Below are 576,716 nucleotides of genomic sequence, written 5' to 3'. Positions count from 1 at the left end.
ATTTAATTTTTGAACGCAGTAATTTTACGTTATGAGTAATAATTGTTGTGAAATATGACTTCACCTTATCACAGTATAAAAACAAATTCTCTTCATCGATCATTATGAGTCATATGACGAATAGTTTTGCTGTTCCTTGATTATACACTAGTCCGACAAAGTTTGCGTACAGGCAGACTAAGCATTAAACTATTTAAAAAGTAGATTGAAAATAATTTCTTTCGATCAGAAAATCAGGTTTAATTTACATATTGAAATCCAGTTTTAATACAAATAAAGTTTTGAAACCAATAATACAAAAACAAAAATAACAAAAGACTTACCTTGTTTCCTCCAAACCAATTTACGTCCTTCGATTCCAAATATGCAAAATTTGCTCTCATCAGAAAATATCACCTCTTCCCAAAACTCTGTTGGCTTATTAATGTGCTCATTGGCAAAAGCAATTCGCTTCTGCCTATTTACAAGTGATATATACGGTTTCTTTCGAGCAACTCGACTATAATATCGGCTTTTTTTTTTAACGATTTTGCATACAGTATCACTACAAATAAGCTTATTAAACCTTTCTTGAACATCTTTTGCTATTTGGGAAGATTTAAGTCGGGGATTTTTCTGAATTTCTTTAATAATTAACCTATTTTCTCGGTCACTCAGCTTAGAAGGGCGTCCAGAACGATGCTTAGCAACGGTAGAACCTCTTGAATTGTAATTAGAAACTACTCTTTGAATAGAACGTTTTGCCTTCTTTGCAAAGCTGAACGATTGTGTCCCTTTCACCAGAACTAGTTACTTTCCTTTTACCAGCAACTACGCACAAATAAACACTTTTTTCCATTGTTTTGCTTGAATTAGTAATGTGGGAATCCCCTTTTCAGACTTTGTAAGCAAACTTTTTCTGTGTCACACAAGCCCAACTTTTGAACAACTAATCGATAAAATCGATGTTTCCACATTATTTCCAAACGATAATGGGTTAAATACAGCTCTTAAATATTACGTTTCAAATTATAAAAAAAAAAAAAACACATATTGGATACATTTTATTATGAGCAATGAACATTTCAAGTATGATACATAGCCGACTGTGTGCGCAAACTTTTTCTGACTAGTGATATGTATGTTTATAAATAAAAATCATTATCCAATTCTTGACCAGTTTTGTGTAAATGATTATTGATGTAGAAATTTTACGACGCTGCAAATTAATATATCCATTCAATTGCTTAGTACTGGCCACTTTGAAATATCAATTTCGTTAATTAAATCGCGATGATACGCCAATATATCCAATAAGTATATGTATATCTGCCTAATATTCATATTTTGCGTTACGCATCCCATTTATTTCATCCTCTCTTTTGAATAGATCAAGATTCTGATGAAATCTATGTTCTCAATAGTGACGATTACATTGTGTTCCAATATAAATGTGGAGCGGAAGGCCACCTTTTTGCCGTACCAAAAGCTGTAAAAAACGAAGGAAAAGAAACCTGAGCACGCTGACGTTTCTAGTGAACAGCCCAAAACCAATGGCCAGCCAACAACCAAGCAATAAATAAATTACCAAAGGCTGCGCACTTAGCACCTAGTATTTCTAGTATTTTCTTCCTTTGCACTGATTAAGTCACTTAAATCTAAACTGCACATCTGTATCCACTCGCTTTCGGCATTGAACCGGTAAATCTGCACCAACAAAAGCCATTGGAATGTAGAAAAAGTGTTCATTTCCGTTTTAGTAATGAACTATCACAGAAGTTATTAATTCTTTCTTTCTTTCAACATAAAAATGTTTTGCGTACACTGAAATATTTTGAACAATTTTGAATTCATGTATTTATGTATATTTTCAGGTTTTATTTATGTATGTGTTCTACAAATGCATATATACTTCAAGTATGTAATTTCCGTAAATTCATATTACAACTATGTTTTACTCTTATAATATATATGTGTATGTATGTATACACAAATGGTCTACCATAATACATATGTAAATGGAAAATCATCTATGTATGTATGGTAGCGATATACACTCTCATGGAATTAATATAATAACTGAAATAAAAATTAAATAAAAATGCCAAATTAAGTTGTTCGGTTTATTAGAGGTAAGTTCCATGGGACCACAATACCGGTCCAGATTCATATCCCCTAAAATTTGCCGCTTCTAGGAAATGTTTTATGCCTAATAACAAAGGATGCGTAATAAAACTTAAGGTTGTATCCCGTTTGGTCCGCTAATGATGCTGAAATATTGGGTATGGGAATAAGTTTCCGCCCTCGTAAAAGAGGTGTCGTTGCTGATACTATTTTGGTGTTCGCTCTAGTAATATACTGGTGATTTGAAGATGTACATATGTATACATATGTAATGTGAGGTCTCGATCGTAGTAATTGACATTCGTTTGAAGCATTAAGAGCCTTTTATCTGACGTCAAAAATGTCTACGTTCGTTTCGAAGAACCACATTCATATGTACAGGGCCGTGGAGAGAGTATTCGGCCCCGGGGGAAACTTGAGATGCGGGCCCCTTCAAATTTTTTTTATTTATCAAAATGCGTATTATGTTATAGTGAGCCTCTAGTCCGGGCCCCTCTGAAAACTCCGGGCCGGGGGGAAAAAGTACCCTACATACATACATTTAATTTTAATTTAATTTTCCTACATACATACATACATACGGATGTATATATGCTTACATCTACTTGCAGGCTTGATTCTTCGATTTTTTTGGAACAAAAGAATTGTGAATGTGACGACTCACCTGCAAGGCGCTACTCTTAATGAATGAGTGACTGGGTAAGTGAGTGAAAGTTTGAAAGTGCGACCACCTTGGAATGATAAACACCTACAGGAAAAGATACAAACACAATTTTAGACTTAAAAAGCATTTCATTAGTAAGCCAGTTAGACATTTTTGTGTTCATTTGTACTTTTTGTAAATAACGGGTGGCTAGACCGCAGTTTCCTTATATAGTTTGAAATACTTGTTTCTTTGATTTTGCAACGTTTTTAACTTCGGGCAGCTTATTTATTTTACTTGGGAGTGAAAAGAGGTAAGACCGAGATACGGTCGTCGTAGTTGAATACCAAGTTGTTCAATAAGTTTGCAATAAGTTTGAATACCAAGTTGTTCAATAAGAGGGCATTGCTACTAGCCTAAATTTTTTTGTTATGTTGGTACACTCTTCATATGAACGTACAAACATATGTACATATGTGAAGTTTCATTGCAATTTTTCAATTCATTCTTTACAAGCCATTTAGTACCGACGTGTCACAGTCGTATAAAATCAAGTATCATCCGGTGTTTGCATTTTTATTTTTGGGAGGTTTAAAAGCAACGGAATTTTATGAACGAATGTTAAAAGTGTATAAGGATTTCTCACTTTTCGCCATCAATTAGTACCATAGAAAGATGAGTTGCTAAATTTAAAGGCTTTCAAGACAATCCACGTCAGGGACGTCCAAAAACAGTAACAACAGTAGAAATCGTAGAAAAACGACAGGAAATCGTATTGGAAAATCGTCAAGTGACTGCAGGAGATTAAGTAGAAATTCCCGACATCTCGTTGAGCAGTGTAAGCAATATTTTGACTGAAGTATTGTGTTTCAGAAAGCTGTAGAGCACAGTGGGTGTCGCATTCGCTAACAATGAAAAAAAAAACACATTCGAATGCGACTTTCTCAGCAACATTTTGAGGGGTTTCGGAAGGATAAAATGGATTTTGTGCATTGATCCATCACTGTGTGTGAGACTTGGGTCTATCACCATGATCCTAAATCAAAACCTGGGTCTTCGGCTCCGCAAAGAGTTCGTGTCCAGAAATAGGCCAAGAAGGTGGTAGCATACGTTTTTTGGGATGCGAAAGGAATTTTATTTGTGGACTACTTGTAAACTGGTAAAACAATAAATTCTGAATATTATTGTAACCTTTTAGACCAACTGAAAGAAAAAATTCGTGAAAAAAAGCCCAGTTTGCAAAGGAAAAAAAATTATTTTTCATCAGGACAATGCACCGTGTCACAAGAACATTTTGACAATGGCTAAAAACCATGAATTAAAGTTCGAATAGTTGGAGTATCCGCCGTATTCGCCAGATTTGGTCCCTAGCGTTTTCCATTTGTTTCCAGACCTGCAAAAATGCATGCGTGGAAAGAGTTTTTCATCAAAGGATTAGGTCATAACAGCTGTGGAAGCGTATTTTGCAGCCCTTCCAGATTCTCACTTCGAGGATGGGAGTCATAAATAAGAATCTTGTTAGAGTATTGATGATCAGAAAGACTATACTAAAGAATAAAGTGTATTTCAAACCATAAAATCGTCTTTTTCTTATGGAACCGCAAAACGTATTGTATGTTGGTGCGTGAGTACCATTTCGAAGTGCGCAGGTCCAAATCTCCGTGCGTGAAACACCAAATGATAAACTTTTTTTCTAAGAGCGGTTGCCCCTCGATTGTATTTCTGCCATGAAAGATCTCCTCATAAAAATATCTGTCGTTCGGAGTCGGCTTGAAACTGTAGGTCCCTCCATTTGGGGCACAACATCAAGACGCATGCCACAAATAGGAGGAGGAGCTCGGCCAAATACCCAAAAAGGGTGTAAGTATGTCAAACAACCTAAGCTGGAACACTTCAAAACAATCCGAAACATTTTTAGTATAGAAAATTGACTGCCAATTACTTCAGAAATTTGGGAGTTGAAGGAGTCAAAATAAGAATTTTTGAAGTTATAAGAGCGAGTGTTTAGACTAATATTGACATAGACTCCAATTCATAGGACTCTAAGGATAAGGATAAGGGTACACGATGCATAATCGATGTGGAAACTGGAGAATGGCTGTTAGTCAAATGAGATATTAAATTACTATCTATTAACTTATTTGCAAATGAATTCATCTGAATTAAATTAACACTAAAAAGGCTATCATGGGCAGGTTTGATTATTTCGTAAATAGACCAAAAAATTTTATTTAGATTAAAATCTGCTAAAGGAGACTTTTTGTATTACTTGCATGTACGTCAATGATATTATTTACGCGAGCGCAGTACAGCAAATCAGTACTACCAGGAGGAATGTACGACGCACAAATACAGAGTTTACCCAATGAGCCGCAAATGCAAGCACAAAGCTGATCAAGCAGTGAATCATTATTTGAAGGCTGAAACAGCGATGACGAGTGAAAACATAACGGCAATTAGGTGTCTTAGGTGTAAGGGCCTGCTTTCTATCGGCAGTATCACTAGTCTGAGGCGTGGGCTGAAACGACGACAGATGTAGCCCTTTCAGTCGGACTGCTGCATACATCGAGATTCGCATTTAAGTTGCTTTCAACAACAATTGTAGACGCTATGCGAGTTTTGTTTACATTATCATTGTTATTTGAGACAGAATTCAAACCAGCAGAGGCAGCAACGTCAGCACACGAAATAAAGGGTACTCAATTTAGAGATATTGGATTTTAAATTGAAATAAACCTATGAAAATTCAGAGTGATTCAAAGCAATCTTTATTATTTTTGTGTAGGGCCATTCATAAGATTTATTTTTTAAAGGTTATCCCTTTGAAATGTTGGCGGCAACTGCGCCGTAATTCGGTTATCCCTAAACATCAATTTTGAGTGACTCGCTGGGCGACTTCGGTCGGTATCCCGTCAATAACTTTAGTCTTGTTGGCTTCTAATGCAACCAAATGTTATGGAGATCACGGGCTTTAATTTGCGGCATCAAACAATCGTCTATCCCGGTGCGAAATCATTCGCCATTCACTGTTACATTGCCGCCAGCCTCGTCTTTGAAAGGCCGCACCAAACGGTTGTTTTCAATGGATATAATGGCTGTTCTTGAATGGCTTCGGGTTGCTCTTCAACTCAAATACGACTATTTTTCTTATTGACGTAACCATTAATCCAAAAATGGGTCTCATCCCTGAACAAAATTCAGGTCCCAAAATGCGGATCGTCGGTGAGTTTTTCAAGAGTCCAACAACCTAAATTATGACGCTTAGGAAGATCGGCCGGCTTTAAATCTTGGACTAGCTGTATTTTATACCCTTTCAAGCCAATATCTTTGCGTAAAGTCGGTCAGGTAGTGCCATAAAATAGGCCAAGTTGTTGAGATCGGCGCCGAATCGATTCTTCGGGGTCTTCGACAAAACTCTCATTCTCTTCACTTCACGCTGTACGTGGTTTAATCGGTCGGACATCATCCATTAGTTTAAAGTTATTCTCAATTGTGCCGATGGTTTGCCGAATAGTGCGTTCGGTAGGACAGTATGTACACCATAAGTTGATCTGAGCGCGCGATGAAACTTTACACAGAGCGTCGATTATCGTAATGCGATTGTATGATTTGTAAATGTTGTTGATGCGTAAGTCTTCCATGATGAAATGTCAATGAATACTGAAAAATATTATATACTTGAATTTAGTTTGACAGTAGTCATGCGTGATCTGTCAGAAAACCCCTATTGGAAAAAGTACCTCCAAACTGATCACCCGTTAGTAGAAGAGTCACCCTCGGCAGAAAATCCCAGATTCTTTGCACACCCGACGTTGCTGGATTAGTCGGCGCAACAGCTGTTACGTCCAACACCAACATCGACGTCGGCGTATTGGCGGGGTTACTATGCCTACTATAGAATTTCTATGATAACATTAATCGATCGAAAAAAAAATATCTTTGACTTTGACTTAACAGCTTGACTTTCTTAGCTTTCGAGAAATATCTAAATTTCTTCGATATTTTGTTTAAAAATTGGATGAATTTCGTGACATGAGCTTTGAGCTTATAATGGAAAGCACAGTGGGGCATTTATGTGTACACCCAACTCTTTTTTACATAGTAGATACGTTCCTTAGAAAAGCGTGCAAAAAAGATCGTGTAAAAAATACATGCGACATATGGTAAATTTGGGGATATGTTCCACAACTTTAAAAAATCGCTTAAGATGAAAAATCCTAAATATTTTCCCAAAAAAACCGTGCGAAAGAACTAATAATGAAAAAAATTAAAATTAGTATACAGTAAAAATTCAATCCATAAGTACCAAATATAAAACTTGAAACTGAAATTAGGAACAAAAATCAATTTTGCAACTATTCATCGCTACTTGATAACAAGCGTACACGTACGGGCTGTTCCAGAAATGCTATCATCGGCAGATATGTCAGATATGTCTACCACAACTGTTGGGTATGTTTCAAATGAAGAATTTCGTTCGTTATTAACGACCTCTGCTGGTTATAAGGTCTGTTATTAGTGCCTGTTTTTTGGTTTCTGAAGTTGCTTATATAATTCTTGATATCCAGCTACACTAAACTTAAGATTAGGCTGAAATTTTAATGCTCGATCCATGTCAGGATCATGAGTAAGAAAATGTTGTTCCACTTGTAGCAAATTATAAGCCCTCGCGAATTAAATCAGTCGTTAATAGCTGAACTTCACCTTCGTTTTCGTCATTATCGGCTTCTTTATTATCATAAACTGTCATAAATTCGATCAAATCGTCCTCATCGATGCCAGCCGTTTGCGTGTTGTTGAAACCTTGGCCACCTATTGCATTCGATAGATTTATAATTTCAGAACACACGTCTGATTTTTGTACTACGAAACTTCCACTTTTGACGCATGCTGGCAAAAGTTTTTCCAACAAGCTTTTAAGGTCGATTGGCGCAACTGTGCCATGCTTCCCTAACATTCAAATTTCTTTCTTCTACTGAATCTAAAATATATTTAAACGTTTGCTTGATGTAGTACATTTCAAATGCTGCCCTGATCGAATGGCTGAATCAGCGCGGTGGTGTTGGGCGGTAAAAACAGCAATTAAATATTTGAATGATCCAGAGCTGGGTGGCTGGGCGCATCACCAGCTGATTTTTCAGATTTTGCTATGCACGTCCTTCTAGGCATTTCCTTCCAGAACAATCCCGTCCCGACGGCATTAAATATTTGATCTGGAGTATAACCGCCCTGTTGAATTATTTTTCCTAGTTTATCCGGAAAATTTTTTGCAACATTTTCATCTGCTGATGCTAACTTTTATTTTTACATTGTCAAATGCGTGTCTTTTTAGAAAACCTATCAGCTATTCTTCACTTGCATTAAATACCAGTTTCTTCGTTGCCTGAAGACTTGTTGATGGTTCAAATTTCTGAAGTTGCTTGTATATTTTAAGTGATTTCTCTTTTATAATTTTCACATCAATAGGTATTTTTTGTTTTTTTGCAAATCTTCCATTTAAAACACCATGGGTTTTTCCGTTTCCTCCAAGATAGGATTTCAACTATAAGAAGATGTCTTAGAACTAAGTTCCGATCCAGAAATTATTGATTGTCGAATGGAATTCTCATTTTTTCTAATTGTTCTTACAGTCGCTTCGCTTAAACCAAAAGCTTCGCCAACAGATGCGGGACCTTCGCCCCTCTGCAGACAGTCTATGGCTCGGAGCAGCAAACCTCTTGAAAAAAACTCTGGGTTGGAACAAGGTGTAATACGACCCGTGCCGAGGTTCAGCCTGGCCAGATCGAAAATAGCCCAGTCGTGAACGGAGTGCTTCGGATACCTGGCGACCTCCGGTTCTATCTAGTCTTACCTGTGCACACGGACTCGTGGGACCAAAAATGGAGAAGAATTTAAATAAACATATTTCCAACAAGGAGGACGGTCCTCCCAAAAAACCGACGAAGGTGAACCGGACTGCTGCCACAGCTGCGAGCAAGGTAGTTTCCAGACCGCCAATAATAGGAGGCAGAGGAGGCTTGAGCACACTAACCCCCAAAGACTTCAGACGAATTCGTCTTACGTCTTTCCTCCTCAAAATTCTAGAGAGGATAGTGGACGAGTACATACGGGGCGCTATACCAATAAATAAGTTCTCCTCGGCGCAGCATGCCTACACTACGCTTGTCGGGTTGGTGGAAAAATGTTTATCAGATAAAGAGTTTGCCATGGTTGCCTTCGTAGATATAGAAGGCACCTTCAACAACATATCGGCGAGAGCTATAGTAGATGCTTTAGAAGACTTTGGAGTTGAACCACACGTTGTTGCCCTGATAGAAGCAATACTCGTCAGAAAGAAGGTAACGGCACATTTAGGCAGCATTACTCTAAGCAGACAGGTCTCCAGAGGCACACCTCAAGGTGGTGGCCTCTCCTCTCTCCTCTGGATTTTGGCGGTAAACTCGCTTTTGCTGACCCTAGAGAGAGGAGGTTGCCACGTCACTGCATACGCAGATGACCTAGCAATTGTTGTTAAAGGCAGATATCTCAACATCCTCCTGGGCATTCTGCGCTCTAACATGGCCACGCTTAGGAGCTGGACTGAGAGTAGAGGACTCGCTATAAATCCCGCAAAAACTGAAATAATTCTCTTCACAAAGAAACATAGGCTTCCTATAATCTCCCTGCAGCGTCTATCAGGCAGAGGTTCCAGCCATAAAAGAAGTGGTTTCATACCTAAATATTCATGCCGTAACAAAAACGACTAAATATATTCTCGGATAGCTAAGCGGTCATTAAACCAATGAATGCGGCTATACTAAGATCAAAGTTTGTACAGGAATGCCGAGCAGCCCTAAATGATATTAGCGTCGTATTCAAGGTCAGCCTTATTTGGGTTCCGGGACACAGAGAATTGAGGAAAACTATAGAGCTGATGAGCTACCCAGAAAAGCTACTGCTCTTCAACTGTTCCGTGATAAAAGTACCATTGGAATACCTTTGGCCACGAGTAAATTAATAATAAAAAACAACATTACCCAAGAGGCCAATAGGTCATCGGAAGAAGAATATACATGCATAACAGCCAGGCTACTATGGCCGCAAATAAACAAGAAAAGGACAAAGGAATCGCTTAGCCTCTCAAGAGAAGACATCTCGAAGGTCATGGCTTGTGTCACCGGCCACTGGCTATTCGAAAGGCATTCCTTGAGACTAGGAGTATTCTCCCATGAATATTGTAGAAGCTGTAGAGATGAGGAGGAGGAAGAAGCAGTAGATCACTTCCTTTGCAATTGTCCAGCTTTAGCTAAAATCAGAGCAGGTTGTCTAGGTAAACACTTTTTCAATTCTCTTACAGAACTATCTGGCACGGGGATTAGACAAATCTTGCGCTTCATAAGAGCCTCAAAATGGTTTCACGAAAGTAAATAAACAAGGCTCCCGTGCCGCACAGTAGTATCACAACGGACCTGTAAGGTCTAAATGAGTTGGTCATACGGACTGACTACCACCATAAACTAACCTAACCTAACGAAATTGCTTGTCTCTTCGGAATATTTTGTTGTTGTTTAGGCATTTTATTGATAAGAATACTGTAAAAACGATGTAAAATAATATTGCTTATAGAACTTTTCTAAGCCGAAAATTTAACACAATATTATCATTTTGAGTAGTAAAAAGTTAATATATTAACAATGTAAATCAAACTAAAAACTTCAACGCCAATTAAAACAACTTTAATTTGAACATTAACTTACAAACTTTATTGAAATTTTTATTTCGCCCTACGAACTGAACACTTTTACACAATACTGACTAACGAAATGCTGTCTTCAAGCTGGGCCATGTAAAATTTGCTTTTTGAATCGGCCTTAAAAAAAACAAAAACTATATTTTTTCAAACTTTTTGTTTATTTTGAAGATTGAACGTTGTCATTTATAAATGAAAAATAATATCGTTCAAGTGACCGCCAATGAATATATAAAATGAGCTTCATCAGAAAAGGAGAAGAAGACTCACCACTTTGGAAATAGGTTTTCAATATTTCCCAATTTTGTTCAAGCGTATAGCGTCCCATTTCGTAAATGTCAAACCTTTAAGTAAATTATGAACACATTTCACATGTCATTTGTGTTACCATTCTCAAAACAATAGGAAGTTCAAAAAGCAAACGCTATATGGTCCACCCTGTATAACGAGATAAAGAAACAAACGATAATAAAAATCGGGTATTCCCCGTCAAGTAAACAAGCCGTGAAACAGACCAAGTCACTAACACATCTATAGACATATGATTTGTTTACTTATGTATTCCGGGGGTTGCGGCAATCCCCCAAATGTATTTTGTTGCTTTATACATAAGTTTTTGTAAGACACTGCCAAAATTAAAATTTACAATTTTTTTAGGGATTCGTGCTAGAACAAAAAATTCGCGTATAAATATGTATTAAATCTTATTGGTGAACCGACCGCGTTATTTCAAAATCGCGTAAGAAAATACCGTGTAAGAAAAGATTGGGGTGTACTTACATACATATGTTTAATGTACTTCCAACACTTCTCTTCTTTACACATAAGTTCTAAAACATCATATCTTCAGGATTTCAATGTGTTAGAAGGCCAAGTGAGATTGTACATACATGCATATAATATGATTCACTTTATACAAGCTTTTAGTACATAAATGCAGCTGCTACCTTATCTTTAGCAGAGAATGTTAATGCAATTCCAACGCTATTAATCGAGTTCAGTGCGAAAGCTAATTTGGCATGGAAGACTACCTTAACTCAGATAGTGAAATATTAATTAAGGATGAAGATTTGGAAAATATCAATACTGAAGTGTTAGTTGTTTTTCAAGAATCGTTGGCCATCTCGTCTGAAGATGAAATAGAAAATGAGATTGACGACAAGTTAACTTCCTATAAAGAGGCTTATTTAGAGATAAGAAAACTAAAATATTTGTCTCTAAACCACAACGACCTTAGGGGCGTTGAACTGGTTACTGATCTTCAGACACATCTTCAAGATATTCAAATTAAAGGAAAAAACTAAGCCAAGCTGAAATTTTTGTGTTTTTTAAATCGATTTGAATATCTTGCTTAATAAATTTGGATGAAAATCCTTCCTTTGTCTTATATGTATGTATGTATGTATTAGTATTCTTGTTTTAGAAATAAAACTGTTTAAACATATCACTATTACGCCTTTTTATGAACTCTTCTAAGGCCTTCCTCATAAGCGAACATCTCACATAAGCGGACAAGTTTGTCGGCCCCTTAGGTGTTCGCTTAAGAGAGAGTCCACTGTACATCAAAGATCCGATTATTGACTGATACTCCCATGCGTTAATAGTTTCACATTCATGACTAGCGCAGTTGGTGTGGTAATTGACCTTCAAAGGTGTGGCGGCCAACCGGCCTTCTCTCATACAAAACTCTTTCAAGACGTTGTTTATATACTGTTTCTGTCCTAGGAATATAGCACCGGTGACGCCGTCTCGCAAAATTTCAAGCCCAAAGAAATGACGCACTGCCATTCAATTATTTGGAATTTTATTTAACTCACCTTCCTTCGAACAGGCTATTAAAAGATTATCGACATCTGTATGTATGTATACAGGAGTACTGTTTGTGCTCATCCTGGATGTCTTAGTTTATAAGCATGGTCCACTTTCACATGCCTTGCAAAAGGTTCCCTTTCACCTCCCTCACCGCCTGACATCATCTCATTTACTGAGTAACAAATGTTTCTACTTCTTCGGTCGACACTTTTCGCCTTTCCTTACAATTTTTGGATGCCCTCGGCTAAATCTTTTCGTAATAACTTGCGTTACTAGTCTCTTTGGTTCTATCAGATTTACATACATAAATCTGGTGCCACAACATTTACGGCTTCGTCAGCGCTGTTACTCAAAACTGCGTCTTCAACATTAACAACCTCTCTCGACTCATAATTCTCTATGAAATATACCTACACCTCGTCATAAGACCACATCGCGCCGGGTCTTGTCGTAAAGGCGTTACGCTTTAGCCGTCTCAGAATAGTCCACATTGGTCCGGAATTTTTTATTTTGCGCTATATCAAGTTCTACCTAATATTAATGACTTACTTTTAACCCTTCAGAAGGCGCGCTATGAGCAATTTGCTCACGCAATTTTAAAATTGCCAAATTTTCAATGTTTACCGTTAGCCCTAGAATAACGGCGTTCAGTACCTCTAAGTAAATGATTTGTCTTTGCAATAAGAAGCATTCGAAGTGTGTAGTGTGCGAATAGAGATCGAAGATATTGGTTTACTTTATATGTGCGGCATTTTGCTCATTGCGCGCATAACTACGTAAGTATTTCAATATATCTTTTTTTTGCAATAAACGCGTATAATTTCTCTTTATAATTATTTAGGTAAATTTTTTAACAAAATAATGGAAACTAATAGCAAACGTCGTCGTCTGGCAAATGACACCTCACAAATTGCATCTTGGTTGGACGAAATTTTGGATGACGAGGACGACGTGGAAGAAGATTTTGAGGAAAGTGATTGTGAAAGTGAACACACTGATCCCCAAAGTGGCACAGAACAATCTTCTGATACCGACGCAGGTTTTGATCAAGATGAAAACGTCGAAATGCCGCGAGGAAGGCGGCAATTTTATTTGGGAAAAGATATGTGTACAAAATGGGCTATGGATGTACCCACTCGCAATATACGTACTAGACGCTGTAACATAGTTACACATCTTCCAGGAGTTAAGGGCACAGCGAAAGACGCTATAACCCCTTCATAATGCCTCGCACTATTTTTGAAAGATACTTTACTTGAAAAATTTGTAACATACACAAATATGTATGTACATTCAAAAAGTGACTGATTTGTACCAAAGAGACAGGGATTGCAAGGAAACAGATTTGGCGGAGATGAAAGCATTTATTGGAATTTTGTATATGGCTGGATTAAAAAAATTTAACCATTCAAATTTAAAGGAGCTTTGGCTAGATGATGGAACTGCTCCAGATATTTTCAGAGCAACAATGTCGATCAAGCGTTTTTTATTCCTAGTCCGTGTGATTCGTTTCCATGAAACTTCGTCGCGTTTAGCCAACTCCCAATTAGATAATCTTGTAGCATTCAGAGAAATATTTGAAGAATTTAATGGCTATTGTTCCGAGCGTTTTATTCCTGGAGGTGTAAGTTCCGAATTTATATGCCTAATAAGCCAGCTAAGTACGGATTAAAAATCAAGACATTGGTTGATTCAAGGACGTTTTACACTTTTAAAATGGAAATATACTGCGGAAAACAGCCACCTGGACCTTATCAGTTAGATAATTCACCTGCTAGTATCGTCAAAAGAATTGCTGCTCCAATATTAAATACAGGCAGAAATTTAACAATGGACAATTACTTTATGTCCATACCCCTGGTTGATGATCTTTATATTACAAAAACTACAGGATGACAGTTGTTGGTACACTAAGAAAAAATAAGAAGGAAGTTCCTCGTCAATTCATTTCGGCAAGAGGAAGACCAGTACCTCATAACCTATTTAGTTTTGGTGAAAACAAAACTATTGTCTCGCATATTCCAAAAAAGAAAGATAAGAAAATTGTACTTTTGTTATCTTCTTTTCATACCGACGACGGAATAGATGATGAAACGGATGACAAAATCAAACCCGAAATTATAACATTTATAACCACACAAAGGGTGGAGTAGATACTGTGGACCAGATGAAGGAAACTTATTCGGTATCCAGAACTACTCGCAGGTGGCCCATGCGACTATTTTTTACAATTATTAATATTGCTGGTAGAAACGCCCAGATTATTTATAAATGCAATACCCAAATCATGACACAGAGAAGGTTATTTTTGAAAGAAATTGCTTTGGAACTTATAAAGCCAAATATTGTACGTCGTCAGACTATCAAAACACTTCCAAGCTCATTAAAAGAAATTATATCTCATATAGTGCCAAACAATGAACATTTAGAAGCCTCTGAAAATAATGGATTTTGCGCATTGTGTCCCAGGCGAAAAAATAGACGCACCAAAAAAGGATGTTTTTTGTGCAACAAATTACTCTGCACCGAGCGCGCAAGAACTATGGCCCCTATTATGAGTTGTATTCGATCTTCGATATTCGCTGGTTGTCGAAGATCGAAAATCGAATGTCAATTTGGTATTATGAGCGGTGCAACCCTATCGAAATTTTCGTTGTTTACCGAATTTAGAGTCGAATGCAATTTTGCTTTCGATCGTGTAGCGTATAGTGGGAAAACTTGTTAAAGTGTAAGTTGTTTGCGATTATTTATGGTTTTATAGTAACCAAATAATAAATATATACTAATTTTGTTAATATTATGCAGGGCGAAAGTCGTGAGTACCAAACAACAATTAGAAAGGCGAATCCACAATTCGCAAAAGGGATTTGCACCAAACTTCAAGCAGCAAAAAAATGGGAGGAATTTACAACGGAGCTGAATTGCTTGGGACCACCAGTGAGAACGGCAGCAAAATGGATTAAGCTTAATAATGGTTTTTTTTTGTGATGTTTATAGAAATACATTTTCATATTTTTTTCGAATGACGAATAATTGAATAAAGAAAATTTATAACAAAAATAAAACAGAAAGTGTGGTGTAAAGGTTTCTATTTAATACTTTTTAGATTTTTCTATAATCTCAAAATTTCATTTCTTATGTTTTCTAATTCTCCGTTATTTGACTCCACTTCAATATCTTCAGCATCATCGTACACATTGGGTTGAGCAAGTCCTAGCATACCTTCATTACCAATACTCAATTGGTACGATCCCTGAGCACAAACTCGCAGAACTGTGGCTAGCCTTAAAATATTTGGAATCAATTTGGCTCGGGTGCACTGCTGCAACTGGTTTTCTGTACTGGACAGTAGGTTCACAAACGGCTCTTTAGATAATCTAAAGTTCTTTAAAAATCTGTAAGGAAATTTCTGTAATATTAAGTACGTCAACACATTTTGAAAGCTCTAAATTTACTCAGTGGAAGCCATTTCTAGATGGTAGGATGCGTCCCTCAACTGTTTCCTACTTCTAGCTAGTTCCACTAATCTTTCATCGTCCGATGAATCGTCGAACCACAACTCCGTTGTACTCAGTTTCACAAAAAATATTTTTTTTACCTTTTAAAAATAATGTTAGCAAAGAATTTCAACACAATCGGTTTTTCTTTTATTTTGATTTGCTGTATCAGCTGAGAAAAATTATCTATTGTAAATGCGTCGAGCGATCGAAATTCACAATAGTCCTATTCTTCAACGAATGAGCACCATAATACCAAATGAAAATTCGTTCGATCAGCACTTTCGACTACAGTCGAAGATCGAATGTTGCTCATAATAGGGGCCTATATGTCCAACTTGTTTCGATTGCTCCTTTATAATGAATTTTTATTAATATGTATTGCTACTAATTTAATTTTTTTTTTGTTGCTAGCGAAAAAAAATGTATTAAATTTTCGTTTTATCTTTTCTATGTTATCAAAAATAGTTTCTAAGAATTTAAAACTCAAAAATACATACATATATCTTCATAAAAATAAACCATTAACCTATAAAACACCACTTTATCTTACTAATCTACCTAACCTAGGAGCATAATATGTTTATGTGAAAGTGGTGTGAGCAAAATGCTCACGTGCGCCAATTCCTGTAACTTATTAAGGCGCGCCTTTTCGAGGGTTAATAAAGAAAGCGAGAACGTTCATACTTTTGCCATTATTCATAGTTACAAAATATTTTGCACCACCAATCGAACTTTTGTTAATTGGGCCGCATTCATCGGTGTACCCAGTGATGGTAAATGTAGGGAAAATTCCCTACATGTAGGGATTTTTGTCGAAAAATGTGGGTGTAGGGAAAAGAAGGACTGATTTTTTTAAATTCTGTAAATGTAGGGAATTTTCAAGAAGGACAGAAACAATTTTTAAACAGCGGGGTAAAATTAAAAAAGTTCATTTAAAATAAAAATCCGCAGTAAGATTTCATGCCAGACTTCTTTTCCTTATGGCAGCATACTTTAAAAAGCGTTAATATGGCAACATTGCCGTTCGTTAACGCTAGCACGATTTTTTCTTTGCGCGGAAATTGTTAGTTGTCCTACGTTTTCTGGTGCTTTTCACTTTTGAAGTAAGTTAACAATTATTTTAGTTTTGGCTTTTTTTATATTTAAAATGCATATATAATATTTTACAGAAATGAGCTCCTCCTCTTCGACTGACTCTCCGGAGGAACACCAGGAAAAACAATGGAAGTATCGGAAACAAAAGTTCAATAACAAGTGGCTTGACGACGAAATTTTAGTGGCTAGTTTGAAGCTGTGGCTAACGAGCAAGTCTGATTAACAGAAGCACGCCGAAACAAAAATGCACCAAAAAATATGAAGGCAATTAAAAATACATCTAAAATAAACAGCTTTTTTTAGAAAAGGCGAGTAAACCAAATGGTTCCAGAAATTTCGAAATAAGACTTAGCATGTTCTTCGCTGAGCATAATGTTGCGCTGCAAGTGGTGGACCATTTAATCCCACTCTTAAAAGAAATCGTGCCTGATTCTGAAATAATAAAAAACTCTGAGCTCGGAAGAAAGAAGTGCACCAACATAATAAAAAATTAATTGGCAAAAGAAGAAAAAGACAATTTAGTTAAAAAATTAAAAGTAAACAAATTTTCCATAATGATCGATGAGAGCACAGACATCGGACTCAATAAGCTTATGTGTCTCATGGTGAGATTTTTCGGCGAGGAAAGCGAGCGGCTTGTGGTTAAGCTGCTGGATCTAATTCCAATAAGAACAGAATGCACTGCAGAAGCTCTGTACGGAATTTTTAAAAAATCTTAAGCAAACAATTCAATTTGGACTTTGCAATTGCCTCATTATAGTGTAAACACAGGAGAAAAAATGTAGGGAATTTCGTAGGGAAAATTTGTTGTAGCGTAGGGAAAAGTAGGGAATTTTTTTGGGTTGTGTAGGGATTTTTCAAAAAACCATTTACCATCACTGGGTGTACCCAAGCTCGACTAGTTCAGTTGTTTTGTTTCTGAACTCTCAAACGGTTTTGCAGGGGATTTACTTTTCATAAAATGTATGTATGTATGTACAGTGGCTCACAGCTATTTCGTGTGGCTGTATGTTAAACTAAAGAATTATAAAATTATTTTTAATTGATTTACTTTAAAAAAAATTTAAATGCACAATCAAAGATAAATTATTTCTAATTAAAAACATGTATAAATGCATTCAAATTTTTTCTGCTTTAGTAGAATATTTACAACAAAAACAGAATACTAGGTAAATTGACGTCACAGCTTATTTCGTGTGTTCACTTTTACCGTTATCGGCGCCAGTAAACCGGTTAGCAATTATAAGAAATTTGTTTTGCATAGTATATTAGATTATATCCTTATTTAGTTTACACATTGAAAGTAGTCGGTTGTGGTACAGTAAAACACGGTGGGGGCCATGTAATGGTTTGGGGCTGCATGTCAACAGCTGGTGTCGGAAACTTGGTTTTTATCGACGAAATTATGGATAAAACAGTTTATTTGAATTTATTAAAAAATAATTTACTACAAGGTGCTGAAAAATTAGGCATTCGGGACAGGTTCAGGTTCGATCAGGACAATGATCCGAAGCATAAGTCGGAATTAGTGCAACGGTGGCTTATATGGAATTGCCCTCATGTGGTAAAAACGCCAGCACAATCACCTGATCTCAATGTAATTGAGAATTTATGGAATATTCTGGATCAAAAAATTAGAAAACATAACATAAGCAACAAATAAGATCTAAAAACAGCATTGCAAGTGGAGTGGGAGAAAATATCTCCTGAATACACTGGAAAACTTGTTAGCTCCATGCAATCCCGGTTAAAAGCTGTATTAAAACAAAAAGGCTACCCTTCAAAATATTAGATTAGTAAAAGCTTAGTAAATTTAAAAAAAAAATTATGTTTTTCCTAGTTTGGTTAAGCACACGAAATAAGGTGTGACGTGGATTTACTTATAATTTTGATATTGCTGTAAATATATTACTTAAGAAGAAATAATTTAAGTTTATTTATGTATGTTTGTAACAAGAAATAATTTATCTTTGAATTTACGTTTAAGTTTTTTTTCTAAATAAACTTTATACAAAAATATTAAACTTTTTTATTTTGATAAACGGGCACACGAAATAAGCTGTGAGCCACTGTAGTTTGTAGTTTCTTCAAGTGAGTCAAAGTTTAGTCCACGAACAAATTCCTTGCTTTTTATGTACACATATCTAGATGCCCGTAACGCGCGCCTATTTCATTAGTTCAGATTTATTATAATTGGAGCACACAAAATGAATACTGGGTAGCTCACACGCAAACAAATTTTTAAAAGGCATCAATCTAATTCCTTTCGTCCTAAATTTGCATATGAGCTCCGACACATATAAGACTTCTTTTGAAACGAACTTATTTCCAATCGGGTTGAACACAGCATTACCTCAACTACTGGACTGTAGCTCTTTCCTACTGGCAATCTCGATCGTTCATTTATGAACATATGTATGTACATATGTATGTGACTTAAAAGTATTGAACATCTGAGCTGAAGCACCACTAGCCAAACACCATACAAATTGACACTGACCGTTATTAAAATAAATAAATAAGTGGCGCGTACTCTTCTGTTAGGGCTTTAGCCGAGCTCCTCCTGCTATTTGTGGCGTGCGTCTTGTTGTTGTTCCACAAATGGGGAACCTTAAGTTTTAAGCCAACTTCGAACGGCAAATGGTTTGTTTTTGAGGAGCTTCTTAATGACAGAAATACACTTGGGGCTTTGCCATTGCCTGCCGAGGAGTGATCGCTATTAGAAAGAACTTTTTCTATGCTGTTTCATGCACGGAGATTCGAACCTACGCACGAATGCATTCGGCTACGGCAACCACTGTAAAGACCATTATTGGTGGTAACAAAAGCAGAGAACGAACCTACTCTTGAGTGATTTTCTCAATTTTTGCCTTTACATTGCGCTGCAAAATGTCCGTTTACTCTGCATTTAAAACATTTGAAATTGTTATTTTTCACACACCGTTTTGATCCGTTACTCCTTTCGCTCTCATTGTAGTTGTTTTCGCTGTGTGCCTCAAAAGCTTGCACATTATCGAAGTTTTGCTCGTTATTTTCACGACGCGAGTATTTCCAAATGAGTTTTTTTTTTTTTAAGATTTATTCTTGGAAGTTGGTCACGCGATTCTAGTACAGCTACAAAATTTTCGTAAGAACAGAGTAAGCGGGCCAACAACATTATTGAGCACAGTACAGGATGCAATGGAAAGTACAGTAATGTATTTATGCGTACTCAAGAATGATAGAAAGAAGATTGCGCCCATCAGAGCGTACGTGACCTCACGTTTGCTGAGTTGTGCAGTATTGCCAACGATTAGCTCTTCGCAATAAATTTAGTGCTTTTTTATACCGAAAATGCGACAATTTTTAAGTTTGGTGTTTGTTTCTTTTTGTTTTTAATTTAAGGCTACCGAGACTTTAGGTTAAAAAAAAAGTGTATTATTATACAAAAGAAGTTTAAAAAAGGCCACTCTGAGAAGATTTTAGTGCTAATGAAAATTAGTTGATTCTTATAAAATTTAGTAGTTTGAAAAAATGGTGGGAAAAATGTTAAATATTTTGCAAATCATATTAAATTGTTCAACCAAGTCGTGGATCTACACATTTTATAGTGTCTAATATTGTTGCACAGCCGCTGATAAGATTGAACAATGTGTGAATGTGGATTTTAATAGTGCTGATGGAGTTGCGCCAGGAGAAGTGCCTTGAACGGATGGTGCCACAGGATGGATGGCGGAGGCAGAGTACAAACCGTTTTTGTAGGCTTAAGAATTGCTTCTATGGAACAGTGATCGGCTTGTGCAGTTATTTATATGATTAAAGATATAGATATTATTGTTTGTTATCAAAAATATATATGCATATTGAGAAATTTCGTCTCCTTGTTTAATACTTTGGGGCCCTGAAAAGGGCCGTTTTGTCAATTCGATGAAGAGCACATCTAGGTCAGTATTTTAGTATATTTTCGTTTTCTTGTGCGGGCGTTTTCAATAAGTTTTTTATTAAGCTTTCTGATCATAAAAAACATCCTCGCCCTGAAAAATAGTTTTTTAATTTTTATGTCGCAATTTATATGAGAAGCTTGCTCAATATGTTTTTTAACAAAATCATTTGTTATGAGCAAACTTCTTCATTCATTGCTCTAAATACTGACTCTAGACTACTTATATGTTCCATCATGCTGCTGCTAGGAACAGATAAACCACCTTCACTTAGATGATTTACCCAGGTATAGGAGGGATCATCGGCATCTTTGAGGGAAGTGCTGGGAATATCGTCTCGTAATCGATGGCAAATATAGCCACATTACACATACACATAAGTCCTAAAAAGACAATTAACATATTATAATAATTTCCATATATCTTATTACATGTTTATTGCAATATGTGTTCACCTCTAAGCATCGCTACTTGCACAAAATGGGCAGGTTCTAGTGTGGAGTCCGAAGAAGAGTCATAACAATAAGTATGCCTGACCTTCATTTCGTCGAAACTCAAAACACACACCTTTTGCACAATATCCATTTCCGTAGAGGCTTTTAATAATTTAAAAACAGGTTTAATCAAACCTCTGGATATATCAATTTTTTGTGCCCATTTCTGAAGCGTTCGAACTCCAGGTAGCGGAAAACCTTTTTTATACAATAATCTATATGCTTTTGGACTTGCGGCATATAATGTAATTGAATTGGCTATATCTTCTTGAGCCCAGGTAGGTTTTTTGATACTAAATTTAAGATTTGCTACCTGGCCCTTCGTGAAAATGGTCTCTAAATTTTTCTCCATGTTTTTACATACATTTTCGCATTCTTCTAAGCGCTTTTGAAGCTGCTCCATCTCGTAAATGTGCTTTTTGTTTTGCTTGTTGTAATTTTTCTGAAGTGCTGCCAGTTTGAGGTCTTTCTTTTTGCTTTCCATCAGAAGGCATTTGTTTTCGCGCTTTAATGCATCTCTACATGTAACAAAATTAAAAATTAAAACTTAGGAATATATAAATATTTTTATACCGCCTTACTGCTTTTAAAAACTTACAATTCTGATTTCAGCTCCTCAACTTCCCGCAAACTGCTGTCGTAGTAGAAAAATTTGCTAGGTGTTGTAGCCACGGGCATTTTGGATAAATTTGCCTCCATAAGGCTATTTTCCTTATTCGCATTGTCTATAAAAATATAGCTAGAAACATATTTCGAAACTCGTTTGTAAATTGAAATTGGTACCTTCGTTGGCTGCGACAGATGTACTCTGCTGAAGTAACTCGCCAACGATTTTATTATTTTCTTCACCTTTAACATTTTCGGCGTACTGGGGACCCACATCCTCTGTGTAAATAGTGGGCACAGCACCACGCTTCAAAAGGCGATTTTTAGCAAATCCTAAGGCGTTTGAAAAAACCATATTGAACTCAATTATTTTAAAATCTACACATTATATACATTACCCATTTCGAACAGTAGTTGGTTTTCAATGCTATCACTAATAAAATGCTTCATACATATAAAGCTCGTTTTTGGATTGAAGGCATTTCCTCGCCGGCAGAAATGCATCCACTGTTTGCAGAGCGCCTCATCCTTTGGAAATATAAAAAAGCTTATATCACACGCTTTATTGAGGTTCTTACTAGCACAATTTTTCACTGCACATTTCATGTTTTCTTATTTTTCACTTATACGAGTACACTTTGACGAACTATTTTATTTTTGCGTAAATATTCACTCAAACGTTTGTTACCGTTTGTTCTTATTAACGCACATTTCAAAGAAGAAACGAATATTCATAAACATCAACAATAACCGCAATCATGGGCAATGTGACCAGATCTTAAAAAAAAGTAAAGTTAAATAAAACTAAGTGAATTATTGAACTAATTTTTAAAAAATGTATATTTTACAAAATTATAAACATTACATTCAGTGTTGTCAAGCATTTGCTCTTCACAATTTTTTTACTCTTAAAAAATTTGATAATTTGAAAGTGAAAATTAAATTTTTGGTTCCATTTAAGGCTATGCAAAAATATTAAATGCCCCTCTCTCAACTCTTCTTAAGATTGAAAACCTTTTTACACATTTTAAAAAGCCTTTGAATTTATTGAATGCGAATTAAAACCATAGAGGTGTAATCGTTTCTTCCGGTCATCAATCCTTAGTGAGACATAGGACATTAAGAGTTATATTCATTGTAAAAATAAGCCACAAAATACCAGAAAATACTAAAGAAACCATAATGACATTTTTACAAAAAGAGTACCTTATCTAGTTACATAACTTCAAATATAGCAAAAAAGTCGTTCCCTTAACAAAAGAGTTTCGCTTAACAAAAGAACTCATAAATTAAATTGTACATAAGCATAACACATTTATTTAAAAAAAACGCACATTCAACAGACAATTTGTCACGCATTCAAAGTTCTTTAAGCAACACAATAAAAATTTCGTGTTTTATTTTCTTTAAATGGGCATTTTAGTGCGTTTTTATATCCAAAGCTAGGCAACACTGCAGTAGCGAGAGAGAGATTCGACTGCCGAAAGCAGAAGAACACCAACAACACCGGCACTCGCGGGCAATGCCACCAGATGTTAAAAAAAAGTAAAGCTAAATAAAACTGAGTGAATTATTTAAATAATTATTAAAAAATGTATATTTTACAAAATTATAAACATGACATTTTAATTAGAACAGCTAGAAAAATGTCATGAAGAAAGAACTAAAACTCCGAGACAAAAAATAATAAAAATAACAAAAAAGAAATGCTAAATCAAGTTACGAAAATGGTAATCTGGCCATACTGGAGCTAAAATCACGTAACTAGTTGTCAAATTCGCTGAGCGCAAAGTAACGGGACCACGATAGGCGCCATCTCATTATTCTTTGCATCATGTTCCAACACATTTTTTAAACTTTTTGATACGATATTCAATGAAATTTAATCAGTTTTTATGCAACTATGTTACATACATACATACATACATAGAAGAGCGTTTGGAAATCAGATGATCTCAGCTGTGGGCGTTTTTTGGATCTGTACAACGGTACTGGGACCCGATTTCTACTAAAATAGGCGACCAATGATGGATTTGTTCGTATACACAAAGAGTAAAGGACGCAGAGTGCTGCGGCTCAATACACACAGTGGGTCAAAATGGGCAAATGTATAAATTTTGTTAAAAATTTGTGCTAAGTGGGCGGAATCCTTGATATTCGGGTTTGTTTATTGGTTTTTCATAGCATTTATATTCTCGATGAAAAATGGGGGTTTAAACGTTTCTTCCGAAGCTTTTCAACAATCCAAATACGTCAATATTTCGGGCAACAAAATTCTTGATTTGCGCACGCTCAGAAAGCACTGTGCGCCGCAAGTTCTGCGCCGAGCACTCAGAAAATTAGCACGTTGTCTTCGTTCTCAGAAGAACAACTTATAAATATATATATATACATACATGATGGAAAGAATAATGAGATGGCGCCTATCGTGGTCCCGTTACTTTGCGCTCAGCGAATTTGACAACTAGTTACGTGATTTTAGCTCCAGTATGGCCAGATTACCATTTTCGTAACTTGATTTAGCATTTCTTTTTTGTTATTTTTATTATTTTTTGTCTCGGAGTTTTAGTTCTTTCTTCATGACATTTTTCTAGCTGTTCTAATTAAAATGTCATGTTTATAATTTTGTAAAATATACATTTTTTAATAATTATTTAAATAATTCACTCAGTTTTATTTAGCTTTACTTTTTTTTAACATCTGGTGGCATTGCTCGCGAGTGCCGGTGTTGTTGGTGTTCTTCTGCTTTCGGCAGTCGAATCTCTCTCTCGCTACTGCAGTGTTGCCTAGCTTTGGATATAAAAACGCACTAAATGCCCATTTAAAGAAAATAAAACACGAAATTTTTATTGTGTTGCTTAAAGAACTTTGAATGTGTGACAAATTGCCTGTAGAATGTGCGTTTTTTTTAAATAAATGTGTTATGCTTATGTACAATTTAATTTATGAGTTCTTTTGTTAAGCGAAACTCTTTTGTTAAGGGAACGACTTTTTTGCTATATTTGAAGTTATGTAACTAGATAAGGTACTCTTTTTGTAAAAATGTCATTATGGTTTCTTTAGTATTTTCTGGTATTTTGTGGCTTATTTTTACAATGAATATAACTCTTAATGTCCTATGTCTCACTAAGGATTGATGACCGGAAGAAACGATTACACCTCTATGGTTTTAATTCGCATTCAATAAATTCAAAGGCTTTTTAAAATGTGTAAAAAGGCTTTCAATCTTAAGAAGAGTTGAGAGAGGGGCATTTAATTTTTTTGCATAACCTTAAATGGAACCAAAAATTAAATTTGCACTTTCAAATTATCAAATTTTATAAGAGTAAAAAAATTTTCATTAGCACTAAAATCTTCTCAGAGTGACCTTTTTTAACCTTTTTTTGTTTAATAATATAGTTTGTTTTTTAACCTAAAGTTTCGGTAGCTTTAAATTAAAAAAAAAGAAATAAACACGAAACTTAAAAATTTTCGCATTTTCGGTATAAAAAAGCACTAAATTTATTGCGAAGAGCTAATGGTTGGCAATACTGCACAACTCAGCAAACGTGACGTCACGTACGCTCTGATGGGCGCAATCTTCTTTCTATCATTCTTGTATATACATATACATATATATATATATATATATATGTAAACATATGTAGATACAGTGCCGCTCAACTGAATAGGTTTGAAAATTATTTCTTCTCTCTTTGTTCCTATGGCATTTTGTCCTTTTTTCTTTTTTGTTTTGATTCATTCATTTGTTTACTCATAATATGACAAAAAAATGTAACGGGTTGTATGCAGCGGTAAATCAGAATTTTGCTTTCATCGTGAAATTCGCAAAATGTGTGGTCTATTTTTGGCTCATCTGATTAGGTTTGACAACTTTGACTCTCTTTGATAGACTGCGTGATTGAAAACATGGTAATTTCTTTGGTCTACTTAAATTTAAAGTAATTGCTACCATTTTTTTTTTAATATGGATCGGGGAAAATCTTTAACCGATTTTGAAAAAGGTCAAATTAAAGGCTATATTGAATCTGGCCTAAAACATAACGAAATAGCAAAGAAGATTGGTCAAACCCAAAACGTGGTAAGCAATTTTCTTCATAATGAAGCCGATTACGGGGAAAAAATGAAAGGAGGCAAAATTATGCTAAAACGGCATCAGAAAGGCGACTAATTCTTCGAACTGCTTCGAATGCTTAGTTTGGCAAGGGTAAAACGAGTTATTCGGAGTGCTAAACACTTAAAGAGATTAAAAATAAAAAAATACCAGTCTAACGGTTAGACGCGATAGAAGTGAAACCTTCCGTAAAACAAACTGAGAGAGAATGAGACGAAAGCAGCATTAGGAGCGGGATAATTATAGGTTCATTATAATATTGCTATAAAGTTCATATTTTATTTTCTTCATTTTATTGTTATTCATCCTCAATGTTTTCAATTTCAACAAATGATACGAGTGGCCTATGATAGCTAAAATATGATACAAATGCTTTGGTTTCGATGTTGTCAACATATCTTTGAAATACCGCGTCAATTGTTGTTTTTGATCGTGTTGTCGATTCAGTGCGATTGCTACACGTTTTTAAATTGAATGTTGTATTGAGAAACTCAATTAAAGGAACCGCTGTGTCCAATGCAAAATTTACGTTAAAATCGCCACTTAAAATCATTGGAACTTTATCGTAATCTTTTCTCAGTATCCGCGATACTTCTGGTGTATACTTTATTAAATTTTCGTGAATGAATTCCGTGATACTATTTATTGATTTTTTTTTTCTGTCGATATTCATGACACTTTTCTGCATTATTTTTCGGCATAATTGCGGTAAATATTTGAAAATGAAAATATTTACGAATATAAAAATACGGACGCAATACAGCACACGCGGTTGCTTTATGTGCGTCGTAACGCGTATATTACACAGACGTACTAACATACATACAAATATTCGTAGGATGCTTGGTCTAAGCAAGTATTAGGTAGAGTAGTATAGGTATACATAATGCCTTCTCGCTCACCGTGGCTCCGTAATACGCAGGCGCGCTCACATACGTACTAGCATACATACAAACATACATACATATGACGCTTGAACTGAACACCAAAGCAAGTAATAGGCAGTGTAGTATACATACTACAATACTCACTATACTAGCGTGGCTCAGCAGTACGCAGCCACACACATATACGTATATCAACATATAACGCTTCGTAGCCAAGAGTGTCGCTTTTTCGTTTCATCGAGTCTCAAATCACTCCCAACGATTCTAAAGAAGTTTTCACTTCAAAAAAAAACCTCCTCTCAATGATGCACGGAACGAAGCGCGACTTCGATTTGTGCGGGATCACATGACATGGAACAAGGAGTGGAAGGCTGTGGTCTTCTCCGACGAAAAAAAGTTCAATCTCGACAGACCGGATGGCTACAACTATTATTTTCACGATATTCAAAAAGAGGAATGCTTTTTGAGTCGTCATCACTCCTATACAGGAGGCGTAATGGTTTGGGGAGCCATATTGTTTTATGAAACTTGCGAGCTTCAGTTTGTTTCATCAAAGATTAATGTAAATGTCTACAAGACTGTGCTCCAAAAGTTTTTCCACAGTTTTCCGAAATTTTTGGACCTATTCAATGGACGTACCAACAAGACAACGCCCCCATCCATACAGCCCGGGTTACAAAACAGTGGATTAAGGACCAGAATGTCAACTTGCTCGAGTGGCTGTCATACTCCCCATACATAAATATTATCGAGAACATTTGGGGACTTTTATCCAGGAGAGTGTATGAAGGGGGAAGACAATTTCAAGACTCGGCGACCCTGGTTGAAGCGATTAAATAAACCTGGTCAACTATTTCACTGAGTGAAATTGAAAAATATTACGATTCCTTATCAACTCAAATATTTGAAATAATTAAGACTAAGGGTGGTCATACCAAATATTAAATAATGCAGAAATAGTGTCTCTTATTATTTAAGGGGGAGCCTGGGGAGCCAGGGGAGGTCGAAAAAATCAATTTTTGAAGTGAAACTTCTTTAGGCGCGTCGGGGGCCCCAAGGCAGATTGAAAACAGGCGAGTGGAACGGTAAGTTCGGAGCGTTACCGAAATCCGTCAAATGGGCGGGGCCAAGGAGCAGCTGCTCCTTCCCACTCTCGCCTATTCTGAAATGTATATAGCACACAAGTAAGCATTGAAGTAGACTGGCGACATGCAGGCAACCGACAATCGACAACCGACAACGGGTATTATAGATAGCCATAGCCCGTGCAAATGAGTGCTGTGTGTGAGTATCAGATAAAGCGCCGATTGAATGTGTGTAAGCGGGAAAGCAATAAGAAACTGCTGTGAAGTAAATAGATGGTAGGTATGGAGGAGACGAAGCGATACAATGAGTGCGTTTGCCAAACGAGTGACGATAGTTCAAGTAGAAGGTTGTAAAATGACATTTCAACCGTTTCGGTGATCAAAGCAAATTGATTAACGCGCCAAAAGTAGGCAAAAAATACCATTGGAAGTGCAAAGAAATGTCAGCGTCAAGTGCAACACTGCACCCAAGTGTCAAATTTGAAGCTAATAAGGACAAAAATAAATAGTACAAATTTATGTGGAGTGATATAGAAAAAACAATATGAAAACCTGAATTTAACACGAGAGAGGGGGGAGAGATCTAAACCGGGGCTCCCATGCATGGAACAACCAACTTAGAAGTTTCACTTCTACCGTGCGTGAGTCTGACAGACCCTAGTTTTTTTTTTCGTTTTAAGCGATTCCTAATATATTTCAGAATATTCACACAAAGTTCAAGAGCCTAATTCTCAATATTTCCGTAGATACAAAGCCAAAGGTAGGCGAGCGTTAGGTAGTTACGTTGTGACCGCACAGCTATAGTACAAACTTTATCTTCTTTTCTCGACTTTTCATTTTTATGATTTCTTTGAATTGGCGTACATTAATGAAGAAAAACTAATGAACCTTTTGAAATTATTCATAGCTTGTTCCCTTCAGTATTAAATTCTCTTCTATTTGAACTAACAAAATAGATAAAAAAAAATTTTCAAGATTTTTATACCAAGTTGAAGTGAATTTGTTTTTTATAGAAAGGCATTTTTTTCTTTAAAACCTCCAAAAAGTTGAAATTTTGGAGTTTCTCTCAGTTTTCTTAGTTCATCTAGAATAAAAATCATGATAATTAGAAATCCGTTTGAATTTTTTGCTTTAGATAATAATTACGAGCTGTTTCTTGTACGCCAGTTGGAAACTCCAGCGCTGCAGCGCTCTACTAATTTCTATGTTAAACATTTTTTTCAACTTATTTTAACCAGTACAAAAATTTTTCATACTTTTTAAATGTTCATTTAAAGATAGAAAAAACTTTTAAGTGCTAAATTAATTTTTTCCTTAAAAAAAAAATCGCAAAGAGATGCAATATTTAGACTTCATAAACCAGGCTCCCCCCTTAAGTTACCAAGTGCCATGAAATATTGCTGTGAATAATTTTTTTTTATAGTTTTGTTGGTCAAACCTATTTAATTGAGCCAATAATGTAGATTTTAAGCTATGTTTTTGAAAATATAATAAAAAAAAAAATATAATAATAAAAAAAATATATTGTATAAATAATTCATCGTTTCACTTAACAAAATTTATTTGGTTTAAATCCGAGTGCTCGTTATGAAGCTATTATGTTCTAAGCTTAAAAAAGAAGTCAAACCTATTCAGTTGAGCGGCACTGTACACTGCAGAAAAAAAATAGCAGTCTTGTTTCAAAGTAAATTTCTCACCTTTCATCTACAAATCATTTTTCGTGCATTTTTTATTAATTGGATACTCCAATACGTGAAGATATATCTGAATTAAGTATTTATCTTCTATGAGAGAACAAAAGGGAATAGATTTGAAATTTTTCATAGTACGAAATGTTTAAGACGCAACCTTGTTCTGAGCTAACTGTAGTTTTTTTTTAACACACTTTTATTAGGTCGGGTTGTATGTATGTATGTATGTATGTATGTATGTATGTATGCATGCATGTATGTATGTATGTATGTATGTATGTATGTAACGGAATCTTTGAGCTTAATTTTCACTGGCTTCTAATTATCTGATCGACTTGAAATTTTGCACACCTATCAAGGCCCGATGACAATGCAATAATTTGATAAAAGTTTTCCATTATCCTTATTGGGATTGCCAGGATTAATATTTTCTGTTTTTTACCTGTGGGCAAAAAGTAAGGTGAATTTGGTTGTAAAATGAAAAATCTTTTTTTATTCTTGTAAATCAGTTTCTCAAGCTCCCTCCACGAAATAAGTTCTTCATCCCGATTACTTCTTTATCACGGCCGATAACTGCATAGCTTTTGACTCACAGTCTATAAGAAAGGAATTAAATATAACACGAATATATCGAATCATTTATTCACTGACTGCAATGATAACAATAATTTTCATTCATAATAAACAAAAAATAGTTTAAAGAAACTAAAAAACATGCTTTTTTGCTAATCGAACTAAAAAGTAGAAAATAAAAAATAGTTTAAAAAAACTAAAAAACACGCTTTTATTGCTAATCGAACTAAAAAGTAGAAAATAAATTTTAATGACAAAGAGACCTATAATGAAGTAATAGCAAATCGAACGATCAGTCATAGTCAACTACCTCAGAACAGAATTATAACAAAAATTAAGATACAAATAGAGTAATTCAAATTAGAGTTAAAAGCGTGGGATGCATTTTGCTTCACTTTCATAACCCTCTGTAAATAGGTAGTTGCCAATAGAACGATTGTAATATTTACTATATCAAGCATCCCACGCTTTTAACTCTAATTTGAATTACTCTATTTGTATCTTAATTTTTGTTATAATTCTGTTCTGAGGTAGTTGACTATGACTGATCGTTCGATTTGCTATTACTTCATTATAGGTCTCTTTGTCATTAAAATTTATTTTCTACTTTTTAGTTCGATTAGCAATAAAAGCGTGTTTTTTAGTTTTTTTAAACTATTTTTTATTACATTACTACTGCATGATTCTGGGCACACTTCACGCACACAAGCTAAAACAATCGCCATTCGCTAGGGCTGACGGGCATTTAGAAAATATATATGTACATACACATGTATGTACATATGTATATGCATTTCAGAATGCTTGGCGGCAAAGCGGCTATCGTGCTGCGCATGCAACCGCTTCTGCGCCTATGAATGTATTTTGTTTTTGTAAATACAATATTTGGAATATGGACTTGATGACGGCAAAGTTCTTTTGCTGAAAACAGTGAAGACCGCACGGAATCCCTTACCGCATGTCCTTACCGTGTACAACTACAACTGCGTTCTTTTAATTACATAATTATTTACTCAATGCATCGGTTTGTGTGTGTATGTGTTTGGTTGTATCTACACAATGTTGCCATTGCTATTTTTGCTTACACACTTTTTCACATCCGCGTTATCAGTTACAATTTTTCATTGTTTAATAAACCAAAGCCAAAAACCAACAAATGCAAATAGTTCATTTACCTATAAATAACATTTTTCAACAGTATTTTTAAGCTATTTTAACAAAAATTATCATTTTTCTAAGTTTACTTTGTATATGTTTTCGAAATATACTGCTTGGCAAAACTGTGTGGTGAGAGAGCAATCAGCTGCGTCGGAATTACGGATTTTTTTTAATAATCGTGAAATAAAATCTACGGTACTACGATACGGAAGGAAGGAACTTTTCGTTTACATGGGGTTCTCATTAGTTTGATCAAAACAGCTGGGTCGGAATTGCGTTTACGGGCTTCACTGTTTTCAGCATTTGAATCGACAACGGACTTGCGCTATCGCATTGCTTTTGCGTATACGAGCAAAGACATTGTTGCTCGGCTCTACAGCTCGTCACGTACCCTTCCTCTGCGTTTCACTCGACCGACAGCACAAATATGCCCGTTTGCAAAACAATTGAGTGATTATGACTCTGCTATATCTTATTACTTAATCAATGCTGCAAACCAGATAAACAAAAAATCTGACCGGTGGTGGCAGAGCACAAGTGCGCAAAATAAATTCGAATTAAAGGAACTGCGCAGTGCTCATAATATAAAAGTGAATTGACCAGAGAACACGTATTTTATCGGCCAAAGGAATATCGAAGTTTAGAAAACAAGTGAAGTACATAAATACATACATATTTTATAGAAACCAAAACAAAGGACCTCTAAACGAACGAAAGTGTCGCGTAGCAGAGAAAAAAGTTTATTTTCACAGAAGTTCAGATTATTAGAAAAAACAAATACATATGTACCAGAAGCGTCGATCCAACCCCGCACAAAACTTTTTTAAAATTACATATACTGATGGGGATCATAAGCTGAACTATTATATGTGGTATCCACCGCTAAGTTATGAGGGTTTGATAAATGGACTCTACGCGCGTCTTTTCGAGGAGAGGAAGTTGCCAAAGTGTGAACTAAGAATCTACTGGCTTGGTAAGATATCAAAAAGTACCTTAGTGTTTTTGAGGTAAACCCCCCAAAGTACACATACATACATACACACATATACGGGTATAAAGTTTTCTATTTTGTATGTATTCTATACGTACAAAAGCCATTACGGATATGCATGTATGTATGTATGTACGTGTACTCGTATACCAAATAACGTAACAATGTAGTGAGGTGGACTTTGCATACATATGGATGTATGTATGTATGTACATGTCAATTTTATTACAATAATTTTCGCCATTTTCGATAAATTGAAAACATTTGTGGCCCTAAATCTGTAAAAATTAAAATTTCGGACGCGGTAATTTTAAGTTATGAGTAATAATTGTTCTGAAATATAATTACGCCTTATCACAGTATGAAAACAAATCCTCTTCGTCGATCATTATGAGTCATAAGACGAATAGTTTTGCTGACCAGTTTTGTGTAAATGATTATTGATGTAGAAATTTTACGCCGCTGCAAATTAATATAGCCATTCAATTGCTTAGTAATGGTCACGTTGATATATCAATGTCGTTAATTAAATCGCGATGATACGCCAATATATCCAAAAAGTATATGTATGTATGTATACATATTGTATGTACATACCTAATATTCATATTTTGCATTCCGCCTCCCATTTATTTCATCCTCTCTTTAAAATAGATGAAGATTCTGATCAAATCGATGTTCTCAGTGAAGATGATTACAATCTGTTCCTACAAAAAAATGGTGCGAAAGACCACCTTTTTGTCGTACCAAAAGCTGTAAAAAAGGAAGAAACACACGAAAAGAAAGCTGAACACGCTGATGTTTCTAGTGAACAGCCCAAAACCAATGGCCAGCCAACAGCCAAGCAATAAATAAATTAGCAAAGGCTGCACACTTAGAACCTAGTATTTCTAGTATTTTCTTACTTTGCTCTGTTTAAGTCACTTAAATCTAAACTGCGCTTCTGCATCCACTCGCTTTCGGCATTGAACCGGTAAATCTGCACCAACAAAAACCATTGGAATCTAGGAAAAGTGTTCATTTCCGTTTTAATAATGAACTATCACAGAAGTTATTAATTCTTTCTTTCTTTCAACATAAAAATGTTTTGCGTACACTGAAATATTTTGAACAATTTTGAATTCATGTATTTATGTATATTTTTAGGTTTTATTTATGTATGTGTTCTACAAAAGCATACGAGTATATACTTCATGTATGTAGTTTCCGTAAATTCATATTACAACTATGTTTTACTCTTATAATATGTATGTATGTGTATGTATACACAAATGGTCTATAATAGTAATTGGAAAATCATCTATGTATGTACATATGTGTGGTAGCGATATACACTCAAATGGAATAAATATTATATCTGAAATAAAAATTAAATAAAAATGCCAAATTAAGTTGTTCGGTTTATTAGAGATAAGTTCCATGGGACCACAATACCGGTCCAGATTCATAACTCCTAAAATTTGCCACTTCTGGGAAATGTTTTATGCCTAATAACAAAGGATGCGTAATAAAACTTAAGGTTGTATCCCGTTTGGTCCGCTAATGATGCTGAAATATTGGGTATGGGAATAAGTTTCCGCCCTCGTAAAAGAGGTGTCGTTGCTGATACTATTTTGGTGTTCGCTCTAGTAATATACTGGTGATTTGAAGGTGTATATGTAATGTGAGGTCTCGGTCGTAGTAATTGACATTCCTTTAAAGCGTAAAGAGCCTTTTTATCTGACGTCAATAATGTCTACGTTCGTTCCGAAGAACCAGCATTTGCGGGAAGTCAACCTTCATTTTTTATCTTTGCAGCTGAAACGTCTCGTACATTGACCAATATTTGCGGTAATCACGTCCCATCAAATACAACTTTTGAAGAGAGGTTTCTACGCTTCCAAAGTGGCAATTTCGACGAGAGTGATAAAGATCGCGAAGGTGCACCGAAAAAATTCGAAGATACTCAACTACAACAATTATTGGATGAAGACGCATGTTGAACCCTTGATGACATGTCTATAGAGTTAGCTGTTGACAGATCAACCGTCAGTAAACGTTTGAAGGCGATGGGAATGGTCCAGAAAGCAGGTAACTGGGTGCCACATCAATTGAAGGAGAAGGATATCGAGATACGTTTGGTGACGTGTGAGATGCTTCTTGAACTGCAGAAAAGAAAAGGTTTTCTGCATCGCATCGTCACTGGTGATGAATAATGGATCTATTATGATAACACTAAGCGTCGAAAATGTTGGAGGCTGCCATGTGAACCAAGTCCATCAACAGGGGGAAAAAATATTCATGCTTCAAAAGTTATGTTTTGCTTCTGGTGGGATCAGAAAAGTGTCATCTATTATGAACTCCTTAACCCATCTGAAACCATCACTGGCGATCGTTACCAACTGCAGCTAATCCGTTTGAATCGAGCTCTCCCAAGGAAAGCGGTCGGAATGGGATGGTAGACATGACAAACTGATTTTACTGCATGACAACGCCAGGCCACGCGTTGCTAAATCGGTCCAGAAATATTTAGAGGGTCTGCAATAGTAAATCTGGCCCCAACCTGCCCCAGACATTCCACCTGCGGATTACCATCTGTTCCGATTTTCGATCAATACAGTCATTCTTTTTTGGAGAGCGATTCACTTTTTACGAGAGCATCGCAAACTGGCTCAATGAATGGAGCAAGTCAAGAGAACTCAAATTTTTCGTCAAAAGAATCCATATGCTGCCTGAAAGATGGAGTAAAGTTGTAGCTTCCAATGGCACATACTTCACATAAAATCATGTATTATTTGATTGTTTAAATAATTCATAACTTTGGCTAAGAAAGGACGGAAACTTAACCCCTTAACCTAAACCCATACCCAATACATAGTACTATTCTTTGAATTAACCTTAAATTCTTTAATTGTGACGATTAGAAGTGGGATTATTTTCGAATAATATTCGAATAAACATTATTCGAATAAAACGAATAATACTATTCGTTTCAAATAATTCGAATAGTTCATTATTCGAATACCTCACTATTCGAATTCCTTACTATTCGAATACCTCACTATTCGAATACTTTACTATTCGAATACCTCACAATAAAAAGTAGGTAGTATTTTCATTTAATATAAGCCTTTGCGTGGTTTTTGGATTTGCATACATAGCACTTGTACAGAAACAGAAACCGATTAGTAGTCCGCTAATCTAAGTAAATATTTACCAAAAATATTCGAATAGTGAAGTATTCGAATAGTGATGTATTCGAATAGTAAGGTATTCGAATAGTAAGATATTCGAATAGTAAGGTATTCGAATAGTGAGGTATTCGAATAGTGAGGGATTCGAATAGCATTATTCGAATAAACGAATAAAAAATTCGAATAAATATTATTCGAATTACGAATACCTCTCGAATAAAAGATTTTATTATTCGAATAATTTTTATTCGAATAGTCCCACCACTAGTGACGATAGTGAGAGAGTTAATAATTATATTAATTTTATTCTATAGAAAACTTGGTTCAAAATATTTTTTTTAATTGTTTCTCATTTAGACTCCCAGACTGGTGTAGCGTCTTCGAAACTGAGATCTACGCTATAGACAAAGCAGCAAAAACGATAAGGCTGATGTACTAACCTTCAGCAAACCTTACCATTTTTGTTGATAGTCACTGGCCGCAGCGCACATCAGTTGTTAAAGAATGCAGGAGGTCGCTCGCGCTTATCCATTTTTGTTGGGTCCCTGGTTACTCTGGAGTGAACGGAAATGAAAGAGCGGTTGAATGTGCAAGGAACGGCTTTGAGCTTGAGCTTCAACAAGTGGTAGAGGACATAAGCATTCCTCTAAATGGACTGTACATTGAGATTGACTTGAGCATAATCGCGGAAACCAATAGAAGGTGGTCGATGACTACTAACTACAGGGTCTGAAAAACGCTCTGGCCAAATCTAAATCTTAAAAGGACAAAACGTCTGCTTGCATGCAACAGATCAACTACCAGCGCACTCACAGGTGTTATAACGGATTACTGCACTATTGTCACCCTAGCCGCCAGTAGAATGGGTTTACTTCACAATTACTTCTGCAGGAGCTGTAGAGATGAAGAAGTAATAGAGTCGGTACAACACCTGCTCTGTGAATGTCCTGCTCTTCAAAGAAGCCGTGCCAAAAAGCTTGGTGATTATGTCTTTGAGGGCCTGGAAAATTTGCAAAATGTCTCACTGGAGGGACTAGTTATCTTCTTAAAAAGGTTTAAGTGGTTAAAACAACTTAGTTAAGGGAAGAAAAACAAAGGCAGGTAGGCAGGCCTTAGGGTCACAGAGTTTCTTGTCTTAAACAAACGACCTGGCTAACCTTACCTAACCATCTCTTTAAACAAATTTCTTTCTTAAAATTGTTCATATACTAGTATGTATGCAGAATGGTAAAATTAAATTAAATTGTCTGAGTCATACGTGGATATAAACTTATCCATAGATCAGAACAAAAACCGAGAAGGAGTTACAAAAATACTTGCACATTTATTACTAAGTTCGTACTTTACAATAACTTTTTCTAACCAATATCTTTAATCTCAGCCTCTATCTAGTACAGTGTTTAACTACTTAGATATATGTATGTTAGGGCGGGTCGATTTAAAAATCGCTCATTGCTCTGTGAAAATCATATTCTAGGGATCAAAATAAGAAACTTTGCCGAAGGAACCATACCTCTAAAACGTATTCTGATGTCCCCCAATTTGGGTCGAACGAAAAATCCCACTTTAACCCATTTAGAGTGCTCCAATCGAGTCCAAATGTATGACCGACCCCCACTAACTTTGGACGGCCGATCCACCCATGCCAGTGTCACACCCCCTGGAACTCCCCTGGGGGTTCCCCATACAATCATTTCAAAATATCACCATTTTTGGTCTTTACATGAGAAAAGAAACTAAAAAGTTCGATCCAAATTGGGGGACATCAGAATTCGTTTTAGAGGTATGGTTCCTTCGGCAAAGTTTCTTATTTTGATTCCTAGAATATGATTCTCACAGAGCAATGGGCGATTTTTTTGCCTCCCCACAAATCGACCCGGCCTAATGTATGTACATATGTACTTGGTCCTGCCATAAGTTCTGTTACAAGTTAAGTCCGTTGTAGATGTCAAATTATAATACCTTTTTTAATGCAGTTGGTTTTATTTAATCATGTAAGTATTAGAAAACAAATAAATTAATTTTCATGCGAAATGGTTAACATTTGCTTCTACACAAGCCTTCAAACGCTACTGCAGCACGCACGGTTTCCATGGATATTGACGTTGCTGCTCGAACCATATACTGTTTGAGACTCTCCAAATTTCTGTGAGTCTTTCGACAGGCCATGTTCTTCAATTCTGACCAGAATCAGTAGTCCAATGGATCCAATTTTATGCGGCTATGAACACTGGAATATTGTTTTTTAGTCACTGCTGGCTGGTTTTTGACTTATGCGCTGAAGCGAAATGTTGCTGGAAGATCCAACGCCCTCCATTGAAGAGAGTACTGCTCAACTGCTTCACCACGCCTTCTAAAACTTCCTTATGGTACACTTTTGTCCTATCGCCTTCACAAGACACTCCCCACGAAACCATTACGGAGGCTGGATGGTGGCCACGCTGAACCCTTGGGACAACAGTTTTTGCGTCCTTGGAATTTTTTTCCTGGACATGATTTTCTGCTTTCTAAGGAGATTTCTGGAAATTCTTTTATGACTGCACTGGTTCGAACCAGGCGAGGACGACCACTTCTTTTTCTGTCTGTCACTTCAGACGTTTGGGAAAAACAATTGATCGTTAAACGTGCGGTGAACAAACATTCTCGAAATATTATTTTTTTCAGCATTTCGTAAATCCCACTTGCACTTTTACCGCACTTCTGTAGTGCAATCACTGCGATTTGCCCTTGCTCCCCACTCCATTGTTAACAAGCGAAATTTGCCACGAAACTGAGTAATTTATTAGTAGACAATACATATGAACAAAAGCAAAAATAACAGAATTTTTTCCATGAGTTTGTTTCCGCCGTATGCATTGTAAAATTTATCACAGAATTTATGGCAAGACTACATCTAAAAGAGTTTTCCCAGAAATATCGTTGGTGGTGCCCAAGAAGTCAGCATCAAGGTAGCCGTCGGCTCAAGAATCTCATATTAAAGCCAGTACATTGCGCTAACTATCATCAAATGTCAACAATCCAAGAAAATTGTGAATGAAATCAACAAATGGCGACATGTGCTGGCGGTAGTTCAAAGAATATAAACCCAATGCGTCGGAAAGAGAGCTATGACTAAGAGCGCGCAAGCAGCTAAACCTAAAAGGGCAAAAGTGCATTGCAGTTTTTGTGTTTGAATGTAATGAACGTGGGAGCCAATTTTATCAGTTTTGAGGCTTAAAAATGGGATACGCAGGAGGCTAAAATTAACATTTTCGACACCTGCTCTTCTTTGCTTTTCGGCGAAGTCAAAAAGTTGCCGAAGCAGCCCGGGACATGAATAAGGTGTCGATGTATATGAAGAAGGTGTCATAGGACAGTCTACAGCACGGAAATGGTTTGCAAAGTTCAAATATGCCGACTTTGGTGTCGATGATACGTCCCGCAGCGGACGGCCTTCTAAATTCGATGAAGAACTTCTCAAATAACTTTTGAAGGAGAACGGTCGCCAAACTAGTCGCAAATTGGCGGAAAACTGAACTGCGATCATAGAACAATTCTCAATTACTTTCACTCAATGGTATTTACTGAAAAATTGGGAGCCTGGGTGACTAACGAACCCAACTTAAAAAACACAGTTATTCGCCTTCAAATTGCTTCTCGGCATCTCGCTTGCCATCGAGCATCATGATATGTGTTTGTTGGAACTGGGAGGGCGTGGGGCACTGGGAATGGGTTGGGTCGAAAAGAATGCCACGGTCAACAAGGAACCCTACATTGCGCAGCTGCACCTCGGGATGAGGCTATTCGACTGCAAGTCGCAGGGCGTTACCTTCGACCTTAGGGTTGGTCTTAAAAACTGGCTCAACAACTTCTTTGACACGCTAAAAACTCATTCCTCAACGCAATATATAACTAATAGGAATCTCATTTTGAGCTTTTATTAGCACAATTCATGCAAACTGAATTTTTTTTAATGCACTTTTCTCACAAACATATTTTTTGTAACCAACACAGATTATTAAACAGTTTTATACTCGTATTTGTTGCAAAATCCAATTGGCAGCATTTTCTCATCGAAATTTCAATTTTATCTGCCATCAGTAGTTCCTTCAGGTTTTCTGGTTCGAATGAATCTTGATATCCTGTTGAAAATTCCTCTGCTAATTGAAATACAAACTGCTTTCTGTTAATACTTGTTCCCGTGAGTGTTTTGTACAGAATTCAAGAACTAATTTCAGCCATGTCGGGGATATTAAAAAAATACTTGTAAAGGCCATCTCCAAGATCCCGACTTAACAATGTAATTTTTAGTTATTTGGTCCATTTTATCCCCAACGGTTGTGAAATGAAAGGCTTTCAGAAACCTTTTTTGGGGGTTGTTCAATTTTTGGGGAAGTTTGTTTAGACCTAAGTAGAAGAAATTTTCTTATTTGACTTAACTTTCTACAACGTTTGTGTGTATTAGATTTCCTACACCTACCAGTAAATGGCTCAAACTTATCCAAAGATATTAAGTAAGCATTGCTGGTTCATTTTCATGTGCCTACGTTGTCCTGGCACATAGCAATTTTGACAATTTCTAATGAGAGATCGCGGCGAACTCATCGCTTTTTAATCTGTGACTTTTTTTCATTTTCCATATATAAGTATAATAAAAGTCATTTGCACCGGCTGGTATACCGACAATTAAAGTAAAAGTAGAGGGACTACCATTCGGTAGGGTACGGCTTCGCGTATTAAATATTAAATGATAGAAAAAGTTTTTTTTTCTAATAGCCTTTGCCCAGCGGCAGGCAATGACAAATCTATTAAGTGTATTTCTGCTATGAAAAAGCATCTCACTAAAAACCATCTACCGTTTGGAAGTGGCATAAACCGGTAGATCCCTCTCTTTGTGGAATAGCAGTAAGATGCGCACCACAAATTGGACGAGCACCTCTGCCAAATAACCTGCGGAGGATACATAGCTTCTTCTTAATTGGCGCGATAACCGCTTACGCCGCTTGGCCGAGTTTAACAAACCGCGACAGTCGTTTCTTTCTCGTGCTAACCGGCGCCAATTGGACATACCAAGTGAAGCCAAATCCTTCGTCAGCTAATTTTTCCAACGCAGAGGAAGCCTCTATCTGCTACCACCAGCTGGTACCGCATCGAATACTTTCAAACCCGGAGCGTTTGTATCCATTCGGACGACATGACCCAGCCAACGTAGCCGCTGGATCTTTATTCGCTGCGCTATGTCTATGTCGTCGTAAAGCTCATACAGCTCACCGTTCCATCGCCTGCGATATTCGCCGTTGTCAACGTGCAAAGGTCCAATAATCTTACGCAGAATCTTTCTGTCAAACACTTCAAGTGTCGCTTCATCGAATGTTGTTATCGTCTACGCTTCTGCGCCATACGTTAGGACGGGTATGATGAGAGACTTGTAGAGTGTTAGTTTTGTTCGTCGAGAGAGGACTTTACTGCTCAGTTGCCTACTTAGTCCAAAGTAGCACTTGTTGGCAAGAGAGATTCTACGTTGGATTTCAAGGCTGACATTGTTATCGGTGTTAATGCTGGTTCTTAAATAAACGAAGTCTTTTACAACCTCGAAATTATAACTGTCTACAGTGACGTGGGTGCCGATACGCGAGTGCGCCGACTGTTTGTTTGAAGACAGGAGGTACTTCTTTTTGTTCTCGTTCACACCAGACCCATTCGCTTTGCCTTTTCATCCAGTTTGGAGAAGGCAGAACTAACAGCGCGTTTGTTAAGGCCGATGATATCGATCGAGGATACATAGCTACGATTATGAAATTTGAAAAAGCCGGTGGCTCCTAAAACACCCAGGCTAAAAAGCCAATTGTTTTTAGAGCTCTGGAAAGAGGGTATATAGTCAAAGAGGAAAGGAGAAAAGTATTAGAAGAAAGAGGTAGGAAAGAATAGAGACAGAGACAAAGGTAGTTAGTCCTGTGAGAATTTTCCAGATTCTTTGACAAATCTGGGAATATCCTCCAGCTTTTGAGAACGAATCTTACTCTTTCTCACGACAGCGGAGTGTGTACATAAAAAATCGATTACAAAGATTCTCGAAAATTTTTCAGCTACGATATGGTTACACAAATTTGGATTAAAATAATTTTTTTCAGTCGACTTCGCATTCAAAACATCAAATTTTATCCATGTAATTATTTTTATTCTTCTTATTTTATTTATGCACCAAAATGCCAATTTGAATGCAGTTTAAATTTATAAATAAGCCCGATTGGCTTAATCATTTCGATCAGACGGTGTAAAGTTAATTCGTTTACCGGAACGAGTATATCACAAATACATACATACATACATATCAAGTGTGAGCAAGCGAACAGTGCCACAGGTTGAAAACGAAACTAGTAAATTTTAAGGATAATTGAATTGAAGAGCGTCTCTGATGGTTAGGATGGATGACAACAGAATTGCAAAGAAGGCTTTTAACTCTCGCATTTTGGGCAACACAAAGCGCGGATGGCCACCAGGAAGGTGGGCGGATGACATGGAAGATGACCTGCGTAGCGTGAACGCGAAGGAACCATGCAACGAACCGATGCGTATGAAGCGCAATAGTAAAAGAAGCATTGGTTGACACCCGACAAATTTCTAGTTTCATGTACAATTTTAGGAGTTAATTTATTCCAACAAAATAGAAGGAGTGTTCTGTGATAATTTTCTAAAACTTTGCTTTGTAACTGATAACTTTATGTGACTATGTAAATCCATAGCCATCGAATATCAACCGGTTGTATGGTAGGTTTCGATATTTATCAGGGATCAAAATTGTAGTCCGAAAAAGTGGAGCTCCACTTACTTGTATAATAAACGACTTTTTTGGAACATACTACTGTGGGCAAAAAGTAAGGTGAATTTATTTGTCAAACTTCGCGGGATTAAAATTTTGCTCTAGTTATTTTTTTCATGAGTTGTTAATAATATCTGGGCCAACTTTCATGTATCAAATTTTGTGTCAAAAAGCGAAATTAAGTGCGCGGATGCATTCCGAATGTTGACTGTGTCATACAGAGAAGCTACTTTGGGCCAAAGTAACGTTTATCGGTGGTACAAAATGTTCTCAGAAGGCCGAGAAGATGTGAACGACGAAAAGCGTTCCGGACGCCCGAGCACTTCAACAACAGACGAAAAAGTTGATGAAGTGAAGAAAATGGTATTGGCCAAGCGTCGAATCACCGTTAGAGAGGTTGCTGAGGACCTAGACATGTCGATTGGCTCGTGCCATTCGATTTTGATCAATGATTTTGGCATGGGACGGGTCGCCGCAAAATTCGCACCAAAACTGCTCAATTTCGATGTATAACGATGCCACAGCAACCGTATTCTCCAGATCTGGCCCCCTGTGACTTTTCCTTGTTCCCGAAACTGAAGAGGCCCATGAAAGGACGACGCTACGCTACGATTGACGAGATAAAGACGGCATCGAAGGAGGAGCTGAACAAGATAAAAAAAAACTAGGGTCTGTCAGACTCACGCACGGTAGAAGTGAAACTTCTAAGTTGGTTGTTCCAACTTCTCTCTCTCTCTCTCGTGTTAAATTCAGGTTTTCATATTTTTTTTCTATATCACTCCACATAAATTTGTACTATTTATTTTTGTCCTTATTAGCTTCAAATTTGACACTTGGGTGCAGTGTTGCACTTGACGCTGACATTTCTTTGCACTTCCAATGGTATTTTTTACCTACTTTTGGCGCGTTAATCAATTTGCTTTGATCACCGAAACGGTTGAAATGTCATTTTACAACCTTCTACTTCAACTATCGTCATTCGTTTGGCAAACGCACTCATTGTATCGCTTCGTCTCCTCCATACCTACCATCTATTTACTTCACAGCAGTTTCTTATTGCTTTCCCGCTTACACACATTCAATCGGCGCTTTATCTGATACTCACACACAGCACTCATTTGCACGGGCTATGGCTATCTATAATACCCGTTGTCGGTTGTCGATTGTCGGTTGCCTGCATGTCGCCAGTCTACTTCAATGCTTACTTGTGTGCTATATACATTTCAGTTCATATTATTTCGAAATTATTCGCTACAGGGTGTGCTAGAGACGTTTGCATTTTTGCACTGGTTTATCTTCTAGAAGAAGAAGGCCAGACGAAGTATTTAGTTGTGTAACTAAGTATTCTTCAATAGAAATTTGTTCAAATACCAGTGTCAAACTAATTTTTAAAGCGAAAATCCTCTATTATAGTCTCCACACGCTATTTACTTGTATATAAAAGAGATAATTGCGGAACATAACATGCATATACAAATTAATGAGAGAGAGCGAATAGGCGAGAGTGGGAAGGAGCAGCTGCTCCTTGGCCCTGCCCATTTGACTGATTTCGGTAACGCTCCGAACTTACCGTTTCACTCGCCTATTTTCAATCTGCCTTGGGGCCCCCGACGCGCCTAAAGAAGTTTCACTTCAAAAAATGATTTTTTGAAGTGCTTCGAAGATAGGAAACATGGGGATTACTTTGAAGGGGACAAAATAGATATTAATGAATAAATAAATAATTAAAAAAAAAAACATAAAATTATCTATACTTTTTGAACACACCTCGTATATACATAAATGACAAATCTGGTTTAATTATATTTTAAATGTGATTTGATTCGCGCCGAGGTAAAAGTCTAGGACGGACATTTTGTCATTCGCATGGAATCATTAACTTAAATGTAAAGTGCAAAATACCAGACATAGAGGTAGAATACGAGCTTGTATGAAAAAGTAACTCCATTCCATTTTCATTGATATAAAAGTGGTAAGCCAAGATTGAAACATGAAGTGCTGACTAGAGCTTCTTGAGCTGCCCGGTCTAAAACCTTAAGATACCTACTTTGTAGACGCCTAGAAATCCGGAAGAGAAGAGCAGAGATTTTATAATAGTCTGAGGGATGCAGCAATTCCACAAATTCATCCACCCTGCGCATTCGAATAGAATCGTTTAGTATCCTAATGGATTCAAGTAGAGAAAGAAAGTATGCTCGTATAGACTAGCGGCCATCGGCCATCGTTATAGCAGAAGCTTGATAAATTCACAATATTTCGCAGAAGTTTTACTAGACACCATGAGCTAGAAACAAACCACTGTGCAGGCTGTACGCTGCTTTCTAATAGCGCCATATTTGCATATTTCTATTGTATATGCAAATGTGCATGTGTTAGTGTGTGATACTAAATTGTATACCATTAGAATATTCATTGAGCGGCCTTTAAAGTCACACATGAGGTCAACATTTTTATTTTACATTAAAATTCGTACATTGTCTAGATGATTACATTCATTGATTACATAAAGCGAATGCATGCAAATTAATACAAAAAATGTCCGCAGTTACGGTTAGAAATTTCGTTCATGCGGCCCATAATATTATGTCTGCATTGCATGGTGGCTTGTTTAATAACGTATGTTTTTAAATTAGTTGCAATTTGCATAAATTTTGCACTAATTCTCGCGCAAATATAGTTTTTTTGCTATTTCGATTTATGTCAACCGATGGATGTAGTTATGTATGTATCGACATGTGTACTATAGATACAAGTACAGGGGGAAATAGTAATTTTTCAAAATCCCTACCAGAACCAACAGAGGTGTTTTGCAGTTAGGATAAAACCAGCCATGCATTTTACGCATCAATAGTTATAAGCCCTTACGCAAAATACGTGCATACATATTACAAATACCTAACTCACATATACATATCTACTCGTATATAAAGTATAAGACTGTATGCATTTATCTTAACCCAACAAACCATACGTATCAAAATAGGGAGTTCACTGATTTATGCGCGTAAAATTTTCAAAAATATTATCTGAAATCACTCATCGCCTTTTTGTGTTACACAGATTCATTAGAAATTGTCCTAAATGAGCTTCTGAAAGGAGTATTTTCCGATTCTCGTACCTGTACACAAATAAGAACCCTTAAATTCGCCTCAATAAAGTACTCGGACACCCAAGTGGTATGGTTTTAAATCAAAAAAATATATATTAAAATGCAAATCTAATGCGTTTATGTGTCAGATTTATATTCGTTCTTCAAGCGTATTTTTCAAAACCTCAAAAAAACATAAACCAACTTCAATTCATTCGTACACAGAAAATACAACCATAATAATTTAGCAAAATAAAGGGTGGTTAAATTTTAAGGGCCGATGTTGAATGTGAAGCACACCTAAACGTAAAGCTTTTTTCTGCAATTCATTTGACATTTCTCAATTTCAGACCAACTTAATTTAAACCATGGAAAGATACACAATCCAGCAACGCGTTAAAGTTAATCAGGCTTATTACGCAAACGCGCGTTCAAATCAAAATGTATATCGCGCACTTCGTGACTTTTTCGGTCAATTTAATCGTTCAAATGTGCGTACAATCGGAAAAATTGTGCAAAAGTTTGAGCAAACCGGGTCTATAGGAGATGTGAAAACACCAGTGCATGCTCGAACATTCCGTACTGCAGAAAATATTGCTGCTATTCGCGATAGTGTGGTTGAAGAGCCGTCCAGCTCAACTCGTCGTCGTGCCCAACAATTGCACTTCTCACGCCCGTCGTTGATGAACATTATGCATAAAGACTTTACAAGGTGCAATTGACTCAAGAACTAAAGCCTCTTGACCATTTCAAGCGTGACCATGGTCAGAATGGTGGCAGGAAATGGCAACAGTGAATGACAATTTCTCGAAGAAAATCATCTTCAGTGATGAGGCACATTTTCACCTCAGTGGATTCGTCATGAAGCAGAATTGCCGCATGTGGGCGAATGATAATCGAAGACTGATTGCCGGAAAACCAATGCACCCACAAAGAACGACTGTTTGGTGCGGCTTATGGGCCGGCGGCATCAAAAAAGAACTCGGCAAATAATATTTGAGAAAACACAATAAAATTAATATTTATTCGGCGAGCCTTTATTTGCTCTCACAACATTCAGTCTGCTTGGCATGGATTCCCCCATTCTTCTTTAATAGCATCTTCTATGTCTTTCTAGCTGCTAATAACATGCTTTTTCAGTTGGTTTTCCAAATGAGCACACAGATGTTCCATTGCATTGATGTCTGGAGATTGTGGAGGTATTTCAAGTATCATACTTTAGGGCAGTTGTACATAAGCCATGGACGGACATCAAGTGCCTCATGCTTGGGATCGTTGTCTTGATAGTACTGGTAATTGTCCTTAACTCCCAAATTTTAAGCACCAAATTTTCTTTCATAATTATTAGGTATTGTTTGTGGTCCAAATTGTCGTTAATGAAGCACAAATTTCCGGTATCAGCAGCGGACATACAACTCCATACCAATACCGATCCACCCCTATGTTTAACTGTCGGACGTAAGTTTTTTCGAAGCAACTCTTCATTAGGTCTTCTCCACAAATTTTATTATTCATGAAACACAAATATGTCAAACTTGTTTTCATCTGCAAATAAAACGTGCTTCCAGAACTCGAAATCCTTATCCCTATGACACTTTGCGAATTTTATTCTCTTGTGCCGGTTAATCTCGTTGATGAAAGGCTTTTTTCGTGCAACTCTTCCATTATAATTATTCTTTCGCAACACTAGACGTATACTTTCGGGGTTGCAGTTAATATTAAAGTATTGGACGACTTCTGTCACGATATTAGGAGTGCTCAAATTTGGATTTTTCTTCATTTGTTTCACTATCCACCGTTCATCGGCATCCGAAAAAAGTTTTGGTCATCTCGATTTTTTCTTAGTTTCCACGGATTTTCTTTCTTCAAAACATTTTATGACGTCCTATACAGTCGAACGTGGTCCATCCACTATTTCTGCGATTTCCCGAACGGTTTTACCCTTTTCATGATGACTAATAATTAAATTTCTGACTTCACTGTCTACCCATGTTTATAATTTGGACTTTTATTCAACAAAACACGACTGAAATTTTATTTTAATTGATTACGTTTGGTTCTTTCTTTGCACTGTTCTAGCGAGAGCAAATTAATTGTGGGATCCCCCTTTTTAAAGTGCCAAGCAATCGCAATAATGCTAGGTGTTCGACTTCTTTTTGACACCAAAAATTACATTTGCTTGGAAGCACTTAATGAGTAATAGTTAGATTGTGTGCATACAGGGCAACTTTTGTTGCTGCAACTCGTTACTTGTGATCCTCATGGTTTGCGAACACCCTTTGTGTTCTTGTTCTTCTCAATGTTGTTGTGGACCGCATACCAAAAACTGAAAATTGTAAAATGTATGCACACGACGTGCAACACCAAAAGAGAATTCGCAAAGTTGAAGCAACAAAAGTCTGCCTGTATGAACGCGGTCTAATGACACTCTACTTGAATTCTACTCTGAGTTCTACCAGTTTTATGAGGTATAACCATCCCCGCTAGAGACGAATATTGCTCAATAACTTTGTTTGTTGATTTCACATGCAAATTTTTCGTCAAGTGAGCAGAGGCCAGAGAGAGCGGGCAGAGAAGTGGCGAACCGAAGGCGCTTATAGTTTTGTCTGAGTGAAATATTTTTTATTCATCCATACGTATGCTCTGGTGAGCTCCACGGGTCATCTGATACTCAATACCTTGGGGCCGCTTCTTACCTGAAGAACGGACGTATTTTGCACCCGCTCGCTCCGAGACAAACGTTGGGAACTTCGGAAGGCCTTTAAATTGTATATGGTAAGGAAATGCACTCAAACGCCGATTCGCCAAACAAGAAAAGATTTGTGGGAAAAAAACTCGTAGATTTTGCACCATGATAACGCACCGTCGCACACTGCCATCGGTGTTCGTGAATTTTTGACGCTCCCTGCGATTTTTTTTGATTTTTATATTTGATCGAGTCAAAAATCTATTACGAGGGGTAAACGAAAATTATTCAATATAAATTTATAAACTACAGATTTATATTAAAGATTATTATTATTAAAATATGGTACTAAATTTACTATGGTAGTAAAGAAAATAAATCCAGTTCTTAATGTTAAGTTACAGTTTGACTAAACCCGCAGTGAAATTAATTAATTTTAAACCACTCCAACCGAACTTCTGCCGTTCGGAGACGGCTTGAAACTGTAGGTCCCTCCATTTGTGAAACAACATCAAGACGCACCCCCCATATAGGAGGAGGAGCTCAGCGAAACACCCACAAAGGGTGTACGTGCCATTTATGTATGTATATATGTAAACCATTCGACAATCGATATTTTTGCTTCCTTTAGCCTTTCAAAACACTAGAAGGGTGTACGGCTTGTAGGAATGCTGAGTTTTGAAACGACACAACGACAAAGCGAAAGTGAAAAAGTACTACCAACAATTGCAAAATATGCAACGGCAGAACAAAAGCTTATGTTCGGAATGAATTGCAGTATGACAAATGCAACCCTGTGTCAGTTGCTACTTTGTCAGCGTAACTTTTTAATTCAGTATAATCTTTCAGTGCAACTTTTTAATTCATTATATAATTCAGCATTCAGTTCATTCAATGTATAATACAGTATAATATTTTAGCACTTCAATTCATATCATGCAGGATGCAAAATTTCCATATTTATTTTTAATCATATTTTTTTGTCCCAAAATACTCTTTCCAGATCTCTGCTTAATTGAAAAAAACTAGCAGAGGAAACCTCTAAAAGCAGGCTGAGAGAGGCTGCAGATAGACAAAACTGATGTTACCTGTCATGGCCGACCGACTGTCGCAGCTCCTCTTGTCACTAAGCAGAGGGGACTGTCAGAGGCTGGTTGGACTGATGACGGGCCACTTTCTATGCGCGAAACACATGGAAAAGGTAGGCATCTCAGACAGTGCATTTTGCCCAGTTTGTGAAGAGAAGAAAGAGACGGCGGACCACTTTCTATGCGTCTGTCTGGCCTTCGCTCGAATCAGGCTTGAGGTCTTTGGCACTGATGTGTTAAGAAGCGACCACCTTGGCTCCTTGGCACCACAAGATCCATGATACTTAGATTTCTTCGGAGGTCGAGTAGATTTAAAGAAAATTAAAAAGGGAATTCGAGTTTATTGTGTCTGAGTGCTGTACTTAGAAGTCTGTCTCGACACAAAAAAAAAACCTTTTATAATTTTTGTATTGTTCTCAAATGATTTAATAAAATTTTCAAAGCTCAAAGCTTCTAAGAGCTCCGTATTTGGTTTGCTGGGAATTTATTGGTTGTTAGAGAATTTTCAACTATTTTGTTAATTTTCTATGTTTTTCACATTATTACAAAATATTTTATTTTATGGTGTTCATATAATTTTTACACACTCATGAATTAAAGCAGATACAGTCATTATCCATTGAATTGAGGACAACAAAATACCTCAATTCTATGCACTTGTAAAAAATAAGAAAATATTCAAAAACTATGTACTTTGAAAATATGAATTAAGCGACCGTGCAACAATAATGAAGGGGACGTGCAACATTAAATAGTAAATTATCAATTGCTCCTACTGTGCTTTTAACGCCAAAAATCTTAAAAATCAGTTAACGCTGATTTTTTCTTTAAATATTTACTAAATTTTTACAAAGTTTTCTTTTTAATCGAATAGGGAATTTTTCTTTCTTTACCACATTCCGCAAACTTATGGAAAGGGACGATCGGCTCATGGCTAGCTTGAAGTCCTTGCCTACACATATTTGGTCATCACGCATCAACGAGGCACCGGAAAATTTTGCGTAAAGGCGTTATCACTCATCAAAAATTGCTAACTCACATTTCCGCATTTTTCTTCTTAGACTAAGAATAACAATAAAAAAAGTATACATAATTATTCTTCCATTTTCACAAAACAGCTTACACTACTTTTTAAAATAACCAAAGGGTAAAACAGTTTTTTATTTGTCAAAAGCATCTGATACCTTGAAAATTTATCAAGAACGGAGTTTCTTATTTATGACAAGAATACATACAGGTATATACCTATGAAGTGAGATTTTCAGCTTTTAGTCCATAGATGTCGCTAGGAGTATTTTTAAACCTTCCCAAATGTCTGGTTTTTTCGTCTGTCATCTGTAAACAATATTCAGTTCATTGTTTGTTACGTTTCATAGAACAATGCCTTCTTGTCGCTCTTAAAAATGTCGAATTTCGTGCCTTCAAACTACGATTTGCCGACATCGAAAAACTACTTGCGAAATGCTGCTCTCTCGGTTCAAAAGGAAGCCTTTTCCGCATCGAATCGTTACGTGTGATGAAAAATAGGTGTATTTTTCCAATCTCAAACGTAAACGATCGTATGGTCCGCCCGGCCATAAGCTGAAAACAACGGCCAAACCAAATCGCTTCGGCCGCAAGGCAATGCTGTGTGTTTTCTGGAATCAGCGTGGTATGATTTGGTACGAGCTATTAAAACCAGGTGACACAGTTGACGGTGCACGCTATCACCGACAATTGGCTGATTTGAACAGCGCTATACACCGAAAACGCCCAGAATATACCGATCGGCGTCACAAAGTAATTTTTCTTGATGACAATGCACCGCCACATCGAACAAGAGCGACCCGGGAATTGGTGGAGACGTACGATTGGGAACCGATGGTGCATGTGGCTTACTCACCAGACTTGGCGCCTTCCGATTATCATTTGTTTGCATCTATGAGCCACGCACTTTCCGAGCAGCGCTTCAATTCTCACGAAGAAGCCAAAAAATGGCTCGATGATTGGCTTGCGGCCAAAGATGGCCAATTTTTTTTGGCGCGGCATCCACAAATTGCCTGAGAGATGGGAAAAATGTGTCACTAGCGTTGGCTATTATTTTAAAGATTAAATTTTTAACCATTTTTTGTTAATAAACGTTTGAAATTGAAAAAAGTGTCTCATTTCATAGGTATACACCAGGCATGTCTTCCTATTAGACAGTACCCAGATAGGACACCTACTACGACTCCTAGATTCCTCCTACTTAATTTAAGTATACTCTTAGTCTGATCCATGTTCCATACGGGTCACGTTTGCCTACTGATAGCACAGGTGTTTAACTGGCTCTATTTGGAAATAGCGCACCCAGGGGGTGTCTGTCTATTAGAATTTTACATGTTGCCAAGACTCGCATTAGTTCTGTCCAGATTAGCATATTTCTTTAGAAGAAAGGCAAACTTGGCAAACAGTTAAAGCGACCATATGCATCTATGTATGTACGTATACCTTGAACGGAATGATGCCTTAGTCAGCTAATTCTTCTCATCTTAGCTCCATAGAGATGATTATGCATACCCTAAAACAAAGTTGAATCAACGTAGGAACTCCAGAACAAACAACTTGAAAGAAAAAATCATATGATGATGAGGAATTAAGGGGTTACATACAGTTAAAATTTTCAATAAATCAATCTTTTTTTTATTTATTTTTTCCCTATTATTATGTTATTCCCGTAAAAGATCACTGGTTTCGTTGCTTGTGTGCCACGTTGCGCCGTCTTGTTGAAAATAAACGTTGGACAGATCGATACCATCCAATTCCGGCCATAAAAAATTGTTAATCACCTCTTAATTCACCGTAACTGTTGCTCCAGCTTAATTTTCGAAAAAGTAAGGTCTGACTGAAGGAAGTAATGACTCCGCCGGACCATAAACCGCAACAAACAGTCATACGTTGAGGATAGAGAGGCTTTTCAACAATAACTCTTGGATTTTCTGAGCCCCAGATCAGAAAGACCTTGTTGACGAAACCACCGACGTGGAAATGGGCCTCATCACTCAAGATGATTTTTCGATGGAATTCCGGATCATTTCCATGCATTTCAACGACCCAATCAGCAAAGGTATGACGTTGTTGATGATCGGCCGGCTTGAGTTCTTGGATTAATTGGACTTTAGAAGCCTTATGACCGAAATCTTTATGCAAAATACGGTGTAATGACGTTTGTGGAATGCCAAATTCCAAAGAACGACGAGGAATGGACAAACCTGGGTTTTCTTCAACACTTTCGGTTACAACAGCAATATTTTCGGCTGTTCTTGAGCGACGTGCACATATTTTATTCTTCACATCATTAACTTGTGCCAACAGCTCGAACTTTTTCACCAATTTCTGTGCTGCGGTCTGACAAGGTGCTCACGACAACCCAAAAATGTTCGAGTTTTGCGAACTGTCTCTACCAATTTTTCACCATTTTTATAGTGAATTTTAATAATTTCAGTGCGTTTTTTAAGCGTGTATCGTTCCATTTTTATTAATGGCGTAGTTTCTACTTGTCAAATATCAAAAAATTACAGCTTCAAAAGCGACATCTACCGAAATAGCGGGCTACTCAAAATACCACCAGTTATTGGGAAACCCTTTACATACATACATATATTTAGGAATACACACAGAAAATTTAATATCGTTCCGGTGAATATTTTTCACAGTTTCAGAGTGCTTGAAAGTGCAAGGCCGAAACGGCAGCGCTTACCTGGAACGCTGCCCCTTTGTTATTGTTATTTTTTTACACTTAAAAGGCAAATTTTTATTTTTCTCTCCCCAAACTGAAAAATATTTATGAGTGGTAGTCATGATAAACAGCTTAACCAAGCAGTAAACTTGTGAGTTCGTTCATATTTTTTTCAGCAATTTTTTCGTGAAAATGAAATCTTCTAGAGAAATGAGGATATCTCTTAACATACGTAAGTCGAGAACAAAAAAAGTGCAAAAATGTTTTTATTCAAAAACAGCTAAAACGGATGAAAGTTTGCAGCTATTTCTGAATATGTGAAATGTAAGATCTATGACGGAAATGTTAAGTTTCAAATTGCTTCTGAACGAAGACTTGGTTTTAAATTGTTTTGCAGTGTGATAAGTGTGCAGATCAATCTCATGGAGCAGCTGGTAGAGGGATGCAGCTGCCAATCAATTATCCACTTTCGAAGCCATTACTAGAAGATGTTGCTGAGGCCATACTTCCGATTTATACAGATCTCAGCAGTGAGAGTTTATTAGAAAAATGTCTAAGTGGTTTAGCCCAAAAAAACAATGAGAGTTACAATCAACTGATCAGGAAAATCTCCGAAAATTGTTCCGGACGGTAGGAAAACTGTGAAATCGCTGCATACATAGCTTGCGGCATATTATATTTAATGAAGCATCACTATTGTATTTTATGAAGGCCATAGGAATTATACTTGGGCCCAATGCACATTCGTATGCCGAAAAAGAAGATGATTACTTTAACGAAATCTGTTTGCTTTTTTAATTTCAGAGGATCCAGTTCAGAGTGGTCACCGCAAAACGTCTTTTTTGAGAGGAGCTCGCAGAGATCAGCTGTAGCTTCTTTCCAAATAAATATTTTTACTAATACTAAGTCTTAAAATATCAACGGACAAACTCTTTCACTTTCACCCAGTGCAAAGTGCTTAGGAGTAATTCTGGACTCCAAACTTAGCTGGAAGTTAAACGTCGAAGAACGGGTAAGGAAAGCAGAAATTGATTTATATGCCTGCAAAAGTATGATTGGCAGAAGATGCGGTCTTCAACCTAAGCATACATTATAGTTGTATAAGGCGGTTATACGATCTATTTTATCGTATGGTTCAGTAGTTTGGTGGAAAGCTCTAGGGAGAGAGTGCAATTCCAAATTACTCGGCAGAATACAAAGATCAGCCTGTGCAATAACGGTCGGTGCAATTAGATTATGTCCTAGGGAGGCCCTCAACGCACTGACATACGTTATTCCAATAGACCTACATATAAAGAAGACGGCAACCATGAGTGTATTTAGGTTACCATAAATGAAGCGGGTCGCTGGAAAGAAATAACTTATGGTCTATTATTGCGACAAGCTCAGTTAATCACGGTGAGGACTGACCACATTGTCCCGATGGTAACTTTCAATAGGAGTTTTGCCACTCTCTTTCTTCTAAGGAAGAATGGAATAAGGGATTCTCTCTGAACAACTTCGATACTACAGTCTATACTGATGGCAGTAAAATGGATTGTGGTGTTGGAGCTGGTATATATTCTCATAGACTGGGAAATGAAAAATCTGTGCGTCTCCTTTATGCCTGCAGTGTCTTCCAGGCGCAAGTACTTGTAAATGGAGAAGCTTATAGGCTACTAATCGCAGATTTCTCGTTTAAGGGCAATATCGCTATTCTTTCGGATAGACAAACCAGGCCCTGGATTCAACTCCAACAACCTCTGTGGTGGTGGAAGAAAGTAGGAATAGCCTAACCAATTTGAGTCAAAACCATAAAGTAACCTTAATTTGGGTCCCGGGACACCGGAACATAGAAGGTAATGAAAAAGCCGATGAACTGACAAAAAGGGAATCTGCCATGAATAGCGTTCTTGCAGTACCGCTATTCACACCATTAGGTGCGGTCAAGAGTGCAATTTCCCTAAAATACCTTCGAATCGCAGATTGTAGATGGAGAGACCAGACGCAATGCAAAATCAGCAGAACGTTATGGCGCACCTACAACCTCAAGCAATCGTCGACATTGATAAACATGAAACGACGGGACGCCTGTAGACTAGCAGCAGTCATAACTGGCTTCTGTTCTATCAGAGAACAAGCCGCCAAAATGGGTTACCCTCACAACACATACTGTTATAGTTGTAAACACCCGGAGAAAAAGCAAACAATCTTCCATTTCCTCTGTGAATGCCCTGCCCTATGGAAGGACATAATGTTAACCCTGGGCAAACCGCTGTTCGATAGTCTCGAGCAACTGGCTGGCTTATACGTCAACAACCTAGTAAGGTTCCTAAACCGCACAGACTGGATATTGTATTGCTGTAAATAACTGTTAAGGGGGGAGCCTCATGTAGAAGTCTCAAAAAATCGATTTTTTTGTTTTTCGATAACTTGAAAATATAGTATCTTAGGAATATACTGTGAAATTTTCATGTCTAAATTCTCAATATTATAGCTTCTACAGCCCACTAACTAGGTAGAGAGCGGTCTGCGCGCTGATGTACCTCAAACTTTAAACGCGATTATCTCGAAACTGTATTTTTAAAAACTGCTCGTGTTGTAACTCAAAAAGTTATCGACCGATTTGTTTGAAATTTGGTGAGGCCTTTTTGTATGTTACTACCGCAAGGATGAACCAAAAACTTTAGACATTTCGAGTTGATAAATTACTTTTTGGGGGTTCAAAATGTCAACAAAATAGCCCTAAATTCTGACTTTATTCAAAAGTTCATTTTACAATTAATTTTATACTTTTTTTTAATTTTAAAGGTTCATCCTTTCCGTTAATATTTCATAAAAAGAAATCACTTTTATTTTTTTGTTTCAGATCGTTAGATTAAGAGTGATAAATGGAGCAGTTTGGGACCTCGCGCCGTAGGCAGCCGACAAGAAATGATGCTGAGCCGCCATTTTGAAAAATAAAATAAAAAAAATTTTTTTTTTTGTACTCTTAAAAGGTTAAATAAAGTTGTGTTAAAGTTTCTCATTAATATATTATATTAATTATTTTATCACCTTTAAAAATATGTTTAAAAAATGACCGATTTTGAGGCTTCTACATGGACTTCCCCCCTTAAACAAGTTGGTAACGAGGATGTGGCAACAAAATGGTGCGGAAGCGCTAGTTGGATTCTGGGTGAATCACCACTCTAACCAACCAACCAACCGAGCCTTAAAATACAGTTAAAAGATAACATAATATGTGTGCAAATTTTTGAAGTGAAACTTCTTTAGGCGCGTTGGGGGCCCCAAGGCAGATTGAAAATAGGCGAGTGAAACGGTAAGTTCGGAGCGTTACCGAAATCCGTCAAATGGGCGGGGCCAAGGAGCAGCTGCTCCTTCCCACTCTCGGCTATTCGAAATGTATATAGTACACAAGTAAGCATTGAAGTAGACTGGCGACATGCAGGCAACCGACAATCGACAACCGACAACGGGTATTATAGATATCCATAGCCCGTGCAAATGAGTGCTGTGTGTGAGTATCAGATAAAGCGCCGATTGAATGTGTGAAGCGGGAAAGCAATAAGGAACTGCTGTGAAGTAAATAGATGGTAGGTATGGAGGAGACGAAGCGATACAATGAGTGCGTTTGCCAAACGAGTGACGATAGTTGAAGTAGAAGGTTGTAAAATGACATTTCAACCGTTTCGGTGATCAAAGCAAATTGATTAACGCGCCAAAAGTAGGCAAAAAATACCATTGGAAGTGCAAAGAAATGTCAGCGTCAAGTGCAACACTGCACCCAAGTGTCAAATTTGAAGCTAATAAGGACAAAAATAAATAGTACAAATTTATGTGGAGTGATATAGAAAAAAAAAATGAAAACCTGAATTTAACACGAGAGAGGGGGGAGAGATCTAAACCGGGGCTCCCATCCATGGAACAACCAACTTAGAAGTTTCACTTCTACCGTGCGTGAGTCTGACAGACCCTAGTTTTTTTTAGATCAATAAATTTAAAAGTTTTCTCAGAAAAAATTCTGAAAAATTCGCTTTTTTCGGCCTTCTAACTGTACATATATAACCCCTTAAAGCAATGGTAAAACACAAATTAAACGGTGTAACTTGCTTTTTATTTGTACATGAAGTTAACGTATACAAGTTTTTCTTCTCGGTCATATATCTGTGGCCAGGTACTGTGTATTACCGTGCACACATGCGTGCACATAATTTCGGCTTACATTATTCAGCTAAACAGCCGATAGCTTTCATTTATGAACAAACCAATGCAACACAATGTACTGAATACATGAATGGAAATCTCGTATATTTACATGTATTTATTTTTATTTCCAATCTATTGAATACAATAAAATTCATGAAAATTTAACGCAAAATACTGCAATCTCTCTTAAACCAATTTCGAGATTTTGGCAATTTTGCGGTGACATTGTAAAGCAGATTTCCGATGAGGTGTAAGTATTAAGTTTATAAGTGCATATGTGCATACATACATATAAATATATTAAATTTTCTACCTTTATTCCACTATTTCAGAAGTAAATATTTAATTCAGATATTTCAATAAATTCCAATAAATTAAAATTGGAATTTGCGCGGCATTTTTTATTTAAAAAAATACCATTTGTGCCAGTTATTCATTGTTGAAAATTCTCAATAGAAATGAACGTATAGTCTAGTTGAATGTCGGGCTAGCCGCATTGTATTGTTTGGAAATGCTCAAAATTTGTCCCCTAAATACTGAGGTTAAGAAATATTAAGTCAAGTAATTTTCCATCAGTAATTTCGTATCAGCAATTTTGCATATTAAGAGTTCTTACTCCAATTTACCATCTGCCTGGTTGAGCGTGCTTTAATGTATAAGTTCGGGTCATTATATTCCCTATTGAATACGTTTAAAACATGCACTGAAAAGTCCCGGGTCTATCAAAGAAAACACTTTTGGTGTTGTTCACAATTAGCTTTATTCATCAACGTAATTTCCAATAGGTACAACACAATCATTACAGCGCCGCTCTAACATTTCATACCACTTTTGTGGAACGATTTATCTTTTGCCTCAAAATAGTCCTCAGTACTTTCAGAGCCGGAGCGTTTGTATCCATTCAGACGACATGACGCAGCCAACGAAGCCGCTGGATCTTTATTAGCTACTCTATGTCTATGTCGTCGTAAAACTCATACAGCTCATCGTTCCATCGCTTGCGATATTCGCCGTTGCCAACGTGCAAAGGTCCAAAAATCTTACGCAGAATCTTTCTCTCAAACACTCCAAGCGTCGCTTCATCGGATGTTGTCCTCGTCCACGCTTCTGCGATATACGTTAGGGCGGGCATGATGAGAGCCTTGTAGAGTGTTAGTTTAGTTCGTCGAGAGAGGGCTTTACTGCTCAGTTGCCTACTTAGTTCAAAGTAGCACTTGTTGGCAAGAGAGATTTTACGTTGGATTTCAAGGCTGACATTGTTATCGGTGTTAATGCTGGTTCCTAAATAGACGAAGTCTTTTACAACCTCGAAATTATAACTGTCTACAGTGACGTGGGTGCCGATACGCGAGTGCGCGGACTGTTTGTTTGAAGACAGGAGGTACTTCGTTTTGTCCTCGTTCACCACCAGACCCATTCGCTTTGCCTCTTTATCCAGTTTGGAGAAGACAGAACTAACAGCACGGTTGTTAAGATCGATGATGGCAATATCATCGGCATACGCCAACAATTGAATGCTCTTATAAAATATTGTTCCTGAGCGATTAAGTTCTGCGGCTCGTACGATCCTCTCCAACATCAGGTTAAAGAAGCCACACGATAGCTCGGGGAGGTTCTGCTGATGTTGAGAGGCGCTGCTGGTGTTGAGCAACGTCATCTTCGAAAGCCGTATTATTTTTGTGGGGATACCAAATTTAGACATCGCGGCATACAGATAACTCCTTTCCGTACTGCCGAATGCAGCTTTGAAATCTACGAAAAGGTGGTGTGTGTCGATTCTCCTTTCGTTCGTCTTTTCCAAGATTTGGCGTATTGTAAATATTTGGTCGATGGTAGGCTTTCCGAGTCTAAAGCCACACTGATAAGGTCCAATTAGTTGGTTGATGGTGGGCTTCAGCGCTTCACACAATACGCTCGCTAGAACCTTATAGGCGATATTTAGAAGACTAATCCCGTGGTAATTGGCACAGATTGCAGGATCGCCCTTCTTATGGATTGGGCAGAGCACACTTAAATTGAAATCGGCAGGCATGCTCTCATCCAACCATATTTTGCATAGAAGCTGATGCATGCATCTGGCCAGCTTTTCACCGCCATGTTTGAATAGCTTAGCCGGCAGTCCGTTGGCACCCCCGGCTTTGTTGTTCTTTAGCCCCGTTATCGCTATTCTCACCTCGTCATGGTCGGGTAGCGGAACATCAATTCCGTCGTCAACGATTGGGGTATCGGGATCTTCACATTCTCTGTGACATGTGACGAGAAGTGTTCCGTCCATAATTTAAGATTGGTCTGGATGTTAGTCACCAGTTCGCCGTCTTTGTTCTTGCAGGAAAACGCCCGGTCTTAAAACCTTCTGTAAGCCGCCGAACTTTCTGATAGAATTTTCGGGCGTTGTTCCTGTTGGCCAGCATCTCAAGCTCCTCGCACTCAGGTATTTCGGCCTCTCGTTTCTTCTTTCGGATAATACGTCTCTCTTCGTTTCTAGCTCTCTTTAGCGATCCCACATGGCTCTCGTTGCGCCCAATCGTAGCGTGGCTCTATAGGCGGCATCCTTTCTTTCTGCGGCAGCATGACATTCCTCTTCATACCCCCTGTTTTTTCGGGCTCGCCGGAATCCGATTTCTTTTTCGGCGGCGGTACGAAGAGAACGAGAAATGTTGCTCCATTGCTCGTGCATGCCGGTTTGTTGGGCAGTACTCTCTGAGAGCAGGAGTGTGAGTCGAGTGGCGAATCTTCTGGCTGTCTGTTGTGATTGCAGCTTTTCGATGTTGAATATTCTTTGCGTAGGTAGATGTACGTTTTTTGCTGCACAGAGGCGTGTGAGCAGTTTGGCTGTAACAAGGTAGTGGTCCGAGCCGATGTTGGGTCCTCGGATCGTACGTATATCTAATACACTAGAAGCGCGTCTTCCATCTATCACAACATGATAGAATGTAGCTTAGACCTCTAAAAAATCAAATGGACCCGAGAAGTTAAGCCACTTCCATATACAACAAGTGACCGTGCGGACTCCATGCCGGACATACCACTATAACTTTGAAAGTAAAGTTAAGGGTACCCAGTGGTCTAGAAATTTCAAAAAATCGATTGTTTGTTTTTTCGATATTTCGAAAGTATAAATAGTATCTTAAAAATATACTGCCAAATTTTCACACGGAAATTCCCAATATTATAGCTTCTACAGCTCACTAGGTAGAAGCAGTCCGCACGCTCCTCTACCTCAAACTTTAAACTCATTTATCTCGAAGCGACTTTTTTCGGCCTGGTGTTGTCAAAAAACAAAAGCTATTAACCGAAGCGTCACAACATCAATGCCTATCGCCCGTACCAGAATCATATTGTTAATTCTATTGTTTCGTATTTTTTTTATTAAAAACTGAAAAAAACAAAAACCCGATTTTTAGAGTGTCGAATTCAAAACCCCGCCATTTTTATTTTATTACTTTAGTACGGAACATAGCTACAGTTATACTGATTAATAATTTTTTTCGGTTTTTTGTGTTTTAGATAAATAGAAGAGCCAAAATGGACAACACCGCCCAGATACAATTTTTCGGGAGGGTCAACTTCAGCGCCATTTTTAAAATTATTAAAATAAAAAAAAAAAAAGTTTTTTATTTTTGTATGTAAAAGAAGTTAAATAAAAGGCCTAAAAAATTTAAATATCGTTTTTCATGTTTTTATTGTAAAAAAAAATTTCTGAAAGTACCCTAAATTTTCGATCTCTAGACCACCGGAACCCCTTAAGTGCCAAAAAACTGTGCTTCACTATTGCAATGGGGACATCTCTATAGAGAAATGTGAAAAATGTGAATAGCAACATAATGGTGGAAGAATTTTTTTGTTAAATAAATGTAAAATCTATAAATGTTGCGTTAATTGCTGAAATGATTTTAAGCAAAAATGTTTTGTATTGGTGGTGGCAAATCAACTTCGCCCCAGTGGCAGCAACATGTAAAAGATTACGTGTGACTGGATCTAATATCTGGCGTGATTTGTTTAGCACCACAATAACGGCAACTCAAGTCAACGAACTACAAATGAAAGATTTAACATTTAAGATTTAAATAAAAATACGCAAAATTCAAGCTCAACAGCTTACAACAATAAGAACTATACACAAAAATTTCCATGGGGAAAGATTTCAGAAGTGTGGCTAATATCCGACCGTTAACCAATTCTCATCGAATTTGAAAGAATCAGCTGATTGGCTGAAGTAACAGAGATCATGACGTAAAAACTGAGATTGTGTTGGTTTCGTACAAAAAAAACAAAAAAGAACAGTCCACGCTCATATTACTTCCCTGCCGTCCGAACAACGAATGATTGGACAAATGTGTTTATATGTGCGAAATGAGCGGCAGATATCCGCTGCCGAGTCTCATCATGCTGAAAAGATTTGTATAGGTGCGCTTTCTGTCATACCGTTACTCGGCTCTGAGCAAATGTGACAAAATCACCTCATGGGCTACCGTCACTTGGGAGATATATACAAAAAGAACCTGGGATTGTGTTGGCGATATATGGAAAAAATCAACCAATGAAACTTCGTTGCCGTCTGAACAACGATGGATTTGACGAGTATGTGAATATGAAAAAAATCAACACAGTTATCGCTCATGTTGATTCGTTGCTATTGGACAACGACTGAGTGGATGAGTGGGTGAATGCATGTGAAATGATCGTGCAGAATTCGGCTGGCGAATCCCCAAGGGACGTGGTACCCAAATTCCCTCACAATTTTCCTCTTCACCTGAGTGTAAGAGCAAACCTGGTAAATCTATCATTTTTGGAGTCTCATGGAACGTGGCAGCAGAATTTAGTTTCACAATTTTGTTTTTCACCATAGTTGATGGCTAAACCTTATAATCAACCATCCTTGGAAATTTTTACTGGTCGATTGTACCCCGAATTTTCAACCGATTTTGAAACAACAAAAGGTGGTAAGAGGACCTTCAGAAAAGTAGATTTCCAATGGTATTTTTGGTTTCGAATAGAAAAACCAAAAGAACGCGGACATAATTTATGTTAGCTTAGTAATTTTTGTTTGTAATGTGCAATTTTTATTTTTAATCGTATTGTGAATGGGAAATACTTTCAACTTTTGCTTTGTGTAATCGCCCATTTCGCAGTAAGAGTGTTATAATCCTAAAAAAGTGAGTTTAGAATCAGGATACCTCAGCTATGTCCAAATTTCCGATTATTTAATTATTTCCTTACTTATAGGCCTGCACCAAATATGGACTAACATCGAATAACTTCCTTAGTGAAGTTTCCTCAGCCATACAAAAGTTCTCGAGTTTACCCAATACGCTATTCGATTGAACGTTTTTTGAGTATTACGCGCGTCCCATAAATACTTTTTAATTTATTTATTTATGAAGCAAAAATTTAAAATTTTTAATCTCTATAATTACTTTGCTCATTACGATTTTAATTATTATATATGGACATATGTACATACTGCATTTACGCATACGGCTGAAACGAAAAACTGGATACGATGTTGGGTGCAGTTTATTTAATGACACAAAAAAATGAACATGAGATTGTTTCCATTGGTATTTTTTTTTACGTGGCCAGTCACAATATCATCCTGAGGAGCGATACTTAAGGTTACAATGACATTATACTTATATCCACCAACTCCCCTCTAAAGGAGTGTTAACCAGTTGATGGTAGTCTGAAGTTTTCAGATGCTTGAATTGTATGCAAAATAATAGTTTACCATTTATCCGCAAACAAGTGAATGACAGTCGGAAATGTTCTACACTTTTATGGATATCGTTACAGAGCATACTGTAATTATGGAGGGAGAATCTCTGTTTAATCGTAACAGCAGTAAAATCAAGAAAGAAGATGAAAACTAGTCGCGGACCACGGATGTGATGCCCAACGCTTTGACTATAACGAAGAGCAAATAGCACAAGGGCATCCAAAGAACAATCCGAGCGATTCAGGTATATACTAAGAAGAGGAGCTGGTAAAGTGCATGAATGTCAACGGATTTAACGCTAAGATTTCTTTAAGTTTATCGTCAGCAAACTTATCGGTCTATATCAGTTTGACCGTAAACCAAACGTCGATCTTGAGTAAATGACGAGAAAAAAAATCGGCGAGCAAAAACTTTTTGATGGCAATAAACCAGCCTTCGACAGCATGAAAGGGAACTACTTACTTATATGATTACTTTATGAGGGCCTTTCTCATGGCCGCCGTTGCCGAATGGGTTGGTGCGTGACTACCATGTGGAACTCACAGAGAGAACGTAGGTTCGAATCTCGGTGAAAGATTAAAGTGAAAAAAACATTTTCGCCGTTCGGAGTCGGCTTGAAACTGTAGGCCCCTCCATTTGTGGAATAACATCAAGACACACGCCACAAATAGGAGGGGGAGCTCGGCCAAATACCCAAAACGGGTGTATGCGCCAATTATATATATTAGGCCGGGTCGATTTGTGGGGAGGCAAAAAAATCGCCCATTGCTCTGTGAAAATCATATTCTAGGGATCAAAATAAGAAACTTTGCCGAAGGAACCATACCTATAAAACGAATTTTGATGTCCCCCAATTTGGGTTGAACTTTTTAGTTTCTCTTCTCATGTAAAGGCCAAAAAAGGTGATATTTTGAAATTATTGTATGGGGAACCCCCCAGGGGAGTTCCAGGGGGTTTGCCACTGGCATGGGTGCATCGGCCGTCCAAAGTTTGTGGGGGTCTGTCATATATTTGGACTCGATTGGAGCACTCTAAATGGGTCAAAGTGGGATTTTTCGTTCGACCCAAATTGGGTGACATCAGAATTCGTTTTAGAGGTATTGTTCCTTCGGCAAAGTTTTTTTTTTGATCCCTAGAATACGATTTTCACAGAGCAATGAGCGATTTTTAAATCGACCCGCCCTAATATATATATTTCTCATGGCAGAAATACGCTAGAAGGTTGCGATTGTCTGCCGAGTAGCGACCGCCATTAGAAAAACCGTTTTCTATGAGATTGGAACTTGGGCACTTCCGAATGGTAGTCACTTACCAACAATTCCGCTGTGTAAATTACGTTGCGCAATATCGCCAGTAATTTAAAGAATTCATCCCAGATTTCAAACAGAGCGACTTTTTATGCTACGAGCCGACAACTTCGACATTAATGGTGATTGAGGGCAAATCGTAAGTATAAAGAATTATACAGTGCATTCTCAAAGAAATAATAGTCCTTCTGCTTTCGAGGGACTTAAGGTTAATCAAAAGGAGGCGAGCATTGTACGGGGAGATGGAAGTGGAGAAATTTAGGGAGCAAAAAGATATTTAAGGAAGACTTTTTGAGTACGCCCAATTCTATCAATAGCAAACTTGTGATGAGATCTCCAGATGAATGCAGCATAGTCAAGTAGTAGGAATGATCTTCGCCGTCCATCTGCCACTCGATTCAGTATCCCATCGGCTTTGCTACCGCAGCATGGTTCGGCATCTCTTTTCCAAGGCATTAGTGGTGGCGTGTTTTTTCCTAGAATCACGCGTATCCATTCGTTCCCGGGCCATGAGGTCGATAGGTATCTTCCCATTGATCACAAAAACTGCTGCTCCTGAGACAGTGCGGTAGGCTGAAGCAATTCAGAGTGCCGCTGTTCATTCTACATACAGCCGCGCCAGTGGCTTGCGCTTTGTCTTACAGTTTAGCGCATCTCCCCATATTTCGCTGCCGTACAGGGTCATTGCGTTTGTGGTGACCATGATCAGCCTTCTTTTACTTTGAGTTAGTCCACCGATGTTCGTCACTAGTCTGGTCAGCATTCCCGTGATCTTCGTTGCTTTAGTAGCCACGTCTCGTATCTGGGCCCAGAACTTAAGCTTGCATTCAACTATGCCCAAATCTTTCATCAGTTTTTGAGTTACTAGGGATGTGCCGCCTAGTTGCATGTTGATTTCGAGTGGCTTGTGGCCTCATTTCATCGGCATTACTTCGATCTTATGTTTGGCGAGCTTCAGGCCATGGTCCTCAAGCCAAAATTGGCTCCTTAACATGACTTGGTTCAGCTTCCTCCTGGTATACTCAGTATCTCGCGATCATCCGCTGTCCTACCACGCCGCGTAACCCACAAGATGTGTGTCTTCTAGCAATTCTATAATCAGGATCTCGTCGTAACTCAGATTCCAGAGATTGGGACCGAGAATAGATTCAAGGGCTACGCCAGACGTTACCGCTTTAGTTTTCTGACCATCTGGTATGTCGTACAGGAGTCCACTAGCTTCCTAGTCAACATTTTTACTTCCTATTAAAAGCAACATTTCACCAGCTGTTCTTTCGTATAAATTTCCAATTTTTGCCCTTATTTTTCGGTGAGTAAATATTGAATTCGTTATAGAAGAATTACTGCAATACATTTTTCCACCTTCTTATTCGATTACTCCCTACAGCAAATGCGAATTTAGGAAGATCGCTTTTGAGTCTTATAATATGCACACCGCTGTATGTTTGTATACTTTTTTGTATTGTTCTTTAGCTACGCATCAAGCGGCATTCGCGCGTGTTTTGTTTGTCGGTAAATATGTACAACATGAATTATCATTATTAATCACTGCCTGACAGCAGGATAAAAACATAAGACAGCGAAAATTAAAAAACAAAAAACTGATTGTAATGTAAAAGAACAAAACAGAGGGCCAAAACTACAAAACCCGTAAAGGTAATAAATACATATTTTTACAGGCCAGCCTAGCGAGAATACCTTGTACAGCTTAAACAGCGATTTCGTTGGAGAAGTTATTGCTCATAACAGTGGCCCAAAGAGAATAATCCATCGGATTCGGTCTGGTGAATTTGAGAGCCATTGTATGAACGTTATGAAGTTCGGAACGTGGTTTTTTAGCCATTCTTTGTACACTCGAGCTTTGTGAGATGGTGCCGAGTCCTGCTGCATCGTTCAGGTCTGCCACCGAAATGTTTGTCTGCTCGCGATTTGAAAGCAAGCTCCAGAACACTTTTCCGATAACATTTCGCATTTACCTTAACGCCAGGCTCGATGAACACGTTTGGAGAGCGTCCATCTGCGGTTATAGCAGCCCAAACCATTACCTGTGGCCTGTGCTGCCTTCTGGTGGCCAATCGATGACTCAAATTCTTGTATGAGCGGTCGGTCAAATAAATCCTATCGTTTTGGGAGTTTACGAATTGCACAATTTCTAAAATTTTCTCGTCAGAAATCACAATGTTCCTTTGCTTTCTCAAGTCTCACTTGTTGCTGCTTTGGTGTGAGATCATGCGCCTTTTGGATCTTGTAAGGCTTAACTTTGAGATCATTTTTCAATATGCGGTCGATATTTTCAGTTCCTTCGCCATTTGATTGGCACTTGGTCGGGATTTCGCTCAAGTCGCTTCTTCACTTTTTGAACTATTTCACGTGACGTTGGAGTCTTTTGATGACCACCTTCATGACGTTTCGCGCTGCTACCAGTATCATTGTAACGAGTAATGTGGTGATAAACAAAAACTCTATTTACTTTAACGGCACGAGCTCACGAACAATCGCAGCTTGGGATTTTCGAGCCAAATATAATGCAATCACACATTTACGTTTAAAATCCACTACTGATTTTCTATTTTCGCGTTTACTCTCGGCAAAATGCTTCGGCGCTCTTGTAAATAATACTCTGCACTGTCATTTAGCTAACTAACAGACAGCTGATGCCCGTTTTCTAATAAAATATCTTAGTTTTGTGTACAAATATTGATGAATGCTTGAAAACAGATTGCAATAAATAAATGAATTCAAAAAACAAACTTTATTGAGTGTTTGGCCGAGTTCCTCCTCTTATTTGTGGTGTGCGCTTTGATGTTATTCCACAAGTGGATGGACCTACAATTTTAGGCCAACTCCGAACGGCAAATGGTTTTTGTGGCGAGCTTTTTCTAGGCAGAAATACACTCTGAGGTTTTCTAGTATTTGATCTCTTATTCACCTGTGCAGTTCCGAATGATAGTTACGCACCAAGCTATTCGGCTACAGCGGCCGCCTTACACAAACATGCATACTTATAGATTCGCATATTATTATTAATAATTTTTCAATTCGTTTCGTTGTAAAGAATATAGGAAACCGATTGCATAATTGCCATAATCACTTGAACTGTTAGTTATATTCGAAGCAGCTGACTGTGACAAGAGACCTGCAAAGCTTACAAAGCCTGAGAAAAGTTGGAGATTTGACTACTTTCAGGCCTTTTGCGCTTTTCGAAATGCACCAGAAAAATTTTTCGCCTAAAATTTGCCTATTTAGTATGCAGTCGTTTAGAAACTTTCAAGATTTCTTGCTATCCTTATCTAAAGTATGCTTTTTGTTGTTTGACAAAAAGAGCTGGGTCGCGTTTTTGAACAGAGATATCTGTGTGGTTCATTATTTCTCAAAGGAAAAGTAATAGCAATGTCTACTTCTTCTATGGGACTGCCAAATATCGAAATTTCTTGAGCACTACTATTTCTCACACAAGGAGATGTCAGTGCTAGGGTCTTAATCAAAAATTTTTTTACCCATGTACAAATAGTTCCCATTTTTCCTGCCGGGCTTTTGTACATTTTATTATTACTACTGCTGGTTTATGTTTTCGCAGCACTACATACTTACATATAAAATATTTTTTCTCTACAAGTATTTTGTTTATTTTTGGCCTGGTGTTTTGATTTTTGCACCTGCGGCACTATGGCCGGCTAGCAACGTCAACAACGGTGGGCAGCAACTTTTCAATGCACCACTACCAGTGCCGCCAGCCAAAGGGGGGGGGTACACGCGTCCAAATTACAATGGTAAACATTTTCATTTTGTTGGCATTTTTGTTATTATTTGTTGAATGACTAGCTGGAAGGGTTGGCCGGTCTGTCTTGTTGCCGGTCCGCCGGCCAGCCTTAAATACATAAAGATGCTCTACACATGGACATATACATATACAGGGTGTTATTTATATCTGGCGTTTGGAACTAGAACTATGGAATAACATCCATGATGTGACGGACATTGAGTTTAAGGTTAGATATTTACAAAATGCGCCCGAACAAAGTTGGGAGCCGAGTACAGGTTGTTGAGGCTTAACTTTTCATCAGTTCAGTCTTTTCAGATGAAATTTCGAGGGTAAAAAACAGAATATTCACATTCAGGGTTCAGAAAATCCATGCGCCCATCTACCAAGAAAGACTGTTTGGTGGTTGATGTTAACGGTGCGTCATCAGTGGACCATTTCGAAAGTGATTTAAATTATTTAAAAGTCGCAGTTCAGTCGAAATTCGATGTTTGTGGTTGACTTCGGAAATGGATTAATAATTCTATTTAATTCAATTGCTTCTATAATCGCTGTCATTTATTCTTATGAATCTGTATTTGTCTGCAATGCATTTATGTACATCCTAGACTATATAAATATATCCAAAAATATAACCAAGAAGCTCCGATGCCATACCCTCGGCTTGGAAGCTGCAACTTGACTACATTAGACTACTTTTATATTGATATGGTTAAGGAGAAATGTTTCACCAATCATCCAAAACCAATTACATGCTGAAAAACATTCGGAAGATGTGGCCTATATCAGGCCATTAAGCGGCTCTTAGCGAATTTCAAAGAATCAGCTGATTGGCTGACGTAACTGGGGTCATGACAGTGGGTTCTTCAGGAAAAAAATGAGTGTTAGGGATATACGAAAAAATCAACGCAGCCAGTCTTCATTTATTCCGTTGCCGTCTGAGTGTGAAGGTGAAATGGTTGAAGTACCATTCTGGTACTCCCTAAGTAGCACCAAATCGCCGTTTTGATACCAATATGAAACCTCCAGCAGTCAGATATCCCCAGAAAGCCAGAGTTTTTGATGTAATGAAGAAGATTGATGGGATTTAGGTTGGAGCAATGCAGCAGACTGTTGAAAAAGGATTATCTAGTGAACTTAATCAACTAGCTGCCAGATCCGGACATTTACACAGAAAGTACTCAACAGTCTTCTTCTATGAAAGGTTCCCACAGCCTCTGCAATGGAGATTAAATGGTATACCTTGCTTTCTGCATGTGCGCCGATCGATCAATGGGCGGTAAACTCAGCTACGAGTTTGGAAAATGAATGACGAGGAGTCTCCAGGACTTTCTGAGCCCAGAGTCTATTGTAATGGTACCAAAGGATTTTTGAAATAGCTCATAAAGAAATAGAACTCCATTTTTTCTGCCTTTTCCTGAGGAATAAGTTGTGCAGTTCCCTTAACAACAGTCGGGGAAATGCCGACGACCGTGTAAGAGATCTCAGAGATCAATTAAGTCGACTCCTTTTTGACAAACTCATCAGTAATTTCATTTCCTCCTATGTTCCTGTGTCCTGGAATAAAGGTGAGAGAAATTTCACTTGTACAAACAAATTATTTTATTTCCGCCTTACAGAAGGCATCATAGGTTCATCTGAGTCTCGATCGCGGGTTGACTATTTGAAAAAAATTTTAATATCTCCCTCGCTCCCAGGTTCCCTAAGCATTTTGCAGGATCGCAAAGACTTCTGCTTAAAAATGAGGAAATAAGTAAATCGGCTGGTTTAGAGAAAACACTTGCTCCGACTTCCGATTCCATGTTGGGGCCGTCACTGAAGACAGATGTATCAGTTTCGATACAGAGTTTCCTCTCATTTCAATCCGGTCTGCTTGGAAGGATTGTCCTGACACGACTCTCAAAATCCATTTTTTCGATAGAGAGATCAGTACGAAGTTCAAAGAAATGCGGTGTTAACTGCTTAAAAATGCTACCATTCCCCTTAAGAGATTGCCTTCAGAGGCTAACCTCCTTGAACCTGCTTGCACTTTGAGCAGCGTTAGAAATAACGTAAAATTCGATGGGAAGTAAGTGTAAAAATGCATTCAGGGCAGCACTGGGGCAAGTGCTACATGCTCCGGGGATTCCAATACAAGCTGTCTTTTGCACTCTCCCCGGTATAGTATATTGTAGCTCTTCTGAAGAGCTTCCCACCCTACTAGGCATGGATTTGTTAAATCAGCAGAGCCAATACGTTGTACATTCAAAGAATAACCATGCAGAAGTAGAAAGCTACATTGGCTCTCTTTACCCAATTTTCAATGTGTAGCTTCCAATGAAGTTGGAAGCCAAGTATCATTCTTGTTCCCTAGCATGAGGAAATTGCTCGGGGGGTGGAAAAAAATAGTTCAAACGAGAAAGTCATCGCCGAGGCTGGCGCCGATTGTGGAGAGTTCGACAAATCCCATTTTTCGGAGGGGTTAAAAAATGGTCGAACACTTCTCATATTACTAAAAGAGGACTAGGTTGAAAATATGTATAAATGGTGCCTTCATTTCTAACACGTGTACTTATTGAACCCCCCTCGTAAGATATCTAACTTCCGATCAAAGCTGGAGAATGTGCTTATTTGCTCTGGGAAGAGAAGTGTGTGAATACTTATGAAATGTGCGGGTAGAACTCTCCCGCCGAAAACCCGATGGCGTGGCAGCCGAAGTTATTCGTTCAATATCGTTTTTCACCCTGACTGAAGGCCAAATCTGTTAATCTTTCAGTCCTGAGACAATTCAAGAGTTGAAACATGAAATTGAGGTTGTATAAGATAAGTTAGTGGCATAAGTGCCGAAAGTCGCAAATTTTACTGAAAGATGTTGGTTAAAAGATGACAATTTTATTCAATGTTTAATGAAGAGGTTTGAACTTTTCAATAAAAAATTCATTGAGCATCAAGCATTTTTTATTTATAGCCGAATTATATTCCAAACGCTAGATGGATCACCTTGTAAGATGTATATACTGATATATGCGTGTGCTTGAGTGCCGTTTGAATGTGTGAAAATGTGCAAATGCTGCATTAAGCAAATATGTGCACAACACGCTGCCGCCACTGTTCATAATTGCTTAGGCCCTTGCCGCTCTCGATAATTTTAAGGCCACACCACAGCGCAGCAGGAGTACCAGCAATATGGAGCTATGAATTAATCCAAAAGGACGGGACCTGTTTTGGAGATCCTTTGGGCACAAACGCAAAGAGTTTTGGTCGTTTATTTGATATTTTGTTTTATCGAAGCGCACGCACACTTCCATACGTACATAATTATGCAGCAATACACATAATGTACACGTGCTTGCCTTTTGTATTCAAATATTGGCGAAATAAGTGTACATCCACGAATTGGGAGCAACAGCCCAGCAAATACCAAAAACTAACAATATAAACGCCTCCCCTCGGAGCCCCAGCGGGAAGCACAAGCATATAAATATGTACGTACATGTATGTGTATATGCATACAAATGCACATACAAACATACACATATATACACACATATATAATATATACAGATGCTTAATGTGAATGTACATTTATGCTTTGAAGTGAAAAAATACTCATTCGATGATTTATAGTTTTTTCATTGTATGGGTACCAGGAAATTGCCAATGTTGTTCAATGAATATCCCTGCTACAATGTAATAATAGTAATAACAAATATTTACACAATTTCCATAGAAAATTTATAACATATCACATTTTTTGTTCTTCGTATCAGAGAGGAAATTTGAATGCCTCGGAACGATGCTGTTGAAAATAAATGTGTGCAATGTGTGTATGTGTACGTGTATGTGTATGTGAGTACACCTTTATATGTATGCATATTCTATGAATAAAGGTGCCACACATAAAAAGTTGCTGTTTTTCATCAAAAAATTGGGTATATATAATAATTTTCATCTAATATAAAATAATAGTATTGGCTCAATAAAGGTTTATTTCTTATTAATTTGAATATGTCGATGTATTTAAAATGAAATAAATTGGGTGCAGATCTCTTAAGCATACATTTTTCATCAACTAACGGCATTTAATCGGGGAAAAAATGCTTTGTAATTTACTTTTCGTGAAAAATTCGGTTTTTATAGGCATTTTCAACACGGAACAACGTAGAAATAACTGTGATGGCCAGCAATGTTGGTGGAAATCGTGGAAGATAAAAAAAATTACGATTCACTATGAAAAAAATACCGTTTTTTGTCACGGTGAAAAGATTTTTAGAGCTGCGCTATTTAGCAGATTGTTGCTCCGCTCTCAGCGAATTTGAGAGAAATAGCTAATGGGCTGACGTCACTTGGGGTATGTTAAAAGAAAACTCAGATTGTGGTGGTGAGATACGAAAAAAATCAACCAGTGACACTTCGTTGCCGTCTGAACAACGAATATGAAAACAAATCAACACAGTCTCGCTCAAGTTGCTTCGTTGACGAAAAGGTTTTTAGAGGTGTACTACCTAGCAGTCGGTTATTCGGCTCTGAGCGAATTTGACAGACATGCCGACGTCATTCGTTTTGTGTTTCACAAAAATTAGCTTTAGCTTAGTATGACGCAGAGTCCAAAGTTCCCCTCAAACATTTTTTTTTTCACCATACCTAACGAGCAAACCTGGTATCTATCTATCTTCTTTGATGAATAACGACTGATTGGACGAGTGTGTGAATACATGTAAAATGATCGTGCATAACTCGGCTGGTGAAACACTCCCATGACGTGGCAGCCAAAGTTCCCCCTTTTGTATTTTACCATAGCGTATAGCCAAACCTAGTAATCTATCATCCTTGGCTTGTGTGAATAGTTAGTGAGCCGCCGTAGTTAAATGGTTGGTGTCTGGCTTGCATTCAGTAGTACCCGAGCTCGAAACTCACTGTAGGCACGACACATTAAAGGTTAAACAACTTTTTTTCCTAATAGCGGTCGCCTCTCGACAGGCAATGGCAATCCTCCGATTATATTTCTGCCATGAAAAAGCTCCTCGTAAAAAACTATCTGCCGTTCGGAGACGGCATAAAACTGTAGGTTCCGCCATTTGTGGAAAAACATCAAAACGTACACCAAAAATTGGAAGAGGAACTCGGCCAATGGCCTAATAAATGGTGTAAGTGCTAATTTTGTTGTTGAATGAACCACCTACTTGTATAAATTCTATTTAAAGTATTGGTTATTTTTATGTGACACATACTGCATATTGCAATTGTAAGTAGAAAAACTACAACGAAAGAAGCAAAGCCAAAAGCTTTTTTCCTAAAGTCGTCATGTCACTCGTCATCAGACAGAGCTCTGTTTTTTTGGCTGGTGTAAGTTGTTGCTGTGAATTGTTGTGAACAAATTTAAAAGAAAGGACCACCAAATGGCAGGATGTCAAAGGCTTCGTGTTTTGAAATTTTTCGATCCAAATATTGCTGCTCCCTTTTGTGCAGCAGATGGGTGCGAGAGAAAAAAGCTGTTGGGTTATCCGAACGATTGTCCTGGTCGAAGCAGCTACTTTGTTTCGCTTTTTTCTTCTTTTTATTTATTTTTATCTCTCACCTTTTTTGCTTTTATCTTTTTACTGGAGGTAAGCTCCGATTTGAATCACAATTCAAAAAAGGCAACCTTGAAAAATGAAAACCTTTCTTCAATTAGGCAAAGTATTTTTTTACCATGATGAAAAAAATTTATAAGGTTTGGTCAACAACATACCCTTATTCGACTCTCTGCGAAATTGACATAATTAGCTGACTGACAACAGGGGTCACGAATCAGTTTGTTTGAAAAAACTCAACACAATGTCACTTGCAGAGGCTTAAGGGTCTATAGTCTCATAGTTTAAAACATTCTTGAAAGGAGGCATCTGAAATTTAGCCATAATATAGCAAAATTATAGGTCTTCATCTCTCCTCTTCAAAGTACTTGAAGTCTTGTAGTCATATCTAATTCCGCCTCTGAGAGGACTGATGATATGAACAGCTCAACAGGCTCAGTGAACTGAAACCACTCTTAACAATATCGTAGAGAAAATAAAACATCACCTCAATATAAGCACTTTACCAATCCTGACTTCCTTGGTTTCGAAGGAACCCTCAGCAAAATAGATATCAATGTAATTATCCAAGTCTCGATATACAGGTGGATAGCAAGGATAATAGATTACTAGGTTTGCTTTATGATTTTAGCTATGCGAAAAAAGAAAATTGTAAGGGGAACTTTGGCTGCCACGTCACTTGATTTATTCGGGAGTTTTTATCAACGATTGGAAAATCACAACTGTCACCCCTATTTTCAAAAGTGGCAAATAGAATGATGTGTGCAACTATAGGCCGATCTCGAAGCTTTCTATTATTTCTAAACTTTTCGAAGGAATTGTAAAAGAAGGAATGTACTTTGCAACTAAGAGCTTAATCTCTCCCAATCATCATGGATTTATCTCGGGTAGGTCTACAGTTTCCAACCTAGCTGCTTTGGTTTTCAAGTCGATTGTGTTTACACGGACTTTTCTAAAGCATTTGATAGAGGTTCTCATACAATTCTATTACGTAAATTAGCCTCGCCTCTTTTTTCTATTTATTAATGATATTTGTACCTGTTTTTCATTTGCCAACTTTCTTTTGTATGCTGATGATTTGAAAATATTTTCGGCCATTAGAAAAAATGAGGATGTTCCTATGTTGCAAACGGTAATTAATGCGCTCGTTCGCTGGTGTAGTATCTCTGGCATCTCTCTAAATATTAAGAACTGTTTTCATGTCAGCTTCGCCAAAACTCAAAATGTTTTCCAGTTATCTTACAGCATTGACAATACTTTACTTCAATCTGCTCATGTTTGAATTCATGATCTAGGGGTGTTCTTTGACTCACATTTTTCATTCAACAGTCACATGAACTTTATTGTGTCCACTTCTTACTCAATCTTAGGTTTTATACGCCGTAATAGCTCGATGTTCTCGGACCCTTACACTCACAAATTACTTTTTACTTCCTTTGTTCGCTCTAGATTAGAATATGCAATTTTTATCTGGAGGTCTTGCCACCAATTTGCTATTGAGAGAGTTGAACGTGTGCAGAAGGTGTTCCTTAAATATGCTCTCAGGTCGTTAAAATTCTCAAATCCTATCCCTTCCTATCATTCCCGTTTGATTTTAATTAACTTAAAGTCTCTAGAGAGTAGAAGGTCTATACTCTCACTGTCTTTTGCTTTTAGTGTAGTTAAAGGGAAAATGGACTGTTCATACCTATTACGTTGCATTTACTTTCATATTCCTACTAGATCGTTACGCAATACTCCTATTGCCCGCGCTTTTAGAGAATTCAATGAGATCTCGAGTTCTATTCCGCTTGACTTTTCGATTTCAAAGAATGAATTGTATAATTGTGTAGGTGAATGGCACTCGACTTATCATAAAACAAATGCATCCGAATTGTTTGCACGCGGAAGTGTTGTGCGGAGAGGCTCAGGGAAGGCGATTTTTATTGCCTCGTATAAATTTGCAGCCGAGCGAAACCACACTTCCTTTTACGTTGAAGTGCCACCAATTTCTCATTACAATAGCCTTCGCCATAACAATAAATAAGGCCCAGGGGCAAACATTATCAAGGGTGGGGTTTCATTTCAAATGGGCAATAACGAAAACTTGACGTTGAATGTAGTTTATAATATCATAAGCTGCAGCAGGCAAACCCAACTCGACTAGGATTGTCCAGCCAACAATGATAGTGACAAGAATCGCCCATTTCTGTTTCAAAGAATAAAATTTCTTATAGCTCTAAATAAAATATAAATTTTTTTGTAGCTCGCTATTCTTTTAATGAATGTGCACTTCGTCATTTTAATGAGATCTCAATTTCGGCCACGCTACATTTCTCAATATCCCAGAAAGAATTTGCTGTATGTATTTTTCTGTTCTATTTTTTAGTTTAGTTATACGTCAGTTTGTAATTTAATTATACAAGGTGGTGCAAAATTGATCATGCAATTTTGGTTTTGAATAATTCTGAATGACAATTTTGCTTATTGACGGAGCCATTAAGCCAAAAACGGGCTTCATCGCTCAACACCATAAGTTAACCTGAGCGCGCGATGAACACTTTTCACAGAGCGTAGATTATACAATTTTCGATTCGTATTGCAGTTGGACGACTTGTAAATGTTGTTGAGGCCTAAGTTTTTCCATGATAAAATGTGAATGAATACTGAAAAAAAGTATGTATTTTGTTTGAGAGTAGTCATGTGTGATCTGTTAAAAAAATCCTACTGGAAAAAGTACTTCGAATCTGATCACCCGTTAATAGAAGAGTAACCTTCGGCAGAAAATCCTAGAGTTTTGAGAGCTTGCGAGTGCTCAAATTTGAAATTTACCCACGGTAGGCATGCATTCAGTCTAATTGCATTGCAGTTAGCCCCTGATTTACCATATACAGGGGGGGCCATATAGCGTTTGCTTTTTGAACTACCTATTTTTTTGAGAATGGTAACACAAATGACATGTCAAATGTGTTCATAATTTACTTTAAGGTTTGGCATTTACGAAATGGGACGCTATACGCTTGAACGAAATTGAGAAATATTGAAAATCTATTTCCAAAGTGGTGAGTCTTCTTCTTCTTCCGCGGTTACAGTAAATGGCGAGCGTTACCGTGACATGCTTAACGAGTTTTTGTTTTTCAGACGGTGCAACTTGTCCCACTGCCAAAGTTACACTCGAACTTTTGGCTACCGTTTTTGAAAACCGAATAATCAGCCGAAATTCCGATATCAATTGGCCGCCTCGGAGCTGTGATTTAAGCCCGTTGGACTATTTTTTGTGAGGAGGCGTTAAGGACAAATGCTATGCGCACCATCCAGAGACGATTGATGCTTTGAAACACCAAATCGAAGTTGCCATTCATGAAATTGGAGCCCAAACAATCGAAAATGTGCTTAAAAATTGGGCTGATCGAATGCCCTACTATAAAGCCAGTCGTGGCAGTCATTTGAACGATATTAGTTTTCATTCATAAATGACAATGTTCAGTCTTCAAAATAAAAAAAAAAAAAGTTTGAAAAAATATTGACTAGTTTTTTTTTTATAGCCTATTCAAAAAGCAAATTTTACATGACCCACCCTTTAATAGGAACGGCATACGACGCCCTTTGCACGACGCCCTGCACACAAATTTCAAATCTTCCGACAGATTGCGATTGGGATACTTAACTGGTTAAACCTCATAAAACGAAGAAAAAACTACGAAAGCTTTGGTTCAAATTAAAACAAAGGAAACAGTTTTAGGTCCATGTCAAAAAGAAGGAAAATTTAAGAGTAAGAATTTTAAGCGCTCCCTATGTAATCCTTCTCTATATGTATTTTTAGTATTTTTACATTTTATCATTGTCACTACTCTTAAATGCAATGCATTTTAGCTTGCTTCAAGTACGTTTAAGCACAAATTTTTTCCAATCCATTTAATTTGTAGTACATTTATCTGAAACAGAAACCAAAACAAATCCTTATAAAACGAATTGTATTTGCACTTACACACACATACTCGTACATATTTACACACCTATTATATGCGCATACATAGCCATACATACCTATAAATGAAAAAGTAACAAAATGAAAGTAGCAGCATGGCAAGAAAGGAATAAAAACGAAAATAATGGCAATTTTCAAATTTAGCATGTATTGCATTCTATTCTGTGCTTAAGTGTGTATGTATGTGTGTTTGTACATTGGTAAGGATACGTACGTGAAAGCTATTGGAGCCCAGTGGCTGGAGGCTGTAGTAATGGGGCAATTGGCATGCAGCAAGTGCAAGTCGGTAGCAAATAGCTGGCAGCAACAACAACACCAAAATAGTCATATGCGTACGTTTCAATGCAGGAACGTTTGCGGCTTACAGACACTCTGCTATCCCTGCAGTAAAGACGATAGTTGTGACTCCGCTTCAAATGTAGGAGCACCAGTAAGGGTTAAGCTAAAATTCTGTCTTGTTAGTGTTGTATGCAGTCTAAGTAGAATTAGCTCAAAACAAGAATAAAATGCAGGCGAAGTGCTGTACTGGTAGCGACGCAGATTAGAGTCTAGTTTTAGCTTTGAGATAGATCTTTTTTTTTACTTTAAGGAAAAATTAAACTCATTTACGACAGTTGCTATATATATTCTGTCAAAAGAGTACCATAAAAGTAAGTCCAGACATCAAAGTACCTCTTAAACGCGTTTGAAGAGATCTTCTTCAGCGGCCTCTGCGGAGTGGTAATTTATGTTTTGGAAAAGGAAAAAGTCACAGGGGGCTAAATCAGGCAAATACTGTGGTTGTTCGATGATATTTGTCGAGTCTTTGGCCAAAAAGGTGTTCAAAATGGGAGCCTTTTGAGACGGTGCGTTATTACGGTGCAAGATCTATGAGTTTTCTTTCCACAAATTGGGCCGTTTCCTATGTACATTCTCCCTCAAACGTGGCATAACTTCCAAATAATATTTTTTTATTTACGGTAGAACCCTTTGGAACGAGTTCTGAGTGCACAACACCTCGATAATCAAAGAAAACGAGTAGCATTACTTTCACTTTTGACCCACTTTGACGTAGTTGTTTGGGTTTTGGCTCATGTGGATAGCGCCATTCAGCCGCCTGCTGACTAGCTTGCATGTCAAACTCATATACCCACGTCTCATCACCCGTTATGATGCGCTGAATATACACTGGGTCCGAATTCACTTGCTCAGCCACCTTCATATCACCAGCAACCTTCTTCCGATGAATTTTTTCAAAGAAATTCAACTCTCTTGGAACGAGACGCGTCTTGGAGTCTCATGCCCAATTTATGGGGTAAAATGTTGCGAATTGATTCGTGAGACACGCTAAGGTCTCGAGGTACCTCCCTCAAACTTAAATGATGGTTTGATGATTTTTCAGCACCATTTCCTTGACTTTATCGTCGTTTTCATCTGTTAAAGACCTTGATTGGCGACAAGATCGGGGCAAACCTTCTACGACTTCTCGACCCTCTGCAAAAGCTTAATACGACGAGTTTTTGGTAAAGCACACTCGTTATAGGCTTTCTGCAACATTTTCAACGATTCGGTACACGAAATCTCGTTCAAAACATAAAATTTAAGACAAATTCTTTGTTCGATATTTTTATTCCTGGTGAAAATCGCAAAGCACACCTGCGGTTGACTGATATAATTAAATGCCAAAAACAAGCTAATTGACAGATCACGCTCAATTGACAGACACTATAGAGGGCAATTGTACCAACATTACAGCAAAAAAACAAGTTTAGACATGCTTGTATGTCTAACGCGCGCTTTTTAAATGAACAATTCTCGATATTGTTTTGACAGACGGGTTTATGAGTATGAGACGCAGTCGAGACATCAGGCGAGTGGGTGGAATGCTTCGAATGACCAAAAAAACCATGCCGTTTCTAGTCGAAAAACAAAGCGATGCTCACGGGTTTTGAGGATTATAACGGTATTATACACCAGACATAGAATACACTATATTTCTTGTAGTCTCGATTCGATTCCCATGGATCGCAGAATTTGTGATCAAAACTTTCTATTTTTTGTAATATACAATTAAGAAGTGAAAATTGAAAACTACGAAAGTCTGGAAGCCAAAAAGAATATTTGAACTGATTTATAAAAATTAAAAATCCATCAAGATTAGACCAGTATTTCGCCTGCTATCATTGCTTTAAAAATTAAGTCTTTCAAGCAATGACAATTAAGTCTTTTTAGGATAAGGCAAACATATAAGTTTTGGGGAAAAAGGAATCCAATATTTCCTGTAAAATTTTTGCGCAAATGGTTTCAAACTGCTTTATGCTCGATCTTTAGCTCCTACGACTACTAGCCCGTCGCACAGTGCGGCCGATTCCCGAAAAGCTGGCCAAAAGTCGAAAAAAAAAGTTTCTAGATAGAGTTTTTTTTGTCTTTGGGTTGGCTACAGTAATGCCTTGAGTAGTGAAAACCGTTCATAGCAACGTCCTGTACCCTAAGTATCCTCTGTATTTTCAGTCGCAACGTGGCCTTCGTTTGAGCATCGTATTACTGTCGATGAATAGTGAAAGTTGTACACATTTGAAAGATTTTGTAATGGAGTAAATTGAACAAAACCAAATCGAATCATCTTCGGAAGGTTAGTAAAATACGAGAAATCTTTAGTACATATCAATACCTCGACACAAAATTTTTAGCTGCAGCAATACGTAGATACATTTTTTGCAATTTTTTTAATAAAATTTGAGTTTTCAAACTGTATAGTAATACAACGCCGTCATATGCTGCTTTGAAACCTATTAAAGGTTACTCAAAAAAGTAATGGTTACTGAATAAAACAAGATTCAGCTGCTACCACTTGCTACCTTGGCTTTTATGCTATTTTTTGTGCACAAGTGCATCTTGATTATGTTCTAGAATATACGCTATTTCACGTGAGGGGGTGGCCAATAGGGGTGGAAGGGGGTGGATTTTCAAAATTTTAAGATAAAATTCGTAATCAGCGACCCCGACAACCCCCGAGCAAGACATTTTGAATCAATTACTTAACTTTTTGAGTTTTGGCCAGCTTTTCGGGAATCGGCCGCACTGTGCGTCGGTCAACTTCGATTATTTGCGTGATTTTATCGACATTTTCGACGACGGGCCTACCTGTGCGAGGTGCATCTTTAACATCAAAAATGCCTGAACGGAATCGACCAACCGATCGGCTTTGGCGGCTGCCGTAGTCTAGTGAATGTGTGTTTTTGTAAAACAAAAAAATGTCATGTCAATGCGGTCGGTTGTACAGGTCCTGTCGACATTTGAGTTTTGTAGTTCAAATTATATATACATACCTATATTTGTGAAAAGAACTTCAATGCCAATAGCAGCGTGTTGCATTCTCAATTTTCATATTTTTATGCGCACGTAAATTCCATTCGTATTAAATTCAAATTCATAAAAAGCAACCAATTTCATATTACTTTTTTGTAGTTGTATTTGTATATATATAAGTGAGTTTCTACCATTTCCTTGAATAAAAATGATATGTGTATGTATGTGTGTTGTGATGCATGTGTTTTCAGTTGAATTGGATTGTTAAAATGTTTACAGAAATGTATGTATGTATATGACAAAATACACTCTGTTGCAAAATTATACGTCCGATCAGATACTGCCGACCACTGCAAGCCGGTAAGTGTTTCGATGACACATTTTTCAGGTAACTGTAGCGATACAACTTACAAAAGGATACTGTATGAATCGAGTGTTCTTTAAGAGCTTGGGCACTTGAAATGATAATACAAAACAGAAATGTTGTTGGAACGAATTTGTTTCATGATAATCTGGTAGATAATTTCATGGTATTTATTTTTTTGAAAATGATATCCGCATCTACGAAGTACATAGTTCATTCGATTAGTACAATTTTTGACTACTTTTTCCAATAAATCTGGCCGTATGGCGTCAATGGTGGCTTGAATATTGCAATAAATCGAAAATAAAAATTAAGTCAGCATGGCTTAATAGCGCTCGCCATTCAGCGTACCGGTAGATCCTAGCTCATTTCGAAAGAAGTAAGGATTGATGATGCACTACGAATGTAGCGCCAGTGCGCTATGAACTTCCCGAACAGATTTTTTTTATTTATTTTTTTTTTCAAAGTACATTTCCACTATTTGAAAATGTGTGGATGATAGATAACACTGTGCGACAATTTTGGGGTCATCAAAATCAAACCACACCGGACCTTTTTTTTCTGAAAATATACCTATTCAATAGCAAAACCCTCGCTGTGTTTTTAAAAGTTAGTTCGATTTTTTTTTTTATAGCGTTTTGAAGTTTTCTATTTTCATGAGATTTTGGAGTTTTACCTGTACGCTAAATTTGACTTATAAATCGACCTTTGTTTGATTTAATCGATTTATTTTGTCATAGCTTGATGCAGAAATGTCGTACATGTACAAATAAACTTATTTTGAGAAGAACCTATATCTCAATACGCAATTTTGAATACCAAAATTTCGAAAAATTGTATGTTTTTACCATTTTTTACTGTAATTATGAAAATAATTAAAATTTCTCACTATTTCTTCTAGCAAAAATGTTGCAAAATGTACTAAAAAAGTCATTTATAAGATAAAGACATAAAACTGAACTTTAAGTTTGTTATTTTCTAAAAAAATAAATTTTTAACAAGATTTTTCTTCATAAAAATAATTTTTTTATACTCTGCTTTAAATTTTTTTTTAAATATCTAAAAACTCTGTAGGTAAAAATATTAAATAGATTAAGTAAACAGAATATGGACTTGAATTCTTATAATTTTTTTTTTTTTTTATTAAAATAAAGAATTTTTACGTACTAAAACCTTAGAGACGAGCTCAGGTAAAATCGTTGGGAACAAATTTTGGAATTTCTAAAACAAACATTTCCTGATAAGACAGACTACAACCTTCTTTATACTTTTTATTTTGGAATGTGTGCTAGCCACTTTTCTATGTACTTAACAGGCTAAAAGTCTTGTGAGACCAATCTTGCTTATCACTACTCACGATCACATATTGTTACATCCAATATTCATTGGAAAACCGTATCTGGAAAAAATACTAGCAAAAATAGAAAAATCTGAAAATGTGTATAACGGGTGGTTACGTATAAAATTATTTTCATAATTACAGTAAAAAATGGTAAAAACATACAATTTTTCGAAATTTTGGTATTCAAAATTGCGTATTGAGATATAGGTTCTTCTCAAAATAAGTTTATTTGTACATGTACGACATTTCTGCATCAAGCTATGACAAAATAAATCGATTAAATCAAACAAAGGTCGATTTATAAGTCAAATTTAGCGTACAGGTAAAACTCCAAAATCTCATGAAAATAGAAAACTTCAAAACGCAATAAAAAAAAAAAATCGAGCTAACTTTTAAAAACCCAGCGAGGGTTTTGCTATTGAATAGGTATATTTTCAGAAAAAAAAGGTCCGGTGCGGTTTGATTTTTGATGTCGCACTGTGTAATGTGTGTAGCTAGGGCAGCTACGTCTAATACAAGGTGAAGTCCAAAATAAACAAGGCTGCCGTCATAAAAATATTTTTGATGGCGCCATCTTTTTAATGAATTAGTTCGTTGGAAGTTACACCACTAGCTGACTTCCAGTGAAAGCTTGGTGACATTCGGCTCAGTGGAAGCGAAGCTATTGCTTCTAAAGTGTCAGTATGTTTGTGTCATCGGTACAAAAATGAGTTTCGAACAAAGAACTCACATCAAATTTTGTTTTAAAATCGGTATAACGTTTGCCGAAACATTTGAGTTGATGGAAAAAGTTTAGGGCAATGATTGTCTATCTCGCGCCAGAGTTCAAGAGTGGTTTACACGTTTCAGAGATACATAGTTGTGAGGATATAAATGACAATGAACATACCGGCCATCCACAATCAGTAATCACCGAAAACTCCATCGAAATTCTTCGTAAATTTATCAAAAATGAACCAAAATCATAGTTGAAATTCAAGGAGTTGAATATCTCCAAAACATCGATTTATTGCATTTCAACTGATCATTTAGGCTTACGAAAGGTCTGTGCACGTTTCATTCCCCACAAGTTAACTGAGGACCGAAAATTACTCAGAGTTCAACATTCGAAAGACCTCATTAAAGCGGCGAGAAAATACGAGAGCTTCCTTTACAACATTGTAATGGTGATGAAACGTGGTGTTCCCAACTTGAACCGGATACTAAGAGCCAAAGTGGCGAATGGCAGGCCCCAGACAAGCAACTACCAAAAAAATCGCGTTTGGAGTAGTCAAAAATCCTGTCGAAACGGGCCAAACCGTCAATGCAATTTTCTATCTTGGCGTGTTGAAGCGTTTGTTGCATTACATTCGTCGAATTCGCCGTGAATACCGCGAATGAGAAAGCTTGCGCTTATTGCATGATAATGCACCATCTCAGCGATCCACTCTTGTGATTGATTTTTTGACTAGAAAACGTATTTAACCATCAATCACTCACCGTATTCACCTGATATGGCTCGCTGTGACTTATACCCATTCGAAAAATTGCATTTCGTCGTGAAAGGAAAACGTTTTGCGTGCGTAGAGGCCACCCAAAAGCCTTGTACCGACATCCTGAAGGAAACTCCACTCCGGTTTTGTATTTATTGCAATAAATCTATGATATTTGATCAAAATTCTTCTGGAACGCAAGTCTTATTCTTGTGTAAGTTTCCCGCATATTTTCAGCTGTTGGATATGAGATCATTGCCCAGTGGGAGTGTACGACCCGTACTGTAATACCTGAGAAGTAAAAGTTTCACAACATTCTCTCCAACATTTTTTTTGATGCTGGAGGTCTGCCGGTGTAAAGTTTTTCTTGAAACGGAAATTTATTAATCCCAGCGCAGATCCAAAATACCTTAATTCCATACTTTGCAGGTTTACTTGGAATGTACTGTATGCGGAACCTCTGTATGGATACAATTGTTCTTCTGCAGTCACAACACCGTTAGCTTTATGAAGTCGATGAAAATTGAGTTTATTGAACAGATTACTTATCGCACCAGCTCGAATAAAACGATTTATATCAGGAAATTTTTGAGGTGTCATGGTAGGCCCAAATATCGGAAACCAATCTGTTTTTCATAGCTCTGCGATCTGCTGATAGTTGGATTTTGTGGTGATCAGAAATCAAAAGGAATCATAGGTATATTTCAATGACTGTAAAATTGCCCACTTTCGCTGCTGCGCGAGAGGTTTCACTTCATTCATGTTTTTCAAAACCTCGCCAGCTTTTTTATTTGTCTCTTTGGCAATGAGCCCTACCATTTCTTCGGTAATTAGCTGTTCTAAGATTCCTATGCGAAAAGCGTATTCTATTAGGTTGGGCAATAAGTAAGTTTTACCAAAGACTTTTACTTTAAACAAAACGAAAAACTGTAGTTATATCAAAGAGATAATCAATTTTTTTTTGCCGTTGCTGATAAAAGCACCTTTCTACCAATTTGTCGATGCCTTTCCACAAAAATTGCCTCGTCTGGTGTCAAAGAAGTTGTTGAGCCAGTTTTTAAGGACCTCTTTGTTATCGAAGATAACCAACCCCCTTCATTTGGTTTGACAGGGAGCGGAAAAAATGGTAATCGGTTGGTGCAAGGTCCGGAGAATACGGCGGATGCTGAAGGGCTTCCCATTCGCGCTCTTGGAGTGCGACTTTGACGATTTGTGCAACATGGGGCCTGGCGCTGTCGTGAAGGAGTATGGTTTGACCATGTCGATCAGGTCTTTTCAGTCGAATATGCCTTCCCAGTCCCACCAAACACATATCATGATCTCCTTTGGATGAAGAATCGGCTTGACTCTCGGCTTTGGTGTACCTCCTGGAGCCACTCACTCCTTTCTTTGCTTCATATTCATGTATATGCACTATAGCTCATCTCCCGTTATTCGGTACAAAAAGCGCTGTCTACGACCGCGTATTGCTCGATGGCTTGCGAGATGCTGAGAAGTAATTTGTAGGTGACAGTCTTTGATTTTTTCGTTGAGTTCATGAGCTAACGAGGCTCCCAATTTTTCGGTAAGCCCCATTGAATGAAGGTGATTGACAATCGTTTTATGATCGCAGTTTATTTTTTCCTCAAATTCTCCTTCAAAAGAGATTTGAGATGTTCTTCATCGAATTCAGAAGGACTTCCGCTACGAGAGGTGTAACCGACGTCAAAGTAGCCATTTTTGAGCTTTGCAAACCATTTCTGTGCTGTAGACTTGCCTATGACACCTTCTCCATGCACGTAGACCCCTTCTTAATGTCCCGGGATGTTTCGGCAACTTTTTCACCTCGATGAAAAGCAAAGAAGAGCAGGTGTCGAAAATGTTGATTTTTGCCTCCCGGGTACTCCACTTCTAAGATTCAAAACTAATAAAAAATTAAATAACTCAAAAATACAATTAACATGGTTTTGTAGAGCAGAAACAGTTCTATCGATGAATACTTACCCTTTGCCAAACAGCAAACAAATCGTTGCAAAATAAAAGAAAATATAAAAACTGTATGAACTTATTTCTTAGTTTCTGCTTCTGCTTCCGAAGGATTTTCCTCATTTGGGACACAATCAGGACCTTCATCCGAATCTGCCTGAAGTGGTTCCACGAAATCAATTGACTCGCGCCATATATGAGAATAACTTTCTCGCAAAGTTAATGCAGTTAAATCTGCAGAGAGTTCATTGTGAAACAAGCCATTCTCTGGTAAGTTCTGCACATACATATAATAAGAGTAATTATTCTCTGTCCAGTATACGGTCCTCTACCGTTAGTCCAATAATTGCAATGAAATGTATTATTGCAAGTTTATCAGAGATGAGTCAAAAGTTTGTTGAGACCCATTTAGTGGCGCTGGACTCGAGTCATTTGTAGAAAGAAAGAAAAATATGAAAGTTAATATTTCTGCATAAAATATACCCACCAGCCAGTGCAGGAGTATAAATATTTCTAAAAATTGTGTTCACGGTCTATTGGTCAGTTGTATGGACAAATGTCCTTTCTCCAACTTTTTGAACAATTTGACACAAAGTTATTGTGGGAAATAATCTGTCTTGGAAAACATTACCCAAGAAGACGTAGCTTCCACTGCTTCAGGCATCATTTGGTTTCCCAGTATTGACTCTGCTCTAAGTTATCAGCTAAGAACACGGAATGCTTCGGGTTCTATGAAAATGTTGGCTGGGTAGCCTCTGTGTGATGGTGTTAGAGACCACCCTTGTATTCACGGACTTCACGCATGAGCCGAATATTCGTACTTTAGTGCGCCTGGAGATTTTCGAACTCCCCCAAACTGTATGCATTCGCCCGAATGCCGCCCTTGCTTCGTTTATCTGACATCTTTATCTGCACCACCATCTGCCAAGATAATGCAGCCGAGGTAGGAAAAGCTTTCAACGAATTCCACTGGGCATCCGACTAGTTTGTCTGCCTTCGCTTGTATGTCAGAGAGTTTGTGAGAACGGAGGCAAATGCCATCGGCGAAGTCGTTGACGAGGAGGTTTATCTCCTTTTCAACTCAGTGCCAGCCATATTGCGCCGCGTTTGATAGTGTCAAAGGCCTTCTTAAAGTCTACGAAGAGCATTTAGAGGGCCACTTAACTGATTGTTCTACTATAATTTGAACTGTGTTCGCTTCCGTGAGGGCGAAAACCAGCTTGGTCGTCTATTAAGGAGCGTTCGATATATTTGAGCCTGCCATGTATGAGCCTACAATTTTGTAGGCGATGTTAAGTAGGGTTATTCCTCGCCAGTTGCTGCAGTCACGCAGGTCGCTTTTCTTGGGCAGCTTCACTGTGGGCTTCCCTTTTGTCCAGCTTTTCATTGCTCCAGACGGCGGTGATGTGGGGATGAAGAATTCTCGCTAATGTTTGCGGGTCGGCTGTCTTTGTTGAGCTTCAGCTTTTTAATTGCATCCTTAATCTCCGCTAAGCTGGGGCATGATGTTGTTATTTTATTGCTGGTTGTTGTGCTGCCCATTTCAAAGCTATGTGTACTGCTAAGAGCAATGTTGCTAGTTGCTTCAAAGAGTTGCTTCTATCTGTGGATTTGGTCGTCATTGAAAGTCAGCATCTCTGATCCACTGGTTGGTTAGGCGGCCAACTATGCGGTACAGCTGTCTCATATTGTTTACTCCTACTGCCGCTTCGGCGTCGCTAGCAAAGTTTTCAACAAATTTTCTCTTATCGTTTCAGGCCGATTTCTTTACTTGCTTCGCCACCTCTCTGTAGGCTGGCCGAAGGGAGCCATCGCTGATAAGTTACCTTTTAAGTTCGTTTCTGCTCTGAATGATGCAACTTATCAGCGATGGCTCCCTTCGGGAGAGGCATTTGATAGTCGCTCGAAAAAAAGTACGCCCGCTCATATCTTCACTAATTTGAGCCCCAAATGTTGATATTTTGGTGACAAATGAAGAATAATGAGGAATATTTATAAACTCATAGCTATACAAATATTTTCGTAATATTTGAAAATTCAGTCAATATTCATCTAAGTTTTATCACGACTGTTAAACATGTTTTAAGTTTGATCTTTTCAAGCATAGAACCGTTAGGTTATCCTCATTTTTTAACTTCCAACTTGCAGCTTCGTTTTTAGATTTCCACCTTCAAAGTGCTAAACTAACTAACGACATACACACACATGCATATATTTATTTATTTTACTTACGGAATAAAGCGCGAATAAGCAGGTAATATATATGTACGTACATACATACGTATATAAATTTGTCAGGGTATCCTTTATTTGCATCAAAAATCACGTATAGATATGCAAATATTTTTTCCTGTTAGCGGGCTCAAGTGTACCGGGTGGTTCAAATAAAAGTATACTTTTACAATGAAGTAAAATGAATGCCTGTTTTAGTATATTGCGATTTTTTTTACGGAACACGATTTTATTAAGCCACCTCGGCTGACTACTCAATTTTCCAAGCCATCGCTGACGATTTATGTCTTTACCTCATGTGTGTACGTTTCCGGCGGAGTTAAGAGTTTAGACATGAAACCGATGTTTAAGGTTATCCTACTAAAAGCTCTAACAGGCTCAAATCGCTGTTCTAAGTTTAGCAATTGGCATCGCCCATGCGCCTAATGACAAGGTTACGGAACATCGGAAGATCAAGGATTGTTTGATGGGATGTGCCACAGCATTCGCAAACTTGCTGAAACCAATCACTGGTTTTTATTACAACATTTTCCTGATGTAGCGACCTGCTCCGCCACTAAAAAATCTTTCCGAAATTAGTAGGTCTTCAGATCTCCAAAGTAGAATTTTTTTATAAATCCAATGGAGGAAATGTAGGCGTCCTGCATCAGGATGTCATGTCCAAAACTTAGTAGAGTTTACGAAGTGAGTACTGGATTTGTCTTTAAGTATTAATAAAACAATAATACGAGGTTTTCGTTCAAGATTCTCAACAGCTTGGTGCATGGAACATTGAGTTATTGGTTGATAAGTTGCATACCCTCGGCCATAACAGGGCTGCATACTGGTGCAAAAGCTCAATTTAACTAGAGAAAAGTCATAACTTCAGCGGCTGGCGCCACAAGATCTACTCAGATTTCTTTAGAGGTCGAGTAGATTTAAAGAAAATTAAAAAGGAAAATCGATTGTAGTACAATGGACTTAATTTTATCTGAGTGCTATACTTGCTAGTCTGTTCCGACAAAAAATAAATAATGTTTGCTGTTATTACTGCACTTTTTGGACGTCCACTACGTGGCTTATCTTCAGCGCTTGTAAGGTCATTTGGAAATGAAGGAGCAGACTCATTTAATACTTTCATAGTTTTTCTAAGATTTTATATTGCTGCAGGGGCTGCCGAAGGAAAAAATTGTGCCTATGCGCGATATCGGTCATTTTCATTGTAAAAACATAGACTGGTCCATCAACTTCAATAGGCGTTAAAAGAAAGAAGGAATGTTCAGATCGAAATAAAATTTTTTGTGTGTTGAAATAAAAAAATGGATAACAAAAAACTGGTTAATATTTGGTGCGTTCAAAACTTTTAGCAAATCTATTCAAGCATAAAAGGACTCAATTCTTCTCTCGGTCGTAAGATATTTAGTCAAAATATTGATCGAAAGCAGCTCTGCAGCTTCGGCGGAAGATGCGATTCAAAAGTATACCAGCACTTGGATCGCCCAGTATTTGTACTGTACGTGCCTATGTACTGAGTCCCCCACCCGCTTCGACTTGGTACAATATCTCAGAAAATTGCATTTGCAATTTCGATTATGTATGAGTGAATCAGAAAAATCGACTATATCCATGCAAATGTAAATATATATTTATGTATGTATGTATATATCTCTGAATTTTTCTATGCATGCCTTCAAACTCAAATAATTTTTCTATGCATTTTTTATGAGTGCTAGAAAAGAGTTCAAATTCCGCATAATGGCATTCAAATTGAATATAAATCAATACGAATGTAAATCTGCCATGCAAAGGTTCATAGCGAATATCAAGAAAAAATGATTTGAGAAAAGGTGAATGTTTTACTTTACATACAAAAATTATATTCGCCGTTAACAAACACAGCAACGCTTGGTAAATTTTTGATGATGTCAACGTAAATATTCGAGCATAAGTAATTAAACTACATATTTACATAGACATATTAGTGTATACACACAAACGCGAAATATAAAATAGTACCACGAGAATAACAAAACGTCGAAAAAGTCACTTGACGTGTTTTCTAATTAAAAAAATTCGATTAAATTTAGTTTACTTATGGTGCACGTCTTTGCTATGATTCCAGAAGCTGCATACGACTTGTTTTCTCTTCCGAAGCTCTACTACTAACATATATTCTATTAAGTTTATATTTCGTGGCATAAAATGCTGAGTGAAGCAAAACTTTTTCTAGTAGACGAGGGTTAGCTTTTATATTTTGCAACTCTATGTGCGTCCAAACCGGTCTGCCCTTCAAAAAAGCCGTCCCAAATATCTTGGCGATATTTCTTTGAAGACTTGTTAAATTTGCAAAATATCTCCCTGGAGGTACTAGTTACCTTCTCAAAAAGATCAGAGTAGTTTGAACAACTTAGTTATATACATACATACAATTCATAAAAAAAATAATAGTTGGCGCATATACCCTTTTCGGGCAAATATTTTTATGAGGAGCTTTTTCATGGCAGAAATACACTCGGAGGTTTGCCATTGCCTGCCGAGGGGCGACCGCTATTAGAAAAATGTTTTCCTTAATTTTGGTGTTTCGTCAAGGTTGGAACCTACGTTCTCTCTGTGAATTCCGAATGGTAGTCACGCACCAACCCATTCGGCTACGGCGGTCCTACTTAGTTAGGGGAAGAAATATAAATGTAGGTAATACAATGGGCCTTAAGGCCACCGAGTGTCTTGTCTTAGACAAGCAACCTGGCTTACCTAACCTAACACTATGTGTAGGGAGCTGTAATTCGATAATTTTATCTAAAACTTTTATATTTTTTAACATAAATTTACATATAACGTTTTTGCTTGCGAGATTTATTTGTACTTTTGTAAGTGAGTTGAAAAATTCACCTCGCACAAAAAATGGAATTAACTCTTGAAAAGTTTCATGCGGTGATTTGTTATGATTTTCAACATGGATTATCGAGGCAGGAGTGCATTCACTTTTCGCGTTAAAGCACCACCTGTGAAACGCTGGTACAACGAGTTCCAATATGGCAATCGATTCTTGTAGGATGAATTCCGTGAAGGCCGGAAACAGTAGATGCTGTACGTGATAACGCAAGATCGTCATGTGACATACGAGTATCACGAGATAGAAGCATAATTGGGCATTAGTGCGACCAGTATACATTCAATATTACATGAAAATTTGGCCGTCAAGAAAACTTGTTCTCGTTGGTTATCGAATAACTTTACAAATACCCCAAAAAGGAATCGATTTCACTGGTGTTAAGAAATGTTGACGAAATTCAGCAGAAGTGGTTCTTTTTTTGGCCAAACCGACTAGGAAGTACAACACTCAGACAAAATTAAGTCCATTGTACTGCACTTGGGTTCCCTTTTTAATTTTCTTTAAATCTAGTCGACCTCCGAAGAAATCTGAGTAGATCTTGTGGTGCCAAGGAGCCCAGGTAGTCGCTTCTTAACACATCACTGCCAAAGACCTCAAACCTGATTCGAGCGAAAGCCAGACAGATGCACAGAAAGTGGTCCGCTTTCTCATCTTCCTTTTCACATGCTGGGCAGAGTGTACTGTCTGAGATGTGCTTCGCCCACCATCAGACCAACCAGCTGCCTACAGTCCCTTCTGCTCAGTGACAGGAGGAGCTGCGAAGTCGATCGGACATGACAGGTATCATCAGTTTTGCCCATCTGCAGCCTCTCAGCCTGTCAAGCTCGCTTATGGGTTAGAGTAACCCGTTTGCTAACTTTGATGGCTGCAGAAGGGAGCGACAGAGCGAGCTCCGAGCCAAGGAAGTTGTCCTCAGAGCCGGTCCTAGCTAAGGACTTAAAAGTCCCGTTAGCCGCGATACCCACGTGTCCCAGGACCCAGGTTAGCATAAGAATATTATGTCTGCCGTCATAGTTCAACCCGGACTTACAGTACTCAACTACCCTTGAAGCAGTGGAAGGACTGTCTAAGACCATTATCGTAGCTTTGCTGTCACTGCAGACATATACAAATCTGCCTCTCCAGCTCCACAACAAAGTTCATCGCTTCTTGAACTTCGATTCTTGCACCTGGTTCAAAGCACACCTATGGATCTACGCATGTGAGCCGGAAACAAAACAGAAATTGATAATGTGGATGTTCCTACACGAGCTTAAACTAAGAAGCACCTCAAAACAAATGGTCGCCTGTTATTGCGCATGATTCAGAAAATCAGGATAAGTCTCAACTGTACCACTACAGAAATTTAAAGCATTCAATTCCGTACACAGCCATTTGTTTGCCAGAAGTTTTCTTCATTAGTGGCACAAATAAAAGTTCGACTCCATGTCAAAGAAATATTATATGGGATTACTAATATATAAAAATAACAAAAATGCAGCGAGTATAATGGGGTTTCCTCGAAGATGATCAGTAATACTTTACAATATTTAAACTACAATATGTAGAACAATTTGCTCTACAGGTAGTCTAGAAATACACAAAATAGTTGGAATAAGAAAGCTGTATTCTCTTTCTTGGATTATCCGCAGAAAACGCGATGAACGTTCTGACATTGTCCGATCTACAGAATTAACTCAAGAAGTAGAAGCGATCATTGACGAGAACCCTTAAAGATCAATGGGGACCATTGCGAGGAAGCTGAATGTTGCTGAGGTTGTTATCTCCCGGGTTGTCCATGAAGTTCTGCGGTATAAATCCAATATAATGTGAAGCAAAAATTTAAAACGCCTTCTAAACAAAATTAAACACCCTGAAGTGTCTGAGATGTTATGATTCTTTTCTGAGGGAAATTTCTTTTTTAACCAAGACCAAAAGACTAACCGCAGAAATGACAAATGGCTGTACTCCATACAGAGGTACCTGTTGTGCACGAAGTTCCCAGCCCCTGTTATGCCATGCCACCACACTTCTTTACTCAAGCATTACGACTAAATTCTGCTGCATATATCGAGCTTCTGGAGGCACTAGCGAACCCCTGGATTCATAGTATAGGCGGTGACAGTCCCTATATTTTTCAGCAAGACTCTTCTACTTCACACAAAGCGATGGCGACACAAAATTCCATTACCGAAAATGTTCATGGCCCGATAACACCGAACTTATAGCCAGCTAACTCTCCAGACGTTAATCCCTTGAATTACTGCGAATGAGGAGTAGCTGAGTCTAAAGCCAAAAGGCATCCTCATAACACCATTTCTTCTCTGAAGGCTGCACTTAATACCGTTAAGGTCAATATGAATGAGGATCATTTGATTCGGGCATACAACCATTTGCGGACACGGATCGATGGGGTTATTGCAGCTAGTGGACATTTTATTGAACGATTTTATAGAAATAGAATATGTTGTTGAGAAGTTTCATTGCATTTTGTTCAAAATAAATTCGAATTTGTCTTACTCTCAAGTTGTCCTCAAATACCGTACCGGCTGCCCGGCAGTAGCTCGTCGGGTTAAGCCCATTTTGCGGCTCATTTCCTTTGGTTTCGGCTCATATTTCAGTAGAAGCGCAGTAGTATAATAAGGGCCTGAGTAATTTCTGTAAGCTTGTAGTGGAAAATCGCAACATAGTAGAGTTGGTTGATATAGTTCTGTTGCGTTCTCCGTTTATCGCAACAGCGTTTGCTTCATTTTCAAAAAAAAAAAAAAAATGAGCCAAAATACTACCCCTTAAAAATTCACACGAAACAGTTACAGGATGCAGGGGCTTTTCTATGACTACCAGTTAACTTAAGGGGACCCGGAGATCTAGAAATTAAAAAAAAATCGATTTTTTGTTTTTTCGATACTTCTATAGTATAGTATCTTAAGAATATACTGTGAATTTTTCAGGCGGAAAGCCCCAATATTATAGCTTCTACAGCTCATTAACTAAGTAGAGAGCGGTCCGCGCGCTCTTGTACCTCAAACTTTAAACTCATTTATGTCGAAACGACTTTTTCTATGGGGTGTTGTCAAAATAAAGAAAAACTATTTAACCGAATCGAGTGAAATTTTAATATGTGGTTGACAACATCAATGGCTATCGCCCGTCCCAGAATCATTTTCTTATTTCAATTATCACGCTTTTTTTTATTAAAAAACTGAAAAAAAAACGATTTTTGAGTGTCAAATTAGAAACCGCGCCATTTTGTAAATTTTTTTTATATTCCAGTACGGGACATAGCTGTAGTTATACTAATTAATATATTAATTATTATATTATAATATTATATTATAAAAATTATAATTTTTGTGCTTTTATGTGCTTCAGATAAATAGAAGAGCCAAAATGGACAACACTGTCCAGGTGCAATTTTTCGGGAGGGTCAGCGCCATTTTTAAAATAATAAAAAAAAAAAAAAAAATATTTCAATTTTGTTATTTTTTGTTTTATGTAAAAGAAGTTGAGTAAAAAGCCTAAAAAATTTAAAAGCCGCTTTTCATTTTCTTTATTGTAAAAAAAAAATACTGAAAATACCCTAAATTTTCGAGCTTTAGACCACTGGAACTCCTTAACTCGGCCATTTTACTTGCTCATTTGTCTTCGTTTCTAATTTAATTCCTTCTTTTAGTACTCCAAAGTTTAATGCTGCTAATCTTGTATTGATGAAATATACGGCAAGTTTATATTTTCCGATTCACGTCCGCACTATCGGCAACAGCAACGAAGTTCTCTGTTGGGTGGGCCGAATGAGCACAAGAATAGCTTATGTTGTTAGCTATTACGTCGATTTCTCGAACTTTATTCAAAAAGTTCTTCAAAAAAGGTGCAATTGGTACTTAATCTTGAAAGTATACCGCATAAGGCCATCCACTTTGAAAGTAGGTTTTCAGTATTTCAAAACATTGCTCAATCGTAAAGCAATCCATTTTTTTTACCGTAAAGCAATTACTCTATCCTTTTTTAAACGCCAAATAGTGGCACCTGTCTAAATCTGCCCATATTCCACCCTTTATCCGTCCTATGCCACCTGTGTTTAAATATGTGAATTCATGCAGTAAACGAAAAGAGCGATCCGGCATAAAATTCAACTTCCGGTATGCAGATTAATTTAAAATCCCTCCTTTTCTTATTTTTGTGGAAGGTTTTTTTTTTTTTATTCCTGTGCTCTTACTGGCACTTAAATGCTTTCGTTGTAAGAGTAATGTCGCACGCGGTACTCTTAACATGCGCCACATTAAGATGGGTGGAGGCGGCGGCTCTTACTGCTGCTGTAATGGAGGTGGATGTTTGGGTGTTGCCTACTGTCACATTTAATCTTAATTTAATATTCTGACTCAGCGCACTCTTGACGGTATTTAAAAATGCATTTAACACATTTAAATTTTTTTTTGCCCACATTCGTAAGCTGAATCGAAAAGAAAAACCAAAGGAGAAAGAAAAACTGCCGACAATTTCCTATGCGCATCGGCAAAGTGCGATTTTTTCGCACACCGCTATTTTTAAATATTTTTTTTTTATATTTTATGTTTTATAATTTTTTTTACATAAATTAATTACTAATAATGACTTTGCTGCGAGCTCAGTTCAGTGGGTGGTCGTTGCTGTGGAGTGAAAATTTATGTTAAAAATGCAAATGCATATGCAAGGACATCAACGCACACTATGACACTAACAGCGGTGCTTACATATGTATGTGGCGTTGCGACAGTGCGTCCCTGAAACAAGTTGACCAATGGCGTTGCCAACGAATGTTGCCGCGCAGCTGGAACTTCCTGTTTTTTATGGCGCGAGTTTACTCGCATTTAGCTATGTATGTATTGTGGATATGCCCCTGCATGCAGGAGTATGTGTGTGAATATGTAAATAGCTCGAGCGCATGCCTCTTTTGGCCCCTACTGGAGTCTTTATAACGCCCACGGCGTTATTGTGGTTATTCCCTGAGCGAAACTTTATTTTGCACTGCATAAATTAAGACGCGCACCGCTGCGCTGTGTGTCTGTCCGGTAGTGTGTTGAAAGTGCATTTACATAGCTGGAAAGCAACGAAGCGTAAACGCGTTGTGTATTCCCTGTGTTGCAGTTCCATTCCTCAACACTTTTTCGTTCTAGCACTGACCCGTGCTTATGAAATTTAAGCAAAACAGGACAACAAATGTGCGCGTACCACACAATGGGCCAGTCGACGTACGTTAGCGTATAAAATTTCCATTTTTGACTATAGCATTTTTAAATTTTTCCTGATGATCTTAAAAAGATTCCATCTTAGCAAAAAAAAAAAAAAATATATATAATAGGACTATGAATAAGTTCGTGCGGTTTTTTTTCGAAATTTGAAACTTTATTGACGTAAAATGGTTACAAATTTAATATTCAAAATATTGTCCATCGCTTACTACTACTTTTTCCCATCTTTCTGGCAATTCACGGATTCCCTTTGTGAAAAATTCGGTCGGTTTTGCCGCAATCCACGAATCGATCCATTTTTTGACTTCACCGTAATTACGGAAGTGCTGGTCAGCCAGGCCATGTTGCATCGATCGGAAGAGATAGTAATCGGATGGCGCAAGGTCTGGACTATACAGCGGGTGGGGTAGGACATCCCATTTGAGCGTTTCTAAGTATGTTTTGACCACTTGTGCAACATGTGGCCGAGCATTGTCATGTTGCAAAATAACTTTGTCGTGTCTATCGGCGTATTGCGGCCGTTTTTCTCGCAGTGCTCGGCTCAAACGCATCAATTGTCGTCGGTAGACATCCCCCGTAATCGTTTCATTCGGTTTCAGTAGCTCATAATACACAACACCCAGCTGGTCCCACCAGATACACAGCATAACCTTCAGGCCATGAATATTCTGCGCCGACGTCGATGTTGAAGCATGGCCAGGGTATCCATACGTTGCCCGACGTTTTGGATTGTCGCAATGGACCCACTTTTCATCGCCAGTCACAATTCGATGCAAAAAACCCTTTCTTTTGTGCCGTTGAAGCAGTTGTTCGCATGCCATAAAACGGCGTTCAACGTCTCTTGGCTTCAATTCATACGGCACCCAATGGCCTACCTTTCGGATCATTCCCATGGCTTTTAAACGTTTGGAAATGGTTGATTGATCAACTCCCAAAGTTTTTGCAACCTCTTCTTGCGTTTGAGCCGGATCTTGATCGAGCAATTCCTCCAATTCGGTATCCATGAACTTTGGCGGCGCACCCTCGCGTTCTTCGTCTTCCAAGCCAAAATCACCACTTTTAAAGCGTGCAAACCACTTCTGGCACGTTCGCTCAGATAGAGCATGCTCACCATAAACTTCCACCAAGATACGATGACTTTCGGCTGCTTTTTTCTTCATATTAAAATAATGAAGAAGAATTCCCCGCAAAAACACATTATTTGGCACGAAATTCGACATTTTCAAGTGTGGTAAAAATATTGTTGTTTACGCTTCAAATAAAAAACTTATACTGACGTTTGTGCCTTACGACAGTAGCTCTCCAATGAATGTTTGGAAATGTGGATCGATGGAATAATAATCAAGTTACGCCATCTGTTGTAAAACCGCACGAACTTATAAATAGACCTATTATATATATATATATTAGGCCGGGTCGATTTGTGGGAGGCAAAAAAATCGCACATTGCTCTGTAAAAATCAAATTCTAGGGATCAAAATAAGAAACTTTGCCGAAGGAACCATACCTCTAAAACGGATTCTGATGTCCCCCAATTTGGTTGGCGCGTACATCCTTTTTGGGTTTTTGGCCCTCTATGTGAGGCGTGCGCCTTGATATTGTTCCACAAATGGAGGGATCTACAGTTTTAAGCCGACGCCTAGATTTTTTTTATGAGGGGCTTTTTCATGGCAGAAATACATTTGGAGGGTTGTCATTGAACGCCGAGGGACGACCGCTATTAAGAACAGATTTTTCTTCATTTTAGTGTCTCATGCACGGAGATCCGAACCTACGTTCTCCGAATGGTAGTCATGCACCAAGAATTCGCCTACGGCGGCTTATAGCGTTAAATGTCGGTAAGCGAATAAAGCAAATAAAAGAGCTAGAACTGATGAGGGAAACTGGAGTGGCAACCTAGCGATCAAAATGCGAGCTGCCATGGAGACGCATCACACTCGAGCCCTTTATCGCACTGTACGGTAATTAACGAACACCAATTTTAAAACCACCAAATCGCTTAAAGATGAAGATGGAGAGGTGACAACGTCCAAGGACAATCCACATCTGGGAGCGCTATTACAAAAAGTTACTATCAGCGCCACCCCCGCAACCCACTCAACCGTGCGTCTGCCAGCGTTTAAACACGCCGTGATATTCTCACCACATACGCAGATAAAAGTGAGGTAATAAATGCGATTAGAATACTAAAAAACAATAAAGCGCCCGGACCAGACAACATCAATCCGGAACTAGTCAAAGTGTAGCCGAAATAAACCGCTCGGATTCTTGAAAACACTTGAAACTCTGAAAAAATACCATCTGAGTTGAAAGAACGGAGCATGACTCTTCTCTCTGAGTGCAAAAATTGGTGTGGAGTTACGTTACTGAATCACAATGGACCTGCGAAAGGTCTAAGTGTGTCGCTACGACAGCCGCTCTACCTACCCTACCTACGTTACTAAGCATGGTAAATAAAATCATTTACCAAAGGTTGTCCAATTCGCTGATGCAGAGGTTACGAAAAGAATAAGCTGGCTCCCGCCCCCGTAGTTCCTGCGTTGGCTTTGAAGGTGAGAGTTGAGCAGTCAATTGAGTGGCGCAGGCTTCTCCCCCTTGGTTTTATCGGTTTTGAAACAGCGTTCAACACTCTTAAACACGAAGCAATTTAGCAAGCGCTTACATGAAAAAATTATCATCCTCATGAAAAAGCTGCACGGAAATGCGAAATTGTTGAAAACTGGTTCCTGAGGCGTAAGCGGTCGCCTTGAAGATGTAGACTATGCGGACGAAAACATTCGCTTGTCACAAAAACATTCGCTTGTATTAACAAAACTACAGGGTACGACACTCGAAGTGTAACCAACTTCAGACCATTCGCGCAGCTAGTGCACGGGCATCAGCTGTCTGTTAGTTATCTAAATGACAGTCCAGAGTATTGTTTACAAGCGCGCGGAAGCATTTCGGCGAGAGTAAACGCGAAAAAAGAAAATCAGCAATGGATTTCGCTTGACCGAACCGGTCAATTTCCGAACATTGTGTTTTCTGACGAGAAAATTTTTCAAATTGAGCAATTCGTAAACTTTCAAAATGATAGGATTGATTTGACCGACCGTTCATACGAGAATTTGAGTCATCGATTGGCCACCAGGAGGCAGCACCCGCCACACATAATGGCTCCGTCCAATCGTTTTTATTGAGCCTGGCGCGAAGGTAAATGCGAAATATTATCGGGAAAGTGTTTTGAAATTTAATTTGAGGCCGTGGGCAGACAAATATTTCGGTGGCAGACCAAGGACGTTTCAACAAGACTGGGTACCGTCTCACAAAGCTCGAATGAACATGAATGGCTAAAAACAACGTTCCGAACTTCATAACGTGCACACAATGGCTCCCAAATTCCCCAGACGCGAATTCGATGGATTATTCTCCGAACTAAAATATTCGCCAGTCTCGAGACGCTGAAAACAGCCATTGTCCGCGAGTGGGCCAAAATACCTGCAAGTCACATTTGGGCAGCTTTCGATTCGTTGTTGGACCGTGTCAAGGCCATAGTTAAGCCAAAAGGTCGTATCGAGCAAAAGTAAATTGATTCTTAATTTTGTATTATTTTCACACATTTTGTATTTTGAACTGAGTAAAAGTAAAGTTCTAAATAGAGATTATGATAGCTCGCATATTTAAATCAGTGAATTTTTTGGGTAGATTCAAAAGTTTGACTAAACGGTAAGGCATGCCTGTCGTAAGAGGCGACTAAAATCCGGCAGGATAGGAAGGGGCTCGGCTCGAAAGGCCTTATATACCCCAAGTACCTCCAACGGCAAGGCTGAAAGGCTCATCAGAATCGAGACCATTAAGATCCTGATTATGGTATACTGGAAAATATTCTTAGATTAGGAAGTTTATCGTCTCTGTCCCGTTAAAACTCGGGCAAGCGGAAAGGAACGTATCCGATCCCTAAACGTCACCATTCAGTTGGTGGTGCAGGCTCAGTTGAGAAATCCTGACTAATTTTTGTCCTGGCTCTGAAGCGTAGAGTCAACCCTCCCATCACTACCAACGAAATCGAAGCTGGAGTATCCAAAATGGCTGAGCTGCTAGATGTAACGCTGAACTACAGACGTTCGTGGAAGGCAGCAGAAGACGAAAGGTCGCTCTCGAACCCCCGTAAGAACACTGCCATTCAACAAATAACATATACTCCCACCTCTGCCACGACGAACCCGAAGTGAATGGCAACCAGCCTGGCTGCCCCTGAGAGCTGCAAGAAAGCCAGGGCAAATGGATCCACAGGGAACAAAAAAGGACCCCTGAGAAAACAGATGATGGCTGGCAGACAGTTACTAAGAGAGGAAACTAAAAGAAGCCGGAGGATAAGCTAGCCGAGCCAAGCGAAAGGAGCAAGCCGCGAACACAACACGCAAAGCCAGAAGCTGTTGTGATAAAACCCGCAGAAGGCCATAGCTATGCAGATGTGCTTAAGGACTTGCGTGCGAAGATTACGACTGATGAGTCAGTCAAAATAAGGTCCGCCAGGAAAACGAAGGATGGGGCCATACTTTTGGAATTTGGTCGGGGAGAGAAAGTCACGCCAGAGTTCGTGCATCAGTTGCCAGTTGTCTGGCCACCAGATACGTAGAATGCGTCTCAAGCAGCGTTCACGAACACTTGAAGCTTCTGTACAATTTCCGCAGACAGGACACATTGTGTCACAGGCTTAGAGCAGAACTGATTTAACATTCGTGTTGAAAATCCGTATTTTTGTTGTAATGTGTATTAGTTTGGATTGCCACACCAATTCAGCAAAATAATGAGGACATTTACAATCTTACCAATAGCTGTGTTTTTGAAAGTTGTATGTGAATTTTCACATCAATCCGCTTCCCTGTTTTTCTCTTAACATTTTTTCGCCGAAATAAACAAAGACCTACAGTTTTGACACACTGTATGCCCAAATTTTGTAAGTTGGTGCGAAATTTTCGAGGTATTTTTCGAAACTATTTACTTTGTAGTTTTCCTTTTATTTTCTTGTTAATTTATTTATGCGCAATTTTCGGTCATTCTCTCTCACAAGTGCGACATTTTTATATTCATTAAAGGTTCCTGGATCATTGCGTAGCGTGAATTAAAGTTATTCCATTTATTTCAGCTGAAAGTCACATTCATTGCGTAGGAGTAACATAAATTAATGCAAAGTACTCGCAAGGTTTTGAAAGGAAACATAAGTATGCACCTACATGGCGTACAATTTTCAGTGTTTGTATGTATGTAAGTAATATATGCATTAGGGTGGGTTCAAAAAGTTCAGACGAGCATTACTCGTTAACGAAATCTATTTCAAATGAACAATTGCTTTTCTTTTCCAAATACCATCGAAAGACCTTTCCTCTCGAGAGTAAATTGAGAAGTATTGCTTTAAAAACAAGTTGAATTTGCATCACAATAACACCGGAGTATCAAAGGATTTACTACAAAACACTGGCATGGGGGACGAACAAAGTACGGAAAGTCGATAGTATATTTTTATTTTTTTGAAAAATTTTCAAATGTCATTGGTTTGGTTATAGTTTTACGATGTTTCATTCATGTAATATAAATATGAAGAAGTAAATGTGCTGCTGATGGCAGTATGTAGATCCCCAAGCAGTTCTCAAAGATAATTTTGAATACGATGGGCGTTTGTTTGGAATTCGTTTCGATGTCGGTCAAAATTTCACGGAAATGATGACGACGGTGTGTTGTCATGGTGTAAAATCCATGAGTTCTTTTCCAGAAACCTTTTACTTTTTCTAGAACTGTTTCACGTAAACGTCTCATAAGGCCCAATAAATGGTCCTTATTAACTGTCTGTCTGTCTTGGTTCATTCGGTGTTCTCCACTCACCCACCTACCATACTTGCGTGGTGTACTCGGAAACCCACTTCCTGTCTCCAATAATGATGCGTTTGATGAATGTTGGGTCGGATGCAGCCTTGGAAATGATGTTTTGGCAATATAAACGGGGTCCCTTTTTCGCATGAAATTCTGGTTATTTGGGACCAACTTTGCAGCAACACGGCGCTTAACCCAAACCATTAACTTCAGTCTCCTGAGCAGACCCATAAGCAATGTTTTAGTTCTTTCTGATTATTAATTTGCGGCTGTTAATCAACTTTTCTTTCATTTTAATGATATTTTAATCAGTTTTCCATGTCGACAGCTTGTCACTATGCCACTACGTCTTCTATCATTTCTGAAGTGTTCATGTCATAAGTCAACGGCTGCCGGCTGATTCTTTAGAGTATTATTACCGAAACAGTTTCCCAACATTTCTAAGGCTTTCCTACCATTGAATCCATTTTTAACCCAACATTTAATCCAATCTCATTGCTGCAAAATCAAGTTTATTTTTAAAACTGTAAAACTCGAAAACACGTGCAGAGGTAGATTTTCTACGGATCTCGTAATTTTTACAAATGTCAAGCAATGGCGATAAAATTTGGATAGGAATGTTAATCATAGACGTGACAACCTAACAGAAACAAACAGAACTCAAAAAAGTTGACTTAGTGCGGCACCTGGTGGTTGTTCGGGTTTTTTTTAATCGGGGAGTTGTACAACACTTTTAAAGTAAACTATACTTTATATGTTAGCCTCATATGAGCCTCACACGATTTTCAAAAGGACATCCGTAAATTTCTTTAGGTAGGTAGGGAGGTTAGATGGCAAGATTACCGCAGGTACACTAAAGTGGCACTTGTGTGCAGTTTTATTACTATAATGCGAAGCCATCCAGTGCTGTTGATGTAATGGAGGAGAGAAAAGGGATCTTGGATAGAGAATTTCCTCAGGCCATCCCCAAAGGGTACGCTAAAGAATCTAAAGCACCTAGCCGCCAGAGCCAGACATTTGTGAAGAAAGTCAGAAGAAAGAACAGTATCTTTCTTTGGAGAATCCTCACAGCTTCTGCAATAAGGTTTGTGCGGAATACCGAAATAAGTTTCGAGATTAAATGGCGAGGAATTCCCATCACCTTAAGCGTCCTATTTCAGTCGTATTGATGCCATAGTGTTTTTGAGATAGCACACGATCAGACAGACTTTCATCTGTCTTGCGGTTTTTTGAGAAAGAAATTGTGTTTCCCTTTAAAAACGGTCAAGGGGACATCGAACCCAGTTAAGGAAAATGTATCCTGCACGTTCGAGACATTTGGGTTTCTCCTTAAAGGAGTTGATCAGAAGAGAGCTGCAATGCGACAGCGACAGGACCTTGATCGCAGATTGACTATCGAAAACATATTAATGTCTCCCTCCCAACAGCGATACCGAAGACCTCTACTTAAAAAACGCTGCTCGTTTCCGGCAGTTTTAAGGAGACTGAAATATCGGCTGATTTAGAGGAAAACCCCCGCTCCCCCTCCGGATTCCATTTTGGATCCGTCAGTGAAAACAGAGGTACCTATATCTGCGCCGGACCTCCCCTCCTTCCAATCTAGCCAGTTCGGAAAGATTGCCCTAGCACAACCCGCTAAGCCAAGTTTGAGGATGGAGAGATCTGTACGAAGTACAGAGAAGGAAGGGGAGCTCTGCTTCAAGATGCTAACATGTCCTACAGGAAGTTGCGTCCAGAGGCCAATGTCCTTCAAACTAATAGTGCTCTGAACAGCAATGGACTTAACTTGAAGATCCACGGGAAGTAAGTGCAGAATGACGATGAGGGCAGTGATTTCCATGCCCCAGTGATTACCACACATGTAGTTCTCTGATTTTCATTAATATTTATTCAAAATTGGCACACAGGTTATTTATACATTAAAATAATTTACATTTTTTTTTCTTTTATTTTAACCATTTCAAATGTCGGGTGTACACTCAATTCTGCCAGGAAGGTTGCAGCGAGGCTTCTCAATCGGCGGGCATTATAGCATCGGCGTCAGTGACCTGAACACAAAGAACCAAACATTTTTATGTTTATTAATGTCATAATTTCTATATGAATTAAACAAAAATGGAAAAAAGTGAATGGAAAAAATTCGCGGAATAAATTGCTTAAAAAAAAAAAATGAATTCTGGTGCGAATTTTCCTACTACTTTTGCTTCGAAAAAATTATTTTTTCGAAAAATTGTAAATTCACATAGAAGGTAGTATCATAAAAAAGCGGGGTGCGAAATTTCAGTCAGATCGGTCAAATATCTTTTCGAGTTATCGTGTACGCCAATTCTAAAAATATAGTTTTGAGAAAAACGAGTCTAAAGTCGGCAACGTAACTATACCTCTCCCAGTGCTCGATCGCAAAGAATAGAGTCGTCACGGTTGACGATCTTTAATATAAGAATTACTTTAATTTATGTTATTTATAAAAATTTTTTCGAAATTTTACAGGAGTCTGTCCCCTTAAGTGGTGTTGTAGCCCTTCTGAAGAGCTTCCCACCAAATTAGGCAACCATTTGTCAACATTTTCAGAACCACTTAGACATGTGGCTTGAGAACCCATTTTTTGGGTATTGGAAGCTGAAAAGGTGGAGGCTTGTATTTACTAGTGAATACCATCAACTCCGTTTTGTCAGAGTAGACTCTGAGACCACAACTGGCAGCCCATCTACTTGAGTGTAGCAAATTATATGAGCCATTACTGATGGAAGGTGTCTTGAAACCATTTCTTTAAAGTTTCAGAATTAACTGAAGTTACAAATTTCATATAAAGGAAATGCCGAGAATTTGTTATAAGAAGAAACTGTAAAATACCTCTAGCAAACAAAGCATTTAAAAAACCCGACGAGGTCTTTGAGCCAAACTTGCAAGCTTACCCTTTTTCAAGCACCCAAATTCAATGGACTAAAAAATTGCATACCCAAAATTTTGTTTAAATCCTGTTTAAAAAGTTTGAAATTTTGATGATAATACGTTGAGTTTTTTTTTTTAATTTGCGAAAAATCTGAGACATGGATTTTATAGTTTTTGGAAGAGAATTAATTACATTTATTGAAAAATTATGCAAATGAAATGAAACAAATAAGTTACACAAACTTGTCCATGTGTTATATTTATTTGACACACAACTATAAAAACTGCAGTCGCAAGATTTACATTATAATGTTGGCAATAGACGTCGTATGTCAATCATATTAGACACTTGTGAACTAGACATCTGCAGTATACGCATACAAACAGACAAGCAAAGGTCAAAGTAAAGATTTTTATCACTCATCATTTTTGTCTTATAATTGTTTGTTTTCATTAGTAAACAACTTATTGAAAACCAAATTATATGATTAATTTTGCGCCATCTTTTAATCATAAATAGTACAACATTTAAAATAACCGTTAGTGTCGACTATTCACTCATGATTCGTTTTTTGAGGAAATCTCTTTGACGCAGTGGCAACTCTTCAATTTCCATTACTATTTAAAGTGCTTAATATGATTTCAAATCGCATTTACCTTAATAAATATTTAAATGCGAACATATTTGGTCCTTTTTGTGGTGATTATTACTATTATTATATTTTTTGTTCATTTTTGTAAATCTACTGAAATAAGAATGTCTGTGCATTTGTAAGTGAATTTCAATAATTCGCATGGCATGATGGTTGATTTTTATTAACAGACTTGTACTACATGTGCGCGCATTAAACTGGCAATCGAATTTTGTGAAAATGTCATTAAAGGCGTAATGTGAAATGAATAAAAATTTTCCATTTTAATTGTCAATTAATTATGGACAACGCGCGGTATATGACATGCACATAAGTGTGTGCGCATGTATTTGCAGGCGTATTTGCGTACTGTTCTTGCTATGCCTTTGTACTCGTAATTTATTTTATTGTACGAATATTGAATATATAAACTGTGTTCAAGGGTTAAATAAGTCACCAGAAGACCGTAAAATACAAAAAAAAAAAATATATTATATATATACATTGCAACGAAAAACTTACCAATACATCGCTGTTAAAATATGCCGATGTATTATGCTTGCAAACCCTGCAGGGATAATCCGAACTAATGAAATAATTTTCTGATTTGAAAAATTTTTTTTTATTTTTTTGTTTATTTAGATTTCCCTCAAAAACTTTGACTTTCACATAATAGTTATAACATAGTACAGGGTCCGGAACTCCAATGTAACCAATTACAAAGGCCATAAATTTAGTTTGGAAAACTACTTTTATTCATTTCAAAGTAAAAAATCTGTGAAAATAATACAAAATTAAGAATCGATTTACTTTTGCTCGACATGACCACCTTTTGCCTCGACTATGGTTTTGAGAAGGCCCAGAAACGAATCGCAAGCTGCCCGAAATAGACTTGCAGATATTTTGGCTCACTCGCGGACAATGGCTTTTTTCAGCGCTTCGAGACTGGTGAACCTTTTAGTTCAGACCAAAATGGAAAAATTACCCATCGGATTCGCGTCTGATGAATTTGAGAGCCATTGTGTGGACCTTATGAAGTTCGGAACGTTCATTTTTAGCCATTCTGGTTCACTCGAGCTTTGTGAGATTCTTGTTGAAACGTCCATGATTTGCCACCAAAATGCTTGTCCGGCCACGGCTTCAAAGCAATCTCCAGAATACTTTTCCGACAATATTTCGCATTTAGTTTGACGTCAGGCTCGTTGAAACTGATTGGAGAGCGCCCATCTGCGGTAACAGCGGCCCAAACCATTTCCTGTGGCGGGTGCTGCCACCTGGTGGCCAACTGATGACTCAAATTCTCGTATGAACGATCATTCAAACAAACCCTATCGTTTTGGGAGCTTACAAATTGCTCAATTTGAAAAATTTTCTCATCAGAAAACACAATGTTCGGAAATTGATCGCTTTCGGCCAGGCGCATCAACTCCTTCGCTCTCTCAAGTCTGACTTGTTGCTGCTTGGTGTGAGATCAAGACGATCTTGTAAAACTTGACTTTGAGATCATTTTTCAGTATGCGGCGGATGATACGGTCATATATTTTCTGTTGTTTCGCCATTTGATTAGGAAATCGTCGGGGATTTGGCTCTAGTCGCTTCTTCACTATTTGAACCATTTCACGTGACGTTGCAGTCCTTTGATGACCACCTCCATGACGTTTCGCGATGCTCCCAGTATGATTGTAACAAGTAATGGTGCGATAAACAAAAACTTTATTTACTTTAAGGGGCTCGAGCTCGAGAACAATCGCTGGTTGTGATGTTCAAGCCAAATATAGTGGAATCACACTATTACGTTTGAAATCCATTACTGATTTTCTTTTTTCGCGTTTACTCTCGCCGAAATGCTTCCGCGCGCTTGTAAACAATACTCTGGACTGTCATTCAGTTAACTAACAGACATCTGATGCCCATGCATCAGGTGCGCGAGCAGTCTGAAGTTGGTTACACTTCGAGTGTCGGAGCCTGTAGTTTGTGTTTGCTCCAAAAATTTTTGTGGATTGTACCTATTTGTTTCAATTGAATATTTTGTATAGCATCTAAGTATGTTTCTTCTTTTTCAAATACTTTCACTCTGGTGCAAGAGAGTATTAAGTTGTTCAATAAGTTTTTTAAGAATTCCATTCCTGAAGTGAGAATCTGGAAGGTCTGCAAAATACGCTTTCACAGCTCTTATGGCTTCATGACTTCAAACACTTTCCACGCTTACTCATTTGCAAACTGGACCTTTTTTCTCGAATTTTTTCTTTTAGCTGGTTTGAAAGATTGCAGTAATATTCAGAATTTATACAATAGTTTTACCAGTTTGCCAGTAGTCCACCAACAAAATTCTCTTCGCATCCCAAACTGATGTGAACATCCTCATGACCGCTTTTTGGACACAAACTCGGTTCGGACAAGAGATGATCCAGGTTATCACCACTCTTATCCTCTTGTTTTGATTTAGGCTCATGGTGGCAGATCCATGTGATAGATCCAAGTCTCATCCATAAGGATGAATCGACGCACAACATCCACTTTGTCCTTTCAAAAAATGTTGCTGAGGAAGTCGCATTCGAATATGGTTTTGTTCCATTGTTACCGAATGCGGCACTCATTGTGCACACAGCTCTCTGAAATCCAATATTTCAGTAAAAATATTGCTTAGACTACCCAATCTGATGCCTACGGCTTCTACAAAATATCTTTCAGTGACTCCACGATTTTCCAATACAATGTTATGTACTTTTCTACGATTTTTAGTGTTTTTGCTGTTTTTGGACGTTCTTGAGGTAGATCGTCTTCAAGACTTGTACGATAGCGTTTAAATTCAGCAACTCATCTTTCGACGGTATTAATTGATAGCGAAAAGTCCTTATACACTTCCAACAATCGTTCAAAAATTTCACTTGCTTTCAAACCTTCCAAAAATAAAAAATCATCGATTATTTCCATTGTAAAAAATATTGTAACAACTCAATGCTATAGCACTTACTTTTTCTGAGTTATTGATCTTCATTTCTATGCGACGTCGCATAGCGATATAGCAAGCAGGGACGATGAGCTTTGTGAACTTTACGGCAACATAGACATAGCGCACCTAATAAAGATCTGGTGGCTTTGTTGGTTGCAGCAGGGTAAAAATAAAATATTGTTGTATTGAAAAAATCAAATCGAGAAAGACGCCAATGAGACGATGTTAGCAATAAGAGTCAGAACACAGTTTAGCACTGGTTCAGAACTACCGAAGAGGGATATGTATTACCTAATTCCGAACTCAAAAAAATTATACAGTGCAGGGCAATTTATACTTCGCAAGATATCATTATATGAAAGCAGCCAACTGCTTATGAGTAAAATGAATTTTTTTGGCTGTTTTCTTGAACATTGATGCTATTCATCAGTAAAGTATTACCTGTGAGGTATGGACTCTTAAGGTAGATGATTGTGCTCAGATTGCTCGCATGGAAGGAAAATTTTTAAGAAAGATATTTGGCCCAATAAGAATGGATGATATAGAATCCGATTGAACTCGGAACTGAACGATCTAACTCAGAACGAGACAGCTGTGCGTTTTGTTAAAGCGCAGCGCATAAGATGGCTAGGTCATGTGATCCGTATGCCTGTTGACTGTACCGTGAAGAAAGCCTTGACTGGAATGCTAATAGGCGTGAAGGCCACAGGCAAACCGAGGAATCGTTGGATAGACGCAGCGGAACACGATCTTAAGAAGCTGGGAATACGTAACGTCATCACTGTACACCCACTTCTTTTGTCAATAATTTGCTTTAGTAAAAGTGGTAGTAAGCTAGATTCTTTCTCTGCCATAAAAAGGTCTACCACGGAATGTAACATCACCTTCTTAAAGTTATTTAAAGCACTAAAAGAAAGGTTACGGAATACGCTGACGACATCATTATAATAATCACGACAAGCTATTTACCGTAGATGAGCCAGCTTTTACAGGAATTTCTAAAAAACTTTCAAGATTTTGCACTAGCGCGATTTTGATCTGAATTAGTTCTTTCATCGCGACCACAAGCTTCTCCAATCTTCAGCAAAAGTTGGGCTTCGGAACACAAAATCATTTCAAGGTTTTCTATGGGGGTGATAAGGCCGATCCTTTATTGAAGTGAAGTTTGTAATTGGTGTCTGCAGTGACAATCAAGCTGCTCTAAAGACAGCAGATACTACCCGCATCTCTTCAAAATTGTTCATTTATGTAGGTTAGGGCTAACATCTGTTACCAGTCAAAACGAGCTTGAACTTATGTAAGTGCCGAGACTTTGTGGTGTTCAAGGCAACGAACGTGGGGAGGAATTGGCAACTGTGGTTCCTTTAAATGTCCAATTGGAATAGTCGTGTACCTCAAGGCTCTCAGTAATAAATCTCACAGTTGGGGCAGTAGTGACGCCTGCAACACAACCAAGTGTTTTCTGAAATCCCGAACAAGGTACTGGAAAAATTCCTACTTAGACAGAGGAGACGTTAGCAACGAGCCCTGATAGGACTAATTACAGAGCATAATCCATGGGACTGACATATTTGCACCACAGACATCATCGGCGACCCACTGTGTACATCTTCTTTGGAGGATGAAGATAGTACCGAGCATTTTCTCTGCCGCTATTCGGCATTCACCAGACTTAGGTTGGATCTCTTTCTTGCGATAAACTGCTAAGATTAAAAAAAAAATCTGGGAATCTTGCTGGGTTGTGATGAATCCTCACTCCACCTACCCCTGACTATACTTTTAAAATCAATCTTTTGGGCTTCAAGTGGTTGTCTGAGTGCTCAGAAAAAAATGTCCACTCATCCATAATTCCATTCCAATACAATGTACTGGGCCGCTCTTTAGAAAAACGCTAACACATAGAAAAATTGCAATGTCGTTTTGAGGACTAATTTTCGTGCTAATGGAAAATAGAAAAAATATAAAATTAGGAGGCTTACACTTCGATCGCTTTTCGTGCCTTTTTCTCATCCCATTACCTCATCTAAGCTCAGATACCTCAATAAACGTAGGTTAGGCCGTTCTTCTGGTGGATCGAGGCCGAGATGTATTTTCTTTTCTCTCTATCCCTTCGCACTCGACAATAAGGTATTTCAGAGTTTCTGAGGATTCATTACAGAAATACAAGAGTCGGTGCATCATATCCCGACCCTGTGAAGATAGGTTCCCTCGAGCATTTTTAGTTTGTGCGATTAATCCAATGCCTTGAGTGCAACCTGACTGCCGCTCATAATGGTAATTTGCTCAGTCCGGAGTTTTCTTCCAAAATCTATCTCTGCAAATAGACAGATGCCATACACCTCACTTTAGAAGATGCTGAGAAAACTACCCTTCGGCGCAGATAGTTTTGCGGTCAGTTTAGAGCCATGAATCTTATCGCCTGTGCCCTTGGCTGTTTTCGATTCATCTGAGTACCAGTGTAACGTCCACTCTTCGAGTTTCCTTTCAAAGATTCTGCTAATAACATTCACGTTATCAAATCTGCTTTTGGCGCACCTTTGTGCAAAAAATGGTGCATGTGATACAGGCAGGGCGGTTTCATCCTGCCAAGATGTGGAGGAAGAGAAGACTATAACACATCGTCTCTGCTTTTGGCCGATATTATTAGCTCAAACGTTATTACGATATTAAGGGCTCAAACGTTCGGTAGACAATTCTTTCAAAAACATGATGGTCTCAGAAACCTGACAATTCTCATTTTGAGTTTATATTGTAATCCCTCTGCGGCATCAGAAAAGAGGTCTGTAGTGTCAGCACGCCTTACGCACCCAATAGAACAAAAGAGGAAGAACTTGAACTAGTCATCATTCTTACTTCAGTAGAAGTGGACCAGTTCATTCCAAATAGATATCCCTGCGGGAACACACAATTCCACCTATGTACATATCTGTGTTCCTGTGTGAGTGTAAATATGCGCCAACATTCCATCAATTAACTTCGAACGTCACTTACGTCTGTTAATTACAATATTTTATGCCGAAATACCAATGAAAACAACGGCTACAACAACTACAAATACATGCACATACATATGTATATATGTATGTCCATACAATAAAGAGACAACCAAGCCAGAAGCAATTTACCATTTTGAGCAACAAAAAATCACATGACATTGGCAACACGTGCAACGTGAGGCATGCGCGACCTGCTTGCGATGACAGCAACATTCAAACAACTCAACAACAAAAGTATTTACCATGAAGAAAAAAGAAAAAAAATAATTACTACAACATACAACACAAAAACAAAAAAAAAGAGAACACAAGCGAAGCACGATCATCAGCAGTAAAATTGGCGAAAAAATTGCGCGTGCAAATTAAAATATTCGTGCTGATGATGCCTCGATATGAGTTCAATATTGCCAAACGACCTGACTGCCTCAACGCACGACTGCTGCTGTTGCTGACTATCTGTCCTGTGCTGGCTCGTTTGACATAATCAAGTGGGCTGGACAGTTGCCGTGTTGTGGCAATGAAGCAAGAGTAAAATAATTATTATGTTGCTGCATTGTATTTACAACACTTTTTATCAGTTTGTATGTACTTTAGCGGAATAATTGAAGTCGAAGTTTAATCACAAGCCAACGTCGTCCACCATTATCCTTGTACAGGCTGTGCACATAATTGCCTCCACTACTCTGGTGCCTCACCCACCTTTTTTGAATTCTTTGATTTCTGTACCACTTGAAAGGGCCAAAGTGGCGCATCTTCTTCATGTATGCACACTTTAGGTTTCACATTGTTTCCGCACTGTTTTTTGTTTTTTTTTAATTTGCTGAGAGCTTTTGGTGAAAATTACGATGTAACCACAATGCCACACGATTTTACCACATCCCTTGCATTTAATTTACTTCGAAAGATAAAGATGGCTAACCTTACTACTATAGGAAAATTAGGTGTTTTTTGGACTTGCTGTTTTATATTACATCTAAGTCGAACTTGAAGAAATCCTTATCAAATACTTGAAGGTGTTTTGTGTTCAAGTTTCTTGGCCTTCTATAAGGCTTCTAAAAGATTTCATAGGTTCTCGAAGATTTTCTATCAAATCTTCAACTTAACTCTCAATTTTAGGGGGAGGTACATATTGTGGTTTCTTCCCATCAAATGTTTTTTGGATAGTGACCGCTCTTTGGTGCTGGAAATCTAGACGGAAAGTCAATATGCGATTACCAAAATGAATCGAAACAACAATTTTATGTAGCTCAAATAGTAAGTTTATTGAAAAGAAGTCAAGTTTCTTCAGCATTTCATCGCATTTGGGGGTCGAGAAACCGCACGTAATGACGGAGAAGCCAATACATCCTCAGAGAGGTTGGAGAGTTTGGTGCGAATTTCGGAGTTGTGGCAGCATTGGTCAATTTTTCTTTGACAATGTGACTGGAAACAACATTTCGGTCAACGGTGTGCGCTACAGAGGTGTTATAAATGATTTTTTGTTTCCGTAAATTGAAGATATGGACTCAAACAACATTTGGTTTGGCGCACCGTGACACATGTTCCGTGTCACAATCGATCTTTTGTGCAGTAATCGTGATATCAGCCGACTCGGCGATGTCCTTTGGACACCTCGGAGTTGCGATACGTATCCGTTAGATTTATTTTTTATCTTAAAGAGTTCTCGAGATATATAGATAGCGGTGCGATATAAAGTGTAACTTGTCAGAAGAAAGGTATGATCTTGAAGATGCATTTCCAATCCTTTATAAAATGGCCAAGAGGTTTCCCTGCGCGAACTTTGCAATGAATACGGTAGGATACTTTTAAGGAGATCGAGCACATAACAGTATCAGAGCAACACTCCCAATGTTCGTGGACGTTTTTCGTACACACTTTTATTTGTTTTATTATTTCTGTTGGGGGTTTTTTTTTGGATTCCTCAAGAATTCCCGTTTCCTGTGTTTGCCGGCTGCAGCTGGTAAATTTGAGAACATTGTGACGCTATGGTTGGGCAAATTCTTCTAGGAATTGTACTTAAACGTTTCCAGAGTTGACTTAATTTTTCTAACTATAGCTGTGCATCTGTGCGGAAGGTGCTCAACCCATGCCCAGTTAATTTGCATCCCTACGGGTTTTGCAGTAATCGGTTTCGCAATGTTTGTAGGAAAATCTGTAGGGCGAATGTTAGTAAGAAGGGCGGCGAGCCTCGCAATATCAGAAGCGCACACGTATACAATGTTTTTTAAGTAATTGATTAAAAATAAAAATGAATTTTTGGCATTTTCTTTTCTTTAAATGGGCAATTTAGTGTTGTTTTATGTATAAAACTAGGCTACACTACAGTTGCGAGAGAGAGATTTAATTGCTCGAAGAAGAAGAACAAAACATGTTGGTTGATTAGTTGGTTAGAGTGGTGAATCATCCAGAATCCAACCTGCACTTCCGCATCATTTTGTTGCCACATCCTTGTTACCACAACCTATTAATAAAGCGAAAAAATATCGCACACAAATAATCACCAACACCAACAACAATCGCAAACGCCGATAATGTGACCAGATGATGAAAATAAGTAAAACTAAATATAACTAAATGAATTACTGAGCTATTTTTTTAAATATACAATATATATATTTGACAATTTATAAATATCTCATTTCTATTAAAAGAAGCTAGAAAACTGCCGGTCAGAAAGAACTAAAAACTCGAGGCTAGAGAACAAAACAAAGTACCAAATCAAGTTACGCAAATGGTAATCTTGTCACACTGATCACCAATTGCACCAGTGTGAGGTCACGAAAATCAGCTGATAGTGTGAAATGAGTCCAGAGCAAAGTACTGGTACCACGACAGGCGGCACCTTATTATTCACTATTTCCCTATCGTAACAGGAGATGCGACGACGGTTTGTTTACGAAGAAACTAAGATTGTATGTATTTTGGATATACGAAAAATATTAACACAATCACCGCTAGTGTTATTCCGTTCCTGTCTGAACAATGACTTATTGGATGAGTGTGTGAATGCATGCAAAATGAGTGTCATAACCGCGCTTAGATAGTCAGAATTTTCAAAAACTGTTTTTTCTTCACATTTTCATAAAATATGATATCTTAAATTAATTGTGTGAAAATTTGAAGTGAATCCGACAAATACTCTTTGAGTTATTCAACAATTAACAAAGGGTGCTAGTGAAACTTCTTAGGCGTCGATGGATGAACGAGAATAGAGAGTAAAATTTCAAGGCCAACGTTTTGGGCATTTTCGTTCTGCGAGAGAGAAGAAAGATATAACGTAGAGGAAAAGGTGAGAGAGAGAGCTATACCTTACATATATCTTAGATACATTTTAAGCTATTTTTCCTAAGTTTTTCCTTGTGGTTGCTAATTTCTAGTGAAAAATAACTCTGCCTACTTTTTGGCGCTTGTGTGTTGGTGCAAACTTGTAGGGGCCGTTTTTGGTTCCAATTTTTTTGGCGTTTTATTTTTGTGCCTATTTTTTGGCGCTTACTTCCGTTTCTTGGCTAGTGCTTGTGTCCTGGAAACGCAGCGTTGGTGCGGGTGATAAACGCTCGGAGTAGTACGCGTTGTTGCCACGGTTTGCGTCTGGCGTTTACCTACACCGGTCGACCCTTCTCCGTTTTTTGTAAATTTTGTCTATTTGTATTCTTAGCAAATGTTGTGAATTTATTTAGATATATATTCTTTCACTCTCTCTCTCTTCTTCTCTCTCGGGTCTCTTCCTCTTTCTTTGTCTGCCTTGAAAGTTTCATTTCTGTTATGTGTATAACGCTACACGCACTTTTGTTTAAAAACTTTCGATTTTTTTTAAACAATTAATTCTCGGTTTTTTTCTGGAAAATCTGAAAAATTATTTCTGAGGTCGCCATATTGTTAATTTTGAAAACAAGCTTCGATCAGGCACAAGATTATCTGTTAATAAAACTAATTTCTCTTGTCTGACTGATTGTAGATGAATCTCCAAGGACTTGTGATGATCGCCGCAAAGGACTTCTGGAGAAACGGGCTCCACACAAGCAGCGATAACTTTTACAAATATTACAATAATACTTTTTTTTAATCCCGTTAAGGTTAACCAGGAAACACAAAATTCCAAATATAATTCCTCCGACTCTAGGTGGAACGGCACTGTCATTCAGTGATGAGGCCCGCTACCTAGGTCTAATACTAGACCGAAAGCTAACATGGAAGGCAAATGTCGAAGATAGAGTAAAAAGGGCGACAATAGCACTATACTCTTGTAAACAGCTAATAGGACTAAGTTGGGGTCTCTCCCCATCTATCGTATACTGGCTTTACACGGCAATTGTCAGACCAATCCTAACATACGGCATATTAGTATGGTGGCCAGCTTTAGATAAATTGTACGTCAAAAGAACCATGACACACGTACAAAGAATGGCCAGTCTTTGCATCTGCGGGGCCCTCAGAACCACACCCACAGATGCACTAAATATTATTCTTAACATTTTACCAATAGAGCAGTACGGTAAGCAAACAGCTGCCAAAGCAACTCTCAGACTAAGAGAAATCGGCCTACTCAGAACGTACCAAAGAGGGCACTCCTCAATTTTAGAACAATTCCCCTGCATTCCCAGCACAACGGATTTCTGTAGGACCAAGGACATCAATTTCGATAAATCCTTTGTCACAGTATTTCCTTCCAAAGAGGAATGGGATAACGGGCTCATTGTCAAGATAAATGACTTAAACATATACACAGATGGCTCAAAACTAGACAACCAAGTAGGCGGAGGGGTCTACTCCGACAAACTCGGAGTATGCCAATCATTTCGCTTGCCTGATCATTGCAGTGTATTTCAGGCGGAAGTCACTGCCATAAAAGAGGGACTTAAAGAGATAAAAACGAGAGTATTATCCGCAAATGAAGTCTTCATTTACTCGGACAGTCAAGCAGCAATAAAAGCGCTGGAATCAAAAACACACTCGTCAAAAACAGTTTTAGAATGTTTTAAACTACTAGGTGACGTATCTAAGTGCTACAAGGTGCACCTTATCTGGGTACCAGGCCACAGAAACATTGCAGGAAATTGTAAGGCGGATGAACTTGCAAGAACCGGTACAACGCTCGGTCTCGAACCGGATAAGGCGCTGATACCCATGCCCATAGCCACTTGTAAATTACTTATAGACAGGGAAACCATCAAAAAGGTAAATACAATCTGGCAAAACCTCACAACATGCGAACTAAGCAGACAGACATGGCCGAACTGGAACAGCGGTCGATCGAAGATCTTGCTACGATTCAACAGAGAATCTATAAGAAAAATGATAGGTGTTTTAACTGGTCATTGCTTAATAGGCAGCCACGCTAGAAGGTTAGGACTCCCTTACTTCGATTTCTGTAGAAGCTGTCTTAATACAGAAGAAGAGGAAACAGTCAGACACCTTTTATGTGAGTGTGAAAGCCTAGCTATGAGAAGGCTGCGCACTCTCGAGACAGCATTTCTAACCGATGTAGCGGACATAGCCCATCTAAAACTGACGAAGCTCTGCTCGTTTATTAAAGCAACCGGATGGTTTGAAAAGGAACACGTAGAGTAAGGATAAGCTCCAGTGGTATCACAATGGACCTGCTGAAGGTCTAAGTGTGTCTTGCGACAACCACCCTACCTACCTACCTACCTACCTAAAGTTAAATTGAAACATAATTTATTAATGCTATGTTTTTATTTTTATAAATTGACTAGCAAAACAAATGATTGAAAATCATAATTTTTTCGGGTCTCTGACTACCCCTAACCCCTTATCTCAGCAAATCAGATGATTCTTTCAGAATTGCTGAGAGCCAGTTAACGGTCTGATGTTGGCGACACCTCTACATTCTATACATCGTGCAATTAGTTGATGTATTTAGTTGGGAAGCCCTCGCTTATATCACTTTTACATCTAGAGAATCTGAAATCCTTCTTCAGAGAAATGGTTGTGTGCTCCTGGATCCATAGCATGTAGGCAATTCTTTTCATCTCTTTTTTTTTTGTTTTGAAATCAGTGACTGACATGACATTAGGAAATTCCTCAAATCCAAGTTGAAAGTTTGAAACTTGAAGTTTAAGTTCTTATTAATCGCATTCTATCTATTAAGCAGTTATATACCTTGTGTTGGACTAAAAACTCGAAAATTTTTTATGGCATATTCTGAAAGTACATCATCTTAAAAATATAAATTCAAAAAAATCATAAAGATTGGAGCACTAGAACGAAAGTTACAGATCGTGGAAGCGCGCAACCTTTTTGGAACGATGAAGTGCACGCAAAACTTTAGACGCGATTATCTCGAAGTCGGGTTTTTTGAAAATTACCATCGCGGTGATCATTATTTATCAAAAACTATTTGACCGATTTGCATAAACTTTTTTTTTGATTATTCGAAGTTACAATCTCGTGAATCTGAACGGTTCACTTTTTATAAATATTTGCATAGTTCGCTGAAATTAATTTTTTTTTTTAATTTTTCAACCCCTCAAAAATCGTTTTTTTGGTGCAAAGAGGTGTCTATATCGAGAAAATTTTTTTTTGGGTAAATAAACCATTCAGATTCACTAAAAAACATTTTTCTACAATAATCATTGAATTTTTTTGATTCCTGTTGAGCTGCTCATGCGCTACCGTGATCACCGCAAGCCTCTTCTAGAAAACGGTGTTTCGGGGGAGGGGCGATATCAATAATAAATAATAACATTTTTTTAAATAAAAACCAAAATGTATTCTTCGAGAGAAATTCTAAAACATATTTAAAAAGAGGTTGTCTGTAAAGTCGGTTTACTGACGATAGTTTAACGTGACAACGTCATAAGAAAATACTGATGCAATGGTTGCAATTTTCTAAACAAAATTTTAATTTTATTTGTTTGATAGATATTTTGTATGGATATAGAGGAGGAGGTAAATGGAATTGCAATGGAATACATTTACACAAACGTTAAAAATGACGAAACATTTATCAAACTCAAGAAAGATATGTTAAATTTCGATTGTGCATCAGACATTAATAAGTAAACCACACTAAGAGGCACCATCATCGATTTGCCTTTTTCAAGACACTTTACACTCGAAACACTCCCTTTCATTTCCTACTTTTTCTATGATCGTCCTATTCTCAACAGAGAAATGGTTCATTACCATGCACACAGCAAGAAGGAATATGCAAACACAAATATGTGAATTTATATACCTACATATGCGCATATACATACATATATATGCTCACTCAAGTAGGACAGAGCCAGATGTCGAACGTTGCCGTTCGTTTGCTTTGTCGTTCGTTCCGCGCTTTCGCTTGCAGTTCATGCAAGGTAACGACAAATGAGCAAGGTAACGACACATTTTTTCGTGCGAGGAGCCGGCTAAATCGAATTATAAGACGTTATCACGTCAAAATGTGTCGTTACCTTGCTCATTTGTCGTTACCTTGCTCATTCATCGTTACCTTGCTCGAAATTGAACATATCTTTCATGAATTTGATAAATGTTTCGTCATTTTTCACGTTTGTGTAAATGTAACTTGACCTATTCCATTGCAATTCCATTTACCTCCTCCTCTATATCCATACAAAATATCTATCAAACAAATAAAATTAAAATTTTGTTTTGAAAATTGCAACCATTCCATCAATATTTTCTTATGACGTTGTCACGTTAAATTATCGTCAGTAAACCGACTTTACAGACAACCTCTTTTTTTCGTGCGTGCAGCCGACTAAATCGAATTATAAGACGTTATCACGTAAAAAAAATTATGACAATCGTCCATTTTTTCGGGCTCACAAGGTATATAACCCCTTATTATCTTTATTTAGAACAGGAATTGCCTTTCCATTAAGAAATTCACGACGCCAAATATTGACTTTGACTCTTTCGCCGTCACTTCCATGCATGCAATGCCAAGCCAAGTTAATATTCTGACCAGTATTTAAATCTTTTTTCAGACTGCCAATGCAATGGCGGTAACTCCATTAAAGTGGTTACTAACAAAAACACCAAAGTTTGATTTCATAAGCATGAACTTGATACCCGGCAAAGGAAACCTGCAATAAGTGGCATCCTTTTATCCGATTCCCTGTTAGCCATTCGTTTTTCGATTACTCTGCATTGCCTTTTGCAACTGGATAATTAACCACCTGGCCTTACTCTTAACATCTTAAAATTCGTCTAATTCAAAAACTAAATAAGTGGGAACATAATTAATATGTTTAATTAAGTTAGCAAACGGCATGCAACCATTCGAGTTAATGGACCTTAAAATTTTAATGACTGCTATTTAGCAAAGGTGCTATTGACGAGTTTTACGAAAGTGAAAACTAACGATTTACACAAATACACTCACTAATACAAATGGGAAAAGACATTCACTGGCACACGTACGACGTGACATACAAAATATCAGTGTGACACATTGACCAACCGGCTCTTACAGCAAAATTCGGCATTCCAATTCACAATGAGTGTGAAATATGTACGAGTATGTACAAGTAAAAATTCGTATGTGTGGATGTGTGGATATCAACTGCGTCGTTTTAGTAATTGTCGTCGTGTCTGCCGGTTTGTCGCAAGGCAATTGACAGTCGTCGGTTTCGGTATGCAAATTTGATGGCCCCAAAGTGGCACACAACTTAGTAGTTAAATAAATTTTATTGCTGCCTTGCGTTGGAGACCCAACAGTGCATTGTTGTTGGCAGGATAGTGCGTTTGCGTGTCTATTTCTGCGTAAGTAAGCTTTAATAGCAATTTAAGTGTGTGTTTGTGTCGTGCAAATCTATGCTTGTAAGTGGGTGTGTGAGAATTTGCTAGAAACCATTTAAGATAAGCAAATAATAGCAGTACGAAATTGTAAAAGTACAAAAATTGTATGTGAGATTTTAAGCGTTTTTTGAATTTATATTTTTCGTTTTGTGTTAAGCTGCTAATAAAATTGTGATAACCCATTTTCACGTTTTTACTTATTTTAAGCCACCGCATTTCACAACGCATTAGACATTTTGCTACACTAGCAGCTCTACCAAACCATTGCCTATTTAAAAGCGAGTGGGGTTGGGCTCCTTATGGACACTTTAATGTACATATCTGGGACGTCTGCGTGTTCAGTGGGGAAAGTTTGTTTGCTCGGCTGTATTAAAATCAATACTAGGATTAATGATGCCTATATAATATTCAATACATGTGAGACTCAATCGATTGTAACGGTCGCTACGGTCACAAAGATTTTTTAATGAAGACTTGAAGTGTTTCAAAACCTTTCTAATTAGCACCGTCTTGTTGCAAAAAAAAACACGTTGTACCATCATTGTACATTTTCTTCCATAGTTTAGGTTAAAATAAATGGTTGCGGGGACGATGACAACATCCGATGAAGCGACGCTTGGAGTGTTTGAGAGAGAGATTCTGCGTAGATTTTTGAACCTTTGCACGTTGGCAACGGCGAATATCGCAGACGATGGAACGATGAGCTGTAAGAGCTTCACGACGACATAGACATAGCGCAGCGAATAAAGATCCAGCAGCTACGTTGGCTGGGTCATGTCGTCCGAATGGATACAAACGCTCCGGCTTTGAAAATATTCGATGCGGTACCAGCTGATGGCAGCAGAGGAAGAGGAAGTCTCCTCTACGTTGGAAAGATCAGGTGGAGAAGGACTTGGCTTCACTTGGTGTGTCCAACTGGCGCCGGTTAGCACGAGAAAGAAAGGACTGGCGCGCTTTGTTAAACTCGGCCAAAATCGCGTAAGCGGTTATAGCGCCAATTAAGAAGAAGAAGAAGCGGGGAGCCATTTGAACAAAGAATCAAATTCGTTCATTGCACTGTCGAACATAGGGAAAATAAAAGGGGGAAAAACAAAAAAACCGAACAGGGAGAAGAAAGAAAAAGAGGGTTTGCTTTAGAATATTATGACCAAATGGTGACTAATTATATTGAAATAACCGCCACAACCTACTGACGAAATTCACCATGGATGTGATATTTAAACCTGCTATATCCGCAAGTGTAGCAAAAAAGTGAGAGTCATGATGTCTGATCCTTAGCCCGACTAGAACAGGGCAGCTGAAGAGGAGGTGTGGAGATGATTCCACCTCATGCTCTCGACAGCTGCTGCGGAAAGGATTTGAGGCCATCCCAAGGCTCACCGCATGGGTACCTAGCGCACAATGTCCGGTAAGGACACCAACCAAATTCGAGAGCTGCGGCCTTGTTAGCCTCAAAAGTGCCCTCGAGGCCCGTGGCCAGTAGGATCTCGCGACTTTGCATGCTTGTGCACTAACCCAGCCCTCGCCGAGTTGACGCGAGGCCCATCTTCCCAGTAGCAGACCACAGGTTCTCAAGGAAAGCGCAATCTTCTCGTTTCGCAGAGAAACCGTATCGACGATTCTCTGTCTAGTAAGCTCATCACCCAAGACCGGGGTATCCAAATGAGCCGAATATCGAAGTAATCGGATGCAGTCGAGGGAGAAATCTAGCATTTCATGCAAAGCAGACTTTTTATAGCATATGAAAGAAATCAACGCAATTTTTGAGGCGGTTTAAGCTGCGACTTTATTGTACAAAATGGAAACATCATATGCAAGTATATATACTTAGTCTTGCCATAAATTCTGTGACAAATTGTTCAATGTATACCGCGTAAACAACTTCGCAGAAAAAAGTTCCATTATTGTTGTTTTTGTTCGTATGCATTGTCTACTCACAAATTATACTCAGTTTCGTGGCAAATTTCACTACTTAGCAATGGAGTGGGGATCCTAGTAAAATCGCATTGCAGTGATTGCATTTCAAAGGTGTGATAAAAGTGGAATTGAGATTTACAAATCGCTGAAAAAACTTAATATTTCGAGAATGTTTGCTTGCCGTTGATCGTTGATCGGATCAATCGTTTTTCCCAAACGTCTGCAGTGGCAGACAGAAAACGAAGTGGTCGTCCTCCCACGCACCCATAAAAGCCGTTCGAGAGAGAATTCGCTGAAAATCATGGCCTGGGAAATGCATGTATCTACCAGATCCATGTCAAGACTAATTAGAGATGATCTTCACATGAAAGTCTTCCGTCGCTCTACCGGTCACCTCTTGACAATGCGCTTGAAAAGAATTAGACTCGCCAGATACAAGCAGCTTTTTCGGTGGCATCCGGTCAACAGCCATGAAAATAATCTTTCAACAGATAAGAAAATTTTCACTGTTTGAAGTTGAAGTTGTTGATGTTTTTAATAAGGGAAGTGACAAAATCTATGCTAAAACTTCTACAAACGCCAAAAATGTTGTTCCAAGGGTTTAGCGAGGCCATCTTCCAGCTTCCGTAACGGTTTGGTGGGGAGTGTCTTGTAAAGGCGTTAAATATTTCATTTCTGCGAAAAAGGGATTAAGACTGTGGCAAAAGTGTGCCATGAGGATGTCTTAGAAGATGCGGTGAAACGCGGTGGAGCAGTCCACCCTTCAATGGAGAGCGTTGGATCTTCCAGCAGGACTCCTCTCCAGCCCATAAACCAAAAACCACCTAGCAGTGGCTAAAAAACAAGATTCCTGGGTTCATAGCTGCAGAAGATTGGTCGACTGGATGTCCAGAATTCATTGGACTACAGTTTGTGATCAGAATTAGAGAAAATGGCCTGTCGAAGGCCTCACAGAAATTTGGAGAGTCTCAAGCAATCTTTGGTTCGAATCAAACAATCTTATCTTTTGAAGGCTTCTGTAATTACAGTCAAGTTGCCCTGAAAGCCCTTGCAAACCCACGCTGCTCTTCGAAGTTATTCGGTGAATGTAAGATAAAACTGAACAGTGTTGCAAAACACAACAAAGTTAGTCTTATTTGGGTGCCTGGACATTGTGGTATAACAGGCAACGAGTTAGCTGATAAATTGGCAAATGAAGACTCTGCAAGTATGCCATTAGGCCCTGTACCCTTTCTAGGGGTCCATTCCGCATCGATTCAACTATGAATTGACAACTTCATGAGGTCTGCCCATAGAGGACGTTGACCTGTGTTGAACTCGTGCAGAGTAGCCAAGTGCACACTCTTCCTCTTCCAGATCGCTTAAAATTCATCAATGAATTCAAGAGATTTGTGGAAGAAAGCCTCAAACTAATTTATCCGTCTTACCACCCACTTTTTATCTTTCCTATCTCTCTATTCTTTCTACTGAAATCTATCCTGGTGAAATCTATCATTGAAACGATCACGATCATAATCATCGTCGTTACTGAGCACCGTCATTTCAACATTTCTTATATTTTTTTTTTGGAAATCTTATTGTACTATACCGAGTCGGTAAAGCTTAATGCATTTCAAAAACCTGTTGTAAAAGGTGGCGCAAAATTAGTCCCCCTATCGGAAGACTTATAACTTTTGCAAAGGACGTCGTACGTCAGTCATACGAGGTTCGTTTAAAAGTGCCTTTTAAATGACAGACACCTCTACTTGCGCATATCGAGGTTATATGTAGTTAATAGCATTTCTTAGAAGAAAACACACCAAGTTTCAACCAGATCGGTCGATTTATTTACAATGCGTTTGGTATTTGATTAAATCGAGGAAGTCGAGTGATTTTCCTTTTCCAGTGCGAAAAAGCTCAGCTCACACCGCAGTAACCCCTATTCTCCAGACTTACCACCCTCGACTACTATTTGTTCCCCAAATTGAAGAAATGGTTTGCGGGAAAAAGGTTGTATTCAAACGAGGAGGTGATTGCAAAAATCAATGCCTATTTTTCTGATTTCATCACTTAAAGATTTCTTTTTTTTATTTGGTAAAATAAATTATGCAAAAACAAAATTGATTCATTTTGTGCCATCTTCCATAAATTTCTAACGTTCTTAAATTGCTTTCTCTAAACACTGACTTTTATTCTGCGTAACTTCAAAATGAAAAACTGGGCATTGGTGCATCGTTTACGGGGTTAGGGGTAGTGAGAATTCAAAAAATATCGATTTTTTTTTTACATTTTCTTAAAATATAATAAAGTAAGTAGTAATAATAAAATTTAATAAACAATAGTTTTAGTGTGAAATTTTGAAGTAAATCCGACAAATATTTTTCGAGTTATTCAACAATTCACAAAGAACGCGCGGGCGCTCCGGAGAGTGCGAGAGCAAGTAGCTGGCTGCTGCAGATAAGCGCGCTAACGATAAAACTCGAGAAGGTAGAATGCTACCTAGGCAACAGCAAATCGATATTTTGGAATCTGCTATGACCGCTGAAGAACTGTTATATGGCCCAAGAATAGATGACACAGTGTAAGTAGTAAAATAATTCGCATAACTCTACATAACATAAATCGATAGAAAAACTTGAAATGCGTTTTTCTCAAACTATGTTTTTTGAACTGGTGATCACTGTAACTTTAAAACCGCTTGGTAGATACTGCTTTTGTAAAACATAAAAAAAACGTGCCTGATCGAAGGATTTTTTTTAAGTGAAACTTTTTAGGCGTCGATGGACGAGCGAGAATGGAGAGTAAGATTTCAAGGCCATGAAACGTTTTGGGAATTTTCGTTCTGCGAGAGAGAAAAGAGATATAACGTAGAGGAAAAGGAGAGAGAGACCTTTACCTTATATATATGTATCATAGATACACTTTAGGCTATTTTTCCTGAGTTTTTCCTCGTGGTTGTTAATTTCTAGTGAGAAATAACACTGCCTACTTTTTGGCGCTTGTTTGTTGGTGCAAACATGTAGGAAATATATTTTTGGGGCCTACTGTTTTGGGCGTTATTTGGTTCCAATTTTTTTGGCGCCTACTTTTTGGCGCTTATTTCCGTTTCCTGGCTAGTGCTTGTGTTCTTAAATCGCTGCGTTTGTACGGGTGATAAGCGCACGGAGTTTTTATAAATTTTGTCTATTTGTATTCTCTGCAAATGTTGTGAATTTATTTAGATATATATTCTTTGTCTCTCTCTCTCTCATTCTCCCTCGTGCCTTTCCCTCCTTCTTTGTCTGCCTTGAAAGTTTCACTTCTGCTATGTGTACTACGCTAGACGCACTTTTGTTTGAAAAATTTCGATTTTTTTTAAACAATTAATTGTCGGTTTTTTCCTCGAAAATTTTAAAAATATTTTCTGAGGACGCCATATTGCTAATTAACAAAAAAAAAACTTGGATCAGGCACAAGATTATCTAACAGGTGGCGCTAAAGTAATCCTCCTATCAGAAAATGCTATAAATTTTTCGATTGGCCCCTAATGTCAGTTCTGTTTCGACATTTTTGTAGTAAACACATGCGAAATACACGTTAATAAACAATGTTACGCTACACTGCTCCAGAACGCGGAATATTGCTGACTATTTATTTGACCAATAATCGGTCGATGACTTTGGCACAACGTGAATTTCGTCGCAGATTTCCTCGCCGTCCAACGCTTACTGGTGAAACACTGCGACGTTTAGCCGCTCGCCTCGAAGAGACTGGCACAACACGAGATGCTGCCAGGCGTGGCAGACCCCGGAGTAGCCGTTCTGCAGAGAATATTCCTGCTGTAGCCGAGGATGTCATGGAAGCGCCGTCGACATCGACCAGACGACGTGCCACGCAAATGGGTATCAGTCAACGGTCTTTACAGCGAATTTTGGTACAAGATTTGAAGATGTTTCCGTACAAAGTCCAGACGGTGCATCAGCTATTAGGAAGATGATTTTTCATCAAAAATAATCATGAGTGATGAGGCTCATTTCCATCTTAGCGGGTACGTAAATAAGCAAAATTTACGATTCTGGGGCACTGAAAATCCGCGTGCAACCCACGAAGAGCCATTACACCCGCTCAAAGTCACTGTATGGTGTGCTGTTTTCGCTGGAGGAGTCATCGGACCTTTTTTCTTCGAAGACGTCGCGGGCCAAACGGTTACTGTGAATGGTGAGCGCTACAGAGGAATGATCAACGAGTTCTTTTTGGCGCAACTTGATGAATTGCGATTGGAGAACATGTGGTTCCAACAGGACGGTGCAACGGCACACACTGCACGTGCCACAACCGATATGCTGAAGGATGCATTTCCCGGCGCCTAATCTCCCGTTTTGGCGATTTGCACTGGCCAGCAAGATCGCCTGATTTGACTGCTCCAGATTTCTTTTTGTGGGCCTTTTTGAAGTCGCGGGTTTATGTCAACAAGCCTCAGACTCTTGCAGCTCTTAAAGACAATATCCGTAAAGAATCTGAGGACCTATCGCCGGATGTTTTGGCCAAAGTGATGGAAAATGCCATAAAAAGGGCTCAAATGGCAATCAACTGTGGCGGCGGCCATTTACATGACATCATATTCTCAACTTGATGTAAAAAAAAATTAAAAGACCAAATAAAAATAATCCACAAGAAGAATCAAAGTTTTTCATTTTTTTTTTAATTACAGCCAAAAAACATCGCAAGGTTAATTTTGCGCCACCTTGGATTAATAAAACTAATTTCTCTTGTCCGATTGATTTTAGATGAATCTCCAAGGACTTGTGATGATCGCCGCAAGTGACCTCTGAAGAAACGGGCTCCACACAAACAGCGATAACTTGTACAATTAAGTTTGTTTTGAAATTTTGCTAAAGTCAAGTCGAAACATGATGCATTAATGCTATGTTCTTATTTTTGTAAAACAAAGCAACTGACTAGCAAAAAAATTTATTGAAAATCAGAATTTTTTCGATCCTTTGACTACGCTTAATGCAGCCCATCAGCTTCTGCCCCCGCTTTGTATATGTATTTTCCAGCTATGCTATTGATATAATTTATTTATTTCTTTATTTTCTTTATGAATTGTTCAATGAAGTTCTGCATCTGATACCTGCCCACGTTTGATGCGGTTAGTGCTTTATGAGAGCTTAATCGAGAACTTCCACAGAATTTCGTCACACAAATCGCAGCATACGTGCGACTGATGATTATAATAAAGTAAACATGAAAGTTTCCAATTTTCTTGTGATTTAAATTAAAGTATTTTAAATGAGAATTTGCAAAGCACTCTCCTCAATCTAGCAATTGGCCGTATTGAAGTGTATATCCTAGTATAACTCAATGCCTTTAAATTGAGTGTATATTTTGTTCTTAAGAGCCAATTTATAAACCAAATGCTAGCTGCATTTATTCCAGTGACATTTATTCTTTTTATTTGCGAATTTAAGTGCATACGCATTCACATTCTAATTTAAATTGAAAACATTTTATAAAGCTTTCCCCAGTGCGCACACATCACACATCTGCCCTTACAGTTGCTGATGGTGCCAAGAGCAGCAGAGAAGAGCAGCAGGGTAGCGGTGATGGAGTGCAGAGGATGCAAGCTAATATGTCTGCCCGCAAATGACATTGAACAGGAAAAATGTAATAGGATATTTAGATACATACATACATACACACATACAAGCACATGCATCTAGGTAACACCGAAGATTATATGGAAATAGTGTGTATGCAAGAAGGCACAGAAAGAGAACGGAAAAATCATTCGTACCGAGTAGAGCATTTCAAATATACTCGAAGTTACTGAAAATCACTATTGAATGCCAATGCAGCTGACCCCCATTTCTGTATGTAATTACTTCTGACAATGAGAGTGTCTTTGCTGTTGTTCTTCCTGACCGTTTAGCCTCACGCATATGCTAGGACATACTTGCACATACATACATACATGCATACATTCTCATCCACACCGATATACACAAATACATGCATATTATGTGCTTATTTGAAGTCTGAAGTGGCGTAGAGTTTTTTGCTAATGAACTCAAATAGAAATTGGAATTTAAATTGGCTTATTATAACAGCGACAATTAAGCAGTCAATAGCACTGCAACAAATACCATAACAACAACAATGCTGGCAAATAGTACAAAAAGCCACAAATGATATTAAAAAAGAGCAACACTCAATGAAAACCGCAAGCAAAGTGTGCAATACGCCACAAGAACCACTCCACCCTCGCCGCGTAGCGACGAAAAACAACAAAAAAGTGTCAAACTGGAATACCAATTCAAATTCAAATTCAAATTGGTGAAACGGAGAGGTCATTAATTAATTACTGTAAATGGTAATCGTTTCGGTTTAACAATGCAAGCAAAAACGCCCACACCCTTACACAAACGAATATTTATGTATGTATGTAAATTTGTGCGCTCCCTCGCATTCGCATAGGGGAACAATGACAGATGCAGAAGCCACACACACACACACATACATACATTACGTCACCTTCATTTAATGCTGTGTCGCTTTCTCTTTCTCCTCTCTCTCTCTCTCTCACTCTCTATGGAATACCCACACTTATGCTTCTTCAAATAAAAGTCATTTATTGCGGTTAAAGTACGCGTGCCATACCCACTGCCCGGCTTCTCCCCTCTTCTATAACTTTATGCAAATTATCCAGAGTCAGTTCGAAATGTGTGGCTATGTGTATGTATGTATGGGCGTATTTGCGGTATTTTGCAGTCAGCTCGACAACTTGCGGCAGAATGCAAAGTTGTTGCCGGTCGCATAGAGATTAGCGCAGCATCGAGATTGCAACAATGCGGTCGTTCCGGTGATTGTTCCAAGTTACTCATTGCTGCTTACAAGCTGCAGTCGTTGTTTTTGTTTTTGTATTTTTGTTTTTTGCTCTTGCCCGTACCACTGTGGCTTTTCTATTGTGTGCAAATATGCTGCGCTAATTGGTTCGATTCATTGTAGAAGTTGGGGTTGCCGATGGCTTTTAGCTATTATTGCATTTTTTCTTGAGGCCAAGATGAGCGGTAAGAAAAATTAATGAACTGTCAAACCGTGATTACTACCGTCAATATGAAATCGTTCATAAACTGAGCGATATTTTCTTTGTTGGTATTTCAATTTAGAAAAAGTTTATTGTCATCTCATTCGCTTTTATTTCAATTTTGCACAGGATTTGCGATGCATTTAATTTAATTGATAACTGAAATCCATATTAAATTGTATTTTTATTTTCAATTGCACTTAACCAAAAGAAAGTCGTTAATTGAAATAAGAAAATGCAATATAACTCATTCCAAATCAAGGTCGTTACTGCCTAATTTAAGATATTCAAGACACAATTCGAATTGGTAGATTGACAGAGTAGCCTTGGTCATTTGCACTTTGTAGTTTGAGTAGCACTACAAATCTACAAACCACTTTTTTCCGCTTGTTAGTATTTTTTCTCTCTACGGCTAGGTAGGTAATTAGGTGAAATTTGATGACTGGCACTCCCGAAATAGCACTAAAACGCCGTTTTGATATCATTATGAGACCTCAAACAGTCAGATATCCAGCCAGTCAGAGCTGTTGACGTAATGAATGAGGATTGATGGGACTTAGCTTGGTGGGCTTCCCACAGTTGTCGAAGAAAGGAGCACCCAATGAAATTAATCGTCTAGCTGCCAAACCCGGTAATTTACAGAGAAAGTGGTCAACAGTCTTCTTCTTTGATTAAATAGTAGTTCCTAGCTTTTCCGCATATGTGCCGATGACCGGTAAACATAGCTAAGAGTTTGGAAATTGAATGGCGTCGAGTCGCCTGGACTTTCTGAGACCTCCACCTATTGTAATGTGACTGCAGGGTTTTCGAAATAGTACATGAAAAAAATGTGCTTTCTTGAGAAATAAGTAGTGTAATTCCCCTATAACAACAGTCAGGATGCCTAGATGGGGCTAGCTGTTGCAAAAAAAAAAAAGGATTTAATGTGTATACAAATTTTCAGGCCAGCTATCTGACAAAGGTACTGTATCTAGGAAAACTTAGTTCACGGCTTGTAGTCCATTTTAAAAACTTTTCATATTAAATATTAAGGTAAAAACTCTCTACTTTGTCTTTGTTGACTTTGAGAAAGCTTTTGACCGGTTGCAGCATCATAAAATATGGAGCGCTCCTCATCGTAAAGGAGCTGCAGATAAATTAATAAGCCTCTCTATACGAAGTGTGCTCAAAAAATAAGGTGAATTTTCATTTTTCTCAAAAGATATTTATTTGTTCATCAATTTCTATTTTATCTCCTTCAAAGTAGTCCCCCTTAGCTACAATATACTTGTGCCAGCGTTTTTTCCAACCCTCGAAGCAGTTCTGATATGCACTTTTTGGTATATCCTTGAGCTCTCTCAGCGATTCGGTCCTTATCTCCTTAATCGTCGCAAAACGCGAGTCTCCGTGGCTCTTTAATGATCTTGGAACAGGAAAAGGACGCAGGGGGCCAAGTCTGGAGAATACGGTGGCTGCGGCATGATAACGGTGTTGTTTTTGGCCAAATAAGGCAAAGCTAAGTCAGCGGGTGCATAATCATTATGCAAAAGCCATGCATTTTTTTCCACAATTTCAGGTTTTTTTTTCGTATTTCTTCACGCAAACGGCGCATAACTTCAAGGTAATACTCCCCATTTACCTTACGACCTTTAGGTAAGAACTCCTGATGCATTACGCCACGGTAGTCGAAGAAACCAGTGAGAAAAACCTTGTCATTTGTTCGAACTTTGCGTGCTTTTTTTGGTCTTGGCTCTCCTGGAGTCTTAAATTGGGGCGATTGGGCTTTGGTTTCGATGACATGGTACACCTTACACCCATGATTGGTCACCAGTTATGAGCCTTTTAAGCAAATCTGGATCATCGTTAACGTCATTCAACAATTCTTGAGAGATGCTCATGCAACGTTACTTTTAGTCAAAATTCAGCAATTTTGGAACGAACTTCGCTGCATGCCACGACACGCTTCCTGTTCAAAATTTCCGAAAAGACTGCATGGTATGAACCAATTGATATGCCGACATTCCCAGCAACTTATCTAAATGCGATTCAACGATTCTCCATTACAATTTTCTTCACTTTCTCAACATTTTCATCGGTTGTTGATGTGCTGGGGCGTCCAAAGCGAGAGTCGTCATTCACATCTTCTCGACCTGTGAAAAGCTTGTAAAAATATTTTTGACTCAGAGCGCTCTCACCCTAAGCCACTGTCAACATTTCAAGTGTTTTTGAGCACTTAATTCCATTTTTAATACAAAATTTGAAGTAGCTTCTTGGAACTATTTTTTTCAATAGCAGAAAATCGCCGAACACGCAAAACACTTGTCTTACGTATGCGTCTCACAAACAAACAAAACACGCCATATTGCTAAACCGTGAACATGTCTGCGAGACGAGTGTATCAACATAAAAAAATAACAATCGAAAGTCGAATGTACGTAGCCTGTGAAATTTGAAAATTCACCTTGTGTTCGGGAGAAACCTTGTATATTGATTTTTAATGTAAATTGCTGCATGGTATTGGATTATCCGACCCAATTGAATCAGTTGCACGAGTTAGGTAAGGTCGCATTCATGATCTCGACTATGCTGATGACATTGCGTTACTATCACAAAAACGAGGACACATGCAACGAAAACTAGACGATGTGGCTACCTATCTACGTATGGCCATTAATGGCACTCGACGTAGCGCATTCACAGTGTACGGACAACCCATCGAAAGTGTAAACAAATTTGTCTACTTAGGTAACCAAATTACCCCTGACGGCCACGCTAATACTGACATTGAGTCAGTTCGCTATGCTTAAAAGCATATGATACTCTAAGCAGCTAACCGCCGGAAAAAACCAAGGATTTTCAATTCGAACGTGAAGTCTATACTGCTGTATGGCTGCCAAACGTGGCTAAACAACAAAAAACCTCGAAACTTTAATAAACTGCTGTATAAGAGCTATACTGCGCATATGATGACCAAATAACTGGATTTCTAATGATGAGCTCTTTATTCGGAGCCAACAAAGACCGGTTGAGATAAAAATATGCAAACGAAAGTGGAAATGGAAATTCCATACAATCCATAAACCTGCGACTGATATCAGCAGAATATTCGTAGACTGGACTACACAAGGCTTTCACCGAAGAGGACAGCCGAAAGGAACATGGAAATGAAACCTGTATGACGAATTCACGAATTCTGACGACTCGCTCACTTGGCCGCAGTTGCAAAGTTGCAAATCGACCCCAACGAAATTTATTTGTATCGGTACTTAGCGTCTCCAGCCGGTAAAGTAAATAATAACAGGTTAGGTTAGGTTAGGTTGACTTGACTGGCTGAAAGCCATCACGCACCTATTGGCCCTTAGTGGTACCGGATGGAGCTTGACCCTTACGTTTTCTTGTAGTACGCTTCTTGTAATAAGCCTTTGCTTTTGGGAATCTAAGTAAGCTCTGAAGCTCTAACCACGAGAGACTTCTAACCTCCCATTTAGTAGAGCTCCTGAGCATTTTATTCGAGTTCTAGCTAATGCAGGGCAAGAACATAGAAGCTGTTCAAGAGTTTCCCTCTCTTCTAGTTCATTGCAAAGAACTGGGGGTTTGCAAGTGGCTATATTATACCATCTCCTGTCTATCCGTGTTTTCATGTCCGCAGCGATGCCATTGTATACCGTGTTTAACATGTTCCTTCTGCCGCAATGTCAATCGGTGGTAAGTTGGGTATTCTTTCAAGTGCTGCTGAAGGGGCACCAAGGCGTTGAATACTTTCCATAGGTGTTTTGTGTGTGATATTTTTGTCAATGCAGTCCACCACACTGGAGCATTATTAAAGGAGATAAACCCCATGTAGGTTAGGTTAGGTTGAAGCGGTTGTCCTGAGGGAAACATTTAGGCTCATAGCCCATTCTGATGCCGCGTGGGGGCTTGTCCCTATCACTCCTAAAACCAGTGTGCTTTTCAAAAATTTTAAAATATCTCTGATTTCTGTAGAACTGAGATCTTCCAACTCATTAAAAAATTGTCTACCCAGAATAGTAAACCTGCGTCTGGATAGAGCAGGACAGCGGCACAGTAGGTGCGAGATTGTCTCTTCCTCGTCCTCATCTAGACAATTTCTACAGAAGTCATGCATTTGCACACCTTTGGGCGTGTTGGGTGTGTCTCCCTATTAGGCAGTGCCCCGTTATGACTGAGATCAATGTGCTAAGACTGTGTTTATTTTGGCTTAGCAGAGATTCTGTGCGTTTAGCATTTAGAGTCGGCCACAGTTGACGGGCGATTTTGCAGGTGACTTCATTACGCCATCTTTCGTTTGCTTTCCTTACGATTTCTTCAAGGATAAGTAGCTTACATGTTTGTAAGGGTATCCCTATGTCATTATCTATGTGCTCGTCAGACAATTTAGTGCCGAGTCTTGCTAGTTCATCGGCTCTACAGTTACCCTCAATGTCGCGATGGCCAGGAACCCATGTTACCTTTAGGCGAAATGACTCAGCCATCTCGTTAAGAGATGCGCGGCATTTCATGGTTACCTTGGAGGTTATCGACTGGTTTGTGAGGGATTTTCTCGCCGCCTGTCTACCAGTGAACATGTAGATATCATTTCCGGATATCGCATCACACTGTATCGGTGTCGCGGCTTTTATTATTGCTATCAGTTCGGCCTGAAAGACACTACAGTAGTCGGGGAGCCGAAAACTGAAGGAGAACCCCAGATTTTCGGAATATACACCTCCGTCCACCCTGCCCTCGAGCTTTGAGCCATCTGTGTATACATGGTTGGACTCGCCCTGTCTCATATCGTCGTAAGCGAAGTAATGGCAAGTATAGACGGGAGTGCATAGTCCACCAGTCCGGGAAGCCCCAAAGTGAGAGCCAGGATTTTACCGTGACCATAATCCGTGTTTGACCACTTATTTACAGTGTTCAGCCTTATTGCCGCACTGCATGCATTATATATTGCCTGCAGATCTACCGGAAGGAAATTTAATGTCGCATATAATGCCTTCGATGGTGTGGTTGACATGGCGCCGGTTATCAGAACAGATGCTAGTCTTTGAACCTTATCAAGTTTCTTGATGTTCACACCCTTCTGAATGACATCCCACCATATTACAATGCCATAGTAGAGAATTAGCCTGACCACTGCTGTGTAGAGCACATGTATCACTCTGGGTTCTAATCCCCATTTCTTCCCAATAAGCCTTCCGCAGGAGTACATTGCCGTCATAGCTTTGCGTGCTCTGTCTGCGACTGTGAGCCCCCAATTTAGCTTCCTATCTAGCACAAGTCCTTTGCCTTTTCTGTTATTCTAAGTGGTTTCCCTCCTAGGAATATTTGTTGAAGAGCATTTGATTTGTGTTTCCTACCAAAAATGTATCAGATCCGTTTTTTTCGTATTTACTTCTAGTCCTCGACTTTTGCACCAAAGTGATAATCTGTTGAGAGATCTTTGAAGGAGATCGCAAATTTGCGCTTATCGTTCGCCCAGTTAGCATTCTTTCTATAAACGAGTCTATTGCATTGCTTACTCCCATTTGAGTTAGCGAAGTGGTAATTGCTTCCGGATATATATTATTGAAGGCCCCCCCAAGTCTAGAAAGGCAGCGAGGGTATATTCTTTGTAGTGAAGTGATTTCTCGACTGTGTGAACTAGCTCGTGGAGCACTGTTTCCACTGATTTGCCTTTGCTGTATGCATGTTGGGAAGGTGATAGTTTGTCGCTAATCCTTCCTTTGATGATAGGCTAATTGGCCTGAAGTCCTTCGGTTTCGTATGTGTGGTAACTCCCATGTAACTCCCAGCATTCCTTTACATGCATATATTGCATTACTGGCCTTTTTATTCCTCTGCAATATATTGTGCTTCGATGATAGTTTACTATCCAAAATTATTCCAAGGTTTTTCACGTGGCCCTTAAGAGTCAGTTCTACGCCGTTTAGCTTCGGGGGTGCCAATTCGGGAGCTTGTACCTTCTAGTAAAAAGTATAATATCCGTTTTACAGGCGTTTAAATAATAATAAAAATAATAATAACTATTAAAAAGGATATGCTACAAATTATTATAAATTTTTTTAATCTTTTTTGTCATAAGCGAACATATGTTTCAATCCCTTAAGTGTCCGCTCAAAAAAGTGTACACAGTTCTCCTAGAACTCTCCAGATCATTTCAACAATTTTTATATGCATTTTTATTTTAGTTAGTTAATACAATTTTTCAATGTTCTCGGGGGCCGATCTAGTTTCTCATCTTCACTGAGCGTTTCTCTACCCGTTCGAATGTCACATAAATCAATTTTTTTTAAACTTTAAAATAGATGCGTAAATGGACAACTGAATAAGCAGCGTTGCTCTAAACAATCTATAGTTTCACGTGCATATAACATTTTTTTTGAATAACTCTTACTGTCGCATAAGAAGCAAAATATTTACGAAGCTTATAACAAAACTCAATCAGAGCTCGTTCTTTGAAACTCATATTCCAACCGCAATAAAACATATACCAGGAAATTTGAAGCAATACCTAAAGTTGTTGAAATCCAAATGTCATATTTATTTCACAGTATGGCAATGATGGACTAACAAGTTGAATGCAAATATGTATTTTCAAAAAGTTTACAAAATACGTTTTTTGTTTATTTACAACTTCAACATGCACCTGGAGAGTATACATAGCGTAATATGGCAGTTTACGGCCTCATTTGTCAAATCGTTCAGACTAAAAAAGGCGAACCTTACACTGCAAACAACCTAATCAGCTACGTAATAGATTGCCTTCAAAGGCACTTCATAAAAAATAAATAATACAGGCCTTAGTAGAGGAAGTGGTGGAACCGCTGGACACGCAAACCTTCGCCACCGCATCGTACAGAAAACTTGCAAATAAGGCAGAAAAGATTTAGTGCTTTACCGCTTGGGCACATTAAAAGAGATATATCGGATCAAATATATGAACGCAAACAGTGATAGTCATATAATTTCGAGCGTTCGTATAAAATTTTTAATGTGAAAAAGGGTGTACGTGTATAAACATTTCTTCATTATACACACAAATTATTAGTTATTACCTTTGTAACTATGATAACTTAAATTTCTCATAGACTGGCGATATGAAATGGTACAAATAAAAGACTTAAATAATTTGATTAGAATTTTTCACTACGAATGAGTCGGAAGGGAGTAAAACAAGCTATGCGTAAGCTATTAATAAATTAAACTAAAGTAAATTTTGTCCGTAATATGGCTTCGTTGAAATGTCCATGATTGAATTTGAACAGTGAGCTGGTTTAAGTTGTCTTTTAGGGCTTTGTTTGATGGCGGCTTATTGACTTTTAAGGCCTGCGACAAGAAAAAGTCTAGCGAGGTCTAATCGCACGATCATGATGGCACCTCTGCTAGAGATAAACAAACCGATAAATCGTTCTTTTTCACGACTTTTTCCCCTATAAAACACGCATGAGAAGGGAACAAAGTGTAAATGCGAAGCGTACGCATTTCTTTCTTTGGCCAATGAATGCGAAACGGGAATCAAATCAACAACCAAATCCAGTACTTTATGGCTTGATCACAAGTTTCAATAAGCTAATACGAGTAAAAAGTAGTTAGCCGCGTTTAACAGGCCTTACGAGCTGTCAAGCTCAAATGTATTAGCTTGGGGGGAAATAAATCCATTTTTTTTATTTTTTATTTTACGCAAATGGCTTAAAACTGTTTTATGGTCGATCTTTTGCTCCAGGGTGATGCTATGACTATAAAAATGCAGAAATATTTATAGGAACTCAATTGGGAAATCTTGCCCCATCCACCATATTAGCCGTTCCGTTCTATGCAGCCAGCCCTTATTGGAGAGCGATTCACTTCTTACGAGATCATGGCAAACTGGCTCAATGAATGGGTCAGGTCAAAAGAACTTGAATTTTTTGTCAGAGGAATCCGTATGCTACCCGAGAGATGCAGTAAAGTTATAGCTTTCAATCGCACATACTTCACATAAAATCATGTATTATTTAATTGTTTAAATAATTCGGAACTTTTGCTAAGAAAGGATGGAAACTTATTTCCATACCCAATAATAAGCAGCGAATCTGAAATGAGGATCATCATTCAATACTCTAAAAAATAAACTCGTTTCCAATTATATTGCCGCCACTGTGCGCTCATAATAACACACCCGTACATACTATATTTTCATAATACGCACTGTCTCACGCACCTTGCGCTCGTGCAGGTACCCATACCTTAGCCTCATTTGCTACAAAGCGCCCACAGCGAGTTTATTGAGTTGTAAAAATTGATTACGACAATTTCAATATAATTATCAGCTAAAGCACCGACATTTGTATGGGCAATCAATCGTTGCAAAGGCAAGCAAAAAAGCATAACAGAAGGCGCACAAGATATGCCGAGAATTCCGCACGCTCAGGTGTGCTATGCTGACCAACGCAACGGATTGGTTGAATCACTTTAGTCGCTTTAGCGTTGCATGTCTGTCGACAGTTTACTATTGCCATTTTTAGCGATTTGCTCATTGATTTTTATATCAAATTAATTAGGAAGACCTACCTCCTTGCTGTTCACGCTCGTTTAGCAGCCTGAAAGCATACCACACATTTATGTGCGTATGTATGTACACCTGCTCCTGTGCATTTAGCTGTGGCATAGAATGGTTTAGCTGCGAAATGAAAATCAATTGATGTGCCAATGATTAGTTATCCGATCGACTGATTTATTGTTAGGTTTATTTGCTGGTTGGCTGGTCATTGATATAAATTTCGCCATGCAGGCGTTTTTGTTTTTGTTCAGGTAGCTGCAAGAGCATGAAATAAATGATTACGTTGAGGAGTGTTTTTTTTTCAAAAGAAATTATTTTTTTTCAGTCTAATCTAAAATCGAAAATTCGGTTAAATTGAGGGAAAATACCTGGCCGATTGCGTCAACTAATTCCCTTCATGGTTCGCTTAGGACATCTCTTCTATGCGAATGCGATTAATTTTTAAACCGGCCATCGCACAAATTAACCAAAAGTAGGAGAAGTTGCAATAAGGCAATGAAATTTTTCATGAATCTTTTTTAGACTAATATTATAAAATCTTATTAATTTCATTCATATCTCACAAAGGGGATAGGTCCACCATGCATTAAATTTAAATTTAACCATGTCAAGAACTTTAAAACTGTCAGAGTAAATAAATCTAATATTTGAACGAATATCAAGGCCGATAAAACAAGTTTTAAAATAAACAATAGTGAAAAGTAAAAGTTTGGTATACGGTAAATTCCTGAGAAACTCAGTGATAAAAGGCAGAAGAGACGATGTAAAGCAATTAAAAATAAATAAATATAAAAAATTGGCGTACACTTCTGTTAGGTTTTTGGCCAAGCTCCTTCTTTTATTTATGCCGACTCCGCACGGCGAATGGTTTTTATGAGGAGCTTTTTCATGGCAGAAAAAACACTCGGAGGTTTGCCATTGACTGCCGAGGAGCAACCGCCTTTAAAAAAAATTGTTTTTTATTATTTGATGTCCATGCATGAAGATTTGAACCTGCGTACTCCCGCATGGTAGTCAAGCCCCAACCCATTAGGCTACGGTGGCCGCAGGATATACGGTAATTAGAAAACTAAAATTAAAGGCGAAAGTAATTCTAAGCTACATATCTAAATAGAAAAGTATGCCATATCCTTTTGAAGCGCATACCACGTCGATTAAAAGGTTTCCGGAACAACAGCCTGGTGACGCTCGAAGACAACTGACTTGAGCTCTGTACGTTTTTTTTTGGTAGACTGCCACGTCTGTGATTAACATTCCTGCTATAATTTTAAAGCCATTGCTTATCTTTTACAAATTTAACAATGGATTTGAATTTGCAACAACGAGTTCGTATTAAATTTTTTGTTAAAACGAATGCAATGGTGCAAAAACCTTAGAATTGTTGGAAAACTATTTCGGTAGTGGTCCTCCAAAAAAAAACAGCCGACAGTTGTTTACGAGTGGCATGAACACTTTAGAAGAGATCGTGAGCTCATCGAGGATGACTAACGCAGTGGCAGGCCATCGACATCGGAAACTGATGAAATCATCAATAAAGCGAAAGAAAAGTTTATCAGTAACCGCAAATGAACCATCACAGAGCTGGCAGAAGACTTGAGCATTACTTATGCATCCAGTCAGCATATTGTAGTTAATGATTTGGGCTTGCGCCGTGTTGCTGCGAAGTTGTTCGCTGGTCTCAAAGGATCAGAATTTCATGCAAAGAGGGAGAGCGTTGATATCGCCAAAGACATGACTTCAAAGGCTGAGTCCGACCCAACATTAATCAAAGGTATCGTAATTGGAGATGAGACGTGGGTTTATAAGTACGAGACGCATCCAGACAAAAGGCTAGTAAGTGGAGAGCTCCGAATGAACCAAGGCCAAGAAGGCCATGTCGCTTTTAGTCAAAAAAGAAAGCGATGTTCACGGACTTTATGGATTACAAGAGTATTGTACATACGATTTTTTACCAGTAGGACAGACATCTATTATTTGGAGGTTATGAAACGTTTACGTGAAGCAAATTGCCAATTCGCCAAAAAGGAAAGGATTTGTGTGAAAACAACTGGTGTATCTTTCACCACAATCACGCACCGTCACAAAATACCATCATTATCCACAAATTTTTGACCAAGAACGACACGGATACCATCCAACAGCCACCGAATTCACACTTCCAACTAATTTTTTTCTGTTCCATCGAGTCAAATAAATACCACGGGGAACGCGTTTTAACAGCTAAAGGGAAGTAATGAAAACTCAAAGACGGCTCTGATGACTATACCGAAAATAGAACTTCAGAAATGTTTCGAGAGCTAGATCAAACGTTATTATAAGTGCGTCGCAGTTGATGAGGAGTACTTTGGAGGCGACAATATCTTCTTTGAGGAATAAACTTGCAATTTGAAAATTCGGAATAACCATCTGTATCAAGGTGGTAAATGGTATTTTGATGATTGGATGAGCTTTTAATTCAGCTTTTCTCCTTATCATAAATTCATATATCGTGGGGTGACCAGATAGCGATGAATGTCGATCGAAATGTTATGTTTCAGAAACTGCCAAATTATGACATCTAATTGTTGGAATATTCAGTAAGACTTGCCATCCCATCATTCACCTTTTCACGCTTTCCGAAATTGAGGAAATTTTTTGAAAATATTATTGATTAATAATAAATATGAAGATGCTGACTTTGATCAAAAATCATCTCCCGGACAAGATACATTTCTGACTCTTAGCCCTGAGCTCAACAAGCAAAATTGTCATTATCGAAGTGAATACAATACAAAATGGTACGACCAAGCATCAATGCATGTGCAAAGATGGGCTGTTGGGATCGGTATACGACGTAGCGGTATCATCGCACCTTAATCCTTGAAAGTAGAAAAGACGACCGTTAGTGTTTCTCGGTATAAAACCGTCTTTCTGTCTACATCGCTATATCCGGACTGTGGTTCTAAAATGGTGGCACTGTATGCCTTACAAGCAAAGCAACGCTTGAAGTTGTAATGGATAAATTTGACGACGGGGTCAGGCTACGGCAAGCGTTCATCAATTACCCGGCGCGGTCGTGGGGCTGACAATCCTGCGATTATTTTCTCTAGAGCAACATGAAGCTCTTATAATAGGATTGGTATCAAACTCTTATATATGTAATTGGCATTTACAGCCTTTATTCTCATTTTTGTAATGCGCGTCTTGATATTTTTTCGCAAATGGAGTTACCTACAGTTTCAGCCGACTCCGAACGGCAAATATTTTTTTTATGAAGAGCTTTTTCATGGCAGAAATACGCTTGGATGTTTGCCATTAACTGCCGCGAGATGACGGCTATTGGAAAAAACCTTTTCCATCATTTGGTGTTCGAGTCTGGGTCATACCAAATGATAGTCGCGCACCAGCTCGTTTGGCTACGGTGGCCGCCACTTCGAACTCTTGTTTACTCGAAAAAGCTAGCCTCTTTTAATTAGCTGGAGGCCAACATTCGTGACGCTATTGCCGTAAGAGCCCCGCACATATTGGACCCACTCATTGAAAATTTGATCGAGCGCTTGAATCACTAACGGCGCATTAGAGACATCCATTTGATGTGCCATTCCATGACATGAATATAGCCTGAAAATAAAGTCAGACTCAAGTTGATATCTCACACCCCTGTTGTTTTGCTTTAATTTTTTTCGCTCTCGCTCTTATCTGGCCCTTCTTTATATGGTGGTTCTCCGTGGCTGTCGATCAATTATTTGTCCTATCAATTATTGATGATGAAAGAACAAGAATTTACAACTTCCTCTGCGTATTTATAGCCATTACAGGCGCCAGCTGTCTGCACTGAGCTGGCACATATGCACATATGGAGTCATTAAAACAATGAAAATTTAAACAAAAAAATTCGGAAAAACTATCACATGGTGCATTAATTGTTTTCCTTAAGCCTTTAATTTATTAAATAAACATCAATTTCATCAGATTATCATATGCTGTAGTGGTCATATTTGCAGTATTACTTTTTATAATTCCATACTATAATTAATTTTTGTTAATGAAGGCGAAATCATAGTCAATTAAGTTAGAATTTAATGCACGCCATCAGTGCCTTTGTGGTGGGGCAGTCAGGATTTCTGTGGCAAAGCGGCAGTAATGAGAATTGCAAGCAAAATATAAAGAGGAGAAGCAAAAACAAAAAACGGAAATGTGAAGAAAAATTGGAAAAAAAGAAAACAACAAACCTATTGTATCAAACACTTCAATTCATTAATATGCCTTCGTTTATTAATATTTAATTAAGCACGTAAAATCAGACTTTTTTTTAATAATATTGACAAAATCCAACACGGTTTAATATGGAAAAACTCTCTCTTAATTTGTTTAAATGTAATGGTTTTAAAATATGCATGAAAAACTTCGAAATCAATATAATTTTTTTAGAGTGAAATCTTAGTATCAAACGAATGGACAAACGAGTATACACAAATACATATTTTTTTGCTGACACGGCCAATAATTATTCGAATAAAATTTTACATAAATATACATAAATATGGGTATGTGCTCATACAGTAAACGCCGCTTAATTTGATCACATATGGACTGACACATCTTGCTCGTAATAAGCGCTTTAAAGTAAATGAAGAAAAGCAGAATTATTATTTATTTATTTTAATAATCTACAGTAGGTACAATTTACCTCACTGACTAGACACAAATGTCAAGACAAGCAAGCCAAATTTGGCAACTGTAATGTTAGCAATCAGTATAAATACAATATTAACGAACTAAATTTGAATTTTTTACAAAATTAGATCTGGATAATGCAAAATCAAGCAGAATTGTATTACATAATGAGTTAAAGTCTCGAAATGCGCGCGCAAAGTGTGAATTGCTCCCAAATTTAGTCTTACAGTTTTCCCCATAAAAAGCGTACAAATTTCGAAGACTTCTTTGGGGAACATTAAGGCTTATCCGCTCAAGTAGATCTGAACAGTCGACGATGCCATTAACAACACTGAAAATAAACGAAAGTGAAAGGACTGTCTTTCTCTTTTCAAGAGATTCAAGATCAATTAGCTTTAACCGAGAATTATAGGATGGAACTGACGGCTCAAGTCGGAGGGCACGAAACGCTTGCTTAAGAAAAAATTTTTGTACGCGATCTATTCTATTAATCGAGAGTTGATCGTAAAGTCTCCAAATGATAACAGCGTACTCTAGGTGAGAACGAACAAGAGACGTAAACAACAGTTTATAGGTATACGGATCAGTAAATACGGACGACGAATGAAGCCTAGAACTGAATACGATATTGAAAGGATAAAATTAATGTGGCCACTAAAGGAAAATTTTGTATCGAATAATACTCCAAGATCCTTAAACTCTGTTACACTTTGTAGTACATCCGTTCAAATGGGGTAGGAAGTGGTAAAAATGCACTGATGCCTCAAAAATGTTAAATGAAAACATTTTTTAATATTTATGGGCAGACGTGACCTTTTGCACCAACGATGAAGATTGTTCAAGTCGAGTTGAAGCTTCCGAGAGATGAGACTATTTTTAAATCATCCGCGAAGAGCAAGAAATAAGAAAACGTTTGCTTGTGTCATTGCTAAAAATGATAAAAAGAAGTGGCGCTAAGATGCTCCCTTGGGGGACACTTGAAGTAGCAACCAAGTGGTTCGATAAAACTCCATCAATTTTTATCACACACCATCTGTCCGTCAAATATGACCTAAGCCATTGCAGAAAGGTGGACGGAAAGCCCAAGCAAGCCAACTTGTTTACTAAAATCTCGTGCGACACTTTGCCAAATGCCTTAGAGAAGTTAATGTAGGCCTTGGAGACCTTTGGAAAACGATGAAATACAAAATTCGCTAAAAACAGCAAGATTAGTAGCTGCAGAACGGCTATAATTACCAGGTGTTTTGCCAAACAAGTTTTATATTAAAGTACAGTTAATTTTCTATTTTATATTAATAAAGCATTCAACCGGATTACTAATCAAAGAAAAAGTTCCAGTGGTATCACAATGGACCTAGAACCGGCCTAGGTGTATCATATTGGCAGCCAGCAGACCTGGCTAGGAATTAATAATTTCGTTTTTGTAAAATTTATTTTTAATAAAATTTTTTTTTTTTTAAGGTTGTTTTTTTAGTTTTTATACTCAAAGTATATAATTATGCATATAACAGGAAACAGCGTTTAATTATCTTTACAACAACGCTATTTTTAAAATCGGTCAAAACATTTTTAAAATATAAAATTTTTAATTTTTCGAAAATCCGGTTTTTGACCCCTAATATGTTAGCACCTGTAACGCCACCACGACCATATTTCTACTTTTTCAGTTACTTATATACATCAATTTAATTTATTTTTTAAAAAAGCTCTTACTTCGCACTTCAAAGGCCCATACCTCGTTTTCGGAGGCTAACATAGAAAATAGAGGAAATCACGTTTTTAATTATTACTCAATCTCTTAAAAAAGTTGGTTTGGACCAATACCTACAGGGTACGGCACTCGAAGTGTAACAGGCATCAACTGTCTGTTAGTTGGCTAAATGACAGTCCAGGGTATTGTTTACAAACGTGCGGAAGGATTTCAATTCAATTAAAGTAGTTTTCCAAACTAATTTTATGGCCCTTTTTATTGGTTACACTTCGAGTGCCGGACCTTGTAAACGAATGCTGTACACTGTAGTGAATGCTTGTCATTTTTTTTGTATGGAAGAAAACATGAACACCGTCAGCGATTTTTAAGCCACTTCAAACTTAAACTTTATCGTATATATTAGTAAAAGGCTATGAAACTGCATCCTCGAACTTTGTCTAAATATTGTGATTAAAAAACTGTGAAATTGTGATGGAAATTGGAATCATTTTTTACAACGAAATCATTTTCTCATGTAGATTTTTTTTAACTAAATTTATATTTTTACATCTTTGTTTTTAAATCTTAAGCATTTGAGATTTAGTCATTTTTACGTTGACCTCTGGTTCTTTTTGGTAATTTATCATATAGGTATAAGCCACCAGAATTGTAAAAATAATGCTAAAGGAAAGCACGACAGTATTGCTTAAAACTGCTAAGATCCATAACGAAGTCTGGAAAGTTTGCTGATAAGCAATGAATTCCCCAAACTCCACTATCATTGCCCATATTTTATGCCTTGCCTATGCCCTATGTTGGCCGAATGATTGAAAAATTCCGGCCTTCCTTTATACATTATTGCGCCAGATTCGCTAATGTCGCTTCTGTGAAAGAATTTATTTCGTACGAATATTTTTTTATAAAAACGTACTGACGAAATCGTGATAATATACATATACATATGGCGCAAAAGTAACCTTGCGATGTTTTATTTGGTCTTTTAATTTTTTTTACATCAAGTCGAGAATATGATGTCATGTAAATGGCCGCCGCCACAGTTGATTGCCATTTGAGCCCTTTTTATGGCATTTTCCATCACTTTGGCCAAAACTTCCGGCGATAGGTCCTCACATTCTTGACGGATATTGTCTTTAAGAGGTGCAAGAGTCTGAGGCTTGTTGACATAAACCCGCGACTTTAAAAAGCTCCACAAAAAGAAGTATGGAGCGGTCAAATCAGGCGATCTTGCTGGCCAGTGCAAATCGCCAAAACTGGAGATTAGGCGCCCGGGAGATGCATCCTTCAGCATATCGGTTGTGGCACGTGCAGTGTGTGCCGTTGCACCGTCCTGTTGGAACCACATGTTTTCCAATCCCAATTCTTCAAGTTGCTGCAAAAAGAACTCGTTGATCATTGCTCTGTAGCGCTCACCATTCACAGTAACCGTTTGGCCCGCGACGTTTTCGAAGTAAAAAGGTCCGATGACTCCTCCAGCGAAAACAGCACACCATACAGTGACTTTGAGCGGGTGTAATGGCTCTTCGTGGGTTACACGCGGATTTTCAGTGCCCCAGAAGCGTAAATTTTGCTTATTTACGTACCAGCTAAGATGGAAATGGGCCTCATCACTCCTGATTATTTTTGATGAAAAATCATCTTCCTCTTGGTGGTGATTAAGGATGGCTTGAGCGTATGTTAGATGCGATTGGCGGTCAGCAGCTAACAGCTGATGCACCGTCTGGACTTTGTACGGAAACATCTTCAAATCTTGTACCAAAATTCGCTGTTAAGACCGTCGACTGATACTCATTTGCGTGGCACGTCGTCTGGTCGATGTCGACGGCGCTTCCATTACATCCTCTGCTACAGCAGCAATATTCTCTGCAGAACGGCTACTCTGGGGTCTGCCACGCCTGGCAGCATCTCGTGTTGTGCCAGCCTCTTCGAGGCGAGCGGCTAAACGTCGCAGTGTTTCACCAGTAGGCGTTGGATGGCGAGGAAATCTCCGACGAAATTCACGTTGTGCCAAAGTCACCGACCGATTATTGGTCAAATAAATAGTCAGCAATATTCCGCGTTCTGGAGCAGTGTAGCGTAACATTGTTTATCAACATGTATTTCGCATGTGTTTACTACACATATGTCGAAACGGAACTGACATTAGGGGCCAATCGAAAAATTTATAGCATTTTCTGATAGGAGGATTACTTTAGCGCCACCTGTTATAATATTATGTATGAGGCGGCCGCCGTAGTCGAATGGGTTGATGCGTGACTACCATTCGGAATTCAGAGAGAATACAGGTTCGATTCTCGGTGAAAGACCAAAAATATCTGCCGTTCGGAGTCGGTTTGAAGCTGTATGCCCCTCTATTTGTGGAACAACATCAAGACGCACGCCACAAATAGGAGGAGGAGCTCGGCAAAACACTCAAAAGGGGTGTATGCGCCAGTTATATACATACATATGTATGTACACATATAAGTATGAAATAATCAAAACTATGCCGTTTATAGTAAGAATAACATTATGCGCTGGCTACCAATTTGTAAGCGTGATTATATTTATTATAAGCGGCAGTGATGTACATTCATATAAACACTGCATATCACATACATAATCGTAGTCATGCCATTAGACATAAATTTAGGCCAAATATCAACCAAATAAATACCGCTAAATTATTTTAATTTCTTTTAATTTTTATTTTTTGATTTTTTTAAATTTGTTTTTTATATTCAACCAGATACTGCCATCAATAGCACAGTCGAAAATAAATCATTTTTTGTGTAACAAAGATTGAAGTTATATCAGCAATATTAATTCAGTAGCCTCTGGTCATACCAATGCAACTCATATGCGGTAAAAAGTATTTAATATGAAACACAATAATGAAACTCAGTTCTTGGAAAAACTGTGAAGAAAAAGTTTGAAACTTTGATTAACTAATATAGTTTTTTTCATAGCATGAAATATATTTTTAAAAAGAATTAGCGAAGAAGATTTAACATGACAAAAATTTTGAATATTGTGGAAAAAACTGAAAGCGATTTTTTGTGGCTTACGTATGTCCACTGTAGGTATTTCTCCCAGATAAGTATTTTTGCCGGAAATTAATTGGACTTAAAAAAATTTGGTCTGCAAATATGAAATGCTTTGAGGGTACAATTTTTAGTGAATGGTGTAATATAAAAAAATTGCCTACGCCTGTAATCGACACCATAATGCGCAGTGTGCATATAGGTATATTAGTATATACATACAAACATATATATGCATGAGTTTATTCATAATTATTTCTATAAATATTTTTTTAATGAAAAATTCATTGCTCAATTGCCTGTAGCAGAAATTAAATAAATTTTTAACATATTTTTACATTAATTGTAATTTCTACAAAAAACTTGTCATTAATTTGAATGTTTTTGCGATGGCGAACACTTATTTTATTACGATTTAATGCGAGGGTCGCTAATTATGTAACTAAGATTTTAAATAAAAATATGCCAGTACGAATATATCAAATCTGGCATTTTTATCGTTGTGTACAGCTTTCTTTTTTGTTTTATTTTTTTTTTTTTTCGTTTTCTGTATGATACTCGCCCTCAGAACCTGCATACAACTGATATTTGTGTTAAAAAATAAAGTAAATCTATTCGGGTAAATAAATTGTGAACCTTTCCGTGAAATTAATATATGTTCTATGAGTTTTGATGTGGACAAAATCCCTTCCGATTTTTAGTGCTAAAGCATCAGCTCAAGCCATCGTGCAATTCTGATTTTTGAATTCAATTGTTTTCGCATTTAGATACACAAGAAATTTCTTGAAGGTCGTTCAGAATCAGTTGTGGTGTCGAGAAAAATTCGATGATGCACTTCACCGGTATTGCACGTTTGTTATGGGATTCAAGCATGCTCAAGGTATAAGTTATATTTATTTACACAGTACACTCATCTGGTATGGAAGTGACTTGTTGTCTTTGTAAACCTAGTAGTACGGCAATTGCTGAAAGAGAGGCTCGTATTGATTAGTTTAAGTTGGACCATTCAAAACATCGAATCAATAAGCGTTACACCGTAGAGTTCTGGTGTGATACTCAATGACTTCTTCTTAGTCCCACAGATATAAAATAAATTGCGATGCCACCGCCTTAGGACGTCTGAAGGAGGAATTGACGTATGCAAATCGCTTGTTTTGGAGTGGAAAAAGTACTTCGAAATTTGGTTCAGTCGTACGCAAAAATATATTGATCCTAATGGGTATTTTGAAAAAGAATAAAACCTTTTTCGAATAAAAATATGCAGCTTTAATTGAATTTCTTAAAACTTAAGTAGCAATCCTTGAACCTAAATAATAATAATAATAACTTAGTATCTGTAGTGTGCCCAATGGCCGACATTTCGACTTAAAAGATCGTTTGTGCCCTACTAAATGTTTTAGAAGTAATTAATACCAGTCCTGACTGGCATTACTGCCATTAAATTTATTACATCAGGCTCTACTTAACTTAGATGTTTCCTGCCTTAGGCTGGAAATTGGTTGAAAGCCAAATTCTTTCAGTAAACTTTCCGACCAGCGGACAAATTTCAGAATATCTGCAGTGGATCATTCTTGATTTCATTCGGATCCATTTGATCTCGACGAAGGATGTGGGTCAGATGTATTCAGCTCGTCTATCCGATTATTTGTTTTCTATTAGTTTCTCTCCACCGCCGCTGAATTGGCTGTTGCGTGACTACCATTCGGAAGTCAGAGAGAACGTAGGATAGACGTTTTTTCTAATAGCAGTCGCCCTTCGGCAGGCAATGACAAAGCTCCGAATATAGCTCTGCCATGAAAAAAACTCCTCATAAAAAATATCTGCCGCTCGGAGTCGGAGGAACACCTAAAAAGGGCGTACGTGCCATATTTATGATATATTTTTTATGAGGAGTTTTTTTCATGGCAGAAATATATTCGGAGGTTTGTCATTGCCTATATTGATTCCTCTCACAATTATATTAGCCATTTTTGGGGTGATGGGAAGTGCAGCTGTAGCTTGGTCTCCACCCAAGTGTTAAAAGAAAAAAAAATAAATTGCATTTTACCCACAAAATCCGGGAGCGAGCCACAGAGATGTACACAAAGTAAATAACGAATTAAATTTTGGAAACAAAAATAAGGTCTGCGCTATCCCACTATATACGACAAATCTTAAAATTTGAAACAAGAAATTTTACGTATGAAAAATATGATATTATTGTAAAAAAATGCAAATGCAAAGTGGCATCCGATAAATGGCATAAGTGGTACTAATTATTATCGAAATTATCGATGACAATCTCATCATTGGTGCGTCGATTCTTCGCTTTATTTTGAGGAATTGTTCTTGGGTTTGAAAATTTGGCTTCAATTTATTTTGCCCTCGTTTTGTGGCACAACAAAAACAGTATTAATAAATAAAATTTACCAAAAAGTATTATTAAGCTGCGAAGATATTTTGAAGAATTAGCCAACCTTAGATGTTACAAGAAGACAACGATCCAAAGCATCGAAGTCGAGGTTGTATATAGTAGAGTGGGATTAAAATGTTGAACTGCTCTGCACAGTCGCCTGATGCCAAACCTATTGAAAATTGTTGGACATGAGCTAAGAAAAAATGCAAAGAAAAGCAAATATTGACGGCCAAGTAGTTGTCAAGCAAAATTCGGTTGGTTCTTGTATGACTCGTGTATGTTAAGCCATTATAGCTAATAACTACCAGCTGGGAATGATGTAACTTTTAAAAAGAGCCATCATTATCGATTGTTTTCTTCTACTAAGCTTTAGATTTTCTTAGGCTTTTATTAAAATGCCACTTTGGTCAAATAAGCTTGGTCGTGGTATAGGGGCTGAAGTGCGTTCATCTCGTAGCTTCTTTTTCAAAGAAAAAATTTTCGTAATCTACATCACATAAAATGATACGGAAGTAACATTTATAGAAAGCTCGTCATTATCTGCCATAATACCGTTAATCAAGCCTCCAAACTAGACAAAATTAACTAAAGCGTCCAAACTAGACGAAACGCAAACTGCTTTGTAGTCATGTTAAAGAATCTTCTGTAGTGCGATATGGTTAGCGAAGTAATAAGATAGGATCAACCGTCAGTAATAAGTTCAAAAATTTTACAAAAATAATAATGGCCTTCCTCCAAGAACAAAAATCACATAACCCATCATGCCCGTTCTATTCTACGCCGCAGGAGCTTAAACGATGACAATATCTAAAGAGATGTCCATTAGAGTGTTCGAGAAAAAGATTTTGCGAAAGATTTTTAGACGTTGGAGACGAGAGGGAGTAATGAGCTTTACAACGACATAGACAGAGTGAGCTAGCAGAGACTGAGACAAGCAACCACTTCGGTACTACTTTCCCACCTTAAACTGCAGACACTAAGGTAATAAAAAATATTGAAGTAGGCATTTGATACATCTGCACTAACATTTTACGCTGTGAATTTTCGTAATTCGAATATTAAATTAAATGCATTATGGGAAACACTTGCACAGCAGCTAACAAAGTACTGAAGTACTGAATGAAGTTAGACTCAATCTGAAGCTCAACCAGTTATTACCGCGAGTTTTTAAGTTAGAGCAGCGAATGAGGAATCAGTGGTTTTGATGGCTTGGTCACGTCGTTCGTATGGATATAAACGTTTTACTTCTAAAAGTATACGATGCGGTACCTGCTACTCGTAACAAAGGAAGAAGAGGGCCTTCTTTGCATTGGACAGATCAGGTAGAAAAGGTCTTGGCTTCATTTGAAGTGTCCAACTGTCACCGCTTAAGCGGTTATCGCGCCAATTAGAAAGAAGTACTCAATACGAACAAGCGCTAAGAATAATGAAAAAGGATGACTCCAGAATCAACTTTGCAGGAGACGGTACTATTCCAGAGCACCAGAGCATTAAAAGTGAAAAATTAAAGTTTACAAATTTTGAGCGAAAGTGCAAATAATTTATCGAATATACTTGTACTAGTTATGTACATATGAAACAACTTTTCCTTCAGGCTTCTGGAGTACAATTTTGGAGAATAATTTTTTGTAGTACATTTTAACTTTCTACCTCCTACATAAAGGCCCACTTTTGACAAATTACAGTGTTGTGGAACTTGCCTGGCGTTTAAGATTTCAAAACTGCCTATTATTAGCAATTTTCCTTTATCAATTTTTGCCCAAGAAAATCTCTATCAAGGACAGCAAAAAAATGATTCGATACAGATTCAGTTCTTACATGAAATGACACCAAAAATTAATAAGACTTTTATGCGCTTTCTTAAAGAGATTTTGGGCCGTAGTAGTGCATGCAAAGAGAAGGGTGTGGTTGATTGTTCCGACAGAGCAAATATAGCAAAAAAATGTGGAGCTAAGACTGATATATAGACCAAGCAGAATATGGGAATTAATGGCTATACTCTCTAGAAAACAGCAAAACCTATTTTGGAGCTGAATCAATGTTATACAAGGTGGCACAAAATTAATGGTACAATGTTCTTTTTGAATAACTTCTTTACTACTTGCGAAAGGGTGATTAATTATGTGTCACTTTCTACAATTGATATAGGCGAATACAAAGCACTGATTTTTTTTCCTTATTCACTTCTCTCGACGAGACTCTTCTATCGTACACGGTTCTGCGGTGTTGTTTTTGCACCGTCCCATGAGATGTCGGCATCTTTTAGTTCGCGCATTTTCGCTCCAAGTGTTTTTTGGTCGACGGCTACCTCTGCTCCCTTGCGGGCTCCAGTCCAGTGCCCTTTTCGTGATGCAATCGGGTGGTTTTCTCAACGTGTGACCTATCCATCGCCACTTTCTGCATTTGATTTGCCTAAGGATGTCGTTTAATTTGAAAAGAGAACTTACTTAAGTGAGGAGGTTTTTGACAGTAAAAGCCTCATTGAATCATTTTACCAAAATTTTTTAAATGCAGAAGATATTTATAAGTCTAGCGTGTCCTCTTCCTTTGTAGATTGCAGTCCATTGTTGTCGTAAACATGCCAGCTCCGGTGCCCACTGAATACATCATATCGCAAATGATATGAGTATAATAAAAGCGGACACCTCTCTTCAGACAATTACCAATCCCTGACTAGAACTTCTGCCATACGCTTCCAATTGCTTTCAAACATGTTTCTACGCCCCGTAACTATAAGAATTAAAATATTAAGTTTATTCGCTGAGAAATGGTGCTGTATTGGTTTCTGTTCCGCGCTAAACATCCTTTTTAAATTTCAAACAACAATATGATGCCCAGAAATACAGTGCCCCATTTTGGGTGTGAGGAACTGTATGAATGAGTTGGTATTGAATTTTATGGGCTCATTTTAGAGAACACAAACACCTATATATATACACATATGTATGTACATATACACATGCCCACACACACATATATTTCCTATAGTACTTATGAAGCATAGAAAGCTCGTACGGACACCAAATGCTCATTGCGGCAAAATAACAGGCGCAAGCATACATTTGCTCATAAAGTTGCACAAAGTGTGGGCTATTCCAAAGTGGCTACAGATTTTTCCCGTTTAATTTGGCTTACTAGGTAGTAAAAGAACAGTACACCTACATCTCGCAGGTGTAATTCAGTTCCTTTTCAGATGTGTAGTAAATAAAATTTATTCAACTAACAAGTTTTTAGCCTGCAAAATAACACTCGAACATATCATAGCCCAAATAGATAATTTATGGAAAATTAAGGAATTCATCCAACAGTCCCAAAATGTGGTATTTGACACGAGTAAGAAATACTAGTAATAAGTTGAAAGGTTCCACAGCTGATAAATTATGCAGAATTTTTTTTGCACAATATTTTATTTTTATGTCTTACACTGAAGCGTAAAAGGTATTTTTTCTCTCTAGAAAATACTAAGTTATTCCTTTCATGTCCTTTATGGCATAAATTCATAGCTTCATCTCACAAACTATATCCATTCTGGAAAAAAAGAAGAATAAGTGTCTTTAATTTATTCGAAATAGTGTACATAAATAAGTGCGTTTTAAGAAATTTACAGAGTTTCATTTTCTTGAAGTAATTAAATTTTCGCAGAACTATTTTCACAAACCTATGCTCGCCAATAAATAAAACTCATATTTTGTCCAACATTTTGAGAAAAAAACTGCAGTCTTATGAATATGCTGACAAAAGAATGGGAAACATTTAGAGCCTTGACGAGGGGCAGAATAAATACAACATTATTACTGGGAAAGCTAATATTGTTTGCCACTATTTTTGACACGCATTACGGAAGTAATATAAAATGTAAACTCTAAGTTCTATAAAAAGACAAACGACCAAATTTTAGGCAATATTATCGAATTACCAGAGTTGCTTTGATCACACGCCACTGTCTTCTAGGTCGGTATGCTTAAACATTGTAGAAGCTGCAATATCGAGGAAGAGTCTATAAGCACCTTCTCTGTTACTGTCCCGCGGGGCATGCGGTTTAGACACTTTCGCTCATCGAATGTTACTCTTGAATGATACTGCTGACCTTAGGGATATAAGTGTCAGCCTGAACAATGGATTTGCACTTCAAATAAAATGGTTTAACGAGGAGTTCATATAGACTGCTATTGTGCTATCACAATGATTTAAGGGGGTATTCTGGTCTAGGTCCTTAAGGATATCCCTTAAATTATAAAAATATATGAATAAAATAAAAATGAACTTGAATACTTTGCATACGCAGAAAGAAATCCATATATATATATATTTATTTTTTTTGGTTCCACCTTTTATAAGCCACCCTGGATAACTCAATCTTCTCTCGAGTTGTAGTGTGCATGAAGAGACAATTCAGGCAGACATGGCTAAATCTAGCCTTTTGGTATATTGTCACTGCTCCTATGTCTATATACCTATACATCTATTACATTAGGCTGTTACAAACAACCGTTATACGAGCTAAGTTATCAAACCTTTCCGCACTAGTGTGCACAGATATACAAATTACCATTAAACTAAGTTGATTAAGTTTATCTCAAGTTATACAAGCCAGCCCACTGAACACAATAAAAGCATCCATTGCTTCACACAATCATGCTTTAGCCGAAAGAAGATGGAAGCAAATAACTACATGTATTACAACAAAAAAACACATGGCCGTCATACAAAATCCAAAGGACGAATCACCTGCTAGGATGCACTCGGCCAAACATCTCACGCAGCACTGCAACCCTTACAGGTCATTGGAAAGTAGGGGATCATGCAGCTAGACTCAACCTACCCTTCAATCCTATCTACAGAAGCTGTCAAGCGAAAGGAGCGAAGGAAAGTCTTTTCCACTACTTATGTGAATGTCCAGGGCTAGCTAGGGCACGACTACGCTCCTTTGGTAAGCCTTTCTTGCAGCAAATTAATGAGATCTGAGGCATCGAGATAAAGAATTTGCTGCTACCTATATACTTGGACCTCACTAAATGGATCTGACGTAGAACAAAAAAAAACATCATTATACGTGGACGGTGGTAGTAAAACGGTGCTGGTCACTAATTAGGATTATTTCAGGGGAAATGCTCAACCACTTCAACAACAACAACAATATATACATACAGTTTTTTCGTAAAAGTTTTATTTTGTATTAATCAGAAAAAAATTGTATCTCGTTTATTGGTAGATGAAAGGTTATTCGTTATTTCTTTCTATATCTCCAACATAGATACAAAAATGCTTGTTAGTTCCGCCGAATGTGGAATGTCTCAAATATCAATGTATGAATTTTTAAAACTTCCCAAAATATACAGTTACATGTTCATATGTACCTACTTATACTTATTTCCAGTCAGCCACGCATTGAGCGAGAGATATGAGTCGTGTTTTACGACAGTTATACGTGTTTTGAAAATAAAGCGAAATAAATGTGCCCGCACAAAAGAAAGCAAGAGGCAACACACACGCTCACCGCCTTAACCGCGTCGAACGCATTACTTGCAATCATAGCAAAGTTTCCGCTACCATTATAGCAGTCTTTGTTGCGTTTGTGCTGCCGCAGTCACAGTTTAAACATTTATGACTTTTTGGAATGCGTCAAAAAATAAAGAATTTTGAACGTATTTATCATACTTATAATAATTTTGCTTAGTTTATCAAAAAACTTACCCATAAAGTGACTACGAGTATGAAATATTTCGAATGTTTAAAACTTTGAAAAATTGTGGTCGTGCTGGCAAATTTCACTGCAATTAAAGGAATAAATGACGCGTAATTTTTGGTGGCAGCACCCACAGCAGGTTACTCATACGCCCGGTATGACCCACACCATTCGACTACCTTCAATTCCCAACTTATAGTTGCCAATTTAAAATTGCCATTCGAAATTCGCAAACCGAAAACAGCATTAAATTAAATTAAAAACATTTCGCATCGCACATGCACACATACACACATACACATACACACATGTTCCTTTACACGGACCACCAAACCAACCAAGGTGTTGCATTGGTCGACAACCGCAAAATGTATGACAGTGCAAAGTGCTGCAGACCTATGCGGTGTAGGTGCGATAAAGTGACGGCTTCTCCCGCTATATTCCACCTCTTCCACATCAGCTTTCAATTTAAGTTGTGTTTTTTTGTTTTTACAATGTATTGTTGTTTTCTTTTATTATTTTTGAAATAGCAATTCAATATTTTTGATTGAACGCTTTGGCACGTGGTCAGCTGCCGTTCGAATCTGCCCACTGCGAAAAAATGTTGCTTTTCCTCTCCACTCCACTCCCTTAGTGGTAGTTGGTTGTTGATGGTGGCGATAGCTTTGCTGATTTGTGCAATAAATTTTAATGAAACCCATTTCCAAGCAATACACACACACACACACGCTCAGCGTCAGCCTTACCGCATTGTTTATGTGCTCGAATTTGCGTTAGTGCGTTCGTGTGTTTTATGAGTGCGAGCGGTTCGCCACAATGGTGCAGTGAGTGCAGGCAAGGCGCAGCAATGCATAGACAGAAGGTTATTTTGTTAAATCATATAGCTGGAAATTGCATAAAAAGGAGTCCTCGGTGGATTTTGTTTTGTATTTCGAGAGCTTCATACAACTTCCCTTTGATTGGAGTGTGACAATTTCACAACTTCTTACGGCATAGGCTTAATAACTGATATGATTTTCTGGACGTGAGACTTTTCAAAATCGATATTCGGATGGCAGATGCTACTGGACTTTTTCTTTAACAACAAAACAGGCATTTTTGCATTTTTTCAAATTATAAGGCTTTCTAGTTTTTAGCTAAATTTCAGCTTAGTGCTGCGTTCCAGATGAGACACCGGTGTGTACACTGCTAATGTTCCTATTTCAGTCACAAGAGTTTACTCACCAGGTAAAGCGTGCATAAATATGTAGTTTAGATAAAGGAAAAATAAAGTAAAAATAGAGTTAAACGCTGGTTCAACCGTTTCCCTGAGCCTGTGTTTCTTTATATGGAAGCTAAGGTTACAATACTATGATTTTCCTAATAAAGAAAAAGCTGGCGTTCTTCAATGGTGTTTAGACGTAGTTTTCCTAAAATATTATGCCCGCATCTTGGCGTGAAAATGAAGGATTGAAGAAAGCAACAGTTTATTGCCGCTTTAGAAATCCGTCAACGCCTACCAAGCAGACCGTGTTACGAAAAATTTGTTGATGACTAATATCTACACGCTATCTTCTGAGGTTGACAAAATCTCAGCTTTCGAATCTTGTGGGTGTGGATGAGGTAGAATAATCTCCGCATCTTCTCCTTAGATGCTTTGCTCTCGCGGGGGGATACGATTTAGGTACAATGGCTCTCATTTTCTTCCTTTATATATACAGCCTGATGAAATCCATCAGCACCTTGAAGCGGTTAACACAACCTCATCAGTCTAACTGAGTCATCGTTCGTAATCAAAAAATACCCCATTCACCTCCCCCCTTCTTCTTCCATCCTGAGTTTTGGACAAAGCGTAAAAGGTTGTTGATACCTAAAGTGTATATGTTATCTATATTCATTAAGAAGTAGCATCTTAAATATCGGTCCCTGCTTCTGGCTATAACCGGGCATGTGAAAAAAAGGTGTTGTATTGTTTCCAACTCCTCCTCATGCATATAAACGCCTTATTTCCTTGCCTTGTGAGGGCCCCTACTAAGGTTCTACTCAATTTTATAATATTCTTGGAAAGCCTGAGTGCCTCACGAGTTCAACGAAAAAAAGAAACAAAATCGTCTTCACATTGCTTCTCAGCATCTCGCCCGCCATCGAGCAACACGCGGTCATAAACAGCTCTTTTTGAACCGAATCGTTACTGGAGATGAGAAATGGTGCCTATACGGGGAAGCTATAAAATTGTACCTAAACATATACGTACAAAGAAAGGAGTGGGTGGCGCCAGGAGATACGCCAAAGCCGAGAATCAAGCCGAACTTCATCCAAAGAAGATCATGACATGTGTTTGGTGGGACTGGGAGGGCATGGCACGCTGGGAAATGCTCGAAAAGAGTGCCACGGTCAACAAGGAGCTCTACATTGGCCAGCTACACCGATTGAATAAGGCTATTCGACTGAAAAGACCTGATCGACATGGTCAAACTATACTCCTTCACGACAACGTCAGGCCCCATGTTGCACAAATCGTCAATCGTCACTCCAAGGGCGCGAATGGGAGGTACTTGAGCATCCGTCGTCTTCCGACCGATTACCATATTTTCCGCTCCCTGTCAAGCCAAATGAAGGGCGTTACCTTCGATAACAAAGAGGTCCTTTGAAACCGGCTCAACAACTTCTTTGGTACCAAACCAGTCGAGTTTTGGCGGAACGGCATCAACAAATTGGTCGAGAGGTGGGAAGAAGTTGTAATCAGCAACAGCGAATATACAATTGATTAACTTATTGATATAATTATGGTTTTTGGTTTAAATAAAAGTCTTCGGTAGAAACGCTACGAACTTATTACCCAACGTTGTAGATAAATTATTTGTTGTATGATCGCTGCAATTCGAAAACGAGTCGGAAGTAAAAAAAGAAAAGCACTTCTTTTCTTAACATAAGAATAAAAATTGTCTGCCTAAATAGGCCAAATAATCCTATGGTGCCATTTAAAAATTTAAGTAGAAATGTTTCACTGTGTTTTTGTTCAACAAGAGGAAGAGGAGGCGACGCGTTCTACCACATATGTAACCTCAGCGCATCACAAAATTACCATAAACATAAATATCATTCGCTGTATCAGCATTTTAATATAATTTATTGCAAATTATTTAGTGCAGTTGTAGGAGTACTCGTGCGCTATTATGCTTCAGTGTAACACAAAGCCAACCAAATGATTTTCATTACACACGCATGTTTTATGTGCGGCAACACGATTTGTCGATTGTGTACAAAATTTGCTGCTACTTTCAAAGCGCATGCAGAGCCGGGGAATGCAGTTGCATTCGCTATGTCAACCAGTGACAACTCAATTAACTACCAAACTCCCCATGCGATTAGTTACAACCAACAACTCACCAAACGGCAGCTGCTCGAAATGCCATTTGAAACCTATAAAATACACATTGAATTTTAATTTCGAATTTGCGGTAATTAAACTGCTTTGCATATTTTTTGTTGTTTCATTTAAAAAACTACACGCATACATACCTATGTACGTGTGTGTACATGCGTTCGTATGGATTTTATATAAATGCACATTAAATGTCGCGGCAGCTGATTTGAATTGAGTTTTTGCGGCTTTCTGCAGAAATTATTTACTGATTAAGTTTCGTGGGCAAGAAGGGTGGCTGGCGGGCATTTAAATGTGATGGGCGCTGTGAAGAAATGGCCGTAAAACCAAAAGTGCTGACAGAAAATGTGATTTTTGCATTAATGCTGCATCAGCGAATACTTCAAACGAGCATATAAGTACTCTGGTCACCATCAGAGATCAAGGAAAAACAAATACAAATTTGCATAAGTAGTATGCGAAAAGGCAAATTATGTACAAGTACACATACATATTTTCACCTACATCTATAGGATCTTATCTAAGTTATATTCGATTTGCAGGCAAGCCGTGGCTCACCTCTGTTGGTCTGCGATTTTGTAGCTTCCAGCGCATCAACGCCTCCCATGTCTGTTTCCAATTCAAAGCCAACGCATCGCCCTAAATCAATTTTATGCATGAGAAAACTTTCATTACGATTTAAAATTATATTAAAACGCGAACACAGTTGAGAGGAATATAAGCTTGTGAGCAATAAGATATAAGTGAGTAGGGCTCTAGTTGCCAGCGGGGCGTAATGATATTTATTGGTATAAAGTAACAGCAAAAATTGTACGCAATTTAAAAATAATTCAAAAATATTTTTAGTATTGATAAATGAATAGGAATATTGGTAGTATGAAATTCGAACTTCGAAACAACTAAATTCTGCGCTTTTTATAGTTTTTACTGGTATTAATTATGTGATAATTTATACTAATTCAAATTAAATTATTAAGGGGACAGATACCTGTAGAATTTCGAAAAAAAAATTGTTTTTTTATGGTGAATATAATATAATCCTTTAAGAATATGTCAAAAAAATTTTAGAAAGTAAATTTAAGTATTTCTTATAAAGGGTTTTTCAATTGGCGCGGGTCGATTTTGGCGCGCTGTGGCAGCCCTTTTGTTTTGGTGACATCTGTCAAATCTTTAGTTTATTATTCAGTTGTTTATGCCAAATCATCATGGCAAGTTACACGATTGAACAGCACGTTCAAATGATAAAACTTTATTATCAAAATGAGTGTTCATTAACACAAACGTTGCGCGCATTGCGACCATTTTTCGGTAGACTTGGTGATCCTTCGAAGTCGGTTCTTTAACGTTTGGTGGCCAAATTTGAGACACCGGGTCAGTAAACAATCAGCCAACACCCGTACGTTCAAGGAACGCAAGATCAGCCGAGAACATTGCCGCGGTCCGTGAAAGTGTACAGCAGAACTCAAGGCAGTCTATTTCTCGCCGTGCACAAGAACTTGGCCTTTCGCATACTTCAACTTGGCGATTTTTGCGTCGGGACTTGGGCCTACACCCGTACAAGATCCAACTGACCCCGGAGCTCAAAGTTGATGACCATAGACAACGCCGTTTGTTCGCTGACTGATCTTCGAATCGTTTGGAAGAGAAGCCAACTTTTGGGCGAAAAATCATCTTTAGTGACGAGGCGCATTTTTGGATGAATGGCTGTGCTAACAAACAAAATTACCGTATATGGGACGAAACCAATCCACACGAGGTTCACCAGGCGATAATGGATCCTCAAAAAGTTACCGTTTGGTGTGGATTTTGGGCCGGCGGCGTCATTGGTCCGTACTTTTTTGAAAACGACGTTGGTGAGGCGGTCACCGTCAACAGCGAGCGCTACACAACGATGATAACCAATTTCTTATGGCCCATATTGAACCATATGGACCTAGACGACATGTGGTTCCAGCAGGACGGCGTGCCACACAGCAAACGTTGTTTTATTCCATTTCAACATCTACCCGCCCTTATTGAAAAACCCTTTATTATAGATCGTTAACCGTGACGACTGTATTCTTTGCGTTCCAGCGCTACGAGAGGTAAAGTTACGTTGTATTCAAACTTTAGACGCGTTTTTCTCAAAACTATACTTTTCGAATTGGCGTACACAATAACTCGAAAAGTTATTGACCGATCTTCCTGAAATTTTGCACACATCTTTTTTATGGTATTATTATCTATGTGTTTCAATAATTTTTTCGAAGCCAAAATAGTAGGAAAATTCGCCCCAAAATCCATTTTTTTTAAGGATTTTATTCCGCGTATTTTTTTTCCATTTTTATTTTAATTCATATAGAAATTATGACATTAATAAACAAAACAAATTTTGGTTTTTTGTATTCAGGTCACTGACGCCGATGCTACAATGTACGCCGATTGGGAAGCCCCGCTGCGACCTTCCTGGAAGAATTGAGTGTACATCCGCCAATTTAAATGATTAAAATAAAAAAAAATTATTTTGTTTTAATGTATAAATAAACTGGAGGCCAATTTTGAAAAAAATGTATGGACTTCTTCATTTTAAATAATTTTAATGAAAATGACCGTTCTCAGGTATCTGTCCCCTTAAACAAATTTTAAGTAATGCATAATATATGAAAAAGGTGGCACAAAATTAATCACACATTTTATTTTAAATAACTTGTTTACTTGAAAAAAAGTATTTTAAGTGATAAAAATATTTATTTTAATCTTCACATTTTGTTTGAATACCGTAGCTCTCTAGCTCAGAAGTGCCAAATATGTTTGACGTACGAAGGCATTTGCACAAAATTATAAATCTTCCGATTTGAAGCCTTTCAAATAGTAGGAGATGAAGAAACTCCTGAGTTGGAGTGTCAGATATACGCACAAAAAGCTTTAAAAATTCATTTTCGCGATAAAAATAAACCCATTTGAGAAACTTGCAGTCTTTGTGGATTGCAAAAAGTTCCTTTTTTCAGGTTTCGAAAAACAAAATTATGAAAAAACTTATTTATATATTTAGCGGCCTCGTTAGTCTAGCCTAAGTGAACTAGCCTGCCATCCCAGAGGTTGTGCGTTCGAATCCCACGTACTAAAACAAAGAAGAAACAAACAGTTACACATTGCATCAATGGCACCAGCAAGAGGAAGCGGACACCCGCGGTAATAGCGCAGACACACGAAATTTAGCGATGTCTTCAACTATCTGTGCGACCCTTCTGCCAGAAAAATGTGAAACACAGGTGGCACTCCAAGCAGTAAGAAACCGTTTTACCTAAGCATGCAGATGGGCATTCCCACTACTCAGGACTGGTAGCGACAGGCTAATCACCTACGCTGTTGGAGGTTAACGAAACCAAAGCATGACTCAGTCTGTCGAGGCACTATGCTCCCGAGAGGAGTGAACAAGGAAAAATATATATGTATTAATTGTCACCCCACGGCAAACAATATCCAAGCCAGAATTACAATTCTACCATAAAAAAATCGCTCATGTCAGGGCGCTGTAGGTCTCTCCATTTTTAGTACCTCATCCAGATGAAACTAGGAAGGACAATTTCTTCAAATACCTACTAAAGAAACTATGCACCAATTATATTTTAAAAGTAGGAAAACAGTCGGTTTCTTTTCAAAATGTATTTAATTTCAAAGACAATTTTTCTATAATTTTTATTTTATGAAAAATAGTGAATCTTGCAAAAAGTTGAAAAGTATATTTTAATTAAAATTATTACCTCGGCTAACATTGGAGTAGCCCATCATTTTAGCACCACTTTGCAACATGTTTGCACTGGTTCCTCTTTAAGTGCTTTATTTAACAGTACTTCACAAGAAAAGGTCAGAGGTTGCGAAGACGTAGACTTTGGAGGTGAGCAGACATCAAACAACAGCTGACTGCAAATTGTCCAATTTCGGAGCTAAGGATCGATTATTGAATGACTTGTGAAATCGATTCTGAAAAAGAAGCTTGATCACATTTCATACAACAAACAAAATCGTAAAAAACACTGCTTAGTCGCATGTGCCAGCAGCGTTCTCTTAACTATAGTTTTGTCATCTTGATTGCTAAGTTTTTGTAATTTTTCTTCCTGACAGCCGCCAAAATAATATTAATATGAGGTCTTTGTCTAAATGCAGAATCTGTAGGGATGGTGTCTTAAACTTAGGTAGTCATAACTGGAAAAACTCCTTCGATAGGTATGGCATATAATGCACTTCAACTTCTGGTGACATTGGTGGTGCTTCCTCTAAAGCGAGTTTGGTTGCAGCTGTGGCAGTTTACCAAGCCCTACTAAGCGTGGTGAAGTCATACGTCATCATCGCCAACCTCATCTAACGGTAAACCCAGGAAACATGCTGTTTCGACGGAGTAAGTCTAGAGGGAAAGGAGTGAGAGATTCAAGTGGTCATGTGAACAGCGCCGTAAGAGCCGTATAGGATACTTTTATTTGCTGGACACATGTTGACTATGTCAGGGACGATTCTGTATAGGTGATAGTTCAACCTTCTATAGTACACTAAACAAAATTTTACTGAAAAGTGCGCGAGTTTATAAATGTTGGTCCGAACCGAATTTAGCATTCCTTACTTGTTCTAAGTTCGGCTGAAATTCTTATTTACTTATGTGGCGCTACAACCGTGTGTTTCTATCCTGCGCTCGCTGGTACCAGTTAGATATCCCGAGTGCTGACTGGTCCTGCAGCGCGAAAGGTTTTTTCCAGTAAGACGTTGAAAAACCACAGGATAGAGAATCACCGCGTCTAAACCCGCTTTTGGTATCGAACGGCTCGAAGAGGTTACTTTCAATTCTGACGGAGCTTGCGGTAGCGCTTAACGACATCTCATACAGCCGTATTAGTTTTTGGGGGGATATGAATCTCAGACATAGCGGCATAGAGGGGATTTCTATCCGTACTATCAAAGGCGGCTTGAAAATCAACGAAGAGATGGTGTATGTCGAGCTTTTGTTCAATGGTCTCCTCCAGGACTTAGCGAATTGTGAATATCAAGTATATAGTGAATTTACCAGGTTGTTGTTGTTGTTGTAACAGCTTAAACATTCCCCATACACATACGGGGAGTATTGCTAAAGTAAAAGCTCTTGGTCGGATATAAATCCGGATCGTTCCGGTTGTGTAGAACCGACTGTGGTGGGAACTGGATTTACCAGGTCTGAAGCCGGAGCGACTAGGTCCAATTGATTTGTTGACGATATTTTCAATCGCTCACACAATACGCTCGGCAGAATCTTGTATGCGAGGTTAAACAAGCTTATCCAACGAGAGTTTGCGCAGATTGCAGGATCACCCTTCGCCCAGGATTGCCTAATACATAAGCAAAGCACACTCAAGTTCTGGACGCTTGGCGTGCTTTCATCCAACCAAATCCTTCAAAGGGCATTAGCTCAGGCGATTCGTCAGCTCTTCTCTTACTATAGGGTGGGCCATGTAAAATTTGCGTTTTGAATCGGCTATAAAAAAAAACTAATCAATATTTTTTCAAATTTTTTTTTTATTTTGAAGATTGAACATTCTCATTTATGAATAAAAAATAATATCGTTCAAATGACTGCCACGACTGGCTTTACAGTAGGCCATTCGACCAACCTAATTTTTAAGCACGTTTTCGATTGTTTGGGCTCCAATTTCATGAATGGCAACTTCGATTTCGTGTTTTAAAGCATCAATCGTCTCTCGATGGTTCGCATAGCATTTGTCCTTAACGGATCCCCACAAAAAATAGGCTTAAATCACAGCTCCGAGGCGGCCCATTGATATCGGAATTCAAAAACGGTAGCCAAAAGTTCGAGTGTAACTTTGGCAGTGTGACAAGTTGCACCGTCCTGTTGAAACCAAATGTCGTCCACGTCATCCTCTTCAATTTTTGGAAACAACTCTTTGAGCATGTCACGGTAACGCTCGCCATTTACTGTAACGCGGCTCCTCGCTCATTTTCGAAAAAAAATGGCCCGATGAAACCGCGAGACCAAAACCCGCACCAAACAGTGACTCGTTGTGGATGCATTTGCTTCTCTACAGTAACATTGTGGATTTTCTGAGCCCCAAATCCGACAATTTAGCTTATTGACATAGCCACCGATGTGAAAATCAGAAAAGAAGAAGAAGACTCACCACTTTGCAAATAGGTTTTCAATATTTCCCAATGAACACATTTGACATGTCATTTGTGTTACCGTTCTCAAAAAAATAGGTGGTTCAGAAAGCAAACGCTATATGGCCCACCCTGTACTTTGAATAGCTCGGGGGTAAGTCCGTCGGCTTCAGCGGCTAGTTGAAGGGGTTACGTACGTCTAGCAGCGCCAAAATATAAATAAATATAAAGAATATTATTATTTAAATTTTATAAAAAAAATTTATTTTAATTTTTCTTTACAAAAATTAGTTTTAAAAAATCAAGTGACCCCAAGTACAATGAAAAAACTTGCTCCCCGGTCTGCAGCATTTTTCTTTGGAATGCTGATGGATCTATAAAATGTAAAAAAAATTCTTGAAAAAAAGTCGCAATTACAGTCTGCCGAGCCGGATTTTTGAATTTCGAAAAATTTAGCAATTGACGGCATTTAAAAAAGAAGTATGCGTTTTACGTCATAAATCTCACACTTTGATTATGTTTATAACATTTTTTAATATCAAATCGATAGGGAAAATACTTCCGAATATTTAAAAAAACCACACCAAAAGATATTAAAAACTGTATGAGTTATCATGCAGACCGTGCCGGAGAAAGTAGTTTCAAGAAAAACGAGCGCGCGGACCGCTCTCTACCTAGTTAATGGGATGTAGAACCTATAAAATTGGGAATTTCCACATGAAAATTTCACAGTGTATTCCTAAGATACTATACTTTCGAAATATTGAAAAAAAATCGATTTTTTGAAAATTCTGAACGTATGTAACCTCTTAAATTTTTCCTACTCAGAATAATGTTTGATACATTAATTTCCTCTCTTCCAGAACTCTCAATAGATAATAAGAGAGAGGCTTGGTACTACTACGAAAACTGAAATGAGGAGCCTTCTGTGCAGCAAAAAAAATCTTTGATTTTCCCAAAAATCCTCTTTTAGATCGGTCTCCAATAAAATAAAAAAATATATATAATTGGCACGTACACTTCTGTTAGGTGTTTGGCCGAGCTCCTCCTTCTATTTGTGGTGTGCGTCTTGATGTTGTTCCACAAATGGAGTTTTAAGCCGACTCCGAACGGCAGATATTTTTTTATGAGGAGCTTTTTCGTCGCAGAAATACACTCGGAGGTTTGCCATTGCCTGCCGAGGGGCGACCGCTATTAAAAAAATGTTTTTATTAATTTTGCTTTCACCGAGATTCGAACCAACGATCTCTCTGTGAATTCCGAATGGTAATCACGCATCAACCGATTCGGCTACGGCGGCCGCCAATAGAAACTTCGGTCTCCAATAGAAACATCAAATTTTATTCATGCTTTTGTTTACTATCAGGCATATCCTTTTTTTTAAAGAACCACTAGCCTTATTTGAGCGTTATTGCTATAATTTTTTTTTAATATACAGTTTAATGGTAGTTTAAGAATTTATTATTTGGAATTTCGGAAAAGTTTTTCCCATCATTGTACAATAGCAAACCTTTCGAATGACTTCCTTTATGTGCGCATGTTTTTATTGATGTCTTAAATGAATAAAATAACAAAAGCGTAAAAATAATGATGTAATTTGTTTGATATAATTAAAATATAATTACAATTGGGAGTTGTTGCGTGCGCAGAGCTAAGGCATAGATGGCAACTGTGATGGCTGTGATGGCTGTAATGCGAACCACTTCGTTTTCGCAGCTACTACGAGTATAGCCGTTGCCGCTCTTCGTGCCATGACTACCTACAATTTCACTTCCACTTCACTGCCACCTTTAGGTCTGGAAATCCAATTATTTTGTACCTATAGTCTTAACTAAAAGGAAAAGAGAAAACGGAAATAAAAATATTTTATGAAATGAAAAGAAATATGTGTCAGCTAACAAAATTTAATTGCATTGCAATACTCGTACAAAAATATAAAAGGAAAACCTCAACAACGGAAATGCTACAAAATGTAATGAAAAGTTACTGAGCTTTAAGTTCGCTTAAGTTCAAGGTTGTTCTAAAAAAAAAAAAAAAACAAATGGTTCTACATAATAATTTTTCCAGTAACAGCCAGCTACCTATGTTTGTATGTATGTGCATTGTATTTATTTAATGCTTTCCGCTTTGTGAAAGTGCGTCAGACATTTCCAAATCGATGCCAAATTAAATGGCTATCGGCAGTTAGAAGGCCTAAAAATACATACATACAAACATACACAGAAGCTTAGATGTGCTTCTACTGGCGCCTACGCAAATATTATTTAAGGCCATATTGAACACCGAAGGGGACATTGCCTTCGCTAACTCAAATACAATCATTTTCCAATTCGACGCTTTACCTTTGAAGCTGTGGCCAACAACACTACACACACAACGCAAACACAAGCACACATACATGTGTGGATCAATAATCTCTATGAGCACTAACACGTGCAGCAAAATTGCCCAAGCTAAAACATTCTTATTGGCCACTGGAGATAACCAAAGGCATTAGTCTGGCCGCTTAACATACAAATATACATAGTATTACGTATGTGTGTATGCATGTACAAATATGTATGTATGTATGTGTGTATGTATGTACAAATATGTATGTATGTATGTATGTATGTATGCACGTACGTAGCTTTTGGTATGGTTTGAGTGTTTGCATTCCCAGCAGTAGCCCAATTAGGACAACCCTGCTATCTACTACGCGTATTATTTATGAATTTCGGTTTGCATGTCCATACATGTACACACACATATACATACGTGCACTATGTACGAGTGTTTGCCTCAAAGATTTAGCTTTTGCCGCTTACAGTTCACCATATAATAAATTCATAAGCGCATTTGTGCTGTGTACGACGCGTCGTAACAAACTATTGCAACGCTTTAGACAGTTGGACAGTTGGCAGACAAACACGCAATTCCTCGTGTAGGATTGTTTACATTTGTTTGTTTGTGTGCACTTATGCACAAATTTACTGCACAACAGTCTTAACCCTGAAATACCATTGCAACTTGATTCAACTAATTTCGTTTAAGATTCTTCGAGTACTTTGCTGAACGCTTAGTTTGGTAGGTAGTTCGAAGTAACAGTCGGTCCCTTAACCAACTCACTTAGACCGTTGTCGATCCATTGTGAGACCACAGTACCAGTTTATCTTCTACTCCTCGTTAAACCATTTTGTTTCAAGTGGAAACCCGTTGAATTTTGTGTGTTTTCAAAAATTATTTATTTATTCATTAATATCTATTTTGCCCACTTCGAAGTAATCCCCATGAGATATTTTGCACTTGTGCCAACGTTTTTTCTTATCTTCGAAGCACTTCAAAAACTCTTTTTTTTTATCTTGCTCAGCGCGTCCTTCGATGCCGTCTTTATCTCGTCAATCGTAGCGTAGCGTCGTCCTTTCATGGGCCTCTTCAGTTTCGGGAACAAGAAAAAGTCACAGGGGGCCAGATCTGGGGAATACGGTGGCTGTGGCATCATTAGTGTGTTGTTTTGTGATGCAAGAGTAAATTTTTGTTCTTCCACAAATTCGGGTATTTCTGGCGGATTGCTTCGCGCAAATTGCGTAAAATTTGCAGGTAATATTCCTTATTGACTGTTTTCCCCTGTGGCAAGAAGAAAACGGTAAGCAAAACTTTTACATTCGACTGAACTTGGCGCGCTTTTTTCGGTCTTGGTTCGTGTGGCAGCTTCTATTTGGTTTGCACGTCTTAACCATAAACCCACGATTCGTCACCAGTTATGACATTCTAGAGCAAATTTGGGTCGTCGCGGACAGAGTCCAACATCTTATTAGCAATGTTCATGCGATGCTGCTTTTGGTCGAAATTGAGCAGTTTTGGTACGAATTTTGCGGCAACCCGTATCATGCCAAAAATCATTGAAAAAAGTCGAATGGTACGTGCCAAGCGATATGTCTAGGTCCTCAGCAATTACCATTTTCTGCACTTTATCAATTTTTTCGTCTGTTGTTGAAGTGCTCGGGCGTCCGGCACTCTTTTCGTCATTCACATCTTCTCGGCCTTCTAAGAACATTTTGTACCACCGATAAACGTTGCTTTCGTCCAAAGTAGCTTCTCCGTATGACACATTCAACATTCGGAATGCATCCGCGCACTTAATTTCGTTTTTCACATACAATTTGATACAGGTTCCTTGATCCATCTTTTTGAATAGGAAAAAAACGAAGACGAGCCGAAACACAACCAAGTTAAGCAGCTGTCAACAATTAACTGAACACTCAAAATGGCCGAACTCGTCGCCATGAGTGAGAGACATGAGTACCAACATACCGCCAAAAATCGAAATTCGAATATACGTAACCTGCGAAAATTCAAAATTCGCGATTCTTTTTGAACACATCTCGTATTTCCCTAAGGTCGTCAGTATCATTCAAGAGCATCATTCGATGAGCCAAAGTATCTAAACCTAGTGGCATGTCACGCTGGACAGTAACAGCGAAGATGTGTGACAGACTCTTCCTCTTCTGCATTCTTGCAGCTTCTGCAATAGTCGAAATGAGGTACGTTCAGTCTTTGAGTACGTAGACGTTTTCTTTTTTTTTTTGTGGCGAGGTATAGTTAATAATGCCTTCGCATTTTCAGCGACCGTCGTCTACGACGTTGAGTGGTATGGCCAGTAAAACAATACCTCTTCCTCTATTGAGACGACTCCCTATCCGAAACTACTTACTGCATTACTTCGAGAGAGCCCAGAACAGCCTTCATGAAGTGGGGGCAGTTCTATTCACCCACGTCTAGGTCCACCATGTTTGTAGCCAGCTACATGCCATAGGATCGTCTTCTTATGTCTATATCGGTGCCGCGTTTATATCTATTGACCACAATTGGCTCGTGCGTCCAGAATCCTCTCGCTTTGACATAAGGAGGTTTTATGTCATCGATAGTCTCCATTGCGATGTCAAATTTGTTAAGTCGACTTGTTCCCGTCTGATCTCGTCGTGAGCGTTACCTCATGCATTCGTGAGTGTCGTTCGTTAGTCAAACGACCCAGGAGACAATCCGATCACCTGTGATCGTAGCAACTAACATAAAAACGTTTTTCCTTGACGGATTATGTAGCGCTTTTGAGCGTCTTTTGGCCAAAATTCGGAATGCCAATAGTTTCCTCATTGGTTTTTTTTTTAAAAACACAAAACCGTTCAACTTAATCAGCTAAATTACAATATAAACTCAAACGACATGAAGCATCTGTCGAATATTAAAATACACACTCTATTATGAAGGCTGCTTCCATGCAATAAGTCTTGTGGGAATATTATATTTCAATATTTTTTTGATGAAGAGGTGACTTGCATAATTATAAATGGTCTTTCCCAAACGTATTGTTTATTTTCTCACATATCAGTATATGCATGTCCTGTATCATATATTCCCAAAGGACTCCCAAGAATTCCCCCCATTTGTTTGACACAACTTAAAAAATAAATAAGTGAAATAAAGTCGGCTATGTTCACATTGGATTTTTGTATGAAAAAATTAATTGCTTCTGTGGCAGGTAATTGAAGTTTCATGTGTTGCGTATGAAAGCTCAGATTAGTACTCATGGGTTAATGCACTGCCACTTACAGCCTTTATTCATAGGTGGCACACACATTCATAAGAATGTTATTATGTATGCAGAGCCAATAAGATGCTTCTGAGACTACCAATGAATCCTTCGCCAACGCGTATGAGTAATTGAAGGTGATTGATGGTGTTCACTTTGCGTTTGCCTATCAATTAAAACTATCACTTTTCTCCATATTCGGTTACTTTCCCTCATGAAAGGATGCATAAATTATGCATTTATAAAACATTTAAATTAGACCTTTTGCTCCTACAGTTGATATTAGAAACATAACTAAATTTTTTTAAGCGAAACTTCTTAGGCGTCGATGGACGAGCGAGAATGGAGAGTAAAATTTCAAGGCCATGCAACGTTTTGGGCATTTTCGATCCGCGAGAGAGAAAGAAGATATAACGTAGAGGAAAAGGAGAGAAAGAGCTATACTTTATATATATCTTAGATATACTTTAAGCTATTCACGTCTCCCTTTTGTGCGATCCTTCGCTTAGTCTAAATCGTACGACGTTACTCGTATTGTAGGAGCAAGAGAGAAGCACGTATACATTATATACAAGGCGTTAGAATATAACAGAGAGAGAAAGAGAGTGACGCGTAAACGTACAGCACTAACGCCATATTACTATAGTAGAGCGAAAGAGAGCAACATATTGTTAGAATAGGACAGATCGTATTGTGCGTGCTGTGGCAGTACGAGTTGGCGACAGTCTTTCTCTCTCTCTATCTCTCTCTCATTCTCTTTCGGGTCTCTCCCTCTTTCTTTGTCTGCCATGAAAGTTTCACTTCTGTTATGTGTACTACGCTACACGCACTTTTTAAACATAAACATTTTAGTAAGGAAATTATATGACAGGTGTTTTTTAGCCGCCAGATGTGCCAGAAATTAAGTTCATGGTAAAATATTGAAAATTGAGTAAAATAATAAAATCAATGGATAATTAAAAAATCAATCGGATAATTAGTCGAAATTAGTGAGAAACATTTATAAATCCTTAATTCGCGCCTTCCTTATCTACGGATGTGAGCCTTGGACGCTGAAAGTTGCGGTCATTAATCAACTAATGTATTTTGAAAGAAAAATATCAGAAGAAATGTTTGGACTTGTAAGGCAGCAGATGGTCTCTTTCGAATTAGATACGATCATGAGTTGTAGCTGTTAATCAAAAACGAAACCGGAATACAGTTCATTAAGCCCCAGAGTAAAATATGGCTCGGGCACGATATGAGAATCCCCGAAGAGTGAGCAACACGAGTAGCGTTTGAATTGGGCCCGGTTCGAGACCGAAGAGAAGGGCGCCAAAAAAAAAACAAGATGGCTTGCAGATGTGAAAGCAGACCTGAAGATGTGGCTTTGAATAAGGAAAGATGGCATGTGGTTGTGAATTAAGCAATGGTTCACCAAGAACATTGATTCTAAGAAGAAGAAGATTTATCCGAAACGGTAATGCCAGTTGGTTACTGTGAATCTGTGATTTGACTCCCTTAGGCTAATGCATCAACCATCTAAAGATGATTCAAGAGTTGAAAAATTAAGCCGAAGTTGCCATTGGTGAGGTTGTTTTCAAAACTCACAAAAATGTATTGAACAATTGGATAGACTGTAGAACCAGCCATGGAGATCATTTGAGTGAAATTGTGTTCTATATTTATGGGCAAGGGTTGCACTTTTCAATCAAAAAAATTATTTCAGAAATATTTACCCATCTTTTATTTACAACCAAATTAATTTAAATTCCAAATTCTGAATTATAAAAAACGGTATAAATAAAAAAACATCTGTGGTCATGAGTACATTAAAGGGAAGGAGGAGGTGCATTGGACAGTTCTTCAATAGCTCTTTAATCGCTTCATCACTATGCCGTGGAGAATTTTGTGGAGACATTTCTTGTAATAACTTACCTCCATATGGCTCAAATAAGTTTCTGGTATAAGCGAAATTAAACTGTAAGTACTAATTTTTGAAATATATCCACCGTACCGCCATCTAGCGAGTAAAAATGAGTTTATCAACTCATTCCAAAACATGAAAACGCACACCGGCCGTATAAGCACCCCTATTGGGAATTTCGACTAGTAATAATTACTGCGCAGGGATTATCGACTATCGGCGGCATTGTGGTTGAAATTAAACAAAGTAACACTTATATGTTTCTAAAGGTTCCAAAGTTGTAAGCAATAAGAAACAACTTGGACGGCTGGTCAAATTACAATAGTGTGAACGTTTATCGATCATGATACACCATGCCAAAATGGAATAACAGATGATGTATTCGACGAAAGTCTGTTCCACTGTCAGTCAGGTAATGCGATACCTTTCTTGTCCGACATCTACATTAGCCTAGTGGAACTAAATTCCACACCATTTCGAAACTTTACTCTTCATATGGCTACATTATAACTTCCAATTTTTCTTTACTGCTGTTAAGGGTAGATGTATTTTTTGGTATTTTTAGAAACCTTTTCATCAAAAAGTCTTTCAAAGAGAGTCCCTCTCTTCTCTTAATTGGTGCGATAACGACTTACGCGATTTTGGCCGAGTTTAACAAAGCGCGCCGGTCGTTTCTTTCTCGTGCTAAGCGGCGCCAGTTAGGCACATCAAATGAAGCCATATCCTTCTCCACCTTCTTCTTCTTCCTTCACTACCGCCAGCTGGTACCGCATCGAATACTTTCAGAGCCGGAGCGTTTGTATCAATTCGGACGACATGACCCAGCCAACGAAGCCGCTGGATCTTTATTCGCTGCGCTATGTCTATGTCGTCGAAAAGCTCATACAGCTCATCGTTCCATCGTCTGCGATATTCGCCGTTGCCAACGTGCAAAGGTCCAATAATCTTACGCAGAATCTTTCTGTCAAACACTTCAAGTGTCGCTTCATCGAATGTTGTTATCGTCTACGCTTCTGCGCCATACGTTAGGACGGGTATGATGAGAGACTTTACTGCTCAGTTGCCTACTTAGTCCAAAGTAGCACTTGTTGGCAAGAGAGGCTCTACGTTGGATTTCCAGGTTGACATTGTTAGCGGTGTTAGTGCTGGTTCCTAAATACACGAAGTTTACAACCTCGAAATTATAACTGTCAACAGTGACGTGGGTGCCGATACGCGAGTGCGCCGCGAGTTGTCCGTCTAATAGAGGTGCTCGTTAGGAGAGGTTTCACTCTGAAATTGAAATTCGAAAAGGTCGAGCCAAGGTGCACTAAGAGATTTGGTGGCTCCTACAATAAAACACTCAGGCTAAAGAGCCCATTGTATTTAAAAGTCTGGAAAGGACGTAGATAGTCAAGGAGGGAAAGAGAAAAGTATCAGAGAAAGAGATATGAAAGAACATAGACAGAGATTCACTCTGAATTTTAATTTGAAAAGGTCGAGCCAAGGAGCACCAGGAGATTTGGTGGCTCCTACAATAAAACACTCAGGCTAAAGAGCCCATTGTATTTAAGAGTCTGGAAAGGAGGTAGGTAGTCAAGGAGTGAGGGAGAAAAGTATCAGAGAAAGAGATAGGAAAGAATAGAGACAGAGATAGAGATAGTTAGTCCTGTGAGAATTTTCCAGATTCTTTGGCAAATCTGTAAATATCCTCCAGTTTTAGAGAATGAATATAACTCATTCTCATGACATCGGAATCCAATACTCGTAGTCGCGCTCTAGCAAAGGCAGAACACTCACAGAGAAAGTGCTCAGTGCTATCCGCCTCCTCCATGCATGACAGGCATACCGGGTCCTCGATGATTCCAGTGGTGGTCATATGCTGACCCCATGGGTTGTGTCCTGTAATAATGTCTTTCCTTCTAAGTTTTAGTAGAAAGTTTGACAGCGTTCTAGACCGGACCATCGCTCTTTGTGTAGATTGCATACATAATCGTTGATCCAAGTCATGATTGCTGTGGAACTGATTCCGATTATTGGCTCTGGCCCCTGTGGAGGCACCGCTGATCCACGGTTGGCCAATTCGTCGGCAATTTCGTTTCCCTGAACTCCGGAGTGTCCCGGAACCCATATAAGTACAAGCCTGTTTTGTCTTGCGACAGAATTAAGCTTCTTCTTACATTCTTGAACAATCTTTGAGGTTTGCTTCGCGTTCTCCAGGGCCTTCAATGAAGCCTGACTGTCACTGAAGACTCCAATCTGTTTCCCGCTCCATCTCCTCTCGATTATCCATTCGGCTACTTTTAGGATGGCAAAAACTTCTGTTTGGAAAACAGTTGCCATTCCCCCCATAGCATAGTGATACTTATTACTATCGTTTAAGTACCATCCGGCTCCAGACCCTATTTCAGTCTTGGACCCATCGGTAAAGAAAATATCCGTCAAACCTCCCTGCATGCATTTTGGATTGCTCCATTGCTCACGCAATGGAAATCTGACATCAAATTTCCTTCCAAATGAAACTGTGGGTATCAGGTCATCTTTAGGTGCCAAAAACAGTGGATACTGCTTGGACAGCAACTTAAAGATTTCTCTGTGTCCCGAAGTTCCATCTTCGTGCCAGAAACCATATTTATGGAGTCTACACATTGCTTTTATTGCTTCCTGTTGTATCTTAAGATCCAGGGGGAGCAAATCAAGCATAGCATTTAGGGCATCACCAGAGGTTTTACTCATGGCACCCGTGATGCATAAACATACACTTCTTTGCAACCTGTATAGTTCCCGGATTGTGGACTTAACCATGCTCCGTCGCCACCAGACCACAGAAGGGTAAGTGATGATTGGTCTGATAAGTGCTGTGTATATCCATAGGACCACAGCAGGTTTCAGACCCCAAGTTTTGCCAAAGGCTCTACGGCATTGCTGAAAAATCTTCAATGCACGATTCACCTTCAGTGAAACGTGTGTCTCCCAAGTCAGCTTCTTATCCAAGATTACTTCTAGATATTTAACTTCGTTGGAAAGACCAAGTGTCACACCTTTCAGTGTTGGAAGACTGAGTCCATCCAATTTCCGTTTTCTCGTAAACAAGACTATGGCTGTTTTGTTCGGGTTAACGGAAAGATATTGTCTCATGCACCAGTCATCGATTTTGTCAAGAATCCTCTGCACTTTCGTGCAAAACCTCCTTTAGGATTTATCTGATGTTAGCGCACAGACGTCGTCCGCATATGCTTGGACGTGAAAACCGAGTTCTTGCATCTCCACTAATAGAGAGTCTACGACGAAGCACCACAGCAGCGGAGAAAGAACACCCCCTTGGGGACATCCTTGCTTGGCCCTGACTGTGATTTGTTCGTCACTGCTCCCACCAGCGGTTAACACCCTCTCAGAGAGCATGGAATATATCCATTTTATAATGGCTTGATTAACTCCGTGTCCTTCGGCAGAAGAACATATCGAGCCGAAAGTGGCATTATCAAAAGCCTCCTCAATGTCCACGAACACGCCCATTGTGTATTCGTCAGCTTCCAGCCCAGCTTCAATCTTGCTAACAAGATCGTGTAAGGCTGATTCACATGATTTTCCACTCTGGTAAGCGTGTTGATTTCTACTAAGTGGACTTCTTGGCAATACTCCCACTCGAATATGTTTCTCCACCACTCGCTTCAGACTTTTCAACATGAACGATGTCAAACTGATTGGTCTAAAACTTTTTGCTAGGGAATAGTCATCTTTTCCTGGTTTCGGAATAAATACTACTCTTACGCGTCGCCATTGGGATGGTATATAACCAAATGCAAAACAGGCTGTGAAGATCCTTTTCAGGGCCTCAATCAGCCTGTCTCCTCCTTTTTTAAGCATTACTGGATATATTCCGTCAGGTCCAGGGGACTTAAAGTTCTCAAAGGAAGATAAGGAAAACCTTATCGATTCCCTTGTCACTATCCGACTAGCAATATACCAGCTGTACCTAGAGGTTCTTCCGTTGCTACCGTTAATGTTCATGCCACTCTCAACTTCAGAGAGAGTTCTACTACCCGGAAAATGGGTTTCGAGTAGAGCATTAAACGTTTCCGATTTGGAAATGGTGTATGAACCATCAGGTTTTCGAATGGAATCCAGCCTTACTGAGCGGTCTAAATGAAGGACCTTACAAAGTCTCGCTGTTTCCCTCATTTCTTCGACGTTACTGCAGAAATTTCTATAGGATTCAAGTTTGGCTTGCCGTACTTTTTTCTTATATTCTCTCTGTGTAAGTCGATGATTAGCCCAGTCCTCTTCTGTTTTGGTCTTCAAGGCCTTATTAAGAAGTTTCCTGGACCGTACACGAAGCTTCGACAGTTCAGGGTTCCACCAAGGAACCGCTTTCCCCTGTCTGCTTTGCCTGAGTGGACACAGTTCCTCCAAGCAATTGATTAAAGTACCTTCTAATTTCTTAGTAGCATCTTCAATCATTTCTGCTGATTTGAGTTTTTTCAGGTTTGGTAATCGCTCTGTTACAAGCTCACCATACCTGTCCCAGTCCACATTTCGAGGATTCCTACCGGAAGGTATTGATATTGTGTCGATTCCCAGTCGGAATTCGATAAGACGATGATCAGAAAGAGAGTCCTCTTCCAAAACTCGCCATCGGTCGATTTGATTTCCAACTGACCTATTGGTAAAGTGTTAAATCAATCACCTCTTGTCTCCTTCTGGTCACAAAAGTTGGTTTGTTACCAGTGTTTTGAATGACCAAATCGGATGACAGGATAAAATCCAGTAACTTGAGACCTCTGGGGTTGCATTTGCTGCTTCCCCACACAATGTTCTGTGAATTTGCGTCACAGCCCACTATTAGCCCCAGATTATTGGATTCTGCGTACTTGACCACTTCTCTTAGCTCCCTCGAAGGAGGTGGCTGTAAAGAGTCGTAGGATAGGTAGGCCGAAACTATGATAGCTTCGACACTGTTCCCACTTTTCAAGTATATTACTTTATTTTTGCAGCAACGATATCTCCGGAGCATAGCTCTTTTAACATCGTGTGTTCGATCAACCTCAGCATGATAATACATGCTCGCGGTCTCACATTCCCTTCACAATGAAGTATTTGTCCCCACGACATAACACTTAGACCACAGATTCACTCTACTTACCAAATTAATTTCAACCACTTGCGGCAATCAATGAAAGAATTCTTTTTAATTTGTATAATTCCATTTGGTTTTTGTATTTATTTATTTCGTTTATTGTAACCTCTTTAATACACTAACAGTTTTCAGATCATCTGACAGTTTTTTTATTTATCAGTTTTTCTTTAATCTTTCTTTTCCGTTGCTATAATTTACATTAAATTTTTATTTACAAAACAATTGAGAATTAAAAACGATATTGTTTATTTTACATTTGTTAATATGAAATCAAAATTATTAATATTTATATATCTACTAGTAATTAATGCCTATGTTTAAATTTTAAAACTGTACTATTAAGTAAGCCGGCGTCATTATGCACACCGCAGTTAGCTATTTTTTAGTTATTACTATGTTATTTGTTTTTAATTTTTTTTTCATAATTGGTTTTCTTTTTTTCTTTTTAATTGTTGGTTTTTCCGATTTTTGAGTTTTTCTATTCATATATCATTCTATGTTGCAACTAATTACACACACACACACAAATTCATGTGAATGCACTAGTACACATGTGTGTGTGCATGTTTGCTGCGTGCTCTTAATTACAACTCAGTTTGGCTATGCATATTAGGCTACGTTTTTTAACGCCGCATTTCCACATACTATTAACTATGTTTGTTTAAAATTAAATACTTTTTGTTAATATTTGTTTACAATGCAGCGAGTTTATGTGTTTAATTTTGCTCGGCATAGTTAAAAATTGTTACATTATTTTTTAAAAATATTTTATTTTTTTTTTTACTTTTTTGTTCTGAAATTTCAGCTGTGTAATTTAAATACAGACGCCTCAGTTTGCTTTTTGTTTCGACCTATGAAATAACAATATTTTTACCAAATATTTACACACAAATTCCATGTCACGAATTTCGCATGTTTTACAGTAATGACATGTTTATCGCGCAATGTTTTGTTTTTGTTTTTGTGTTTTTTTTTCTGATATTCGTGATATTTTTTATAAAAACTTATTTATTTTATATTAGAGTTTTAAAATGCAGTACTTATTTTGCTAAATATTTATTTACTGTAGATTAGTTTGTGGTAAATAAATTTTAGCCTATTTTATTTTCAAGTCTTTTAAGAGGTGCTATGTAAGTTAAGGTATATACTCATGTAAATAAATGTATGAAAATTAGTTCTGAATTGAAAAACGAGTATATTTAATTAGTTTCAAATGAAATAAAATGGTTTAATTAACTATAACTGTTTATGCGCAAATAATTAAATAGAAAATTCCAACAAAAAGTGAAATTCAAATTGTTGTACTGTATTAAATGGAAGTTTTAAGCATAAAGCGCTGCATATTAGGAAAGCAAAAGTTCATATATACTTCTGCTCAAATATGAACGAGACTTTATCAATAAAACGGTCCGCGGATGACATATGGCAAAAATACATTTTTTGTTGGATGGTAGGACTTTTATAAGCTTACATGGCAAATTTCAGCGTGATATGCCACATAGTTTGTTTTCTGTACTACCGTAAACAAGTCAAGCTCGAGTGCGTTTTTCGAATTTATCCAAGATTGTTGAATTTTCTTCAAAAAGAACAACGCAAAACTGTCGCTAAGGAAATGCTCGCCATGACTGATACGGGCATCATACTGGTGACGAGACTTGGGTTTATGAGTATGACATCGAAATAGCCCAACAATCATAGGAATGGCGATCCCCGGAGGAGCCGAAACCCAAAAAAACCACGCCAAAGTCGCTCAAAAATTAAGGTTATGCTGACTGTTTTTTTCGATTACGAAGGTGTGGTGCACACGGAGTTCCTTCCGCAAGGCCGATCGGTTAACGCTGAATATTATTTAGACGTTTTAAAGCGTTTGCGCGAGAACATTCGTCTTAAAAGGAAGGAATTGTGGGACAACAAGTCATGGTTGTTGCATCACGATAAGGCACCAGCTCACACATCACGTCTTGTTCGCGATTATTTGAACAAAAATAATGTTAATATCGTTCCGCAAGCACCGTATTCGCCTGATATGGCTCCATGTGACTTTTTCCTGTTTCCCAAGCTCAAGTTGCCGCTCCGTGGAAAACATTTTGAGACAATTGAAGTCATAAAAGAGAATTCGAAGAAGGAACTGAAATCCATACTGAAATCGGCTTTCCAGAAATGCTATGATGATTGGAAAAAACGTTGGCATATGTGTATCGCCTCCAATGGTGATTACTTTGAAGGAGATAAAATAAAAATTGAACAATAATTAACCGTTTGTGTTTTATTAAATCAGTCTCGTTCATATTTGAGCAGAAGTTCATATATTTTTTAATAAATTTACACTTGATTTTTTAACGCATTCGACCCCAATATGGCATGGGAGCAATTTCGTATGATTTCTGGCATGTTGAACTCTACCGGCAAGATGTTTGAGCTTATCATGAAAAATAGGCTAGAAACATTTGTAGATGGACGATTGCCCGCAACCAGCTCGGTTCGACATCCACCTCAGATGCGATTAAAGTTATAAAGAAATACCCGAAAAGATAATTTATGGCTAAGTGGAACCAAAAAATATTGTTTGGTTGGTTGTCATGTTAAATGTATTGGTACTGATTGACAACAACAGCGTTGCGCTAGGACGGCGACATTGCAGCTATCGACTACAAACTTAGACCTGGTGTGCCAGAGCCCCTACTGAGGAATATCATGAACGATAGTACAGCGCACGCTCGATAACGTGAACGCTCTTAAGCGTGAACATCCCAAAACGTGAACAGATATTTTTGTGCATTGACTACTCTAAAACGTTTACAAGCCCAAAAAGCTCCATAACTTGGACAATAAACGATACAATTATTTGAATGTAGTTTACATTGATCTCAAGTAATTCTGAAATTAGGGAATCGCCTAATTATAAAATAGGCATTTTATTCGTAATTGCATGTAAGGAGTAAAATATTTCAGTCGCGGTTTTGGTTTTGCAAAGAGTGTTTCGTCTTATGTTTTCTGGTGAAAATGAGTTCTAAAAAACCCGTGTGCTTGACATTAAAACAAAAGGCTAAAATTGCAGGCTTTTTTAAAAAAGGCTCATCTGTGACGATTTTAGCAAAGAAACATAATGTTGCTAAATCAACAATTTGTAACATTATAGCGAAAAAGCAAGTGATTTTAAAATGCGTATACAACACGTATTGTGGACCTGGAAATAGAAAAACACTGCGTTCTCCAGAGTTGCCCAAAATGGAGAGAGCTCTTTATCGTTGGTTTATCCGAATGCGAGATAAAAACTGGCCAGTAAGTGCTCTAATGTTGAAAGAAAAGGAAAAAGCCCCGCATGCAAAATTTAAAGAAAATGAAGCAAACTTCTTCGCTAGTGATGGATGGCTTCAAGGATTCAAGAAGAGGTACGGTATTCGTCTTCTTAAAATATCAGGCGAAAAACTGTTTCGCAACCTCAGCTAGTGGATCCGTTTAAAGAAAAACTTAAAGCTAAAATGGCTAAATTGGAGTTGTTCAACGATCACTTATATTATATAATGCTGATGAGTCGGGGTTATTCTAGAGACTTTTGCCAGAGAAAACGTACGCGTTAAGTTTGGAAAAGAGCTTGCAGCTTAAGCTTTTGGTAATTGGAAAGGCGAAGAATCCACTCTGCTTTCAGTGTCCCACCGATTATACTATAAGAGCTCGAAATCCGCCTGGCAGACGTCGGCTATTTTCAAGCAATGGTTTCATGAGTCATTTGTTCCCCAGGTGAATATTCCCTTTAAGTTTTGTCGGATTTTTAAGGTTAACTGGTTGTTTTAAGGTTACATCGTTTTTAAAAGAGAAAGCCTTACCAATTAAAGCTCTCCTCCTAATCGACAATGCTCCTTCTCACCCAAATGACAAGAATAAAATGTGAATTTAAATGTGAAAAAATATATTTACTTAGTTTTTTTGGGCATTCCAAAACGTGGACACTTTTGTTCACGTGAACTGCCTTGGTTTGAATTAGAAGATGCAGCTGAGAGTTCGCGGCAATATCATTGAGTTTAAGCGAAATGTGAGCAATCGGCGAGCATACGAAAGATGTGATTTCGTCTGTTCCCGTTTCAGAAGACTTAAGAAAACACAAGAAGATAACCTCAGCTGTACCGTCGCGATCGGGAATCTAGTGCCACTAATGCTGAAGAGCAACGACGTGTAGCATATGGCTGTAGAAGTGATGCAGCAACTCCGGTACAGCGAGCAGGCAAGACGAATACACGAACGCCAAGAAAGCGTGTAAGCCAACAAACACGAAACTGCATGCAAACTGTCGAAACCAGACTTAGAAACTCACCTTTGTATGGTATGGAGAGGGACATAGCGGGCGTGGCAGTACTGAAACGACGGGGTGATTCCCTCATCTGATGATTTAAACAGTGGAAGGTGACAAGCAGATGCTACTTTCAACGTAGGGCATCACAACAGTAACGGACGTTCAGTCTAGTGTTCGCATGGTTTCCATACTAAATACTTAACGGTAGTACCGGGTGGATTAGCATTTTGATGGTAGGAGGTTTAGTTCGGCTTAAAGTCCCCCTCTGACGGGGTAAGGCTTTCGATGCTTTCTCTTCGTTAAGAACAAAGAAAACACAACGAGCCTACAGGCATAAACTGGTCCTTCTAAATCTTCGTGGAGAATGGGAACCACCATAACCTAAGTTAGATCCTAACCCAACTTAAACTTAGTCAAAACAAGCTGTAATTTAATTAAAAAAAATAGGTCGCTGATATATTTTACATACAACAAACTCTATAATTCGCTTAATTTCTGTACTGTCGCGGGATCACGTGATTACGAAATAAGATTCCGAAAAGCCGGAATAAATAAGATCCCAAAAATTGACATCTCTAGTAGTCATGAACATTTTTACTCATAGAAAGATATGTTTAATGCAGCTGAGATTTCAACGTCTCAACCACCAAAAGATATGTTGAGGATATGGAAGGGAATATTTATTGTTATTTCAGACTCTTATTTTTGGTAAGTATGGGTAGTATTTTGATGAGGGTATACACTTTTTACTTTAATTTAAATTATATTTGTAAATTAACTTTTTTAGAGATATGTATGTAAGCAATATGTGCCATAAATGTACTTGATAACAGGGTTTGAGTATTGGATTTGGGGTTTTCAACAAAAACAAAAAAAATATTAATAATAATAAATTTAAATTCATACGTAATCAAAATTAATATAATCTTATTTAGTATAGAAAAACACCATTATTTTCTTAAAACTGAAATAAGTTGTATATCTTGATTTGTGGCACAGTGTTTTCTATTAGTTTATTTTACACACCCTCGCATATTCCAATCTGCTATATTTACAAATTTTACAACATTTTTGCAGTTTAGACGAATTAGGTTAGGATTTTTGGTTCCGATTTTATATATCTATATATATATATTTATTAATTTATATATATTTATTTATTATTCTTATTTTTTGGTAAGCACAAGTAACTACCCGTAACCAGTTTTCAATTTATTGAATAAGTGAGTGATGACTTATAGATGTTTAGTCTACGGACCATCAGACGCTTAAACGCTTGGCACAAGCTATTAGTGAAGGACAGCATTTGAAGAAACGAGGAGTGAATGAATCGTATAAGAATACTGCTTGGCAATATAAGTGTACACACATTAGGGCGGTTTAACTTGTATGGAATGATTTTTTTCGATGTCGTTCCTTACATACTCTGATTGTACATAAAATTATAAGGAAAAAAGTCCCCTAGGACATAGCTCTCAAGTAAATTTCGAACCCCAAAAGTACTAAATTTTGATTAAGAGGAAAATAGAGAGGGATTTATGGCTCTGAAGATAGAAAGTGATATGTATGATTCGAAAAATAAATGGAGAGATTACATGCACACAATTATAAAAAATTCCTTATAATACGATTCGTAGAGCCATCTTGCGACTCTTTCAATAAAATTATACCATCTTGATCAAAAAGTTCCCGGAATAACCGCCAGGTGACACTCTAAGTCAACTGATTTGAGTTCTGTTTTTTTGTTGGGTTGTCACATCTGTGATTAAAATTCCCACCAAACCTTTATCGCCGTCGCTTGACATTTGTAAAAGTTATGTCGCCTTGAGTGAATCCACCTCAGCATGTTTTTTCTAGTAGCTGAATGCCCGACAACCTGTTTGTATCACATTTTGCTTTCAAAATGGATTCAGTGGTGCGAAAACCTAAGAAATGTTGGAAAAGAGTTCCGGCAATGTTACTTCGGGAAGAGCCAGTTAAGAGTGGCATGAACGCTTCACAAAAAGTCAGAGGACTTGAACATTGCTTATGGATCCGTTCAGGACAATATAGGTACTTATAGGTAATGATTTAAGTTTACGAAATTTTTCAATTTTTTTGAAATTTTCCGGTGAATATTCTGTGTTTGACCTTGAACTGACCTTCAACTTGACCACGCAAGGACAAACTGATAAGAAATTCGGACTAAACAACCCCTAAAACGAATATATGCATTTTTTGAAAACTTTCCGGTGAATATTCTAGGTTTGTCCTCAAAAAAATTAGTTCTTAAGTTCTTAGGTAGTTAGGGGCTGGAAATTTGCATACTTGCCGGGATGTATTACCGTTGATTCGCACTGCAATAAAAAATGTCAAACTGAATTTGAGTACACACAATTTTTTATTTATATTATACAAAAAAATTTGAGATTCGGGCCTAGACAATCTCCTCCAAAATCATTTACGATCCCTTTAAGATATAAATTAGATAAAATCGGTCAACAATTGCCTTTTCTAGGATTTGTGAACAAAACTCGACGAAAAATCCCCATTGTGCGACGTGATGCTGCAAAGTTCGTCCCAAAGGACCTGAATTTCATGCAAAAAAGGGACGGCGTTGATATCGCCAAATACATCATTTCCAAGGCTAAATCCAACCCAACATTCATCAAACACATCATTACTGGAAATGCGACGTGAGCTTTTGTGTACGACACGCAATTCAGACATCAGGCGAGAGAGTGGAGAGCTCTGAATTAACCCTGACCAAAAAACTATGAATTTTTGCCAAAGTGTCAAACAGTTATCAAAGACTATGATTTGGGCATAATGGACCGCGTTGATATAGCCAAAGATATAATTTTCAAAGCTGCATCCAATCCAACATTCACCAAAAGCATCATTACCGAAGACGAGACGTGAGTACGCCTGGCATCACGCGAGTGAGTGGAGAGCTCCGAATGAATCATGACAAAAAACTGCGTCGTTTTCAGTTAAAAAAAGAACGAGATGCTCACGGCTTTTATGGGATACTACGGTATTTTACCTCACGTATTTTTTTTAGAAGATCAGCAGTTAATATAAGGACTATTATTTGGGCTTTATGAGACGTTTACCTAAAGCAATTCGTCAAAACTGAAAGAATTTATGGAAAAACAACTCGTGCATTTTGAACCATAATAACGCACCCTGCACAATGTCATCATTATTCGTAAATTTTTAAACAGCCATCGAATTCTACAGGGAAAGCGTTTGAAAAATCAAAGACGGCTCTGTTGGCTATACCAAAAATAGAGTTTCGAAGCTGGATGAAACGCTGGCATTGATGCATTGCAGTTGATGAGTAGTACTTTGAAGGCGATAATATCATATATCATAATATCTGAATATATTCGCAGTAATTTGAGGAGAAAATGGAAAAAACTGAATTTCGTGTGCTTATTTAGCCGATTCACCCTTAGAAACCCACTGTTTCGACTGTTGTTTGGTCTCTGGTGTGTGGTGATGGATCCATGTTTCGTCCACGGTTACAAAACGGCGCAAAAACTCATCCATTTTGCGATTAAACAACGCCAAACCTTCCTGTGAAATTGTTACACGATTGCGTTTGTGGTCGACTGTGAATTACTGGATAGTCTGATAAAGGTAGCTGTAAAACACAAACTAACTGACGCAGCACGTTCAAATTTTGACAGGAGTCAACTGACAGATGCCTGTTGACAGGAGCAGTATTTCTTTTTCAGTAAAGAGGTCAGAAATACAAAAGTCACGGACTTATTGACCCACCCTCGTACTTACGACATCATCCTTTGTGTCTTCCTCTTGGACCGTTTATGAATTTAAAGGCGGCCGCTGGAGGCGAATAAGTTGGAGTTCGACAGTGGCCGGGTTCAAAACCTCAATCAAGTAACACCAAATTAAAAGAAATGTAGCCATTAGCAAATCTCCTAGTGTATTTCTGCCATGAAAAAGTTACTCATAAAAAACCATTTGCCGATCGGAGGCAACATAAAAGTGCAGGTTCCTCTACTTGTGGAAGAACAACGAAACACACAACACAAATAGGAGGAGAAGCTTGACCGAACACCAAAAAATTAAAATTGAATTTCCTATCTCGTTTACTAAAGATATCTCTATAATTTGCATGCAAATACTGGAAAATTTTGATGGAATTCTCTGTTAGAAGTTCCCCCAAAAAATCTTTTGAATAGCTTGTCCAAGCGCTCGCGTTAATTAGTTGAAAACTTTTTGCACTCATCAATCAAACTGTGCTTAATGCTAATACAATTTGTTAAAGACCTGCCGAGTATGTACCAGCCATGAGACACTCAGCCAATGTAGGTAATTTTATATTGTAGTTCACCTCATTTTACAACTACACTTACATGTAAGTTTGGATATATGCACGAAGTTCCACGCTTAAGTATTTATTACAGTTGTATGCTCCTTACCCTACTCCTTTATTTTCGCTTTACTGCTTCTTTTTACATATCCACTGCACTTTAACCCGCTGCACTCTATTCCCTTTTATACATACCACTTTACGGCACTCCACTCGACTTCCATTTCTATCTTGACTGCATTCCACTTAGTTGTCGCGTTTGTCAATGTACTGCATAAATTGCCAGCTCAGACGCAGCTTTCGGGCACACGCTGTGTCATTAAACAATCCTTGATGGCATTGATATTTATGTTGTCATCCAAGTCCGTGGACGAATTGCACGACGTCGTTGCTGTTGAGGCCGCAGATGCCGATGCCGCACCGGTCATGCCCAGGCCCAAACCACTGGCGCCTCCACTACTGCTATTATTGTTGTTGGCATTCAGCAGCAGTCCGATTCCACTCAACGACGCTGAAGTCTGTGAGGTGAGCAACATCGATGGCAAAGCGCTGTGATGATGGCGTCCACTGGCATTCACACCCGTTGTGCTTGCAAGTGTATTGTATGCAAGTGGATGTGGCAAAGGTAGCGGATGATGTTGCAGCTGTTGCTGTTGTTGTTGTTGGTGATGCAGCATTGTGTTGGCACGACTAATGGGGCCACCCATATTTTGATGCAGTCCAACTCCATTGCTGCCGCTGATGCTACTGTTGGTGTTGCAACTCTCATTACTGCTGATGAGACTGTTGAGTATGTACCCGCTGCCGCTCCCCAAACCGGGAGGTAACGTACCGCCACCGCTACCAACGCCAGGACCATGCAGCTGATGCTGCAGGTGGGTGGTCGCAACCGTGGCGTTCAACGAGGAAGTGGGCGAACCGATTAATGCCTCACTTAGGCCATTCGCTGAAGCTGTCGCTGTGACCGACGTTGAAGCACCACCGACTGCAGCTTTTGTGCTACCGCCGCTGTTGTGAAGATGATGCAGTAAGCCAGTGTCCACTGCACTGACAATGGAGCTACTGTTGCTGCCAGTGGGGTCTGTCGTCGAGCCCGCTAGTAGATGTGTACGTGCGCTGATTTGATTAGCAGCGACGAGCTGCGTGACGTTGTCATACGCGGTTGAAGGAAGATGCTGTTGACAAGCAAGGAACAGGCCGGACAAACGTCGCGCGAGAAAGAAGCCGGGCCACATCATACCGGGCGAATGAGGTAGGGCAGGTAGCCAGTGGGCAGTAACCGGATAGAGCCATATATTCGTAGAGGGAATTGTAAAGCGTGAAAGTGTTAGCATGTTAAATGTGCAAATAAGTCAGTGGATGTGAACAGGAAATTGTATCCGGGTATGTAGGTTCATTGGCGCATAAGTTCGAATGTGTAAGTGTTATTTATACGATAGCGGAAATGGGCATCCGTTAGTAGGTACGTAATTGTGTTGCCCAACAATGCGATTCGTAGTGTAGGCAGGTTAGCAGCAAGCATTGTATATAGTCATTTAGTCATCCAGACAGCATTCAGATAGGCAGCAATAAGAACGTGAAAAGAAAGAAAAAAGAGAAGATAAATGGTTTAGTAAGCAAAGTGAAATAGAGCCACTTAAATTCAATCAAATCAACAATGGAGTACAGCTAATTGTTTGTCTGCAAGAGCGCGAGCAGGCGACAATCAGCCAACTTTGATGCTACTTGACGGCTATAAAGCTAAACGAATTTAATGCCGAGGGTTATACTCGTACTCGTATATGTGTATACATATCTAGGTTTAATTGTACCAGCTATTTATCTGATGGCACTGTAAACTTTACAAGTCGCCGGTTGTAGCCGCTGCCTGGTTTGAATATGTAAAGTACCTTAAAAGTGCAGATAACTAACTAATAAGTTGCTTTCTTTCACTAATTCTGATTGAAGATAACCACAAAAGCTCATTTGGCTTAACTGATTTAATAGTGGTAATTTTGGTATAACAGACCGGAAGGTCATTTGAAAACCTATGTTAAATGCAAGAAGAAGTTTTTGGAGAAAAATAAAAAGCTAAATCTGCTCAACGGTGCCCTCGAAGTCTGCATTAACGCCAAAGCCACGGTTCAAGATTTATCCAATCTATGTCGATCATGAGCAACTAAAACCAGGTGAACCCATAGCCCGAAATATGTTATATTCCACCCGATCTGCTTGAACCGAGCAATTTAAGGAAAATGTATGGAAGCCAATAGTAAAGAGACAAAAACACGGTCGAGTAATGTTCTAGCATGACAATACTCAATCTCTTAAGACTCAAATAGAAGGCCCCACACTACTAGATAATTGCTTACAACCACCCAGATCGATTTGACTGATCATCAATCCTGCTCCTTTGAGAGAAATAAAAATGTAAGTACTTAATAGCTTATTTCAAAAACTAGGTAATTTTTTGAGGTGTAATCCGAAAGTTGTTTGAGAGAAGGACGAAAGTAGTGACCAGCGATGGCAGTACGTGGAAAAATTGAATTGTTCGCTCTTTTGAATTTTATTAAAATATGTCACCCGTGCCATAAATTCTGTGACAAGTTCTACAATGCGTACAGCGAGAACAAATTCGCAGAAAAAAGTTCCGTTATTTTTGCTTTGGTACGTGTGCATTGGGGTGACACCTCTCTCCGCCGGCAAGTGAAGAGAGATACTCCGCAAGGCGGTGTTCTCTCGGCACTACTCTGGGTTGCCGTACTTAACGGTCTGCTGGAGGAGCTGTAGTGGAGGGCCTGTAAGGTGATTGCCTACGCGGATGACGTGGCACTTATTGTCAGAGGAAAGTTTCTAGATACTCTGATGGAACTGATGCAGGGTTATCTGAATCTAGTTATAAATTGGACCGCAAATTGTGGCCTATCGATAAATCCTCTGAAGACGGAGCTCGTCTTATTTAAGAGGAAATACAAAATACCAAGAGTGTTTCTCCCCTCAATATCGAGCGCTCCGTTGGTGCTCTCTGACAAGGTAAAGTACCTGGGACTCATCCTTGACCGAGGTCTTACATGGAAGCCAAACATTGAGGAGAAAATCAGAAAGACAACAGTCGCCCTGTATGGTTGCAGAGGCGCTATCGGCAAAAGATGGGGCCTCTCGCCTAAAGTCACTTTTTGGCTTTATAACAAGATTATAAAACCAATCTTGCTATACGGCGTCCTTGTCTGGTGGAACTCGCTAGAAAGGATGGTATCAGTTAAGAAGCTGGAGAGGGTACAAAGGTCTGCCCTCATTGGAATCAGTGGGGCTCTCCGTACCACTCCTACTCTAGCGCTTAACGCTATGCTGAATGTGGCGCCCGCGGACATTGTAGGAAAAACTACCGCTGCACGCGCCGCAATCAGATTAAGGTGTTCGGGCCATAGGCTAGACTTAAGTTACGGACACTCTAGCATTCTTAAAAACTTTGAGTTCATCCCTATGGTGCTGGACCACTGTACACCCACGCTAGTCCGAGCGGAAGGGTTGGTGGGGGAGTATTCTGTAAGGAGCCTCCGATCAACCTTAAATTTAGGCTCCCGGACCACTGTAGTGTTTTCCAAGCGGTAATTACCGTTAAGGAAGTAAATATCTACTCCGATAGCCAAGCGGAAATTAGGGCCTTGGGCTCGCTGTTTGTGCACTCGAGATTGGTCGGGGAATGTCTGGCTTCTCTCTCGATTGCATCCGAATACTTCATCATCAGGCTCATTTGTGTTCCCGGTCACAGCGGCATAGAGGGAAACTGCTGGGCTGATGAACTGGCTAGAGAGGGAACTTTGGAGACGGTTTCGTCGCAAAATGAGAGAATTGGGGTTCCCCTGAGAACCTGTGGTCTGCCCCTGGAAAGATGGGCCTCGAGTCAACTCAGCGAGCGCTGGGCTAGTGCGAAAACGTGCAAGGTCGCGAGATCCTTCTGGCCACGGGTAGATCGGGGACGCTCAAAGAAACTCCTAAGGCTAACAAAGCCCCAGCTCTCAAATTTGGTGGGCATCCTTACCGGACATTGTCCGTTAGGTGTTCACGCCGTAAGACTTGGGATTGCCTCAAGTCCGTTCTGCAGAAACTGTCTGGAGGACGAGGTGGGATCATCTCAACACCTTCTTCTCAGCTGCCCTGCTCTCGTCTGGCAAAGACTTAGAAATCTGGGCTCTCACTTTTTCGCTACACCTGCGGATATAGCCGGTGTAGATATCATAAATTTGGTGAAGTTCATTAGTAGCTTGTTACGGCTAAATACGAACGCAAATCAGCCCCCGTCGGCGCCTTCGTAAAAATGTATGGTCATCATCGTATCTAATCCCAAGGCTCCTTATTCCTTCCCATCTCCTTCGTCCTCTCCCATGTATGGCACCACAACGGACGAATTTCCTAACATTTGTCCAAGTGAGCCCTTTAGCTAGGGCAGCCATTTAACCTAAGTGCATTGTCTACTCACAAATTATATTCAGTTTCGAGGCAAATTTCGCTTGCTAACAATGGAGTGGGGAGCTAAGGAAAACCTCATCAAAGTGTACCAGGAGGATGTTTTGGATGGCGTGGGGAAGTGGAGCAGTGCTCTCTTCAATGGAGAGCGTTGGATCTTCCTGCAAGATTTCACTCCAGCCCATAAGGCAAAAACCAGCCAGGAATGGCTAAAAAACAATATTCCTGGGTTCATAGCCGCAGAAGATTGGCCGTCTGGAAGTCCAGAATCCACTGGACTAAAGTTTGTGGTCAGAATTGGAGAACATGACCTGTCGATGACCTCACAGAAATTTGGAGGGTCTCAAACAATCTTTGGTACGAGCAGCCACGTCAATATCCATGGAAACCGTGCGTGCTGCAATAGCTGAATGGCCTAATCGTTTGAAGGATTGTGTAAAAGCAAATGGTGACCATTTCGAATGAAAATTTAAACAAACAATATAAAGTTTGGTCCCTTCCCAACTTAGTAAGCATTTACTTACTTAAAAATTATGATTATATGTGAGTTGGGCGGGACTATTGAGCGATCTCACCCGTTTTCAGTACGAACTTACTTTAGGCAAAGAGTACTAAGTTTTATTAAAATATATCAGATTGTGGTCGAGTATCATGTGCATCTTTCAAAATATAGAAAGGGCTTTCAACTACATCTACCTGGGTACTGTTATCGGGCCCCTAATTTCTTCAACAAATTCTTGAGAAAACAGCCATTGTTTTGAAAATGGGGACGCAGCGAGAGGCACTTTGTAAAGTACTAGATGTGGTGGCACCACCTATGCGGACGAAATTACGCCAACAGCATCGGGACAGAATCTCCAAGTTCTGAGGTAATTATAATAAAACGCTCCATACACTGTTGATAGTTGATCCAGGAAGAATGGACTGAATGTCAAAATCCGCAATGGTGCGAATGGTCACGAACATTTATAAAATACCTTTTTTCATGACCTCCTCACTAAATTTGGTGGTATTTACCATTTGATAATAATTATTTGGTGATATTGTACAATTGCTACCGAGACAAGGTACCTCGAGACTATTCTAGACTCTCAACTGGAACCGAAGCACCGAAGACAGGCCAAAAAAGCGGTCACTGCCCTGCATGAATATAAAGGGTATAGGTGAAAAATGGGGCTTACTCGTAAATGGCCACATACAGCGCTTGTGAGGTCTATCCTCTTCTACGGGATTACTGCTTGGTGCTCGATATTGGAAAATATAGTACCCAGAAGCAAAATAGGAAACTGTATCCACGCTTATCAGAAGAATGCTGCATTCAGCTCCAACCAAGGCTCTTAAGACTCTATTAAATATTCTCCCCGTGGATATGTATGGCAGAACAGGGGCTAACTGCAATGCATTTAGACTGAGTGCATGCCTGCCGTGGATAAATTTTAAATTTGGGCACTCGCAAGCTCTCAGAACTCTTCTCGGTACACATACGGAAATATATAACTCTGCTCCCCAGTACTGTTATGAGAATAATTTCTCCATACCAATCCCAAAAAGTTGGAAACGGAATAACGTCAAGAATCATTATACACGGTCAGTGGCTATCTTCACCGACATCTCAAGATCGAATTGTTGTGCCGGGATTTGCAACCACTCTGAAGTGTTGCAGCTGAACTTAAGTTTACGGGTTGAGTTAATAGCGTTGAAAAAGGCTACATTGTGAATATGTCTCAGCTGAACCGATCACTATCTACTCTGATATTCAAACAGCTATAAAATCTCTGCAGTGTAATAAAACTTCCTTCAACTCTGCCCAGTATTCCTTCATACTCAAGCAAGCTCTGCTCGGTGTACATAGCACAGGCCAACAAATAATGGGCCATGAAGCCTACTTGTGTGATAATAATAAATAAATAGGTCTGACCTAGAAGGAAGGAACACAGAACTAGGTCTTTCATTAATCTTTTCGGCTTTACATTGTGGTTGGTATTATCACCGGCCACTGTGAAGGTACTTGGGAAATGTGCGGGGTTGCCCTCCAACGAATTCCGCCGTAGCTACAAGAACAAGTAGGAGGTAGTAGTAGAGTATGTTTAGCGCTTTTTCTTGTGATATGGCTGTCTAACCAACGCCATCTAACGTAACCTATCGCAAGTAGAGATGGTCTATACAATATGTCTCTAATATCTACCTTACTTATTTTATGCTGCTAACTGCAAGCGTTATGGGAACAAAATTACACAAAGTATGCACTGCACAAGTGCGCAGTGAAGTATGGGAAGGTGGTAACAACACACTCCTAACCTTAGCTAAGCTCATAGCGGATTGAACAACTATACGATACAATCGCAATTAGCCATGCTGCTATTAAATAATTCAATACAGTTCTAGATTAGCCGGACGGTAATATAAACTATTTCTACTTTTAGGTGTGCGTCTTTCCCAGATATGAATGAAAGCAATCAAAATGATTTAATCTAATATTAGCGAGACAGGCACAGTGGCTTTCAATTGAACTCTATCCATTTTGCTCTTAAATGTAATTTAATACATCATCATTTGGAAGTTTATAAGAAGCATTTTTCAGAATGAATAAATAGAATTTGTGTCACAAATTTTTTCGCTCACGAACGAAGCTAATATTAATTAATATTACTGTAACATAAAAGCACTCTCAATGTACGAAACCGTTTCAACAGTACAGGTAGAAATACCTATTATTAAGATATGACGAGAGCATCTACCAGTATTGTGCTGTCATCATGGACTAGAACTCTTATGGGAGCCCTTCATGCCTTACTTTGTTGGAAGCTTGCGATACATCAAGAAACACGGCTGAGAACCTTTTCTTCTTTTCCCTAGCGCTTTCTATGGTGCTTATGACTCTTTGTATTTCATCGAGCGTTGAATGGTGTTTTGTGCAACTAAATTGGTGAATGGGAGTCAGACATTTATTTTCAATGTCAACTGTGCACATTTTAAAAGTACTTTTTGTTTTTGAAAATCCTTCGAAACTACTGATAACAGAGTTATTATATAAGAAGACACTTCATTGGGTGATTTACCACGCTTCGGTATACTGGTAGCCGCCTTAGTCGAATGGATTGGTGCGCAATTAATAACGATTTTTTCCCCATGGCGGTTGACCCTCGGTAGTCAATGGCAAACATATTATTATTATTATTAGAAGGCCATTACGCACTGCGACCAGAGCTGATCTATTGTGAAAGGCCTATTTTTGTAACCCTAGAGTTTTAGGCTTTTTAAAAATTTTAGCACAATTTTGGGTTTGTTGTTTCAAAGATTGCATGGAGATACTACGATACCACCAAGGTGATGAAGTCTCTGTCTGCCCAACGCAGGACATTCACAAAGCACATGCTCTGAGCTTTCTATGTCCATTTCGCAAAAGCGGCAGACATTGGTCTCAGATAGACCAATATTATTTAGATGATACCTCAGGCTGCAGTTACCTATAAGATATTAAGGGGTTATACGCAGTTATGACTTTCAAAAAAATCGATTTTTTTATTGCATTTTTGTAATGTACATATATTCAAAAGTATACGCACGAAATTTGAAGTAGATCTAAGCAATACTTTCGGAGTTATACCTAAATATGTAGAGATGCCTCGGCACGTTTTAAGGTAGGTATTGAAACTTTAAACGTGTTTTTTTCAAAACGGCATTTTTCAAGTCGGTGTACACGATATCTCGAAAACGGCTTGTTTGATCGGTCAACCGTTTTAACTCAATCTTTAAAGATACATTTTCTAGTAATTAATCGTTCCTTTTGTAAATCTGATACTTATTTTCCATTTTATAATCAATTTACGGCCAAATTTTAACGTAAAAATCGAAATCATTTCTTTTAAAAGCTGCCATTTTGTGAAAATACCACTATTTTGATTAGCCGAACGATTAATTACTAGATAATCTAATATATTACAATAACAAAATTTGTTTGGTTTTTTGATTTCAGAGAATCCAATCCTGAGTTACGATGTACACCGTAAATCGTTTTTTTTAAAGGAGGTTCCAGAAATCGCAGCGCGCTCTATAATCAACATTTTCATAAATAAAAAATTTTGTTACGTTCTTGAAGGATGCTTTTATAACCGCCAAAAATTTTCAAATTAAAATATTCTGAAGTTTCTTCAGGATAAATCCTTGACAACCCGTCTTTTATTTGCTTCATAACTGCGTATAACCCCTTAAAAGACGCAGATCTACTCTGTTTAGTGAGAGAAGTTTGTCAGATATTGCTTTGTTGGGACTTAGGAATAGTTTGGCTTGACGCTGACCGGCACAGTTTAGTCAGTGTGCGGCAAGTTTTCTTTCTTCCCATTTCCTAAGGAATTCATTAATGTGGCCTTTTGTGAGTCCACAGAAAGACTCAGGACCAGTAAGTGGCATATTTGCTTCTTGTTTTGCAAGGTCATCAGCCATTTCATTTCGCTCATGTCCCGGAAACATAAAACCATTCGTGATTCGGTGGCGGCTTAAAACTGTAGGCTCCTCAATTTGTGGAACAACATCAAAGCGTACTCTAAAACTATGAGGAGGAACCTAATTATATATATATGGATGTATGTATATATGTATACACATGCAAACTTAAATCTTTAGAATGGGCCGTACGACATTGTTTTTATAGTCTTAACCTATCTTCTTCATTTTAGTTAAATGTTGTGTTTAATATCACAAATTATCCCAGGATACTTGACCCCAGTAGAGAGTGCAAGCTGCACTCAAAGAATGGTGGTAGAAGAGTAACGCAATTCCCCTCATAACAAACTGGTTAAAAAAAGGTTTAAAAATTTAAAGTTGAATTCGGGATGTGGCTCTTGTAAAACTTTGATACAATTAATTTTTGAATGATGGCTGAAAAATTATATTACATGATGCCAAGCACATTCAATTTGGTTCCAAAAGAATAAGGAAACCATAGCCCTAATGCGAAGTTCATTGCAAATTTAAATTGTATCCTTGAAACTGTTTCAAATTCTTCCGCCGCATGCTAAGCCATGTGATTCCTTTTTCGATTCGAGGAGATTTTTATATTTTTCCCTCGCATTTTTTTCTGTTTTTATTTTTGGCTCTGTATTCTAATTTATTTCATTTGTTTTCCTTTATACGACTTTACTCTAGCTTTGTGGCATTTTCTTGTCAATCTAATGAATTCCATCTGTTTTCCCTTTGTAAGTACATACGTACTATATTTGTGTATATGTACATATGTGTGTGTTAAGCATACCTTGCAGGAAAACTTGAGCTAGCAAAACAAGTTTTGGTAAGTACTAAAGCTACTTGCTTAACCCAACTTTTACTTTGCTGTCGACATCTGTTTCATGGTGGGAGAGTGACGCAATAAAAACTCATATTTCTAGCAAATTATTATATGAATTCGGTCGCGGTAAGTTGGCAACTAAAATACCATATAAATTCAAGAAATTGTAAAAACAGTTTTTGTCTCTAAAAGATCCAACCTGAATAGTGTTTTAAGCATATGTCCTAAGGTAAAAGAAACTCTTTTGGGGATGTTGAAGTTTATCTGCTCCAGTAGATCTGAAAAAATTATGTTACCAAATGCAGCATCATTGATAAACGTCATCGAATGTGGAATACGCCTTAAGGTAAGTTGTTTTAAGTTTATTAACATGCAACGGGCCCCATTAAAGGACGTTAAAATGTAGAGATGGCAGAGCATGCTGGAGATAGCCGCTTTGAACTCTTCCGATCCTTTGAGAATAAAGAGTATAAATTACTGAGACCGATTCTAACTTTGACCTCACTAGAGAATTATAAAGCATTTTTCTATTATTAAGAACTCAAAAGTCTCACGCATAGTGACGGAGAAAGTTCAAGATGGCCTCGGGAATAGTGAAACTAATGTGATTAACAGAAGATAATCCTGAGCTAAAACAGCACCTAAATCCAAAGAGCATCAGAAATGGATAAGTAGAGTCAATCAGATTTAAAACTCTAGCGAAGGTTATTTACTGATATTAAGCGACCATTTTATTTTGCTTGAGATTTGACCGCTTGCACCACACCAATACATGAGCCACTTTACGTCGGAAAGGTGTGTTAGACAAAATAAGCCGACTTATTAGAGCGCAATATTTGGATTTTAGTGCAGAGTTGTGCACGACGGTGCCTTATCTATCCCAATTGGGAATCGGCAAGGCTACCTACTTTCGCCAGTCCTGTTTCTCATAATTATTGACGAGTTGCTTAGCGCAGTAATATACGAGAAGCCTGGAAGAGATTTTTATTGCATCCAATACGCTTGCGATACCTGGAGGATCTAGCCTATGTGGACAACGTATTGATTCTCTCCGCCAATAAAATCATACGCAATAAGAACGGGAGATTTTAGCATCGCACGCAACAAGCATTGACCCAAAAATAAATGTTGATTAAACGAGAGCTATAAACATCAACCCTGCATCTTTCAAGGTTTATGAAAAACTAATTGTAGAGGTGGACGACATCGACTCAAGAAATCGAAAAGCAAAGGTTGCATTTGCTGGCATTTAGTATTCGAAAGAATTGAGCGCAAGTACCAAATTACGATTTTTCAACTCCAATATCAAATCTATGATGGTCTATGGCTGTGAAACATAGTTAGCGTCCAAAAGAAACATCGGATAAGCTTCAGATATTTCTCAGCAGATGTTTGCGTACAATTTTGCAAATCTGGAGCCCGGAAAATTGGATCTACAACTAAAAACTTTTAAAGCGGAGTAAACAAAAACCCATCCATATTGAAGCTCGAGAAAGAAAGTGCAGTTGGCTGAACACATGGCCGGAAACCAGAATATTCTCTTAATAGAATGGCACTAGAGTGGAATCCTCAAGGTTAACGCGGACGAGAAACACCTAAAGTTACTTGATGCAGATCTATTCAATCTTAATTTCAAGCAGTTGACAGCGCTCTGTCATGGAACAGCTTAAGATTTTAGCGAGAAATCTTAAACTATTTATTATACTTTATTGAGGCACTATGCGCCCTCGATACGGCGTGAAAGTATTAAACAATTTTATTTTGTCACTCCATTCGGATAGTTTTTTGAATCAGGTAATTGTGTGTGAAAATATTCATCGTATGTTATATGAATGTGTGTGATCTTCAACAAAGAGCTCTCAACAGATTATCACTATGGTGCAAAAGTCGAGGACTAGAGGTAAGTCCGGAAAAGACGGAAGTGATACTGTTCGGCAGAAAACATAAAATACCTGCTCTTCAACAGACACTTTTAGGAGGAAGCCCCTTAGGGTAACAGAAAATGCTAAATATCTAGGACTTGCCCTAGATAGGAAGCTAAATTGGGGGCTCACAGCCGCAGATTGAATACACAAAGCTCGACGGCGCTATACTCCTGCGGAAGGCTCATTGGGAAAAAATGGGGTTTGAAACCCAGAATGATACACTGGTTATACACAGCAGTAGTTAGACCACGGTATTGCAATATGGTGGAATGCCCTGGAGAAGGGGGTGAACATTAAAAAAATTCACAGGGTCCAAAGGGTCTGTTTTTATAACCGGTGCAATGTCAACTACACCATCGAAAGCATTATATGCGACATTAAACTTCCTGCCGGTAGATCTGCAGGCAAAGTACATTGCGCGCAGTGCAGCAATAAGGCTGAACACTTTAATTAAGTGGTGAAACATAGACTATGGCCACGGCAAAATCCTGGATGGCACGTTGGGGCTTCCCAGACAGGTGGATTATACAGTTCCGCCTATACTTGCCCCTACAACGTTCGTGACCCTCCTACCCTCGAGGAAAGAGTGGGAACGGGACGTGGTAAGACAGGGCGAGTCCATCCATGTATACACAGATGGCTCAAAGCTCGATGGCAGGGTGGGCGGAGGTGTATATTCCGAACATCTGTGGATCTCCTTCAGTTTTCGGCTCCCCGACTACTGTAGTGTCTTTCAGGCTGAACTGATGGCAATAATGAAAGCCGTGACACTGGTACAGTGTGATACGATACCTGGAGATGATATCTAAATTTTCACTAATAGCCACGCGGCGAGAAAAACCCTCACAAAACAGTCGATAATCTCCAAGGTAGCCATGAAATACCGCACATCTCTTAACGAGATGGCTGAGTTATTTCGCCTAATGATAGAATGGGTTCCTGGCCATTGCGACATTGAGGGGAACTGCAGAGCCGATGAACTAGTGAAAATCGCTACCAAATTGACTGATGAGTACATAGATAACGATATAGGTATACCCTTGGAAACATGCAGACTACGTAAGCGCGAGTAAATTGTAAGAGTAGCGAATGAAAGAAGGCGTAACGAAGCCACTTGCAAAATATTCCGACAGATGTGGCCGACTCTCAATGCTAAACGCACAGAACTTCTACGAAGAAGAGATAAGCACAGTCTTAACACACTGATTTCAGTTATTACGGGGCCAGGCCCGACGAGAGGGAGGGAGATCGTGTACTTTTTCCCCCGGACACGCAGTTCTCAGAGGGGCCCGGGCTCGAGAGTAACTCGAATTATATGAATTAGACATAATTGCTCTCTACGGCCCTGTACGGGGGCACTGCCTAATCGGCAGGCACGCCCAGAGAATGGGTGTGCAAACACATGGCTTCTGCAGAAGTTGTCTAGACGAGGAAGAGAAAGCAACGATCACGCACCTTCTGTGTCACTGTCCTGCTCTATCCAGACGTAGACTCGCCATTTTGGGCGGAGATTTCTTCAACGAGTTAGAAGACCTCGGCTCTGTCGAAATTAAAGATCTTGCGAGCTTTTTGAATAGCACACATTGGTTTTAGGAGGGATAGGGGCTAGTTCCCCACGTGACATCACAATGAGCCACGAGCCTGAGTGTGTCCTACAATGGACAACCGCTTCAACTTAACCTAACCTATATGAAACTATGAAATTGAAATGAATTTATATGAAACTTACTTACATGACTTTATTCGAATGCCAAAACAGAACTTAACTAAGCTTAGAATCTAACCAGGTTCCACAATTGCAGTTTGTGGCTGTTGCTGCTCGCTATAGGCTTAAGCGTTGTTGCAGATACACTCCTAGCTGTCTTGCCAAAAACTCTCAAAAGTCATGTTGGTAGTCGGTTATCCGTCCGGGAATGTTACAGATACCTGAGAAGCGGAGTGGGAGTGATTAAGGCGAAACGTCGAAACTGCTTTCATGGCTCTGCAGCGGTACACTGTGTTAACTTATAAGATACATTAATGTTTATATTTTTTTCCTTTGGAAAATTGATGCTGTAAACTTGTTTCTAAACAAGCTTTTAGTGGCCTCCAGGGAAACTTTCAAATAGAAAACAAAATGGGGCACGCCATTAAATTTAGATGATCCAAATTAGGGGAGACAGACTACGCAAACCTTTGCCAAAGAAAAAGTTGGAAATCCGAGCTCTACGTTTCATTAATTGAAAAATCAATAACTTTAACAGATAATTAAAAGCACAATGTGATTATTTTTTAATTACAATATTTTTAACTATTTTCGATTAGTTCAATGTTAAGGAAATATATTTTTGTATATTAATTACTTTATCATAAAACGCTTTTCTGTCGATGATAGCTGCAGTAGTTTACTTAATATTCTGTATAATTAAAAGCATTCGAAATCGATCAAAAATTTAGTGATTTTAAAATAGTTTTTTAATAACTATTGATTAGCGGCGATTGGTCTTGACTATTTTTTGATTATTTATAATTATCGGCGATTATAATTATTAATTCCTAACAAAAGCACTTTACCGCCTTAATTACTAATCGTAAGGCGGCCACCTTACCCGAATGGGTTGGTGGGTGGCTGTCATTCAATAGTGGCCGGGCTCCTAGAAACCTCCGGCATGAAACACCAAATAAAAATAATAATAATTAGCGCCTACACCCTTTTTGGGTGTTTGGTGGAGCTCCTCCTCCTACTAGTGGCGTGCGCCTTGATGTTGTTTTTTACAAACACGAAATAATAGACAAGGCTTTTGGTAATAGCGGTCGATCCACGGCAGGCGATGGCAATACGTAAAAACGCTTCTCATAAAAACGGCATACGCCAGTCGTTTGAAAAGTCCGTGCAAGAACAGAAACTAAGTAGTTATTTCTTTTTTTTATTTTTCGACATAGTCTCCTTTTAGACTTATACGCTTGATCCAACGCTGTTCTAGTTTTTTGATCAGTTCCAAATAATATTATATGATTTCTTTAAATATGAAAATAGCCATTCGCTTCTGCGCTCATCTTCTCGTTTGAGTAAAGTATTTTTCTCGCCAGCCATTTCTTTAAATTGGAGAACAAATAGTAGTGCGAGGGAGCCAAATCTGGAAAATAGGGTAGGTTTGAGATGAGTTGAGACCCTATTTCTATTAATTTTGCGACCGCAACTGCTGAGGAGTCAGCTGGTGTGTGGAAAAGGAAAATCACTCGACTTCATCGATTCAAACGAATGCCAAACACAGAGAATACACCGATCGGGCTGAAACTTGGTGTGTGTTCTTCCAAGAGCTGCAAGTAACTCAACATCACCTCGATATGCGCCAGTAGTGTAATCTCTCTGGCTTTGCTGGGTCTGCTCAAATGATCATCCCAAAACTGTAGGTCCCTCCATTTGTGCACACCACAAATAAGAGACGGAGCTCGTCCAAGTATCCAATAAAGAATTTTTCTAAACTTTTACATCTTTGTTTCAGAGTACTCCCATTTTGATCTATTTTGAATTAGTCTGCATCACAAGTTAATTGAATTGCTTCGCTGTTACAGACTTAACACTAGTTTTGACTCAACAGTTCATGATTTCCCAGCAGGGTATATTCTTTTATATACATAATATGAAGGTGTGTGTGTGTGTATTTAGATATCTATATAAATTGGTTTTTTTTTTTTGTTTATTTAATTTTTTTTTAATTTCTTACTCACTTTGGAATTTGGTGACCACTTTGTGGCTGCTATTGGCGTGAAGTGAAGCTCTGAGCTTCCAACGTTTCCACTTCCGCCACCACCGCTACTGCCGTTGCCACTTCCTCCGTTGCTGCCACCACCGCCGACGCTATTGCTATTGCCAGCAGTGACTGTTTGATGGGAATTCATTGACATTTGTTCATTTGTTTGTTGGTTGTTGGTTGTTATCCAAACGATGGTCAGATGGTCGGTTGGTCAGTTGGATGGCCAGTCGATTGACGTTGGTGGTAGCCAGTTGGTAGTTTGAAGAGTTCGCCAGTTGGTTTGTGAATTGTTTGTCATTCCAAATATATTTGGTTGAACGTTGAATATTGCAATTTATTTGTCGTTTTTGTCATTGCCATTTATTAAGCGTTGATGAAATGAAACGAAGTAAAACATAAATGAAAAGAGGAAATATGTGATTCGGTTATAAAAAAAGGCATTTGAAAGAAAATGGAATGCAATATCACTGGACGTACATATTTTATTGAATTAAATTCTATTGCCTTTCTATATGAAATTTCCAACTCAATTTAAAATCTCGGGCATACAAAATTTTTAAAACTGAGCGTTTTTTAAGAAATGAAATACCTGCTCGTAATTGCTCTTACTTTAAATTTGTAGCTGCTCTTTTTATTTTTTTTTTGCTTACATTTTCAAAATTAAATTTTCTTTTCATATTCCTGCCATTTGCTATATATGTTTATGCGCGTACAGATAGCCTCTGCGTTATAATTTAAAATTTATTTTCCCATTTGAATTCTCACTCACCATATTGCGATGGAATCACATCCGGATCTCGTTCATCTTCAACCAGATCTTCGGATGATTTAGTTTTAATGTCCGTATGCTGCCAGCGCGGTTTTTCCATGCCACCGCACTTCTAGTTGAAAATGAAAAGACAAAAAAATCAAAAAAAAAAAAAGAAAAAAAAAAATTACAATAAATAAAAAACGTGGAAAACGAGAGTGAATTGAATATCATTACTGACCATCAACGGCCACTGTGTTACTGCGGTGAATTTCACCTAAAAAGCACACAACAAACAACAAATGCATGCATCTTTCCCACTCACCTTCAGCACATCGCCTGACTGCGCCACCACACCGGTCGCTATCGGTTTACTTCCATGCTGCTGATTGCGTCGCAAGTTATGCAAAAATATTACTATGAATATGCGCACAATGATGGCCAAACTAATGATGACAACGGTAAGACCGCTGCCAACCAGCACCGGCGAGAGCGAAATGGATACTTCATCTGCTGTGGCCCAAACGTGGGCGGCAATGCGTTGACAGTTGGAGATTTCACATTTGTCCGGTCGGAGGTCCATGTTTATTGTGATTTGTTGTTATTTGTTGTTGTTTGCGGTGGTTATAGTTTTTGTTTATTGTTGGATTTATATATTTTTTTTCAATTCAAATTTATTTGTATGGAATTTTTATGCCCCAAAGGTATGATATTGAATTGCAAAATAGGCAGTTGGAGTAAATGGCGGTTTTGTAATTGTGAATTGTTTTGCATTATTGCATTGTTATTGGTTTAATATTTAAACAGTTTTTCCATTGTTCATGTATTTTGATGTAAATATATTTTTAATATTTGGTTTTTATATTTCAGGGCATTCGTATACATATCATATTTTATTTGTTTTTTCATTTCAATTTTTTTTTCATTTCAATTTTTGTGTTTTCCGTTTTTTGTCAACAGATAATAATTCATAAGTGCGCCCGTTGCGCCGTCATTAATGCGCCGAGCACGTACATTTCACAGGAATTCCAGTAAATCCCGATGATATTATTATGCATTTATGCATTTACGTTGTTGATTTCAAAAACAGCCGCGCGAGTAGGAAAATATATGAAAGTAAAAAAAGAAAGAAAGAAAACAATATGAATATTGTTTTTAAAGTTTGTCATATGTTTTCAGAAACACATACATACATATACATTTACATATTACAACGCGCAAAAAAACACCTTTTAGTTACCCATGAAACATTTCATTTACACCTGAAACTTTAGATTTCCAACTCAGTTTTTAATTTCCTCATTAATTTAATTTCTTATCTGCTATACCCGCAGGTACAATAGGACAACTGAGGAGAAGGTGCTGAGTTGATTCTACTTCATGCTCCTGATAGCTTCTGCAGAAAGTACTGGGAGCTCTACCTAACAGGCAATGTTCGAAAAGGCCGCGTAGAAAATTCAAGAGCTGCGGCTTTGTGGGCCTAAGACTCACGCTAATAATTATAACCAGCAGAGCCTTTGGGTAAAATTTTTCTTGGACAGAAAATTCAATTATTCGGCGAACGTAATGAATGTAGAGAGCGTAAACTGGCAAATGATACAACAAGTTTTTTCCTAATAGCGATCGCTCCTTGGCAGGTATTGGCAAACCTCCGAGAGTATTTCTGATATTTAAAAACTGTTCGGAGGTGGCATACTACTAATAGGTTCGAACTTAAGGGATTACATGCGCTGTATGCTGGATAGCGCAGAAAAACTATATGAGAAATTGATAAAGCGTAGGCTTAGCGAAGCCGTAGAGAACAGTGCCGGCCTGTCTGACAGGCAGCATGGTTTTAAAAGTGACAGATCTATCTTAGGAGCCATCCAAGATGTAATAGCTAACATAGAACATGGTAATCGATACTCCAAACGCTAAGTATTACTAGCCACTCTAGATATTAGAAATGCTTTCAACAGTCTAAGTTGGGAAGACGTAACTGAAGCTCTAAAGGTAAAATTCAAGATCCCGAATAATCTATTGAAGATTATTTGTGGCTATCTAAGCAATCGTGTGCTCTTATACAAAACGCGAGAAGGATGTAAGACTAAACAAATAACAGCAGGTGCGGCCCAAGGATCAATACTTGGACCTGAACTCTGGAATATAAGCTACGATGAAATCCTTCGAACAGAGATGCCTGAGGATGTGCATTAAGTGGGATACGCAGATAACATTACAGCTGTAATAATCGCCCGAAACACTGACGAAGCCAAAAGGAAGTTAAAGCAGGTGATGATCCGAGTTCAGACATGGCTAGAGGAGCATGGATTAAAGCTCGCCACAGAAAAAATAGGGCTTCTCCTTTTAACCAACAGACGTATCCCATTAGAAGTAGACATACAAGTACTCGATGCCACTTTATCGACAAAAAGAGTGGCCAAATACCTAGGAGTGCAATTAGTCACAAGATTAACTTACTGCGCGCACATAAATCATGCTGCCACAAGAGCTGCCAAAGTAAGCGGCATGTTAAGTAAGCTCATGGCAAACCTTGGAGGTCCAACGCAGAACAAGCGAAAACTTTTAATGGACACGACGAACTCGATTCTCTTATACGGATGCGAAATATGGGCAGATTCGCTAAAAGTGCAAAGCCAGCGGAAAACTCTGCAATCTGTGTAACGCACCTGCGCTCTCAGAGTGGCTTCTTCATACAGAACAGTATCTTAAGCAGCGGTGTTAGTTATCAGCGGAACCATCCCTATAGATGCTTTCCATTTCAATTCAACCGGGCTATCCGGGACATGTTCTTCGATTTCGATGTAACTAAAATATGTTGCTCTCTGGTCAAAATAATGAGACACGTATTTTTTTGTTCGCCCAAACAAATTTTTTTTCAAGATTTATCGGCAATTTTGTTCTTCGGCTCAAAATTGATTTTTTTTCAGGTAGTTTTGAAACAGGTATTTTACTCAAAAATTCAGCTCAATTGAAGTTTGAGGTGTCCTCTTGATTTGGGAAAAGTTATAAAACAAAAAAATACACTTTTTGAAATATTGAATTTCGAAAAAATTTCAATTTTCTTTCTTTTTTGCTAAATAAAAAAATTTCAACTACTTTTTTGCAATTGTTTCTACATTAAGTCGGTCGTGTAAGTAATCACGATCATTTTGAACCCTGAATTATTAAAATCGGTTCATTTTTGACTAAGTTATGGGCATTTAAAAAAAAAAAATTCTTATACAATATAATTAAAATAAATCGATTTTGAGCCGAAAAACAAAATTGCCGATAACTCTTGAAAAAAATTTTTTTCGGGCGAACAAAAAACTACGTGTCTCATTATTTTGACCAGAGAGAGACATATTTTAGTTACATCGAAATCGAAGAACATGTCCCGAATAGCCCGCTTGAATTGAAATGGAAAGCATCTATAGATATTCTAGCACAAGAGCGCAAACGGAGATGGAAGGCAAAAATTTCAAGAATACCAGGAAGCATTAGAACTCAAACGCTCACACTTCGGATAATAAAATGGAACTCGGAGGAGTACGGTGGATGGACAGCGAGACTAATATCGGATTAAAATGAGTGGGTAGAAAAAAGCACGGTGAGGTTAACTATTACCTCACACAGTTTTAGTCTGGACACGAGTTCTTTCGTAAGTATTTGTGGCGAATAGGAAAGGTGAGCGTACCAAATTACATTTATAGACGGAGGTCACCTTCTTCAAAGGCGAGAGGTGGAACACAGAGAGAACAGCTCGGCAGCGAACTATTAGTGAATGTACACCTGAAGAAGTGATCGAGAAAATGCTGATAAGCGAAGAAAAATAGAAATCCGTCGCAAATTTTGTTGAGGACATTATCCGAAAAGAAGAAGAAAAAATGGAAACTTATGTTGAAGAGCATTGAGGATAGGTTTCTCTAAATAGGCGACCCTGGACACAGGGTGAGTAAGTAAATGTTCTTCTTAGGACGCCGTCCGAAGCAATGCGGAAGCAGTCCCGGGGTGGAGGGAAAAATCCAAGAGAAGAGGAGGGATATTTTTAGTAAAATCACCCCACACTTAGTAGCGACTGTTACTATATGGTGCGAAAGCATTTTTAACCCAACCTCACCGCCAAAAAAAAACAAAATAAAAAAGGGGTTACATACGTCCAGATTTAAAAACAAAAATATTTTTGTATAGGTGATTATTCTTTATAGTTTTATATAGGCGCATTTTTATGGAAGTCGATTGTAAAAATTCCCCATAGATAAAAAGTTTTGGTAGAAAATGTAACTGCCCGACGAGAGTTTGTTGCACACAGGTAGCTGTCCTTGGTTTGAGGCAGCGCAAATGCACTTGAAAGTTGAAACTCGTTTTTCTCGAAACCACTTTTTCCGGGCAATGGGATTGGTCCAGAACCACGCATGTAACTTATGCGAAGAAGAGAGGGTTACGTTAGTTCTTTAGGATCTGAAAGTATCGGGAATGTCTAAATAAAACAAAATACTGTTAAATTTCAGGCAAATTTATTTTATCTCCTTCAAAATATGACCCGTCTGAAGCAACACACATGTGCCAACGTTTAACCCAGTCCTCCATGCATAAGAATATATGGCCGAAGAATGCGAGAAGATTTGGAAGTTTTACTATATGGATATATACTTTCCACCCTCAGATAGTGTCCCCAACATCGTTACTTGTAGTTATTTTTTCCCACTTGTTCACTTCTCTCGGGAGCATAGGTCCTCTACAAGACTTAGAATTTCGTTGGTTCCGTTAATCGTTGAGGAATGATTTAATGTTTTAGAAAGTAGGAAAGTAGGTAAACTTGGAAAAGTGCGAGGACCGTGCTTTACGTGGGATTCGAGCCCACAATCTCTGGGTTGGCAGGTTTGTTCACTTACGCTAGACTACCGAGACCGCTAGACCATGGTGTTATTAACCTAATATAAATATATTAGATCAGGTATAACGGTGACAGCTGCGCATGTCATAGAGAATGTGAAGATCCCGATACCCCAATCGTTGACGACGGAATTGTCGTTCCGTTACCCGACCATGACGAGGTGAGAATAGCAGTATCACGGCTAAAAAACAACAAAGCCGCGGGCGCCGACGGACTACCGGCTGAGCTATTCAAACATGGCGGCGAGGAGCTGGTAAGGTGCATGCATCAGCTCCTATGCAAAATATGGTCGGATGAAAGCATGCCTGCCGATTGGAATTTAAGTGTGCTCTGCCCAATCCATAAGAAGGGCGATCCTGCAATTTGTGCCAATTACCGCGGGATTAGTCTTCTAAATATCGCCTATAAGGTTCTAGCGAGCGTATTGTGTGAAAGGCTGAAGCCCACCGTCAACCAACTGATTGGACCTTATCAGTGTGGCTTCAGACCTGGAAAGTCCACCATTGACCAAATATTCTCAATACGCCAAATCCTGGAAAAGACCCATGAAAGGAGAATCGACACACACCATCTTTTCGTCGACTTCAAAGCTGCATTCGACAGTACGGAAAGGAGTTACCTGTATGCCGCGATGTCTGAATTTGGTATCCCCGCAAAACTAATACGGCTATGTAAGATGACGTTGCTCAACACCAGCAGCGCCGTCAGAATTGGGAAGGACCTCTCCGAGCCGTTTGATACCAAACGAGGTTTCAGACAGGGTGACTCGCTGTCGTGTGACTTCTTTAACCTGATGTTGGAGAGCATCGTACGAGCCGCAGAACTTAATCGCTCAGGCACAATTTTTTATAAGAGCGTACAATTGCTGGCGTATGCCGATGATATTGACATCATCGGCCTTAACAACCGCGCTGTTAGTTCTGCCTTCTCCAAACTGGATAAAGAGGCAAAGCGAATGGGTTTGGTGGTGAACGAGGACAAAACGAAGTACCTCCTGTCTTCAAACAAACAGTCGGCGCACTCGCGTATCGGCACCCACGTCACTGTTGACAGTTATAATTTTGAGGTTGTAAAAGACTTCGTGTATTTAGGAACCAGCATTAACACCGATAACAATGTCAGCCTTGAAATCCAACGTAGAATCTCTCTTGCCAACAAGTGCTACTTTGGACTAAGTAGGCAATTGAGCAGTAAAGTCCTCTCTCGACGAACAAAACTAACACTCTACAAGACTCTCATCATGCCCGTCCTAACGTATGGCGCAGAAGCTTGGACGATGACAACATCCGATGAAGCGACGCTTGGAGTGTTCGAGAGAAAGATTCTGCGTAAGATTTTTGGACCTTTGCACGTTGGCAATGGCGAATATCGCAGACGATGGAACGATGAGCTGTATGAGCTTTACGACGACATAGACATAGCGCAGCGAATAAAGATCCAGCGGCTTCGTTGGCTGGGTCATGTCGTCCGAATGGATACAAACGCTCCGGCTTTGAAAGTATTCGATGCGGTACCAGCTGGTGGTAGCAGAGGAAGAGGAAGGCCTCCTCTGCGTTGGAAAGATCAGGTGGAGAAGGACTTGGCTTCACTTGGTGTGTCCAATTGGCGCCGGTTAGCACGAGAGAGAAACGACTGGCGCGCTTTGTTTAACTCGGCCAAAATCGCGTAAGCGGTTATCGCGCCAATTAAGAAGAAGAAGATCAGGTATAAAAATTAGCATATCCAAAACGAAGATGATGTGCATCAACACCGCAGGAGCCCAACCTTTACAAACATCGAAAAAGTAGCAAATTTCGTTATCTCCGGAATGCCATAAATAAAGACGGTGGTTCGGCAGCTGATGTACGTAGTCAAATATTGGAAGGCCGTGCAGTGTTTGGTTTGAATTGTCTTATACAGGTGCGAAACCTGGACTGCGTCTGTGAGCCAATTTTTTTCCTAAACTGTCTCTTTGGATAAAACAAACGCCTGTCCACCTTGAAATTCGACGTCGGAAATGGTAATGGACTAGCCATATTCTACGGGACCCAATAGAGACATAACCAAAGCAGCTTTAGACTAGAACCCACAAGGAAGTTGCAGATGTCGCAGATCATCGAGCATGTGGAGGCGACTAGTGGAAGCAGAAGCGCTACAAAGTCGCTTTTGAACAAATTTAACTTATCGAGGTTCTGTGTTCCACCTAAGAATGACAGAAAATATATGTATATTTACATAATAGGGCTTTCCAAACTAAATCATTAACTCATTGTGTTTGAATTCTATACAACGTAACACAAATGCGCCAACGCCTAAAAGTACACCTCCAACCCACCTATAATCAATTATAAGTTAAAGAATATGTGTGGAAGCGTAAACCACTAAAAACCCGCAAGAGGATGAACGAGGCGGAGCACAAGAAGAACAGCAAACGCATGGTAACTCCTACTTATGGCTCACAGATGTACATACATTTGTAATGGCAACACCCTTTGACATTTTTTTGCTTCAATAAAGCGCACAAGTATTTACCACTCACCTGTTTTATATGTTGACGAACCAATAATGAAATCCGGCAACACCTGTATGGGACTACGGCCTTTTTGATTGTAAGCATAAATGCGCAATTTTAATGAGTTGTTTTCCTGTGTCATCATGGACGTCAACGTATCGAGATTTTCCAGCGAGAATTGTGGCTCTTCAACGTTTGTCAAGTTGAATCTGAAAAAAGTTATAGAAAACGCATTTATAAGTATTGTACAACACTTAATGTTGAAAAAAGAAACAACGCTGTTGGGTTTAACATATACATATACACATTTATATGTACATATACATACATATATTTGTATGTAAACGACAATAAGTAAAGTTCGTCGCTCTGAAATCGTTTACACTTGACTTAGCACGCTAATCGAAGCTTGTTGGGAGCGCACATTTCAATGCGCAACAAAGAGCCTCGTAATCCATTTGCATACAACCTATACAGCCTACCGTTATGTGCTTTTATTCAGCCATTCAATTCTTTTCATACGCATTTCGATTATTTTGCACTTTTGTTGTGACACATATTTGAAATGTTAGAAAGTCATTCTATTAAATGTCATTTAAATTGGCCAAACCTTTTTTCGTACAATCGTACTTGAACACACAAATACATTTACATGTATGTGTTTCATTAAATGCATAGAAATAAAAGCCACCAAAATTTCGTAGTGCTCATTTACGCACACATGCAAGAGCTTCATTTATGCCTAATCCTTTTTTCGTGTTTCTTTGTAGAACCCCACGTGCATGGCGTATTATGTGTTTGTTTTCGGGTCGACATTTCACACCACATTGTTTTTTTTTAGCTTGTTTTTGGTTTGCTTACCAATTTAATTTTCATATTTTCTATACTATTTTCTCTTATCCATATTTCCATTTTTGTGCTGCTATAGAATTTTTTCTGCTTATGCATATTTGCTTGACCTTATTCTCATGTCGGATTGGAATGTGCCTGTGCTCTGTCCGCACCGCACTACACCATATACTCGTACATACATATAAATGGAATATCAAATGATTTCAATAACAAGCAGAATTCCCTTTTGAAAAGAGGAAAAATAATTCGCTTATGTGCATTGGAGCAATGTGTGGGTGGAAATGGGGAAATAGGTAAGTAATAAAAATGTGCCAATGCTTGCAAACAACACACACACGCACACGCCTATAGATGTATGCACATTTTTATTTGTACGTACAAAAAGTTGCGTATACGCAGTGGATAGAGTTACCAATATTAAATCGGTTTTCAGTTAATTCCGGAAAATACTTGAAATTTAACAGAATTTTTCAGCATGCAATTTTATGAGAAATATATTTCAACTTTCAAAAACAAATACCAAATATTTAAATCCAAGAAAATTGCAAATATTCGTTAGAAAAAACTTCTTGGAAAATATAAAAGTACACCTCCATGATTGGCCATTCTTGAAATTATTTGTGCAAAAATGCATTGGTAGTATGTACTGGAAATATAAGCTGAACTATGAACTATAAAAATTACGTCGAGTTTATTTCAGTCGAGGTAAAAGGGTAGATATGTGGGTGTGAACAGCGATAAGTAAGCCAATATACTTAAATTCGAAGGCATATTTCGATACCGGTATTTCCTATTTTCCTCTCAGTCATATTTAAAGTTAATAGTTTATTGGTTTAAGGGTCAAGGGTTTATAAGGTCAAAAAAATCATTTTTTTTTTTCGTTTTAAGCGATTCCTAATATATTTCAGAATATTCACACAAAGTTACAGAGCCTAATTCTCAATATTTCCGTAGATACGAAGCCGAAGGTAGGCGAGCGTTAGGTAGTTACGCTGTGACCGGACAGCTATAGTACAAACTTTATCTTCTTTTCTCGACTTTTCATTTTTATGATTTCTTTGAATTGGCGTACATGAATGAAAAAAAACTAATGAACCTTTTGAAATGATTCATAGCTTGTTCCCTTCAGTATTAAATTCTCTTCTATTTGAACTAACAAAATAGATTAAACAATTTTTCAAGATTTTTATACCAAGTTGAAGTGATTTTTTTTTTATAGAAAGGCATTTTTTTCTTTAAAACCTCCAAAAAGTTGAAATTTTGGAATGTCTCTCAGTTTTCTTAGTTCATCTAGAATAAAAAATCATGATAATTAGAAATCCATTTGAATTGTTTGCTTTATATAATAATTACGAGCTGTATCTTGTACGCCAGTTCGAAACTCCAGCGTTGCAGCGCTCTACTAATTTCTATGTTAAACATTTTTTTCAACTTATTTTAACCAGTAGAATATTTTTTTATACTTTTTAAATGTTCATTAAAAGATAGAAAAAACTTTGCAGTGCTAAATTAATTTTTTCCTTAAAAAAAAAAATCGCAAAGAGATGCAATTTTTAGACCTCATAAACCAGGCTCGCCCCTTAAGTTCGCTTTTATGCTGAATATTGCCACTTGGTATCGGTGTTGAATATTTACTTTCATATAAAAGTAAAGCGTTCGTTACATAGAAAAAATTGCCAATACTGCCAGTAAAACCAAAAATAAATGTAATCAACGGGATATTCGATCCACTCGATCGATGCTCGAATTTTACCGTCTCAAAATTCAATGAGCTAGAAAACTAGAGCTCTTGTTTACGTAAACATATTTTGCAGCACAGCCCGGCCAAATGAGCAACGAATACTTGCAGTCCCGTTCGATGCTCATTGATCGAAATTTTTAGTGCATGATCTGGAATATATCGAGCTTTTTCGAGTAATTCGGTCAATACTAAGATTATTTTGATTTGTTTGGTAGATTTCAAAAAAATTTACGCTGCTTTTGAAAAACATAAAAAAGTCTTGCCTGATCGAAGAACCTTTTTCTCAAAAATTTCTATTTTTTTTTAACAATTAATTCTCGGTTTTTTTCTCGAAACTCTGAGAAATATTTTCTGAGGTCGCCATATTGTTAAAATAAGCTTCGATCACGCACAAAATTATCTATTACTAAAACTAATTTCCCTTGATTAATTTTAGATGAATCTGGAAGGATTTGTGATAATCACCGCAAGGGACTGCTGGAGAAATGAGCTCCACACAAGCAGCGATAGCTTTTACAAATATTAATTTTTTTTTTAAATTCTGCTAAGGTCAAGTTGAAACCAGATGTATAGTAATGCTATGTTCTTATTTTTCTAAAATAAAGCGATTGACTAGCAAGAAAAAATGATTGAAAATCATAATTTTTTCGGGCTTCTGGCTACACCTACCCCCTTAAGCAAGGAACAAGTTTCGAGCGAGTACCCTGCTACGTGCATTGCTCGATACTAGGGTATCTAGAGCTCTGTATAAAACTACATACTCGATTTTTACTTAAAAGCGCTAATATAAAGTTCGAAATTTTTATGAAAATTTGATGAACTTTTTTTATTTTTGGGCAATAATTGAAACATTTGTAATTTAAAATTTGTATGGTTCTTATAAAAGAACGAGCTTTATTTTCACAAAAAAATATTAAAGTTAAATAAAAAGCAAATGAGTTTTGAAAATTTGCCGATAAGTCCCTGAGTTGAAGTTTTTTAAGACACTGCTGAATACTGGCAATAGCTCTGTTGTTAAATTTTTTTCAGTGAGAAAAGGTAAAATTTAAAAATAAAAATTAGCTAACTAACTAAAATTAATGAGAATGGTGTCAGTGTGTGAGAGGTTGACAGCTTCTAAATGCCACAAAATGTTGCTGTCATGGCACGGGTGTTGGTTTATTTTCATGACGATTTTGTAGGGACTCTGAGCAAGAAGACACTGCGGAGTGGCTAACTGAATATCATCAGAAGGAGCCAATAGCCATATTCTAGTCTTAAGTGCCAAATATTTTTCAGAATGTATCGGAAAATCGGTTTTCTATGTCTGATGTAACCCTTACATACCAGGTATATACCTATTAGTCCAAAGATGTCGCTAGGAGTATTTTTAAACCATCCCAAATGTCTTGTTTTTTTCGTCTGTCATCTATCAACAATATCCAGTTCATTGTTTGTTACGCTTCATACAACAATGCCTTTTTGTCGCTCTTAAAAATGTCAAATTTCAATTTTCAAACTACGATTGGCTGACATCGTGAAACTACTTGTGAAATGCTGTTCTCCCGGTTCTAAAGGAAGTCTTTTTTGCATCGAATCGTTACGGGTGATGAAAAATGGGTGTATTTCTCCAATCCCAAGCGTAAACGATCGTATGGTCCAACCGGCCACAAGCCAAAAACAAGGCCAAACTAAATCTCTTCGGCCGCAAGGAAATGCTGTGTGTCTTCTGGGATCAGCGTGGTATGATTTGGTACGAGCTATTAAAACCAGGTAAAACAGTTGACGGTGCACGCTACCAACGATCGGCCGATCGGCGTCACAAAGTAATTCTTGTCTTATCATTTCTTGCTGACAATGCACCGCCACATCGAACAAGAGCGACCCGGGAATTGGTGGAGACGTACGATTGCGAACCGCTGGTGCATGCGGCTTACTCACCAGACTAGGCGCCTTCCGATTATCATTTTTTTGGATCGATGGGCCACGCACGTTCCGATCAGCGCTTCAATTCTCACGAAGAAGCCAAAAAATGGCTCGATGATTGGTTTGCGGCCAAAGGCGGTCAATTTTTTTGGCGCGGCATCCACGAATTGCCTGAGAGATGGGAAAAATGTGTCGCTAGCGATGGCTATTATTTTTACGATTAAATTTGTAACCATTTTTTGTTAATAAACGTTTGAAATTTAAAAAACGTCTTATTTCATATATACCTGGTATTTCTTAATTCATTATTCCAGATCAAAACCCCATTAATTCCATTTGGTTTTGGTTAGTAAATTCTAATTTTATCTCAACTGCACCATCCACTTCTTTTGCTCTTCTTCGTAATATATGTTTTATTTTCAATCTTTTTTTAACTCTGAAATATCTCATTTAAGTAAATTCTCCTCGTGAGTTACCCAAAACCTCCTCATGAATTACTTTAGTTTCCGTGTTCACACTATTCACAACTTTTCGACGAAGTTTTTTGTATGTAAAACTACTTGCACTAAAACGTAGCCGAAACGATGGATACGATGGGACATCAAGATGAACGTAAACGGTAAGCGAGAAAAGACCCAACGAAAGGACGAACGCGTACAAGTATACAAAAACAGGCAGCTACAGCCTTTTTGAAGAATTTAAACCCTAATATTTTCAAAAATACATTGTCACATTTAACATTAAAAACAAAATTCTAAGATGTAATTGGAATCTTAACTGGATAAACTTATGCAAATTCGTCTTTAAAAAATATAAATAGAGGCGTTCCATTTTAAGTCCTCTTCTATATCTTTTGTATACCCACGATGTACCTTCTGCAAATCAGCAAGTAAATGTAAGATTTGCGAATGACATTGCCATACTTGCAGTAAAGAAAACTATCAAATAAGCAGCCAATGAGCTACAAAAGTCTGTTACCTTATTGCTACATCGGCTAAGGCAGGGAATGGAGAATAAAGCTAAACCAAAGCAAATCAGCACAGACGTATAGTGTTTTCCCTAAAAAAATGCTACTTGCAAGCCAATCTTCATCGATGCGTCGATAATTCCATGCGCCGACGAGGCCAAATTGCGCTGGAAAGCTCATGTGAAGCAAAAACGAGAAGAGTTTGACTTGAAATTAAAGTAGCAATATTTTCCCATAGACTCTCAAGATTATCAATCTTGAGCCAATTTAGTATTTAAAAACAAACAATAGGACCGGTTTGGACTTGCCGTATACAATTTTGGAATTCTGGGAATGCGCTAGTCAAAATTACATCACCTTTATCCAACGTCTGAAAAACAAAATACTGCGGAGCATTGCAAACGCGTCGTACTACATAAGGAATAGCGTACTTCAGCGTACTTTTCGCATGCCAACTGCGATTGAAGTAACGAAGTAATTTGCTATAACTCACAAACAGCGGCAAAAAAATCGTGCCAACGATGCAGCACCCAGCTTACTTTGACTGAATTCTTCTCGAAGACGTTTAAAATGCACACCGGAAGTATACCTAATGGGGAGCTACGAGCGATTATATTTTATAATGCTTCTCAAAACAAGTTAAATTATCAGTTGAAAACTGCTTGTTAGTATCCTTTTATGTGAATTAGTTAGAATTGTGCAATGCTTCTCGTTTCTAAAAAATGTGTAGGAATCGCGAATCAAACGAAAAAAAATATGCTGGAAAATAAATACAAGAGTCTGACAAAATAGTACAAAATTAAAATAATTACGCCATTAGAAGCTTAGCTAAAAATTATTATTATTTATCTGCTCTGGAGAATAAAAGTGACATTCGATTGGCTCAATTTATGTCCCTTCTCGGTAGATACCTTCCAAATAACCCAATCATAAGAGAGTCCCCTGTTAAGATATCTACAGATAGGGAGATGTCCCTGCTATTCAACTACCCTAAATTCCAACCGAAAATGTACCTTCGGTATCGTACTTCCAACATTTTTTTAAATTGCTGTAAGGAGAGAAATTTTAGCGAAATTAGTAGCTTTTATACAGAAGGTTTTATATAAGAAATCATTTATGTCTTCACAGTTTACTAAATATCTTTGCAGATATGAGATATATAATATTGATATATAATACTTGTACAGCATCAGACTTTCAGTTACAGATTACAGCCTAGAGCCAATCATATGTATCAACTTTAATGTAATGATCCTCACTTGGGTACCACGTCCAAACTAATTCAGTTAGATGTGGCATCTAGAGATTTAGATTGACTTAACTCCATTCCCCCGTTTTTTCTTTCTCTAACTCCAAATTTTTATTCCATTCTATTTATTTTAGAAATGTCTATATGAAAGTTCAAGTCGGTGTGCCCGTCTATTTGGGTAATATATACGGCCGCCATAGCCAAAAGGGTTGGTGCATTATTAGAAAACACGTCTTGTATAGTTTTGCTATTCCATGCACGGAAGTTCGAAACTATGCACTCTCGAATAGCAAACTTATAGAAAAAGTTATTTCTAATATCGGCAGGCAATGGCAAACCTTCGTGTGTATTTTTGCCAAGCTCGTCCAAACATCGTCCAAACACCTAACGGAAGTGTATGCACCAATTATTTATTCTTTTTTTTTTTTGTGTGATATAGAAAGTTTCTTGTTAGCAGAATCGCGCACTGGTGGTATAGATTTATTCAAAACAATATTTCCTTGATTGAATAATTTAGTCAATGTTTGCGGAAAACTTTTTCATTTAAACATTTATAATTCTAGTTATAATTCCAAGGTAATTTTGTGTACTTAAAAATGTCTTAACGCTAAATTCAGTTTTTTAAGAAGCTGTTTTTTTTTGTCTGGACAGACGAGCCCACTCAGTCCTCAGGCACAATTAAGTCCATTGTACTGCACTCGGATTCCCTTTTAAATTTTCTTTAAATCTACTCCACCTCTCCGAAGAAATCTGAGTAGATCTGGTGGGGTCAAGGAGCCAAGGTGGTCGCTTCCTAACACATCAGTGCCAAAGACCTCAAGCCTGATTCGAGCGAAGGCTAGGCAGATGCACAGAAAGTGGTCCGTCGTCTCATCCTCCTCTCCAGATGCTGTGCAAAGTGCAGTGTCTGAGATGCCCACCTATCCCATGTGCTTTGCTATCTGCTTAGTGGCAGGAGAAACTGCGGCAGTCGGTCGGACATGACAGTTAACATCAGTTTTGTCAATCTGCCGCCTCTCTTAGCCTGCCAAGCTCACTTATGGCTTAAAGTAACCCGTTTTCTAACCGTGACAAACTTACTTTGCTAAATGTTTCCAAAATTAGTTATTATTTGATCACACTTTGTGTAGAAATCTGGTATATCATTACTATTCTCAAACAAACAACAAAAGTGGTGGCACAGAACACACCAGAAGAAAAAGCAGCGGAGCGACTGCTGACAATAGGCCGGTGGCAGCAGCGGTGGGTGAGTCACAAAGCGGACGTTGGACCTACAAACTCATACCACGTGTTGATGAGTGGTTAATGAGAAAACATGTAGACACCGGCTATCACCTTTCGCAGTTGCTCAGTGGACATGGATGTTTTCAGGAATACCTGCACCGTTTTAAGCTGGCAGATAGCATTTTCTGTCCAAACTGCCCGAATACTAACGAAAACGCAGAACACGTCATGTTTTTTTGCGACCGCTTTTGAGAGAAACGAGCTATCCTGGAGCAAACCCTGGGCCATCAACTGTCCTCCAGCACCCTCATGCGAGATATGTGCGCAACCAGCGGTAAGTGGGAGGCAGCGCAAACGTTCGCAGTGAAACACTCAAACCAGTATCATACAGAAGACTCACTACCGTCGAGTTAAGATAACATTACTGCAAGTTTTCCGAATTCTCCTTTACTTTGGAACCACCTATAAACACAGTGGGAGTATTTGGGACTATTGACGGTGTATAGCCTTCATATGCCTACAGGAGAGGAACCGGGACGCAGGTACCTGTTGTATCTTCGGACATAAACGCGGCTCTACCCAGAAGTTATACTTTCGTGGTCCCAGGGAAGAATTAGCCGAGGTGGAGGATTGTTATAGTATTAGTGGGAGCGTGTCCCACATACCATTGGTGTGACGGCACCTTTGAGATGTTTCTGACATTTTGAATTCAACCTCCTTTCAAAAAAAAAAGACAAAAAAAAGGTTACATGAAATGACTAATTCATGAATGAATGATTTCATTTATTTAAATTAATCTTAATATTATAGAATTGCTGAGATGAAAATACATCTATTCGGAATTGAAGATTCTTTGGCCGCATTCCACATATCGGGTGTTTTTCTAACTGCATGACAACTATCGATAATCTGTAACTATAACTTTATAACTATGGTTTGACAGAGTGCCAAACTGTGTTGAAATTTTTGTTCAGTAAGGTTTGGCAAGTCATCATGAACTGTTTAACGCCAGAACAGCGCTTCCAAATTGTCGAAATTTACTTAGAAAATTTAATAAAACTATGGGAGAAAAAAATCTAATAAAACTATTCCAGAAAATCCGCGAACACTTTTGGTATTATCGGCCCTTATTTCCTTCGAAATGAGGAAAGAGCAGCCGTAACGACGAATGACTAAACATTGGCGCAAGTTGGTTCCAACAAGACGGTGCAACTTGACATACCGCGCAGTTAAGAGTCGATTTATTGCAATATGTAAGCCACCATTGACTCCATACTGCCAGATTTCTTGCAAAAAGTAGTCAAAAGTTGAACTGATCGAATGGGCCATGTAACCCATAGTCGTGGCGGAGATATACCGGATATCATTTTCAAAAAATAAATACCATAAAATTATCTGCCAGAGTTTAGATAGGTTGGTAAAATGGCAAGAGTGCCACAGGCACACTTCAAGTGGCACTTACGTGCCGTTTTGATACCATAATGTGGACCATTACCTGTGCAAAGAAAAATTATTGGGAAGAGAAAACCTTCTACAGCCATACAGTGCTGTTAATGTAGTGGAGGAGAGAAAAGGGATCTAGGCTGGAGAATTTCGTCAAGTCATCCGCCAAGGAATCTCAAGCGCCTAGCCGCCAGAGCCGGACATTTGCAGAGAAAATGTTTAACAGTCTCTTTCTCTTTAGGATCCCCACAGCTTGTGCAATAGGGCTTGTACGGAATTCCAAGCTTCTCCGCATGAGTACTGATCACCCAGTGGCCAGTGAACACCGCAATGAGTTTGGAAATTGAATGGCGGGGGATTCCCATCACCTTAAGTGTTCTGTTTCCGTCGTATTGAAGCATTATTGTTTTCGAAATTGCGCGCGATGAGACAGACCTCCATCTGTCTTGCGCTTTTCTTAGAAAGAAATTGGGTAGTTTCCCTTTAATAACGGACAAAGGGACACCCATGTCTGCGAGGAGGATAGCTGAAACCGGTTCTGTCGACCCCTTCCAGATTTTAATAATAAAAAAAAAAATTACCTTCAGCAATATTTGTGTTTCGTATTACCATTTTAAGTTCTCAACCATTTCAAAAGATATATTACATAAGTAATATATATATATATACAATATATATATATATATATTTATATTTTGAAAACTCTTAATTTAAATTAAAAATTAAATAAAATTGAAGATAGTGAATTTAGTACCTCGAAAGACGCAATATGAAATTTTCTGACTCAGCGACCGATTTTAATGGATGATATGTAAGCCTGTTTTATCATTCCTTCTTTCCAACTACTGTTCGCTGCTAAAACGGAAATAATTTCTCCTAACTCGTATTTCATTGGCATCAATAAACAAAAAAAGCGAAGCATGGCAACTATGGTATATTCCACAAGGCTTCATCTTTATATTTCTGATTAATAGAAAATCGACACCACAATTGCACATACATCATTATCTACATGTGTTACGACATAAAACTGGTGAGCTTGGGTGTTTGCCTATTTAAACGAAATCCTACAAATGAACGTAAAGCTGCGCTCTTATGAAACAGGACAAAAAGTTGCCGAGTGCACGCGCACATAAAATTTCTGCCTACATTTGCATTTAGGAAGTATAAACCTGTAGGATCTGTGCACTACAACAACTGGCTGAACACACACAGCCAGCTTAAATGAACAACGAACCAAACAAACGCTGACTCTTCGAACCAACCATTTGGCGAAGCAACCAGTCAACCCAGCTTCCCTTAATGTCTTTTCAATCATGACCTCAATTTGAATTTGATTATTGTATTTTGGCATCACACAGGCTGAAAATATTCATACAAACGAATGAGTAGTAATTCAAATGTATCGCATTGAATAGGCTCAAATACTGGAGCTCTTTTGTAAAAAAACACATACATACACGCACACACTAAAAATGAAGAAAAACTTTGACTCCAGCCAAAGTAAAAAATACCTATTCGCCTACGCACCCATGTAAAAGAGAACTTCAATATTATTTTATTACAGCATGATTTTGTTGCATGGGGGGAGGCGATGATGTTAGCAAAAGGTTAGGAGAGCCACGAACTTTAGGATGCATGAACTGCCTTTTGGGTTACGGTTTTTAGTTTTTTTTTCTTATACCTAAGGATTATAACTTTATACAAGGCGCGTTTCATGTTCTAGTTGGATATTTTTTCTTTAATTGCTTGGGACATGAAGTCATTCGAATGACCGCCTCTGACCGTTAATCTAAAGTGAGCTTTTTTTAATACCATTTGCTCAAATAGTCAACAATTACCAATTCAAGCGCGCAGCGTCTATGAGAGGTTAGCGCAGTTTTAATAACTTCCTACTCGACTATAATCTGTTCTTATATAAAATTTTTGCTATATAAAATCTGATGTCAGCAAAGCTGCTCCAGGTGTAACTGAAGGTAACCAACCTTCTTGGGCCGTTATTGTTTTTACTTTTTGTTAATGACATTCCATCCGTTTTTTGAAATCACGTTGTCCTGAGGACTTAACAAAACTGGCAGCTGGGCGCGATGATAACTCGTTATCCCTTAATGCTGGTTAATACCAGCAATTGGCCTACAGTAGGCACAAAGTTGCGATTGATTTCGATTACAAGTTGGGCACTACCACCTCACAAAAATGTGTGAAAAGAATGACTTGGGGAATATATTTACATGATTGCCAAGTCGAGGTCTATCTATGCTTGGATTTGTAGTAAGGAATTTTTACGTTGAGGAATTTTTATTTTTTCTCTTTTTAAATCTAACCTGGAATATTATCTGGAATCCATTATACAGGGGTTCATCTTTTAGAAGGTTACTTTACAGAGCGTGGGAGAACCGAGGATTGTAGGGACTGTTAACTGAACTTCTGGATGAGTTGGTGAGCATCAACGAGTAGGGTGCGGCTAAACATCTCTTGATAATGAATTGAAACTTGTGGATCGGAAACTCTTGAAAAGAGTAGTCCTTACTCGGGAGATCTTCTTGAAGCAAATTGCATAGATTGACATACAAAAAAATTCTGAATTTTATTATTATCTATTATCAACTGAACAATTATTTAAGCAATAATTTGATTACTTCGTATTTTACTTACTCTTATCTTACTTATCACTCCCTTCTACTCTCAAACGCTAACAGACCAAGGAATGGCGGCATGGAATATAAAACGCACCCTATACCAACTTGATCAAAAAGTTCCCGGAACAATGACCAGGTGACACTAAGTCAACAGATTTCAGTTCTGCATTTTTTTTTTTTTGTTGGATTGTCACATCTATAACATAGTAGAGGCAAGTGTATAGGAGCACTCCGCAGGACGATGTTCTCTCACCATTTCTGCTGGTTATCGTTGTCAATGACTTGCTGGAGGACCTGCAAATGACGTGACACTAATTGTTAGCGGAAAGTTTGTAGATACTCTGTACGATTTGATGCAGAGATATTTGAACGTAGTTGCTAATTGGCCAGCGGATAGCGGCCTGTCGGTGAATCGTCTCAAGACATTCAAGTCGGTGAATCCTTCTATTCACGAGGAAATATAAAATACCCAGAGCTCAAGTCCTCTGTTCGTGCTAGCTGACAAGGTGAAATACCTAGATCTAATCCTTGACAGCAAGCTAACGTGGAATCCCAGCATTCAGGAGATGTGAGGAAGGCAACAATCGGCTGGTATGGACGCAAGGGCGCTATTGGCAAAAGATAAGACCTCTCGCCTAGAGTTGTATTTTGGCTCTATAATACCATTATAAAGCCAATGTCATATCATTAGTCATCGTCTGGTGCAACTCACTGAAGAGGATGACGTCAGTGAAGAAGCTGGAGAGAGTTCAAAGGTCTGTACTCATTTGAATCAGTGGATCGCTTCGAACTACTTCTACCTTAGCGCTCAACGCTAAGGACTATTATTTGGGTGATACGAGACGTTTATGTGAAGAAATTCGCCAAAATAGAAAAGATTTGTAGGAAAACAAATCATGAGTTTCGCAACATGATAACGCACCGTGGCACAGTGTCATCATTATCTGTAAATTTTTGACCAAGAACAAGATGAATAGCAGCCAACAGCCATCGAATTCACCTGATATGGATCCCTGCGATTTGCTTTTTTTCTGTTTGATCGAGTCAAAACACCACTATAGCGAATGGGATTAAACAGCCTAATGAAAGTAATGAAAAAATCGAAGAGGGCTTTGATAGGTATATACGAGGTAAACGATGATCTAGATTTGCTTAAAAGAGTGATAACTGGTGACGGACTCATGGGTATATGGTTATGACATAGAAACCAAGGCCCAATCGTCCCAATGGAAGAGCTAAGAGTTGATAGCAGAAAATCGCTGAATATTCAAAACACTATACTTATATAAGTCTCTCACGAACAAACTAAACATTTTGCTAAAACCGTGAACCTATCTTCGAGACCAGTGTACCAACATAAAAAAATAGTCGTAAGTCGAGTGTACATAGCCCGCGAAATTTGAAAATTCAATTTATTTTTTTAACACACCTGCTATGTATAAAGGGTGAATTTTTAAGAGCCATGGGAAAGTTTTTCAAAAAAACACACGTGAAGTTCATAAAAATGCATGAAATTTTTATTTAAATCGATAGTACAGTCCATATAATTTAATGTTTGAAGATTATTTCATGCAAATGTTGACCGCGACTGCGCTTCAAATGGTCCATCCACTTAGTCCAATTTTGGCATACTCTTTCCAACGTTTCGGCCGGTATCTCACTTATAAATGCCTTAATGTTGTCTTCCAATGCGTTAATTGAAGCTGGCTTGTCTGAATAGACATGAGCTTTAACATAGCTCCACAAAAAATAATCTAAAGGCGTTATATCGCACGATCTGGCTGGCCAATTGACAGGTTCCGAACGTGAAATAAAATGTTCACCGAACTCGCCTCTCAACAAGTCCATTGCTCACGGTAGCGCTCACCATTCACAGTTACGTTACAATTCGCAGCATCTTCGAAGAAGTACGGTCCAATGATACCTCCAGCCCATAAACCGCGCCAAACTGTAACCTTTTCTGGATACATTGGTAGCTCTTGCAATTCTTCTGGCTGATCTTCACTCCAAAATCGACAATTCTGCTTATTTACGTACCCATCGATCCAAAAATGAGCTTCGTCGCTGAACACCATTTTTCGATAAAAAAGTGGATCTTAAACCTTTCTTAGCAGAACACGCATTTTTATAATATAATTCAATGATTTGCAAGCGTTGTTCGTTTGTAAGACGATTCATGGTTACATTATAGACCAAACTGAAAATGTTTGACAGTGAAACAAAACACGAAACGTGCGGCAGGTGTTTAAACCAACTGTTTAAAAAGATAATAGCTAAAAGGTCACCCGTTCGTTGCATGTGGAATTAGAGTGGATCTTTATCTAAGGAGGAATACGAGTCATCGCGTTGATTCTGGTACGGTTGAAAGGTGTTGGATAGATGCTTTGCAAATGTTATAGCTTTATCCTTATCACTTCTCGCCTAAGTTTCTTTTTAAATATTTTGTGCATTTCCAAAGAGAGTAGTCATTTTTATTATCAGCTGTTAATTCAGATAAATATCGACACATTGACTAATTTTTTAAATTATTTATTTCTCGTCTTAGTTCCTGAGATGCTTTGTTAAGAGTAGGGAATCGCCATTTTCGGCAAAGTTGTATTTTCCTTGTTATAAGTGGCTTTATTTCTTTGGGATAGTTAGATCGGATTACTTTCTTTTTTAAAAAAGGTGTGCTACTCCACACTGCTTGTTGGATTTCTTGAGTAAACTTGAAAACTTCTACTTCTAGTTGTTCCTCCAAGTGTTTTTGATGTTAAAGAAAATGTCGATAGAATCACAGAAATAACTGAAGTTCAACGGCATGTTAGTAGTCACCCAAGAGTTAAAAAGATCGAGCATAAAACAGTTTTAAACTATTTGCGCAAAAATTTAAATATTCGATTTCTTTTTGCTATAATTTCAAACTTCGAGTATTACGACTGGGGATCATCCACCTTCAAAACTAGTCCAATTGGAAATTTCATCGTTCGACAATCTGAATTGAATCTGGTTCAATAACACCGTGAAGTACATTTAAAGAATGTCCGCACCGGTTTATAAATGTTGCATGCATTAGCTCACTTTACGCACTGTAGATGGACGAAAGCAATTTTAGATGAAATGAATGCATGTCCCACCAACCAGAATAAATCAGCAAGCAAACAATGTCTGCTATTCTCATTCCTCAATACCATACACATGCACAAGTATGTATGCGTATAAATATGTTTGTATAGAAGCGAAAATATTCAACGGGTACCAAATTTCTCTTAGTATCTCAATTTGCAAATTCCTATCGCAGAATTTTACGTATCATAGAAAGCTTGTTTTCCAAATCGAAAGTCTAAAGGCACACAAAATATATATACGAAATACATACATATGAATGTACTATCTATATGCATGCAGGAGCTACTTATTGAAAAATTCTATATTAAAAATACAAAAATATTTCCTCAAATATAAAAACCTCAACATGTAATGTCCCATAGATACAGATTTGGCACGTTCTAACGCTCATATTTTATACTTACACCATAGCAAATAGCTCTAGTATTGAGACCTATCGCTATAATACATCTGTACATATGTATGTACACACATGCATACTTGCATATGGGTCTATCTAAAGCTCGTAAATTTTTATAACTTTATTTTCTTCATATCCTATTGGTTTAGGTATTATTACGACAATATACTCACACATATAAAAGTTTGTATATAATTGTTGAAGCTTCCTCCATCGGGAATTTGGCCCAGCTTTGCCTTCAATTTGTGGCATTCACCTATTTTGCGCCGCCCTGATATTTGAACATAGAGAAGCCTACAATTTTATGCTGATTTCGAATGGCAGAAAAACTTTTTCAAGGCAAAAATGCACTTAAAGGTATTCAATTGTATGCCAAGAGGCAAGTGCTATTTTAAGTACTTTGTTATACAATTTCTAGTGGCCTGACCACAGTAGGCTTCGCAACCAGACCCGAACTAAATAGCAGTCACGCACAAGCTCACTAGGGTACGGCGGCCGAAAGAATACACAGATAATCTGCTTTGGCCTCAGCATTTTCAAAATAACAAGAAACATGGCACAACAAAAGGCTTTTGTAAACAGAATCAAAAATGTACGAGATCAAATTAGGTAAGTTAAAAATTTGTTTGTTTGATTAGAATATAAAATAAATAAAATCCTGAAAATATGCGCATTTGCTACTTTTGGAAATACTTTGCCAAAATGATTACAGTGAGAATAGTAAATTTCTTTCGTAATATATTAGCCAAGTAAAGGTGAGTCAGAAGACAATTTCGAGCTTCAAATTTTTAAAAGTATGAAAAGTTTATAACGACGGGAATACATAGAGCTAATAGCACATAACACATGGGCTGAAAAGTCCGTGTCTAACAAAGAAAACACGTTTTTTTTTGTATACAATTACATATACGTCAACATATGGGTGTACAACTAATTAATTTCGTATTTGTTACTAACCTCATATCTACACAGTATGTTCAATAAATAACATAACTTTTCAGATGTAGAATAAAACACGTATCGTACTGTGTTTGAAAGTTATTTTTTATTCAAAATAGTCTCCATTTAACTCGATACAACGTTCAGAACGATCAACCAATTCCTGCATGGACTTTTTTATGTCATCTAAGGGAATGTTCTTTAACCCCTGTGTCACGGCTGCTTGAATGGCTGGAATATCATCATAAAACGCACCTTTCATGGCAGTTTTCAATTTAGGGAACAGAAAATAGTCGCATGGTGATAGATCAGGAGAATACGGAGGGTGGTCGATGACACAAATATGTTTTTGCGTCAAAAATTCACGAACATTTTTGGTTTTGTGAGTTGGTGCATTATCATGCAATAAAAACAGCTGCTTCCCCTCTGGATATTCAGGTCTTACACGAACAATTCTTGACCACAAACGATGTAAAACTTGTAAATAGTATTCTCCATTAATAGTTTGACCTTCTGCAACAAATTCCTTGTGTACAATACCCTAGGAATCGTAGAACGTGATCAACATTGTTTTGATTCTTGACTTCTTCCATTCTGCAGATTGGCGCTTAGTTTCAGGGTCACATTTGAAGCACCATGTTTCGTAACCAGTTATGATCGAATCAGGAAAATCTGGATCGTTTTCAGCTGTTGAAATGATGTCTTTACAATGCTCTACACGAGCGATTTTTTGATCTTCATTTAATTGGTGTGGAACAAAGCGTGCACAAATCTTTCTTTTACCCAAATCGTCAGTTAAAATTTTCCAAATAGTACCAGTAGATGAATTTAATTCTTCAGCCAACATTGTTACAGTGAAATTTCCGTCAACAGCAATGATTTCGCGGACTTTTTCCACCAATTCAGCACGATTACTCGCTTCTGGACGACCAGGTCTTTCATCATCATTCAAATCTTCACGACCATTTTTAAATTATATACGTTTGAACGAGCTAAACAATCATCACAATAAACATTTTGCATCAATTCGTACGTCTCACTAAATATTTTTCCAAGTTTAACACAGAATTTAATATTTGCTCTGTGCTCCATTGTATTTTTACGACACAAGCACGAAACAGCGTAACGAAAAGGCGCGTAACTTTTTAATCTGTCAAACGATTTACATGAAGTTGGCTGCGGTTGAAAGCTGACGCCTTTTCAATATGATCAAAGTTCAATAGATAGCTCTACGTGCTCCATGATTTAAATAAAAAGTTGTGTTCTTTATTGAACACACTGTGTATTTATGTAGTCAATATTTTGACAGTGACAGCTATTCTATGTTAAAGCACGCAAAAAAATCAAGTAAATTGGATATATCACAATGAATATTAGTAAACAAATTTTTTTATTATTATTATTATGTTCCAACAAAACAGCATTTGCGGGGAGGTTTGCTTTTGCTCGTCAGTTTGAAGAAAAGTGCAACAGAAGCACATCGTTTACTCCAGAAGCTTATCCTGAATATGCTCCAGAGGTTAGAGTATGTCAGCAGTGGTTTGCACGATTTAAAAGTGGTGATTTTGACATAGAAGACAAAGAGCGAACAGGTCCATCAAAAAAAATTTCAAGACGAAGAATTGGAGGCATTAATCCATCAAGAGCCATGTCAAACTCAAGAAGAACTTGGAAAAACATTGGAAGTCACTCAACAAGTGATTTCTAAATGTTTAAAAGCAGCCGGATACATTCACAAACAAGGAAATTGGGTGCCACACGAATTGAAGCCGAAAGACGTTGAGAGACGATTTTGCATATCAGAAATGCTGCTTAATCGCCACGAAAAGAAATCGTTTTTGCATCGTATTGTCACTGGCGCTGAAAAGTGGATTCATGACGACAACCCACAGCGGAAAAGATCAGATGTGAAGCCAGGCCAACCAGCCAAATCGACACCAAAGCCGAATACTCATGGTTTGAAGGTAATGCTCTGTATTTGGTGGGATCAGAAGGGTGTGCTGTACTATGAGCTGTTAAAATCGGGTTAGACGATGACGGGAGAGCTCTACGGGCAACAATTGATACGTTTGAAGCAAACAATAGCCGAAAAACGGCCAGAATGGGCGACCAGACACGAGAAATTGATTTTCCATCATGACAATGCTCGGCCACATGTTGCAGTACCGGTCAAAAATTATTTGGAAAATGCCGGATGGGAAATTCTACCTCACCCGTCTTATAGCCTACACATAGCTCCTTCGGATTACCACTTGCTTCGGTCGATGCAGAATCACCTTTCTAGAATACGGTTCACCAATGTTGAAGGTATTAAAAAATGGCTTGATGACTTTCTCGGCGTAAAAGATGAGAAGTGTTTTTGGGACGGAACACGAAATTAATTAGTTGTACAGCCATAATTTGCATTAAGCACAACGCAATCATTCCAGCGCCGCTCTCATATTTCAATACCACTTTTGTAGAACAATTTATCTTTTGCCTCAAAATAGGCCTCAGTTTCAGCGATAACCTCTTCATTTGAGCGAAATTTTGTTTGGTCCACGAACAGCCAGTTGTCGCTGGCAGCCAAATCTGGTGAATACGGTGGATGTGGGAGCAATTCGAAGTTCAATTCATGTAGTTTTGCCAGTGTTTTGATTAACTTGTGTAGGGCTGTGTGTTAATCAACAGTGAGCAAATGCGGCATCCACTTTGAACAGAGCTTTCGCTTAGTCAAAAGCTCATGCAAAATAAAGCCAACAAAGTTCTTTTGAAATTTTTACCATGTCAGCTAACTCACGCAACTTCACTTTTCGATGAATACGATTTCGTGGATTCTTTTTATGCTTTCTGGTGTTACCGCCTTATTTGGACACCCATTGCATTGTGCATCATCGGATCATCACTGTCCCTACAACCACGTTTGAAGCCAGCAAACCATAGTTTTATTGTTGTTTCTGATGGAGCGGAGTCACCATAGCACTTTTCAAGCCATTGCTTCGCTTGAATGGTATTTTCTCCCATCACGGAACAGTATAAAATTACAACACGAAATTCTTTTTGATCCATTGCTTTGAAAATAACAAAAGCAGCGTCACTCTTAGCACAATAACTCACGAACTAACGAATAGAATATCATGAAATTTTAACGGCTGCCTTTTTGAGGTTAGTTCCAACTGAAAAAGTGGTGAATGCAATAAAACAAGTGCCATCTATGGATTAGGCCCGGGACTTTTCAGCCCATGTATTAATCTTTTTTGCTCTCAGTCAAATTCCTTCGCAAAATTTCACGCAACGAGCCCATTGTGACAGGCCTGTTAGTCGGAGTCATTATTTATTTGTGAGGCATCTTCTACATGCATTCGTATTTGTACATACAGATATTAATCATTATATGCGTACGTATGTGGATCAGATTTATCAAACTGTAGTATTTTTAATTATAATGTTGAAACTTATACTTCTCTTATTTACCTTGTCAGTCCTGTGCGTGCAGAGAACATCTCGAGAACAAAAATCTGAGGCAGTCCGCCGTCATAGCCGGGTATGCATTGAATATCGACGCTCACATCAGTGCGGTTTACGATAGAGCAATTTGTAACGGAATTGGGAAGAGCTAAAAGAGAGCACAAACATGAGAATGAGAAAAAATTAAAAGCAACTTATTCATATTTAAGAAGAATTAATAAAAACTGAATTATACTGAAATACGCTAAAGTTGACTTGTGAGAGAAATTTGTAAAAATTGTTGCCTTTTTTACGCATCCTATGTTAAGTGTCGTTTGCAACCCTATAAGTTGTTTTTAAAAGGGTTAAAGTCCATAAGTCGGGTGGAGTTCCTGCCGCTGTAAATAGCTCCACAATTGAGTCAAAAATTAGCGTACCTCACTACTTGCTTTAGGTCAGCTAGAAAAGATGACTCCAGGTAACGTACCCTATTTTTACACAGAATAGTGCAGATTTGAAGAATATTTTTTCCTTCGTATTTCTTCAGCTTTTTTGGATAGGCACGCTTGTCCTTACTGCATGTTTTCTTGTAGGACAAAGCCCTTTGGGACTAGAAAAACAGTAGTTGAATACACTCTGCCTTCTCAAATTACCATTTTTACCACGTGTTTTTATAAACCCGATAAGCCATACTTAGGTTTCATAATTCAACTACATTTCTGAAGCAGCATTATTTAAAAATCAGAGTGCAAATGGTTCCCGGTATACCGAAGTCTTTTCTATTTGGTCGTACCTTGCCTTGCAAATTCTTTTGTCATGCACTTTCTGTTGTGCTAAGTCCTGAAAAATTGAGCACAAGTGTAGAAATAATCTTTATCGCGAATCGAACTCCCATTTTAGCTTGGATATCACTAAAAATGAAATCATATCTTCTTAGAAGTTCGATTGCGAGTTTCATACAGCTTCCCGAGTAGCTGAAAGCATGCCGTAGATCAAATGCTGTGGTGATATGATGCTCGACAGTCTAGAGGTGAGTATTGTGCGAATACTTAGTAACTAACGATAAAGCGTGAAATCGTCTGTACAGCGGGTTATACTGCCAGGCAGAGTTAGTATTTCCTCTACTTTCTTTTGCTCGGAATTCTGTGTGGTGTATAGCGAGCAATTTAATTATAAGAAATGAAACTTAAACGAAAATTAATTTTTCGCGACTCTACGAAGAGACCATTTATCGGATATTGTGATCTATATATAACCTTCACATATACATTCTATTATACAATATAAAAAATTTTAACATTTTAAGCCCATTACAAACTGTGTAAAAAGTAACCTTAATGAGATACCCTTTATATGTACATATATACGACTTTACATGTATATTATATATAGACTCTTTACTTACCAGCCAGCACGACTTGGAAAAGGCAAGGTTGATTTTGTGTACCAACTTCATTAGACGCCCAGCAGGATAGTGTGCCATAATCCTAAAAGCATAAATACAAGCATAAGATGAGAATTCAAAGCAGACATTTCGTAAGCTTTTTTAGAGGTAATACAATTTGAAATTCTGAACACATGAAAAATTGTGTTAGCGTAGAATGAGGAAGAGATTCATTTTTTCTCCTTATATGTACGTATATACATATGTATCATACTTATGTGCATATGCATGTATGTGTTACGTTTATAGTTCACATACTTATTTTAATAAAGTGTTCCAATTCCTTTGAAGGGTAGTCCAAATACATATTTCTTTACGATCATTTAAATACGAGTTTTTCGGCGACTTAAATTTTGGCCGCCTCGGCTCGCTTCGTTCTAGCGCATCCAGTCCAACCATTTAGACCTTTACCATTAAGAACTTGACAATGGCTTTTAGATCTATCTCATTGAGGCATGACAAATATTCAGCTTAGGTATCTAGATTTTTTTTGATTTTCCCAGGTGACAAGGCACAATAAAAAATGCGTCGATTCGTGCAAAATTGCTAAACAGAAACCGTAAACGAAAGCCAATGCACGCAAACACCGTGCCGTGTGGCATGTAAAAATTCTGCTGAAACAAAAGATTTTACAAGCCCATGCCCACAATTTAAGCCGGAAAGAAGTCGATGTCTTCGGTACCACTTTTGAAAAAAAAAGTTAATGGATCAATGACGCCGCCACTCCCCAGTTCTTAGCGAACTGTAACTTTACGCCTGCGCGTTGGCTTCTCGAAGGAGGAATGTTGGGTCAATTATACATGATGGGGCGAAAATTGAAAGTCGAAATTAAAAAATGTTGCACAACCAAAATTATCGAAAAACCCATTCCAAAAAACGTACAAAAGTATACCCTTGTGCACAAGTGCGAGGGTATACAAATAATTTGCACCAATTCAACTATGCCATTCGCATTTTTTTGAAACGGCGTTGGTGGACTCACCTAAATCGGAACTTTTGGATGTTTCTCGGCATTTCTACAATAGTTCGCGGCCAAGGGTGTTTTCGCCATTATGAGGTCTTCAATATTTCAAAAGTTGTATCATATTGAATACTGGCAATTTGATTTTAAGGCCAAATTTGAACTGCATTCGATCCAAACTGAGCAGTTAAAAGGCAGCAGGGTCCGTTGTTCCACTTTTTCATCTCAGTGAGGACTGCAGTTGAGTTGAGAGTCCAACATATAGCGTAACATATAGAGTCCAAGATACAGTCCTCACTGCGCACAAAATATCACCCAGTTTTTTTAACCTCATTTAACAGTATTTCGAACTAAATACTTTTATTAGCCAGCAGGGGGTTTGTGAGAAAAAACTATATGCCATTGGAAGTGCTATACAACTTTACAGTTGCCCATTTGTGGAACAACCAAGTTGCGCACCACAAATTGAATGAGAGGCTTTCGCATAAATACTGTAGAGGATATCTGAGAATTTTTTAAATTAAGTAGAGTTTCCAAGATAAATGACGATATTTTTTCTCTGTGCGGGTCCGGCACTCGAAAGATCGCTCGCAAAACTAAAGCTCGCGGCTAAAATGGCTGGCTAAATGACAATCCAAAGTATTGTCTACAGGCGCGCGGAAGCATTTTGACGAAAGTAAACGCGAAAGAAGAAAATCAGTAATGGATTTGAAACGTAACAGTGTGATTGCATTATATTTGGCTGGGAAATCACAATCAGCGATTGTTCGTGAGCTCGAGCACCTTCAAGTTAATAAAGTTTTTGTTTCTCGCTCCATTACTCGTGATGGAGGTGGTCATCAAGAAACTGCAACGTCACGTGAAATGGTTCAAAATGTGAAGAATCGACTTGAGCGAAATCCCCGACGAAGTGCCAATCAAATGGAGAAATAACTGAAAATATCTGACTGTAACATCCACCACATACTGAAAAATTATCTCAAAGCCAAGTTTTACAAGATCCAAAAGGCACATGATCCCATACCAAAGCAGCAACAAGTCAGAGTTGAGAGAGCGAAAGAGTTGATTCGCTTGACCGAAAGCGGTCAATTTCCGAACATTGCGGTTACAGTCCGGTTCACTTGGTTGGAGGCACTCAGTTTGCCTAGTTTGTTTTTTAAGTATTCATTGTGTTTGGTTGAAAACTACTTAATTTTTATAAAATGAGAAAGCGAAAGAGGACAAATCGATATCTTGACATTTGTGGGACTTTCAAGTCGCCAAATTGCCGGAAAGATTGGTTGAAGTCCAAATGTTCTGGATCTTTACGTGAAACAAGGTGCCTGCTATGGTAAGAACTACAAAGGCAGAATCGGAATGGCTTTAACTCCGAAGGAAACCCCCAAACTCCTCAGAATTGCATCAAATTCCGCCCTTTCAACTGCAAAAATTAAAGAAATGTCAAATATTACAGCCATCAAATTCACCATTCGAAGGACTGTTCTAAAAGCGCCACATCTGAAGCAAACAAAAATTACCAAAAAAATACCTTTGAATAAATTTCGCAAAGAACGCTGCCTCGATTTTGCAAGGGACCACCTGGATTGGCGTTCTGTTACAAATAAAAATCCCGATGAATAGAAAAAAGTAGTATTTAGTGACGAAAAGAAGTTCAATCTGGATAAGCCGGGTGGATACAATTACTAATTTCATGGCTTAAGAAATGATGAAAGGTACTTGAGTGATGGTGAGATACTTGATAGGTACCACCGTGAAGGTGGCGTTATGATATGGGGAGCAATATCGTGCCATGGCGCGTTCGAATTAAAAATTTTAGACTACAAAATGACGGGAAACAGCTGTAATAACTTTTTGGAATCATTTTTTTTCGAAATTCATGTAACATTTGGCCCTCCTAATTGGATCCTTTAACAGGATAATGCACCTGTACCCAATTCAAGTGTGGTCAAAACTTTGATTGCGTCCCAAAATGTTGTATTCCCCAAATCTGAACATCATAGAAAATCATACAGCTTCGTCTTAAGGCAACCAAGAGAATGGGCAACCGTTTGATACCAAAAATTCTTTAATTCGAATCATGAAATCGACCAGGTCTGAAATTTCATTAAGCTATCGGAGAATTTCTACAAATCCATTCATCAACGTATTTACGAAGTAGTTTATAAATTTTGTTTTTATTATGCTTTAAATAATAAATAAAAAAAACTTCCCATATTTATTATTCTTTTTGCTTTGGTTAGTGCACGGCACATTCATTAAAGTTGGTGGCACCAAACCAACAACAATGTTCTATATGTTTGATTGCCACAGCAAAGTAAGAAACAGTAAGTAAGAGAACGAAGAATGAATTCGCCCGGTTTCATTCTTTCTAACAGCGACATGGATATGGCGAGAGAAAAAAAAAACAAATCAGCTGATTTACTGATACCAGGCCCGACGAGAGGGGGTGATCGGGTACTTTTTCCCCCGGGCCCGGAGTTTTCAGAGGGGCCCGGACTCGAGGGTTATTCCAAGAAATTTCCTGCTTGAAAAAATTGGCTAAAATTGAAAAAGCAGAACTTCAGACAGCAGCTCTTAATTTTGCTAAAAAATACGCTTCTGATGTGTCGGAAGAAATCTTAATTGAGATGTGTCACTTCAAGAGTGTTTACAAGGCGAATTTTACTGGAATTTCGGAATGTTGTATGCCTCCGTTCGACTTGTTGAATGCCATCACAGCTAAAGCCTTGGATACTCTTTCCCGAACATCTGCATTGCTTTGCGAATATTCTGCACCCTGCCAGTATCGGTTGCCGGCGCCGAAAGATCGTTCAGCGCTTTATCAAGGATCCAAGACTACCATCGTTCTTGTTCAACTCAGAGTCGAGTAACAGGATTGGCAACTTTGCATTTGGAATCTGAGTTAGCAAGGAAACTCGACTTCGATGATATTATAAGAGCTTTTGCCTGAGCTAAAGCAAGAAAAGCTAAATTCTAAGCATCGTGGCAGTCATATTCAAATATTTGTAAGGCTCACAAAATTAATAAAAAATTTTAATTTTTTTCAGCTGCGTTTTTTATTTCAGATCTCCTGAAGAGTTTTCTAAAATTCTTTTTAATTAATATTTCATAATAATTTCTATCAGAAATTTTATCAATGAGTTTTTCAATGTTTAAATGTTATATCACTATAACATAATACGCATTTTGATAATATTAAAAAAATTTGAAGGGGCCCGCATCTCAAGTTTCCCCCGGGGCCCGAATACTCTCTCCACGGCACTGACTGATACTACCCTTAATTGATTATCCTTGGGTTAGTGCCTATATTTAAGTGAACCAATAACTCAATCAAATTATTACAGCTGCTCATGCATGCTTATTTTCGAGCAAAGTACAGTCTTCACTTGAATTATCAGAAAACCTTGGATTACTAGATCAAATACGATTGCTTTAATAACCATTTTCTTTCATAAAAAATATTGCCTCTTATCGAGTGAACCGGAATGTATTTAGAAAATAATAAATAATAATAATTAAGAATCTCCAATTTAAATGCTCAAGTGCAATGTTCATTTATCATTTCACTCCACAAGAGTATCCATACCAAGCCTGACAGTTAAGAATTTGAATGCTAATGAGCTATCAGTATGAAAATTGGAAGGAAATATAATAAGTGTCGAAATACCTGATCGGATACCGGTGTGTATTTCAGAATACTTCTGCTGTCATTCACACTAAAACGTTCACTGCCAACGTCCAAAGTCTCACCGGAATTGTTAAATTTCCAACGAAAGGTCCTGTAAGAAATTTGATACAAATTTAGTATTTTATAAAGTATGAATTTTGCATAAAATACCTAATATTTGTTTCATTTTACTTCGCCCCTGACGTCGGTAATGAAGATTAATGGCCGAGATTTGTACAAAAGTATGTCATAAAATATTATAGCTCCTGCTTAATGTCCAAGTAACACCTCAACTAATTAATTTATGTCATAAGTTAATAACAACTAAATTTAATTTATATACCTATAAAAGGAATAGATGACCAAATACGTTTGCATTTTATAGAATTAAGTGCCTACATTTGCAACCCAAATTTCGGATATGCAGGTATGCACAGCTTTACATATCCAAAAACCTTTGAAAAATATAGTGTCTACACTGCCTGCCAACTCACTACAACTATGGCGCCACATCTCCTCCACTCGCTTGCCCCTCTCAGTGCACATTTTGACGAATTACCTAGTTATACTTCATTTTGACACTACGCACCCAAAATGTCTGCACCCAATTACAAATGATGAATGAGCTATATGACTCCCTCATCCTTTCGCACCAGTGCGCCGCAACATATCTCAAATAACAATTGAACCCGAGTGGAGAAATGTTCGGTTGACGCATTCACTCGGCTACAACTTTTATTTGTGTGCGGCAAAGCAATTGGACAGCGAAAATTAATTACTATTTGTTTCCGACTATTACTCCTCTGCGCTCTCTATTTGTGCGCACACAAACGACAAACGACAACGTCGACAGCATCGGGGCAAGTACGTGTGCGCACATACATGCACAGTATGTAAGTACAATAAGTGCATATGTACGTGCATACGTATGTAGGTAGACCTTAATTAGACAAAGTTAGGCTGCCATCGTAACGAGCAGGAAACAAAAGTTTCACACTCAACACTCGTGCAGGTGCGATTGCCGCCTTTTCCGTTGTCACTATGTCTCCTTCTCTTTTGTTCTACACATTACCACCGCCCCTCTGCTTCTAACATGTCTTTAGCTGTCTACAATACAGGATGTGGAGAGGTTGCTTTGATACTGACAAATATTTTTGCTAATTTCTATGATTGTTGTGCCTATATAGCTGTTCTTGCCGCTACTCCACACTACTCGTCCATCTTATTTTACTCAAAGCTGGCGTTGATGAACGGGTTACACTATGCTTGATTATTGCATTGTCACTGTGGTTGCTACACTTACCTGGGGGGCGGATCTGCCTGTATTTCACACGTGACTTCGACAGTTTCATCCTTTGAGGCGCCAATTAGTATGACACGATCCAAATGCTTGCATACAGGTGTATCTGTGGACATGAGGAAATTACAAGGAAAATAGAAAAGCTTAACTCACTTAATAATAACGGATGTGTGACTCTTTAAGATGGTTTGTTAAGTAAATGAGGAGTTGGGAGATTTTAAAGTTGGACATATTTAGGTAAGTGAATCTGTGGTATCTAAGTGAGATTGTTTAAAGACCGACTGCTACTTCCAGCTTTCTAACTACCGACGTAGGTGAATGTTTAACTAAATCTTAATATTTCTGGAACCTATGAATTGTCGCTTTTCATAGGATTTTTATACTTGTACTATCTTGGGCTATAGGGTGACAAAAAATAACTGTATACAAACTTCTCTGTGCAATTAGATGAATGTAAAATTTTTTTAGTGAATGCTCTTATTTTGTGATTGTTGTGTGTGTTCTGAAGTACAAAAAAAAAGTGTTCGTTTCTGTTCCAGCTCTTTTTAAATACTTTGTGTAACGATGTCAAGTAATCGTTCAGCTATTATAGCCCTGTATCAGCTAGGAACACGCCACATGAGATAGCACGGGAGCTAAGAATTGCACGTTCATTGGTTTCTCGTGCAATTAAACGATTTAAGGTGCTTAGTAATGAAGGTGACCGTCCTGGAAGAGGGAGGAAACGCACTGTTAACACTTCTAACAACAGAAAAATCATCAAAAAAAGAGTTCAACGAAATTCTGTGCACTCGATGAAGAAAATTGCTCGCGCGACAGGCATCAATCGTGAATCAGTTCGCCTTATAGCAAAAAAAGAACTTGGACTTAAGCCTTGTAAACTACAAAAATGCCAGCTGTTCACGGATGAAAACAAGAAAGTAAGACTCGAAAGCCCGCTTCAACGGGCTGGGAAAAAATCGTCTTTACGGGTGAGAAGCTGTTTACCGTTGAACAAGCTCACAATCATCAAAACTACAGAAATTGGTCTACAGAAGCCCCATGGACCTGAGTGGACGTTTCAACAGGACTCGGTACCAGCCCACAGAGCAAAACCAACCCATGAGCCAATTCCCCCTCTTTCATTACTTTCCAAGAATGGCCACCCTACTCACCGGATCTGAATCCGCTAGATTACAGCGTATGGCCTGTGCAAAACGCCACAAAGCTTTGAATTCCCTGAAGAAAGCGTTGCATCGAGAGTGGGATGGCATAACGGTAGGCGAACTACGGCCTATAGCCCAAAATTTTCGAAACGTTTGAGCTTGTGTATTCGTGCTAAAGGTGGCCACTTCAAAACTGGCTGATGAATATAATGTTACTTAATCATTTTCCATTAAAATTTCACAATTGGTTTCGAGCTACTATCAATGATACATTTTTTTCAGTAAAAAATGTTGTATACACTTATTTTTTGGCACCCTGTATAAAGGGTTAAAGCGTTCAGTAAAATACAGTACATTGTGGACCTGATCCTAGATACTTGAAGTCAAATGCTCTTAAAGTGGTGATTCACTTTAGATGCTCAACTTCCGCGGTTTCATTTTCACCCCTACAAATTCCATAATAATCATTGCGCCTTCTTGTGTGAATATTGAATATTGAAACTATGAGTAAATACAATTAGTTATGAGTCGTTTTGAATTAATTTTAACCAAAACGGCTGTTTAGTACTGGCCTGAATGCGCTCATTCCTAATTCATCTTAAGGGATACCGGTGGTCTAGAATTTTCAAAAAATCGATTTTTTTATATTTGAAAAGTATAGGCTCTTAGGAAAATACTGTCAAATTTTTGGAAGTACATTCCCAGTATTTTCGATTCTACAGTCGTTTTAGCAGGTAGAGTCATCACGCGGAGGCATCAATGGTCGCATTATCCACTCTCAAAACTTTAAACTCAATAAATTCAAAACTACTTTTTTCGGCCTGGTGTTGTCAAAAAAACAAAACTGATCAACCAAATCGTCTGAAATTTTAAAATGTTGTTCACAGAATCAAATTATTATTTCAAGTATTACGTATTTTTTTATTAAAAACCTGAAAAAAACGGGTTTTAGGGTGTGAAATTCAAAACCGCGCCATTTTGTCACATTTTTTTTTACTCTATTGTACGGGACATAGCTACAGTCAACTTGATGAATAATTTTTTTGGTTTTTGTGTTTCAGATAAATAAAGGGGTTTTCAATAAGGGCGGGTAGATGTTGAAATGGAATAAAATGGCGTTTGCTGTGTGGCACGTAGCGCCGTCCTGCTGGAACCATATGTCGTCTAGGTCAATATGGGCCATAAGAAATTGGAAGGGCCACCACGTCTACCGAAAAATGGGCGCAATACGCGCAACGTTCGCGTTAATGAACACTCATTTTGATAATAAAGTTTTATCATTTGAACGTGCTGCTCAACGTTTAACTTGCCATGATGATTTGGCATAAACAACTGAATAATAAACAAAAGATTTGACAGATGTCACCAAAACAAAATGGCTGCCTCAGGGCTGCCCTTTAGAAGAGCCAAAATAGACAACACCGTTCAGGTCCAATTTTTCGGTAGGGTCAATTTCAGTGCTAATTTTAAAATTATTAATATTAAAAAAAAAAATTTTTTTTTAATTTTTATACGCAAAAGAAGTTAAATAAAAACCTAAAAAGTTTAAATATCGTTTTTCATTTTTTTATTGTAAAAACAGCTCTTGAAAACACCCTAAATTTTCGAGCTCTAGATCATCGGGACCCCACTTACTTGATTGGATGTTTACCTCGAAAGGGCAACTACAATTGCGATATTCGAATTAGTGTTAAGAAACATTTTGCAATACAATATTTATGGAAAAAGACTTAATTTTTTTGATCCAGCTTAATTTAATCAAATAATAAAGAAATTTTTTTTTAATACGAGGGCGGTGCAATGAGTACCTGTAACAGATGGCGTTCCTGAGGGAAGCTGGTATTACCATCGTGTGCTGCCATCTACCAAATGACGACAAAATAAATTTTTAGACTGGTTGATAGGTTAGTTAGGATTTGGCAGCTAATCGAGTAAGACGTGTTTCGTGATTTTCGCTAAGATGGCAAAAGAACAGCATTGTTCGGAAATTCGCTTTCTGTTTTTGGGTAGAAAAAAATGGGAGGAGATAAAAGCAAAGTTGGATGCTATCTATGGGGACGCTTCACCATCTATGACAACAATTAATTATTGGTTCAACGAATTTAAAAGTTGGCGAACATCCGTTTTTAATGAGGAGCGACAGAGACCCCAGACGTGGTTACCGAGGAAATTATTCAAAAAGTCTACGACAAATTATTCAAAAAGTGATCGACGAACGAAAGTGTGTGAAGTAACAGAATCCATAGGTGTGTCGACCGGAACGCCAATTAATATTTTACATGATAAGTTGGAGATGAAAAAATTGAATTTCTCCCTGTGAATCTGCTCCAAAGAAGGCGAAAACAGTCCCATTGGCCGGAAAGGTAATTGCGATGATTTTTTGGGATGCGAACGGCGTCATCCTCTTGGATTTTTTAGAAAAGAAAGAACGATCACTGGAAAATACTACAGTGAGTTATTGGACCGCTTTCACAAAAAATTGAAGTGCAAACTTCGAGAGAAAGATTCTGCGTAAGATTTTTGGACCTTTGCACGTTGGCAACGGCGAATATCGTAGACGATGGAACGATGAGCTGTATGAGCTTTACGACGACATAGACATAACGCAGCGAATAAAGATTCAGCGGCTTCGTTGGCTGGGTCATGTCGTCCGAATGGATACAAACGCTCCGGCTTTGAAAGTATTCGATGCTGTAGCAGCTGGTGGTAGTAGAGAAAGAGGAAGGCCTCCTCTGCGTTGGAAAGATCAGGTGGAGAAGGGCTTGGCTTCACTTGGTGTGTCCAATTGGCGCCGGTTAGCACGAGAAAGAAACGACTGGCGCGCTTTGTTAATCTCGGCCAAAATCGCGTAAGCGGTTATCGCGCCAATTAAGAAGAAGAGAACATGAAGAAATGGCTCGCAGGAAAACAAGAAAGTTCAAACGAGGAAGCCATCGCCGGGAAAGAGGCGTGCTTTGGGGAGTTCGACAAATCCTATTTTTTGGAGGGGTTAAAAACATGGCCGGAGCGTTGAGAGAAGTGTATCTTTCTAAAAGGAGACTATGTTGAAAAAAAACATTTTTAAATGGTGTCTTCATTTCTAACACGGATACTAATTGGACCCCCTCGTTAAACTTGGATTTATATGCCACTTTACGAAGCACATTAAGTTCATGTGAATTTAGTAGAAGATAAAGTTTAATTGGATAGTGGCACATTTTTAATAAAGCTCTATTCTGATAGCCCATTTATTATCCAAAATATGAATTTGTTCCAAAAAACTAGAAGCAAAACAGCATGCTTTCGTTTTCCACGATTGCCTAAACTAGCCCGACTGAACATCCCGACTGATGCAAATATTTTCACACACCCGGCAAATTTTGCTGTCGAGTAGGTGGTTAGCGAATGAAATGAACCAGAGGAAATAGCGAAGCACCTCAATTATGCTGACTAAATTTAAAATAGTCGAGGTACGTTAAATTAATCGCATATTAGACCAATATCAGAAGTACAAATTTATAGAATGATAGAAAATTTCCTTATCAAAGCAACAACAAAGTTATCGAGCAAGATTCGCTTACGAGCATAGTTACACCTAATAAAACTGGACTAACTCAATGTTTTACAAATAAATGCAATTTTAGGTAGGCTATTTAGACCAGTTGCTTCATCTATTTGCCGGTTGCTTGTTGGCAAAAAAAAAAGAGGCTTAGAATTATCGCCCGTGGCCGAAATTTCTACCAATCATAATTAGTTGTTTTTTATCAATAGATGCGTGACGATCATTCGGGAGTTCGTAGATTCGAACCTTCGGACATGAAACAGTAGAATTTTAGAAAGAAAGTTCCTGGATTCGGTGGTCGAATTCTGGCCGCTCATTTTGCACGTATTCACCCACTCGTCCAATCAGTCGCTGTTCAGACAGCAACGAAGTATCATCAACACAATCTCAGACGTAAGCAAATCAGCTGATTCAGTCAAATTCGCTGAGAGCCGAATAATGGTCTGCCAAATAGCACACCTCTTAAAATCGTTTCACCATGGCTATAACTCATTGCAGCCAAGTTAAGCAAATTTTCTCGCTAATTTCGCACGTATTCACACTTTCGTCCAATTAGTCGTCGTTCAAATAGCAACATGAGTGAAAACTGTGTGAATTTTTTTCGTATATCACCAACAAAATCTCAGTTGTTTTTTTAAAAAAGCCGCTGTGACGTAACCGGTGAAAGTCAGCCCGTAAGCTGATTCTTTCAAATTGGCCGAGGGCCGGTAACAGTCTGATAGTGGTCACACCATCTAAATTTGTTTCCCCATGGAGAACGTTAATATATATAGAGAAATCTTAATGGGATGAATTTTGAGCGCGACTCGTTTTGCTTAGATTACCACTGTCATCTTTTACCATAAATTAGCTGCAAGAGACGCAGCAGTTGATTAGTATTTATATTTAGTTACGAACAAATAATGTTAACGCTGAAGGCTGGCTACTGGTGCTTTTTAATATGCCCTTTAATAATATATTTAATTTATTCAATTTATATTTAATTTCGTTTTTTTTTCTTTTTTTTTAATTATTTCACATTTCGCTACTTATGCAATAAAATATAAAAATGTCATTAAAAATTCAGTAGTGGCTGTTAGAATCACTATTACAAAATATAATACTAAATATTGGCAAATAGTTCTAAAAGTATTTAATATTCCAATATTGACTATTTGCGAAAGGTCGTCAGTGATATTTTCAATCTTAGATTTACAATTTGTGTCATCATTGAGAAAACTTGGCTTATGGGCGGCTCTAGTGCAACCAGTGCGTTCGTTTTATGAATGAAAGTATCAGGTCAGTCCATAAGTTCTGCGTAGTTTACCCATAATTTCACTTTTGTACAATTTTTGCACACAAAAAATTATTCGCGGAATATTATATAACGGAACTATCTATATTTTCTTTGATATGTTGCGCATTCAACAAGTGAAAATGGAATCTTCGAACGCGTATAAGTGGCATATTTTGTATTGTTTTATAAAAGTGGTAAAAATGCAACAACTGCTGCTGCAGAAATATACACTGTTCACGAAGGGGATACCGTGAGTGTAAGGACATGCGCAAAGTGGTTTTCAAAATTCCGAAGTGTTAACTGCGACGTGAACGATGCCCCGCGCGCTGGTCGTCCTGAAGTCTTTAACTCCGATGCCTTGCTCGAACTCGTGGAAGCTGAACCAAATTTGACAGTCGATATGATAGCTCAGAGGTTAAATTCATCGCTGGGAAAATGGGGTCCGCATAGACTTTCCGTCGCCAACCCTCAGCAGAGAGTGAATGTGTGTTCTCAGCTGCTGCAACGGCTTGAAAATGAAAGTTTTTTGAACCGTATCGTTAATGGTGGTGACAAATGGGTCCTTTACAATAATCCTATTCGCAGACGCCAATGGTTAGATAAACATGAAACACCAGAACCGACTCCTAGAGATGATCTTCACCCCAAGAAGATTCTCCTCTCTATTTGATGGGATATGGCCGGTATTGTTCATTATGAACTTCTGGAACCAAACCAGATGATAACTGCTGATTATTATTCCCATCAGCTATCAAACCTGAATGCAGGACTTAAAAAAATCGACCGCCTTTAGTGAATAGACGCAAAGTTTTGTTTCACCACGACAACGCAAGACCTCATACCGGCAAGGCAAACATTAGGCAAGCTGAACGAGCTCGGATGGGAACTAATGCCGCATCCACCATACTCTCTGGATATTGCAATCTCATATGAGTAACAAGAACTACTCCTCAAAAGAAGCTATAAAAAGAGATATCAAAGCATCTTTTGGCTCCAAGGACAAACAATTTTTTGAGCAGGTAATTAAAAATTTGCCCAAACGTTGGGAAAATATTGTAAATAATGAAGGAAAATATATATTGATTAATAAATATTTTAAACATCTTTTTTATTAATTTTAAAACCGCCTTTAAAGAACGCACGAACTTGTGGACTGACCTGATACTTTGCTCCTAAAAATTTAAGTTGGAATTTATGAATGAATTTATTTTTGTTGTGCTATACAATATTTGAGATAAATGAGATTTTTTCTTTTGGTTTTGGCAGGTAGAAATTCGCTCATTTGGCTATTTTGGCTTTTGAATTATTGTTTATGCCATAGATATGATAATGCGATGCCTCGTGAAGTAGGTTGGTATGGTTGCCTCGGTACATAAATATGTAAAAACATATGAATTAAATATGCAATTGCAATTTTGCTTAAGGGGGGCCTCTTATCAGTCGGCTTCAATAAATCGCTTTTTTTTACTGCAATCGATAGACATATTATACAAGAATATGCCCTCAAATTTTTATAGCGGAATTCAAAGCGATGTCGGAGTTACAGGCCTTTGTACCGTCCCTCGTGTGAGTATACTGTCTACCTTCTGAAAGCTTTGAAACACGAAAGTTATCGTTTAAAAACGATCATCTATATAAAGATAATTCTAATGCGCAACTAATTACTTAACAAAATACAAAAAAAAATCATTTTTTAATGTTATTTAACACCTTTTTTGAAAAAAAGCGAAAAAAAGCACTTTTTTTCAATAATTAATTGTGTTTTCATTTTTTCATATTTTTGTACGAAAGTAGTCTATTATATGCGGGAGAGCCTTCTGAATAAGACAATATTTTTCTTTTGAGTTTCAGGTGAAAACTACGACCGCAATCTTACACGCCGTTTTACTAGCGCGCAACGAGAAGCCGTGCGAGATCCCTCACATGTCCGCCATTTTGATTTTTTATTTATGTTAAAAAATTGTTTATTACTCTTCAATCATGCCTTCAATAAATGCAAAAGATTATTCCTGTGTGTCGCTTTTTTCGCCTCGAAAAAAATTGAGAAAAAACACCTTTTTTTGAAGTCACCGATAAGAGGCTCCCCTTAGTAATCACATATATATTGTAGATGTAGGTTTCCTTTAATTTTTATATATATTTGTTTATTTTGTATATCAAAAATTTTATTTTAACTATATTAGAAAACTCATATTTACTCCCTGAAATGAAATGTGAATAAATAAAATTTCTATTTTTAAAGGAACACAGAAATAAATACGATTCAAATCCGTAGCAAAATGTCATCGGGCATTAACCAACTTGATTGCCTCCAGAAGCCGAACACTTTGCAGAACCCATATGCATACATACATACATATTGAGAATTCACTGCACTCAGCTCTGTTAAGAATTTCCCCGCTGTCGACCTGACTGTGGTTTCATGGCACCTAGAGACAATTTGAGCAATTCACACTTAACGAATGTGTTCTATATCCATATTCGCTAATACGAGTAGTAGGCCTCTTCTATTCCAAAGCTCCCAAGATATGTTTTTCGACCAATTACTTCATCTATTCGCCACTTGCTAACGCTTGGCGAAAGGAAGAGGCCTGGTGACAATAATCGTTAAATTTGACCGAGCTACCCATTAGCATAGCCCTGTTAAAATTTTTTCACTCTAAGCCATGGTTTATTCTTATATTTTCTTCTGAAGTTAATTCTTCAAAGTTAGTCTATCATTTGACGTAGAATAGTAACTAACAGTTTCAGCAATAACAGATATTTACATACATACAAACTTTCTCTCTTCCACATGAGATTTCAACTTTTATATGAGTAAGCAACAAAACTGGATACAAAAACGGAGAGTAAAACCTGCTTAGTGATATATTTCCAAAACGAAATATACATTCGGTTGCTCAGTGATACACAAAGGAAAAATAAATAACTGATACAAAAGCAAGAGCTAAATTTAGCACACCACACACCTTTTGTTATGTAAATTCCCACTTTCTCTTTTGTGCAAGTCGCCTCGCAATCTCCCTAAGTTGAAATAGTATCCCTAAATTAAATTATATTATCCAGCTGAATTCTATTATAAGATTTTTTTTTAATTTAACTTTTAACGAAAAATTCGTAGTCATGGAAATGCTCTTTTGAGACTGTAGATTCTCTATCATTGCTGCACGTTGCATAGAAATTGAGAAATTCAATAATATTTCATTCATTTCGGCTAAACAAAATCTTCAATTAGAGAAAAAATATCCACAATTTTTTTTCAAAAGTTTTATGGTACTTTGTTGGTATCGAATACATTTAAGTTTAGTCACAATAAAATACGAAACCATATAATTTATGGTTGAATTTCTATTGCGTTGACAAGAAAGTTATTTTGGTTTTCACAAATACTTTAATAGCTATAGATACGAGGGGTGCCTTTTATATGTCGGGATTAGAGAATAAAAACAAATTTTAATCATCGAAAATCAATTTATTGTTTTTCAAAATATTCTCCATGAGATCTATACACTTTTGCATGCGTTTGAACCAATTGTCGTAGCACTTTTGCCACTCTGAATGAGGTACCTCCAAAACATGCATTCTGACGACGATTCTTCAGGTGTCGAAAAACGTTGACCTCTCAGTTTGTTTTTTACGTACGGGAATAAAATGAAGTCATTCGGTGCCAAGTCAGGACTATGCGGCGGATGACCCATTAATTCGATGGTTTGGGTGCTCAAAAATGCATTTGTTTGAGCCGATGTGTGAGAGCTCGCATTGTCCTGGTGAAGAGTGATCCGTCTTTGGCGATTGGTTTTCCTAATTTCTTGGAAGACAACTGGAAAACAAATGGTTGTGTACCACTCAGAATTTACTGTTCTGCGTTGTTCTAGTGGTACGGTTGCGACATGTCCAGTTTTTTCGAAAAAACAGGCGACCATTTGCTTGGAAGTGCTTCATGCGGGAACAACTTTTGTTGGATTTGGCTCATCTTGAAACACCCATACAGTCGACTGCTATTTACTTTCGGACCCATACGCGTAAATCCATGATTCATCCCTGTCACGATGTCATAGACGTGTTTCGAAGTCCCGAGATCGTATTTTTTTAGCATTTCCTTCGACCAATCGGCACGAGCCTTTTTTTGAGCGATTGACAAATTGTGTGGGATCCAACGCGAACAAATTTTTTTGACAGTCAAATGTTTATGCAATTGAATGTATGCTGGTCCCACTAATGCCTAAGATTGTCTCAATCTCACGATAGGTAACATCACGATCTTGCAATATCAGTTCGCGCACAGCATCAATGGTTTTCGGAACAACAACTGATTTTGAACAACCTTCACGAAATTCGTCTTGGAGTGAACTACGACCACGAATGCATTCACCATACCATCGATAAACACTGGTCCTTGAAGGAGCTTCATCGCCAAAAAATGAATTCAGTTCATCCATGCAATGTTTCTGAGTTAATCCACGTCGAAAGTTGTAAAAAATAATCGCACGAAAATGTTCACGATTTAATTCCATTTTTGGACCGAGATGAATCTTTTAAGATACTGTAAACAACACAAATAGCGCTGGTATTTCAAAACGTTCTGAGTACGTAAAAGCCAAAAAATTTCAAACTTTGCGATACAGCTGTCAGTTGCCAGATTGCAACACCAGGGTTGCCAAATCCCGAAATATAAAAGGCACCCCTCGTATGTCCTAAAGTACTTCTGTCTTGTTGCCATTTGATACAAGTCACTTGTGGCTGCTTAAGGGGGGAGCCTGCTTTAGAGGCTTCAAAAAATCAATTTTTTTTGCATAAACGTCTTCCTAAGCTATCCAAGAATGCGTCCTCAAAATTTCAGAAGCGAATTCAAAATATTTTCGGAGTTACAAAAGAAATTGTGAGCAAGCGTCGAGCAGGCGTACGAGCGGCCGGATCGCTTGAAGTGCGATTTCTCGGTTTTTTTTATTTTTACGATTATTCTTAAATGGCGGGAAAGATAGGGAAAAAGTTAAACGTGCTATCGAAACGAGATAACATTGATTGTATTTGGAATTAAATTCTCTTCTAGTTGAACCTAAAATACCTTAAGAAATTCATGATTAACCCACTTTTTAAACAATCTAAAGTGAATTTGTTTTTCCAAAAAAATGATTTTTTTTAATTAGCGAAAAATTGTTGAATTTCTCTTTTTTTATTCAACTTTCTTGGTTTACCTAGAAGAAGAAAATCGATTTTTTGAAGCCTCTAAAGCAGGCTTCCCCCTTAAGAAGCAAAATTTCTTGTTAGCTATTTCGAATAACGGATGTTAAAGCGGGTAAGCTGTTGAGGGGCAACTCGAGATTTTTAGAGCCCATAATTCTCATATTCAGAAAATTCAAAATAAAAGTTAATTCCTCAAAAGTGATGTTATCGCCTGCGAAATACTCCCCATAAACTGCAACGCACCTCTGCCAGCTCTCGAAACATTCATGGAACTCTATTTTCGGCATAACCATCAGAGTCGTCTTTGATTTTTCCATTGCTTCCTTTCGGTAGTTAAAACTCGTTCCATGTAGTGGTTTTTCATTCGATCAAACAAAAAAAAAAAAAAAAAAAAAAAAAAAAAAAAACACGGAGGGAGCCATAATAGGTGAATTCAACGACTGTTGGTTGGTATTCGTTTCGTTTTTGGTCAAAAATTCACGGATAATGATGGCATTGCGCGACGGTGCGTTATAATGGTCCAAAATCCACGAGTTATTCCCACAAATCCTTTCTTTTTTGGCGAATTGCTTCACGTAAACGCCCTCTCTGACCTTCTTCCAAAAATTCTTGGTGTACAATACCGTTGCAATCCATAAAACCGTGAGCAGCGCTTTTTTGCCTGAAAATTATATGGTTTTTTGGGCCAGATTCATTCATTTTTGATCTCACTCGCCTGCTTTCTAGATTGAGTGTAGTACTCATAAACTCACGTTTCGTCTTCACTAAAGATGCGTTTGATGAATGTTTAATCTGATTCAGCCTTCGAAATCATGTCTTCCTCTATATCAACGCCGTCCATTTTTGCTAAGAAAAGTCAGGTCCTTTGAAACCAACATCGCAGCAAAACGGCGAAAATCAAAATCATTAACTACGATATCCTGAACGGATCCATAAGCTAAGTTCAAGTCCTATGCCACCTGCCTATTGGTTAATATTCGATTATTGATCAGTTTTTGATTCACTTTATTTATGTTTTAATCAGTTTCCGATGTCGACGGCCTGCCACCACTCACGTCTTTCTCGTTGGACTCACGGTGTCTTCTGAAGCGTTCATGCCACTCGTAAACGGCTGTCGGCTGTTTTCTAATGATACTCTAATCATTACCGCAACGGTTTCTCAACAATTTAAAAGTTTTCGCACCGTTGAATATTTTTTTAACGTGAAATTTAATACAAACTTTTTGCTGTAAAGTGAAACCCATTTTTAAATTGTAAAAAATCGAAAACACGCGCAGAGGTAGATTTACACAAGACGGTGGGACATCTACAAATGTCAAGCAATGGCGATACAGTTTTGGAATGTTAAAAGACAGCCCTCAAATCAGAGTGTCCTCTAGCGTTTTGGGAACTTTTTGATCAGAGTGGTTCTTGGTTATGCCATAAGTTCTGTTACAACTTAAAATAAGTGAAAGAAGTTTTAGATTTTATTACAATTTTGGTTTTTTGTTATTATTAAATTCTAAAACTTCTGTAAAACAAACAATATGTAAAATTATCGCCATTTAAATGGACTGCACGTGTAGTGTCCTTCGATATGGGCGACGTTGCTGCAAGAAGTGCTTGCTTGAGATTCTTAAAATTTCATTGGCGAGCTTTTTCCTTCCGACTCCGGCTATAGTCGAGAAGATTAAAATCTAGGCTGTCCGATGCTGAATCTTCAGCAGAAATAAGAGCTCGCTTATTCGGCCGTAACCACCATTGAGTTGGTTTGTTTGTGACGGTGCAGAGAATTGTTGAAATACTCAGTATGCTGCATCAAAAAGGGTTCCTGCTAAATTCTTAACCTCGGCTTCCAATTTATTCTCCCGGTACACCTTTCCGATTGTAACCTTGAGTGCATTTAGGTTAAACGAAGCTGGCAGCTGGAAGGAAAAAACTTATGGTCATGCCTGTCTATTAATGTGACAAACTCAGTTCAGACATTGAATAGGAATTTTGTCACTCGCATTCCATCTCGAAAATAATGAAGTAAAAGACTTTTCCTAAACAACTTTGACACTCCTGTCTACACAGATGGTTCAAAAATGGATTGTGGTGTTGGAAAGGACTTAAAATTGAAAAATCTGTGCATCTTCCTAATGCTTGCAAAGTCTTCTAGGCGGAAGTACTTGCAATTAGGGAAGCTCGTAGCCTACTAAACACAGATTTCTCTTTTAAGTGCAATATCGCTAATCTTTTGGATAGCCCAGCTACAATCCAGGCACTAGATGCCACTATAACAACCTATAAACTGGTGGAACAAAGCAGAAATAACCTTACCACCTTGAGTGTGAACGATAAAGTTACCTTAATCTGGCTCCCGGGACATCAGAAAATCGAAAAAGCGAACGAACTGGCAAAAGGTCCATCTGTCATGATTAACATTCTTGCAGCATCGGTATTCACACCACTCGGTGTAATCAAGAATGCAAGCTCCTCAGAATATCTACGAATCGCGGATTGTAGATGGAGGGATCAGACAACCTGGAGAGTCTGCAGGACGTTAAGGTCCCTCTACTACCACAAACAAACCTCAACATTAACAAATATGAGACGAAGGGATGCCTGCAGACTCACGGCAGTGATAATTGGCTTTTAGTACATGGCAGAGTAGGCAGCCAAAATGGGCATCCCTTACAATTATACTGTCACAGTTGTAATCAAACAGAGAAAAAATAAACTATCTTCCACTTTCTCTGTGAATGCCCTGCCCTAAGAGGAGCTCGAAAAGCTGACCCGCAAAGATGCAAACAACCTTATAAGCTTTCTAAAGTGCACAAACTGGATATAGTCGAGAATAAATCATCGTATAACTTGTTGGTAACGAGGATGTGACAACAAAATGGTACGGGTTTTTGGTGAATCACCACTTCAACCAACCAACCAACACTTTTCTGTGAGTCTGTATGCCTCTTTGGCAAAAATTCATACGCTTTTATGGGGAATGCTGCACCAAACCATAACAAATACCGAGAGGGGCAATCCTCTGATCCTTCGATGCCGTATTGTTTGCTTCTTGTATTGACCTTGCCATTTTATTTATTAAAAACTTATGAATAGTTTAGCATCTTTACTATATAGTATATGTTTACTTATTATCTTGTTAATGATTATTATTCTTTTTCTTGTTAAACATATTCAACATACTTTCAATTTGTATAATTTAATTTTTGTAACTCACCATACTGTAATTGCAACTCTGTTGTAAGAATGAGGAGTAAGCAATCGAAATAAGTGCTGGAAAAGTACCGTATTTGAGTGCTCTCGCACTTTTCAAATTGTTGCCTTGCAGTATATAGATTCGAGATTAACTTCCCTTTTCATTTTGGACAGCAGACCGTGCGGTCGATTCAAATATACTCAAGATAAAACACTTTCAATATGAAACAACTTGAATATTTGACTTTTTCTCTGCTTTTAACCCAATCCATGTTAAGCACTTGAAATTTTAGAGCAAGTTGAATTGAACTTAGTTTGCAATACAATATTTTTTTCAAAATTCTACTACTTTGAAAATCTTGTAACAGAACTTATGGCGCTACTAAGTGGTTTGCTTTTCATTATCTCCTGAATTGGGATTACTAAATTCTGTTCTTGGCTTCGATTTTTTACTCAAAGATAACCAAAAATCGATCGATTAACCGAAGTTTATAATGATTTAATTAAAGCCGAAACTTGACCAAATCTTCAAGTTAATATTGTTGTTGTAACCGCATAAAAATTACTCATACAGGATTTGATTGAAAAGTAATGAGCCTTATTTTTTTAAGCACTTTTTGGTTTATAGAACTAATATTCTTGAAAATAGGTCCCTTGAGCGTCAATACACCGCTGGTAGCGGTCCTTCCACTGCTGGAAGCATTTTTTAAACTCATCCGCCGGAATCGCGTTCAATTCGGCTGTCACAGTTTTTTGGATCGCCTCGATGGAGTCGAAACGCCTCCCCTTCAGCTTTCTTTTCAGGTGCAGAAACAAGAGGGAGGGTGTGGAAGCACCGGAACCCCCATCTTGGCCAATGCAGAGGTGCAGAGGAAGGCGGTGTGCGCCGGCACATTGTCGTGATGAAGGGTCCAATTGTTGACGAGATTTCCCGCACATTGCAATAAGTTAAATTTAACTCTTCACTGACCTCACGTAAACTAGCACGGCGGTCAATGTTCAAAAATTCACGAACCCGGTTCACATCTTCGTCTGTTTGCGTCGTCGAAGGCCTTCCAGATCGCTGTTCGTCTTCGACGTCCTCCCGGCCTTCCTTGAACGATTTGTGCCACCGTTTTACCTGGGCACTGGACAGAGATTGGTCCCCATAAGCCTCGTTTTGTTTAGCTTTACGCAAAATTTGATCGAGCAACGTTGCTCCAACGATCGCTGCATTTTCGCCACTGCAAAATCCTAACACACTTTTAAAACAACTTTCACGCGCGGAGCGATGTTGACTGCACCGCTGTTGCCAGCGAACTGGGACAAGTTTCTAGTGGAAGGGGAAGGTCCAACGATCATTTTCCCCGACCAGCCGATTCGGTTGCTCGCTTGGCAGACGCTCCGCGCGGGAAAGCTCTTTACTTTTCAATCAAACCCTGTATATGTAAGGATAATTCCGCTGGAGTGACAGTTCTTGGCCGCACCATGCGGGTCATTCCGTTAATTCAGAACCAACTGCCGTGTCAAGCTGATATCCGAGAGTTTGGTGAGAAATAAAGTGCTCTTGCACTATTGAACCAAAGTTCTTTTCTTGCACACCCCAATGTTGAAATCGCCACGCAAAGACATTTAGCCAGTTAAAATGTCTTGTTTTAAAATAAAATTCTCTTTTATTTCCATAAGTCATATAAACTCAAAATCGCTTTCTGGCCATATCAAATGCCGTTTTAGACACAGAAAAATTCTGAATTTAATCCACTTTAGCCAGTTTTTTACATCAGCTGCATATTTCAAACACGAACTTAAAGAGTCATGTTGCGCATGTTTTTAGTAAATTATTAACAAAAGCAAGCAGCAGCTTCTGAAACTCTCCGTGTAATGAATAAAACGGCTCCACACCTAAACATTCACTCCCCCATACAAACAAAAGTGCGTTTGCCAAGCATCTATAGGCAATATGTAAATAATTGATTTTGCACAACAACAACTCAACAAAGCTGGAAGCAATATAAAAGTGAAGAAAAGGTGAGCGTTAAGAAATTTGCTGATTCTGTTTGCGATGTTTCCAATCTACGTAACAAAGTTTCGGACAGATCCTGATTAAGAATACCTGATGCACAGCAGGCAGCCAACAGCTAGCATTAATAGAATTTTCAAGAAAGAAAAAAATAGAGTGGGTGAGGGCTACATACTCATACCTATACAAGTTACATATAAAAGTTACAGCTGAATAGAAGAAAAATGGTGTAAGAAATGTTTTAGATAAAGCGAAGGCTGTAGTGAGAGAAGTTAAATCTTTGGAACGACTTGGTTTGGGTGGAAAATTATGACAGACGTGCCTTCGGCAATTTTGTTCTACTTACATTTTACACGCAGCGGTAGTTGGTTGCTGACAGTTTCACCCTCATCGTTGATGGCGCTGCAAGCATAATTTCCTGCATAGTGTTTAGTAATTTTCTGCAGCACCAAACTCTGATTGGAGCGAATGACGCGTGCGGAGGTGTTGTGTTCGAGGTGAATATTCTTGAAAAACGAAAAATGAACAAATATTAATTTTAAAACGTTTATTCGATATGAATAATAATTATGCTAAGCTCTAAAGCCCATAGACATACATACATACACATACTATATATGAAAGTTAATACATAAGTAGCGCGTTTTATATTTTGTTTTCGAAAAGAAAGCGGTTTTATGTGTTGTAAGCAAGGAATGTGATCGTTCAGCTACCTACAAATGTAATCGAAAAGTAAGTTGAAATTTTAAGTAAAGAATACACGGGCTTATCGATTCGAGCAAATTTTATGAGCCTAAGTATCTAAACTCAGTGGCATGCCACGCAAGACAGTGAGAGAGCAGATGTCTGACAGAGTCTTCCTCCTCCTCATTCTTGCAGCTTCGGCAGTAGTCGAAATGAGGTACGTTAAGTTTCTGAGCATGTCGACCTAGGAGATAGTGGCCTGTCATCAAAGCAACTAACATAGGGACGTGTTTCTTTGACCGATTAAGTAGCACCTTTGAGCGCCCATTTTAGCCATTTTTGTAGCCTTGCGAGTACATGTCAGCCTATCAACTCATCTCTTGTTGATTGGAGTGACAATTCTACTTGTACTACGCAGTTTGTGACCGCAGTAAAGAATCGTAAGTAGTTTTTCCGACCAGATATATTGTCAACCCACTCACGTCTGGCTGGAACTCTAATACTCAATATGCTACTAAAATACGGTTCAAGAATAGCTCACAGGATTAGTTTGACCCAGACTGATTGATAAGGCAGAGTATCCAACACCTAAATCGCGAACTTGATTAGTTGCAGCAAGCCGAGCAGTAGTGTTAAATGCATTCTGTTTACCAACCAAGTCTGAGGGAGGTAAGAAGAAAAAGTATTCGAGCGTCAGAATGTGTGATCTGAAGACCGCCTCTATACGTTGAACATTCTGAAACCTGTTTCTAATCGTAGTCTTGTCGAGCGTCGTCCAACAGACTATTATCCCGTAAAGGAGGATAGGTCTTGAAACGGTCCTGTACAGCCAGTTAGTGTTCTTCGGAGAAAGACCCCACCTGCGGCCTATACCTTTTTTGTATGAAAATAAAGCAAGAGTAGATTCTCTTACTCTCTTTCAAGAAGTAATCTTGGATAAGAAGCTGACTTGGCAACATATGCTTCGCTGAAGGTGGATCGCTCATTGAGGATCTTTCAAAAATGTCGTAGAGCCTTTGGCAACACCTGAGGTCTGAAACCTGCTGTGGTCTGGTGGATATACACAGCACTTATCAGACCAATCATCACTTATGCAAACTGGAGGACGTTTGGTGGAGACGCACTATGGTTAAGTCCACACTTCGAGAACTATACAAACTGCAAAGGAGTGTATATTTATGGAATACGGGTGCCAGGAGTACAACCTTCGGCGATGCCCTAAAAACCAAGCTTGATTTGCTTCTTTTGGATCTTAAACCGATCGCTTTTCATTTTCTTTTTAAAAAAGATTAATGAAAAAACCTCGAAATGTTGATCGTTTCACCGGACTACTACCTTAAGATACAGCAGGAAGCAATAAATGCAATGTGTAGACTCCATAAATATGGTTCCTGGCACGAAAACGGAACTTCGTGACACAGAGAAATCTTTAAGATGCTATCTGAGCAGTATCGACTGTTTTTGGCACTTAAGGACGACCTTATACCATAGTTTCATTTGGAAGGAAATTTGATGTGAGGCGTCAGCAATGGAGCAATCCAGAGTGCATGGAAAGAGGTTTGACGTATATTTTACTTACCGATGGGTCCAAGAATGAATTTGGGTCTGGGGCCGGATGGTACTTAAACGATAGTAATAAGTATCGCTAGGGTATTGGAAGCATGGCAACTGTTTTCCAAACGGAAATTTTTGCATTCTGAAAGTAGCCGAATGGATATTCGCGAGCAGATGCAGCGGGAAACAGATTGGAGCTTTAGTGACCGTCAGGTTGCACTAAAGACTCTGGAAAATGCAAAGCAAACCTCAAGGATTGTTCAAGAATATTTGAAGGCCGAATAAGCCCATACCCATATAGGTTCCAGGACACTGCGGGGTTCAAGTCCGGTCTTGAACGCTGCAGAACTGCAAAGTGCTTTGTAACAAGTCCGAACAGAAAGTGGTCGGACTTTCTTCTAAAACTTGGAAAAAAAGACGTTCGGTTGATCGGCGATATTATTACAGGACATAATTCGTGGGATCAGCATATGACCACCATTGGAATCGTTGAGGACTCGATTTGCCTGTCTGGCATAGAGCATTTTCACTGTGTGTGTCTCACATTTGCTTGAGCAGGGCTACGAATTTTAGGTTCCGTTGTCATGAGAACAAATTATATTCGTCCTCTCAAACTAGAGGATATTTTCAGGTTTGCCAAAGAGTCTGCAGAATTCTCACAGATCTAACTACCTCTATTCCTCTATTCTATCCTATCTTTTTCTTTCTGTTATTTCCCTTCTTTCCTCCTTTACTATCTATCCTTTCACTTTCCAGAGCTATAAATACAATGGGCTTTTAGCCTGAGTGTTTTAGGAGTTACCAAATCTCTTGGTGTCTCTTGGCTCGACCTTTCAAATTTCAGCTTCCCTTACTCGGTCCTCTGCATTTATGTTCCAATTTAGTTTCTTGTCATGAATTAAACCTAAACATTTGGCGCTACCTCCTACTTTTATAACTTAAAAACAATCGTTTACTTTATGATGGCTTAAAATCCCTAAGCCTAATACCTTAAAAACTGCATACTCAAGCAGTAAATGTAGAAAAAATAGTTTATTCTTCCTTCGTGACGTATTTGAAATATTACCTTCGTAAATGTAAAATCAAAATAATATAACATTTCTTGGTATTTCTCGTTAAAAAACAAAACTTCTGATTACTTTTGTGACACTCCATATCTTCAATGGTATATGTAAGGCACATATACACGTACATACATACATGCGCCACATATTTATTCAAACAGATGGCTACGCTAGTTATCTATCTGCGTCTATGGGAATTTTTCATTTACTAAAAGTGCTTTCTGTGGCGGAATATTTACGGAAATTCCCGGTGGTTGGAGAATATTCCCGATTGCAGCAAACTAAGATACAGCGGCTTACCTGCACGCACACATACATATGCGACATCCGCACACTTGCAAAGTGTAGACAATCCCAAAGCGTAGTCTATGAAAGCAACGCAATCGTAGTGACTACTCAAGCTTTGCGATATTTTACGTAGATACAGTGTTGGAAAACAAAATAGAAGCATTCTTAGCGATAATTTCTTAATCAATTGTATTAAAGCTGTTATGCAATTTTATTCTTTTTAAATAGAAGAGATAGGAAGAGTTAAAGTTAACCGAATTTTATTGTAAGAACTGCTAGCTCGGTTAGATTAAGTTTTTGTGGTAGTCGACTTAGAGTAGCCAACTCAATTAAAGCATTTTATTTTTTCATGGAACCAGTTAGACTCTGTTAGCTAATAAGCATTAAAAAAACTTATAGATATGAATTTGTCAGAAAAGTGGGAAAATATGTTCGGGTTGAATGAAAAGAATGGAATGGAAAAATACTATAGAAAAATTAAATGGAAAGCAATTACCCACGAACACAAAGTAGGTTTTATCATAATTTGGGTTAGCTATTCGGACGAATACCGAAGCCCAATATTTTTGACAAAGGTCAAAAATTGCGCGGCTATTTACGTCACGGTATACGAAACGTTAGTGCCTCCATATTCAAAGGAGATACTGCCTCTAGGGTGAAAATTTATGTGAAGGTGGAACATTCGAAGCCAAGGAAGAGGATGTAAGTCCCTGAAAACTACAAACAAAGGGGAATTGAAAATCCTCGTATACCATTCAATAAAGTTTCCACGCTAAGTAATAGTTAAGTCAAAGCACCGAAGCAACGAACGAGTAATTAAAGAGAATAGCTGTGCAGCAAGATATTGAAATTACCTAATTTTTGTAAGAGCTAAAATAGAAATAACAGGCGCTTTGTTCTGATAACTTCGAGTTTACTTATTAAAAATAGTCTCCTCTGGCCTTGATACACTGTTTTGCGCGATATAGAAACTTTTCGAAAGAGTGTTTCACTTCATTGACCGGAATGTCCTTCAAAATGTCGGTACAAACCCTTTGGATGACCTCTACATACGCGAATCGTTTTCCCTACATGGCCAAATGAAATTTTCCGAATAGGTAGAAGTCACAGGGAACCATATCTGGCGAATACGGTGAGTGATTGATGGTCAAAATGCGATTTCTAGTTATAAAATCAGTCACAAGAATGGACCGATGAGATGGTGCCTTATCATGCAATAAGTGCCAGCTTCTTCCTTTGCGGTATTCAGGGCGAATTCGACGAATGCGGTGCAAAACGCTTCAAAACTCCAAGATAGAAAATTGCATTGACGGTTTGGGCCCATGGCATGAACTCCTTGTGGACAATTCCCTTGGAAACGTAAAAACAAATGAGCATCGACCTGATTTTTGACTTCTCCAAATGCGATTTCTTTTGGTGGTGGCTCCTCTGGGGCCTTCCATTCGCCACTTTGACGCTTAGTTTCAGGTTCTTGTTGGAAACGCCACGTTTCATCATCAGTCACAATGTTGTAAAAGAAGTTCTCGACTTTTCTCGCCTCTTTATTGAGGTCTTTCGAATGTTGAGTTCTAAGCAATTTTTGGCCCTCAGTTAACTAGTGCGGAATAGAACGTGCACAGACCTTTCGTGAGCCCAAATGATCAGTTAAAATGCAATAAAGCGATGTTTTGGAGATATCAATTCCGATTCCATAAATTTCAACGATGATTTCGGTTCATTTTTGATCAATTTACGAACAATTTGGATGGAGTCTTCGGTGATTACTGATATTAGGCGGCCTGTATGTTCATTGACATTTATGCCCTCACAACCATCTCTGAAAGAGACGTGTAAACCACTCATGAACTCTGGCACGCGGTAGACAATCATCGTCATAAACTTTTTTCATCAATTCAAATGTATCGGTAAACGTTTTACCGATTTTAGAACAAAATTTGATATTAGTTTTTTGCTCGAAACTCATTTTTCTACCGATGACACAAACATACTGACACTTTAGACGCAATAACTTCGCTTCCGCTGAACCGAATGTCTACAAGCTTTCACTAGAAGTCAGCGAGGGATGTAACTACCAATGCCCTAACTCATTAAAAAGATGGCGCCATTAAAAACATTTTTTTGACGCCAGTCTTGTTTATTTTGAACTTCACCTTGTATATAAAATTTCATACAGTTTAGTCCCGAAACTTCATTTTTAAAATAGCACCATTTTTTCAATAACTTTTTTCAGGCACATTTTAAAATAGTACCAAGTTTTATTATTTCTTCCAAAAATAGGATATGAGTTAGAGTTATTTATAAAACCTAATGAAATTGAAGTTGATGAAACATGCAAAATGGTACTAAACACTTGACGAAAGGCCCTTATTTTATTATTTTTCCCAACACTGTACGCACTTCACTCCTTATGCTTACAACACCTTATCATTCCATCAAGAACCAAACTGTGCTTTGACTGAGTTCTGCTCAGACCATTAAATGTTCTGTCTCTTAGCTACTGTCCCACTTCCGCAAATACACACACACATACACGTACATACACACATGCATTCCTATGCACCTGCAGTAGTTTAATTTGTGCGCTTCCATACAAATACATAGAGATGTACACACATACATATATGCACGCATACATACACATATATAATTGTATAAATATTTACCACATTCCCTTAACAAATTACTTACATTATGTAACCACAAGAGCTTCCGCCATTGAGGATTCGATTGTACGTGGCACTCAAAATATACATCGTCACCTTCTTTAATGTCGTCGGGAGTTAGAGTGGAACCCAGTCGTAGTGTTACCAGAGGTGGATCTATGTGAGAAATATTATAAGGAAGTAGATATTTAGAAATTGGAATGACAATAAAAATAAATACAACTACTAAAAATGATGAAAATCGATAATTCGGCACAACTATAATTATATACAATATATATATATAAACACCCGTTTTGGGTGTTTGGCCGAGCTAATCCTCCTATTTGAGATATTTGAGGCTTAGAAATGGAATATCCAGTAGGCAAGAATAAACATTTTCGACACCTTCTTTTCTTTGCTTTTCATTGAGGTCAAGGTGTATGGAGGAGAAGGTGTCATAGGCGACTCTACAACACGGAAATGGTTTGCAAAGTTCAAAAATGGCGACTTTGGCCTCGATGAAACGTCTCGCAGCGGAAGACCTTCTAAATTCGATGAAAAACGTTTCAAATCACTTTTGAAGGGGAACAGTCGCCAAACCAGTCACGAATTGGCGGAAAAAATAAGCTGCGATCATAAAACGATTCTCAATCATCCTCACTCAATGGGATCTACCGAAATATTGGGAGCCTGGGTACATGAGATCAACGAAACAACAAAGAATGGCGCCCCACACATATACGGAGAATGCTGCTGAAGTGACAGTCCGTGGCCGGATATAAATCCGCGTCGTTACGGTTACGTAGAACCGACTGTCGTGGGAACATACACGCGGATATAAACAGCGCTTTTTGTACCGAATCGTGACGGGAGATGAGAAGTGGGGCCTATACGAAGTGGGGCCTATACGAAGCAAGGAAGTAGTGGGTTGCTCCAGGAGATGCGCCAAAGCCTGTCAATCCGAAACTTCAACCAAAGAAGATCTTTATATCTGTTTGATGGGACTGGGATGCACCATTTCGCACTGCGAAATACTCGAAAAGTATGCCACGGTTAACGAGAAGCTCTACATTGCCCAGCTACACCGCGTGAATGAGGCTATTCGACTGAAAAGAGCCGATCGTCATGGTCAAACCATACTCCATCACGACAACGCCAGGTCCCGTGTTGCACAAGTCGCACTTCAACAGCTCGAACGGGAGGTCCTTTAGCATTCGCCGAATTTGCCGACTGATTACCATCTTTTCCGCTCCCTGTCAAACAATATGAAGTGCGTTACCTTTGTTAACAAAGAGTTCCTTAAAAACTAGCACAACAACTTCTTTGATATCAGACCAGCCGATTTTTGGCGGAACGGCATCAACAAATTTGCCGAGAGGTGGGAAGAAGTTGTAATCAGGAACAGCGAATGTATAATTTATTAGCTTATTGATATAAATATTGTTTTTGTTTAAGTAAAAGTCTTTGGTAAAAACGCTACGAACTTATTCTCCAACCTAATAATATACAGTTTGTTAAGGAAGTGTTTTGACATCTATTAATCTAGCAAAACTCAGGCATTTGCTAATGAAGAAATGCATTTTTGATGGTTTTCTTTCAATTTATTTAACAACTATAATTAATTCATAAGTAGAAAAAGAGTAACACAACAGTGAAAACCAAAAACAATGCTCACTTCAAAAACAGCTGTCAAGAAAGTCTTCGTACATTTGCAGTTAATAGCTTTGAGTTATATGTTTTAAAAACTCAAATATGAATCAATACTTTGCATGGCTACAACGAGCATCCAGAGCTCCTTGCAGTCTGCTTCTCACAAAATGAATACATTATTGAACTTCATAGTCCTGGGGTATCTTGTGCCATTCCTCGAAAATATCGTCTTTGAGCTCAGCTCATTTTAAGAGTTTTTTTGCAACTTTTTTTTTAAAAATGCCTACAACTTTTCTATTGGATTAATATCCTGATTTTGAGCTGGTGTATTCAATACTGTCTTGTTTTCGTTTTGATTGGCGGGATAACCGCTTAAGTAATTTTAGCCGAGTTTAACAAAGCGCGCCAGTCGTTTATTTCTCGTACTAACCGGCGCACCACACACCAAGTGAAACCAACTCCTTCTCCACCTGGTCTTTCCAACGCAGAGGAGGCCTTCTGCTTGCTCTGCTACCACCAGCTGGTATCGTATCCGTATCGAATTCTTTCAGAGTCGAAGGTTTTGTATCCAACACTTTACTCTAATTTAAAGGAAGTCACATTCTGACCATATCGACCTTATATGTTGGATCGTTGCACTGGTAGAATTTAAACTGTGGTATTTTGTCAACAACGAAGCCGAATTTGGTTGCACACATTATCAAATTATTTTGAAAAATATTCAAATATTGCTGTGCGTCCATCTTATCTACTATAAACACCAAATCACCCATTCCCTTGCTGGATATGCACCCCCACACTAGGACTGCAACTTTGCCTAAGTTCACTGTCGGTATTCCAGTGCTTTGAATGGCTGCCTTCGCACTGTGCCCACAGGATCCATCGTTGTTTGATTTTAGTCTCATCGCAGAATATCACATAGTCCGAGTAGTTAATTACTTAACTGAGCTAGGTCCGTTCTAGCGAAAGACAACCGCTTTTCTATATTTTGTGCACAGAGCAAAGGCTTCTTTCGAGCAATTCGTGAAGTATTATAATCGAGCTTTTGCAAAAATTGATGGACTGTTTCATGAGAAACTGCGACCTCATACGCATCTTTAAGTTCACTAGCAAGATTTCTTGACGAAATCTGCGGGATTGCGACTTCTTTTCTCAATAAAGTACGTTCAGTGCGGTCAGTTATTTTCCATGATCTTATATAGGCTCTAGCCTATTCTCATTTTTTGCACGATTTATTATGTCATAAATAATTTGTCGTTTCTGATATCTATTGCATACTTCTGCCTATTGAATAATTATAATAGACCTGACCAAACCTAATAATCTATCATCTTTGGTATGTAACAACTCAGTGAGATAACAGTAGCCAACGATGTCGAAAATATACCATATATGTATTAAAAACACTTTCATGACAGCTGAGAGAAGTATTTGAGTTGTATTTGTATTTTTAGTTTTGCTTGTTTTGGTGAATTCAAAAAGGTTACTGCTATGAAATACTGGTAATTTTGTAAATTAATGAAAAGTTTGAAAAGGTCTCTAAATTCAATAAGAAGCGATGATTTTAGTTAGAGAAGTGCAGATGACTTGAATATTTTAGTATGTCAAAACATTTTCTTGACAAACTGTACATACCTAACGCCGAAAAAATCTTGTGTTTACACATTTCTATAGTCCCGAAAAAATGTTGTGTTTACACATTTCTATACCCCCGTAAAAGATTCAGAAGTAACAAATGTCTATACTTGGAATTGGATTCATACAACAATCCAAAGAACTATAAAAATAAATAAATAATTGGCCTCCTCCTATTTGTGGTGTGTTTCTTGATGTTGTTCCAGAAATCAACGGACCTACAGTTTCAAGTCAACTCCGAACCGGACATTTTTTTTAGGAGGCTTGTCATTGCCTGCCATGGAGCAACCGCTATTAGAAAACAGTTTTCCTATTATTTTACTATTCCATGCACGGAGATTCGAACCAACGCACTCCCACGCACCAGCCACCTAGCTGCAGCGGTTAACTCTAATTCATATTCTAAAGTTAAAAAATCCAATAAGATTTGCGTACATGGTACGATTAGAGACACGTCTATAAATGTTCTGGGCATCAATCTAAGCTCTCTAATGCTAAATATAATATTACACCAATTAGGTAGCATATTTCACTACTGCACTTCTTCTATACCTACTTGCATAAGAGTGGCATTCCCTGAGTGACTCGCACGTAGTAGAAGTATTACTTTTAGGCATCACACAAAGTTGTGCTCTAATCTCGTAACCAACATCAAGTAACCAACCAACCATTACTTTACTTCACCTTTAAGTGTACTTGTACACATAGCGATTTACACGTCTGGTTAGAATAGGTTCAGCTGTAATGATTGTCCACTACGGCACATACGCAGGCTCATAGTTCTTTGCGATACCGAATGAGGAACAGATCTTGATTTCCCTGAAACCAATGGGAATTTTTCAATAGCTTTAGAAGTTCCCTAAATTCCATAGTACTGAGACTTTCCAATCATTGAAAAAATGCCTATATAAAGTAGTGAATCTTCATCTGGATAGCGCAAGACTGTAGCACAGAAGGTGTAAGATCGCATCCGCCTCTTCTTCGCCTAGACAGCTTGTACCTGCGCACCTTGCTTCGGAGGAAATTAGTGTGACAGGGCTATGCTTAGTTTGCTCAATAGTGATTCTGTGCGCTTAGCACTGAGAAACAGCCGCACATTTCTCAGATAATGAGTAGCTTGCATGTTGTTGCGTGTTACACAGAGAGTGCAAAATTATTACATATTACACGGTAGGAAGAAAATGTTGCCTTCTTCGCAACAAAACTGTTTTTTTTTTCGATTAACTGTTAACTGCAGTATATTGAAGGCTGAATTTTACATGAGAATAGAAGCAGTGAACCAGCACAGTATCGAAACCATGGAAAAAATAGTTTCATCCTTAGTTATAGACAGTCTATAATTAGAGGTCGGGGTACCTTTATGTTCAATGCTTAATATAAAAACTATAGTATGCACTGCACATTTTATTTTCTTCTCAAAAACTTGAGAAAATTAGTTAAGAATATTTTAACAGAATTTTTTTTTCGAAAACTTTAAGTTTCTTAAACATATTCAAACTGAAATTTGTAAATAAATTTTAACTAAATTTTTTAGGAAATTTTAACTCAATTTTCAACATTCAGACTGAAATTTGTTAAGGAATTTTAAAAAATTTTTTTTAAGAAAATCTTAATTAAGAGTTTTTACGAAAATTTTAACTGGAATTTGTCAAGAAAATAATAATAAAATTTTTTTAGAAAATTTTAAGTAACATTTTTTAAGAAAAATTTAATCAAAATTTGTTAGAAAATTTAATTAAGATATTAATCTTTTTTTTTTGTTTTTGTAATAGTGACAACAGCCCCTGTATTTTGTAAAGAAATTTACTATTTTTTCATTTTCATTTAAAGTCGCTGCTTTTGAACCGCATTGTATGTAATACACATACAAGGTGGCACAAAATTAATCATCTAATTTGGTTTTTGAATATATGTTTTACTGAATAAAATAAATTAATTTGGGTGATGCAAAATATTGTTGACCTTTGCGCGACCACTGCCTGCCTATTTGTATACTGTAGCTATCTAATTCACAATTGTTAAATTTGATTGACGTACGCCGCTATTTACAAAATCTATAAATCTTCCGATGGGGTGATTAATTTTGCGCCGCCTTGTGGGTACATATTTGAAATAGATATCAAAGTAAATAAAACATATCCACATGGAAAACCATATTCTTGTATGGTATGCCAACGCACTCTAATCTCAATATAGCAAAAAATGTCCACCTTGAGGTTCGTTAAAAAAGCCCACGCAAAGTTAGGGCGCGTATCGTGGCTACGGTTAGTTGATAGCATCTCTTTTATCCCCTTAATCTACGATTTCGATTCGAAGATGTCGGGCCAAAATCGTATACCCCACAAGGGCTATTCCCGTCATTGCAGGCTTAGGGGTTAAGAGCACACACCACGTTTCACCCAGATCAGTGTATTTCTTTGTGTTTGGCATTCGTTTGAATCGAAGAAGTCGAGTGATTTCTTTGCCCATCACGACAACGCACCAGCTCCCGGCTCAGCAGTTGTGGTCACAAAATTAAAAGAAATAGGGTTCCAACTCGTTTTACATCCCCTCTTTTCTCCATGCTTTGTTGGTGCGGAGTTAGACAACGATAGCGATTGGGAAATATGTTCTCCGAAAAAATAGCGAATTCAACCCTGCCTCTAAGCTTAAATTCAGCATCACAAATGAATTAAACGGGTGGTTTTTTCAAAGCCCAGCACTTTTTCCCCAAAAACATCTCAAAGTTTTATTTGATGTGGAATACATGAAATACATTCGTTTTATTTTTTTCAAGTACGTTTAACCCATAGGTGCTCAATGTCTTTGACAACTCCAAGTGAAATTTTTCAAGGAATCTTTTTGTAAAACATATTAACCCGTCAATACCCAGTTGAAGATGGCTTTTGAACAATTTAAATAAAAATGCTTTCAATAGTCACATAACGGTGGGATTCAACGGGTTAAAATGTTCTACAAAAAAATTTGTCATTGAATTTTACTAAAATTCTTCTAAGACGAAATTTAAGAAAAATCAATATTTGTACTAGATTTACCACTATATTTAATATGGCATTTGTTCAATATTGCGAAACTTTAATACCCTGTAAAAAAATTGTGACCAGGTAGACCAAAATCTAGTTGGGGTTTTACTATTCTACATGAGTACGATCATCTACAATTGGTTTGGTTTGGGTCCGAGCCGTTGACTTGAAAATTGTCGCACTGTGTAATTGGAGCGTACACTTCTGATAGGTGTTTGGCTGAGCTTACCTCCTAGTTGTGGTGTGCGTCTTGATGTTGTTCGACAAATGGAGGGACCTACAGTTTCATGCCGCCTCCAAAACGCAGATGGTTTTTTTATGAAAAATTTTTGCATGGCAGAAGCACACAAGGGATTTTGCTATTGCCTGCCGAGGAGTGACCGCTATTAGAATAAACACTTTTTATACAATTTCGCTATTCCATGCACGGAGACTCCAATCTACGCGCTTCCAAATGATAGTCTCACAACCCATTCCACCACGGCATTCCCAGGTTTACCGCAAATAATTAAGCAGTTTTTACTTTTGCACGGACTTTTCGAACGACACTCGTTAGTAAACTTATAAGCCATCCTTACTTGCAAGAATACACCAAAATTTCATTGCAAACGGATGATCAATATACCTATGTACATAGAAATGGGTACCGGAAGGACAAATAGACAAACAGGCAAGCAAACACTACATTTTTTGTATTGAATTAGTAATAATTTTACTTACATACGACATTCAACTTCCACATTGTCTCCAAGTAAAGTCCATTAACGTTGGGATTTTCAGCACGGCAAGTTATGGATTTGCCATCATCGTCTGTGGTGGGCACAAAACTCAGTTCGGAGCGTGTTACATTCTTCGAGATATCATCCTGAAAAAGGTGCAAAAATGTGAATGTAAATCGAATGCATCGAAGAAAAATTTGCGTGTGTTCGTTTTGCATGTATGTGTGTGTGTGTGTGCGTGTTCAAACAACTGGGTTAGACATGTTATTTAACGCCATTTGATTTATATGTTTCAACACTTAGGCAGCAAATTTATGTCCAACAATGGTGAAAGTAACACGCCCACTGGATTTGTAAGAGCCGTCAGCAACATATTTATTGCTCACCACACACACACATACCTACATATGTACTTACATCATTTACATACAAAACAAGTCGATGCAAATGTATGCGCTACCCACTCGAAACATACTTATGCATATGTAAATGTGTACAATACATACATACATATATACTACGTGCGTCTGTGCGCCACCGTTTTACCAACTATTGCGCAATACATTTTGTAGTGAAATTTTCATTTCCGCTTTTAAATTGCTTATTGCAAATTACATAGCAAGTGCGCTAATATTATCACACAAGTAACAAGCAATACATTTACGCGAATCCACTTATTTGAGTCGTCCCACACACGTACAAAACACAGTAAACAAAAACACATACATATGCACGTGAATGCATAGTGTAGGGCACCATCAAAGGCGGGAGTTCACTGAAAACATGGCCGCATAAACAACGAAAACTGCACATTGCATGCCATTAATGGCACAGCGAAAGCAAAATTGATAAATAAGGTAAAGAAGACCACGCTACAATATTGAAATTGCTGTCATACACGTACAATGGCATTGCGGACGAGCGTAACAAAGCGAATGCTTGCATGGCATGAAGCGCATGACCCCAAAATAAACTTGAATTCAACTTTTGTATCAGTCTAACCAAAAATTATGCTCTGGCAAAATATTTAAATAGATACGTGAAAAATATATAATAAAAGAACGACTTCAAAATTATAAGCTTTAAATGGCAAGTTAACTCGACAACTGCTGGGTGAACCTGAGACCACATAATGACGCCAACCAGCTGTTCATGCGTGAATCGAAAAGGGCCTAGGAAGCTTCTCCCTCTAACGATGCGAATCCATGCAGCGAGACTTTCAATAATTTCTCGTGCCCAAGACTGAAGATGTTGGCGTATGCCGATGATATCGATATCATCTTGTGAGATAACTAAACGGGTATTGTTTCAAAAGTAGTGAGCACAAAATTAGGTCTTTCATCAATCATCATCGGCTACTACCTATTGGAAACACATAGGAAACGTTTGAAGCTTTACCCTAATGACTTCTGTCAGTGCTGCAGAGAAGAGGAGGTAGTGAAACATATTAAACAGTTTTTTTGTCATAGTCCCGCTCTTGCCAGAATTCGAGATCCTTGTTCTTCAGGTGTCTGGCTGACTTCGGATCGGCAGCCACAGTATTTTACCGTTTATTCGAGAGACGAAGTAGTTCCACCACCACATTGGAAATTATAGAGGATATTGAGTCCAAATTAGTGGTATCCGAAAGGGTCTCCAGGTTTAAGGCACCACCTAGGCAACTACCGTAACCTACTACTCTTGTTTTCCCCATCCGTGGAGAGAAAACTAACCGTTTTGGTATTGCAAGCCTTGCCCCCAAAGACTCATTTGCACTGCCAGAAAGCTGTCAGTGCTTTGGATGTCTTTGTTTCAGCGTACGACTTCCAAAGACGTTTACTATTGGGGATCACTCCAAGATATTTGACCACTTTGGATAGCTGGATTGTGACTCCTTTTAGCTTAAACAGAACGAGTCCATCAAGCTTCCTACTTCTGGTAAAGAGAACAATACCATTTTTGGTGGGGTTTGCCGATAACCCATTAGCACAGCAACAAGTGTCAATCATATCCAGAGTTTTCTGCACTTTTCTACAGATGTTCATAAGCGAAGAGCCTGTTACCAAACAGGCAACGTGTGTAGACTCCAGCATAATTTAAGGTGGTGAGTAGAGGATCGGTTACAATGCATCAAAGCAATGCATTCAGCACACCATCTTGGGGGCACTCCACCGTGACGATTCTTTTTGCTATCAAATTCACTAGCACCAGGTCTACGCCATGTCTACTGGCAGAGCTACCTACACATACTGTCAAAAGTGGCATTATCAAAAGCCTCCTCTATATCCAAAAAGATGCCCATAGAATAGTCCATCCAATCGATGGCCTGATTTACCCTAGCAACAAGGTTTTGCAGCGCCGACTCGCAGGATTTTCCGCTTTGATAGGTATGCTGAAATGGAAGGAGTGGGTGAACCTTCAGCGACTTCTGACGCATATGCACCTCAACTAGCCGTTCGAGAATTTTCAGCATGGAAGAGGTCATGCTGATGGGTCCAAAGCTTTTGGGGCTGGTGTAGTCATCTCTCCCAACCTTAGGGATGAAGCCGACCCTCACCATCCTCCACGAGCGTGGTATATAAGCCAGTGCCAGGCATGCAATGAAGACTTTCTTCAGTGCTGCAGTCACGGAATTTATGCCTTCCTTCAGTATGGCAGGATAAATGCCATCTGGTCCCGGGGATTTCTAACCGCCAAAAGATTCGATGGCAAATCCAATGGCGGCTTCATTCACCGGAGATCTGGGGACTTACCAGATCAGCAAGCTGAGTGACTCACTTTGCTTCTCCGTGAAGGAGCCATAAGATTTACTAAGTGACCCCAGCTTTGCGTTTGGATCCCTTTCTAGGATCGTAACCAATTTCGCTGTGTCACTTAGAGATTCAATACCGCCGCAGAATTCCTTAAAATAAGCACTTTTCGGCTCACGAATTGTCTTCTTGTAGTTCCTCTGACAGGATCTTTTCTTGAAATTTTTTCACCAACCTTTCAATTGTTGGCTAATTCGAAAGATTATGTTCATGGATTTTGCGATATGCTGTTCCTAAAGATCGACCATTTGCATAATAAATTTCAATAATTTTAACGCGTTGTTGAAGAATAAAAAATAGTCATCTGTCTACTTAACAAATGTCTAATATGATATATCCAAAAGGAACCTTCCAGGAATTATCCACAACGGGCATCTAGGCGTCTCTTGTGAAAGACCTTTTATTTGGAGACTTTATACGATTAAGTCAATAAAAATACCTTGCTCAATATTAAAACCTGTTTTGTTTAAGAAACCATGAATTTCTTTATGGAAAACAATATTTCCTGACGGCAGTAGTCTTTCAAAATACCCGAAAGACATGCCATTTGTTTCAGCTTTCGATAGTTTTACTTCAAGATTCGAATTATTGGTAAGGAATATGCAAATATTCCTCAAAATATATTCATTGTAATTTGCATTTGACTCATATAAATACGCATGCAGCTCATGAATTCCATACGCGTTCCTCTAACCATATATTTAATAAATAGATATAATCCTCTAAATTGCTTAGCTTTGTAGGTAAAAACAAAACGAAACCCGTTTCATTATTTATGATATTACAATCAATATTGCCATTAGTGCTCGCAGTATTTGTATAACCTACATAAAAGTAAAACGCTTAGTTTTTGCGCACACTGTACATATTCGTTTAACGCACGACACACCAACACAAACACCATTTGCACTTTCATGCCAACATTATACGCATACACCACCTACCTTTGTGCGCCTCAACTGCCGCTTTCCCTTGTACCAGGTGATGATGGCATTCGGACGTGAACCGGTTGATTCGCATATGACTTCGTAGCGGCGGTCGGCCACCATTGAATTGGGTGGCTCAATTATTTTCACCGTCAGCGGTTTCACTATAAAAACAAATACGAAAAAAGTCAACAAACAAAGACATCACTGCAACAACAAGCAGAAAAAGTGCTAAAATAGTCCAAAAAGTTAGACGACGGGCGAAACTATGCGGCGTAGCGTAGCGCTGCAATAGCAGCAAAAAACCTAAATGCAATAACAACAGCAAATGCTAAATAAACAAGCAGAGGAGCAGATGTGTCAAAAGGGGGCAGCAGGCGGTAGTGGCGAGGCCTTAAAACCTTTCAAATGCAGCAACGTTGAGCCACAATCCACATACGCACACACATACCATTACGCAAACAAGCATGTGAGTACCTTTGCCTAATTAGAACATCAAAATACGTTAGCATACTTTTAGGTGTAGGACGTGTTTGGGTAGGCGTCCTGCCTTGTGTACTTATACAATATGTGCCAGAATGTGTGTGAACTTTTGTTTTTTTTTTTTGTTTTATTTGCCCAACACACATGTGCCGCGAGGCCACTCACACCCCTTCCTGCTCGCCCCATTCGATAAACTCCTTTTTTGAATGCTTGTTTTTTTTTTATTTTGTGTTCTCCACATACGCGCTGCCCTGTGGGGAACGTATGTACATACATATGTGTTCCGGCAGACGACGAGCTATTTTAGTTTATTCGCCTCCTACTCTCGAAAGCCTCGCTCCGGAAAAACAACAAACAAATATACTTACAATGCATATCAAGTAAAAAGCTTTTCTCCTTAGGCTTATCTAATTGTGTATTCAATGCTTGACAAGTAAAAACGGAATTTAAATCAGTCCGTTGAACCGACGGCCAAAGTAGCCTATTCTCGATAACATCGCCGGAATTGTGTTCGTATTGATTGTCGACAAGTAGTCCATTTACAAGCCAACGTACTTGAGGTTGTGGGCGGCCTGAGAGGATAAGGAGTGGATGAGTCGACAAACAAGGATATTGTTGTATTGTTGTAATAGCAGCAGAAGTTGTGAGAGTAGTGTTATTTTTTCGTAATTCATTGTTGCGTTGTGGTTACAGCAGTTGAAATGGCACCAGACGTGTAACGAAAAGGAAAAGAGAAGAAAAACAAATACATATACGTACATAAGTAAGTTAGTGGTTCAATAGGTTTATCACGGAGCGGTTGCAAATAAATTAGCTTGTGCGGGAAAAGGAAATTTCATTTTGTAGTTGATTATTTTTGTTTCTCTAATCCAACGTAATCCATTTGTCTTCCAATGAGTTGACAGGAAATTGAATTTTGTAATTAAGGTGATCAACATTCCAAAAAAAAATCAATACACTCTTTATAAAACCTATTAACAAAATTTGTCAGAAGTAGTTTCAACAAAAAAAAACAATATAATTATACTAGGTGCGCACCTAAGTTCCCGCTGTTTGTCAATAGATGCCGCCAGCAGTGTGTGCTAGTCGATTCTAGCATAACCTAAACATCATAAACCAAGCTTCGACATATGGTAAACAAACTGCCGCGACACATTAGTGATTTTGTTTTGGTATCACATGCCTTTGGTTTCGTGAAAATGTCTGATTTTGTGCCGAATAAACGTAGTTTGCGGGAAGTGTTGATTTTCCTCTTTCATTCGAGAAAAACGGCGGCTGAAGCGCATTGAGAGCTACAAAAAGTTTGAGATGCTGCTTTAAGTGAAACAACGTGCCAAGATGGGTTCCATCGCTTCAAAGACGGTGAATTTAATGTTGACGACCGTCCGCCTGAAGGAAGGCCAAAAGCCTTCGAAGACGCTGAATTGGAGGCATTGCTCAATGAAGATCGGCGTCAAACGCAAGAAGAGCTTGCTGCAGTACTAGGATTTATCCACCAATCCATTTCCCAGCGATTGCATGCTTTGGGAATGATCCAGAAACAGGGCCCATGGGTTCCTTATGAGTTAAAATCAAAGGATGTTGAACGTCATATGTTCGCCTGTGAACAACTGCTCCAGCGGCAAAAACGAAAGAGGTTTCTTCATCGCATCGTGAAGGGTGATGAAAAATGGATTCATAACAGCAATCCAAAGAAAAGAAAGTCATGGGGACTGCCCGGACATGCTTCTACGTCGTCGCCTCGGCCGAATATTCACGTTGCAAAGGTTATGCTATGTATTTGGTGCGACCAAGTTGATGTTATTTATTATGAACAGTTAAAACCAAGCGAAACCAGCACTGTGGATCAGTATCGGCTTCAAGTGATGCGATTGAGCTGAGCACCGCGCGATAAGCGGCCGCAATGCGCGAAGAGGCATGAAAAAGTGATTCTACAGCATGACAACGCTCGGCCTCACATTGCCAAACCCGTTAAAACATAGCGGAAAACACTGAAATGGGAAATCCTACCCCACCCGCCATATTCTCCAGATATTGCGCCGTCCGATTATCACCTGTTCCGATCGCTGGCACATGGTCTAGCTGACCAGCAGTTCCATTCATATGAAGACATAAAAAAATGGCTTCATCCGTGGATAACCTCACGGATAACCTCTCGGTTTACCACGACGGTATACGATATCTTCGAAAAAGATGGGAAAAAGTAGTAGCCAGCGATGGGGCAATACTTTCAATGATTCACTTGTAACCATGTTTTCAGAATAAAGTTGTATTTTCATCAAAAAAACAGCGATAACCTAGTTGCGCACCTAATAATAATGGCAAAAGGGAGATGAACTTGCTCAATAAAAACATGGTTTCATTACCTCCTACAACACGGCACGTGATTACAATGTCGTCACCTTCCTGCTTGGGTCCAAGTAACGAGCCATTCAGCTGTCGCCCCCAACGATCCAATATGATGGGCTGCTCAGGAAGAACTGTAACGGTAAGTTAGATTTGCGAATTCGCTAAATTAGTTCTCTAAATAATTTTAAAAATATTGTTTTACAAATAATTCAAATTATTTTTTCATTATTTTTTTAATTCCCTGTATCATTTATGCCTGAAACTTACTTATGACGGTGAGGTTAAAACGGAAGCTTTGAGTTTGACTTGTACGGAAGTCTATGCGGCAGCGGTAGACACCTTGATCATGACGTTTGATATCCTGCAAAAAAAAAGAAAAATATATTTTATTATCTCGCACAAAGTTTATCATTTATTTTTTATGCATGGAAAGGGTGTTCTTGTAACTGTTTATAATAAATATTCCAAGTTTTTAATAAGTGATCTTTTGAAAATGGAAAATCTATCTTAGCAAATTTAGAGATTCTATTAAATCTCTATTAAATCTCTAAATTTGCTAGATAGATTTTCCATTTTCAAAAGATCACTTAACATAAGGTTCTAGAAATAGAAGCATTTTGAGCATAAAGAGCTTTTGAAAGACTAACATAGATGAACTCTGAACTACGCAGAGCTCTGGCTGGAATATTAAAGAAAATCCTCTCAAGAAGCACCGGACAATCAACAGCATCACGAATTAAGTCCAAAATGAAAGATAAAGATAGATAAACAAAGCTTATTCTCCTGCTCTGCAATGATTTTAAGTTAATCAATAAGCATCGCGCTTCATATGAAGGGGTAGGCTCCAAAAAGCGTAAATTACGCAACGCGAAATATAAGAATTCTTTTTGGATTCGTGCAATTCAAGCAGCATGCCACGTATAGTACGGAGACCAAATGAATGATGCATACTCCAGTTTGGAACGCACAAACGCCGTATACAAAAGCTTCAGCGTGTGAGGGTCGGATAAATCGGAGCTATGACGCCTAACACAAGCAAGCATGGCGTAAGATTTGGCAATAATTAAATTTATATGACTAGCAGAAGTAAGCTTCGAATCAAATATTACACCCAGGTCCTTAATTTCACTTACACGTGACAGGGGTGTTCTCGAAATGTGATCAGAGGAGTCAATAACAGTGGCACGCTTGGAAAGGTAATTTGGAAGCACTTATTTATGTTGAGTGATAGACGATTATTGATACACCAGTTGTTGAAATTATCTAAATCAATTTGCATCAATTCAGCGTCGAGGGAGCGTGTAATCGTCAAATAAATCTTAACGTATTCTGCATAAAGCGGGAATCTTGATGACGAAAAGCAAGAGTAAATATCGTTGATAAACAGAACAAAAAGAAGCGGGCTCAGAATACAGGGTTTGATTGAAAAGTAATGAGCCTTGTGTTCGAGAGACCTTCTGCTCGACGAGCTTCTTCCAGGAAAGCTTACTATCTAGGATTGCTCTGAAGTATTTAACCTCAGAAGAGAGTTGCAGTGTTTCCCCTTTCAAAGTGGGTAGTAACAGGCCTTCCATATTGCGTTTCTTAGTGAAAAGCACTAAGGTACTTTTTGCAGGATTCACCGAAGGACCATGCAATTAGCACCAATACTCAATCTTATTTTGCATCTTAGTTTGAATTGTTTTAAAATATCAGCAACCATAGCTTCTTACCCTAGTCCAATTTCGAGGAAATAACACATTTCTTATAAAACGATTATGTTTTTCCTTTCCTACAGGTATTTCGAACCCCTGGTGCGGGATGCGTGCGGCGACGGGTTGCCGAGCAACATCATTCAGATTGCGAGGTACCCATTATTAAGCATGGGGAGGCAGCATTATAATCTGGACTGAACGGCTATATTGCTGCTGTTGGTGTCGGAAAAATGTTCATTCGCGAAGGTCGTATGGACTTTTGCCTTCGTCTACGCGAGTTTTCGGCGACACTAATTTAGATAGAGTTGAACTCCAGCAAGACAATGCTTCTTGTCCAAACTCAGCGATTGCGATGCGCCGATTTAGAGACAATAACATTATTTTGTTAGATTAGCCAGCACAGTCTCCAGATCTAAAATCCCTATAGAGCAGATGTGGACTATGTTACTTGGAAACGTAAGATAAAGGAGCTCAGCCTATCATCGCAAGCAACCCTGAAACGTGCTTTAATTCACGAGTGGAGCGTCATAAGTACAGCCAAGTCTGCAAGACTTGTACGCATCCTGCCCCAGAGAATTGCTGCTGTTATCAAAGCAAAGGGTGGACCTACTAAATATTCATTTTTGTATCCATAATTCCTTTTATTTGTGCTGATTTATTGATAAAATATCATTAGATCCCTTTTTGAAACGAAAAATTCAGTAATTAATGGGGCGCCTCATGCCTTATGTTTTTGGCCAAGGCTGTATGTATGCAATTGTGTACTGCACGTGGCCATACAAAATAAGGTTTCTTCAGCACGTCGTCCTTCCAATTCACCAACTTGTTGGTAAACATGTGACAACCTCTTGAGAAGGTTAAAAAGAGCATTTCGTAGTAGAAACTCAGTCAAGCAAACACAAAACAAAGTTACTCGTACGCATGGCAGGAAGGCAGGCAAATTCTGATAAGCAAGCACGTAAGTTAGTAAGTAATAGATTACTGCTTCAACTTGTTTAATTCATTCACTTAAATACACTCAATATTATTTATGCACGTAATTAATCTTTTATTGTGGGAAAGCAATTAAATGCCACAAATTTGAGAGCGGAGCAAGAGTATGCGGGCAAGAAAATCAGACTAGTTGAGACCAACTATTGATGGTCTGGGAGGTTAGATGGGTGAGCACGTGCAACGCATGCCGCAATTAAGTTAACTAATGACCGTCACAATTGTTATTATTATCTCATAAGTTAGTAAGAGATGTCAGGATTGCATGCGAATGTGAACAGCAAAAACAAAATATTTACAACAGTCATTTATAGATAAGTCCACGCGCATAGACGTTAGCATTTCGAAGGACAATAGCACGCATAGTCCGAATGCGAAAGAACAAGACAATTTGCTTGTGTGCTTAAGTTTTACGGCAAGGAATTGCTAGCGGAATTCTATTTCCACCCATAAGTAATCATTCCAATAATGTCCGCCACAAACACGCGCCTCCGACACGAACTAAGTTCTTTAACTTGTTTCACATTTTTGGCGTTTTGGCATTTTGTTTGTTTTTCCGTTGAAAGAGTTCCTTTGTAGCTTATCGATTCACTCATCGAATTCTCCGCCCTCTTGCATGTTCCGCCCAATAAATCTGGTCGTCCAGCTGCCACAAGCCACCTAAATCCGCCTAGCCGGCAAACGTCAGCAGCGCGCCAAACTAAAAATTCGTTCGACCGTTGTACGCTTCGTTGCCGGCGAGTGCCAGAGATTGCGTGGCATGATGGGGTAGTGATTGGGAAACATGCAAGCCAAGCGGCACCAAATTCCTCATTTGAAGCACATAAGGGCGATAGCGCTAAAGAAATAAAGTGGTGTGCGCCCCAAAGGAGGCAACAAAAAGTGTCTTGCAAAAATGAAATACAGTTGAATCCGGCTAACTGTAACTCGTTTGAGTGAAATTGATTGGAATTTCGTGCCATTATTTTGTTAAATTTTATCCTTTGCAATTAAATTTGTTAGATTACAAGTTTGCTCAATAGAAAGTAAGTGAGTTAAGACCAAGGATGATATATTACCAGGCCAATCTGCTGTGGTGAAAAACAAAATTTTGCGAGAAACTTCGGCTAGCACGTCATCGAGTACTCGGCAGCAAGCTTAGGCCATTTGAACTACCACTAAACTGCACTATCACTAATTTTTTTGTGGTAGTTAACATAAGTGTTTCATTGTCACTAAGTCATTAGTTTTTTAGTGTTTTAGATATCCGCGTATTGCATTAATTGTTTAGTGCACTACGCCCAACCCTATTCGGCAGCACTGCTACTGTTTTTCGTATATCACCGACACAATATCAGTTGTTTCGTAAACAAACTGCTGTCATGACCCCGGTGACGTCAGCCTTTATTCAAAATTCGCTGAGAGCCGGTTGATGGCCTGCTCTTGGCCACACCTTCAGAATACTTTTCACCATGAGATAACACCATATTTCCAGACCAACATGTATAGGGAGCGTGGAACCGCTCAAAGTATTAGTTTGGGGAGAAAAGAAATTCATTATTTTTGCGTAAAATTCAAAAGCTAGTTTTATGTTGCCTCTCCCATAGAAATGTTGGTCCCTATTGGCGAAAAACTCTAGTAATCGATTTTCAAAATATTCTCTTGGTACCAATTTCTTATCACTCAGAAAGTTTTGCAATGAAAGAAAGGTGGAAACCGCTTGGTGCGAGGTCCGGACCAAAAAAATTAAAACTTCCAAAACAAACTCCTGGAGTGAGTCACTATAGACGTGTGTGCCCTTACGTTGATCTAACGGAGCACAACACCTCTTCTGTTGGCCAATTCTCAACCAAATCAATTTCGTCAATCCCTAACTTCAAACGCTCCAGTTGATGACACAGTAGAGATATGAATTCAGTGTTTGGCCATACGAACGCAACTCATTAAATAATGCATTTTGAGCTCTTTTATCCCACTTTGACTACGATCGTTTTCGCATAGTATTGTCGCATGTGACCCATTTCTCATCCCCAGCCACCATCCGTGAAATGGGTTGGTTTCATTTGGTTTGGCCAAAGCTTCGCAGATGGAAATTCAATCCATCATATTTTTTGGTGCTAACTGGTAATGCGCAAATGGTTTAAAACTGTTTTATAGTCGATCTTAGGCTCCTGCGCGACTACTAGCCCGCCACGCGAAAAGGAGTTCTACGCAAAAATACTATATAGCCGGAGTTGGACTTATGAGGGTTATTTTTTTGAAAGGAAACGTTTTTTAATAAAAACAACTACGACCATCCTATTTGTTTCGCAGACATGATAATCGAATTTTTGTGGAGAAAATCTGTTTATAGCCCGCAGGTCTGCCTGTGCGAACATCTTTAACGTTCAGGGGTTACGGGTACTCAGAATTTTCAAAAAATTTGATTTTTTTTGCACTTTCTTAAAGTATAATATCTTAAAAATAGAATAGTGTGCGAATAAGTTTTCTTCAACAATTAATGCTCGGTCTTTGCCGAAAATTTGAAAAATGTTTCCTGAGGCCGCCATATTGTTAATTTTGGAAAAAAAGCTTCGATCAGGCACAAGATTATCTATTAATAAAACTAATTTCTCTTTTCCGATTGATGTTAGATGAATCTCCATGGACTTGTGATGATCACTGCACAAACAACGATGACTTTCACAATTATTAATTTGGCAATTGATTAGCAAAAAAAAAATTATTGAAAATCTTTATTTTTTCGGGACTCTGACTACCCCCAAACCCTTAAGTCGACTGCATATAATAGGTACTTTGGCAAATGAAAAGCGTCTACTAATATGATTTATAAATGAGACGAATAACAGGGGGCTTAGAACACTACGTTGAGATTCTTCTGAAGTAGCATTGACAGGGGCAGAAGATTCACCCTCAATTGTAACACCCTTCACTCAGATAAGATTTTAACCATAAAAGGAAAACCGAGTGAAAGCCAAGAGAACCCAGTTTACACAAAAGAATTCTATGTGACGCAGTGTCAAAGGCCATAGAGAAATCAGGGTAAACGCAATCAACTTGAAATTCACACGAAAATGATTCAATGCAATATTCACTGAAAACAGCCCGGTTGGAAACAATGGAACTACCTATAACGAAACGCTGCTGGTTGGAAGCAATTAGAACTTTCGTAGCAAAATATAACTTTTCTTTCATTCAATTCTTTAATCTTTGGAATAATTTCGAAGTATTGGACAGCTCTGAAATTGGTCTATAGTGTGGCACATTATTATTATTGCCACTTTTGAAGTAACTTTTGCTACTTTCCGATCATCAATGAAAATTCCGAGTGCAAGTGATTGATTAAAAATATTTTTTAGTAGAGTTGCTATAATGAAACACTTCTTAAGGAGAAGTACCGAAAGATATTACAACATTTAAACTGCAATTAAATAAACGCAAAAATGCACAAATCTCTATTAAGCGAAGTTGACTGTACCTTTCAGGGCATTGCGCCACACATATCCTCAACCGCTTTGTCATAGTCACGGCGGCATTGCGCCAAGTTCTTGTATGTATGCATTTATGTAATAAATATGTATGTAGTTATTTTGTTGTATGTCTGTGTACTCCACTGCTCACTCACTTTCCCGTCAGTCGTTACTAATATAGTTTTCGCGTGCGTTAAACAATTTAACAAGTTTATTTCCAAAAATGTATTTGTTGTATGTTTCTATTTGTTTATTCTGATGCGCATAAATAGACGTATGTACATACATACATGTGATATACTTGTATACGTATTAACGAATTAGCGAAACTCCCTGAAGAAAGCGTGTCTAATGAAAATCTTGAAGCCACATCCTAACCGCAGCCACATACAATAGCGGCACTTAGGAAGGAATGCAAGACAAAAAAAAAACACATTTTGCCCGTGGTTTTGGTATTGTTTCGGAATATTTTGGCAGGCACTTTCACCAGGAAAAATGTTTTAATGAAGTACAAGTACAGTTATTTTAATGGCAGTAATGGTTTTGTTAAGTTGAAATTAAGGCATAAGTACTTTGTACCAAATGTTAAATAATGCAATAAAAAATTTCAATCTAATTTAAAGCTTATCATTCATAAATACTAGATAAGTTTGTTGTGATGTGGAATCAGCGGTATAAGGAGCACAAAAATGTTGATGACTTTTCCGAGCGTGGCTTGAAGCGAGTGACGGTAAAAAAGCAGGATAAAGTAATCGTCCAACTTTTTAAGCGGGATCCTTCCTGCTAAAAAGGGAATAGATGTGAGTATCAACTCCATCGAACGTCGACTGAAGGAGGCGGGCATATCCTACCGTCCAACATCATCAAAACCACTGCTCCCAGAAAAACACATTGAGAAACAACAAAACAAGAAAATGGCGTCACAGTATTGGACTCGCCTTCCCAGTCCACAGACGCCAACCCCATTGAAAATGTGTGAAGAACTATGAAAACGTATCATGCCGGAAGGCCAACTCGTGCTTCAAGTTCGCAAAATCTAGTCCTCTGTGTCGACGAGCTACGCAGAAATGCTGGTTCAAAGCATGAAGAAGACAACAATGAAGACTACACGGCTTATTGAGTAATTGCGACTCTCGTAGTTTTGTGCATACTTTCATGTAAAAAAAGTTTAGATATATATCTTTTATACTTTTATACTTCCTTTTTTCTGGCACAGACTGTAAATGCTTTTTCATAAATATTTTAGTGCTAAATTCGGTCCGGACTGAATTTTAGATAAGTGAACGCGTGCTGTGTTGATACCATAATGTGGACCATTACCTGCGCAAAGAAAAGTTATGGGAAGAGAAAACCTTCTACAGCCATCCAGTGCTGTTGATGTAGCGGAGGAGAGAAAAGGGATCTAGGCTGGAAAATTTCTTCAAGTCATCCCCAAAGGGGACGCTAAGGAATCTCAAACGCCTAGCCGCCAGAGCCGGACATTTGCAGAGAAAATGTTCAACAGTCTCTTTCTCGGTACTGTTTAGTGGTGTTGTAGCCCTTCTGGAGAGCTACCCACAAAACTAGGCAACGTCAAAATTGACAGAACCACTAAGTTGTACATCCAAAGAGACCCCATTTTTTGCCGAACATAAATTTACAGGCGTAGAAGGCTATACTCGTATTGGCCTTCTTAACCCGATTTTCTATGTGCAGCTTCCAGTGGAGCTTGCGGTCAAGTATTACACCAAGATACCTGACTTCCGATGCGAGTGTAAGACACTGGTTGTTTAGTTTTGGAAGCTTAAAAGGCGGAGGCTTGTATTTCCTGGTGAATAACATTAACTCCGTTTTGTATGAGACCGCTACTGGCGGCCCAACTACTGAGTGTAGCCAGTGCACCTTCCAAAATTTCAGCCATTACTGATGGGAAGGGTCCTGAAACCATTAGGATCAAGTCATCGGCATATGCTACCACCTTTACTCCTCCCCTGTTTAGGCGAGTTAAAACTTCATCCATAGCTACTAGCCAAAGGAGAGGCGAGAGGACGCTGCACTGCGGTGTACCTCTATGTACGAATTCTAGCACCCCAGTGCTATTGCCCAGTTTATTCTGTTGACGGACTGGACAGATGTCAGGGACATCGCAGGTGACCTCTCCTGCCGATTTGTTCATTCGTTACAGACCGGAAGCAATATAATTTTCCGGGTAATGGGAATCAACAAGGATTTTTAGAGATTCCCTTGCAAATTCAGCCCGCTCCCTATCCTCTCTTTTGACAAGAGTTTTACAGGAGTGGTCCTTGGAGAGAACCCTGCTGAGTCTGGCGGAGTCTTTTATGGATTCACAGTACTCTTTCCAAGAGTTGCGCTTCGCATCTCTGATGCCTTTTTTATACTCTTTCAGAATTACTCGGTAATCTTGGAAGTTCCTTATTTGATAACATTTGTTGAAGACTCTCCTAACCTTCTCTTTCAAGTCGGTCAGCGTCTTACTCTACCAAGGAGGAAAGTCTTTCTTGCTAAATGAAACTGGACAGGCCACGTTAAAGGCAGTTCGATAGGATCCTTCCAAGTGTCTAACTTGCAAGTCCAGTTGTTCCCTAGTAGTAGTCAAAAACTTACTCTTGTTCAGCTTCTTGTAGAAAACCCTGTGGAAAAGAGAACAATCAGTGCTCTTAGGATTCCTGCGGGGTATCAAGGTTTCCCGAACGAAATCGATTTTGAAGAGGATCAGCCTATAGTCCGAAAAAGAGTTCTACCGTGAGACCGTCCAATTTTCAACCTTAACAGGCCCCTAAGTAAAATAATGTCAAAATCTCTTTATTATAGCGCATAAAGCACGTGTCGGCTCCTATCCAAAACAATGTGAGGTGCTGATCAGTCTTAGCAACTGTAATATCTTTCATTTGGTTCACCACCAAGGCCGTGAAAAATTATTAATCCATTAATTTTGGTTTGCCTTTCCAGCTCATATTCCTGACAACTTCTATAAAAGTCATTTTGTGGGACTCTTGCACTATTCGCATGTATCCCAATTACAGTCCTATTAGGGAAAGCTTTTCTTACAATCGCCTTTCACAGTGATGTTGGCTCGTTTAAGCTTTAAAGAGAAAAACTATTAACGTTAAGTTGAACTCAAGTCGGTTCTAGAGACAAAATAATGTTGACCTGTGTTCAGTATCAGTCCCATCTTCCATGTCGTTATTTAGGGCAGCAATGTCAAATCGCCAGCGTACGTCAACCAAATTTTAAATATTAAACCTTTTCAAAGTACACATTTTTAAAATAACTTAATTACTACCTGCTTTTCCTGCAATTTAGGTGCAGATTTAATAGAAGAATTTATTTTATCAGAGTAATTAACTCCTAATTAATTTGATTACGTTCAATTAAACAAATTTTTCAACACTTAAAACATAATTCATAAAAGTCTTCCAATATCACCTTCAAAGTGTTTGCAATTAGTACTTCTCATATTTATAAGTAAATATTGGCGGCCTTTAAATCATGAAAGTCAAATTTAAGACCACTTCAAAATTTCGCTGTAGGCATAGGCAAGATTTTTAAGCGCTTAATAAATAATCAAGATTAAAGGCAATTATTTTTGCATGTCGCGCATATTTCATGGCGCGCCGCGCCACTTGAAATCACTCCCCTCTCCAGCCTGGTGCAGTTTGTAAGTACTTTAGATTGTGCGCATGTTTTAATCACCAACCCTGCAGTGAAATTCACACACACACACACATATTTATACCTATTAAGAACCTACTCTTTAATCCCTACTTGGCGGTATTTCATGCCGATTTTCAAAATTAACCGCGTAAACAACACAATGACCGAACATATTTCACTTTCACTACTCTACCCAATCCATTCGTAGCTTGGTTGAGGTGGAGTATCGCAAGAGACCGTCACCCGCTTGAATAAAAGTTCCCCGCTAAATCGCCAGTAGCTCATCCACGCCCAACAAAGCACCCCTCTCTCCCACTCTCACAGCAACTTCTCGCTCTGTCAGCAATTTCGTTAGTACGTCGGCAATGTATTCTCGCACATTCAACATTTTGCTTGGAAAAATATTTATTATCACTCATTTATTTAAAAAGTGACAAGCCACTGCCGTGCGCCGGCCTGCTGGCTAACCAACTTACCTTAATTTCCAACGTTGCCGGCTGTGAATCGATGTGAAATTTGGCACGAGAACCGAACACCTCCGGCGCTGACCAATGTCGCGGTTGGTCGTTATTCACTTTATCGCGCACATCAAAGCTGCAAATATAGTAAAAAAAAATAAAGAGAGAATTAAAAATGAAATGCTGATATACCTCTAAGAAAAGGAAAAAATCGAGTTTATGGAAAAGGTCGGGCAGTAGTGAAATGGCGTAGAATGGTTTGTCTACACACAAGCAGATTACATAATGACTATAAATGTATATTTCTTTCACTGGATATAAATACACCCACATCTTTAAGCACATTTGCGTATACGAGGTGCGGTAATTGAATTTCGGGAATTTAGTTAAAACTCGGAGACTAGCGCCGTTCATAAACATGCGTCGAGAAAGTGGATCGAAGTTTGAAATCGGTAGGATTTTTGGTTTGTGGTTTATGCGCGTTCTTCACAAAGGGAATTTTTTTATTCGCGTCATAGAAATTAGTGGCGGACTTTACAAGTCGGTCTTCGAGTATTTGGTATCTGGCACTTATGGTAGAGATTTAACGGATCGGGAAGTGTCTGGAGACGAAATCTAAGTATTATATATATTATGACCCCGTGCACCGTAAGCAAGGTCAGGAGTGGATGGAAAAGGGGTCTAAATGGTCAAAAGTTCAAAGGGCTCAAAACACGATTGAAGATAATATGGATTATTTTTCTCAATGTCCACGTCATCATTCACAAATTTGTTACTGCCGAACGATCACTGGCTGTGACAACGTTGATGGGCGCTCTCCAAAGCGCCAAGATAAATGCGAAATATTATCGGAAAAGTATTCCGGAGGTTGCTTTGAAGCCGTGGGGAAATAAACATTTCGGTGGCAGACCATGGACGTACCAACAATACTCGGCGCCGTCTCACGAAGCTCGAGTGAGCAAAAAATGGCTAAAAACAACGTTTCGAACTTCATAAAGTCCACACAATGGCTCTCAAATTCACCAGACGCGAATCCGATGGATTATTCTAAGAACTAAAAGATTCACCAGTCTCGAGGCGCTTAGAAAAGCAAAAGCCCTTGTCCGCGAGTGGGCCAAACTACCTGCAAGTCACATTCGGGCAGTTTGAGATTTATTTCTGAACCGTCTCAAGGCCATAGTCAAGGCAAAAGGTGGTCATATCGAGCAAAAGTTAACTGATTCCTAATTTTGTATTATTTTCACACATTTTTTGAATTGAATAAAAGTAATTTCCCAAACTACATTTATGGGCTTTTCAATTGGTTACACTTCGAGTTCCGGACCCTGTACTTACTTCATATCCATTCCGAGGTTTATCGTTCCATAATTTATTAGAATGCACGGCGATACCACCAAGGTTGTGTAGCCTTTTTCTGCGTTGTGCAGGGTACTCACAAAACATGTGCTCTGAATAGTCAGCGTTTATTTCAGAGAATAAGCAGATGATGGTCTCAGAGAGACAAATTTCGCTTAAGAGATATCTCAGGCTGCAGTGGCCTGTAAAGTAACCAGTTAAACGTCTTAAGTTTCCTCTGTTGAGCGAAAGTAGCTTATCGGACATGTTTCTGTCCGACGTTGGGAACTGCTGCGCTTGTCGCTGGCCGACAGGATTTCGCCAGTTCTCAACGAATTTCCTCTCATCCCACGTCTTAAGAAATTCGTTAATCTGCCCACAGAAAGGATTAGAGGCATATGTAACATAAGTACTATGTAAGTCTAAGTAGAATCGGTTCTTTCACCTATGAGATATCGCTGAATAGACAAGTCGATCGGGGAAAAAACATCTACTTAATACAAAGTGAATTTCGTGTCATGATTCAGTGGTTCTCTAAGCATCGAAGCAAGAAGAGACACCAGACATCAATCGTTCCCTTGATAGTCTACATTACAGAAAGGGCCTGGCTTTATATCTGGCCATGGACTGTCACTCCAGCAGTATTCCTCGTACATGTATGGGGAATGTTTTGGTGGTACAATAACAACAAACGGACTTCAATTTGATAGAGAGGTGATTTGTTTATGGGGAATAACAGTTATCAGCTGAGAGTACTTTTATTATATTAAAGACCATGTAGGATCAGACCGTTCTATTGCGGCGGCATTGTTAAAAAGACAATGGGACACTGGCAAACGCATTGATACAAAAGACATGAGGCATTATTGCAAAAGTCGAGAACTTTATTCAAAAATATGAGCATTTAAAAAATGTACCAATTGCAGAATTGAACAAAGTATCACTTAAGTACATTTGTAACATCCTCCAACATCCCCTTGGTATATCTAAGATCAATAAAAGTAGCACACCGACCACAGCGCGTGAAGTGTTCACTCGAGTTTTTGGATACTCATTTGTAGGGAGAAGAAGAAGTTCGTGAATTGGAGCTTATAAACCAAATTAATACTTTCGATGAAGTTTAGATTTAACACTATGCCACTACGAAATTCAAGGAGTTACAATCGGCTTGAAAACTGATGGCTACTGTTTCTTGAGATGTATAATTTTTCCTTTTTTTTTTGGTATTAATATTACAGGGGATACTCACTTACACTGCTAGAAAAGCTAAAAGAAGACATTAAGTAAAAAATAGAGCGCAAATGGACTGTAGAAGTGCTTATTTTGTATGTCAAAATACCTGTTTACAAGAGTCATGTTTCGATGTCTCTCCAAAGTTATTGTGCCTTCGAAACATTGAGTCTACAATTCATACATTTGTATGTCTGTTTAAAAAGGCGCTAGTATTACTTTGTCGGCCGGTGTACGCTAAATAATCTTGTGGCTAAATAATTTTACATTCTGTCCGAAAGTACAGTCGCAGTAGCCTGAATGGTTTTGCATGGTACGTCAGCTGTTATTTTCCAAGTTTCCCTAACACTGCTTTATCCAACTAGCTATGATTATTCAATGCTCATATGGCTTTTGCTTTCACCTAATCACAACCACAATAATCTCCCGAATCACGTCCCTCCTTGAACCACTTTACTCACTTAAACATGCACTTTTCGTTTCATGCGACTTGAGAAACTCATTTCCATGACGTAGCAACAAAAAACACTTACGAAGCATAAGCATGCCAAGCATTGTTGCCAGTTCCCGAGTAATCCACAGAACTTAACTGGCATACCTCGTATATTTTTAGTTCATCAATATCATTGTTGGCTGGACAACCCTGGTCGGATCTTCGCCTGCTGTAGCATATGCCACCAATTGTCTTGGTTTTGTGTTTGTGTCCTCCATGCCCGAAATCCCAATAAGCCTGCATCTTCTTCTACACCGTCAATCCATCTAAGCGGAGGGCGGCCCCTTTAATTACGCAGCCTAAAAAAAGTTTTTGTTTTCTATCTGGAGACTTACTCCCATTTATTTATATATAATTGGCACTTACACCCTTTGTTTGGTTTTTTGGCTAGTTCCTCTTACTATTTGCGGTATGAATCTTTATATTTTTTCCCAAATAGAGAAACCTGCAGCTTTCTGCCGACGACAGATGGTTTTATGAGGTGCCTTTTCATAACAGAAATACTCTCGGAAGTTTGCGAGAGCCTGTCGTCATTAGAAACAATTTTTCCTATCATTTGGTGTTTCATGCCCATGTATTTCGAACCCAAGCACTACCTATTCGGCTCCCTTATATATAAATATATAATTGATCTTGATCTTGTTCCAATCTTATTTAGAGCTACCTGTATTTTTTTGCATATAACTTTAATTGATCGTCCTGAGATTAATAGGCACACATCATCTGCGTAGGCTTGGATGTGTCCACTTTCCTGCAGATCATTAAAAAGAGAGTCCACCACCAAAGTAGGGGAGAGAGTACATCACCTTGTGGGCAACCCTTCTTCACCTCAACCCTGACTCCGTCATCGCTTTCTCTATCCCTGGTAAGCAGTCTTTTGGATAGCATAGAGTGGATCCATCTGACAATGATTTCTTTCACTCCATGACTTTTGATAGAAGAGCACATAGAGTCAAAGGTACCATTGTCGAAAGCTCCTTCAATGTCCACAAACACGCCAAGAGTGTACTCTCTTGTTTCCAGCCCTTTTTCGATTAACCTAACGCACTCGTGCAGAGCCGATTCGGACGATTTCCCACTTTGATAAGCATGTTGTCTGACGTTGCTACTAGTACAAATGTTTGTATGTATTTTATAAAAAAAATATTTAGGGTTGGTAAAAAACTAACTATTATATTTTATACCCCAAGTTTAACGATTTTGTTATTGTAAAAAATTAGAAACCACAAACTTTCCCCAGACAATCCATTCATATTTGAGATTTGCTATTGTAATATTGATACGAATTTTATTGGGGAAGTGTTTTAAATTGCAGGTACATAAATTATTTTATTAGAAACTTAAAAACTGTAATTTCATTCTACTTTTACTTTTTAAAGTGGAAGTATGTCAGATAAGTATCGAAAATAAATTGCCATACACACGAAATAACTTTAAGTCTGATGCAATATACAATTTTCAACATTAAATTTATTAATCAAGATTATGAAATTATTTCTATACGGACTTTTCATACCAGTTCAGTATTTTTCCTCAAAAGAGAACAAACTCGCATTTCATTCTTCATACCACCCAGTCTTCCTACTTGCAAGTGCAGATAAAGGAGTGTCAGATTTCCTCAGTCGCAACTTATACAACTTTTAATTATTGAACCATGACCAAAAAGTAGTGGCATGCCTCCAATATTCCATGCCTGTTTCACTACATCCGAACGCAAATCAAATTTCTCTCTTTTGATATAAAGTTTACAAAAGTAAATGGAAACGCGTGAGAGCACCACGCCACACAATTTACTGCAAATAATATAAACCGAAATATAAGCCAACGCCACATGTTGTAGTGCAGGCGATGCTACTTTTCGTCTCAGCCGCAAAACGAATGTAAGGACATTTCAAATGACATTAAGTGGCATGAGTGGTGGTGGCATGAAGCATGAAATGGTGCGGAAAATTGTCCCAATAGGATATAGGAGTGCCATGGAAAGCATTCTAATAAAACCCATCTGGCCTTCGAAACCAGCGTAAAACTAAAACAATAAAAATTGGGGGCAAAGTTCGAAAGTTTTAGAAATATTATTTTTTTTTTTGTTTTATATTAAATTTCTATATAAAAATTTGCACAAAAGCGCGAAAATAAAGTGTACATCACAAATTGATAAGTTTTGACTGTTAATTCATTTATTTTCAATTAATAATATAATTTCTTGAATAAAAATATAGTTCATACTACAACAAAATCCATCTTCAGCAAAGTTTCGAAATTTGTAAAAAATGCAGTATGCAGTTTTGTATTCTCTTGATTTGTGATATAATAAAGTGCAAGTTTCAAGTAGTTCAAAAATCGCATTGAATTTTGGCATTTTTTCTGCTGACGCTATTTGGTGTTCTCTTCCATGAAAATGTATTCAGTTGGGGAATAAGTTCGTAGCGTTTTTATATTTTTTTTATTTTTTATTTTACAATGAATTGCTTGCTGAGTCAGTATTCATTCGATAGAACCCTTTCTGCTCTACAAAACCATGTTAATGTCTTTTTGAGTTATTTAATTTTTTATTAGTTTTCAGGCTTAGAAATGGAATTCCCAGGAGGCAAAAATCAACATTTTCGAAATCTGCGCTTCTTTGTTTTTCATCGAAGTCCAAAAGCTACTGAAGCAGCCCGAGAGATTTGCGACGTGTATGGGGGAGAAGGTGTCATAGGCGAGTCTACAGCCCGAAAATGGTTTGCAAAGTTCAAAAATGGCAACTTTGTCGACGGATGACACGTCGCGCAGCAGAAGACCATCTGAATTCGATGAAAAATGTCTCACATCACTTTTGAAGGGGAACGGTCGCCAAACCAATCACGAATTGCGATAATAAGACGATTCTCAATCATTTTTACTCAATGGGATTTACCGAAAAATTGGGAGCCTAGGTGCCTCATGAGCTCAACAAAACAAAAGTGAAAGTTGTCTTCAAATTTCTTCTCAACATGTCGCTCGCCATCGAGCAACAACGCTTTTTGTACCGAGAAATGGTGCCTATACATCTATATGAAGCAAAGAAAGGAGTGGGTGGCTCCAGGAATACGCCAAAGCCGAGAGTCAAGCCGGATGTTCAACGAAAGAAGATCATGATATGTGTTTGGTGGGACTGGGGAGCATAGTGCACTGGCAAATGCTCGAAAAGAATGTCACGGTCAACGAGAAGCTCTACATTGCCCAGTTATACCTCGTGAATGAGGCTATTCAACTGAAAAGAGCTGATCGTCATGGTCAAACCATACTTCTTCTCGACAAAGCCACGTCCCGTGTTGCACAAGTCGCACTCCAAGAGCTCGAATTGGAGGTCCTTGGCATCCGTCGTATTCTCCGGACCTTACACCGACCGATTATCATCTTTTCCGTTCACTGTCAAACCGTATGAAGGGCGTTACCTTCGATCACAAAGCGGCCCTTTAAAACTGGCTCAAAAACTTCTTTGACACCAGACCAGACGATTTTTGGCAGAACGGCATCAACAAATTGGTCGAGAGGTGGGAAGAGGTTGTAGTCAGGAACAGCAAATATACAATTGATTAACTTATTGATATGGGTATTGTTTTTTGTTTAAATAAAAGTCTTCGGTAAAAACGCTACTAACTTATTCCCCAACCTAATACAAGACCGCGACCAAAAAAAATTCTTAAAAATCAGTGTGACCTACTTAAAACTTGCACCTTAAAAAAAAAAAAAAACAATATTTGGCGAGTACACTTCTGTTAGGTGTTTGGCCGAGCTCCTCCTCCGATTTGTGGTGTGCGTCTTGATGTTGTTCCACAAATGGAGGGACCTACAGTTTCAAGCCGACTCCGAACGGCAGATATATATTTTTATGAGGAGCTTTTTCATGGCAGAATTACACTCGGAGGTTTGCCATTGCCTGCCGAGGGGCGACCGCTATTAGAAAAATGTTTTTATTGCTTTTGCTTTCACCGAGATTCGAACCAACGACCTCTCTGTGAATTCCGAATGGTAATCACGCACCAACCCATTCGGCTACAGCGGCCGCCACTTGCACCTTACTATACCAAAATGTAATAAGCTATAAAATTGCTTACTTTAAATGAAATTTTTTCGGAAATTCTGAGAAAAAATTTTGATGAAAACTTGCCGCACTCCTAGAAATTTGATACACAGTTTGAAACTTTGCTTCATACGGTTTTTCTTGCAGTATTAGCAGTGTTTTTATACAAGAATAATTGAAATTAGAAAGTAAGTAAATAAATAGTCAAAATTTGTCAATGTTGGTGTATTTCTGAGCTTTGCCTTATTCACACTTGTGCCTCACACTTATATGTACATATATAGTATATATGTACATATATACGTATACATATTATTATTTTCCTTTGATTGTACATTGAAGCCATTCATTCTTTTCGTCTACCCGAAATGCAAATGTGATGAAGGCCACACGTGCCAACTGAATTCAACCCTTGCAGTTAGTAACTCTTCGGCCTTTAATTTGGGTGTTAATCAAATCACTGCAAATTGAGTTTTCATTATCGGTGTAAAATTCAATGTAGGATTGTCAAATGACCAACCGGTAGCAATTTCCAATTCCAATTAACGCGCCACAAAATGTATCCAAATCAAATTTGGAATCAAATTACTTTTTTCATAAAATAGCACCAAAGCATTGAGTAAACATTTTTGTATATTTTGAATTTATTCAATCAATGTATGTACCTATGTGGATCTTTTTTACGTAAAAATATCACTTACTAAGGATTTTCACAGGTCCTGGATTAAAGAAGTAAAAGAGTAAAGTTAAGGAAAAATTATTGTAATATACAACAACAAATTGCCTAAAACAAAAGTTTACTCTTTCACACAAGCTCAACTCACGAGCCTAAAAAGTATGATATCATTTGAAAGCATTAGCAGCGAGTTAGATAGCACAGGGAGGTTGCAAATGAATCATTTGTTAGCGTATTTGTGTGGACGAAGTTTTAATGAAACTTTAATAGAAAAACTACTGTGAATGTAAATATTGGAATTTATTATTTGTTACTTAGACGAATTAATAGAAAGCAGTTGTAAGTACAAGGTGGCGCAAAATAAATCATCTTATCGGAAGATTTCTAACTTTTGCAAATGTCGTCGCACGTCAATCATATCTGACACTCTTGAACTAAACAGCTACAATATTGAAGCAGATAAGCAATGGAGCACGAAAAAGTAAAAATAAAGATAACCCATAACCCAAAATCATTTTTTAATCAGTAAAAGTGTTACTCAAAAAAAAAAACAAAACCAAAATTGGATGATTAATTTTGTGCCACCTGTTATAACTGAAGATTCACTTCCAAAGCTGCAAATTGAAATGATTTTATGTTGGCAAGTGTATTTTCAGCAGAACAGCCAATTATTTATCTTTTTTCGCTTAAACGGTGAATTTTGTTATCTATGTAAGTAAGCTTTTATAAAATAAAGTAAAAAATTGTTTTTGAAAGAACTTTATAGTTTCAAGGGAGAAACTTAAACAGTGGTGTCCACGGCGTCGACTTAAATCATAAGTGGAAAGTTCTAGTTTTTTTTTTTACATTTTTATAAATCAACAAAAATGCAATTGAGATACGAACTACTACATACAGTGGGCAAAAAGTAAGGTGAATTTGGTTGTAAAATGAAAAATCTTTATTTATTCTTGTAAAGCAATTTCATCCCCTTCAAAATAATCACCTCTCGATGAAATACACTTATGCCAACGATTTTTCAAATCCTCGAAACATGCCAAATAGTCCATTTCCGGTATGGCCATCAGCACCTTCTTCGATTCAGCTTTTATCTCCTCAATCGACTCGAAACGCGTTCCCCGGAGTGGTCTCTTGAGTTTTGGGAATAGCCAGAAGTCACACGGAGCCAAATCAGGCGAATAAAGTGGTTGCGGAACGATATGCGTGGAATTTTTGGCGAAATGGTCACGAAGAACGAGTGTGCAGTGTGAGACGGCGCATTATCGTGATAATTCTGGTCTTTTTAGACGAATTGCTTCACGTTAACGACGCATATCACTCAAATAATATTCCTTATTAACAGTTTGGCCAGGTGGAAGGAATTCATAGTGCACCACACCACGAAAATCGACAATAACTGTCATCATGACCTTTATTTTTGAACAACTTTGACGTGCTCTTTTCGGTCTGGCCTCGCCTTTAGCACGATATTCGCTTGATTGGTCGGTTGTTTCAGGGTCGTAAGCATAAATCCAAGTCTCATCTCCCGTAATGATGCATTTGAGCTTGTCCTGATAGTCTGAAAGTATTGTTTCACACACATCAACGCAACGACTTTTTTCCAAGAAATTGAGAGTTTTCGGTACCAAACGAGATTTGACTTTTCGTAGGCCCAAATGGTCTTTCCAAATGGATTTAACAGATCCTTCCGGAATATCAGTGAGGTCTTTAACAGTCAACCGACGATTTTTGACGTGTTGGTCATCTGTTGACTTCGATGGTCGTCCGGAGCGCTCCAAGTCATCAACACGTTCTCGACCCTCTTTGAAGTCTTTGTACCACTTATAAGTATATTTCTGCGACATGGTCGAATCACCAAATGCCTTTTGCAACATGCTAAACGTTTCCGCAGCCGAAATTTCATTCCGCAAACAAAATTTGTTGGCACTTCTCTGCTCAATCAAATCAGACATTGTAAAAATCGAAAAATGCACTCTTGGTCGTTTGGTAAACACAAGCGTAAATATATTACTGATAATGACATTCACATGAAAGTTGGCCCAGATGTTATTAACAGTGCTGCCAACTCACGAAAAAAATAACTAGAGCGAAATTTTAATCCCGCGAAGTTTGACAAATAAATTCACCTTACTTTTTGCCCACAGAGTACGTAAAAAACTTTAGCTTTTCGCAAAATATTTGCTGTGACAATATAGGTATTTCTTTTGGTTCACTGTAAGAATGTTACATTCTTAATGAATTGCCGAAAACAAAACTTTAGTTATTTCAATTCACACTGAAGGGTTCCGAAGAAAGCAGGCAGACGTAGCAAAATGCTGGAAAACATGTGTTCTTACACTCTCAGCTCATGACATTGTTGGTGCAAAAGTAACAGTAAAACTCGTTTGATTTTTTTTTGTCTACTAATATTGCTGAAAACGAAATAAAATATGCTTTTCTTAGTTTTTATCGCCGATTCAGTTTCAGTTGCGTGTAATATCTGGATGGAAAGTGACAAAATTCAGCGAAGTGGCGATTTACCATTAGAAATGCGTAAAATTGTTATTAAATTGTACATGGAAAACAAGTCTCTGCGCGAAATCAGCAAAACATATTGGTAAATCGCATTCTACGGTTTAAAGTGTTATTACTAATTACGTTAATACTGGTAAATTGGAAGCTAATCATCACCAAGCCGGAAGACGAAAAATATTAACTTCATGTGCGGACCGCAACCTAGTAGCATCAGTCGCGCAAAATCCCAAACTAAGGGAAATATTCAAGAGTCTTTGCATAAAAAAATAACCCCATAAACAGTCTTTAATTTCCTGCGTAAAACTGGTTATCATAGCAGACTGGCACGCCGCAGGCCCTATAATGATGAGTCGAAGTTTAATGTTCTGGATCAGATGGCCCTCCAAAAGTTTGGCGGAAGGGAAAAACAGAACAGAATGAAAAAAAATCGTATTCCTACCGTCAAGCATGGAGTAGGAAATGCAATAGTTTGGGGATGCATATCTGCATCTGGAGTAGGAAAAATCTTTTTTATTGATGCTAAAATGGGCAAACGTCTGTATTTAAACATTTTGAAGAAGTATTTGCATTATGACCCTTAAGGTCATTGTGTTTCAGAGAAAAAGCTTTTAGTTTTCTTATCTCTAAATAAGCCTCTTTATAGGAAGTTAACTAGTCGTCAATCTCATATTCTATTTCATCTTCAGGCGAGATGGCCAACGATTCTTGAGAAAAAATTACCACTTCAGTATTGATATTTTCCAAATCTTCATCATTAATTAATATTTCACTATCTGAGTTAAGGTATAGTAGTCTTCCATTCCAAATTGGCTTTCGCACTGAACTCGATTAATAGCGTTGGAGAACTGAGCAAATGCTGATAGCGGAACCCCATCTTTTGGAGTCCAACCGCTATCATTAGTGGGCATATCTGTTTTCCCAAACCCAGCTTTAATGAAACAATTTTGTATTGTCTGTGGGCTCACTTGCTCCCACGCTTTGTGTATGAATTAAACAAGATTTAATAAATTGACTGATTTTGACAACTCCATAGCAGAATTTGTCTCTTCCATCCGAAACAAAGTGTGTTTTAAAAATAACGATTTATCAAGGGTGGTTAAATTTTAAAGGCCGATGTTGAATGTGAACCACACCTAAACGACAACGGCACTGTTGGACTTCTTTGTTTGGAGTTATTTGAAGGAAAAGGTGTACGTAGATGAGCCAGCAACAATTCAGAAGCTAAAGGATGAGATCATTCGGCAAATTAACGGCATAGAACCTCAATTATGCCTCAGCGTCATCGAAAATTTGGACCATCGGATGGAGGTGTGCCGCCGAGGCCGCGGCGGCCATTATGCCGATATTTTGTTCCCTACGTAATTGAGCCATACCAGTATTATCATAATAGAGAGAAACGACAATAATTTCCCAAAAAAATGGTGTTTTGTTTAAAATCAATATCGGCCCTTTAAACTTAACCACCCTTTACATGATCTTTGACTTTGGTCAAAGGGCTGACAAAATGCTATTGTGTTTGCTGGGAGATAAATAGCTTTCACATTTTTCAGTTTTAGATCACGAGGTTGGGAAGCCGCATTATCTAGAAATAGAACGACGCTCCGCTGTTGAAGTTGAACTTTTCTATCGAACTGCATGAGAAAATCTGTCATCAAATCAAACGTCATCCAAGCCTTTTTGTTTGATCGCCACGTAATGGGGGAATTGTTCAAATTTATGTTGCGAAATGCGCGAGGTCTTGCAAATTTTCTGAATGACAAAAGGGAGTTCTCTTTCTCCAGCCATATTGGCTCAGTGTAAAATCGTGAGCCTGTCCTTAGCCATTTTTCCATCTATGCATTTATCACCTTTTAATGCAAATGCTTCATCAGGCAATGCTCGGAAAACCAAGTCAATCCCATCTGCATTATAAATGTTTCGTAAATCAAATCCTTCAATCAAATACGATAGCTTTTTAGTACAGCTTTGGACATCGTCTTGATGGATGATGCACTAGAATCGTCGTAATTGAGTCCCACTGAGTCCCACTACTTTAGCTTTGCTCCTTATAAGTGACAAAGGAATGTCTTTATTTTGTGCCTTCACAAGCCATTCCTAGCACAACTTATCAATATTAAGATCTTTGTGATTTAGCAGACTCCTTTTTCTCTTCGTATCGACATCAGTGTTCCACAAACGTAATATTTGGTCTTTGTTTTTGATGATGCAAACAGCTTGAGTTTTGCTGGTCTTACATTTCTTTGCTAACTCGCGTACATTAAATTTTTCATTTTTATGAATTGGTGAGGTGCACAAGAAGGAATCTCCGTGCGCGAAACACCAAATCAATGAAAGAAAAAATTGTTTCAAATAGCGGTCGCCCCGCGGCAGGCAATGGCAAACGTATTCCTGCCATGAAAAAGGTCCTCATAAAAACAAGTCATCTGCCATTCGGAATCGACTTAAAACTGTCGGTCCCTCCATTTGTGAAACAACATCAAACACGCAATAAAAGGTGTAAACCTCAATTAAAAATACAAGTATATGGAACATTTTTAGATATTAAGGTCTAAAATGGTTAGTTGAGGAATCAACCAGATCGAAGAACAAACCGTCGAGAATCGATCGAAATTATAATAAAAAGAGCGAACACGACAATTCCTAACGAATGCAACAATTGGCTTCGGAAAATATTTACTATAAATTCTATAGCATTATCTCTTTTTCGGTCGCCTTTTGTTATTTTATTTCCTTTACTTTGTTTACGCACGGTAATTTTTGTGTTACTCTCTTTCGTTCAAGTGTCAAACTACTCAAACGCGAATGCCTTGGCACATATGCAATGAAATGGAAACTAAACCGAAATGTCTAAACGCACATTGTTACACACATACATACCTATAAACACATTCGCGTGTACATATAAATTTGTTTGGCGTTGTGAACTTAAGAACGGCAGCAAGCGAAGAACGACTTTGCCTTCTAAGAACTATTATTAAGTTAATGTAACATGCTTGTTGTTGTTATTATTTTTTGTAGACTTGCGTCATTTGTTGCTGTTGCATGCATACCATTGTATACTTTCATTATTTTTGTTGCTCTCCATTCAGTTTTGCCTTTGTTTAGTTATTATTGCTATTGTTGCAACTTAGCTTTCATAGACCGGGTGGAAGTAGCGAATTGGGTTAACAACTTAGGATTTACATGCAATTAAGTTGTTACACACTTAGCGTAAAACTCAGCAACAGCAACAGTACGGCCAACAATAAGAAACAAGCAACACAATCAAATGCCCACTGCAGTGGAGAGAATAACAACAGCTAAACACGGCCAGAGCAACTGTAATGCCAAGCAGTAGTAGTATACGCTGTAGGCGTTACGCTTGCACATAAACACACACACACACTCGAAAGCCAGCAATATTGCAAGCGTAGCGTCCTACACATTCACATTTTCACATGTTCCCGTCAATTCGCAATCCGCTCGGCCGACTTCATGCACGCAGCTGCTTCTATAGCTGCATGCTTGCCTGCCTTGATGTCGCGTCATCGTCGTTCCTCCCTTCTTGCCTTCAACGACACCTTAAGCCATTCGTTTTTCGGCCGGCTAAATGTTCGTCGGCGTACATTCATGCATTTGCATACTTTCGACGCTGTAGCGTCAGGGCAGTCAGCCATCAAGCCAGCTGATATGTAGCGTAGCTTATGGGCCCTTAAGCAGGCAGTGAAGCGGCACAGTAGTCAGAGAGCCGTAAGAGTTTTGAGTGGGCCATGCCAAAATGGTTATTACTCGTACACGGAGAATATAAGGAAAAGTTGATATGTTTTAATTTGATGAAAAAATTGGGTAGATTCTAATTGAATGAAACTGGGTAAGCCTATGGAATGAACATGCGTCTTAGCAGCATTTTACCAGAAGCAGAGTTAAACGGCAATTAATGCGGTAAAAAGTTTCGCAAAGCCGTTTACCACAGAAATCAATTTTTAAACAGGCAATGGAGCCATTTTCTCGACTTCCTTTTAACGGAAACATTGCGAAACAACCACATGATTCAATTTGGTGTTTATTTTTTATTAATTTTAATATATATTAAATGGTAGGGAATACGTGGCAGGACACGAATTAAGAAAAATACCACTAAGCAACTTCTTAAAAGTCTGTACATTTTTATTTTGTTGTTGTTGTTGTTGTCTTGCTTAAAAAGAGATATAAATTTCATTGACAAAGGTAAGAGCGAGGTGTATTCACAAAAAGAAGGTTTCAACTTCGCTGCTACCAGCTTCATGCCCAAAATTTCCGAAAAGATTGTATGCCATGAACCAACCGATATGCCGACATCCTCAGAAACTTCTCTAATTATGATTCGAGGATTCTCTATAACAATTTTCTTCACTTCCTCAACATTTTCATCGGTTCTTGATGTGCTGGGGCATTCAGAGCGAACGTCGTCATTCACATCTTCTTGACTTTCGGTGAAAATCTTGTACCACTTGTAAATATTTTTTTGACTCATAGTACTCTCACCGTATGCCACTGTCAACATTTCAAGTGTTTTTGAGCACTTAATTCCATTTTTAACACAACATTTTATCAATTTTTTTTCGATAGCAGAAAACCGCCGAACACGCAAAACACTTGTCTTATTTATGCCTCTCACGAAGAAACTAAGCAACCTATATTGCTAAAACCGTAAGCATACCCTCGAGACGAGTGTATCAATATAAAAAAAAATAATAATCGAAAGTCGAATGTACGTAGCCAGTCAAATCTGAAACCTCACCTTATTTTTTGAACACACCTCGTAAGCGTTTCGGCTCGACTTCCTAATTACTATAGCATATTTCAAGCTGGAATTTTCGACATTAATGAGGTAACTGTTTGGTTAGCCGTTTTAGAGAAATCTTACATTTTTACTCCAATAGCCAAACTGCGATTAAATCTCTTACTAATTCCATCATTACTCGCAAATGCCGGGTATCCCTTATCGGGTTACGGAATATTTCCGCATCCATTTTATACGGACGCCAGGGCATAGTGACCAGGGAACTCCAAGGCAGAAAAATTAGCGAGAGCGAGTGCTCGCGCTCGCCACCCTCTTGGAATGGAGATTGTATGTATGTATAACCCTCTCAACCTACAAACTGAGAGATATAGGAGGCATTGCCACTTCAGAAAGATGGGTTGATAATTTGACACGTAACGCTACAAAAATAATTTGGACAAAATGGGACGTCAGGCACTCAAAGGCGCGTCTCAAACGGAGTTGTATCAGAATAGCCGAAAGAATGAAACGCGTAAGTTCAATGGTGGTAATAATCAAAGTCAATTTATTGGGTATTAAAATAGTAATAAAAGTAATATTACACTCAATAACAGAACTCTAAACTAACGACCCAACCGTGCGCGACCGATGACAATCAACAACTGACTGTCCTTTCCCTTAGCTCGCATTCTCTACCTCGTTCGGCCCTAATCCCTTGCTAACTGTAGTTGGCAGTTTTCTTGATCACAGACCATTGTCTCCCTGTGTCGATATGCTCAAAGATTGAATGTATCTCCTTTCGACTAGTGCAAAAGCTGCAAGAATGAAGAGGAGGAAGAGACTATCACGCATCTTCTTTGTCACTGTCCCGCGTGGCCTGCCACTAGGTTTAGCTATATTAGCTTATCGTGTCATCGTGTCATACTAAGTCTCAGCCAGATCAATGGGTTTGCACTTAAAACAAAGTGATTTAATGAGGAGTAGAAACTAAAATGCTACTGTGTTTTCACAATGGATCGGCACCTATCTACTTACCTACCTAATAGGGGTACCTAGTTGAGGAACACAATGAATTTTCAGTATAAACTATGACATAAAATACCAGCAATGAAAAAATATAAAACCTTCAATGAGCTTTTTGTGTATTTAAGCAAAAGAATTGGCGATATCTTATCGAGATATGTTGATCGGTGTACGAACTGTCTACTAACAGCTTAGGTTTATTTATTTTATAATTGGCGCGCACACCCTTTTTTGGGTTTTTGACTGAGCTCCTCCTCCTATTTGTGGCGTGTGTCTTGATGATGCCCCACAAATGGAGGGACCTACAGTTTCAAGCCGACTCCGAACGGCAGATATTTTTATGAGGAGCTTTTTCATGGCAGAAATAGACTCGGAGGTTTGCCATTGCCTGACGAGGGGCGACCGCTATTAGAAAAAACTTTTTCTTAATTTTGGTGTTTCACCGAGATTCGAACTTATGTTCCCTCTGTGAATTCCGAATGGTAGTCACGCACTAACCCATTCGTTTACGGCGGCCACATAGATTAGGTTAGCTTAAATGGCTGCCCTTGCGAAGGGCCTACTTGGACAAAAATTCAAAATTTGTCCGTTGTGATACCATACAGGGAGAGCGGAGGGGAAAAGGAGAGAAGGAAGAGCCAGACAGGTGGAAAAAGGCTTGGATTATAGGATGACGACCAACAGTGGCGATTTACCTTTGTATTAATCTCTTTCCCAGCTTAACATCGGGAACGTTTTGTTCAATATTTATTGGCGTTTTTATCATGGAAAGACTTACGCCTCAACAACGTTTACAAATCGTACAATATCATGTGAAAAAAATCATCGCACGCGCATTCTAACTTATGGTGTACATACTATAACTCTCCTATCAAACGCACTATTCGGCAAACCATCGGCAAAATTGAGAATATTTGTATATAATACAATCGGATGATACTCGACCGATTAAACCACTTACAGCATGAAGCGAAGAGAATGAGAGCTTTGTCAAAGACCCCGAAGAATCGATTCGGCGCCGATTTCAACAACTTGGTCTATTTTATGGCACTACTTGGGTAGCCGGCTAAGATTTGAAGCCGACTGATCTTCTTAAGCATCACAATTTCAGTCGTTGATCTCTTGAAAAACCCGTCGGAAATTCGCATATGGGGACCCGAATATTATTCAGCGACGAGGCCTATTTTTGAGTAAATGGCTACATCACCAAGCGAAATTGCCATATTTGGGCTGAAGAGCAACACGAAGCTATTCAAGAGCAGCCATTACATTAATTGAAAACAACCGTTTGGTGCGCCCTGTGGGCTGGAGAAATCATTGGCCCATATTTCTTCAAAGACCTTGGATGGTGGCAATGTAACAGCGATTGGCGAACGCTATCGCGCCATAATAAACTCTGATAGAATTTATGATGCTGGAAATTGAAGGCCGTGAACTCCACAATATTTGGTTCCAACAAGGCGCCATAAGGCGATACTTGCCAAATAGCACATGAAACAATAGATTTACTGCGTCTTCGTTTCGGTGAGCAGTTTGTCTCGCATCTCGGACCAGTGGAATGGCCACCAAGATCATGTGATATCGGTGATATCATATCACCCCTTTGGGCTTTTATTTGTGGGGGTATGTAAAGTCCTTCAGTGAGTCATTCAAAATTTGTGTTTACGGATGGTCGAATTACGGCGCAGTTGCGTCCAACATTTGAAAGGGATTTTCTATTGAAAATAAATGTCATGAATGGTTCTACACAAAAATAATGAAGATTGCCCAATAAGTTTTAATTTTTGTTACAATTTCAATTTAAAATCCGGTACCTCTAAACTGATCACCCTTTAGATACTGATATACTTTAATTGATCCAAGCTGGTAAACCAAAATCTAACTAGATCTCAGCTTTGTCAAACTCTAATCCCTATGAAGTAATTGGCTATTTTTAAACCTGGTAAATAAAAATAACTTGTGCGATAAAGAACGCCTCAACAACACCTTCCAGATTAAAGGGAGATCAGCCACAACAAAAGTTATTGGAGGAATATAGAAAAACGGTCTAAGATGTGCTCTCCGAAATAAAAACGAGCCCGATATCTGTAAGTATTCGAAGAAGAAAGCATTGTAAAAATGTTCCGCATTGTCGAACTACATTTGTCACTCTGCTAAATGATGGAAAATACAAAAGCCACCGGGAGGATGAAAAACTTAAGCAAATAGTCTTGGAGTACAAAATCGGTATCCAATTACAACAAAACGGCGGGTGCTAATGAGATGTCATTTAAGCTATTGAAAAAAGACACGATGAAGCAGTGGCTAACTGAGTACTAGACTGTAGAAGTGCACTGTTGGGTTTACAAATTACGCAGAGATGCTGTAATGGGCGCCAACTATCGTGAAATCAGTTTTCTCAGCTCCTTCATGCTCAAATAACAATTCAGAAGCTATTTGCGGCCCATATATGTAAATAGCTTTTGAATTTTTGAATTTTCTGGCCTATACAAAATTTAATCGAAGTCGATTTCAAAGTACTCTTTTGCTAATATTTATACACTTTGCCAATATTCCTCACACTAGAAACGAGACAACTATAAATAATTTAGTGAAAAATGTACTTGTTTCGGCTGCTCCGGTTAAAATTTTATTTGATATATCACAATTTATAGGGACAATTACCGTATACATATCGGGAGGATGCTCAGAAGCCCCAGTAACGCACATATACTATAGGCTATTTTTACTACATTTTTCATAAGGCCTTGAAGAATTTCTGTGGTTAAGGTGTGGATTTCGGATTTCAAATTTTATTTGATATATCACAATTTATAGGGACAATTACCGTATACATATCGGGAGGATGCTCAGAAGCCCCAGTAACGCACATATACTATAGGCTATTTTTACTACATTTTTCATAAGGCCTTGAAGAATTTCTGTGGTTAAGGTGTGGATTTCGGCCTAAATATTGGCCTATAGAGATGAACAGTAATCCCCCAACTGGGTTTCTTCAATCGATGGCTATGACAATTCATTGATCATGAACCAATATCGATCACCGTTGACAATTACAGTATGACCTTTGTCATCCTCGAAAAATAATGACCCGAAAATGTTCGTAGCGCAACCTGCTCCTATTATTCATGCACGATTCGAGGATTTTCAGTGACCCAGAACTGACAATTTTGCTTATTAACCTCTCCGCTAAAAGTGCAACAAACCAATGATGAGTCGATTCCAAAAATCTTGTTCGTTTTGCGCCAATTCAAGCATCTTTCTGCCAATATTCCAAGAGTCGTGGCTTATTCAGAGGCAGTCAACTTTCGACCACCAATTGCACTTTACGGGGGAACAAATTTAAGTATTTCTTCATAACTCGGGATATTGCACTGATAAACCATGGCGAATAGATGGTACGAGATCCTAAGAGATAGCCTTTATGAGCTGTCAACTCCGCGATGCACGCATTCGCTGACGTTGGTACTGTTGAAACATTCCCGCAAGTCACGAATTTCTGCACGAGTGACTTTATGGTATTCAAAGAACACGATTGATGATTACAGTATTTTCGATGGAAAGCAACATTGAGTTAAGAAATTCAATGAATTACTTTCGAATTATAATTTCACGATTTCGACACGCTTTCCGACTGTGCATCGCTTATGACACCATTTCTTCTCTCTCCGCTATGGTCACTATGAATGAGGAGCATTTGAGTCGCTCATACAATCGTTAGTGGCCCCGAACCAAGGCGTTTATTGCAGCTAGTGGAAATTTTATTCAATAATTTTATTGATATATAAGACATGCAACAAAGCAATATTGGTTAAAAACTTCGCCAAGTTTCATTAAATTTTGTTCAAAAAAGCTAATTAGTTTTACTCTCAAGTTTTCCTAAAATGCTGTACGCACTCTGTAAATAGGTAATTGCTAATACAAGTTGTGGAAGTAAATTTTTCTCAAAATTTTTGCCAGTAAAAGTAATTATGGATCTAGAATAAAGTTTTTGAAACAAGTCATTACGTGAAATATGGTAAGTATTTCTCTCGATGTACTTCATCGCCCTATTCATACATGCAGACGTGGCTGAGTGCCGCTGCACTTCAAATGTTGCAACGCTTAACTCGCTGTACCCTGCGCCGCGCACTAACTGCGTTGCCACTCATATCCAACTGGCGAAGTGCAATTTCCTTTGCATCTTCCGCAGCAATGTGGCGATATAATAAATATTTTCTTGATTTCAACTTAGCTGACGCAGAAAAAATACGACAAAATTTGTGGCATGCCACATGCAGAGTGTTGCGGCACAGCACCGAAACACGTATTGCGTGTGTGAATAACTCATGTAGGCTGGCACAAGTGTACAAACATTTATGTGCAAATGTTTATATGAAATATACGTGTGTATGCATGTGTATATGTAGGGGTATGTATGTGTATCGCACATATGTAAGCGCGTTATGCATGGATGTCACTACATGTAGGCACTCAGAAAAGTTGACTTATGGAGGAAGGGGCTTTTGGTTCGATGTACATAATTCATGCAATAAATCATGTTGGCGGGTAAAGAAATGTTATAATAAATAAAATTAGTGGCAACAACACGCTGCCTTACGATTATAACAACAAAATACAATACAACAAGTTGTACTATAACAATAAAAATAACAACATTTGATGTGCCATTAGCGTCGCGTGAGGTTCTCACTTTCTTGACAATTATTAAACTTTCTTTTTGAATATGAAATTAAAGTTATTATTAGCGTCGTGTGTCAGCGTGTCAGTGCTGATAAACTTTTCACGCCTTTTCCAAATAAAATACCAGTGGTTTATTGTCTTAAAATCAAAGCAGAAACTTTTCTATTTAGACTTACCTGTATAAAGGTATACCAGCATTATCGCGAAACCATAGGACCATATAAACGTCACTCAACGGCGCACTAATCGGACAGGGCAGTGAGACGGATTTGCCTTCCACGGCATCGATGTCCTTTGTTTTCACTGTAATCATTGTTGTTGCATTCATTGTAAATGTTTGTTTATTTGTTATTATTTTCGTTCATGTCACGCAGCAATACAAAACGGTAATGGTTGCCATGAAATGTCAATCAAATGCAGACAAAAGCACATCCAAGTATGTGAGAGGGAGAGCCATTACCAGAAAATCGCATATACGACAAGGTGAGTGTGTTTGGCGGTATGTGTATTAGGTGGAGAAATAAGAGATGGAAGCGTAGATAGCAAGAGCAGCGGTCAGAGCGCGTTTTAAGAAAGTTGACAATAGCATTTATTGTAGTTGTTGATTATTTTGGTTTGGTAGCAAATTTCAAACGTCCATTTTGTAGTTAATCATTGCGCATAAGTAGAGAACGATATTCCATGATTGGTTTTGTTGTTGTGCATGAAAAGAAAGAGAAGGTAGAAGAAAGTCAGTTTCAAAAACGTATCACGTATAACAAAAACATCATAATTGTAAATTGCTTATGAGAAAGTTTGCTATTTATAAATCTAAAAATTGACAGCGGTATTGAAGGAATAGAAAAGAAAACTAAAACGTTAGAAAATGCTGGAGGAAGATTAATTAGCAGTAATTGACAGTTAATAACAGTTAATATATATTAGTAGATACAATTTTATCATTTATCATTTATTTATCACAAAAACGAATGCACCAACACTATTGCAAATATAAAAACCCCACTGGCTTACTTAAACACTTATTAGAAGAAAACTATTTTTATTTATTTTATTCATTTGTAAGCGTAATAATTCTAAATAGCCAATACAATAAAATTCAGCAAAAGTGCTGGCTATTAAGGTCTTCTGCTGAAGATTTATGCTTATTCGGCTGTTTTAGTAATAATTTATATTAAGTATGTACAACTTGGTGATATGTGGGATGAACGGTAGCAATAAATTTATATATCAGGTCAGTTCATAAGTTCGTGCGCATTTTACCCATAATTTCACTTTTGTACGATTTTTGCATACAAAAAATTATTCGCGGAATATAACGGAACTACTTATATTTTCTTTCATATATTGTGCACTCAACAAATGATTTTAATAGTGGATAGAAGCACGTGTTGTTAAAAATTAAATGGAATCTTCGAACGCGTATAAATGGCATTTTTTGTATTTTTTTTAATAAAAGTGGTAAAAATGCAATAACTGCTACTACAGAAATAAACACTGTTCACCGAGAGGATATCTTGAGTGGAAGGACTGCGCAAAAGTGGTTTTCAAAATTCCGAAATGGTAACTGCGACGTGGAGGATGCCCCGCGCGCTGGTCGTCCTGAAGTCTTTAACTCCGACGCCTTGCTCGAACTCGTGGAAGCTGAACCAAATTTGACAGTCGATATGATAGCTCAGAGGTTAAATTCATCGCAGGGAACAGTTCATAGGTACCTGGTTCAGTTGGGAAAGGTTTCAAAGCTGGGAAAATGGGTTCCGCATAGACTTTCCGTCGCCAACCTTCAGCAGAGAGTGAATGTGTTTTCTCAGCTGCTGCAACTTGAAAATGAAAGTTTTTTGAACCGTATCGTTAATGGTGGTGAAAAATGGGTCCTTTACAATAATCCTGTTCGCAAACGCCAATGGTTAGATAAAGCTGCAACACCAGAAGCGACTCCTAGAGATGGCCTTCACCCCAAGAAGATTCTCCTGTCTATTTGGTGGGATATGGCCGGTATTGTTTATTATGAACTTCTGGAACCAAACCAGAACATAACTGCTGATTATTATTCCCATCAGCTATCAAACCTGAATGCGGCAGTTAACAAAAATCGACCGTCTTTAGTGAATAGACGCAAAGTTTTGTTTCACCACGACAACGCAAGACCTCATACCGGAAGGCAAACATTAGGCAAGCTGAACGAGCTCGGATGGGATTATCACCTTTTCCGTGGACTTCAATCCCATATGAGTAAAAAGAACTACTCCTCAAAAGAAGCTATAAAAAGAGATATCGAAGCGTATTTTGGCTCCAAGGACAAACAATTTTTTGAGCAGGGAATTAAAAGTTTGCCTAAACGTTGGGAAGACATTGTAAATAATGAAGGAAAGTATATTATTGATTAATAAATATTTTAAACATCTTTTTTATTAATTTTAAAACTACCTTTAAAAGACGCACGAACTTTGGACTGAACTGATATTTAGTTCAATTAAAATTTGAAGTTTTATGAAAGTGTTTCCAGATGGTTAGAGTGAATTATGTGCTCTGGTGGGTTGGTTGAAGTGGTGATTTTTCCAGAATAAAACTAGCGCTTCCGTACCATTTTATTGCCACATACTCTATACCAACTTGACTATGTGCTGTTTAAGAACCTTATTAGGTTGTTGACATTCAAACGGGACAGTTGCTCGAGACTTCATTCGGTCCTTCCATATGGCAGGGCATTCACAGAGGAAATGGTCAATTATTTACAACTATGATAGCGTGTTTTGTTATGGATACCCATTTTGGCTGCTGTTCCCTGATAGGCCAAAAGCCAGTTATCACTGCCATGAGTCTCCAGGCGTCCCGTCGTTTCATGTTTATCAATGTTGATGACTTTCTCAGGTTGCAGGTGGGCCATAACGTTCTACTAATTTTGCACTTCGTCTGGTCTATCCATCTATAACCCGCGATTCGGAGATAATTTAGGGAAATTGCATTCTTGACTGCACCTAATGGTCTGAATATCGATTCTGCAAGAGCGTTATTCATGGCAGATCCCCCTTTTGCCAGTTCGTCCGCTTTTTCGTTTCCTTCAATGTTCCCATGTCCTGGGACCCAGATTAAGGTAACTTTATGGTTTTTACTCAAGGTGGTTTTACTTTGTTCCACCAGTTTAGAGGTTATTGTAGTGGAATCTAGTGCCTAGATTGCAGCTTGGCTATCCGAAAGAAAAGAGATATATTCGATTAGTAGCCTACAAGCTTCCCTATTGCTAGTACTATCGCCTGAAAGATACTGAGGGTATTAAGAAGACGTACACTTTCTTCAATTTTAAGTCTGCTACAATACCACAATCTATTTTTGAACCATCAGTGTAGATAGTAGTCTGAAAGTTGTTTAGCAAAAGTCCTTTATTCCATTCCTCCTGAGAGAAAAATGGCAAAATTCCTATTGAATGTCACTGTTAGAGCGATGTAAAGAGCCATCTCCGAGATGTACTGGGCTTGTCACAATAATAGACTGGTGTGATCATTCGTTTCTTCCTTCCAGTGACCCACCCCATTTAACCTAAGTGCACTCATAGTTGCCATCTTCTTGATCCGGAAATCTACCGAAATAACGTGCGTCAGTACACTAAGAGTCTCCGTAGGACATGGTCTAATTTCACCGACTGTTATTGCACAGACTGATCTTTATATACTGCCAAGTATTGTAATTTGATATATTGTAGTCTCTCCCTAGAGCTTTCCATCAAACTACCAATCCATCTCTACTAATTTTACGACCACAACTGTTGAGGCATGAGCTGGTGCATTGTCATGATGGAAAAGGACTTTTTTGAGAATCACTCGACTTGCTCGATTCAAACGAATGCTAAGCACAAAAAATATACCGATCTGGTCGAAACTTGGTATGTGTTCTTCCAAGTGATGCTACCAACTAAAAAGTAGTGCCATCTCTCTGACATTGCACGGACTTTTCAAACGACTTCCGTATTATCCCTGGACGAGGCATTACAACGCATTGTTGTTAAACTTGGCTGATTATTAAAGAGGTATTATTATACTTTATTTTTCTTGAGCTAAACACATTTCCCATTTTCCAATTCAGAGATTGCACAGGAAATTTGCATCACATCTCTATGCCCAACAAAACAAAGTAAAAAAATATGGCAAATTGTACAACTCTCAATATTCGCAATTATTTATATACCTACTTACACATATTCTTATACATATACCTGCACAAGTATGATTGCATATTGCACCATATGTGCACACATACATATTTATCGCTGTATGTTGGTGTGTATGTATGCAAGCAAACACGTTTGTCGCGTATACTTAATGGCGCATGCCTCATTAACTTTCTTTAGTTTAAGCACAGGCACACGCAAACACAGCCACACATACCCGTTTGGCTTCGTATTTGTTACAAGGCTGCAGCTGCTTGGTTGCCTGGCTGCTTATTCTGTCAGCTTGCCATCGCCCTGCCCTGCTAGCCTTGCCATATTTTCCCGCTGACGCCGTTGTTTATGACACTAATGAGTATAAAATGAATAATAAGCATACGTCAAGTAAGCCCCCTTCGTGTCCCCAAACTGATGATGATGTGACTAGTAAAGCATAAGCTTAAATAAAGTTACATGTTTGCATGTGTGGCAGAATCCCACACGTAAAGTTGGAAATATATTGTAACAAACATTATTACTAGTTTCTAGTTCGTAACTAGTGGCATTGTGATGTATCTAACTATTCTATGAGTAGGAGATATGAAGTACCACCTTTCATTAAATAAACTGTCGGCGCACTCACGTATGGGCACCCATGTCACTGTTGGCAGTTATGACTTTGAAGCAGTGTTACACTTCGTTCATTTAGGAACCAGTATTAACACCGATAACAATGTCAGCCTTGAAATCCAACGGAGAATCTCTCTTGCCTACAAGTGCTACTTTGGACTAAGTAGGTAATTGAGTAGAAAGGTGCTCTCTCGACGTACAAAACTAACACTCTACAAGGCCCTCATCATGCCCCTCCTAACGTATGGCGTAGAAGCGTGGACGACGGCAACATCCGATGAAGCGATGCTTGGAGTGTTTGAAAGAAAGATTCTGGCCAAGATTTTTGGACTTTTACACGTTGGCAACGGCGAATATCGCAGGCGATGGAACGGTGAGCTGTATGAGCTTTACGACGATATTGACATAGCTCAGCGAATAAAGATCCAGCAGCTCTGCTAGCTAGAAAAAGTTGTCCGAATAGATCCGGCTCTGATAGTATTCGCTGCGGTACCAGCTGGTGGTAACAGAGAAATCAGACCTCCTCTTTTGTGTTTGACAGATCAGGTAGATAAAGGCTTGGCTTCACTTCGTGTGTCGAACTGGCGCTGATTAGTAAGAGAAAGAAATGGCCGGCGCGCTTTATTAAAATCGGTCAAAATCGCTGCAGCGGTGATCGCGTCAATCAAGTAGAAAGACAAGATCCTTACTAGTTGACGAGAATCCAAAATGTTCCTTGGCTTATTCCATAATCATACTTCTCTATCATATTATGTATATTCTGTATGCGATTTCCCATTTCCGATTTCGCCAAGGATGTGTTTTATCACCAAGGATGTGCTCTTAAGATTATACTCGGAATATATATTTGAAGAAGTTTTGGCATTAATTAACTTAGGGATAAAAGTCAATGGCAAAATATTGTAATAAATAATATACGATTTGCCCATGACAGCACAATATTGGTTGACAAAATAAATGTCCTGCAATATCTCGTTAAAGAAGTCAGCGAAAAAAGTCCGCAATATGGCCATAATATTAACACTCAAAAAAGCCAAATTCAAGGTTGTTACAAAAAACTTTCAATAAATCACAAAAGATTTCTGTATCCGATCCAAAGAGTAACGCGATTTAAGTGCCTAGGATGTTGGCTTAGCGAAACATGGACAAACGCTGTCGGATTGAAGCAGCGGGGGAAGCTTCCTCAATTACGTCTGCTGCGGTATCTTAAATGTTACGTTTGGTCTGTTTTGTTGTACGGTGTGTCTGCATGGACACTAAAGGTTACGAATCTGAATTAATTACAGGCTTTTGAGATGTGGTATTATCGGCGGATGATGAAAATATCGTGGAAGGACAAAGTTCGTTACAAAGAAGTCATAACGAAACTTAGAAAGGGCAGAGATCGTTATTAACGATAAAGCGCCGAAAACCCGCATATTTTGGACATATTGTGCGTGGTCTAAATATGAGTTGTTGCGGCTGATTTTGCAAGGTAAAATCGAAGACAAACGAGGAATTGGAAGGAAGCAAATGTCTTGACTACGTAACATAAGAGAGTGGACAGGGTTAAAGACTATCGGGTAGTTAGTTGAAGCAGCACGAAGCAGAGACAATTACTTTAATATTAAATCTATATTAATATTTTCTAGTTTTGCTAAATGTAAAAAAGAAGAAAGAATTATTTATCATGTTTGTGTTAGAGTTGATGAGTTATTTACTCCGACAGCCAAGCGGCAATAAGGGCCCTCGGGTTAGTGACGGTGCATTCGAAACTGGTCAAGGAATGCTTGACCTCACTTTCGACTGTGTCTAAATTCTTTGACATAAGCCTCATCTGGGTTCCTGGTCACAGCGACATTGCGGGAAACAGTGAGGCGGATGAGCTGGCCAGACAAGGGACATGTGAGGCGATTTCTCCGCGAAGGGAGAGAATTGGGATCCCACTGACTACCTGCGGTCTGCTCTTGGAAAGATGGGCATTGCGCCAACTCAGCGAGCGTTGGGTAAGTACACAAACTTGTAAGGTCGCGAAATATTTCTGGCCACGTGTGTACCGGGGGCGCTCGGGCGAGCTTCTGAGGTTGACAAAATATCAGCTCTCGAATCTAGTGGGTTTTCTCACAGGTCACTTTGCGCGAGGAATGCATGATGTGAGACTTAGAATCACCTCTAGTCCTTTTTGCGCTAGATGTATGGAATCATCTCAGCACCTTCTCCTTAGCTGCCCTGCTCTGACGGGGCTAAGATCCAGGCATCTTGGCTCTTACTTCTTTGCTGCGCCTGCTGATATAGCTGGCGCTGACATTAAAAATCTGATGAATCCCCACCCTCTCCCTGTATCCCATCGGTCTTTCTCTTTCATCTCACCTCCTTCATAATGATATCACAAAGGACGAATTCATGATTCTTCGTCCAAGTGTACTCATTCCTTGGGCAGGCACACCAACCTAACCTAGAGTTAATGAACAATTTATTACTGTGATCGCTTACATTCTACATTAAGAATTTGCGAATAAAGAGAAAGATTTCACCAAATCCAGTATCAGTTTCTTTCAAAATAAAACAGTGAAACATAAGTAAAAATTACAAACTCTATACAAGTGGACAAATTGAAGGGAATAAAATTTCGCGCAGGGTCTTTCCAAGATTACGTAGGGCAACAATATACACACATACATACATACACACATATTGTGGGATGCAGCTGGCCCTCACTGGCATTGGCAATGGCATTGCAACGCATAGGTTTAATTATGTGGTAAATATTTTTTATATTATGCGCCTGTGTGTGCATGCGTAATTATTTATGCTCCTATAAAAATATGTGGCTACATTAACGTTAGTTCGCTAGTCATATAAGGGTTAATAAAACTGTTTGATTTAATCTTGTGACAATTTTGGTAATTATCGTTAATGCAGCTGACTGGTTTTCATTTTCCATAAGGTGGGCAAATTTCGTAAAATGAAATCAAGATACTTTTAATTTATAGACGCATATTTGAGTTCATGTCAAATAACTCAGGACGGAGATATAAATTTTTAAGAAATCAAACATTTGGGGTAAAGCAGACTTTATTTTGAGTATGCAACCTTCAGGAATGTTAGGGATTGTGGATGAAGCTCCCGCCCGCGGAAGTGTGTGACTATCATTTGGTAGAGTGGGCATGAAACATCAAATGATAGAAACAGTTTTTTCTAGTTGCGGTCACACTTCGATAGGCAATGGATGGCAAACCTTCAAGTGTATTTCTGCTATGAAAAATCTTCTCATAAAAAGTCATTTGACATTCGGAGGCGGCATAAAACTGGAAATCCCTCTACTTATAGAAAAACATCAAGACGCACGCCACAAATTGGAGGAGAAGCAAACGCTCAACAAAGGATATACGCCACAGTTGTATGTATATGACTCATGACCCGTGACTCATTCCCTCGATATTATTATTTCCTATGGTTTCATAAAGAAACAAAGGGCCACAAAAAATTCTTTCCACTCAAATATGTTCTGCACCAGTCTCTTTCCTTCATTTTGGGTTAAATTCATGGCGCGCGTTCCCAAATCCAACAATCGTATCCAAGTGTTAGATGATCTTCCTCGTCTACGACTGCCTTGGGGACTCCACTCAATAAACCTTTCTTGCTATGTCATATAGGTTTGCAAGCGAACTTTGCCACACTTCATTAAAGAAAACACCTAAATTTTATTTCCACTACATGGGTGGTCTGGAGGGTCTTATCGATATTTTTATAAGAACTGCTGAAATGGATTATATCTTCACGCCTGACAGTAGCTTGCGTGAAGTGCTTAGTATAGATATGACGCCAAAACTTGCAAGTGGTTTTGTTTACCGCGCAAATCTTTTGGGCACGTAGACCTCATGGTAATTTAATCTCCTTCTCTTCCAAAAAAAGCGGCCAAACATCGCTGATCTTTTGTGACATCAGTATATTCTGTAGATTAAATATTGCCAAAATGCATAAATGATATTTATAAATAATTTGCTAACGCAATATGGCTCAGTCGTTTAATATGTTCAAAATCGTTAACTGGCGATTCAAACTACAACCGTAGAAATAACCTTCAAAATATGAGTCAAGACGTCACTTACAAAACGAGTCTATGATACAAATGAGTTAGCTGAATAAGCTGACTGCCCAAAGTAATTTTGAGTCATTGAGCCAAATCCGATACCGAAAATACTCAGAGAGGTACCTGAAATAGGTGTCACAAAGCTTAACCTTGGATGTTACAATGTCAGAAACCTTTAAGGAAATTTAAGAGGTTATGTGGGCACTACAAATTACGCATTTCAGTTTGGGTTTTGGTTCAGTGACACACAACTCGAAGTTATAAAGGAAGAACATAAATTTATTAGTGAAAATGTTGCTGAAATTGGTATTAAAGCAACACCTTGATTTGGAAGTATTCAATAGCATGAATCGAGTTGAAAATTTGTAGAGGTTGTGGACTCAATTTTAATTCATACGAATCGATACAATTCATAAAAAAAGTAATAATTACACTTCTTTAGGTGTTTCGTCGAGCTCCTCCTCCTATTTGTGGCATGTGTCTTGTGGCGTTCCACAAATCATACTCATATAAAAATCAAACTAACATGCAATGCAACAAATACGAATAATTAGGATTCGTAGAACTCATTTCTTGCACCTACAAGTGGGGCGGCAACTAGCACTCCAGTCTAAAGCACTTAGCTAAGACTCATTATCTCCTAGCTACTTATAACAGTAATTGCGTGATTCATTGTTGGTGTAAATAACACCCTCTTTTTCATATTGTTCATTAAGAGGTGTTCCTCACTCAACAACACCATGTGTACGGAAATTGTTAATTCACAGCGCTGTGATTAAACTTCCTATTAATAAATGAAATACGTCGAAACAAATTTTTGAGCAAAGGTCAGCGGTTTCCGTATAATTTTACTTTCACTTCCATATACAATAATAAAGAAATTATTAGCTCGGCTTATTCAACAAGGAAGAGAGAGCTGTGAAAACAACCACCGAGAAGCAATAGCAGTGAAATACCGAAGAAAATTTTCTAAAAAGTCGAAAAGTTAGTACTAACCAATCGAAGAGTTAAATTACAGCAAATAGCCGCACTTCAGATTGGAAAAGGACAAATTGGAGAGATTTTGAATGAACATTGTATTGTAGAGTTGTAAGGGTCGGGTGGAGAAGGTGCCTTGAAAAAATTACAAAATCCACCACCTACCTTTCCGTTCGAATCTAGCCCTCAGTGACTTTCTCTTTTTTTTCAAATTAAAAAAAAAGGAGTTGCAGAGACGAAGATTTTTGACAACAGAAACAAATAAAGGGTGATCAGTTTAAAGGAATCGGATTTTAAATTGAAATAAATTACCAAAAACTCTAATTGATTGGGCAATATTTACTCGTATAAGGGGTTATATACCTTGTGAGCACGAAAAAATGGACGATTCTCATAATTTTTTTTTAATATATTTTAGAACTTTTATTCAAATGAGGTATATATCATACTGAAGGGTAACTCTCGAAGAATACATTTTGGTGTTTTTATTTTATTGTTGATATCACCCCTCTCCCGAAACGCCGTTTTTTAGAAGAGGCTTGCGGTGATCACGGTAGCGCATGAGCAACTCAACAGAAATCAAAAAAATTAAATCATTATTGTAGAAAAATGTTTTTTAGTGAATCTTAACGGTTTATTTACCCAAAAAAAATTTTTCTCGATATGAAAACCTTTTTGCACCAAAAAGAACGATTTTTGAGGGGTTGAAAAATTAAAAAAAGAATTAATTCCAGCGAACTATGCAAATATTTAAAAAAAGTGAACCGTTCAGAATTACGAGGATGTAACTTGAATAATTAAAAAAAAAAAGTTTATGCAAATCGTTCAAATAGTTTTTGATAAATAATGATCACCGCGACGGTAATTTTCAAAACACGTGACTTCGAGATAATCGCGTCTAAAGTTTTGCATGTACTTCATTTATGGATGAGATCGTGCGCTTTCACGATCTGTAACTTTCGTTCTAGTGCTCCAATCTTTATGATTTTTTGAATTTATATTTTTAAGAGAATATGCCATACAAAAATTTTCGATTTTTTAGTCCAACACAAGGTATATGACCCCTTAATTTTGTGTAGAACTATTCAGGACATTTATTTTTTAAAGATAATCCCCTTCAAATATTGGTCACAACTGTGCCGTAATTCGGACATGCGTAAACACCAATTTTAAATGACTCGCTGGAGGATTTCGGTCGGTATTTCGTGAATCACTTTAGTAATGTTGGCTTCCAATGCCTCAATTGAAGCTGGGTTATCCACAAAGCATTTAGACTTCACATAATTCCACAAATAAAAGTCCAAAGGTATGATATCACATAATCTCGGTGGCCAATCCACTGGACGGAGACGAAAGATAAATTTTTCACCGAAACGACGACGCAGTAAATTCATTGTTTCACGGGCTCTATGGCAAGTAGAGCCATGTTGTGGAGATCACGGGCTTCAATTTCCGGCATTAAAAAGTCGTTGACTGTTAAATATTTGCCGATGATTCCTCTGGCCCATAGGCTGCACCCACCAAACGATTGTTTTCAATGGATGTAATGGTTGGTTAAACCAAAAATGGGTCTCATCGCTCAATGGTTATGTGCAACGTGTATTGGCCTGAGCCCATACTTTTCACAGAGTATCGATTTTCGTAATACAATTGTACGATTTGTAAAAGTTCTTGTGGCGTTGGAGTAAGTATTTCCTGAGTACTGAAAAAAATTATATATTTAGTTTGACAGTAGTCTCACTTGATGTGTTAAAAACCTCTATTGGAAAAAGTGCAAATCTGATCACCCTTTATTTATAAAATGTTCATGTAATTTTTTACAATTTTTTCCTTTTTCTGAAAAGTCCCGATATTTTGTGCCCTACAAGCTCAAATTATCAATGGAAATTAAAACAATAAAAAGCCTTTTTTCCAAACATTCTGCAACATCATAAAATTTTATCGAGTTTAAGAAACCTTCCCTTCCAAAAATAATGAAACGAAAGTTTTGTCAGAAAAGTTAGTGTATAAAAAAACTTACATAGGCAGAACTAATTTCGTAGCACCTCCTGCTTGTTTTATGTCCTCTTCACATCTGCGATGCATTAAATTTACTAAATTTGCACATTTATCCGGAGAAATAGAGTACTAAGACTATTGCATTTGGTTCCACATGTCTTCCCTATTTATAGCTTTGAAAGGCCCGATTATATTTTTCAGTTCTGCTCCAAGATGCGCAATTGTATTTAAGTCAGGAGGCTGAGCCGGCCATTCTAAAGCATTCACTTTTTTTTCGACCACTCTTTTGCTAATTTTGATGAATCCTTGGGATCGCTACCATGCACGAACTCCCGTTTTATGGGCATGTCTTCTTTTTAAGAGATGGTAGTGTAAATAACGGTGGCTTTTTAGAAAACCTACTATTTTCCTGTTTTAGGTAAAAGGTCTTATAAGTTTTTGGCTTAACGAGGTTAGAGTGTGACTTCTCAATGGGTAATTCCTTGAATATTCTCCCAACTATTTACCCTATATTCAGCTCCTACTCAGTTGATATTACATACAATATAGTTCTGAACTGTGAAAGCTTGCTGCCGACCCCACCCTAACGAGTTCATCAGCTAATTCGAAAAAACGGATCAAAGAAGTCGCATCAAATTTTAGTAAAAAAATGGCATTAAGTGCTCAAAACCACTTGAAATGTTGACAGTGGCATATGGTGAGAGTACTCTGAGTTAAAAATATGTTTACAAGTTGTACAAGCATTTCACAGAAGGTCGAGAAGGCGTGAACGACGACGCTCCCCCAATGGGAGACTCCAGGTGAGCCAAGAAAAAAATAGCACGCCAAGTTCGATTAAATGTCAAGGTTTTGCTCACTGTTTTCCTCAATTACCATGGTGAAGAGTATCAGCAGTTCTTACCATAAGGTCGTACGGTAAATAAGAAAATAAGCTTAAAGTTACGCACCGATTGTGTGAAGCAATACGAAAAAAGCTCCCTGAAATATATGGCTTTTGCATCATGATAATGCACCTGTGCTTTTTACTTATGAGAGCCACGAAAAAACCCCTTATCAGGCCTCAACCAGCGTATTCACCAGAAAGGAGGGCGTTTTGCGACGATTGAGCAGATAAAAACCGAATCACTGAGAGAGCTCAAGGACATACCAAAAAGTGCATATCATAACAGCTTCGAGGATTGGAAAAAAAAGTGACAAGTGTATTATATCTGCCCCCCTGTCTGATTTTGAACCGGCTGTAAACCATTCGAGGGTAAAACGCATTTTGGTGTTATATATTGTAGTATGTTAATAAACAGATTATATTATGATCCGGTATCTCAGTTATGATACTTGTACGACCAAAGTCAGAGAGATCTTTCCCAAGTACATTTTGCTCTTTTAATGCATCTATGGCTATAACTCCAATACCTAAGTGATGTCATATAGTATATCGTGGGCTTCGCTCAAATATTACTAAAGTTAAGGGCTTGGGTGCATACTTTGATGACATCAAGTTCAGTTTCTTCACGTATATTAATCAAATTGTTCCAAAAGCATACCCAATGCCAGCTAAGCTCCGACAGTTCGCCGCTTTCGGAGTAATACACCCTGAATATGGTATATACTACGCGTGTGAGGAGCAGACTTTACTATGCTTGTTTTATTTGGAGTAGTATAGGATAAAAGCAAAAGTTGGTACTAAATTCGCTCTCCGCTCACTGAACTTTAGTGAGCCTACGCTAGCTTGTGAGTTTCGTTGCCAGCGTCGGTCTTAAAGCGCCTACTTATATCACAAATTTGCATTTCTTGCGGGTTCTTTTGTTGGCTAATCTAATGAATAACTCTGTCGATTGAAAAACTAGCTTACATATCCCGTTTCGGAATTTAACTTGGGTCCCCTAGAGCTAAATAATTTTACTCCTTGCCTACTTATTTACTGCTTTCCTCTTCTCCCTGTGGAGCATAGGGCGTCGACAATCCCCTTAAATCTAACTCTGTTGTTTGCTTCGCTGCATATTGCAGTCCATGAATACTCATTGGCATTCGGTTCGCTATAGACAGTTCTTCGTCAAGACTTAGCAAGGGCACCTGGCCGACGGCATCCTAGCGGGTTCCGCCTTAGTGCTCGTTTCGCAATAATGTTGATAATCTTGAACTGGCACGACCCCATGCAACAGCCGTGCACTCTTACCTAATTACTTTAACCAGACTCTTGTTCATTTTACTAAATAAGTACGTAAATAAATATGAATTAATTAATTTAAGTAAACCATGAAAGGTTAAGTTCCAAATTAAATTAACAGCCTAGCCAGTTTCCTTCCTCTGCTGAGGATTTCTATTAAATGAAATTCGCTTTGAGATATAATCAACAAGAATTTCTTCGTTCCGTTTATTAGCTTTTGTTTGCTTTGTTTTGTAAAAGCAAAAATCATTAATTCTGTAAACAAAATTACTCAAAGTCGGATATAATAGATCCAAATAAGCAGGTGAGTAAATAGTATGAATACAAGTATTGCCTCATTAGCGTCGTAACAAGGCAAGTGTAAACATACTTCAGGACATAAGAGCAACACTCAGGTAAATATTATTCTACATATGTACATACATACGTACCTATACTAGGATTACAGTCATTTTATTCTTGCCTACTACAGACTGACTGATGATTGTCGTTTGTATTCAGGGATGAAAAGAAAGTTTGTAATACCAGCGTGTGAATAGTATTTCGTTTTGGAGGCGGTTTGCGTTAGTGACGCACCTTAAATCAGAACTTTGTTCAAATATTCAGCGAATGTACTTCAACGCCCAAAAAATAAGGCACTGACGCCATAACAACAAAGAAACAACAGCTCGATGGCTAAGGCTAAATAAATGAGCTAAAGTAACGCAGAAACAAACCATGAAACACAAAGGAAAAGGAATTTATAATATGCGTTTAAAACAACAACAATACGTTTGCAAACAATGTGGCGACAAAACTCATCTATCAGCTGCTCCTTCCTTTAAGGTACCGATCAAGCCCAAGAAATCAGACTCACTCAGAAGTGTAAGGCAGGAGGTTGGAGAAAAGGTGATAAGAAAGTAGCAGACTTTTGTGTTGTTGTGGGCGCTGCCGCTAAAACCGCAACAGCTTTGGGTTGAAATGTGGTTGATGTAGGCTCTTTGAAATGTCTGCTTTATTAGAGGGCAATCCAATATGCCAGCTTTATGCATGTAGTTATAGGTAAATATATGCATGCATTTAAAGGCAAATATATAAGCTATACATGCATAAGTATACCTCAAGGTAAATACATGCATATACATAAATGAATGTGCGCTTGCCTCTGCGTGTGCTAATGAATGACTTGTTTTTACTCATTTATTTGCGCACATCGACAAGAAAAGTGAAGACAATAACACAGCGCCTATTACGAGCAAAATGCTATTATGCCCATGCCAGCGCACAATGTCGATTCGACTGTCAGTCGGCCGCAACTTTTCAACCCAAACACCTTCCCAAGCAAATAAATAAACGTCAAGTTAGAGGCAGCACAAATGTATGCATGCAAGCATTCGTATAAGAATGTACAAGTATGCTTGTGTAGGTGTATGGGTGAAACAGCTTTGCTCGAGAAAGTTTTTATTTGCCGGAAGTGAGTTCGTAATTTTCAAAGTAAGGTATTTCATGCTTCCCTAAAACATCAACACATTCGATTATTTTGTTAGATGTTGTAATTTTCTTGTTGTCGAAGAGCATAGAAACTTAAAAACATCACGCATACATGTACAGGTAAGCCAAAGATAAACATTTTTTGAGATTATTTGGATCCATAAATTTCCTAAAATGTTGCTTTTAAATTTTGTTCGTTGAGTACTTCGTGCACTCGAGTCCTCATTCTTGTATTAGTATTAGAAGGGAATGCGCAACTTTCTATTCTAGTTTATTTTAGGCGTCTATTCTGTTTTATTCGCCAAGTGGCGTATAAATGAAGCAACTGAAGTAATAGCAAGAAAAAATCGCTAGTGAATGAATGCCAATCGGGCTTCAGATCTAACAGAAGTTATTTCAATGCACTCATAAAAGTCATAAGAATGAAGCAACTAGCATAACTAAACATAAGCTGGCAGCCCTGAAAAGGAGCAGCTAAATATGAGAAGCACTTAATGAATATTATTAAGACCGCGTTTATACAGGGCATATTTTGTTGCTTCAATCCGTTATTTGTGATGTGCGCGCTCTGTTAACACCCTTTGTGCTCTCATTCTTCTCAATGTTGTTGTTGACTGTAGACCAAAAACTAACAATTGCAAGGTATGTGAAATTCAACAAATATTCCTAGGAGGGAAGCCACTTAGAGTAATAGAAAGGGCAAAATATCTAAGACTTGTACTAGATAGGAAGCTAAATTGGGGGCGCACAGTCGCAGACAGAGCACGTAAAGCTATGACCGCAATGTACTCCTGCGGAAGGTTTATTGGGAAGAAATGGGGATTGGAACTCAGAATGATACATTGGCTCTACACAGCAGTGGTTAGGCCAATTCTCTACTATGGTATTGTAATATGGTGGTCAGAAGGGTGTGAACATCATGAAACTTCACAAGGTTCAAAGACTAGCATCTGTTCCGATAACCGGCGCCATGTCAACCACACCATCGAAAGCATTATATGCGACATTAAAACTCCTTCCGGTAGATCTGCAGGCAATATATAACGCACGCAGTGCGGCTATAAGGCTGAACACTTTAAATAAGTGGTCAAATACGGATTATGGTCACGGTAAAATCGTGGCTGGCACTTTGGGGCTTCCCGGAGTGGTGGGCTATGCACTCCCGCCTATACTTGCCATTACATCGTTTACGACCATCCTACCCTCAAGGGAAGAGTGGGAACGGGACGATGTGAGACAGGGCGAGTCCATCCATGCGTACACAGATGGCTCAAAGCTCGAGGGCAGGGTGGGCGTGTATATTTCGAAAATCTGGGGATCTCCTTCAGTTTTCGGCTCCCCGACTACTAGAGTGTCTCTCATGCTGAACTGATGGCAATAATAAAAGCCGCGACACTGATACAGTGTGATGCGATATCCGGAAATGATATCTACATTTTCACTGATAGCCAAGCGGCGATAAAATCCCTCACAAAACAGTCGACAACCGCCAAGATAGCCATGAAATGCCGCACATCTCTTAACGAGGTGGCTGAGTCATTTAACATAAAGGTAACATGGGTTCCTGGCCATCGCGACATTGAAGGGAACTGTAGAACCGATGAACTAGCGAGACCCGGCACTAAATTGTCTGATGAGTACATAGATAATGACACAGGGATACCCTTATAAACATGTAAGCTACTCATCCTTGAAGAAATTGTAAAGAAATCATCTTTCGTTTGCTTCGTTTGGCGTAATGAAGCCACCTGCAAAATCGCCCGTCAACTGCGGCCGACTCTAAATGCTAAACGCACAGAATCTCTGCTAAGCAAAATAAACACAGTCTTAGCATATTGTTCTCAGTCATAACGGGGCACTGCCTAATAGGTAGACACGCCCAAAGGATGGGTGTGCAAACACATGACATCTGTAGAAGTTCTACAGAAATCAGATATTTTAAAATTTTTGAAAAGCACACACTGCTTTTAGGAGAGATAGGGACAAGCTTCCCACGCGGCATCACAATGGGCTATGAGCCTGAGTGTCTCCCACAGGACAACCACTTCAACCTAACCTAACCTAAGGTATGTGAACACGACGGGCAACACTAAATGAGAATTCGTTGAAGTAACAATAGCGTCCCTGTATGAACGCAGTCAAATGAAACCTGCCAAATATCAGAAAAGAGAGTTGGCGGCATCAAAAATAGCTAGCAGCGAATCTTTCTCGGTAACCTTGTTGTTGTTTTCACATGCAAATTTTTCATCAAGCGGGCAGAGCTAAAACATAGCGACCAAAGAATTGGCGATTCGAAGGCGTCTTTTGATTCCAATAGTTTTTGAAGTAACCATTTTAAGAGGACCTATATAGCCTTTCGCCATGAGTGCCGACCCACCAACGGGCAGATATGTACATCTAAACACAGGAGTTGATGTAATGAGGTAGATGCATGGGTTTTAGGTTATTCTAGGTTATCGAAGAGAGCAGTATTCAGTAACCTTAATCATATAGCTGCCAAACCCGGACATTTACAGACAAAGTGCTCAACTGTCTCCTTCTCTGAAAGGTCCCCACAGCTTCTGCGATGGGGGTAAATAGTAAATCCAAGTCTTCTGCATATTCTCCGATTGGCCAATAACCGATAAAGACAGATACGAGCTTGGAAATGGAGTGGAGTGCCCAGAATTTTCTGAAACCGCACACGAAGAAATGGAGTTTCATCTTCTGAGAGAACAGTAACGTTGTTAATAATGACTTACACTTGCTTCGCCACCTAGGCGTTCGGCACTGGCTGGCACTGATATATAGGGAGTTCCCGCCAAGATAATCCGCCACATCAAAGCCCTCTACGAGAACTCCGAACTGGCAGTGCTTCACAAAGGTGATATCAGCGATCCATCCTACCAATGCAGGCGTAAGGCAAGGTTGTCCCCTGTCGCCTCTTCTCTTCGCCATCGTCCTTGAACACGTCATGAGCCAACTGACTCTGCACAAAAAAGGCATCGTATGGAGTTTCACCAGGCATCTTTAATACCTGGACTTCGCCGATGACATCTGCCTTCTCTTTCATAAATCTCTGACATGCAAGCGAAGGCGGACAAACTAGTCGACGCACGCACTGTCGGACTGGAAGTCAACATCGCCAAGACCAAAGCTATGAGAGTTAACCACGATAACGCAAGGCAGATATTGGTTGACGGATGCCCGGTGGAATTCGTCGAAAGCTTCTGCTACCTCGGCTGCATCATCACGACAGATGGTGGAGCAAAGGAAGTTGTCAACTGCAGGCTAAACAAAAAAAAAGCGGCATACAAGGCAGGCGAATATGCACACAATATGGGGGAGTTCGCAAATCTCCAGGCGCACTAGACAATGAATACTCGGCTCATGCGTGAAGTCTGTATTGTTGTACGGAAGCGAAACATGGCTAGTCTCTAACACCATTACACAGAGGCTACAATCCTTCATCAACAAATGCCTCCGCATCATCTGCAGAATATTCTGGTCAAACACCATCAGTAACGACGCATTGTGGAAATTAACGAACGAGGAACCCATCCTTAAGAAAATCAAATGGAAAAAGTGGCGATGGATAGGTCACACATTGAGTAAACTACCAGATAGCATCACGAGAATAGCACTTAACTGGACCCCGCAAGGGAGCAGTGGTCGCGGTCGACCAAAAAACACTTGGAGAAGGTCGATGCTGCGCGAACTAGCAGATGCCGACATCTCATGGGACGGTGCAAAAACAATAGCACCGAACCGTGTACGATGGAACAGTCTTGTCGAGGCCCTATGCTCCCGAGAGGAGTGAACAAGGACAAACAAAAAAAAAAAAACACTTGTAGGTCTTCAAATTAAAGATTTAGGATCAACAATAACGTGAAAAAACTAATATATTTTTAATAGATTATAAGAAACATTATCTTTGATCGAGAGATAAAAAAATGTGTAGCTGATAGGAATGGCGCGTATCATACTCGTATATGGAAATGTTCCAGAAGTGACGTCTTACACTCTTTATACGGGTATGAAAACCTCTAGAAGTTAGTCAAGCATAAATTAAAGTTCTTAAAATGAGGTGCTACAAGAAGAGCTTAACTTTTGGGTCCAAGCAAACCTGGAAACTTCGTTCGTAAAATAAGTATCAGTGACACGAAAAATCCAGTTTCGGGTTCTGGTACTCTGGTACTCTGGTAACCGGTACTCTAACTCTTCTGGACTATTTTAAAGCATTCAACAGTCTTGGATCTATTTATATTTAAATTTGAAAAAATTATATACACAACTGCGTTCGCTTTTTGCCGCTTTGTTAACTTTCGCTGATAATTTCATAAATTCAATCGGCTTGGAGCTTACACCAAGTGGGGGCAGTGCCTTGCTTTCTCATAAACCGAAGGTGATTGTGTGTATTATTATTAAACATATTTTCTTTTTTCACACCAAAAACTGAAGTGCTGTCACGAACTTTATGAATTAATTTTTACGAAGCGCATGCAATTGCGATATAAAAATAAACCAAATATTTGGATTTCTTTTGCTTTTTTGGCGACGACCACAGCCATGGTGGGTTGCGTGTCTACCATTCGGAAGTGCGCATGTTCGAATCTCCGTGCATTAAACACCCCTCAACAGACAATAGCAACCTACATATTCCTCAACCTTCTTAATATGATAAGGAACTTCAACACAATATTATTGATTTGGGTTCCTTGACGCGTAGGGCACGAGGAAAACGAAATAGAGGACCAACTAGCAAAAAATGGGGCAAACATGACCTTAATTGGTCCTGAACCTTTCTGCGAACTTACAAAGGGCCACATCAATTCCTAACGCAGAGTAGACTTAACACTTTTATGTTTTCAGGCCACTTTAGCCTGAGATATAACTTAAGCAAAATTTGCTTTTCTGAGACCATCATCTTCCGGTTCTGTGAAATGGACATTTCAAATTCAGAACACATTCTTTGTAAATGTCCTGCACTAGGCAGAAAACGGCTACAGCACCTTGGTGGTGTTGCTGTACCTCCATACAACCTGCGGAACAATAAACCCCAGAATGCCTAAAATTTTTTAAAAGCCTCAAAGTATAGGGTACCTCAGCAGGCTCTGCACAATAGATCTACTTTGGTCGCAACGCGCAGTAGCCTAATAATAATATGCCCGTCGTAGATATGAAATTACTATAATACTTAATGAAGTTGGTTTTATTTAATCATGTAAATATTAAAAAACAACCAATTTAAATTCTCATTCGAAATGGTCACCATTTGCTTTTACACAAGCCTTCAAACGATTAGGCCATTCAGCTAGTGCAGCACGCACGGTTTCCATGGATTTTGACGTGGCTGCTCGAACCAAAGATTGTTTGAGACTCTCCAAATTTCTGTGAAGTTTTAGATAGACCATGTTCTCCAATTTTGATCACAAACTGTAGTGCAGTGGATTCAGATGTGGACTACCAGACGGCCATTCTTCTGCGGCCATGAACCCAGGAATCTTTGTTTTTTAGGCATTGCTGGGAGGTTTTTGCCTTATGGGCTGGAGCGGAATATTGCTGGAGGGTCCAACACCCTCCATCGAAGAGAGTACTGCTCAACTGCTTCACCACGCCTACTGAGACAACCTCCTCGTACACTTTTGCGCCGGTCTTAATCTCTTTTTCGCAGAAATTAAGAGATGTAACGCCTTTACAAGACCCTCCTCACTAAACCAATACGGAGGCTGAAAGGTGGCCTCTCTGAACCCTTGGAACAACATTTTTTGCGTCCTCAGAAGTCTTAGCATAGATTTGGTCATTTTGCTTAAAAACTTCTTCAACAGTGAAAGTTTTCTCATGTGTGAAAAGATTATTTTCATAGCCATTGGCCGCGTGCCACCGAAGAAGCTGCTTGCATCTGTCGAATCTAATTTTCTGTCAAAATTATGTCAAAAGATGACCTGTTGAGCGACGGATGGCTTTCATGTGGATACTATCTCTAATTTGTCTTGACATAGATCTGGTCGATACATTATTTCCCTGGGCATCATTTTCTGCTTTCGAAGTGGACTTCTACGAATTCTTTTTCGAACGGCTTTATGACTGCACTGCTTCGGACAACGCGTTGACGACTACTTCTTTTTCTATCTGTCACATCAGACGGTTGTCAAAAACGATTAATCGTGCTTTAAATAAACATTATCGAAATATTAAGCTTTTTCAGAAATTCGTAAATTTTACTTGCACTTTTACCACATTTTTGTAATGCAATCACGGCAATGAGATTTTCCTTAGCTCCCCACTCCATTGTTAACAAGCGAAATTTGCCACGAAACAGAGTATAACTTGTGAGTGACAATGAACACGGACCAAAGCAAAAATAGGGGAATTTTTTTCTGCGAATTCGTTTTCGCCGCATGCATTGTAAAATGTGTCACAGAATTTATGGCAAGACTACGTACGTATGTGTAGACATAGTTTTACACGTTAGCAGCAAATTGATGTTGGCCCTGCCTGGATCATAGATACAAACTTTGCTATTGTAATTATTAAATTATTCGTTCCTAATTCGAGTCTACATTACCAGATTGTCAAGATTAGAAAGGTTTGCTTGCTATTACAACACGAATAATAAATTATGAAATTCAGCCTCACTAGCTGGTGTCGTGTATCTGAGGTATGTGGCGAGTTTAATAAAATGTCGGATAGTGTGCCTGTCAACGGGCGTAAATAGTGAATTTTTCAACAACACACAGACCACTTGACCAGCAGTTCAAGAGTTCGACTACAATAACAAAAATTGAAATCAGCCCAACTGAGGGCAGGAAAAGCGACAGAAATACAATTCTACTCCTATACCAACTCAGTTGTGGCGATTCTGAGGCCAACAACTCAGGCAATCGCTAACTGTAGACCACAATACCAGTTGAGTGTGCGTGTGAGTGTGTGTGTGTATGCCAACATGAGTGAGGACACTTTTCGAAAGAAACTTTTTCGAATGAAAGTTTTTTAATATTAACGCTATTCTAGTGGTCATCATGGGGGAAAAAGAAGAGCAGACAACACAATGCAGAGTAGGGCGCAGAGTTGAGGAAAGGTTTGAAAAGTAGAAGTGAGTTCGTTGAGTGATCATTGGTCGTTAGCAATTTAGTCAGCACCACACCGGTTATTAAAATAGTTCTTTAGTTAGTTTGCACAAATAGTTAGTTTGCTAGTTAGGCAGATAGTTAGTTGGTATGCCGGTTGGATGCTATTGCTGACCATTTAGTTGGCTGCACAAAGTGGCTAAAGTGTGACTTTTTTAATGTTTCCGTCACAGTTGTTTGGCGAGTATGTTGAGTGAAGTTGGTACGCAGCCGTATGCTACTTTACCTTTTTTTTTTCTTTTGTGTTTTGATAAATGTTCATTTAATAACCAACTAATTACATAAGTAATTACGCAAATATTTTACACGGCATGTGTGGAACTTTATCAAATATCAATAAAACGAAATGGATAAGAGCAATTAATTTGGTAAATTAGCAAACATAAGAAAATGTTTTATGTTACAGGTAAGAAAATGTATATTTGGTAACAAGCGAACCACTCAAAGCCAACGCAAATATTAATTGGTTATCAAATAGAAAGACAAAAATTTAGATCCATGCGATTTAAGTGCTAATGTCCATATCGAAAATTGTCATTGTCAACATTATAGATTTACAGTCTGTGTCAGAAGAAAAGAACTGGTTTTTTCTTGTAACTTCAAGATATATTCCGTTCTGCTTTTTGCTGCATAATAGTCCCACTCAAGGGCTACGACACCAGTGCTAACTCAGGTTAGTGTCGTTCGAAATTTTCCCGTAAACGCAACCAAACAAAAATGAGTGAGAAGTACGCGAAGCCTTTCGAGGCGGTATTTTTATGTGCGCATTCGAAAGGGCCGAAATTATCTTACCCCGCGACTGCAAAAGTGATTAAAAAATCAAAAAAAAGTTTGCTGTGATGTGGAATCAGCGGTGTAAAGTGTACAAAAATGCTGATGACTTTTCCGAGCGCGGCTTGAAGCGAGTGACGACAAAAAAGCAGGATAAAGTGATTGTCTAACTTTTGAAAATGTGTGGGCAATTATGAAAACGCATATTGCCAGAAGCATGAAGAAGATGCTATACTCGACAAAGATGGAGACTACACGGCTTATTGAGTAATTGCGACTCGTAGTTTTGTACATATTTTCATCTAAAAAAAGTTTAAATATATGTCTTTTATACTTCATGAATAATGGCGGTTCCTGTTTTTTGACACAGACTGTATAAAGGCTTTTTCAAAAGACCTTTCTAGATGTTGCTTAGTTTTTTTTAAGTTTCACTATTTTTATTCAGAATACGACACAGAGAAAGTAGACAGCATGAAATGGGCTGAAAATTCCCGGGCTTAACAAAGCAAAAAGGTTTTTTTGTTCAAAATTAGTTTTTTTCATCAACGTACTTTCCATCAAGAACAACGCAATTATTCCAGCGCCGCTCTAACATTTCAATACCCCTTTTTTTTGTAGAACGATTTATCTTTTGCCTCGAAAAAGCGTCACTTTCAGCGATAACCTCTTCATTCGAGCGAAATTTCTTACCGGTGAGCATTTTTTTTTGGTCTGCGAACAGCCAGTAGTCGTTTGGAGCCAAATTTGGCGAATGTGGTGGATATGGGAGCAATTCGAAGTTCAATTCATGTAGTTTTGCCACTTCTCATAACCATCAACCATCAGCCATCTTGTGTTTGGTCAACAGTGAGCAAATGCGGCACCCACTTTGAACAGAGCTCCTTCATAGTTAAATGCTCATGCAATATAAAGCCAAAAAAGTTCTTTTGATATCTTTACGATGTCAGCTAACTCACGCAACTTCACTTTTCGATCATTTAGAAGGATTTTGTGGATTCTTTTTATGCTTTCTGGTGTTACCGCCTCATTTGGACACCCATTGCGTTGTGCGTCACCAGTGATCGGTGTCCCTAGGACCACGTTTGAAGTCAGCACACCATAGTTTTATTGTTGTTTCTGATGGAGCGGAGTCACCCTAGCACTTTTCAAGCCATTGCTTCGCTTGATCGGTATTTTCTCCCACCGAGAAGCAGTGTAAAATTAGAACACGAAATTATTTTTGATCCATTGTTGTGAAAATAACAAAAGAAGCATCACTCTTAGCACAATAACTCACGAACTATTGCATAGAATATAATGAAATTTTAACAGTTGTATTTTTAAAGTTAGTACTAACTGAAGAAGAGGTGAATACAATAAAACTAGTGTCATCTATGTGTTAGGCCCGGGACTTTTCAGCCATGTGTTATGACTGTTGCAAAATTATAAAAGGTTAGTACGAATAAATTTTTTTAAAATTTGAAGGTGTTTTGCCTTTTTATATCAAAATGGCAAGGAGTACACAATTTAAAAAAAATGAAGAAAAGTAAAAATTTGACTTTTGACTCCGAAAAAAGTAACTTTCTCGGGCCAAGTAAAGTCGAGTTTCTAAGCATTCGGGCAGTAATAAGATCTCTAAAATGAAGGCAGCTCCAAAACTATGCGCTGACCACAAAATGAGCCGAAAACCCTGAGCCCGTTATAATACTTGTATGATCGTTTTAGAATTTGACAATCACTACATATTATAAAACAAAGTCGCTTTTTCTGTCCCTATGTCCCCTTATACGCTTAAATCTTTAAAACTACGCAACGGATTTTGATGCGGTTTTTTTTTAAAGATAGATTGATTGAAGAGGAAGGTTTATATCTATATAATGTGAAGAAATATATAAAGGGGCCCGGCAATCGGTCAAAATGTGGCAAAAAAACATAATTTTTTTGTTTTCACGGCCATAAATCATAAACGAATCAACCAATTAAAATGAAACTTTCTTGAAGTTTAACTTTGAAATATTTACTTTCGTTCTACATCAAAAAAAATAATTGATATATTTGTTATTTAACCAAAATTGTTTAAACAAAATCAGCTCTTTTTCCAAAAAAAGCTGTTTGTGTGTTTGTTCGCTGTCAACCGAATGAAGCAACAGGCGTTAAGCGATAATCTCACCACACCTCATTAATGTTGAATTGCATCGTATGGTGACGTATGTATGTATGTATTTACGAATCGCTCGCATTATTTCATTTCGGACGTATGTACATATGTATCTATGTATGTACTGAATTCCATGTAATTATATGTACATACAATTTTACAGCGAAATAAAACGCTATTTTCAGGTTCTATATTAGTAAATCGCACATAATTAAAATACAGTTTTTGAATAGTTTTTATTGATTCGGAGCGCGTTTAGTTTGCTATCAATTCCATACAATAACATTTTTTGTCATTTACTTTTTGCGACAACTAATAGCTTATTTTCGAAACGATTTCAACAAATAGGTACAACATTAATCCTTATCCAATTAAATACCTTAAATACATTGTTGTTTTCATATAGATCTATGTATATGGCTCTCTACAGCATATAATTAAAAACAATATTTTTCAAGATATTACATCAGTAATTAGTAATTGAGATCTACCGGAAAAATTGCGTTAGCTGTTGCGTCATCCGGCATTGCCGCTACTCTTTTGGAAAGAGTCTTTTGGAAAGAGGCCGAACCACACACTCTACAATGAAGCACCCGCTGAAAATCGCCACCGATGATGATAACAGCGTCTGTAGTGTTTCTAGACAGAGCAATACAGGAAAATTGTTGCGTGACTGCTCATTAATAGTCTGGGACGAAGCTACCATGTCAAACAAAACGTCTGTGGAAGCACTGGATAGGACAATGCGCGATTTGCGCAACAAAAATGCACCTATGGGTGGATGTACAATTCTGTTCTCAGGAGATTTCCGTCAAATCCTACCAGTTGTGACTCGAGGAACACGTGCTGATGAAATAAATGCTTCGCTAAAAAGATCCCACCTTTAGTCGTATGTCAATAAATTAGAGCTTAAAACTAATATGAGGATTTCGTCATCTTCACGTGAGAACAGGCTATTTCCAGAGATGCTGCTAAAAGTTGGCAATGGAGAATTAACACTAAGTGAGGGAAGGATTAACCTAGAAAACCTTTGTGTTTTGATAGACAACATCCAATAGTTAGTCAACAATGTCTATCCAGACATTGATAACATAAGTTATAAGACAATATCTTGGTTTAAAGAAAGAGCTATTCTGTCACCAACTAACGAACAAGTAGATAAAGTAAATAACTTGATTATTTCAAAGATTGATGCGCCGACGAAAATATACTACTCGGTCGATACTGTTCTCGATTTGGAAGAAGCTGTTCATTTTCCTACAGAATTTCTAAATTCGTTGAACCCGTCTGGACTCCCTCCTCACAAAATGGAGCTGAAAATAGGTTGTCCTGTTATTTTATTAAGAAACCTAAGTCCACCTAAACTTTGCAATGGCACGCATTTGCTGGTATAATCACTGAAAACTTTCATAATAGAGTGCACAATACTCACAGGATGTGGTACCGGAGAAGATGTATTGATTCCCCGAATCCCTTTGATACCATCGGATCTACCATTCCAATTTAAACGCTTACAATTTCCGGTAAAGACATCTTTTGCAATGACCATTAATAAATCTCAGGGTCAAACCTTCAACGTTGCAGGCTTAGATTTGAGTGTTGACTGTTTTTCACATGGCCAACTGTATGTCGCTCTTTCAAGAGTAACCTCTAGAGAAAACATGTTTGTATTGTCTAATGACAAGAAGGCTATGAACGTTGTATATAAAGACATTCTGTAATATAGTAATTGTTGTAAAAATAAAATAAATATATATGTAAAAATGCAAAAAGTTAATATGCAAAAATGTAGGGTATGAATTTAGATATCCCAAAGATAGCAGGAAATCTTCATGCTATAAAGAAAGGGGAATTGTTTTACTCCAAATTTAACGCGTGCGGGCCACGGACAGTAATGAATAAACCAAAACTACTGGATCGATTTTAATCATTTTTTCAGTGAGTGACATAGGGTATATATTTTATACCCGTGCGAAGCTGGGCGGGTTGCTAGTTAAAAATAAATGAAAAAGTATTTCAAAAATATATAAGTTTTCCATATTTTACCTTTTTGTTAAAGTAATCTTTCCTGATGAAAAAAATTTAACTTAGATGGGTCAGATGAATTTAGCAAATATTGGAGGGGTTTGCATTTAGGGCTAAGACATTTTTCAAAAAAAAAATGTTGGCAGTGGATCTCTGATGGTGTGGGGAGAACGAAGTACACTTCCAAAAATCCATATCCACTTCCCATCAACACGCATGATTTCCGAAGATTGAAGAAGCGCCTCGGAATGGATACAAACGCTCCGGATCTGAAAGTATTCGTCGCGATCTCAGCAGGTGGTGGCAGAGGAAGAGGAAGGGCTCCTCTGCGTCGGAAAGATCAAATGGAGAAGTACTTGAATTCTCTTGTGTAGAACTGGCGCTGGTTAGCACAAGAAAGAAACGACTGACTTTGATGAATTCGGCAAAAATCCCGTAAGCGGTTATATCAAGAAGAGTAACTTAATATACAACAAGAATAAACTGCCGTAAATAGTCTACTGCGACTAGTCTAGGCGACTGTACACCTTAAATGTATTCGGACGTATATGTATTTCTATTGACATTTTCTGCTACAGAAGCTTACCGGCTTCAAACTCTACCTTGATTTAGTTCAAGATAGCTTCGATTTTAATGATAGCTTTAATTTTAGTTAAAATGGATTTTTTTGTTTATTATAAGCGAATTAAATAAGCAATTAACAAAATAGTGCTCAATATTATCATCGGGCATCTTTACAGTTCGGGCTGATCTTTAGCTTCCTTCACGACTCGTTTCCATGGATCTCGACGCTCGGTAACAGTTCTCTAGTTTCGAACACCCTGTGTCCTCAGATCCATTAGAACTTGCTGCGGTTTGTTCAATCACAGCGCATCTGATGACTTGGACACGTTAGCAGAATGTCAGATGAAAGAATACCTCTCAAAGTTTTGGATGAACGCATGTATGGTGAAAAGCGAAGATGGCGACCGCGGAAAAGATAGACGATCTAAAAAGCATAGGAGTGACGAACTACCGTAGTATCGCTATGGACCGAAGTACATGGAGAAAAACTGTGTAGGAAGATAAGGCTCACACTGAGCTGTAGTGCATTGCATAATGATGCTGATGTGCGTATCCGGTAGATAGCAGCGTGCAGTCGTAACGAACTAAACTCCCTAAGTAGGACTTTTCACTCGAATACTTTTAGACACGATTCATCTTTAGAAGTCATTGTTTAGCAATCACAGCCGAACTGGAAGTATTAATAACTGGTATAAACGTAGTTTGCAATCTCTCGTAAGAAATTTAGATTTTAATAGTTGGATACGAGCAAAATATGCTCTGTTTCCTGCCGCAAACCTGCTTTGTATTGTTGCGTCTGAGCTGTTGTCCTTTTGTATCCTGACGTCCAGATACTGAAATGATTGTACGCCTTCGAAGGGGTAAGTACCAATTACCATGTCTTCTGGCTGTCTGCTCTCCGCCTTGCGTGAAATCTTTATATATTTGCTCTTTCACTTGGTTTTTTCTGCATGCATTTTGAGGTTTTTAATGGACAAAAGACGAAAAGTTCGGACAGGTATTTTTTATTTCGAGCGATTATCGCGATGTCATCGGCATTTGCAATGGTTAGCCCAGAGCGGTTAAAGAAATTGCCAAACTCTACCTCTCCTCTAATGCAGTAGTAAGTTTAAAACGAGAGAGAGAGAGAGGAGACGCTTTATTTGACTCCACAGGAAAAGTCAAAGGGAAACGAGACGGATTTCGGAACTATTATTTTTCCGGTAGTTCTTGTCAGGTGGCCGAATGGACTGGTGCGTGCTTATTATCCGGGGGTGCATAGGTATGAAATTTTTTCTAATAGCAATCGCCATGTGTTCTGCCATGAAAGAGCTACTCAGAAAAACTATTGGCCGTTCGGAGCTGGCTTAAAACTGTGGGTCCCTTCATTCATTTGTGAAACAACATCAAGACCCCACCACAAATATGAAAAGTAGTTCGGCTTAACAGAGTGTACGCGCCAATTAATTATTTTTTATTTTATTTCTATTTTGTCCGGATGGGCATAACCAAATTGGTCAGCTTGCTACTGATGCCCAGGTTTGCAAAAACTTCAGGGATTTTCCAGCCCTGGACGCTGTCGAACGCGTGTTTGAAATCTTTGAATAGTAAATACATATCTGTGTTGCAATCATAACATTTTTGAATGTTTTGTTTAAGCAGGGAAACCTGGTCTGTTATTGAACGATCTGGCCGGAAGCCACCTTGATCATCATCATCATTAGCATTACAGTCTTGTGCAGACCATTGCTTCCACAACTACGGTTCTCCACTCCGATCGATTCTCTACTACTCCTTTCCAGTTTGTGATACCCATTTTCTGCAGGTCGGCTGTGATATTCGCCTAAAATGTTTTCTGCTGCAACTTCGAGTATAAGTCTCGATGCAACAATACTGGAAAAGATCTTCTATGACGTGCTAAGTACCATGTTTTCGCAGACATTTTCACAGGAGGCTTTGTCGCCTTTTTTATAGACGGCCGTTATCGGCCAATCTTGAGGAATGTATTCTACATGCCATAGTAGTACGATAAAATGATGCATAATTTGCAGCCCTTCTTCCTCTAGGACTCTAAGTATTTCAATTGTAGTACTATCCTCATAGGGGCCATGCTGTTTTTGAGCGATGTAAAGCTCTTTACCGAAATAGCACTAGTACATATTAAACCAAAACTAAATTTACTAGAGCAGAATTTTCTTGCATTAAAAAAATGAACAAAAACAGCAACAAATGCACATTCCTTCACGTATGCGGTTACCTAGAAATTTTATTTCCTAATGCACCTAAACATCTGCTGGTGCTGGGCCTAAAAGTTCATTTCAAGTTTAGTATATTAAAACGCCTCAACATTTTGCCAACTACTTAAAAAGCCATGTAGCAGTAAGCGTTGGTGGCATCATCAACTTTGCTGCCAATAGGAGCAAATAACAACATTCACAACAACAACAACAGCGAAGGCGGAAAGTGCTTGTGAGTAGCAGTAACACATTTGGCGCCTCATTAACAATTGCCTCAACACCTTGGTGTAACTTGCTTTCCTTTGGAACTTTTCGTTAGACATTCGCCCACGCCCTTCACTTCGTTTTAATCTACTATTCAACAACTTTAGCTGTTTGCCACCAGCATCATTATCATCATCAACTATTATAATGCAATAAAAGTCAACATGAAATTCAAATATTTTCAACAGCTTTAAATTGCCAAAATGCTTCAGCTTCTCGCCACGTGGACGGGCACGAGCAAGAGCACAAGTATTCAAGCAGGAGCGTTGCTATGATGCGCTGTTTGCTGAGCTGTGCAGTGCTCGAGTGCAACTGGCATGAGGCGGTGCTTCGTCAACAAACTTGAAGATATTAAAACGTTTGCCGCTTGAAAGAGAAAACTACATAAATAACAAAAGTCTCACACACACACAGATTCACAGAGAGGTACACAAATACACAAAAGTGCACACATAGAAGAATGTAGGTGATCACAAACACCTACAAATGCATGAAGAATACTTTACAGCATAAACTCGGGTGGACGTTAACAAACTCGCACTCAGCAAGTCCACCTAAAGGTGGGCATTAATAGTTTAAGTATACAAAAACTGCTAAGCCCAAGTATGAATTCAAGAATGTAAAGGTGTAGTTGACTCTCTTAATTGCAAATCAGTTATACGGGTAGCTGAGTTGCATCCGTCTGGTACAATCTGTTGACCGTACTACAGATAAGCATACGATTGTGTATTTCCCCCATGAAAAAGCTTCGTTCGGAGTCGGCTTAAAACTGTAGATACAGTGCTACATATTCGTTTAAACGCATTGCATTTTTTTCGTTTACTTTAGAACTGTTTTAAGATTACAACAATAACAACAACAAATATTCTTCCAAACTATTCGTTTAGGTAACAGTAAACCATCGTTGCATTTGTTTCTTATCTATTGCTTTTTGTTGTAACATAACGGGTCTCTATTTAAAATTATGCTTAAAAATGCTACATATTCGTATAAACGCATAGTTTGTTAAAGACTGCAGTAGTTAAGTTAAAAGTGATTAACTTGTGAATATTGTTTGTAACTGAATATTTTGGTAAATTCTTACAATGTTTTTACACATTCATTCAAATTTCTTAGTTAAATTAAATTTTTTAACCTAATTTTTTCAGATTTTCTAAAATGCCTAAGGCAAAATACTTAAATGATGAGGAACGGGTATTGGTCAGTGTTTACCACGAGGAGGGCTATTCCAATCGTGAAATTGGACGAAAAATTGGAAGATCGGAAGGAGTTGTGCGTGCTTTCTTAAAGAATTGCTCCTTAAGCCAATTTCGAGACTCTCTTGGCACATGGATGGAAGCGTTGTCTTGCTGAAAAATGCTGTCTTCGTCCATTTTTTCATCTAAAAATGTGATGAGGGCATCTTCTAACATATCGGTGTACGTTTTTGAGTTCATTTTTGACGGCACAAAGCACAGTTGAGCCTTGCCAGCTGACGAAAATGCTGCCCACACCACAACACTGCCACCACCAAAGTCACACTTCGACATGCGTACATTATTTTTTTGTAGATCATACCAATAACATGAGTGTGAGTCAGGGCCATCTAAATTGAACTTCTTCTCGTCCGAAAACACAACTTTCATCCATTCCGTAGTCCAATGAATGTGTTTACGGGCAAATTCCAAACGAGCTTTTTTTGATGTTCCTTTAACATTGGCTTAGACTTTGGTTTTTTCCATTTTATATTTTCATCACTTCGTAAAATGTGTAAAGTGTGTTTTGCCGTTACAGGAAGACCCAATTTATTTTTTATTTGTGTGCAATTCAAAAAATTTTTCGTAGCCTCATACTTTATTTTGTTTTTGTCACGCTGTGACAATTTTGTGTTGCCTCTTGTTGCTTTCTTTATTCCATAATTGCCTGCTTTCTTTAAGAAAGCACGCACAACTCCTTCCGATCTTCCAATTTTTCGTCCAATTTCACGATTGGAATAGCCCTCCTCGTGGTAAACACTGACCAATACCCGTTCCTCATCATTTAAGTATTTTGCCTTAGGCATTTTAGAAAATCTGAAAAAATTAGGTTAAAAAATTTAATTTAACTAAGAAATTTGAATGAATGTGTAAAAACATTGTAAGAATTTACCAAAATATTCAGTTACAAACAATATTCACAAGTTAATCACTTTTAACTTAACTACTGCAGTCTTTAACAAACTATGCGTTTATACGAATATGTAGCATTTTTAAGCATAATTTTAAATAGAGACCCGTTATGTTACAACAAAAAGCAATAGATAAGAAACAAATGCAACGATGGTTTACTGTTACCTAAACGAATAGTTTGGAAGAATATTTGTTGTTGTTATTGTTGTAATCTTAAAACAGTTCTAAAGTAAACGAAAAAAATGCAATGCGTTTAAACGAATATGTAGCACTGTACCTCCATTTGTGGAACATTATCAAGATGCACCCCACAAATAGAAGGAAGAGCTCAGCCAAACACCCACAAATAGAAAGAAGAGCTCAGCCAAACACCCAAAAAGGGAGTAAGGGCCAATTATTTATTTACATTGTCTGCAAAAAGTACCGGGAATGGTTCAATAAAACGCAAAATAATTGTTTAATCATCAAAATTTATTTTGTCGCCTTCCAAATAGGCTCCATTCGAAGCAATACACATATGTCAACGATTAGTCCAGTTATCAAAGCACCTTTTAAACGCGTTTGAAGAGATCTTCTTCAGCTCCTTCACCGGCTTGCTTGTCCTTAGTGGCCTCTATCGACTCAAAGCGGCGTCCGCGTAGTGAAAATTTAAAGGATAGGAAAATAAAATGTCACAGGGGACTAAATCCGCCGAATACGGTGGCTGTTCGATGATATTTGTCGAATTTTTTGTCAAAAAAATGTTCACAAAATGAGCCTTGTGAGAGGGTGCGTTATCACGGCGTAAGATCCATGAGTTTTCTTTCCACAACTTGGGCCTTTTCTTACGCAATGATAATCAAAGAAAACGAGTAACATGACTTTCGCTTTAAACCATTTCGACATGGTTCTTTGTTTTTTGGGTTTCGACTCATGTGGCGCCATTCAGCCGCCTGTTCACTGGTTGACTGGTTTGCATGTCAAACTCTTATACCCACGTCTAATCACCTGTTATTATGATGACTGGATAAACATTGGGTCCGCATTCACTTGCTCAAGCATGCCTTCAGCGACCTTCTTTCGATGAATTTTTTGAAAGAAATTCAACTCTCTTCAAACAAGTCAAGCAGCCACACATCTCATGCCCGATTGATGGTGTAAAATGATGCGAATTGATTTGTGAGACCCGCTAAGGTTACGAGCTACCTCCATCAAACTTACATGGTGATTTGATGGTTTTCCAGCACCATTTACTTGACTTTGTCGACGTTTTCAACCGCTGAAGACGTTGATGGGCCACCAGATTGGGGCAAATCTTCCACGACTTCTCGGCCCTCTGCAAAACTGCAAAAGCCTTATACCATTCGTAGACCCACATTTTGATAAAGCACACTCACCATAGGCTTTCTGCAACATTTTCAATGATTCGGCACACGAAATCCCGTTCAAATCACAAAATTTAAGACAAATTGTTTGTTCGATATTTTTATCCATAGTGAAAATCGTAGAGCCCACCTGCGGTTGATTATATAATTAAATGCCAAAAACAAGCTAATTGACAGGTCACGCTCAATTGACAGACACTATAGAGGGCAATTGTACCAACATTCCAGCAAAAAAAGTTTAGACATACTTGTATATGTAACGCGAGCTTTTTAAATGATCAATTCCCGACAGAATGTATTTTATTTATTTATTTATTTATAAAGGAAATAACCTAATCCGCTTTTTTTACCAGTTGCTTACGCATGAAACCGTAATTCGTGATCCGAATAATTTATTATCCCATCATCAGACAGTTTCGGATAACCGATTCTCCGACAAGGTGAAATTGCTTCGGAGGAAACAAGCCCTAGTGTAATCTGGTATCAGTAGCAGACTTGAGGCAGTTATGTTTTAATTTCATTTCACTGTTTTTTAAAGATTTTCTTCTCGACTTGACTTTGTTGACGAATGTCGTATGAGAGATATGATCGATATGTTTGGTACTAGATATCTCTATTCCAAAAACAACAAACTAACATGTTAAAAATAGTAACAACCCGTACATGTTTTGTGACAAATATTTTTTTTATTAGTCAATATATTCGTCTTCTGCTTCGGCACACCATTTAGCATCTTTTTCCAGGAGGAAAGAGCTATTTATGCTTTTGCTTTTATCATATCATGTATACTTGGAATGACTTGATTCGGAGTATCCCCCTCTTATTACCCAGTGCAGTGTCGAGAAGAGGTGCATTCAATATCTGGTAATGCAATAAAGTCCAGAACTTCTTACCTAAGCTTTTTGAATGAAATGTTTTATGGTTTTGTTAAGCAAGTAAGATTCGCAAAAACAAATTTGTATTTTTCTATATTTACCTTTGACTTAAGAGGTCAAATTTCTTATCGAGGGTTGCCTTTTAAAGTTTGCGCCTACGTAGGATGAGCTGTAGTTCGATATTTGTATCGAAACGTTTAGTGTTTTTTAGTATGAACTCGCACGTAACGTTTTTACTTACGAACTTTATTTCTTCTTTTATCAGTGAGTTGAATAATTCAAAATGTGGAATTGTCGTGCGATGATTTATTACCTTTCTTGACGAGGAATATCGAGACAAGAGTGAATGCATGAACTTACTTCGACTTTTGGCGTTGTAGCCCATACTTTCGTAAAAGCGGTCCAAAAACAGATGTTGTGCTCGAAACAATCGATGCTGTATTTCAATGGATAATGCAAGATCTTCATGAGACATGTTGCGAAATAGAGGCTTCCTTGAGCATTGGTGGAAGCAACATACATTCAATATTGCATGAACATTTGCTACATGCTACAATAACACTTGGGGACAGAGCTTGATACACCTGTTCAGGGATGACTCGAAGTTGGAGGGAAGGGTTGGCGGAGGAGTATTCTGCGCATAGCTTCCCATCAGACTCAAATTCAGTTTACCAGATCACTGTAGTGTGTTCCAAGCAGAGGTAGCCGCAATCAAAGAAGCAGCTGATTGGCTACTCACTTGCGTAATAATTGTTCAGAAAGTAAATATATACTCCGATAGCGACGCAGCAATTGGGGCCCAGAACTTAATTATGGTGCACTCGAAACTGGTTAGGGAATGCTTGGTTTCACTTTCGATTGCATCCAAATTCTTTGAGATAGACCTAATCTGGGTACCCAGTCAAGGCGATATTGCGGGGAAACTGCGAAACGGGCGAGCTGGCTAGACAAGGGACCTGGGAGGTAGTTTTTCCGCAAAAGGAGAGGATCGGCGTTTTACCCAACCGTTCTTCTGAACCGTCAGTTCAGGGAGTGCTGGTCAAACCAAACAGCAAGTGACTTGTAAGGTTGCGTGCCCTTCTGGCCATGTGTGGGTCGGAGCCGTTCAACGGATATTCTGAATATGGCAAAATCTCATCTCTTAAACTTCGTGGATGTCCTCATGGGGCACTATACGCGAGGTATGCACACCGAGAGACTTGGAATTATATATACCTACATATATATAATTGGCGCGTACACCCTTTTTCGTGTGCGACTCCTCCTATTTGTGGTGTGCGTCTTGATGTTGTTCCACAAATGAGGGGCCTACAGTTTCAAGCCGACTCTGAACGGCAGAGGCGCTTTTTCATGACAGAAATACACTCGGAAGTTTGCCATTACCTGCCGAAAGCCGATCGCTATGAGAAACATCTTTTTTTTCTTTTTGGTCTTTCACCGAGCCTACGAACCTACGAGCTCTCTAAATTTCGAATGCTAGTCAGGCACCAACCCATTCGGCTACGGCGGCCGCCTGCCTTGGAATTACTTCGAGTCTTTTTGTGACAGCTGTATAGAGAATGAGGTGAATCCATCTCAGTACCTTATCCTTAGCTGCCTGGCTCTCGCGGGACTGAGATTTTGTCTTAAATGCAAAGTCTTTTAACAGATCGGATTGTCTAGTTGACAAGAAATGAAACAAAAAAGTGGTATTTATTTAATTTTTTATATTGTAGAATTACTTGAATTAGTCGGTATGGCTAGCATAGCATGACCCCTAAAAGCACCAGGTTGGAAACCGTAAAGAAAATAACAGCTAATTTTTTCCTCTCACGACTGTGTCTGCCTTCATAAATTTAGAACTTACTTTATATATATTAGCTTAGCTTAAATTTTAAATTTTTGCTGCTCTTTATGTACCTACATAGCTATTAAACATCGTGCGAAGTGCCCCATTCGTCTCCCATATAGTCTTCCATTGGTCGTGTCCCTTGGTGGTGAATAGCGGAAAACTCGGGAGATACGCAGGGTACCTGAGAAATAAAATACCACTCGCGGTCAACAACGGGCAACATCTGCTTTGAGGTGTAGGTAGTTTTTAACCATCCCGAAGCTAGCATAAGTTGGCGAGCAACCTACTTATTCGCATCGAAATTGCTAACAGATCGTCAGACACCCTGTGCTCCACTAAGATTTAAAGGAAAACATATATATATGCATAAAACTTCAAGTTTATTTTTATAAGGCTCTCAGAACTGCATGCCAATTATCTTCACATAACTTTTAATTCTGTATTATTTCCCTTTGATAACTTTTACATCAATTTTCCTGCATTTTTGAACATTTTCTGTTTTTGTGCCTGCTATTTTCTTGTTGAATATAGAGTTGCCAAATCCTTTCAGCGCTTAAGTCGTGTAATCTTTTGTCACAGCTAGCTGAGTTTTTGGCAATCTCTTCCACCCCGCCCCTTCGTCTTGAATCCTACCATCTCATATTTTATGAAGAACTTAAATTTTCCTTTTCACGCAATTCTCCTTCTCAAAGGCTTTCTTAGTTGAGATGCTCGCGTATACGCACACCCAAACTTATTTAGTACTTGTGTGTGTTTATTTAGTATGCTTGTGTATTCTTTTTTCAGTAGCGGGTATTTATTTAGAGGCATAGCACGTTTTGCCGACCGCCATAGATGAATTCCGGTAGCTGAATTCGGTAGTGCTGGGGCTATAAAGCTCGACTAAGAAATGTCAGAGGATGGAAAATGTTTTTTATTTTTTAATAGTGGTCGCCCCTCGGCAGGCAATGGCAAACCTTCGAGTGCATTTCTGTCGTGAAAAAAACTCCTCCTAAAACACCATCTGCCTTTCAGAGGCGACATAAAAATGTAGGTGCTTCCATTTTTGAGAAAACATCAAATCGTACACCACAAATTGGGGTAGGAGCTCGGCCAAATACCCAAGAAACGGTGTACGCGACAATCATGTTTATATAAATTCTACAGAATAATGCGCTTTATGGACTCATAAATTTGTGGCATTTAATGTTTATAAATAATTTTGTATTTACAGCTATCTCTACTACCTGACATATACTTACTTTTTCAAATACTACCTTTTTATAAGAAAATTTTCCAAAATATACTGAGCCAAATTTCCCCACTGAGGGTGCTACGCATCTAAACAAACACCCCCTTTAAAGCAGAACGTTGTTTATAGATTGCAATTAAAAATTTATGGAATACCAAAGTCATCTGCCTAACACTTAGCGAACTTAATGTTGCTGCTGCTACCGCCACTGCTCTGCGTTCGGTCGTTTAACCCGCGCACAGGTACTTATTTTGCTATGGATTTTTCGTGTTTGGGTGCCAAGTATGATGCGCTAATGCACTCAAGTGAGTTGTGGAATGCAAATGTGGATTTTGATAGACTTAAAAATGTAAATTTTTCATTTTCCATAAAAACGGAGCGAGTTAATTACCTACTTTGCCAAAATGCTTTTAACGTCTTGTTTAATGACAAAAAGCGTATCCACCGCAGACACTGCGGTGAGGCCTTTTTTATGAAGAGGAGTTTTTAAAAGCGCCAGACAATAGCTTTGCAGTGACTACAAGGAGCAGTTGGGCCGCTTTAAATCATGAAGCGGCTTTCCTTTTTTAACTAATTTCATCAATATTTTTCCAAAAAATTCGCCACGTTTAAAATGCCTGAGAGCCCGATTGTTTGAGGGTCTGGAGGACGTCTCAAAAGCGGATCTCCCAGCTCTGCTTAGATTCGTCAAAAGCGCTCACATCCTACATGATGTCTGTTTTCAGTATTCATAAGGCTCGGTCTCCATCTGCTATCGCTAGGGACCAAAAGGTATATGCGTGGCTTATTGCCAACGAGTCTAACCTAACCTAAGCTGAATTCTTTTAAGTGGCGTAAAGTCTACTGATTTTACTCATTTCCGTATGTAGCGCTTACGACTGCGATATGTTCATACTGACAGAACTAGCAACATCCTTTCAAAAATTTACTACACACTGCAGCAGTCACATCTGGTGAGATGATTATTATGACCGATTTAAATAACCTGCGACTGAAATGAATAATTATAATTGGCGCATATACTTCTGTTAGCTGTTTGGTCGGCACTAAATGGCTGTAGATGGTTTTTCTTCCTTTATAGAAGTTGGGATATTTTTCGCAAAAAGTGACCTATATTAAGGCATCTAAACGAGCTTGTGGTGTACGCGTCGTACTCTTGTCGTCTTACCTAAGTCTCTTAACAATTATGTATGCAAAATGGCATCATTTCAATCTCCACCATGAGGACGTCTAAATGTAAAATCCGTCAAACACTAGAATCATGTTGAAGGTTGTTCAGCGACACTTTGCGCTACAGCAGCAATATTCTCAACAGATTTTCTATTTTTTTGGCTACCAGTCTTTGTGCTATCCACGGCAAAATAAGTTTCTTGAAATTTTTTGGCCAACCATTGACTGACTTATTCGGACAATCATTTCCACCAAAAAAATCACAAATTTTGTGAATCTTGTTTTTAAAGATAGACCATTTTCATAATAAGTTTCAATAATTTTAACGCGCTGCTCTATCAAGAAAAATTGTATTCTGTCTACTTGACAAATGTAATAGAACCCTCTTCCTTCCCTTTATATGGGTCCCTTCGACCTCATATCTAACAAAAGTCTGAATAGTACTTTTAAATTGGAGATTTAAGGACTAAAATCTTTTTTGAGAAGAATTGTCAGAAAATTTCGGTCGGGACAAAAAGCAAAAGCCGTCTGTCAAGTGAGAATACAACATATTAAAGTTACATGAAATAAAACAAAATTAAATTTAATTTAATTAAAAGAAGCTAACAAAGTAATGAAAATATTTGAATTAACAAATAGTTCCGCTTTTAAAGGAATTAAAATTAAATAAATATAGACAGTTTATATTTACGCTTAACAATACTCGATTTTTGCTTTACTTAAATTTCGCCATTTTTATGCGTTCGTTGACTTTATTTCTACAGATAGATATTACCTTTTTCGGTTATTTTTATTTATAACTAGCTGTACCGGGCGCGCGTTTGGCACGACAACAATTAAAATAAATTTAAGAAAAATAACTTTAAAGAAAAATCAGTACACAAATATTCAATTCATTACAAACCCTTTTATTGATTTTGTTTATTTCGAAAAAATTCTGACATTACAAAGTTTAGTTTCAATTCGATGTTTATTGAAGCGCGTCAGATGGAAAAACAAGAAATATTGTGTATCCCATATTTCTTGTTTTTCCATCTGACGCGCAGACGAATAAATCATAAGGTTTTACGACACGTGAGTAAGCCACATAGATCTATCCATTTGAGAAGCATGGATTCTCCAAATTTAACCCGCTCACTTGTAACGATTGTCCTTGTGCTTTGTTAATAGTCATTGCGAAAGTGAGTCGCACCGGGAACTGTAAACGTTTCAATTTGAATGGCATATCTGTCGGTACGTGGCAACAGTACGTCTTTACCTTTGAATTTTCCAGTCAAAATTGTTTCCTCGATAACATTGATCATTCCAGAGTTTTTGCTGATGTTGCATGTTGGTACCTCAGTGTTTCGCAAATTCAACGGCAGTTTCAATGCTGAATGCGCTGTTCGGCCACCAACCAAAAGAGTTGTCGCAATTCCAGATGATGCAATAGCCAGTGCAATACTATTTTGTGATCGTATTGTTGCCAAAATTAGTGAAAGAAGAAAAGTTTAGCAGGTACCACCGGGCGCATCTATGAACAGTCCACCGCTTTGTTCTGTGATTGCACGCATAATTCTGTTAAATGCAGTACGTTGTTCTGGAATCAACTGCGGAAGATTTGTTCTAACGAATGTCCCCAGTTCATCAGAATCATAGTGTGTTTCTCGTTGCAAATCACGATCGAAAGGTTGTTTGCATGTCCGTTTGAGGCAGGCATTCCCAGTTGCACCTTGCCTTGCAATTGTCAAACATATATCTTCAATCAAAATCAATGCCTCATTATACACGTTTGGTGTGAATTGAATGTCCGGATTTCGATTCGCACCGCGCAAACTAGGAACATGTCATATTCGTTTCCTATGTGTAAGAATACATGGTCATACTGATTTCCATGACAATCGGTTGAACGGGGCAAAAGTTGCTAGTCTGCAGCGCCACCCGGTGGCGAGTGGCATCAACGAGCATATCCTACAAACCTTCTTCGTGGAAAAATACATATATATACCAATTTTTATAATAATCGGATCAGTAGTTTTTAAGTTCATCGATGACATACAGACAAACATTCATTTTCATATATAAAGAAGAAGAAGTAAGGTGAATTTGGTTGTAAAATGAAAAATCTTTATTTATTTTTATAAATCAATTTCATCCCCTTCAAAATAATCCCCTCTTGATGAAATACACTTATGCCAGCGATTTTTCCATTCCCCGAAACATGCCAAATAGTCCATTTCCGGTATGGCCATCAGCACCTTCTTCGATTCAGCTTTTATCTCCTCAATCGATTCGAAACGCGTTCCCCGGAGTGGTCTCTTGAGTTTTGGGAATAGCCAGAAGTCACACGGAGCCAAATCAGGCGAATACGGTGGTTGCGGAACGATATGCGTGGAATTTTTGGCGAAATGGTCACGAAGAACGAGTGTGCAGTGTGAGACGGCGCATTATCGTGATGCAAAAAACAAGAGTTGTTGGCCCATAATTCTGGTCTTTTTAGACGAATTGCTTCACGTAAACGACGCATAACGCTCAAATAATATTCCTTATTAACAGTTTGGCCAGGTGGAAGGAATTCATAGTGCACCACACCACGAAAATTGAAAAAAACTGTCATCATGACCTTTATTTTTGAATGACTTTGACGTGCTCTTTTCGGTCTGGCCTCGGCTTTAGCACGATATTCGTTTCATTGGTCGGTTGTTTCAGGGTCGTAAGCATAAATCCAAGTCTCATCTCCCGTAATGATGCAGTTGAGCTTGTCCTGATAGTCTGAAAGCATTGTTTCACACACATCAATGCGACGACTTTTTTCCAAGAAATTGGGAGTTTTCGGTACCAAACGAGATTTGACTTTTCGTAGGCCCAAATGGTCTTTCAAAATGGTTTTCGCAGATCCTTCTGATATTCCGATCATATCAGTAAGGTCTTTAACAGTCAACCGACGATTTTTGAGCACTAACTCCTTCACTTTATTGACGTGTTGGTCATCTGTTGACGTCGATGGTCGTCCGGAGCGCTCCAAGTCATCAACACGTTCTCGACCCTCTTTGAAGTATTTGTATTACTTAAAACATTTTTCTGCGACATGGTCGAATCACCAAATACCTTCTGCAACATGATAAACGTTTCCGCAGCCGAAATTTCATTCCGCAAACAAAATTTGATGGCACTTCTCTGCTCAGACTTCTATGCAGACTTTGTAAAAATCGAAAAATGCACTCTTGGTCGTTTGGTAAACACAAGCGTAAATATATTACTAATAATGACATTCACATTAAAGTTGGCCCAGATGTTATTAACAGTGCTGCCAACTCATGAAAAAAATAACTAGAGCGAAATTTTAATCCCGCGAAGTTTGACAAATAAATTCACCTTACTTTTTGCCCATAGTGCTATATACCAATTTTTATAATAATCGGTCCAGTAGTTTTTGAGTTCATCGATGACATACAGACAAACGTTCATTTTCAAATATAAAGAAGAAGAAGAAGACGATAAATATAAATAAAATATAAAATAATACAGAAAATCATCTGAATTGTTGCAACAGACAAGTGCGGCTTATTATCTGTTAGTTCTTGGTCCAGGCAATAATCAGACGATTTCGAGCCCTTCAAATCTAATAATTTGGTACCGCCACAAACCAGTGCCGAGTTTTCATCATTAATACAAACTGACACTCGTCATTGCCAGAAATACTATAACTTTGTTTTACAACAATTTTCTACTTATAATTTATTTTCGAGTTTATATGGTCGCTTTTTTTGTAACAATAAAAATAAAATCCAAGCTCGTACTGTGTAATGAGACTTCTAAAAAACACTTTGCTTAGGAAAATTCTTATTTTTTCGTTTTGAATTTGCTTAATTAGTGTCATGCTCCATCGGCCAATTTAATTCATATTAACCTTAACGAAGTACAAATTACGGAAAAATTCAACACTCGCATATCAACTAATTACCTAATTAGATACAATTTCGTTTCCCATTGACCGTTTAACACCAACCCACGGATTCACTTAATTAGCCCATTGCAACCATTACCTAAGTAAGTCAATACAAGCGTAGACACCTGAATAAATATTGCGAACAAGTCCACTCGCATGTATGTATGTGTGTGTGTAAGCATTTTAGGGGGGAAAAGTATGTCGCGCATTTAAGTCAACTGTCGTGTGAGAGTGTGAATTTCAATCTGTTGCTCTTGCACCACACACAAGGCTTCATTCCCACTTATCCTCTTACTCACTTGAAGCACTTAAGTGTCGCAGACGTTTGTTGTACGACAATATTTTACACATTTTACTGCTTTATTTAGGCTCATTTGCTATACATTTTGTTAGAAAAGTACAAGACCACATAAACACACCTTTTCAAAGCAATATGCAACACTACATACATACTTACAAAACCAAATAGACTGTGGGAATTACGTGTCTGTAGGCCATTTCGGTGTAATTAACTGGTTGTAGTCATGAATTCGTTAAGCGATATTTGCACTTTCTTCGTGCTTACATTTTTGTGAATGAAAAAGTGGTGGCGTAAAATGAATCACTTTTATAATTTAGCTACTATATGCGATCGTAAATTTTGCAACAAATAAAAATGAGGTGTGCAACTAATATCAAGGCGAGTAGAAATATTTTGGATGGCGTGAAGCCAATATTTGCTTAATTTTCAGAAAAAAATAATATTATTGTAATAATTATTTCAGCGCAAAGTTTACAATTCATGTGAACGGAAAATGAGTGAGCGGGTGGGTGCATGAAATAAACTGAAAACTTCGCAAAGAGGCATAGTTGGCGTGAAATAAATAATATTTATATATAATAAGGGAAAAGGAGAAATTCAACGCAATGAAGTGCCGCATATTCGTGTTTGTGTGTTTGGGTGTTCGTGTTCTCTTACGCGATTTTGTCCGAGTTTAACAAAGTGCACCAGTCATTTCTTTCTCGTGCTAACCGGCCATACCAAGTGAAGCCAAGACCTTCTCCACCTGGTCTTTCGAACACAGAGGAGACCTTCCTCTTTTTCTGCTACCACCAGCTGATACCGCATCGAATACTTTCAGAGCCGGAGCGTTTGTATCCATTCGGACTACATGACCCAGCCAACGTAGCCGCTGGATCTTTATTCGCTGCGCTATGTCTATGTCGTCGTAAAGCTCATATAGCTCATCGTTCCATCGCCTGCGATATTCGCCGTTGTAAATAGGCAAAGGTCCAAAAATCTTCTGCAGAATTTATCCCTCAAAAACTCCAAGCGTCGCTTCATCGGATGTTGTCATCGTCCAAGCTTCTGCGCCATAAGTTAGGACGGGCATGATGAGAGTCTTGTAGAGTGTTAGTTTTGTTCGTCGAGAGAGGACTTTACTGCTCAGTTGCCTACTTAGTCCAAAGTAGCACTTGTTGGCAAGAGAGATTCTACGTTGGATTTCAAGGCTGACATTGTTATCGGTGTTAATGCTGGTTCCTAAGTAAACGAAGTCTTTTACAACCTCGAAATTATAACTGTCTACAGTGACGTGGGTGCCGATACGCGAGTGCGCCGACTGTTTGTTTGAAGACAGGAGGTACTTCGTTTTGTCCTCGTTCACCACCAAACCCATTCGCTTTGCCTCTTTATCCAGTTTGGAGAAGGCAGAACTAACAGCGCGGTTGTTAAGGCCGATGATATCAATATCATCGGCATACGCCAACAATTGTACGCTCTTATAAAATATTGTGCCTGAGCGATTAAGTTCTGCGGCTCGTACGATGCTCTCCAACATCAGGTTAAAGAAGTCACACGACACCGAATCGCCCTGTCTGAAACCTCGTTTGGTATCAAACGGCTCGGAGAGGTCCTTCCCAATTCTGACGGCGCTGCTGGTGTTGAGCAACGTCATCTTACATAGCCGCATTAGTTTTGCGGGGATACCAAATTCAGACATAGCGGCATACAGGTAACTCCTTTCCGTACTGTCGAATGCAGCTTTGAAGTCGACGAAAAGATGGTGTGTGTCGATTCTCCTTTCATGGGTCTTTTCCAAGATTTGGCGTATTGTGAATATTTGGTCGATGGTAGACTTTCCAGGTCTGAAGCCACACTGATAAGGTCCAATCAGTTGGTTGACGGTGGGCTTCAGCCTTTCACACAATACGCTCGCTAGAACCTTATAGGCGATATTTAGAAGACAAATCCCGCGGTAATTGGCACAAATTGCAGGATCGCCCTTCTTATGGATTGGGCAGAGCACACTTAAATTCCAATCGGTAGGCATGCTCTCATCCGACCATATTTTGCATAGAAGCTGATGCATGCACCTTACCAGCTCCTCGCCGCCATGTTTGAATAGCTCAGCCGGCAGTCCGTCGGCGCCCGCGGCTTTGTTGTTCTTTAGCCGCGTTATCGCTATTCTCACCTCGTCATGGTCGGGTAACGGAACGACAATTCCGTCGTCAACGATTGGGGTATTGGGATCTTCACATTCTCTATGACATGCGCAGCTGTCACCGTTTAACAGGTTCGAGAAGTGTTCCCTCCATAATTTAAGACTGCTCTGTACGTCAGTCACCAGATCGCCGTCTTTGTTCTTACAGGAAAACGCCCCGGTCTTAAAACCTTCTGTAAGCCGCCGAACTTTCTGGTAGAATTTTCGGGCGTTGTTCCTATTGGCCAGCATCTCAAGCTCCTCGCACTCACGTATTTCGGCCTCTCGTTTCTTCTGTCGGATAATACGTCTCTCTTCCTTTTTCAGCTCTTTGTAGCGATCCCACATGGCTCGCGTTGCGCCCGATCACAGGTGGCTCTATAGGCGGCATCTTTTCTTTCGGCGGCAGCATGACATTCCTCGTCGTACCAATTGTTTTTTCGGGCTCGCCGGAATCCGATTTCTTCTTCGGCGGCGGTACGTAGGGAACGAGAAATGTTGCTCCATTGCTCGCGCATGCCGGTGTGTTGGGCAGTGCTCTCCGAGAGCAGGAGTGAGAGTCGAGTGGCGAATCTTCTGGCTGTCTGTTGTGATTGCAGCTTTTCGATGTCGAACATTCTTTGCGTAGGTCATATTCAAGGTCAGCCTTATTTGAGTTCCCAGGAAAAGTAGCCAGGAAAAGTACTGCTCTCCAACTGCTTAGTGATAAAAGGACCATTGGCCACGGCCAAACTAATTACCCAAGAGGCCAATAGGTCACGGTGAGATGAAGGCACATACGTACCAACTAGGCTACTGTGGCCGCAAATAAATAAGAAAAAGGCAAAGGAACTACCTAGCTTTTCAAGACGAGATGTCTCGCGCGTTGTCGCTTGTACAACCGGTCGCTAGCTATTTGGCAGGCATTCCTTCAGACTAGGAGTTTTGTCCCATGAATATTGTAGAAGTTGTAGAGATGAGGAAGAGGAAGATGAAGAAACTGTTGAACACTTCCTTTGCGATAGTTCAGCCTTAGCTAAAATCCAAGCAGGTTTTCTAGATAGATACTTTTTCAATTCTCTTACGGAACTGTCTGCAGTGGGGATATGACCAATCCTGCATTTTATAAGCTCCATAAAACGATTCCACGAAGAAGAATAAATGAGATTTTTGTGTCGCACAGTGGCATCACGGACCCATAAGGTCTAAGTGAGTTTTTCCACTACCACCGTAACCTAGCCTAGCCCAGTGCAACGTAAAGAAACATCAATTCCAAATACTACCTGTTCAGCGCCTGGCTGTATACTCCTTGTTTAGTTAAACTATCGAATAAAGTCAGGGTGAACGCTTTTTTCCATCACTCAAAATATTTTTTTTTATTTTTCTTTTGTAAAAAAGTATGACTAATTTTGCGCCAAGTCGCATTTTATTTTCGGACACACCTCGTACATGCTCATCAATTGAATAACATTTTTGAATTGAATAAAATTTCTGACCGAACCTCGCTCTGACCCATCTTTATTATTTGCTTCTTCAAATTATGTCAAAGATTCTTTATCGGCAGAGCTCGCAGCAAAAAGGCTATTCCATAAAGGCCTTTAATTCATGCGTTGCTTTCCCCTGGAAGTGTGTAGATTAAGTTACAGTGATCACCAGTTCAAAAAACATAGTTTTGAGAAAAACGCATTTGAAGTTTTGCTACCGATTTATTACTTTAATTACTTACGCTGTGTCACCTATTCCTTGGCTATATAATAGTTCTTCAGCCGTCATATCAGCTTCCAATATATCGAAAATTCTGACTACCGCTAATCTCTTAAAAGCTTTGTGCAAAATACGCCAACAGGGCTGCATGTTACGTCTTAAAGGGGAGACATAGAGGGCGGATCTTACGTTAACTTATTTATTAATTTTATTTTTAGTCAGTTCACAGTTTCAAGCGGACTCCGAACGGCAGATATTTTTATTAGGAGCCTTTTCAAGATAGAAATACACTCGGAGGTTTGCCATTGCCTGGCGAGGAGCGACCGCTATTAGAAAAATGGTTTTGTTAATTTTTGGTGTTCCACCGAGATTCGAACCGACGTTCTCTCTGTGAATTCCGAATGGTAGAGACGCACCAACCCATTCGACTACGACGGCCGCCTTAGTGCCACCTTAGATGACCATAATTTAGTAAAATTTGTTAGGTCTATTTATTTATGTATTTTAAAAATCAATATTTTATTTATTAATTTTTCGAGAGAAAATGCCAGCTCCTCTTATTATTCTCTCTTACAATAGCCACTTATTCTCACCAACAACGGAGCTGTATTTTATTAGCCTACAATAAAGTACAAGAAACGATTTCTCTACCCATCACATAACGAAATTTGTACTAAATTGACGCAGTTCATCAATTTGTAAAAAAAAAACAGTTGTGCAAAATATTTTTAAAGCTACCAGCAGCAGAAATTGAATTCCCACAGCGTGTAACGTTTATGCTGGCAATATGTAAATGTTTGAACTTCAGCGAAAATTGTTATTAGCAAATGTTTTAACAGCCGACTTCGACGCAGATATTTTTAATAATTCCAACCACACATACAAATAGACTCAAAAATATTTTGCAGTGCTGCAAAGTTCTTTCGCCAATATTCGTGGAAAGTTACCGAACAGAAAGTTATTAAACTCTTCACAGAATTTAAGTTACACACTTTTGTAACCTTTGCGTACAATGTGTGCTGCAAGAAAGAACCATTTAGTAGACACACATACATATATGTACATATGTGAATTCATATGTGTAGTGTTAGCAGGTGGTGCCAGAGTTGAACGAGTTGATGAAAGTTTTTTTCTCATTTTTTATATCTTGCTTTTGTAAAATTCTTACCGTACTTCCTCCTTTCGTTTATTTTCATCTTGCTTCTCTTACTTTCCAGATTATGCTCTGCCCAGCTATTGCGTTTGCTGCGCGTAAACGGTGCACTCGGCGTATACGCAACATTTACTTAAGCTTTCTTTGTACTGTAATAATATTTTTCTTTTGATGCACTAGAATGGCAGAGACGACGCACAGAAATGGAAAGAGGGAAAGAATGAAAATATGGCAACCTGGAGAGTAGTACGCAACTTATTTTTTATTGTTTATTTTGTAAATGTGCGCATATATGTAAGTGAGGTCTACTTTAGGACGCTGCGAAAACAAACGCATGGTGGGTAAATATGTGTGCTTGATTTGATTGTATTTGTTTTTACTTTTTTTTCTCGATACTAGTATTTTTTTCTGTTTTGCTATTTCATTATAATAAAATGACACAAACACTCAAACGAAGGGCTCTTGCTACATTTTGAGCGAATGTGTGCGCTGTGTGCGGTTGCCTGTATGCACCAGTACAAAAGCATTTTTGCCATTGCTGCTCGGCATAACAAAGTTTATGTTGACAGTAAAGGAATGCGCTTCAGACAGTACTCTTGCAATAATATGCCAAGTAAAAGGAATGCTTCGAGCAAAGTGTGCTAAAAATGCACTTCACAAGTAAAATGGCACGCACATACACACACACAGTGATTCAGAAACACAGTGAGTGAAAGGATAACCCAGTAGCGGAAAGCTGCCGAAATTAAAAAATTAAAAAAAAACAAATCTTTGAATATGCACTAGTTAAAGATAATAACTTGGAAAATTAACTAAAATTAACTGTAAGGGCGTTCCATTGTGACTTGTGGAGCATTTGACTCAAGAAATTGATCAACTGTTAGTTATAACTACGTCATCGGAACTTATGCAATAGTGAAGTACATATTTTGTACATCTAAATATATAACGGGTGTTATGAAAACATGTCCCACGGATGCATTGGGTGTGATCCTGAACATACCACCGCTTCCAATTCTAATTGAAAGGGAAGCTCGCTCGAGTGCCTTAAGATTAAAAGGTATATCTGAACTTAAAAGTGGGGATATGAAGGGACATTTAAAGATCTTAGAAGACTTCCTACATAGTCCCATTCTTCATAGGGATGATATACTATCACCCAAACCAATACTCGTCAGGAACTTCCAAGTTATAATTAATGAACGAACAGACTGGAGAACTAACTGTATCACTTTCAAACCTGGCTCCCAGCTATGGTTTACTGATGGGTCCAAATTGGAAAATGGTAGAACAGGGGCAGGAATCAATGGGCCCAAATTCAAAAAATCGATTCCGATGGGATCCTACCCAACAATATTCTAGGCAGAAATACATGCCATTGAAATATGTGTGAGAGAATGCCTTAGAAGGAAAATGAGGGGTACTCACATCTACATACTCTCAGATAGACAAGTGGCTCTAGAAGCCCTTCTATCAACAACTATTACCTCTAAATTGGTAGATGATTGCCTAAACCTTCTAAACACGTTAGGAAACCTCAACATAGAACCACTATGTTGGATTCCGGGACATGAAGGACATGAGGGAAATGAAATGGCTGATGACCTTGCAAAACAAGGAGCAAATATGCAACTTACTGGTCCTGAGCCTTTCTGTGGACTGACAAAAGGCCACATTAATGAACTCCTTAGGAAATGGGAAGAAAGAAAACTTGCCGCACACTGACTAAACTGTGCCGGTCAGCGTCAAACCAAACTATTCCGAAGTCCCAACAAAGGAATATCTGACAAACTTCTCTCACTGAACAGACTAGATCTGCGTCTTTTAACAGGATACCTTACAGGTCACTGTAGCCTGAGGTACCATCTAAATAATATTGGTCTATCTGAGACCAATGTCTGCCGCTTTTGCGAAATGGACATAGAAAGCTCAGAGCATGTGCTTTGTGAATGTCCTGCGTTGGGCAGACAGAGACTTCATCACCTTGGTGGTATCGTAGTATCTCCATGCAATCTTTGGAACAACAAACCCAAAACTGTGCTAAAATTTCTAAAAAGCCTAAAACTCTAGGGTTACAAAATAGGCCTTTCACAATAGATCAGCTTTGGTCGCAGTGCGTAATGGCCTTCTAATAATATTAATAATATTATAACGGGTTGGTGCGTGACTACCATTCGGAATTCGAATCTCGGTGAAAACACCAAAATTAAGCAAAACATTTGTCTAATAGCGGTCGCCCCTCGGCAGGTAATGGCAAGCCTCCCAGTGTATTTCTGCCATGAAAAAGCTACTCATAAAAATATCTGCCGTTCGGAGTCGGCTTAAAAGTGTAGGTCCCTCCATTTGTGGAACAATATCAAGACGCACACTACAAATAGGAGGAGGAGCTCGACCAAACACGCAAAAAGGGTGTACGCGCCAATTATATATATATATGTATAAAAATATATAAAGAATGTTTAAAGTTCCTTTAAAAAATACGCCAAACAGTTTAAAAGCTCTTTATAAACATTATTTAAATCTATTTAATTGCTGAGGTGCTGAAAAGTCCTTATATTTTACCTTAATGCACTCAAGGACGAATTTTATCTTAACCACGCAATTTTAAAATCAATATTTTCTTTGTTGTAAAATACATATTACACACTCTCGTTTTCTGCTAAGCTACGACCGATATATACTTCATCGGTACTACAGTCATTGTAACTGGCGAACGCAGCCATGATAAATGACTTCTTACTATGGAGATAGAATGAGTGAGTCTGGGTGCGCATGTTTCAACAAGACAATACAACTGTACACTCAGCACGGGCCTTAATAGATATTGTGAAGGAAGCGTTTCCTGGTCGCATAATCTCCCATTCTTATGATTTGGCATGGCCATCAAGATCCCCTGATTTAACCATCCAGATTTCTTTCTTTGAAGCTACTCGCGGGGTTTATGCCAAGTAGCATGAGTCCATCACTGTTCTTATGGAGAATGTTCCACAGGAATGCGTACAGTTATCAAAAAAAATCTCGTGGAAAATTACGAAAAATGCGAAAGAACGGACTCAAATGTGTATCAACACTGGCGTCTCCCATTTAACGGTATCATCTTTTTCAATTAATAGAAAAAATTGTAAAGATCAAAATAAAGATTGTCATAACGCAAAATGATTTTGTTTTTTTAATTTGTGAAAATGTTATTCAAAACCAAAATTAAAAAAAAAATGTTTTTCTACTTTTCTAACTGAATGCAAAATAAATATATATGACTATTTAATAATACATACCTCAACTTTTTTTTCTGCTCTATAAAAATATAAATAAAAAATAGTTTACAAAAACTAAAAAACACGCTTTTATTGCTAATCGAACTAAAAAGTAGAAAATAAATTTTAATGACAAAGAGACCTATAATGAAGTGATAGCAAATCGAACGATCGGTCATAGTCAACTACCTCAGAACAGAATTATAACAAAAATTAAGATACAAATAGAGTAATTCAAATTAGAGTTAAAAGCGTGGGATGCATTTTGCTTCACTTTCATAACCCTCTGTATATCAACATCCCACGCTTTTAACTGTAATTTGAATTACTCTATTTGTATCTTAATTTTTGTTATAATTCTGTTCTGAGGTAGTTGACTATGACCGATCGTTCGATTTGCTATTACTTCATTATAGGTATCTTTGGCATTAAAATTTATTATCTACTTTTTAGTTCGATTAGCAAAAAAGCGTGTTTTTTAGTTTCTTTAAACTATTTTTTTTTATTATGAATGAAAATTATTGTTATCATTGCAGTCAGTGAATAAATGATGCGATATATTCGTGTTATATTTAATTCCTTTCTTATCGACTGTGAGTCTAAAGCTATGCAGTTATCGGCCGTGATAAAGGAGGAATCGGGAAGAAGAACTTATTTCGTGGAGGGAGCCTGAGAAACTGATTTACAAGAATAAATAAAGATTTTTCATTTTACAACCAAATTCACCTTACTTTTTGCCCACAGTAAAAAAAAGAAAATATTAATCCTGGCAATCCTAATAAGAATAATGGAAAACTTTTATCAAATTATTACATTGTCATCGTTCCTTGATAGGTGTGCAAAATTTCAAGTCGATCAGATTTTTAGAAGCCAGTGAAAATTAAGCTCAAAGATTCCGTTACATACATACGTACATACATACATACATACATACATACATACATACAACCCGACCTAATAAAAGTGTGTTAAAAATAGTTGAACTTTCCTCCTATGATATTAAGTATACGCCGTGGACATCACCATTTACGTTTTCTATCTTTAAACTTTAATGGCTTTTTAATAATTTAATTCAAGAGAAGATGAAAAACTGAATATGGAGTATTATTAATATATATAAAATCTATAAAATCGTGGGCATTATTCCGCTTTGATATTTATGGTTATGTTACGATTAACCGACTTAAGCTTTAAGGCTATGACTAAGACACCTCTAATAATGCTTCTACTCTTTGACGAACTTCTAAGAAGACTCATGTGCACCAAGTCAGCACGCACCACTTATTCGGCGCCTAAAAGACAGCCCTTGATACCCGATTCTGAGTTCGGTATCCCTGCTAAGCTGATACGGCTGTGGATAATGACATTGAGGAGCACACAAAGCTCCGTCAATCTAGCAAAAGAACTCTCCGAACCTTTTCATACCGTTCGAGGTATCAGACAAGGTAACCCATGGCCATGTGATCTCTTCATCTTTGTTATGGAGAGTGTGGTTCGCAGGTCGAGGGTAGAACGAAACGGAACTTTTTTCTATAAAAGTGTCCAGCTCCTTGCGTATACTGATGACATTAACATCATCGGTCATACCAAGCGGAATGTCACCGCTTGTACGGCTATTGGAAAGGAGTCTGCACGATTGGGTTGGATGTTAAGCCCTGGCAAAACCAAGTATATGCTGGCGTCCTGCTGGGAGTCGCGGCGTCTTGAACCACAGATCGAAGTTAACAACTATAAATTCGATGTAATCAAAGACTTCATTTATTCCGCTATTAACAGCAACAACGTTGTCAGCTTTGAAATTAAGCGAAGGATAACTCGGGCTAAGTGCGCAATTGAGTAGTAAAGCCCTCTCTTGACGAACGAAAACAGCACTCTACAAGAGGCTCATAATCACGGTGCTTCTGTACAATGTGGACAGCCAAACAATCAGATGCAGTCGCTCTTAAAGTTTTCGAGAGGATTGTACTTCGCAAGATGTTTGGTGCTGCTCGCATAGATGACGGTTACCGCATTCGAATGAACCACGAGCTGTATGAGACTTACTGAGATATTGACATGTTCAGACTATGAAGATTAAGATGGCTGAGGCATCTTGTCCGTACGAAAGGAACTGCTCTAGCGAAGTAGTTGTTTGAAACGGTAATTGGCAGTCGGCGGTGTAGAGGACGTCCTCGTGTCTGGTGGAAGGACTAAATTTTAGATGAGCTGGCTTCTCTTGGCTTAAGAAACTAAAAAAGGCGTGCAGAAAACAGAGATATCTGGCGAGACATTACTCGGCAGGCTGTAACAACCCGTTACAATTAAGTAAGTAAGTAAGAGTTTGCGAGCTTTCAAGATCAACTTGGATTTTTGATAATCTTGCCGATTTGTGTTTACTGGGGCAATACAAAGGCAAATGCATCCCTACTACTTTCCCTTCTCACATACTACTTGGCCTATGTGTGTACATTGTGTCTAGGTTTAATTTGAAAAATATACACACACATACACACATATGTATCGATTTGTGAGTTTGTCTGAATACGTACGTGTGTGGTATCCCCCATTCATGCTCTCATCCAGTATATCAAGGACATTCCATACCCTTTGTCAATTTATGCCACGCTACTGTTCCTGAATTGCATTAGACATATGTGTCTCTGCATTAGTTGTATTTGTGCTGGACATTCGAAAGATCCTCTATCAGTTTTTCCCCTTTGCCTTTACTAGCTCTCGCTTCCCTATTCGTTTTTTCTTTGATGCTTGTGAATTTCGCTCGGAACTAAGTGCATTTCTAGATTTGCTTCTTACAATGGACAACTGACCAATGGATAGCTGTTTGCTTCAATTGGTAAAAGCAATTGTTGGAATTGTATTGGAATGGACATCAGAAGCCATGAGTTTACACACAGTGTTGCGCACGCAAACAGACGCAACTAAACGGGTGTTTATTATAACAAAGCAAAGCCGGGCTAGAGTGCAGTATGTATGTATATATTCCCCAGCATTACTGCATCAAACTCTTGCGAATGAATGCAGCTACTCATAAAGACTCACATGTGCACGAGTATATTGGCAAGTTTATTTGTACATTCGTATATTTGTGACACAATTAAAGCAGAATGCAGTTCCTTTATAGACACTTAGGTCGCTGCCACAAATACTACAGAATGTGAGTGTATATATGCACTGCTCATAGAGGAATCGGGGTCATTTATGAGGTCAATACATAGAATGGAATGTCGGAATCTGTGCAATACATGCAATGCATTATCAATACATCACAGCCTATTGTTAAAGTCACAAAAGAAACGCTGCTGGGCAAGTCACACATGCACATGCACATAAATAACGCAGACATATGTGTGAGCGTATGGGCGCGGAATATGTACATGGAATGCTGTCCATTGCAGCAGCCAATGAAAAGTGCAAAATATTTTCTCACAAAAGGCCGGCATTCGCGTAAAACAATGCTTGGGAATTTCATACTTGCTTATGTTACTTGAATTTCATTCTTAAATACTAAATGTAGCTAATATTTTGGGGGTAGCTTAAAGAACAACATTTTTAATTTGGGCCAACTGAGAAGCTTTTGAAGTCATGGATTCCAAAAATGACTGCAGCTGTATCTCCCTGTCAATATAGTTAAATTCCTCCTTATGACTTAGTTCTCATTCCATTTATCCTTCCATTTTTCCTAGGTTAGGTAAGGATTGGCAGTCGTATCGCACATAGGCCCAGCGATGCCTCTTAGACCACGAAAAGGGTCGCCCGTTGTGAGGCGCAGGGGCTACATTTCCCCTTCCATATTGAACAATCTTGAGCTTTTGACAAAGCGTAAAAGGTTGTGATACCCAAAAGTCTATAGATTATCTATATTCATTAAGAAGTAGGATCTCCTTCTGGCTAGTGCCGGGCAAGAGCAAAAAAGGTGTTGAATTGTTTCCAACTCTTTATTCACACAGCTACGATAGAAATCATGCTTATAAACGCCTAATCTCCTTGCGAGATTTCCTATGAGACAATGTCCTGTGAGGGCCCCTACTAAGATCCTAATTTGAAGTCTACTCAATATTACAAAATTCTTTGACAGACGTAAATTTAGCCTTGGCCATGTTTGCCTAGCAATTTCACAGGTATTGGCACTTACAAGTTGCGAGAGGTACCCCCATAAAATTATTTGTGTTTGACATACAGGTACCTTCTCATGCCCTACAGTTCCCTGGTATATCTCTGTGGCCTGGAACCCAGCATAAAATTATACGATACTGTTTAACCATCTCATTAAGAGATTGGCGACAATGTAAGACACTCCTTCATGTTATTTGGAATGCATTCAAGGTCCGTAGAGCAGCTTGGCTGTCTGATATAATGCAGATATCTGTTGCTGATCTGTTTATCTCTAGCTATCTTAAGGCTTCATGAATAGCGTTTATTTCCGCTTGAAAAACACTACAGTGATCCGGTAGTTTAAAGGGTTCACTGATAAAAAGTTCTTGGCAATATAACCCTGATCGTACACCGTTGTCCATTTTAGATCCGTACGTGTAGATCTTAATGGGTGCGCTGGGTGTTGGATCTTCTTCAAGCCATTCCAGTCTAGAAGGGATTTTCATTGAGAAATTCCTTTCACAGCAGAGAATAGGAGGGTGATAATCACAATCACTGGGTATAGCCGTATAGAAGTCTACGATGGTTGAATGTGCATGTGTGACAGTCCTCCATTGTGAGCTCGCTCTGAGCCTTAAAGTGTGCTGAGTATTTGCAGAATATTTCAAGGGGTGGCAGATGTAATATGATATCCAAGGCCATGGATAGTGTGGTTTTCGTGATGCTACATATTGCTAATTCCGCTGATCTCTGCACCTTATTCAATAAATTAGAATAGGTTATTTTCTGCATAGCACACCACCAGAAAACATTTCCTTATAGAAGAATGGGTCAGGCGATAGCAGTATAAAACCAATGAGCAACCTTAGGCTTAATTCCCCAGGTCTTACCTAAAGCTCTTTTACAGGCATAAAAAGATAGATTCTCTTTCCTGACTCTTTATAGGATGTTTGACTTCCAAGTCAATTTCCTATCTAATTTCTATTTTCCAAAATCACAAGAACTTCCCCCTTGAGCATAATCGGACTAAGCTGAGGGATTCTGTGTTTCCTAGTGAACAACATGAGTTGTGTTTTGCCTGGGTTGACTCCTAGGCTACACTTTTCTGCTCTTAATGTACAATTTCAAGGGAATTGACCAAAAGGAGTTCGTGCCAACGGGCCAAACCGTCAATGCAATTTTCTATCTTGGTGTTTTGAAACGTTCGTTGCATCGCATTCTTCTAACTCGCCCTGAATAACACGAAGGAGGAAGCCGGCGCTTATTGCATGATAATGCACCACCTCATCGATCCACTCTTGTGACTAATTTTTTGACTTCAAATTGCATTTTCATCACCAATCACTAACCGTATTCGCCTGATATGACTCTCTGTGACTTCTACCTATTCGCAGATTTGCATTTGGCCATGAAAGGAAAACGTTCTGCGTCCGTAAAGGCCATCCATTTCGGTATAAATGCTGAAGGGCGTTGCTGTCAATCAACTGAAACACAGCTTTTAGATCACGCAAAACAGTGTATCGAAGTCAGAGGAGACTATTTTGAATAAATAAATTCAAAGTTATCAGAACAAAGCTACTGTCGCTTCAATTTTAGCTCAGTCTTGTTTATTTTGGATTTTACCTTGTATATATAATTGGATCGTACGCCCTTTTTGGTGTGCGTCTTGACGCAGTTCCACAAATGGAGGGACCTACAATTTTAAGCCGACTCCGAACGACAGATATTTTTTATGAGTAGCTTTTTCATAGCGGAAATACACTCAGAGGTTTGCCATTGCCTGCCGAGGGGTGACCGCTATTAGGAAAACTTTTTTTTTCTTCATTTTGGTTCTGCGTTCTCTCCGAATTCCGAATGGTGGTCGCGCACCAACCGGCATTTTTTTTACTCGTATGTATAAAAAAAACCATTCTAATCAAGTAAAATTAGTTTCTCAACAAATTTTATTTCACTTAAGCATTTAAAGTATATTCCTAGTCGGAAGAATATTCGAATATTTTGTGCCTTAAATTCTTTTAATTTCAAAAGAAAAGAGCTCACGTAAACACGAGCCATTAAAGAAATCTCCCTAAACCAGTTTTATTGCTCTCTAGAGCAGCTAACGAAGATTCGCCAGAAAATCTACTGCTTTGTATAATTATTGCACAATTAAATTCTGGTAACGTCGAAATGAAGCTTCCACATTTATTTTTGTCTCAAGTTTCGTTATACATTTTCAATTCTCTTTTTTTAATTTTTTGCTCGAAATGCCTGTCACAATTAAAGCACTAATTACATGCACAAACTTCCGAGTGCACGTTTTCAAGAATTCAAGGATACGAGTACTCGGCTTGGTTTGACTTTATTTCCACAAGCCGTGAGTTGCCTTCGCTTGAGATATTGTTTTTTTTTTTTCTTTTGATATCCTCCTTTCATTTGTTCTTTACTTTTTTATTCTATGAAAGAAAATATTCCAGTTATCATGCTAACTACCAACTAAAGTATTTTTTCACTAAGAGCCGTAGAAGGCGGGGAGGTAAAACAACAGCGCCGACGCTGAAGTAGTAGTAAAAGTAGAAGATGAAGCAGAGGCAGAAGCAGAAGCAGCAGCAGCATAAAATGTGTGTTAATGCAATTGTCGCTGCGATAGCCGAGCATATCCGCCAGCAGCAACGTAACGAAAAAATAGTAACTGCAATTGTGGCAATAAGGGTATGGGCAAAGTGAAAAAGAGGGTGTGGGGATGCATCTCGTATTGCAATGAATTAAGGAGCTGCACGCAAGTTGCATGGCAACATGCCGTGGCAATGTGCAAACGTGGCAACGTGTACGAGGACAATGTGCTGTCAATGTGGCAGCAACGAACAGCCGCAACTAACCAACAGCAACTACAAAAAAAATTTGGAGCACGAAAATTCAGGATACGGAAGAACGATACTTACTCACCATATACCAGTGTACGTGCGTGCCGTGAAAATGCGAAAAGTGACAAAGTCTGGGCGCGTATAGATGGCTATAGGTTTATGTGTTTTCAACTATTTTTCAATGCGTATGTATGTATGTATGTGTGTGCCTTGCTGTGCTGTGCGCTGTAAAGATGGTATGGAGAGGAGTTATGTAGGTAGGTCCTTTTAAATGTACGTGTACTTTTTTCTTATTTTACAAAAAGAGAAAGTGGCTGGGCTAGATTACACTCACAAATACATACAGATACATATGCATATATATACAACGGTATACAAACTATTTATACAAAAATATGTACCTATTAAAACTGTGCTTTGTGTTAACTCGCAAAAGTTTGTAGCATTGTTTTTCTTGTATTTATTTCTCAGTGGAAAGTTTATCTAAAGTGTCAAGGAAAGGTAGGGGAAAAAAGGATGATAGTGAACTAGGCTGGCGTATACCTAAATCCACGCGCTTGACAAAGTTTTTAAAAGCTATTCGTCTAAGCAGGGCTTCCCACAATTCTTTTGCACGCACTCAAGGTATCAAATTTTCAGAATTTTTCTTGAAACTACATTTCCATTAATTTTTAACAATGTTCTTTATTTTAAAATAACGATCCTAGAAGAAGCTGGAAGCTGGCCGGAAGATTCTATGAAAAAGTTTTGAAGTACCAAAGATTCTATAGCGGTTAGTAACCAAGAGACGTAACACTAAGTGACAGGCACGCGTCTTGGAACAAGAGATATGAAATAAATGTGCAGACATACGCATATATCAGAGAGTCGCTTTAAACAAACTTCACCAGAAAAAAATGCGTGAAGAGGTTCGTACCTGTCAAGAAAAAACCAATGCCATTGGAGGGATTAAAACAAATATGCGACTGATATGTGCAAGAGCGGCTTTTATAGCACACCGTTGGTCGCCCAGCTGTTTATAATGCGCATAGAAGAAAATTGCTTAACTAACTAGGATAAGAGAGAGCATGGCTACTAGCCTAAATTTGTTTTTTTGTTATATTGGTACACTCTCCATACGAACGTATGTGAAGTTTAGTTTCACTCTGTCCAGCCATTTAGTGTCGACGTGCCACATTATTTTTCTACAATGGAAAAAATTAAGTATCGTGCAGTGATTGAATTTTTATTTTGGGAAGACTTAAAAGCAAAGCAAATTTATTACTATGATTATAAATCAAACCGAGAGGCTAAGAGTGGTGTGAGCCTGGTTCCTCGGCTCCGAAACGAGCTCGTGTCGATAAATCGGCCAAGAAGATCTTAGCATCAGTTTTTTGCGATGCGAAAGAAATTTCGTTTGTGGATTACTTACAAACTAGCAAAGCAACAAACCATTCTATAATATTATTGTAAGCTTTTAGATCAGCTGCAGGAAAAAATTCGTGAAAAACTACCCAGTTTGCAAAAGAAAAAAATCCCTTTTCATCCGGACAATGCACCGTGTCACCAAAAAAAAAGGCTAAAATCTATGAGTTAAAGTTCCAATTGTTGGAATATCCTCACTTTGCACCAGATTCGGCCCTAACAACTTACATCTTTTTACAAATGCAATAAAAAAAAATAGTTGGCAAGTGCACTTCTACTAGGTGTTGAGCCGAGCTCCTCTCCCTATTTGGGGGGAGGCGTCTTGACGCTGTTCCGTAAATGGAGGGACCTACAGTTCTAAAGCAACTCCGAGCGGCAGAAATTTTTTATGAGGTGCTTTTTCATGGCAAAAATACACTCCGTGGCTTGCCATTGCCTGTCTTCCATATGTTTTTAGACCTAAAAAAATGCATGCGAGGAAAGTGTTTCTCATCAAATGGCAGGGTCATAACAGCTGTGGAAACGTAAACTACAGTCTTGCCAGATTCTGAGTGTATTGATGCCCAGGGAGACTATACGGATTAATTGGTTACATACGTCCAGAATTTTGAAAAAATACGATTTTTTACAGACTATTATTCTTTATAATAGGACTATGAATAAGTTCGTGCGGTTTTTTTCGAAATTTGAAACTTTATTGACGTAAAATGGTTACAAATTTAATATTCAAAATATTGTCCATCGCTTACTACTACTTTTTCCCATCTTTCTGGCAATTCACGGATTCCCTTTGTGAAAAATTCGGTCGGTTTTGCCGCAATCCACGAATCGATCCATTTTTTGACTTCATCGTAATTACGGAAGTGCTGGTCAGCCAGGCCATGTTGCATCGATCGGAAGAGATAGTAATCGGATGGCGCAAGGTCTGGACTATACGGCGGGTGGGGTAGGACATCCCATTTGAGCGTTTCTAAGTATGTTTTGACCACTTGTGCAACATGTGGCCGAGCATTGTCATGTTGCAAAATAACTTTGTCGTGTCTATCGGCGTATTGCGGCCGTTTTTCTCGCAGTGCTCGGCTCAAACGCATCAATTGTCGTCGGTAGACATCCCCCGTAATCGTTTCATTCGGTTTCAGTAGCTCATAATACACAACACCCAGCTGGTCCCACCAGATACACAGCATAACCTTCAGGCCATGAATATTCTGCGCCGACGTCGATGTTGAAGCATGGCCAGGGTATCCATACGTTGCCCGACGTTTTGGATTGTCGTAATGGACCCACTTTTCATCGCCAGTCACAATTCGATGCAAAAAACCCTTTCTTTTGTGCCGTTGAAGCAGTTGTTCGCATGCCATAAAACGGCGTTCAACGTCTCTTGGCTTCAATTCATACGGCACCCAATGGCCTACCTTTCGGATCATTCCCATGGCTTTTAAACGTTTGGAAATGGTTGATTGATCAACTCCCAAAGTTTTTGCAACCTCTTCTTGCGTTTGAGCCGGATCTTGATCGAGCAATTCCTCCAATTCGGTATCCATGAACTTTGGCGGCGCACCCTCGCGTTCTTCGTCTTCCAAGCCAAAATCACCACTTTTAAAGCGTGCAAACCACTTCTGGCACGTTCGCTCAGATAGAGCATGCTCACCATAAACTTCCACCAAGATACGATGACTTTCGGCTGCTTTTTTCTTCATATTAAAATAATGAAGAAGAATTCCCCGCAAAAACACATTATTTGGCACGAAATTCGACATTTTCAAGTGTGGTAAAAATATTGTTGTTTACGCTTCAAATAAAAAACTTATACTGACGTTTGTGCCTTACGACAGTAGCTCTCCAATGAATGTTTGGAAATGTGGATCGATGGAATACTAATCAAGTTACGCCATCTGTTGTAAAACCGCACGAACTTATTCATAGTCCTAGTTTTAGGCGTATTTCTGTGTAAGTCGATTGTAAAAATTCCCCATAGATACACAGTTATGCTAAAAAATGTAACAGTCCGACGAGAGTTTGATGCGCAATGGTAGTTGTTCTTCGTTTGAGGCAGCTGGCCGTTACTACTCGTTTTTGTCGAAACTATATTACTTTTTCCGGCACGGTCTGCATGATAACTCTTACAGTTTTAAATATGTTTTGATGCGGTTTTCTTTAAATATTCAAAAGTGCTTTCTCTATAGTCTGGCGAGCCGGATTTTCGATATTTTATTAAAAAATTTTATAAACATAATTAAAGTGTGAAATGTATGACGTAAAATGCATACTTTTTTCAAAATGTAGTAAATTGCAAAATTTTCCGAAATTCAAAAGTCCGGCTCGACAACTATAACTATATTAAAACTTTATTTTACAAGAATTTTTTTACTCTTTACAGATCCATCAACATTTCAAGAAAAGAAAAATTAAAATAAATTTTTTTATAAAGTTTAAGGGGACAGATACCTGTAAAATTTCGAAAAAAAAAATTGTTTTTCATAAAATGTTAATATACAATAGAAATTTTAGAAAGTAAATTTAAGTATTTCTTATATTATAGATCGTCAACCGTGACTCTATTCTTCGCGTTCGAGCGCTGGGAAAGGTTGAATTTTCATGTATTCAACCTTTAGACGCGTTTTTCTCAAAACTATATTTTTCGAATTGGCGTACACGATAACTCGAAAAGTTCTTGACCTATCCCTCTGAAAATTTGCACACAGCTTTTTTATGATATTACTTTCTATGTAAATTTACAGTTCGAATATTTTTGAAAAAATTTTTTTTTCGAAGCAAAAATTGTAGCAAAATTTGCCCCAAAATTCATTTTTTTAAGCATTTTATTCCGCGAATTTTTTTCCCCTATTTTTTTACTTCATATTGAAATTATGACATTAATAAGCAAAAAAATTTTTGGTTTTTTGTACAATATTCAGGTCACTGACGCCGATGCTACAATGTACGCCGATTGAGAAGCCCCGCTGCGACCTTCCTGTAAGAATTGAGTGCACATCCGCCATTTTAAATGATTTAAATAAAAAAAAAATTGTTATCCTATTTTAATGTATAAATAAACTGTGTGCCAATTCTGAAAAAACTATATTGACTTCTTCGTCTTAAATAATTTTAATGAAAATCAGTGAAAATATGGCCGTTTACAGGTATCTGTCCTCTTAAGTACTAATAAACAATATATACAATTCTTTTATATAATATTTATTTCTATTGTTATCCCTTCTAAGAACAGTTTTTCTTTCAGCGCATTTTTGGCGCTGCTGGACGTATGTAACCTCTTAATAAAGCGTATTTCCAACCATAAAATCCTGTTTTTCTTGTCTAACCGCAAAAATTATTGAACAACCTAGTATTTTTATACTAAGTGTTGTCAACATAAACCATTGGGCATTTGGAAGACTCTACTCGTCTGTGCATTTGTTGTTTTTTTTTTTTTTATAAGTCCTCCTACCTCATCCAATAACATCAGTTCTCCTCACCTTTATAATATTTATATTTTTTAATTCCACTTTTACTTTAGTTTGCTACAGAATTTTGCAACTTTCTTTAAGCTCTTCGAGAGTAATTTTTTTTTTAAGCTCGTATCGTTTTCCTACTTCAATGAAACACTTTCCTATTCATAGCAACAATAATGTCTTTTACTTCATCAGGCTCTCATTCCTCTCTTTGCCTTTGCTCAATCATTTCTTCTTCTTCTTCCGCCTACTTATTGCTTGCACACAAACTTACTTGCATACTACTATTATGTGCATATTTTCTATTTTTACGTAGCAGCTTTGGTTTTGCTTTGCTTTCCTTGGAGCTGCTCCTCATTATTCTTGTTGTCGTCGTGGTGTACTCGCATGTCCTGTATTCATGGTTGCACTGTGATTACACTTTTTCACTGCATTTTTAAAGCAGGGTAACCATGAAGAATTTCTAACAGAAACTAGCACTCAAAGCTTGATAGCACCAACGTGAGTGTTATTATGATTATATTTTACTTGAATGTGTCATCGAATAGAATGAAATCTGCTATTACGCGTATTGCATTATGTTATAATGATTATTTCAAAGAAACTAATATAACGTCTGTGGTTCACTCTTTGAACTTTAATTTGACACTGGAAATATCTCAAGATATAATACTTGGCCATCATTGCCGAATGGGTTGCTGCGTGACTAACGGACTTGGGGCGCCCTGGCGAGGCCCCATTTCAAATATGCCTTCCTGCGCTACCGGGGCACTGGCGCAGGTGACCGATATACCCCTTTACTCGTGGGAACAAAATGAATACCAGCAATCAAAACCAAAAAAATGGCGGAAGCGGCCAAGAAGGCTTCAACCAAGAGGCGAACAAAAAACCTCAAAAACCAGAGGCGGTCACACCTCAACAGGAAGAGGCCACCAAGCCTCAAACTAATAAGGAGGAACGGTCCGCAGTTGAAGGCGTGAGAACTGCCGAGACGACTCCAAACACCGATGGCGAAGGGCCGAAAACGGAACAGTCAAAAAGGCTCAGTGGTGCGGGCAAGAGAAGACTTGTACACTTCCTAAAAAAAGGGCTAACCAGAGAAGAAGCTTATGCTAAGGCTCTGGAGCCCATGTGCAAAAACACAGGAAAACCAACGACGGGGCCGAAACGACTAAGGTCGGTTGAGGACACACCACCCGAAGCAACAGCAAAAAAGCGGCCTAAAGATGATGGTCCGTCCACATCGAAAGACGCAGCTCTAAAGAGTAAAAAGTGGCAGCCCACTGCCACATACAAAGACATAACAACAGGAGTCAGGTTGGCAGTACTTGCTAGGGACTACCCCAACACGGTACGGACAACCGAACAAATGGACTCCATCCAACAACTCCTGTTAGACAAAATACTGGCGGGGAAAAACATGGCCACAAAACCAGCGTTCTTGGGCACTACTTACAAGGCAGGATACCTTGTCCTGCATTGTAAGGAGAGCACTTCGGCGGAATGGGTCAAGGCGGCCATTTCTAATGCGTCGCCGTGGGAGGGTGCAACACTGTGGGCCACAGAGGAATCCAAAATTCCTCACTCTCGGATCGCAGTGGGGTACTTTCCCAACTCAGTCAAAGTCGAGACAGCCAAGATACTGGACTTTGTGCAGGGGCAGAATAAAGGCCTCAATGTTGATTTCTGGCGCCTGCTAAAAAGAGCCGAAAGAGGCTCCAACGTAACGCTAGTCGTAGCGGTAGACCAAAAATCAGCCGCCAGCCTGAAGGAGTACAATGGTAGGGTAAACTACCGTTTCATACAAGTGACCCTCAGGCTGAAATCTGAAAATATAACGACCGAAGAGTTAGTTGACCAAATGGAGTCAGTGGAGTTACAAGAAGAGGACGAAAGTCCTCCCAAAGACTCCGAAAACCAACCGGCGAAATGAGGTGCCTCCAGGCAAATCTTCACCATGCTAAGGCTGCCACCACTGAGCTTAGCAGAAGACTTGCCGGAGGAATCAACATAGGGCTGATCCAAGAGCCCTGGATCTACAGAGGCCGTCCTCAAGGCCTCAATGTCCAAAACACACAGGTAATTTATGACAAAAGCGCTGTCAAACCTAGGGCTGCGATAATCATAGATACCAATATTAAATTCTTGCCATTCACAGAATTCATGGATGGCGACACATCAACAATACTGGTCGAAGCGGAGTCTGGCGGAAGCAAGAGAGAGGTCGTAATCGCCTCAGCTTATTTCCCCGGAGACGCCGACATAGTACCACCAGAAAAAATAAGAGGCCTAGTGGAGTATTGCCAAACCCACAATCTAACCCTCGTAATTGGATGCGACGCCAACTCCCACAATGTGGCATGGGGAAGCACAAATACAAACAACAGAGGTGAGTCACTCCTTGAATTTTTATTACTTAGTAATATAACAATAGTAAACAGGGGTAATAAACCCACTTTTGTAAACGCAATACGACAAGAGGTACTTGACTTAACTCTAATTACTAACAAATCTTTGAATATGATCAGTAACTGGAGAGTCTCGGATGAGGACTCAATGTCTGACGACAAACACATACTCTTTGACCTAAATGGGGTAGTAAAGTTCTCCACATTTTACAGAAGCCCAAAAACAGCAAACTGGAAAAGATACAATGAATGTCTTTCAGCTAAGCTTAATAACAGCGTAAGCAAAATAACATCAACAGAGGAACTAGAAGAGGCAGTAACAGAAATGACTGACTCAATCATGGCCTCATATCAAGACTGTTGTCCACTAAAAATTAAATCCTCCACCAAGAGGGTCCCCTGGTGGAACAACGAACTTGACAAACTTCGGAAAGCAACGAGAAAACTATTCAACACTGCAAAGAAAACAAACAAATGGGACGAATATAGGAAATCCCTAACTAACTATAACAAAGAACTAAGGAAATCCAAACGAAACTCTTGGAAAAACTTCTGCGAGGATCTAAAAGATACTCCAGCAACAGCTAGAATCCAAAAAATCACTTTCCAAAGGTGACTCAAGTCCGATAGGCACACTAAAAGGTCCAAACGGAACTATTACCAACAGATTCGTAGAAACACTAGAGCTTCTTCTAAAGACTCACTTCCCAGATTGTAAAAGTCATGACCCATCAATCGACAATAGTCTAGACATGGTAACTCACCATCAACGGAGATCTACGGACTCATTTGTCAATAAAATCATAAATTTCGAAAGGGTAGAGTGGGCAATTAACTCCTTTAAACCCTTTAAATCACCAGGGCCGGATGGAATATTCCCAGCACTTCTATCCAAAGGCACTGTGGAACTGATCCGAGTCATGGTGAAAATCTTCAGAGCTAGCCTAATATTGGAATACATTCCAAAGATATGGAGGAAAGTGAAGGTAATATTTATCCCTAAGGGAGGTAACAAACCCCCTGACTCTCCAAAATCTTACAGACCAATCAGTCTATCATCGTTTATGCTAAAGACAATGGAAAAACTACTCGAATACCATCTAAGAGAAGAAGTAATCTTCAAAAAACCCCTTCATAAGCTGCAATTTGCTTACCAAAAAGGGAAATCCACAGTCACAGCACTGCACACACTCGTTGTCAATATAGAAAAGGCCCTAAATCAAGAAGAAATAGCCCTATGTTCCTTTATGGACATAGAGGGAGCCTTCGACAACGCAAATTACAAATCCATGGAAACAGCACTCGAAAAAAGAGGTGCAAACCCAATATTAACTCACTGGATAAGCCAAATGCTTAATCAGAGGATTATTAAAGCCTCGTTAGGCCAAGCTGAACTTAATGTCACAACAGTAAAGGGATGTCCGCAAGGAGGAGTTCTTTCTCCACTGCTATGGTCCCTACTAGTTGATGACTTGGTGCAGCACCTAAACAATAAGGGATTTATAACCATTGGTTATGCAGATGACATATCTGTTATAATAAAAGGCAACCATGAAAGGACACTAACAGACTTAATGCAAAATGCCTTGAACGCAACATGGGAATGGTGTAAAAATGAGGGGCTATCGATCAACCCTAACAAAACCACAATAATCCCCTTCACAAGAAAAAGAAAGTTAGAGTTTCCTGCATTGAAACTAAATGAAACAGTGATAGAACTAAAGGAAGAGGTCAAATATCTAGGTTTAACCTTAGATAAAAAACTCACTTGGGAATCACACATAAATAATATAACAAAAAAAGCCACGAAATCCTTGTGGACAACCAAACAACTACTAGGGAGATCCTGGGGCCTCAGCCCTAGTATGGCCCTCTGGATATACACCCAAATGGTTAGACCAATCATACTGTATGGGGCACTAGTATGGTGGAGCAAATCTATCCAACAAACAGCGATAACCAAACTGGGAAAAGTACAAAGGCTTGCTTGTCTATGCATCACAGGGGCTATGAGAACTACCCCAACAGCTGGCATGGAAGCACTCCTTAATCTCCCACCACTTCATATAGCAATCCAAGAGGAAGCAGCTACGCAAGCACTCATGCTACACATGAAAGCAAATTTCAAATTGGGCAACCTCACCGGTCACCTAAATATCCTAAATAAAATCAAAAACACCATAAGCATGGCTCAAGTTTCAGACCACATCGACCCAATCCTCTGTTTCACAAAAGGATACACAGTTACCTTTCCTGAGAGGATCGAGTGGAAAACAAACCCGAAATGGATGAATGATGATTCACAAAAATGGTACACTGATGGATCAAAAACACCTTATGGTGTAGGAGCAGGTGTAGTGGGGCCCAGAATCCACAAATCATACACTCTCACCAGGGACACCACTATCTTCCAAGCGGAACTATACGCAATAATGGAAGCAGTAAACATCATGCAACGCAGAAACCACAAGAGAGTAAGGATTAAAATACTCTCGGACAGCCAATCAGTCCTAAAAGCTTTAGATAGCTATACATACAACTCAAAAACCCTCTTAGAATGCCACAAGGCACTCAATAATTTGGCATCCAAAAACAATGTATCATTAATTTGGGTACCGGGACATGAGGGATATGACGGCAACGAAAAGGCAGACTTTCAAGCCAAAAAAGGGGCAGATGAAAACTTCATCGGACCTAGTCCTATGTTCGGATTCAACAAAAACAACCTAAAACAAAAAATAAAATACTGGGCCAAAAACTCTATTAAATCAGCATTGGAACAATGTAGAGGGTCTTAGACACTCCAAAAAGTTCTTAAGTTTCAACGCTAAAAGAGCCAACATGGCCCTCACGTTAAACAAAAAGAGCATTCGCACTCTCACAGGCGCCCTCACGGGTCACTTCACCTGCAACAAACACTTACATAAATTAGGCATAACTAACACCAGCACCTGCAGATTCTGCTGCGAAGATGAGGAGTCTATGGAACATCTCATTATCGAATGTCCGGGGTTGACGCACAGAAGGAAAAGGTTTTTAAACAAGTTCATGCTTACAGATGAAGACCTTCAATCACTCCCTCAGAAGGAGCTGGTACAATTCATAAGTATACTTAACAGTCAATAGACAGCATAGGGTGCACAATAGATCAATATGGTCGCAGTGCTAAAGGGCTACTCCTTAACCCTTTACAACCATTAACCAACAAAAACCATTAACATTCGGAAGTGCGTAGATTCGAATCTCCGTGCATGAAACACTAAAATGATAGAACACGTTTTTTCTAAAGCGGTCAACTCTCGGCAGGCAATGACAAACCTCCGAGTGTATTTATGCCATGGAAAAAGCTTCTTATAAAAACATATTTGCAACTCAGACTACGCTTAAAACTGTAGGCCCCTTCATTTGTGAAACAACATCAAGACGCACGCCACAAATAGGAGACGGAGCTCGGTCAAACTCCTAACAGAAGTGTACGCGCTAATTATTATTTTTAAACATCTCATCTCAACTCATCTTTAACATGATATGAATTATTACAATCCTACCTGAAAACACTTGTAAGAAACGGCAGGCGGAAGGGCATTCTTTCTATTTATCAGAAGACTCCCGGAAACAGCTTTCGCAACTGAAAACTCCATTAACATTTGTTTAAACGAAGTTAGAACTCGACACTGGTATTAGTGTCCAATTGGCTCCGGTTAGCACACGAAAGAAGCGGCTGGCTCGTTTTGTTAAGCTCGACCAAAATCGAGTAAACGATTACCGCGCCAATTAAGAAGAAGGAGAGCATAGAATTTAGTTATAGATGTCTAAAGAACTCGAATCTAATAATGATCTGAACAAAGCTTGCAGAGAAGAGGGCTACTGCGGTTTTTTTCGTTTCAGCTTTTATTTCCATCCATCTGGGTCAAATAGGACTGAGAATTTGGTATTTACATGATAGCGTAGTCTTTTCATATGAGACTTAGCGCTTCTGTCAATCGAAGTGGCAACTGGTTCATTGCCAAGGTCGCGTTCGATATCGATGTTGCAAACATACCAGCGCATTGTAATACCTTATTTTGAAGTCTTTGTATTGAGTTTATATTGGTGGGGCTGAGCAGCCCCATGCTGGATCTCATAGGTCCACATTGGTTTATATAGCTTTGTATGATACCCTAAATTGTGGCAGGTCCTCTCTATTCAAGGACTTATGAAGAACAATACCCATATTTTCCCCTCTCTTCTTATATTGTACAATTCTATGTTTTATAAATAAGTTTGCAGTTCCTATTTTTCTTGTAATCTCTAGCCAATTGAGAAAATCTTTTTTTCATTTTCTAATACTCATAACTGGATTGTAAAGGAATCATTTGATCTGTTTATGGGCCCAATTCGGCATCGAATACAGCATCAAAGCAGTTTTCTAAGAGATTTCATTCTAATATGCCAACCGGTGAAAATGTTGACAAAATCAAAAAACGGCGCACATTACACAAGAATTAAAGATTATTCAGAAATCTGTTAGGAACTATAAAAGAGGAGTCGCTGCTGATACTATTTTTGTGTTCGCTCTAGTAAGTTACTGGGGATTTGAAGGTGCATATGTGAAGTGTTGATCGCAGTGATTGACATTCATTTGAAGCGTAAAGATCCTTTTTATCTGACGTCAAAAATGTCTACGTCCCGAAAAACCGCTTTTGCGGGAAATCATGCTTCATTATTACCTTTTAAAGAAAAGTGTAGCTGAAACTGTCGTATATTGATCAATATTTGCGACAGTCACGCTCCATCAAGTACAACTTGTAAAGAGTTCGAAGATACTCAACTACAATAATTATTTGACGAAGACGCATGTAGCCTTGATGATATGTCTAAAGAGTTGGATGTTGACAGATCAACCGTCGGACCGTCGGTAAACGTTTGCACGCGATAGAAATGGTCCAGAAAGTAGCTAACTTCTTGAATGGTAGAAAAGAAAGAGTTTTCTGTATCGCATCATCACTCACGATGAAAAATGGATCTATTATGATAGCTTTAAACGTCGAAAATGTTGGAGCCTGCCAGGTGAACCAAGTCCATTGACAGGGAGAAAAAATATTCATGCTTCAAAGGTTATGTTGTGCATCTGGTGGGATCAGAAGGGTGTCATCTATTATGAACTCTCTAAGCCATCTGAAACCATCACTGGCGATCTTCACCGAATGCAGCTAATGCGCTTGAATCGAATTATCAAAGAAGAGCGGCCGGAATACGACGGTAGACATGACAAACTGATTTTGTTGTACGTCAACGCCAGGCCACACATTGCTAAATCGGTCCAGAAATATTTAGAGGATCTGAACTGGGAAATCTTGCCCCACCCGCCGTATTCCCCAGACATTGCACCGTCGGATTACCATCTGCTTTCACCAATGCAGTGAGCTCAATAAAGTGGTTCACTTTTTACGAGAGCATCGCAAAATGGCTCAATGAATGGATCAAGTCAAAATAACTCGAATTGTTTGTCAGAGGAATCCGTATGCTACCTGAAAAATCGATTAAATTTGTAGCTTCCAATGGCACAAACTTCACATAATATCATATCACATTTAATTGTTGAAATAATTCGTAACTTTGGCTTACAAAGAACGGAAACTTATTCTCATACCCAATACAAAAGAGTATATCTCTTTACAATCCAATGAGACCTTTATTGGAGAAAATATGTATAAATCTCTACACTTTAAACTTCCCAGATTAAACAACCACGTTCTCTCGCTTTCATCGGATGTTAAGTATCCTGGAGTGATACTTGACTCTAAGCCCCATTGCAAGCTTCATATTGAAAATCGGCTAAAGAAGGCCAGTATAGCTTTCTACTTCTGCAAATCTATGTTCGGTCAAAAATGGGGTATCAAGCAACAAGTCGTTCTTTGGATGTATTTATAATTATAATAAGGGGTTCTGCCGATTTTATCGAATGCATGCCTGGTTTGGTGGGAAGCTCTTCGGAAGGGCTATAATATCACTAAACAGGGGAGGGCTCAAAGGACTGCGTGTATTGGCATCACCGGAGCATGTAGAACTTTTCCCAGTGCTGCCCTAAATGTCATTTTGCACTTACAGGGTGGCTGATGAATTTTGCTACATTAAGAAAGAGAGCTCCTACTCTAAAAATTCCAACTTTCCGTATGAGTTCATAGAAAAAAAGAATAACATTACTAACCGACTTTATAAACCTGAAGGAAAACTAAGTATCTCTGCAAAATATCTGGAATCTGATATCACTACTGACGAGTTTGAGAGAGCCGTCGCCAACTCTAAGGGAAAAACACCAGGCCTTGATAGGATATCATACCCTTTGTTGAAAAACTGTCCTCCTTCTTTTAAAAAAAGGATAGTAAACTTGTACAACGAAATTTATACGCAAGGTATTTACCCACAGAATTGGAAGGTAGCAGACGCAATACCAATTGCTAAACCCCTCAAACCGCAGTTGGAAATTAGCAGCTACCGTCCCATATCCTTATTACCCTGCTTAGGAAAGGTATTAGAAAAAATATTAGCCAAAAGGATTATGTGGTTTTCAGAAAAAACTAAGTCAATTAGCGCCAACCAAGTAGCATTCAAAAAAGGGCATGGTACTTTAGACGCTCTACTACATTTTGAACACTCCGCGGCAACCGCAATCGCCAATAAGGGGCATTTAACAGCTCTAAGTCTAGATTTCGAGAAGGCATACGATCGTATCGGTGCACATAACGTCCTTCAAGAATTAGCCAACTGCAAAGTAGGCCCAAAAATTTACAACTTTGTTAAAACGTTTTTGAGTAATAGAAAATTCCGAGTTAAACTCAATAATAACTACTCACACTGCGTTCCGTTAGAAAATGGTATACCTCAAGGCTCTCCAATATCAGTCACAATATTCATGATCGCTTTTAATAAAATTAGCCAAATTATATCCCAGTTCCCAGTAGAACACTGTATTTATGCAGATGACGTTCTAATTTTTTCAAGAAGTTTCGATTTGACGCAAGTCAAATATACTTTTACAGAAATCTTAAACAAAATTTCTGAATGGTCTCTCACATCGGGAGCCAACATATCATTTCAAAAATGTAACACTTTACATATTTGCCACAAAAAAACATGTGATGGATTTAATTTAAGATACAATACTCAAATACCAAATGTAAATAAACTTAAGATTTTAGGTATCATTTTTGACCCCAAATTTAACTTTAAGGAGCATTGCTTAGTTTTAAGAAAAAAGTTATTTGATAAACTAAGTATTATTAAATTCCTCTCATCGCAAAAATCAAATATTCATCCGAATATCCTAATCAACACCACTAAGGCTCTACTCCTATCAGCCATTGATTACGGCCTTCCAATATATGGGCACCACGCTGGAAACTCACTTAAAAAACTTTACGCGCCATACCATTCGGCTATCAGACGCAGCATCAGAGCTTTTCCCACGACGAATACAAAGAATATACTTGCAGAAACTGGCATGCCACATATCCAAGAAAGACTGGAATTGAGCACATTACGACTGATACCTAAACTTTTTTATACCCATAATCCTATATTATACAAGAAAGTAAAACAAGCGGTTACGCGAAAGCGGCATATAAAAAAGCAATCAGCTATCCATCGGGTTGTTCAAAAGACAGCGCATCTTGATCCTGACATAAAACCAAAGTGCTTAAAAATCAGCAAACATCCCCCATGGGCTCTACATTCCTCTTTTTTGGTAGACGAATTAATGTGCTTTCCAAAGCAAAACACCTGTGCAGATACTTTCAGACAAGTTTTTACGAGTCGAAAACGCCAACTTCACGCCAACGGTTGGAGTTTCGTATACACCGACGGATCAAAAGATTATGCTAATACCGCGTATGCAGTCGTTTCTGACGATTCTTGTATTATAAGCAAAGGGTTGCTATTACCCTACTGCTCCATTTTCTCAGCTGAAGCCTATGCTGTGAAATCAGCAGCAAAATGGGCGGTAACGTCAAAAGGAAAGTATACCATATGCACCGATAGCCTCTCAACAATAATGGCGATTCAGAACCCAAATAACGTAAGCCCGCTAATTGCATGTATTCGAGATACCCTGATTGCATATAAGACTAAAATAAAATTAATGTGGGTACCGAGCCACTGCGGTATCCACGGCAACGAAGTAGCCGATAAGGAAGCTAAACAGGTACCACATATGCCCTGCTACTACGTAGAGACAAACGAGAAAAATGATATATTGCGCTATATTTACAAAATGAAAGAAAATCAACAAAAAGAGTTATGGAGCACTTACAATAACCGGTATCGCCTTGTTAATCCTAATAAAACTAAAACAACCTACCCTACAACATGTAGTATTCCAGCGCTCAAAGTTTTCTCAAGACTACGCCTCGGACATTGTGCACTTTCACACCAACATCTTCTCAATAGAAGCTCCGATCCAGGTTGCGTTTATTGTAACAGCACATCAACATCTACGCTACACATCCTGGATACATGCCCAGCACTCAGCAAGATCAGGGGAGAAATATTTTCATCGAACACGCCATCAGAGCTTTTAAAAGCTCCTACTGCAGAAAATATTTCAATAATATACAAATATATCAGCAAAGCTAAATTAAGTAACAAAATTTAATGAACTTAAACTATCAAATTTAATTTTGGTTATACAAATTATAATTATTTATACTAATACTATTGTAATATAGTAGCATCTATTATATACACTAAGCAGCTGAAGGCATTGTTGCTAGTGCTGCCACAAATATGTAATATATTTATTTATAAGTATATTTCATTATATTAAATAAATAAATAAGAAACTCAAATAACTTTTTTTTTAGTGTATGGAATTCATTTAATTTTTTTTTCAAGTTGAAGGTCATTAAATTTTATTAAATGTAGCTTAACTAGTTTTAAAAATAATTGAATTTAAATGCCCCCCATGCTCGCTGACACAAGTGCGGTATCTTAGTAAAAAGTTGTTCATTGCTGCTTTGAGAGTTGCGACAGGAATAGCCGCAATTGTTGCCCGAATGGATTGTTTTAGTTCATCCAAATTTGTTGGCTTTGTTTTATAAACTTCTTGTTTACATAAACCCCACAAGAAAAAGTCAGGTGCAGTAAGGTCAGGCGACCTAGGGGGACAACGAAATTCGGAGTTTCTTGAAATCAGTTTATTGGGAAATTTTCGTCGCAACTCTGTCATAACAGTCGGGGCTATGTGAGACGTTGCCCCATCTTGTTGAAACCACACAGAGTTGAAAGGAATTCTCTTTCGGCGTAGTTCTGGATAGAAAAATTCTTTCAGCATTTTCAAATAACGGTCTCCAGTAACCATAACGGTGTGACCATTTTCTTCAAAAAAATAAGGCCCGACAATACAGCGTGAAGAAACCGCACACCACACTGTCACGCGAAGAGGATGCAATTCCGTCTCGTGGAGTATCTGTGGGTTAGAAGTACTCCATATTCGACAATTTTGTTTGTTCACATTGCCGTTTAAATCGAAATGGGCCTCATCAGACATGAAAAGGCAGTTTAACATGTTTTGGTCTTCTTCCACCATTTGCAGGATCTTCTGGCAAAATTCCAAGCGAATCGGCAAGTCTGCTGCATTCAGTTTGTTAACCATTTGAATTTTGTAGGGAAATAAGTCTAAATCTTTGTGCATTATTGTTTGCAAAGACTGTCGGCTGACACCAAGTTGAGCAGATAAGCTTCTTGTTGAAACCCTTGGATTGCTTTGTATAGCTGCAGCTACAGCAGCGATCGTTTCCTCCGTCCGAACTGGTGGGTTTCGATGATAAGGCCTTGCGACTGTTCCTTGCTCAGCAAAATTATTCACCAGTCTCATTATGGCCCATCTGCTCGGGGGATCGCCGCCAAACATCCGCCTGTACTCTCTCTGTACCGAAACTACGGACTCCAGTGCGTGATAGCGGCGGACTATCCAAATTCTTGTTTGCGTGTCTTGTTTGTTTTAAAGATCAATCTGCAAATTAAAACAAAAATGGAACAGATAACTTAAAAAGAAAAAAAGTTATTCAATTTTTTTTTTTGGTAGCGGCTTTCATCAGCCACCCTGTACTTATGATACCATCGACTTTCACGTTGTTTCCATCGCTGCTCAAAGTGCAATAAGGTTGAAGTACGTGGGCCTCTGGAGGTAAACTCTCAAGGGACAAGGTAACATTTTAAAGCAGCTAACACTGCGTTTCTCTGAACTTCATATAGATCTATCTATCCGCAAACAAGAGTTTAAGGATCATGTCAAGTAGGCAGAGGCGGAGCAAGGGGAAAACTTGTACTTCAGCCAATTCCTCCATTTCCTTAAAAATGCCGAATACTGCTAATGTTTTTCAGGCAAAAGTCTTTGCGATTATGGTGGCATGAATGAACGTGGAATGCATAGGGAACGTGGGAGCGAGGGAGATATTAACATCAACTGCATTAGTCACAGAGGTCTCCCTATCGGTCATCGACATCCTTCTGACTGTTGTTAATGGGCGATTGCACGACTTATTTCTTAAAGAAGAGCGCAGAACATATGGAGCTCCATTTCTTCGTGTACTATTTCGAAAATACCTTAGCCCCAATACAATAGACGCAGGGCACAGAAAGTTCTGTGGATTCCACATTAGTTAATTTCCAAGCTCTTAGCTGTGTTTACCGGTCATTGGATGACCAGCTGTGTTGACCATTTAATCCCCATTACAGAAGCTGTGGGGACCTTTCAGAAGAGAAGACAGTTGAGCACTTCCTCCGTAAATGTCCAAGTTTGGCAGCTAGACGATTAAAGTCTGTGTGATCCTTTCTTCGACGACATGGAGCAGTGGCTCCAACCTAAATCCCATCAGTCTTCTCTATTATATCAACAGCTCTGGTTGACTGTAGATATCTGCCCGTTGGAGGTCTCAAAATGCTATCAAATCGGCGCTTTGGTGTTACTTGGGGAGTGTCAGACTGGTACTATAACCATTTCACCTACCTATGTAGAAGCTAGAGCTAGAACATTATCCGCATGCGCTTCATATGGTTTCAAATATTCACAAAGTGTCGAGTACACCATTAATCTAAAGGCTGCCCGATTCGCTATGATGTATATTTACTATATATAAAAAATACTCTACATATATTTACACTTTCGGGTATTTAACTGTAAATATATTGATATTTATTCCACTCATTTCTTCTTACGTAACTATGTATGTATGTGAAAAGGTCAGGATTGAACTTTTGTAAAGCACCAGACAGCTTACGGTCGTACTCCCTTATACACACATACACACATACATACATACAGAAACATGCATATGGATGACGGTCACATATCACATTCAAATATGCACTTATGCCTTGTTGAGAGATGTGGGCACTCAAGTGGCGCACTGGATTTATGTGCTTCTTGGTATGCATCTACACATACATATGTTTGTATGTTCACATATATGTCTATGCATATGGATATGCCTGCATGTAAATGAGAAGATATTTGCATACTTGTGCATGTACATCTGGCAACGCTACCATTTATTTTCACCTGTTTTTGCACTTTAAAGCGTTTTCAACCCCAGCAGCCATAAAATGTGCATGCTGAAAGCAAATGTCTACATTCTTAGCTACATGAGGACATATCTACATAAATGTTTTTACTTATAAGAAATGAATATTTCAACACTTGAAATATTCAAGAACCATTACATAACTTAACAGCGAACATGACTAGTGAACTTACGAGTATTCTCTCTGCGACGTACTGCAGTAGTCTTTCGTTTAAATGAACACTCACTTCCATGAATATTCGTAGGAGTGAACAACAACAAGCGCAAGAGGTTTCAAAAAGTGAACTCAAGCCAACGTGACTGCATATGTGAGTCGGACTATTTAAGAACCTGTATTAAAGCAAATATAGAACATTATAACTTTTTTTCTGTTTTCCAGAAACATTTTTAATTAAAAAAAAAATAATTAAATAAAGTTTGAAAACCGTAATTCAATAATAAAAGATTACACAACGTAAATTTTACAACTGATTTCGGATACTAATTAGTCCATTGTTGTAATTTGGAGGTGAGTGAAAAAAGGTATCCCCCATTATGTATCCGTTTATGCCCTTTCTGAGAAGGTAGTAACAACATTAGAAAAGGTCGATGAAAACCATAACAATTTTCTTTTTATTTTATGAGTGGTACTTATTTATCTATATTTTTAAATCAACCATTCAGGTGATTTGTCATATAAATTTACAATGCGCGTAATTGGCATCTATATGTGCCTAGATACTAATAGGACTATGAATAAGTTCGTGCGGTTTTACAACAGATGGCGTAACTTGATTATTATTCCATCGATCCACATTTCCAAACATTCATTGGAGAGCTACTGTCGTAAGGCACAAACGTCAGTATAAGTTTTTTATTTGAAGCGTAAACAACAATATTTTTACCACACTTGAAAATGTCGAATTTCGTGCCAAATAATGTGTTTTTGCGGGGAATTCTTCTTCATTATTTTAATATGAAGAAAAAAGCAGCCGAAAGTCATCGTATCTTGGTGGAAGTTTATGGTGAGCATGCTCTATCTGAGCGAACGTGCCAGAAGTGGTTTGCACGCTTTAAAAGTGGTGATTTTGGCTTGGAAGACGAAGAACGCGAGGGTGCGCCGCCAAAGTTCATGGATACCGAATTGGAGGAATTGCTCGATCAAGATCCGGCTCAAACGCAAGAAGAGGTTGCAAAAACTTTGGGAGTTGATCAATCAACCATTTCCAAACGTTTAAAAGCCATGGGAATGATCCGAAAGGTAGGCCATTGGGTGCCGTATGAATTGAAGCCAAGAGACGTTGAACGCCGTTTTATGGCATGCGAACAACTGCTTCAACGGCACAAAAGAAAGGGTTTTTTGCATCGAATTGTGACTGGCGATGAAAAGTGGGTCCATTACGACAATCCAAAACGTCGGGCAACGTATGGATACCCTGGCCATGCTTCAACATCGACGTCGGCGCAGAATATTCATGGCCTGAAGGTTATGCTGTGTATCTGGTGGGACCAGCTGGGTGTTGTGTATTATGAGCTACTGAAACCGAATGAAACGATTACGGGGGATGTCTACCGACGACAATTGATGCGTTTGAGCCGAGCACTGCGAGAAAAACGGCCGCAATACGCCGATAGACACGACAAAGTTATTTTGCAACATGACAATGCTCGGCCACATGTTGCACAAGTGGTCAAAACATACTTAGAAACGCTCAAATGGGATGTCCTACCCCACCCGCCGTATAGTCCAGACCTTGCGCCATCCGATTACTATCTCTTCCGATCGATGCAACATGGCCTGGCTGACCAGCACTTCCGTAATTACGATGAAGTCAAAAAATGGATCGATTCGTGGATTGCGGCAAAACCGACCGAATTTTTCACAAAGGGAATCCGTGAATTGCCAGAAAGATGGGAAAAAGTAGTAGTAAGCGATGGACAATATTTTGAATATTAAATTTGTAACCATTTTACGTCAATAAAGTTTGAAATTTCGAAAAAAAACCGAACATTCATAGTCCTATTATATTTGAATGAATATCCTAAATACAAGAGTCCGTAGCTTGCCAAACAATTGTGATAACCAAAGCCATACAGAAATAAAATACAACTTAACTTAGTATTTTCAACTTAATTCTTGAATTTTAATAATTTCTGCAACTTTCAGTGCGTTTCAGAAAAGCTTTGACAACCTAAGTTATATCTTAAAAACGATAAGTTTCCCACAAACAAGATATTTTTCCCATTCTCTGAAGACCTTTGGTAGGTTAATCCTTATTTGAATTTTTTTATACTGCCTCACAGTGCGGCCGATTCCCGAAAAGCTGGCCAAAACTCAAAAAATTAAGTAATTGATTCAAAATTTCTTACTCGGGGGTTGTCGAGGTCGCTGATTACGAATTTGATCTTAAAATTTTGAAAATCCACTCCCTTCCACCCCTATTGGCCACCCCTCACGTGAAATAGCGTATATTCAAGAACATAATCAAGATGCATGTAAATTTATATGTTTTCGGGGTCGCAAGGTAGCAAGTGGTAGCAGCTGAATCTTGTTTTATTCAGTAACCATTACTTTTTTGAGTAACCTTTAATAGGTTTCAAAGCAGCATATGACGGCGGTGTATTACTATACAGTTTGAAAACTCAAATTTTATAAAAAAAATTGCAAAAAATGTATCTACGTATTGCTGCAGCTAAAAATTTTGTGTCGAGGTATTGATGTGTACTAAAGATTTCTCGTATTTTACTAACCTTCCGAAGATGATTCCATTTGGTTTTGTTCAATTTACTCCATTACAAAATATTTCAAATGTGTACAACTTTCACTATTCATCGACAGTAATACGATGCTCAAACGAAGGCCACGTTGCGACTGAAAATACAGAGGATACTTAGGGTACAGGACGTTGCTATGAACGGTTTTCACTACTCAAGGCATTACTGTAGCCAACCCAAAGACAAAAAAACTCTATCTAGAAACTTTTTTCTCGACTTTTGGCCAGCTTTTTGGGAATCGGCCGCACTGTGTGCCTGTGCCATGTTCTCTCAAGCCCAATGAATTGTTTTGGTTGCGTCTTCTATTTTTTTAATCTGCCACTCAGAAAGTATTTGATTGACGTGGGATTTGAATTTATCCAGCTTCACAAATCGTTCCTTAAGGCGGGTCAATTCTTTTTCCAGGTGAAGCACACGACAATTAGTATTTGATCTAAATCAAAATTCGTTTAAATAAAACGACACTAAAAAAAAAATAATTTACCCTGTTTGCGTAGAAGCTTCAACCGAAGTATGCTTCGCCTCGGGCTCATTCCAGCAATGCAATGGTAGGCAGCGGAAGAGCATTAATAGACAATTTGGCCCTCTTCCGATCTGGCCTGATCTTGAAATGCGTTGCCGAAACGTGATACACGCAAATTTTTTTGGCCTTGTTCTAAGGAAGTGCCGCACGATTCGACCCAATCTTTTTTTTTTTGTTTTTTTTTGAAATATTTTGTCTCTTGGGACATGAACAAAAAAACTTAGCGCCCTCATTTGCTCACGTTTTGTGGCAAAGCAAAAACATTGGCCCTTATTATGAGCAACATTCGATCTTTGTACGAAAAGTTTTCGACTCGTGATGCTCTTTCTAATCCAAAGAGGCCAAATCAAAACCGACTAAGGCGTCGCCAAGGAAATCCCAAAATCGCCGTTCTCAGCAGTTGGGTATTGCTCGGACCACTTTACAACGAATTATCCACATTGATTTGCATTTATTCCCGTATAAGATTCAATTGACACAAAGATTGTTGCCTGCGGACAAGTCTCGTCGATTGGAATGGGCCCAAAGAGTCATCGAAATCCGTCGGGTCCGTCGAATATGGGCAACCCTGTATTGGAATTTTTTGTTAACAACATTTTTAAAAGTTAAGAAAAGTATTTTTTGTGAAAATAAATACAACGGAGTTGTGGTTCGACGATTTATCGGACGATGACAGATTAGTGGAACTAGCTAAAAGTAGAAAACGGTTGAGGGACGCATCCAACCCCCTAGAAATGGTTTCCACTGAGTAAGTTTAGAATTGTCAAAATGTGTTGACGTAAAGCGTTTTTCAGTAAGAGCGCTTCAACTTTTTTTTTGAATAAAACACAAACGGTTTGACTTTTTTAACTATTTTTTTTTTATTATCGAGTTTGAAAAACGCTTTACTTAGTATTACAGAAATTTCTTTACAGATTCTTAAAGAACTTTAGATTATCTAAAGAGGCGTTTATGAACCTACTGTCAGTACAGAAAACCAGTTGCAGCAGTGCACTCGAGCAAAATCCATTCCAAATATTTTAAAGCTAGCAACAGTTCTGTGATTTTGTGCTCAGGGATCGTACCAATTGAGCATTGGTAATGAAGGTATGCTAGGACTTGCTCAACCCAAGTGTCTGTTGTGCTATCGGAAGTAATAGATGTCCTGGAAAATTATATTTGCCAAAAATGGATACAATTTAGTAGTACAGAGGCTAATTTGCAACAAGCAAAAGCACATTTTTATAGCAAATACCGAATTCCAGGAATAATTTGCTCTGTTGATTGCACGCATATTAAAATTGTCGCTCCTGGGAAAGAAGTTCAGCATTTTTATGACAACAGGAACTGATTCTACAGCATTAACGCTATGATTGCAAGTACACATTTGCATATATGTAAATTTTTTTTTTTTTGTATGTATACTTTTATTTGCAATCTATCTTGACGACAATAAGCAAATGTTATAATATATGTAAATATGAGTCATAAATTATAAATGCGAATAATGTAAATTTTAGGTGTGTGATCATACAATGAAAATAACTTATACAAATACGAAAAATCCAGGAGCTACTCATGATTTTATGGCTTTCAACATGTCGCCAATACTTGGCTCCTCGGTATGTAATAAACACCAATTGAAATTCCGTTTTTAATAATTTTTGTTCATCTCGGGTGATGCTGGATACGCTCTAAAACCATATTTAATGACGCCATTCAGAAACTCTGAAGAAGGGTATCCACGAAGGACATACAACAAACAACCTGCTAAAGCGAGAAATATCATTGAGCGAACAATTGGAGTCTTGAAAAACCGATTTAGAAGTGGAGTCAAATAACGGAGAAGCAAAAAACATTCGAAATGATAAGAATTCTTAGAATATTATGAGAAAAACTAAAAAGTATTAAATAAGTTTTCCCACAATACGCTACACAATCGAAAGCAAAATTGTATTCGACTCTAAATTCGGTATACAATGAAAATTTCTACAGAGTTGCACCGCTCATAATACTAAATTGGCATTCGATTTTCGATCTTCGACAACTAGCTCACTTAATCGAGTAATAAATAAGTTTATTTATTTTATTTTTATTATTTTGTTTAATTTTTTTATTTCTCTTAGTTCACGTAATCGAGTGGCTACTGTAGTTTTCTTCTTTCGCAGTGTCAAGTGGTAACAGACTTGGCAAATAATGATTCACACGGACATTTGTTTTGATTAATGCTGACAATTCTGTAAGTACAAGCGAATGCGACAGCACTAAACGACTTATCCGGGCACCATGACTCGCGAGTTGCATATAAATTCAGACAAGATATTTATGGCCACATAAAAATCGTGCAATAATAATATATGAGCGGGATTGCTTAAAGAAAAAAATTAATAAGCTAGTTAAGCTGCTGCAAGAGCCCTTTTAAATGAGGCTGAAAATACGCTGAAGTTACTTAAATGTAAAATTCTCGAGGCAAGTTTGGAATGCTAGATATTTTTTACTTTTGAATCGATAAAACAGTTGATAGGAAAAACTTGTTTAATGCTTTAAAAACTAACGGATTTTAAAGTTTCAAGCTACATATTTACTATTATTGTCTTATTTTTGATTTAGGACTATCAGCCAGAAACAGTGGCAAAATACCGCAGTTCAAGCTTTCACCTTAAGGCAACAAGACAATAATTTCGCTATCTTTAAAGGTACACGTTTTCCCACAGATAATTCGACATTGAAATGAAACAATAATGAATTCTATACAGTTACTGGATAAGCTGCAGAGTGTACAGTAGGGAGCGTAAGCTTCCAAAGTACATACGAAAGAAACGCCTCCCTATATTGGCACACAAGTCTACAATTCTCAACTGGCCTATAGTATGCAATAACTTATAGAGTGCGTAAGCTTCTCGCAACTTTAGTCAGGGTTGCATGAATATGGAACGTAGGGCAAAGTATACAGCGCGAAAAACATTTAGTTTGTTTTCAACAATCAATCGATGTATGGTTCCGCCAACGGATGCTTAAGGCGCTACATACGTCCAGAATTTTCAAAAAAAAGTTTGTTTTACGGATTATAATTCTCTATAGTTTTAGGCGTATTTCTGTGGAAGTCGATTGTAAAAATTCCCCATAGATACCAACTTATGGTAGAAAATGGTTTGAGGCACTTGAAAGTTTAAACTCGTTTTTTTCGAAACTACTTTTTCTACAAAGAACACTTGTATAATTAACACCTTCTATGTGACTATTCCCTTCTTTGTGCTGATACTTAAAATGCGCTTAACTTAATATAGTTTGTTTGTAAATTTTTAATATGGCATTATTTCTATATCGAAGAATATCAAAAATCCATCAAGAATGAGGTAACGAGTGCCAACTCGATAATTTTAGGTGAGCTAGCCTCTTTATGAAAACCATTCTGGCTATCCAGATTGATAACTGTCTATGCTTAAAAGCTGTATGTGTCGATAGGTAGTTTTTCCAGCATCTTCCGAACGAAATTACATATGCTATCTCTCTGTAAAGATAAATTTAGAAGGAAACATCCGGAGCGAGTTGCCTTTCTGAGTGGCAGTCAGGCTGCGCTAAAGGCTTTTCCCTTCGTCGTGGTTATGTCCTCACTAATCCTCGAGTGCATGGATAATCTAAATTTACTGGCGACGCAATATTCCACCCGGCTCATATTATTTCAAGAACACAGGGATACGCTTTGGAACGAAGTAGCGAAAGTATTGACCAGCGAGACTGCGGCCTCATTACTAATAGAACCCGAGCCTTTCCTTCCGTCAATAAAACATGCCACTAAAGCAGAGCTTAGAAGAGAAGAAACCTACGACTACAAAATTCAAGCTGTAGAGCTACGCCAGGCTATGTACTTAATGAAAGGGGGAGGTCAGCCCCTCTAAGCAGAGACTGAGAACGTTAAAAGGTATTGCACAGCTATCTGTACAGCCAATCCTGGACACACCAATTAAACATTTCTGAAATGCGATGCTATATCGAGAAGAAAAGATATATATCTAGACATGGCACGGCCAGAATATGACACTTTATACCACCAAACTCTGCGTCGTATGGGAACCCGGAATAAAAGAAATAAAACACCACCTAAAACGCGTCATTGAGAGTGCAATGCTAAATTTTGAGGAAGTTTTAAGCAAGTGGAAGCGGCACTAAGCTCATGGTCATTGAATGACTTGACGGATGACCCTATTGACTTAAGGGCTTTTACTCCCGGCCACTTTTTGGTGGGTAGTCCACGTGGAAGCAGACGCACCCGAACTTGAAAATTAGTGATTCAGTTTAACTTAGTGATGCACGCTCTCTCCCTTTGTAATGACCTCTCGATCGAGCTGTAACGTACATACACCCAGGAAATGATGGGATTTTGAGGGTGGTCACTATACGCAAAGTAACATTAACATTAAAGTGAGCCATTTGCAAGTTGGTCGTTTTGATGATCGATACTGATATTGGTTAACACGGTGGGAGACTCTCAGTTGCTCTTTTCGTCGCACAAGATGGACGAGGTGGGCGGAATATTAAAAATAAATGCAACTCAGCAAAAGCAAAGGGTTAAACGTGCTCCGACTATAAAACATTTATTTATCTATACTGATTTTGAAAACAAATTTTAGGGTTTTAATACAAAACTTGAACTCCAATATGGACATAGGCTTAAGTATAGATTTGTAGGTTAAAATGTTATTATCCAGTGATAATGCAGATTTTTGACTGAGTAGTCAGTAAATTGAGTGAAGTATTAATCCCAGTCATAAAAATATTTCTGATTGCGCCATCTTTTTAATGAGTTAATGCGTTGAAAGTTACATCCCTAGGTGACTTCCAGGGAAAGCTTGGTGATATCCGGTGCAGTAGAAGCGAAGTTATTGCGTCTAAAGTGTCAGTATGTTTGTGTTATTGGTACAGAAATGAGATTCGAGCAAAGAGGTGAATCAAATTTTGTTTTAAAATCGGTAGAACGTTTACCGAAACATTTGAATTGATGAAAAAAGTTTATGGCGATGATTGTATATCTCGTGCCAAAATTCATGAGTGCTTTACACGTTTCAGAGATGGTTGTGAGGGCATAAATGACAACAAAACTGAACCGAAATCATCGTTGAAATCCATGGAACCGGAGTTGAATATCTCCACAACAACGATTTACGCATTTTAACTGATGATTTGGGCTTACGAAGGGTTTGTGCACGTTTCATTCCGCACAAGTTAACTGAGAACCAAAATATGCTCAGAAATCACCAATCGAAAGAACTCATTAAAGATGCGAGAAAGGTCGAAAACTTCCTTTACAACATTGTAACTGGTGATGAAACGTGGTCTTTCCAACATGAAACTGAAACTAACCGTCAAAGTGCCGAATGGCAGACCCCAGACGAGCCACCACCCAAAAACTCGCGTTTGGAGAGTTAAAAATCAAATATATGCTCTTTTGTTTTCACGATTCCAAGGGAATAATCCACAAGGAGTTCATGCCAACGGGCCAGACTGTCAATGCGATTTTCCATCATGGCGTTTTGCACCGCATTCGTCGAATTCGTCCTGAATACCGCGATGGAGGAAGCTGGCGCTTATTGCATGATAACACACCATCTCATCGATCCACTCTTGTGATTGATTTTTTGATTAGATATTGAATTTTAACCATCAATCACTCACCGTATTCGCCTGATATGGATCCCATTACTAACGTATCGTTCGCATATGTAGCTGTGTGCGTGCTTTTTGTTGTCAAGGGTAGATCGGCAGTAAATAAAGCGCATAAGACCGTGCACAGAACAGTACCTTGACGTACCCCTGCTTAAATTTCGTGAAGGCTTCTTCTAGGTATTTTCAATACTAAAATTGACAAGAAAATGTATACTCTCTAGATATGATTTAAGTACCTTGTAAAAGCAGCGAGGAAAATTGAGTTTTACCTTGTATAGGGTTGTTCAATAGGTGCGCTTCAACTTTTTTCCGATAGGGAGGGCGAACGACGCAATATTTTTTATTTTTCGCTTGTCATTTGTAAACTTCATTAGTATACATTTCATCATGGAACGCTACACACTCGAGCAACGATTGCAAATCGTGCAAATTTTTTATGAAAATAATCGTTCTGTTGCTGCTACTTTAAGAGCATTACGGCCATTTTACGGTCCATTTAACAAGCCGTCCCGTTTTGGGGTTATGTGAAATCATTGGTCTACAGTAACAAGCCGGCGATGATTTGTGAGCTCAGAGCCAATATTGAACGCGAAATTGCTGGAATTTCGGCCGATTTATGCAAAAGAGTGGTCGAAAATTGGGTTCAACGATTGGACTTCGTAAAACGTGCACGCGGTGGTCATGCAAAAGAAATCGAATTTCATACTTAAATGTAATGTTCAAACTCGATAATAAAAAAAAATTAGTTAAAAAAGTCAAACCGTTTGTGTTTTATTCAAAAAAGTTCAAAAGTTGAAGCGCTCTTACTGAAAACCCCTATATAACAGGCCTACATGCCAGCCTTCATCAAATGTTTGTGTTATGTTTGAGAAGACAGTTGCGCAGTATTCTCTCTTTTCTAGTGCTTCTCTAGCGAACAACTGGTTTGAATGAGATACTTCAGTCGAAAGTTTTGTACTAAAAGTATATGCACTAAAAACTAAGATTTTGATAACCTATAAATTTGTTTATTTCTTTCGAAATATTAATTATCAACAGTACAACTAACTATGCTCCGTGGATTATAAAATCGAATTAAAAACTTTTTGACCAACAAAGTGTTTCCAAATTGTACGAACTACTGAAAATGCAACGCTGAGATGCAGCTTGAAAATTTTGTGTGAATTTTAAATTAAATATTTTGCAAAACTTCACCATTATCACTTACACGCTTGCTCAATTTGTGTAAAAATTGCCGCCACAGCAATACTTAAATTTAATATCACCACCAATTTTTACACTTAACGGCGCGATGACACCTTGGCCAGTCATGGCAGCGCCAAACGGTTAGCCGTTAGCTCAGAGCAGTACGCGCAATCTACAGTTTCCCTTAATCCCCAGCGTTTACGAATATAGATGCAGACTTTCACCGCTGCATTCAAGAACGGCAGTCAGCCGGAAATCAGGTAGTCCGTTAATGGCCGTTCAAACTTATGGTCGTATGGTGTATGTATGCATGTATAAGCACATCAGTTTCACCACCTGCCACCGACTGTCACGCGCCATCGACTAACTAATGCTAATGGATGTTGTGCGGCACAACGTTGAGCAAACTTTTGAAGTGCGAGAGCAGAAAAAAAGTTTTCGAAGCATAAAAAATTACGAGTACCATAAAAGAAATGAAAGGAGTAAAAATAATATTTTTTAATGTAAGATTAAATACATATATGAGCATAAATACATATACATATAAGTATGTATGTATACACTTGTATGTGGTAGTTTGTAGGCAAGAAATCGCGTTATCAGAAAAAAAATTAAATTGAATAGGAAAATTGTTTTAAAACTTACCGTGCGCATCTTTGTTCGATAACGAGCCGCCAACTAGGCTACCAATGCCGCCGCTACCACTACCGCCGCCCGCACCACCACCGATGCCATGCAATACCAGACTGCTGGACGAATGCAGACGCGCCGCCACAAATGTAGCGGGCAGCGTAACCAACGTAAATGCAATAAAAATTTTCCACATTGTTAACATTATCATTACACTTTGATGACAGTTTTTTGCAGTGACCGCAGCAAAAAAAAACAAGAACAACAATACTAGAGCTGGTAAACTGTTGGCAGAGTACTAAACAGATAGAGCTGGAGAGATGCAGACTTTGCCAGCAAAATGTTCGCCTTTTCAATTTTGTCGTAGTTTTTCGTTGAACTGTAGGCCTCCACAATAATTATGTTTTTATTGCACTTATTAATTTTGATGCAGTTCCGTTAAGCCTCTTGATTCACTGTTATCATGTTGGAATGAAAATTTCTGGAAAATAGACGAAAAGAAATAATTTTTTAATTATAATTTTTTTTTTTTATTTAATTTTCAATTTTTTTTTTAGATTCTGTGCATTTACATATTTTTTAAATGATTATTATTTTTCAATTATGATTTCCAGCTATAAGATGAAAATGTTGGATATATTCAGAAATGTTTGATTCTACCAATCCGTAGAACAGCATCAAAAAGGAGAAATTATACCTCATGGTGAAAAACATTTAGAAGTTATGGCAAAATATCAGACCGTTAACCAGCTCTCAGCACATTTGAAAAATCAGCTGACTAGCTGACGTAACCGAGGTCGTGACAGCAGTTCCTTTACGAAAAAACTGAGATTGTACTGGTAAGATACGAAAAAAAAAATCAACACAGGCAGTACCCATTTACTTCATTGCCGCTTGAACAACGACTGATTGGTTAAGTGTGTGAATAAGTATGAAATAAACGGGCATAACTCTACCGCCGAGTCCCCTGTGGGATGGCAGCCGAAGTTACTCGCTCAATTACTTTTTTCGCCATAGCTGAAGACCAAATCTGGTAAACTATCGTTCTTGATCATGTTTATGGCTGAGTCCGTAGTGAGTTAAAAATACGAATATCTGCTACGAATATAAATCAATGTTTATCGCTAAATCCATTTTGACTTCGAAAAGTTGTTGCTGGATTCAAGTACATATATCAATTTTAAGTTTTGAAATTAGCTGCCACGAGGTAACTAAAATGCACACACTTTATAAAATTTGCGATTTTAATTTGCTAATAAATATATTCTACACTCCATGAAATAATGGTAATGGGCGCCTACCCGAAGGTCTTATTAATAGGTAAATATAATGAAACAATAATTAAAGGTGATGTAAGCTGTCTAGTTTTCTGTCTAGTTGGAAGACCAAACAAAAAACCAAAAAAAAATAATAATTCACTGGGCTTGGGACTATGAGACACAGAAAATATCCAAAATTTGTACATACCAAAAGTCTTCTAAGAATGGAAAACATATATTTTTTGTGTGAAACGTAAAGCTTTTGCGAAACATATAGAAATTTGCAGAAATTGTTAAAATAATGGACTATGAATAAGTTCGTGCGGTTTTACAACAGATGGCGTAACTTGATTATTATTCCATCGATCCACATTTCCAAACATTCATTGGAGAGCTACTGTCGTAAGGCACAAACGTCAGTATAAGTTTTTTATTTGAAGCGTAAACAACAATATTTTTACCACACTTGAAAATGTCGAATTTCGTGCCAAATAATGTGTTTTTGCGGGGAATTCTTCTTCATTATTTTAATATGAAGAAAAAAGCAGCCGAAAGTCATCGTATCTTGGTGGAAGTTTATGGTGAGCATGCTCTATCTGAGCGAACGTGCCAGAAGTGGTTTGCACGCTTTAAAAGTGGTGATTTTGGCTTGGAAGACGAAGAACGCGAGGGTGCGCCGCCAAAGTTCATGGATACCGAATTGGAGGAATTGCTCGATCAAGATCCGGCTCAAACGCAAGAAGAGGTTGCAAAAACTTTGGGAGTTGATCAATCAACCATTTCCAAACGTTTAAAAGCCATGGGAATGATCCGAAAGGTAGGCCATTGGGTGCCGTATGAATTGAAGCCAAGAGACGTTGAACGCCGTTTTATGGCATGCGAACAACTGCTTCAACGGCACAAAAGAAAGGGTTTTTTGCATCGAATTGTGACTGGCGATGAAAAGTGGGTCCATTACGACAATCCAAAACGTCGGGCAACGTATGGATACCCTGGCCATGCTTCAACATCGACGTCGGCGCAGAATATTCATGGCCTGAAGGTTATGCTGTGTATCTGGTGGGACCAGCTGGGTGTTGTGTATTATGAGCTACTGAAACCGAATGAAACGATTACGGGGGATGTCTACCGACGACAATTGATGCGTTTGAGCCGAGCACTGCGAGAAAAACGGCCGCAGTACGCCGATAGACACGACAAAGTTATTTTGCAACATGACAATGCTCGGCCACATGTTGCACAAGTGGTCAAAACATACTTAGAAACGCTCAAATGGGATGTCCTACCCCACCCGCCGTATAGTCCAGACCTTGCGCCATCCGATTACTATCTCTTCCGATCGATGCAACATGGCCTGGCTGACCAGCACTTCCGTAATTACGATGAAGTCAAAAAATGGATCGATTCGTGGATTGCGGCAAAACCGACCGAATTTTTCACAAAGGGAATCCGTGAATTGCCAGAAAGATGGGAAAAAGTAGTAGTAAGCGATGGACAATATTTTGAATATTAAATTTGTAACCATTTTACGTCAATAAAGTTACAAATTTCGAAAAAAAACCGCACGAACTTATTCATAGTCCTAACACGGTGCATTGTCCTGATGAAAAGGAATTTTTTTCTTTTGCAAACTGCGTCTTTTTCACGTATTTTTCCCTTCAGCTAGTCTAAAAGGTTACAGTATTATTCAGAATTTATTCTTTTATCAGTTTACAAGTAACCCACAAACAAAATTTCTCTCGCATCCCAAAAAACTGATGCTAGCACCTTCTTGACCGATTTCTGGACACGAACTCGTTTCGGAGCCGAAGAACCAGGCTTTGATTTAGGTTCATAGTGATAGGCCCAAGTCGACAAAATCGGTCAAAATCTACTTTATCCTTTCGAAAACGCTCTAAATGTTACTGAGAAAGTCAGTCGCATTCGAAAGTGTTTTTGTTCCACTGTTAGCGAATGCGGCACCCATTGTGCACACAGCTTTCTGAAACCCAATACCTCAGTCAAAATTTGGCTTACACTGCCCAAGAGATGCCTAGGGTTTCTACTAAATCTCTTTCAGTAACTTGACGATTTTCCAATACGATTTACTGTATTTTTCCTACATTTTCTGATGATGTTGCTGTTTTTGGATCGTCTTCCGAGCTTGTACTACATATTTTGTACCATTTTTCTACTGTATTAATTGATCACGAAGAGTCTTTATACACTTCCCACATTCGTTCATAAATTTCCTTTGATTTTAAACCTTCAGAAAATAAAAATTCAATCACTTCACGTTACTTGATTTTTCCCATTATAGAAATTACTGTGACACGTCGATACTGAATGGCTTGTAAACAAAGTATGAATTGACAGATTGAAACTAAGCTAAGAAATAAAAAAAATGTAGGCTAGTAGCAGCCCCCTCTCTTATCGAACCGCACAACTTTTTGAATGGATTAGTATATGGCAAATCCACGGAAGTGGTTAATTTAAGAATACGAATAATTTAGTTTACTTCGACCTTTTCTTCAAATTTCTACTACCTTTTCAGAAAGCGGATAAACTTATACCCTTTTTTCGCTTACTTCAAAATTACATCAACGGATTAAGTAGCATCCGAAATCAGTTGTCAAACTTAACACCTTAACTTAATTTTTTGTTATTGAATCATGGGTAAATATTTGCATAAAAATTTGTATAGTAAAATTTAATACTTTGTGCTTGACTCTTTGTTGTTTATAGTCGCTTGAAGACATCGAGGCATCGAATTTATTAAAATTCTTACTTGAATAGTGAAATCCATTTTATAAAACATTTCGTGACAGTATTCCTCTCTTCTGCGTGTGAGGCTTTTCACCTATTTGCGGACTTATTTTCGTCTAATTTTGGGACTGATGCTGATTTATTTGATTTGTATGACATTTGCAGAAATCCCTCAAGAAATTGATTATCAGTGATCGACCTTGGATCCCTCATTCTTACGGACGATGAAATTATAGAGGTGTCAAAAAAATTAAGAACTTCTCCCTGATTGATGTTAATGATCTCTCTGTAATTTTGCTTAAAAATTGTGTGATTTTTGTGCCTCCGCTTACTTTTATATTTAATAAGTCTTTATCGTCCGGTACCTTAATTAATGATTGGAAATGTACCACTAACACCCCTGTATTTAAAAGAGGTAAATTAAATTAAGTCAGACATTGCGAATTATGGGGTTAGGGATAGTCAGAATTTTCAAAAAATTGCATATTTTTTGGCATTTTCTTAAAATATACAATAATATCTTAAAAATATTGTGTGAAAATTCAAGTTATTCAACAATTAACAAAGGGCGCTCGGGCACTCCGGAATCGACAGCACAACTTTAAAAGCGTTTTTCTCAAATCTATGTTTTTTGAACTGGTAACTTAAAAACCGCTTGGTAGATTTCAATAAAATTTATACCGCTTTTGAAAAACATATAAAACTCGAGCCTGATCGAAGGATTTTTTTTCAAAAAGTTCGATTTTTTTTTAATTAATTGTCGGTTTTTTCTCGAAAATCTGAAAAATATTTCCTGAGACCGCCATATTGTTAATTTTGAAAAAAAAACTTCCATCAGGCACAAGATTATCTATTAATAAAACTAATTTCCCTTGTCCGATTGATTTTACATGAATCTCCAAGGCTTGGGATGATCACCGCAAGGGACTTCTGGAGAAACGGACGCCACACAAACAGCGATAACTTTTACAATTATTAATTTTTTTTTTAATTTTGCTTAAGTGAAGTCGAAACATGATTTATTAAAACTATGTTTTTAGTTTTGTAAAATAAAGCAACTGGCTAGCAAACAAAAATTATTGAAAATCGTCATTTTTTCGGGGCTCTGACTACCCCTAACCCCTTACAGGCCAATTTCGAAACAATCCGCTCTCTCTAAACACTTTGAATGCATTATTGTTTTATTCTGAGAAGCTGATTAGTCCTAATCAGAATGGGTTTGTGGCGGCTATTTCTCAATCAACTGCAGGCGGCCAAAAAATGTGCCCTGTTTATGGGCCCAATTTATGAAAGTCTCAAATTCAACACTAATGCGCGGGCTCTTATGTATCCATTCTGGTAATATGGGATATTCAAAAGCATCAATAAAACAATATAAATCGCGGACTCGGACCAGCATGTGAGCACTGAGTTCCAGAACTGAAGATTAAACAAAAAGGTTATCTCTAAATTTCTTTGTTGAAATAAAGCGAAATCAATCTTAGAACTTTTTACTTCACATAAATGTACACGAAAGATACAAATATATACTATATTTAGAAGTTACCAGCTACCTTCAAATTGTCAGCGTTCATAAATAAAATGCAAAAGCACCAGTCACAAAAAAGCTCTACCCTACATTATCTACAAAGCAAACATTCAACACAAAAGCAAAATAAACACAAAAAAGTTGACCCAGAAAATATCACGAAAAATCAGGCAGCAAAAAAAGAATTATCGAAATTATGTGGCAGCAGTTCAAAGGTCGCCTTATGAAGATACAGGAAAAAAATCAATTTTATAAAAACCGCTAGAGAATTGATTGCTGCTGGCAAAGGGCGTTGCCAAAAAAGCACGAATTTTTTATTCAGTGAGACTGATTTTGCGTTTTTCCCCTTGCCGGTCCTTAATAATGATGCCATAATTGTAGCGGGAATAGCCACAACATAACTAGTTATTAAACCTACATAGCACACACACACACAAAGGAGGAAAGTCAAACAAAGTCCTGGTGGGCAGATAAGCGCTCGAATAGCGGCGAACAAGCGATGGAAAAGAAGAGAAAGTTTAGCAAAAAATGTCTTGCATATAAACGAAATAGAAACCAGGAAATATTAGTTTAGCAAGTAAGAGGCAACAGCAAAGTTAGCTGGATTAATGTAAAATAAAAAACTATAGTTTCCGAAATTCTTTTCAACGAAATTAATATAATTTAGTAGTTCAAGTTAAAAAAAAAAAAAATAGTAACAAAATCTTTGCTTGTGGAGTACTCATTATTCTACAGATTTCTGGTAACACATCTGACGTACATCAATGCATGAAATAAAAACTCACTTTGAAGCCAATCTGTGATAGATGAATACGTGCGTATTATTTTTTTTAAGTCAATTTAATATAGTGCAGAATTTCGTGCAGTCACTTTATAAAATCGTATATAAATGAACGTATTCCAAATTAGAGAAAATAAACGCTGGTAACACCCTTGCACCCCTTCTTTTCCTTCCGCACACGAAAGATATACCATTACCTTCAAGCACTATGATCGCCACCTTTGCTGCCGACACAGCAATCCTCGCAACAGAAAAAACCGCCGTAATAGAAAAATACACGAAAACTTGGCGAGCAAAAAAGGAAACCATCAGTAAAGTAATGCTACCAGGCGCTCCAATTCCACACGCAAACACTGTCAACTGGTTTAACTCTCGATGCTAAGCTGCGTTGAAAGGAGCATATAAAAATAAAACGTAACGCACATAATTTGAAAAAAAAAATAAAAACGAACCGGCTCATCGGACGAAATTCTAAACTATCCATATATTGTAAAGGGTAATGAATTTAGAGGTATGGAATTTTAAATTGAAATAAAACAATGAAAATTCAAATTGATTAGGCAATTTTTTTTATTTTTGTGTAAAACCATTCATGACATTCATTTTTTAAGATAATTCCTTTCAAATGTTGGGCGCAACTGCATCGTAATTCCGCCATCCGTAAAGACCAATTTTGAAAGACTCGCTAGAGGACTTCGGTCGATATCTCGTGAGTTTCCTGAAGCCTTAGTTGAATGTTGGTTTCCAATACCTCAATCCGAGCTGAGTTATGCACAAAGCTTTTAGACTTTACATAACCCCACAAATAGTAGTCCAAAGGTGTGACAACACACAATCTTGGTGACCAATCCACTGCTCTGAGACGAGACACGCAGTAAATTCATTGATTCACAGGCTGTATGGCAAGTAGCGCCTTGTTGGAATCACGGCATCAAAAAGTCGTTTATCATCGAGCGACTACGTTAGTCATTCACAGTTACTTTGGTGACAGCCTTTGAAGAAATACGATGATTCCTCCAGCCCATAGGCCGTACCAAACGCTTGTTTTCTTTAGCCCGAATACGCCAATTTTGCTTATTGGCGTAGCCATTAAACCAAAAAGAGAACTCATCGTTGAACACCATATATTGGCCTGAACGTGCGATGATCACTTTTCCCAGAGCGTCGATTTTCGTAATACAATTTATACAATGATATACAATGAAATTATCAAAACAGTGTGGCCTTATGGCACACAAATTTGGAGCTTTGCCAGTCAAAATAAAACTCTCAAAAATACAAGTATTGTCAACGCACCTTGGTACGTTCGCAATACAGATATTTATCGTGACCTCAACATTTATACGGTCGTTGAGGTTATTCAAAAACAAGCAGGAACCCACTTTATGAGGCTCCAGAGGCACGTTAACGAGAAAGCTGCAAACTTCTCAACACCGCAAGCCAAATCCGACAACTCCAGCGAGAAAAAGATAATATCCAATTTATTGTTATATTCGTTGCTGTTGGATCGATTTGGACCAATGATGCTTTGAATTTATAGGTTGTGGAATTGTTTCAACAGCTTCTGCGGAATTCTGGTGGTTTTTACTACGACTTCGACTGCACTGGCATGAGGAAGGGTAGCTCCGTCTGAAATTGTTTGCGCTAATTTCGTAGCGCTTCTAGGAACATAGGACCTTTAAGTTTTTTTACTTTTGCTCCATTCAGTATTTCTGTGGTATTTTTCAAAACGAAGTGTACGTAATTTTTCAGTTTTTTAGTGATTTCAATGTGTTATTCTTTGTATCTTATTCTGTATCGAACTTCGAAATGAGCCTAAAGTTCCTCTAGTTGAAAATTGCCCTTACTTAATTCTTTCAGTTAAAGTTCCATATTTCCGTAAGTTTTGCTCTGATTTGCTTTAAATTTTAAATAAATAATTGAGACATTAAACAAATTGTCGCATGTGACGTTGCAGCCTTGTATATCTTTTATTAGATCGACGTTCCTGTTCTTGTTTAAGTTTACACTTTCAATATTGGCTTTGGTCCAGGCTTGTCACCAATTATTCATCAATGCACCACTTCATCAATATTACACATTTTTTCTCTCTCAACGATTCCAAACATCTTTGATTAGAACCTGCAGTTCGCGGGCTCACCTCACATTTCTATTAAATCTCCTGCAAAATCTTACATCTCGAGAGTTATTTTGAAATATACGTCAATTTGAAAACCGGACGGCATTTATGATCATCCCACAAAAAAAAAATATAGTATTTCTTCACACAATACTCGTAGACTAATCAATTAACTGAAGTGCTTCACACTTCCTCATGCTTAAAAATGATAATATCGCCTTCGAAGTACTCACCATCAACCGCAACGCACTTATGCCATCATTTGCTCCACCTCTCGAAACATTCATGGAACTCTATTTTTGGTATAGCCATCAAACCTGTCTTTGATTTTCCTATTACTTCCTTTCGACTGTCAAAATGTCTTACCCGTAGTGGGTTTTTGACTCCTTCAAGCACAAAAAAATGGTAGCGAGCCATATAAGGCGAATTCGATAGCTGTTTGATGGTATTCGTTTCGTTGGTAGTTAAAAGCTCACAAATAATAATGGCACTGTGCGACGATATGTTTTCATGGTGCAAAATCCACGAGTTGTTTTCCTACAAAACCTTTCTTCTTTGGCGAATTGGTTAATTGCTTCACGTAAACGTCTCATAACGCCCAAATAATAGTCCCTATTAACTGTGTGATATTCTAGCAAAAATTCCTGGAGTACAATACAGTTGTAATCCATAAAAGCTGTGAGCATCGCTCTATTTTATGACTGAAAACAATGTGATTTTTTTGTCTTGGTTCATTCAGAGCTCTGCACTCACTTGACTGATGTGTGGATTACGTGCCGTACTCATAAGGCCACGTCTCGTCTACAGTAATGATGCGTTTATTGAATTTTGAAGTAGATTCAGCTTCACATGATTTCTGTCTTTGATGATATTAACGCGGTCACTTTTTGAATGAAATTCGGATTCTTTGGGATAAACTTTACATTGACACGACGCAAACCCAAATCATTAACTACAATGTCCTGAACGGGTCCATAAGCAATGCTCAAGTCCCGTGCCAGCTCTCTGATGGTTGATTTGCTGTTATTGATCAACTTTTCTTTCACTTTATTGGTGTTTTCGTCAGTCTTCGATGCCGATGGGCTGCCGCTATGTTCGTCATCCTCGATGGAGTCTCGATGATCTCTCCTAAAGCGTGCATGCCACTTGTAAACGGATGTCGGTTTTTTTCTTTAGATTATCATTACCGGGAAAGGTTCCCAACATTTCTAAGGTTTTCCCACCATTGAATCCATTTTTAGCGCACAATTTTATATAAACTTATTTTTGCAAATTCAACTTCATTTTTTAAGCTGTAAAAAATCGAAAACATGTTCAAGAGGACATAACTTTTACAAATGTCTAGTAATAGCGATACAGTTTGAGTAAGAATTTTAACCACAGACGGGGCAACTTAACAAAAAAAAAAAAGAAATCAAACTAATTGACTTAGAGCGCCACTGGCTGTTGCTCCGGGAACAACACTCCTATTTGTGGAGTGCGCTTGGAAATGTTTTGCCGCAAAGGGGGAACACACAGTTTTCTGCCGCTTCCGAACCCGAGCTCTACCGAATGGAAGTCACGCACCAACCCATTCGACTACGGTAACCGCGGAGAATTAACAAATTTGAGAAGCCAACTTTTACACGCCGATGTTTTTCAAAGTTACAATTCTCACTCTGTGCAGGACTTTGGAACGCGTTCTGAATTGGTTAAATTTTAAACAGTTTTTATATTTAATGCTGTAGTTTGGTGGAAAAGCCATTTGAGGTTTGTGGGAATGTTATTACGCTTCAAACAACCAATTATTATAGAAAACGGGCCCAGTGAATGTGAGTCCCAAAACAAAGATAAAAAAAGTATGTTAAATTAAAAAATAGTTAAGAAAAGCATGAAAGGTATTTGAAAGAAAGTAAAACATAAACTAGAATGAAAAAATATAGGGCATTTTCTCAACGTAAAACAGCAAATCAAGAAAAATATGTATTCAAGCGTATGCTGAGTGCGAATGTGAATGCAAAGCTTACTTTGTGGAAAGATAGAAGAAAAACAGTAAATTGCATGTGCGCTTCAAACTAGTGGTCAGCCAACTAGAAATGTATGCAACAGCTGTCCAACAGTCATCCATCCATCTGATGTGAACAGGCTGGCAGCTTCCTTCACGGGCAGTTATCTATCCAGGCACGAAGCTCTGCAGCTCAGGCATACATATGTAAACACATGTATACATAACTGCTGCTACATTTGGACAGCTGTGTACATAAAGGGTGTTCCATATAGTGGTTTCTTTCAAAAATTAAAAAAAAATTAAATAAAAAAATTGTTTTCGGTGTATCATTGGGTTATTCGAAACAACAAAAGACGATTTCTTGTTATTTCTCAAGAATGGCTTGCTCGATATTGGCCTTAAGGGCCAAAATAGTTAATGCATTAATGGAAAATTGTATTAAGGCATCAAATCCCAGCTCCGAGCTGAAAAATTGGCATCACCAAGACGGCTGATAACAGGAATATCCAACTTGGCGTGCAAAATATCGATTGCAGTAAGGGCTGCGCGTCAGCCGGCTGAAATTAAAAGTCGTCCCTTATGCCTCTGCAGTTTTCACCGTTGACCGAAATGGAACTTCCAGCAGAATTTCACAGAAAAATAGGCCAATGATACCAACATTCCAAAATCCACTTCAAACCGTCCTAACCTGAGAATGCATTGCCTTCTCGACGCTTACGTGGGAGTTTTCCAATTCTTAGTTGCGGAAATTTTTCTCCTTGGCATAGCTGCCGTGATAGCAATGCGCTTCATCAGAAACTATGCTTTCGACTTCTTTTGACTCTCTCCGAAGATTTTTAGCGGGCACAGCAGCCACTGTTAAGACATGACAAGGATATGCAGTTATCATGGCTATATATGCAAATCACACCGATTTAGAAATCTCTAATTTTCTTAAGCGCGCCCATTCATTCATTCATTCATAACGTACGCCGTAAATTAGAAGCATCAAGCGGCTGTGCAGAATCTGTTACAAAACGCAAAAAACACAAGGAACGTGCTCACACTGCCCAAACTGCAGAATTTATTTAACAAGTTTTTTACAAACGATCATTGACGAGGACTCTTCAAAATCAATGTGAGCCCTTGCGAGGAAGCTGAATGCTTTTGAGGATCTCGACCGTCGAGTTGTCCATGAAAATCTTCGTTATAAATCCTTGGTTATACGCAGAAATTTGTTTACACACAAGAACAGCGAGTTATCCGATTAAAACACCTTCTAAACAAAACGAAACAACTTGAAACTCTCAAGCTGTCTTCAAATACTTGAACCAAATATGAATCACCCTGTATATGTAACATTTTGTGTTTTGTCAGTCATGGAATGTGCCAGACAATCAGTTGTTCTTTATTCACTCAGTGAGGCATTCATTTAATTCACATTGCATGTTCACAAAAACAGCTACAGTGGATGCAAGCAGATATTTAGGTAGTTAGAAGTAAGTATTCTAAAACATTTCGTTTCATTTAGAACTACATACATACAGGTATGCATATGTAACTTGCTTGTATATTTCCAAATTGGAAATGTAGTTTAATTGGCATAAGCTAAAAACTATGACTTGAGTATTGTTTTTATCGTTTCAAGAGCATAAAACCTTCCACAAACTGATTTAAATAATTGTAAGAGAATTTGTTTTAGGAGCTCCGAATCTCTATGGAATCTGTCAAAGAAGAGATCGAGTCCATTCGGTGTAGTCCTTCGACTCCTTTTCTCATTATCGTTTAATTTTTACATAAATGGATTGGTGGGAAAAATGAATCCACAGTTTTGGACAAAATAATCAACAAGATAAAAACTCTCAATAAAATAATAATAACAATGGGGTTAGAATTTAGTCTGTTAGTTGAGAGCAAGAACTCAATGTTAAAAGGCTAAGGAAACAGGTTCAGACATAGGTAAGAACACTGCCGTCATTGTACTAAAGTATATTGAAGAAGTTGGGTCCAGAGAGGTAGTCTGAATCCACGAAGAATGCACAATAGTTCTTTCAAGTCGCAACGCTAAATCGCCTCATAATAAACATTATTATGTTCCGCCAAACAAAGTGTTAAGCCAGTTTTTAAGGACCTCTTTGTTATCGAAGATACCGCCCTTCATATGTTTTGACAGGGAGCGGAAACGATGATAATCGGCCGGTACAAGGTCCGGAGAATACGGTGGCCGGTGAAGGACCTCCCATTCGAGCTCTTGCTGTGCGGTTTTGGGGACTTGTGCATCATAGGGCCCGGCATAATCGTGAAGAGTATGGTTTGACTATCTTAATCAGGTCTTTTCAGTCGAATAGCCGCATTCACGCGGTATAGTTAGGCAGTGTAGAGCTCTTTGTTGACCGTGGCATTCTTTTCGAGCACCAAACACATATCACGAACATCTTTGGATGAAGATCCGACTTGACTCTCTGCTTTGACATACCTCCTGAAGCCACCCAGATCTTCTTTGCTTTATATGGATGTACTCATATAGGCACCATTCCTCATCTTCCGTGACGATTCGGTACAAAAAACGTTGGTTCTGACCGCGTGTTGCTCGATGGCAGGAAAGATACTGAGAAGCAATTTGAAGGCGACTTTCTTTATTTTTTCGTTGACCTCGTCAAGCTTCTAAGTTTTCGGTAAGTCCCATTAAATAATGGTGGCTGAAAATCGTTTTATGATCGCAATTGATTTTTGCCGTCAATTAACTACCAGTTTGGCAACCGTTCTCCTTCAAAAGTGATTTGAGACATTTTTCATTGAATTCAGAACGTCTTTCACTGCGGGACGTGTCATCGACGTCAAAATTGCCATTTTTGAACTTTGCAAACCATTTTCCAGCTGTAGACTCGCCAATGACACCATACCCGTCGCAAATCTCTCGGGTTGTTTCAATAGCTTTTTGGACCTTTATGAAAAACAAAGAAGAGAAGGCGTCGAAAATGTTGAATTTTGCCTCCTGGATATTCCATTTCCAGGGCTTAAAACTAATGAAAAATTAAATAACTGAAAAACACAAGAAACATAGTTTTGTTGAGGAGAAGGAGTTCTATCGAATGAATTCTTTCCCTATGCCAAACAGCAAACAAATCGTTGTAAATTAAAAGCAAAAATAAAAACACTATGAACTTATTTCCCAACCGAATAATGATAATCCCAGTGAAGAGAATATACCTTGAAATAGGCGAAAAACAACTACAGCAAAAACTTTTTTTCACTATCAACTTTTTTCCTCTATGTCATGTTCACTGTTCACTCGGATATGCTGAGAGCTATAGGTGAAATACGTATCCGATAATATTTAGGATTCTGAGTGATATACCCCAGTCAATGTGAACCGAAGATCGCGCAATAAAACGATGTCGATGTCAATAAATGATGTCGACAACCCATATTTACACTTGCTTTGTATTGGACATCTGAAATGTTTGCTGTATTGGGAATAAACCGCTTTATGATCTCTCTCAATGTCATAACACTGATCCCATGATATTAAGATCAGTACTTGCTATAAAGCCAAAAAATCATTGCATCTGGAATGGACAATGAGCAATGGGATTCTGGCATAGAATCTTAAACCTACGTTTTCATGCAATTTTTCAGCAATACTAAGATAGGTTCTGCTCTATGTGAGGTCAGTTTTGATCAGCTAAGTTGACTCTACCAACTTCGATTCACCACTTCTCTACTCGCAATGTTTAGGCTTTTCTCGCTTAGCGAAAATTTTGAAACCAAAAACAAAGTTAACCAGCAAATCTCGTCACTCTCTTCTCAGATATTGGGCAAGTTTCATTACACCGCCTTCTTGTAGGTAGACTTTTGTTGCTCGAACTTTGCGAAATCTCCTTTTGGTGTTACCCGACGTTTTTTACACTCCTTACAATTGTGAGTTTTTAGCCTGCAGTCTACACCAACATTAGGAAGAAAGAGAACTCAAAGACTGTGGCTCTGTCCACGAGCTCAAACACGAACGCGGTCTTACTAAAACTCATTAAGTGTCTTCACACATTTTCAGCTCCTCCCTTCAAATGCTGGCAGCATACGTTTATTTAGGCTAGTTGCTTCATCTATTCGTCACTCGCTCCCGCATGGCGAATGGAAGGCGCCTAAGGTAGTAGCCCGGTGTGACGGGTTCAAAAAATCGAATTTTTTGTTTTACATTTTTCGGATGAAAAATATCTTAAAAATATACGTACTATAAAAATTTCAGACAGAAATTTTAATTATTTTTAAAGTTATAGCTAAAATAAGAGAGCGCGCCTTAGTGTGTATGAAAGCGTGTGACACGCCCGCAGCAGCTGCTCTGACCGTCTTTAAACGCGTTTTTCTCAAAACCATGTTTTCGAAATTTCGGGCAATCACTGACTCAAAACTATTCAACTGATTTGGCTAAAAATTTAACCCGTTATTCTAGACACACATATCTAGATCCCGGACCTTTAAAACATTTAATTTTTTAATAATAAACTATTTAATTTAAACAACTTATGAAGAAAAAAAATTAGATTTGAAAACTTTTTTCACAAGTTCGCCATTTTTTTTTTTTATGTATATTTTAGGTTCGGGACCTAAAATAAAGTCTACAGAATAATAATCTCTTTGACTTTTTTATTTCAGATGACTTTGGAAGGATGTGTGTTTCCCCGAACCAACTCATCTTTTTTTTAAACAAATTAATATAAAATTAATAGGTCTATTATAAGTTCGTGCGGTTTTACAACAGATGGCGTAACTTGATTATTATTCCATCGATCCACATTTCCAAACATTCATTGGAGAGCTACTGTCGTAAGGCACAAACGTCAGTATAAGTTTTTTATTTGAAGCGTAAACAACAATATTTTTACCACACTTGAAAATGTCGAATTTCGTGCCAAATAATGTGTTTTTGCGGGGAATTCTTCTTCATTATTTTAATATGAAGAAAAAAGCAGCCGAAAGTCATCGTATCTTGGTGGAAGTTTATGGTGAGCATGCTCTATCTGAGCGAACGTGCCAGAAGTGGTTTGCACGCTTTAAAAGTGGTGATTTTGGCTTGGAAGACGAAGAACGCGAGGGTGCGCCGCCAAAGTTCATGGATACCGAATTGGAGGAATTGCTCGATCAAGATCCGGCTCAAACGCAAGAAGAGGTTGCAAAAACTTTGGGAGTTGATCAATCAACCATTTCCAAACGTTTAAAAGCCATGGGAATGATCCGAAAGGTAGGCCATTGGGTGCCGTATGAATTGAAGCCAAGAGACGTTGAACGCCGTTTTATGGCATGCGAACAACTGCTTCAACGGCACAAAAGAAAGGGTTTTTTGCATCGAATTGTGACTGGCGATGAAAAGTGGGTCCATTACGACAATCCAAAACGTCGGGCAACGTATGGATACCCTGGCCATGCTTCAACATCGACGTCGGCGCAGAATATTCATGGCCTGAAGGTTATGCTGTGTATCTGGTGGGACCAGCTGGGTGTTGTGTATTATGAGCTACTGAAACCGAATGAAACGATTACGGGGGATGTCTACCGACGACAATTGATGCGTTTGAGCCGAGCACTGCGAGAAAAACGGCCGCAATACGCCGATAGACACGACAAAGTTATTTTGCAACATGACAATGCTCGGCCACATGTTGCACAAGTGGTCAAAACATACTTAGAAACGCTCAAATGGGATGTCCTACCCCACCCGCTGTATAGTCCAGACCTTGCGCCATCCGATTACTATCTCTTCCGATCGATGCAACATGGCCTGGCTGACCAGCACTTCCGTAATTACGATGAAGTCAAAAAATGGATCGATTCGTGGATTGCGGCAAAACCGACCGAATTTTTCACAAAGGGAATCCGTGAATTGCCAGAAAGATGGGAAAAAGTAGTAGTAAGCGATGGACAATATTTTGAATATTAAATTTGTAACCATTTTACGTCAATAAAGTTTCAAATTTCGAAAAAAAACCGCACGAACTTATTCATAGTCCTATTAACTTTAAAAAAAAATGTTATATACTTCAAAACACCAACAAAAACATGTAAAAACTTTAAAGCGATCGCATTTTATTTTCTTTTTAAAAAAGATTCATGAAAAAACGTCGAAATTTCGGTCGTTACACCGGACTACTACCCTAATTTAACAAAATATAAACCCGGGAAAGTACACGATTTCTAAGTAAAGTTGATGAAACAACCAACTGGACAGCATCTTTTAAAAGCCGAAATGTTATGCAATTAATTTTAAAAGATTCGAATTGGCATTTGCAATTAACATTAAAAAAATGTTGACCAATATTTTTAGCTCCGCTGTTAAGATCTATACACGAATTGCTTCTCATTTGGACAGTTATGTGCTGCTTGTTTCAGAGTCGGTAAACCAGAGAATATCCAAGTCTGCACGGACAGGAAAATAACCAAAAAAAATTGTGTACCCACAAAAATTGTCAAATCAAATATATTAAAAGCCCCCGTCTTCTCTTTATGCTCTTTACTATGAAGCCATATTGAGCCAGAACTCGGCTTGGCCTAGGTTAGCTGGTTTCTTCATAAATTTAGACTAATTTTTGTTACAAATTTGAGATGGAAATTATATCCATGTTTATGATAAAATTAATTTTATATTCAAGTTAAAGTCGCAAATATTTTTTGCAACTACTGTGTAACAGTTTTTTAATATTAGTAATAACCATTTCATTCCATTCTATCAACACCACTGACCAGGTTGACCTATACTCGCACTAAGTAAATATTGACTTACTTCGCTGCCATTTTGTCTCCCCGCAAGTCTCTTTTCAATCTAATCTAACAAAAGCACATTTTTTCTGCCAGTAACCCACACCAGCGCCTTCATCAAAGTAAACTTATATTTTTATCCCTCAAACGTTGGCATGCATACACACGAACATATACATGGCAACCATTCGTCTGTCCGTCACTCTTCCAGCGCCCTCCGCGGCGTAAACGTACTTAAAGGCTCGCCGCAGTATGTAATCTTTATACGCCTCTACATAAGTATTACAACATGCCGTCCTCGCTTTCTGTTCCATTTTTACTGACTTCCAGTCATTTGGCTTACATTGTATTGCGGCGGCTATTCCCATTTCTATTATGTGCCCACTTTATAGCGGCTCGTGCAGCATTCAATATACTGCTATACCCCATATTGAAGATTTTATTCCACATCAATATACTTCCGCCTATCCGCTCAGCCCAGTTGGTCTGCACTCTATCACTTCGTCTACTCAGAAGTGGTTGTTTTTGCGCTAGGCTCCTTCACTCACATTCCACTATGTAGGTTGTTTGCACTTTTCGCTTCACTGATGTCCGCTGCCACTGTTCTACTTGAAATTGCCTGGCTGTCCTGTGACCGGCAGTCTGCCGTTGGCTTAGTGCTGGTCCTCCAGTGTTTCTAATGGCTGTTGTGGTCATTGAAGCGATCATTTAGCACACGCACGATACTGAATTATATCGCCCGATTATAGTTCTACGAGTAGTGTGGACTTTTGTACTCTCAGTCTTTATATTTTAGTTATTTTACGAGCAATGTTGATATTTATTGTTTTTCGTTTATTTCATAAAATAGTCTCTTTACCGTATACTTTGTTATTTTACTTGTTCTATGGAAAATTTACTTAGTACAAAGTTATTTTTTTAGCACTAGCAATATTAATCTCCGCATGCATTCGTGTGTATTTTTTTATGAATTTGCTTCCTTGGCGTGTTTTCACAATTCATTTTTCTTGCAATTTTCTCTTGATTTGATTGTTGTTGTTTTTTTTTTTGTTTTCTTTTGCTTCGCACATTAAAGACAGTCAATCACTGCGTTTGTTTTTCGCTGGCTTATTTCTCCCTACGGATGCTAGAAATGCTTTCCGGCTTCTGGTATTTTCGGTTTCGTATATTTTCTTTTGTAGTCCCCATTGCTTTACGGATTTGCTGCATGAAAAGTAAATCAAAAAATTTGTTCCGCCGAGATTTGTGTATCTTAAATTATTGCGTTGATTGTGATGCCTCTACGTAAAGCGGTTTGTTTGTCCAAATCTTTACATAATGAAATTTCAATATCCGCTAGTCTGAGCTTAATTTAATGATACATATTTACTGTGTCCGTTAATAGGAAATTGCGTTAAGGTTTGCTTTTTTCTTTTTTTTTTTTTAATTTTAGTTTCTTCGTTTTACGCTCTGCTGTGAGCATGGATTTGAAAAATTTTGCAGATAAGAAATATTAATTTAGATAAGCTTAGAAAGATGTATTGCCACTAAAAATACAAAGACTGCCATAAGTTTCAGCTATAAGACAGAAAGTTTTACGCAAAACAAATAAAGAAATATTTCAGTTCAGATGAAACCGAGCTCTACAAGTTTATGTATGAATTGGATATGATTTATTACGATGGAATGGATGGCTCTTTATTGTTTTTAGATACAGTCTGTGTCAGAAGAAAATAACCGGTTTTTTTCTTGTAACTTCAAGATATATTTCGTTCTGCTTTTTGCTGCGTAATAATCCCACTCATGGGCTACGACGCCAGTGCTAACTCAGGTTAGTGTCGTTCGAAACTTTCCCGTAAAGCCAACCAAACAAAAATGAGTGAGAAGTACGCGAAGCCTTTCGAGGCGGTATTTTTAAGGGGTTATACGCAGTTATGAAGCAAATAAAAGACGGGTTGTCAAGGATTTATCCTGAAGAAACTTCAGAATATTTTAATTTGAAAATTTTTGGCGGTTATAAAAGCATCCTTCAAGAACGTAACAAAATTTTGTATTTATGAAAATGTTGATTATAGAGCGCGCTGCAGGCGATTTCTGGAACCTCCTTTAAAAAAAGACGATGTACGGTGTACATCGTAACTCAGGATTGGATTATCTGAAATCAAAAAACCAAACAAATTTTGTTAATATATTAGATTATCTAGTAATTAATCGTTCGGCTAATCAAAATAGTGAATTTTCACAAAATGGCAGCTTTTAAAAGAAATGATTTCGATTTTTACGTTAAAATTTGGCCGTAAATTGATTATAAAATGGAAAATAAGTATCAGATATACAAAAGGAACGATTAATTACTAGAAAATGTTTCTTTAAAGATTGAGTTAAAACGGTTGACCGATCAAACAAGCCGTTTTCGAGATATCGTGTACACCGACTAGAAAAATGCCGTTTTGAAAAAAACACGTTTAAAGTTTCAATACCTACCTTAAAACGTGCCGAGGCATCTCTACATATTTAGGTATAACTCCGAAAGTATTGCTTAGATCTACTTCAAATTTCGTGCGTATACTTTTGAATATATGTACATTACAAAAATGCAATAACAAAAATCGATTTTTTTGAAAGTCATAACTGCGTATAACCCCTTAAATACGCACTCGAAAGGACCGAAATTATCTTACACCGCGGCTACAAAAATGATTAAAAAATTTAAAAAAAGTTTGTTGTGATGTGGAATCAACGCTATAAAGTGTACAAAAATGTTGATGACTTTTCCGAGCATAGCTTGAAGCGAGTGACGACAAAAAAGTAGGATAAAGTGATCGTCCAACTTTTTAAGCGGGATCCTTCTTTGTGACTACGCCAAGCACGCACAATTCTTGCTAAAAAGGGAATAGAAGTGAGTATCAACACCATCGAACGTCGACTGAAGGAGGCGTATATATCATACCGTCCCACATCATCAAAACCACTGCTCTCAGAAAAACAGATTGAGAACCAACAAGGCAAGAAAATGGCGTTACAGTACTGGAATGGCCTTACCAGACCCCAACCCCATTGAAAATATGTGCGGAACTATGAAAACGCTTCTTGCCGGAAGGCCAGTCCATGATTTAAAGCAACTCGTGCATCAAGTTCGCAAAATCTAGTCCTGTTTATCGACGAACTACGCAGAAAAGCTGGTTCAAAGCTTGAAGAAGATGCCAGGCAATACTCGACAACGAAGAAGACTATACGGCTCATAGAACACACTTTAATGTAAAAGTTTGTTTTAAATACGAATCTTTTATACTTCATGAATAATCGCGGTTCCTTTTTTCTGGTACAGACTGTACTTCAAGTGAATTAGATTGCATTAGTCGGCGCGTGTTTTCAGTATGTCATCTAAAACAAATACCCAGGTAGCCGAAAGGCTCTGTAGCTATCGCAGCGTGTCTTAAAGTTTATGTAAATTTTTTTTTTATTACTTATGTAAGCTCTTCTAAAATAAACAATAAAATATTGGGTATGGGAATAAGTTTCCGCCCTAGTAAAAGAGGTGTCGCTGCTGATACTATTTTTGTGTTCGCACCAGTAATATACTGGTTATTTGAAGGTGTATATATGAGGTCTCACAGTAGTTGGCATTCGTTTGAAGCGTAAAGACCCTTTTTTATCTGACGTCAAAAATGTATACGTTCGTCCCGAAAAAACGGTAAACAGGAACTCATACTTCATTATTACCTTTTGAAGAAAAGTGCGGTTGAAGCATGTCGTACATTGATCAATATTTACGGTAATCCGATCCATCAAATACAACTTTTAAAGAGTGGTTCCGACGCTTCCAAAGTGGTAATTTCGACGTGAGTGATAAAGTCATGAAGGGGCAACTACAACAATTATTTAATGAAGACAGATCAACCGTCGGTAAGCGTTTGCACGTAATGGAAATGGTCCAGAAAGCAGGTAACTGGGTGCCACATGAATTGAAAGAGAGGAATATCGAGAGACGTTTGGTGATGTGGGAGATGCTTCACTTCTTACAAGAGCATCGCAAACTGGCTCAGACAGACTTTGGGAAAAGACTATGTAGCAACACGGCGCAAACCCAAATCATTAACTACAATACCCTGCAATGTTTAGCCCGTAAGTGGTGGAAAGGGAAGCCCTGGCATCACATGGGTGGCCTTCCCTGATGGCGTAAGTTCAACACTTGCGTGATTACTCAAAGAATCAGGTTACCATCCGCGAACCAAACGGGCTAGAAAGGAGTACAGCAACAGCAGGATAGTACTGTAGGTGGAACCCTCACAAGTGACTATCCACCAGCTTCGGCGGCAGAGGCTTAGATTCTGGAGGCCCCAACCATTACGTAAGCCTCTCAGCTGTATGAGAGAGTGCATACTGGTGGAGACGCTCTCTCATACAGCTGCCGCTAATGGCCGAGCCACGACCCCCAAGGTACGAGCGCGGTTTTAGCGCCAGTCAATGTGGCGGGAAAAGGTTCTGTTAAGCCATGTCCTTATCAGCGTCTCGATAAAAAGTTTAACACAGCTGTCTGCCCGGCGAAATTTTCGTCAATGGAGGATGGCGAGCTGGACCTTCGCCCGAGCACATCCAAAGGTGTGACCAAGCCATCCTATAGCGCGAAGGCTGCTGTCCCACGACTTGTGGCTGTGATCAGTAAACTGGAGCCTGACCACCAGCTGACAGATATGCGTCAGGATATGTTTAGCACTCTACCAGCTCTCTGATGGCTAATTTTTGCTTATTAATCAACTTTTGTTTCACTTTACTGATGTTTTTATCAATTTTCTATGTCGATGTTCGTCATCCTCGATGGACTCCCGATCTCTTCTGAAGCGTTCATGCCACTCGTAGATGTAGGTTTTCTTTAAAGTATCATTACCAAAACAGTTTCTCAATATTTATTGAATCCATTTTTAAAGCAAAATTTATTTATTATAATTACACTAGAGACAGAAAACGAAACTTCCTCTTTTATCGGTCATTACTTACAAAATATTTTTAGCCTATATTGCAACGTATTCGTATATCCATATGGCAAAGATTTAATAGCAAAGAAAATAGAGAAAACATACAATTCTAAAGAGAAATTATAAAAAGGACAGCGCAAATAAGCATAATTCCACACATCCACATATTCGATTAGGCGTTGTTCATATGGGTAAGCCGGAAAAACTAATGCTTATTTAATATCCTCAAACAAGTATGCAATCTTACATCTCATGAAGCGCATGCCGTAAGCGGGCGTTTAGATAATGTGATTACGAATTTAATGTGACATTAATGGTAATCGATTTGTGGGCTCAAAAACAGGGATCAAATGGATATGGGGAAACGGAGAATGTGCCAACTAAAAAAGACAAACTGTACAACAAAAACAAAAATGTTTAACAAAACTACAAGAAAAAATGAAAACATGAAAAACCGAAAATAAGTAAGTGCGTACAAAAGCATCTACCTACGAATTTATGTATGGAAAAATAATGTGGAAAATAACTTAAAAAAACTGTATCTTTAGCAGATCGAAAAACAAAAACTAGAGTAGTAAAAAAACGAAAATAAAAATGAAAATAAAAATAAAAATAATATAACGGAAGGAGGCGAAATAATAGAGATACAATTTTCCAACAACTAAATAGCACAATACATAAGCTCATCCATCATAACAAGTCAAGTTAAAGTCATGTAAGTCGAAGAAAGCAAAGGGTGCAGTGCGAGATGTGTCATACCATATTCGAGCGCTGCCTTATCTAAGGAGACGACGCGTGGGATAAGTTGCAAAGATGATGATGATGTTATATGTACATATATACATACATATATTACATACATACATACCCATATATAAGTGTGTACTTTTACGCTATAACTGGTGTCACACCATTTGGCTGTTAAAGCATGTGGCGATGCTACGTGCCCTGTTATGTCAGTGGGATACACTTAAGTGAGTCAAAATAAAACTTAAGTGAGCACTTGGCAAGGAAAAAGTGAAAGTTTATGCACCTATACACACACATATGTACGAAAACATGCATATTTTATGTACATATGTATATGCAAGTGTATTCGCTTGTTATTTCAACCAATTTACTTGTGTGCCCATACAGACGGCAGTGGGGTGTTGCGAATGTGTGCGGTCGCCCCATACACACACGCACACACTTTCCATAATTGAGTTTGGCGACGAAAATGAACAAAGAAGAGCTGTTGTGTTTTGTGGAAAACAATTGGATTTCTTGAATTTTCTGCGAAATGCGAAAAATACGATAAAAATCGCACACCGAATGCACAATGCCAGCCAGTAATGAAGGTAAGGGCAAATAAGTGAGACAACAAAAGCAAACAAACAAAAATTGCCGCTGCAGCCATATCCACGTACGTACATACGATTATTTGAGAAATAAAACCGCAAGGAAATAAATAATAAATATATTTATTCCTTGCATTATTTCGAATTATATGGCTAAATGTGAATGTGAGGGTTTTACACACACTTGCGCGTATACCTTCGTTCGTTCAGGTTCAACACTTTTGACCAGGAACTACGTACAGATATTCGTACGTATTAAAATCCAAATATGCTACTTATGCGCATACGCTGCAAGAAAATTCACAGGTTTTGAGCAGGTGAGCTACTAGTGAATTTGGCCCAATGACCTAGTTAGCATTTCTTCCATTTCGGTAGAAATAACTAAATTTTATTATTCTTATTACTGTTAGTCAAAATCAATCGAAAATCATTTTGCTTTTCCTCCACTAGTGGGGAGTTCGCTAAAATTTAGTTGGGAAAAGGTATCGCACCACTGTAGCATATAAATATCTATTATTGTTGTTGTAGCAGTATAAATATTCCCCATACAATTTCGAGGAATACTGTTGGTGTAACAGTCCTTGGGCGGATATAAATATGAGTTGTGCCGGTAACGCCACCGACCGGCATGGACAAGCACTGAAGCACCTGTAGTAACTGGAACCTTATGAAACGTACGAGGCCATTCTAAAAATTAGAAATCTTCCGATAGTGTGATTAATTTTGCGCCATTTTGTGCATATATTATTTTGCTATAAAGGGTTTAGAGTGCGACTCTAAATTAAAAACAGTTACAAATCATCTTTCAAAATCGTGTTTTTCCCCATAAACCAGTTCAAAGCCCGATTTTTTTACATATCGCTAATTTGCGCCCATGCCCCGACGGAAGAGAATGACGATGCGACCAAAGATTCTTTCTATGAGCGCCTGGTACGTTCTTATGAGCGCTGCCCCCGCCACGACATAAAAATCGTGCTTGGCGACTTCAACGCCAGGGTGGGCAAAGAGGGAATTTTTGGTCCCACAGTTGGAAAATTCAGCCTGCATAACAAAACATGCGGTACCCGACAGAAGCTGATCGACTTCGTTGGGCCCCGAAACATGGTAGTCTGCAGCACCAGGTTTTAGCATAAAAAGATACACCAAACTACCTGGCTGTCTCCTGGTCGAAAAACACGAAACCAGGTCGATCATGTTGTGATAGATGGAAGACACGCTTCTAGTGTATTAGATGTACATACATAAGATCTGAGGACCCAACATCTACTCGAATCATTACCTTGTTGCAGCCAAACTGCGCACACGCCTCTGTGCAGCAAAAAACGTACCTAGGCAAAGAATGTTCAACATCGACAAGCTGCAATCACAACAGACAGCCAAACGATTCGCCACGCGACTCTCACTCTTGCTCTCAGAGAGTATCGCCCAACAAACCGGCATGCACGAGCAATGGAGCAACATTTCTCGTTCTCTACGTACCGCCGTCAAAGAAGAAATCAGATTCCGGCGAGCCTGAAAACACAGTTGGTACAACAAGGAATGTCATGCTGGCGCAGAAAGAAAAGATGCTACGTATAGAGCCACGCTACGATCGGGCGCAACACGAGTCATTTGGGATCGCTACCGAGAGCTAAGAAAGGAAGAGAGATGTATTATCCGAAAAAAGAAACCAGAGGACGAAATACGTGAGTGCGAGGAGCTTAAGATGCTGGCCAATAGGAACAACGCCCGAAAAGTCTACCAGAAAGTTCGGCTGCTTACAGAAGGTTTCAATATTGGGGCGTTTTCCTGTAAGCACAAAGACGGCGATCTAGTGACTGACATCCAGAGCATACTGAAAGGATGAAGGGTTCAAGAGAAAGATTCTGCGTAAGATTTTTGGACCTTTGCACGTTGGCAACGGCGAATATCGCAAGCGATGGAACGGTGAGCTGTATGAACTTAAAAACGACATACAAATAGCGCAGCGAATAAAGATCTAGCAGCTACGCTGGCTGGGTCATGTCGTCTGAATGGATAACGCTCCGGCTCTGAAAGTATTCGATGCGGTACCAGCTGGTGGTAATAGAGGAAGAGGAAGGTCTTCTCTGCGTTGGTAAGATCAGGTGGAGAAGGATTTGGCTTCACTTGGTGTGTCCAACTGGCGCCAGTTAGCACGTGTCAAAAACGACTGGCGCGCTTTGTTGTGCTATTTGCATCGTACAGTATAAACTAAAGAATATTAGTTTGAGTTATGGCAGTGCGCATATGAGCAACTTAGCATTCTTTTTTCACTTAAACAGTATTGAACCGAGTTGTGACGCTTTTAATCCTCCTTTGGGTACCTTTTTTAAAACCTTCATTGGGCACCCGGGTCTGGCATGTTTTTCGTCCTGTTCGAGGATGCTTTATAAAGGTCGCGAAACTCAAGTCGTTAGCTAGAATATAAATATGTTAAACTCATGTTCAAAGTCGAAAAAGCTAGTATGGCCAGACCCGGGTGCGCAAAGGGGGGCTAATGAAAAAGTGTGGTGTATCATTTAGCGTTGTGCGCTCTAAATATTTAAATGAAGATAAAAAAACCAAAAAGTCAAAAAAACGGTACATATGTGTCACATTTCTCTTACAAAAAAAAAAAAATTAAATTAAGTGCTAAGCAAATACGGTCATCTTGTGGAGACCTGCAGACTGCCTGCAGTGCAGTAAAAAATTTCCAAGGCCCAAATTGCACTGAAATATTCAGAAACTAATGGAATTTATATGATTTGCAAAGACAGTTTTTAGCCGGCCATATCAAACTCAAAAACATATTTAGTTGTAGGCAAGGGATTCGCAAATTTAACAGCGCATTTTCTTCGATATACATTCGGAACACATTACAGTATGTAAAACTACTTTTCAAACCGCTCTCGCTATAAATAACAGGGATATACGAACTATCTTAAGGATGGTACATTTTGATATAAAACCCGCCAGTCAAATTAAAAAATTCAATGAAAGAGCCACAACTCTAAATTACCTCCTATTTCCAAAATTATGGCACAAAATTAAAAAAACTTTCATTTTCTAAGAGGGTTTTCCTCACAGTGGAACCCAATTTGACCATAAAATTACAGCCATATATGCCGAAACAATTTTTTGCCTCTTCTGAACATTTGGGGTGTTTTGAGTTATGACTGGTTTTGATTTAAGATGCGATATGTTCATTTTATTCTCCCTATGATCTACACATTTGTCTTTCCAGCAGCTAATGATCTCCCTTATATAAATTACGAAAAGATCACAGAAGAGTACTTTGAAATAATTAGCTGCCACATCCCTCATATCTTGCTGTCCACCACCACCAAATTTCCGTCACCCAAAGCGTACGAAACAATAAAGCAAAGAATTTAAAAGGCTACAAGTGCCATATAAATCCAAGTTTAAAACTTTGTGCAAATAAAAGAAAAAATAATCCAAAAGTTTTATTTCAGTTTTAAACTTTTTAATTACAATTTTGAACGAAAATTTCGCGCATAAAGTCTTATAATCATCAGGAATGCAAGTGACAATAGCGAAAGCTCGACTTCTTTTTTTATATATTTTATATGGAAAAAAATATTCAAAACGAAAACTTGACTTTTTTATTATTTATTTGGAAGAAAATATCCAAAATTGTTAGCAAAAAAATTTAAAAAAGTCTACGCAATATTTTAGAGACCTCAAATTTGCACTATGATGGGCCATAAAAAGTCCATCTAATTTCGGATCAAAAGGTTTGAAACTATTATGGAAATAAAATTTCCTGTAGTAGATTTGCTCAAAATTTTAAAGCTGGATTTATATGTGTTTTATAGGGAAAATAAACTAGATTACATTTCTACAAAAAAAAATTATTGAAATTGCAAAAGAAACAAATAAATTTTCAAAACTTGCAATACGTTATTAAACGCATTGTAAAGCGCGGCCGCCCAGCCGAATGGTTTGCTGCGTGATGGGTTCGAAACCGCAGGCACGAAACACCAAACGATGATATGCAAATTTTGTCTACTCTCTTTTTGCTACTTAGCTGTCACTGACAAACCTCCGAGGGTATTTCTGTCATGAAAAAGCTCCGACCTTAAACCTGTAAGTCCCTCCATTTGTGGGGCAACATCAAGACTCACGCCACAAATAAGAGGAGAAGCTCGGCCAATCACCCAATAAAGGGGATAAACGCCATTATATATATATTTCTTCTTGCTGTTTTATAAGAAATAAAAAATTGCTGAACTTTCCTCCTACGACATAAAGTATACGCAGTGTATACCTTCTTAGTCTTTCCAAAAATGTATGAGAAAATAAAAAACTGAGTATGCAGAATTACTAATATACATACATTAAATCTATGACTTCACGTGAACAGGAAGTTTATTCTGGATCATCATCATAACTATCATGACATTTACAGCTCGGGGTGAGCCTATCTTTTCTTTACTATTGCACTCCATACGTGTCGATTTCTTCGTCATGGCTTCTTCGTGCGTTCATGCATCGCAAGCCATCTCCCACATGATCTGCCCACTTTCTTGGTGGCCGTCTGCACGTTTTGCTGTCCAAAATGCGAGAGTTGAAAACATTTTTTGCAATTCTGTTGTCATCCATTCGAAGGACGTATCCTAGTCTTCGCAGACGTTCCGCCTTCACGAAGCACATTGTTTTACCATTCGATCTCATTGCTATTTTTCATTCTATAAGGCCAATGAAGCTCTCGCACAGGACCAGAAATTCTCATAAAATTTAACGCTCAAAGCGTAAGAGAAAATTCTTTATAAGTATGAGTATATTAGTAGTCAGAACCTATATTTCACATCCATACGTTGCTATTGGTCTTATAAGGGGTCTATAGAACTGCAGCTTGCCCATCCATGACAAGAGATTGTTTTTAGGCAGTTTGAGGTGTGCGTTTCTATTTGCAGCCTGCAGTTTGTCGTTTATGCAGGTAAGTGGATCTGCTGTACAACTTAAATTTATTCCTCGGTACTTGAAGGTTTCGACTTTTTGAAATACGTGGGGCCTGACTTTCAGGTTACCGTAACGATCAATGCTTCCCGATCTAGTATTTATTAGTATTTAGTCTTTTCGGTATTGACTTCTAGACAAAGCAGCTTAGATTTAACGCGGTATCGGTGAGAACATGTTGGTTTTTTGCGATGATAGCAATATTGTTAGCATAGCCACAGATCTAAGCTCTCCTAGAAAATAGAATAGTCACGCTAGGATCGATGCCGTGGATAACAAGGTTCAAACATTTATTTTTTTTTAACAATTAAGTCCATTATACAGCACTCGGGCTACCTTTTGAATTTTCTTTAAATCTACTCGATCTCCATCTGAGTAGATCTGTAGATCTTGTGGTGCCAAGGAGCCAAGGTTGTCGCTTCTTAACACATCAGTGCCAAAGACCTCAAACCTGATTCGAGCGAAGGCGGGGCAGACGCACAGGAAGTGGTCCGCCGTCTCATCCTCCTCTCCACATGCTGGGCAAAGTGCACTGTCTGAGATGCCCACCTTTTCCATGTGTTTTTCCCATAGAAAGTGGTCCGTCATCAGTCCAACCAGCTGCCTGCAGTCCCCTCTGCTTAGTGACAGTCGGTCGGACAAGACAGGTAACATCAGTTTGGACCATTTGCAGCCTCTCTCAGCGTGCCAAGCTCACTTGTGGGTCACTTAGAGTAACCCGTTTGCTAACCGTGTCTTTGATGGCTGCAGAAGGGAGTGGCAGAACAGGCTCCGGATCTAGAAAGTCTGGCTAAGGAGTCAGAGATATCGTTACCCGTGATACCCACGTGTCCCGGGACCCATGCTAGCATCAAACTATTATGTCTACAGACATAGTTAAGCCAGGTTTAAAGTAAGTCAAAAATTACGGCGGGCAGTGTGTCACCTTGCTTGACCCACGTCAAAAAACATCACAAGGGTCAGATATGTCTCCTTGTAAAATCACCATAGACACCTTTGAATGAAGGGTAACTTTTCCTGTCGATGCTATCCAAGGCCTGGATAGCAAACAAAATTGGTTTTTGTCGCACGGTGTCACCAGCTCATCTGCGTAACCTGCAACTGATGCAAAATTATTTGCAGCTAAAAAGTTTGCATTTTCTCTTATTAGCTCAGGTTTTCTCTGCTGGGTATATCCATATGGACGTAAATATGGTTATTGTTTTTGTATATATGTTCATATGCACTCACACAAACTCCTTTGCGCACCTTTTAGCTCACACTTTTATTCCATTGTATCGTTTTTTTTTTCTTTTTTTTTCAAATGTATACAAATGATTGAGGTGAATTTTGCGGCTTCCACCCATTTAGCAAGCCACTCTTTTGCACTCATACGTATGTATGTACGTAATGCTGCCTCAAAAGGAATATATAAAAAATGCATTTTCATTAGTGAACTCTTCATTGGCCTTTATGAATTTCTGCCTGGGGATCAGGCACTTCGTGCACAGTGCACATAAATATATATGTAGTACTATATGAGTACATTCACACATACACAAACACAGATATTAATACGTATGATGAACTCGCCTTCCGTGTGCGCATTTCATTGACTGCGTTTTGGCAATTTCATTTTATTATAAAAATATATTTTGTTGAATAATTTTTTTTTTATGTTCATGTGCCTATAATTCGGTAATATTCTGTGGTGAAAGTGTTATTGCAATTTACATTTATTAACAAAAATAATTTCCTTTGTGCAATGGACTTTTGGGAAATGAGCACAATGAGAGGTTTAAAAGTTATAAAAAAAATTTCGTACTAATAAATTAACACAAAAACTAAGTAAAATGAGTTGTAAAACCACCAAGCAAAATACAGTAGTTGTGATATTTCTAAAATTAGAAGAGAAAAGTCCAGTCACGCCAAGAAAGTTATGAGGAAAGAAAGATAGTAATTTTAAAGCTTGGACCTTCATCATGACACCTTACAGCCATGACGCCGTGAGTGACTATAATATAGGGCCCTCCATCTATCGTTACGGATTTGAACTAAGTATTATTTGAAGAATGGTAACACTTAGCTGTCATCTGATTTGACAGAAAATTATTTTTATTCTTCCGCTGAACGAAAATGGTTGTGTATACGCTCAAAGAACGCTGGGAAATATTGCGACATGACTTTGAAAATCACGGTAAAGTTGCAGAATGTGTACGAAAATTACGTACAGCAATGGGAAGAAGAAAAGCACCGAATGAAGCGTATGTGCGTTACTTTGCGAAAAAAGTAAGAGAAACTGGGTTGTTTATTGACAAACCAACGCGTGACCGACCAAAAACCGTGCGTACATCCGAAAATATTGCTGCTGTGACCGAGAGTGTTCGTGAATCACCAGGAACCTTAGTTCACCGTCGTTCTCAACAATTGGACATTTTGGAGACATCATTGAGACGAACTTTGCGTAAAGACCTTGGTATGACGCCGTACAAAGTCCAAAGGTAGCCATATGAATGAAGTTGTGTTCCATCATTAACCGGAAGGATTGTACTTCAAAATAAAAAAAAAAACAGTTTGGAAAATTATTGAGTAGTTTCTTTTTTATAGCATTTTTAATTCCGTAAAGTTATATGGTGGACCCTGTACAAATGTAGGTAAACAAGTACCATAGGCGGCCGCCGTAGGCGAATAAGTTGGTGCATGACTACCATTCGAAATTCAGGGAAAACGTAGGTTCGAATCTCGATGCAACACCAAAATGAAGAAAAAGTTTTTTCTAATAGCGGTCGGTCCTCGATCAATCCTCGTCAATGGCAAACATGCGAATGTATTTCTGCCGCCAAAAAGATTTCATAAAAACCATTCGTCATTCGGTGGACGAAAAGTACCAGAAATTTTTTATTTAAACAAACCGCGCACGTGGGAACCGGTCTATATTTCTTTATTTTGTTGGTAGGGCTGTAAGACACACATCTATCACTTTTTAGCGCCATCTGCTGCCTGGCCGGTCGAAAATGTGGGCAAACAATTCTTGGGCTTTGCATGATGATAACGCGCCATCGCACTGAGCCCAAATTGTGCTGGTGGTGGATTATTTGACCAAACACCAAGTAAATACCATCGTGCAGGCGCCGTATTCACCTGATATGGTCCCCTGCGACTTCTTATTGTTTCCCAAGTTGAAGTTACCACTTCGTGGAAGGAGATTTCAATCGATAGAGGAGTTCAAAGAGAATGCGATGAAGGAGCTGAAGGTCATCCCTACCTCGGCCTACCAGGGGTGCATGGAGGACTGGGTTAAACGTTGGCACATGTGTGTTGCTTCAGACGGGTCATATTTTGAAGGAGATAAAATAAATTTGCCCGAAATTTAACTCCCTTTTGTTTTATTTAAACATTCCCAGTACTTTCAGATCATAGGATAGATATGTATGTACATAAATATACAGGTACTTATACATAAATACGTAGCTCCCGCAGCTACGGCGACAATTTTGTTTTAATAGCTCAGAAATGCTCTTTGCTCTTAGAGTTTGTTCCACTTCTACTTAAAACGGAAGCAGTTGTGGTACTATTCAACGTGAGTGTACAAGTTTTGCGTTTTGAAAGAGACCTCAGCTTTGTAAAGAGGTTTTCACCTAGAGGTTGTTTTAAAATAAAACATATAAAGATTTAGATTATTTCAGGTTGCACTATTTTTGTTCAAAATGCAATTATATGGGGAAAATCAGGTGTAAGAAATAACTGATCTGTGCCACTCCCGACAAAACTACCAACTCTATGATTTAAGTTTGGAAAAAGGTAATCTTAACCCGTTAATAATAAACGCAGATTCTACCTAGACTCCTCTGAAGTCTTCAACCGTTACAATTTTTAAAGGAAGCTATTAATTATCTCGAAATTTTCTCAGTACCGCCAAACGTAGTGTGCGCATTTCGGTCGCTTAGAAGCCATCGAGAGAGTTTGTTCCGATAAACTCGTGCAGGGTGGGCCATATAGCGTTTGCTTTTTGAATCACCTATTTTTTTGAGAATGGTAACACAAATGACATGTCAAATGTGTTCATAATTTACTTAAAGGTTTGACATTTATGAAATGGGACGCTATACGCTTGAACAAAATTGGGAAATATTGAAAACCTATTACCAAAGTGGTGATTCTTCTTCTTCTTTTCTGATTTTCACATCGGTGGCTACGTCAATAAGCAAAATTGTCGGATTTGGGACTCAGAAAATCCACACGTTACTGTAGAGAAGCAAATGCATCCACAACGAGTCACTGTTTGGTGCAGTTTTTGGTCTGGCGGCATCATCGGGCCATTTTTTTTTTTCGAAAATGAGCGAGGAGCCGCGGTTACAGTAAATGGCGAGCGTTACCGTGACATGCTCAACGAGTTGTTTTCAAAAATTGAAGAGGATGACATGGACGACATTTGGTTTCAACAGGACGGTGCAACTTGTCACACTGCCAAAGTTACACTCGAACTTTTGGCTACCGTTTTTAAATTCCGATATCAATTGGCCGCCTCGGAGCTGTGACTTAAGCCCGTTGGACTATTTTTTGTGGGGAGCCGTTAAGGACAAATGCTATGCGAACCATCCAGAGACAATTGACGCTTTAAACACGAAATCGAAGTTGCCATTCATGAAATTGGAGCCCAAACAATCGAAAATGTGCTTAAAAAAAAGTTTGAAAAAATATTGATTAGTTTTATTTTTAAAGCCGTTTCAAAAAGCAAATTAGAAAATCATTTCACCTACCTGATCGTTGCGGTGTACTTCTGGCGGAAGGCATTGCCATAAATGAGGGACTTCCGGTAATAAAAAGGAGAGTATTATGCACAAATGAGGTCTTCATATATGTACTCGGACAGTCAAAAAAGGCACTCATCAAAAACAGTCTTAAAATGTTTGAATCTAGTAAATGGCGTATGCAAATACTACAAAGTGCGCCCTTATTTGGATGCCAGGCCACAGGAATATAGCAGGGCTTGTAGTTCCCTTGTAGATGAACTTGCTCGAATCGGCACAACTCTTGATCTCCAAGTGGATAAGACGCTAATACCTATGCCTGTAGCCACTTGTAAATTACTTATAGATAGGAAAACCTTCAACAAGGCAACTACAAACATCATAGGGGTACTAACTGGTCATTGCTTAATTGGCAACCACGCCAGAAGGTTAGGATTTCCATACCATGATTTCTGTAGAAGCTGTCTTAACAGAGAAGAAGAGGAAAGTCAGGTACGTTTTATGTGAGTTTGAAAGCTTAGTCATAAGGAGGTTCCACACTCATAGCGCATTTTAAACTAACACAGTTTTGCTCGTTTATTAAAGCCACGGGATGGTTTAAAAAGGAACTCATAGTATAAGCATAAGTTCCAGTGGCATCACAATGGATCAATGACAGGTCTAAGTGTGTCATTGCGACAGCCACCCTAACTACCTACGTACCTAGAAGCCATCGGTAACAAGAGTGTGTAAAGTTCAAGGAGACTCTTCCAGACTCCATGCTACAGAAATTATAAGCTTCCAGGTAAGTAAAAAGCTACCTGGAAAACCTCCAGAAGATCATTCATCATACAGACCGCTCTGTATGGTATGCTGGACACCGCTGGCAAAGTGCTAGAAGCAATAATCTGTAACCGACTAGAGCAGTACTCAGAAGGCCATACAGGTTTGTCAGCTCGCCAATGCGGTTTCAGAAAGCATCGCAGTGCTGTAGATGTCATAAAAGAAGCATGCGAAATAGCAAAAACTGCCATCTCTGGTAGAATATGGCTTGGAGGGACCAAAAAATATTGCGCAGTCGTGACTCTGGACGTTAAAAACGCGTTCAATACGGCCAAATGGGACCAAATACTGAAGGCATTTCGGAGTATGAATGTGCCAAAAAACGCGTGGGTATCTGGTGGCAAAGCCTCACTGAGGCACGCCCTACAGAGGATCTATGATACCGCTCTGCAAAACTGACAGATCATATGGAACGATAGTGGGAAGGGAAGAACCATTTTCACTATGATCCCCTGGATCCGGAGAACACATGGAAACGTTACCTTCATGCTGACCAAGTTTTTTTTTTAACTGAGCATGGCTGTTTCAGGCAGTATTTATACAAATACAAGCACACAGACTCCCCATTTTGCCTATCCTGCCAAGAAAAATATGAAACGCCTGAGCATGCCCTGTTAGAATGCTCTAGATTTGATGAAGAACGAAGCAGGTGGTAGTACAATATATGCTAGAATCTGAAGAAACGTGGAACTATGGTTGAAACATAGCCTCAACAATTATGCGAAGGCTGAGACATGATGACAATGAACGCAGACAAATAAGTGAATAAACACAACCTGCCCCCTCGAAGGAATATCTTAACTGGTAATACCGAGGGGAAAAAAGCACAACAGCAAAGCGATGGGGTGGTTTAGTCCGCAGGCACTACGTAACTCAGTTCAAAAGAGACGGGGAATATGGCATGTAAATCGGGCGTACGTATGAGTCGGCTCATACATATTTTTAGAAGATTCCACCTCCAAGGTCCGCATACCAAAAAAAAAAACAAAAAAAACTATCATCCAAAGCTAAGTTTCTTAATTATAATTTGTGAGGAACTCTAACCGAAATTAATATATGTTTATTCGTATAAATCAATGCCTGCATATAAGTATTGGAGAACCGATATATAAATATCTTTAAGCCGATTTCTCTAATCTAAGATTTCCAGCCCCAAGCTTCTGCTCCTGCTCTGAAAGCATTCGATGCGGTATCAGCGGGCGGTAGTAGAGGACGAGGAAGGCCTTCTCTACATTGCAGAGATAAAGTAGAGAAGGGCATGGTTAGCTTGAAAAAGAAACGACTGGCGTGCTTTGTTAAACTCCCCCGAATCCCCATAAGCGCTTATCGCGCCACTCAATATGAGCAGATAAGCTTTTGATGAGATAACGCATAACACTTAGGTGGTGTGCTGCCTAGAGAGCAAAGTTTTTGTCTCATTCATTTGAACTCATTTCCCCCATAGCAGCCTCACTCAGTCTAAGCTAAGTCTAATCTTAATTTTTCTCAAACAAATATTTCCCAAAAACATTTAACTTTTTTCTTAGATGTGTTAAAGATTATTTTTATTTTAATTTCAACTTTCATAGATAACTTTCTTAAACAAATTTCGGTTTAAAATGTTTTGCCAGTCACTATCCAATACCAGTTGAGGTAGCAGGCGCGAACCACTCATGCTCACTCACATTACGAGTCGTAGGCACCCATTTTCCGGCACACGTGCATCCGTCTGCTCTGTAAATGATGTTAGGACGAAGAAGGAAATGACGCAGCGTTCATTCGTTCGGCCGTCCGCTTATTGTTTTTCTTATCTTGGCCAAGTTTGATGGATTCTTATCCTTTGGTGTTGGCTCATTTATTTATTTATTTTATTCATTTTTTTTTTTCATTTGCTTTGTCGGGGTTAAGGCCAATAGAATTTTTTATTTATTTTGCCGTTTATGCAGTTCGGATGTTTGTTCCTTTTTTCTGGCTGCTTTTATTATTGCTACTGTTTATTCCTTTGCCATTCATTTCATTTCTCTTTGTTAGCAGATTTCGTTTATCTCAGGTTTCTTGTTTGCTTAGCGCATTTTTTATTGCCACCCTGCCAACCAAGTAGGCGGGTAGATAAGCAACACAGCAACCCAGCAGCCCAGCTACTGAGCTAATCTCATCCACCAACAGCACCACAACAATAATAATGGCAACAACAACCACAACAACGACAACTAGAAGTGCAAATGCCCGAAAATAACGTCGTCTAACTGGTAACGCCTGTCAGCTGTGAAAGCATATCACCGCTTTATCTCATCCTTTAGCAACTCAAATGCTTTGGTGAGTATTTCATCTTATTTTATTTTTCCTTGAATTTATAAATATAAATAAGTTTGGTTGAAGAAGGTTAAATTGAAATTTATTTTTCTTGGGCTTTCACATTTTCGTTTCTTATTATTATTACACTTTTGCAGATGCTGGTGTTGGTGTTTGTATTTAGGTTATTGTATGCAGGCAGCGAATTTATACATAAATTCTGTTCTTGATGGGAAAAATGCGAAAACTTTTTCCTATCTTGTCATTTCGTTCCTTCACACTTTGTGCTACCACTTGCACACTTTTATTTTCACACATTCTGGTTTTCATCCAGCTTGATCAAAATTTAAAAAATGAAGAAGCTGTTGTTGTACTTATTTAATTTTGTACTTTTGTTGCTCGTAGATGCTGACTTTCGATTTTTAAGCAGCGCGGCGGCCCGATTGTGATAAGGAATGAAGAATTTTTGTCAGCGCTAATGCGTTCGGTTTGATCTACAATGAGTTGACAAGTTCGCGTCTTTCAGTTGAAGTTTGTGAAAAATGTTTACAAAGTCTAATTTTAATAGAAAATATTTATTATTAAATTATTTCATATTGCATATAATGGAAATTGCGCACAACTCCTGACATTTATTAGGCGCCTGTACTAAGCGAAATACTCTGTGCAAGCAAGTTAAAGTTGTGGGAATGCAATTATATGTGTGTAGTCACATACATACAACCAATTTACAAGAACCCCAATCCCCGTATGTATGTATGTATGTAGTAAGAGAATACACATTTATGTAGGTAAACATTTTTATTTTTATACATTCATATCTCAAATCGCGGTATGTCTTGTGTGCTTTTAGAAGCCTAGCGTACCAACAATCTGATTAGGTGGCAGTCGTAAGTTCTCCTCAAGAGTGTCATTGTGCAAATTGTGTTGTGTGAATTTATATTGCCACGAGTAATGCTATATCTCTAATGCGCAAGTGTTTATTTATGTGGCATGGGATATCCATTCTCCCAGGAAAAAAAACTTGTTCTTAGAAGCACAACAGATTATCTTAAATTTTTGTTTCAAATAGAAAAGTTGTTCGTTTTAACTTTGTGTTCTTGGTTGAGGATTTAATATCTGCATATGTACATACATACAAATAAAGGGTGATGAGATTGGAAGTACTCTTTCCAATTGGGATTTTTTGACAAATACTGTCAACATTGACATTTCATCAGGGAAAGACTTCCGTCGCAGAAACGGTTACAAATCGTACGATGAGGCCCATTTTTGGTTTAATAGCTACGTCAATAAGCAAAATTGCCGTATTTGAGCAGAAGAGCAGCTCGAAACCATTCAAGAACAGCCATTACATCCATCGAAAACAACCGCTTGGTGCGGCCTATGGGCTGGAGGAATCATCGGTCCACATTTCTTCAAAGACGAGGATAATGCCAATGCAACAGTGAATGGCGAACACTATCGCGCCATGATAAATGACATTTTGATACCGGAAATTGAAGCCCGCAATCTCCACAACATTTGCTTCCAACAAGACGGCCGACGGCGCTACTTATCATATAGCCCGTGAAACAATGGATTTACTGCGTCGTCGTTTCGGTGAGCAATTTATCTCTCGTCTCCGACCAGTGGTTGGCCACCAAGATCGTGTGTTATCACAACTTTGGACTTTTATTTGTCGGAGTGTGTAAAGTCTAAAAGCTTTGTGGATAAACCAGCCGACTGAGGCATTGGAAGCCAACCAGCTAAAGTTCTTCATGAAATACCGACCGAAGTCCTCCAGCGAGTCATTCAAAATTGGTGTTTAGGTTAGGTTAGGTTATGGTGGTAGTCGGTCTGCACGACCAACTCACTTAGACCTTACAGGTCCGTTGTGATACCGCTGTGCTACACGGGAACCTCATTTATCTTCCTTTGTGGAACCATTTCGTGGCTCTTATGAAGCGTAGTATTGATGCCAACCCCACGCCAGACAGTTCTGTAAGAGAATTAAAAAAGTATTTACCTAGACAACCTGCTCTGATTTTAGCTAGGGCTGGACAATTGCAAAGGAAGTGCTCAACTGTTTCTTCCTCTTCCTCATCTCTGCAACTTCTGCAATATTCATGGGAGAAAACTCCTAGTCTCGAGGAATGCCTGCCAAATAGCCAGTGACCGGTTAAACAAGCCACGACCTTCGAGATATTGTCTCTTGAGAGACCAAGCAATTCCTTTGTTCTTTTCTTGTTTATTTGCGGCCATAGTAGCCTAGCTGTTAGACACGTATCTTCTTTTCTCCATGACCTATTGGCCTCTTGGATAAAGTGGTTTTTTATTATTAGTTTACTCGTGGCCATGGGTATTCCAATGGTACTTTTATCACTCAGCAGTTGGAGAGCGGTACCCTTTCTGGCTAGCTCATCTGCTTTACAGTTTCCCTCAATATCTCTATGTCCCGGAACCCAAATAAGGCTGACCTTGAATACGTCACTAATATCATTTAGAGCTGCCCGGCATTCCTGTGCAACCTTCGATCTTAATAAAGCCGCATTCATTGATTTGATGGCCGCCTGGCTATCCGAGAATATATTTATAATCGTTTTTGTTACGGCGTGCGTATTTAGGTATGTAGCCACTTCTTTTATAGCTAGTATGTATCTCTGCCTGATAGACGCTGCAGTAGTCTGGTAGTCGAACGGATAGTTCCAGCCCTAATTCCTTCGAGAAAACTCCGTAGCCAACCTTATCGTCTAGCTTGGAGCCATCTGTATAAAAGTTTAATTCCCCCCTTCTCCATGGCCTTGTTGTATGCCACTCCCTTCTTGGCGGTATACTCGTCTTAAAGAGCCTTTCAAAGGTGAGTCTAGGGATAGAGTAGTCTATTTCTTGTTTATGACTATTCAGAGAGTGCAAAATGGAAGCGTGGCCAAAGCACCGGTCTTTCCATAGCGCCATACTTTTTAGTCTGAGCGCCGAGGCGGCGGCCACGTGTTTTCCTACCAGATTTAGGGCAGGTAAGTTGATTAGCACTTCCAGCGCTTTGTTTGGAGTAGTCCTTAAAGCGCCAGAGATGCATAAAAAAGCTGTTCTTTGGACCTCACTCATGATTTTAGCGTAAGTCGCCTTTTGAGCAGATGGCCACCATACAAGTATTCCGTACATTAAGATTGGCCTAACTACCGAAGTATAGAGCCAGTGCGTAATACGGGGTGTTAGTCCCCATTTGATACCGACCGCTTTTTTGCAAGTGTATAATGCAACGTTGGCCTTCTTTACTCTTTCCTCAATATTAGATTTCCACGTGAGTTTCCTGTCTAATATGAGTCCTAGGTACTTGACATTCTCTTTCAAAGGAATCTCCACACCCTTAAAAATTAGCGGGGAGATTATAGGGAGCCTATATTTCTTTGTAAAGAGAATTATTTGAGTTTTTGAGGGGTTTATATCGAGTCCCCTGCTCTCAGTCCAGCTTCTAAGCGTGGCCATGTTAGAGCGCAGAATATCCATAAGGGTGTTAGGATATTTGCCTTTAACGGTGATTGCTACGTCATCTGCGTAAGCTGTGACGTGGCAACCCCCTCTTTCCAGGGTCAGCAACAGGGAGTTTACTGCCAAAATCCAAAGAAGAGGATGGCCGAATTACGGTGCAGTTGCGGCATTTGGAAAGAATTATCATACAAAATAAATTTCATAAATGGTTCTACACAAAAATTATAAACTTTGCCCAATCAATTTGAATTTTCGTTACTTTATTTCAATTTAAAAACGGATACATCTTAATTGATCACCCTTTATACACACAACCAGCGAACTCTATAAATAAAAGACGTACCAATCATGGGTGCAAGATCTTACGAGTAGAGCGGCGACTGGTTACCAGGAATGATCGATTAGAATGGTTTGGGCATCCGATGGTCAAATTACAAACGAAAAGATAAAGCACGGTGGAAGAAGTATTTTTTCATTCGCATTCTGTAAGATTGCACAATGCTTTTGGGCTAGAAGCGCTGCTAAACGATTCCTATCTTCCCAAATCGGGATAAGAAACTGTTAGACAACTTCCAAGGAATTTCTCCTTGCTGAGCTCCATGCTAAGACATTTTACTAAAATACCAACTGACTTTATTGCAGAATCTGGCATTGCAGAAGAGCAACAAGGATTCGGAAGGGACAGATCGACAGTATATGACATTTCTATCTTTCGCCAACTCATTGTAAGGGCTATTAAATATAAAAAACCAGCTATTTTTATGTTTTATTGACCTGGCAAAGACAAAAAAGATGTAATTAACGTTCTCGATAGATTCAATATTGACAACAATTTTCTGGCAGTAATTAGAAATCCAACACCGAAAACACTACTTCCGTCAAAACCAATAATGAAATATGAACCCAAACACCGGTGACAACAGTGATAAGACAAGGCGACAGCTTAAGTCCTATCCTATGCAATCTGATTACGGAAGAGGTAATATTATATCTGCTGTAAAATCTACACGGTCAAGAGGATATTTGCTGGGAAATGAAGTCAAGAAAGTTTGCTACGCCAATGACGTGGTTATAATGTCGGACATCGAAGACGACCTTCAGTGGATGCTGTATGCCTTAGAGAATGCATTTACTATGCAGACATCGGCAACCAAGACGAAGAGCATGACAATAGCTAAACAGCCGTTCCGGTATTTACGCAGTATGTGGAAAGGGCATCGAACAGGTTATGGAATTCTACTACCATAATTACATCATCGAATAAACTAACAGCTGATCTAAACAACCACATGAATAAATCAGCAAAGTTCTCTGGATGCTTATGCGATGTTAAATGGCGAAATAAGCATCTAAGCTTAAAAAGGCCATTATTAGATGGAGCCGGAGCCGTAGACAAAGAAACGAATAGAAAAATCACGTGCTACGCATGCCTCACAATAGGTTGGCTAAATCAGTACTGACAGGAAAGCCGATGACTACGAGGCAACCCGGACACTCTCCCATATGGTGGAATGAGTGTTGGACATCCAGCTCTATCGATAACTAATATTTTTTTACTAACCTACAATATAATCCAAACAAATTGTATCTCTTGTAGGTACAAACGGGTTTCTCTTATCTTGTTGTAGAACGGGATTTAATCTTTTAATTAAGAAGAAGAAAAAGCCATACCTACAATGCAAAATTTTTAGCACAATTTCGGCTGTCATGTCATTCAGAATTCTGCCCGCTCATTTCTCACGCTCATCCAATCAGTCGTTATTTAGATGGCAAGGAAGTAAAACTAAGAGACACTATGTTGATTTTTGCTTATATCTCCAACACAATCTCTTTTTTGTCGTAAGTAAACCGCCGTCACATCCCAAGTAACGTCAGCAAATCAGCTGATTCCTTCAAGTTCGCTGAGGGCCGATTAATAGTATGTTGTTGTCCACACTTTCTAAATTCTTTTCACCATCACTGGTTACGTACATGTGTTAAGATCAACACCATCTCCATCTGTAGTACTTATGTACCACCAAACGCATCTACTTATATAGACAAATTTATAGATGTTCCCACGCCAGTCGGTTTTACATTGCACGAACGATACGGACGTACATCCGGCCAAGTACTGTTTATGCTGCTACAACAACAACAACGAAAACTAATTGGATATACATATATTCTAGGACTAAGTGTATACGCATCATAATCATAGCTGACGGTTTTTATACGCGAGCTTAAGAGTGGTACTGCTCTAGAACAAACCCGAAAAGCAGAGCTAAACACTGGAACCAAAAATTCGTTTAATTGGAATGTCCTAACATTTATTAGGCCTGTAAGCGACCACTCAGCTACTAAATGCAAAGTAAGTGATGATCTTCGTTCTGCCGCCTTTTTTGAAATGGAGGGCTTCATTTCTCATTACTGCTTTGCTTACAGAAGTGTAGCCAGTATCAGAATATTGCGGGACCGCGGCAAAAATTGTCTTTTGTTAAATTTTAGTACCACCTGTGATACGTTCATATTCCGAAAATCTATATCAGGGCACACAAATACGGGCATTAGTGAAAGGAGGGGGTAACATGTATGCGTAAAAAATGCTAGACCAACAGTCAAGAGGTAGGATGCACTTTTTTGATAAACAAACTATGTATATAACTATATTACACCCCGAACATGTCTTAAGCAAGAAATCCAGAAAAGCAAAAATCAAAAAATTTCCTATAGCTTTGTGGGGAGGCTGAGCATTACTCTTGAGATTCGGCATATACATAAGATTGAGACCAACAAACTGAGAGGATCTAAAGATGTAATATACATCACACAAACCTGCCCTACGTATTAATATAAACGCTTGATTTATTACTGAAAGGATCTTAGTTTCAGTAGGGGTCCGCAGACCTTCCTGCCCTGTAGGCATGCTGGTTTTGATGGGGAGGTGTTATACGCCGAGTGTTTCATCTGATTTCATTATCAATAATCTTCTTCATTACTTTCAATACAAAGGAGTTGAGACTAATTGGTCTGAAGGACTTAGCCACTGAATAGTCCTTTCTTCCTACTTTTGGTATGAAAACCACTTGAACTCTTCACCACACTGTTGGTATGCATGCCAGCGCGAAACTGTCTCGGTTTATCCCGACTAAGCGTGGTGTGATTAACTCGCCGCCTTGCTGTAGTACTACCGGGCGAATTCCGTCAGCCCCCGCAGTTTTATATAGATTAAAGGAGCGAACGGCCCATCGTATAAATTGTTGGGTAAACAATTGTTTAGCCGCTTTCCAGTCCGATTGAGTCGGCTTTGAAACCCCATACAGGACGCCGGGATCTGAGTTACGGCTACCGAAAAATGCGTAGCAAGCAAGACGCATGCTCTTTCCACCTCATTGTGCATATACTTGCCGTCTGCCTCGTTTAAAATCAACTCGCTCCTTAGCCATAGCTTTGTGTAGCCTAGTCGCAACTGGAGTTGAGGTGTTTTCCTTACAGAACTTCCTAAAGGTGATCCTCTTTGCATTTCTAATTTCCTTATAATATGCAGTTAGTGTGGTGGCGTATTCAACCCAACATCCGGTGCGGATATTACTACATACCTATATACATAAAACCCAAATTCGATAATCAGTTACTCGTCTTTTCATATAAAATCAAATTAAACATTTTTGGAAAGTACTTTTTCAGTAAACAAGAAGGCGAAATTGCTCAACTGAGAGTGCTAAAAAATCAAGCAAATATCTCCCATATTAATACCTTAAAGAACTTGAAAACATTCACTACATTCCAAGTAACCACACCTTAGGTGTGAACAAATCAATAAAAGCATATTTTATCATCTCAGTCATTTATTTACTCAATTTCAGACTCAGCGAATATTATTTGAAAAAATAATAAATAATAAAATAACTGTGATAACTCATCCTTCACCTCTTATTACAAGCGCAATAAGTCTCATACAGCTACCAGCAATCCTTCATAATCTTCGTCACAAATCCTTTGCAATGTCAACTGACAGCATTTGAATATTTAACTATTTAGTTATTTAAGTATTTATTTATTCACTCACTAGAAACTCATCATTCAAGCTTTAAGCTCTTAAATACTTTAGGTACTTAACAGAGTTGATTCAGGATGCTGTTGAAAATATGATATTACTGTGCGTGTGTGTGTATGTGTGTGCGTAGCTCAGTTGTGCATAAAAAATCCGTAAATGTAGTAGAATTGCGTGTGCACGGTTATAAGGTCTAGCAGGTATGAGATTAAGAATAAGTAAAGGGTGGTTAAATTTCAAGGGCCGATGTTGAATGTGAACCACACCTAAGCGTCATCGACACCGTTGGACTTCTTTCTTTGAGGTTATTTGAAAGAAAATATGTACATATGTCGATACAATTCAAGAGCTAAAGGATGAGATAATTCGGCACATTAACAGCATAGAACCTCAATTATGCTTCAGCGTCACCGAAAATTTGGACCATCGGATGAAGGTGTGCCACCGAGACCGCGGCGGCCATTTGGCCAATATTTTGTTCCCTACGTAATTGAGCTATACCATAATAAAGAAAAATGACAATAATTTTTATTCAAAATCTACACCGGCCCTTAAAACTTAACCACCTTTTATAAAGAGTTAAAATAAGTGTATGTTCGAGCTTTCTGGAAAGTCGTTACAGAGCTACCGCAAAAGTTGTAAAAGTTTGGTCCTACAAAAATATTGAGTTGCTCGGAAAGTAATTTCGTTGTTTTGTGGATATATCGAGCTTCGAGGTTAAGGCCAAGCCTTTCAGGTGGTCATAAACAGTTGAAAAATTTAACCTCACGCCGATCTCCCGTGTTGTTATTCGCCGGTTTGCATCAACTAACGCCTTTATCGCAACTTTATCAGCTTCAACCGGGCTTCCAGAACGTGGTGCATCTTCGACGTCAAAATTGCCTGATCGAAATCTGACAAACCAGCTCTGGCAGTGGCGTATTATCAGCACATCTTCTCCACACACATCGGTTAATTTTTTTCGGGCTTGAACAGCATTTTTACCTTTTCTATAGTAAAAAAGTAAAATATGACGAAAATGCTGCTTATAGCTCTCCATATTTAAAAGGGCACCGATCAAAAACTACTGCGTAAAATCAATTGAACTTATTCACACACAAGCCTTGCTATTTAAGCTGTCAAAACATATAATGACAATGCGACTTAAATATGAAGTTAGCTGTAAAAAAATACAATTAAATCCTCTGTCGGGAAAAAACGAAATTACTTTCCGAACAACCCAACACAAATATGCTATCCAAGAATCTAGTGAAAAAGTAAAAACCTAGCTGGTCCGTCGGCGTGTATTTCTTGAACAAATGTGTGAGGGCAAGGCGCATATAATGCATGGGAAACTTAGTAAAGAGGAGAAATGGTATTATAGTACGGAAAAAATACAGACTGTGTTTCGATATGCTTACTTAGGAGTGGTAACAACACCTCAGATGGATTTAAAAAAAAAACATGTTGAAAACAGAACGTCTGTAGCATTGGTACGGATGCTTGGTGGACCTTTTGAACCACCTATTTTTTTGAGAATGGTAACACAAATGACATGTCAAATGTGTTCATAATTTACTTAAAGGTTTGACATTTATGAAATGGGACGCTATACGCTTGAACAAAATTGGGAAATATTGAAAACTTATTTCCAAAGTGGTGAGTTTTCTTCTCCTTTTCAGATTTTCACATCGGTGGCTACGTCAATAAGCAAACTTGTCGGATTTGGGTCTCAGAAAATCCACACGTTACTGTAGAGAAGCAAATGCATCCACAACGAGTCACTATTTGGTGCGGTTTTTGGTCCGGCGGCATCATCGGGACATTTTTTTCGTAAATCGTAAATGGCAAGCGTTACCGTGGCATGCTCAACGAGTTGTTTCCAAAAATTGAAGAGGATGACATGGACGACATTTGGTTTCAACAGGACGGTGCAACTTGTCACACTACCAAAGTTACACTCGAACTTTTGGCTACCGTTTTCGTTTCTTAAAACACGAAATCGAAGTTGCCATTCATGAAATTGGAGCCCAAACAATCGAAAATGTGCTTAAAAATTGGGTTGATCGAATGGCCTACTGTAAAGCCAGTCGTGGCGGTCATTTGAACGATAATATTTTTTATTCATAAATGACAATGTTCAATCTTCAAAACAAAAAAAAAAGTTTGAAAAAATATTGATTAGTTTTTTTTTTTTACATGGCCCACCCTGTAGATGGGTCTCATTAAAACCTTCTTGCACTCTGAGGTCCCATAAAACTGCATAAACCGTCATTTGAAAGACGTAAAATTTCATAAAATTTCCAATTTTTATGCTCGCAACTGTATTTTGGTGCTTGCATGTATTCCTTTATAGCTTCGATTTTCAATAGGTTAACTATTAAGCGCCGCCCGCCAAATGGATTTGCAAGTGAAAAAATTTGCTTTTGAAAGTTTTTAAAAAGTCTCGACGCAAAAGCAATTTCCATCGCTTAATGCTTCAAACGGACGCTGCGACAGTCACGACACCGTTTTCTTTTTGTTCTCTGTGCGCATTGCTGTTATTTATTCTGTTGTTGCGTGTAAATTAAGGTACTCGTGCTTACGCGCACATTTCATTCTAAAGCGATGAGTGTCAAGTTGACACTTTAATACCTCCAAAGTAGCTGGCCGTTGCGTTAAGTACTTAAAAGTACAAATAAAAGCGAGAAAGTAAAACGACCAGCATTGCGTGCAAGCAAAATTACGTTGGTTACACTAATACAAGTATACTATGCGTGAATGTATGTAGGTGTATACGAATGGAGCAGGTAAAAATGTGAAAAATTTTTATTGTAACTATGGACAACACTGAACATTTGAAAAGAATTTCAAACTTGTTTCGCCAGTCATAATATGAGCTCACGTAATGCAGGTCGTTCAATATGAAATGTCTGATTTTCACATAATTTGTTCGGTCAGTGAGATAAAAAGTGTCTGCAAAAATTAGAAAGTTGAGTAGTTTCTGGTATGCGGCTTAAGTTAAGTTTGTTTCATGAGAATTTTAAATTTTAATTCACCATCATCATCATCATCATCATCGTGCAGCACAGCTCGAGCTGAACCATTCATTCAGTTACAATTCGTCTTCACGCCACTCGGTTTTCAACTTTTCTTTTGACATCAGATATGCCCAAAGTTCGTATGTCATATCTCCATCTTTCCCTTGGCCGACCTCTTTTTCTATTGCCTAGTGGACTTGTTTTGAATACCTTTTTTAGATTTCTATCATTCCTTACTCGCGTTTTTACGTATTTGTTAACATTTTCACCTCTGATAAATCTGTCTCGTCATTGTATCGAAGGCGGTAAGTATCACCTTCAAGTCAAACAAGTTCATATGTCTTTCTATTAATCTTTCTTTTGAAACAAATTAATTGATAGACTTGATTTGATTTCAGCACCCAGACATTACAACCGCATGTGAATGTACGACTTATGACGGTTTCATATATTCGAAGCTTCAGGCTTCTGGAAAATAGTCTCAACTGCATCTGTTTTGTCTGCGCGTGGTAAGATTTATTTACAGCTTCTATCCTGTCTTCTATGGCAATTAATGTATCTTTCTGCGCATGCAGGATAACTGCAAAGTACTTAAATTCAATGAATTCATTTAAAACTATAACTGCTTTTTTTAAAGTGACGTGTTGCGTTGCGTGCGGCACCTTCCATATGCTTGGTTTTTTCTTCGTTGCTGGCAAGTCCTGCCATCCAAGCAGATGATTCTTGGTGCATAAATGACTTCAAGGCTCATTTGTTTCAGGCTGGAATTATGATGTCATTTACGTAGGCGCACATTTGAGTGGATATGTAAAAAATCGTGGGTCCTGGATCTATAACAGCGTGAAAAGTAGGGATGCGAACGCATCTCTCTTCTTTGCATTTGAGATCACTTCGATGCAATAGATGACATTATCTCGAAATTTCACTTTTGACCAAGTATCTGGTAAAGTTATGCTGATCAGTCGTACCAGTTTAAAAGATATGCCAAACATTTTTAAATGATATTCAATATGTTTTCTATTAAGCACGTCAAACGCTTGCTTAAAATCGATAAAAAGACTGCATATCATAATTTTGTATTCAATTCATTCATTTCAATATTTGGGACAGGGAAAAGTATTTGTCAATTATTGATTGCTCTGCTCTGAAGCCGCACAGATAGTTCGCGATAATTTTCTTAGCTTATTGGGTAAAATATTTGAAAATATTTCGTGGCATAGACTCAGAAGGGAGGCGGCTCTGTAGTTTTCATATTTGGCTTTATAATCTTTTTTTACTAAGTATTGGCGGCCGCCGTAGCCGAATGGGTTGGTGCGTGATTACCATTCGGAATACATAGATAGAACGTTGGTTCGAATCTCGGTGAAACCAAAATTAATAAAAACATAGCGGTCGCCCCTCGGCAGCCAATTGCAAACCTCCGAGTGTATTTCTGCCATGAAAAAGCTCCTCATAAAAATATTTGCCGTTCGGAGTCGGCTTGAAACTGTAGGTCCCTCCATTTGTGGAACAACATCAAGGCGCACACCACAAATGGGAAGAGGAGCTCGGCTAAACACCCAAAAAGGGTGTACGCGCCAATTATATACAATATATATAAAAAGAAATTCTAACTATACATTTTCAATTTGTAAAAGCACCGCAAATTTTCCATAGAAGCGGAATAAACCCAGTAACTTCTAATATAATTACCGTGAAAGGAGGCCAAACCTGTTTCATCGGATTACCTGTACCAAAGAAAATTAAGCAAAATATTATTTTGGGGAAAACGAAATTCATTATTTTTACGTAAAACTTTTTGCGCAAATGGCTTAAAACTGTTTTATCTTCGATCTTTATTTATTAAAGAACATATCATAGCTCTGCGTGCCCAGTCACATATACATATATATTATCAAACGCACAACCAAGGGTGGGGTTGTGGAGTTCAGATAGGTTTTTAAAACACAAAAATATACTTTGGCTTTCAAATACTTTTTTCCGACAATACCTCGAGTCTTGACGATAATTAAGTTGCAATAATTTAAAAATGTAAGTAATATTAAAACAATCATATTTTTTTTTAATGCAGGAGTTAGAAGAAGATTTTGGAGAAGCCCAGATGGAATTAACTATGTGGCAAAAACTAAAAATATAATAATTTGTTGTTTTGTTGTATTACAAAATTGTTTGTAAAACATTAAGAGGATTCTAAGAAACCCTGATTGGGCGTCTCTATATGATTAGAAAAAAACAATGGGAGCATTGTGGCAATTTATATCAACTCCCTTTCTTGATTACCCAAGATTTCATTATCAGCTTTGCAGTCGATGTCTAAGCACTAACCAAATGGCCAGAGACGCACAACTTTAAACAGCTTACACACCGGTCGCGCTTCAATATTTAACAGTTTGTCTCAGATTTCAACGATTTCATAAAATATCTAAACGTTTTCAGTTTCACACTAATTACAGTTATAATTAAATCAGTTGGAATGCGTTGACGCATCTAACTGGTGTGGGAATAGGGTGGTACAAAGATGTTTAGCGGCACAGGGTGAATGAGATGCAAATGCAATTTTCGCGCTTTTTGATAATTTCTCCTATCGCCTAAAAGTAAACCATACAAAACCTGGCTTAAAGCACTGTAGTAATGACAATTTTCTATGGCCTAGTGAGTAAGTGAAAACGACAAAACAATGCTTATTTTCGGCGTCAAAGCTTTAGACGTAATAATTAAATCAATAGGTGTGGGGTAGTTCGGCTATTGTCTTCTTCACGATGTACTCTATTTTTGGCGAATTTGACAATTGAGTGCCCCGCCAGTGCAGAAATTAAACAATCGTTTGTATGCAAATGCGAGCACAGATATTCGTGCAGACGTATGTGTGCACCATTTACACTATATTCTTGGTTTTCCGCTCACTTTCGTAAATTCTTCCTCTTCTGTTTTTTTGTTTATTTTGTTTACTGACGACACGGTACTTTGGAGGAGGTGGCCTGATTTCTATTATTCTTGCAATTTCTTGAGCAATAATTTTAGCGCTTTAGCTCCTTATGCATTCACTAGTTGTATATATGTATATAAGGTGGCGCAGAATTAATCACCCTATAGAAAGATTTATACTTTTTGATTTAAAATAACATTTCTTTTATTTAGTAACAAAGTTTATTAACAAAGTTATTCACAACCGAAATTGGTTGATTAATTTTGCGCCACCTTGTACAAGCTGTTTGAGGAGCTGTGTTCAATATATTTGATAACCGCAAGACTATAAAGCAAAAAACAATTGATATTTCTTAATTGATTTTTGTTTGCTTGTATGTATGTGAACCCTATCAAAACAGTTTTAAAAAAATTTCGGAAATTTTTACTAGTCAACAGTTTCTCTTTTAATCGTAGTTTATTGCCTCGAAAGTCCTCATTACTGTAAAATGATCACTAATTAGCTGCCGCTACCGCCAAGCGGATTTCAGCTACACTATCATTTGACTACCAGACTCAAAGCTATCTAGACACCTCTATACGAAAATATATTCAGTAGCAAGTGAAAGATTTTTTTTTAATAGCGACCGACAGCGAATGCAAACCTCGATGTGCATTTCTGCTATTAAAAAGCGTATTTGCCGGACCACGTCGAGATGATTATTACAAATTGATTAAGACAGCACCTATCAAAGGATGCAGGAGCTAAATAAATGGCATATAATTTAATTTAAATAGTTACGAATGACACAGGGTGACATATCAGCAGTGACTGGTATTTGAATGGGATATCTTACATACAAACATTTGCATAGAACGATTAGGTGTTTCTGCTAATTAAGCCCTTTTTAAATTAAATGAAACCTGTGACATATTTTGTAAATAAAATTAAACTCCATTAAAAAAACATAAAAAAAAACATTCTAAAAAAGTTTATGTAGAACGGAATTTAACACTACAAACTTTGCACACAAATTGTGCCTCTTCAACTCGAAAGCACGATGACAGCACTTGGCCTGACCTTCTCTTCTGCGAGCCGTTGTGCAATTATTTTAAGTATTTGCTAAGATTACAATTAGTAGCAAACGAATTTGTTTTTTTGATAACTTTTTTTTTTATCAACAAACCAAAATTTTTTTACGAATTTTTCTGATCATTAAAAAAAACGATTTGTTTTGTTAAGCACGAAACCGCTCAAATTATTGATATAAAAAATAGAAACCAAATTCTTTTTCGTTTATTATTGTAATAAAGTTAATGGTAAAAGGCAACCGTTGTTCAACGTGCTTTGGCACCAGGGGAGCCAAAAAAATAAACGAAAAAGAGTTCTTGCAATAATAATAATAAATAATTCATTAAATATTATTTGCTTTTGTCTCAGCAAACAAATTTTAATTATTTCATTTTAATAAGTATCAAGAAATATTAGCTTTAAGAATTTTTTTTTCGAAAATATCAAAAACAAGAAGATTTTTTATTAATTTTTTTTTTTTTTTTTGAGAAAATATGTTTTCTGGAGAAAATTTTTTTTTGTTTTGGAGAAATTATGTTTTTTGGAGAAAATATTTTTTTTTTTTTGAGAAAATATGCTCAGTTATATCATATACCAAATTGCAAGGTGGCACAAAATTAATCATCCATTTTTGGTTTTGAAAAACTGTTTTGGTAAATGATTTGAGTAATGGAAATTTTATTTAATTATTTTAATTAATTTAATTATTTTACCCTTTACACACTCCATTTTTTCTGTTTATAACAATCGCCTTTTGTACCTTCACCCAGCCAATGCGAGCTCCCCCGTATTGGCTCACAAATGAGAGTTTGTGCTCATTCAAAAGATCGTCATAATGTGTCATCTGCCATACAGCTCTGTTTTGGCAGCTAATGATTTCTGATTTCTTTTTGCTCCCGAATATCACAAATAAAATGAGAGGTCAACATTTTTCAACGCCTTAATAAACTATTGAAGCCTCAAATGAACAGGACGGTTTGGTGGTATCCATTTTTGAGTGCTTTGAAAATTGGTTGAAGCGAATGGAGAAGCGTATTGACTTCAAAGGAGAATATGTATTTTAAAAAATGACAAAGTCATTTTCATTATTATTTTAATGTTTTTTCATTACTAATAAGTGCCAAATATAAAAGAGAACCCTCGTATTGTAAGTGTATTTCTTTGCTTCCCAATATTCCGATAGGTTCGTTTTTAAAACGCAATTTTCCTAAAAATTCTCTATTACTGAAAATGCTCGGAGGTAATTTGTATGGTTTGATGCTGATAGGAATATCTGGTGTGCCAGGAAAATATTCGTCGTCAACAGATAATTGATTGGTTGAATTAGTTATTGAATACTTTGTTTCTTTTGCCTGCAAGGAAATGCCATACTAATGGTGGTATTTTTGAAAAGGCAAATCGTCAAATAAATTTATTTAATATTGACTAAAGCGCTTTTAAGTGGGCAGTCGCAATTGATTTCAAAGCTATGAATTCTGAACTCGTAGGAGTCATAAATCAAGATTTAAAGCTGTAGCCGGTGTAGAATTTCGCAGTATCTTTTCTTTTCTCCATTTAAGGCGTGCAAAAAAATTGTGGGACAAATCTCACTCATTTGACAAATTTTGTACAGCTGGGATCATTACCGTATGAATTTTATTTAAATTTCCAAATTTTGATCTTGCAATTTTCCTTTCAAACAACCCATCTACCACCTCGAAACAATATCGTACTAATTCGCCTTCCTTTCTTAACCCCATTGCACGCAAATGATTTTTTTAGTAGTACTTTTCAATCACAAAATCAGAACTATTGTGGCATGCAAAATTAAAATTTTTTTTTTGTTTTTTGCAGCCAAACCAAGATTTTTTGATTTATGTATTTTTTTTTTTTTTGTTTTTGATAATTAACTAAACGATATATTATTTGATAATTTTTTTGAACAATTTATTTTTGCAATTATTCCAGCGAACAAAAATCAATTTTGTGCATTGGTAAAATTGACATTAAGCTTAATAAGACAGACATATTTGCTTGATACGTAGCAAAAATTAAGTCGTAATATGCATTAAAACGCAATTCATAAAATTAATGCAGAACTTTTTCAGTTGCCCATTTAGAAATTTAAATGCTCATTTCCATTCGGTAATTCGCGCCATCAATTTTACTATGTAATTTCCGCAATGCTTTCGCTAACATTTGGTTTGATCACTCATTCAACTTATCACTTAATAATGGTTGGGCATGGAATCCTAATTAGAAAATTCTTTCTCTCTCAAACTTAAATTATAAGCGTAAGCTGGTAAAAATGTTAATGTACATCCACTACTGTTCGCCACATTTTGTGTTTCTTGGGATTGATGGATTTTGGCATTCCTTAGAATTGAAATTGAAATTTCGTAACTTTGGGTAACTTTAATTTATTAAATTAATTGTTATTATAAAAATGTATACAGTTTTAGTGAATCCAGAAGTAATTGAATATAATTCTGATATTTTAATTTTAATTTAAAGTGCTTCATTTAATTTTAAATGGGTTCAATTTAAAATGGAAATACTCCAAATAACCTCAACTGTTATGCCTGAATATTTAGTTTAAAGTATAGAGAAAAACTTATTCATTCTGACGTTAAGCTAATTCAATGTTTTGTAATTCAAGCACCAACCGAACCCAAATTTTTTTTTTTTTTTTAATTTTTTCGTACACCTTTACCTTTGTCCCACCATATGCAAGTTTTCTTCTACTTTCAGATTATCGTGCAGAGGAAACTCGCCGTTTGTTAGCCTATAAGGTGCCCACTTATCGTGATTTGTTACTTTTGTTAACTGTCCAGTACTCGCAGTATTCGCCTTTTTTACCTCTTGACAAGGCGAATTCATAAAAGCTAGTGTCACTAGGTCAACGACAACACTTTGTGCAGTAGAATGTCGCATCAAAGTAGAAAACAACGAAGTGATTTATTTGTATAAAACAAATTGCGCAGTTCCTCATTACTTTATTTATTTATAAAAAGGCTTTTGAATTTAAATTTACTACAAAATTTCAATTTTCAATTTTCCAATTACAAATTTTAATGTAATGTAAATACGTTTCGTAATTTAATTTTGTGCTGGCATCCGAATATACAAGGCGAAGGAGAAAAAAAAACAAATCAGCTAGTCTACTTCTTCCACCTTTAATAGATTGGCCTTGCCTCGTGCGACCTTTACCCTCTCAGTAAAATTGATTTTCTGACCAATGGAAGTGGAAGGTGGTGAGTGGGAGGGTGAGTAAAGGAAAGCTAGATGGTGGATGTGTAAGTTTCTACTTCTATGTTTACGGGTTATTAATTTGAGCTTGAGCTTGATGATTAGTTAGCACATCCCAAAGGGATAATTGATTCGGGACTCTGTGGAACATAATGTCTTGAGGTTGGTGCAGATGTCTTGTGGATTCAAGGTAGTTTATTTAGCGGAACTTGAGTTATCGATTTGAATTCAACAGCTAAAATAGCATTCGTGATAGGTCAGAAATTTAGTTTAAAGTTATACATTTACACAATTAGGCACTTTTCAGTTGAAAAAAGTTGATAAATATTGTAATGGAATATCTAAAATTGAAAAAGCAACCGAAACGATGATGTGCATCGGCTGATTAGGGATTTCTTTTTAAGATTCAGAGTCAATTCAAGAGTTACAGCATGAATTGGAAGTTGCCAAAAATGTATATTAAGAAATTAGATTGGCAGAGAAGGCTGCTGCATAGCCAGTTTTGTAAGTAGTTTTATTCAGATTTTTGTTATATTTTTGATGGCAAATATTCCGCTTTCCAGTAAAAAGCGAATTAAATAGAATTAATTAAAAAAGTCGCAGACGTGTTTTCGGGTTGACCCGCCTACTTTCTGGTAAACACATAAATATTTGAAACTCCTTCCAACAGATTGGAGTTTTCAGTGACAGCCAGACTGCACTGAAGGCCCTGCAGAAAGCGAAGCAACCCTCTAAAATTGTTCAAGAATGTAAGAAGAAGCTTAATTCTGTCGCAAGACAAAACAGGCTTGTACTTATATGGGTTCCAGGTCACCCCGGTGTTCAAGGAAACGAAATTGCCGATGAATTGGCCAACTGTGGATCAGCGGTTCCCCCACAAGGGCCAGAGCCAATAATCATAATCAGTTCCGTAGGAATCATGAATTGGATCAGCGATTATGTAGGCAAACTACATAAAGAGCGATGGTCCGGTCTAGAACCCGGCAGAACTGTAAAGTGTTTTGTGACAAGTCCGAACAGAAAACTGTCAAACTTTCTCCTAAATTTAGAAGGAAAGACATTCGGTTGATGGTCGGCATCATTACAGGACACAACCCATGGGATCAGCATATGACCACCATTGGAATCATTGAGGACCCGAAGTGCCTGTCGTACTTGGAGGAGGCAGATAGCCCTAAGCACTTTCTCTGTGAGTGTCCTGCTTTTGCTAGAGCCCGACAACGAGTTTTGGGTTCCGATGTCTTGAAAATGAAAAATATTCGTTCTCTAAAACTGGAAGATATTTTCTGATTTGCCAAAGAATCTGGAAAGTTCTCACAGGACTAACTATCTCTATCTCTGTCTCTATTCTTTCCTATCTCTTTCTCTGATACTTTTCTGCTTCCCTCCTTGACTACAGAGTCTTAAATACAATAGGCTTTTTAGCCTGAGTGTTTTAGTAGTCACCAAATCTCCACGTGCTCCCTGGTTCGACCTTTTCAAATTTCAATTTTCAATTTCCTTCCAACTTGGTTCAAACATTGTGTTATCATACCTTGAGTTTGCTTGATATGAAGTAAAGAAACATGAAACATTTCAAATTGAAAGATGTGTTCGCTACTGCAAATTCGTGATTAGTTTAAGACGAGTATGGCTACTTAGGATGGCGAGAATATTAACTGAATATTTATTTATTTTACTTAGTTGGATAGCTAACATAGTAAAGCTTAGAGAATACCAATGCGTTGTGACCTACTACCTTTCATTAATTTATGGAGCCTTGTTGCTCGTAGGCTTCTTGTAATTACTCCTGATGTTATGGGAAGAGCTTCATTGAATTCATGGCTAGGGTATGCGCTTAGTATAATATTTTATTTATCATTTCATAAGCCATTTGAAATGATAGACAAAACCCGCAACTTGCTGTATACTTGCAAGTCTGAAGGAAATTTAACACAATCCTTAGCAGTTCGGATTAAAGCGCGCTTGAAGTCCTTTTGTTAAACTAAAAGTTGTGGTTCTTACAATAACATACGCACATACTTTAAAGTTCTTACTAATGAACGTACGACCCAGAGAAATATCTTGGTCACCTTCAAACCTGGCTCCCAGATATAGCTTCACTGATGAGACGCAATGAGAAGATGATCAAAATCTATCACCTTCGAAAAAAATTGGTTCCAATTGATTCCAATCTTCCAAGCAGCAATACATACCATCGAGATATGTGTGGAGAAATGTCTCCGTAGGGAATTGAGAGTATCCCACATGTATATATTGTACTTTCAAATAGTCAGGTGGCTTTGAAGGTCCTTCTATCAACTGTAATTACCTCAAAAATGGTAAATGACTGCCTGAACCCTCTTAACACATTAGGGAGCTCCAAGACAGTATTATTAAGTTGGGTTTCTGGACATGAGGAGTATGAGAGAAATTAAATGGCTGATCATCTAGCAACAAAAGGGGCACGTCTAATAGGTTCTGCGCCTTTCAAAGGATCTACATTTACGAATTTCTAAAAATGTCGAAGGAGAAAAAATTCGTTGAACACTGGCAAAATTCTATCGGTCAGCGACAAGCGAAGCAAATCCTAAAGCCGGACAGGGGAATTTCTGATAAGCTAATTTCTTTCAGCAAAGTAGACTTAAGACTTTTAACTGGTTACTTTACAAGCCACTGTAGCCTGAGATATAACTTGAACGCAATTGGTCTCTCTGTGACTATCATCATCCATTCTGTGAAATGGATTCTGAAAATTCAGAACAAGCTCTTTGTTAACGTCCTGCACTAGGCAGAAAAAGGCGACACCGCCTTGATGGTAAAGTGCTAAAATTTTTAAAAGGTCTTTAATAATATGGGGTACCTCAGTAGATGTATTTTAGTCGCAGTAGCCTAATAATAACATGCATGGACATAAACATTAGCCTATAAACTACACAGTGCCTTCCAACTGACACCACTTTGCTGTACTTTATTAATTCCAAGTACTCAAGTATGCGGATTTTTTATCCAAAAGGCTCACGACGCCGCTGGATTCAAATTAATTGGCATATCAAGCTTATCAAAATGAAAGCGTTCCCATAACAGCCGACTATTCGTTTGCGCATTCGAAGTCATACAATTGGCCCGTGAAGGGTTGCCACTACAATAGAAAGTAAATAGCATGAATTTCCCTCATATACTGTTTTTACAAAAACCATACCAACAAAACCAACAACAGCTTAACGAGATATATTAACCATGTTTTTTGGCATATTTTTATTGTCGGTAGGGGAATTGGCGATAAATCATTTCTAGAAGACGGTGCGACACACCACGTAAAGAAACAAGCATTCGCCTTTTCACATTTTCCTGTGGCACTATCGAAAATATAGAGCTTATGTGAATACGTCAAAAACATTTGACGCTTTAAAGATATTTAGATTAGATTATATTTGTGGGGGGCTAGACAACTCCAAGCACTCGGTCAGGAGACCATTGTACAACAAACGGATAGATTTCAGTAGAAAGAATAGAGAGAAAGGAAAGATAAAATGTGAGTGGTAAGACGGGAAAATTAGTTTGAATTCACTCTTTCACAAATCCCTTAGATTCCTTGATGAATGTTGAGAGATCCGGAAGAGGAAGGGTATGAACTTTATCCGTACTCAGTATATCGCAACCCAATATCCTAAGTCTGATGGTGGAAAACGTCGGACAGCTACAGAGAAAATGTTCTGCAGTGTCGTCATCCTCACGAAATGATGGGCAAATCGGGCTCTCGACGACCCCTATGGTAGCCATATGCTGACCACAGACGGTGTGTCCTGTGATTACACCCACCAGTACGCTCAGGTCCTTTCTGCTGAGTTTTAAGAGAAAGATCGCTATTTTCCTGTTTGAAGTCGTCAATCCATAGTTGACTCGATATATATAATTGGCGCTTACACCCTTTATTAGATGCTTGACCGAGCTTCTCCTTCTATTCTTGAGTGAGTCTTGATATCGTTCCTCAAATGGATGACCCTGCAAACTTGGCGTTAATGTGAACTTCTGCGACTTCCTCCAAGTACCTCCAATGTAGAGATTGTCGAGATGTAACAATTGGAACGAAAATCCGCTACACACACTCAAAGAAAATTCGAGGTTGCCTGACGGTATATTTCCTCGAGTGCTCTAGATCGACCCTTTATTTAGAAATCCTTATACTTATACAAATATAAAATTGGGGCGTACATTACTTGCTGAGTATTTGGTCAAGCTTCTCCTCCAACTTCTGGTGCAGGCCTTCAAATGAAGGGTCTTGCAGTTGTATACCCCCTCTGCACGACAGATGGTTTTCTACGCGACGCTTTTCTTCGTGACGGAAATACTCGCACACTCAGAAGTTTGCTATTGTCAGCCGAGAAGTGTCCACTATTAAAAAAAATCTTTCCTTGTAACAACTAACTGTCGTTTTCACGATATCTTCAACGACCCGGATTTATTTCCGGCTAAGGACTGTCACTACACTAGCAATCCCCATACATATTTGCGAAATTTTTATGCTGCTACAACAACAACAACAAGAAAAAATCTTTCATTTCATGTTGCATGCCCATAGTGGGTTTCAAACCGGGGCTCTACCGAATGGTAGTCACCTGGTCCATTCGGCTACATCGGCTATATTCCATACAGTTGACAAGTTTTATAGCGATAGCGAAATATACATCTAGGATGTGGTGCTGCAACCCAAATTCCGTGCAGGAATATCTGGCTTTCGTTTTGTTCGTTTCTGCATATTTCTTGCCATTGTTATTTGAGCTGCGGGATGACATTATTTTGCCCACTAAATTGCTAATATGCACGTACATATATTACATATGTATGTTCTTCTAATACTTCCTTGTTCTTCTCCACCCGCTTTCACTTTTTACAGCCTGCTATTTCTCCTTCTCAAATCTCTTTCCCTAAACAATCTCTATTATTAATGTTATTCAATCTTTTAGAATTAACCTCAAACACTGTAAAATAACTTATGGTTGTGTGTTTGTTTAATAAATAAAAAATAAATTGAGCTTGCCGAGAAATGATGTGATCCAGCAGTGACTAAAGCGTGTGAATGTCTGCGCTTGCATAGGCGATATTGAAGCCAACTCAGCAAACACTAGACCAGTACTAGAGCATGAAATATTATAAGGTATCCTTGGCCGGAGGCGGATTGAAGTAGGTCGCGGTGCTTCTAAGATTTACCAAGCGGTGGAGGGTACCTTAAGATCCCATTACTCTAAATGAATTCATGTTGGGAAACCTGATATGATTTCCATCCGTTGCTGTACAGCCGGAGGAGTTGCCTGTCTACCATCGGTCGCATCTCCAGTTGGTGGATATGGGAACGCTCGGCTGAGAAATAAAATACCACTCACGGACCAAAACGGGCAGCACCTGAGGTGCAGGTACTTTGCATCTATCGCCAAGCTAGAAAAAGCTAGAATCTAAATTGCTAACGCGTCGTACGAGATGTATGCTCCACTAGGAGTTAAAGAAAACATATAACGGGTGATTTTTTAGCTATTATCTTTTTAAAAGTTGGTTTAAACAGCTGAAGCACGTTTCATGTTTTGTATCACTGTCAAATATCTTCAGTTCGGTCTATAATTTAACCATGAATCGTCTTACAAACGAACAGCGCTTGCAAATCATTGAATTATATTAAAAAAATGCGTATTCTGTTAAGAAAGTTTAAGATCCACTTTTTTATCGAAAAATGGTGTTCAGCGAAGAAGCTCATTTTTGGATCAACGGGTCCGTAAATAAGCAGAATTGTCGATTTTGGAGTATCCAGAAAAGGTCACAGTTTGGTGCGGTTTATGGGCTGGAGGTATCATTGGACCGCACTTCTTCAAAGATGCTGCGAATCGTAACGTAACTGTGAATGGTGAGCGCTATCGTGAAATGATATCCAACTTTTTCGCTTTTTTGCCCAAAATGCAAGAGCTTGACTTGCATGACATGTGGTTTCAGCAAGACGGTGCCACATGCCACACAGCTCGCGAACAGTGGACTTGTTGAGAGGCGAGTTCGGTAAACATTTTATTTCACGTTCGGGACCTGTCAATTGGCCACCCAGATCGTACGATATAACGCCTTTAGATTATTTTTTGTGCGGCTATGTTAAAGCTCATGTCTATTCAGACAAGCCTGCTTCAATTAACGCATTGGAAGACAACATTAAAGCATTTATATGTGAGATACTGGCCGAAACATTGGAAAGAGTATGCCAAAATTAGACTAAGCGGCTGGACCATTTGAAGCTTAGTCGCGGTCAACATTTGCATGAAATAATCTTCAAACATTAAATTATATGGACTTTACTATCGATTTAAATAAAAATTTCATGCATTTTTCTGAATTTTACGTGTGGTTTTTGAAAAACTTTCGTATAGCTCTTAAAAAATCACCCTTTATATATATTGTATAAAGTATTGTATATTCTGTGTAGCAGTTTGGAGGGAGAGCCGATGAAATCATCTCAGCATTCCCCCTGCAACGGCCCAAATTTCGTCACTTAAAGAACGCTTTCGCTGGTTTTTCGGCGCTGCTTATTAATCACTAGCAAAATTGTCTTATCTTATTTTGTAATATTCCGTAGAAATATAAACGTTAACTATTTTTCCCCCTTTCATGCATTTCCATTAAACTTTCCTTCCTTCTTTCTTTTGATGATAGAACAACATAGTGTAACCTTTACAAGTATAAGTGTGGCCCTAAGCTATTCTTATAAATAATTTATTTCTTCGTTAGAGAAATGGAAGAAGACAATAGTCGCCATTATTGAGCACTCACACAGTTTCAAAGAAAGTTTTCTCATACTTAGTGGGTTCAAAAAACTCTAAAAGTTTATACTGCAGAAGCCAACACAAGCACAAGCTACATATTGTCATGTAAAAGTTTAAGCTATCCAGTACGTACAACTACTTACTATTTTTTTTCACTCGACGCACCTTGCCTCAAAGTTACAGTCTATTTTGCCAGCAGCTCAGCAAACACTCGGCAAGGGGCTGTTTATTTATTCTTTGGAAATTTTGTTCACACTCCCACTCCACTAGTAATTGCCGCTTTTCATAACTCCAACAATAAAAATTCATTGAATCGCCACACGTGCAACGGATATTAATCAGTTTGAAGTAACCTCTTTGGCTGTTTCCCTAAGTTGTTTCTCTTTTCTCTGGTTTTCAGATATTTTCATTTAATTTACTAATTGCCTGTGCACAACATCACAGGATGCGACTGCAAGGTTTTTTATTCCTTTTTTGGCAATTTTCTTTCATGTTATTTTCGTTGCTAGGTGTACGCAACATTTTCATTTCACACGCATACTGTTTCCATATTTTATTTTCTTTTATTTTTTCTTAGATTTCACTTCAGCTCGTAATTGATACATGCTAGCTGATGATTTCTCATTATTATGATAATTTTTTTTTTTTCTAGGATGTTTCTTGATTTCCTCGTCACACACGAAACTTTCACAAAAATCCTCTGGCCAACACACGAACAAATCTTCAATTACACTTCATTGCTACCATTGTCTTAAAATTAACATTCAATGGATTTGTTTTTTTTTTTTACTACTGTTGCGTGGTTCATGCACCGACAGTGACGCAGCTGTCGCCAAAGAAGTTGTATCGAAGGAATGCGTTCTAATGCGGTCGCGTCATCACCGAACACCAAAACACTCCGACGGATGAGCACAAACTAAATTTTGTTTGGAAAAAAACACTACAGCAACTGACATTTAAGGACATCGTGCTGTTAAATGGCAAACGATGTCACAATAAAGCGACGGCAACAGCAATCGGCGAAGGTGTTTGTCGTTCGCTAAAGGCTGCGAACTTTAATGTAACGGCATTTGTGAACGATGCTGAGAGATGCGCTGAATGAACGAAGCTAGCGCGAAGTAAACTGGCGAGCAGGTGAATGAGAGCGCGAGTAAAAGGTTAAGGTAGCTAATCGTTAACCGACGGTAATACAGCTCTGCGTGCTTCTCATCAGCGTAGTGGGTGGTAATTTAGGAATTGGTGGGTGGTGCGTGCAAATGTGCAAAAGAGCTACGTGCAAGTTGGAGAGAAGAGCGTAAAAGCACACTTACTTCTTGCAAATAAAGTTGAGGCTACTAGCAAAATTGAAATTGTGGGAGAGTAATAAGTGCCACTCAGTGTGAAGTCTAAAAAGCTACAAGTTGTATAAGAGAGCTTAAATGATAACTCGGCACATTTTCGGAGTAAGCAACTTGCTGTTGAATTGAAAGAGATGTTTCGCCACTGGTATTTCATTGATAGTCAGCTGAGAAAATTATTAACCCAATAAGTCCGCAACTCCTGCCACAGTCTATGCAGCTCTTAAACTCAAACGTCAATGTAGTCGCATTTCAAAAATAGACTAAAGGTGTTTCGACAGTAAATGGGTCTCTGTATTTTACAAAAAACTTTTATAAGACCATACTTCTCTTATATGATTATGCCTCTAATAATTTGCTAACACCTTGCAAAATACTCTTAGGTGCATAAATTTATGTAAGAGCTATACTTTCATTTCTACAACTTCACTCAAAATTAGACCAAAATACAAAGTCTCCAATAACCTGTTGGAACCGTTGATGATAAACCTGAAGTAATATTCCCATCAAAATAATTTTTTATAATGGTAAAATAGTTAAATTTAAAATGAAAAGTTATGATTTGCTTAATATGTAACTACTGTGGGAAAGAACTATTAATTATTTAAACATTTAACGATTAGAGAAAATCTGAACAAAAAAAATTAGAAGAGTCTAAGCTCAGGTGAAGCCCATGTGCCCGACTGCAACTAACCCGTATTTCTTTATTTGGTTTGAAATTGCTGTCGAGGGGCGACCACTTTTAGAAAAAAACATTTTATAAGATTTTAGCGTTTTCCTGTTGAACCCAGACACAACCAATGGCTGCCGTATTTCTATTTACCTTAAAATTTCAACACATTTTGTAAACATTTGTAAGACGATAACGTATTTTACAACATTGCAACTGATAATGAAACGTGGTGTTTCTAGCATGGACCTGAAACTAAGCTTCAAAGTGCCAAATGGAATGCCCCAGACGAGCCACCATCCAAAAAGTCGCGTTTGGAGAAGTCAAAAATCAAGTCGATGCTAATTTGTTTTTACGATACCAAGGAAATCTCCACGAGAAGTTCGTATAAATGACCCATACGTAATTTCCTATCTTGGCATTTTGAAGCGTTTGTTGTATCGCATTCGTCGAATTCGTTCTGAATACTACGAAGGAGGAAGCGGGCCCTTATTGCATGATAATGCACCATATCATCGATCCACTCTTGTGACTGATTTTTTTACCAGAAATCGCATTTTAACCATCAATCACTCACCGCATTCGCCTGATATGGCTCTCTGTGACTCGTAACTATACGGAAAATTGCATCTGACCATGAAAGAAAAACGTTTTGCGTCCGTAGTGGTCATCCAAAAGGCTTGTACCGAAATCCTCAAGGCCATTCCAGTCAATGAACTGAAACACTCCTTCAAAAAGCTTTTAGATCACGCAAAACAGTGTATCGAAGCGTAAGCGAAGAAAAAAGTCACAAAATCTCGGTGGCCAATTGTGATCACTGCTTCGAGAGATAACACGGTCCAGAAACTTTTCCCGTAAAACATCAATGGTTTCGTTGCTAGTGTGGCACGTAGCGCCGTCTTGTTGAAAATAAACGTTGTCCAGATCAAATCCATCCAATTCCGGCCTCAAAAACTCGTTAAGCATCTCTCGATAGCGCAATCTATTCACCGTAACTGTTGCTCCAGCTTCATTTTCGAAAAAGTAAGGCCCAATGAATCCGCCAGACCATAAACCGCACCAAAAAGTCACACCTTGAGGATAGAGAGGCTTTTCAATTAGGACTCTTGGATTTTCTGTGCCCCAGATCCGACAATTTTGTTTGTTGACGAAGCCACCGATTTGGAAATGGGCCTCATCACTCCAGAAGATTTTTCAATAGAATTTCGGATCATTTTCATGCATTTCAACGACGCAATCAGCAAAGACACGACGTTGTTGATGATCGGCCGGCTTGAGTTCTTGTGTTAACTGGACTTTAGAAGCCTTAAGACCCAAATCTTTATGCAAAATACGGTGTAATGACGTTTGTGGAATGCCTAATTTCAAAGGACGACAAGGAATGGACAAACCTGGGTTTTCTTCAACACTTTCGGCTACAACAAAAATATTTTCGGAATCGCGTTAGCATTTTTTCAAGGTGGATCCGCGTTTATGTCTATTGACACAATAGGTTCCTGCCTCCAGGTTCTGCTCCTGTGGGCGTATGGAGAATTTACGCCATAGATAGTATTCATTCCTCTCACTGCCTTCGAAAGCAGTTATGGGAGGATTGAAACATTCTCCGGTGCAAGAATCCGACACTATTTTCTTGTCTTCCCTTTCGAACTGTTATGAGTATTCGGCTGAAGCGTCTGTATATATCGTTTGTCTAAAACAGTTCATCGATCGCGTTCTTTCTGCCGCCTTTTCTGCTACCGTCGGTTTCACTCCTTTTACGCCATATAGGCGATACAACTCCGTCGCATGAATGTTCACTGGCATCTTTCTAAGAACAACGCATGTTGTGTCATCTGATAACGTTCCGATAAGCGCAGGCAGTACGTAGTGCGTTGCGTTTGTGGGTAAGAACCACAATCCAGGAAGTTTACCTCAGAGCCCATTCTGGCTAAAGAGTCAGAGATCTCGTTACCCGCGATACCCACGTGTCCCGGAACCCATGTTAACATCTCCTTAGATGAAAGCAACAAAAGGTGGTAGACCAACCAGAGTATCTAATGCCAAGGCGGAAGTAGTTGGAAAAGCTGCGACGCAACAGATGGGCACAGTGCGTTGTAGTCTCGATAAGGTCTTCCTGACTCCCACGAGAGGGAGTCTACTCATCCAGACCACTGATGCATATGTGATAATAGGTCTTATCATAGACGTGTGGATTCATAGAATCTTGCTGGGAGAAAGACCCCACATTTTTCCAAAAACACCCTTGCAGTGCCAGAAGGCTGTCGGTTCTTCGGATGTCTTTGCTTCAACGTGTGACTTCTTTGGATAGCTGGATTGTGACTCCATCAAGCTTCCTCCTTCTGGTGAAGAGGGCAATGCCAGCCTTGGTGGGATTTACCGATAGCCCATTCGCACAGCACCAAGTGTTAATCATATCCAGAGTTTTCTGCACTTTCCTACAGCTGTTCATAAGCTGCTTGTGCGTGGACTCCTGAATCGTTTAAGGTGGTGAGCAGAGGGTCGATCACCATGCATCAGAGCAATGGAGACAGCAAACCGCCTTGGGGGCAACCGCTATTAACCCCGGATGACACCAGAAAATCTTCCTTTGCTCATACCATGATAATTCTTTGGGCCAGCATTGAACGAATCCAATTAACTACCACCCGGTCTACGCCGTGCCTACTAGCAGAGCTGCACATACTAATTTCATTAAATTTTGTTCATAATAAAAACTAATTAATTTTACTCTCAAATTGTTTTCAAATACCAAGCGCACCCTGTGTTTATGCTCCTATGTCACAAAAGTTACAAAAAAATTAGTTACTTAGCTAACTCATTTTAGCTTAGATTAATTTCAATTGATAAAATCTCGATCAGTAGACTATACTATTTCTTTATATACATATGATACTTATGCATGTACTGAATACTAACATACAAATACATCTATATATGTATTGATCTTTCGCTTATCCCTGCAATCATTCAATTCGAATCATTCAGTTCTTACGCCAGACAACATTTATTGCTTAACTACAGCCATTGAGTAATGCTTTCAAATATAATATAAACTCATTGCTGCAACTTATTCAATGCAAAAGCTCATCCATTTTCGTTTAGTTTGTCAACTGAAGTATTCCATTTGACGGCTATGGAACTGTTGATGTTGATCGATGCATATTGATGCAGCAACACACACACACAAGTGCGCAATTATTGCACATACAGAAATATAAAAACACAAAAACATGCTGCACATTTTTCGGCAAGCATCTAAAACTGAATGAAAAATAAATTTTACAGTCCACCAACTAAATACATATTAAAAAAAAAGAAAGAAAGAAAAATGAAAACAACGATGATGAAAAAAGTGAATTCGAATCGGTGGAATGCGTTCGCGCGACAGCAAATGAAATAAAATTTCTCTTCATTGTCTTTAATATTGTCAACCGTTTGTACTGGCGCCAATATAATAAATAATGGGTAATTTATTTTTGCAATCTGGCTACACAAAGAAGCACCAGAGGTATGCTAGGCAACTGCGATACAGATTTTTTATGCCAGAAAATTGGTTAATTATTTTTTTCAAATATTTCGCAATTTCTTTTAGAGATACTATACAGTAATAAAAAGGTGGCTCAACGCAAGGTTACTAAATACAAACAAAACATATTGTTTTGAGGGGAATCTTTACTTCGACCTTTTGAAATTTTTCCAGTGGCTACCTCCAATGTTGATGCACATTTGTGTCCATTTTAACGCATATTTTCATGACTTTCCGCAAGATCTCCGGTGATAACTGTTCACTTTCGGCTGTCTGAGGCTTGTTGGCATAAGCCTGCACAAACCTTCAAGTAGCAGCAAAACAGGAAGTCTGGGATGATTAGATCGGGCGATCTTGATGGTCATGCCAAATTGCAAAAAAAACGCCTCCTTTACAATATCTATTGCGGCGCGTGACGTGTTTTCAGTTGCACCGACTTGTTGAAACCATGTGCTTACCAAGCCCCGCTCATCCAACTCCGACGGTAAAAAGGTGTTTATCATGGCCCACTAACAATTACCGTATCCTCATAAAAATACACTCATACCTATAGTGGCTTTGAGTGGATGTTAGGGTTCTAAGTGCATCACAGGCGGATTTTTAGTGTCCCAAAACGAAGAAAAGTTTTTTCTAAAGCAGTCACTCCTCGGCAGGCAATGGCAAACCTCCGAGTGTATTTCTGCCATGAAAAAGCTCCTCACAAAAAATATCTGCCGTTCGGAGTCGGCTTGAAACTGTAGGTCCCTCCATTTTGTGGAACAACGTCAAGACTCACGCAATAGGATTTTGCTTATTGACGTACTCGCTTAAGAGGAAGTGCGTCTCAGATTGAGGATGGCTTGACAGTAATTCACACGCGAGTGACCATCAGCAGGCATAAACTGCACTTTAGATGGGAGCATGTTTAGGCCTTTCATTAAAATTCGTTGTTGGGTCCGTCTTGTGGTGCTCAAATGCGTGGCCCGTCGTCTGATTGAACTTTCTTCGTGTTTAGCGATATTGGTAGCCACAGTCGCATTGTTCTCAGCCGAGCTACCAGTCCGGTGGGGTCGCGCCTTGCAAGGTCTTGTGCGTTTCCAGTTTGATCGATTCGAGCAACTAACCGTCGGAATGTTTGCCCAGTTGGCGCAACACACGAAAAATAGGAATTTTTTTCGTAATTAGTTAATTTTAGGATAACAAAAATATTTATCTTGTTTTTTTTTTTTTTTTTGCAGCGAAACTTCTTAGGCGCCGATGGACGAGCGAGAATAGAGAGTAAAATTTCAAGGTCATGCAACGTTTTGGACGTTTTCGTTCCGCGAGAGAGAAGAAAGATATAACGTAGAGGAAAAAGAGAGAGAGATAGCTATACCCTATATATTATATATCTTGGATACACTTTAGGTTATTTTTCCTGAGTTTTTCCTTGTGGTTGCTAATTTCTAGTGAGAAATAACACTGCCTACTTTTTGGCGCTTGTTTTTTGGAGCCTACTTTTTGCCTATTGTGCTTTTGCGTACCATAAAAGCCAACCTTTCGGCGTCGGATTTATTGGTATTGCCTTGCGGTAATTTGTGCCGTTGCTGCGGTGCTGGATCGCTCCGTTTGTGCGGGTGATAAACACTCGGGGTAGTTCGCGTTGTTGCCACGGTTTGTGTCCGGCGTTTTCCTACACCGGTCGACCCTTCTCCGTTTTTTGTAAATTTTATCTATTTGTGTTCTCTGCAAATGTTGTGAATTTATTTAGATACATATAATATTCTTTCTCCCTCTCTCATTCTCTCGCACTTGTTTTTTTATTTTATTCCTAATAATTTTTGAATGACAAAAGAAGATATTTGTTGGTTGTTTTTATATGTTTTTAAATTGTTTAACCAATGCATAGTTGATATTTGTTGTAGTTTTTTCTGGGAAGAAAAGACTATATATTTAATACCGATGTCTAAATATTTTATAATTTCCTTCCCCATGGGAATTCACTGATAAATTTGAAACCGTAGGTGGCACGGCTAAATATTCAATGAAATCAGAAAATGAAATAGGTAAATCACTTTTCTGGCCATAGAACAAATTTATTGGGTAGCACAAAACAAATATTTTTTGGGCTATCCTAACGCATTGTAGCCTAATATAGGGTGTTTTTTAGCTGCGTGATTATAATAAAAAAAATCATTCCAAAATATTCCAACAATATTTCAGTTTTGTATTATTATATTTATATTTTTCCCCAATACCTAATACTTTGCGCCGTAAGTACGGCATTCATAATTTATGTAACTCTATAGAATTTCAGTAGCTTGGCGAAAGTGGTTCCAGAGGAAACCCATATGAAGCTTTCAGTTTGTATGAGAGCTGCTGCAACCCCCTTCCCAATACCTACCACTTTTCATCATAAGGCAGCTATTGACAATCTTCATTAATTCATTATCTTAGCTTTTGTGGTTGCAGAGCAAAACGATTTAGAAATTTCAATTTATATAGGAGGTATCACACCACCTTTTGCAATATATACAATTTATGCATTCGTGTCAAGTTGTAGTTCGCTAGCTCAATTGATTTAGAGATTGGTTTTCAAGTTTTGGTCTATATATCAGATGCCACGCCTCCTGCCGTCTTTTTCCGAAAATAAGACATCCCCGAAAATAGTCCCTAGTTAAAATAATGTGACAAAACGAATTCGTTAAAAAATGCTGTGCATAAATTAAGTATAAGTAATAATATGTTTAGTTTTCCTAATACTCGTAGTTCAGAGAAATATTTGAAACAAAATATTCCGAGAAGTTAATTGTTTACCTCTACAGTTCGTTTCAAATTAATTCTTGGAATTTATCTTAAAAATACAACATAAGACAGCAGTCTACATTGAGCGGCAGTGCAGGTATACAACGTTTATTCATTTCAGTCTTGAAAGTCTGATTATTTCCTCATACGTAATTTTATTTAAAAACAAAGTGAATAATTTTTAACCCTAGTTAAACTAAGTACAAAGCGAAAAACCTATTCCGTCGAGTACAAAAAGGGAATCGTGGAAGACTCCAGGGGTTAAAATCTCGCAGCATTCTGTAAAGAGAAACTGCTTGATCTCCGTATAGTTCGTAAATGGCGTGCAGACTACGATTACCTGTGCAACTGGTGAACCAAGGAAAAGAGAAAAAACGCAGAGTTGGATCAGGTCGGCAGCCGTTATTTTCTGAGTTGTAAGATTGCATCTGGGAATGGATTGCAGGCAGGAGAGCAATGGCTTTGTTTTGCGCAGGGCTGATATTCAAAAATTTGTGCTTGAAACAGCACTTGGATTTGATATATCCACAGAAGAATTTAGAGCATCGTCACACTGCTGGACAACTTCCTTAAACGATATGAACTGTCTCTAAGAAGATTAAAAGCATTGTGTAAACTTGAAGGCAATGAAGTTGTTAAGCGTGCACTTGCGTTTAAGCTTTTTGTTGATGGCATCGATTTTTCGAAATACCAACTCTCCAACATAATTGCTATGGATGAAACCGCGATATTCCTAGGCCAAGGAGCTCAAATAACAGTTCCTCACAAGGCTTCTGCGCCAATTTATGTTCCTTCTACCGGTTACTATAGTGCACGTGTTACCTGTATTTTAGCGATTCGCCTGGATGGCAAGAAAGTATCGCCATTTTTTATCACTAAAGGTAAAAAAGACCAGATTCAGCGTGTTTCAGAAATGTATTTCATTGAAAATGAAAAAGCCTTGTGCTCCCAAGCGTTTATAAGAAAGTGGTTTGATTTTATGCTGCCACCACTGTTGAAAGGTCAGAGTAGAGGCTTACTAATTTGGGATTCAGCCAGTACTCACCGCGCTAAAGACATGAAAAACTTTCTTGCTGAGAGGAAGATTGATCAAATAATGATTAAGGCAGAAACGACTGGTTACCTCCAAACACTTGACATTGCAATAAACAAGACATTCAAGAATCATTTGCGGATGGAAATCAATGAATATATTGAAAACAGAGAAATCATCGAGGTAATTTTATAATACCAGGCTTACAAGATGTTTGAATTGGGTAAAATATGCATGGGTAAAAATAACTGATAATGATGTTTCCAATGCACTACGAAAAGGCTACTTAGACAGGAAATATTCATTTAACGATAGCTATCATATATCCCAAGAGATTCGGAAAATGTGAATATAATTCAAAATTTTATTTATGACGATGTTCCAGCAGAAGATGGCATGACTTTAATTGAATAAATTTAAATTTCTGTATTCTGTGTAAAATAAATATCAAATGAAAATATATAAATTAACTTCTAGTTTTGCCCTCTGCCGAAAATAACCTGTAGCGCGTATTTTGGACCAAACCAAAGGTAAAACAGTGTTTTATTTTTGGAAAAAGACGGTATATATCGGTGTTAATATGGCTGCACTAATGGAAGTAATTTTTCCAAATCGGCAAGTGAATGGTACACTCAAAAAAGAGGTATAAATATTTTAGTATGGCGTATTTATTTAAGTACTTAAGGATTTTTCATTGCTGTACTTACTAATTTTCTCCTAAATAATACTCTAAGAATGGTTAAATAGTTTTTTTTTTTGATTTTTACAAATATAATTATAATAATTTTTTTTACACAAAACAAATTGCTCATTTAAGGGTTAAGGAGGTCCCTTCCCATCAGTAATGGCTAAAATTTTGGAAGGTGCACTGGCTACACTTAGTAGATGGGCTGCCAGTTGCGGTCTCACAGTCAACTCTGACAAAACGGAGTTGATGCTATTCACCAGGAAATACAAGCCTCCACCTTTTAATACTTGACCCCAAGCTCCACTGGAAGCTGCACATAGAAAATCGAGTTAAGAAGACCAATATAGCCATCTCTCAAACCACGTGTCGTACCTTGGATGTACAACTTAGTGGTTCTGCCAATTTTGACATACCTAGGTTGCCTAGTTTGGTGGGTAGCTCTTCAGAAGGGCTACAACATCACTAAACTGGAGAGAGTGCAGAGAACTGCATGTGTGGGCATCACTGGTGCTTGTAGAACATGTCCTCAACTTTATTCTGCACTTACTTCCTGTGGATCTTCAGGTTAAATCCATTGCTGCTCAGAGTGCTATTAGGTTGAAGAAGATTAGCCTTTGGAGACAACTTCCTGTAGCATCTTGAAGCAGATCTCCCCTTCCTTCTCTGTTCTTCGCACTAACCTCTCCATCCGCAAACTGTGCTTTGAGGGTTGTGCTAGGGCTATCTTTCCGAGCAGGGAGAGTCGGTACGGATATAGATACCTCTGTTTTCACTGACAAATCCAAGATGGAGTAAGTGGGAGCGGGGGCTTACTCTAAATCAGCCAGCATTTCGGTATCCTTTAAACTGCCGGAAACAAGCAGCAGCCATGCAAAATGCTTCAGGATCGCTGTTGAAAGGGGGGCATTAATATTCTTTCCGATAGTCAAGCTGCGATCAAGACCCTGACGTCACTGTATTGCAGTTCTTTTCTGGTGAACTCCTGTACCGAGGAACTCAAACGTCTCGAGCGTGCAAGAAACATTTCCCTTATCTGGGTTCCTGGGCACAGAAATATAGAGGGAAATGAAATTGCCGATGAGCTTGCCAGGAAGGAGTCGACAGCACCGGTTTCAGCTGTGCCCTTCTCAGATATCGGTGACCCCTTGATGGTTGTTAAAGGGAAACTATACAATTTCTTTCTAAAAAAAAGCGCAAGACAGATGGAGGTCTGTCTCATCGTGCGTCTGTTACATCAACTGCACTGGATGGCTGTAGACGGTTTTTCACTTCCCTAAATCTTTGCACAGGTAGTGGTCCACATTATGGTATCAAAACGGCACGTAAGTGCTACTTGAAGTGTACCTGTGGTACTCTTGCCATCTTGCCTACCTACCTACCTAAGGGTAAAGGATGATGTTATAGTTAAGGAGTATTCAGGCCTAAGTGTATCGGATGACATCCACTCAATCTACCTTACCTCGCCTATCATTGGTTTAAAAAAATATAACTGTATTTTCCAGTCAGCTTAAAGTATCTATGCTTTTTTTCACAATAAATAGGTTACAGACATATTATGTATATATATAATATGATACATATGCATATGTCTTGTGTTCGTTCAAGCCATATGAGCTTAGAAAAAATTCATTCGTTCTCTCTTGTCGCTTTCAGGATACTTTTTATTTCCTCTTCTTCAGCAAGTTATTTACTACCTTCTCCTCAACAAAAACCAAAATACCTGATATTTGGCATCTGGCATTTGCTTGGTTTATATTGAATTCGGATATTTTTTCTCGCAAATTTCCTCTGCTTTGTTCTGCAACTACTCTCCTTGCGACTTCTGCTTGTGATTTGACTGCGCTTTTTATTGCATTCAGCTTCTTATACTCCCACTAGGCAAATTCTTTTGTTGGCTGCTGTTGCATAGTTGTTTCTTTTCTTGTTTGTTTATTAGTTAGAAGCATATCCTTGTTTCAATTTGTAGAATTCTTCGTTGTCGGCTTCCGTTCTTTGACTGCACTACATCCTGCAACTATGAATGTATTTCCGTTCTGCTAATATTTCTTGTCCCCCAACAGTGTTTTTCAAGTTTGCTGCACATATTTTACATTTTCTGTGGAGCTGCTCTTTTGCCCGCGCTGCTAAATATCTACTTCTACTTGTATTTCTTTTCCATTCAGATACTTTATTTATTTTATGTACATTTATTGTAAATTTTTATTAAGTGAGCTCAATTTAGTCTATAATTTGTTTTCCATTTGATATATTTATGCATTTTAATGTACCTTCACCTCGTCTGTGCTACAGATATCCAAACAGTGTGCATGAGATAGACAGCCAGATAATTTAAGGTTTTTTTTCGCTTTTGCATTTACAAAAGCGAGCGCTGATAATAATCAATAATGACTAGACGGCGGATACTCGATGGTACAATATTGACTATTAAGTTGTGGCGAGCGGTTGTTGATTAATGAAGACTTATTTATTTATTTAAATTATGCAAGTTCATAAGTGGTTATCAAACAGAACAATCGCTTTCCGGAGCAATTCTGTGGATGTATGGTTTTATTTAAAAAATAAATAAATAATTGGCGCGTACACTTCTGTTAGTTGTTTGGCCGAGCTCCTCCTCTTATGTTTGGCGTGCGTCTTGATGATCTTCCTCAAATGGAAGGACCTAAAGTTTTAAACCGGCTCCGAAAGGTAAAAAGTTTTTTATGAGAAGCTTTTTTCATGGCAGAAATGCACTCGAAAAAATACTTTGTCTATGGTATTTGCCGATTCTTGCACGGAGATTCGAACTTACGGTAGTCACGCACCAACCCATTCGGCTATGGCCGCCGCCATACCATATACTATATTTGCAGTAGATTTTCCTGTGAAATATACTGACTACAGGGTCCGGCACTCGAAGTATAACCAATTAAAAAGGCCATCAATTTAGTTTGGAAAATTACTTTTATTCAATTTTAAGGTCGCGGTCTGGTAACTTATTTTGAAAATTTCGAATTTCGGTTTTTTACATATTTTGAAAGTGCGATATATTGGTAATATACTGTACAAATTTTAGACTGAAATTCGAAATATTGACGAAATTATAGCACATACATGAGAGCGGCTCGTACTTGCGCGCGCTAAGCCGCTAAAACTTTAAACGCGTTTTTCTCAAAACAACGTTTTTCCGGATGGCCGTCGTGAAAACAAATTTTCCATCTAACGGATTGAGCTGAAATTTAGATATGTTTTTCTACACATCAATAGTTCTGGCGGGTAGTAGATTTAATTTATTTCGTCCCTAACTTTCCATTTTTTAGTCCGATTTCCACTTTAAAAAAAGGCAATTTTCTTACGAAGTCCGCCATTTTGTTATTTTTTGTCAAAATCATTTGATCTTACTACCCGCCAGAACGACAAGCACACTGATTAATAAGCAATTTGTTTTTTCTGTTTCAGATGACCACAAGTGACGAAATCACGCCGGCCAACCACTGTACCTCTTTTTTTTTGCCGCTTACTGCAGTGTACAAAAATAGTATCAAAACATTAAAAAAAAAAAAATTTTTTTTTGGCCCTCTCGCCGACAATAGCTTTTTTCAACGTCTCGAGTCTGTTGAATCTTGCCCTCTTAATGGCCCAAAGAGAATATTCCATCGGATTCGCGCCTGGTGAATTTAAGAGCCCTTGTGTGGACGCTATGAAGCTCGGAACGTTGTTTTTTAACCATTTTTGGTACACTCGAGCTTTGTGAGATGGTGCCAAGTCCTGTTGAAATGTCCACGGTTCGCCACCGAAATGCTTGACTGCCCACGGCTTCAAAGTAACCTCCACGATACTTTCCTGATAATATTTCGCATTGACCATGACACCAGGCTCGCTGAAAACGATTGGAGAGCGCCCATCTGTGTTTGCAGCGGCCCAAACCATTACCTCGGTACAGAGGATGAAATATTTACTTCTACAAACAGTTTAGCAGACTCAAAAGTCCCTGGACCGGATGGAGTGCCAAATAAATGCTTGAAGCTAGCAATCGAAAAACAAATCAAAGTTAAAGTATTTAATAGTTGCCTTTCGGAGGGCACCTTTCCGTCAATTTGGAAACGCCAAAATTTAATTCTGCTTCCAAAATTAGGTAAATCAGCTACAGAACGAATTTTATCCGATCGACTGGACGCCGAAGTCAGATCAATGGGAGGCCTGTCCGAAAATCAATTCGGATTTAGAAAGGGGAAGTCAATGACAGATGCAGTATCTTCAGCAGTATCTTGCAACGACAGAAATCAGCGGCACCCGCTGGCTAAAAGGCACCAAAGAGTATTGCCTGATTATCACCCTAGTGGTCAGAAATGCATTCAACTCTGCAAACTAGGCGAAAACCTAAGACGGGCTAGAGTGAATTGGTGTATCCATGTAATATAACTGAGAAGAATATTGTGCAGTTACTCCGATGGCCAAATTCTAAGGTACAGTACATCAAAGGGACGAAAAAAAGTTACAATAACAAGTGGCGTTCCACAGGGATCGGTTCTCGGGTGATTGCTGCAGAATATAATTTACGACGGTGTTCTCCATATCAGGATTCCAGAAAGAACCAAGATAATTGGCTTTGCCGACGACATTGCCGTTGTGGTAACGGCTAAAAATCTAGGCGATATCCGCAGCAATGCGATCCAGGTGGTTTTCAGCATGCAATCTTGGCTAGCCCAAAATAAGCTAGACCTAGCGCAACAAAAGACCAAAGCAACCCTTATATCCAGCAGAAAAAAGCCAGAAGATATCTATTTTAAAGTCGGAGACTTCAACATAACGACCACTTCCGCAATCAAATACTTGGGAATAATGATAGACAAAAGGCTGTCTTTCAAAGTACACTTCGAGTACGCCAACAAAAAAGCATCCACCACCACGACGGCGCTGTCGAGGCTGATGTTAAACGTACGAGGACAAAACAAAATCACCGTCAGCTTCAGGCTAATGTCGTGAAAAGCCAAATTTTGTATGGTGGTCCAATATGGGCGAATGAAACGGATCATGTATCATACTTCCGAGGTCTACAGTCTACCTACCGGTTGTGCGCACTATGCGTATGTAGCGCATTTAAAACTTTCTATTAGATATGAAGATTTAAGAATATCGCAGATATGATGAAAAAAAAGTCCAAACTCGATAAATTATATTCTTGGTGCTTGAGATTACATCTTTCTTTTTCAAAATCACGCAATTTATTAAAAACTCAGTATACTTTCTCCGGAGGTAATTTTCAATCCCTTCCGGGATTTAAGAATTTAGGCGGGATATTTGATATTAAATTTGAGTTCTGCAGCTACATTAATTTTGTGTTTTTAAAGACATGCGCTGTGCTTGGTTTTATGCGACGTAATATTTAGTACTGAATTTTCCACTCCGTACAACATAAAACTGCTTGATACCTTTTTTGTTTGTTCGCATCTGGAAAACGCTGCAAGAATCTGGCGCCGTCTCCACCAGTGACAGAATACAGCGCGTGCATAAGACGTTTCTCAAATATGTCTTACGTTTTCTGGGTTTCTCGGATCCTATACCTTTGAATAGTGCACATTTAGCGCTCGACAAAAGAAGGTCAATATTATATGTAACTTTTATTTTTTGAATTATCCTAGGAATTTATGACTGTCAGTCACTTTTGGAAAGATTCAATTTTAATGTTCCGTGGATGTATCTTCCTGCCTCCTTGCCTTTCTATACTGACAATGTTAGAACGCATTATGCCCGTAATGCACCTATTGGAAGGGCTATTTCTAAATTAAATCAAATCTCAATATAATATCGAGAATTTTGGATTGTTCAATTCTGAGTAATTTTTAATCCTCGATCGAGGCACCTAACGATTGATTTGGCACCTAACGATTTCTGATTTCTTTTTGTTCCCGATCATCAAAAATAAAATGCAAGGTCAACGTTTTTCAACACCTGAAGAAGCTGTTGAAGGGTTGATATGAAGGTATCCACTTCTGAGTGGCAAAAATGCTTTGAAAATTTGTTTAAGCGAATGCAAGAGTGTTTTGAGTTACAAGGGGAATATTTTGAAAATTAATAAAGTAATTTTCATTGTTATTTTACTGCGTTTACAGTACTGGGCAAAAAATATGAAAGGCAACCCACGAATTTCAAGTTAATTTTTTCACTTTAAACTCATCAAAATTCGAAATTACTACAAACCTGAAATTCAAGCATCTTCAAGTATTTGATTGCGTATACGCAGTGTAGACCGACTAACCTGAGCAATTGCAAAGAACTTGACAGAGTTACGGTAGCATTCGATATATGTATTTAAGCTTTGGGTTTATATTATAATAACTAGCCTCAAATCAGCTTTCAATTTATAGTAGCAGTGGAGATTTTCTATACTTCGGCGTAAATTTCTAGGTTTTGCAAACAGGTCCACAAAGCTATTTTGAGGGATTTCAACATATTTTATTTCAAGAAACGTAACGCGATTCATCGTTATCGATCTATTATGTAACACGTAAAACGAGCACGAAAGTATTCGGTTTCATATTAATCGCACAAATAGAGCTAAGTTTTATCTAGATACAAAACAGTATTTTGTACGAAAAATCGCTGAGTAGTAGTTTATTGTATGTCTATGGGGTGCACGCAAACAATCATCCTGTATTATATAAATCGTGTCATCAATGAGATTTTTAGGCAAATTTAGACTCCAAAACTATCTAATGTAATAATTTATTCAAAACATATTTCTTCCAAATTCTAATTACGAACCAAATCGTACCTTAAATACGACTTCTATAAATAAAAATATAGACCCCGGCGCCACACGGTAGTATAGCTTCATACAGCTTTTGGCAAAAAATAGAACAATTGGACCAGAGATAATGACATTTGGTATGCATGCTTAGCTTAAGCTATTCCGAAAATTTCCTAAAATAAAAATTTGCAGGTGCAGGAGAGTCACCTATAGTACAAATTTCTGAATTCTTATTTTAATTTTAGTATAAAAAAGGAGATGCCTCAAGTTTTTTTTATTAAAGCTACCAATGACATTAGAAGTAAAAATGGGCTAAGTCGAGCAACAAACACATACTTCTCACATAGCGGTATTTTTCTAAAACACCCCAATATGGTACCACTGTGCTCAATACAGCAACTTACCGCATTTCACGTCGATCGACCAATTTGATGTTTGTTGTTGATGTTTTTTATTTGTTTTTTAATTACTTTTCAATTTTGTTCTCGTTTTTTTTTTTTTTTTTGAGGCCAAGAATCATTTCAAACTCGATTCGGAAAGGCGCAAAATTCATCAACCAATTTTGGTTTTGAATTACTTTTTTTACTAAATACAGCAAATAATTTTGGAAAACTTTATTTTGGCCTTTGCGCGATCCATTGTTTGTCTGTTTGTATTTCTTTTTTTTTTTTGTTTTTTGGTCGGGACACCTAGCAAGTACAGCACTCAGACACAATAAAGTCCATTGTACTGCACTCGGCTTCCCTTTTTAATTTTCTTTAAATCTACCCGACCCCCGAAGAAATCTGAGTAGATCTTGTGGTGCCAAGGAGCCAAGGTGGTCGCTTCTTAGCACATCAGTGCCAAAGACCTCACACCTGATTCGAGCGAAGATCGGTCAAAAGCACAGACAGTGGTCCGCCGTCTCATCCTCCTGTTCACAAACTGGGCAGAGTATACTGTCTGAGAAGCCTACTTTTTCTATGTGCTTCGCCCACAGAAAGTGGCCCGTCATCAGTCCAACCAGCTGTCAGCAGTTCCTTCTACTTAATGACTGGAGAATTTGCGACAGTCGCTCGGAGATGACAGATAACATCAGTTTAGTCCATCTGTAGCCTCTCTCAGCCTGACAAGCTCGCTTGTGAGTTAGAGTAACCCATTTGCTAACCGTGGCTTTGATGGCCGCAGAAGGGAGTGGCAGAAAGGGCTCCGGGCCAAAGAAGTTGACCTCAGAGCCCATCCTAGCTACGGAGTAAGAGGTCGCGATACGCTTGTGCGTCGGTACCCATGTTAGCGTGAGGCTATTATGTCTGCCGACATAGTTTAACCTGGATTTACAGGACTCGAGCCTTGATGTGGTTGGGGGTCTGTCTAAGGCCATAAGCGTAGCTTGGCTGTCACTGCAGACTCTTATAGATCTGTCTCTCCATCTGTTTTCCACAACAAATTCATCGCTTCTTGAACAGCAAACACCTCCGCTTGAAACACAGATGCGTGCATGCCAAGAGCAAAGTGTAGTTTTGTTTGTTTTGTTGTGCTTCTATTCCGCTGCTGTCCAGTTCACAAGTGTCAAATAGGATTGACGTACAACGCCATTTGCAAAAATTATAAATCTTCCGGTAAGGTGATTAAATTTGCGCCACTTTGAATGAAAATATATTTTGTACATTATAAGATTTTTTTTTTTGTGTATTCAGAATTATGCAATTTATAATTACATTGTGCAAGAGTAGTGTGAAGCTGCTGCACTATTATTCTTCTTAATTTGCGCTATAGTCCAGTTAGACCCACCAAGTGATGGCAAGACCTTCTCCACCTGATCTTTCCAACGCAGAGGTGGCCTTCCTCTTCCTCTGCTGCCACCAGCTGGTACCGCATCGAATACTTTCAGAGCCGGGGCGTTTGTATCCATTCGGACGACATGACCCAGCCAACATAGCCGCTGGATCTTTATTCGCTGCGCTATGTCTATGTCGTCGTAAAGCTCATGGGTCCATCGCCTGCTATATTCGCCGTTGCCAACGTGCAAAGATCCAAAAATCTTGCGCAGAATCTTTCTCTCAAACATTCCAAGCGTCGTTTCATCGGATGTTGTCATCGTCCACGCTTCTGCGCCATACGTTAGGACGGTCATGAGAGCCTTGTAGAGTGTTAGTTTTGTTCGTTGAGAGAGGACTTTACTGCTCAGTTGCCTACTTAGTCTAAAGTAGCATTTGTTGGCAAGAGAGATTCTACGCTGGATTTCCAAGCTGACATTATTACAGGTGTTAATGCTGGTTGCTAAGTATACGAAGCCCTTTACAACCTCGAAATCATAACTATCAACAGTGACGTGGGAGCCGATACACGAGTGCCCCGACTGTTTGTTTGATGACAGGAGATGCTTCGTTTTGTCCTCATTCACCACCAGACCCATTCGATTTGCCTCTTTATCTAGTTTGGAGAAGGCAGAACTAACAGCGCGGTTGTTAAGGCCGATGATGTCAATATCATCGGCATACGTCAGCAATTGTACGCTCTCATACAAAATTTTTCCTGGGCGATTAAGTTCTGCGGCTCGTACGATGCTCTCCAACATCAGGTTAAAGAAGTCACACGACAGCGAGTCACACTGTCTGAAACCTCGTTTGGTATCAAACGGCTCGGAGTGGTTCTTCCCCATTCTAACGGCGCTGCTGATGTTGAGCAACGTCATCTTGCATAGCAGTATTCGTTTTGCGGGGATACCAAATTCAGACATCGCGGCATACAAATAACTCCTTTCCGTACAGCTTTGAAATCGACGAAAAGATGGTGTGTGTCGATTCTCCTTTCGTGGGTATTTTCCAAGATTTGGCGTATTGTGAATATTTGGTCGATGGTAAAGTCCAATCAGTTGGTTGATGGAGGGCTTCAGCGTTTCACACCGTATGCTCGCTAGAACCTTATAGGCGATATTTAGAAGACTAATCCCGCGGTAATTGGCACAGATTGCAGCATCGCCCTTCTTATGGATTGGGCAGAGCACACTTAAATCCCAATCGGCAGGCATGCTATCATCCGACCATATTTTGCATGGGAGCTGATGCATGCACCTTACCAGCTCCTCGCCGCCATGTTTGAATAGCTTAGCCGGCAGACCGTCGGCGCCCGTGGCATTGTTGTTCTTTAGCCGCGTTATCGCTATTCTCACCTCGTCATGATCGGGTAGCGGAACGACAATTCCTATTTTTTTTACATGTACGTACTTATATGTATGTGTGTATGTGTATATTTCTATAAAATTCGATGGCACCAAATCAAGATTATTCTTTATTTATTATTAATAACTTTGCAGTAAATTGGTTAGCCAACAGTTAAGTGACTTTTATTGCGGGAACACCACAGGATGTGATACCATTTGCACTCATCTGTCATCTGCAGCGCACGAGATACCTACTTTTTGGAAATAAATAACAGACTCAAGGAAAATCATGGAATATTCAAGTAGCAGAAGACAACAAAAGAAGGCAATCATAACGAGGAGCATATAGTAAAATAATCAAACGCATACACATTTACAGGCATTTACATTTTACAGTATCTGCTCGCAGTTGTTCACATTCAAATTCACAAAAAGTACTCATTGCACGACTTTACCACGTCACCCACTTTCCTTTACTTTCCTTTATCTTATTGTGCAATATAACATGCATTTCTGTGAGCATGTTTTTTATTATTCTCGAGTATTTGCTCGTATTTTACCCGGTATTTGAGTGTGTGTATGTGTATGTGTGCGTGTGTGTGTGTTTTACTACTGTACATTTCCTTTTGCTGCTTGTCACAAATTATAAAGCGAAACAAATCGCAAATAACAAACGCATATCGTTTTTATTTACTGCCATATTTGCAAAGCACACACACACACACACACATCCCCATACATGCTTATATGTATGTGTGTGTATTTAATAAACGTGTACCGGGGTATGTGCAAGCTCTGCACTGTGTGTGTTTGCGCAAGCACATGTTATACTCCATACGACGCGGCAGGCAAGCAATGCAAATATTTTTCTACGCTGGAGGCCAGCGTGTATGTCTGTGTTGGGGAAAAATCACTGAGGAAAACATGAAATATACTAAACATACAACAAATGGCAAATGGCTGGCAGGCTGGCTGCCTGGCTCAGTGGGTGGTGCATGATGCGAGCAGTAAGCCGAAGGCATTGAGCGCAATGCGTTTGTGTTTGGAGTAAATTTTATATGAAGCTGAGAGTTATGCATAAATACATACATACACACATATGTGGGAATTGTTCTAGAACGCAACAATCTACACACATACATATTTATATTGTAGGTAGGAGTTTGATTTTCTCTGTAGTAAATTTTTTCTATAACTTTATTTGGACTTCTGCCTTTTTTCTCTGCGCTTTTGCACAGCTGTCGTGTCTGCTATGAAAATGACGCAAATGCTCTACAATTTGTTTATATTAAAAATTTGCATTATTTGGCATCGCGGCTGTGTGCCAATGATACTTACAATGCCTTTACAGTTGCGCGCCGATTGCAATGCTGCGAGGTATACGCTGCCAGCCGGAGTGTTGCTACGAGTATAAAATAGAAAAATACTGGTGAGTCGTGTACGCATATTTGCATTTCAATACACTACACTCTCTGTGTGCTAAAGTCGCACACACATACATACTTACATAAGAATAAGTGATGTTATTGTGCATACGAGTGTTTACTGTTGTTGGTATTTCTATGTGTGTGTGTGTGTGTGTGCCGGCATATTTGTCATATGAAATATGTTGCCGCTGCACCAAATAAAAATGCCATAAATTTTGATATTTTTTGCACTACAAAATGCATGCCTGTATTTGTGTTAGCCTGTGCGGGTGGGCGCCAGCTCATTTTTGATACCCTGCATGTCAAATGCGCTTATGTGAGTGTATTTACAAGCCAATGGCAACTCTCTACAGCTTTTTTGTTCCATCCACAAAAGGCTCTAGCATGACTTATGATGAAAATTTTGCACAAAACTGTGATCATTAGCCCACTTTTAGTGGCAATATATCAAAAGGTGATTTATTAACACAGTTTACTTAGACTTACCAAAGAACACAAATTCTCAAAGCAATACAATGCACTATAAATATGAAAAATGTTAATGCTTAAATGGAAGGAGAACTAAAAATAGAGACATCGAAGCCTATAAGCAATTAAATCAGGTAATTTGACGAAAAGTCCGTGCTGCGAAAACTGATTGGCTAAAGAATCAATACAATGAAATATAGAGGCTGCAAGCAACGCATGATGGTTTCATTTTTCGCAAAATGCTCAAACAAACTTACGCAGTATACCCTAAAAAGAAGCCACCTCTGCTATTAAAAGAAAATTATGTCGCCATAACAGACACAAATGAAAAGAACATTCTATGGAAATGGTCGCCGTACTTGAAAGGGTTGTTGCGGGACCACCATTCGGGGTGCATATGTTCAAATCTCCGTGCATGAAACGCCGAAATGAAGAAAAAGTCTTTTCTGATAGTGGTCACTCCTTGAAGGGCAATGGCAAGCCTCCGAGTGTATTTCTGCCATGAAGTAGCTGTAAAGCAACTGATGCTAACGAAATTCTTGCAGACATGTTAAAACTAATTGAGGAAGATCGTTTACAGATACTTCTACACTTTTTAAATCACATTTATGATACCGGGTAGCTTCCAAGCTAAAGTTTGTTTTCATTCGTCTTCTTCTTGGTTGTAGCACTGTTTTTTGTTATTTACTTGTCCAAAATTGCAAAGATATGCAAAATGATGTATTGAGGCACCAAACTATGGGGCTACGCCAGGCGGAATCCTCATTGGGAGGGTACACCCAAAAGAGACTTAAAAGACACATAACCCTTCTCAAGTATAAACTGAGAATACTCACGGGCATTCTCACAGGCCACTGCAGACTGCATAGTCATTGGCACATGATCGGTATATGGTCTACTGATTCTTGTCTTTTCTGCGATCAATCCCAAGAGACCACAATGCACCTTCTCCGTGATAGCGCGGAGAAGATTGAGGCCTCTCGGCCAACTACAGCCAGAAGAAAGGCACAGTTCTGAGTTGAATACGGGAAATGGGTCTGGTTGAGGTACTGTGATGAGCAGAGGGCACAAAAGACCATAAAGTCGAAGTGCGAACCCCGAAGAAATCCCTCTATATATGCATTGATTTGTTTTCTAGACTATGAAAAAGCTTTCGCGACTTTGCAATATGACAAGCTCTTTGACATCCTAGCATCACTATACAATAACACAAAAAAGTTTTGATGCTTAAGGAACCTTTATCGGATGGATAGGATTAACGTTGGGAACGAAAACTTCCAGTAAATCGCCATTCTTGAAGGCATCAGACATGAATATATTTTATCACCTCTCCTTTTCAATTTATTCTGAGAACATCTTTCAAGAAGCTCCTTGGGCTTCCCTTGGGCATAAGAGTTAATGGGATGGTCATAAATAACATTATACATATAGATACACCGACGATACCACACTTAACTTGAATAATTTGCAAACGATGCTGAATGAAGTTGTTCATCACAGCGAAAATCAGGGTCTGAAAATTAACATCAATGCAACGAAATTCATGCGCGTCAGTAGGAGTCACGCAGGCGCAGGCGCCAATCATACGCTGGTGGTTCACACTGCACAGATAGAAGAAGTTTAAAATCTTAAATACCTTGGATGCTGGCTTAAGGAAAATTGGGATGCATCAGCCGAAATAAGAACTAGAGTATAAATGGCTAGATCAACATTCTGTAAGTTTAGAAAGATCTTAAGCTGTCAAAAGCTCCATATGAATCTTAAAGTTCGTTTTGTGAAATGTTATGTGTGGTCTGGGATCTTATCATATATCGCGTGGAATTTTGGACACTCAAAGTGGATCTATCTGGTTTCTAACATAAAGGTTCTGCGACAAGTTAATCGAGAGCGTGAACTTCTACAAACAAGAAAACGTTGCAAGACCACTAATATTATGTGTCCAAGACACATCCAAGACACACTAAATACCACATCTTACAATTGTTACTTACATACCTTACTTTACATACCTGAGTGCATGCAAAAAAGAAAAAAAATTAAAACTAAATTGCTACTGCTAATATATTATTTTATTGGATCACGTGTTCGTTTGCTTTGTGTAAATTCTTCCGCACAAAAAAGCAGCATGTGTGAACAAATGTGTATAGAAAGCAATGTGCCCAAAAGTATGCAATTCAAACACCTCGTGAAGTAAAAATCTAGTATGCAAAAGAGCCATACACAAGCGCCTGGATGTAAATGTACGAGGTGTGTTCAAAAAGTATCGTGAATTTTGAATTTTCGCAGGTTACGTATATTCGAATTTCGATTTTTTTGTGGCGATATGTTGGTACTCATGTCTCTCACTCATGCCGATGAATTCGGCCGTTTCGAATGTTCAGTTAATTGTGGACAGCTGCTTTGCTTGTATGTGTTTCGGCTCCTCTTCGAATTTTCCTATTCAAAAAGATTGATCAAGGAACCTGTATCAAATTTGTGTGAAAAATGAAATTAAGTACGCGGATGTATTCCGAATGTTGACTGTGTCATACGGAGAAGCTACTTTGGACCAAAGCAACGTTTGTCGGTGGTGCAAAATGTTCTCAGAAGGCCGAGAAGATGTAAACGACGAAAAGCGTGATGGACGCCCGAGCACTTCAACAGCAGACGAAAAAGTGTGTGAAGTGAAGAAAATGGTATTGGCCAATCGTCGAATCACCGTTAGAGAAGTTGCTGAGGACCTAGAAATATCGATTAGCTCGTGCCATTCGATTTTTTTCAATGATTTGGGCATGAGACGGGTCGCCGTAAAATTGATACCAAAACTACTCAATTTCGACCAGAAGCAGCATCGCATGAACATTGCTAATGAGATGTTGGACTCTGTGCGCGACGACCCAAATTTGCTCCAGAGAATCGTAACTAGTGACGAATCGTGGTTTATGGTTATGACGTGGAAACCAAAGCTCAATCATCCCAACGGAAGCTGCCGCACGAACCAAGACCGAAAAAAGCGCGCCAAGTTCGGTCGAATGTAAGAGTTTTGCTTACCGTTTTCCGTTTACCGATTGCAGTGGCGTTGTGCATCATAAGTTCTTGCCACAGGGTAAAACGGTCCATAAGGAATAATACCTGCAAGTTATGCGCAATTTGCGCCAAGCAATCCGCCAGAAACGCCCGGATTTGTGGAAGAACAAAAATTGGCTCCTGCATCATGATAACGCCCCTGCTCACACATCGTTGCTTGTGCGCGTTGGCACAAGCGCATAGTATCTCATGGAGACTACTTTGATGGGAATAAAATAGGTATTAATGAATAAATAAATAATTTTTGAAAAAAAACACAAACTTCGCGATACTCTTTGAACACACTTCGTACATACATAAATTAGGGAAGCAAAATCAAAAATGTCTGCTGAAAAATTCAAATATGCTAACAAAAATTGAAAAACTCACTTTTCTTGATGTAATACTGAATAAGTCCAACAATGATGAAGCAAGTTTGCGCTCATCAGAGAGTGCGTGCCGTCACACTCGCGTAGTTGTGCAGTGTTGCCCACCCTTTGCTTTTTGCAATAAATATTGTGCTTTTTTCTACACAAAAAGCGAAAATTTTTGAGTTTGGTGTTTGTTTCTATTGTTATTTTGTTTTTTCCATTTCTTCATTTTCTATGGTACATAATCATAACAGATTTGTTTAAAAAAACGCACACAGTGAAGACAATTTGGCACACGCACAAAAAGAAATGCTAAATAAAGTTACAAATATGGTAATCAATTCACACTCATCACCAATTGCACTAGTGTGATGGAAAAAGTCTCCAGAATAGCCCCGACACATCAGCATTATATAACTGATCGTTGCACAACTCCAATTCGGCCATTTTCGCTTTAAGTTTTTCTTTAAATGGATCCACTAGCTGAGGTTGCGAAGACAGTTTTTCGCCTGATATTTTAAAAAGACGAGTAGCGTACCTCTTCTTGAATCCTTGGAGCCATCCATCACTAGCGAAGAAGTTTGCTTCATTTTCTTTAAATTTTACGTGCAGTGTTTTTGCCTTTTCTTTCAACATTAGAGCACTTACTGAGCAGTTTTTATCTCACATTCGGATAAACCAACGATAAAGAGCGCTCTCCGTGTTGGGCAACTCTGAAGAACGCAGTGTTGTTCTATTTCCAGGTCCACAATACGTGTTGTTTACGCATTTTAAAAGCACTTGCTTTTTCGCTTTAATGTTACAAATTGTTGATTTAGCAACATTATGTTTCTTTGCTAAAATCGTAACAGATGAGCCTTTTTTTAAAAAGCCGAGAATTTTAGCCTTTTGTTTTAATGTCAAGCACACGGGCTTTTTAGAACTCATTTTCACCAGAAAACATAAGACGAAACACTCTTTGCAAAACCAAAACCGCGACTGAAATATTTTACTCCTTACATGCAATTACGAATAAAATGCCTATTTATTAATTAGGGGATTCTCCAATTTCAGAATTACTAGAGATCAATTTTGGGTTTATTCACGTTTTAGAGTAGTCAATGCATAAAAATGTCTGTTCATGTTTTGGGGTGTTCACGCTTTAGAGCGTTCAAGTTATCGGGCGTGCGTTGTAATGGAAAAATCGAAAATACAGGGTTTGATTGAAAAGTAATGAGCCTTCCCGTGCGGAGCGTCTGTCAAACGATCAACCGAGTCGGCTGGTGGGGGAAAATGATCGTTGGACCTTCCCCTTCCAGTTCGCTGGGAACAGCGGTGCAGTCAACATCGCTCCGCGCGTGAAAGCTATTTTAGAAGTGTGTTAGGATTTTGCAGTGCCGAAAATGCAGCGATCGTTGGAGCAACGTTACTCGATCAAACTTTGCGTAAAGCTAAACAAAACGAGTACCGAAACCATTGGACTTCTCAAGGAGGCTTACGGGGATCAATCTCTGTCCAGGGCAGAGGTAAAACGGTGGCACAAGTCGTTCAAGGAAGGCCGGAAGGACGTCGAAGACGAACAGCGATCTGGAAGGCCTTCGACGACGCAAACAGACGAAGATGTGAACCGGGTTCGTGAATTTTTGAACATTGATCGTCGTGCTAGTCTACGTGAAATCAGTGAAGAGTTAAATTTAACTTATTACAATGTGCGGGAAGTCGAGACCGAAAAACTTTAAATGCGCAAAGTGTGTGCCAAATTGGTTCCAAAGGTTTTGACTGATGAACAAAAGCAATTGCGTGTGGAAAAGAGTCGTGGAGTATTGGAAAGTGACGAACAGGATAATACTTTAGACAATTGTATCACAGGAGATGAAAGCCTGAAAAGAAAGCTGAAGGGGAGGCGTTTCGAATCCATCGAGGCGATCCAAAAAACTGTGACAGCCGAATTGAACGCGACTCCGGCGGATGAGTTTAAAAATGTTTCTTGCAGTGGAAGGACTACTACTAGCGGTGTATTGACGCTCAAGGGTCCTATTTTGAAGAATATTAGTTGTACAAGCCGAAAGGTTTAATAAAATTGCTTAAAAAAATAAGACGCATTACTTTTCAATCACACCCTGTAGAGTTCCAGAAATGTTTTGAGAGCTGGCAAATGATCAAACGCTGGCATAAGTGCGTTGTAATTGATGCTGAGTATCATACTTTGAAGGCGATAATATCACTCTTGAAGAATAAACTTTTTGATCAAGGTGGTATTGGGTACTTACTTTAGTTGAAGATAACATTTTTTTACTTGGAAAAAAGTTTAAAATCAATTTGTCAAACCATACAAATTTTTTATTTCAAAATTTTTTTCAATTTCTATCGCACATTCGAAATGGCTGCTATGCTCAATACAAATATATGTCCTTAAAGAATATTTTCCAATGTGATTCGTCCTAATTATTTTTTACCTTATCACTTAGAGTATAAAGTACATTAATATTTATGCTAATACATTATTTTACGATTTTAATACATTTAGTGTTTTTGCGATTTTTTCCACTTTACATAATCAATCAGCTCTAATAGATATAATTTTAATTTTAAATAAATGTTGATGGAATAAATTAAAACATAGCGTAAGTTTACTTAATAAACAAATTTAAAATTTTACATTTTTAGCTCTTTTAATACTCAATAAATAATTTGTGTTTTTTATTAACAAAGTCTAACTTAACGTCTAATTAATTGTAAACGCCTTTAACAATAACTAATAAGATGATATTTTGTAGTAAAACTTAAATATGATTCGAGTGTACCGTTAAAAATGATTTCATTTATTTTTATATCAGATCAAAGTACTCTGTCTAATCTGGCGGTCCTGATTTATGACAATATCACAATGAAGTTTGTTGTTTGTTGTTGATTGGACTTTTTCAAATTTTGTTTCTAGTCATTTAAAGTAATATTGGCATTCAATTATGCTTGTCAGTTATTCATGTCCAAATATGTGTATGTATGTATGTGTGTGTGTGTATGTGCTTGTCAGTTTTTCTAAATAGTTTCTTATTTTTCGTTTTCGTATCACATTATTTGTTTAATTATACACATATTTTAAATTGCTAACTTTCGCTTATATTTTATTATAAATATCTGCATTTGCTCAGCAACAGTTTTGTGTCAAGCACTGACAATGCGGAGGTTACCAATGTTCCACATCTCGGATGCGATTCATAGGTGGATTTCTGAAAAACAAAACATAAAAGACATATTTGAATGCACTTTTACAGAATTTTTATGTTGCATATACTTATATATATATGTACATATACTCGTATCTGTTCAATACATTTCATGTTAAAAACATCCAGTAGCTCAAGAGCACCAGCGAAGTGAACTAAGAATCGCTGGAAAGCTCCCAATAGATATACTTGTGCAGGAAATGGGGCAACTTTATGACAGACAAGAAGTAAAGCCGACAACTGAAGCGAAAGTTGCAGAACGTCTGCATTTGTTAGAAAAATGGCAAAGCAGATGGGACTCGTCTGTTAACGGACCTTGGACCTATACACTTATCCCCAAAATTAGCCAATGGGTGACCAGAAGGCACGGTGACGTAGACTACTATTTAATCCAAATATTGAGCGGTCATGGATGTTTCTTGGAGTACCTCCATCGTTTCACATTGAGGACACTTCGTTCTGTCCAAGCTGCAACAATGCAATAGAAAGCGCGGAGCATGTGTTCTTCTACTGCAATCGCTTCAACGAAGAATTGAGTTAGTCTTGGGCGAACAGCTGAGCCCAGACAGTTTAATCAATAATATGTGTGCATCACATGACTGTCGGAACGCAGTTAAAAGTTTTGCAAAGAGGATAATGCTGTACCTGCAACGCGCGGAGTGGCAGCGCAATACGTAGGGAAAACAAATCAGCCCTCGATAGGAGGTGGACTGTCTACGAACTGACGAAAAATAACAGACGGTCGAGTCACGTGCTCAAGACGGCATAAGACGGTGTAATATTACCGAAACATCTTCTTTGCTGCAGATGCAAAAAAAACCTCGATAGCGTATAACATCCATACGCCCATGTGAGAGGAACCTGAGAGCATGCTACACATACCACTGGTATGACGGCACTGAGACATTAGAAGAAGAGCCTATAGCATGATGCTGGCTACAAATATGGTGGACCCAGACGTGGGTGAAGAGTAATGGACACCGTTCTGGACCTTCCCGAAGTAATGCAAGGTAGTTCCGAGAAGGGAGTCTCCCCAGAAGAGGAAGAGGGATTGTTTTAGTGGCTACACCATTCGACACAGTTGACGACGGCCGCTGGAAGTGCAAAGACATTTGACTCTGAATAAAATACGTTTCATTGTAGCATTTCACTCAAATTTGAGAAAAAGATTAAATGGTTATACGAAGATTGCCTTTTATATTTTACGCCCAATCAATACTACGTTGGAAGAGCTATGCTTCGATATTTTTATCGACATATTCAATATTTTGTAGCATAAACTTACATATCACGTTTTCACTTATGAGATTTATCTCTTCTTCTTTCTGTGAGTTGAAAAAATCATCTCACCCAAAGGATGGAATTAACTCATGAAGATTTTCGTGTTATAATTTATTACGATTTTTGACGTGGCATATCGAAACAGAAGTGTTTTGATCAACTTACTTCAACTTATGGCGTTGAAGCACAGCACTTAGTCACTGTGAAACGCTGGTACATGAAACGAGTTCCAACGTCGCCGTTGATCCTGCAGAATGAATTTCATGAAGGACGTCCAAATGCGCTAGTTATGACAGAAAGAGTGACAATTGATAACGCAAGGTCGCCATATGACATACGAGTATCGCGAGATAGAAGCATCCTTGGGCGTTACCGAGACCAGCATACATTCAATTTTAAATGAACGTTTGGTCGTCAAGAATATTTGCGCTCTTTGGATACCACAAAATTTGACAATCGGCCAAAAAAGAAAATGTTGAAGAACTTCAGCCCTCAAAGACATGCGTAATAGGTGACAAATCTTGGATTTATGCATATGAGTCGGAATAAAGACAGGAATCGACATGTGGGTGTTCCAAAATGAGCTTAGCCAGCTCGATTTACTGTGCTGAATTAATTTCAAGCGAAGACCGGGATGCAAGATATAGACTAAGAAACATATACCACAGAAGTCAAGACTTCAACTATAAAATAGCAGTAGAATATCGAATGAATTGTCATAGCAAAAATTAAAATGAAATTTTGTGATAAAAAGTGAAGAAATAAGTATGTGGCATGTCAAAAAGTTGATACCAGCCATGAAATGGGCCAGTTCTATTCGCCCACGTTTGGGTCCACCTTGCTTGTGATCAACTTCGAGCTATAGGTTCGTCTTCTCTGTATGTCTGTCTGCGAGGTTTCGTTTTGTTGTACTGCGTCGAGCGTAAGTCAGTGGCACTTAAAAAATCTTGGAAAATGTTTTCATTCTCTATACAAGAACGCCACATCACTGGGATCCAGTTAGCTGTGCACCTGGAAAACGAACAACTAGTGTATTTCACGGCAGAAAAAGAAGTGCAGAGACCTGGACGACCACCAGAGATAATGCTGACAAGCTTCTGCGAAATATGCACAAGTGCTTTATTTTCAAAAACATTGCATTACTCAAAGGTGCCGAGATATTTCCCATAGAACGGCAACAAATTCTAATGCCGCAAATACGAACTTAATCTTACAGAATGCCTGAATGTTTATTCAACCAATGCATTCGGATGCATTTGCATAGTCCAACCGAGCAATGATGAGTACTTTACCGATGTTTGTTATTGGTTTTTAGGGGATTCCCATTCATCCTGCTTACTCATCTGTTTACATATAATAAATAAATTTCATTCACAAGCGCAGTCGCAAATAACCGATATGTAGACGCACATACAGATGTTATATATTTGACTCCGCCATACACTCGTCTCTTCGGCAAACCAACCTACAACTACAATTTTTACAAGTTCTCTGGACGTACGAGTACTATGCTTGTCCATTCTGTTCGTTTTATTCGCTCTTTTCGTTTTTGCCGGACAGAGAGGTTACAGCCACTGTTACTGTTTCTGTTATGAGTCCTGCTACCGCTACATTATCTGTTCTCATAAGGAGGCATAAGTTGCTTATATCATACTATACCATTGATGCTTAGACAATTTACTATCTATCAATAAGGTACATGCTTCAGAGAGACAGAGGGAAGTGGGACCCGTGATCAGAGCTTCATTCAAAAAAGGCTTTCCCTTTAGCATTTTTACCAAATGAAGTTTCCGAAAGATCCATAGCACTGCTTGCTGAGTCTTACTTACCCATTTTTTAAGCCTCACTAGGTTTTATTATTTTTAGAGTGCTCGTAATATTTATTGAATTTTGTACTTCCATTTCTATAACTTCTTCTAGCAATCCTTCTCTACCAAGGCGAAACTATTAAAGGTGATATCAGTAGACAACTTGTTCTTTTTCGCTGTTTACATTCGGATGCCATCACAAAATGAAATGATTAAAAGTTGTATGCTCTAGCTTCAAATGCATGTCGGCTATTCAGCGCAGTTCGTCCTTTTCTTTTTCTTTTTTATTTTCTTCTGTTGTGACATTCCAATGTACAAAATGTTGTTGTTGATTTAGTGCCGTCACGTTTAATGAATGCGCCTTGCTCCCTATTTGCAGTTGTATCAGGCAGCTTATTTCCAACTAAGCTGAGTTTGAAACCAAAAATTGTTTGACGCACCTGCCGCTTTTCACCCACCAATTTTCGACAAATGTTTGAGAGAGGTATTTAATTTTCTTTCAACGTCTTGAGACAACTGTGAGGGCTGTAACTTATCAATATCTTTACCATAACAAATATTTTTATTTACCACCAGATTCGAAAAATTAGTTGTCGCAATATTAGAGAAACCAACAAGGCGGAGCCACTCCTAATGTTTTACAAATTCAAAGATATTCGAGTTCGAAATGAAGGTTGACTGCTGTCTATAATTTCATTTTTATTTTTCCTTGTTCACTCCTCTCGGGAGCATAGGGCCTCGACAAGACTCAGTCTGGCGTTTATTTCGTTAATCTGTTTTGATTACTGACAGGGTAGGTGTTTAACCTATCGCTACCAGTCCTAAATAGTGGGAATGCCCACCTGTCGTTGGTTAGGAACAACGTCTTCTTACAGCTTGCGGTGCCATCTGTGTTTCAAAATTTTCTAGCAGAAGGATCGCACAAATGGTTGAGGACTTCGCTAAATTTCGTGTGTCTGCGATATTACCGCGGTCGCCCGCTTTTTCTTGCTGGCGCCACTGACGCAATGTGTAACTGTGTGTTTTTCTTTGTTTTTTTTTACTTGGTTTAGCATCCACAATGCAAATAATGCGCAGACTATTGTACGGGAGTAAGGATGGAAAGGATAAGTTTTTGGGTTTGAGGAATGGAATTGGAGGACTGCTTTTTTTCTAGTTACAGGGAAAGTAGGTAAATTTGGAAAAGTGCGTGGGTCGTGCTTTGCGTGAGATTCGAACCCACAACCTCTGGGATGGCAGGCTAATGCACTTTACGCTAGACTACCGAGGCCGTTGCCCAGCCATGTATGTACTTCTAAATGTATTCAAAAGATGTTTTAGAAGAGGTATTCAAGCCTTGTTTTAGCTCTACGGCGTTGATCCTATCATTTTGGGTCAAATTTGCCTTCCACTCTTCTGGTTTAAAAACAATAGCCTCAGCGCTCAATACAACCATTCACCGTCTATTTAACGAACATATTTATAAATCTGGCGACCGCCGTAGCCGAATGGGTTGGTGCGTGATTACCATTCGGAATTCACAGAGAGAACGTTGGTTCGAATCTCGGTGAAACACCAAAATTAAGAAAAATATTTTTCATGTAAATATCTTCCGTTCGGAGTCGGCTTGAAACTGTTGGTCCATCCATTTGTGGAACAACATCAATACGCACACCACAAATAGGAGGAAGAGCTCGGCCAAGCACCCAAAAAGGGTGTACGCGCCAATTATATATATATATATATATATATATATATATATATATATATACATATATATTTATAAAATCTTCTTATTTAGGCTCCATCTGAGTCAACCTCAAAATACCTCAACCTCAACATTGTACTAATAATCCCTTTCGCTAGCTGCAATCTCATCAGTGCACGGCAGGGGTTTACTTACCTCACCCACAACTTTTCATTTTCTTACTGTTTTCTACTAATTAGTTTTATCATTTTTGCTTTTACTTACGGCAGCATACGCGCCAGCGCGTGCTTATGTAATGGCGAAATATGTATGGCAGCTGATGCTATGCTGGAGCCCGAGTCCTGCGAGATGGTGCGCTGTAGACGCGCATTCGGTCGGGCCGCTTGTAGATGCTGCGCCCGCCGAAACGGATAACGCCAAGGGCTTTTCGGCACATCCGACTGGAAACCCTTATTCTCAATAGCACCGGCGGCCATCGCTCCAGACGCTCCGGCACTCACGCCCGCTGCACCAGACATTCCGGCACTGCCGGCATTACCACCATAATAAGCAGCGGCATTACCATGATCTCGTGCTTTTGATGATAGTCGACGCAATATGCGCGAGCCTAGTCCTGGTGGATCTTCCAGGCTACCGGTGGCAGCACCATTGCGTTTACGGTAACGCACATCACTGGACTCCTCCAATATAACATGTCTATCATAAGGTGTACCATAATACACTTCAAGCACAGTGGAGAAAGTATGCGGCCACACTAAGTCAATTATGGATATTAAAACGCCACAAATGAAGCAAAGGATACCTGTTAAGAGATAATTAGTTAGAAGAGCAAAATTATCGATTAACTTGTTCGACCTAATTGCACTTATCGTTAGTCATTTGACGTCGTAGCGCTTACCTGCAACCAGCAGTAGCCAATAACACCAGCCCAGCTTGAACTCCAAACGGCCACCTTCCAAATAGATAACCAGCGGACGCTTTGGCAGCATGCAGTAATAGCCAATATTGGTGCCAATGAGCAATGCCCCTGTCAGCGCCTTCATGTAAGCGCCATAACGTGGCACGGCGATAAGCAGCAAATTCATGAGTAGCCATGAGGCTAAAGATGTCCATAGCATTATGCTGGCAAAGTAGCCAGCAGCACGATATTGGCCACCCCAGCAAAAACCCTCGCGTCCCTGACTGAAATATTCAGCTACTGTAAGTATTGGAAATGGAAGGCCACGTTTCAACGCATCGCGATAATTGGCACTCATATCGTTGGCACCCTCCCACCCGAAGCGTTCATTGTAGTCCACATCCGGCGCAGTCCAATTGCCAACCGGAATGGCTGTGCGGCGAATAGCGAATAAGCAGCGAGAAAGATAAGAGAAAAATAATAGTTTTTGATTAGAAACGTGATGACGTGCAAGTTAAAAAGATCAAAGCCGGAAATGAAAGCAAAATAGAAAACGCGAAAACGATAGGAACGAGGGAAAATGTGTTCTCCTTTGCGTTCTCGTGTGCTTATAAAAAGACATTTTCTTAAAAATTCTACAATTTTAGTGGAATCGACACAGAGAAGGTTGGTATAAAAAATTCATTGATATGAAAAATATAAAACTACTCAATTAACATACATACATATTTGTATAGCTATTATTGTGATAATTAGTTAACAGGCTTAGCGTTATTAGCATATACGTAAATACAAAACTTCTGTCAAAAAAGTGCCGGGATCAAAAAACATAGTTTATGTGGCCAACAAAGATATTACATATACACTCGACTGGAAGCATGGGATTCTAACACCAATACCAATAGCAGGTAAAAACCCAAACTCCAGTGAAGGATACCGGTCTATATCCTTATTGCCAGTGTTGCCAACCCATTCGGCTAAGCACATCATCAACATCTCTCAAGCATAAATACACTAATAGGAAAAAAACCACCGGATTATTTTTACAATTATTTTTTGGAAGTTTTATGGAACTCCATATATCATTAAATTCGCGAAGAATCCGAAGATTACGCACTGTGAATTATGATACGGAATGAATTTTTGGTCGAGAAATCAACAAATGTCTTCGAAGAGCCACCGTATTCACCTCTTATGGCGACGACAGACTGTTTTTAGTCGACATATGTATATAATACATATGTGCAAATACGAGGTGTGTTCAAAAGGTATAGCGAATTTTGAATTTTCGCAGGTTATGTATATTCGAATTTCGATGTTTGACGAGTTCGGCCATTTTGAATGTTCAGTTAATTGCTGACAGCTGCTTTGCTTGCACGTGTATCGGCTCGTCTTCGATTTTTACCTATTCAAAAAGATGGATCAAAGAACCTGTATCAAATTTTGTGTGAAAAACGAAATTATGTGCGCGGATGTATTCCGAATGTTGACTGTGTCAAAAGGAGAACCTACTTTGGACGAAAGCAACGTTTATCGGTGGTACAAAATGTTCTCAAAAGGCCGAGAAGATGTGAACGACGAAAAGCGTGCCGGACGACCGAGCGCTTCAACAACGGACGAAAAAATTGATGAAGTGAAGAAAATGGTATTGGCCAATCGTCGAATCACCGTTAGAGAAATTGCTGAGGGCCTAGACCTATCGATTAGCTCGTGCCATTCGATTTTTTTCAATGATTTGGGCATGAGACGGCTAGCCGCAAAATTCATACCAAAACTACTCAATTTCGACCAAAAGCAGCATCGCATGAACATTGCTAATGAGATGTTGGACTCTGTCCGCGACGACCCAAATTTGCTCCAGAGGCTCATAACTGGTGACGAATCGTGGATTTATGGTTAAGACGTGTAAACCAAAGCTCCATCATCTCAATGGAAGCTGCCGCACGAACCAAGACTGAAAAAAGCGCGCCAAGTTCGGTCGAATGTAAAAGTTTTGCTTACCATTTTCCGTTTACCGATTGCAAGAGCGTTGTGCGTCATGAGTTCTTGACACAGGGTAAAACGGTCACTCAGGAATATTAACTGCAAGTTATGCGCAATTTGCGCGAAGCAATCCGCCACAAACGCCCTGATTTGTGGAAGAACAAAAATTGGCTCTTCCATCACGATAACGCCCCTCCTCACATATTGTTGCTTGTGCGCGACCTTTTGGCCAAAAACAACACACTAATGATGCCACAGCCACCGTATTCCCCAGATCTGGCCTCCTGTGACTTTTTCTTGTTCCCTGAACTGAAGAGGCCCATGAAAGAACAACGCTACGATTGACGAGATAAAGACGGCATCGAAGGCAGAGCTGAACAAGAAAAAAAAAATGATTTTTTGAATTGCTTCGAAGATTGGAAAAAACGTTGGCACAAGTGCATAATATCTCATGGGGAGTACTTTGAAGGGGACAAAATAGATAGTAATGAATGAATAAATACTTTTTGAAGAAAACACAAAATTCGCGATACTTTTTAAACACACCTCGTATTTATGATAAAATAAATTACGATCGGAACTGAAGTAGAAGAAATGAAATTAAAAATGTTTTGACGAATAGGTTATTGGTTGAATGAACTGTAATATTTCTCAGGCCGTATACTTAGTATTGTACACTTTTTTGACAGAATGTATGTAGGTTTAATATATGTTAATATAATTGGGTGAATGTATGTGTTCTCTTTTTTTCCAACATTTGAAAGTCGCTTTATTATTAGCATAAATCGCTGCTGAACCCATTCACGCTTTTATGGCAATATACCAATGTTTCCCTATAAACCAGCATTCACCTCTTGGATATACTCTTTGAAAGTTTTTCTTTTTTTCTTTTGTATTTTATTAACTTATCATTTTTTAAATTAATTTACTAAGTTGCATAAATAAATAAAGTAGCATTTTAAACTACTTTAAACTTGCACTTTATTACAAGAGAATTAAATAGGCTGTAAAACTGCATACCCGAAAGTTTTCTAAAAAACTTTAAGTAAAATTTAAGTAAAATTAATAACTAATTATTATTTCCATATGGAAATTTTATAATAAATTATAATTATTAATTATTATTATTAATTTTTAAATAATTAAAAAACAGGCATGCTTGGTATAATTTCCTTTAGCGTTCAAATATACTACTCAGAAAAGGGCATAGTTTTAGGTGTACTTTCGTTAAGCTTATTACAGTAGGTATAAACAAACCGCATATCATATATTTGGAAAAAAATATAGTCAAAATTTATCAATATGTGGGGACCTTATCACTATGCCTCTTACTTTATATGCAGTAAGAGCTTGAGCTTTCATCTAACGAATTTTGCCGAAGCTGAAGAGAAGTGATAAGATTAGATAGTTCAACTCTGTCTCTCTCTCTCTCTCTCTCTCTAATGCGCACCGCAATATAAAAACATTTATACCTACATACAGATTATTTCTTTTTACAATCAATTTTTACACTCTTGCTTAGCTTTTTCTTTGATGTTGTGAATCTGCCTCTGTCCATTTGGTGTAATTTTTTTATTCAACTTTTTTGCTTTGGTATCACACTGCTTCGTTTATTTTACCACATTTATTTAGTTCGCAATTTAATTTGCATATAATTAATACATTTTCTTTGTTCTTTAACGCCTGAATGAATTATTAGCCGACCAGTTGTCAAGCCGTTGAAGCTTGTAAGAGATTTAAAAGCAGCCGAAACCCGGTCAGACGCGGCATCTTAATTTAACGGTATATTTTATTTAAATAAAAAGAATGGGTTTTACCTAGGAAAATGTTTAATTTATTAAAATTTTGAAAGTTACTTAAAAAGAGTTCGAAGATTAAAGTTGTACAAAAGAAATCTGTTGCTAAATGACAGAAATACATATCCATTGAATTCTTTTTAAGCCCCAAAGCCACTTACACAGATCGAAAAATTATAGTTTCATATAAAAACGGGTAACGGGTTTAGGTAAATTAAACTACATACTTATTGGGCATATTTGAAGCAGCGCAGATAAGGTTGTACACAGTGCTGCACAATTAATCACCCTGTCGGCAGATTTATAGTCGCCAAATGGGTTGTGCGAGACTACCATTCAGAGGCGCACGAGTTCGAAACCACGGACACAAAGTATAAAATGATAAACAAAAGTTTGCCTAATAACGGTCGCCACTCGCCAGTCAATGGCAAACCTTCGAACGTATTTCTGCTCCTCATAAAGAGCGATGGAGGTTGCTGTAAAACTGTAGGTATCTCCATTTCTAGAACAACATCAAGACGTACACCACAAATAGGAGGAGGAGATCGGCCAAACACCCAATAAAGGATGTAAGCGTCAATTATATATTTAAATACATCTCGAAGATTTATAATTTTTGCAAATGTCGTGATACGTCCATCAAATTTGACACTTGAGAACTAAGCAGCTGCAGCATACGAACTGCGCGTAAAGTTCAAAATAAAGATTCCTATTGCTCAAAACCATTTTTAGTGAAGATCTAAAATGAATTCAAGCGTAGAACCTCGAAAGCAAAAGTAGTGGCGAGATACTCAGAACACTGAAGAAGCTTTTGATTCAGACTAAGAAAGCTCTTTTAGAACACTCTTTGTGATACCGTGCAATAGGCATTAAGCTTGAAGGATGCTGTGTAGAGGTTGGTCTCAGCCTTCTTAAGTTGGATCTCATCTTATTGGCAGAATCGCCATTGTTTGGTCGTCGCCGACAACGTTAGGTCTCTTCCTTTCGTTGCTTGCTCTGAGGTTGTGCAAGGTAGTATTCTGGACCCGCTTCTTTTTGTTCTACTTATCAACGATATTTACTCTTGCTTCTCGTCAGCAAGATTCCCGCTTTATGCAGAAGACGTTAAGATTTATTTGACGATTACACGCTCCCTCGACGCTGAATTGATGCAAATTGATTTATATAATTTCAAGAACTGGTGAGCCAATAATCGTCTATCGCTCAACATAAATAAGTGCTTCCAAATTACCTTTTCCAAGCGTACCACTGTTATTGACTCCTCTGATCACATTTCGAGAACACCCCTGTCACGTGTAAGTGAAATTAAGGACTTGGGTGTAATATTTGATTCGAAGCTTACTTTTGCTAGTCATATAAATTTAATTATTGCCAAGTCTTACGCCATGCTTGCTTGTGTTCTACGCTGAGGCTTTTGTATACGGCGTTTGTGCGTTCCAAACTGGAGTGTGCATCATTCATTTGGTCTCCGTACTATACGCGCCATGCCGCTAGAATTGAACGAATCTAAAAAGTATTCTTACATTTCGCGTTGCGTAATTTACGCTTTTTGGATTCTACCCCTTCATATGAAGCTGTGGGGCTGTTGACTGCCCAATGCTTCTTGAGAGAATTTTCTTTAATATTCCGGCCAGAGCTCTGCGTAGGTCAGAGTTCTTCTATGTTGGTCTTTCCAAATCTCTTTATGCTCAGAATGCTCCTATTTCTAGAACCTTAATAGAGTTTAATAAAATCTCTAAATTTGTTGAGATAGATTTTTCATTTTCAAAAGATTATTATATAGTTTAATTGTATTTTCTTTTTTTATTGTCTATTAACCTTCAAATATGGCCACTTAGCCTATAAGAATCTATTATATTCATTGGTGTAATAAATAAATAAATAAAATCAAATGCTTATTAGGCGTTCAGCATTACATTCAACCGAAATATAGTTTTAAAACGAATGAGAAAAATAACCCTAGGCCGTGCTAAAGTCTGCGTGGCTACGGAAAAGTTCGCTATCGAGGAAAATAGAGCCCAAGCTCTTCTTGGAGATAGAAAATATCATCATTAAAAAGGAGTTAAAAAGAGGGTAAAATAAAAAAGAACTGTATAACAAATACGCAACGGAGTAGATTAGGTTAGCCTGCCTGGTTGGAAGCCATCACGTACCTGTTGGTTCTTAGTGGTACCAGATGGAACTTGACCTTTACGTTTCTTTGTAGTTGACTTCTTGTAAGAAACTTGCGTCCTCTGCAACTCTAAGTAAGCCCTGAATCTCAAACACCGAGAGACATTCTAACATCTCATATTGCAGAGCCCCTGGGCAATTCATTCGGGTGCTAGCTAGCATAATGCAGGGCAAGAGCATAGAAGGTGTTCTAGAGTTTGCTTCTCTTCCAGTTCATTGTAAAATCTGCAGTTATCGTTGTTTGCGATTCCTATCTTGTATACGTGTGCCGGATACAAATTGTCACCTGTCAGTATACCTACGATAATTCTTCTTTTCTTTCTAGACAGGGCTACTGCGTTTTGCAAGTGGCTAGATTGTTCTACCTCCTATCTATTCCCATTTTCATGTCCTCAACTACGTCATTGCATATCATATTTCAGTATGTAATATTCTTGTTTGCACACAGCGCTTTTGGCAGTCACAACTACAATTTCGTTTCCTGCAATGCCTTCATATCCGGGTACCCAATAGATGTGCAGCCGTCTGTATGCGGCCAATCTACCTATGGCCTCCTTCCTCTTAAGAACGCAATAGCGTAACGCTCGGCAACGTCTTTATTAAAAACGCCTACTCCTCGAAAGCCATGCCAACTCGATAAATGAAGGACTGTGGTTCAGCATGACCAAAGGAAAAGCACTTACTTACATGCATATATATAGAAGGCCTTAGGGCCACCTCCTATTTGTTCCGTAGGTCTTGATGTTGTTTCGCAAATGACGGATAGAGGGGAATACAGTTTTAGGCCGACTCCGAAGGGCAAATGGTTTTGAATGAGGAGCTTTTTCATCGCAGAAATACACTCGGAGGTTTGTCATTGCCTGCCGAAGGGGTGACATTTCGGTATTTCACTGATATTCGAACCTGCGTTCTCCGAATGGAAGTCAGGCACCTACGGCGGCCGCCAAACCTATTACCATATCATAATTTCATTAAAGTAAATTGACTAATTTTTAATTAAATAAAAAAAAAGATCCAGTGCTTATTTGAAAATTTCTAATGTTTTTTTTTTTTTTTTTTTAACCTACACCTTGGACTTGAAATTTGGTAATTTTTAGTAAATTTTAGATGATATTTTGACCTGAGTTCCAGGCAAATTTCTTAATCGTCCATCAGTTAAGGGGTTAGGGGAGGTCAGAGGTCCGAAAAAATTATGATGTTCAATAATGTCCTTTTGCTAGTCAATTGCTTTATTTTTCAAAAATAAAAACATAACATTAGTACATCTTTTGACTTGACTTTAACAAAATTTCAAAAACAAAAATTAATAATTGTAAAAATTATCGCTGTTTGTGTGGCGTCCGTTTCTCCAGAAGTCCCTTGTGGTGATCATCCCAAGTCCTTGGAAATTCATTTAAAATCAATCGGACAAGAGAAATTTGTTTTATTAATAGATAATCTTATGCCTTATCGAAGCTTTTTTTCAAAATTAATAATATGGCGGCCTCAGAAAATATTTTTCAGATTTTTGAGAAAAAAACCGACAGTTAATTGTTAAAAAAATCGAAATTTTTGAAAAAAAAATCCTTCGAGCAGGCACGAGTTGTGTATGTTTTTCAAAAGCAGTATAAATTTTATTGAAATCTACCAAGCGGTTTTGAAGTTACAGTTATCGCCAGTTCAAAAAGAATAGTTTTGAGAAAAACGCATTAAAAGTTTTGCTATTTGCTCCGGAGCGCCCAAGCCCCATTTGTTAATTGGGGAATAACTCGAAGATTAATTTTCGGATTCACTTCAAATTTTCACACAATATTTTTAAGATATTATACTTTAAGCAAATGCAAAAAAATCCAATTTCTTGAAAATTCTGACTACCCCTAACCGTTAAGGAAACCCTCCAAAAAAAAAGTAGTACGACTGCTAAACGCATGACCTTCGCGACTAATTCTTATCAACATGGCGCGAGATATTGTTATTTGGAGGTTAAAGGCTCACTATTGGATTAGTGAAGTTTCACAATTTCTGCTCATAGTGACTCTATTTCTCTGGTTGTCAATACATACGCATTTTTGACAAGCAATAGCACTCTATGGGCGACTCAAAAATTGGCGCTAAACTCCACATAGGCGGTCTTAATGAGATGTTTAATATTTCGAATGAGCAAATTAAAAAAACCAAAATTTCCAAGTGTATTGAAAAGCCAAAATCTTATTGAATCGCAACGTTTCAAGAATTATAAACTTATTTCAAAATTAATTTACTTCCTTCAAAATATTTAGTCCAATAAATGACTCCTTGAACTGCGCTGAATACGATATGCGGCAAGTGTATCAAATAACTTACAAATTTACGTACAGATACCTGTCTATGGTTGTATTTGTAAATGTGCGTCAGAGTGGAAATGTAAGTCAAGTTCTCGACAACGACGCGTCACCGCTGGAATGCGTGGCATTTATGCGTAACACATACAAACCTACATATGCACATACAAGTGGAAATAGTAGTCGTATAAGTATGTATGTACGCAGTCGTATAGAGGTAGGCCTGAACTCGTATTACCAATTCCACATGACGCCAAAAAGGTGCTGGCGTTGCTGGTCGCGTTCGCATGGCCTTCACTGAAATACAAGGTTACGACGGAAAAAAGGCAACTACAACAAATTTATAATTCAGAAATGGAATAAAAAGAATATCAAGCTGATGGCAAAATAATGCCAAAAACAAAAACAGTAACAGATACTCGTACGAACAAGAGCAAGCGAACAGAGAGCAACAAAAAATATCAACAGCAAATATGCAGGTTTGTAAGCTAGCACAGCAGCTAAAGCAAGGCATCAATTTTTGCGGTGAACCGGTAAGAATACGGTACGCGCATGCGTATCACTCCTAAAAAAACAAAATAAAAAATTTCCAAAAAATACGGGCGCATTCATGCATGTATTGAGAAAATTGAAAATAGTAGCTTGTTCTCAACTTCACGCACAAACTTACGAGTATATGTACGTATGTAAGTGTATATATATGTGTGTATGTATGTATGTACCAAAATGTCACATGTGTAGGCCTTTGAGTGTTACAGTTACCGCGTGCAACGAACTATGAACACCAAAGCGTCCAAAAATGCTGGTGAAGGTTGCGGCGGCATGAAGGCGACAACAGAACGGCAATCAATCGCTGCTATTTTGGTTGGGCTTTTGGTATCAAAAGTCATTAAACTGCGATATGCGGCACCTTTTGAGATTACATAAGTATGTACGAGTATGTGAATGTATGTATATTTACACGTGTCTATGCATACTCGTATTTGCACAGTGCATGGTTGACTGTGTGAGCATCGTTTTTTTTATTGTTTTTTCTGCTTTCTTATGTGTGGTCTCTTGCCGATTTGTATGTGTTGGTGAGCGGCTGTTTGCGTGCTACGAACGCTGCCAAATCTTGCTCAATTTGCGCTCTTCCACAGCACTTTTCTATATCTGCTACCGCTCGGTCACCTCTGCCCACGAACCCTACTTTGTTTTTATCACTTCACCCTCTTCACCCACTTCGCCCTCTCTCTGACACATTAAGTTGCCTAGTTCGCTTCACATTATTTCGGTTCAATTCACCCCAACTTTGTCGCACTTCGACTGAATTGCAGCCGCTGCACTTATGGTACTTGGTCGCTCGGTCAGCCCGGACTGGAGCGCGCTGCACTTCAACATTTTTCAGTTGATTATATGTATGCAGATGGGGTGCGGTGCGGTGCGACGTAGGTTGGTTCATGTTCGCATTCAGTGCAAGTTTAACCGGTACTATTACGTTTTCATTGCTTTTTTATGCATTTTTGTAAACATTTATTAATCCGAGTTTTTGCCTTCCTTTGTGTTTTTTTTTTCTTTTTTGCTTTTTGCTTTGTTTTGCTTTTTGTTTTTTTTTTTTTTTGCTTATTGCTAATTCAGCGCTTGGCAACGGAGTAGAAAAGAAATACAAAAATTATTAAAACAAAAACAACAAATCCGCTCAATGTGCTACTTATAACTATTACAAGTTGCAAGGTAATTTATAGTTTATCTTGGCAATCGCATTCTCAACTATTCACTACCGCCAACAGTGGCCAACAACTCCTCTCCTTTCCTCCACTCTTTCACCAAGCAATCAACTAGGCGCAAAAAGTTGTGGAAGTGTTTGAAAATGTTAATTTTTGCATGTTACTGGACTGAATACGTAATATGAAGCGCATGCGATACCAAACCCTGTAAAGAAAATCGGAGCAGGTGAGACTAATTTCTTGTATCAGTTCGACCTGCCAGTTCTGCGGTGTACAACTAGTTTTGCACTGGGTAAAATGAAAGGATTTCACGAAATGCTGTGACATGGTTGACCATTTTATATACCTACTCTACGTGACCCTATGTTCCACACTGGAACTGTAGGAGTTTATGATGATGATAACTTAAGGCTAGTACTAACTCCACAGCCGTAAAATTTCGCCGGTCACATGCATTTGGCTTGCCGTGAAATGTCGCTAGAAACATTTTGTCAAATGAGAAGAAACGTCTAATTTAGGAGCAGCTCCCCAGGCAGAGGAAAAGTGTCTTTAAATAAATTAACATACATTCTTGTACATGTATCACCATCATCATTGTTAGCTCAACCACCCGGTCCATGTCTTGGCTCCAGTTTGATTTATTCTCCGCTTGAGTTCTGCAACAACGTATATCAAATAGCTCAGCGTACCGATCTACGCTATCCAACCATCGGAATTTTGGTCTTCCTTGAACTCTATTCTGCACGTACTCAGTTGGAGTTTTCATATATGTATACTGACTCAAAAAATATAAAGAAGATTCACTTGCACTCTCTGCGAAGACGTTTCGCTTAAAAATGGCATTTTTTCGGAGTACTCGAACTCAGGCGTGAACTGAGTACTACTTTGCCGTGAAATGCATACGAAATTTCACGCATATTTCACGGCAATAAAATTTGTGTGGATTTTGAGTGATATTTCTTAGAATAAAAGTGTCTTTTTGAATCACGAAAAAGCGTAATTCAATCAAGTTAAGCCATTTCAATAAATCTACATTTCGCTAACCAATGAGATTTTCTTCCAACTTATTCACTTGACTCATGAATTGAAGACGAACGAGCTTAAAACTCAGTTTAGTCCTTATAACAATTCAAATTGGATGCCGAAGCTTTTGGAAAAGTAATATTCTTTGAGAAGCTGTACTCTCTTCAGTGATCAAAGCTGGAGATCGAAAACCCAGTGACTCGCAGCAAGTGCTTGTTTGGTCATTGGCTAAGGAGTATATAATTAGAGTAGAATGGGGTAAGATAGGTACGGGGGCACAATAGGTAGGTGGGGTTTTCGTCGCACTGTTTTTGCAGAGGTCACTCGTCTTATGTGAATTGAATACGTGGTGGGGAACAACGTTTGCGACTGTCATTTCGGCCGTCACCATTCATTAGTTATCCTAGTTCTGGCGTCGTTTAGTTTTTTGTGAGCTTTTCTCCGACATAGCATTTTTTTTATTCTACGGTGCAGTGCATTTAATGTATGTAAATATTTGTCAGGTGAGTTTTATTTTACGTAGAAAATAATGCTGAACACGAATAATGTGTTAGTTTTTTGATATTATTGTTTAAAAAAAAATATCGACACTAACATAAAACATGTGCTTGGGGGCACTATAGGTCAGCCGTCTGGGGGCATTATAGGTCACTACTTTTAATTGAATAAAATAAATTTTAATTGTTTTTGCAGCAAAATGGTGCGTAATTATGTGCGAAAAACGCCGAAACGAAATGAAGAGGATGTAAAAAACGCAATCGCGGCAGTCCGAGATGGCGCTAGTGTTCGATCAGCCTCTAAACAATTTAAAATTCCGTTCGAAACATTACGTGCTCGCGTGATGAATTAAAGAAAAATTCCTAACTTTTATAACATGTGCAGTGTTCATACTCTATAAATAAAAGTTAAAACGTTAATTTCCAAGCCATGTACATTGTTCTTTTCCTCTCACACATAGTGACCTATCGTGCCCCCCGATTTTGAAAATATCGAAAAAAAGTACCTTTGTCTTATTGAATGCAGCTTCCAAAAAATATTTAGCCAAACATAAGTCAGTATAACCAAAATGTTAGCAGATAAATAACCTTTCAAAATCTTGCTTATTTTTCAAAATCAATGCAAAAACATCGTAGCAAGAGCTCTCCAAAAAAAAATGACCCATCTTACCCCATTCTACTCTACATTTATAATTTTTGCGCATGGCGTCATACGTCGTTTGGAAATATCTTTTGTACCTGTAGTTTGGAGTATTTATATAGAAAATACAAGGTGGCGCAAAATTAATCACTTTATGGGAAGATTTATAATTTTTGCAAATGGCGTAGCACGTCAATTCTATTTGACCCTTGTGAGCTGGAGAGCTGCAGCATACGAGGCCAGTTCAATAAGTTTGATGACAGAGGGCGTTCCTGAGGGAAGTTGGGGTAGGCATCGTGAGTTGCCATCTATCGAACGACGAGAAAATAAATTTCCGACTGATTGTTAGGTTAGATTGGATTGGCTGCTATCGGAGTAAGTCATCTTTCGTGATTTTCGCTAAGATGGAATAAGAGCAGCATCGTTCGGTAATTCGCTTTTTGTTTTTGAATGGGAAAAAATCGAGGAGATAAAAGCAAAGTTGGAAGCTATCTATGGGGATGATTTGTCATCCAATGACGACAATTAGATATTGTTTCAACGAATTTAAACATTGGCGAACATCCGTTTCTTATGAGGAGCGACCAGGACGCCCGGCAGACGTGGGTACCGAGGAAATCATTCAAAAAGTCCACGACATAATCTCGCTGATCGACGAACGAAAGTGCGCGAAGTAACAGAAGCCACAGGTGTGTCGACCGGAAAGGCAATTAATATTTTACATGATAAGTTGGCGATGAAAAAATTATCAGCCCGATGGGTGCCTCGATTGTCCACCGTGGGCAACAAGCGGATGCAGCTGATAACTTCGAAGCAGTGCTTGGAGCAATTTAAGCGAGATCCGAAGGAGTATTTGCGTGGAGTTGTCACCGTCTGATGTAACACCAGAGACTAAGCAACAATCAAAGCAATGGATTTCTCCCGGTTAATCTGACCCAAAAAAGGCGAAGACAGTCCCATCGGCCAAAAAGGTCATAGTGACGATTTTTTTGGGCACGAACGGCGTCATCCTAGCGAATTTTTTAGAAAAAGGATAATGCTAAAGTGAGTTATTGGGCCGAATCCTCAGAAAGTGGCAGTGGATAGGACATACGCTTAGAAGAAGTGATGACAGGTAGGCCCTGTCTTCGACCACTTCCAACAAGCTGGAGGCACTCAACAGCAGCCAAAATAAACCCTCTTGGGCTTATGTCGAAAAAACTGCGATACATGGCTCAAAACCGTGTCCGTTGGCGAAGAGACGAAGTTGGCGTGTTATGATCCAATAGGTGTTAAAGGAAGACAAAATAAATAAATAAAAGAATAATGACCAATTAAGCTGTAAAGCTATTTGATCTTTTGCGCGCTGAGTTCTATGCCGCTTTGGACATCTTCAAATAGTTTAAGCTGAATATTGTCAATGCGATTTGTGAAACAAAGCAAAATCTATCAACAAAATCTTGGAAAATGAGATTTACCGCAATTGTTTTGAAATTACTTCTCAATGCGGACATTAAACATTCAAAGATTATTTCTTACAAGTAGCCAGTGGCCTAATTAAGTTAGGGTTATATTGTATATATCCCCTACAAATAATAATAATAATATTTCTAACAAGAGCAGGCTTTAGGCAGGCAAAGTAGAGTAAACCTGTGATCGAATCTGTGATCATGAAAAACCACACATTAACATTATATGTCGAAAAAACTATCATCATCGTTCTCTTTATCTCCCATTGGAGCATAGGGCCTTATATGGGCAAACTGTCACTGTATGTGTTTACTTGAAAAAGCAAATTAAGTTTTTGGTTCATTGTGTATTTCTTCTTGTTTTTATATAAAATATTACAATTTTTGAAGTAAAACTTCTTAGGCGTCGATGGACGAGCGAGAATAGAGAGTAAAATTGCAAAGCCATTTTCCTTCCCCGAGAGAGAAAAAAGATATAACGTACAGGAAATGGAGAGAGAGAGAGCTATACCTTATGTATATATATCTTAGATACACTTTAGGCTATTTTTCCTGAGTTTTTCCTTGTGGTTGCTAATTGCTACTAAGAAATAACACTGCCTACTTTTTGGCGCTTGTTTGTTGGTGCAAACTTGTAGGAAATATATTTTCGGTGCCTACTTTTTAGCGTTATATTTCCTTGGTGCCTACTGTTTGGGGCGTTTTTTGGTCCCAATTTTGTTGGCGTTTTTTTTTTTTGTTGCCTACTTTTTGACGCTTTCTTCCATTTTCTGGCTAGTGCTTCTGCGTACTATAAAGAGATATCCATTTCGGCGTCGAATTTATTGGTATTGCCTTGCGGTAATTTGTGCCGTTGCTGCGGTCCTGAAATCGCTGCGTTTGTGCACTCGGAGTAGTGCGCGTTGTTGTCACGATTTGTGTCCGGCATTTACCTGCACCGGTAGACCCTTCTCAGTTTTTTGTAAATTTTGTCTTTTTGTATTCTCTGCAAATATTGTGAATTTATTTAGATATATATTGTTTCTTTCTCTCTCTCTCTCTCTCTCTCTCTCTATCTCTCTATCTCTCTCTCTCTCTCTCTCATTCTCTCTCGGGTCTTTCCCTCTTCCTTTGTCTGCCTTGAAAATTTCACTTCTGTTATGTGTACTACGCTACACGCACTTTTTTTTAGTTTTATTTCCTTTGTTTCTTCTCATTCTCATTAGTATTGAAAATCATGGCCTTTATCTCTACGTGTGAAAATTTTTATATTTTATTTTATTTTTTATACACACAAACTGCGTCATTTTTATTCTGTCATATCCAAATAGATCTCACCAAATTTAGTTCTAAATTTTTAGCACCAGTTTATTTGCCTACAGGGAAATCTACTTATGTACTCACACATTAGTTAGAGTATTTTGAGTGAAATAAAACAATTATAAGTGTATATGTATGTGTAAAATACATGTAAAAACTAACAAACAACATTTCGTATTATATATTTTTTTTCTTTTTTTCTTTATAACTAAATTTTTTTTAAATTAGCATTCCGCTAGCACATTATTTCGCTTTGTAAAAAGCAATTGAAAGTGAATTTTTTCGCAGATGTTTCCTCATACATTTTTTGCCAATCGTATTTAGGTCTAGATTTGGCTTTGCATACAAAGCAAATTTAAACTCAACGCAATAATTCCATTTAAACGAGAAATTGATATTTGGATTATATTAAATGAGCCCGTGGCTGTTAAATCGAGTTCATTTTTGTAATTAAATATTTTGAATGGTAAAATACTGAAAGTAAAAATTAGCAACAATTAAAAGGCAAATGTTTTTACAATATTTTAAACATGGCAAATGTTCTAAAAAACATCATCAACTTTTTAAGGATTTGAGCCTTTATGAGCCGCTCTTAAGTGTATCCATGTGTAGATATCTGGAGTTTTTCAAACGAAGCATAACTTTTTTGCATTTAAATGAAATGCAGATTAATTGAACTTTGAATGGCGTGTCTGTAAGATTGGTGGGAGAAAAAGTTTTTCTAAAGGGTCTTTCAAAAGTGACGACTAGATGCCAGTAGTTAATAATTCCTAAAAGGTAGATTTTTATGTCATATTTAACAGATGTACGATTTTTCACAATTATTGAAGCTTACATATAATGTCATGAAATTGGGGGTCTTTAAGAACTACTTATCGCAAAATCCGTGAGTTTTTTGGTGCAAATAATCATCTGAATGAGTCGACAATTCAAAGGATTGGCGTAAAACTTTCAAGAAAATGATTCTGTTGAGGATAGAAAAAGGGACTGGTAGTCCAAAGACTGGACGTTCTGTTGGGAATATTGCTTCTAGATCGCAGAGTGTGGCTGAACAACCTTCGTCGTCGACCAGCAATGCATCTTTCTATTGTACTAATTTATGCCAAAAAATCTTTATACGCTTTCAACACTCCTTTTCGAAAACACTATGGCCTCAATACGATAGAAACAGAACGCTTAGGGTGATGGGAGTCCCCCGCCATTCAATTTTCGAACTAATTGCGGTATTCACTGGTCACTGGGTGATCGGTACTCATGCGGAGAAGCTTGGAATGTCGTACAACCCCTATTGCAGAAGCTGTGGGGATCCTGCAGAGAAAGAGACTGTGAAACACTTTTAAAAGTGAACTTTAGAAGGTGGATGTAGTTTCAACGTTATAAGGAATTCAAATAGTGTTAATAATGAAAGTGGTCTAAGTCAAAAACTTGAAGAAATTAGATATAAACATAACTTGAAAATAGTGTGTGACCCTCTTCGATGTGCTTCTGCTTGGTAGGCTGGTAAAATAAATGATAACGAAAACGACCACAGACGAAATTAAAATAAAAGCAGTACGAGATAAGATATTTTAAGTTTTCCAGAATATGAGAGCCGCTGCACCAGAGCTCGTCGCACTCCTGGTCGACAATATATGAGTCCTCAACTCGACATTCGTAAAATCTATAGCCTATAGAAATGTGAGGAGCAGAATCAAACCTTTGTTAAGGTATGGATCTACAGGAAAATATTTAATACTGAATTAAATTTCCATGCTGGTCGAAAAGACACATGCCAAAAATGCGATTTTCTGAATGGAAAAATCCAAGCATGCAATAATGAGAAAGAGAAATTACTGCTTAGAGAAAGTCATGATGCACATTTAAAAAATGTCAAAAGAGCTGGAACTGTCTTGCAGAGGACCAGAAAAAAGCCAAAAAAAATTCCAGCGAATACTATGGATTCGCATTTGATTTACCAAAAGCACTTCCGTACCCTAAACTGTCTGTTCCGTTAGCCTATTATAAGCGAAATACGTACGTTTATAACTTGGGTTTCCATAATTTCCATAATGATAATGTAAAGATGTTTATATAGGATGAAACTACAGCATCAAGAGGAGCACAGGAAGTAGCACCATGCATTTTAGCGCATATGGAGGATATTATGACTACTCAGAAATACGTAATAGCTTACAGTGATGCGTGTTCAGGACAAAATCGTAACATTAAAGTAGCATTAACATGGATGAAAATGGCTCAGTCAAATAATATTAATATTGAAACAGTAAACCACACATTTTTGGTATCGGGTCATTCCTTTCTACCGAATGACCGTGATTCCGGTTTGTTAGAAATGAAAATGAAAAAACCAACTTACTTATACAACCCTGAGAATTATTATGAATTGATAAAAAAGCGTAGAAGGAAAAAGTTATTTTCGGTAAAACGAAAAACGGTGCTTATTTCGACGAAGTCACTAGAAGAATCAATCAATCAAAATACCGCGGGCGAATCAGTCTCTTGGCTGAAAATTCAATGGTTGCGTTTCTTGAAATTTAACCTTATAAAATGTTCTACAAAACTTCTTTAGACTTCTTTCACGTTTTGGATCTTTCACCGAAAAGAGGAAGACCAAAAATATACGAATTATTTCCATTTAATTAAATTATTTCCATTATGCACCATCCCTAGACCAGAGGAAAAAAAGAGGTTGTCTGTAAAGTCGGTTTACTGACGATAGTTTAACGTGACAACGTCATAAGAAAATACTGATGTAAGGGTTGCAATTTTCAAAACAAAATTTTAATTTTATTTGTTTGATAGATGTTTTGTATGGATATAGAGGAGGGGGTAAATGGAATTGCAATGGAATAGGTCAAGTTACATTTACACAAACGTGAAAAATTACGAAACATTTATCAAATTCATGAAAGATATGTTCAATTTCGATTGTGCATCAGACGTTAATAAGTCAACAACACTAAGAGGCAACATCATCGATTTTCCTTTTTCAGGACACATTACACTCGAAACACTCCCTTTCATTTCCTACTTTTTCTATCATCGTCCTATTCTCAACAGAGAAATGGTTCATTACCATGCACACAGGAAGAAGGCAAATGCAAATACAAATATGTGAATTTATATACAAATGCGCATATACATACATATACATATGTATATATATATGCTCACTCAAGTAGGAAAGAGCCAGATGTCGAACGTTGCCGAACGCGGAGGCCGATTGTGCCTCTTTTTCGCGTTCGTTCCGCGCTCTCGCTTGCAGTTCAAGCTAGGTAACGGCGCATGAGTGAGATAACACCGCATGAGCAAGATAACGACGCATGAGCAAGATGACGACGCATTTTTTGGTGCGTGTAGCTGGCTACATCGAATTATAAGACGTTATTACGTCAAAAAGATAAGGATATTATGTGCTTACTGCCATACATCCCTACAGTTTATCATGAACATTCTTAAAAACTAAAAAAAAATGATAAAAATGGATTACTTTTTAAAAATAATTAATAAATGTTCATGAATTATTTCATTGCTTCAAATCATCACTCAAAGTTCTTTATTGCATTAAGACATTTATAGGACATTCAATTAATTTTGAAAATGGTCTAAGTCAATTAGAGCTTTAAAAATAACATTTTCGTCGTTTCGACACTCAGAATAAATTTCCATTAATCCAGACTAGGAAAATTATAAAATAAAAAGTGGCACAATATAAAAATATTTTTTAGCTCGTTCAAACGCAATTCATAAAATATCTCGAAATAAGAAATATATGACTTAGACCACTTTCATAATTATGGGCACATATAAGTCCAATTTTCAAAATTTACGCAAAATTTTTGCTCATTCATCCATTCTCCATTCATATTTCACACTTTTTTTTTTGAAAATTTTAGAAAATATTTTGGTACGCGGTTTTTTAGCCTACTTAATTTCAGTATAATAAACTGCGGGTGGAAGTGCACAAAATATTTTTAAATGAAGAAAACAATACCGTGAGGGAAACTATTAAAAATCAAAGAGAATTTCAAGCTACGCCAAACCTGCACATTATTCTCTAAAATTTAATTGGCCATCAATGGTTTTCATACAATACTGATTTAAAAGTTTGAATTATTGACGAAAATGTGCCCAATTTTTATAAGTCTTGTACACAGATTAATATGACAATTGGCGCTTACACTCTTTTTGGGTGTTTCATCTCCTTGTATTTGTAACGCGCATTTTGATGTTTTTCCACAAATGGAGGATTCTGCTATTTTATGCCACCTCCGAACGGCAGATAGTTTTTTTATGAGAAGCATAAAAAATGTCAGAAGTATGCTCGGAAGCTTGCCATTGCCTGCCGAGTGGCTATTAGAAACAACTTTTTCTATAAAATAGGGTTTCGTGCCCGTGGTTTCTAACACTTCGCAGGGGTTGGTAGTCACATACCAACTCATTCGGTTACGCGGCGGCGACTTTGTTATTATATTTTTATTTATTTATTTATTTATTTAAATAATTAAAACTAAAACATAAATTAATATATTCTATTGAACACCACTTTCTCCTTCTTCTTATTTTTCTTCTTCTTTTTCTTCTTCTTCTTCTTTTTCTTCTTCTTTTCTTCTTCTCCTTCTTGTCCTTCCTCTTCTTCTCCTTCTTCTTCATTTCCTCCTTCTTCTCCTTCACCTCATTGATTGGCGCTATAACCGCTTACACGATTTGGCCGAGTTTAACAAAGCGCGCCAATCTCTTCTTTCTCGGGCTGGCCGGCGCCAGTTGAAACCAAGTCCTTCTCCATCTGATCTTTCCAACGCACAGGAGGCCTTTCTCTTCTTCTGCTACCCCCAGCTGGTACCGCATCGAATAATTTCAGAGCCGGAGCGCCACTTTAGAAAAGAAAAATCTCGATCGCTTGCACAAAAAGTAAAAACATTTTTGCCATTTCAGTCCTAACAAAGGTATGCCAAAAAACAAAACCTTCCTAAATACCAGAGGCAGTTGATAATAAACATTTAATTGTTTTATGTTTCATTCACAACTTCCAAAGGCTTTAAGTCCGCAATAGTCACTTTACAGCTGCATAATTATTGCAAAACCAAATTGAACACGGATATTGTTTCAATTATGGCAATTTATGTACGAGTATACCTGTGTGTGTGTGTGTGTGTGTATGCGTCAATAGACAACAATGAAGCGTACACAACTACGAGGCATAAATGGCGAAAATGCATAATTGAATGCTTCAACACGTTCAATAGAGCCCAACCCCTTTTGGTGGCCAATTGTATTTATGAAAACGACAGAAAACAGAAAATCAAAATGAAAATGTTAGGTCGCGACTTCAGCTCGTTGACTGTTTGTAGGGGTTTGTGTGTGTCTTGCTTGTTTGTTGTTTTTGTTTTAATTTTTTTGCTTTCATGTTGCCATTTTGCCTGCTATGAATTTATCGCACTTACAATGCAACACTCATTAATTCAAATGAAATAGCGCGTGTACATATTTATGCAAAATTATGCAAAAAACCCACACACACACACACACATGTATGTGCATATGGCTAAGTATGTCTCTAGGTTCGTATGTGCGTAAGTATGTATGTAAGTGGTATTCGGTAGTTAGTGAAGTATTTTCAGTGGCTTTAAGTGCAAATCATTTTTTGCCAACAGCCGCGTTACCGCCGCCACTGCCGTTGCGGTTTCAAGTGCGCACTATTGAGGAGAAGTGCCAATGTGTTTTTTGTGCTTTGTGGCGGCATACATATGTACACACACAAGCATGCATAAACTACACGGCGTATGCGTAATTATTGGAGGTCGTTGGCTTGAAGTCAGCTCTCAAATGCAAAAATTGTTGAATAACAACAACCGCAACAGCTATCGACGATAACTACGCACGGATTTGCATGACACAAATGAATGACTACCGCAAATTCCGCCATGGCGCTTACGAACTGCATTCGGCGGCACACGCGGCACGTTGGAGTTGAGCAGCGCAGTGGTGCGTCAGTTCCGCATGCGTACAATTGAGGCCTACCAGCCAGCAGTTGTCAATGAATATTTCCCGTTTGTTACTTTTTTCTGTATGTGTGTATGTGTTTTTTTTCGTTCATTTGCTTTTCGCGCTAGGTACATGTTAATTATTCAAGTTGTTGCTTTAATTGTTTATGTGGGTTTTTTTCACTTTAGTATAAATTGGCGCACGTAAAATAGCTGATATAAATAGAAAATGCGTAAAAAATTGCATTTATGCTCGCCGCTCTACTTGCGCATACATACATACATACGTGCATACATACATACCTACATAAATACATACAAGAAAATGCGTCGCCGGTGTGCAGTGGTGCTTGCTTTTAAAGCTCTTATGATTTGCTGCGACTACATTTGTATGCATGCGAGGCAACTCGTGCGCGTGTGTGTGCTCCTATAGACAGCAAAAGTATTTCAATGGCAGTCGTTTTAGCACATTTAAGGCATTTATGGTAGTAGCATATTTTTTTTTTTTGTTTTTCATGCTCACTTTGCTTCTGCTGTCTGTCCGCTTGTCTGTTTTTGGTGTTTTTGACGTGTTTGTTGTTTTGCTTTTATTGCTACAATTCCGGCCTGTTGTCATTGACAATGGATTAATCGATTTATGTTGCATTTCCTGTATATAAACTAGTCGTAATCAAAGCACAATCATAAAACAAGTAACACCGAAATGTCAACGCGTAATTGGCGAGTGTTTAAGTTTCGCGATTCAGGCAGCCGGGAAATTAAAACAAACAAGCTTTTTTTCACATCAACACTGGGCTGAAAAATTAAATCAAAATCTATTTTTTACAAGTCTGGATATACATACATATGTAAGTATTGGGCATTTGTTTCTCTAGTAAATTTCCATCCGCTAAAAATCAATCCGTACAGCCCTCGTAGTAGAATGGGTGACTTTAATTCGATAGGAACAGGTTCGAAACCCATTGGGGTTATAAAATTGGAAAATTGCTTCCTTCCAAGTGCTAAGAAAATGCTTCACATAAAAGCTATTGGGTGTTTTTTTAAGAGCTTGGAAATTTAAAGTGATAATACAAAACAAAAATAGCTGGTGGTAGCAGAGGAAAGGCCTTCCTCAGAGAAGACCTTCCTCAAAACCATTTTTTTAGATACCTTGACTCCAGCAGCACCTATCGGGTATATTTCTTATAGAAATATTTACTTTCATATAAATAATATGCATCTTGAATTTGAACAAAATATGATTTTTATACATGGGTAAGTATCTTAACTACAGCACCACCAACGGGTTCAAATAAACTTGTAAACCATCCCTGATACACCTGCAACAATACACCGGACCCTTCCATCACATCATTAGCGATTACATCGGTAGCTGGTGTTGTTGAAGTGGTTAAGTATTTTCACTGAAATAATCCTAATTGGTGACCAGCACCGTTTTACTGGCACTGTCCTCGTGTGATGATGTTTTTTTTTTTTGTTCCAAATCAGATCCATTTAGTGAGGTCCAAGAATAGCAGCAAATTCTTTATCTCGATGTTTGAGATCTCATTAATTTGCTGCAAGAAAGGCTTTCCGAAGGAGCGGAGTCGTGCCCTAGACATTCACATAAGTAGTGGAAAAGACTTGCCAGCTTCTGCAGATAGGATTGAAGGGTAGGTTGAGTCTAGCTGCGTGATCCCCTTCTTTCCAGTGGCCTATAAGAGTTGCAGTGATGCTAGCAGTGTTTGGCCAAGAGCATTCTAACAGATCATTTCACCTTTGAATTTTGTACGACGCCCATGTGTTTTTTGTTTTAATACATGTAGTTAATTGCTTCCATCTTCTTTTGGCTAAAGCATGATAGTGTGAAGCAATGGATGCTTTAATGTGTTGAGTGAGGTGGAGACTGCCACCGCCTCTGCTATTTCTAGTGCCGAACCTTTTCTTGCTAGCTCATCCGCTATCCCATATCAGAGTGATTTCGAGCCAATGACTAAGCAATTCCAGCTTCTCTCTGCACTGTAAGACTAGTTTGGGTCAAATGGAGTTGGAGTCTGAGGTCTTTATAGCTGCTTGAATGTCTGAGAAGATAGCTACTCTTGCACCAGCTTTCTTGTAGAATTTTAGTGATTTGCATGTTTCTTTGATCGCTAAGAGTTCTGCCTGGAATACGCTGGCATAGTCAGGAAAACGAATTGACTGAGAGTGGCTCCGAATGGAAGCCAGCTCCCAAACCACAGTTCATCTTAGAACCATCGGTATAGATTCCGATATCGTATCTTCCAATCACCTTCCCTTTCCCCCATTCGGCTCTTGGTGGAAAACGTATCCTAAAGTCTTTCTTGAAGTTAAGGTTGGGGACTGTGTAGTCTGGTCTATTTTTGACAGCGAGGGCCCCTGTAGGAGGATCTTACTGTGACCGTACGACCTTGTAGCTTCCAGCTACTTCCAGCTTCCTATGTCTCTGAGTCTCGCCGCGCTGCAAGTAGCGATCGTTTTAATGTATAACATCGGTACTTAATTGTAATTTATGTTTGAAAGTTTATTGCTGGGTATTTTCATGAATTTTTGACCGAATTCCAGCAAAAATAAGTCTTCCGAATTTTATCTTATCTCTAGTGACGCACAACAAAAACAATTCAATTCCGCCAAACAATACCAAAATTGATTTACGATTGCTTAGAGAAAGCGTAAAACGTCATCACTATATTTTTCAACTTTTTTTTTTATAAAAAAAAACTTTTTAATTATTCTTTTTTTAATAAATTTTTCTTTAATAATTTTGTTTTATATAATTTTTTTTAATATTTTTTATTTTTAATAATTTTTTTTTAAATATTTTTTTTTAAATAAATTTGTTTTAAATGGATATTTTTTGAATAATTGTTTTTTTTAAATAAATTCACAATTCCGCGTTAGGGAATTCTTGTGGATCGTCTTAATGATTCCACAGATTCGTCAGCTACAACTTGAATTCATCGAAGTATGCATGATTTTTTTTTCAGAGTGCAAAGATGGAAGCCGTAGAAATCATTAAACATTTCAGGACTCAGGAGCAGATGCACTCACTGCACTTTTTTTTTCTCAAGCTTTTTGTATCATCAAACGCAGTTGTGTATTTGTTAAAAAGTTAAAATTACGTGATTTACATGAAACTCACGGAAGTTACGTGATTTATTTCAAAACTGCTCACATTCACGCGTGAAAAAGCATGTCATATTGTGTCACGTGTTTTACCCATCCCTACTTTAAACCCTTGTTAGTAGGACGTACGGTGGTTTGGAAAAAGATAATTTTTTTATTTCGAAAATGTTATCTTTCGTATAAAAATACTCCAAGCTTCAGGTACACAGGATATTTCATCTATTCTTCATTGCTAAACGCAGTAAACAGCACAATTTAGTATTTAACGAAGCGGTTTATTGCGAAGGTCGTTTGAAAAGTCCGTGAAAAACTAAACCTGCTTAATTTTTTGGTGTAAACCTTTTTAAATTTTTGACATAGTCTCCTTTCAGGCTTATGAACTTCGTCCAGTGCTGCTCTAAATAAGTTGTTTATCCGTTCCGAATAATAGAATTTCTCCGAGTCTGAAAGCCAGCCATTGGTTTTTGCAATCATCGCCTCGTTTGAATAAAATCTGTCTCCCGCCAGCTAATTTTTCAAATTGGGGAACAGTTTTAGTAGTTCGAGGGATCTGAGGAAGCCAAGTTCGGAGAATAGGAGAGATGCGAAACGAGTTAGAACACTCTTCTTCTTCTTAATTGGCGCTATAACCGCTTACGCGATTTTTGCCGAGTTTAAGAAAACGCGCCAGTCGTTTCTTTCTCATGCTAACCGGCGCCAGTTGGACACACCAAGTGCAGTCAAGTCCTTCTCCACCTGGTCTTTCCAACGCAAAGGAGGCCTTCCTCCTCCTCTGCTACCACCAGCTGATACCGTATCAACTACTTTAAGAGTCGGAGCTTTTGTATCCAATCGGACGACATGATCCAGCGAGCGTAGCCACTGGATCTTTATCCGCTGCGCTATGTCTATGTCGTCGTAAAGCTCATACAGCTCATCGTTCCATCGTCTGCGATATTCGCCGTTGCCAACGTGCAAAGGTCCGAAAATTTTACGCAGAATCTTTCTCTCAAACACTCCAAGCGTCATTTCATCGGATGTTGTCATCGCCCACGCTTCTGCGCCATACGTTAGGACGGGAGATGATGAAAGCCTTGTACTCGTATAGTGTTAGTTTTTTCGTCGAGAGAGAACTTTACTACTGAGCTGCCTACTTAGTCCAAAGTAGCACTTGTTGGCAAGAGAGATTCTACGTTGGATTTCCAGTTTGGCATTATTATAGGTGTTAATGCTGGTTCCTAAATATACGAAGTCTTTTACAACCTCGAAATTATAACTGTCCACCGTGACGTGGGTGCCGATACGCGAGTGCGCCGACTGTTTGTTTGAAGACAGGAAGAGGGTAGAACCCAACTTCCGTTAATTTTACGCCCACAACTGCTGAGGTTGCCTTGATTGAAAAGGGCCTTTCTGAAAATCACTCGACTTTCTCGAATACCAAAAACAAAGAAACAGACCGATATGACTGAAACTTGGTGTGTGTTCTTCTAAGAGATGGTACTAACTCAGCATAACCTCGATACGCGCCAGCTCTCTGACTTTGCACGGACTTTTCAAATGGCCCTCGTACAATCAGAAAAGATTTCTAATTGTAATTTTCAAAGTTTTCAAAATATTTATAATACCAAAATTTGTGTGTAAGCGCATTTTGTTATCTTAATAGTTTTAAAATAAAAAATTTAAGAATTTCAACATCTTAAAGTTGTCAATCACATTCATTACCCGTCATTGAAATTGTGAAAAATGACACTAACCAGAAAAATGGCAGAAGCGAAGCTGTCAACAGTCAAAAGATGTCACAACGTTAACGAAGTCTTTATTTGGCGTTAGACAGCCGCCGGTCGATCAAAGCGCTTGTCAAATCTAAAGTGTGCCCAATTGTATTCAAGCAATTTTTAAATTTGTCTGTGTCTCTTCGAATATTATTAAGGTTTTTTTTCAGTTTCATTTTATCTGCTTATATATAACGATATAACAAATAAAATAAACAGCAAATTCAAATGCAAAATATTCGCGCAAAAAAAAAAAAAGCTAATAACAAAAAACAAAAATCATTTGCGCACATTTCACACAATTGCGTACTCATTAAGCAGGCAGCCAGCCAGTCAGTAGTCAACAGTTGATTCACAACCAACAGCCGACAGCCAACCAAAAGCAAAATCGTCAAGTAGCTTTTTTGGCCACCATCAATTTTTGCTTAATCACCACTCAAAATCATGATGAGGATTTAAGTTGAATGTAGGAAAACATTAAATTAATAATTATTTATTTGCGAGTACTGCAAAGCACTCATATTTTACAACAGTCATGCAATTTGTGTACGTCAGACACTCGGATAGAAGGCCCCCCTTCCCGCGTACCAGCCGGATTTAATGCCGTCAGTCATTTTAAATAATTTTCGCGCGCCAATCAACTTCCCGAGTCATTTAAATGGGTGGTGCTATTTGGCAGCCAAATAAATGCGGAAGTTAAATGAATTGCCAAAAAACAGACGCTTAGGAATACATGCACGCGCCTTTAATAAGTGTGGCTGCTAATTGTTTAACTTAAGAGTTAAAGCGGTGGCCCATCAGCGATTGCCAAAAACTCAGCAGTTTTCCTCATTTACTTACACTCCTGTTCGAAACGTAAGCATATCTTTGTTTATTGTAATTAATTATCATGGGAACGGCATCAAATTAAGTAAAGTTTAGTTTAATATTTTTGTATTTCTGTTTTTACATATTAAGAGCAGAAACATATTTTAAGGAATTCAACTATCCATAAATAGAAATTTTAAATCAATGGCATATTTAAAAGATGGAAATTTACATGGCACACACCTTTTTATAGAAATCGTGGACTTTTAAAATTAGTAGTCCAGCATCAAATTTTTTTAATATAAAGCGAAAAACTTAATTGAAAAATGTCACTACATAATATATACAGGGTGTCCAGTGGCAGAATAAAGGGCTTGCATGGGTTTCGTGAGTTCAAAAAATCGATGTTTTTTTTTTGGCTTATTAATTTCTGCAACATCTCAAGAATATTATCCAACATTTTCAAGTCGATCCGAATAATAGTTTCGGAGATACAGCCTTTGGAATGTGTGCACTCCAAGCCACTTTTATTGTTACTCAAAACATTAAACGCGTTTTTCTCGGAACCGTGTTTTCAAAGTCGGTTGTCAAATGTTCCCCAAAACTACTCAACCGATCTTGATGAAATTTTACACAGGTGTTCGAGATACAATTTACTCGTGCTTGAATGAAGGATTTTGTCTTTTTTTTTTAATTACAACTATTTAAAAAAAAACAAAATGTCAAGCAAATTTGACTGAAATTTTCATTTTTTTTGAAAAATGTCTGCCAAAATAGGCCTTTTTTACCCGACGAAGTCCATGTAACCCCTAAATTTCAAATGTAAACCTCCTCTTTAAATGCTGAGCCTATAGCCGGAGGACCGGCCCTATTAGCTTCGTATTCGCGCGAATGGTGAAAGATTTTAAAGGTGAGCTCTTTAAAAGACCTGCGGCTCTCAGTGAATTTGACAGAATCAGCTGATGGGTTGTCATAATCAGCTGATGGATTGACGTCACTTGGGGTGTGTTTACAAAAAAACTGAGTTTCTGTTGGTTACCGTCTGAATAGCGACTGATTGGACGAGTGTGTAAAATGATTGTGCTAATCTAGACTGGTAATAAAATTGTGTTAGTGATTTGCGAGAAAAAATCAACACAGTCTTCACTTATGTTGTTTCGTTGCTATCCGAACAACGATTTCTTGGACGAGTGTGTGATTGCGCAGAAATCGGCTGCCGAATCCCCAAGGAACGTCAAGGATGATAGATACCAGGTTTCCTCGTTACGTATGGTGAAAATAAAATGTTGAGGGGAACTTTGTATTCTACGGAACTACTAAGCTAAAGCTAAATTTTGTGAAACACAAATCGAATGACGTAGAATGCAAAGTTTCAAAATTTCAGTTTATTATTTATTTAAATAAATTTTGAGTCGGCATATCTGTCAAATTCGCTCAGAGCCGAATAACGGTATGCTAGGTAGTACGCCTCTAAAAATCTCTTCACCATGAAGTGACGTGGCAGCCAAAGTTTTCACCATAATTAAAGAGCAAACTTTGAAATCTGTCTTCCTTGATTCATGCGCATTATTTATAGGACTGTCAAAATGGGTCCGTTCTATCCGTTGCGATAAAATATTTGACTACTGTGACATGAAAAACGTACTGTGGGGCCACAATGAAAGTATTGCCGCTAATAAAACAGATGAAATTTGCTTTTGTTGTGTATAAAAAAGTTTTTGTTGGTTGTGAAATTTATTATAAAATTAATACTTATTGAAGCGAAAAAGAGTTTTAATAGAATGTATGGTAGTTGGGAGATCGGAACGCACATTTATTTTTCAGGACCACTTTGTTAAGCGTGGCCTTTTCTATACGCTTTCAAGCTTTATTAAAAAGCTAAGGGTGCATGAATTCAATTGCTTTAGTTTAATTGATTTAATTTATTTTACTTCCATTTTTTTTTTCTGCATTTATTTTAATGTAAGAAAAACATCACCCAAAAATATTTGCGCTATATAAAATTGTTCTTTAAACAGTTGTCATTTTCGCCGCACTTGCCGCACAGAATAAGTAGAAAGTTGCCAATTTTTATGCATTCAGACATAGCGTACGGCACGTATGTAATCTAATATTGTGACAGTCAAATTCGTTGCGCAACGGACGATATGGATTTATTGTGGCGGGCCTATTAGTCACGATGTCGCTGTGGACTGCTGAATAACATACGTTCGCAATCGAAGCATATTTCCCTACCCAAGATTCGTATGCAACTGCTCGTCTTCGATTTAGTTCACGTCACAATATTTGACGCTTACGTAGTGCCCTAAGTGAAGATTTTGTTCGTTGATGAGTGTGAAGGTTCCGGGCTATACTTTTGGTAGCAAACAAGTGTCGGAAAAACACAAGCTTTATCTTTTTATACAGGCAATAAGTTCAGTGGCAAACAGCACATGGCCAGGGCCCAGCCGGACATCGAGAACAAATGAACCAATAAAAATATTGAACTCGTTGGTACAAGTTTGCACGATAATTCGTAATAGAAAATCAGTGTCATATGTCCTCATAACGAAATTATTCACTTTGCACTTGAGCAATTTCGCGAAATATATCCAAGAAGCCAATGCGTACTCAGAGAGTGACAGCTTGGTGCGTATTTTGGGCCGGTGACATCATTGCACATTTGGTTTTTTTTTTTTTAAGAACGACATTTAGGTCAAGAGTAAGTGCTACAAAGTCAAGGCATGATAAAGAATTTTTTGTGACCGAAAATTAATGACATGGATTTAAGATCGAAGCTGCGACTTATCGCCGTAAAACTTCTTTTGTGGCGTGCCGCGAAAGACCAGTATTGTGCGTACAATCGATAAGGGATTCAGGTCCTTAAAGCAAATATCGAATAAGCCATTCAGGAGATAGAGCCAGAAACTTTCACCAAGGTATTGATGTCACATTTAATTTTGGATTAATACAAAGACGAAGGTATTTGGTTGTTCCAATTTCGTTTTTTCCCGACAGAAGATTTAATTGTATTTTTCCACACCTAACTTCTCACTTAAGTCGCATTGTCATTATATATTTTGACAGCTGATATAGCTAGACTTGTGTGTGAATAAGTTCAATGGATTTTACGCAGTAGTTTTTGGTCGGTGCCCTTTTAAATATGGAGAGGAATAAGCAGCATTTTCGCCATATTTTACTTTTTTACTATACGAAAGGTAAAAATGCTGTTCAAGCCAGAAAGAAATTAACCGATGTATATGGAGAAGATGTGTTGATAATACGCCAGTGCCAGAACTGGTTTGCAAAACTTCGATCCGGCAATTTTGATGTCGAAGATGCACCACGTTCTGGAAGGTCGGTTGAAGCTGATAAAGACGGGATAAATGCATTAGTTGATGCAAACTGGCGAGTACCAACACGCGAGATCGGTGAGAGGTTAAATTTATCGAATTCAACTGTTAAGACAACCTCGAAGCTCGATATATGGATTCCCCATGTCCTCACGGCGAGAAATTTGTGCCGTCGCGTTGACGTCTGTGCTTCACTCCTCAAACGTCACGAAAATGATCCATTTTTGAAGCGCATCATTACTGGGGACGAAAAATGGGTTATATATTATATAAGAATGTCAAGCGCAAGAGGCCATGGAGCAGAAAAGATGAATCGGATCAAAGCATTTCAGAAGCCGATATCCATCAAAAAGAGGTGATACTCTCTGTTTGGTGGGATTTTAAAGGAGTCACTTTTTTTAGCTTTTACCGGATAACAATTAATTCGGAAGTCTTTTGTTATCAGCTGGACAAACTGAATGATGCACTTCAACAAAAAAGGCCAGAATTAATCAACAGAAAAGGTGTAGTCTTCCACCAGTGCGAGACCTCATACAAGTTTGGTCACTCGCCAAAAGCTTTTACAGCTTGGATGGGATATACTGCCACACCCACCATATTCTCCAGACTTGGCCCCTTCGGATTATTATTTGTTCCGGTCACTGAACAATTTTTTGGACGGTAAAACCTTTCCCCCAAATGAACACGTCAAAAATCACCTGGATCAGTTTTTTGCCAGCAAAGACCAAATATTTTATGAGCGTGGAATCATACTACTACCAGAAAGATGGTAAAAGGTGTTGAATCAGAATGGCCAATATATAATTTAATTAAATATTTGTTCATTATACGAAGATCATCTTTCATTTTCACCACAAAAAAAAACGAAATTACTTTCCGAACAACCCAATAATTATAAAAATAGAAAGAAAAAAATATTAAATAAAGGCAAGGATGAAAGTGAATATGTAGATAAGGAGAATATTAAAGATGAAGACAGCCTAAGATAAGGATAAAGATGATGAGAAATATAAAAAAACAGGGTTAAAATAGGAGCGTACATAGAAATAGAGGAAGCGTTGAAGATGAAGAAAACGTCATAAAGATAAGGACAATGATAAGGATGAAACTGGAATTGAATGAAAACCACTAATTACAATGATCGCATTTTCAGCCCCAGGCGAAGCTTGTAAAAATTAAATCGCATCCTTTAATTCGAGTTAATATTAAACTCAAATAGAATCAGAAATTACTTAAAAGTCAAGGGAAGCATTAAAATACTGATGAAAAATTAAAAAAATAAGAAAATCGGAATCAATTCACAAAAAACGATGACCTATATAGGTATAACTAATTAACGGATTCAAACTAAAAATTTCTAGCCAAGCATCGAAATACAAATCTAGCTATCGAGTTCTTCCGTTTTTTGAGAGCATCTGACCTGCAACCGCACACCTTATCTGTGAAAGTTGACTCAGCAATAAAACCTTTAGGATCTATATATTGGGTCCAGACTTGCTGGAGTCAAGGCAATTATTATAGGTTGGAAGACGTAAGCAGAAAATACACTCATTTCCAATACTTTCTACCGATTACCCATTCAATTTAAGGCAACTGCAGTCTCTATAATGGCGCGTATCTCTGTACACGCATAAAGTTAAAATTTCAATGAAAACATTCAACAGATCAACATTAAAATATTTTACTTATTAAGGTGTGTCAACGCATGCGAGCTACTTCAACGCTTCCCCATCTGACTAACCAATTTCATATAGTGCACGTCTTCCCCATTATAATCGCTCTGCTCTTCTCCTCCTCAGTGTGATCATCCATTTAATAATGATTTATTTCAGTATTTTTTGTCCATACAAACGTTTTCACACTTGTCGTGTAGCGTTTTGATAATTTGCAAGTTTTTATTTGTTTTTTTTTATCTTTTATACTTTTTTTCTGCCAAAATTGCAACAATGTTTAGTCATAATTTATGAACCGCAGATAAGATTTAACATAAATCTGTGTTTGAAATTTTAATTCACCGAATTGCATAATTTTATTTGATTACACCAGTGGGTTTTTTTTTTTTTGAAGGGTTTCGTCAGTTATTCGCATTGAGATGTTAATTTGTAAGTCTATTTATTATCAAGCAAACGTAGAAAGTGTGATTAACTATAGGGGAAGTGGCTGGCATAATATAAAGTAGTTTTCATGAATTGATTTCAAAATCGCTATTGCTCAATTGGTAAGTGTTGAAAGATGACTTTGTTAGTGCTTGTTAAGATTTTGCATATATGTGTAATTGTAAGTATGTATTTATATTATCCCGTTGCGTAAATTTGTTCGATATATCGGACAATTTTTTTCTCTGACTAACAACACTTTTGTTGAAGAAGTTAATATATTTTTTCATAAAAAAGGTATATAATATTTCTTTTATATATACTTTTTTATATACTCATAGCAAAACTGAAATTTTTTTCGAAATTAATGGAAAAATTTTACGAAAAAATAATTCTTCCCAAGCTCCATTTAAAGAATTTTCCTGTATTCTGAAGCGCCATCAAAAATCTATTTTTATCATCAAGAAAAAACTGGCACTTGATCGAAAAAATGCAAAATAAGAGAAAGAGATTTCAGGGACTTAAAATTTCGTGAAACAAATAATGCAGATTTACTGAATGAAGTTCCTCCAAACGATGAAATAATTATTGATCAGATAATACAAACTAAATAAATAAATAGAAAATCTTGAACTATCAAGCTAAAAGTACTGATGAGAGGTTTTTCTAAACTAAATCTAGGCATAATCTGCATTTTGAGAATTTTTCCAATTCCTATAATTTGCTGGAAAATTTATCGTTTTGTTGACCGTTTCCTTTGTTCGCTCTGGTGGGATGAACTGCGAATTTCTTCCGCTAGAGCAAATAGTAAATATGGAATATTAATGTGTTGAAGTGTTTGAGCCAGAATTTTCATCGCAACAGACCAGTGCTGTGAGGGACAAATTATAATTTCTTCACCATCGCACATCTTACCGTATAACATACATAAGTGATTATATTTATATATATTATTGGCTCTTGCACCCTTTATTCAGTGTTTATCCGAGTTTCTCCTCCTATTTGTGGTGTGCGTCTTGCTGTTGTTCCACAAATGGAGGGACCTACAGTTTCAAGCCGATGCCGAACGGTAGAAAATTTTTATGAGAAGCTATTCCATGATATATAGAAATACACCCAGAGGTTTGCCATTGCCTGTCGATGGGCGACCCCTAGAAGAAAAACTTTTTCTATCATTTGATGTTGCATGCACGGATTTTCAAACCTGTTTACTGTGCAATGTTAATCACGCACCAAACCTTTCAACTACGGCGGCTGCCAATTACTATTTTACCAAAAACAGCATTGATACCATTCCACAATCTTCATATAAAACTTTTCCCGTTCAAACAATCGCCACAAGCGATTTGAGACGATTTAGTGAGACACAAAACGAATGACGTCGGCATTTCTGTCAAATTCGCTCAGAGCCGAATAACGGTCTGCTAAGTAGTACGACTCTAAAAATCTTTTCACAATGCGAGTACTCGCCAGCCAAATTCTGACTGCTCATTTCGCACGTATTCGCACACTAATCCAAACAGTCGTTCTTTAGACGGCAACGAAGTAAAATGAGCGAAGTTGCATTGATTTTTTTCGTATAGCACTAACGCAATTTTAGTTCTTTCGTAAACCAACCGCTTCGTAACCCCAGTTACGTCAGCCCATCTGCTGATTCTATCAAATTCGCTTAGAGCCGGTTAACACCTGTAAACATCTTTTCCCCATGTTCCATTCCGGAATCGCTACCAATTAGATGCTTCAGCTCGCTTCCCGCCTGATCTCTTTCGTTCTTTATTATCATACCAGAGGTGCAAACTCAAGGCTTTTACTCGTTTAAAAACAAACGATTGGTGGCTTAGATTGGTCAATTGCACTTTCCCAATATTCCAAGTTCTCTGGTATATTATAAAGTTTCCACTAACATGAATCATTTAATGAAAATTACTTTTTTGATTCAGTTTCAGTTAATTTTTGGTAAAAAAAAAATGTCACCGTCAGATATTCAGTTTTCTGACTACCTCATGGTCAGTTTCAGCTTTTGATATTCCTAATTGATTATTTATCTTTAACATCGAAAACTTTCTGCCGGAGGCTTAAAAGCGTATGGCCCTCCATTTGTTGGAAAAATTAAGTTGAACACCAAGCCTTCGGCCCAAACTAGGCATAACTGTTTGTTAAGTAAGTACATGAAGAATTTGTAAATTTTTTCTTATGCAAATGCATACACATGAATACAAAAAATATACCTAAAAAAACACAAATTAATATAAAAACATTTAACCTCGGCAACCAAAGCCTCTGGATATTAATCATTGAATTAATAGTTTACTTCATTATATTCAGTGTGTCAGTGGACCAAGAAGATTGCACACCTCTACTATACCATTTTTAGCACGCAACGAACAATACCTTTGCCAACGCCAAAATCAAAGACTCCATAACCAAACATATGCATATTTCGAAAGACATGCACATATTTGCACAAACCTTTTGTATGCCGAAAAAATTGAGGTTGTCATAAACGCAGGCCGTTTACTTGACTCTCACTAGCTCCCCAACCCACCTTCTCTCACTTTCGCTTACCTGTCAACGTCACATTGACGTGCATGAGGCCGACATGCGTGCCTATCCGCGACGGCATCTTCTCACGCGAGAACGCCTTGTACGGCGCAATGATGGTTGTGTGCGCCACATGCCAAGCGGAGCCCAGTCGCGTAACTGTGCAAATTAAAGAAACAAATTTTAAATAAAGCATAAAAACTAAATCCAAATACAACATACAAATTAATGATTTAATAGTTGGTCATTTGTAGTAGAAAAAATGCTAATAAAAAACACCAAATAAATAAAATAAAGGTGCTAGCAAGCATAAATCACACGCGGCTCGGTCGCACCTTTGCGCAGGCGCCTGCGTTGGCCAGCTGTGATTTCGTATAGTGCATGCATATTCTTTCTACACACACATACATGCATGTAAATATGTACATAAATGAAAAATGATTGCAAAGCTACTCACTTAGTATGACTAAGCCCACGAACAGGCTGAGTGTGACTGTCGAAAATGTGGTGAATTTCTGAAAGAAAAAAAATTTTATAAAGTATGCATAAAAAAATGTACGCAGAAGTAAATATTTATATGTAAATACAATATGTAAATGAAAAAAATAGCAAACAAATATAAATTAATAAAAATTGGAAACACAAATTAATTAAGAATAACATTTTTACGGCGCACAGTGGTATGGCTTCATACATTTTTTTGGCAAATAATAGAAGGAGTGCTCTTAAGCAATGAAATTTTGTTTGCGTGTTACGTTCAAGCTACTTACGCGAAGAAGAAAGGGCTACGTTAGAACACCTCCTTTGCCGCAGCCCAGCTCTACGCAGAACTCGTTACAACTACCTGGGATCGGTATACTTTTCATCTCTCAAGGATATTGCTGGCAAAAGTTTAAACTGTTTATTAAAACTCGCCAAGACATTTGTCACGAACTATGATTAACACGACTCCAACAATACTGGCAACACTACGGATTCTTCTGGTCTATGTGAGATCTATTGAGATCTGCCAGGAATATTTAAGCTAACCCAGTTTAAGCTAGTTAAGAAAATTTCCAAAATTGTTTGAACTTAGACACTTCTTAGGGCTACCTCCATGGCACCGATAGTAGCCATTTTTAAATTTATATTTTAATTTTAACATAAAAAATATATATCTTAGCCATATTCGGTACATACATAAATTATTTTTATTAAAGATGCCGATGGTAAGAAAAATGGGCGAAATCGGGTAATAACCATGCCTTCTTCTTATAAAGCGATATTTTTCAAAAACAGTAAAAATTAAATATTTCAGAAACTAGAAAAAATAAATTGCAGAAATTTGATGTTTGGATTGACTTCTTAAGTGTATAATGGACGGTGTCGAAGTTCTAAAAAAGATGCATAGACGCGCACAGTGACAAAATTACGCTTCAGGATTTTCTTCATCTTCTGCTTTGCACAATTTAACTATAAATTTAAATGACTGCTACTTCCTCAAATTTTCTTTCGGCCGCCGTAGCCTAATGGATTTGTGAGAGACTACCATTCGGAAGTGCCCAGGTTGACACAAACCACCAAACGATAGAAAAAAGTGAAAGCGGTGGCTCGTCGCCAGGCCATGGAGAGCTTCTCCTTATGTATTTCTGCCTTGAAAAAAACTGCTCATAAAGAACCATTTGCCGTAAGGAGTCGGCACAAAAATTGTAGGTCCCTCCCACTGCTAATAAATCGTTGTTATATCATTTTTTTCTACAAAAATTGCAAACGGAGTATTTTGCAATGATATTTTAATTTATGTATTGTAATAACGGCGGCCGCCGTAGCCGAATGGGTTGGTGCGTGATTACCATTCGGAATTCACAGATAGAACGTTGGTTCGAATCTCGGTGAAAGCAAAATTAATAAAAACATTTTTCTAATAGCGGTCACCCCTCGGCAGGCAATGGCAAGCCTCCGAGTGTATGTCTGCCATGAAAAAGCTCCTCATAAAAATATCGGCCGTTCGGAGTCGGCTTGAAACTGTAGGTTCCTCCGTTTGTGGAACAACATCAAGACGCACACCACAAATAGGAGGAGGAGCTCGGCCAAACACCCAAAAAGGATGTACGCGCCAATTATATATATATATATATATAATATCTTCGAAACCTCTTAAAAAGCAAAGTATTTTTTTATTTTTACTTAGTCAGACATTCCTCTTTAAAATTGTGCCATTCAATTTTTAAAATTCAGTGTTTGCCACCAATATTTCACTCTTCGGTGTTTCCCATTGCTTTTATTGTATGCACATACGAACAATGCTATTACAGACACTCTTTTTTATAATTCTATCACTCCCTTTGACGTTCAACTTTTTAACCAGACTCTGAATACTGTTGATATATATTCAAATTATGTGCAATGAAACATTTTGTATGATCATTTCCTTTCACATTCATCTGCAAATTTAAGGCGTTCTCAAAAAATCGGGGCTGTACGAAATGTTGGTACTATTAAGAATCAGAAATGAGGAAGGACCTAAAATTTCAGGCCCATAACTGGATATACATATGACGAAAGTGATGAATACTGTTTCCGCCTTTATTCGCTCATGACCGTTTTTTTTTTTTATCTTAAAACGACGTTTTAATCGACTATATAAACATTATCATTCAGGTTAGAGACATCACCATTGACGTTGAGGATCTCAATATTGAAGCATTCTTCGTCAATTTGCAACACATCTGGTATCTAAAGGATTGCATTTTATTAAAATTCAAACCAGTAACCACAGAATTAGAGGTTTATTTGACACTGTCTTCCTACAGGAAAAACTGCTATGGAACATTTTTCGACACGAAATAAAACGGCAACTCAATGATTCTTTGAAGAGAACTAATTTTTTAGTGATCACGGATTCGGTTGCAGTAGAAATTTTTATCGATTTTGCAATATTATAATGATGCCTTTTCTTTTTTGTGGCAAATCGAAAAAAATGTATGAAGATGAGATTCGAAAGCCTTTAGCAAATTTCATCAAAAAATATAGTGAGATGTCGATCGTGTATGCAATTTACATAAAAAGCAATGGTCCAGTCTAGAACGCTGCAGAACTGCAAACAGAAAACAGTCAAACTTTCTGCTACAACTTGGAAGGAAAGACGTTCGGTAGATGGCCAGTATTATTACAGGACACAACCCATTGGATCAGCATATGACCACCATTGGAATCATTGAGGACCCGTTGTGCCTGTCTTGCTTGCAGGAGACGGATAGCAGTGAGCACTTTCTCTGTGAGTGACCTGCCTTTGCTAGAGCAAGGCTACGAATTTTGGCTTTCGATGCTGTGAGAATGAGTAATATTCGTTCTCTAAAACTGGAGGATATTTACAGATTTGCCAAAGAAACTGGAAAATTCTCACAGGATTAACTACCTTTGTCTCTGTCTCTATCTACCCTCTTTCCAGAACTCTAAACCTGGGTGTTTTAAAAGACACCAAAATTCTTGGTGCTCCTTGGCTCCACCTATTCAAATTTCAATTTCACAGTGAAATGTGTCTCCCGAATTTGGAAAACTTATTATTTTATAATATTTCGAAAAAAATGCAACCTCAATGGTATTCGGCTAAATTTGCTCAAAGGTCTCCTGTCGAAATATTAGTGGGAATCTTTACTGAAATAGGGATCGTTTTTTTGTAGTTTTATCTATCATTAGGTGTCCCATCGGCCATAATGATCACCGAAGAATATACTGAAGAGAGAGTGACTAAAAGTTAGACTTTCCATAAAAATAATACCGCTATCCACACAAGCTAAGCAACAAGATGGTGGTCTCAGCGATATGATATTGAAGTTCCTGGAAGGTCAACTTACTGGCATAGAAATTATTTAGTAGGTTCTATTACGTTACTGGTTTGCCAAAAACAAACACTTCTTAATAATAAGAATCTGCGAAGGAATTTACTAAAAAAGCCTAATTAAAAGTAAGCCTAATCGAATTTTAAAACTTGCAGAAATTACTGCAGCTAAGATCTAGCAAAATTTGTAAACTAGGAAAATATGTAGGCATCATTTTTTTAAGTAGGTAATATATACTACACACTACTACATACCTACTTATTTCTAGATTTAAGATATGGTAATATAGTTATGAAACGCAGTGTAGATTTGTGTTACACACACCCACTCGTATTACATAACAACAATTTTTGACACGGAAATCTTTTATCTCGCAATTCAACGTCGTTGTCATTTTTCGAGCTTGATTGCAGATAATTGGTTCTGATTTAAAATGTTATTAAAATTAATTAAGGCACTTGTTTGAGTTTCAAGGCTGTGTGAAAATATTTCTTGCTACAAGTTTCCTCATAAATACTCTATGTACATGAAAAGTGCTTTTAATACCTCTTTTTAATATGGAGAAACTCTAACTTTATCGCAACTAGCTTGGCAAGCCTTCTTACATGGAATAGTTTTACATTTCATTATTTCCAAATTCGGTAATCTACGAAAAACGTTTACCAATTGTTCCTCCCGCAATTTATGGGGTAGAAAATATGATATTGAAAATAGGCCACTGACGACAACAGTGTCGTTGTTGTGGCCACTAGTGAGTACTATATTTATTGAGCAAAATTAATCGATTCGTAATCGAGCGGAAAAAAAATCAATTATGTATGCACTAGATGATAAGGATAAGGGCATTTTTGAATAAAACTATTTGCTGGATAATGTCGGTCTGAGCCACAGATTGCTCTTCCTTGTACTTTCTACTTAAATACAACTCTTTATCAGAGGGCCAAAACTCCTTTTCCTTGATGATAGTTGAGTCATTAATTTATAGAACGTGGAAAGGCCTCCTTTTCAAAAATTTTGTTTATAATTTGTTACGCTAGCTTTCGGTCGCTACTACTCTGGTAGGGGTACAAAGAGACGCACTTCTCTACGTTTTCTTAACAATTTGATTGCCAAGCTGATTTAATGAAAATTTTCACTACAGCCCTGAAAGATTTTGGTGGAAAACGATATAAAAATAATATATTCTGATTTCTGAGCGTTTTTATAACCCTTTTTATATGTCGCACGATTTTGTAAGAGATGATTTTGTTTAATCGAGTTAAAATCGTAAAAATCTTCTTGGCGCTATGGAAATTGGACTATAGTTTTTATGTATTGTCGCAAGATAAGGTCTAATATGAAACAGTCCCTGTCATACGCATTAGTGCAGCGTGGCAACCCAGGAGTTATTTGGTGTAGAACTCAATGCGTTAAAAGGGCGTCGGAATTCCCGATCGTTGGTTTAGTTCAAGTTTGTAGACATTGGCCCCTATTATGAGCAACATTCGATCTTCAACTGTAGTCGAAAGTGCTGATCGAACGAATTTTCATTTGGTATTATGGTGCTCATTCGTTGAAGAATAGGACTATTGTGAATTTCGATCGCTCGACGCATTTACAATAGATAATTTTTTCTCAGCTGATACAGCAAATCAAAATAAAATAAAACCGATGGTGTTGAAATTGTTTGCTAACATTATTTTTAAAAGTTAAAACAAGTATTTTATGTGAAAATGAGTACAACGGAGTTGTGGTTCGACGATTCATCGGACGATGAAAGATTAATGGAACTAGCTAGAAGTAGAAAACAGTTGAGGGACGCATCCAACCCCCTAGAAATGGCTTCCACTGAGTAAATTTAGAATTTTCAAAATGTGTTGGCGTACTTAATATGACAGAAATTTCCTTACAGATTTTTAAAGAACTTTAGATTATCTAAAGAGGCGTTTGTGAACCTACTGTCCAGTACAGAAACCCAGTTGCAACAGTGCACCCGAGCCAAATTGATTCCAAATATTTTAAAGCTAGCCACAGTTCGGCGAGTTTGTGCTCAGGGATCGTACCAATTGAGTATTGGTAATAAAAGTATGCTAGGACTTGCTCAACCCACTGTGTACGATGATGCTGAAGATATTGAAGTGGAGTCAAATAACGGAGAAGTAGAAACATAAGAAATGAAATTTTGAGAATATTATAGAAAAATCTAAAAAGTATTAAATAGAAACCTTTACGCCACAGTTTCTGTTTTATTTTTGTTTTAAATTTTCTTTATTCAATTATTCGTCATTCGAAAAAAATATGAATTTCAGTTCCTCTACGTATTTCAGCCCATACCTGCCAAGGGAAAATAAAAATGTATTTCTATAAACATCACAAAAAAAACCCCATTATTAAGCTTAATGCATTTTGCTGCCGTTCTCACTGGTGGTCCCAAGCAATTCAGCTCCGTTGTAAATTCCTCCCATTTTTTTGCTGTTTGAACTTTGGTGCAAATCCCTTTTGCGAATTGTGGATTAGCCTTTCTAATTGTTGTTTGGTACTAACGACTTCCGACCTGCATAAAATTAACAAAATTAGTATATATTTATTATTTGGTTACTATAAAACCATAAATAATCGCAAACAACTTACACAAGTTTAACAAGTTTTCCCACAATGCGCTACACAATCGAAAGCAAAATTGCATTCGACTCTAAATTCGGTAAACAACGAAAATTTCGATAGGGTTGCACCGCTCATAATACCAAATTGACATTCGATTTTCGATCTTCGACAACCAGCGAATATCGAAGATCGAATGTAACTCATAATAGGGGCCATTAATGTCATATCTCTGGCACTACACCAGTGAAATTCAAGGGAGATTAAGGAATTACATACGTCCAGAATTTTCAAAAAATTAATTTTTTTTTATTTTGCAGATTATTATTCTTTATAGTTTTAGGCGTATTTCTGTGGACGTCGATTTTAAAAATTCCCCATAGATAAAAAGTTATGGTAGAAAATGTAACTGCCCGACGAGAGTTTGATCCGCACAGGTAGCGACCTCGAGCGAAATGCACTTGAAAGTTTAAACTCGTTTTTCTCGAAACTAAAGGCTGGTTAAATTTCAAGGGCCGATGATGAATGTGAACCAAACCTAAACGTCAACGACACCGTTGGACTGCTTTCTTTGGGGTTATTTGACAGAAAAGGTGTACATCGATAAGCCAGCAACAATCCAAGAGCTAAAATCATCGAAAATTTGGACCATCGGGTGGAGGTGTGACGCCGAGGGCCGCTGCGGCCATTTAGCCGATATTTTGTTCAATACGTAATTGAGCCATACCAGTACTATCATAGTAAAGGGAAATTACAATAATTTTCTAAAAAAATTGTATTTTATTCAAAATCAGCACCGGCCCTTAAAACTTAGCCACCCTTTACTTTTTCCGGCACGGTCTGCATGATAACTCATATAGTTTTTAATATTATTTGATGCGATTTCTTTACAATATTCGAAAGTGATTTGATTTTTGATATTTTTATTACAAAATTTTATAAACATGATTAAAGTGTGACATTTATGACGTAAAACGCTTACTTTTTTTAAAATGCCGGCTCGACAGACTAAAGAAATTAGTTTACAAGAATTTTTTGTCTATTTACGGATCCATCAACATTTCAAGTAGCAATGATGCAGACCATTGAGCAACTTTTTTTCATTGTGCTTTCGGTCACGTGATTCTTTATATACTAATTTTTTTAAAGAAAAATTAAAATATATTTTTATAAAGTTTAAGTACTAATAAACAATATATAAAATTCTTCTATATTTATTTCTATTGTTATCCCTCCTAAAAACAGTTTTTATCTTAGCGCATTTTTGGTGCTACTGGACGTATGTAACCCCTTACATATTTAGATTTTTTTTCATTGAGCTTGTCCAGAGCTGTGTTGCCATCCACTGTCATGGGTTTCACCACCAAATAAGTACTTATTTTTTAATTTTCTCACTAAATGAATTTTCCGCAAATATAAAAGGAGTCATCAGGAGTTATTAGCTGATTACTTATCTTGGCTTAATAGAGTGCAATAATTCAATTGAAATATTTACCTGTTTCCTCACACCCGGAAATATCACTAGAAAGGCAACGTAAAATGTTGCAAATAGAACTGAGACGGCAACAATGGATACATCGCCTGTCACCGGCGTTCGGTTTGGAAAGGAATATAGTGTAGGTCCACCGTCGTCACGAAATGCATCAAACCAACCCTTCATGCTTTTTTGAAATTGTTGGATTCTGAAATAACAAAACACAAGCACATGGAAAAAATACTATGAAACTAAAAATATTACAAATCTTATAAGTAATTGGGTTAAATAAAAAAAAAATTATTTTAGTTTACATTTTGTGCCAACGAGTACAAAAAGTTATAACACAAGTTGACAAATTGAAATTCTCAACAAACGAAAATATTACCTACAAATATTCTAAGAAATTACATAGCTTTTTAATCTATGCCCACACGTCTGTCACACTGGTCGTGTGAAGAAGAAACTTCTTATAGAATGATCCAAATAATTCACACCCAAACTCATTTCAAGTGAGTGATTTATATAAAATTCAATTATGGGGCATTCAGCACATGAAGTGGAGTGGCTGTGAATTTGTCCGCATATCAATAAACAAAGTGTTATAACTGTTGTGTTACACCCCATGGTGCTAACGAAGCATATAACGTCAAAAAGACTGCTGAACTATTGTGGTCTAAATTTTTTTTAATACACCCATTGAATATTTTTCAATTTGTTCTATGTAACAAAACATGTGTGTATGTATGTGTGTATTTTTTGTTGTGTTTTTTTTTTTCGTTGCTACAACTTATCTAATTATTAATTATTTTGGCTTGGTTGTATCCGCGTTTAACAAAACCCAAAAATAAATGATTTGCCCAAAAGCCAAAAACTCATTAAGAGTGCCAAACAAAGAACGGAAAATACGAAAAATTAAAGCAATTTGTAGCGGTCAGAAAGAAATACAAACACATATGTATGTTTCACATGTAGAGATATACTCGAAAGGGTGTACAAGTGTTGAGTGACGAATGCAAATACATATGAACGCATTAACGTACAAAAGTTTTACAGCGAACGAAGTGTGTAGTCGAACGCCTGCGGGTTAAAAGTCGCAAACATAAGTATTCTCTAAGTTTAAGTGCCAAGCAAGCTGATTTTTGCTTTAGTTGAGATTGAAGTGACGTCTGGCGTTCGATGTGTTTGGTAGAACAAACAAGAAATTGAATAAAAATTTAGAAGATGAAACAAAAGCTGAAGTTTTTGCTAAAACAGCAACCGGTTCCAGTTGGTTTGTATTTTTATTTTTTCACGTTTTATTGTTTTGCAGTATACGATTTCTTCTATAGCTCACTAATGTACAGCACCGATTGCAAAATTGCAATCAAATTCAGTGTGTGACTGTCAATATTTATACAGATACAAACATACATATTCATATACACGATTAAACTGTCTCAAGCAAACACTTCTTATACCCTTCATGAAAATAAATGGTACGTTAAATTTGGATCGAAGTTAGTAACATTGAAAAAATAAAGAGTTAGATATTAGCTTCATTTATTATCACAAACCAAACCAAAAAATTTGCCAGCAACAAAACGTTTAGAGAGCAGCTGGAAATATTTTCATCTGCAAGAATTATCCATCACTAAAATTATATATTATTATTTAAACGCATATCTGTATGTGCAAGGTGAGGTCCCAAATAAACAAGACTGAGCAAAAATAGAAACGGCAGGAGCTTTGTTCTGATAACTTCGAGTTTATTTATTCAAAGTAGCCCCCCCTGGCCGCGATACACTGTTTTGCGTGATCTAGAAGCTTTTCGAAAGAGTGTTTCAGGTCATTGAAGGATGTCGGTACAACCTTTTCAATGACCTCTACGGACGCAAAACGTTTTTCTTTCATGGCCAAATGCAATTTTCCGAATCAGCAAAAGTCACAGGGAGTCATATCAGGCGAATACGGTGTGTGATTGCTGGTTAAAATGCGATTTCTAATCAAAAAATCAGTCACAAGAGTGGATCGAAGAGATGGTGCATTATTATGCAATAAACGCCAGCTTTCTCCTTGGCGGTATTCAGGGCGAACAACAAACGTTTCAAAACGACAAGATAGAAAATTGCATTCACGGTTTGTCCCGTTGGCACGAACTCCTTGTGGGCAATTCCCTTGAAATCGTAAAAATAAATGAACATCGACCTGATTTTTGACTATTCCAAATGCGATTTCTTTTTGCGGCGGCTCGTCTGGGGCCTTCCATTCGGTAGTTTTACTCTTAGTTTCAGGTTCATGTTGGAAACACCACTTTTCATCTCCAGTTACAAAATGATCAGATATATTCAACTCCGATTCCATGAATTACAACTATGATTTAGGTTAATTTTGATAAATTTACGAACGATTTCGATGGAGTTTTCGGTGATTACTGATTTATGTCGGCCCGTATGTTCATTCTCATGTATGTGCTCACAACCATCTCTGAAACGTGTAAGCCACTCATGAACTCTGGCACGAGATAGACAATCATTGCCATAAACATTTTTCATCAATTCAAATGTTTCGGTAAACGTTTTACCAATTTTAAAGCAAAATTTGATATAAGCTCTACGTTCGAAACTCATTTTTGTACCGATGACACAAACATACCGACACTTTAGACGCAATAACTTAGCTTCCACTGAACTGAATGTCACCGAGCTGAAGTTCACTGAAAGTCAGCTAGAGATGTAATTTTCAACGCACTAACTCATTAAAAAGTTGGTGCCATCAAAAACATTTTTATGACGCCAGTCTTGTTTATTTTGGACTTCACCTTGTGTGTCTGTTTTTTTTTTTTGTTTTAGAGAATCGCTTAACTTAAACACAACAGATAGTTTTCAAACCTTAATCTAATTTATCTGCTTGTTAGCCTGTTGTATGTGCTCTTTTTGGTCTACGCATCTCCATCTAAAGCTGCAATTAGTGGTGTCGTACCTAACCATAACCATAGCAGTCAGCTTCGCTGATCAAAAATATGGCCATTACTGTAAGCGGATATATGTGTATGTATGTATCATACCATAACGCCGTAACCATAACCGTAGCCGAATGCATCTATTGAATTTTGGTTTCCCCCATAACCGTAAGCAGCTACGAAATACTTTACTTTTATTTTAATAAAATATTTGCTTTGAAAAGTTAAGTACTAGAAACGAATGACGAAAAATTAATTGGCTTAGGGGAATTTATCCGTGTTTTATGTCAAAATGCAAATGTTCCAATTAATTATATATCAATATCAGCTGTTTATGGTTACAGCATGACTAATCGACAAACACTGCAATGTTGCGGCTATGGCGTTATGGCTACGGCACCACTAATTGCAGCTTAACGTGAGGCGATTCCTTTCTTCTAGACGTTATATGCACGAGAGCAGTTGGAAGAGAGTTCGGGTAGGGCGAGTTATTTTGAGATATTTTTTCTCTGTAATTTTAATCGTCGTCGGCCATGAGTACCTGAAGGTCTCTGTGTATGAGTTTTTGACGTCCCATGACGCTGCTAATATTGTTCTAAATATCTCAGATCGTACCCTTTGTGTCAGGTACTTTTTAAGAGCTTGAGAACTTAAAATAATAATACAAGACAGAAATAAGGTTGGGATATATATTTTTTTTGTTTTGTACTATAATTTTCTAGATAATTTCATGGGATTTATTTTTTGAATATGATATCGGACAAATGTCCGCCGCGCCTGAGAGTTTGATGGTCGATTCAATCAGTCCAACTTTTGACAACTTTTTCGAATAAATCAGTGGTAAATGGTGGCTTGAATATTGCAATAAATCGATTATATGGCAAATTGCACCGTCTTATTGGAAACAAATGTCGTCGATGCCGAGCTGATAAATTTTTGGAAACAAAAATTCAGTCAGGCTATCGTGTTGTCCATTTAAGGTAACGGCAGCTACTTCTTCAAGCCTTATTGAACATAAATAGCATTCTCAACTGTCAAACCATAGTTATCGATATCGATAATACTCATGCAGCTAAAAAGAACACCCGTATATCTACACCCATATATCATATTGGCTTTAAAATGGAATATATCATTGAACGAGAGTTGCTATTTATATTTCCCGCCCAATAATAAAAACACAATAAAAGCATCGTATGGAATTTCACCAGACATCTTGAGAACCTGGACGTCACCGATGACATCTGTCTCCTGCTTCCGAAGACGGACAAACTAGCCGCGCTGCTACGTACTGTCGGACTGGAGGCCAACATCGCCAAGACCAAGGCCATGAGAGTTAACCACAATAACACACGGCAGATATTGGTTGACGGATGCCCGGTGGAGTTCGTCGAAAGCTTCTGCTACCTCGGTTGTATCATCACGGCAGATGGTGGAGCAGATGAAGATGTCAACTTCTGGCTAAACAAAGCAAGGGCGGCATTCGGGCGAATACATATGGTATGGGGAAGTTCGCAAATCTCCAGGCGCGCTAAACTACGAATATTCGGCTCATGCGTGAAGTCCGTTTTCTTGTACGGAAGCGAAACATGGCTGGTCTCTAACACCATCACACAGAGGCTACAATCCTTCATCAACAAATGCCTCCGCATCATCTGCAGAATATTCTGGCCAACGTAACCATTAGTAACGACGCACTGTGGGGATTAACAGGGAACCCATCCTTAGGCAAACCGAAGGCCGAAAGTGGCGATGGATAGGTCACACATTGAGAAAACCTCCTGATAGCATCACGATAATGGCTCTGAACGGAAACCCATAAGGTTGCAGTTGCCGACATCTCATGGGACGATGCAAAAACAACAGCACAGAATCGTGTTGGAAGAAACTTGTCGAGGCCCTATGCTTCCGAGAGGAGTGAACAATGAAAAATAAAAATAAAAACACACTGAAATAATAATGAAAATAGGTTTATTGTTTTTCAAAATTTTCTCCTTCGAGGTCAATACACTTCTGCATTTGCTTGAACCAATTTTTGAAGAAATTATTCCACTCAGAAGTTGATAACTCCAAAACGAACAGTTTAAAGGCAGCTTCTTCGGGCGTTGAAAAACGTTGACCTCGCTTTTTATTTTTAACGTTCGGAAACAAGCCGGAATTAGATGCCATATCAGGGATGTAAGGCACAAGACCCATTAACTCAAACTAGTGAGTGTTCAGAAGTTCTCTGTGTGAGACGATAGGTGGTATTGATAACTCCCATTGTCTTGGGGAAGGGTGACTCGTTTTCACCGGAATAAAACCCACTAAGAGACATTGAAGTCCATTTATTTATTTAATTATTTAATGATTCAATCCTAACACAGCAAGGATAAAACTTATAATTATTAGTACCAGTCATAATGGGTTAGCATTTTCATGGTAAAATTCACAAAGAAAAACGAAACAAGTCAACATTACTTATGATTAAAATTTAAATTATCTTTCTTTTCACACTCGAGCTTGACTTGTTTACAGTAGCACAGAAAACAAACTATGTGACATATCACGCTGAAATTTGCCATGTAAGCTTATAACAGTCCTACATAAAAACAAAAAATTTATTTTTGCCATATGTCATCCGCGGACCGTTTTATTGATAACGTCTCGTTCATATTTGAGCAGAAGGTATGTCGCCTGCTTTCGAATCCCAAAAACTGATTTCTTTTTAGAGAAGATTTAAAAACAAAGTGTACCTAAGGCCTTAGAATAGAATACAATGCCTTAACGGCAGAGCAGCGCATGTCGGGTATTTGCTAGTTTATACTAAAGTTTATATTGTTTTTATGATTGATGACAATTCGTGTGAGAATTAAAATTGAGGTGGAAAATTAAATTAAAGAATTGGAAGAATGATGTCGAATTTTTATTTCATGTAGTAGATTTCACGATGCCAGTAACGTTATTTTGTTTTACGATATACATATGTATATAATTAAGTACATGGAGACACGACGGTTTTAAAAACATATGCAGAATGCTTGGAGAAATTGTCAATTTTCAAAAGAATTTATATAAACGACCTTTTTTCCTTAAAAGAAGAAATGTTGGCTGAAGCGAAAGGTGACGCAAAGTAAAATAAAAATAACTATTTATTTAAGCGAATTAAAATGAATAGAAAATCGAACAAAAACAGAAGCAAAATGAATGCAGCTAAAAATAAATATTCACATGCGACGTGGGTTTTTTGCTTGCGCTCAAACAGTTGCGGATGCTTCAGAATGTACAAATTTTTATTGCTGTATATTCAACGCTTAGCGTTTTAATTAAAGTAGAAAATTTGCTTCATCATTTATTCTATGATTAAGAATTTAGCTTACGTAAATTTCACGTGGTGTTGTTTTACTTAAATTAAATGTTTTTTATGCATAGGTTTTTGTCACTCAACGCAAATCGCATGCCAACACTGCAGGAAAGTGCACTGGTTTCAAACTAGTGTCCTCCATAACTAGTTTAAACTTCGACTTTTGGCGTAGGAGCACCACTGTGTTCCAACGTGGTCGGCGATGCTTGCAGTATGAATTTCGTGAAGACCGTCGAAAAACGTGTGTTGCGCCAAAAAATATTTGCTGCTGTGCGTCAATTAATAATGCACGATCGTCATGTTATATATATATAATTGCCGCATACACCCTTTTTGGGTGTTTGGCCGAGCTCCTCCTCATATTTGAGGCGTGCGTATTTATGTTGTTCTACAAATGGAGGGAACTACGGTTTCAAGCCGACTCCGAACTGCAGATATTTTGAGGAGCTTTTTCGTGGCAGAAATACATTCGGAGGTTTACCATTGTCTGCCCAGGGGCGACCGCTATTAGAAAAAACTTTTTCTTCATTTTGGTCTTTCACCGAGATTCGAACCTACGTTCTCTCTGAACTCCTAATAGTAGTCACGCACCAACCAATTCGGCTACGGGGGCCGCCCATGATCGTCATGGGACATATCATAAAATAGAGGCTTCCTTGATCAACCGTGGTACCAGCATACATTCAATATTGGTCAAAATTATTTGTTCTCGTTGGGTACCGCATAATTTGAAATTCCCTAATTCTACTCGTTTAAAGAAATGTCGAAACAGCAATAGACAGTATGGGTGTTCCAAGGCGAGCTTAATCCCACAAAAGTTGTTCGCGGAAGAACCACCTTAAAGCAAAAAGTAGCTTCGTTTTTCAGAAAATCTGGTATCTGGCCATGTCTGTATCACTAGAAAAATTTAAAACAGACAATTCGCAGTGGTGCACAATCGTTTGTTTGCCAGAAGTTTCCGGACAATTAAGAAAAACCAACCCCCGAAGACGAATCATCCTTCAACAAGACAATGCAAGCTCTCAGCAATCGGCTCACACAAGAGCTACTCCAGTCTTGACAAACTTGTGAAGGGAGATAGTTTTTTTAATAAATTCGTCTCTCGCCATATGTTTTCGAAATCCCTAACACTTGACTGAGATGAAAAGAAATCATAGAATCAAGCAAGAACAAGTGAAATAATTGAGACCCTATGCACCAAAGAGTTTTCGGGATTCCAAATAAAAATACACAATGCAGCCTTTTTAGCCTCTTTATCCACCAATAAGAAATTGTTTTCAACATCTTAGGAACAAGCTAACATATTCTGACGAAATCTCTAGGTTAGTGCACCATAAAAGGGGTTTGAGAAGGCGTTAACAAAGCTCTTAAAGAACTTAAATACAATTTATCTGAGCTGAAAGAGGAAGCCGTTGCGGGTTATCTAAAAAATTCCGATCTAAATAGAGGTACGTAAAACAACCTCCAATACAACAGGTTCCTGTACAAGATGTCAACAATAAATGGTGCAGATCAAATAAAAGCAAAGCACTCGCTTTTGCCAACCATCTAAAAGAAACTATGGATCCATTCAACCTTAGCCGGGACCATTAGAGACATCAAAGATTTATCTTCACTGTCCTTGCCCTATGCACAAACCGATGGCCTGGGTAAAACTAACTGAGGTCCAGACTGAAATGAAAGGGATATAAAACTCAAAATACCCTGGTCCCGATAATATTGTTGCTGGACTATTAAAAAACTTCCCAAGAAATGCCTTTTATTTTTAGTTTCGCTTTTCAAGAGCAGTTTTAGGCTGTGCCATTTTCCAACCCAGTGGAAATGTGCTGAAATAATAATGACACCCAAGCCAAACAAGCCTTAAAATGAGGTCGATTACCCTGTTGTCAATATTCTCGAAAATATTTGAGAGAACATTTCTTCGAAGATTACTACCAATACTGGAAACTCAATCAATCTTTCCCGGTCATCAATTTGTTTCAGGCAGATTCACGGTACGCCAGAACAATTCCATCGGGTTGTTACAACCATAATTGAATGTATGGAGGGGAAAAGCGAAGTACTGTTCCGCAATATTTTTGGACATACAGCAAGCATTTGACAAGGTCTGGCGCTCAGGATTGTTATAGAAACTAAAAAAGGTACTACCCACACTTCTCTACCTCTTCCTGAGCTCATATACGAGCTCGTATAAGCCAGAGGCATTTTTATGTTAATATACAGGGAGGGCCTTCCGATATTTACGAAATAAAGGCCGGAGTTCCACAAGGCAGTGTGCTTGAAGCAACGCTTTACACAATTTTCACTGATGTCATACCAATACTAGAGAATAATAGTCTCACAGTTGCCACCAATGCGGATGACACCGCCTTTTTTTCTTCCTCCCACGCGATTTCTGAAATGGTTCAAACGTAGTTAAACGAATTAGAAACTTGCCTTCGGAAATGGAACATCTTGGTAAATGCCTCCAAATCTGCTCATGTTACATTCACACTGAGGAAGAAGATTGCCCTAGTACCAGTCTTAACCAAGCTTTTATTCCAAAAGCCAGTAGCGGCGGCCGCCGTAGCCGAATGGGTTGGAGCGTGACCACCGTTCGGAATTCAGAGAGAACGTAGATTCGAATCTCGGTGAAATGAAGAAAAAGTCTAATAGCGGTCGCCCCTCCATTTGTGAAACAACATCAAGACGCATACCACAAATAGGAGGAGAAGCATGGCCAAACACTCAAAAAGGGTGTAAGAGCCAATTATACATATATTCTTCTTATTTTCTTGTTCCCTCCTTTCGGGAGCATAGGGTCTCGACAAGATTCTTCCATCATACACGGTTCTGTACTGTTGTTTTTACACCGTCCCATGAGATGTCGGCATCTGCTAGTTTGCGCAGCATCGACCTTCTCCAACTGTTTTTTAGTCGACCGCGACCTCTGCTCCCTTACGGCTTCCAGTCCAGTGCTATTCTCGTGATGCTATCTGGTGGTTTTCTCAATGTGTGACGCCACTGTCTGCCTTTGATTTGCCTAAAGATGGATTCCTCGTTCGTTAATCTCCACAGTGCGTCGTTACTGATAGTGTTTGGCCAGAATATTCTGCAGATGGTGCGGAAGCATTTGTTGATGAAGGATTGTAGCGTCTGCGTGATGGTGTTAGAGACCAGCCATGTTTCGCTTCGTACAACAATACAGACTTCACGCATGAGCCGAATATTCGTAGTTTAGTGCGCCGGGGGGTTCGCGAACTGCCCCATACTGTATGCATTCGCCCGAATGCCGCCTTAGCCTGCAGTCGGCATCTTCATCTGCTCCTCAGCCGAGGTAGCAGAAGCTTTCGACAAGTTCCACCAGGTAGAATTAAAGCGCCAAGTATCTCGGACTACATTTAGATAGCAGACTAAAATGGCCACAACATATCACAGCTAAAAGATCTCAACTGAAAATAAAAACTCGTAAAATGTACTAGCTGCTTAGTCTGCAATCTAAACTAAGTCTAAAGAACCAAATTCTTCTGTACAAGACTATGTCGAAACCGGTTTGGTCATATGGTATTCAAATCTGCGGTACTGCAAGCGAATCGCACGTAGATGTGATCCAAAGATATCAGTGAAAAACACTCCCACGAATAGTGTATGCTCCGTGGTATGTAAAAATTACGCACATACACAAAAACTTAAATATGCCAGTGGTAATCGATGAAATAAAGAATACAGCGCAAGATTTAAAAATAGATTACACTGTCATCCTAACACTCGCGCCATCAACTTGTTAGACAACAGCGAAGAAACACGATGACTATAAAGATAACATCCCTGGGACTTGCCGTTTAGATCTTAAGCCTAATTTAATAATGATAGTTAGTTTAAAAATTCTTTAACCTATTCAAGTCCGACGGGTGGGGCAAGATTTCCCAATTCAGTCCCTCTTAATATTTCTGGACCGATTTAGCAAAGTGTGGACTGGCGTTGTCATGCAACAAAATCAATTTGTCATGTCTGCCGTCCCATTCCCGCCGCTTTTCTCTGAGAGCTCGATTCAAATGCATTAGCTGCAATCGGCAACGATCGCCAATGATGGTTTAAGGAGTTCATAATAGATGACACACTTCTGATCCAAGCAGATGCACAACATAACCTGTGAAGCATGAATATTTGTTTTCGCTATCGATGGATCTGGTTCACTGGGCAGGCTCCAACTTTTTCGACGCTTAGGGTTATCATATTAGACCCATTTTTCATCGCCAGTGACGATGCGATGCAGAAAACCTTTTCTTTTCTGCCGTTCAAGAAACATCTCACACGTCACCAAACGTCTCTCGATATCCCTCTCCTTCAATTGATGTGGACTTCAGTTACCTGCTTTCTGGACCACTCCCATCGCGTGCAAACGTTTGCTGACGATTGATCTGTTAACACCCAACTCTTGAGACATATCATCAAGAGTTGGACATACGTCTTCATCCAATAATTGTTGGAGTTGAGACATCATTACCAAGTAGCGATTACAGCTCAGGGTGAGTTTTAGCTTCATCCACGATTCCAATCTGCACGGTTCATAGCAATCGATCTGCAGCTCCTAACTCGTAGCTTTTTCAGGTAAGCTGTGGCATGGACAAGCCAGGTTAACTTTGGACGTCCTCGAGCTGGGATCATTAGATAATTCATTGTTAAAAAATATTTTTGGAGGCGGCTTTCTTCCATGCACACAGTGTGTTCTAACCATCGAAGTCTTTGAGATTTAATTTGTTTCTCCAACATCTTCTCCCTAGCATAAGTTTAGCAACTCATAGTTGTAGCGCATTCGGTACGTTCCATCGTTGCAGCGTAACACCCTTCGGATCACTTTTCGTTCGAAAACTCTTAAGCTCATTTCGTCTTTACTTATCAATGTCCAACACTCGCGCCCGTAGGACAACACCACTAGTATTATTGACTGGTAGAGGCGGAGTTTACATTAACGTGTTAGCAGCTTAGACTTCACCAATTTTATGTGGGCCTAATAGTCTTTGTTTGCTGCCATTATTTTGCCTTGTATTGTGTCGTAACTACTGTTGCGATTTTTTATTAACACTCCCAAATATTTGAAGTGTTGAACACCTTCAAAGGTAAATGTCCGAGCTGTTCTAGTTGAGTATCTTCGAATTTTTGCGGTGCCCCTGCGCCATATTTATCCCTCACGCCGAAATTGACACTTTGGAAGCGTCGAAATCACTCTTTACAATGATGTGATGGGGCGCGATTACCATAAATATTGATCAATGTACGACACGTTTCAGCTGTACTTTTCTTTAAAAGTCTAATAATGAAGCATGACTTCCCGCAAACGCTGTTTTTTCGGGACGAACGTAGACATTTTTGACCTCAGATAAAAAAGGATATTTATGCATCAAACGAATGTCAACTACTGCGATCGAGGCCTCACATAACAGCTTCAAATCACCAGTATATTACTAGAGCGAACACAAAAATAGTATCAGCAGCGACACCTCTTTTACGAGGGCGGAAACTTATACCCATACCCAATAATAATATTTGAATTTTGTTTGGAAATAAAAATCTTGGCGTTAAGCCAAGCTATCGAAACACCCTTTTCATCTTTTTACACTTACCAAACTTGTCTAGAATGTACATTCAATTATAATCTAGTAGGTGAACAATTGCTGCTTGTCTCCTTTGTATGTCTGTATGTATGTTTGTTTGTTGCAGCTAATCCGACGTTGATTTCAATTTACTTTCAGTGACGAAAATAAATTATGACTTGAAATATTTCTCAACAGATACAGGTATTTATGTATTTATTAATCGAAAAGTGTATTTTTGTTGCCGCAAGTTTGTAAGTCGGTGCTGCAAAGAGAAATATATAATAAGATAAAATTATTTCATTATTTCTGTTAAGGATTTAATTAAAATGCAATATAATTTTCCATTTTAGCAAATCATTCTAATTATTCACAATTGACAAACGCAATTATTGATTTTTTCCGAAAATTTGCCTTATGAGTTGCACGTGCATATATTGTAATTATGTTTATGTACTCGCTCATTGGTGTTTAATAGTTTAATGAAGTACATACATATTAGATATTTGTATGTATATACTCGTATGTGTGTATGTAATTTTAGTGAATTATTCTTTATTTTTTATTGAACAAATATGGCTCCAATTTTTGTTGTGGAGTAGCTCAAAAATTGCTTTTTGTATAGACATAGCGCAGTTTCTATAAGAAAATGGAATGTATATAGATATATAATTGGCGCCTACACCCTTTTTGCAGATGTTAACTTTGTTTGCGGACAGGGAATATATTCACGTACGGGCAAGCGCTTCAGGGTATACACTCAGTCCCACAACTATCCGTACCCTAGCAAATTACTGATTTTAAACCATAAAACAGAAAAACTTAATACTTTTTATTATTTTAGGGTAAATATACGCAATAGCAGAAATAGGCGTATCCTTTTCGCAAATTTAGGAAACGTAAGTTGTTTTTACAAAATGAATTCCGCGCATGAAAAACTATTTGAAGCAGCGTTCCTATGTCCACCCTAAAGGTCCAAAAATATCAGTTGCATTTGCAACAAAATATTTGAAGAAGTCGAAGATGTTCATAAATAAATGGCAGCCACGGTAAACCGAAATTAAAAACATTGACGACTTACCCAGACGAAACTTCCTTCCGGTAGATCGGCAGACAATATAGAACGCTCACAGTACGGCAATAAGGCTGAACACTCTAAACAAATGGTCAAACAAGGATTATGGTCACGGTAAAATCCTGGCTGGCACTTTGGGGCTTCCCGGTCTGGTGCACTATGCACTGCCGCCTACACTTGTCATTACAGAGTTACGACCCTCCTACCCTCAAGGGAAGAGTGGGAACGGGACGATGTAAGACAGGGCGAGTCCATCCATGTATACACAGATGGCTCAAAGCTTCAGGGCAGGGCATCTTCGGCTCCCCGACTACTGTAGTGTTTTTTAGGCTGAACTGATGGCAATAATGAAAATCGCGACACTGATACAGTGTGATGGGATATCCGGCAATGATATCTACATCTTCACTAAGAGCCATACGGCGATAAAAACCCACACAAAACGGTCGGCAACCTCCAAGGCAGTAATGAAATACCGCACATCTCTTAACGAGATGGCTGAGTCATTTCACTTAAAGATAACATGGGTTCCTGGCCATCGCAATATTGATGGTAACTGTAGAGCCGATGAACTAGCAAGACTCGGCATAAAATTTACCGATGAGTACTTCGTACATGAGTACATGAGTACATAGGGATACCCTTACAAGCATGTAAGCTACGCATCCTTGAAGAAACTGTAAGGAAATCAAACGAAAATTGGCGTAATGAAGCCACCTGCAAAATCGCCCGTCAACTGTGGCCGACTTTCAATGCTAAACGCACAGAATCTCTGCTAAGCCAAAATAAACACAGTCCTAGCACACTGATTTCAGTAATAACAGGGCACTGCCTAATAGGTAGACACGCCCAAAAGATGGGTGTGCAAAAACATGATTTCTGTAGAAGTTGTCTAGATGAGAAATCTCGCACCTACTGTGCCACTGGTAATTCTAAGTAAACAATTTTTTATTGAGTTGGAAGATCTCAGATCTGCAGAAATTAGAGATAATTTAAAATTTTTGAAAAGCACACACTGGTTTTAGAAGTGATAGGGACAAGCTCCCCACGCGGCATCACAATGGGCTATGAGCCTGAGTGTCCCACAGGGCAACCGCTTCAACCTAACCTAACCTACCCAGACGGGGCCCAAAAAAACACCTCTCCAAAGCAAGGTCAGAGGGTCATTGATTGGTTTATTACAATTCCGAGCTTATTATTACGCGAAGCTGAAGACCTCAAATTCCTAATTAAAAAAACCCGCTGCTCTCATTATCGCACATTGAAAAAAGATTTGCAGGGGCTAAGGCAAATTCAGAAAGGATTTGGGTAGACGTAATATTCATAGATGAATCGTTCTTTAGGGCAAATATAGGGTTATTCAATAGGTGCGCTTCAACTTTTTTCCGATAGGGAGGGCGAACGACGCAATATTTTTTATTTTTCGCTTGTCATTTGTAAACTTCATTAGTATACATTTCATCATGGAACGCTACACACTTGAGCAACGATTGTAAATCGTGCAAATTTCTTATGGCAATAATCGTTCTCTTGCTGCTACTTTAAGAGCATTACGGCCATTTTACGGTCCATTTAACAAGCCGTCCCGTTTTGGGGTTATGTGAAGTCATTGGTCTACAGTAACAAGCCGGCGACGATTTGTGAGCTCAGAACCAATATTGAACGCGAAATTGCTGGAATTTCGGCCGATTTATGCAAAAGAGTGGTCGAAAATTGGGTTCAACAATTGGACTTCGTAAAACGTGCACGCGGTGGTCATGCAAAAGAAATCGAATTTCATACTTAAATGTATATGTTCAAACTCGATAATAAAAAAAAATTAGTTAAAAAAGTCAAACCGTTTGTGTTTTATTCAAAAAAGTTCAAAAGTTGAAGCGCTCTTACTGAAAAACCATAGTTGCATACGTCGGTCCTGGTATACTGCTGACAATCCACAACTTCAGCAAAGCGTTAAGCGTAAAATTAATATTTTTTTTTTATTGTTTGAAAAAGGATTCGATCGTTTATTTTTGTTTACCGCCAACTTGAATACAGTTTTGATGAATAAAATTTACCATCAGCGGCGAAGATTTTTCGAAAAACTAGCCAACCTTGAGTTTTACAAGAAGACAACCACCTCAAGCATCGAAACCGATGGTTTGTAGAGTGGAAACAGCAAAATTGGGATTGAAATGTTGGATTGAACTTCACAGTCACCTGATTCCAACCCGACTGAAAACGTTTGGGCAATAGTTATGCAAAACTCAAAGGAAAGCAAAGACGGTCAAACGGTTATCAAGGCGAATTCGGCTGATTTGGAGCCATTTACCTCCGCAAGTTGTACAGAAATTAGAACAAACTATAACTCGAAGATGCGAAGTCATTATAGTTAATGATGGTGACTAAAGATTTTATTGAACATATTGCTTTTTATTTAATTATAAGCCCATACAATGTAGTTTCTTAGAATCGAATTGGTCAAATGGTTCCAAAATTATGACTGTCACAGACTGTACTTTAAAACACTATTTATTTGTCTTAGTACTTTTTTTCTTTTAGTGCAACTCCCACTGAAGTATGCATAAACCACTTAAGAGAAGAGGTTCGTTAAGTTTTAGTAGAGTGCGCCAAAAAATTATTAGTGTTTACATTTATTAATCAGTTTGTCAGGGTGAATTCAAGTAATTTCGTAATGCCATTGGAGATACGTCAAGTTAATGTGTCCTTAAAATACTGCGAAAATTGCTTATAGAAATTGTTGGAACATTGCGCTTGCCTAAATCTACCATTCAAACGACGCTGAACACACGCTTTTTAGTTGCGACGGATGGCTCGCGGAAAGAAATGCTCTGAGGAAGCAGATTGGAGACATCGCGCCGAGCAACATAATCAGCAAACTGCTCGAACGCGAGGACAACTGGAACGCAATAAAGAAATACATCGAGAACGTACTACGAAAAAAAAGATTTAACTTGACAGATTGCAACAAAGCGAAGCCGCACAGACAGCGATACAAGAAGACGATCCTATAGCATGAAAGCAATAGCACGAGCACGAGCCAAAATGAAAGCTGGCTACAAATATGGTGGACCCAGACGTGAGTGAATAGAATTGGTCCTTTATGAATGCCGTGCTGGGCCCTCCCGAAGTAGTATAGAAAGCAGTCCCGGGAAGGGCTTCTCCCTAGAAGAAGAGAAAGGATCGTTTTAGTGGTCACACCACACTATGCAGTAAACGACGGTAGCTGTAAGTGAGAAGGCATTTTGAACCCTAGTTCACCCACAAAAAAACCATTGAAACGATTATCAAGAATTTTAATGAGACGGCTAACTTTGAAAATAAAGTAAGAACCAGTTGCTCTTTCAAACTCACTGGGACATTGCAGAAGCATATTTACAATCAATATCAGAAGATCCTAAGCAGAGTACTTGTGAAACTGGTTATAAGTGATTTTAATCTAGAAACTGGCCGATGCTACATAAAAAAAGGGATATCTTTTGTGGAATACCAAGAAAGAAACCGTTTTTAAGGGAAGCGAATTAGGCAAAGCGTCTAGCACGAGCACAAAATTTGGAAACAACTTTTAATGTAATATAATTTTTTGACTTTCAAATCAACCAAAATAGGGGGTGTATGTAGACTTTAGTCCAACACTGTATGACGCTGGAAAGCCGACCATCAAGACGTCATATCAGCGTTTCTCACCACCAATAATATACATTCTCGATTTGAGCTATAAATATACTTTTCGAACTTTCAATTTTCAGTTTTGACAATTAGTTAAATTTTAAAATGAAAAAGCAATTATTTAAAAAAAATAAAAATAATGCCGCACACATGTTGTTTGTGCAGGATAACTCACGGAATCAATATGTCAATGTTTTGCGCTTCATCCGATAAATCGTAGCTTTAATATTTGCGAATATATTGTATTAATTTTTATATTTAATTACTGGTAAAATGAATATAAAACAATTATAGCGTTGAGAGTGAATGGATTGTTGTCTCCATTCTACAGCACTAATATACATACATACATATGTATATATATAAAGCAAATGGATTTTGACAAGTCAAGTACAAAAAATCACAAACGGGTTAATGTATACTAATAAGCAAAATGTTTGTTTTCATGTTGTCAAACGAGCATACGTCAAATACTTATTCTACTTTGCTTACTACAATTTTTTTTTAAGTAAGTATTGGTAGGTAAGTAGGTAAGTGAAATGGTTGCCAGTCTGGCACTCCTCAAGTAGCACTAAAACGCCGTTTTCATATCATAATAAGACCTCCAACAGGCAGATATCTAGTACCAGCCATAGCTGTTGATATACTGGATAAGATTGATGGGATTTAGGTTGGCGCATTGCCCCAGGCTGGAAAGGAGCACCCAGTGACCTTAATCGTTTAGCTGTCAAAGTAAGAGAAATTGCTCAACAGTATCCTTCTCTGAAAGGTCCCCACAGCTGCTGCAATGGAGGTTACATGATAACCCTAGCTTTTCCGTGTGTGTGCCGATCGTCCAGTAACCGGTAAACGTAGCTACGAGTTTTGATTGGCGAGAGGTCCAAAGGACTTTCTGCGTCCTTTGTTATTGTACTGGGGTCAAAGGCTTACCGACATCGGCATCCCCCTTTTAAAAACTGTCAGGGGGATGCCGATGACCGGAGAGGAGGTTTCTGAGCCCAATTCAATCCCCTTCCTGGCAAGCTCATCAGCAATTTCATTTCCCTCTACGTTCCTATGTCCAGGAACCCAGTACAGAGAAATGTTACCTACACACCCAAGAGCTTTAATCTCCTCTTTACAGGAGTTTAATAATTTCGTTCTGCAACATGGCGTCGTCAGAGCCTTAATCGCGGCTTGACTATCGGAGAAAATATTAATATCTGCCTCGCTCGCGCGTTCCCTAAGCATTTTGCATGCCTGCAGGATCGCAAAGACTTCTGCTTGAAAAACACCAATAGTAACCGTCAGTTTAAAGGAGATGCATAGATAAATAGACTGATTTAGAGAAAACCCCTCGTCCGACTCCCGATTCTATCTTGGAGCCGTCAGTGCAGAGGTGAAAGAGAAGTAGACAGAGGTGCAAGTTTCGACCCAGATTTTCCGCTCGATTCAATCCTGCCTACTTGGAAAGATTGCCCTAGCACGACCCTCAAACTCTAGTTTGCGGATAGAGAGTTCTGTTTGAAGTTCGGAGAAATACGGTGTTAACTGCCCGAAAATGCTATCATGTCCCTTGAGAGATTGCCGTCCCATCCTAATCCCAATAAAATTTTAAATAGTATTGAATTCGATAAAAGCTCTCATGTCGGATGCATTCCTTGCACAGAGAGTTCTTATGAAGCCAATATGGAAGAAATCGAAATTACGAAAAGCTCTTTATGGAGTATTGAAATAGATTCACTTCAGGACAGAAGCGCAAGCCACAGGTAACGACGAAAGGTAAAGACAAAAGAGATTGGCGAGACTGCAGAGATTTCAAATTGATAAGCAGGTATCTAGAGTAATATGAGGGTTTGGGGTTAATGAAGGTGGCGTACAGGGCAACTTAAACAGCGCCTTAGGAAGCGAAGAAAACACAGGCCACTGTCAGATATACCACCAGTTGTGGGAGCGTCGCACACAGTTCTCGATGATCTTACCTTAGCGGTAGGAAGTATGATGTTTTGATCTCTGATAGAGATCAATGGGTAAGTCCATATAGCCTATTAATGGAATTTACGCAGCGTTCTAGATGGGGTATTAAAATGGACTGCATCCCAGAAAGGCGGTGCAATGCACAACATCTTGAATAATATCAAAGAGGTAAGGTAAAGACATGATAGATCAGCGAGAGAGTATATGAATAATGAAGGCGGTGTATAGGTTCAAAATAAACGGAGTCTGGGAAAATAAAGAAAACCCTGTCAGTGTTCTCGATACCAGCGGACAATCGGTTGCCTTACGTTAGCCACGGTAGGAAGTATGATGTTTTGATCTCAAGAGATCAATAGTTAAGTCCAGAGAACCTATTAACGGGATTTCAGTACATTCTCTACACGGGCTGATCCAGAACCAGAAAAAAACACTAAGTACTACTATGCTACAGAACAGATGACTACAGTATTCTTAACGGAAATCTAAGCCATCTTGAATGCAGCATACTGGCTGGAATTGAGAAAAGTGACTGGATAGCAGTATTGGAATTTGTAGTGACAGTCAAGCTGAGCTAAAAGTCCTTGCTAACCCACGCTTCGCTTCGCAATTCGGCGGTGAATGTAAGACAAAACTGAACAGTGATGCAAAACACAACCAAGTTGGTCTTATTTATGTGCCTGGGCATTGTGGTATTACAAGGAACGAGTTGGCTGATAAACTGGCTAACGAAGGCTCTGCAAGCGTATCATTAGGCGCTGAACCATTTCTAGGGGTCAATTCTGCATCGATTGAACTTGGGATGGACGACTTCATGAGATCTATTTGTAGAAGAAGTTGATCTAATTTGGGCTCCTGCAGAGTAGAGAAGTGCTTTGTAAAGGAACCAAGCAGGAAATTGGCAACCCTTTTGCTAAAACTTAGTAAGAGTGACCTTTGGCCAGTATATGGCTACCATGGGAATTATTGGCGGCCCAATATGCCTCTCCTGTCGTGAGAATAAGGACATACCACAGCATTTTCTCTGTAGCTGTCCGACGTTTTATGGAATCAGTATTAGGCTGTTGGGGTGCGATGCACTGAGTGTGGATAAAGTTCATATTCTTACTATTCCGAATCGCTTACGATTCATCAATGAACTGAACTTTACCTCAAAAATTACTCCTAAGTTCAATATTTCACTGCCGATCTCAAGCAACAATTAGAATAAAATAAGATGGTTTCAAATGAGAAAAACACCGGGCGAAAGTAATATAATGTTCTAGCTTTTTGAAATATTGCAAAATAGTTGAACGATTTTTATCAAACTCAGTTTGGAACATTTGTGAATCAGATGAGAATAGATTTAAGGTCATCAGCACAAAGTAAAAACTTGGCATGTGGAAAACAGTTTGATAAACAATTCAAATAGCAAAGGATCCAAAATACTATCTTATGGGACTCCAGATGATACAACAAAAGGATATGTCTGATGATTGTCAGCAACAACAACACATCTACAATTCAAGAGAGAGGACTCCAACCAACGGAGAAATATGGAATGGAAGCGAAGACATGCTAATTTTTTAACAAGGAGTGAATGCGAAACTCTGTCAAAGCCTTAGAGAAATCCATATACCCAACATCGACCTGGAAAATTTTCTGAAAGGCTGATATGCACTTTAGTTAGTATAAGCAATTAAGAATCGTACCATAAAAATAGCATCGCAAAGTAAAAGAAATGCAAATGAATAAATCGCAAATACATATTTTTGCTGCAGGAAACGCTTGAAAGGTTACAAAATTTATCTGGGTAGGTCAGCCATCCCCAGCATTGGGTTTTTTGAAATTTATAGTACAGATTTCTTCACAACTTCACCAATCAAAATGCCAAACAAACAAAAACCAAAAGAATTTATCAGACGAAATCTGGCCAACAATTCGCAGCAGCCGCAGCTAACAAGCAAAGAGCTGATAAAGACGATTCGAAGACCAAAACGTAGATAAAACACTAGTAAAATAAAGCATATTGACGTAATACTTATGTATGTATGTATGTATGTGTATATGTTTGTTGGTACATTGGCCGTTGGACTTGGTCTTCAAACACAATGGAAGCTTTCGTGCCGTACATCAAAAGTGAAGCCATTGAAAAAACGTGAGGAAAAAGGCGACATAAACAATGGCAAACAAACACTCAGCACCAAACAGCGAAAACAAGGCAAAGCCAATCTCACGACGATTATTTCACTCCACGGCGACTGAGGTGCATAAAAATGTAAAATACGCAATAGCAAACGCCGCAAATGACGGCCGGCTCTTCGTCACAACAACCGCATCTACTTGTACGAGTACATATGTATAAGTACATATGTATGTATGTATACGAATGTATGTATGTATGCATACGAAGTGCGCCAAAAAGCGAACAACTATGGGATGGATAATAGAGTAGGTGGGGATCGACGGCAGTTGCAGTGTGTAACAAAAAAAGTTAAGCAAAGAAAAAATACAAAAATTTCAAAGTAAGCCAAAAATGAAACCGTCGCCAATGGCTGGTAACGCCAAAGCGCTGATGCCATTTGTGACTCGTGGATGCATCACCACCATCAACCGCAAAAGCATCAGCATCGGCAGCCGCGTTCGCGTCATGAAAATCAAGTGAACGATGCTTCCGCTCCGCTTGTTGGCCAGCTGACAGGCGGCGTCGTAGACAGATAGTTAGACATTCAGTCAGGCAGTTAGGCAGCCTGCCAAACCAACAAGCGGACAAGTAGGCAGCCAAGCGCAAAGTCAGCCAGCAGCGGTGCAGAAAACTGGTATTGAATGACGCCTTTAACTATGGAAACAAAAACGTGTACATCAAGTTTTTTGTAATGCCACGATCCTCTTTAATGCGGCACCCTACGATTGTGGGTGCATAGTTGCGCAGAAGCGAGTAATTTTGCAGTTTTAGATGGAAACTTGTTAATTTTGGAAATTAAATAAATAACAATCGAAATGAAACCGCATGCACTCTAAGTTTTAAGTTGGTGCAATTAGACTACAAACAACAGAAAACCGTTTCACCGCTTAAAACTGCTCGCACCACGCTTGCTCCTAAGCATAATCGGAGCTAATCGCGACCTATCGAAATTGGGTAAGAAAGCTAAGGCAATGGGTCCGGTGATATAGCACAGCAGATTATCATATCGTAGTTGAAAGATAAATGAGAACAAGATAGTCAAGTCCACCAGTTAATCTTGGTAAGCAGGTAGTTGGTGACGGCTGGTAATGCACAAGTTCGCTATATTCAGTGTACTGGCCGAGCTATGTAAATTCTCTTGATATTCCACGTCTGAAATTCCGCACTGAAATGTGCCGCTTCGGTAACCCTACCAGTAGATATAGGCAAGAGCAAAGCCTTGAGCTCCCGTGCCTGACTCAATGAAGCTTTAAATTACGCTCTACTCTCCTAGAGTCGAAACTCGAAATCGGAAGAACCTTACAGGACTATTTGATTTGAACTTTACTTTTAACACTGTTTTGTTTTGACACCTGTTTGAGTTCAATGGGCTCGCTTTTGGCAGATATTAATTAAAAAATCTACAACTTACTAAAATGAGCTATATAACCCTCAAGACCCGCGTGAAATGAATTAAACCCCACTAAGAACTGTGGAAACATTTCGCAAGACTGTTATCTTTGGTCAACAGAGTCCAAAATAAAAAAGTTTGTTCAAAAATTTTAATCGACTAGTTCGGTATAAGGCATGAAACACCAGTGACGTTCGCCCCTTCAATGTGCATTGTACAGCTGTCAAGGTTTTTTCACCTCCTATTGATTGACTATAGACCAAGGATGATAGATTTACAGGGTTTGCTCCTTAACTATGGGAAAAAGAATATAGTGAGAGGAACTTCTGGTGAAAAAAATGTTGAGGTGAACTTTGGATTCTACGTCATTCGTTTTGTGTTTCACTAAGCTAAATTTTATAAAGCACAAAACGAATGGCGTCGGCATATCTGTCAAATTCATTCAGAGCCAAATAACGGTCTGCTAGATTGTACACCTCTAAAAATCTTTTCACCATGAGTAGACAAGTCACTTGAGAGATTAGGCAGCCGAATTCTGCACGGTCATTTCACATGCATTAACACACTCCTCCAATCAGTCCTTGTTCGGACGGCAACAAAGTAATATGAGTGAAGATTGTGTTTATATTTTTTGTATATCACTAACACTATCTTAGTTTTTAGTCGTAAACAAACTGCATCGTGACACAAGGGACGTCAGCCTATTAGCTGTCATTCTGTCAAATTCGCTCAGAGCCGAATAATGATCTGCTAAGTAGGTCACCTTTGAAATTTTTTCACCATGACTATGGTCGATATCGCTCATTTGCTTGAAGAGTGGCTCAATTCAAAATATATATTTTTTTTAATTTTATTTATTTGATTTATGGCGTTCTTTCAGCAAAGGAACAGTCAATCAATTTATTGCAAACGAAGTTCTCAGGAAAAATAAATTCACGAAATTCTGCCGCACTTCGTATTACACTGTGGAACAAATTCAGGTTAGCAAAAATTAGGTCCATTCTGAGAGTGGCGGGTGAAAATAGAGGCGAAATTAGAAGACCCGTATCGCGCCGTTTTTTTATGTTAGTTCGAATTTTTTTTTAATCGGCCTTCGAAGTTTGCAGTCAAATGCCGATTTTCAGTATATTGTTTCATAAGTACCACAAAAATTTTCGAAATCAATTTTTTCAAAAATTGTAATTGTTGCACAGGTCTCTAGCAATAATTTGGCTTTTACAGATTGAAAAAATATCAATTAGTCGACGAGTTATAGCCAAAAAACCATATAAACAATTTTGCTCCGATTTCGAACTTCGAAGGCCGATTAAAAAAAAATTCGAACTAACATAAAAAAACGGCGCGATACGGGTCTTCTAATTTCGCCTCTATTTTCACCCGCCACTCTCAGAATGGACCTAATTTTTGCTAACCTGAATTTGTTCCACAGTGTTACAAGACCACCCGATTTCATGCCTTTTGGACTAAGATGTGTGCAGTTATATGAAATATGGATAAACCTAAAACAATTGAAGCTATGAGTGATAAAATTCAACTCAATATTGCCCCAATTATGCTTAGAAGTCATCGAAAATTTCTACTAAAGAAATAACCATCTGTATAACCATCCATATTAACAAATCATACTTCGTGTACCCAAAATTTTTATAATTTCTTTCTTCAAAGCAAAATGAAACGATCAAGGTCACATTCAAATCACAAACAAAAATAATTTAAATAATTGCCACTCGACTAGAGTACAAAAAAACATTGTCATAACAGTTAAGAAACTGCAGTTCGGACGGTAGAACTTCCATATACATACATATACTGTACTGCATACATATATTAGCCATACAGCAAAACCAGTTAAGCCTCATAATGAATACCCCCATTAATGTTCCCTGTACTGGCTCCAACTCAAACATTACTTACTTATATTTATAATTTTTTTCCGCTCAACTACTGTTTATTTCTTTTCATTTGCACTTTTGTTTTCGTTGATTTCGCTTTCGACATTTCACGTTTCTTTGCCGTTTACCGCATTTCGCAGCTGAAAGTGAAACTGTTTTACAGCGCAAGAGGAAGTATAAACGCATATTTACACATGCAGTTATATGTACTTATGAATGTATGCATGTATATGTATGCATATCTGGATATGTATATGTAAATACAACGGTACGCACACGCACATTTACGTGTGATATAAGAGTAACAACCCAGAAAGCACAACCAAAGTATCTTCCAAGCTTTGATGTTCAATTACATTCTGCAATTTACTTCAAGCCTTAGAGCCGTTTACAGTTCTCAAGTAAGTCACAAGTTTACCAAATTCTACATTAAAGCCGTTTTCTTGACTGCCCGCTAATACGCGAATCATGAAACAACAGGTTAAATTTGTCGACATAATAAATGCGATTTCATTTTCTCAACAACAGATAAAATATCTATTTAACATTAGAGAATAGGTGGCAGCGCTAAGAAGGGATAGAAAAGAAACTGTCAAAGTCAGGTGTTCAAGTACACAAATATTAAATATGGTTTGCCAGAAATAGGTTTTACTATAAGTACATCATTAAGATCCGAAATTGATATACCACAAAAGAAAGTAGAGGAAAATGGTTCACTGCTAAAGAAGAGGCGGTCCTTCTAAACTTGGTAGAAGAATACAGAAAGGGGAATGGGAATAATAAGTTGGTTGCACGGATTTTGCTTCTCCGATATTTATAATTTACCTTTCCGGGCTGGATTAATTTACAACCCCAATCCTGCTCAGAGTGTACAGGGTGCATACGGTGGTTGATAATATGCATAGGTATATGCGGCTCATCTTCCCGAAACTGTTATTTTACTCTTTGCTATTTTTCAAATAAGACATGAAGAACTACAACTTAACTCAAGAAGTGGAGAGATATGCATCGCTATAGATAGAAATCACACTGATTAAGAAATTTCTAATTTTCTTAGGAGCGTGCGTTCATTCATTCTTAAGGTTCGCCGTGAATTGGAATCATCAAGCGGCGATGGATAATATGTTGCAAAACGCAAACAAAACGAGCAACGCTCTGAGACTATTCGATCTGCAGAAACTAATCAATAACTGCATACGATTGTTGACGATTACCCTTCAAAATCAATGAGGGCCCTTCTTAAGGGAATCTAATGTTTCTGAGGGTGTCATCCGTCAAGTTGACGACAGAAGACAGTTAAAGTCGGAGCAAACATGAGAATAGTCACCTGTCAGCAAGACTCTGCTCCTTTACACAAAAATGGCGACACAAGATTGAATCGTTGAAAAGTTCTAAGACCACATAACATCGAACTTATGGCCGCCTAAGTCCGCGACCTTAATTCCTAGATGTATGAGGCGTAGTTGAGCGTGAAACCAATACGCTCCCTCATAATACCATTTCTTTTCAGAAGACTGCAATTAGTACCTTTATGGTCAATATGAATAAGGAACATTTTCATGCATGCATTCGTTTCCGGAATCGGATCAAGAAGGTTATTGCAGCTATTGAAAATTTGATTGAATGATTTTATGGATATATATTAAGTTAATGTTGTGTAAAACAATCGTGAAAAAGTTGTTCTCAAATACGGTACACACCCTATATAAGAAAGTGTCATAGAAGGAGCGAAAGCTTTAACGGAGGCACTCCAGTGAACAGGATGGAGGAGAGGCGCCTTTTTCGAAGAAATAAAGACCATAGAGAAAGAAAATAGAAGGTTTTGGCTTCATTTAATATTTCTAATTGGCGATTGTAGCACGAGAGCGAGGAAATGGCTGGGTGGTTACTAGACATACGACATAGACATAGCGGAGCGAATAAAGATCCAGCGGCTACGTTGGCTGGGTCATGTTATCAGAATGGATACAAACGCTCCGGCTCTGCAAGTATTCGATGCGTTACCAGTTGGTGGTAGCAGAGGAAGTGGAAGGCCTCCTCTGCGTTGGAAAGATCAGGTGGAGAAGGAATTGACTGCACTTGGTGTGGCCAACTGGCGCCGGTTAGCACAAGAAAGAACCGACTGGCGCGCGTTGTTAATTTCGGCCAAAATTGTGTAAGCGGTTATCGTGCCAATTAAGCACAAGAAAGAATTTTAATTCAAAACCTAAATTTGTTAAATTTTCAAGTTTGGAAACTACTTTTTAATTTAATTTAATTAGTATAATTAATATAGTAATATAGATAATTTAAATAGTATAAAATTATTATTTAATTAAAATTATCTGAAATATGTCCACATTAGTATTCAGTAGAGGTACGAATTGATGTCTTATTGCGTAGCCCACCTTTAGCTGGACGCGTCTTTGCGAAAATACAACAGATGATAAATGTTTATTGGGTATGAACAACATCACCAGCACAATGATTACATGCCTTTGCTGTTGCGACCAAGCCGACTTCGACACACAAACGCGCAGCGATGAGCTGAATAAATGGAAGATATACAAACGTGGAGTAGTTATGGCAGCCGCAACAACTGCCCGCTTTGCAGGTGTGTAAGCGCCTGCCTTGACGGCATCCGCATGTCAGTAAAAATTTGCGGATACCACAGATGCCAAACTGCTTGTTGGCTCTCATTGCCCCGCACAGCAGCTTGATGGCGCACCCGGCTTTTATGGCGGCCACTCAGTCAGTTGCAGCATTCAATACAGCTACCGTTGATGAGTATTGCTTGTGGAATTTTTATTTCTTTATGCGCCATTTTTCTTCCTTCAATTTCTGCGTATTGCTTATACAACGAAATGCCGGAAAAGCATCCTTCCTACATTTTTGACACACACACACACACTCACACATCTACTGATATAAAGTTAATTTTTTCATGTTTTGTAATATTTTTGTTTCTTTCGACTTCCTCCTTTGCAAATGATGTTGGTTTTGCTCGCTTCACTTTCCTTTATTTTGGTCTTACCATTTACTAGAAGAAAAAATAATACAGCTCACCCAAATTCACATGCTCGTACAATACCCTGAGAGTACTTAGTACGCTTCGCAGTGTTTTACGGCTTTTTTACAACTCATAAACATCGGTTCATTGGTGGTAAAAATAATGTGGCGCCATGCTGCGAATGCAACACCAACATAATTACGTTAATTTCAATTCTCAACAACAACAAACACACAAAACAAAACACAAAAAACAATGAAAAGACTAGTACATGAAATTCAAAGTAGAAGGGAGTGAGCGAATGAGTTCTTCATAAAAATAAAGTATGCAAAACAAAAACAATTTTGTACTCTTACTCGCTCGAACTATGCTTTTGCCAAATTGAACCACTGAAGTAGGTGTTCAACTACATTATGTTCTCACAATTTAAATTAATTAAATTACGTAAGGTTCTCCAGCAACTGAAACTTCGCAGCATATACGAAATACTTGGGATCGTTGGGATATGTAACGGAAATAACACGAAATTAAGGCCAGGAAAAACAAGTGCACAATACAAAGTAAAAAAAATTGTCTGACTTAGTGGTTTTGCCATACTTTTTGCCACTCATATTGGTTATATATGCAGGGTTACCGGAAAAGTCGCCCCAGATATTTAAGGATTTTAAAGGTTATTTAAAAAAAAATCTTTTCTTTTTGTTATTTGTCTCTGCGAGAATAGTCAGGTCACAATTTACTGGACATCAGAGCACAAGGAAATAGAGCGAAAAGAGAGAGTTGACGAGCTTGCTAAGGCAGGCATCCGCTTGCCTAGGATGAGTAGGTGGAACATTTATCCCTCACTCTCAGTTTTGAAGACGGAACTAACTCTGAAAGCACTGTCTATATGCAAAGCTTCGACCTCCCACAGGATTGCCAAAATAATGCTACGAACTTGCAGCACGAAAACAACCAACTTTATTTCATCACTCTTTCATTTATTTTATCACTCCCAAGCAAGGAATGTAAAATATTGGTTTGAGTACTGACGGGATATTGTCTCACTCCATATCACGCAGCTAAAATGGGATTGGTCCAGAATGACGCGTATAACTTATGCGAAGAAGAAAGAGGTACGTTAGAACACCTTCTTTGCCACCGCCCAGCTCTAAGCAGAACTCATTACAACTGCCTGGGATTGGTATACTTTTCATCTCTGAAGAAACACCAAAATTAAGAAAAAGATTTTTCTAATAGCGGTCGCCCCTTGGCAGGCGATGGCAAACCTCCGAGTGTATTTCTGCCATGAAAAAGCTCCTCCAACATCAAGACGCACATCACAAATAGGAGGAGGAGCTCGGCCAAACACCCAAAAAGGGTGTACGCGCCAATTATATATATATAAGTTGACAGTACGTCCCTTTCCTAGCTAATTCAACTGCCGTTCGTTACCAGCAATTTATTTGTGTCCTCAAACCCATAGGAAACGCATCTAGTTGTTCTAATCCAAGATATTCAGCTTATCAAGACATTCCAGCACAAGTTTAGATGTAAGCGTTGAGAGTCTTGATTGCTGACTGGCTATCAGAAAGGACGGTTATGCCTCAGTTTTTATAGTCTTTCTACTCCTCTTTATCAAAAACGTCAAGCAAATGCGTGATCGGGTAACCGGCACTAGTGACTAGTTTATCACTCAAAAAGATTTGCAAATTTCTAAGTGAATGCGAAATCAATTCGCAAAGGGGCGTGAGACCTTCCGTTACAGCTTCGCTGGGCTATCTCTTTGCCGTTTGCCAATTCTGCTCATTTTTCTTTGTTTTTTTGCTACAGTTTCTTTGTTAAAAGTAAACAATCGCCTTGTCATCCCACCAAATTGACAGTGTGACCTTGTTTTAATGCGTTTATGTTTCCATGATATGTCATCGCTTAGACCATTTCTTTTGTTTTTGAGCTATATTATTTGTAGGATACAAAGTTTTTCGATATCAGTGATGATTCGCTTTACAAAAGTAGCGACTTCATTGCATTGATTCGCTGTGTTAAGTGAATCTCTCTTAATTCATGCGGAGCCAAAAGATTGAGTAACCTAACGAATCCTGGGCATATTAATAATTTTCCATTGTTGTTGTGATACGTTTAATATTTTTGCAAATTCTCGTACAATTACAAGACTAACCAACACAATTTGGCCTTTATTTAGTCATACTTAACCTCAGTAAGTCGTACAAAACTTTGGTTAAATTTTAATAAAAATACTAGCATTCCCCAGTGGGCTTCGCACCACCATACATAAAATGTTTTTTATATTGAATCGTCTGGCGTGCTCCCCAATTGGTGTTTTATCGGCTTTTATTATTATTTTGTAGTCATCGGTGGGCATCAGATCGAGTGCCACTTTGAACAATTTCACCAATTCATTGTGTTGATGGAACATTGTTTGCAATTCATTCACGATTGATCTTCTTGTATTCGTCGAAATTGCACAGCGCTGATCTAATTCACGATTATCATCACCAATAAAATATATTTGCAAAAATTGATAGTCACCATCTGGGAATGGTAGCCAAGACCCAGCTCTATGGTATATTTGACCTTGAATCTGTAAAGTTCGAGAAATATATGTAGATAACGGATCTGAATTTTTAAAAACATCGAACACAGGGACGGCACATAAATTAAATATGATATTGTTTATTCCAAACGAAGTAATAACCTTAAACGTCGGCATAAATCCACTTCTTATAATATTTGTAGCTCCAAAAGATGTCATTTGAAAGCATGAATTGTATTTTTTAATGTTTAAGAGGAAATGCTTCGACGTTGGTGAATTGCCAAAAACCAATGAATGCAAAGGTTCTGGCGGAAGTTCTAGCACCGGCAATTTGACTTTCCCACCAGCACAGCACATACCAGGCGTTTCGTTTCTGAATTTAATTGCTTTGCAATGTATACATTCTATATTCATTTGGCCAATGTAGGCATGCATGCTGTAATCAATGGTGGCATCGTAATTGAAAGACGCGCGGTCCATTTGACGTATATCATAAACGGACGTACGCCCACGACGGTTTCTTGGTGCTTCACTATTAACCGACTGATTTCTCCGTCTGTGTCGTTGTGTTTCCACTTAATTTCGTCGAACACGATCTTCTTCACTTTGTGATCACATAAAATGTCATAACTCAGGAACGGCTGCACCGATTTCAATCAAACTTCACACAAACCACCTCCTCAAAGACAGAAAAGAACTCTAAAATTTTCGTGTCAATCGGTTCGGCGGTTCTTGAGTTATAAGATTACCAAGGAAATGTAACTTCTTTTTATATATATAGATTTCTGTAGGATTATATTTTAAGTCAAGTTGAGGACCACAATTAACTTTATTATTTGAATATCTTTTGTCTGCCTCAGCCGCTTCCTTACTTTTATGAAAATAAAAGCTGTAAAATATGTCCACAAATATAATTTTTGCGCTCTATCTTAAAATTGTCAATGAGCTAACACCTGCAAACTAAAGACAAAACGAAGATGAAAAAAGAGTTATTTATGGGAGCAAAAAAATATTTTGATTTTTGTGAGTGTTTTTTAAGAGATTCGGAACTTAAAATGATAATACAAAACAGAAATATTATTGAAATGTTTTTTTTTTTAATATAATAACGACAGCTTCTTCCTCACTTTGAAGGAAATAAATTCCGATGATGCCGCCATTGCTCAGAGCTTCGCAAACAGATTTATTTTTTTTTTTTTTTTTTTTTTGAAAGTACTAAATTTCCACAATTTGGAAGTGTTATTCTGGCACTAAACGATTTCATGACGACTTACCAAGCCTTACTGAACAGAAATGTCAACACAGTTTGCTATTCCCAGCTTTCAAACCATAGTTATCGATATCTAGAGTTTTCATGCAGCTAAAAAAACTCGATAGATAGAAGCAATTGGAGTAAGCAAAACGTGTATTAAACTCTTCTAAACATAGAGAAATGTGCTGAAGCCTCTATAATTCTGTCGAGGGTTTTGTATCAACCCTCGGTCAATAACTTAACTTTTTTGATGATTAAACTTAAGAAACAGTCAGATATATCAAAGAAAGTGCCTATTTAACTCATTTAACTGTTAAAAATGTGAGAACCTCAAAAAAATGGTTAGAGTAAGTTTTATTAAAATTTTTTTCAATCAATTTCAAAAGCAAAGCTTGCACAGTCTAACTGTAACACCAAAAAGGGGACCAGATTGGAAAATTGTTCTTTTGGAAAGTTTTATTGTTAATTATTGACTGTATGATGTTGTTGGCTTATTAGTTTGTAATACGTAATAATAAAATTTTAAATAAACTTTAAAAAATATGTTTGATGAAATAATTCTTCTGAAACTAAATATTTAAGTGATGTGATTGTAAGTGCTTCTCTATGGCACTGAAGCCTGGACAGTCGAACAATTAGATACAGCCGCACTTGGAGTTTTCGAGAGAAAAGTACTTCGCAAGATGTTTGGTCCTACTCGCGTAGGTGAGGGTTGCCGCATTCGAATGAACCACGAACTGTATGAGCTTTACGGATATATTGGCATAGTCAAACAAGTCACCCTGCAGCGACTAAGGGGCCTGGGTCATGTTGTCCATATGGAACAAGAAGTGCTCCGGCGAAGAAGGTGCTTGAGACGGTTATTGACGGTTGACGGCGAAGAGGACGTCCTCGTGCCTGGTGGAAGACCAAATTGTAGATGACCTGGCTTCTTTGGATTAAGAAATTGAAAAAGGTGTGCGAGACATTATACAGCAGACTGTAACTCGGTTACGGGTTGTCGCGGCCAATTAAGTAAGTAAGTAAGATTTCTTGTATTTTTTCTGTGAATCGTGTAAATCTTAGCAATGAGGTGCTTATTTCATGGTGGACATGGCATGTGCTCATTATTGTATTACGGTCGACTTGAAAATTGATGAAAGTCTGGATTATATTATTATTTTATATAAGAAATTCTCAGTTTTCCCAGGTTGGCGATTGTAAGTGTTTTGCTTTTTCAATTTGAAGTTGCTATTCGCCGAAGAGCTTTTAAAAGAAATAAAAATTGGTATTTTTCACGCATATAGATGCATATTAATTGCATTTCGATAAGCTGTCGCATTTCCTAACACAAAGAAAATACACAATCAGAAAATACCAGCAATACCTCGGAGACACAACAGTTCCAAAATTTAATTACCTAACATCATCTAGATTATTTTTCATTAACGCTTTTAGAGTGTGGAACTCATTACACTGTGAAGACTGAACTTAACAGATTTAACTACAAAGCACAAGTCTTTGATTACATTATTGGTATTACATTAAAATTGTTTGATTGCATGGAATTTGGGCAAATTGAATCTTTTTATTCTGTAAAAACTACTCTTTTATTTATTTTTTCCTTATCTACCTTCTCTTTTCCTACTATGTATCAAAGCCAAATTTATTAATATTATTAATGTTAAATTATATTGTATTGTATTGATTTGCTAACGAATAGTGGCAAAAATTTCAATTAAGAATGCAGCCGCCATAGCCGAGGTACACGAAACCTGGGATACGAAACGCCAAATAAGAGAAACAATTCTTTTGGTCGCCCCTCGGCAGGCAATGGCAAATGTTTTTCTGCCATGAAAATGCTCCTCATAAAAAAATCGTTTGCGTCCGTTTTATTCGATATTTGAAAAGTGTAGATTTCAAAACACCCGCCTTAGCAAGTGGCGAATAGATGAAGAAATGCAACTGGTATGCATAAATAAACATTATTGGTAGCACTGGAAAACAGCTACGAAAAACTACATTTGCTTGGGAAACATTTGTTGCTTCAATTCGGGATCTGTCAACACCCTTTGTGTTCTCGTTCTTCTCAATGTTGTTGACTTAAGAGATGCCAAATTGAAAATAGTGAGTTCTACCAGTTCTACCGTTCTCGTTAGCGGCAAACCTTACTCGCTAACTTTGTTGTTCCTTACACATGCACATTTTTCGTCAAGTAAACACAGTCCAGACGTAGCGAGCAGGGAAGTGGCGAATCGAAGGCACGTATAATATTATGTCAAACACCTGTGAGAGGCAAACAGAGTCAAACACTTGCTGAATGGATGTTAGTTCGTTGCTGTCTGAATAACGGCTTATTGGACGAGTGTGTCAAATGAGAGGCGGTATTTTGCTGCCGAGTACTCGGTAACGTGGCAGCCGAAATTAATCGCTCAATTTTGCTTTTCACCATAGCAGAAGGCCAACCGTGATAATCTATCATCGTTGTACGCATACTATACCGAAATTGGTTCTTTATCATGGCATGGCTAGAGGTGCCTTTAGCTGTGCGAACTATGAAGAAGAGGAACCGATTCTTCATGTCTTAAGTAAGCGCCTGCACTGTAAAAAATTTACTCTAACTGAGATTAGAAAGGTTAATGAGGTGCCGATTGTCGACTTGATGCCTGACGCATACTTCAAGAGCACTGAATAGTTCAGCAAGGAGTACGAAATAATTTAACTGGCACAATTTCGTTCTGTTCTATCTTAGTAGGTTGACATCTAACTTCTCAAGAATTGATCCCGATATGCTTATGTGTAGCAACACTCTAACACATAACACTAACCACCTCTCAACATGCCCGGTTAAGCCCCATCAACTACAACCTCCTTCTCTTTGGTGTCGTCCTTTTGTCAATGAGATTGACGCCACACCAAATCGTTCCAATGCTCTAAGCAGGGCTCTGTGCTGCTACAACAACAATAATATGGAATATAACTGCGTGCCGTTATTTTCACCGACAATCACTCTACACAACTATCTTTGATCAATAAATGAATTCGTAAATTATTATTAAGAAAATTGTTTGGCTTTATATTAATATTGTAATTAAATAGCAAACAGCTCTGATTTTTAATTGAAATCGGGATACAGCTTGTTTTATTTTAATAATTTAGAACAACCGAAAAATTATACTACGCTCACTAGCTTTTGACGCACATAGCAGGTATGCAAATGCATAGCTGTTGGATTATTTAGTAGATATATGCATACAGCTGTGTTCAAAATAATAGGAATGCCCATGTCAACTATATTCAATCATACTTTTTAGCATGTAAGAACATGTACACAATGCAGTCATCTAGGGTACTTTTAGGACAACTCGATTTGTTTTTAATTTCTAATAGTGGGTCGAGGAAAACACTGCAGTGAAGCAGAGCATCAAATTAGAAATCTTAGGGTGCTCTAATCAAATGCCGATTTCGTATAAAGATATGTACACCCAAAAAACGTGGTCGCAAACGTAAAGCAGAGAAGACGATCTTCATATATTCCAAGTCTCTACAAAAAGAACCTGCCTGTCGAAGCACAAATTATATGCGCGGGGAAAAGTTCCTTTGTTAACAAAAAAACACGTTGTTGCAAGCTTAAAATTTGCCAAAGAGCACTTCAATTGGACAAAGAAGAAATGGAGAAATATTTTGTGAACGGATGAAACTAAGGTGATTCTATTTGGAGGCACTGAATATTGGCAGTATGTCCGTGGTCCGCAAAATGCTGAGTATAATCCCCAATACAAAGTCAAGGCAGTCAAGGGAGTTTTAGAAAATGTAATGCTGCCATACCCTAAATGGAATACGCTATTAAGGTGGTTGTTCCAGCAAGATAACGGCCCAAAACACACAAGTAAATTTGCCATGGAGTGGTTTCGGGTAAAGAGAGTTGAGGTCAAGTCTTGGCGTGCTCAACCCTCTAGCAAATCTATGGACGGATATAAAACGGAGTGTTACCGATCGTAAACCATCAAACTCAAAAGACCTATGGAACATAGTCCAGTCGTACATGGAGGCAAGTCCCACTGAAAAGGTATCGTTACCTCATCGCCTCCATGGCACGCAGTTATTACAAAATTGGTTATTAAACTAAATACAATTGGTTATTAAACTAAAGGCGGTCGCCGTAGCCGAATAGGTTGGTGCGTGACTACCATTCGGAGTTCACAGAGAGAACGTTGGTTCGAATCTCGGTGAAACACCAAAATTAAGAAAAACATTTTTCTAATAGCGGTCGCCCCTCGGCAGGCAATGGCAAACCTCCGAGTGTATTTCTGCCATGAAAAAGCTCCTCAAAAAATATCTGCCGTTCGAAGTTCAAATAGGAGGTGGAGCTCGGCCAAACACCCAAAACGAGTGTACGTGGCAATATACTATATATTAAACTAAATATTAGGGAAACTAACGCAAACAACAAATAATAATGAGTTCATATTTTTTATTATTATTATTTTTTTTTTTTATGGCGTTTACACCCTATTTCGCTGTTTGGCCGAGCTACTCCTCCGATTTGACGTGTATTTCTTGGTGTTGTTCCACAAATGGAGGGGCCTACAGTTTTAAACCGACTCCGAAGGGCAAATGGTTTTTGTGAGCAGCTTTTTCATGTCAGGAATATACTTGGAGGTGCGCCACTGCCTGCCGACGGCGCGATCGCTATTAGAAACAAGGTTTTCTATCATTCTGTTGTTTCTCGTAAAGAGATTTGAATCTACGCACTTCCGAATGGTAGACACGCACCAACTGATTCGAATACGGTGACCGTCTTGTATTACACTCCTTTTTTTTTGAAAAGTGGCTTATGGAGGTTTTGTATTCAAGTATTTGTTTTTCTTATTTTTCTCAATACTAATAGAAAAAGTGTAAATATACGGAGAGATTGTATGAAATAAACATTTTGCGGTGAAAAATATTTCAATAACTTAAATTTTTCATTTTATGATGGGTCACTCCTATTATTTTGAACACAACTGTATGTGCATGTAAATTCAAGCATCGTCAAATAATTTGATAAAATTTATAAACAGTTAAGAAGAGACGAAACCAATATTAAAAGCAAAGGCAGCGCCAACAAAAAAACCGCAAGAAATTAAAAAAGGAAATATTATAAAATAACAACAAAGTATTACTACGTAATAACAAAAACAGCAACAATAACCCAATAACCAAGTAAACTAGTTGTACACTTTGTTGTTGTAATGACTTAATATTTACTCATGAACATATGGCGAGCGCCGAGAGAGAGCGCCAAACTCCCAAACGAACGGAGAAATGGCAAAAGTTACAAAGCAGTCGGGCGCGAGACAAGGCAGAATTGCCGAAAAAATGCATAATATGTACAAATTTAGTTACATGCATACATACATACGAATGTAGATATGTATTATGCGGACTCGCAAACAACCGACCATAAAAACGACTGTAATTACTACCGCAATGTGTGTTGGCGAAAAAAGGTGTGTAAGCAAATGAAAGTGCAATGGAAATGGACAAGTGATGAGCGACAACTAAAAAAACAACAACTGTAATGCACATGCAGTGAAGCGACAGAAGACAATCATAAACAATACCAAATAGCATAAATAAAATGAGCATTTACTAGGCATACATATGTATATAAGATAAAGCAAGCATGTATACACACACACTCATATTTTCGTGCATATGAATGTATGTTGGCATACTTGAACATGCTGTAACAGTTGATGATTCAAGCACCAGCAGCAATGCTAGCAATAACATAACAGCAACAACAGTCAGCAGTCAGCGCATAACAATTTGCGGACATAAAAAATATTATTTATTACATAAATTTCTTTATTTTACATGCATGTCCGTATAATAATTTTTATTTTATTAAATTTTTTTGTTATAATATATTTTATTGGCGCTTTTTCGGTGATTGCTGTTTTTTATTGTGTTCCCTTCGCAATTACTACTGGCATTACTAGTGGCAGTGGAAAACAAAAGCAAATGTTTCCTTACACAAATTGGGTTTATAATTAAAACTGTGTTAATGGCATGTTCGTTATAACTTAATAATGTAAGGTTTACAGACACTCATACATACAAATGTAGTTTATATCTCATAAAAATAACGTTAGTTGACTACTTACATACATATGCATATAAATATATGCCTTTATTGGCCGTCTATTTTAAGTATCAACAATATATTTCCGAATTTTGAAAGTAACAGTATGTATGCATGTAAGTAAAATGTATATGGTCAACCATAAAATATCTATTAGAGTACACTTTTGCATTGGTGTACCGGATTTTCGTATCTAAACATGCCTAGCTTATTAGTAAAAAAAAATAGTTATCTAGGTTAGCTTTTGTTTTTACGATCTGCGAGGTTTACGAATTTGCTTGGGCCCGCTGGGTGCAGGTGGAGTCGACGTAGTTGGAAAATCATTATATTCGATCCAATTCATTCCATATTTAGAAGGTATGGGATATTGGTTAACAATGAACCCATAAAAGGGTTTTTTTATTGTCAACACACATCTTTAAAGTCACAGCTTTTCATTCTGATAGTTAAGACATGAAACCCACAGAACTTCAAATGACATCATTGAGAAATGCAAATTGAAAATGGCATCAAAATGAAATCCATTAATTTCTCGGTAGATGGCTGTAGTTATTGACATCTCGTAAGGTATCGATCAAACAATTTAAAGTTTATGCTCGTTGTCAAGGAGACATTTTCCACTAAAAATAACATCATCCGCTGTTTTTTGTTTGTTCCATTCAGTTGTGAGTTACAGGGTGTTAACAATGGAAGTCAATAAAGAGAAAATTCAATACATTTTACAGTTTTTCTTTGATAAAGGCGAAAACGCAAGTTAGGCCGCTGAAATTCGTAATGGTGTTTATGGTGCCGATACTCTAATAGCTAATTGCATGCAATTTTAGTTTCGTCGATTCCGTTATCAATAAAATCACAGAAGTAATCGAAATTTAGCAGCATGTCAGTAGTCGTAGCATCGCCCAGAAGCTAAAGATCGAGCATAAAACAGTTTTTAGCCATATGCGCAAAATTTTTACGCAAAAATAATAATTTTCTTTTTCCTTTTTAATAAAAGGTGTGATTTCAAACACCAAGAATGTAGATTATCCTTCTCGTATTGAAGTTTCATCATATCTGCAGTGTTGACTGAATAAATTCTTAAATCATCGGCACGCAACAGAAATTTGCCGAACGAAAAGCGAGAACCAATGCCAGCAATGGATCCGGAATGCTACCTTGTGTTCTTAACATTCTTACAGATTTCAGACTTGGCCCTAATACAAACCAGGGGTGTGCATTTTGCACTAGCACTAAATTGCACTACCACTAAAAAATTAGTGGTAGTTAAAATAAAGGTTTCATTATCACTAAATCTTCAGTGTCTCAGTGTTTTAACTATCCACTTATTGCACTAATTATTTCGTGCACCATGCCCAACCCTGATACAATGAACTGATTTTTTGTCAAAATGGACTTACATGCAAACCCTTAAATATCTCCATATAATATATAATGGACTTACACCACTTTCAAAGAAAACGGCTCAATTATTATATTTAAATAGCAAATCCGAGATCTTATTAAATTCGCAAAGCTATAGGTGAATTGGGCTCGAAATGCATTTTTAATATCTTGAGATGGAAGAGCAGGAGCTTCGTAAATGTCTCGTCGTGCAAGAGCTTAGAAACTTAACGAAGAGATGTTGTGGTGCGATGAGTCGGGATATAAACCCATCCAAAGCAGTCATCACTCCTTTCACCAGGAAAAGAGTCCTACCAGGAAAGATGGAAATTAGATCAGATCAGAGCGAAACAATCAAAAGGGGTTTAGAAAATTCATAAACTTCCCTAAAGATTAACTAAGAACCCGTGAGCATTCTCATCAATCAAGTCAATCAGTTGAGTTAACTCGCTCAGCATTAACGGCTGCCATTGCATGGCAATCTCAAATCAATCTATTCTATTCTGAGAAAGTTAAGGCGTTGCAAGAGAAACGCACAATCCACGTCACATAGAATTGAATTGAACACTAAAGACAGCGATAAAATGGGGCATCTGCAATCGAGCTACATTAATCCGGCTAATAAAAAGAGCTTTAAGAGGGAAATGGAGGAAAAATTTCAAGATCTTAGAGCAAATTTAAGAAATATCATTTCTTTCCATTCTATTCTTGTAATTGGTGATAAGATCTTCAAATAAATGAAGCATATTCCAACCCAGACCAGTTAAACGAGGTAAACAGCACATAATTTAATTGCGTAAGGGTAAGGGTCTGGAGTCCGTGTGAAGTCGCCTGATCTCCCATCGGGGCCGTTCCAGGTGGTGGATAGGGAAGCCCTAGCATCACAATAGTGGCTTTCCCATTTGGGTTAAGTTCTAACACTCGCGTGATGACTCAAAGTTGCCATAGAATCACGGTGCCATCCTCGAACCATTCTGGCTAGGGAGGAGTGCGAACAAAAACCGAAAGAGGTATTGAAAGACGAAGGATTTATTATTACCATTACTCAAGTCTCTCAGCTGTATGAACGAGAGCGCATCCTGGAGAAATCCTCATGCGACTCTGTCGGCCCTTCTTTGTCTGTGTCTTCCAAAAGACCTCGGTCGGCAGAAGTGACACCCACAGAAGCCACTGATTTCTCGATAGACACAGGGGCTCCCAAATCATCTCGCTCTTGACGTTAGCGTAGGAAGACGATGACTGAAAGCAGCACACCTCCCTGCCCTGAAGCTGATGCTGATATCCGCGCCACGGCTCCTCAAGATTCAAGCGTGATCTCGGCACCAGTCAAAGTGGCGGGCGATGGTTCTGCCAAGCCACGGTCCGACCGCCGCCTTAAAAACAACTCCAACTCAGCTGTCTGCTCAGCTTAAATATTGTCAGTGAAGGATGGTATGGTCATGCCATCCTATAGCAAGAAGGTCCTGGCCCACGACCTGTGGCTGTGATCGGAAAACTGGGACCTGGCCATTAGCTGACTGACGCAGAAATCAAATACATGAAGCCAACGCGAAGGGCTATGAAACAAAGAATGGCACCATAAGGGTGTCGTGCGCGTCTCTGACCAACTTCAAGTGGACCAGGACCGCTGTCAACAACGTGCCCGTTCAGGAGGCCAACTGCTGGATTCCGGATCCCGATCTATCTACAGTGTATATCCTGTACTGCCTGCGTGCTCAGAGTCCGGGCTTTGGCGAGTCCTCTAGTTCACCATTGACATTGCGACAATGCACCACCTTCAATTCACATGGGATTTAAACCATTGCAGAAAAATAGAATGAAATTTGAATACGATTTTGAATAGAATAGAAATAATATTTGAAGGAAAAAATCTGGCAATACGCACACCCATCTTTGAAATCTTGAAAAATAACATTTCAATACAAGGGTATTTAGGGCAATATTTGGATGCAATATTGAATGAATAGAGTAGGTCAAGCATGCCTCAATATAACGGTATGTCACATGACGATCTTACAATATCAGATCTTCAATTTTCTTTCCAGTGCAATAACCGATCTTTGACGATCTCCACGAAATTCATTCTTGTAACGAAGTGCAACAACGATTGAATTTGGAAAACCAACGTAAAACGGTAGCTCGGAAATCTGCCTCATGACCAAAAGTCGATGGCACAGTTTTCTTATCGCGGAAGTCATTGAGAGTGTTAGGAGGAAAATACGCGCGAGGTAATTAATTTTTTTAAACAAGTATCTTTGAACAACACAATAAAGAGTATTCCAAAAGCCATGTATAGATGTTGGTTTAAAACAAAACATGTACAAATTCACATTCTCTCCGGCTTCGCCATTTTAATTCACAATACGGCTCTTAACAATTATACATATGTGAAAAATAGCATCATTTCAAGTCCACCATGAGCAGTGTCTATAGGTAAAATCCTCCAAACAATCGATTCATGAATGCCTAATTATTGACAACGTTGAGATATCGATACTGAACGTTGTTCAACAACACCTTTTGCTAGGTTAATTGGTTGAAGTGGTGATTCAGCAAGAATCCAATTAGTGCTTCCGCATCATTCCGTTGCCACACTCTCGCTACCAACCAGTTATACGAATATTCCTTCACGACTATATCCAATCCGTGCGGCTGAGAAGCCTTACAAGATTGTGTACGTCTATGGCGGCCAGCTCTTCAAAGTTTTCAAAAAGCGGTTGGCTAAAGATTAACATCCTCGCCTTCCATAGGGCAGGGCATTCACACACGTGGAATTGGAAGATGGTCTCCCTTTTCACCGGTTGATTACAACTATGGCAGTATAATTGTAAAGGGATGCCAATTTTTGCTGCTCTCCTATGGACCCGAAGCCACTTATCGCTGCCTTGAGTCTGCAGGTATCCCTTCGTTTCATATTTGTCAATGTTGACGATTGTTTGTGGTTGTAGGTGGGCCATAAATTTCTGCTAACTTTGCATGTTGTCTGGTTTCTCCATCTACTATCCGCGATTGCATTCTTGATTGCACCCATTGGTGGGTGTACCGATTCTGCAAAAATGTTACTCATGGCAAATCCCCATCTTTCCGCGCTTCGTCCGCTATTTCGTTTCCTTCAATATTTCGATGTCCCGAAACCCAAATTAAGGTAACGTTATGGTTTACCCTCTAGGTGGTAAGGTTCGTTCTGCTTTGTTCCACCAGTTTAGAGGTTGTTGTAGCCGAAGAGCCTGGATTGCAGATTGGCTATCCGCAACACTTTGCGATACAACAGCAATATTCTCAACACAACATCCAGTTCTTGATCTACCAGTCCTTTTTCTATCCTCTAGAGAATCAGTTTCTTGAAATTTTTTTACCAAACTTTAAATTGTCGACTCTTTCGGATGATTATTTCCACCAAAAAAAACGAATTTTGCAATATATTCGATTTTTTGCTCTTTAAGATCGACCATTTCCGTAATAAGTTTCAAAAGTTCGCACGCGTTGTTTTATCGTGTGAGAATCCATAGTTAAAATTGTACATCTGTCTACTTGACGAATGTCAAAGATGGCATAGAAAAAGGTACCGCCTAGGAATTATCTCCTACTTACATCTAGGCGTCACTTTTGAAAGGCCCTTTGCTGCTCCTATGAGCAAATGTTCTGTGTAAAAATGTTAAATTTTAGACAGTAAATGACAGATTCGAAATATTCAAACCATGTTGTCATATCTCAAAAGTTAAATAGCAGCCTACGCATCAGAGGTAGAAATTTGTTTTTCCTTGTTCATTCCTCTCGGGAGCATAGGGCCTCGACAAGACTTTTGTCTTGCTTTGGCTTCGTTAATCTATTTGAGTTCTGACAGGGTAGGTGATTAGCCTGCCTGCCGAGGTAGAAATACGGTTATTCAAAAGTTTTTGAAAACTTGTGTAGCAAAACAAACAACAATATGTTGTTAGATGTGATACTCGAGACCAATTGTCCCAATGATGAATTTATTTATATATTTTATATCAATAGAAAAAAAAATTTTTTTTTTTCAAATTGAAATCTGTAACTTTATGGGCGATTAGAAAAAATTTTAGTTTTTCACACACAAATTTCTAATAGGTCTATTTATAAGTTCGTGCGGTTTTACAACAGATGGCGTAACTTGATTATTATTCCATCGATCCACATTTCCAAACATTCATTGGAGAGCTACTGTCGTAAGGCACAAACGTCAGTATAAGTTTTTTATTTGAAGCGTAAACAACAATATTTTTACCACACTTGAAAATGTCGAATTTCGTGCCAAATAATGTGTTTTTGCGGGGAATTCTTCTTCATTATTTTAATATGAAGAAAAAAGCAGCCGAAAGTCATCGTATCTTGGTGGAAGTTTATGGTGAGCATGCTCTATCTGAGCGAACGTGCCAGGGTGGTTTGCACGCTTTAAAAGTGGTGATTTTGGCTTGGAAGACGAAGAACGCGAGGGTGCGCCGCCAAAGTTCATGGATACCGAATTGGAGGAATTGCTCGATCAAGATCCGGCTCAAACGCAAGAAGAGGTTGCAAAAACTTTGGGAGTTGATCAATCAACCATTTCCAAACGTTTAAAAGCCATGGGAATGATCCGAAAGGTAGGCCATTGGGTGCCGTATGAATTGAAGCCAAGAGACGTTGAACGCCGTTTTATGGCATGCGAACAACTGCTTCAACGGCACAAAAGAAAGGGTTTTTTGCATCGAATTGTGACTGGCGATGAAAAGTGGGTCCATTACGACAATCCAAAACGTCGGGCAACGTATGGATATCCTGGCCATGCTTCAACATCGACGTCGGCGCAGAATATTCATGGCCTGAAGGTTATGCTGTGTATCTGGTGGGACCAGCTGGGTGTTGTGTATTATGAGCTACTGAAACCGAATGAAACGATTACGGGGGATGTCTACCGACGACAATTGATGCGTTTGAGCCGAGCACTGCGAGAAAAACGGCCGCAATACGCCGATAGACACGACAAAGTTATTTTGCAACATGACAATGCTCGGCCACATGTTGCACAAGTGGTCAAAACATACTTAGAAACGCTCAAATGGGATGTCCTACCCCACCCGCTGTATAGTCCAGACCTTGCGCTATCCGATTACTATCTCTTCCGATCGATGCAACATGGCCTGGCTGACCAGCACTTCCGTAATTACGATGAAGTCAAAAAATGGATCGATTCGTGGATTGCGGCAAAACCGACCGAATTTTTCACAAAGGGAATCCGTTAATTGCCAGAAAGATGGGAAAAAGTAGTAAGCGATGGACAATATTTTGAATATAAAATTTGTAACCATTTTACGTCAATAAAGTTTCAAATTTCGAAAAAAACCGCACGAACTTATTCATAGTCCTATTATTTACACTATTATTAATGCATTTTTCAATTAAGAATTTGTAATTATACTCGTAGGAGTATCGCAAAAAAATGTTTTGTGCATAAATCGAAAAAACTAAATCACTAACACTTGTTGTTGGAATTTTTTTAAATTAAAATGTTTATCAATGGTAAATACTTGCATCACTTGATATATTTTCTAAAAATAAATATTTTTTTTAATTTTTTACGCTTTTTCATATATTTTTTCAGCGCTTGTTACTCAAGTTGTAAAAACTGTTATCGTCACTTTTGCTTTTATTAGTCTAACCATGGAATTAATACTTTGACACGCTAATTTTTATTACACTGCTGCTGTTTTTCTAAATAATGTGAATAAACAAAACACACACAAGCACATACATATTTGCACGCGTCTGTGCATCTCCTTGCAGGCCAGCTAAAAAATTAAAATTCTCACAGTTTAAAGGTAAATGTAAAAAAAACACACACACGCTATTTCCTTTTTTTGTTATTGTTTTTGGAAATTGCATTAAGTTTTAATTTATAAAAACTTTATAAAGAATGGCTCAATTCCAAAAATTATTCAACTCGGTTTCGTTGTTACCATTTACTTATTGTATTCTCTATTTTTTTTTTGTTTTGCATTTTTTTTTTTGGTCTTAATTTTTATTTATTCATGTATGTATTTTTTGCTTTTTCATTAACTCATTCTTCATTTTCGAGGCATGAAATTTCCATATTTCTCGTGTGACTGGTTGCATTTAAATTTTTTCCCCAATTTTTGTTTTCTTATTAAAAAAAACAACACTCGTAATGAATTTTCCGCCAAATATTCACACAGTTCAGATATTCATCATCATTGAATTTTCATGCAATACGAGAGCAAGTTGGCGCGTCGATAGGCTTAACTTAGTGACGCTACTTGTTTGTTACATTGAACACTTGCCTTATTTAGTTAAAAGCCTCGGCGATGACACCGTTGTCGTTGGTTTTGTTGTTTTTATATATTTTATGTAATTTTATTGTTGTTTATTGAAGTTTTTTTTTCGTTGTTTATCTCGCTATTGACGTTCGCGCGCGTCCGTCATACGCGTTTCACGCTATCGTCATTATTTTTTTATTATAATAAAAAATCACACAGATTCTTGAAACCGAGTATCAAATATTTTCGAAAATCCTTGTGGCGTTCCGCAACCAATACGTCCGTTTTGCTCGCCTGTTTCAAGTTAACTGAAAAATTACCTTAAGCTTCAAACTGAGATATGTAAGTTGAGCGCTCAAAAGTTTTCGAAAAACCCCCACAACAAAAATGAGTAAGAAAAAACAGTAAAAATATACAATAATAAAAAAAGCAAACGAAACGACAAAAATAAAAAACAAAACAGGCGCTGAACGTTAAAAGCTCCATCGAAACACAGCTGAGCGGAACTGAATGGAAATGAGCTGAGTCGCGCTGAGCGGAATGCGACTTCAACCACAGCTTGACTTTGCAGTGGCTTTGTGGCTGTGGCTGTGGCTTTTGGCCGATCTGGGCACAGCTTTGACTTGACTTAGCGCTAAAAAATTAAAAAAAATTAAGAAATCAAAATAAAAATACAACGATTTATGCTTTAAACTAAATACCTGTTCGCTGTTATAAATGTTGATTGGTCTACGGTTGTTGTTGGTATTTTAAATAAGCAACTAATTTACTTGAGGACTGTCAATGTGTAAACATGCACGAATACATAAAAATGCAGATACCTATAGTGTATTCGAGGGTTCTGATAGCAACGCTGTCAGTCACTTTATGATTAGCCATGCAAACAGCAAAGCAGTATTCTGAAGAACCTAATGAAATGCTTCAAATTCGGCATATAAATTAATTAACAATTAAAAAAAAAAATTAAAAATAATTTTATTTAACTATTAAAAAAAATCTTATTACGAGTAGTCATAGGACAAGAATTTTGGAAAAATTTGAAATATACATTTTTTTTTATTTAAAATGCCTCTCCGCTGGAGATACAGTGGTTCAATAAAGTACTCGGCCATACATAACATGCAGCTTCAAATTCAAAATTTTTGGAAGAAATGCAAGTTAAATATTTTTGGTTTTATATTTTTCTATGAGATATTCAAATAGGATTTTGAAAATAGTAATAATAATTTACAAATCCATTACTTCCTTGTTCTAAGAAATGTGTCATGCAACATTCGCAAATTTGGTGTCAAAAATGAAGCCGAACATCTGGCATTATTGTGATTCTTTGGCACTTTAAAACGGGTAATCCCACTACTAATTTTCTCTCCATACAACAGTGCACAGGAAGAACCAAGCGTAATAAACTAAAATAAAAATTCAGCCATATTTTGTTCAATAAAAGTCCAAATTTTAAACAGCATGGACACAGCTCAATTAAGTCAGAAAATTAATTATTAGTCATCATGGAAAGGGTATAACCGTTCAGGAAATCGCATAAATAGTGGATAGACTCCATTCGACTGTATACGACATGATAAAACGTTTCATTCGTGGAAAATAAGAAGAAATCGAGACGATTGATTGGTGGATAGTGCAACAAATTAAGAAAACCCAAATTTGAACGCTTCTAAGCTCGCAACAGAAGTCGTCCAACACCTTAATATTAACTGCAACCCTGCAAGTATAAGTCTAGTGTTTCGAAAGAATTATTATAATGGAAGAGTTGCACGAAAAAAAACCTTTCATCAACGATATTAACCGGCACAAGAGAATAAAATTCGCAAATTGTTGTTGTTTTTTGTTTGCTGTCACTTCAGCAGCATTCCCCATATATGTATAGAAATGTTTATGCTGCTACAACAACAACAATAAAATTCGCAAAGCGTCATGGGGATAAGGATTTCGAGTTTTGGAAGCAATTTGAAGATAAAAGCAAGTTTAACATATTTAGGTCAGATGGACAATCATATGTGTGAGAGGACCTACTGTAGAGTTGCTGGAAAAAAACTTACATGGGGGTGCGTCGGTAATGGTATGGGGTTGTATGTCCGCTGCTGGTACTGGAAATTTGTGCTTCATTAACGGCAATATGGACCACAAACAATACCTAACAATTATGAAAGGTCCAAAGTTGGTCCAAAGTGCTGAAAATTTGGGAATTACGTAGAATTTCCAGTACTATCAAGTCAATGATCACAAGCATAAGGCACTAGATGCCCGTCTATGGCTTATGTACAACTGCCCTAAAGTACTTAAAACTTCTCCACAATCTCCAGACATCAATATAACTAAACATCTGTGGGCTCATTTGGAAAACCCACAGAAAAAGCTTTTATAAGAAACAAGAAGGACAAAGAAGATGCTATTAAAGAAGAGTGGGGGAAAATAGGTCCTTTAATATGCAAGAAACTGGTCGAATCCATGGCAAGAAGAAAAAATAAACCCTTGCCGACTAAATATTAATTATATTGTTTTTTTTTTTCTTAAATATTATTTGCCTAACTCTACTTAATATAAAGGTCCGAGTTCTTTTTTGTCATGTATTTTGCTAAGTTTTTATGTTTGTATTTTCTGTGTACGAATGAGTTGAAGTTTGTGTACGTTTTTTTAAACGCATTCCATTTGCAGTTTAATTTATATTTTTTTATTTAAAACCATATCACGTGGTTATCCGAGTTCTTTATTCAGCCACTGTACAAGTTTTTTATTCTCAAGATCCAGGCTGATATTCCGCTTCTTCATTAAAGGCAAAAAACTACAAAAACTAAATTGTTAAGATTAGAGAATGTCGGCATAACAGGAGCAATAAACATCAGCCGCATGAATGCTCTCAGTGCACTTCCCTTCCTATCAGTTTTACTTCCCTTCTCTATCAGTTTAAGAATTTACCTTAAGATCACATATGTAGGTATATTAGTTTGGAGAAAAAAAAATTGATTATTTTTGCGCAAAGGCTTAAAACTGTTTTATGGTCCACATTTTCTCGGCGAAACCAAAATTGCACGTAATTAGCTGTGACAGTACCAGTACCAGTAGGGCACCAAGGCCTAGCAATATTGCTGACCAAACGATC

The 576,716-nt window shown here is 38.3% G+C and overlaps 4 protein-coding genes across 7 annotated transcripts in view; 2 read left to right on the top strand and 2 right to left on the bottom strand.

Annotated features, from left to right (window-relative positions):
* Nucleotides 1-2,081, top strand: part of LOC128863764 (protein ref(2)P-like) — a 2,758-nt gene extending 677 nt beyond the window's left edge. The window contains exon 2 of one of the 2 annotated variants that reach the window (XM_054103099.1): nucleotides 1,404-2,081. In XM_054103099.1, the coding sequence (XP_053959074.1) occupies nucleotides 1,404-1,474 (71 nt within the window). In that variant the 3' untranslated portion in view covers nucleotides 1,475-2,081. Of the gene's footprint in view, nucleotides 1-1,369 lie in introns of both variants that reach the window. The other variant, XM_054103098.1, reaches the window with a different exon arrangement.
* Nucleotides 2,082-32,015: 29,934 nt separating this feature from the next.
* Nucleotides 32,016-33,728, top strand: LOC128864947 (protein ref(2)P-like). Its single transcript, XM_054104742.1, has 2 exons — nucleotides 32,016-32,383; nucleotides 33,056-33,728. Exons 1-2 carry the CDS (start codon nucleotides 32,194-32,196, stop codon nucleotides 33,250-33,252), a joined length of 387 nt encoding a protein of 128 aa, XP_053960717.1. The 5' UTR covers nucleotides 32,016-32,193; the 3' UTR covers nucleotides 33,253-33,728.
* Nucleotides 33,729-182,779: 149,051 nt separating this feature from the next.
* Nucleotides 182,780-453,538, bottom strand: LOC128864502 (neural cell adhesion molecule 1-A). Its single transcript, XM_054104198.1, has 20 exons — nucleotides 452,766-453,538; nucleotides 391,930-392,395; nucleotides 303,965-304,091; nucleotides 283,067-283,184; nucleotides 273,071-273,164; nucleotides 272,821-272,934; nucleotides 270,823-271,026; nucleotides 269,990-270,135; nucleotides 266,258-266,402; nucleotides 259,273-259,403; nucleotides 253,341-253,500; nucleotides 236,673-236,775; nucleotides 235,370-235,481; nucleotides 230,703-230,784; nucleotides 229,325-229,466; nucleotides 209,432-209,613; nucleotides 202,360-202,547; nucleotides 202,056-202,164; nucleotides 201,261-201,412; nucleotides 182,780-187,069 (listed from the first exon to the last, which is right to left on the bottom strand). Exons 2-20 carry the CDS (start codon nucleotides 392,123-392,125, stop codon nucleotides 186,182-186,184), a joined length of 3,393 nt encoding a protein of 1,130 aa, XP_053960173.1. The 5' UTR covers nucleotides 392,126-392,395; nucleotides 452,766-453,538; the 3' UTR covers nucleotides 182,780-186,181.
* A 26,574-nt stretch (nucleotides 453,539-480,112) lies between these two features.
* Nucleotides 480,113-573,924, bottom strand: LOC128864501 (dual oxidase maturation factor 1). 3 transcript variants are annotated; one of them, XM_054104196.1, is made up of 8 exons: nucleotides 573,079-573,210; nucleotides 540,960-541,194; nucleotides 529,094-529,280; nucleotides 521,655-521,712; nucleotides 521,222-521,356; nucleotides 486,700-487,131; nucleotides 486,066-486,603; nucleotides 480,113-481,028 (listed from the first exon to the last, which is right to left on the bottom strand). In XM_054104196.1, the coding sequence occupies exons 3-8, from the start codon at nucleotides 529,256-529,258 to the stop codon at nucleotides 480,986-480,988; spliced, it is 1,371 nt and encodes a 456-aa protein (XP_053960171.1). In that variant the 5' UTR covers nucleotides 529,259-529,280; nucleotides 540,960-541,194; nucleotides 573,079-573,210; the 3' UTR covers nucleotides 480,113-480,985. The 3 variants fall into 3 exon arrangements, with proteins under 3 accessions (XP_053960171.1, XP_053960170.1, XP_053960172.1); XM_054104195.1 differs by lacking the exon at nucleotides 573,079-573,210 and adding an exon at nucleotides 562,648-562,908; XM_054104197.1 differs by lacking the exons at nucleotides 540,960-541,194; nucleotides 573,079-573,210 and adding an exon at nucleotides 573,626-573,924.
* Nucleotides 573,925-576,716: the final 2,792 nt, after the last annotated feature.

The sequence above is a fragment of the Anastrepha ludens genome, chromosome 5 (assembly GCF_028408465.1).
Source record: "Anastrepha ludens isolate Willacy chromosome 5, idAnaLude1.1, whole genome shotgun sequence".
Classification (NCBI taxonomy): Eukaryota; Metazoa; Arthropoda; class Insecta; order Diptera; family Tephritidae; genus Anastrepha; species Anastrepha ludens.
Note: the sequence above shows the minus strand (reverse complement) of the source record. Positions and strands in the feature narration are given on the sequence as shown.

What these genes read in the sequence shown, in the direction of transcription:
- LOC128864502 (XM_054104198.1), bottom strand. Translation starts at nt 392,125, where the DNA reads ATGATAATGTTAACAATGTGGAAAATTTTTATTGCATTTACGTTGGTT. An exon ending in AGCTCTTGTGGTTACATAAT is followed by an intron (nt 253,501 to 259,272) that starts GTAAGTAATTTG and finishes TCGTTTTTCAAG; the next exon opens with AATATTCACCTCGAACACAA. An exon ending in ACACACCGGTATCCGATCAG is followed by an intron (nt 230,785 to 235,369) that starts GTATTTCGACAC and finishes TTATGCTTTTAG; the next exon opens with GATTATGGCACACTATCCTG.
- LOC128864501 (XM_054104197.1), bottom strand. Translation starts at nt 529,258, where the DNA reads ATGAAGGGTTGGTTTGATGCATTTCGTGACGACGGTGGACCTACACTA. An exon ending in TTCCGGGTGTGAGGAAACAG is followed by an intron (nt 521,713 to 529,093) that starts GTAAATATTTCA and finishes TTTTTCTTTCAG; the next exon opens with AAATTCACCACATTTTCGAC. An exon ending in CGTGGGCTTAGTCATACTAA is followed by an intron (nt 521,357 to 521,654) that starts GTGAGTAGCTTT and finishes TAATTTGCACAG; the next exon opens with TTACGCGACTGGGCTCCGCT.
- LOC128864947 (XM_054104742.1), top strand. Translation starts at nt 32,194, where the DNA reads ATGTACCAGAAGCGTCGATCCAACCCCGCACAAAACTTTTTTAAAATT. An exon ending in ACTAAGAATCTACTGGCTTG is followed by an intron (nt 32,384 to 33,055) that starts GTAAGATATCAA and finishes TCTTTAAAATAG; the next exon opens with ATGAAGATTCTGATCAAATC.